The following is a 544,347-nucleotide window of genomic DNA, read 5'->3' as shown; positions in this document are numbered from 1 at the left end:
TGTCTTCCCTCGAGGGACCCAAGTGGCCTCCCAACACCCCTTTCCCCCTCTGGGGCCACCTTTCAACCCAATCAGCTCAGCAGAGATGTGTGTGGCCCTACTGTGTGCTGGGTGCCGTTTTAGGTGCCTGAGACACACCAGCACATTTGCCACAGGTAAGGACAGGGACAGTTTCGTGTAGGAAGTGAGAGGCCCCCAGGAATCAGGACGTGAGAGAGAAAAATCAGTTACATGAGGACGACCCCCCCCCCCCCACGCAGCCAGGACCGTGCAGGGACTCTGGCAGGTCCTCTGAGAAATGCGAGTGAAGGTCAGGATTCCTGTTTGAATGGTGAATTTCTGAATGTCACTTCAACCTGGGGTCACGTGGGCCACAGCTTCAGGTGGGTCCCACATGGAGGGTGAAGGAATAGTGAGACGTGGGCCAGGCCCAGGTGCACACCTGTCATCCCAGCCACTCAGGTGGCTGAGGCAGGAGGAGGGCAAGGTTGAGGCCAGCCTCCGTGACTGGGCGAGACAACTGGAAGGACTGGGGCGTAGCTCAGTGGTAGAGCCCTCGTGGGTTCCATCCCCAGGAGGAAGGACGGAAGGAGGAGGAAAGGAAGAGAAAGAAAAGGGAAGGGACAGGCGTGGAGAGGTGAGCCCGCATCCTAACGTGCTGGGCCGGCTGGCGGCTGGCGGCTGGCGGCTGGCGTGGAAGGGGCCTGCCAAGCTGAAAGGGTTAACAATTATTTTTTTTTCTTTTTAAGGAAAGAGACTGGGGGTGATTCCAATCCTTACTCCACAGGAACCTCAAGTCGGTCAACACAGGCCGGGCCAAGACCGCTCCTGTTTTTGGTTGGGCGAGGAGAGGGCGCCTCTGGACAGGGTGTCTGTCCACGGCTGCTCCTAAGGCAGCTGACTGCCCCGGCTGAAGGCCAGGAGTCCCCGGCCAGCCCTATCCAAGAAGGGGACTTTCTGTTCTGGCCATGATGGCCCAGGAAGGCCACAGGCGCCCCAGCTGTGGGGGGGACAGCTGGCTCTCAGTCCCGAGTCACTGCCCTCACTCGCTAACCTAGAAGCAGCCCCGCATCTCACTCCATGCCCCTCCCCAACTCACCCCCAACCTCCTGTCAGCCACCCAGTCCTGGGGTCCCACCCATTAACTGACTCTCATCTCCTCCTTCTCCCCCACCCCTCTCCTCTCACCCCTGCCCCGGCCTCTTCCCCGGCCCCAGTCCCTGGACTCACCCCCTCCGATCTGCCCGCCGTGCTGCTGACCACCTTCCCAAATCCCAGCTCTGAACTGGAGTCAGGGAGGTTGCAAGAGCCCTACTGACCCCAAGGAGCATGGGCTGCCTCAGTTCTTTCTGGGTGTATCCCGGGCCACAATCCCCCGGTCTCCACGTGGTGAACACAGAACTCCTAGCTCTGGCCTCTGGAGCCACCCCCTCAAGACTTTATCCTCAGCAACTCTGAGTTGGCCCAGAGGTGCGGCTCCTAGTGCACACACACACACACACACACACAGACTCAGAATAATTTTCCTAGGTGCATTCAGGAAACTTATTTTCCTCTGAAGATTGCTTCATCCGTACCTTGCTGAGCTTAACTCCATAGGATTTCTGAGTCAGAAAGGAGAGAAGAATCGAATCCCAGGAGCAGGGTGGGAAAAGGACTTTCCTCTGCAGCTAAGCAAAAACCAGACCGTCTCCCACCCCACCTTCAAAAGGCGGAAAAAGAGACAAACAGATAAGGTCTCTGCTCCGAGGATGACCCTGGGGTCCCAGAGAACCTCAAAGTAGAACAAAGCTTCTGTTGCAATGGTGACTGGCGCTGGGGTCCATCCCAGCATGGCAGCTTATATGATCTCTGCCCAGATGTGTGCAGGAATGAGGCAGCCGCGTGGCACCTTGGTTCCAGTCCCCATTGTTCTCTGCCAGCCTCTGTGTATTAGAAGGAGCCCCACAGCACAGCCGTGCAGGGTCCAGATGTGGGGTAGATAGGAATGGGTTCAAAGCCGAGCTCCCAGGCTTGCTAGCTGTGTGAGCCTGAGCAAGACACTGAGCCTTTTCAAGCCTCAGTTTCTTCTTCTGGGTAATGGGTATGGCCATAGTCCCTCCCCGCTGCATGACCTGAGATGATGAGCTTTTGAATGTGATGTCTCTGCAGAGGGGGAAACAGGGCAGGTGCCTGGGCAATGAGGCTGTAGCCATTTTTCATGCTCCCACGAAATAGTGGCCAGGCAAAGCTACCAGGTCCTAAGGCCTGGAACCTGTAAGTGTCATCATATAAGGAAGAAAAGGGTGTTTGCAGGTGGATTAAGTTAGGGATCTTGAGGGAAGGAGATAATCTTGGATTATGCAGGTGGCTCCTAAATATAGTCACAAGGGTCCTCCAAAAGAGCAGAGGGAGATTGCACAAGTGGAGAGAAGACAGCAGCGTGGAGAGGGCAGAAAGAGATGGGGCCACAGCCACGCAACACAGCCACCTCCGGAGCCTGGAAGAGACGAGAGCAAATTCTCCCTTGAAGCTTCTGGAGGAGGCAGCACCGTCAGACACCTTGATTTCAGCCCAGCGGAGCTTCTGACCTCCAGAACTGTGAGGGAATAAAGGTTGCTTAAAGCCACCAAACACGCGGAAATGTGTTGCAGTGGCCACAGGAAACACGATCCTTGTGGTCCTTTTTTAGGGGGTGGTATCAGGATTGAACTCAGGGGCACTCAACCACCAAGCCACATCCCCAGCCCTATTTTGTATTTTATTTAGAGACAGGGTCTCACTGAGCTGCTTAGGGCCTTGCTAAGTGGCTGAGGCTGGCTTTTAACTCACGATCCTCCTGCCTCAGCCTCCCGAGCCACTGGGACTCATGGTCCTTTAATGCTGCAGAGCTCTTTCCCCCTGTAGGAAGCAGCTGTGTTCAGCTTAAGAATCACCTGGAACTGGTTTAAAATCAGGCTCCTCGGGAACCTCGATTGACTGGGTGTAGGTTGTCAGGAGCTGCCCTGGATGCAGACACCTTCACGTCCTGATGCCCCGGGGCTCTGACCATGATAGGGCCAGGTCAGGACCACAAGGCGTGGCTCCAGGAGCAGGCGTCCCCCACGGGGTTGAGCTCCACTCACCTGTCCCTTTGGAATCCTACCCCTTTGCCCTTTTGGGGATAGAATGTTCCATGGAACCTCCCCTTGTGTGTCCCCTATATAAGAATAAAGAATCCCGGTGGCTCTCTCTCTCTTTCCAAGGACCCTTAAGGTCGCAGCGCTGTCTCCGGACTATTAAAAAGGTAATTCTGTGTGGTCGCGTGCTTTCTTTCTCATTTTCTTGAGTTACTGAAATAGTCAGATCTGTGAACCCAGCATTAGGTCACCAGCAAGGATAGATGGTGACAGTTGGTGACCCAGGAATCTTCATTTTAAGGGGAAGAAAGGCCAGGCACAGAGGCGCATGCCTGTAATCCCAGCAACCCAGGAGGCTGAGGCAGGAGGATTCCCAAGTTCAAGGCCAGCCTCAGCAACCTAGGGAAGCCCCTAAACAACATAGTGAGAGTCTGTCTCAAAATGCAAAATAAAAAGGGCTGGGGCTGCAGCTCAGTGGTAGAGCAACCTTGGTTCGATTCCCAGCACCAAAACAAAACAACAACAAACAAACAAACCAAGTCCTATCAGGCAGCAAGGACCTTGGACAGTGCCTCCCAAACAGGACCTTCACCATCTCCCAGGGAGAGAAGGGCAGAGGGCTGTGGTCCTGGCCAGCGTCCCTCCCTCGGTCCCTCTTACTCAGGTAGGCTTTGCTGATATCCTTGTTACTCAGAGTGGAAAACTCTGAGGCTCAGAGAGTTTCGAACACCCACCCCGATCACAGGATAGAGCTAGACTTTTTTTTAAAGAATTTCTTTTTTAGTTGTAGACACAATACCTTTATTTTGTTTAATTAATTTTTTATGCGGTGCTGGATCGAACCCAGTGCCTCACACAGGCTGGGCGGACGCTCTACCTCAGCCCCAGCCCAGCCCCTAGAGCTAGAGTCTTTAACATGTGAAGGTCAGAGCCCCGCCCCCCGCCGAGCCCCCGAGCTAGCCAGGCTCTAGGGGATCCTACTTACCTGTTCTTCATTCAACAAACATTTATGTAGCACCTGCTGTGTGCCGAGGACTTCTTTAGATGCTGGAGAGTTCAGAGCAGGAAACAGAACAACAGAAATCTCTGCTGTCCTAGAGCTGCCCCGTCAGGAGGGACATAAACATGCCACGGAGCAAATATGTCATAGCAGACGTGACGAGTCTCGCAAAGGAGAAGAGCAGGGTGCTCGCGACAGTCCCATAAGGGGACCCAACCTGGCCGAGGTAATCAGGGAAGGTGGCCCAGCACTTGGGCTGCATCCGCAGGAGGAGGTGGGGATGGGCTGGTGGCGGGGTGAGTGTCCTGGGCAGAGCGACCTGCCTTCACTCACCCACCCACCCGCTCACCCACCCGCTCACCCACTCATTCATCAGCAAACGGGAGCAGGCAGGCGTGATACAGCCCACAGGGAGACAGACAAGGTCTCCGCCTTGGTGGACCTGGCCATTCACGGGGACCCTGACAGTAAACAATCAGCGCCATGATCAGGTAGGTCACCCCTCGTGTTAGGAGATAAGAACAGCGAGGGCAAAAGGAACCGCAGACCACAAGAGAGATGAGGAGGAGCGGGGCGCGTGACAGTTCAGGATCTAAACAGAGGGGCACTGAAGGCTGAAGACCTGGGTCCCACCAGAATTCACAGTGTGAGAGCCTAACCTTCAGCTTGTGAAGGTGAATGAGAAGACAGCCATTGGGAACCAGGAACGGGCCCTCAGCAGACACCAATCTGTTCGTGCCTCGGCCTTGAACTTTCTGGGCTCCAGAAACACATTTCCGCACGGAAAGTTCATTTCTGTCACTTCTTAGCCTCCCGGTCCATGAGAGCTCTGCAGGCCTTCTTTTATTTAGTTAGTTATCAGCACTGGGGATTGACCCAGGGGTGCTTAGGCACTGAACCACATCCCCAGCCCCTTCTTTTTTTTTTTATTTTGATGCAGGGTCTTGCTAAGCTGCTGAGGCTGGCCTTGAATTTGTGATCCTCCTGCCTCAGCCTCACAAGCCACTGGGATCACAGGTGTGCACCACCACGCCCAGCTCCTAGGCCTTCTTTTATAAGCACATTCATTTCATTCAAATGGACTCTGCTCCCTGACCTAGTCACCTCAAAGGACCCCACCTTCTAATGCCACCACAATGGAGGCTAGGATTTCAACAGATGATCTGGGTGTGGGGATAGGCACAAGCATCCAGTCCATAGTAGCACTTTATTTAAGATTTTGAACACACCTGACATGATCTTGCCTCAGGATTGCTGTTCTCTAGATGATATTCTATAACCTCCTTCTCTCATTCAAGTCTTTGCTCAGATGTTTCTGTCTTTTAGTTGACCACCTTTAGTCCATTTTGGCTGCATTAACAGAATACCATCCATTGGGTTGTACACCCCTGAGATCCTTGTGACTTTTGTTATGCAGCAATAGCTACCTGATACATGTCCTCTGCTGACTATGTAATCAGACCTGCACATCCTTCTAGGCCCCTCTTTCTCAAGCACCACTATCCTCAGGACTTTAGTTTTCCATCCTCCCTTTTGGAAAATTTTAGTCACTGATATAAAACCATAACCTCTTAAAATAGTACTACATCATGTGTGCAGGAATATTCAGAAATGGGGTCTCATCAACATTTCGTGACAGACTACATTGACACAGTTATTTTGAAGGGCAATTTTATGCCAAGTACCTAAAATTAAAATATGAGCTATTTCACTGTATGGAATGCAGCCTAAAAAATAATCTGCAATATGCAAAATAGATTTATGCACATGACCCTTCATGATCTATCCCCTGTTCCTTCCTCAAGGCTAATCTTTGGCTGAAAACTCTCTGAACTGCACACACCAGCAGATTAAACAATGGTGATGTGGGTGGTTTTGTTATAGTTAAAGCTTCGTCCCGGGGTTTCATAAACTGACTTCCAGACCACTCACGCTTAATCAAATCAAGCCTTTATTGAAGCACACCGGTGGTGGGTGACCAGAACATAAAGCTGTTCCCCTGATCAGCCCCGAACAATTGCAAGGGCACTCCTTATAAGCCTGAAAACCACAAAAGGGATGTTCAGGGGGTCTAGCCAAGGCAAGCCAGCCAGGTTACAGAAGTGGGACAGTGCAGTCAGGCGGAGGGAAGCCTAACCAATCCCAGTTAGCCCAGTCACCCCAGTTACAGAAACAGAGCCCCGTTACCCTAGTTACAGAAACTGCCCCATCAGGTAGTTCCGTGTTCTTAAAGGTTTCTATAGCAAAAGGAAAAGAACATCTTGCCCCAGTCATGACCCTTCTCCTTGGCACGGTTGTTTTACAGGGTGGAGTCACAAAACAAAATGGAGTCACATTTGCTTTTACTGTCACAGTTTTCCAAAAACACCTGTTCTCCCTCACGTGACGGCCTCCTGCTCGTCATTCAGGAACAAATGCCCATTTCTGCAGGAAGCTTCTCGACCTCCTGGGAGCAGGTTAGGTGCTTCCTCCGGGTCCCCAAATGCTCACAAAGCGACACCAGGTGCTGATTAGCCAGCAAGATCGCAGAGCCACAGCGAGTCTCTGATTCTTGATCCCAACACAGCCGTGTGACTCTGGGCAATCGGCCACATCTCTGATTTTTTATTTTATTTTTTTAGATTCTTGACAGCATCTGCCACAGGGAACTTATTTGCATCCCAATGGGAAGTTTAAAAATAAATTTCAGGGAATATTGACTACTGTTGATCTCTTGGCCAGGGCGGCCAGGGCAGAAGCCATAAGGCACCTACAATTCCTACAAACACACAAGCCTGAACTCAAGACCCCCATTTTCTGATGTTTGAGCACTCTTTCTCCTGCTGGGTCATTTCCTTTGAGGGAAGGTAATTTTGTCCTTCCTTGTCAGTTTTCTTTGGTTTTGACTTATCAAGGTTCTCCACTTTTGGCAAGTCTGGCCTATGACTCATCTTGACATAAAGAAGACAAAGGGCTTGAAGTCCAGCACAGCCCGCCCTGGGCTGACCGCAGGGTCTCGCCAAGTTACCTATGGCCTCCCTGAGCTGCTGAGGCTGGCCTTGAGCTTGCAATCCTCCTGCCTCAGCCTCCAGAGCTACTGGGATTACAGGTGTGCACCACCATGCCTGGCTCTGAGTCTTTTCTTTTGAGCATTGATTAAGCACTTACTGTGTGCCAGGGATTGCTCTGTGTGCTTTACAAACAGCAACTCAACTCCTGGAGTCTCCAGCCATCCCACAAGGCAGGGGGGTGTCCTAGCACTTCCCAAATGAGGACATCAGACCCTGAGTGCCTTGCCACTTGGAGAGCCCTCGGTGTGAACTGCAGAGCTGGATCAGAAGCCGGAGCCCCAGCCACCAGGCTGCGCCTCTGCCCCTCAGGCCTCACTGGGCAACGCGGCTGAGTGACAAGGCCCCTGGTGGAGGGCTGTGGGACCCGACGGGCTAGTTATGTGGTGTCCCTGGACCCTCCTTGGTGCTCAGAGTCATCCCCCTCTGGCCCGAAGCCTGTGGCTCCCCTTCTTTATCTTCTCAGCATTTCCTGTCGCCACAGCCTCGGCCCCTGGCCTGCTCTCCAGGGCGACCCATGGTGCCCTTCCAGCTCCACAGCAGTCCTGAGGGGCACCGACATCACCCACCCCACACATGAGGAAGGTGTGCGGGTCACAGAGGTCACGTGGCTAGGCTCCGGTCACAGAGCTAGCAGGGGTGAAACAAGAAACTCGCTTGGCTGGTCCCACTCACAGCCACCCTGACCGGCAGCCTCCCCTTCGATGTGACCTCTTAGTGGATGTCTGTGTGTCCCTTGGCTCAGGGGAGCCAGAGTGGGACCAGCCAGGCCTCGAGGGTTGCTCAGATCCCTGAGATGCCCTCCCCACATCCTGGGCCCTCAGTGACCCTCACCTATGAGGAGGGTCCCCAAGCCCGGGCTCACCTGGGCTGCTGAGGAGCATCCAAGGGCTGAGCCATGGGTCCCCATCGTCCCCCCAAATGCTCCCCCCTTCTAAGTCTGCAGAAAACGGCTCATAAGACGAAAGGATAGAGAAAATCTGGTGTATGTACATGGCGGGGTTTTACTCAGCCCTAAAGAAAAAATGAAATTACGTCATTTGCAGGAAAATGGGTGGAACTAGGGACCATTATTATGTCAAGCAAAATAAGCCAAACTCAGAAGGTCAAGGGTCGTATGTTTTCTCGGATGCATGGAAGATAGAGAGGAAAAAAGAAAGGAAAGGTGTTGGGGGGCTCGCGAAAATCCAGGGGAGACCGGGAGAGGAAGGGCCAGAGGGCGGGAGGCAGGGAGGGAGGGGGACGTGCCGGGGAGGGACACTGGGCACATTGTGTTGTCACCTGTGTGCAGGGACAAACAGGGAACAGCAAAGCCCGTCATCAGGTCCGACTATAAAATGCACCAATAAAAAACGTAGGAAAAAAAAGAGCTCATAAGAACCCTGGGGCCACCCAGAGGCCTCATTTGGTGTGTCCTGCTGATAGCCTCAGCCCCTCAGTCACGTGGTCCAGCCAGAAACAGAAAGTGAATTTTTTTTCTTTTTTTTTTTTTTTTTTTTTTTTTTTGAGACAGGTTCTTCCTTGGTTGCTACTGTTGTAGGGACAGACGAGGCAGGGCACCGGAGACAGCAGGACACAGTTTTATTTGGCTGCAGCCAGGTTCAGAGGGCACAGCTTTTGCTGTCGTCAATCAATCCCCTGAACCCCGAGTTCAGGGAGTTTCAGGGTTTCATACCCAGCATGTAAGGGGAGGGGCTCCGAAGTTCACAGTCTGCAGAAGTTCACATAAAGCAGCTTTTTCTCTCACTGTTCTGGGCAAGTTAACCCTTCAAGGACAACACCTGAGAAGGGGGGAGCCTCTTCTCCCCTCTCCTTCCTCCCCCTGCCAACTGTTACCATGGAGCCCAGGCGGTAACTTCTCTCATCTTAGGAATGTAGACGTCTCTGTGAAGCCCAGCTCAAGGCCAGAGGTCTTGTTTGCACATTTCTACAAAGTACTATACTGGACATGTTTGTGAAAACTAGTGACGGGGTGTCCAGCACCTGGAGGGCTGGTATCTTCCCGGCCAATGGCCAAGTAAACAGGGCGACAGGAAAATAGGAAGTTTATCTACATTGGACTCTTTTGCAGAGACTCTTCTGCTGACAGTCCTAAAACCAGCCGTGGTGGGGATGTCTGGAGCAGCCCAGTTAGGACTTTTCTGTGGATAAAGGGGGTGCCACTACAAGTCCCCCCTTTAATAATGCTCCCATAATTTGACCTTTAAATTTAAGAGCATCATTACCATTATCTTGGCTTAAAGACTATACAATGTCAAAACCTTAGTTGTTGTCATACTTTCAACAGAAGCTTCTACAGTGGACCCGATAGTTTTATGCACAGTGGAGCCAAACATGGGAGCAATGAACAGGTTAACAGCAGAATACCCACTACACCAGTTAAGCTTTTAAATCTACAAGAATTGAAAACCATCATCTCCCAAAAGCATGTTTGGGACCCAAACTTTAATGCCCTTCTAGGTTGAGCACATGTGCTGCTTCTCTTGTGTTGCTGGCTATGTCCTTAACTGCTTGTCTGTTGTCATCCATTTGGATGCCACAATTTGAGGTGTTGAACTCTCCACATATTTCTTTTTTCTCAACCAGTAGGTAATCTAATGCCAAGCGGTTCTGATAGTTAGCCACTCGCATCTGGTCTGTTTTATGGCCAGGAGGTCAAAGGCTGTGGCAGTCTGATTAATAATAATTTCTAGAACAGCTTGTAAGTGAATAATTCTGTTTAACATGTAAATAGGAGTTCTATTGTGATACTAAAAGCAAATGGGACTCCATTTTGTTTTGTGACTCCACCCTGTAAAACAACCGTGCCAAGGAGAAGGGTCATGACTGGAGCAAGATGTTCTTTTCCTTTTGCTATAGAAACCTTTAAGAACACGGAACTACCTAATGGGGTACTGTTTCTGTAACTAGGGTAACGGGGCTCTGTTTCTGTAACTGGGGTGACTGGGCTAACTGGGATTGGTTAGGCTTCCCTCCGCTTGACTGCACTGTCCTGCTTCTGTAACCTGGCTGGCTTGCATTGGCTAGACCCCCTGAACATCCCTTTTGTGGTTTTCAGGCTTATAAGGAGCGCCCTTGCAATTGTTCGGGGTTGATCAGGGGAACAGCTTTATGTTCTGGTCAACGGCCACCGGTGTGCTTCAATAAAGGCTTGATTCGATTAAGCATGAGTGGTCTGGAAGTCAGTTTATGAAACCCCGGGACGAAGCTTTAACTATAACTCTATAGCCCCAACTGCCATTTTGTGCCCAGGTAGCGGGAGCATAAGTGGCAATAATCCTCTGGGGTGGCCAGTTACCTTCACCCCAAGATTGGTGACCTCCTAAATCAAGTTTCTTTCCAATGGACCTCTTTTTCCTTTCCAAACAGTCATCCATCTATAGCATTCCTCTGGTGGGACAGGTCCTAAATGTATGTTTTCCCACCTCTTGGTTATAGTGGATTGTCTTGACACATGGTTCACATGATCTCCATGGTTGGAATAGGAGTAGGGCAGACTCCCCTAAGATCATAAAAGGAAACCAAGCTATGGTTAGCATAGGTTAAACAGCATAAATTAACAAAGCCAAACTAATAACACCAAATAAATCCTAGAAAACTTATATAAGCAAGAAAAAAAAAGTATAAATGAAATATTGTTACCCAGAGTCCAGTCGGTAGGAGTTACAGTTATCAAACCAGTAGCAAAAACCAGAGAACTGTGTATATATCTAGAAGCAAGGGGTGCCAATGCATTACAGTATAAGAACTATCTCAGAGGTTGAAAGAGTTCATTAGTCCTGGTGGGAAGTTTATCTTTCACGGGGCATTGATCAGCCATTCCCTCCTGTGTGGCTGAAACAGGGCCGTAGTCTCCTCAAGCTTCGGCCGTGCATAGACCAGTCAGCTTCCCGAGTGACTGGAGCAGGGCTGTTGTCCTTCTGATCCTCAAGCTTCTCCGGTGCTCCTTTTTCTTCAGGATGGTCAGCGTCAAGGGCGTAGCAGCATCTGGAGAGCACTCCCAGTCCGCAGCTGCAGGCGTGAGTCTGGTGTAGTGAATCCAGGGACCTGTCTCTGCAAACTTTATTGCAGCTGGGGTGGATAAAATAACAGGGAAAGGGCCCTTCCAAACAAGTTCAGGGGTTGAATATTCCATTCTTTGACCCAGACTCAATCTCCAGGCTTGAAGGAGTGTGCACTGGGTCAAACTTACTGGCTCTCTTTCTCTAACCCATTGGTTGAGAACCTGGAAAGTTTTCCCTAAGGCCTGAAGCTGTGGCCTCAGTATTAATTCTCCTGTTTCTCTTAAGTCTCCCTGTAGTCCCCTGATAAGTGGGGGACCTCCCATATATTATCTCATAAGGAGAGAATCCAGTCCTCCTAGTGGGAGTGGATCTAGTCCTCCACAGTGTCATAGGGAGCAGTTCATCCTAATGTAGGTGAGTCTCCTGACACAGTTTACTCACTTGGGCCTTAAAGTCCTGTCCATCCTTTTAACTCTACCAGAACTCTGCAGCCTATAGGCAGTATGTCACTTTCATCTGATGTTTACACTCTTGGTCAGTAATCATATTATCTCTGCCCAAAAGCTGGCCCATTGTCTGAGCCAATAATTATTGGGACACCATATCTAGGAATAATTTCACAGAGAAGCATCCTAGCATCTCCCTAGGCTTTTCAGTGTGGGTGGGAAAGGCTTCCACCCATCAGAGTATGAACATATAAAAAACAAGTTACTTATACCCCGTGAGCGTGGCAGTTCAGTGAAGTTCACTTCCAAGTCTTCAAAAAGTGCTCCTCCTATAATTTGGATTCCTGGTGGGAGCTTTGGCCCCTGACAAGGATTGTTGTGAGCACAAACCTCACATTGTTTACAGATCATCCAGGTGATGCTTGTGAGCTGGGGGACATAGAAATGTCGACCCAGAACTGTCTCAAGTGCTGTATGTCCAGCATGTTCTCCTGCAGGACTGTCTGATGAAGGCTGGGGCTGCAATCTCCCAGATGCCTATGTGGCCATCAGAAATCTCCACCATCCACCTGGGAGAAAATTTTCTTTTTCAGTCTTAAACCAATTACTTTTATGTTGGGAGTATGTTGGCTCCCATTCTGTTAGATGGTCGGTCAGGGCATCGTTTAAACCTGGGACTGGATTTCCTTCTCATTTCTTGCAGACAGCTAACCTGCCCTGTCTGTCAGCTCTGTGGTTGTCCTGAGCAACCACAGTGTTTCCCTTTCGATGACCTCGGCAATATATAATCACAACCTTCCTGGGAGCCCACAGTGTATCCAAAAGTTTAAGAATTTCTCGATTCTTACCATACATTATGCTTTTTTCTCCTGAGTCAATTAGCCCTTTTTCCTTACATAAGGCCTCATGAGCATGAAGGGTAGTGAATGCATACTGAGTCTGTGAATATCCACCCAGACTCCTGCTGTCAACTGAGGCGCTCGAGTTAAAGCAATAAGTTTTACTTTTTGTGCTGAAGTTCCCTGAGGCAGAGGTTCTGCCTCGACAGTGGAGTCCAGGGTGACCAGTGCATATCCAGCAAAACATACCTCATCTTTTATGAAACTGCTTCCGTCTGTGAAGTACTCTGCATCAGCGTCCCCGAGGGCTGGTCTGCCAGGTCTGGTCGGCTGGAGAACACTTCACCCATGACCTCAACACATTAGTGATCAGGTTTTCCAGGTCCAATGGGCAGCAAAGTTGCTGGGTTTAGAATTCTGACGACCTCAACACAGATACGTGGGTTTTCACATAACATGCCCTGGGATTGACCATTCCTTCATTAGTCAACCAATAGTGTCCTTTGTACTCTAACAATGTCAAAATTGAATAAGGAACACTGACAACAAACTTTTTTGTCCCATGGCCAGTTTATCAGCTTCCAACACCAGAAGAGCTGTGGCCGCAAGGGCCCGGAAACAAGGTGGCCAGCCCTGGGCTACAGAGTCCAGCTGTTTGGACAAATAGGCCACTAGACAGTGCCATGTCCCCAGTATCTGAGTCAAAACTCCCACAGCCACTCCAGACAGATCATGGACATACAGAAAGAAAGGCTTTGTGAGGTCAGGGAGCCCTAGTCCAGGTGCACAGGTGAGTGCCTGTTTAATGTCCTCAAAGGCCTTTTGCTGTGCTGGCCCCCACATCAGAGGATCTCCTTCTCCCCACTTTGTGGCTTCATAGAGGGGTTTTCCATAACTTAAAGTTGGGGATCCGCATATGGCTGAACCCAGCAGCCCCCAGGAATTCTCTGGTCTGATGGCAGGTTGGAGGGACTGGAATTGAGCAGATCTCCTGTTTCTGTTGAGACCCAGTGGCTATTGTCAGTTCTGTTGCTGAGTCAGATGGTAACCATGGTATTTGACTTTTTCTTGATAGATGTGGACTTTAAGTCAGAGTCCAGTGCTATCCCAAGGATGGTGTACTCGAGCCCCTGGGAGGAACTGTCATTTAGGGAAGGGAGGCGCACACAGAGCCTCTGGTGCTTTAAGATGCAGGAATTTTTTGTTATCTCCCAGTGCAGAATCCTGGCTGCTGGGACTCTCTCTCCAACTCTAAAATCTAATGTAAATCTTAACAGAGACTGATGACCTGGGACATCATTTGTATAAAAGGCACTGTGGGAAGCCGTTCACGCATGTGATTGGGCACCTCCCTGATTGGGTGTGAGACATTCCGGCTAAACTGTGTCAGAACTAATCCCCACCCTTTCCAGGTGCGAAAGCCCTTCCGTGTGTGGGGGTGTGACTGACCATTGACCCTGAGACCAATCACTGACCCTGACCTTAGAATGCTGCCCCCCTCGACCTTCATTGGATGGGATTTTCCCCTGAATTTCTTGTTCCCCAAAAAAAAGGCCACTCCCTGGCGTGCTCTCTCTCTCTCTCTCCTGCTAGCCCTGAGAAAGCCTCACTGCCCCACCGGGTGGCTCGAGGCAGGAGCCAGAGGGAGGGCCGTCTCAGACCCGGTCAAAGAAAAAGGTAAATTGAGTTTTGTGTGTTTATTTCGATCTCACTAGTTAACTTCTATGCTTCGAACCTCTTGTATGAAGCCAGTGTGCTGGTCGCGCGGTTGAAGGCACCTATGTCAATCTCGCTGTGGGCTGTTTGCCAAGATTGGAGGGCAGTGGTGTGGTCCTGTACAGATCCCAGTGTGGCAGCCACATGTGCCCACCTAGGTGTTGCTCTTTGACTATGTGGCTTTCTCCTCTTGCCAGGTGGGAGCCTGCTCTAACTGTATATAGGAGCTGCCCTGCTTGTGTTTTTGTTCGCTATGCCAGGGTGCATGGGGCTCTGTGGCCCTTTCCCCTGGGCTCTGTGGCCCTTCCTGCTGGTGGCTCACAGCGTGTGGCTTGGAGCCGGGTGGCATGTCCTTTTGGAGTGAGCGTCCTATGGCCCACTATTGGCTGTTAACATGAACATATTCTGGGTTCATTTGGGGCTTGCAGCAGCTGAGCCCTCCTGAGGCGCTGGCTCCTGTGCATCAGATGCAGCTGTGTGTGTCTCTGGGACCCTGCCATATTCGTCAGTCATCGACTTCCGAGCAAGTGGGAATCAACTGAAAGGAGGGGCTGGGGCCAAAAGCCGAGGAAACATTCGCTCCTTCTCTGTTCAAGGCTTAGCATTTGAGTGTGGCAGTGGATGCTTGTCTGCCGGGGCCACTGAGGCGTCCCCTTTTGTGTGGCCATGTTTTGTTTTTTTGCTATAAACATTTGGACCATTGGCTTTGTTCTAGTGAGACCCCCTCTGGGTGACCTCTGGGCTTGTGGTGAGGGCAGCTGCAAGGAGATCTGTCCTCCTCTTTATCTTTCTGGTCTGCCTGTCTTTGAGTCTCTGGGTCTCGATTGATGAAAACTGTGGTGGCCACCTTAATCAGCTAGCTCACTGTCACACTTCTCAGTAAGTCCTCTAGGATTGTAATTTTTGCCAAATGTCACTCTGAACCTGTCCCTCAAAGGCTGCATTGGTCTCCTGTTGCTTGAGCCTCAGCATCTCCTCGCTGACAAACTTGCACTGTGGCTGCAACACTTGTATGGTGCCCCTCCTCCCTTGGGCACCTCTGGGCAGGGAGAGGGGCAGCAGAGGTGGTGGCCTGGACATTTAGCTCTGAGTCAGTTGGGCACATCTCTATTGATCATTGCTGCTGGTTTCATAGGGCAGAGGGGCTTTAGGCAGATGTGGGGCCCAGTTCAGGGCTATCGAGGGTGCGAGAGGGAGATGCTGCAGCAGCAGGAGGCTTATCTGGGCTCTGTTTGTCTGCAGATGCGCTCGGCTTAGGCCAGGGCTCAGGGCTGGCTCTGACTCCTTCTAACTCTTGGGCACAGACAGTGTGTTTTGTTCTCTTTTTTCTATTTTTTAGACTTTCTATGAGGGCCTCTTGACATCTCTTTATCTTTAGCCCTTCTTTCTCCATCCCTGGTCTGGATAATGGGCTGCCCCAGATCAGTCCTGGCCCAGGGTTTCTCCGTGTAGGAGGGAGCATGATTTTTCCAGCTTATGAGCTCTGGGGTGGGGAAAGGCTGGCACACAAAACTGCCTTGACTCCCTCAGGTGTTTCCCTTCTGGACAACGTGGGCAGGTCATTTAGTCCCTTGCTGGGGCATCTGGAGAGTTCTCATCTGAGTCGTGGCTCTGGTCTCAGGACAAATCTCCCACCTTATTCTTGGGAGGTGAAGAGTCTTTGGTCCTAGGAAGCCTTTGGTTCTGAGGACATCACAGAGGAAGGAATATCCAGTACTGGGGGCATCCTTTGTTGCCTCTGAGGACAAGGGGGCTGAGGGGACAGTCTGTTGTCCCAGTGGTCTTGGCAAAGTTGGTCTTGGGTCCTCTTCTGGCTCACGGGGAAAACTGTTCCCTTTCCTGTCTTTCCTAGTCAGGTTTTCTGTTTAGCTTCTTTCTGTTGGGTCTTAGAGACCACCATGCTCCGGGCTAACATCAGCTTGGACTGTCCATCTAGACAGGCTCTCAACCAAGGGGACTGTTTCTGTACTATCTCTTGACAGCAATCAATGTAAGAGAAATGGTTCAGGGGTTTCAATAACAATCAAAGGACCTCAGCAATGACTCTCTCATCTAAAGATCCTTCTGGTGGCCAGCCCACATATTGGGTGAGCCACTCTAATTCACAGAGTATGCCACCTTTGTGGAGTGAGTCTCACCCACAGTCACCAGGAAAACCTTCCTAAAGGTCTCTAACACACATTTCAGAGGCTCAGTTTCCTTAGTGTGCCTCCCATGGTCCACCCTGCATCGGTGTCACACACTTAGAACAAAACACACTTAGGACAAGACTCGCTTTGTCCATCTCCAGCCGCTCCCCTCGCGGGGACTTAGGGCCCTCTTGGACTTGCGGGTCGGTATCAACCCCGAGCTGGAGCTTTCACCTGGACGTTGGTTGGTGAAATTCCGCCATAGACTGTCTGAGGGGCCACGGAACCGCGGATCAGGACTCTGCACTTGTTGAGGATTGTTTTAATATGTAAACAAAAAAGAAGGTTAACAGATCTGTTTGTTTACTTTCACCTTTCCTTTTCATTATATTTAATAATTCTCTTAAAGATAATGTAAATTGTTAAGAAAATTGTTTTCTTTTAGTGCCTTCTGTAATGTTACATAATTTTTTCTTTAGCCATTATTGCCAGAATTCCTATCTTCATCCCAGTGCCGGTGAAGACAATGTAAATTGTTAAGAAAATTGTTTTCTTTTAGTGCCTTCTGGAATGTTACATAATTTTTTCTTTAGCCATTATTGCCAGAATTCCTATCTTCATCCCAGTGCTGGTGAAGTCAAAGATAAAACCAATCTACAGCTTCTACAATAGCCATCACTGAACTGCTTGCAGAACTTGCCTGGACACATTGTGAGCTCACCTGTATGCATTGTGAACTATCTGTTGGTGCAGCGACTTGTGGTAGTGTTGGGGTATTTTTGCTGATGATGTCACCGGTGGTACAATTTTTCAAAGGAGCCCTCAATTGGCTTAATGTCATGGCATTTTGCATCCTCCTCTACTAGTGATGGTCTAAAATTTGGGGGCCAACAGAGGTGAGGCAAAGAACCTCACCCCCCCACTGGTGCAAAGGCCTATCCACAAGTATAGCTGTATGCTGGACCGGTAGTCAGTGACGGGTATGATCCAATTGCAGTGGTACCAACCTAAGTCAGGAGGCTGACGCCTAGAGGTCAGTTCATCCGATGACGGGTAAGGACCATATGTTGAATTGGACTGCCTAACAGACACGGTCCCTAAGCCACATGCTTGTTGTTTAAACAGAGAGGGGGAGATGTTGAGGGCCCCAGCAAACTTCCAGCTGCCAGCAAACTTCTGTTCTGCCAGACACACGCCTGTGATTCCGGTGACTCTGGATGTCCAGGCAAAAGGATCATGAGTTCAAAGCTAGCCTCAGCAACTTAGTAATGCCCTAAGCAACTCAGCAAGACCCTGTCTCTAAATAAAATATAAAAAAGGGCTGGGGATGTTGCTCAGTGGCAGAGCACTCCTGTGTTCAATCCCTGGCACCCAAAAGAAAGAAAGCAAAAAAGAAACCAAATCATCCAATTAAAATGGGCAATGAAGGGAATATATACTTCTCATAAGAAGAAATTCAAATATTCAACAGTTACGAAAAACTGTTCAACATCATTAGCTGTTGGGGAAAAGCAACATAAAACCACAGTGAAAAATCATCTCACCTTAAGATGGCTATTAGCAAAAAGAAATCACAAATGCTGGTACACATATGAAGAAAGGGAACTTTCTTACACCGTTGGTGGGAGTGTAAACTATCATAGCTATAATGGAGGTTACTCAAAAAAAAAAAAAACAAAACAAAACAGATCTGCTTATCATACAGCTATTCCACTTCTGGGTATATATTAAAAGAAACAGAATACCAAAGAATTCCTCCATACCATGTTTACTGCTGCAAACAATAACACAATATTCACAACAGCTATATGTACAATAACTAAGATGTGGAATCAAGTTAGATGCCCATTATTTGATTTCTTTTTTATTCACAATAGCTAAAATGTGGAATCAAGCTAGATGCCCATTAATGAATGGATAAAGAAAATGTGATGTATGTGTATAATGGAATATTATTCAGGCATAAAAAGTAATGATATTATTTGTAGCAAAAAGGATGGGCTTTGAATGTACTATATTGGGTAAATTAAGTGAAACACAAAAAACAAATATTAAGTTCTCTCTCATCTTTGGATGCTATAAAACGTTGTTCTGATGCAGAATACTGATTACTGGGCTAGAAAGGGGGAAGAGGAGGGGTGATAGAGGGAAGTTTAATGGATTTCAAACTGCAGTTTGAAATAGATAGAAGTAATAAATTCTAGTGTTATACAGAAAAATAGGGGACTCTCATTCACAATAACCTATTATATATTATATGAATAAGAACTTGAAGGCATCAAACACAAAGCAATGATAAGGAGATGGAAACATTAATCACTCTATTTCATCAGTCCATATTATATACATATACTCAAATATCACATGGACTACATAAATATGTACAATTTTTGTTGTTCTTGTTTTGGGTACCAGAGATTGAACTAGCGGAGCTTAATCACTGAGTCACATCCACAGTCCTGTTTTTTAGGGCCTCACTGAATTGGGGAGGTTGGCTTTGACCTTGCAATCCTCCTGCCTCAGCTTCCCAAATCACTGGGATTACAGGCATGCAACACCACACACAGCAATATGAGAATACTATTCGTCAGTAAATAAAAATGTTTTTAAATGTTTAAGAAGATGGAAATGCCAAATTCCCTGCTTTATTACACATGTAAACATAAATTGAATTATCACCCTGTACCCCATAAAAACATAATTAAAATTACAATATTTCTAAGCTTACTGTGAAACTGCTTCTAGACTGTTCATTATACTAGTAAATAAACTGCTTATAAAGATCTACATGACAATTACTTTTAGACCTTATTTTTCTAAAAAAATATCTTCATGAAGTGAGATACTTTCTTATTTCGGATAAACAGCTGTGAAACATACTACATTTTTCTTATTTTGTCAGGCTAGAAAGAAATCCAGAGATATTTTTATACTCACTAACACTTTAACACAACTTCCATTCTCCATTATCTCTCCTCCATCTTTAATACTTGTATTATGTTTTAGATATGAAGTGTCCCCCGTAAACACATGTGTCAGACAATACAATAACATTCAAAGGTGAAATCATTGGGTTATGAAAGTCTTAACATAATCAGTGTTTTAATCCCTGATGGATTAACTGGATGATAATTGTAGGCAGGTAGGGTGTGGCTGGAGAAAGTGAACCCCTGAAGGTGTGCCTTTAGTGAATATATTTTTGTCTCTGGTGAGCAGAAAATTCTCTCTGCTTCCTGATGCCTTGTGCTGAGCTGTTTTCCTCCTCCACACCCTTCTACCCTGATATTCTACCTCCCCTCAGGCCAAGAGCAATCAAGTTGGCCATCTATGAACTGGACTGAGACCTCTGAAAACATGAGCCTTAAAATAAACTTTTTCTCCTAAAATTGTTCTGGTTGAGTCTTTTGGCCACAGCAGTTAAAAAGCTGACTAAAACTATTTGGCACTTGGTCATTTGACAATAAATTGTTTCAAATATTCTTTAAAAAATGGTAGAGTGAAAAAAAAAGCAGTGAAGAAATGATTGAGAATATAATTTCAAAACAACCTTCTCAGAGATCTAGGATTTCTATAAATTGGTAACAAAAAATAATTGAATTTTCAAGCAAAAAATATTTTCAAGGTGACTTAAAATTCTAGTTTCTAAAAGGGAAGTGCCTGATTTAACTCTTCAACAATTAGTTCCTGCTGAACCATCTATTGGTGGGAGAGAGAGGCTTGTGGAAAGCCGGTGGTGGCAGTTGAGGCTCTGAGGGTTTTTCCTGAGAGGCTGTTTTGTTTGGCGTGTGTGGTTCTAAAAATAAAGTTAGTTTCTTTTGACAAGTGGCTCCTGATTGTGTCCAGCCAGACTGCAGCAGCACTCGCTTCGGCCCTCGGGTTGGGTCGGCCCCTTCCCTTTGTCCGTCTCATTCACACACTTTCCCACAGACATGGCCAGGACAGAATTTCTATACCGCCCAGATTCCAACAATTCCAAACCAAACAGAAAAGGGTGTCACAGTGGGTGTCCCCTCTGCTAGCTGACCCCTAACAGAGGCCACTCAGGTGACTCCCTGGGTCCGTTTCAATTCCAACCATTTTGGAGGGTACTGGGGACCCAACAGAGGATGATCAGGCCTCTCTTCCACCCACTTAGGCCTCGAAGGGGAAGTCAGGTGGGCTGCAAACCAAATGGACCCGGGTCCTACCTGTTCAGCTGGGCGGTGCTCCAAACCCTAATTCTGGTTCCTGTTGCCTGTGGGTCCCGTTGTGCTCCAGGGTGGCAGCCCCAGGGCGCTGAGTGAGTGGCCTCTCCTTCAGGCCAAGATTTGCCTGTGAGTGCTCAGGGGAAACACTGTCCCTCACCACCCTGGGAAAGCCGGTCCCCAGAGACAAGAGAGGCAGAACCGCCATCCTTACCTGCTCCATCTCACCTGGGTGGCCAGAAATGTTGTAGGGACTGTAAGACTGGAAAAATGCCTCACCACATGACACAGATTACCAAAGAGGTTTCCACTTTATTACAAAAGGCTGTGTGTTTATATAGGTCTAAGGAGAGGTCGCAGGGCTGAGGTAGATAACAGGTCGCCCGTTTATTGGCAAGCTCTTCCATATGTCAGTTCCAGAGCCCAAGAAGTTAATTCTAATTGGGGCTAAGGCTTCCCACCAGCAGGATTTGAACATTGGCGCCGGCGGGAATGTTTCCTGCCAGTGAAAGAAACAAAGAGGAGAAGGAGGGTCGTTAGACGCCATGCTGGGGCTTTTCTCTGGGGTGCTACTGCCATTATATGTTTACCCAACATTCCTCCCTTTTTGTTTTCTTAGGAATTGGGGCGTCGTTAGTCAGATCTGGCTGCTTCCAGCTGTGTGGGGGCGGCGTAGGGCCTAGAAAGGGAAGTGGAGGAATGTTCGGGGGGGCAGGTCTGGGGATATCATGGCAACCAGAAATAAAACCCAGTGGCTATAGACAGCTACTTCCGTAGGGGCGAAGTCTATGAAAGTTTCCTGAAACCACAAGTCGTCGATGGCATCGAACCAGTCCTGGATGGAGGAGATTGTTGGTATCAGCCACTGGTCCTGTAACAGAGACTCTAGGAAATATTGGAAATGTTACCTTGACATGGCGTCACCAGCACCTAAAGAAAATCAGAGCGAACAAAAACAGGATGAAGATGAAAATTAAAGCAAATGTCAGTTTTTGGCAGAAGTTCCATATTGGGGGACTGACAGAGAAGAGGCCAAGGGCCATGAGGAGGCTTAAAAGGACATAAAGGCTCAAGAATCCAGGGTGGCAGATTAAGAGGTTCTCCGGGCTCGTTGTCTCCCGCTGTCTGATGTCCGTTGCATTCCATCGTGCCTGGTAGTGAGCTTCAGCACTGAGTGAGCTGTTCTCTTGAAGATGTTGGGGGTTCGTTGGTCATCAGAGGCTGGTAGTACCTAAGCAGAGGCTGGTTGAAAGTTTGGTTAAAGGTCTTCCGTAATTGGCCCTGTAGGAAGTGAAGCAGACAGGGCAGGAACAGACACATCAGGAAAAGAAGACATACGGGCCCTAAAAGAGGCAACAGCCACTGATTGGAAGTGGGCTAAAAAGAAGGTGGCAAATGGGTTTTGGTTTGGTGGATTTTTCAAAGAGGTAGCCAAGTCGGTGAGCTTGACTACATTAGTTTCCACAAGGCCTGATTCATTGATGTAGTAACAGCATTCTTCCCTCAAGAAAAGACAGGTTCCACCTTTTTCGGCTGTAAGTCTATAGCTTGTCGATTTTGAAGAGTAACTTGAGCCAAGGATGTGACCTGCCTTTGTAAGGATGCTAGAGATTCTGCCATAGAAGTGAGCGCTTGTTCAAGTTTAGAACTTAAGTCCTGTACAGCCCATAAGGAGTGTCGTAGAGCTCCACCAGAAATTCTGGCTCCTGCTACAGATACAGCCAGTGAGAGACCCACCAGTATTGGAAGGGAAGCAGCCCGCTTATTCTGCACTGGGGGAGACAAGGGGGCCTGCACTTCAGCTGGGGTATAGAGAGTCAATAGTGGGACAAGCGTCACCAGTATACATGGGGCGGAGGTGTTGGTGGATAAGATAGTGGTGAGAGAACCATTACACCAGAAGAATGAGCCAGGTGGTGCATAGAGGGTGAAGTTAAAGGTGATGTTAGAGTGGCAAAACTTTGACTGGGAGACACCCAAGCCCAGGAGGCAGCCGGGGAATCACAGTATGGTTAGACTCCTCGGGCTCCCATAATGGAGCATCGGGTGAAAGGGTTCGGAGAGAATGGCGGGCAGATGGAGTGGAGAAATTTGAGGGGTCAGAAGCCTAGAAGTTCAAGGGAACTGCTTCAAGCAAAGGTCGAGTCAGAGAGGGGCATAAGTAGCAATCAGTTGGTGTGATGGTGGGGAGGGTTAGATTTAAGAAGGTTACAGTTTCAGTAAGTAGTCGTAGCCATGAATACTATGGTGGACTCCCGACATTAGGCTCATATGGATCCTGTATGGAGTCTAACAACTGCTGTTCGGAATGCTTTATGTCAGTAGAGATTATAGCTACTGAGGGCTGGGAGGGTTGAAGCTCTCGGGAGATGGAGATGGAGCCACAGGGGGTGGGAGAGGATATGTCACAGTAGAAGGAAGCATTTACCCTAGAGGTCCAGCGTGGATGGTTAGGGTCAGTGATAGCCAACTGATAGCCCCCCGAGATCAATCTGAAATTTCCAACGCAGGAACACCCAATGCATGCACGTGGGTTATGAACATTACATGACCAGCAGGGGCATCCCCCATAGGTTTCAGGCCACCATTTGTAGTAATCCTCTGTCTAATCATATAAGAAGCAAAGGTAAGGCCTAGTGGCTATTTTTAAAAGTTCAGAATTCTGGTAGGAGAGGGGAAGGAAGACAGATGCATTACATCTGGTAGGGGCGCAATCGACTGAAGAAACTAGGTGAGTGTAACGAGGACATATGTTTCCTTACATATGCCTTGGACATATGTCTCTCTGACTTTGAATCTCCAAGTATCATGGTGGAGTAGGGCAGGTGGGACACAAGGGGGGGGGGAGGAGTGACAGGAAAGTTTTAGTTGATTAAGAAAGGCATCCATAGAACAGCTCAAAGGGGCTAAAGCCTGAGGGGGCTCTAGGAATTGCCCAAATTTGGGTGAGGGCCAATGGCAAAAGATTGGGCCAGGACAGTCTGCGTTCAATAGCAAGTTTAGTGAGATGATCCTTGAGAATGCCATTAGGCCTCTCAACCTGACCCTAGGATTGGGGTCAGTGGGGGATGTGGAGCCTCCAAGTGCTGTTAAGGCCTTTGGAAACTAGTTAAACAATCTGAGGAGTGAAGGCTGGACCGTTGTCTGACTGGATGGGGGCAGGAAGTTCAAACCTAGGAATGATCTGCTTAATGAGGATGGAGGCGACAGTGTCAGCAGTTTCCGATGGTGTCAGCAGTTTTCCTGGAGGTAGGGAAGGCTTCTATCCAACCGTAAGAGAGTGCTATCCCCAAATTACAAACAGTTAAATCCTGTGTCAAGGCCTGACCAAAGTGGTAGGGACTGTCCCTGAAGCCTTGGGGTAGGCCTGTCCATGTCTGCTGTTGAAACCTAAAGAATGTAAGGTCTTCCCACGTGAAGGCAAAGAGGTAATAAGAGTCAGGATGCAGAGGCACTGTAAAGAAACCAGCTTTAAGGTCCAGGACAGTGAAGTGAATGGTCAAAGGGGGATATGAGAAAGAAAAGCATGAGGGCTGGAAACCGAGTGGATGGGAATAACTGCCTCATGAATTAGGCGCAGGTCCTGGACTAAGTGATAGGCCCCAGAGGGTTTGCACACCGGCAGTATGGGGGTGTTGCAGGGGGAGTTAGTAGGAATAAGGAGTCCCTGGGCCAGCAACCGGTCTATAATGAGTTTAAGTCCCTCCCTATGGGTTTTGGAGATAGGAAATTGGGAACACCAGGAAGTTTAGTTTGGTGTTTCAGCTGGGTTTGGACTGGCTTGTGGTGGGAGGCAATAACCAGCATGGAGATGTCTCAGACCCAGGGATCAGGGGGCAATGGCACAGTAGGTACTGTCAGGTCATTAGAGAGGGTAAGAGTTAAAGGCCAAAGGAGATGGGTGGTAGTATTCTTGGGGTGTAATTGGAGGGTGACTCCTAATAATTGGAGAACATCTCTGCCTAGGAGAGGAACTGACAGGATGGAATGACCAGAATAGTGAGTGAATGGGTGTCCCTCCAGGGTAAAGGCCAGCTTTACAGTTCTGTTTGGGGAGAAGGGTTTGTCATCAATCCCCATAACTGAGACCTGGGAAGGAAACAGAGGCCTAGAATGGGCAGGCAAGACAGAATAGGTAGCCCCCGTGTCCACAAGGAAGGTTATGGACTTACCTGCTGCCTGGAGCATTACCCTGGGCTTGGAGAGGGCTGAGGGGGTCTTTGAATCTGGGCCTCTTCAGTCTTCTGCAAACCCCAAAAGTTCAGGAGAAGGGACTGCCTGACTGGTCATACCCCTGCGTAGAGGCGCCAAGGAAGGACCAGCCATGGGGCAGTCAATCTTCCAATGTCCTGTCTGCTTACAGGTGGGGCATGGCCTGGAAGGAGGCCGTGGGTTTGGGCATTGGCGAGCCCAGTGACTTTCACATCCATATTTGAGGCAAGCCTCTGGTGGAGACGAATGCTGGTCCCCCTCTGAAACTTGCTGGAATTGTAGGCCTCAGGGCTGCTGTTAAGGCCTGAGTTTGGGGTGTTACCTTCTTTTCTACAGAGGAGCCTGCTTTAAAAGCCATTTCCACCAGATCTCAGATAGGGGTCCGATAGTCCTCCTCAGCTCATTTGAGCTTTTTCTAATATCATGAGCCGATTGAGTAATGAAATGGGTTGCTAACACTGTAGCCCTGATGGGAGATTCAAGATCCAGCTTAATGTATTTGGTTAGGGCCTCTGTAAGGCGGTTGAGAAATAAGGATGGATTTTCATCAGGGTTCTGGGTAATGTCCTTCAGTTTATCAAAGTTAACTACCTTATTAGAAACTGCTTGCATGCAGTCCCAGTTAGATTCAGTTATGGGACATGCACTGACAGGAGAAGAGAGGTGAGAGTGGGGGGGAGGGCTTATCAGTAGAAGAGGTGAGCAGAGTTGGGGGAGGGGGAGAGTCTCGGAGAGATCCCACCCACTGCAGCCAGGTGGGACCCATCCTGCCTGCTTGTTGGAACCGGGCAGCAAAGGGAGGGGCGAGCAAGTCTGGCTCACGCAAAAGCTGCTGAGGCTCAAGGAAGGTGAAGGACGGCGGCTCGCCCGCAGGCTGAGGTGGGATCCCGAGGCTTCTTCAAGCCGCCGAGGGTGCACTGCCGCCCGTTTCGCCCGCCGCACCTGGAAGGTGGAGCACCAGCGCACATGTCTGGTGGCCAGGCAGAATAGAAGCGCGCAGGCAGAACCACGGGGGGGGGGGGGGGGGAGCAGACAGGCAGAAAAGGGAGGGGAGGGGAATGTCTCCGCAGAAGAGGAGGGAAAGTGCACAGGCAGCCGGGGTGGCTGCGACAGGGAGAGGGACACAGACGCTGTACCACTGGGAGGGAGAGCAGACATGTAGAGCAGAGGGAAGGGCGCAGAGGGGAAGGTTGGGAACAGAGAGCAGAAGGCAGGACGGGGGGAGGGGGGCTGGGAACTCTTTCTACCCTTTCAGGCGCCAGCAATAGTTAAAAGGTCCCCGAGGAAATTTGGATCTAATGAGCCTTCTGGAGGCCAATGATTGTCATTATCTAGCGGATATGTGGGCCAATCTTGGGTACAGAATCTGATAAGGATTTTGGGCTTGAGATCCCAGGAGAGAGAGAGTAGCCAAATTCTTAAGGAGACACTTGAGTGGTGAGGCTTCCGGTATAGGCGAGGAGGCACCCATAGTTAGAGAGTGGAGGAAGGGACAGCAGAGGGAGAAAAAGAATTAACCCTGGCCGTAGGAGCTTCCGAAATGTAGAGCAGATGGAGGATCACATGGGCGTCCCTGAAGTGACCAGTCCACTGCGAGTAGGCACAGAGGGCACAGCTCGGTCGTCACCGATGAAGTGCAGTCTGTAAGGGTCGAGGCCGTGGGTCACCTGGTGCCAGGAAAATTTCCCACCGGAACGAGAAGTTTAAAGAAGGAAGGAAAGAGCAGAGCCCCAGCGGAGCGCAGCCCCTGGCCAGAAGTTCAGCTCTAGGCTGAACACAGCTCCAGCGGGATGCAGGGCTCCACCGGGCGGGGGCGCGTGCAGCCCCGGGCCTGCAGGCCGGGCGGGGCACGTGGTTACCGCAGTGCACAGCTCTGTGGAGGAGGAAGAGACCAGGGAGCCCCTCTCTGTAAACCCAGAAGCCTCACGCCTCAAAGGGAAGCGGGTCGCCAGAGGGTCCACTTCGACCAGTGAAGGTCTTAGTGGGGTGTATTCCCTCCTCCCTACTGGGCGTCAGGAGCGTGCGGGACGATCACGGTCCTGCTGGGAGTCCAAAGGGAGTTGGCGAGCCGGGGAGAGGGGAGACATACCTAGACCCGATCAGTGGTGAGTGCAGGGAGCCTGTGCCCAAAAAGACAGACGAGGGCAAAATGTGTCGTTGGTGACGGCGGTGGCAGAGACGGGGCACACCGTCTCCCGGGTTTCGGCACCACTGTAAGACTGGAAAAACGCCGCACCACACGACACAGATTACCAAAGAGGTTTCCACTTTATTACAAAAGGCTGTGTGTTTATATAGGTCTAAGGAGAGGTCGCAGGGCTGAGGTAGATAACAGGTCGCCCGTTTATTGGCAAGCTCTTCCATATGTCAGTTCCGGAGCCCAAGAAGTTAATTCTAATTGGGGCTAAGGCTTCCCACCAGCAGGGTTTGAACATGGGCGCTGGTGGGAACGTTTCGCGCCAGTGAAAGAAACAAAGAGGAGAAGGAGGGTCGCTAGACGCCATGCTGGGGTTTTTCTCTGGGGTGCTGCTGCTGTTATATGTTTACCCAACAGGGACAAATGAGGCAAGGCACCAGAGACTTCAGGACACAGTTTTATTTGGCTGCAGCCAGGTTCAGGGGGCACAGCTTTTGCTGTCATCAATCAATCCCCTGAACCCTGAGTTCAGGGAGTTTCAGAGTTTTATACCAGCATGTAAGGGGAGGGGCTCAGAAGTTCACAATCTGCAGAAGTTCACATAAAGCAGCTTTTTCTCTCACTGTTCTGGGCAAGTTAACCCTCCAAGGACAACACTTGAAAGGGGGGAGCCTCTTCTCCCCTCTCTTTCCTCCTCTGCCAGCTGTTACCATGAGCCCAGTTGTAACTTATCTTAAAAATTTAGACATCTCTGTGAAGCCCAGCTCAAGGCCAGACAGAGGCCTTGTTTGCACATTTCTACAAAAAAACTATACTGGATACATTTGTGAAAACAAGTGAGGGGGTGTCCAGCACCTGGAGGGCTGATTTTTTCCCCCCGCCAGTAGCCAAGTAAAACAGGGCGACACGAAAATAGGAAGTTTATCTCACTGAACTCTCTTATAGAGATTGTTTTGCTGACAGTCCTAAAACCAGCCGTGGTGGGGATGTCTGGAGCAGCCCAGGTAGGACTTTTTGTGGAGGAGGGGGTGCCACTACACTACAGCTGGCCTTTTTGTGTGTGTGAGTGTGAATATTTACTTTTTAGGTGTAGATGGACACAACACAACGCCTTTATTTTTATGTGGTGCTGAGGATGGAACCCGGGTCCTGCCCGTGCTAGGGGAGCGCTCTACCGCTGAGCCACAGTCCCAGCCCCTGGCCTCAAACTCTTGACCCCCTGCCTCCCCCTGCTGATTAGCTGGGGTGACAGGTATGCCGCACGGTGCTTGGCTCGGGAAGAGGAAATCTATTTTAAGAGCCGCAGGGAGAACTGGTCAGAAAGGAAAGGAAACATCTTTACTGAGAAACCAGCTCTTCCCGTACACCTGCAGATCCTGGACCTGACCTTCAAGCCTTGCCAGAATCTGACCACCTCTCAACAGCTCAGCCAGCACCACCTCCATCTGCCACCTAACCCACCCACACCCTGCTTCACGCTCTGCTCCTGGCTCCTGTTAACACCTTCGTAAACATCAATTTATGTCATTCCTCTGCTCTGAAGCTTCCCATGGTTCCTGTGTCACTCAAGAGAAAAGCCAAAGTTCCTACAGGGGCCCCCAAGGCCTCCCATGATCCATCCTCAATGCTCTCTGACCTCCCCTCCCCTTCCCCTACTCCCTCCACTCTAGCTGGGGCCTCTCCTCTGGTTTGTAAACACACCGCCCTGCCTCAGGACATTTGCACTTGCCTTTCTTTCTTGCCCAAACACTTTCCTCAGGTTAACCACATGTCTTCCTCCCTCTGCTCACTCAGGTTCTTGTTCAGGGGACACCCCTTCAGAGAGCCCACCCTGAGCAGGGCATTCACTCTCTGTGCACTCAGGTGTTGCCTGCCCACATCTCTGGTGTGTTTCTCTCCAAGCCTGGTCATTCTCTGCTGCTTCCGGTTGATTTATGCCCCTCCCTAAATACTGGCTTCACAGAGACAGACCTTTCTGTTTCCTTTGGCGCTGAATGCCCAGTGCCTAGGGCGGTGAACATTCTGTGGTTGAATGTGTGACATCCTGCCCTGAGCAGTTAACTGAATCTAGGTTCGTGAGGGTTTTCATTTCACAGCACATAAGCAGTAAAAGGCTCAAGGAGGCAAGGTCACTTCCCACGGCTCCTAAAGGAAGGAGGAGGGATTCAGACCCACGGCCGATGCCAAAACCCATGTTCTTAAAACTCTACGCTATGCTGCCCCTAGACTTGGGGGGTTTATGAATGAGGCTCAGGGAAGGTAATCTTGGACCTATTAATGTCCCCTTAACCAACCAAGCAGTTTCCCAAAGATAAGAGGCCAAGGGTACAGGAGCCAGAGCAAGCCCTGGGATAAGGGGACCCCTGCAGCATCCCTCCAATCTTTCCCAAGGACAGCTCCGCCCCCTGGTGGCCACTTGTGGAAGTGGTCCCATTGCTGTCCCAGGAGAATAGCCCTGACCACAGGCAAGTGCTTAAGATCCTTAAGGGACAGAGAACTCCTGAAAAACTAAACGGAAAAGAAAGACAAGAGGAGAGTGGTGGGCCAACAACACGAATAAGCCATTCACAAAGAACCTCCTCCTCAATCAGCCGGAAGACAGGAAAAGATGCGCAGTTCCTGAGGATGGGAATGTAGCAGAGAGTGCTGAGCGGCTGGGGCAGCTCAGGGCAGCAGCGCACGCCTGGCCCCTGGGCTCCCGCCCCAGCACCAAAAAGAAAAAAAAACACCAAAGAGCAGAGGTGGGTGGTGAAATGTGATTTATATGGAGCTTTGGGACATAGGACTCTTCCAAATACCTGGCACTGGGATTGTGACAGGCTCCCCGAGTGTTTCCAATGCATCTGGGAACAAGAATTTTCCAGGTGACCACACACATCAGGATCGTGGGGGAGTTCATTAATAAAGATTCCTGGGTCCCACTCTGAATTCTGATCTTGGACCCTCATTTTAACAAACTCCCTGGGTGATTCTTACATGCTCTAGAATTTGAGAACCTTTGGCACAGAACATGCTGTGGATTGGGGAAACCAGGTACCAAAAAAAGCACGCAGAGCTGGACCCAGCTGTGTGCCCTTGAGCCAGTCCCCAAACCTCTCTGATCCTGCTTCACGATGTACACTTCAAAAACCCAGAGTTGACCTCTACAGTGACCACCCGCCACATGTGACCACTGAGCATCTTAAATGTGAGTGGTCTGCTTGAAAATGTGCTAAGTCAAATGCACAGCGAATTTGGAAAATTTGGCATGAAGAAAAAATTGTAAATATCTTGTTAATAATTTTTAACACTGACCACATGTTTGAATGATGTTTCATATGTATTATTTAAATAAATTATGTTATTAAAAGTAATTTCACCTGTTCCGTTTTGCTTTTCAATGTGACTACTAGACAATTTTTAAATGCATCTGTGGCTTGAGTTATACTGTCACCGGACACTTATGCTTCAAACTAATGGCCCTGCTTCCCACGGGCTGGTGCGTGACTCAGCTCAGCCTACGTCTACTTATCAGACTGATTTTAAACCTTTAGAAACTGATTTTTGAACAATTTTAAACGATTACTATTTAAACAATAGTGATAGGGAATATTTGTTGAGTGTGGCCATCTGCCACCAGGCCCACATATTTATTATGTACTACAGGTTAAGCATCCCTAATCCAAAATGCTTCAGAGCCCCAATTTTGGGGATGTGAATATGGCACCACAGGGGAAAATTCTACACCTGACCCCTCGTAATGGGAAGAGAAAAAGGAGGAAATGAAATCCACCAAATTATGCTGTTCTTACTGTGAATGTCTGATATGTGTGACAATGAATTCTACTGTTATGTATAATGTACCAATAAAAAGGGGAAAAGTAAATTTACAAAAAAAAAAGAGGGAAATGGTTCTTTTGTGATGCAAATGAAGTATCTCAGGCAACAGCTACCTGTGGGCACCTCTGTCTGGGCCAAGAGTCAGATTCTTCATTTCTTCTTCCTGTGGAAAGGTGTATCCTAGGCAGGTGGGGGGTGGAGATTAGAAAGCCACTCTGCCTGCCTCCCCTCTTAACTTGACTAACTTAGAAAGATGCCAATTTCTTTTTACAAAAAGACAACTTATGAGAGCCATTCTGAGTTCTGCAGAGGTCTGGAGTTTATCTGAATAACCAATTCAAACTCTGCCAAGGAAATACATATGGGGGGGGGGCATGGCGCATGCCTGTAATCCCAGAGCTCAGGAGGCTGAGACAGGAGGATAGAGAGTTTAAAGTCAGCCTCAGCAACTTAACCGGGCCCTAAGCAACTCAGTGAGACCCTGTCTCTAAATAAAATACAAAAAAAAAAAAAGAGCTGGGGGTATGGCTCAGTGGTGAGCCAGCCCTGGACTTGTGTGGTGAGCTATGCACATTTGAGTAGGTACGTGAGGGGCCTGGACGACACTGCTGCTCTGACCGGGCTGTGTGGTGTTTCTGTCCTTCCCTCTCGCTCTGCCTGTGATCCCCACAAGATGTCAATCTGCTGACCACAAGACATCACCAAACAACCCCCTGAAACCCAATCCCTTGCCTTATTTGGGTTGAACTTTCTTGAGTGGCTTCCCTTCGATCAACAGGAGGTCACAGGCGTGGTCTCTCTTTTTGTGCCTGCCTCTCTTGCCCCCTTTGTGGAAGCTGAGGTCGAGAAGCTGTCACTGATCCCCGAAAAATGTATGTCCTGTCTCTGTGGGGCTATTTAGTAGCCAGCTCAATTCACCTGGAGTGACCCTGACTGCTTCAGTCCCGTGCTGCGGCCAGTACCCCTGAGTTCAATCCCTGGTACTAAAAAAAAAAGAAAAGAAAAGAAAGAAATCTATCTGGAGTAGGATGCTTTACTCTCTCCACTGTCGCACTGTGTTTTCTCACTGTTGCAAGGAGGGGTCAGAGGCTGTGACGTTCTTGGGCATCGGATTTGATTTAGGATTGGATTCATTCACCTTCTCAGAAGCTGAGAGGACAGACCCACCCAGGGGAAGACAACAGGGCATCCTGTGATAGCAGCCGCGCAGCTGCAGACCTGTCGGGGAGCTGTCGTGTCTAACGTCACAGAGGGGCGGGCAGGGTAAACGCTGCTGCAGCTACAGGAATGGCTGGTTCCAGACACGTGTCCTGCTTGCTGGCTCACACAGATAAGAGCCTCTCAAGTGCAGGGAGCTGGTCACTGGGAAACACCCAGCCTCCCCCTGATGGTGTTTGCCAGAATAAGTGGTAGAAACTTCCAGACCACAGCCTGGATCCCACTTCTGCATAACAAACCTCACGCTGGTTTGTGGAAGTGGCAGAATCCTTGCTTCACGGGAGGCAGGGAGGATCTTCCTTATCTTGGAAAGCTCAGCAGACGTCAGCAGGCTCGGAGGCTGAGGCAGCCCCGCTCAGCGGGAAAACCCCTGCACCTTCTGACATTCCTGGGAACCCCACAGCTGTCTCCGCCCTGTAGAGGTGGGGCTGCTCTTCAGACAGACGGGGTGACCTCCAGTTCATCCGCACCTTCCTTCCTCCTGGGGGAGACTTAGGACCCCAGCAAATGAAGAATGGCATGTTTCTCCCTGGCCTGAGGCAGAGCCAATCGACAGAAAGAGAGAGAGAGAGAGAAAGGCACAGGCTGGGCTGGTGGTGCACACCTGTGATCCCAGCGGCTTGGGAGGCTGAGGCAGGAGGATCGTGAGTTCAAAGCCAGCCTCAGCAACTCAGCAAGGCCCGAAGCAACTCAGCGAGACCCTGTCTCTAATAAAATATATAAAAGGGCTGGGGATGTGGCTCAGTTGTTAATCGGCCTGGGTTCAATCCCTGTACACCCCCCCCCCCAAAAAAAAGACACAGAGGATGATACGCAGGGGAAAGAGGGACAGAGAGCAGCTCCACGGTGGTACTACCTGAACAACAAACAAAACCCACAATCAGGCCAGGATGTGTGACCCAGGGGCTTGTCACCGCCTCCCCCGTCTCCCATCTCCTCTGAATGGAACAACTGAACAGGGTACAAATTTGACTGCCTGTCATGGATTCAAAACAACAATGGCCTTGATTACCCAGAAATGTGGATTTCACTGGGCCACAGGCTGTGCCGGTAGGAATCAGGGCTCCGGCACCTCATTCTCTGCCCTTCCTATGGGATTGTGTTTGTCCTCAGGACCTGAGACTCCTCTCTACCATGTCCCTAATCCAGGCTGAAAGAGGGAAAAACAAGAAAAGGAGATTGTCCTTGAAGGGTGTGACCAGAAATGGCACAAGTCTTTTCCACCCTTGACTAGAGCCTGGTCACATGACCACGTTGGTTGCAAGGGACGCTGGGAAATGTAGTCTTTCTCTCTGGCAACCACGTGCCCAGCATAAACGTCCTCAGCTAGGAAAGAGGGGCTCAGTGGATTGCGGAGGCCCCGCTAGCTTCCCTGTCAAGTCAATTTGTCCCCAGTAGTTTCTCCCAGTGCAAGGGCAGGTCCCTGTCACGTGGTAGGAGAGAGATGACCCAACTGCCTTCTTTCTGGAGAGCACAAATCTGAATGCAGGGGAAGGGCGGGGTCTGAATGAAGCAAGTTCCTTTTCTTCAAGCCTCAGCCCCCTCCCGGTTTCTCACTGGGGCACTTTTGCCATCTTTAGGTCAGATCAGTCCTTGGTGTGGGGGACAGCCCGCCTATTCCTGCAGGATGTTTGCCCAGGAAGTGTGGTGTTAGGGGACAGGCAGGGGGGACGGTGGGAACTCAGAGTTAAGAGAATGCTTCTGTCAAATGGGCCCACGTGGCTGGCCCCTCATGCTCTGTTTTGCAAGAAGCAATCCCCTGCAGCCCGGCCTGGCCTCTGTGGACTGGCCATGTCACATTCCTCAGCAAACTGCCAGAGAAACACAGGCCCAAATAGTGCTAAGAGGAACCCGGGTTGCTCTGAAGGAGACTTTTGTGACCTGATCCTGAAACCCTGGGAGATGGGGACAGTCCTCCTAACCTACAGTCTGTAGGAACGCATGGCTAAGAAGCCAATTAGATGGGCGGGGGTTTAGCCCAGTGGCAGAGTGTCCCCAGCCGTCCAGGGCTGTGTGTGGACTGTTGAGCCCAGTAGCCACATGAGTGGGAGGGCCCGGCACTGCGCTCCCTGGAGCACCCCCTCAGGGACTGACCCCCTCCTCCAGCTCTGCCTAGGACCCCTCACAGCACCTGGGATGTTGTGACCTGCCAAGATGTCAATCAGTCTGCTGGCCAGGACATCAGGAAGCAAGACTCTGCTCTTGAAGCCTTATCCCTGTCTTTGATGTCCCAGCAATAAAATAAACCAAGGGCGGGGTGGAGGGTGTCTCACGCCCTCTTTCCAGCGCTTTCTCTCTTTCCATCTGGAACTTGACCCTCAAGGTCAAAGAGCCATCCTGCCCAGTTATCTGGACACTACTTTCTGTGTTGTGTGATTTTTTTGCTGCCTTTTTTAGCTTAATGTGGCAGCCAGCCCGTTTCAACCCCGTTTGTCACATCTGCGCGGGTCGCGGGCGAGAGGGGAGCATTTGCCTGACACGGGCTCTGGGTTCAATCCCCAGAAATGCAAAAAAAAGAATCCAATCAGAACTTGTCAGTATGGGCAAAGGTGACAGAGCTGCCTGGCAGTGGGGACTTGAAAGTCTGACGTCATCCTGATGTCAGTCAAAAGTCAAGCGCTGGTTCTGGAAACTTCTCTGGGATCCCCAGTAAAACTGGAGGGCAGGAGAGGAACGTTGTCCCTGTCCTCTCTGAGAAGACCCACTCCCTCCCTTGACAGTGTCCCCTTTCCCTTTTCCTATCCATTCCTGTTACTCCGAGCGACATGTCTGAGATCTTTCCAACTTGATCGCAAGAATTGGGGTTCGAAGGGGGGTCTGCGCTGCCTGGTTTCCCGCAGGCCCTAGCTCCGGGACATCAGCACCGTCTCATCCTCAGGCATCGGAGGACCAGATTGAAGGCAGATGTTTCCAAAACCCCTGGAGGGGGCAGGGTGGAGCTTTGACTGGGAACAACAGGGGCATTTTGGCCATGGAAAGTGACCCAGGGATAGGACTTCCCACAATCCAGTCCCTGGCAGGACAAGAGGGAGGGTGTGGCCATCAGCCCGGTGGACCTTCAAGCTGCTTTGTGACAACTTGGCTTCGTTGAGAGACCCCATGCACTGCTAGGATGCCCTGACCCACCACAGAGCCAGCCTCCCCTAAACCCTAGTGAAAGGAGCCGTCCATGGGCTGCACGTGGGTCACCGGCATGGAAGCCCCCCGGGGTAGAGACATCTGGTGTCTGGGAAGGGCCACTTGTCATTTCCTCTAGTCAATCGCCAGGGACACTGTGGGTTTCTATCCTGCTCTGCCGTGGCCCACAAGCACCTGAGAAGGGTGTGACCTGCCAAGATGCCAATCAGCCTGCTGACTGCAAGAATCAGGTAGGGAGACTTTGCCCCTGAAACCTTACCCCTGCCTTTGATGTGCCTCTTAAATAAACAACGGGAGCCATCTTGACTCTGTCTGGTTCCAGCTCCCATGTGGACGAGATCTATCAGGGGCTTCGCCTTTTGTATATATATTTCTGAGAATTTGTGTTTTGTTATTCACTAATTATTTGAGATTTTAAGTTTTCGGGTGGCTTACACCCTCCTGGGTGGGAAGAAGAACCCCCAGTGAGACGCTGGCTGTTGACCCCCCGACACCCTGGTACTGCCTCTTAAGAGCTTGGACAATTTATTGAAGCTTCATGTATCTCTATTTTCTTGTGTGAAAAATGGAAACAATCTTTTCTACCACTTAGAGATGTTGGAAGGTTTTTAAAACCTGGGCCTTTACACGGAGACCCCAGGCTCCAATCCCAACAGCTGGGTCTGCCCAGCCGTTGAGCAGCTGTGTGGCCTGGATCGGTCATTTAACCTCTCTGGGCCTCCCTTTCCCCTGCTGCAGTAGGAGGGAGAGGGCCGCACCTGCCTCCCAGGGCTGCTGGAGAGAGATAGGAGCTGTGAAGTCTGAAGTCACAGGAGCCGGTCCCAAAGCTCATCTGTGTCAAGAACAGCGGCCAGCAGCAGGCAGGGTGGCGCACGCTGGGGCTGAGGCAGGAGGATCACAAGTTCAAAGCCAGCCTCAGCAATTTAGCGAGGCCCTAAGCAACTCAGGGAGATCCTGTCTCTAAAAACAATACAATAAAGGGCTGGGGGTGGGGCTCAGGGGTTAAGCACCCCTGGGTTCAATCCTTAGCACACAAAAAAAAACCAGCTGCCACCTCAAGGTCAAGATCTCTGTCCATCTGTCCATGCGGGCAGTTGTCATGACTGCTCCTGGATGGGAGGAGGGAGGCGGAGAGGTTTTGGCGGCGTGCCAGACAGAAAGCTTCACTCAGAACGCGGACAGACGGGTCTTGTGGGTCTGTTTTACCGTCGTCTGGTCGAAGCGTGGCTTGGCACACAGCTTCACAGAGGCTGAAACCTGGGGGAGCTTCTCTGTGAGTCATTTAAAGGAAAACACGTGCAAAGAGCAGAGCAGGAGGCGCGTGCGGTCACGAGGAAGGGTCAGGAGAGAGCCCGGCTCTGGAGAGGGCGCGGGGCCACCCAGCGAGCCAGGGCAGCAGACTTGGGGTGTCGGCAGGGGTCCCACCCTCAGCCTCGCGGGTTTCATTCAGCAACTACTGTGGCCCGCGGAGGGGCAGAGCTCCGGGCCCAGGTGTGTGGAGGTGACGGGGCCTCTGAAGGGGACAGTGGGAGGGGGACAGAGGGGACACAGTGGGGAATAACGAAGGTGGCTCAGTGTCACTGTGACCTCCTACTGCCAATCCAGAGAACTGGGACTCCATCCTCCCACAGAGAGTGGGAGGCAGGCCCTGCCTTCCCGCAGGGTTTCCAAGGGACAGTGTCCCCTCAGGCTGAGGTGGCCCAGCGGGACAGTGCACCGAGCAGACACCAGGCCCTGGGTGCCAGCACCCAGAGAGAGGGTGGCATTCCAGAGTTGCTGGAGACACTGACATGGCTCAGGGAAGGGAGTTTGGAGGGACGTGGATTCTCCCAGCAGCTTGAAACTCGCCGAGGCAGGCTTTGTAACAGGGAGCTGTCCCCGGGTCCCTGAGCAGCTTCGGTCAGGTAGAGCTGGTCTCTCACCGCAGGGGCCGGCTGGAGCTCTGCAGTGGTGGGAAATGCCGACCTGCTCAGGCCTCCTCCTCCCTCTGGGGTCAGTTTGACTGTTATGTCCCTTATCCATCCTCCGTCTCCCCTCGATCGGGAGTCTCATCCTCTCGAATCACTATTCATCTTTGCTTTCAATCAGCTGAACCTTTTGGATGCGAGTAGCTGAATCCCAAATGGAACTGGTTCAGGAAAAACAGTGGGAACGTTAGATGAGAATAACACAAGGATTCGCGTGGACTTCAGGCACGGGTGAATCTAGGCGTCTGAATGATGTCATCAGAAGTCTCTCTACTGACACTATTGCTTTCCTATATGTTGGCCTCATTGTTAGGCCGTCTCTCTACTCGTAGGAGAAAGATGGAGCCAGCAGCTGCACCCACATCCCTCCAGTAGCAAATTCAAAAGAAAACTAAATGCCTTGTTCCCCAGAGTTCCAATAAAAGCCCCAGGATTGCTCCCTCCTGGCTGCCCCACTCTCAAGCCATCACTGGGACATGAGATGCTCTGGTTGCCCAGAGTCACACCATCATTCACTGTGAGGTGAAAGTGGCCTGCATGTGCCCTCCCCCCTCCCACGCCCTCAGGGCCTCAGAGGACAGCTCTGACTGGGAGGAAGGACACACAGAGAGAGAGGCCCACGGAGTCTTGTCCTCACTGTAGGGTAACACAGGTTGCGCACCAAGCAAAGCTTGGAATTGGGTGGCTTGGGGGTTAAAAATGACACAGAACTGGACTTTTTAAGGCCTGGAAGAGAGGGCAATTCAATTATTATCTAGAGGCCCGAGTGTGGTCTGTGAAAAATGTGGCCTCAGTTGCCAAAGGATCCAGCCTCAAATTGCTCACTTTTCTTCCACTTGCAAGCTGTGTGAGCTGGGGAGGGCACTAAACCTCCCTGAGCCTCAGTCTCTTCTTCTGTGAAATGGGGATCATGTGGCCCCTGCCACTGTGGTGGTGGTGGTAGGGGGTGTGAAGCGTTCTGATTGGTCAGTCCTAAGCCCCTCCCCTCTCTGAAGCCCCCAGGGTGTGGATTTTCCAAAGGGAAGTCCAAGTGCGGCTACCTGGGTGGTGTACCATGACTCCAGAAGTTGAGGCAGGAGGATTACAAGTTCGAGGTCAGACCCAGCAACTCAGTGAGGCCCTAAGCAACTTAACAAGACCCTGTCTCTAAATAAAAAATAAAAGGACTGGGGATGGGGCTCAATGGTAGAGTGCTCAGGATTGAGTCCCCAGTTCCAAAAATAAAATAAAACAGGGTGAAGCGGAAGGAGCAGACACCAGAGTCCTGCGCACCCTGCAGCTACCTGCCCAGACTCTCATGGTCTCCTGGCCGGCCCAGCACCCAGCAGCAGCCAGACAGGCCATAAAGAGGTGGCTGATTGGCAAATGCTAATAAATAGCCAAGTCTCCGGGTAATGACTATTATCAGAGTCTCGGGGGTGAATCTTTGCCCCTGGGTGGAGCCTGGACCTCTCTAGGAAGGAAAAACAAGCCTGTGAGTCAGACAGATCTGAGTTCAAATCCCAACACTCTCACTCACTCACTCACTTGTTCATTTATTCACTTAAAAAAAAATATGATGAGGCTCTATGATGTGCACAGCTATGAGTCAGAAAAAAACCCCTGTCTCCTGGATCTGACATTCTGGGGAAGGCAGGGAGGGAAGAAGGAGACAGATGACAAACAAGTGAACAAAGCAATAAATGAGATCATGCCAGAAAACACTGGGAAGTGGGGGGGGGGGGAACGTGGCTCAGTAGCAAGGAGCCGGGTAGCTGAGTTGCAGCGGTTCTGTTAGGAAAGCCTTTTTGAGGAGATGACATCTGATTTGAGACCAGAATCACAAGACACAGCCACAAGACTCTGCTCTAAGGAGCAGAGATGTCAAGTGCAAAGGCCCTGAGGTGGCTCCCTCCAAGAACTGACACTGAAGTCACTGTGAATAGCTGTGCAAAGTCAGATACTTAGCCTCTATGAGCCACTGGAAAGTGAAGAATGGCCATAGCCACCCCTGGGAGGTTTCAGTGAGGACTTGATCAGGCAACAGTTGCAAGAAAGCTGCCGATGTGCGTGGCAGACAGTAAGTGTTCAATAAACACCAGCTATTCATTTGAACAGTAGAAAAATTTTTTGTTTTGCTTTGTTTTTTCATTCCTGGAAATGAAACCCAGGACCTTGTGCATGTTCTACAACCTCTATTAATTTGAGGAGGAAGCAATGAGCCTGGAGAGTCAGTAGGGTCAGGAAAAGGAGATTTTCTGGTTAATCCTTCCAGTATCTAACTTCAGGATATAGTATGAGCAGAGTCCTAGTAAAGTAATTCTGAACATGCTTCTGGGGCACCCTGGATACCAATAATAGTAATTAGCATTATTTTAATAGCTGCCGGTTTTCCTTGAGCACCTACATGCACCCTGGCCCTAACACTGAAGTCCCTCTGCCTCTGGGACAGGCTCTATTATTAACACCCTCATTTTTAGATTTTATTTTTTATTTTTATTTTTTAATTGTTTTAGTTTTATTTACTTATTTATTTGGGTACTGGGGATTGAACCCAGGGGTGTTTTAACAAGGAGCTGCACCCCCAGCCCTTTCTATCTTTTATTTTAGGACAGGGTCTTGCTAAATTGCTGAGGCTGGACTTGAATTTGCCATCCTCCTGCCTCAGCCTCCTGAGTCTCTGGGATTGCGGGCTTTCGACGAGGCACCTGGCTGCATACTCATTTTACAGGGGACAAAAGCTGAAGCTCAGAGCGGATGGTCACAGAGCCTGGGCCGGAAGCCAGGAGGCCAGCCCTGGGCCCGCGGCCACCTACCTGGGACCTTTGCCCATTGCTCCACTTTGCGGGCAGAAGGCTCTTTGGCCTCACCGACACGGTTCTCCCAGGGAGGATTGCGGGGTGGGGAAGGAGGAGGAAATCCCTGGGTCCCTGCGCCCTTCCACTACCACCGACCAGGGACTGGGGAAACCGGGCTGGAGTGGCTTCCTAAAGGCAGCGGGAGGCGGGGCCGGGGCGGGGCTGAGGGCGGGGCCGGGGCGGGCCGGGGCGGGGCTGTGGGCGGTCCGGGGCGGGGCCGGGGCTGTGGGCGGGGCCCGGCGGCTTAACTGCGGTGCCACCCATCACCTTGAGCTGCAGCGCCCAGCAGGACGCTCCCAGCTCAGTCCCAGGCACAGCGCAGCGTCATGAAGTGTCCTCCCGACACCTGCTCCGGTCACAGCCCTGCCTGGAAGAAGCTGCTTCTAATAGGTGAGTGAGAGAAATCGATTCCCCATGGGTTGGGGACAAGAGGGGGACTCCCCAGGAAGAGTCTCCGTACAGTCAACGTCACCCTGCTCTGGTCAATTTAAAGACCAGGCAGCCAGTTCACAGCGCTCTTGAACCACACCCCCTCCAGCCCAACCGGCGACACTACAGACCCCTTTACCAAGGAGGACAGTGAGGCACCGAGTGGGGACAGGGCACCTACTCCAGACCACAGGGGCTGGCCGATGGCACCACCGGAATCCAGAATCCCAGCCCAGACCCTTTCCACCAGAGTACCCTGTCTCACCACAGCTGTCCACGAGCCAATGAAACAATAAGAATAATAAACTATAGCAGTAACGGTGATAAGCGGTCACTGTACCTGAGTACGTCGACGGCCAGCCCCTTCTGCGGCTTTCCAGGCAGGAATATAACCCCTTCGGGCAGGGGCCGTATGATCCCCATTTCACAGAAGAAGAGACCGAGGTTCAGGGAGGTTTAGTGAGTGCCGACCCCAGCTCACACAGCTTGGAAGTGGCAGAAAAGTGAGTAATTTGAGGCTGGATTCTTTGGCGACTGAGACCACATTTTGCAGAGACCACACGCGGGCCTCTAGATAATAAATGAGTTGCCCTCTCTTCCAGGCCTTAAAAAGTCCAGATCTGTGTCATTTTTAAACCCCAGATCACCCAATTTCAAGATTTGCTGGGTCCCCAATTCAGCCTGTGAGGACAAGACTCTGTGGGCCTCTTCTCTCTGTGTTCTTCCCGCCAGTCAGAGCTGTCCTCGGGGACCCTGAGGCTGTGGGCAGGGAGGAAGGAACGCGCAGGCCATGTGCATCCCGCCTGTCCCCGTGAGCTTCACCCACCCTGTCCTTCATCTGGGGACGTACAGGTTGAGTCCCCTTCTCCCACACTCCAAGGTCTCCAAGAAGTTCCCTTCAAGCCACCCTCGCTCGGACATGCACCAGGTCTCCTCAAAGAAGCCTCACTGGGGGCCCTGCCGCCCCTCTCCTCCCCAGGAGCCCCAGTCCCCTCCCCGAGGCCTTGGGAGCTGGCAGGGCCATCAGGGAGCCCCACGGGGCTAGACCTCAGCTGGGGACAGAGGTTCCTGGTTTGTTTTGTCCTCAGACTTTTTATTTTTAACTATTCTTAACTTTTAAGAAGACAAAGGATGAGATTTCAGAGCTGGAACCGCATAGATGATTCCAGAACTCTTGCTTTAGAGAAACGCGGTTATTTAAATAGCACTAAAAAGAAGGAGATTAAGAAAGAGAGCCAGATGCTCATAGACATGGTCAAGCCGGGAGACAATTCGCATTCGGTATCATGAGTAGGCGCGGAAGGAACGCGGGTCCAATGCCAATCAGCTGTGCCACTGGGCAAAACAGGGGCCAGCCGACCGCACCCCTCGCTAAGGATGGAACCCAGGGCCTCACACAGCTTACAGGTAAGGCTCGACCACTGAGCTCCGTCCCCAGCCCTTTTTAGTTTTTGAGACAGGATCTCACTGAGTTGCCCAGGCTGGCCTCTAATTTGCCATCCTCCTGCCTCAGCCTCCTGAGCAGCTGGGATTATAGGGGTGCCCCATGGTGCCCAGCCCAGGATTTCTTTGGGGGGTAATGAAAATGTTCTAAAATTGATTGTGATGATGTTTGTACAATCCTCAAGGGAAATGTGCCTCCCCAAATGGTCACCTTTGAGCACTAGAATGCAGGTGGTGGGGATATGCAAAGCCCCTCAGTTGCACACTTGAATTGTTGATGCAAAGAGTGGATTCTAAGTGTTCTGGTCACAGGCTGTGAAGTCATGCATGTGGGAATTGGCTCAGTTGAGTCATTGCACAATGGAGAAATATTTTAAAACGCCAAGTGGTACACCATAAATATATAAATTTGTACTCGCCAATTAAAATAATTAATTAACCTTTAGAAAGAAAAGACGATGTTATCGTTTATCAGATATCATCCCATCATGCTTCTAAACGCCATACCGCACACTGGTGTATAACCCGTTGAGATTTCAAAATGATGAACATGTGGGGCTGAGTGAATGATATGTCCTATGGATTCTGCATCAACAAAACTATAGATTATATATAGCTACATATATGTGCCAATGTATTTTTGAAAAGTCTCAAAGCAAGGTACAGAAAAGCAGAAGAAGCAAAGTCGCAGAGAGGAGGCACAGGTGACAGGTCAGGTCCGGGTGATTTGCAGCTGAGCTGAGGAGAGGGTGGTAGGTTGCCCCAGGCCTCCTCACTGGGCATGAGAATGAGAAATGGGTGGTGGACCCTTTAAGAGGTGGGGCCTAGTGGGGAATGATTAGATCATGGGAGCATCATCCTTCATGTGATGCCCATGTCTAAGGAGCAGGGAGGAGTGGGTGAGGTCTCCTACGACTGGATTCGTTCTGTCAAGAGCAGGTTGTGAGCTGGGTGTGGTAACTCATGCCTGTCATTCCAGCAGCTCAGGAGGCTGAGACAGGAAGATCACAAGTTTGAGGCCAGCCTCAACAAGACCTTAGCAAGATCCTGTCTCAAAAGAGAAAATAAAAAGGGCTGAGGAGATGGCTCAGTCGTACAGCACTCCCAAGTTCAATCTCCAGTACCAATTAAAAAAAAAAAAAGAAAGAAAAGAAAAGTGGGTTGTCATAAAACAAATCCACCCTGTGTGCTTGGCCCCTTCTGCATATGGAGGTTCCCTTTGTTTCTGCACCACATTGCAACACAGCCAAGGAGCCCCCTCACCAGTGTGGAACCTTGTTGTTTGGACTTTCCAGCCACCAGAACCAAATAAACCTCTTATCTTTATAAAGCACTAGCCTCGGGTATTTTGTGATAGCAACACAAGACAGACTAAGACAGACCCCAAGTCTGAGACTCAAGCCTGCTGTGCCTTGGTTTCCCTGCCTATAAAACAGACTGTCACACCTATGACATCAGACACAGCTGTCTTACATTCCCTGACTCTGGTTTCTTATCTGTCATGGGGTATAATAGTCATATCAATCAGGGCTGAGGCAAGAAACAGACGGTCTAATGCGAGGGAGAGAGGAGTCACCCACCGGCAGAAGCCAGCCAGCAGCAACAGGCCAGGGGAGCCCAGGCCGTCGCCCAGGGAAGTCAGCCTTTTGGGAAGCAGAGCAGAGAAAGGTGCTGGCCCCGTGACCGTGGCACGGCAGTGCTGGGTGCTTTGCGGGGTGGCTTCAAGGACGACTGGATTGTGACCCGTGTGGCACCAGGGACCTGGTCTAGCTCTGATGGTTGTGCAGCGCCATCACCAGCCCGTGTGGGCAGCATCTCACTGTGTCCCCGTCCCTCCTCCCCACCTCAAGGCACCCTGCTCGCCTGCAGCACCAGCACCTGTTCTGCGTCCCTGGAGCTGCCCCTGGCAGAGGGAGGCGGTGGCCGCCCGCCTGTCCCCGGGAGCCCCGATGGCCTCCGCACCGCTTCACGGTTCCCAGGGCGCGAGGCCCAGCCGGCAGCCGTGGTCTCTCCCGAGGGCCTCCGAGGACCGGCTCACATGGGCAGGGAGTGGCTGGGCTCCCGGGGCCCCCTGCTCATCACCAATGTGACAGATGCGGACAGCGGTGCCACGGTGCTGGGAACCAGCAGGGGACAGGGACGCTCCAACAGTGAGTGCAGCCCCAGGGCAGGGGGCGGGTTGCGAGGTGACAGCTGGCCACGCCTGATGCCCTGATGGTGTTTCTGTTCGTGTTTAAATGCTGATCACACCTTCTAGATGGCTCCACCTCCCACGGACAAGCCATGAGTGGCACTTGGCTCACGGAGGACCCCAGGGCCGGTGGCTGTCTTGGTGGAGGTCATGCCTCCCGTTGCTGGGCGCCCTCTCCTGCTCCGAGCCCAGCCGGGCACCGCCTCCTCCAGGAAGCCCTCCAGGAGCCCCTGGCTGTGCCCAGGTCCTTTTCACTTCTCACACTGCGCTGAAGGTGGACCTGGGCTCTGGGTGGAGGTCCCAGCATGTGCCACAATGTCAGGCGGCCCAAGTTCAAACCCCAGATGTATCCCTCTCCGTCCCTGAGGCCTGGCCCCAGGATCCCCAGATCTCAAAGCCCTTTCCCTGAAAAATCGTGGAAAGGGAACGCCGGACCCTTGGGTCACCTCCTCGCTCACTCCCCGCTTCCCACTCCTGCAGCCGTAAAGTCGGTTTCCCCCGTGGCAGCCAAAGTGATGCCCTTCACACCTAAGCCAGCCCTCTTCCCTCCTCTTCAGAGACTCCCACCTCGTTCAGAGTCAAGGTCCTTCCCCTGGCCGGGTGCGGGGCACACACCTGTAATCTCAGCAGCTCGGGAGGCTAAGGCAGGAGGACCTCGAATTTGAGGCCAGCCTCAGCAACTTAGAGAGGCCCTAAGCAACTTAGTGAGACCCTGTCTCAAAAACATGTAAAAAGGATGTGGAGTGCTCCTGAGTTCAATCCCTGGGGCCACAACAACAACAAAAAAGTCTTCCCCACAGCCCAGGGGTCCCACAGGGTCTCACGACCTCTCAGATCTGCCTTTCTTTGACCTGAACTGGGCTCGCCCCACCTCCAGTCCAACCCACCCCCTCATCTTTGTCTTCACAGTTCTTACCTCACCCCAGCTATATATGCACCCACCGGTCCACTGATTATCCCCCCACTCCCTCTCCCACTCCATGAGGCTGCTGTCTGTCCTCTTGCTGCTGAGCCCAGGATCCTCGATTTGCTTCACCCCGAATTAGATGCCCATGGTTAACTGCTGGGGAGCTGGGAAGGGCTGGGGGTGCACAGGAAGAGAAGGCAGGGGCTGGTTATCACCATGGCAACGGAGCGCAACCCCACTGAGCAGCTCAGGGCCTGGTGTGGGACAAGCCCCGATGCTCCCACCCGAGCCCCTGGGGGCTCCAGGCGCTGGCAGTCGTGGGGAGGGCGAGGGGTCGGGGCACCAAAAGTTCTGTCCACTGTGGTCTCAGCGGGCGCCACCCCAGGCCAGCGGCTCGGGGCTCCTTCGGGGTGGATGGATGAGTGCAGCCTCTGCGGCGGGCAGAAGCGCCAGCCTCCCTGAGCGGCCTCCACCCGGTGGCCTTGCTCCCTGTTCCCACAGACAGCCCCAGGCAAGTGCAGCTGCGGACATCCCCCAGCACCGTCCGGGGCATCATCTACAGCGACCTCAACTTCTCGGTGATCATGGCGTGGACGGTCACAATGGACCCCGAGCCCGAGCTGACCTGGACCCTCGACGGGAGGCTCTGTGGCACCGGAGAGAAGCTGTTCATCCGGCGACTGTCCCGGGAGCTGCTGGGCACCTACGTGTGCACGGGCAGGAACAGCCAGCAGCTGCTGCCCTCCTACCCTGTGACCGTCTCACTGCCACCTGAGCCACGGGAGTCCCCCCCACCCAGGACCCCTGCTGCACTCCGGCTGGTCTGCGGCGGACTTCAGGGCTCTCCTGAGCACCTTCCAGAAGCCTGGGAGGCCCCCCCCCTATTTTTTTCTGGATCAGGGATTGAATCCTTGAATCCAGGGGCGCTTAATCTCGGAGCCCCCTCTCCAGCCCTTTTTACTTTTTATTTTGAGACAGATTCTTGCTAAGTTGTTGAGGCTAGCCTCAAATTTGAGATCCTCCAGCCTCAGCCTCCCAAGCCGCTGAGGTTACAAGAGTGCACCTCCGCGCCCGGCTCTGTGAGACCCTTTCTAGCCAAAGTGTCGTCTGTCCTTCCCTCCAGCAAGCCAGCTGTGGCTGAGGCTGAAAGAGGCTGACGCTAATGAAAGCCCAGGACAGGATCTGCACCGGGTCCCAGCTCCAGCCCTCTCTCCCCTCTGCGCCCCAGCACGCGCCAGCGAAGCGGATAGACAGACAGACAGACAGATAGATAGATAGAAAGAATAGATAAATAAGTAAAAAAAAAAAAAAAAGTTTGAAAAGAGAAAAGAAAGACCCTGCGGCTTCCAGCTGGTGGGGAGGTGGGGGCCAGGAAGCAGCGACCGCTGGGGAGGAGCTTGGCAGAGGCCGGATGGGTGGAGGCCGGGTCCCGGGTGACCCAGAGGTGGAAGATGGGAGTGGGAATGTGCGGGAGGGCGGGCAGCTCTGCACCCTGGCTCCTCCCTGGTCCCCAGAAGTCGACGTGGAGCCCACTCCTGCGTGGCCCATTCGGCACGACCCCGGCCTGACCCTGACAGGAGCATCTGCCATCGGGCTCATCACGCTGCTCGGCGTCGCGGTCTTCTTCTGCGTGAAGAACCTATGGTACAGCTGTCCCTTCCCTGACCACTGGGCCCGTCCACTTGGCCCCCACCACATACAGAGCTCCCTCTGCATAGAGACAGACCTAAACAGCCGGCTGTGGCGGTGCCCACCTTGGATCCCAGTGACTAGGGAGGCTGAGGCAGGAGGATCACAGGTTGGACACCAGCCTCACCAACTTAGGGAGGCCCTAAGCAAGTTAATGAGACCCTGTCTCAAAAATTTTAAAAAAATAATAAAAATAAAAAGGGCTGGGGATGTGGCTCAGGGGTAAGAGCACATCAGGGTTAAATCCCTGGTGCTAAAAAAAGAAAGAAAAAAGAAGGAGCCAAGGACTCCATCAGAGAGGGTCACCCTGACCTCCCATATGCCCCGCTGCTTCATCAGTTCAGGAAGCAACATCAGGCAACAGAGAGGCACTGGAGCTGGGTGCCTGGGCTCCACCAGGTAGACACTTACCCTGTGCCTCAGTTGGCCAATCTGCAAAGTGGGACCAGAATAAAAGCACCCACCACCCAGGGTTGATGTGAAGAGGGCTGGATCTCACAGCACCTGAAGCAGTGCCAGGGACCCGGAGGGGCTGCCCGGTCCCCTCGTCGTACCTACCTCAGCCCACCCTGTGCCGGGTGCTGCGGTCCCAGGGGATTAAGCATGAAGAGTCCCTTGGGGACCCCGTGTCCCCCTCGGGGATGCCCGTGATACCCACGTTGAGCAAGGAAGACCTGGAGAGTGGGTCAGATGAGGTTGAGTGGCACGGAGGGAAGGCCTGGAGGGGGACAGGGAGTGTGGGGGCCGGTGCCACTCATCCAGCAGGGAAGGAGCCACGTGGGGACCTTCCGCCGAGGTCACTGAACACTGCTGAAGACGCAGGCCTCAAGTCGGGTCGCACCAGGGCTAGGGCTTCAGGTCTGATGGTGACAGTGACTCTCCCTCTGTCCCCCTGTCTTCATCCCAGCACTGACTGACAGAGGTGATGAGCGTGCAGCTGGCCCGTGACCTCGGGGAGGTGAAAGGAAATCCTGGCTCAGGGAACAGGACAAGCTCCTGAGCAGGGGGTCCTCGGGGACCTCCTCCCTCCTGGTTCCCTGATGATTTGCCAAGAGCCCAGGACTGCTCCTCTCTGTCCTGCCAACTGCCCGGGCCCCGACTGTCCAGCTCACCAAGCCCTTGAAAGCTACCTAAGCAGGCCGTCTGTGTTTCTTCCACATTTGGAGCTGCAAGTAAAAGAAACTCACTAACGGAACCCCCCAAAACAGGGGGGGATGCCAGATACTGTGGCCTGTCATCCCAGCGGCTTAGGAGGCTGAGGCAGGAGGATCACAAGTTCAAAGCCAGCCTCAGCAACTTAGTGAGGCCCTAAGCAACTCAGCAAGACACTGTCTCTAAATAAAGTATTTTAAAAGGGCTGGGGTGTGGCTCAGTGGCTATGAGTCCCTGGTTTTAATCCCTGGTACCAAAAAAAGGGGTGGGGTTAAAGTTTGGGGTGCAGCTAAGGGACAGAGTGCTTGGCTAGCATGCATGTGGCCCTGAGTTCCAGTGTCAGCACTGCAAAATAAATAAACAAACAAATAAATAAAAATAAATGTAAAGGAAGACTTTAATATTAGGATCCAGGAAGATTTCTAAGAATCCTAGGTGTATCCGTCAGCATCTGCTAGGTAACAAATGACCCCCAAAATAAAGCAACTTGAAAACAATCGTTTATTTAATCACAATTCTGTGCGCAGTCGGTCAGTTTGGGCTGAGCTCTGCTGGGCAGTTCTTCTGGATGCTGCTGGGCTTGTTCCTGCATCTACAGTCAGGTGATGGGCTGCCTAGAGCTATCGGGACTAGGACAGCCTCCACTGAGGCACCGACCTCAGGCCTCTCCCATGTGGACTTGCCCTCCAGCAGGTGACCCAAGCTCATTCCCGTGACAGAGTCAGGGCTCCAAGGTGGGGGAGCAGGTGCTGCAGGGACGCTCGAGGTCCCAGCTCAGAACTGGCACACAATCATTCCCGCCACATTCTGCTGGTCAAAGCAAGTCACTGGCCGGTCCATTGCAGGGGTGAGGAGACCAACTCCACCTGTTGCTGAGAGGGGTTGAATGCGTGGCCATTTTGGCAATCTGCCACCACCTGAGGCAGAAGTGCGTGGCTACTGCTCTCAGCCTGTCACCGCCGCGCCTCTGTCCCCTTCTCCAGGACACGGGCTTCCCATTGCGCGCCCTCTGTCTCCGCACGAGGGTGTCGCACCGTCTCCATCCACGTGGGGAGAGACCTTCCGTCCCTAACACCTGTGTTCAAGGGAGCAGCCCAGCTCAGCCGCCCCGTCCCTGCTTCCAAAGCCCGGGAGGAGCATCTGATGGTCCTGCGCTGCCCTTGGTTCCATCGCCATGGCCGTGGGGCCGCACACAGCGCCAGCTGATGTCCAGGTCAGCCCTTCTGTGCGGCTCCTAGAGCTGGGGGACTTCGCTCATCGGCTGGGCAGATCCTGAAATATGTCTTATGTACATTGAGGTCGTTTTTGCTCCTTAAAAAAAAAAAGAAACTTTCCCAATACAGAGAAGATGGGGAGGTGGCCACAGCCCCCAGAAATCCATGGCACATATAGAAATCAGATGGAAATTAGACAGGGAGGGGACTGGTCTCCCCAGCGAAGCCTCACAGATGGCAGGCATCGGGGACATCATCGTCGATGACCCTTGTGTGCCAAGGTCCAGCCCTGGCTGGGGGAGTGAGGGACCAGGGGTCCTGGAGGAGGAGTGGCATCCGTGAAAGAAGAAGAGTCGGGTGACAGATTGTAAGTTAGGAGCAGCCTCCAGAAGACAGCTCCCTGCCCCTGGAGGGACCTTTATTTTTGTACCTTTTTTTACAGGTGTTTTTTCAGGTAGTTAATGGATAGCTTCACAGCCCAAAACTTTTTGATTTACATAATTTTCAAGAGTTACAATCTCTCCTGACATACATTGATTACCTAGATATTGAGTACATTGTTCAAAATATTCTTCTGTAACCTTAGACAAACACGATTCAGCTTTTACGTTCACTTCTCAATCACTAGGTGCTAGGCGACGCAGCTAGACTACACGACTCCTGACCTATTATGCACTTCTAACTTTAAAGCATACCTATAATTATTTCATTAACCTTTAACTTTAAAGCGTACTTATGATTATTGGTGAGCGTTCTTACTTCTAAACTAAAATCCCAGTAAAACACACTTAAAGTAGTGAAAGTCTATATTTAAAAGCCTACCACTCTGAAGTGCCTCTAAAATAGATCTACGTTAACTTTACATTACTCTATTTTTAATTTCCAAGGTAATCTCCTTTCTCCGTGTGACCTAATCAACTGCTTTCTTAAAGAACTTCCTTGATCTTTGGTCAACGCACACCAATTCCTGTGTCTTTGTAATCTTTAACTAAAGGGCAGGCTTGGCACCTCGACCCACTTGTCATTAATATTAACTATGTGTTTTCCAGTTTCATCCTAAGTTTCTGCTTAAGGCAAAGGAGGGTCTCTTGGTTGGGGAATGTATTTTTATTAGCCTCTTGTCCTCGGGGGGATCCCAGAAGCTACGCAGGGTGGTCCTTGTACTGTGGGCACAGCATCTGTTTCTCTGTAGCTAGGAGTTGTACAGGTTGTGGCTTTAGGATGGGGGGGGGGGGGCTAGTGTAAATTGTTAACCATGGGATAAATATTTCTCGTTGTTCAGGTTGGGGAATACACCATGGTCTGTATCCTGGGAGACACTGAAACGCACCTCAGGGCCTGTCTCCACTGCATCCTTAGTCTCATTCTGGGAATTTTCCCACAATCTCACGCAACTCGTACTCTTTATTATTGACTGACGCACGCCCTGTTGTCCAAACAGAGCACTTGACACTCCCGATGGCTCCGGTTTCCAGGTGGTGGGCCCTGCCCAGCACCCCCCACCTGTGACCCTGTCAGACAGCGGGGGCAGGACCCTTCACCACTTGTGCGGATCTATCATCCGAGAGCATTCGGTGCTTCCCCGACCAACTCGAAGCCCCTGACACAGGAAATCGATTAGCAATCACTGTCCCCACCTGAGCTCAAATCCTGTCCCTGAGGACGCTCCAGGGGAAGGCCACCACCTGGGCACCTGAAGTGACCCATGCAGTGTGCTTCCTTCCTGCGCCCACTGAGGACAGGAGGACGCAGCTCCATTTTTCAGACAAAGCCGGGGAGGCTCAGAGCGGTGGAGTGACTCGCCCAGGGTCACACAGGTGGAATGTGAAGCATGGTCACTGACCCGGGCCACCTGGCTCTGAAATTCTGTGTCCAATACTGCACTGTCCCGTGGCCCCCTCCCTGGAGCCAGGGCCCCCTTCCCCTTCTCTGTCAGGTAAATGGCATTGTGCTCAGGTATAGAGGACGAAAGTGAGGCTCAGAGAGGGAAGGCGACCTGACCAGTGTCACACAGCCTTGCATGATGCCAGGTCAAGTCTGCCCAATTCCAGAGCCTGGCCCAGTCAGCACCTCCCAGTAGAACTTTGCACTGGTGGAAATGGTCTGGGTCCGTAGTCGTAGGTCACCTTCCAGACTAGTGCCCCTCGGTATGTGAACACTGCAACTGAGGAACTGGGCTTTTAAGCTTCTTTAACTCTAATTCATTTTAATTTTAATGCATAGAGGCACCTGTGGCTAGTGGCTATTGTATTAGACAACGCAGCTCAAAATCCTGATATTATTTCTTGACACTGGGGATTGAACTCAGGGGCACCCAACCACTGAGCCCCATCCCCAGGCCTATTTTGTGTTTTATTTAGAGACAGGGTCTCACTGAGTGGCTTAGGGCCTCGCTTTTGCTGAGGCTGGCTTTGAACTCCCGATCCTCCTTCCTCACCCTCCCAAGCCACTGGGATTCCAGGTGTGCACCACCGAACCCAGCTTCTAAATACTAATTTTCACAAACAGTAGTAGTAATAATCCCCAGCAGCCACAAGTGTCCTTGCCGACTCCGTGGCCGCCCTGGGAGGCCTTCCCTGGTCTGCCCGAGGGTCAGGACTTGCTGGAGAGCCCCTGGCATCCTTCCCACCTGAGTGTCCTGCTGAACCTCTTCCCTTCCTGCCCTTCCCTCTGTGGTCAAAGGAGAAGTCAGTTACTTCCTTCTGGGTGACAGTGGGGAGGGGACTGCCCCACAGCTCCAGAGCCTGGCTGCGTCCCAGAGGCGACACTGTAGACGCTGCCTCGTCCAGTCGTCCGCTGACCAACGCTCCGGCAATTCCCACTGCCCTTTAGAACAGCAGGCAAGGGGACACTGTGACAATCCCTCCATTGTCCCCTGGGAAAAACTTCAAATTTCCCCAGAGAGAACTTCCTGGCTACCCCGTTTGTAAATGTCACCCCTTGGTTACAGTCTCACTTACCAGACTGTATCATTAAGTCTTTGTGTGGACATTTGTTTCTCTTGTCCATTAGACGGCCAGCCCCGTGACTTCCGTCACACAAGAGGGGCTTCATGACGGTTGTTGAATGAATAAGTGAATGAGAGATGAGACCACGGCACCAGGGAACTGGGGCTCCACGGGGGAGGTCATCTGAGGCTCCACCTTCCTTAGGATGCTACGCGGCCCAGATGCAGGATGGGGACAGCCTGAAGAAAGGCTCCCTGCCTTCCCTTGAGGACACGGGCTGTAGGTCATTCCTGTCACTTCCACTCACCTCCCATCACAGAACGTGGTCCCGTGGCCCCACAAGGTCCAACATGGCCTGTCCCTAACCTGCCGATGTCCCTCACCTCGTTCACACCACGCTCCACCTCCCAGCCACGCTGCCCTGACTCAGCCCCGGCTGACAGGTGCTGGTGCCTTCGCTCCGTGAGAAGGGACACCACATCCGTCCTGGTCCGGTGCAGGTAGCTGAGGGAGACTCTGCTCCCTGTGGCCATTCAGGGTCCAGGCTTCTCCCAGCCTGGTTTCTGCTCTCCTCTGGGCCACCTGAGACTGTGAGGACTCACCAGAGGCTCTGAGAGGGGTCGTTGAAGCGAATGCTAGGAACAGCCTGCCAGTCTCCCTCACTTCGGTACTTCGCGGGTTCTCTCTGACCACCGGGCATTTGCACCTGCTGTTCCTTCTGCTGGAATGCTGTCCTCTCCTCTCTTCACCCCATGCATCTCTACTTATTTAAAAATCCTATCTCGCTCTTGTTTGAGTTGCATCCATCCAGCAAACATCTCCTCAAAACTGATCCAAAGTGGCCATTTTGGCCTGGTGCGGTGGTGCACGCTGTAATCCCGGCAGCTCGGGAGGCTGAGGCAGGAGGATCTCAAGTTCAAAGCCAGCCTCAGCAACTTACCGAGGCCCTAAGCAACTCAGGGAGACCCTGCCTCTAATGAGACATAAAAAAAGGGCTGGGGACGTTCTTCAGTACTTAAGTGCCCCTGGGTTCAGCCCCCGGTACCAAAAGAATAATGCTAATAATAATAATAATAATAACAAAACCGAGGGACACACTTGTGCATGCTGAGGAGGGGGAAGGACTGAGGGACATACAACATCAGAGACCAGGTCATGGCCAAAGCTGTTCATTCATTCAGGGACACACTTCCTGCTGTGCCTGATCTGGGGATGACAGGTGGCCAGCCCTCCCGGCCCGCAGTTCAGCTGGTCGGCGCTGGAGACCCAGCAGGTCAGGGTGGGGGCTGGGACGCAGAGCCACAGGTCTGGCCCGGGAGGGGGCCCTGGGGCGGCCAGGGGGCGGGGCGGCTGGACCACGTGACGGGGAACCTGGGAAGCCGCTGTTCCCGAGGGCGGTGCTCCGGCAGCCTCGAGGGCTCAGGAGTCCTTCTGTCCTGGTTCCCGGGGTCTGGAGGGTAGGCGCCCTAGGACGGGAAACTGATCAACCCAGAGAAGTGGGAAAGTGACCGCTTCCTAACGTGAGCGTCATTGCCCCAGCGCCACCAAGCTGGCAGCCCAGTGGGACTCAGCCCTGTCCCCACGGTGGGCAGGCTGGGGCCGGCCAGAGAGGGCGCTGCTCACCCTGGGGTCCCATCGGGCTTCCTGGAGGGCGGGGGGCTGAAGGGTGAGCAGCCACTAACGGGGCGCAGACGAGGGAGAAGTGTCCAGGACACGAGGACAGGATTCATCCAGAGGAAATTCCTCTGGAATTTCCAGGGCTGCGGGGGGCTGGGGGGAGTGGACGGCTGGATCCCTTGGGATGTCCGCCAGGTTCCAAGAATAGGGACTCTGTTCTGGTAGAAACCCACAGTCCATCCCAGGGTGTGGCCAATTAGTCATCAGATGGAGGAGGACTCTGTGTGTCACTTCCTCCCCCCACCCCCTACCCCTGCCATTGAGAAGACCTGGAATTTGGAGAACAACCCTGTGAGGTACCACACTGCACCCCAAAGGGACCGGGAAAGTGTGGGGGCTGTGGGACATGGGGCTGGGGGTGGCCGCCTGGGGAGCCAGCCAGTCATGGAGGACCAGAAAGGGTGTTGTCACAGCCTCCTTCCCAGCTCTTTGTGCCTAGCCTCAGAGAATAGAGAATCCTTTATTCTCTGCACTCCCGGGTCCCTTTGGGGTGCAGTGTGGTGCCTCACAGGGTTGTTCTCCAAATTCTGTGCCTTCACCAGCACCGCCATCCACTCTCTGTCCCCTCCACAGCACCACCCAGGGAAGGGGACAGGGATCATCACTACACTTTCCATCTGAGGAATGTGAGAGTAAGCAACGGTGAGATCCCTCCCCTGCCTGAAACTCTCTATAGCTCCCTGCTACCCACAGAAATCGATTACTTAGGAGTAATGCAGGAGGTCTCCCAAGCCCCAAGACACCAATACCTCTTGTTGCCATTTGCTAAGCAGCAGCATAAGTATATTATTATTATTATTATTATTATTATTATTATTATTGGAATTGAACCCGGGGCACTCAACACGTTTCTAAGTAATTTATTTAGCCATCACAATGCATTTTTACTTCATGGATAAGAAAGAAAGAGGCAGGAAAAATGATACAGGTTGCTTAGGATTCCAGCTGTTCATTAGTGAAAACAGAATTTGAACCAAGGGAATCCCGGAGCCCCAATGTCACCTCTGGTCTTTGTCCTTCCCCTCTGCAGGCTTTCCTCCTTTCTCTCCCCACCCCCCACTAAGCCTTCCCACATAGACCCTTTTGGAAAAATCTCCACTTCTGAAATGTAAAGGAAAATGAACTTCAGTGACCATCATGAGCGTCCCTCTGTGGGAACCACTGCCTCCCTCAGCCTGAGCTTTGCACGGCGGCGATTTAGCAGTATCTCCTAAGACCACAGAGATGCCCTCCCTTTGATCCAGAAGGCCAGTGTCTAGGAACGCAGGTGAGAGATACTATGGCACATCCAGGAAACGGAAGGGACATGGTTTTCCTGGATGGAACAGTTTGATAAAGATTGGAAACACCTGAACGTCCCTTCCAAGGAGGACAGGTTCAAAAATTACGGTGCTGTCTTAGAATACCTAAGAACAGGAGGTTTATAAAGAAGTTTATTTAGCTCACAGTTCTGGAGACAAGGACGTTCAAGAACAGCAGTCACATCTGCTTTGCTTCTGGCAAATCACAACCTAGGTGTCACACCACATGCCAGAGAGCTCTGGCTTCTACAGCCATCGACCTATTTACTCATTACCATTAATCTGTAAGTGGATTAATTCATTCACATGGCAAAGCTCACATGATCAATCACCTCTCAAAGATCCCACCTCTACACACCATTAAAATGTCACGGAGGATCAAGTTTCCCACATGAGAAATTTGGAGAACACATTTCAACCACAGCAGGGCCTTCGTGTTCTGGCGACTGCACGGCTGTGACCGCATGAGCAGAGCGAGGACGGGGAGCCTCGGCGCCAAGGTAGCCAGGTAGGCTGCTGGGTGGAACCCAGAGGAGGGTGTCCGCTGCTGCTCCTTTCTGGGAATGACAGTGTCCCCACAGGAATGAGCTCTGGCAAAGGATCTCCCTCAGCCCTCTCCAGAAAAGGAGGAGACCCACGAAGCAGCCCCCAGTGCAGAGCCCGACTCCTTCTCCGTGGATGTGCGGCCCGGATGCTGGGATCACCTGGTCGTCGGCCACACACAGTGGTGGTTTAGGGTGGTGGCTGCTCCCTGTCTTCTGCCAGGATATGGGAGCGAAAGCAAGGCTTCCAGAAGGATCTTCCTCTAGGACAAGGCCGCACTAAGGGCCTGTGAATCAAGTAGTGGGAAGCCATCCCAAAGCACACACTGTTGATTTAAAGAGAGGGGGTTGCAGCCAGGCACGGTGGCCCACCCCGTGATCCCAGCAACTCAGGAAGCTAAGGCAGGGGGATCACAGGGTGGAGGCTGAACAGCAGAGGGGGCCGAGATCAGGACCATGGAACAAGAATGGGGCACCCAAAGAAGGTTTATTGGGGTGCGCTCTCGGGCGAGAGTCACTCGTCCCCAAAAGGGTGAGGGCTGGGGACGTCGGCCGGGAAAGGCAGGAACCATGCTCATAAGGGAAGCTGGAGGTGGGCAGGCCTCCACCATCTAAACTGCAGCTGCCCACCGCAGGCTGGCCAGCCGGGTCTAGGGGACCGTGTCTGTCGAGGGTTGTCAGGGCCGATGTGGGGTGACGGGGCGACTGCTTCAGCTGGCGGGAACTGTGGTGGCTGGGGTCCGTTGTCATGTCAGCTTCTGATTGGCCATTGGTCTCTTCAGCCAGGGGGACAGTCCCCGCCCACAGCTGCCATGAGAGGGGGGGAGGGAAGGCTGCCCACCCGACATCCCGACCTGTGATGTCACAGGGCGCCGTGTCATCTGGCTGCTTCCTCCAGGGGCCTGGTCTAGGGGAGGCCAGGGGTTGGGGGCCGGTGGGAGGGGCTGGAGGAGCAGCTGATTCACCGCCACGTGGGAGACTTCGCTGATGCGGTTTCGGATAAATCTGAGGGGACTAGGAGCAGAAATTAGCAAGACACAGATCAGGGGGGCGGCCCACAATGGGACCCAACCAAGTGGCGGCCAGGGCAGAGCTCCACCAGCCCGGGAGGAGCGAGGTGGACCCTGAGATTCGGTTCTTCACTCAGCCGATGCAGCGTGTCCCTGTTTCCCTCTACTAGGCCGCTCTGTCGAGTAATGGCAACCTTCGTCCCCAAGAACAGACAGGTTCCTCCTCTGTCAGCGCTGAGTAGGTCTAGGGCCCGCCGCCTGTTTTGGAAAGTGACCAGCACAAGCCACGTTCTTTGTCTTTGGAGAGATGCCAGGGAGCGGGCAGAGGCTTCCCTGCCAGCTGTGATGTTTCAAGCTCTTCAGTTGTGGTTAAGCTATGGCCCAACGCCCGGCCCCGATGCCCCAGGCCCCCAGGGACGAGGCAAGGGAAATGCCTGAAGAAAGGCAGCCCGTCCAGATCTGGTGGGTGGAGGCTCAGGGAGAGAAACTCCGCCTGCCCAGAGTGTCAGTCGAGGATCCAGGTGACAGGGTGCAGGAAGGAGCAGCAATAGAGGAGTGGATGGCTTTCTCAGCACCCCGTCCCACCAAAGGAAGAATCCCGGGGTGCACGGACTGGGGAGGACACCGCAGTGGTCACGCTGCACCTGGGGGCGGCTTGGGAGGCTCAGCAGGTGGAAAGGTTTTGCTGCTGCTGCAGGGGACTGTCAGAGAGGGGGATCCCCGACAGAGGCAGAGAGGTGACACCCCCGTGGGGATTGTTAAGGGGAAAGGTCAGAGGGACTGCCATTAAGGGGGACGATCCAGAGCAGCACACAGAAAGCAATCAGAAATACCACTGACCCTAGGAGTTGTAGCCCCTGACGCAGCCATGAAAACGAGTCCCCTTCTCTGCCTCGGGGGCCCCTAGTCGGTGAGTGAGGGCAGTTTCTTTCTGAGGATTTCTTTCAGGTTGGCAATCGCTGGTCCTGATGTCCAGGTCTCACCATCTAGGTCCCCTGTGCCTGGAAACGCCAGGTAGGGATGAGGCAGCACCGTTCAGGTCGGGGCACCTGTGGGAACAGATCCAGAGGAGGAGTGGGAGGCCCACAGGTGAGCTCAGGGGGTCCCACCAATGGGGTGAGCAGGACTTAGGGCTGGGCCAAGCCTGAAGCGAGAAACATGGTACCAAGGGGAGAGGCCTAGTATCTGGCTGATGTGGGGTGGTGAGACTCACCGTATGGGGTCCCGTCCAGCACGGTTGGAGTGACCGAGGAGGGAGTTCCTTTAAGAGGACAGAGTCTCCTGGTTGGAGTGGACCCTCAGAAGGTGATGGTCCATAAGTTCCCGGAGGAGGCTGCGGACCAAGGTGAGGTAAGGTAGGTGTGAGGCCAGGGGTGGGGGCTGGACGGGAAGGTTGTGGTCATCAGGGAGGGGCAGCCGTAGAGCAGTTTGAAGGGCTGAGCCCTGTGGGGGCTCCAGGGCAGTTCGGATTCGGGTAAGAGCACGGGGAAGCAGATGGGGCCAGGAGATTGGAAGCTCGACGGAGAGTTTGTCGGGTGGTCCTTGAGGACCCAGGGGCCGCTCAGCCTTACCCGGGGACTGTGGGGAGGCCGGACCTGGGGTGATCTGCTCAATGAGGACTGAGGCCACAGTGTCCGGGTCCCTCGGGAGGTCGGGAAGGCCCAGTCCATCCTGAGAAGGTGTCAACCAGGGTAGTAGGTGTCGGAACTTTCCGTGTCTGGGCGTGTGAGTGAGATCTACCTGCCAATCCTCACCTGGTTGGTGTCCTCGCACCTGATGAGGGGGGACCTTGGGTCGCAGGCCCCCTTGAGGTGTGAAGAGGACCATGTCGAGCTTGTGGAGTGGCCCTGTTGAGTGAAGTCAGCCTGCCGGGGAGGTAAGAGGGAGAGGGGGGTGTAAGGGCTGGGACCCCTGGATGAAAGGAGGAATCACTTCATGGACTAAATGGAGATCCTGCACTAAGCCGCGTGCTCCTGACGGTGTGCGGACAGGTAGGACCGGAGTGTCGGAGTGTCGCAGGGAGAGTCTGTGGAATAAGGAGGCCTCGATCCAGGAGCCGCTCGATGACGGGCTCGTGTCCCCTGCGGTGAGGGAGAGAAAGGGGACATGGAGGTCTCGAGGGGAACTTAGAGGCGGGCTTCAGCTGAATCTGCACTGGTTGGTGGTGGTTGCTCTTCCAGTTTGGAGGTGCCCCAGACTTGGGGGGCTGCGAGGCCTGGTGGGAGGGGGTGAATGGTGAGGGGGGAGGGGGTGTCCATAGCGGACTGAATCAAGGGGAGGAGGAGTTGGGAGTAGGGTCATGGGGTGAGAGCTGGAGGCGGGCCCCCAGAGCTGAGAACACCTCGTCCTAGGAGGGGAAGTGGACAGGAAGGGTCACTAAGAAGCACTGGGTAAGGGGACGTCCCTCTAGGGAGTGCGTCAGAGTGGCTGCTTTCTTTGGGAAGCAGGATGTTCCGTCTGTCCCCATGACCAAGATCTGGGAGGGATAGAAAGGCCCGGAGTGGACAGGCAAGACAGAATAGGTAGCCCGTGTCCACAGGAAGGTGATGGCCTTACCCGCTACCTGGAGCGGTACCCTGGGCTCAGCGAGGGTCATCAGCCAGTCCCAGAAGCCCAAGAGAAGGGACTGCCTGTCCGGCCATACCCGGATGTTGAGGCTCTGGAGTGGGTCCAACCAGGGGACAGTTACTCTTCCAATGTTGTCCCAGCTGCTTGGCACTGGGGCACAGCCGAGAGGGGGACCACGAGTTAGGGCACTGGGTGGGGGGCCCAGTGGCCTTCTTGTCTGCATTTGAAGCAGGCCCTGGGTGGGGCAGATTTCTGCAAACCCCTGGGAGCCCCCTCCGGGGGCCAGGGTGGCCTCAGAGCTGCCCCAGGGCTTGTGTCTGGAGGCCACCCTTTTCTGTGAGCGGCCTGCCGGCTGAGTTCGGCTGATTCCTCATGGGCACCGTAAACTTTAAAGGCCATTTTCACCAGATCTCGGGTGAGGCTTGGGGACCATCCTCAGCCCACTTTAGCTTTTTTCTAATATCAGGGGCTGACTGGGTGATAAATGAGTGGCCAGAACAGTCACCTCAGTGGAAGATTCAGGGTCTAATCTAGTACAGAGAAAAAGGGCCTCCGTTAGGCACTTAAGGGACATTGCGGGGCTCTCACAGGCCCCGAGTGACTTCGGTTAGTTTATGAAAATTAACAACCTTATTAGAAACTGCCTGCCTGCCTGCCAGCAGACGCGGCATCATCTGGGCACAACGGCGTCGGCCCTCTTCTCCATTTTGATAGTCCCAACCAGGATAGGTGTCGGGGACCACGGCCACGCCTGTAGGCACGGTGTCAACGGTCAAATGAACCTGGTCAGCATGGTCCCGTGCAGCTACCTGGGTAAGGTGGAGGCGAGGGTGACATGGACATATGCCACGTAAGGCCACAGGCTTAGGAAAGGCACTTAGATTCTTTGCCGTAGGCAGTGGGTCAGCGGAAAGGGAGCCTAGGTGTTTCTCGATTTGAGAGAGGTCTTCTGGGGAAAAGGGACATGAACCCGGACGATGCCCTCAGATCCTGCCACCTGGCAGAGAGGACAGAGAAGTTCAGCAACAAATGATGCCCCAGTACTGGATATTCCGTCCTCTGTGATGTCCTCAGAGCCAAAGGCTTCCTAGGACCAAAGACTCTTCACCTCCCAAGATGAAGGTGGGAGATTTGTCCCGAGACCAGAGCCACAACCCAGATGAGAACTCTCCAGATGCCCCTGCAAGGGACTAAGGACCTGCCCATGTTGTCCAGAAGGGAAACACCTGAGGGAGACAAGGCAGTATGGTGTGCCAGCCTTTCTCCACCCCAGAGCTCATAAGCTGGAAAAATCATGCTCCCTCCTACACGGAGAAACCCTGGGCCAGGACTGATCTGGGGCAGCCCATTATCCAGACCTAGGACGGGGCCCAACAGAGAAGAAGGTCTAAAGGTAAAGAAATGTCAAGAGGCCTCAGAGACCTGGGATGGGCACTGACTGGGGAGGAGCCGGGAGGGAGGGTGGTCTCACTGGGGGGGGGGGCGGTTCCAGAGAAGGAGGAGGGTGGGGCAGGAGGGTCTGGGGAGGTTCAGGGAGTGGAGAGGGTCAGGGTCAGGAGTGAAGTGGCACCCCCTTTCTCCACAGAAAAGCCTGCTTCACCATGGCTAATTTTAGGACCGTCAGCAAAAGAGTTCGGTGTAGATAAACTTCCCATTTTCCTGTCGCCCTGTTTACTTGGCCACTGGCCGGGAAGATACCAGCCCTCCAGGTGCTGGACACCCCCTCACTAGTTTTTCACAAACATGTATCCACTATAGTACTTTGAAGAAATGTGCAAACAAGGCCTCTGGCCTTGAGCAGGGCTTCACAGAGATGTCTATATTTTTAAGATAAGTTACAACTGGGCTCCATGGTAACAGCTGGCAGGGGAGGAAGGAGAGGGGAGGAGAAGCTCCCCCCTTCTCAGGTGTTGTCCTTGAAGGGTTAACTTGCCCAGAACAGTGAGAGAAAAAGCTGCTTTATGTGAACTTCTGCAGACTGGGAACTTCGGAGCCCCTCCCCTTACATCTGGGTATAAAACTCTGAAACTCCCTGAACTCGGGGTTCAGGGGATTGATTGACGACAGCAAAGGCTGTGCCCTCTGAACCTGGCTGCAGCCAAATAAAACTGTGTCCTGCTGTCTTCGGTGCCTTGCCTCGTTTGTCCCTACAACAGGAGCAGAGGGGACTTGGGAGGACGAGTTTCTTTAGCAAGGAGGACTTGGAAAGTGGAGCAGAGGAGCAGAAAGGGGGGAGCGCGAGTCCCAAGAGGCCTGAACATAAGGAACCTCCAGCCACTTTTCCATCTGTCGGCAGAAATGGCCCAAATCAGTGAGGACTTTAAAATCAAAAGTCCCCTCGGGAGGCCATTCAGAGCCATCATCTAAAGTGTATTGTGGGATAGAAGAGGAGCCATTTACCGCATAAGTCCCAGTGAGTCCCAGCTTGGAAAAAAACTCCCCAAGGGAGTTTTGGGGTCCAGAGAGGACTCTGGGTTTCCCATGACGACCGACCCCAGGTGTGCAGGGAGGGAAACGGCAATTGCCTGCTCTGCTCCCCGAGAGCCAGGGCCTGGCCAGGGACGGAGAGGCTCTGCAGTCCACTGGGGGCCGGGTCGGGAGGGGAGTCTCTGCAATCGCAATCGGGAGGGAGTCAAAGATCAAAGAGAAAGGGACTCACCCCACGTTCCCGATCGGATGAGGGCGGGTGGTCTAGAGATCCCTGTTCCTTCGGGTGGTGGAGAGGAGCAGCCTCCACCCCAAGGGGAAGGCTTCAGCTCCTCCCGGGTCTCGGCACCAAATGTAAAGCAGAAAGGGCGCGAAATCAGGACCACAGAACAAGAGGAGGCCCCAAAAGAAGGTTTATTGGGGACGCTCCCGGGCAAGGGTCACCGGTCCCCAAAAGGGTGAGGGCCGGGGACGTCGGCCGGGAAAGGCAGAAACCATGCTCATAAGGGAAGCTGGAGGGGGAGGGCCTTGGCCATCTAACCTGCAGCTGCCGACAGCAGGCTGGCCCTGGCCATTTCGGGTCTCCTTGTTCAGGTGGAAAGTCCCCCCCCCTACAGCCGCCATGGAAGGGGAGGGGAAGGGAAGCCTGCTGACCCCACAGAGGCCAGCCTCAGGAACTTAGCAAGACCCTGTCTCAAGAAGAAAGATAAAAAAAAAGGCTGTGGGTGTGGCTCGGTGATGATTTTTTCGATGTCAGCTTCTGCTAGATCTTGCTGCAGTAACAAACAAGCCCAGCATCTCTGGGGCTCACATGATCAGTTCCTCTCTCACGTTTCATGTGCACTGCAGGTCGGCCGGGGGTCTTTTCCATGTGACATCATCTGGGATCATGGCCGAAGGAGCAACACCCTCTGGGACAGGCAGTTATTGTGACTGAAGAAGAACCATGGATGAAGCAAGAACTTCTCAGGCTCAGAACTTCTGCTGGGAATCAGCTGACCTCACTTTAGCTCACATTCTGTTGCCTAAGCAAGTCACATGACGGTGCTTGCTGTCCGTGGGGGGGTGGAGCAGTGACCTCCTCCTGCAGGGAGAGCAGCAGATCACTGGGAACCACAAACCTTCCCTGACCCCACCGTGGTGTGGCCTTCCGGAATCTTCCACCACCCACTCTTGGCTATATGCAATAGAGAGCACTGAAGGATGGAGGCAGGAGAGCTAACAGGTCACCTGCAGAACCCCCCGGGACAACCAGAGAACAGGACGGTGCTCCGCAGGGGGAACTTCCAGCTCCCCGAGGCTGTCCTGGACTGGATTGTCCCCAACCCCATCCCAGTGGACCAGACACAGGGCCACCATGTTGCACATGCAGGGTTCCCCATGGACGAGGTGTGACTGGACTCCCTGTGGAGCCAGGTGATGAGGTGCCCTTCACCCCTCACTCCCTCCACCAGGCCTGCCTAAGAGGTCATTCCCTTGCCAGGCTACCAGTTGGCACTGTCATCTCCAGAGGCAAGCTGATTGGTGAGACCTAGTCCACAGCCAGGCCGCTTGCTACAGGAAACACTAGAGCTGTGAGTTTGGGGACTTCCGCCTTGAAGGGAGGACATGAAGAGGAGAGTTTAAAATGTTGGGTAACCACAGAGGAAGTGTCCCCGAGCTGGGGTGGCAGTGAACTCCTGTAATCCCAGCCGCTCCAGAGGCTGAGGCAGGAGGACGCCAAGTTCGAGGTCAGTCTCTGCAACTTAGCGAGGCCCTAAGCAATTTAGCCAGACCCTGTCTCAAAATAAAAAATAAAAAGGGCTGGGGATGTGTCTCAGTGGTAAAGCACTTCCTGGGTTCAGTCCCCAGTACTGGGGGGGAAACTCTGCGGGTCCTTATGGTCTCAGAAGATTCAGACAGAGGCACCATGGCACAGGAACAAGACTCTAATGTTCAGGCACAAAGGAGGCAGTGCTTGGGGGACAGCAATCCCAGGCTGATTCAAACAAGGGACAAAAGTGTGCAGCTTCCACAGCATGTACAGGTAGGAGAGACGATGGGGTCTGTTGACGCCATCACAGGAAGGAGTGGGGTTTGGGCTGCACCTGAGCTCTTCAGGCCTGATGGAGGGAGGCAGGCTCATTATTCTGTGACTCAAGGTGCAATTTTTATTAAGCTGAAAAAGTCCATGAATCTCTAGGCTACTTTGGCGAATGAAGGTCTTACTCATGGTGCTTGCTACTGACTGAAAGAATTCCCCACGCAAAGACACTTCGCCGGGAGAATTCCAATTTTATTGCAAAAAGCTGTGTGCTTATATAGAACTAAGGGGGAGATGGTAGGGCTTAGATAAATGGCAGGCCACCCGTTTATTGGCAAGTTCTTTCAGATATCAGCTCCGGAGCCCAGGAATTAGTTCTCATTGGGGCTAAGGTTCCCCGCCAGCGAGATTTGAAATTGGCGCCGCCGGGAGAGTTCACACGGGCAGGAACTTCTCGCACCACTGCAGAAAAGAAGAAGGTAGGAAGAAGAGGTGCTTAGGCGCCATGTTGGGGTTTTTCTCTGGGGTATGGCTGCCGTTTACACTTTTCCCAACACTGACCACCTGGAAATTGCCCCTTATCATCTGGGAAAGGTCATAAAATAATTTCAGAACAGGGCAGACCATTGTCCTGCCTCATGGGTTTGATTTTAATGGCCCTGCATTTCTGGGCTCTGGCTTCCTGCCGTCTCTGCTGGTCACACAGCCTTTGAAGGCTGAGCTGAATCCTCAACTTTCTGTTGTCTTAATTCCATAACCTTGAAAACTGGTTCTAATTCCTCTGGAGCCAGGTGATGAGGTGCCCTTCACCACTCACCTCCTCCACCAGGCCTGCCTAAGGGGTCGTTCCCCATGCCGGGCTGCCGGGGTTGTTGAGCTGATGACCAGACAGAATCCTGGTTCTCAGAGGCATTTATTTGATGGAATCCTCCCTTGTCTGCTCACCCTGTCTTATTTTTCTCAGTGGCCTTTACCAGGTTCCAACAAAGCACCAGTCTATCTTATCTTTCTCTCTCTCTCTACCTCCCACCCCAGCATGGGACCTCCAGCGGGGCAGGGACATACTCCTGTGGTGTCTTCAGCACCTGGGATAGATCCCAATACATAGTAGGTGTTCAATAAATCTGTGTTGACCAGATGAAGGCAAGCAACAAAAGACCCAGGCTGGAGGAATCCACAGAGCTGTGGGAGCCAAAGGAGGGTCATTTCAATGATTCCCTAATCACCCCTCGGGCTCAGAGGTGGGGAGAGGTTGCCGGGGGAGCCGCTCAGCTTCCTCCTCTCAAAATGCCCCTCCCACCAGGCAGCAATCTCCTTCCACTGATTCCCCTCCCACACTCAACCAGACCCAAAGTAAGACATTTAATATAGCCATTCTGACAACATGGGCCTTTGACCTTCTCGGCTATTTGCTGACCCAATTTGTTTGTTCATTTTACTCAGGAACATCGGCTACCAAATCCTAGCCCCCTCCCTGAGACCCTCCCATTTCTTGACCTCCGCTCTGACTCCTTCTCAACCTCCACCCCATTCCTGACCCTTAACCCTGACATGCACCCATTTCTGAGCTTCTGGGACTAAGAGACCAAAGCTTCAGTGGTCTATTTTAGGGCCGAGACCCCATTCCTGTCACCAAGAAACAGATACACAAAGGGAAGCGACAGAGCATGAGGTGAGGGGGCCTCAAACGTGGAGCCCAAACATCAACAGGCGAGGGACAGCCTCTGACCCCCCAGAGCTCCGGGAGAGGCAGAGCCACCATAGCAGGGAACCTGGGAGCTGGGGTAACCCCAGACAGTGACAGCACGCTCCAGAAGAGGAACACAGCGGCCACACTTTCCCGATTTGGCAATATCTCAGCAGAACAAGGACGTTAGAAAATTCAGAGATTTCCAAGACCCGCCTCTGTGATTCCATCCAGAAATTCACCCGGGTGTGTCAGGCTGAGAGCTGCCCGGCCAGGTCCACGGACTCAGGCCACCCGTGGGCATCAAAACCAAGGCAGAGGGTGTCCAGGGACCAAATCCCCCAAAGTAAACAAAACTCAAAAGAGGAATCTTCAAGAATGACATAGGGATGTTGCAAAAGAGGACCAGACCTGCTTGGGACTTATGGGGACTCTGGCCAAGACAGACACCCCTGGGGACCAGGAAACCTCTCAGGCTCTCTGGGTCTGTCTCTCTCTGCCGGGTGCTGCTCTCCTCACCTCTCTCTTGGTCTCTCTGTCCTTTCTCTGGTCTTCATCCTCTGTGTCATCTATCTCCCTCTCTCCCTCCCCCATCTCCTAGTCCCTGCCTCTGATTCCCCCCCTCCCTGCCTGCCCAGCCCCCTACCTGGCTCTGTGGCTCCATAATCTTTATGGCCTTGGGACCTGAGGGCTTTGGTGGAACTGTTACCTTTCTGATCCATTTCTGTCCACTAGGCTGGGGCTTCAGGAAGGCAGAACTTCTTCTCTGTATTATTTTCTGCTGTGCCGCCCCCCCAGTGCCGGGGATAATGGCTGGCTCAATGACTTAAGGCTGGATGAAGAACAAACGAGCCACCTCTCTGGTGAGCATGGTCGGTATTTTATTTGGTGCTGGGTTGAACACAGAGCTTCACTTGTGCTAAATAGGAGCTTCCTGCCGACAGCTGTAAAGCAACAATGTTAACCATTGTCTCTGCTGCTGCTGTGGCTGCTGGAGTACTCCAGGCCAGGAATCCGGCCAGGCAGCTTCCTGCCCAAGCCTTACAAGTGGTTGTGAAGCACCATCACCATGCTCCATTTCAAAATGAGAAAACTGAGGCCCAAGAGAACCGATTTGTGCGTTTGTGCCCAGATCTGCCTAATTAATTCCCCAGCCCGTGGGTCCCCGATGAGTGGAAGATCAGGGGCGATTTAGAGCTCGGATCTGTCCCAGTTACGGGTTCCAATTTCAGCTCTGCCACTGAGCAGCCGAGACTTTTTAGAAAACTGCTGAATCTGCCAGGTGCAGTGGTGCACGCCTGTGATCCCGGCGCTTCGGGAGGCTGAGGGAGGAGGATCCCGAGTTCAAAGCCAGCCTCAGCAACTTAGCGAGGCCCTAAGCAACTCAGTGAGCTCCTGTGTCTAAATAAAATATAGAAAAGGGCTAAGGATGGGGGCTCAGTCTTAAGCGCCCCTGGGTTCAATCCGCGGTACCAAAAAAGGGAAAAAAGGAAATCGCCGTCTGTCTCTGCCTGCCCCGATTTCCTCCCCTGTAAGATGGACGTCCTCCCAACGAAAGCGTCGTGGGACCAGCGCCCACCTCCAGGGCTGTCACGAGTTCCAGGTGGCTCACGCCTGCGCAGAGGACGCGCCTTCCCGCGGCGGCGCCGGGCACCGGAGAAGTGGGACGTGCCCTTCCGCAGCTGGCGCCTCGGGTGGGCGGTGCCTAGGGCATTCCGACGCTGGACTCGTCCCAGTCGCTACCTCGGACGTCCGCGGAGGAGCAGCCAGAGTCCAACCCGCAGATCGCAGCGGCGCTCTGGGCCTGCGACACCGAGGAACCAACATGGTCTCACCCCCGGCGCTGCTGGCGCTGCTGGCGCTGTCCTGGGCGACCTGGGGAGCCGGTGAGTGACCTCTGCGCGGCTCGCGGTCCCGACCCAGCCCCCGCCCCGCTCCCCGCAGCTCTCTGCCTCTTGGGCCTCCGAAGGCTGCAGGCACCGACCCTCTGCCACGCAACCTCCTCCGCCCCGGGGCTGGAAGGAATAGGGACCCCCGCAGGACCCCCCTCTGAGCCGCCCTGACAGGGGCCCGGTGGAGTTCAGAGATTCCCGAAACCGGGGTCCGACTCCGGGAAAGGAGGATGACTCACGGCGGTGACCTCCGGCTCCCGATCGCCACGCCCGGGCCAGCCAGCGGCCAGGACCACCGAGAGGGCTGACCTGGGAGACGGCGGCACCGGCGCTGGCCCCGGGACCCTGGCCAGTCAGGGATTCATTCATTCATAGAATCGGGGCACTCTCTCCGCACTTGTTTATTGAGCACCTGCTGTGTGTCGGGGAGGGTGCCGGGTGCTGGCGCCGCAGCTCTCAGTCAGTCCGCTTGGGTTCAGACCTCAGCGGCTGGGATCTAATACCTGTGTGACCGTGGGAAAGTGAACTTGCTGAGTGGTGGCCGCGGGGGCGGGGAGGGCCTTCCCTGGCAAGGCGGGTTTTGCGAGGATTTCGCCGCCCGCCCCAGCGCCAGGATGGTCTGGGTGCAGGGTGGAGCCCACCGACCCGCTCCCAGCCCAGCCTCTGCCCGTGTCTAACCCCAGGAAGTGACTTCACCCTCCCAGCCCGGCTTTCCCCTCTCTTAAAGGGACGAAAATTCTAGTGTGATTCACACAGGGCTCTGGAGAGGGTTGGAGGAAGCTTCAGCAGAGGCCACCTCGCCCAATTTCATCCCCCACAATAGTCCTGCCAGGAAGGAGAGTCACCGACCCAGAGCTGCACAGCAAGTCAAGAGCAGAGTCGCCATCCGTCCCAGACCCCTTCAGTCACTGGGGAAAAAAAAAAATGCCTGAGATAATCTTTTTTTTTTTTTTTTTTTTTTTGAGACAGTCTGGGCTTTATTGACATGATCTTGCTTCATTTCATTGATATGTTTCTTCTGTGCCTGGTGGGGGTCTTTGAGGGGTGTCAATCTGACATTATCTTGCCTTGAATAGCTGTGAGGTTCCAGAAGTTTTTGGGGTGCAGGTTGCTCTAGGGGAAGATGCTACTGTGCTATTGAAATTTAACTCTTTTTTGGGGGGGAAGGTTGTTACCAGGGATTGAACCCAGGGGCATTTAACTACTGAACCACGTCCCCAGCCCTTTTTTGGTACTTGATTTAGAGTCAGTCTCACTGAGTTGCTTAGGGCTTCCCTAAGTTGTTGAGACTGACTTTGAACTTGTGATCCTCCTGCCTCAGCCTTCTGAGCCACCTGTGTGTGCCACCTACCTGGAGAGATTATCACCTTCTAAAGAGCAAAGGTTTATTTGGCTCACAGTTCTGGAAGTTTCAATCACTGATTAGTTGGTTTGGGGCTGGTGACAAGGCAGCATATAATAGCAGGAGCGAGTAGTGGAGCTAAACTCCAGTTGGGGAGGAAAAAAGAGACTAAAGTCCCACCATGGCCTTCAAGGGCACACCCCCAATGACCTAAAGCCCTCCCACTAAGCCTCACCTCTTAAAGGGTCCCAGCCTTGACCACATGGACCTTTGAGGGAGTCCTGAGATCCAAACGATAGCACCCATTTTACAGATGAGGAAACTGAGGCTCAGAGGCCTGAATCCACCTGCACAAGGGCCCCACATCTGTTCCCTTGCCTCCTGTCCCCTCCTGCTCCCCCAGCCCTCTGAGCCAGCACTGACCTTATTATTATTAAGAAGAATCCATAGCGTTATGTTTACTAATGTCGGCAAGGGCCAGCACATGCTGAGGACCTACTGTGTGCTGGGCGGGCACAGAGAAGATTTTCCTATAGGATCTGGCGCCTTACTACAGACAGCCCAGGTTCCAATTCCCGCTGGCCCGGCGGTGAGAGGGAGCAGACCTCTGGGCCAGTGTCCCCATTTATAAAGGTGCTCTCGGTTTCCCTGCAGGAACGGGGACTGTCGTGGTCCAGGCACCTGCTCAGGTGAGCGGCCTCCTGAACGGCTCTCTGTTACTGCCCTGCCACCTGCAGCCTCTGGAGCCCAATGCGCAGGTGACCCAAGTGACGTGGATGCGGCAAGACTCAGAAGGAGGCCTCCACAAAGTGGCGGTCCGCCACCCGACGCGGGGCCCCAGCCTGGCGGAGCCGGAGCGGATCAGGTTCGCGAGCGCGGATCTGCTGGACGCCTCGCTCAGGGTGTCCGAGCTGCGCGCCGAGGACCAGGCCAACTACTCCTGCCAGTTCGCCACCTTCCCCATGGGCAGCGGGATCGCGTGGACCTGGCTCCGAGTGCTCGGTGAGCGGAGGGGACCCGAGGCGGGCGGCGAGGTGGCGGGACGCCCGGGCTCCACCGGCCGCTCCTGGGGACGGAGTGGGCGGGGCCCTGGCGGGGGCGGGGCGAGGTGGAGCGGGGACCCTGCAGGGACCGATCTTGGGGACTGGGAGGAAAATGCAAAACTCCTGTAAACAGCGCCACACTCAGAAAGGTGTCCTGGGGTCGCCTGAGTTTAGCCAGGTGAAGCTTTGCAAGGGGACGCTTGGGGACTTGTCCCCGCTCCTGGGAGCTCCTCACTAGATGTCAGCCGTTGCTCCCGTGTTTAGAGAAGAAGGAAAAGTTGAAACTGAGACAGTTGGGAGGCAGCGACTGCCGGTCCCGCAGGGGACCGCTGGTTGCCCACCCCCCCACCCCCACCCCGACTGCAGGTGGGGCCCTGGGGACGGTTTCCTGAGCGGGGGGTGGGAGGGTGGGGGTGGTTGACTAGTTTTCCTCTTGGAACTTGAACAGAAGTCCCCAGGCCCCAGTTTTTCCTAGCCCTTCCAATGAGTCATGAAATTTTCATCACCTGCTTGGAACGTGCCCTGCAGACAATAGCAATACTGATGACTCCTCTTGGGGTCCCCCAGGCTGGGATTCCTGGGATTCCGAGTGTTAGATTTAGGCTGGGGGGGAAACTGAATCCATGAGTCACCCAAGGAAAAAGTCTTCAGTGAGTAATGACCCAGGTCGTGACAGGAAGCAACCCAGGGAAGCCCCCGGCTAGGGAACCACCACAATAGCCCTTCAGATCTGGTCAACAGGGTTCTGGAACCAGGCGGACCTTGCCAGGAAGCCCAGCTCAGTGACCTTGGGTGGGTCACTTCCCCTCTGGACTTTCAGGGCTCAGGCCTCCTCTCTTCTGCAACATCTTCCTCTGATGTCCCCTCTGGGTCCCCCATCCCACTGCGGATCATCACTGTCTGGGGAACATCTGTTTGTACCCCAGGGTGGGGCAGGGCAGGGTGGCCTTGGTCATTACCACCCACCATTGAGCATTTATGTGCCAAGAGCTTTGCCTGCCCGCCTTCTCATTCCCTGTGACCCTTAGTTATCCCCAGTTGACAAATAAAGGCCACCGAGCTGCTCAGGGACAGAGCTGGGATCTGACCTGACCATCCTGGATCCTTAAATAGACACCGGCTGCTGCTGAGGGGTTTGGGAATGACCTCAGGCAGGAGGTGACCCGCCCTGTTGCTTCTCCCCCCAGCCAAGCCCTGGAACACAGCAGAGGCCCAGGAGGTCCCACTGAGGCCATCCACCTGGAAACCTGTGCCCGTGGCCCGCTGCAGCTCCAAAGGGGGGCGCCCACCCGCCAAAGTCACCTGGTCCCCGTTCCTGAATGGCTCAGCCAACAGCACCGTGGAGCCAGGACCCCTGCCGGGCACGTACACCGTCAACAGCGTCTTCACACTGGTGCCCTCCAGCCAGGCAGATGGCAGGAACGTCACCTGCAGGGTGGAGCACGAGAGCCAGGAGGAGCCTGCCGTGCTGCTGGTGACCTTGGCTGTGCCCTGTGAGTGTGCCCACGTGTGATCAAGGGCAAAGTCTCCATCGTCACATTGGCCCCACTGAGCCACGATAGCACCGCCCAACCCCACAGGACAGCCACTGCCCACACTGACGCCCCACCCAGTCTACACAACTCCCTTCAGCACGGTCTACACGGCCCCACACCTTGCCTGCAACCTGCTTCCCTGGGGCAACTGTCTACACTGGCCTTCCCCAGTGTCCACACGGCTGTCCCCCTTGTCTATATCAGTGCCTGTCCATTTTCTTTATTTTTTTGGTACCAGCGATGCTCTACCATTGAGCTACACCCTCTGCCCTTTATATTTTTTATTTTGAGAAAAGGTCTCTCTCAATTGCTTAGGGCCTCACCAAGTTGCTGAGGCTGGCCTCAAACTTGCAATCCTCCTGCCCCAGCCTCCCAAGCCTCTGGGATTACAGGCGTGCACCACCATGCCCGGCCCTCCTTATGCATTTTCTACCCAGCTTCCCGTTGTCTACGCTGACTCCTGACATGGTCTATACCAATGCTGCTGAGCCACCGGCTCCCCTGGGTTAGATCAGTTTGCCCTGAGTTTTTTACCCGGGCTCCCTGAGCAGCATCGACATGATTCTTCCAGTGTAGCCTACGCTGCCCTCTGCCCAGTGCTGTCTACACTGCCTGCTCCCTGGGCTGCCCAACCCCCTGCATTGCCACACGGCTTCCTTGTGTTCTGAGCCCACAGCCCCCACAGCCTGGGTCTCCTACACAGTGTCACTTCCTCTACCCCCCCCAGCATTGACATCATTGACACCCCAAAAATATGTCCACACGGGCAGCCCCATCCGATGGCAGGAGGGCACGAGCTACTATATGACTTTAAAGTTTGGACAAGCCACCTCCTTAAAAGAAAAATAAATGGTCCTGGGGACTGAACGCAGGGCTCCCCACTACTGAGCCACGCCCCAGCCCTGTTTATTTTTTATTTGGAGACGGCCTCTCACTAAATTGCCCAGGATGGCCTTGAACTTGCATCCTTTCTGCCTTAGCCTCCCAACGTAGCTGGACAATGGGGGGCCGGTGACATTTCTGGACTGATGCAGGCTCAGCCAGGACTCTGTCTGCAGGACTTGTCAGAACCTTGAACGTGCTCCTGTGGGCTACAGGTGACGGGAGGCTTCTGCTCCCAGGACACCCAGGGCAGGCAGGGACGTGTCACAGGGATGTTGGCAGGGAGCTGGGCCCCGAAGCCCCCTCCACACCCCCCCCTGACAGGGCCACCCACACTCTGCCCTCGGAAGGAGTCCCCCGCCCTGGAGTCCCCCCACAGGCCTCTCCACCTTGGGCAGCTCCGCACTCCACGGAGGCCTTCTCCTGCCGGGAGGGGACACAGTGCACCTTCACACCCCAGGAAAGCGCCCGACTCAGCCTGTGTCCATCTCCCCCAGACCCCCCTGAGGTTACCATCTCTGGCTATGACGACAACTGGTACGTGGGCCAAGATGAGGTCACCTTGAACTGTGAGGCACGCAGCAACCCAGAGCCCACAGACTACGCCTGGAACACGTGAGTCGAGCGGATGGAGACCTGGGTCTGGGGGAGGGGGCTGGGCCTGGACCCTGGCACCCCAAACCAAAGCTAAGCCAAAGAAAAATCAACCACAGTCCAGAGTCTGTGTCTGGCTTCCCACTCAGTCCCACCAACCCCTGGGCAATGCCACTTCCCTATCACCCTGTGAAGCCACTTAGTCACCTCCACAGGCTGCGTGAGAAAGTTGAGGCTCCCAACCATAAGATTCCCCAAAGTCACACCAAGGTTGAGATTGGGGAAAAAGGCAGAGGGGCTCATTCCTGTCATCCCAGTGACTCAGGAGGCTGAGGCAGGAGGATTGCAATTGTGAGGTCAGCCTCGGCAACTTAGCAAGACCCTGTCTCAAAATAAAATAAAGGGAAGAAAGAAACAAAAAGAAAAGAAAAAGGTATAGTTGATTTCTTTATTCATTTTGGCGCTGGGGGTGAATCGGGGCCTCAAAGATGCTAAGCAAATGATCTTCCACTGAGCTACACCCCCAGCCCCAAAGGATAAATTGCTTTACATTGTTGTTATTGAGCCTTTTTCTTCAGACAATATTTAGGAGTGAAAAGAAGAAAATAGTGCCTATAGTCATGTGAAGCCAGTCACCTCCAGAAGTATCTGCTATTACCTTTTGTTATTTATCCTTCCTCTCTTTTTCTCTATTTCTAAACAAAAGCTGGCTTTCCGTTGCTTGCGTGATTTTGAAACTTCCTGTTCTCTGAACACCTTTCCGTGCCAAAGCACGTAGTTCCACAACCCCATTTTCCCTAACATCTTTATTAGGGGATTTTTCAAACATACAGTCATAAAAATTTCCCAGTCAACACTCCAAAGTCCACCCAGTGGATTCTCTCGCTGACACCGTACTGAGGGTCTTATCCCAGGTCTGCCCGCCAGCCCTTCCTGTCCTTGTATTTCAAAGCACCTCAGTCCCTTTTGGAATCTTGCTGGGATTCCATCCCAGGGCCTGCCATTATGATCAACTAGCCCTAAGGTGGGACACGGGGATCATTCTCCATGGTCCGCTGTGCAGATGTCACAGTGGTACCTGTACTAAGCCTCCCACTTTCACAGAAAGTCACAGACATTTACCAATCATCAGTGGGAAAACTGTCATCAGGATTTTCTTTCTGTCTTTGTTCCGGGGATTGAACTCGGGGGCATTTAATCACTGAGCCACCTCCCCAGCCTTGTTTGGTTTTTGATTTGTTATTGTTTTTAATTTTAGAGACAGAGTTTCACTGAGTAGCTGAGTTGCTTTTAGGGCCTCACTAAGTAGCTGAGGCTGGCTTTGAACTTGGGATCCTCCTGCCTCAGCCTCCCAAGCCACTGGGATTATAGGCACGCACCACCAGGATTTTCAGTTGGCGGTGACAGGTGCCACCTTTGACATCCTGGCTCCAGGCACCACAATTCGGGGTCTCAAATCTGATGGCTGGATTTACATCCAGCTCTGCAGAGCCCAAAACGTCACCTCCTCCACCTCTGTCCATTAAACCAAGGTGCTCCGCTATTTCCTGCGTTCGGGGCCATGGGCCAACCTACTGCAGTAAATAAGACGGAGCAGATTCCTTCCCCTCGTGGGGCACCGAGGGAGGGGAAATAGGCAGGATGGAGTCGTAAAGCACATAGCAGGTCCGATATTGATAAATGTCGTGACAAAGATAAAACAGAGGAGGGGGATGGAAAAGAGGAGGGTCGTTGCAGTTTAAACAGGGTGGCCGAGGACGTTGTTGTGGAGGTGACATCTGGGCAGAGGCCTGAAGGAGGTGAGGGTGAGGTACCTGGAAGAGCATTGCAGGCAGAGGAACAGTGTATGCAAACACGTTTCTGCCCCTGGGCCTGCATCTGCAAAGGACAACCAGGAGGCCACCGTGGATAGACGCAGGAGCAATGGGAAGACTCATAGACAGTGTGGGCAGAAGGCTGGGGTAGGAGGGCGCAGGTCATGAGGGTGGCAGGGACCAGCCAGGGCAGGGTTCTGAATCCAGGAGGGGAAGGAGCTGAGGTCGGGCTCGCTGACGCCCTCTGGTGGTCATTTGGGGAACAGGCGAAAGCAGAAACTGGAGGGCCAAAGACTGGACCAGGGTGGTGGCTAGGGGGGCCCCAGGAGCGCGTGGATGATGGACAGGTTTTGAAGGTGGGGCGACAGGATTTTCCGGTGTTGGATGTGGGTGTGAAGGAGGAGAAGAGCCCCGGGACTCCAGAGTTGCTCTCGACCCATGTCATAGATGGCGTGATGGTGTCCATGTCCCTGGCACACACTGCGTGCTGGGTGGCAGTGTCCCTAGGGCTCCAGCAGAGCCCCGTCCTTACCCATCTGTCTCCCCCAGGACCACAGGTCCCCTGCCATCCTTTGCTGTGGCCCAGGGCACCCAGCTCCTGATCTCCACCAACCAAGCGATCAACATGACCTTCATCTGCCGCGTCACCAACGCTCTAGGGACAAGTCAGAAGGAACAGACCATCCTAGTCAAAGGTGAGGTGCTCCTTGGAGACCTTCAGCCCCAGGATGCTCTGATGCCAGGCTTCCTCTGAGCCCTCTCGTGAGAGGACCAGCAGGGTCAGCTTTACTTTTTCTTTTTTTCTTTTTTGGGCACCAGGGATTGAATCCAGGGGCACTTAACCCCAGAGCCCCATCCCCAGCCCTTTTGATTTTTTATTTTGAGACAGGGTCTCACTAAGTTAGTTAGGGCCTTGCTAAGTTGGGGAGGCTGGCCTCAAACTAGTGATCCTCCTGCCTCAACCTCCCAGGCCGTTGGGATTACCGGGGTGCACCCCCACACCTAGCTAGTGGACCTGCTATGTGCCACCAGACCATAGTGCAGCCACCTGGACGCGCTCCCTCCACCCACTCAGGCTGGGCCAGTTGTGCGATGCCTCTTCCCCCAGGGACTCAGAAAAGCCTTTCTAAGTAGGTGGGGAAGAACTGCATCCATCGCAATTGACAGAAAAGCATGACTCAAAATAATCCGAGCAAAAAGAAGAAGTAGAAGACTTTATTGAGAATTTGCTTTCAAGTGCAGTTGGATCTGGGCGCCCCAGCTATGGAGCCCAGGAAGTTTCCTGTCCTCTCGCATCTCCGTTCCTTTCAGCTCTTAGGTTCTGTCCTAGGGAATCCAGCTGGTGCTCAGCAGCTAGAAGAGCTCGCCCCCACCTGTATACCCGGGGGAAGACAGCCCTGAGAGCTCTAAACCAAAACCCCAGGGCTGGCTCTCATTGGCCCAGCCTAGGTCCCAGCCCGCCTACATGAGCCAATCACAGCAGCCAGGGAGCTTGAGACGTTCCCATTGGCCAGGGCTGAGTCCAAGTCCGCCTGAGCCACACCCACTGGGCGGGGCAGAGTGGCCCGCGGGCTGCGGGCTCTAGAGGGACGCGCGCTGGGCGGGGGATCGCCCCAGAAGCTCCCTCACCTAAGGCCTGTTTTCTTCCTGCCAGACCCAGAGGGGTCTCGCCTGAGCCCCGGCGCCATCATCGGCATCGTTGTTGCCACCATCGCCTTCGTCATCCTCATCGTCGCAGGGATCCTTTATTTCAAGCTGCACAGGGGCCGTGGTGAGTCCCCTCCTCTTGGGCACACCCCCACCTGCCTGCCGTGAACCAGCACCCCCAGTCACCATAGTTGAACACCCACTGTGTGCTGGGCGTGGTGCTCACCGCGTGCACCTCTCCCTCCATCACCATGGAGTGTCCCCCATTTTAGAGACAAGGACCCAAGACCAGGGAGTCTCCGTCCTTAGTTCATCGAGTCATTTTACAAATATTTAGGGAGGGGGACAGTCATGTAAGGCCTCGAAGGCCACCGCAAGGACTTTGGCTTTTAGTCCGTGTGACACGGGAGCCCCTGCCAGAGTGATGGAGGGTGGGGTGACACGCCCCCACCAGCTTTTCTCTGCCTGCCTTGCCCAGGAGTGACCCCAGGGGGAGGTGGCAGGAACTGGCCCCCTTGATGCTTGGCTCTCAAAGGCCAGTGCCTTGGCACCACAGGGACTTTGTCCAGGCTGTCCCCTGCCTGGAACCCCCTCCCCCCTCCTCCTGTGAAGCGCTTCTGCGGATTCTGTTGTCACAAGGCTGCGTTTGCTGAGCACTTTCTAGGGACCAAGGGTTCTGACACAGGAGCTCAGTGAATAGCACAACCACCCAGAAAAGAGGGTGCCACCGTAAGCCCTGTGTGACAGAGGAGGGAGTGTTTGCTGTGACAGGAGAAGTCTCCGGTCAGCAGTCACACAGCGAGGCAGGACTCCTGGGAGGAAGCTTTTCCCTGGGGGGAGGCGGGAATCTCGGGGTCCCCCTGGCCACACCTCCAGGAAGCCCTCCACCACCCCACCACCCCGCAGAGTGCACCAAGGTCTGCTCCCATTGGAAGCAGGAGCCATTGGGGTCACCACCGGGTGGGTATGTGTGTGTAACCCGGTGATCTATGAGCCCAGGAGGGCACAGTGGGAGTGTCAGGGCCACAGCTGTGTCCCCAGCACCACCCGGCACTTAGGGAAGGGTTTCCTGAGTGGAGGGGCCAGTATCTGTGTGGGGGCCTCATGCCACACCATGTCGCCCAGCTCGCCCCCTCCGTGACCCAGGCCTGACAGGCACAGGGAGGGACAGTTATTTGGGCTTGTGGCTTCAGACTGTGGTTGCTCAGCCTTGTGGCTTTGGGCTGGTGGCAGCTCAGCACGTCCTGGTGGGAGCCTGGGTCAGAGGAGGTCCGGCCAGCTCATGGTGGCCAGGAAACAGAGAGCCAGGAAAGAGTCAGGGCCCAGCATCCCCTCAGAGGGCATGCCCCCCAGTGACCTAAGGTCCTCCCATCGGCCCACCATCCAGTCTCCCAGCACCTCCCATAGCTCCAGGGCTATGGTTAAGCCTGCAACACATTGTCCTTGAAGGTCATTCAAGGTCATAACCATGGCAACTGTCTCAATCTCACCATGAGCAAATGGTGTGACTCAGTTTCCTAAACTGTAAAGTGGGAGTAGCCATCAGCATTTAGCACAACATCCACATGCTGTAAGCTACGCCTTGCTATTACGATCATCATCATCATCATCATCGTTATTAAAATTCTACCAGAGCGGGGAATTTTTGTGTCTTATGCACAGTTGAATTCCTAGCACCTTGAATGCCCCTGGTACAAGATAGTTACTGTTTGTTGAATAATAATACAATCTTCTGAATAAACCCCTGTTGGATAATGGAGGAAACCGAGGCACAGAAAGGTTAAGTCATTTGTCTAAAGTCACACAGATCCTAAAGAACAGAGATGGGATTTGAGCTCATGCAAATAAATTTTCATTTATTTTTTATAATCAAATTAATATCTGGACGACTAACTCCTTAAAGAGCACTTAACCATCCATGTTTGATAAATGTGTACCCCGCTAAGGGAAAGAGCACCCCCAGATCACTAGCAAAGGCAGGACTTTGAATTTCCAGGGCCCAGACACCCGCACAGGTCCCCTTCCCAGCCCCGCCCCCCAGCATTGTCCTTTCTTCCTGAAATTTTCCTCTTTCTCCAGATGGCCACCGCGACCGACCCAGACCTTCGGAGAACGGGGTAAGTGCGGAGGTGCAGCTGAGGAGGGTTTGGGGGTCTGTGGGGACCACAGGTCAATTGCTAGGACTTTCTCCAGGAGGGGACACACAGAATGGCACTGGGGGCCTAGATCTTTCCTCCCATTGCCTCAAGCTGCGGGAGTCTCGGTAGAGTTTGAAGCCCCCTGCGACTCAGGTGGGGGCTGGGGATCGTCCCTGCAGCACTGCGCCCCCCAGTGACTGTTCCTGGGAGCACTGGCCTGGCTTCCAGGGGGAGGGGAGTGGGCGGCGCGCTGCCCTTCAGCTCCAAGATCCGCCTGTTGTCTGAAAGTGTCCGAGGCTAACGCTGAGCTCCCCCTTCCAGGACGTCACCTACGCCCAGGTCCCCCTGGATGGACCAGCCGAAAGCACAAGGTGACAGTGTCAGCACTGAACAGAGGGACAGAACTGCTTAGCCGGGAGCCTCGCTGGTGGGACCCCACCCGATGGTGGAAGACCCCTGCAGCAGGCCAGGCCGGCCCCGCGCACACCTGCAGCCTGTCCCCTCACGGTGCCGTGGGCGGCTGCGAGTTGGGAGCCCCCAGGGCCTCTTTCTGGGCTCCTCACTTGCAAGAAGAATCCACAGGCCTCCAAGAAACCGCTCGCCTCACTCAGGAGAGCCGCCAGCTCACGACGACAGGTCACCATCAGCCAAGAGGACAGCACCGAGCAGGTCTGGGGGAGCCATCGGGGGCTCCTCCTCCTGCCTCTCCGGCGACTCCCAGGGTCAGCACTGAATGCCCCCAGCACTGATGTGACCTCGAGCCAGGGAAGCTCACCAGTGACCGGAGGGTCCCGACTTTTGTTTGTTTCTATTGTTGTTATTGTTGTTTTTGAACTGGGATTGAATCCAGGGACACTTAAGCACTGAGCCACGTCCCGGCCCTTTTTTATATTTTATTGAGAGACAGGGCCTCGCTGAGTTGCTTAAGGCTAGGTTGCTGGGGCTGGCTTTGAACTTGAGATCCTCCTGCCTCAGCCTCCTGAGCCATTGGGGTTACAGGAGTGTGCCACCGCGTGTCCTGACTTTTTATCGGGGTCAGCACATGGACGCTGCTGGCCTTCTATGCGGCTGACCCTGCTCTAGCCTCTCCATAGTCAAACCAAGGGCCCCGCTGTAGCTCACTCCATTACTGGAAACCCCCCTCCCCGAGTGGCCCAGGCCCTGAGGCAAACTGACAGGCAGGATGTTCCAAGGGTTCACAGGTGACCTTGCAGGGGCCGGGGACAAAGGCCAGCTCTCTCCTTGGGCAGGGTTATTCTTTTTCTGCACAGAGGACACCGAATGTGCCTGCTGCCAGAGAATGTGGGCCTCTGGCACTGAACTTCCAAAGGTCTGTGTCAGCTGGATCTCCATGGTGACAAGTAGCAGCCCTGAGCCTGGTCACCAAAGAGAACCAGACTGCCCAGGTTTGTACGAGGACCTGGAGTGGCAAGTGACAAGTGCGAGCCTGTGGGGGGCTGTCAGCCACCACCCAGATCCCAGGACAGCATCTGCAGCCGCGCCAGGATTCCCGGGAGGTGACCTTTAGCAAGGTCAGACCCTGTGCCCAGCAGCTATGCCACCCTGGACGCAGAGCCGCTCTGCAGGCCGCACTGACACTGAGAAACTTATTATTATTTTTGACTTCTGTAGATGGTCACATGCCTCCATCTTACTAGCTCCTTATTATTTTTACGTGGTGCTGAGTATGGAACCCGGTGCTTACACGTGCTGGGCCAGCGCTCGCCCCTGAGCCCAGCCCAGCCCAAGAGACTTGGGACTTTTAAAGTTGACTGTGAAAGGCCTGCGGGAGGCGGGGGTGTTGCTCAGGGCTAGGGGACAGCCTGTGGCCAGCACACCCGAGGCCCTGGGATGGAGTCCCAGCACCACAAAAAAAAACCCCTAGGATCCGAGTCTGTGGGAGGAAACGCAGCAGGGTTTGGAGTCCCTCCAGAGAGCCCCAGAGAGCAGAGGAGGGTGGGGGAGAAGGGACAGGAGTGAGGGACCAGGCCGAGGTCCACACTGCTGGAGAGTCGAGGGAAGGATTGACTTCCATATATTTATTTATTTAAGTAAAATTTATTTAATAAATAAATAAAATTTATTTAAATAAACCCTTAGTTTATTTAACTGTGTGCCCAGGATTTTTTTTTAATTGTTTTTTAGTTGTGACTGGACACAATACCTTTATTTCGTATTCATCTTGACATGGTGCAGGGCATTGCCCCCAGGGCCTCGCACGTGCCAGGCGAGCACTCTACCGCTGAGCCCCAGCCCCAGCCCAGGGGGCTTTCCTTTAACTTATTTTTTATATTTGTTCATATCGTACACACAGGGAGCATAGCTTCCCCTTCTCGTGGTTGTACGTGAGGTGGAGTTTCACTGGTCGTGTTCACATATGAACTTGGGAAAGTGATGTCTGGTTCATTCTACTGGGCTTTTCCATTCCCATCCCCCCTCCCCTTCATTCCCCTTTGTCTAATCCAGTGAACTTCTGTTCTTCCCCAACACATCTATTGTGAATTAGCATCTGCATATCGGAGAGAATATGGTTTGGTTTCTGGGGACTGGCTTATTTCACTTAGCACGATAGTCTCCAGTTCCATGCATTTACCAGCAAATGCCATGATTTCATTAATCTTCATGGCCGAGTAATATTCCATTATATATATATTCCGCATTTTCTGTACCCATTATCTGTGTTGAAGGGCACCGAGACTGGTTCCATAGCTTGGCTATTGTGAGTTGAGCTGCTAAGAACATTGATGTGAATATGTCACTGTGATGTGCTGATTTTAAGTCCTTTGGGTGTATGCCGAAGAGTGGGATAGCTGGGTCAAATGGTGATCCAACTTCTTTTAAAAGAAGTTTGTATGTGTGTGTTTTAGCACAAACCTATGTGTTTTAGCACAATTTTGGTAAAAATAATAAAAATTTGTTACAGAAAAAAATTTTTTTTCCTAAAAAAATTTTGTTTACAAAAGGACAAAGTGACCTGGGAATTCCACTCCCAGGAATGTAACCCCCAAAGAATTGAAAACAGGCACTTGAACACATATTTATATGCAGAGGTTCACACCAGCTCTACCACAATAGGAAACGTGGTGTGCCCAGACAAGGGATGTTCTTCAACCGTAAAAACAGAACCGAGCCCCAAGGCATTACACTAAGTGCAAGAAGCTGGCCACCAAGGCCCCCTGTTGCATAATTCCATTTATATGACATTTGCAGAAAGGGCGGCATCCGCAAAGACAGCCAGAGTGTTGTGGAGGCTGGGAAGGAGGAAACTGGGAGCAAACTGGGTTCAAGGTTTCCTTCTGAGGTGATGAACATGTCCTGGGTGCAGATGGTGGTGATAGGTGTGCAACATCGTGAATGTACTAACACCATAAGTTTTCAATGGTCAGAATGGGAAAATGTGTGCATTTTAGCACAATTTTGGTAAAAATGATAAAGATTTGTTACAGAAAAAAAAAATTCCTAGTTCTTCTCTTACTGGCAGAATTTTCAGGAATACATCAAAGCTTTGAAGTAAAGGATGAACGTATATGCAAGGGTTAGCCAGCACAGTGGGGCCCGCCTGTAATCCCAACGACTCAGGAGGCTGAGGCAGAAGGCTCACAGGTTGGAGGCCAGCCTCGGCCACTTAGCCAAGCCCTAAGCAACTTAGGGAGACCCTGTCTAAAATTTTGAAAATATAAATAAAAATTAAACGGGCTGAACATGTAGCTTAGTGGTAAAGCGCCCCAGGTTCAATCCCCAGTATCAATAGCAACTCCCCCCACCCCGGGCCCCACCCCACCCCTCCTCTGCAGGCTGATATTTAAAATAAGGAGCTGGATTTTCCTGCTCTACTCCAGGAACCCCGGTTTCTCAGCCCTGCTTCTCTGTGATTCATTCTGCTTTCCTCCAAATGTTGCCATCAGCCTCAGGTTGATGCCCACACGGTGGGGCCACTCAGCCATCACCTCCACCCAGTCTCAGACCCAGAGGAGCAGCCCATCCCCTCGCGCTGAATCTCTAGGCCTGAGGAGCTCCTCCCTGCAGCATCCCTCCCATCTCATTGGCCAGCTCCCACACCGCCCAACCAATCCCATTGGCTGGGACCCATGGGGTCCGGCCTCTGAGGCTGGGAGGGGGAGGGGAGAGGGAGGGGGCGGGAGGGGGCGGGGGAGAGGGAGGGGGCGGGAGGGGGCGGGGGAGAGGGAGGGGGAGAAAGAGGAGGAGGAGGGGATAGAGAGGGGAGGGAAGAAAGAGAAAGAGAAGGAGAGGGAGGGGAGGGGGAGAGGAGGGGAGGGGAGGGGGAGAAAGAGAGAGAGAGAGAGAGAGAGAGAGAGGAGGGAGATCTCTCTCACGCTGCTTCATCAACTGGAAAATCCTGCTGTAATTGCTGATTGGCAAAGATCTGACAGGAGATCCCAAAACTGCAGCAGGAAGGACTGGGCTGTTCTGACCTGTGACACCACGGGGAACCTCCCAGGCAGCCGGGAAGTGGGGGGTTGGAAACCCCTGCAGGGAAGCGGCGCCTGGCTGGAGGGTGGGGCGTGGGGACAAGGTCAACAGTAGGTGAGAGCCACCTGCGCACAGCCCCGGTTACTCCTCTGAGCCCTCCGTGAAGTGGCCCTGCCGATTCCCATCCTCCAGAGGAGGAAGCGGGGTTCAGGGGCGCAGCCCCAAGATCCTGCAGCCAGGGTGTTGTTAGGCCACTCAGCGAGAGACCAAGCCCCGAGGTTGGAGGGCAGGTGGACTCGCTGCTGACCCAGAGGCGCTGGGGCTCTGGAGCTGTGGCCGAGCTGAGGCTTCCTGGGGTTTCCACAGGAAGCTGGGCACCCCTCTTAACGGCCAAGACATGGGGGGGACGGAGTTCTTGACCTTTGTGACCAAGGACATGTGCAGAAATGCCACCAGGGGTAGTTCCCAGGCGCGGAACAAAGACAGTAGAGCACTGGAGGCCGCTGTCTTTATGTGTACATTGTTTTTCCTGGCAGGTGGGCACAATAGCTCTACTTACTTCATTTTTATGCGGTGCTGAGGTTGGACCCCAGTGCCTCCCGTGTGTAGGCCAGCGCTCTACCACCAAGCCCCAGCCCCAGCCCCTGTGGACGTTATCTTGACCTGATGTCACCACGGGCAGCAGGAGATCTAGACGACAGAGTTCCCCTCCTGAGACTCCATCTAGTTCTAAGAACCCCCGAGGTTACAGTTTCGACTGCAGTCAATTTGCCCAGCAATTAGTGACACAGCTGCTCCCCTACAGAGTCCAGAAAGTTCCAAGTAGAAGAAAGGACTCTTCACAGACACCTGTGGCATCTCTGACCTCAAAGCCTCCAATAGGGGCCTTACATTTTAAGAGGGAGTCCTCAGACTCCTAGAGACTCCTAGAGACGGTGATTTACAGTTCAGCAGGTGGGGACCCTGGGGAGTTGGGTTCCCTGGAGAAAGGCCACAGGAGGGGAGGGGACCCAGCCCCTTCCCCAGGCCTTGGCTCTTCATCGTGATGTTGTCATGATTTCATTTTGTAACCAGGTCTGGCCTCAAACTTGGGATCCTCCTGCCTCAGCCTCCCCAGTTGCTGGGATCACAGGTGTGAGCCACCACACCCAGCACTCGTTTTTTAATACATTTTAAAATGTACATTGAAATACATTATGTGACATTTTAAATGGCTATTTAATTTTTTTGATATTTTAAGTGGCTATTTAAACTTATATTGAACTAGCCCATGTGGCTAATCGCTACAATCTCAGCACAACCCGGGACCTTCCAGCGCCCAGGCTGTGTCCCCAAACCAGATGCAGTTGATCCTTCAGGCTCCCCCAGCCTGGCAAGCCCCTCCCTCACCCGGGACTTTGCAGCCACCACAGGGCACCTCGGAGGCTGGCCCAGCCCTGTCCACACCTCAATCCTCCCCACCCATTTCGACTCCCATTCCAGGTCTCCTCCCGGAAGCTTCCTACCCCTCAGGCTAAGTGGGGTGTCCCCTGGGGCTCTCTGGGGTCTGGTCTCCTGCAGCTGAAGATGGATACAGGACGTCCCAATCGCTGTGTCACAAGCACCACCCAGCACAGGACTGGGCACGGGCCAGTGTGCCTGAATGAAACAGCCGAGCACTTCAGAGTGAGCCAGGCGCGGGTGGAATCCCACCTGGCCTCAAAGCGGATGGAGTCTCGGGTTCCTCATCTGTGATGTGAGGTGGTTTCTGGATGGGGTCTGCTGCAGGGGGATGGCTGCCCTGGAGGCTGCTGGGACCGTGGCTGTGGTGACGGCTTCACTGCTGACAGTCACTTTGAGTGGGAAGAAGAGGCTAGAGGGCGGGGGAGGAGTCCAGGAGGCCCCAGGAGGCTCCCGTCACCCTGGGAAACTGGTCCGACCAGTGCCTGGCACCCATCTCAGGCACCGGCACGGAGCTCGGGAGGCTGTGGAGGGGGCGCTGGGGCTGGGCCTGCCTCAGGGCTTCTCGGCACCGGGAGTCCCACAGAGCCCTTCAGACAGCGGGCCCAGCCCTCTGGCCTCCTGGGGTCCCGCCTGTGGCCTTTGGCATCTCCACAGGACACTGGGGGACTGTTCTCATGGGGACTCTGAGCTGCTTCACAAAGGGCCTGCTGCTCTCAGGTGAGGAGGGAGCGGCTGAGGAGGGTGGCCCTGGGCCCAGGGCTGGGTGTCTTCTAGGAAGGAAGGGACGATTATTGGGGAAGATGAAATCATTAGAGTAACGTCCATTCCCAGGTTGTCTGTAGAACATTCTAGAACCGCGGGGGCAGGAAGGGGTTGGTGTTTGATTCCCTGCTGTACCCCTTGTGACCAGGGGAAAATGTCGGGGATGGTAACACGTCACCTGGGGTGGGCACCACAGATCCTGAGTGTGTCACACCTGGAAGGAGTGGTGCCATAAATGAACTTGGGGATCCTGATGACACCGTACCTCAGGGCAGGAAGCCCTCCTGGGCCCAGAGGGGACACCACTCATGGATGCCAGCCCTGTTCCCAGTGCCCCGAGCTCGGGCTCTGCCCCCAGATGAAGCTCTGTGGGGAGGGGAATGACGGGGTCCCTCCCCGCGCCCCAATCTCGGGCCTCCCTGTTCCTTCCCACAGCCTGCATCCTGGCCCTCTGGCCACCCCACGGCTCCCGGGCAGCCCTCCATATCCAGAAGATTCCAGAACAGCCTCAAAAGAACCAGGACCTTCTGCTGTCCCTCCAGGGTGTCCCCGACAGCTTCCAGGACTTCACCTGGTACCGGGGGGCGGAGGCCCACGGGGGGACGAGGCTCTTCACCTACATCCCTGGGCTGCAGCGGCCCCAGCGGGACGGCAGCGCCCTGGGACAGCGCGACGTCGTGGGCTTCCCCAACGGCTCCATGCTGCTGCGTCGCGCCCAGCCGTCGGACAGCGGCACCTACCAGGTGGCCGTGGCCATCAACCCCGCCTGGACCATGAGGGCCAAGACCGAGGTCCGGGTGGCCGGTGAGTGCAGGAAGCTGAGCGCCGCCATTCCCAGGCCCCACACAGACCCGCTCCCTGGGTTCTCTCGTTCATCCCCACACACTGATTGAGCACCTACTGTATGCCAGGCCTTGCAGATGTCATTAAGTCTTCAAGCGCTTTAACTAAAGCGCCCCAGAGTGTCTGCCTGTGACAGACCCCATGGAAGGCACCTTCTCAGTGACGCCACGTGCAGGGGTCAATCAAACCTTGATTGAGCACCTCCTGTATGCCTGGTCCTGAGGAAGACACTGCATCTCTCCATCCTCATGTGCACAGGTCAGGGTGTGCTGACACTCAGGCAAAGCACGGGGACAGGGCAGGGGACAGCAGCACTGGCAGCTGAGTGCCACCCTCAGCGCGTTCCCCAGAGCGCAGTTTCTCGCCCTCTGCCTCCAGGCGATTCCCACGGCCCAATGACCTGGAGCCCCGGAGGGTGCCAAGGGCGAGTCCAGCGTCCCATCCCGGGTCCCTGGTCACCACGTGGCTTCCTGGTCGTGACCCTCCAAAAGGTCTCCAGGGGAAATGTCACCCCTGCTTAAGACTCACTGCCCCACGGTGACTTGTTTCTACCTTAAACCAAGAGGCAGAGCCACTATTGTGTCTGTTACCGGTGGGGAAACCGAGGCACGGAGAAGCTATGATTTACTAAGGAAGACGAAATGGGACAGTGTGACATGGGGAAGGTCATCAGGGAGGCCAGACAAGGGAGGTTGAGGAGAGAGGGGTGATGGCCGGGAGGTCATGTCCCCCAAATTCATACATTGGGACCGTAACCCCAGGTGACGGTATTGGAAGGGGGGACCTAGTGGGGTGTGGTGGCCCACGCCTGTCATCCCAGTGGCTCGGGAGGCTGAGGCAGGAGGATCGCGAGTTCAAAGCCAGACTCAGCAGCTCAGTGAGACCCTGTCTCTAAATAAAGTACAAAACAGGGCTGGGGTGGGGCTCCGTGGCCGAGTGCCCCTGGGTTCAATCCCCAGGACAAAAAAAAAGGTGGTGCCTTTGGCATTTATCCCTGCTGTTTGGTGACGGTGGGGAGGGACCTAGGACCTTGTACCCGTCGGCAAGTACTGACTGTACCACTGAGCTGTGTCCCCAGACCAAAAGGCGGGTCACTGGGAGGTGATGAAGCCAGAAGACAGAGCCTCTGCAGACGAGGTCAGGGCCCTTTCTAGAAGAGACCCAGGAGAGCGGCTCAGCCCCTGTCACGTGAGGACCCAGCAGGAAGACAGCGTCCCTTGACGGAGCCCAACCATGCTGGCCCATGACCGTGGACTCCCAGCCTCCAGAACCGTGAGAACCACACTCCACGGTTTCCAAGGCACCTGGTGTACGCTGCGCGGTTCCAGCAGCTTTAATGAGCCAGGACAGGAGGGAACCCGCACAGAGGCCCTGGCAGAGGGAGCGGCAGGTGCCAAGGCCCTGGGGCTGGGCCGGCTTGGTGTATAGTCAGAGCGCAGACAGCGGACGCAGAGGCTCCAAGGGGTGAGCAAGGCGGCTTTGGAGGCCAGGCGGGGGCACACGGCCAGGCTCGCAGGCCATGGGGGGCATTTGCTGAGAAGCCACTAGCGGGTTTTAAACAGGGATGTGATCTGATTCGCGGTGTGACCTGACTGACCCTCGAGTGCAGCGGGGGCTGGATTTCTGCTCTGCTCAGGGGGGAATCGAGACACCGGTGACTTCAGGACATCAGAGTCCGAGGCAGGCCTGGGGTTCCCAGGCGCACTGAGTGGCTCAGTTGCTCACGTACCCATCCTTCAGCAAACGCTCCCCAAGGGCCCCCTCTGTGCCCGCCTGGGCTGGGCAGTGCCGAGGACACAGTAGTGACAGGCAGCCCTGGCCCTGCCCTCCCAGGGCTTCTGCCCAAAAGGGAATACAGATGGTACCTGGGTCTCAGCTCATAAAAATACAACATTAGGAACAGTGGCAGCACTGAAAAATCGTACAGGAGTTACGAGGGCGTAAACAGGGGACCCACGTGGCATCGGGAAGTTGCCCTCGAAAGGCGACCCTTCAACAGGCTTCACGGAAGTTCTAAGAAGCTGGGGGAGGTGTTTGGACAGAAGGCTCGGCCTGTGCAAAGGGCCTGTGGCAGGACATCATAGGGCCTGTGAGCTTAGCTGGCATCCTGGGAACCAGCTTCGCAGGGCGGGTCCCTTCTGGGTCCATCTGGCTGGGAAAGCCCGTGTCACATAACAGTTCCTGACTGTAAAGGAGGGTGGCAGAGCAAGTCTGCCGCAGGACACCGTGGCCTAGGGCAGCCGCCGTGGGGGGCTACTGTGGCTGCCCCCAGTTTATAGTTGAGGAAACCGAGGCAGACAGAGGGAAGCCCAAAGTCCCCGGCCAGTAAGTGGCAGAAACGGGGCTCAGAAGCACGTACGGCTTGTGCCTGTCGTCCCCAAACCTGGTGGCACCTTCGTGCCTTCAACTCTGCGCAGGTTTCTCCAAACTCTGGGCCTGACCCAGGGCTGTCCATCAGCCTGCGTCCTGTCAGGGCGCTTCCTGAACACTTGCCCTCCGCCTCCTCGGGTTGTGATGTGTTGAGCCCATTTCACATACAGGAAATCCAAGGCCGGGGCTGGAGAGACTCACGGGGCCTCCCAGCTGGAGAAGGGGCAGCTGCTGCCCTTCAGCTGTGGAACTAAACAAAGGCCCACCAAGGGGCAAAAGCCTGTACGGCCAGGGAGGCCGCCGCCATCCATGGAGACTCGGCAGAGTCTCAAAGGCAGCAGAGCCGCGAGAAAACTCCTGGTGGCCGAAGGGGACGATGGCTTCAGCTGCACCCCGTTCCCCTGGGGCATGAGCTCCCAGAAGAGCTCCCTCCCCAACAGCCTGTGGTCACCCAGCAGCCCTGTAAGGATGCGTGCTTTTCTTTTGTTTTACAGAAGAGGAAACTGAGGTTCAGAGAAGCCCTCAGCTTACCAGAGGCAGCGTCTTCCAGACGTCCTCACTTATGGGCTTTATGTCCTAATTAATTAAATGACTTAGTCATTGTTGGAGAAAATCAAGGCAAAGGAAAATAACAATGACAATTCAGGTTGGGTGTCCCTTATCTCACCAGAAGTGTTTGCATTTGGGATACGTTTGGATTTTGGAATTCCGACATAAACACAATTAGGTGTCTTGCGGGTGGGACTCAGGTCTGAACAGGAAACTCTTTTATGTTTCACAGGCACCTGATGTACACGGCCTGGGAGGGGTTTTCTGCACATTTTTTTTTTGGTACCAGGGATTGAACTCAGGGGCACTCGGCCACAGAGCCACCTCCCCAGCCCTATTTTGTGTTTTATTTAGAGACAGGGTCTCACTGAACTGCTTAGGGCCTCGGCTTTTGCTGAGGCTGGCTTTGAACTCCTGATCCTCCTGCCTCGGCCTCCCAAGCGGCTGGGATTGCAGGTGTGCGCCCCCCCGCCCCCCCACCCCCAGCGCCCGGCTTTATGCAATTTTTCTGGGTGGAATTCTCCACTCGGGTTATGTCAACTCCAGGAGCTGCAGTTTTGGAGCATCGGGGTGTAGATTTTCAGATTAGGGACATTCAGCCTGTGACAGTGACGTCAGAGCAGCCGGTGCACTTGCTGTGGCAGGCCCTGGGCAGGGCCTGGTGTCCTCCGCGAGGTTGACAAGGGCCAGAGCAAGCCGAACCCGGAGGCTGGCGGGAGGGAGAGCCCTGGTGCCGCGGGAAGCCTGGGCCGTGGGGTGCGGGGACCTTGATGCTGAGATGGGCGGCTGCTGGAGACTTCCTGCCTGGCCCCACCTGCCTGAGTCACCCGCAGAAGCCACTTAATCTGATCTTGCCACCTGCAGGATTCGCCAGAGTAGAAAGCTCTCGGCCCGGGCCAAAGGCAGCCTCTGGGCCTGCAGAATGGGCTTAACTGAGCCGCCTTGCTGGGGACAATGGCCAGATAGGCCTGGACACAGCCCAAACCTGGGTGTGGGTGGCCCCCTGTCCCCTGTTACATTTTCAAACAGGTTTCAGACACTTTGAATAGAAGAGGTTGAGAGAAATGAATGAGAGACACAAACTGCGAATTAATTTGATCACACAAATACACACAAAGGACACAGTCTACACGGTGACCCCTCCCACTGAGCCTGAGGTCACTCACACCCACTTCAGGGGCTCCCGGGGCCCCTCTCTTGGAGCTGCAGAGGGATCGTCAAGTGTCCAGGGGGCCTGGGTAGGACCCGAGCACCATGAACCCTCAGGCGAGTCGTTCCACCTCTGTGCCTCGGTTTCCTCGTCTGTGGAACGACACAGAACCCACCTGGTTGGACAGTGGAGGTCGAAGTCTTACTCCTGCTCCCCAGAAGGAGAAACCGAGGCACAGAAAGGTTGAGTAATTTGCCCTAGGTCACACAGCCAGCAGGATTGAACCCCTGCATTCTGACCTCAGAGTCTACCTGCTTAGCTGCCAGAGGGCTGGGGACAACAGCTTGAGAATAAAGCCTGGGAGGTCCCCAGGCTGGGGGTCAGGTAGACTCGGGGTCCAAGCCAGGAGGGCAGGTTCAAGAATGCTGCGAGTCCCCACATCTCCCGCAGAGCGCAGCCAGCACCTCGGGTCTCTGAAGCTGGGGAGTGAGGGACACAGAGCAGGCAGCAGCGTGGGGACACCTCGGAGGTCCATCTAGGGGACAGCAGGTCCCTGGAAGCGGAGACCTCGAGGGGCGAGAGCGGGGACTCTGTGCCCTCAGGGCTGGCAGAGCCCCGGGACATCACTGTCCTCTTTCGTCCCCCAGAGAAGCCTCAGAAGCTGCCGGCCACGTCCCCGCCCTTGGACGCCGGGCTCCTGGCTGCCACCATCATCGGCTGTCTCTCCACCGGGCTCCTGCTGGCCGGCAGCCTGGCCTTCCTCCTGGTGACCCGAGGCTGCAGGGGCCCCAGGTGCGTCCCTGCTCCCCCGAGGGCAGGAGGGAGGGAGGACCGGGCGGCTCCTGGCTTCTCTCCACCCACCACCTAACGGGGCTCCCTCCCTGCACCCCAGGGCGACGGCCTCAGGGAAGCCGGAGCTGGGCCCCCACGCGGACACTGGTAAGCTGCCACCTCCCTCCGCCGTCCCCCCATCAGGGGCCTCCCTGGAGGCCTGGACTCAGCCCAGAGAATCCCAGGCCCCCCCCCCAAGCTGCTTCTCCTCCTTCTCGGTGGCTGTCCCTCCTGCCATCATGCGGGGGATCCTCATGGGGAACTCAGGGTCCCTCCCGGGATTCCTGGATCCAGCTCCTCTGCTCTGAAGCCCTCCATGGCTCCCCAGTGCCCTTGGGGGTGCACCAATGTTAGCGAATGAATGAGTCAACGGAGGGACGGGCTGAGCTGCTGGGGCGCCATCACCAGCTGGTCCCCCCTCCATCCTCTGCTTCAGGTGACAACAATGTGTACGAAGTGATGCCCTCTCCAGTCCTCCTGGCGACCCCACTCAGTAACACGGGGCCCACGAGCGCAGCCTTGGTGAGTCCCATCCTCATGGCCCCCTAAAGCCCGTGCCCGGTTTTTTGTTAGTTTTTGGGGACAGAACCCAGAGGCACTTGACCAGTGAGCCACACCCCCAGCCCCCTCTTTATTTTTTATTTACTTTTTAAATTTTGAGACAGGGTCTAAGTGACTTAGGGCCTCACTTAGTTGCTGAGGCTAGCCTCCAACTCGCCATCCTCCTGCCTCAGCCTCCCAAGCTGCTGGGATGACAGGCGTCACCACAGCGCCTGGGCCCTAAAACCGGCTTCTAACAGGGCGCCTCTCCTCCGAGTTGGCCACGGTGCCTGGGGCGCCTTGACACCCAGTTTAGCCTCCCCACCTCCTTATTTTAAAAATCATAAAGAAAAGACCCTGAGAGGAAGTCGCCCTTGCCCCTGGCACACGTGAGAAACCCGCTCACCTGGCCAGGCGCAAAGAAGACACCAAGGGACACAGGTCTGCAAAGATCCAGGCTTTACTTTAAGGATGGTCTGGCAAGACCGGGTAGTTGGTGGTCAGGGACACACCGCTGGGCACGACCAGCGTTTTATCCCCTGGAGGGCAAGATCCCTCCAGTTCCTCATGGGCTGAGTGCTCCGGGCTCAGTGCTCTGTGCTGAGTGCTGCGGGCTCAGTGCTCTGGGCTGAGTGCTCTGGCTGAGTGCTCTGGCTGAGTGCTGCGGGCTCAGTGCTCTGGGTGCACAGTCGTCCACAACATTGCCTTGGTCTCCGTTTCCTGTTGGGTTGTTTAAAGAAGTGTCCCTTTAGTTGTCCCCACCTCCCTTTGTCTCTTGTCGCAGAAAAGTCCCTTGGATCCAGTGTCCTTTGGCACACACACAGTTCAGCTCTGCCAGTCGGGCGGGGGCTTCCTTTCCTCCTCCTCCCTCCGAGGGGCTGTGAGCTTGCCCACGGGGTGTCACCTGCCACCAACTCTCCCGCTCTGGCCCTCCTTACACTCAGGTCACGTGACATTCAAAGGTCCACGCGTTTTATTCTGGAAACGGCCCAGTGGGCCCTCCTAGTCCCCGCCCGGGCGGGTGGCCTGGCTTCTTGTACCCTCCTGGACTTCCCAGGCGGGGACAGTCTCCCCTTCCACTGGGGCCACAAATTACAAAACTTAATGAAAAGAGAAACTTTAAAAGTGAAGGCTGTGGCTCAAGGGCAGGAGCCTTGTGGCTGACCCACGAACACAGCCCCCAGGGGCTTCCAGGGGACTTGGGATCTGGGCCTGCGGGAACCCCAAAGGTCAAAGGTCCTGGGGCGCCGAGGGGACCAAGCTCACCGGTGCTCTTTCCTCGCAGCCCCCGTCCCTGCCTCTACCCTTGAGGCCCGAGCCAGAGGCCCACCAGTACCAGGTATGTGGGGACCCAGGCAACTAGGTCGGGGACGGTCCTCCCTCTGCCCACTCCCCAGCTCCCCACGACGCCCGGGGCGAGCCCGCTCCCCTCCTGGGCCTGGAGTCCCCTCCTCTGTAGAACGGGTCCATGTCCTGGGACTTTCATGGGCAGAACAAGGCCCAGAGAGGGATAAGGGATTGCCTGGAGTCACACAGCAGGTCAGGACGCCAGTTGAGACCATTCCTGGGCCTGAGTCTCAGTCCCTCATGTCCCCTCCTGTGTGTCCCTGTGTCACTCCCTCTGAGTGACAGTGTGCCACCTCGGTTCCTCCCACCTCTGTCCCTCCCACCTCCTTCACAGCTCCCCTCACCCTCGAGTCTTCCCTGTCCCCCCAGGACCTGCTGCACCCCGACTCCTCCCCTTACTGCCAGCTCGTGCCCAAGTCCTGAGCGAGTGGAGGGGACAAGGACTCGGCCGCCCTCTGGGGTCCTTGCACAGGCGACGAGGCCTGGCAGGATGGGCCCCCAGAACTGGACAGGAGGAGTCGGCCCCAGACCCAGCACCCACCCCAGGCCCCTGGGAGGACCAGGCAGGTCCCCACCTGCCATCAACCTGCTCCGCCAACCACCGGCCCGGCCACCAGCCTGGGTGCCAGGCCCTCACAGGGTGGGGTGGTCAGGTGGCCTCATGGGCACCACCAGAGGGCCCCCAACTGACCGCGGCCTCCAGCGACCCCTGGAGCCCCTCCCCCGCACCAGGCAGCTCCCACCCACAGGTCCCCCCAGGGGGACACCTGGCCCAAGTGACAGTCCCGGCGGGTTAACTCGGTGCTGGAGCCCCGCCCTGCTCAGGCAGCTGGAGCCCCCTCAAAATTCTGCCTCCCCAAGCCTGCAGCCAGCTCCTGGCATCGCCGCACAGTCTCACCCAGTCCCTCACCGAGTCTCACCCAGTCCCTCGGGCAGCAGCTTCCTGTTCTGCCCCACCCACCGCAGGTGCAGAGTGGCCTCAGCCTGTGGCCCCTTGACTTACTCAGCAGTAAATGAGCCCTGGCTCAGTCGGCAGCCTCGGCCCCACAGGAAACTGAACAGACAGAAACTCCTGCCGGCTGGAGGCCACGGGGCAGGGGAGAGAGAAACACAATAAATAACTAAGTGCCATGTGTCTCATGGTGACGAGTGACAGGGAAGCAGAGAGGGGAGGGGGTCAGGAGTATTGGGGGGCTGAGATTTTTTAGTAGGGAAGGCAGGGAAGGCCCCACTGAGAAGGCAACAAGCAAAAATATGAAGGAGGGAAGGGAGGGAGCCACGTCGGGTTCTAGAGGGAGAGCATTCCAGGCACCCACAAAGGCTCAACAGCAGCAGGGAGGCCAGGCCAGTGTGGTAGAGGCAGAGAGGGAGACGGGGAGGCAGGCAGATCACCCAGGGCCATGTGAGAGGCTGGGGCTGGCTTTTGCCCTGGGGGTGACCAGGGAGACTATATAAGCTAAATAATGGTCCCCAAAGCCCCCTACGTCCTCATCCCGTGAGTTTCCTTGTATGGCAAAGACTCTGCAGGCCGCAGAGCTGGGGTAAGGTCCTGAGTACCCCAGGCAATGTGTGACCACAGAAGCAAAGACTGGGGGAGAGTGGCCAGAGGCACTTGGACACTGAGGGAGGGCCACTACCCAGGCAGGGTCTGGGGTCACAGTGACTGATGAGAGAGACCCCGCGGGCCAATGAGAGCTCTCAAGATGAAGGGACTGTGAGTCAGAGAGTGTCAGAAGCTTCTAGAAGCTGAAAAAGTCAAGAGGACGGGTTCTCTCCCAGAGCCTCGGGAAAGGACACTGACAGCTGAACAGTACCCAGTGAGACCCATTTTGGGGTCCGATCTCCAGAACTGTAAGATAAAAAATTGGGGGTTACTTTAAGCCACCAAATGTGTGGCCTTGAGTCACAGCAGGGGGGCGGGAGGGGGGAGCACTCTAGAGGACCAGGAAGAATTCCCAGAGGGAATGTGGACACCAGGCCTGGGCTCTGACCTCTTCCCATGGGCCAGCAGGTCGGCCAGAGGCCAGGCTGAGGGCTGGGGCGTGGCCGCTGCTCCCTGGGACCTGGACGGGGCCCTGCGGCCCCCCCTGGGCAGCAGCTGCTCACCAAGCTCCCCACCCGCCCCTCCGTTTCCCCAGGTCCTCCCCAGGCACATGGTGCTGGCCAGAAAAACCACATTTCCCAGGTGCCCTTGCAGCTAGGCTTGGTCACGTGACCAACTTCAGGCCAATGGGGCGTGAGCAGAAGCCACAGCCCAGCAGGGCTCCTGCCCTAGAGTCCGCCAGCCCCCTTCACCTGTGCCTCAGGCTCCAGAAGACGTCGGGGAGGGAGCCCTGGTGGGTCAGTGGCTGAGACAAAGCCCCAGGGGAAGGCAGTTAGAGCTGAGGGCCGTGGACAGAGCAGGGGGCAAGGTCAGAGGGTTCAGCTGCCCTGATGCCCAGCTCCTTCTGAAGCGTGATCCACGATCCCACCCCAAGACGCAGCATCTTCTAGGGTAGATTCTCTGATCCAGGCAGTGTTTCTGTCAGCCCCTGATACCGGCTCTGCCTGGACTGAATTGTGACCCCCAGATCCCTAAGCTGAAGGCCCACGTATTTGGAGAGCCTCTACAGGGGTCATGAAGGTTACAGGACCTAGTGTGGGTCCTGGTTCAGTAGCTTTAGGGTCCTTATAGGACAAAGGAGAATGTCCAGGCATGGGTGCCCACAGGGTGCCCACGGGGCCTGGGCCAGCTGAGGACACCAGGAGGGAGTGGCCCTATGCGAGCAGGGAGAGGGGCCTGGGGGAGCCACACCTGCTGAGCCTCGACCTTGGACTTCCAGCTCCACATCTGCAAAGAAAGTTTAAGCCACCAGGTCTCCAGTTCCTTGTTACAGCCACCCCAGCAGGTAAAACAGGCTCCTGCCACCACTGTCCAGGCAGGTGGGATCCCTTCCCTCATCACAACAAAAGCAGATTTAAATGTAATAGCCAGGGACAGTGGCCCACGCCTGTAATCCCAGCGACTCAGGAGGCTGGGCCAGGAGGATCACAAATTTGAGGCCAGCCTTGGCAACGCAAAGAGACCCTGTCTCAAAATAAAATTAAAGGGGCTGGGGATTATAGCTCAATAGTAGAGCACCCCTGGGTTCAATCCCCAATTCAAAAAAAAAAAAAATCGTACACACACACACTAAAGCCTTTTTTTAAAAAGGAGAGGTGGAGGGAGCGACAGAGGAGATGGGACTTGAGAGGCCAGTCTCGAGCCCAGTTCGGCCTGCTGGAAGGCGAGAGCAGCTGGGGACCCAGGTTGGGTGTGGGAGTGGAGACCAGGAGCCTTGCAGCCTGGCACGATGTCACTCAAGAAGTATCACCTTTGTCCCTGGTTGGGGTTTGCGCTCACTGAGTGGTTCCTCATTGCCACACAGAGGCATGACAGGAGCCAGGCTGCGCCAGCAGGGGGCAGCAGAGGACCGCCCAGATCTACAGGCCGCAAGGTGCCTGGCGCCTCCCCCGCCCTCCTGGGTACCCAGAGGGCCCACCCAGGTACGGGGCCCAAAGTATGGGCGCCTCACTCACTTGCTTGGGCTGTGGCAGGCACGCCCACGGCTCCTGAACTTGGCCTTCCCAGTTCCTACAGCCCAGCCCTGAGCCAGGCAGCTTCTCTCCCCTGTCTGCCCAGTCTCCTCCCGGTCTCTTCCCACCACAAGGCATCCCAGGGGTCTTTGTAAAACCCAGTTGGACCTGCCCGTCCCTGCATAGAACTATTCACAGCTCCTATTCCCCCACGGTCCAGGGTCACAGCCTGCAGCGCCCTCGAGGTCTGCGTTCTAGGGGCCTGTCCACCTCTTGGTCAGCCCTCCTTGCCCCTCGCCCCCACTCTGTGGTCATGGGCTGGAGGAAGGGACCTCTTTCTGGTCCCAGAACTCTCTGCCCCATCTCAGCGCAGACCCTCCAGGCTCTTCCCGCTGCCCGGAGCCTGCTCCCAGGACACAGCTTCCCTCCCTCTGCCCCTCGCAGCCCAGGTGTCAGTCCACGCCTCCTCCTCCTCCAGGCAGCCCTGACTCCCGGGCTGGGTCGGTCCCCTGTGTCCATCCACCCATCCACCTGCCTCTTCTGCTCATCCCTGGGGGCGGGTCAGCCTGAGCACCCGACCTGAGCCCTGGGAGGGCAGGGCCAGGGCGCTCTCCACCGCAGAGACCCCGGCACCAGGGCTCAGAACCCACGGAGTGCAGGGTGCCCACTCTACACAACCTGCCCCCGAGCTGGTGACCTCCTTTCCTTCCCTGAGAGAGGTGCATGGAGCAGTCACTGTGCCCCCAAAGTCTGATGCATGAACTTGACTGGGCACGGGGGACACGAGCAAGCAGCTCCCCCTCTCAGGGAGCTCAGTCCTGCGGAAGAGGTGGCCTGGAGCTCAGTGTAATAAGACTAAGTAGGACAATCGCGTATCGAGCACTTATTATACGCCCTGCCTGTGCCGAATGCTTTCGGCTTATTGCCTTGTTTTATCTTCGCGTCGGTTTTGTGAGTGAAATACCCGATCATCCCCATTTTACAGATGAGGAAGCCAGGGTGCAGAACAGCGAGGTCTCAATGGCCGAGCTGGGAACAGAACCCAAACCTCCAGCAGGAGGGGACAGCCGGATCAGAGCCCCGTCCCCCGAGCGCCAGCTCTGTCCACCCTCGGTCGCCCGCCAGGGGTCGCTGTGCCCCCACCGCGGCTCCTTCCCGGAGTCCGGCAGCCCCGCCCGGTTCTCAGGGCTCCCCGGTTCTCAGGGCTCCCCGGGTTCTCAGCGCGCGGCTCCGCGTGTGCAAATGAGGAAGTGGCCGTGGGGAAGGAAACGGGCTGGGCTGTGACCCAGGGCCATTATGATTCATGGGGAAAACCCTTCTCTTCCGAATTCAACGCCTTTGTGTGCAAAAGGGCTTGTGCAACCCGCGGGGAGCAGAGTCAGCGGTGTAGACTGGCGAGCAGAAGTGTGGACGCCCCCTCACCGGCCCACCCCAACTGCCCCGCGGCCCAGGGTCGTCTGCAGCGGATGGTGGGGATGGAGGTGGGGGCAGGGGACGCGCCTCTTTGGGGCCAGGGATGTCGCTCAGTGGGCGCGCGCCCTCCAGCCCAGGCTGGGCCCTGGGTGCCATCCCCGGGCCCCGGGAGACAGACGTGCAGAGAGGCCGGCGCGTCCCGTCGGCCGCACACACGGGTCCGCTTAAGAGGCTCAGGAGGCTGAGGCAGGAGGATCGCGAGTTCAAACTCAGCCTCAGCAAAAGCGAGGCCCTTAAGCAACTCAGCGTGACCCCGTCTCTAAATACAATATTAAAAAGGGCTGGGGGTGGGGCTCAGTGGTCAAGCGCCCTGGGTTCCATCCCTGGTGCCCACCCCACCCAAATCGTGGCCTCTCTAATATCCCATAACTGTAGATACCACTGAAATGCGGACGCTGGGCAGGGACGATGTTAGGAAGCCTTCTTTGTATTTCCACATTTTAGATGAAATGATGGCCCCGTGTGTCCGGGTTTTTATTTGCTCTCCAGGCGACCCAGGCCTGGCGCATGCGTGCTGGGGGCTCTCTCTGCCACCTGAGCTGAGCTGCACCCTCAGCCCTGGGAGGCTTTTTTCCAAGGAGTCCAAATCTTTAAAGCAACCGGCTGAAGGGGCCATGAATAAAATGATACGATGCTTTCAAATGCAGCCCCCCCCTCCCTCCCTCCCCACAGGTCCCCCGTCTGTGGTGTCACCCAACCAGGAATCAAAAATATTCAGGGGAGGAAAACAAAAAGTTGTGTCTGTAGTAAATAAGCCCAGACACTTCTTCTTGTCATTATTCCCTAAACGAGGCAGTGTGACTATTGACGTGCACCCACAGCTCAGTCTGTGTTGTTGAATGCGTAGAGAGGCCCTAAAACACACAGGGGAGTGTGCGCGGCTTCCCCGCAAACTCTGTGCCCTCTTATACAAGGTAAGGGACCAGCTGCCAGGGGGTTTGGTGCCCTTAGGACCCCAGAGCCAATCCCCTGGGGACACCCAGGGACAACTGGACTTACTACCACAGAGGGCCCCTGGGCGGGGGGAGACAGAGGGTATGGGGGGGTCCTCCCTTTGTTTTTGATGAGTGTGAAATTTTCCATAATAAAAGTTTTTTAAGTTGATTTTAACCCCAACTTGAAATCCAAGTTCAACTGCTTTTCCATCTTCCTGGTGGGATAAAGGAAGCCCCAAGGAGGAAAATACCTAGCCCTTGGGGTCCCCAGAGAACCCTGGTGCACCTCTCCCCCTCCCTCCCTCCCTCTCCCCCTCCCTCTCCAGCCTCCACCTCCCTGACTGCACCCTTCACTTCCTGCCCCCCACCTTCCAGCCCCTCCCACCTATCCACCCAGCCCCCCATGGAACCTCTCATCTCAGACCCAGACCCTTCCCTCTGGGCCTCAGGGCCTCAGCCCAGCTGGATCTTCTCATCCCCAGACTCCAAACAATGTCAAGGACCTATCAATCAAGGGCCATCCTGCATTCAAGGTCCTCCTCTTCGGATCAGCTGGTGCCTGGGCGACCACCTCCTCTCACTGGCCCTCCCCCTGACCCAGCTCCAGCCACATCAGGCTCCTTACTGTCCCCACATTCTTCAGTGAATTTCCTGCCTCAGGGCCTTGGCACCTGCTCTACCATCTACCATCACTCCTCCCCAGAGCCTGGTGCACCTGTGGGGGTGCACACCTGTAATCCCAGCCACTTGGGAAGCTGAGTCAGGAGGATCTCCAGTTTGAGACCACCCCGGGCAACTCAGTGAGACCCCCCATCTCAAACAAAATAAGAGTAAAAACAAAATGCTGTCTAGGCTTAGTTTTTAAAAAGGTGGGGGGAAAGATTTTTCTCCTATCTACAGGTTCCCTGTCACCTCACACCTCAGACCAGAAAGCCCCCCCCCCCACCTCCCCGTCCCTCCCGGTCCTCGTGCTAAATTTTCTGTTCTGTTCCTGTGGCACTTATCTCCACTTGTATGCATGCTGTATCAGCTCGTTCCTGCCCATCTCCTGCCAATAGGGTCTGGCCCCACCAGGGCAGAGATATGTCTGTGTCCACAGCTTGGCACGGGGACAGCACTCAATAAATATTTGTTCACTGATTGAATGACTTGGAAATTCCCCGGCGGCCCAGGGCGGGCAGAGGTCCGAGGCTGGCTCCTCCCACCCACCTGCCCTCCTGCGCCGCGCCCGCAGCCCCGTGCTCCCTCCAGGGTGAGGGACTGGGGGACATGAGGTTCCTTCTCTCCTCCAACAGCTTCAGGGGCCCCAACCCAGACCAACCCCAGGACCTTGCCAGGAGGTACAGGAAGCCGCACCCTGGGGACAGATCCATGGGCAAACACCAGGGCACCTGCCCATGTGATAAGCCGGGGACAGCCGGGTTCACACGGAGCAATTAGCCCAGCTGCCCAGGGAAGAGGGGACAAGGGTCCTGCCACCCAGGCCCACGTCCAGGTTTCTAACAAATACGAAGTCAGCGGTGGGCGGGGGCTTGATGAGGCTCCAGCTCCCCCGGAACTCAGGACCCCGCTGAGATAAGAGGGCTGGGGACCCAGAGCTTACAAAACAAGGCACACAACTGTCCCCAGGCAGCTGGATGGGGAGGCAGGAGGCGATGGCCTGAGTCTCAGGTCCCTTGTCTACAAGATGAGTTTTCTGTTGGGGGCGGGATGAGCTAACAGGAAAGCCAACAAGGTCCCAAAGTCACTGCCAGGGACCACGTGCCTGTGGTCCCTGCACTAGGGAGGCTGAGGCAGGAGGATCACTGGAGCCAGACGCTGAGAACCAGTCTGGGCACCAGAAGCGGAGCCTGCTCTGTCTTTTTATTTTTTATTTTTTTTTGAGAGAGAGAGAGAGAATTTTAATATTTATTTTTTAGTTTTCGGCGGACACAACATCTTTGTTTGTATGTGGTGCTGAGGATCGAACCCGGGCGCACGCATGCCAGGCGAGCGCGCTACCGCTTGAGCCACCTCCCCAGCCCTGCTCTGTCTTTTTAAATAAGAGAGACAGAGAGAGATGGAGAGAGAGAGAGAGAAATGGTCTCAACAAAAAAATCCACAGTCCCACCACCGTCCGCTACCTGATCCAGCAAACAAAAGAAAAGTGTCAGCCACGGATGAAATTTGAAGTGTTCTAGCCAGACCCAACCCAGCAGCTAGAAAGGCTGAGGCAGGAGGATCGCAAGTTGGAGGCCTGCCTCAGCAGCTTACAAGGCCCGAAGGAACTTAGACCCTGTCCCAAAAAAAACAAAAGAAAAACAGGTCTGGGGATGTGGCTCCGTGATGAAGTGCCCCTGGGCTCAATTCCTGGTGCCAAAAAAAGAAAGAGAAATGTGTCCTCAAAAAGAAGGACAGTGAGGGGTCATCACGGTCTAGTCCCCAGGAAGTCAAGGTCACAACCTCCCACCCACCTCACAGAGAGGCAAAAGCCCCTATTCACAACCTCCTGCTCTAGCTCCTGCTCAGCCCCGGGCCAGGCACATAGTAGGTGCACAAGAAACTGCAGCTCTGGATTGAACGGAGACCCAGTCTCACGTGGGGAGCACCGGGTGCACCGTGAAGGTGAGCAGCAGACGGGAAGGGCCTGGGGTGCGTCAGGTGCTGGGGGCCACGGCTGGGTCTGGACAGAAGCCAGTCCTGCCCCCGGCTCCCTGGCCCAGCCTCGTGGCCCGCCCCAGTCAGGTGGCAGGGCCCTGGAAGCCTGGGCCTCCCTGGAGACTCGTCTCCCTCTCGCTGTCACTCACACCTGGTGTCCGGTTCCACAAACAGTCTCTGAGTCCCTGCTCTGTACTGGGCAACGTGCCGGGCAGTGATGGGGACACTCTGGGGACAGCCCAGGCCCGTCTTCTTGAGGTTCACATAGACCATCCCCAGACAGTGAACATCAGGTGATAAGGGCTGGGGTGGGGGACCCCATAGGGCAGTCTGGAGGGCTTCCTGGAGGAGGAGACAGTGAAACAGAGCAGAACATGCTGGGTGGAGTGGCAGTGAGACAGAACAACGGCGTCACAGGGTCCCAGCAGGCAGGAGAGGGGGTCCCTGAGGCTGTCGGGTGGGTAGGCAGAGCCTCACAGGTCACTTTCCACTGAGGGCACTGGGGAGCCATAGCAGGTTCTGAGCAGGGGAGGGACGGGCAGGTTTCTGTTTTAGGATGTGCCTTTGTCTGCCAGATGGAGGGGACATGGGAGGAGGCGAGGCCAGGGCCAGGGACTGAGGAAGAGTGGAAGGGAGAAGAAGCCGGGCATGGCCGGGGGACCCGGGAATGGGGAGAGGTTGGGTGGGGGCCACAGGGAGGGAGGGAGGTTTCAGAAGCAGTCAGCAGGGTGGGCACCTCAGGGGGGAGGACCGGGCCCCTCCGTCCCTGCAGTGGGGACAGGGGACATCAGCCACCTCCCACGAGGACCAGGGAGAAGAGCGCCTCTGGGAGGATTCAAGATCAGTTAGAGACGAGGTCACTCTGAGGTGAGCGAGAGGCACCGGGGACATGGGGGGGGGGGGCATCCTGAAGGACACTGGGCCGTGGTCCCAGGACTGGGGTGATGGCAGGGCCGTCCCGAGCAGGTGAGGTGAGGCCACAGGTGGACTGGGGACAGGAGGCGCCAGGACTCCCCCTCGCCGCCTCCCCGTGGCCTCCCTCGGTCCCCTCCCCTCCACCAGCGCCCAGCCCTGCAAGAGCAGCTGAGGACAGCACCCGGGGACACGTGAGCCGCAGGTATGGCCCCTGCCCAGACGCAGGCCCAGAGCCACTGAGACACAGTGATAACAACCGTGCGGCCCTGGGGACGCCTGCCAGCTGCCCAAACCAGTGTAAGAGGGCAGACCCCCCCCCACGGCCTCCCTTTCCCTCGGATGTGGGGCAGACTCTACTCTTCCCTTGTTGGTCCCTCCCCGGGCCCAGGGCAGGGATCTGTTTCTGCCGTGGTCTTCACCGGGGTCTCCCCGGAGCCTAGGGCAGTGCCAGTGGGTAGTAGGTGCTCATTAAATAGCTGGGAAGTCCATGGGTCAGTGATTTACGGGGCACTTACTCTGTGAGCACGTCACACAGTCACACCTCGAACCAACCGCCAAGAGGTCTGGGTCTCTGAGCCCCTCAGTCACCAGAATCCACAATGCTCAAATCCCTCACGTCAAACGACACAGGTGGGTTGTGGGGCACATACCTGCAGTCCCAAGCACTTCAGAGGCTGAGGTGGGAGGATTGCTTAGCCCAGGAGTTGGAGCCAGACTAGGCAACATAAAGAGATCCTGTCTCAAAAGAAAAAAATGTTAAGAGTCTTTCTTTCTTTCTTTTCTGGTACTGAGGAGGAGTTAACCCAGGGACACATCCCCAGTCCTTTCTATGTTTTATTTTGAGACAGGGTCTCACTACATTGCTTGGGCCTCACAAAGTTGCTGAAGCTGGCCTCCAACTTGCAATCCTCCTGCCTCAGCCTCCCGAGTCACTGGGATGACAGGCGTGCACCATCGGGCCTTGCTGGATCCTGTACCTTTAACAACAGTCCCACTGATCTGTCCTCTGTCTGGGGCCCCGTTGTGCCAAGCCCTGGTGGAAGTTCTGCCTTGGGACACTCCATGACAGCTCTCGACCCTGAAGTGGGCTCCATGCCATGTCTGTTTTTCAGAAAGTGGGGACTCAGCAAGAGGCCAACCCAGCCCACTTCAGGTAAGGGCAGAGACAGACCAAGACTCTGCGGAGGCCCAGAGCCTCCACAGAGGCCCACTGGGCAGATGGGGACGGAGGGCGCAGGAGAAAGAATGTGGGTTTCCCAGCCCTTTGTGGGAGGCCCAGGAGAAGAAAGGCCCGGGGAGCCCGTGTGACCGTGGCCACCCAGCGGGCCTCCGACCCCCTCTCCCTGCAGGGACCTGGACAGCTCCGAGCCCCGGCCTCCGTCTTCCCACCTGCATCCTAACGGTGCCCGCCTCGCAGGACCATTTTGACCCCAGGGTTGGAGAAGTGGCCGTCCCCGTTCGCCAGTGGCCACCCCAGAACCACCCGCAGGCCGTGGCCGGGGTCAGGAAGAGCTGCCTCAGGTCTCCCCTGTCCCTCCTCCCTCCTCCCCGGTGACCTGGTTCTTCTCCCAGAACCAAACCGGGGCCTTTGGCACGAAGAGGGTGAGGCAGCGGCCCCAGGAGGCCTGGCCAGGTCGTGGCCCTTGGCCGGTGCCCGCCACACCCACCCTGGTCCCCAAACGGGGCCCCAGATCCTTGGAGACTCGATCCCTCCAAATTCAGGTGATCTCCCCCGGCTCCAAGTCACCAGCCCTCCCCGGCCGGCGGCAGACGGAGCCCAGCCCCAACCGGGAAGGGCCCGGAGCACTGGGACCCCAAGGCCACCGTCTCCAAGGCCCAGCCGGGGGTGCGAGATGGCGCTGACCGGATGCAGCTGGCTCCTCCTCAGCGGTGAGTGAGAACGGCAGCCCCAGGACCCCCGGACCCGGGACCCGGGCCTCGGGAGGGGAGGGGACCCCAGCCTGGGAGGTCCCTGGGAGGGGACCCCAGCCAGGGGAGGGCAGCTCCGCCTCACGGGCAGTCTGTCCCCTCCAGAGGCACCAGTGGGGGACAGGCCAGGAACAGCCTCCCAGGGAGGTCCCCGGGTGGGCTCTGAGGTTCCTGTGACCAGAGCATGACCCGGGACAAGGGGCCACCATCATCTTTCATCCACATGAGCGGTGGAAGCCTTGACCGTCCGGCTCTGGCCAGCAGCTCTGCCCTGAAGAGGTAGCTTTGGGTCAGCATCTCAGCCTCAGTCACCCACGGGTGAAATGGGTCTAAGTGACAGACTCACTAGAAGGTCCCTATAGGCAGCATGGATGAGCACTTACTGGATACCTGTCCTGAGTGCTTTCCACTGTTAACAAGCCCTCTGTGAGGGAGGCCCACTCATGACCCCACCTCACAGAGAAGAATGAGGCTCAGAGAGGTAAAGTCACCAGCCAAGGACACACAGCACAAAGTGGCAGAGCTGTGTGCCAGACCCGGGGCTCCTCAGCCCCCAGCCTTGTTCTCTCAACCTGGCAAGGTCTGGAACCAGGCCTGGCCTGCATTTCCTTCACGAGGAGTGCCACAGCCACCCACCTCAGGCCACCACACATGAAACCCAAGCATCCCTGAGCAGCTCTTGGGGTTTGGGGCTCCTGGTCCTTGAGAAGGACCAAGGTGGAGTAGATTAACCGTCCCTGCGGGAGGGGAAGAGGACGAGCCCCCGGCTGGACATCAGGACCCCCACATCTAACCCTTGGAGTCATAAAACAGCTGGGCTGGAGGAGGGGGTCCCCTGGAGTCTACCAGAGGCCATTGGCAGCAGGAAGCTCTCTGGGTCCAGCTCAGCTAGGCCGAGCCCTTGCTATGCACCAGCTATTTACTTAGGCTAGATCCTTGGCGTGGTCTAATTCAATCTCACAACGTACCCTGAGATGGCAACCTGGGCCTATCTTTATGGAGCACCCACTGTATACAAGGTGGCCAGTCCTCATATTCCTATGTGAGGGTTGAGGCTGAGTCCATGCAGATGGCCTCCGAGGAAGGTCAGGAGGCCCAGGTGCTGGAAGTCAGAGGGCTGCAGGCTCCAATCCGGGCTTGGTGTGACCTTGTGTGCCCCGAGGACCTCAGGCCAGGGATGGTCCCTCCCTGCCCCGGAGCCGGCTCCCCTGCAAACGGGGGACTGGGTGGAGCCGGCCCCCACCCTCTGTTCTCCTCCTCAGTGGGGATCCTGAGCGCAGGGGCCGAGATCTCCATCAGCCCCGAGCCCGCCCAGCCGGCCGAGGGGGACAACGTCACTCTGGTGGTCCGCGGGCTTTCGGGGGACGTGCTGGCCCACAGCTGGTACGCGGGGCCCACGCTCAGCCTGAGCTACCTGGTGGCCAGCTACATCGTGAGCACAGGCGACGAGACCCCGGGGCCGTCCCACACGGGGCGGGAGGCCGTGCGCCCCGACGGCAGCCTGGCCATCTGGGGCGTCCTGCCCCGGCACTCGGGGACCTACATCCTGCAGACCCTTAACCGGCAGCTGCAGACCGAGGTGGGCTACGGACACGTGCAGGTCTATGGTGAGAGCCCAGCGCGCCCCGCGGCCTCCCGCCCCTCCCCGCGCCTTTGGGGGACAGAGAATCTTCTAGAAAAAAATTTTATTAGAGAAAAAAAAGCCTGAAATAACTGAGCTGCTGGCCTCCCCCAGGAGGGCCTCCAGGATGACACCTGTCTCCTAAACCCACCCTTCGCCCCTCTGGTGGGGACCCAGGGGCACGGCCACGTCTCTGTCTGGGGCCGAGCCCTGGGAGCAGGTGGTGCCCGCCCCTCCCCGTCTCTCGCCCCCACAGAGATCCTGGCCCCGCCCGTGGTCACGGCCAACAACACGGAGCTGGTGGAGCACAGGGACACCCTGCGCCTGGCCTGCAGCAGCCCCAGCGCAGCTGAGGCCCGCTGGTTCTTCAACGGGGACACCCTGCCCGTCGCCGTCCGCCTCGGCCTGTCCCCTGATGGCCGGGTGCTGACCCGGCATGGCGTCCGCAGGGAGGAGGCGGGGGCCTACCAGTGTGAGGTGTGGAACCCCGTCAGCGCCAGCCGCAGTGAACCCCTCAACCTGACAGTGTACTGTGAGTGCCCTGGCGCCCAGAGACCCGACCCCCGTGTGCACAAGGGGAAACCAAGGCCAGGAGAGGGAGCCCCGGGGCACACAGCAAGTCAGCAGGAGGCTGGGGTCAGGAACCAGGGTCCCTCTTAAAATGCACTTGACCCTCACCTAGAGAACAACAAAGCAGTCAGCACAGTGGTGCCCGCCTGTAATGCCAGCAGCTAGGGAGGCTGAGGCAGGAGGATCGCAAGTTCGAGGCCAGCCTTGGCAACTAATTGAGGCCCTGTCTCAAAAATTAAAAAGGGCTGGTGATGTGGCTCAGTGGTTAAGTGCCCCTGGTTCAATCCCCAGTACCAAGCAAAGAAAAGAAAAAAAAAAAAAAAACCTACAGAACACCTTTGACACTGAGTCATCCTTTAGTTTGAAGAAATCCTGCAGAGAAAAAATACTCATGTGGCTGGGAAAAGCAGGGAGGTAGTAATGGGGGAAGGGGGTGGGGGGCACGTGACCAAAGCTAGCTGTCATTCCCAAGGACAGCAGATGTGCAGCGTGGAGCCCTGGGAAATCACTGAGGTGCACAAGACCGTGGTCTAGAAAAATCAAGCCTAGAATCCTAGAAGCCTCCGACCAGAGAGCTCTCAATTTCAGAAGCCCTGGGCTCTAGACTCTGAGAATTCTAGAAACCTAGCAGCAGAGATGCTTAGACTCTTAGAATCTGGTTCTAAAATCTTAGCATCTAGAACCTCAGTGACCTAGTTTTCTAGAATCTTAGTACCTAGAAGCTTCGACTCTCGAAGCCTTAGAATTCTAGATGCTTAGAATGGCAGGAAAAACAACCACTTAGACTTTTTCTTTATTTAACAAACCACGGATTTCAACCTGCCCTGAAGTGTCGCTGGCTCCAACCCTGTTTCACAAAGGGAAAAACTAGATTCCCCCGGGAGGGGACATGATTCCCAAGATCCTAGAGCAAGTTAGACATCAAGGTGGGACTTGAAAAGACCCGAGCTCTTTTCTTCCCACCACTTGGCCCAGGTAGCCCCAGGGACCCAGCCTGGTGGAGAGGACCCCTGGCTGCCCGCCTCTGTGCCTCTCTACTGCCCCGTCTCCCTCCTGCCCGCAGTTGGCCCCGAGCGCGTGGCCATCCTCCAGGACTCCACCACCCGCACGGGCTGCACCATCAGGCTGGATTTCAACACCTCGCTCACCCTGCGCTGCGTGGCCCGGTCCTGTCCAGAGCCCGAGTACGTGTGGGCCTTCAACGGGCGGGCCCTGCAGGAGGGCCCGGACCACCTTGACATCAGCAGCATGACGTCGGCCCAGGAGGGCACGTACACGTGCATTGCCAAGAACCCCAAGACCCTGCTGTCCGGCTCTGCCTCCGTGGTGGTCAGGCTCTCTGGTGAGTCGTCCCCAGCCTGGCCACCACCTGCCCCCCCTCGGGGGCCCGGCTGGCCTGGAGGGGCAGACCCTCGTCATTGGAAGGTGGACTTCCAGCCCACTCATGGCCCCCCTTTGTCATCCAGGTGCCTGTCACCTGGAAAACAGATGACAAATCAGACCTTCCTCCTTGAGGGATGAGATGGGAAATGGGCCACGTGTCCCCACACTGTGGGGTGGCAGAGTGGGGGGCCATACAGAGGTCCCTTCAGAGGGTGCCCCTGCTCCAAAGCTGGTCACCAGTTGCTCAGGGCTTCAGCCACCCAGACAGCTGGACGACTTTGCTGCCAACTAGATGACATGCTCATCTGGCCCGGATGGTGGCACCCACAGCAGGAAAGTCACGGCCAGGCGGTTGGCAAGTGGAAAATCACAGCAGAGATGCTGTCTTCTTGCCTCTGCCCTGAGATGACCTGGGGGCTGGGTTGTGCAGGCACCTGGTGTTTCCAGAGCCATCCGGTTGCCCAGGGGACCTCTGTTTACCCCCGGGGAACGGTGGCTTTTAACATTGGGGCCTCATTAATTCCATCTCAGTTCCTTCCTAAGTGGCCATCATCCCCCTGGGGACAGTGGGGACAGTGCTTGCCTTCATCTTCCTCCTTCCCTCCCACTAACAAGGTGGCTACTCTTTTACCCTGAGCAGGAGAGGCGGCCCCAGAGGTAAGTGGACCTCACGCCCCGCCCTGCCTGGGGTGTTGGCAGCTGGTCTTGGCAGGAGACCAGGGAGTGGACCAGATGGCCTGAGGCCCACCCCAGCCCCGCCTGTGCAGGCCGACATGGGGGGGCCTGGGGTGCGCAGGTACGCTGAATCCAGCACCCCACCAGGGCCTCCCAAACTGTCAGAGACCCTGCGGCGGAGGCCAGGAGAGAGAGGAAAAGACCCCGCTGTTCCCTACTTATGGGAGATGCTGGCCAGAGGCGCAGACGTGGACCCTTGGGGAGATGGTTCTAGAATATGAAAGCATCACACACACACACACACACACACACACTCACACACACACGCTGATTTAAGGAGCTGCCAAACGGAGGAGGCCGGGCCTCATCCTCCCTGGGCTGCCCGGTAGCCAGGGAGGATGTGACGTCCACTCTCAGTGAGCATCCGGTCAGGCCCGTCAGAAGCAGGAGACCCTGTCTGGGAGAATTTCCACTCTGGTGGGGGACATGGTCTTGAGGAAATGTGACTCTGGTTTTTGTTTTTGGTTTGTTTTTAACTCAGTCTGATGGGGGAGGCACATTTCCTACCTTTGGGGTACTTCCAATCTGATGGGGGAGTACAGGTCCCCACTTTCTAGGAACTTCTAATCTGAGGGGGAAAAGCATGCCCCCCAACTTCAGGGGTTCCCAACCTCATTAGAAAGACCCACCCCAACAATCTGTCATTTCTCAATCTGATGGAGGAGACAGGGTCCCAGCCCGGGACCTGATTAAGGAGGTCCGGGCTCTTCCCCCAGAATCCTTCAGTCTGATGGGGGGACTGGAGCCCCACTCTCGAGTCTCTTGATCTGACAGAAGAGCTGCCGTGTCAGGGTCACAACTCCTAACTATCTGATGGGAGACACGCACCCCTATTCCGAAATTTCCAGTCTCATAGGGGAGACATGGCCCCTGGATTTTGGAAAGTTCCAGTAATCTGATGGAGGAGACATGGGCCGGTCCCCAGGGCCTTCCAGGTTGTCACCTGCCCTGAGGCTGGAGATTCCTATTCTGATAGGGGACACACACTGCTCCCTCGGGACAGAGTAGCTGCTTCCACCACCACACCAACCACCTCGTCCCCTTTCCCCCAGCACCCACGCGGGGACCCAGCCAGCCAGGGTGGCACAGATGAGCTAGCGGGCAGGGACCCCAGGCCGGCGCCGTCCTGCTGAGCCGGCCCCTCTCTCCCCAGCGGCGGCAGTCACCATGATGATCGTGCCTGTGCCCGCCACGCCGACGGAGGGCCAGGACGTGACGCTGACGGTGCAAGGCTACCCCAAGGACCTGCTGGTGTACGCCTGGTACCGCGGGCCCGCCTCCGAGCCCAACCGGCTGCTCAGCCAGCTGCCCTCGGGGAACTGGATCGCGGGGCCGGCGCACAGCGGCCGCGAGGTGGGCTTCGCCAACTGCTCGCTGCTGGTGCAGAAGCTGAACCTGACCGACGCCGGCCGCTACATGCTCAAGACCGTCACGCTGCAGGGCAAGACGGACACGTTGGAAGTGGAGCTGCAGGTGGCCCGTGAGTGTGGGGGCGGGGGGCGCACGCGGGGCCAGAACCGCCTTGGCCTCCCCCCAAGGCTGGGAAACCCTCCCAAGGACCAGGACTCCTCCAGCTGACCAGGGGCAGTCCCCAGGTGGGGCTCTCTCCTCTCCCATCCACCCGATGACCCGATGGCCCAGACGGGGACAAGAGGGGCCTCCGCCATCACACCGGTCTCAGTCTAAAAGGCTTCCATGACCTCTCGCTCATGGAAGAGGGACAACAGATCGAAGGTTTTCTTTAAAAAAGGAGCACAGTCAGAGGGCGGGGCTTCTTTATCCTGTGAGTGGAACCTAAGGCAGAGGACAGATGGCCTGGTCACCAGATCAGGGCCATGGGCTAATGCTGGGCCTTCAACTCCCCGTCAGACCCGAGCTAGAGAGTGGGGGCCAGCCAGCCTCTCAGCAGACCCTGAGGTCCTGGACGGTCGGGCTCACTTCTCTTCCTTTCTTTTGAAACGAGGGCCAGGACAAGATTCCTACCATCACACAGTGAAGTTAATTTCTCAATCTGACCCAAGGGTGATCTCTATTAGAACAGAGGCTTCTAGGGGAGGGATTTGTCTCCTCCATCAGCCTGGGAGCTCCCAGATCAAGGACCATGTCTCCTCCATCAGCCTGAGAGTTCCCAGATCAGGCACCATGTCTCCTCCATCAGACTGGGAGCTCTCAGATCAGGGACCAACTTTCTCCCATCAAGCTGGACATTTCCAGAGATCTAAGAGACTTATGTCACTCAGGCAGGTGCATTGGACGAGGCGCAATCAGGCAGTGGGAATGAGGTCATTTCCTGAGTACGGAGTCTTGCCTCCCCATCAGGCTGGGTCTCAGGAGTCCCGTGCCAGGGCCAGCGATGGTTTTGCCGCCCTCAGAATGGGGGCTTCCAGGATCGGGGCCCCTGAACGGCCAGACACTCCTCTGCACCTTTGCCCATTCGCTTCCCGAGCCCTGGTCCTGAGTCAGCGGGGACTGCTGATCCAGGACGGGCCCCCGAGCCCTGGCATCTCCTTTCACCCTGTCTCTCTCCTCACAGTCCACCTCCCTCCCTCGCTCGAGGACCAACGCCACCTTCCTGAACCTGACACTGGCGGAGGCTGACCGCTGGAGGCTGGGGGGCTGGGAGGCCGGGATGGGAGAGCAAAGGGAGGGGTGGGCACAGGGGCTGCAGTCCCTCACCTGGCTGATGGCCTCCTCTGTCCCTGCCCGTCCTCCTTCACAGCCCTGGAGTAGCAGCGTGGCCACAGAGACCTCGCAGGGGAAGGGACCTCCACACCATCTCCCCAACTCGGCGCCCAGGGGAGGACCACTTGCTGCCGGCAAGGACGCTCCTGTGGTCCAGCTCCCACTCCCACCCACAGTTAGACCCGCAGGACCCTGCCCCTTTGCCTGCCGTCCCAGGGCCACAGGGGCCATAAACGTCCCGAGTCATGCACACGCGTGTCCGCCTCTCCTTCCATCTGGCCGGCCCACACCCGGGCGCGCGCTGCCTCTTCCACCTGAGGCCACCCCCGGTCCGGGCGCATGCGTGCACACGAGGGCCACATCACGGGCTCAGGTCCGCACTGGATGGCGAGCCTCAGGCCCTTCCCACAGCTGCCAGGTCACGGAGGAGGGTCCCGCTCTCAGGGGGCCGAGGGCTGCCCCTCCCTGGAGCACCAGGGTCAGGTGACAAGGGGCACAGCAGAGCCCCCCGCTGCACCTCGCCGTCACCCGGCCCGGGGGCAGGCTGCTTGAGCTCAGGGGATGACCACGTTTCTCAAGGGTTCTGGCACCTTCTGGTCCCCGCCCGTGTCCTGGAAGAGGCTCCTTTGTGTGAGCCATTGTCCTGGGTGCCCTCTCGTGGCCCTCCCATGAGAGGGGACTGCCGCGGGGGCAGGGGCCGGGCACCCGGGGGCGGGGCCGGGCGCCCGGGGGCGTGGTCGACGCTCGGGGGCGGGGCCCAGGGCGGGGCCGGAGGAGTGCGGCGCCAACCTCTCGGGAGCAGGGTCTGAGCCACGTGCCTGGCCCGGCCCGGAGGCCCCGCTGGAGGAGCTGTGGGTCAGAAGCAGTGACCACGGAGCACAGGAAGGCGCGGGGCAGAGAGGGGGGGGTTGTTCTGGGGATGGCCCTTGAGCAGGGACAGTGTTCGGTAAAACCCACAGGCCGGGACAGGCTGGTTTACTTTTTATTTACTTAATTATTTATTTTGGGGTCCCGGGGACCCAGGGGTTTCTTACCACTGAGCTCCATCGAAGCCCTTTCTGCTTTTTTATTTTCAGACAGAATCTCGCTGAGTTGCTTAGGCCCTCGCTGTGTTGCTGAGGTTGGCCTCAAACTTGTTATCCTCCTGCCTCAGCCTCCTGAGTCACTGGGATCACAGGCGTACCCCACCATGCCCAGTCTCCAACCTGTTTTTTAAAGCCTCAGAGCCCTTTCTTCAAAGGCTGAGTTCAAGTGGCAGGTGACTGTGTTATTTAAACTAGAAAAGAACCAAATGTAGATTTCAATTCAGAAGCTATAGACTCCTCCCTCCCCCACCAAAATTCTATCCACATGAAAAAAAATTTCCAAAGTATGATACTTGGATTACAGAGACCATTAAGATGTAAGATGTCAACAAGAAACAAGAGAGTCGAAACGCTACATATCAAAATCCGTGGCATCTGACTAAGGCCACCCTTGGACAGAAAATCATAGCTTAACTGCTTTAAGGCACCAAGAGTACTGAGGTGGGGGAGGAGGGAAGCTTGGAAATGACAAAACAAGTTTTCCACTGAAGAAAGTGGAAAAGTTCATAAATCAAAGTTCATAAAATAAATCAGGGGAAGAAAAGAGGGAAGAGTTTAAAAAAAAAAAAAGATAAAAGCATCCCAACAGCTCCGGAGGCTGAGGCAGGAGGATCACAAGCCAGGCTCAGCAACTTAGAGAGGCCCTGCATAACTTAGTGAGACCCTGTCTCTAAAATGTCATTTTTCTTGTGCATAAAAAATGTCCAGAAAGAGATTATTCAGAGCTGGAGTGGAGTCCCCAGAGAGTTCTACCTGCTCCATCTTCCTTAGCTTGAGGCTTCTATTCGCTCAATCACCTCATGGTCCAAAATGGCTGCAGGAGCTGCAGAGGTCTCACTGTGTTCCAGGCAAGAAATAGAAAGAAGGGCACAAAGGGGAAAATCAGCCTCAAGCTCGTTTATGGGAGACGCCCTTCTAAGGCACTTTCTCCAAAGTCCCACGGACCAACTGTGACCTATGTCTCATTGGTCAGCTCTTAGTCACACGATGGCCCTACTGCAAGGGAGCCTGGGAAGGACAGTCCTGTTGCTGCCCTGAGGAACCTCAGGGTTCTGGTTTTAAGGATGGCAGAGCCCGCGAGCCCCAGGTGAGCCCCAGGTGAGCCCTTGGCAAGCTCTGTCCTGCCGGCCTTAGAGCTCCTGCCTCCCCAGATGGACAAAATGGCCTTTCTCGCTTACATCCCAAGGGTGGGAGCCAAAGCTTCATCAGGAACCGGGCGCTCCCAGGGGGTTGTGTGTGATCCCTGCAGAAGGAGGCCAGAAGGAGGGGCGGGGGGGCTGCTTATGTTTCTAGGTCAAGCAGATTCCATATCCTCAGGGGCAGAGGCTCAGATGTCCCCAGGACCCAGTCTCCCGTCCCTCGGGTATCTCTGGGCTCCTTCTACTGAATCCTCCCAGCAGTCCAACCCCTCCTTACAGTCCAGGAAAGAGCAGCAAGCACCACAAAATAACTGGGAGCAGGGGCGCACACCCATAACCCCAGCGACTCGGAAGGCTGAGGCAGGAGGATCGCGAGTTCAAGGCCAGACTCAGCCACTTAGTGAGGCCCTAAGCTGTGGGAGTTGGGCCCTTTGCCCTGGGACAGAGGAATTGACAAGTGATAAGAAGTGACACGTCCCGGCTTCTGGTGTCGCTGGGAGCCCCCACAGGTTCAGGAGAGGGGATCGCAGCAGAAGCTCTGCTGGCTCTCGACGTCTTCCCCAGAAGACCTGCTGTGTCCACCCAGCCACCGGGAGGCTGAGGCAGAGGATGCGAGGGTGGAGGCCGACTCCAGCGACTGGTTTTGTTCTTATTTTTTTTTTTTTGAACCCAGGGCGCGTGTGACCACTGAGCCGCCTCCCAGCCCTTTGTATTTTTTGAGACAGGGGCTCGCTAAGTCGCTGAGGCTGGCTTTGAACTTGTGATCCTCCTGCCTCAGCCTCCCGAGTGGCTGGGATCACAGGCGGGGCCACCGCTCGGCTCTCTGGTGATTTTCGGCTCCTGGGAGTTGAAAGGAGCTTAATGTAAGGGCTGAGTCGGGGGAAAGAAGAAAAATGAGGTTCCAAGGAGAGAAGGGACCTGGGACCAGCCAGGGTTTGGCTCAGTCGGGCAGGAGCCAGGCCGGGACTGACGGCGGCCTCCCACCGGGGTCTGCTGCTAGGGCCCTCCTGGCCGGGGGAGGCCGGGCAGCTCCTTCTCCCCGGGAAGCCACAAGGCCAGAGGCCAGCCCTATGGCCTCGGCCTCTCAGCCCCCCCACGGCCATCCCCTGCTTCCCCGCCGGCCTGTCCTCAAGTGCCTGGTGGGAAGGGGACAGGAATGACCTTGAGGCCAGCACACACAATGGCCCGGTCCCTCTCTGGAGCCCGCCCAGGAGAGGAAGGAAGCCTGCCCTGTTTTCCTCCCCCCACGGGAAAGTTGATTCAGGACTGAGCAAGGGGAGGGGCAGAGGAGAGGAGGAGGAAGAGGAAGAGGGACCTGGCACCAGGGAACCAAGGGGGAGTCTGGGCCGCTTCAGCCCGTTCCGGTAAAAGGTGTTGAGCACAGAGAGGGCATCCCTTCCCGCAAAAGCTGCCCAGCAGCAGGGTCTCCAAAGGGCTTGACCTGTGCTGCTAACCACAGGCAGAAGCTCCCTGAGTCCCCACAACAGCCTCAGAACGAGGTGCCCGTGTGCCCATTCCTCAGAAGAGGAAGCTGAGGCTCCAGAGGTGAGGTCTCGTTTCCTGATCACCTCCAGTCCAGATGCTAAAGGCCTGCCACCCTGTCCGGTCTGGGACACTGCGCCCACACGGGCCTCCTGGCTCTTGTTTGAATAAACCCAACTCCTGCCTCAGGGCCTTTGCACTGGCCATTCCCTCTGCCTGGAAGGCTGTTCCCCCAGATTCCTGCAACACTGCGTTCAGGCCTCTGCTCCAACATCACCCTGGAGGGGCCACCGAACCCCCAGAGATGTCTGGCTTTGTTCTTCACAGCATTTGTTTCACACACCCCTCAAGGTGACATCCGGATTTCTTTCTTGTTCATTGTCCCTCTTCCTCACAAGACAGGAGTTTAGTCTCTTCTCTTCCCTCTTGTGTGTCCCTCAGTGCTCCTGGCGCACAGTAGGTGCTCAATAAACACTGGTGGTCATAGGGATGAGGCCTGCCCTACCCGGGAACAGAACCTACATCAAGTGACTCTGTTAGTTACCCACTGGTGTGTCACACGTCACGCCAAACCTCAGCACTTCCTGAGGGTCTGGGGGTGGCTGGGCGGGGGGCTGCGGCTCCACAGCTGCCCTGAGGTCACAGTCGAGGTGGCACCTGGGCTGCTGGCCTCCGGGGGCCCTTCTTGGCTGGCTCACAGGGCTCTGCAGGGACGCCCAGGTCCTCGCCACATGGACCTCTCCACAGAGCCACCCAAGTGTCCATGTGACAGGTGACCGGCAGAGCCAATGGCCAGTGAGAAAGGAGGGCGCCACAGCTCCCCGCGGGAGTCTGTCTCCAAGTCACACGCGGTCACTTCTGCCGTGCTCTGCGTGCCCCAGGGGAATTCATGTCCACTTTTTGACAGAGGGCCATCGAAGAGGTTGGGGACCTATTAAAGCCCCCACCGCCAGTGTGAGGGGAGCAGTGGGCGGTCAGCGGCAGGGCTGACAGAGGCCGGGCACGGCTCAGTGAGACACCAGCAAGCACGAGGCCCTGGGCTCCCTCCACACACCCACACTCAGGGACCGCGATCTGTTCAGAGGTCAGGGAGCAGCCCGTCCTGCCTTGTCCCCGGGGCACATGGGCTCCGGGAGGGAAGTGGCTGACAAGCTCAGGATGGCACGGCCCTGCAGTGGCCAAGGCTCAGGAGGCTGAGGCAGGAGGTTGGCAAGCTGGAGGCCAGCCTCAGCAACCCAGCGAGACCCCATCTGTAAATAAAATATAAAAAGGCTGCGGGTGTGGCTCCGTGGCTGAGGGCCCTGGGCTCAATCCTGGTTCCACGAAAAGGAAAGGATGGAGAGAGACGGTGAAAGGTGGCGGGGCTCCCCGTCCACTTGGGCGGCCAGAACAGAGTACCAGAGCCTGGCATCCTAACAAGTGAAGTGCTTTCCCCAAAGCCCTGGAAGCAGGAGTCCACCACCAAGGTGCCGGCAAAGGAGGTGACCCTCTGAGGCCTCTTCTCTGGCTGCTCAAATGTGCATAGGGAGACGGACAGATGGACGGACAGACAGGGAGGGCACTAATCCCATCCGCCAGGGCCCCACCCTGATGACCCCATCAACCTCAGGCCCCTCCTCCTAGCCACCCCCAGGTGCAGTCCCTGGAGGGGGGGGAAGGCGGGGAGGAACCCAAACATTCAAAGAGCAACAAAAGGACAAGGTCCCTGCCCGTGTCCAGGCCCCGGGAACAGGGCCAGGCAAACAACCGGTGCTCAATAAATACTTGATAACAAACAAATGAATGAACTGGGCCACTGTCCCGCATTGTGCCGAGCAGGTTCTGGGTGAGGAGCAGGAGCACGGCAGCTGGTCCCCGCCCCAGGAGCCCGGGGCGAGCAGATGGTGGAGTTTCTGTGAACAGGTCGTCGTCACCAAGGGTCCTGGGGACACCAGGGCAGTGACTTAGTTTTGTTCTTTTTTTTTGGTACCAGGGATTGAACCCAGGGGCGCTTAGCCACTGAGCCCCACCCCAGCCCTTTTTAAAATATTTTTATTTTTGAGACAGGGTCTCGCTGAGTTGCTTAGGGCCCACTAAGTTGCTGAGGCTGGCTTTGAACTCGAGATCCTCCTGCCTCAGCCTCCCCAGCTGCTGGGATTGCAGGTGGGCTCCACGGCCCCGGCCCTCCCCACCCAGCTTCTAGGGCCTCTCTGCCGTCCTCTCACCGTCACCTTCTCTCCTGCTGTGAAGCCTCCCTCTGCTTCCTTCCTAGAGGGTCCCGTGATGGGGCGTGGAGAAGGCAGGGTGACCCTCTCGCCATCCTGAACTTCATCACCTCTGCAGTCTCTTTTGCCATTTCAGGTCACATTCCTGGCTGCAGGGTCCCAACTTGGATGCCTTAGGGGAGAGGAGGAGGTTTTTCAGCATAAGAACAAGGTTAGGGCTGTAGGACCAAAGGGTGGGAAGGTGGCAGGGAAGTTTCCAGACTGAGGACAAAGCAGGTGCAAAGGCCCAGAGGCAGGAAGGGAGGTTCAAGGCCAAGGAATGGGCCTTGGACAGAGGTGGAGGGAAGTGAAGCCAGGAGGGCCCTGGGCTCCGGTTCAAGGATCCCTCTGGCCGCCCGCCGGGAGCAGACGTGCTAAGAGAGGAATCCGATCTCAAGCTCTGGTCCTGAGCAGCTCCTAGACAAGCTGGGGAGACCGCAGGCAGGACCGGAGGGGGAACAAAGTCTGTTCAGAGGTCAGGGAGCAGCCCGTCCTGCCTTGTCCCGGGGCACATGGACTCCGGGAGGGAAGTTGGTGACAAGCTGCGGACTGTGGTTTTCACCCATCCCGTGGGGCCGCTCCTCTCCCGACTCCCCCGGGCCCTGGGGGGGGGGCGGGCCTCGTCTGCTTCCCTCCGTCCTGTTTGATGATGGGAAGCCTGGTTTTCCCCTAACCCAGAAGACACCTCTTCCCTCTGCCCGTCCTGACCCTCCCACCTCGGGAAGCCCCGAGCGGGCCTCCTAGAATGTCCCTGCTACCCGTTGATCCAGCCAGACCGGCCCCAAAAGGGGAAGTGGCTGCCCACAGTCAGCAGGCCTGTGGTCCACTGAGGACATCGGGTCTCATCTCCTCGGTGCCAACGAGTGCCTGGAAGGGTTTCCACGGTTCCCATGAGAAAGCAGGCTCCGAAGGAGGCCTTCGCCCCCCAGGGCACTCTGGAGGCTGGGGGGACTTGAACCTGGGTCTTGTTGTAAGCTCAGAGGGGAAGGCAAAGGGTGAGAAGCCTGGCCCTGCCCCACCAGGTCCAGTGGAGAGACAGACCTGTCCCCAGAGTCACAGCACAGCAGTGGTCAGGGCTGAGATGAGGGAACCCAGGATATGAGAGCCCCCAGGGGTCAGAGAGGGCTTCCTGGAGGAGGGGACATCTCATCTGAGACCTAGAGGATGACCAGGCATTGATAGGAGCGAATATTACCAAAGAAGGGAGCCGGATGTGCAAAGGCCCCGGGGTATGTTCTGATACCTTTAGGAACTCAAGGTTCAGCTGAAGCACAGGGTGGTCCAGGGGAGGCCAGCCTGAGGGTGGCCAGAGGGTGGACTTTGTCCAAAGTCAGGGTAGAATGGTGATCGACGAAAAGATAGGGGTGAACTTGAACTTCAGAAAGACCCTCCCCACTTGCTGCCACGTGGAGGGTGAACCTAGCAAAGCCACAGAATCTCAGAGCGGGGTGCCCCGGGATCAGGACCCACTCCCTGGACTCGGCCGCCCGCTCCCCGCCCTGGAGACGCGGCCTGGCCCGTGGGGGCCGCTAGGGGGCGCCAACGCACCACGAGGCCGGTCCTCCCCGCCGAGGGAAGGTCGCGCCCAGGGCCGAGCTGGCCCTGGCCAGGGCTGCACACCTGCCATCTTCTGGCCCTCGCCCCCTGGTCAGGCGGCCCGGGGCTGCTCTGACCCCCGCGCGCGGCGAAGGGCCAGCTGAGCCCGGGCCTGGGCCTCGCCTCGCGGCGGCCGGTGCCCTCCCCACCATCAGGCCGGCGCCTGCTGGGCCTCCCCGTCGGTTTAGGGGCTCCTCGCCCCGCCCGCGTCTGCATCCCGTCCGCTCCCAATTGCTGGGACCCCTTCACCCCCGTCAGACTGTCACCCCATCAGACGGCAGCTGCCACCCCATCAGACGGCAGCTGTCACCCCATCAGACGGCAGCTGTCACCCCATCAGACTAGCGACATCCCGCCCCACACATCAGATGCCCCTGGAATCCAGGGGGACACCTGCGCCTCTTCTCCGTGTGGTCGGGAAGCCCTGTCCCCGTCAGACTCGCTGAGGGCCCCATCTTTCCGCGGCGGGGCCCCTGGTTGGAGAAGCCCGTTCCCCCCGTCGAACCCAGGGAAGACCCCCCAGGTCCCTCCGACGCCCTGGACGGGGCTACACCCATTTTCCCGAGAAGGCGCTGAAGGCCCGCGGAGCGGACCCCGTTCTGTCGCCCGCAGCGGCCGCCCCTGCGCCCCTCTCGGTCCCCGCCGCGCCCCGTGGCCCCCTGGCGCCAGGACCAGGGGAATTCTGCCCCGGCCCGCCCCGGCGCCGCCGCCCGCGGGGCTGAAGTCCAGAGGAGCCCGGGGCCGGCGGCGGGTCAGAGGGAGGCCTCCGCCCGCGCGGGACTGTCCCCAGTTCCGGGCTGTTGGCCTTGAACCTGGACTTGGCCGCCTCGGTCTCCCCATCCCAAGGCGCAAAGGCTCCAGAGTCAGACGCCACACGCCCCGAGGCTGGGCCCCTCGACCTGCGGTGGGCCCCGGGGCCAGCGGGCTCCTCTCCTGGTCTGGGTTCCTCCAGCTGTGAAAGGGGACACCTGGCAGGTGGCTGGGAGGACTGGGAACTCCTGCGTCAGAAGCCCTTGGGGTGAATGTGGCACTGGGGAGCCGGCATGGACCCCACCCTCTCCCGCCCAGACTCAGCTCTAGCCTGGGTCACCTGTCCCCCTGTAATCACAGCGGGACTCCTGGCCTTGCGACTCTTCCCCCACCACAACCAGAGGGGTCTTTCCAAAACCCAACCCTGCCCCCGCCCAGAGCCTGCTGTGGCTCCCTAGAGCTCCCCAGAGAAAACCCCAGTGAGGCACCATAGCTGCAGGCCTGGGGGTGCTGCCTCTCCTGACCCCTGCATGACCCGGCCTCCATCCTGGACTCCTCAGAGGTCCTCTTGTCCCCTCCTTCAAACACCTACCCACCCCAGGATCAGACCTCCCTGATCTCATCCGACCAGGTCCTCTGGGGACCCCCCTCTGGGTGCCTGGACCTCTCCACAGTCCCCTACCATGGAAGGAAGCAAAGGCGAATCTCCACGATGGGATTTTGAGTCCAGGGAGGGCAGGGCCAGGCTGCCCTGTCACCCTTTTGTCACTGGAGTCCAGAAACAACAAATGGTTGCTCCTATTTTCATCTTATTTATCTGACTTATTTGAAGGGTCTGCCTTCCAAACGTCCTCTGAATCCAGCAACTTCTCCCTGTGTCCGGTCCCCACCGTAGTCCAGCCACTATCCCCTGTAGCCAGGGCTATGCATTGCCACATCACCGGGCCTCCTGCTGGGACCTGATCCTCGCCATCTATTTTCTACCTGCAACAAGAGGAGCCCGTTCCTCCCCGTGCAGGGCTCCCCGTGGCTCCCACCTCCCCTGAATGGGTCTGCCCACATCTGGGTGCCGTGTTCAGGACTCAACCAACCTCAGAAGGAAAATGTTTGGAGGAAAAATTGTGTCTCCTGCCATGCGCAGACCTCTCCCCATCACCATTCCCTGTCCATACCGTCCAGCAACTACGGACACGGCACTGATGCTGAGGAGGTGGCTGTCACCTGGCGCGTCCCAGGGGATGTGCGTGGGTCCTACCCAAATATGACACCGTTTCACATAAAGGACTTGAGCTCCTGTGGATTTTGGTATCTATGGAACCAGTCCCCAACAGATGCCAGGGGACCACTATGAAAGCCGAAGTCCCAACCTGGTGTGGTGGCGCACACCTGTAATCCCAGCAGCTCAGGAGGCCGAGGCAGGAGAATCACAAGTTCGAGGCCAGCCTCAGCAATTTAGGGAGGACTTAAGCAACTTAGCGAGACCCTGCGTCTAAATAAATAGGGCTGGCTCCGTGGTAAAGCGCCCCTGGATCCAATCCCCAGTACCAGGGGGGAACGTATATTTTATTGCATATAAATTACACCTCCTAAAGTTGATCTGGGAGGGGACCAGGGACTGAGCCCAGGGGCACTTTACCGCCAAGTCACACCCAGCCTCCTAAATCGCTGGGATAGCAGGTTGCCCCACGGCACCTGGACTGAGGTTGATCTTTTTTTAATTTGTTTTTCTAGTGCTCAGGAATCCAACCCAGGGTCTCAGGCACGCACTCCACCCTGAGTTCCCCCCCAGCCCTGAAGCTGGGTTTTTAAGTAGCGGCGCTGGGGACTCGGGTCTCCTAAGGGCACTCAAGACGTGGTGACAGTAAAACCTCAGGGTGTTCTGAGCCTCTGGGCACAGCCCTGAGTGGCTGCCGACCGCTCCTCTCTCAGGAGGGCAGGTCCTGGACTGAGTGACAGGGCCCTCCCCGTGTCCCTTTGAACCCCTGGGCACTCCTTTATCACCTGGAAAAGCCAGTAAGGCCATCTCCGGGTCCCAGGAGGATGACACAGGGCCACACAATTCAGCACATTGCAAGGAAATGTCAGTTCAGGGGTTCCACAGACCAGCCCCCAAGGTGTCTGCTGCTTGGGACGGTGCTGGGCACACACAGAAAGGAGCCCCAGGGTGGCCCTAACAGGCTCTCACACGGGGGACACTGGCCTGTCCCCAGAGAGTGACGTCCCAGAATGGCTAGGACTGGGTTAGGGAGCCTCGAGGGAGCTCCTGGTTTGGCTTGGGAAGAGAGATCAGGGAGGGCTCCCTGGAGGAAGGGCTGCAGGCGCGGAGGCCCCCTGCGTTTATTGAGCACCTACTGGGTGCCCCTGGGTGCATCTCAGAGGAGGAGGCCCATCTCCAGGCCACAGTGAAGGGAGTGCAGGCAGGTGGCAGAGGCCTTGGCCAGGGGTGGGGAGGGCCTGGTGGGAGATAAGGCAGAGGCGAGGCCGCGCCCGTCTGTGGCAGGAGCTGGGCCTTCTCCTGCTAAGGCCCCAGGCTGCAGCAGCTTCCTCAGGACCTTGTGTGCAGGGAGGCCCAGGCCGGGGAGGCCAGGGAGAGGCCAGGAGGGTGCAGGGAGGCCACAGGAAGGAGAAGCCACAACAAGGGCCGGCCGGGGGCAGAGACCAGGTAGGCTGAGGAGCAGCCTCTTCTCTCTTCTCGGTTCCCACAGCCACCGACCTCCGTCAGGGAGCTTCCTCGTTCACAGAGTTGAGAGGGGAGCCAGGGGCTGGGGTGCTGCTTGGGGGGAAGCCGTTGCCTAGCATGTGAGAGGCCCTGGCTGTTGCCCCCGCACAAAGAAAAAGAGTTTCTAAGGCAGTGAGTCTGAGGTTTGCCCAGGAAGCAAGCGCAGGCTGCTCCCAAGAGTCACCCCTGCCCTCTTACAAGAGTCTTGTCTGACCGTCCTTAATTTCACGTTTCAAAGTTCTCGTTTTTCTTTATTAGAATCAGAGAAGCTCTAATATGTTTGAGAGTTGGAATAAACAGAGGATCAGTGAAACAAGTGTCGTGGATGAAATGACATATTTTAGCTTGAGTTGGACACGAGGAAGAATACCACTGAATTTTCCCAGAGCAAAGACACAACATAGCTACTTTGGGCAAAATAAAATGATTCTGATTTTCTTAATTCTGATTCTTCTTTGCTCCTTAAGATCTATGACTGAGCCAGGCACACATCTGTGATTCCAGTGATTTGGAGGCTGAGGCTGGAGGATCCCAAGTTCAAGTCCAGCCTCACAACTTGGTGAGGCCCTAAGAAACCTAGCCACCAGACCCGACAGGTCAAAATAAAAAAAAATATAAAGGGCTGGGGACGTGGCTCTGGGGTAAAGCATCCCTGGGTTCAGACCCCAGTACAAAAAAAAAAATCCATGATGGCTCATTTCTTTGATCACTTGATGCTAAAGTTCATACAGTCATTGCGGACTCTGTGAGGCCTTCTTCTGTTCTAGGTGCCAGACACAGGGAAGGACAAATAGTTAAGTCCTTGCCTTCAGGAAAACCACAGTCATGGAGGCTTTCTATGCACCAGGCTCCTCTAGGTGTACGTACACACATAACATCACTGAGTGCTGGAAGTCTCTATTATCCCCACCATACCAGTGAGAAGACTGAGGCCCGGAATCCGGACGGAGTCCCTTTTTTTTTGGTACCAAGGATTGAACCCAGGGGGGCTTAACCACTGAGCCACATCCCCAGCCCTTTTTATTTTTTATTTTCAGGGTCTTGCTAAGTTGCTCAGGGCCTCACCAAATTGTGAGGCTGGCTTTGAACTTGTGAACCTCCTGCCTCAGCCTCCCAAGCCACTGGGATCATAGGTGCACACCAGCACGCCCAGCTTGGATTCTGGAATCCCTTGTTCCTAAAAGTCTAGGATTCCAGAAATCTTTGTCCCTGAGATTCTAGGGTTCTAGAATTCTCTCTCTCTCTCTCTCTCTCTTTTTCTTTCTTTTTCTTTTGTGGTGCTGGGGACTGAACCCAGGGCCTTGTGCGTGCGAGGCAAGCGCTCCACCAGCTGAGCCGTGTCCCCAGCCCCCTAGGATTCTCTATTCTTAAGATCCTCCTCAGCCTGGATTCAAGTGGACTGTGGATCTTGGAAAAGGTGCTTCTGCTCCTTACTGATTCAGAAAATGCAAATTGGATCCCTGAGCGGCCTCCTCCCCACACACAGCAGGATGACTCACAGTTGAAAATGTGGAAGACCCGGGGCCACCAAGGATATGAGACAAGCAGCAGTCACAGCAGACACGGGTGATGGGAATGAAACTGGCACAGCCGTGTGGGAGATTGATCTAGTCACCTCTTCTCCTGCTGGGCACCTTAGAACCCCCAAACCCTTCTCCCGGATAGTGCAGAAAAATGTGTGCTCAAGGGCACCAGGAGATGAACATGGCCTTGGTCGAAGGAGTCAGAAACTGAGGCCGCCTGTAACTCTAGGGAGGCTGAGGCAGGAGGATCTTAAGTTCAAGGCCAGCCTCAGCAACTTAGTGGGACTCGGTCTCAAAATAAAATTCTAAAAGGAGCTGGGGATGTGGCTCAGTAGTAGAGTGCTTGCCTAGCATGGGTCTGTCCCCAATACAAGAAAGAAAGAAAAGTGAACCTTCATTCAAGTTGGAAAAGACCTGAAGGGGCTTTTGAGCTCCTGTGGTTTTCCTGCAAGAGTCTGTGAAATGGAACATTATACTTCAACTCCCTGCAGGTCTCTGGATTATATTTGATTTTAAGACTCCGTCTTAGCCGCGGTGCTGGGGAAGGAATCCTGCGCTTCTGTGTGCTGGGTGAGCACGCGGCCTCCTCCCAGCCCCAGGGTCTTTTTTTGGGGGGGGGGTTACCAGGGATTGAACTCAGGGACACTCGACCCCTGAGCCCCCTCCCCAGCCCTGGTTTGCATTTGATTTAGAGACGGGGCTCACTGAGTTGCTTAGCGCCTGCGTCTGGCTTTGACTCTGTGACCCTCCTGCCTCAGCCTCCCCAGCTGCTGGGACTCCAGGGGCCGCCACCACCGGGCAAGACCTTTCTTTTTAATCCCACGATCCAGACTCCAGCTCTCTCTCCTCGGAAGATTCTGCTCCACGGGGGGCCACATGTCCCCGGGCAGGCGTGGGGGCCGTGGGAACCCACAGGAAGAGGCTTCAGGGTCTGAAACCTGTAACACGCCGATGCCACTTTCCCAGAAGTGAGCCCGTCACTGTGGCTCTGTGTGACCACAAGGGCTGAAGTGGCAAGTTCAGGGATGGGTGACAGACAGCGAGGCCAACCTTCCCCACCTCCTGCAGAACAAGGCAAGAGAAGCTCCATCAGTCGGTGGTTCCCGGCCAGCCCCAGCCAGGCCTCGGGTGGCTGCTGGGTGTGTGCGGATCACAAGCTCCAGGACGGGCCAGGGCCACACAGAAAGAAGCCTGCTCGGGGGGACCATGGGGACAAGGCAGTGGACACACAGGACAGATCCCCCAATACTCCAAGAACGCGCTGGGGGGCGGCGGGATGGCAGTGGAGGGCGGGTGGCTAAGTCTGCAGTGGTCCTGGCTCAAAGGAGGCAGGGCTTCTGGTGACCCTGGCTTTCCCAGAAGCCTGAGGGACTTTTGTGTCTATTCTTAGGCCCCATCGCCAAAAAGGAGACTGTGACCTTCCACCAGGGAAGGCCAGACTTGCAGGGGACACAGCAGGAGGCACAGGAAGGGACTGTCCTTGTCTCCTGGAAGGGCCCTGAGCTCTGCTCCACGGGAGGGTGGGCTTGGAAACAGGGTTCCTAGTTCAAGGGGGAGGCCTGCCCCACTCAGGGAAGGGCTAGGCTGACGGCAGAGGCCTGCTTTCCCCGCTCAAGGCTCAAGAGTAAGGAGGAATCTGCCGGGCTCAGGGGCACATGCCTGTGATCCCAGCAACTCGGGAGGCTGAGGCAGGAGGATTGTAAGTTGGAGACCAGCCTCAGCCACTTAGCAATATCCTAAGCAACTTAGGGAGACTGGGGATGTGGCTCAGTGGTAGAGCACCCCGGGTTCAATCCTCGGTACCAATAATAACGATCTGATGGAGGAGGAAGAGCGCAGCGGATCCACCCGGAACACGCCCCTCCCTAGGGCCTCTGAGGCTAATGGTGCAGGCTTCCTCCTCCCTTGGGGGCTCTAATCAAGGCCGAGGGGATGAGCACTCAGGCCTCCCCCTGCCCACCTCTGTGCTGAATCCTAGAAGCAGGGAACTTCTTCAGGACACACACAGGTCCCCGTCCCGGGACTTCCCTTTACTGGTCAGCCTGAGACCAGAGCCTGGCGGGGGCCACCCTGCAGAACCAGGCTCACCTGTCGCTCCAGCCCAGGACGCCACGTGGCCACCGGGCGTCCCAGGTGCGTGCCAGGCTCCTGGGGGCTTTCCACATCTGCCCTCCCCAGGGCCCTGCCCCGGGAAGGACAGGTCCATCCCCACCGTACAGACGGGCTCAGAGGGCACATGTCCAAGGCCACGCTGCTGGGACCTGGCAGAGCGGAGGACAGACCCAGTGCGGGTGACACCGGGCCCTGTCTCCCAGACGCAGTGAGCCAGACGCAAGCCTGGAGCCTCGGCAGCCGGCGGGCTGACTCACTGTGCCTCGGCAGCCACGGCCTGCTCAGGTGACTCAGAGGGGACACTGAGGCACAGGTCAGATGAGCTGATATCCGGGCCGTGGCGGCAGGGTTGGCCCCCGGGAAGCAGACGGACGCTCACCTGGCGTCAGGGAGACCCAAGATGCACGAGGAGCAGCACCCAGGAAGAAAGGGGGCGTGATGGGCAGGGGACCGTCAGGCTGGGGACCTCCTTCTGCAGTGTCCCTGACTAGGCAGATGGCCAGACCCTTCTGTCCCTGTTGTCATGGCCAGAGGCTGTGCAGGACACTGTGTCCCCAACTGGCAAGTCAAGGCAGACCTTGAAGGAGCCCCTGATGGAGGCTGATCTCCCGCCTGGCAGCCTGGCCACAAGCCCCTTCTTGAAGGGACAGCTGAGCCACTGCCACTCCCGTACCGTATACTCACCATGGCGATCATTTAAAAATATCTCCCATCCACTGGGCCCTCAGAGCACAAGCCTGTGCTGACAGGTGTCAGCTCATTTTGACCTTCCTGATCACCCCAGGAGGCCTGCACTGCTTTGGTCCCCATTTTTAGGTGAGGAAACTGCAGCTCAGAGAGGGCAAGTCATTTGCCCAGGGTCACACAGCTGATAAGTGGAAGAGCTGGAATTGGAACTCAGACCATTTCAGAGTGTCCCGTTCAGAGCCAAGGGTGCTGAGGCCCCTAGCACCACACAGCCTGGCTGTCTCTCCCCATCTTCCTGGGACTCTTCTGTCCTTTCTGACACCCAACCCTGCTAGACTCCCAGTCACCCACTCAGGGCAGGTTCCAGTCCCACACCCCCTACTCCATCTTCCCCGTCTGATCACGGCCACTGGGGGAGGGGGCCCAGGGGTGTCCTGTGTGTCCCAGGCCCTCCACGCTGGGTGTCGCAATCTTCTGACTCAGCGTTGTGCGTGCCGGCCCAGTGGAAGGGAGAAAGGGGAAGATTAAGACTTGGCTGAGCCCCAGACAGGCCGATTCCACGGGTGCCAGGGCCCAGCAGCTGCCAAGGCCCCAGGGCAGGGAGGAAGCAGGAGGTGCGGCCGTGCTCCAGGAAGCTGGCCTGCCCTCGCCGCTGGGGTGGGGTGGGCAGGCCTCGGCGGCTGGACCCAAGGTGGACGTCCAGCCCAGATCCCAGAGAGGAGACTGCATGGGCCGGACAGGTCCCTCCCCAGCTGGGCTTGGAGCCTCTGTTTTTTTGTGGGGTTTTTGTGTTTTGGTTTTTTTTTTTTTTTTGAGACAGGGTCTCCCTGAGTTGCTTAGGGCCTTGCTGAGTGGCTGAGGCTGGCCTTGAATTAGAGATCCTTCTGCCTCAGCCTCCTAAACCGGCCTCCTGAACCGCTGGGATTGCAGGACTCTGTTATTCTCTGTCTGCAGAGTTTGTCTGCTCTCCCTGAGGCTCTGGGGCTGGTTCTTCCATGAGTGACTCTGAAGTCTAACTTTATTCCCTCCTGCTGCAATGGGACGCTCTCCGCCTGCTCAACAGGCCCCCTTCCTCAGGGCAGCAGAGCTGCGCTAGAGTGTGCACTGTGGACTGTCCCTGCCGATGCACCAGACGCACGACTTTGTAGAGCTGGAAGCGCAGCCTCTGGGACTAATGGCCAGGGCTCTGGGGCCATGAAGACCTGGCTTAACGTCTCAGTGCCTCCAGTTCCTCCCGGGAGACCTGGGCAGAGCGACTGCACCCTCCATGGCCTGCCCTGGGTCTGCAGGAGGGAGATTCTGGTTGAATTTTCCTCTCACAAGGTTTGGTGAACTCATTTCCAGTGAGCGCTCGGCCCAGAGTCAGCTGTCTGAAAGGGGGACAGGGAGGCCCTGGCAGTGTGGAGGTAGATGGGGCCGTCTAATCCACGCGCTCTCACTTGACCTACTCTGCAATCCTGTGAAGCAAAAGCTGTTTTCGTCCTCAACTGCTGATATCACAGTGAGACACAGAGAGGGAAAGCTACCTGCTCAAAGTCACACAGCTAGCCCATGGCAGAGCAGGGGCTATAAGGCCAGTGTCCCTAAGGCCAGCATGTTGAATCCTATTTTTCCCAATGAGTCCTGCTATTGAAAACAAGGATTGACCGATGTTAACAGTAACAGCATTATTACAGACTATGTCCTCATTATTGTAATGGTGATAACAGAAGCTACTTGCATGGAACACTTTTCTTTTGGTTCTGGGGACTAAACCCAGGGGCATATTACCAATGAGCCACATCCCCAGCCCCTTTTATTTTGTAGTTTGAGACGGGATCTCATTCAGTGGCCCAGGCTGGCCTTGAACTTGGAACCTCCTGCCTCTGCGCTCTCTATACATGAGGCCCCAGGGAGAAGCTTCCTGTCTTGACTTGGGCCCTCTTACAGTTGAGGAAGCTACTGAGGCTCCATGGGGTCGACTAACCACTGGAAGTTACCAAACTCAGGAGCAGGGGACAGGGTCGCAGCCACGCTTCAGCGTGCAGCAAGGCAGTGTGAGGAACAGAGGCCCTAGGGTCTCATCAGCCCCCATCTTCTCAGCAGGTAAAACTTAGGCCCTTCCTCCCCCAGGAAGAGTTGGAGGGAGCAGGAGAAGATCTGAGTAGATGCAGAGGGCATCCTGCGTGAGGGAAAGTGGTTAGACACCAAGCAGGACTTCCTGGTCTTCTCCAGGAAGTTTCTGGGACTCATCCAGGGACTGCCCCTGGCCTCTGGCAGGGGGCCTCCAGAGCTCAAGAGTCAGAGAGGGGAGACCCTAGTCCTCCCCGCCTGGGGTGCAAGAAGCAAGGGGGGAAGGAGGGGGTAGCCATCCTGGTTCCACATCCTCCATTCCCGACACTGGAGGGAGGCTACTATGGGAGCCGGGACTTTCCTGAGCAGCAGAAGATTCTGGGAAATTAGAGACAGCTGCAGGGCGGGGCTGACTCCAGCCTCCCTTCCCTTCCCTCCCCTTGGTCCCCACCAGGTCCCTAGGCAGGCCTCCTTTCCCCTTCCCCGGCCCCCCAGGATGCCCCTCAGCCTCGCCTGCCCCTTAGTACCTGCCTCTCCCTGGACCCTCGGATCTTCTCCCTCAAACCTCCCCCTCCCCCAGGGCAGCCTCCACTCCCCCTCCCAATGTCCTTCTTTCAGCCACCTCTGTCCCCACTCTCTCCTCCCTCAGAACCGCTTTTAGTCCTTCCCAGATTTCTGCAGACTGCGTGGCCTCCAAGACCCGAACCTCTCACATCCCCTTCCTTCAGATCCCCCCCACACCCTCCTGTCCCTCATCTATCCACAGAGACTGGGGGCTGTCAGCACTGCCTCCCTGGCCCTCCCAAGTCCCTCCGGGCCAAGTGGAGACACTGCCTTCTCCAGTCCTGCCTGGGCCAAGCCATTGCCCTGATTTCCCCAGGAAGACAGCGTTAAGTGGGGAACCGAGGTGTCCTTCCCACCCCCCTCTCAGGGTCACCACCCTAAGACAAGGACTCTGGCCTCAGCTTCCCTTTTTGCACCCTGGGCAGCCCTCCGCACCCCACACCCTCCTGAGTTCGAGGCCCCGGGAGCCTGGGTGGGCCACCAGGCAGCCTAGCTTTCCAGCTCAGTCCCCGGCCCCCTCCCCTGCTGTAGCCCCAGGTCACGCCCGCAGGCCCCGGGTCGACGTCAGCCCTATTTTCCAGAACAAACTGAGCCTCAAGAGAAGGGCAGAGCTTGTCTTAGGGCCAGGAGCACGGGGTGAATGTGAGATTCGAACCCAGTTCTGCGGCCCTGCCACGTCGGACCTTGACAGCGCTGAGGGGGCATCGAGCCACCGACAGAGAGAGGAGGGACACGGGGCGAGGCCTCTGCCCACAGCTCCTCCTGGCACCTGGGTTGACTACTCATCGAGGTGGGGCTCCAGCCGGCCAAAGTCCCTTCCTGGGGACCAGGGCCCCACGCCTCCTTTTAGGGACCCAGAGACAGAGACAGAGACAGGGACACAAAGAGGAACAGAGGGCAGGGCCGTCGAGGGAAGCCAGGGGAGTCGCAGGGACACCACAAGAGCCGGGCGAGGACCCGGAGACCCCGAATGCTCTCTGGGCAGGTCTGGGGTGCAGTCCCCATTTCCCCGCCCCCTGGGTCCCTAAAGCCTCCCCTCCACCTCCTGTGACTCAGTGACCCGGACTCAACCCCAGCGGCGGCCCCGCCCCCGGGGAAATCCGGGAAAGCCCCGCCGGCCGAGGCCCCGCCCCGAAGCGGGCAGAGGGAGGGGCGGGGCTGCGAGGGGCGGGGCCGCGAGGGGCGGGGCCGCGAGGCCGCTCTGAGTCAGCGCCCGACTCGTTGGGCCTGTTCCCCACCCACCAGCCCCTCCCTGGCAGCGGGGGAGTGGGGAGAAGGGGATCAAATTGAAGCCCCCTCCCGGGTCCTGGCCCTGGTCGCTCCAATGGCCCGCGGGCTTCCCCGTGCCCCTCGCCATGGGTCTCTCTTCTCTGCGCCCCTGTCTCCAAGTCTCTTTCTGTGCTTCTGGGATTCCCTGAGCTCCGCCGGGTGCCCCGCGGGTCCTGGCTGGGTGCAGGGGCCCCGCAGGGAAAGACATATTCAGGGTTTCTGTGCCCACCCACCGCCAACCCCAGACCCTCCTCTGAGAGGCCCGTGAGGAGGCCGGGGTGGCAGGGGATGCAGACGGTAGCTGGGGCTGGAGCTCCTGTCCAGGGCCGGTCCCTCCCAGCCCTGGGGACGTCTCTTCCCTCCCGCAAAGAAGGAAACGGTTCAGAAAGGGGAAGCACCCGGTCAAGGTCACCCAGGGAGGAATTGGGATGGGAATTCGAACCCGTGTCCTGGCGACCCCGGGGCCTCCAGGAATTGCGTCCCGGGGGACAGAGAAGCAGACAGCAACAGAGACAGGGAGGGGACACAGAGGGACCATAGAGAAAGGCTGAGCCGGTGAGAACAGAGACGGGAGAGGAGGTGGCGCTGGGACACCTGCATTCAGACAAGTCACAGAGACCAGAGGCAGCAGCAGGAACCGCGGGAGCGGCGGCGGCAGGGGAGGGGACGGGCTGGCCCCGCCTCCGCCGAGTCCCAGCGCCGGGCGCCGCGGGCCGAGGGGCGGGCGCGGCGGGCAGGCAGCCGGCGGCGGGAGCGGCGCGGGTCCAGGAAACCCCTGGGGCGGACGGGTGGCCCCGGGGGGGCCGGGGGCGGGGAGGCGGGCGCCCGGCACCGCCCCGGCCGACAAAAGTCCCTTCAGTTCAGCCGGCGGCAGGGGAAGTCCCGGCGCCCGGCGAAACCACCCTCCCGTGCAGCCGAGCCCAGCCAGCCGCGCTCCCGCCGCCCGCTCCGGCGGCCCCATGCCCCGATGCCCCGCGGGGGCCATGGACGAGGGGCCCGTGGACCTTCGCACCCGACCCAAGGCCACCGTGCCCGCCGGCGCCGCGCTGCCGCTCCGCAAGCGCCCCCTGCGCGATCCCTCCCCGGAGCCCGCTGCCCCCCGCGCCACCGCCGGCCCCGCGGTCCCCCCGGACCCCCTGCGCGGCGGCTGCAGCGCGCCGGCCCTCCCTGGGCCCCCCCACGGCCTGCCCAGGCCAGAGGCGCTTTACTACCCGGGTGAGTGGCTCCCCCGCGGGTCAGGGCCAGGTCGGGGCCACCCAGAGCATAGACTCATAGATCCAGGAGAGAAAGAGCCCGGGACTCGAATACATGGGGTTCCGGGTAGCTGGGAGACGGGAACCTGAGGACCCAGGAACACAGACATGAGATCATCAGGGGACAGCAGCGCCTGGGGACCAAGATATGAAGTTTCCCAGGGAGCTGAAGGTCAGGGGGCCCTGAGAACAGAGCCCAGGGGCCAAGTGGCACAGATAATGGGAAGCCAGGAGACAGCGTCCAGAGGTGCAGATATGGGGTGTCAGGGAATCATGGGACAGAGCCTGCTTCCCAGAGACACGAATTATAAAACTCTTTAAGAACTACATATATGCCGGCACAGCCGCTGCCCTGCAATCCCAGCTCCTGCAGGCTTAGGCCAAGGATGGCAAGTTCCAGGTCAATCTGGGCAAGTTAGGGAGACCCTGTCTCAAATTCAAAAGAACTGAGGATGGAGGGTGGTGGTAGAGGTTTTACCTAGCACGCAGGAAGCCCTGGGTTTGATCCCTGGCACTGTGAGCAAAACAAAACAAAATAAAGCAGATATCTAGGGCTATAGCATCCCCTACTCGGGCCTGAGACACTAGGCGTCTAGATATGTGAAGTCAAAGGGACTCAAGGGAATCGAGACTTGGTTTTTAAGAAGACTGGTATTAGGGACCCTAGGATGTTAAAATCCCAAATGAACAACATAGCAGCGGCCTGGGAACTGGGAAAAACTGAGTTGGGGTCCAAGCACACCAATGTCTGGGACCACAAGGTTCCGAGGGAAAAAACTGGAGTTTCAGGGTCCCAGATACCAGGAACCAAGGGACGGAGATCCAGGGTTCTGGGCACCTGGTTATATGCAGCCACTAGTGATCAGGGCTCTATTGGAGGTCACGAGGTCAGGTGGTGGAGAGAGCGGGGTGTCAGTGACTGAGGATTCTAGGGATGGGTGGTATGTACTAGGGAATTCTGGGACTCGGGATTTAGGCCTGAGAAGAGGGATTCAAGGGTCTCTGAATGGAGGACTTAGGGCCCCAAGACCTGGTTGTGGAGATGGGGGAACCTGGAAACTTTGGATTCAGGAAGGGGACCCAAGCATCAACAGAAGGCAGAGAAAATCATACACCATTCTCTTCATCCCACATCTCCAGGAAGGGGTGTCTCCTGCCATAGCCACCTTACCATGCCCAGGGGACCCCCGCAAAGCTGCTGAGAACCTATCTCTAGGGCCCCAGATTCTTACCCAGTTTCCAAACCTTCCATCTGATCAGTGCAGCAGGACTTCAGCAATTCATTGGAAGACCGGTCTCTGCCTCCGGGCTTTTCCCATTCCCTGGGTGAGCACCCAGGCCTCAGTTTTCCCCATCGGTGACATGGGTAGATGTGGATTTGCCTGCTGCCCTGGTCCCTTTCAACATGGTGCTGCCCCCCTCAGACCCTCCTTTCTTCCCAATTCCAAACCTTCATCCATTGTTTAACCTCTCTTGGCCACAAAGTCACTCAGGGAACAGGCCCTAGGGTCCCCTGCTGGGTGATGACCAGGGCTTCATCAGCCCTTAAGGGATTCTGCTAGGAGATAGAGGTCAGGAACACTAAAAATGAGTGGCAATGTAGGTGATCAGGACTGGGGAGGGGGCAGGCTGCAGGAGCCCATAAGAGGAGTGGGGAAGAGAGGTGGGGCTTGGGGCTGGCAGACCCAGTTTGTGGTGCACAGGGTTGTGGAAGGAGGGCAAAGCACTGCAGAGGGGAAGGCCTGGGGCAGGAGCCGGCTGAGGGTCTGTGGGCTTAGCCTCACCCGTCCTTCCTTTGTCCCCCTTGTCCAGGACCTCTACTGCCTTTGTACTCCACCCCACCTATGAGCCCCTCTTTTCCTCTGCTGAACCTGCCTACACCCCTGTACCCCATGATGTGCTCCATGGAACACCCCCTGTCAGCCGACATTGCCATGGCCACCCGTGCAGATGAGGATGGAGACACGTGAGTGACAGTCCCTGTGGATGGGAGGAGAGTGGGGAAGTCAGCCTTCCTCAAATGGGGGGCACTTAGGTTTGGACCTCAGCTGGATCCCGCATCCTCTGTTGGCTGTGTGACCTTGAGCAAGCCCTTCCCACTCTGAGCTTTAGCTACCTCTGAAAACACTGGGTACACGAAGAGCACCTCCCTGTGCTGTCGGAGCAGTGGTCTTGATCCCCCGCCACCAAAGCTGGGGACTGAAGCCAGGGCCTCATGCATGCCAAACCCGCACTCTACCACTGAGGTATACTTCTGGCCCCCCAAAACTTTATCACAATCCAAAAATGAGAAATATATTTGATTGGCTTCCTACATCAATGTTACATGTGAAGAAAGCTCTAGCCCTGGGCCTGATACACTACGTGTTCAATGTTATTGTCATACGGAGGCACATGCCTGCCGCCCCAGCTGCAGAGGAGGCTGAGGCAGGAGGATCTCCGGAACTTAGCAAGACCCTGTCTCTAAATAAAATACAAAACAGGGCTGAGGATGTGGCTCAGTGGTCCAGTGCCCTTGAGTTTAATTCCTGGTATAAAAAAAAAAAAAAAAAAAGGGCTGGGGATGTAACTCAATGGTAGAGCACTTGCCCAGCGTGTGTGTGCATACACACATACACATACACACACACACACACATAAACGGACATAAATTTGCAATAAAAATTGCACAAAATGAAACAATCTCCCCTCCCCCCACTGCACAGGACCCACTTTGATCTTTTCTGTTCTTCTCTGCTTCATTGTCCCATGATCATGACCTACTACATTAACTTGGCAGTCCCCTAAGGTGATTTCAAAGTCCCCTGGCTTGTCACCTGCAGCTTGAAGCAGTGCTCCTGAGGCTACTGAGGATCCTGCATGGGAGACTTTAGTCCTGTGCCTAACACATACTGAGCACTCAGGGCCATTGACCATCATGATCATCGTTACTCAGTCAATTGAGCTTGAACTTCAGTTGAGTGCTTTCTCATCCCATGGTGCCTCAGTCTCCCCCTCTGTAAAATCAGGTGTCAGAAATGTGGAAGGTTCTTTGAGAAGAAGACATGACATGATTTATTTAAAGTACTTATGTGGAAGTTGGTTTGGGGACCAGAAGCCTGTATCTGCAGGGAAGGGCCCACTGGTGACTTACATTCCCAAGCCTCCGTTTCCCAGCTTGGAAACCAGCCCTCCCTGTTACACCTAGCACAGTTAGGATTCAGTACAACACGGTTCACACACAGAGCTCGCAGAGCAGGGCTGGCCAAGGAGTCCGCGTTCCATATTTAGGAGTGGGTAGTTTGGAACAGGATCCCGGCATGCTGTAGGCCATCCAAGTGGGCCCAAGCAGGAGAAGGTGCCAGAGATATATAAAGGACTCCATCCAACCCAGCTCCCTCCAACTCTGGGAACCCGCGGGGGTCACTGTGAAGCAGGTTTCATTTGTCTCTGTCCCCAGGGGTCAGAGTGGCCTGGTGGCAGAAAGCAGGCAAGAGGCCACAGGGCCCAGCAGTCTCCAGCCCCAGCCCTGCACCCCTCCCCTCCCCCCTCCCTCTCCCCCAACGCAAACACTTCTGCCTCAGCTGCCTGCAGGGGGAAATCCCTTCCCGCAGAACTTGACCGCAGCCCAGCTGCTCTGCCTCCCCCACGTCAGCACCCTTCACTCGCTCGCAGCCTCCCCCCTCCTGGCGCTCCCTCCAACCTTAACCCCTTCCGCTGGGGCTGAGACTTTACCGGAACGGGCAGCTGGAGCGGCCCCAGCCTGCGCCACCAACCCCACCTCACACAGGCGGGGGAGGGCGGTGGGGGCAAAGCGGGCTGAGGATGCTAAGACTGAGTCCCCAAAGAAGCAAAGCTGGAGGCTGGGCTTTTGGCTCCTAGAGAGGGACCAACAGCATCTGGACCCCCCACCGGGGTGGGGATGGGGAGCTAGAAGTCCAGGGCGGGGCGGGGAGGGACATGCTCTGTGTCTTGGAGGACAGAAGTTGGGATCTTGTATTCCTTGATCATCAAGCGGGTAGGGAACCAGATGAGGGGCAGTTTGGGGATCTGGAGCTCAGAGAGGTCTTAGGGGCAGGACGGCTACCTTCATTTACCGGGCTCATTGTTCGAAAATTAAGAATTTCATGTCAGCGACAGCAGAATGTTCCACTCAGTGCCAGACCCTGTGCAGCTGCACAGGCGCCAGTGAAACGGGTCGTGCCTAGGGGCCTGGAAGCCCCAGAGAAGCAAAGGTTGGCAGTGGTATTCCTAGGTCCCCAAGGGGGCATGGAAAGGAGGGGCAACTTGGGGACTTAGCGCTCAGACGGAGCCCTTATTCTTAAAGGAGAGTCATGACAGCACTGTTTTCCTTGCTCCGAGAGCTCTTGGGGGTGGATGCCAGGATATGGGGGACAGGGAGCCAACTGGAATCTGAGCCCGGTAGGGTGGAGTTCCGGAGGGGTCCCCAGGCTGGAGGATTCGGGGATCTGTTCCCTAGAAGAGCTCACTCCCCTTGGCTTGGACTCTCCCCTCCCCCGCCCCATTCGAGGATGGAAGTTGGGGTGGCAGGGTAGATCCCCGGAGGGACCGGCTTCCCTCCCCCGGGAGCAGGAAGCCGAGCCCCGCCCAGCAGACCTGTTACTGGAAGTCCGAGGGCTGGGCCGCCCCTCCCGTCCCCACTTCCTCCAGCCCCGCCCCACCCCCTGCGGCCCGCGCGTTTATGGGAACTCAGGCCTGGACGGTTTCTGTGAAATCATCGCTCCCTCTGCCCTCACTTAACCCCGCGGGCCCGGCCGAAGAGGGACCCGAGCAGGGCGTCCTGGAGATGTGGAGAACCAAGGTTTCTGGGGACCCCTGGCCGAGGTCCAACCCTTTCCCCAGTATTTTCTGTTTAATTTTTTCTGTCATGGATCGGAATCCAGGTTTGGGAATTCACCTGCAAAATGGGGTCCCGGCAGGGGCGGTACTTTGCAGGGGAAATGGGGCTCCTCTGGGTTACGTGACTTGCCCTCACCCACCGGTAGGGAGCGCTGCAGTCCAAACTGCACCCGGGGCAGGCCGAGTTCCCAAAGGCCTGCTAGGCCCCAGCATTTCGGCATTTCCATCAGAATCGCCTGGGAAACTAGTTTCGACAGGGGATTCTGGGCGCACATTGCGCCCTTGCGGGAACCGCCGTCTGCCTGCCTGAGCAAGGCCCCGATTAGTAAGCGGCAGGGGTGGGTGCGAAGGTGCCCGCTCTAGTAAGTGGACTTTAAGTAAAGGTCATGTAGGCGGCGTGCAGTCAACTCTGCGCCCTCCACTCGATTCCCCACTCCGTGCAAACCAACGCTTGCACACGCACAAATCCACATGCACCGTCGTCTCAAATTGCTGTCTGCTCTCAATGGCAGGTTGTGATCTTGGGAAGTGAGCAGGAGGTTCATTGGGGAGTCTCCCCAGATCACCCCCGTAGGATGAAGGAAATGGGTCTGGCAGAGGGAGAGGTGGAGCTCTGTGCAGTCTCAGCTGTTGTTGAAGCTCAGGGGCCTTCAGAGCTGGGCCTGGAGGCCGGGCCTGCTGAGCCACAGTGGCCCATCATTGGCTGCCACAGCACTGCAGCGGCCAGCCCCGCTTCCGGTGGGGAGTGACCTTGGGCAAGCAGCCCTCTTGAGATGAGTGAGGGTAGTTCCCAGGTTATCTGAAAGCCAAAAACTTCCCCCAAACTGGGGCAATTAGTACTTCAACCTGGAAAGATTCTGGACTTCAGAGCCCAGCTCCAAAGCCATGACCCCATCCCACCTGCTTCTCCCCCTTTAGTCAAATCCTGTGCTCCACACAGCCCACCCCTGAGTCTCTTGTGGAGGTTGAACTTGGGCAGAGAGCTTTATAGCATCAAGGTCACCCCTTCTCATTTCACAGAGACCGGAGAGGGATAGGAAGGTTCAGGAAGGTCAGGGTGATCACTGACGTGGATTCGTGTCCCAGTGCACGTTCACAGAGCTCCCGTTCAAGTTAGGTGTTTCCTAAGCCCTGGACAATGGACGAGCATGCAGATGCCCTGCCCTGGTGGAGCTGACATTCTAGCATGGTGATTCAGACAGGAAACAAGTACTGTAGGCTTCAGCGGGCTAGGCCGGGATGTGGGGGAAAATAAGGCAAGGGAGGCGAGTGAATAGCTGCTGAACCACTTTAGCAGAGGCCCCAAGGGGAGTGAGCCCTGCAGGTATCTGGAGAAAGCTGTTCCAAAGGAAAGAGCCAGTGCAAAGGCCCAGAGGCCAGCATCTTGATATGTCTGAGGAGCACAGCGTGGAGGCCCGTGTGCACAGGGCAAAGCGAGGAGAGTGCAACAGATGCAAACAGAAAAATCAAATGAGCCAGGCGTGGTGGCGCATGCCCATAATTCCAGCAACTCTGGAGGCTGAGACGGGAGGATCGCAAGTTCAGAGCCAGCCTCAGCAATTTAGCGAGGCCCTGTGCAACTTAGCAAGACTCTATCTCAGAATAAAATTTTAAAAGGGCTGGGATGTGGCTCTGTGGTAGAGCACTTGCCTGGCATGTGTGAGACCCTGAGTTCTCTCAATTAGTCCTTCAATCTGCAGAAAGGAAAAAGGAGGGGAAAGGATTCCTTTGGCTGGGACAAACAGCGGACCAGGGAGGCAAGCAGGAGGGGACTAATAGTCCATAAGGCCCTGGAACCAGGGGGAGGGGGAGGCGTGCTGGGATCCAGGGATACTCCCAAAGTGTCCAATACATACTGGAATTAGCACTTCCAACAGTGGGGTGCGGTGACCCCTAATGTCTGTGGTTGCCTCCTGCCTCACCCCTCAGGCCTCTGCATATTGCCGTGGTGCAGGCTAATCTACCGGCAGTGCATCAGCTGGTCAGCCTTTTCCAGCATGGGGGCCGAGAGCTGGACATCTACAACAACCTGCGGCAGGTGAGGCCCCGGCTGGGGGAGGAGGGTCTGGGGGTCAAGGGTGGAGGAGGTACTCCAGACTCCTGGTTCCTGAGAAGGACCTAGGGTCATAGAGGTTTGTTCTGAGGAAGGAGGGGACCCAAGGACCTGGATTCCTCAGTGAGGGAGGAGTGGCTAGCAGCTCAGAACCCAAGTCCTGGGGAAAGGGGAGGTTGGAGGCCCAGACCTCTGGGACCGAGGGGCCCTACCTCTTGAATCTAAGGGAATAGATGCCCCAGGTTTCGTTCTGGGTAAGACTGTAGTCAGGACTGGAATCCAGGGCAGGATGCGGGTCCCTCATGGTCACTGTTCCCCAGACACCCCTCCACCTGGCTGTGATTACCACATTACCGTCTGTGGTCCGGCTCCTGGTGACAGCTGGTGCCAGCCCCATGGCGCTGGACCGTCATGGCCAGACCGCAGCCCACCTGGCGTGTGAACACCGCAGCCCCACCTGCCTCCGGGCCCTGTTGGACAGCGCAGCCCCGGGCACTGTGGACCTAGAGGCCCGCAACTACGACGGTGAGTCCCTACAGCGGGGCAGGGTGGGACTGTGCTGTCTACCTGGAGCCATCTGAGGCTTCAAAACTCCAGGCCCCCGGGTTTGACTGAGCCTCCCCTTCCCTCAGGGCTCACCGCCCTGCACGTGGCCGTGAACACCCAGTGCCACGAGGCCGTGCTGCTCTTGCTGGAGCGCGGCGCGGACATCGACGCGGTGGTGAGCGGGCCAGGCGCAGGGGGCGGGGCCTTGGAGGGGAGGGGCAAGGGGCGGGGCTGCGGCGGGCGAGCCCGGGTGGGTGGAGTTTAGAGGATCTAACTGGGTAGGGAGGCGGGACCCAGCTGCTGGGCCGGGGCCGGGGGCTCCTGTGCAGAACTTGAAGACTAAGACCTTCCCGCCCCTTCGCAGGACATTAAGAGCGGCCGCTCGCCGCTCATCCACGCCGTGGAGAACAACAGCCTGAGCATGGTCCAGCTGCTGCTGCAGGTGGGCAGAGCCCCGGGCTTGGCTTCTCCACCCACCCTCCACCCGCTCTCGGACCCCAGCTGGATGTCGCTCTTGCTCCGGCGCTGACCCAACTCTGGCTCTGGGCTCTTGCTCCGTTTCCAGCCTGACCTTCCTTCTAGGCCTTGTCCTAACCCTCCGACCTCATTGCCCTGCCTGACAGCTTGACCCGGCGTCTCGCCCTCCTCCTGCTCCTCCGCGGCCTGGGCCCTGGCTGCGATGGCTGCGATCGCCTTGCTGACACGGCCTTCCGGCTTTGGCTCTGTCCTCGCGCTGTCCTTCCACGACGACTCCATCCACAATCCGGCCCAGACGGGCGACCCTTCCCTTCTCTGACTCTGCTCCTACGTCCGCCAGGCCGCGGCGTCTAGCGCGGGTGGATGCCGCGCCGCCTGCCCCCGTGGCCGGTCCTTGGTTCTAGTTCGCACCCTTCTATGACCCCAGCCGCGATCTAGTCCCGCGCCAGGTTCTGGCTCCCGACTCGGCCCCGATCCCGGATCCAACCCGCCCCTCGCCCTGGCCTCGCCCTGGCCTGGGCTGTCCCCGAGGGTGCTGACCCGACCCACTGTCCCGCCCCCAGCACGGCGCCAACGTGAACGCGCAGATGTACTCGGGCAGCTCCGCGCTGCACTCGGCGTCCGGCCGCGGGCTCCTGCCTCTGGTGCGCACTCTGGTCCGCAGCGGCGCAGACAGCGGCCTCAAGAACTGCCACAACGACACGCCGCTCATGGTGGCGCGCAGCCGCCGGGTGAGTGCGCGCAGGCGTGGGGAGCGTCTGGACCTGAATCGCGTGTGGCTGCGCCGTCCTGGGGAGGGGCGTGTCCCGAACTCTTGACCCGTGAGGGTGCCAGGGCGCGGGGGGGGGGGGGGTTCTCTAGATGAAAAACTGAGGCACCAAGAAAGGAAGTGCCAGCCCGCCTTCTGCTGGGGACAGAGGTGATCACGTGGGACAGTGCCCATTGGCAGACCCAGGAGCAGGCGGGCAGCTGGAGGGCAGGCAGTGAGGCCTTGTAATGACCCCCGTCTCCCCACAGGTCATCGACATCCTGAGGGGGAAGGCCAGCCGGGCTGCCTCCGCATCGCAGCCTGAGCCCTCCCCGGACCGAAGTGCCACCACCTCCCCAGAGAGCGGCAGCCGCCTCAGCTCCAACGGTGAGAGCCCTGCTCCCCACCCGCAGCCCCAGGGGCCCAGGGGTTGTCAGCCCCCTTCTTTCCTGGGCCCAGCTCACCGCCTTCCCCTCCTCTCCCTGCCCCTTCCACAGGCCTTCTGTCCGCGTCGCCATGTTCCTCGCCCGCCCGTTCTCCTCCCAAGGACGCCCCTGGATTCACCCTGGCTCCCCCCAATTTCTTCCTTCCTCCCCTCTCTCCCCCAGCCTTAATGCCCTTTCCGGGGGTCCTCCGAGGCCCTGGCCGGCCAGTGCCTCCCTCCCCAGCCCCAGGAGGCAGCTGAGAGGGATGGGGGGGCAGGTGTCGGACTCTTATGAGGAGGGGCCTCCCTGTCCTGGGGGGTCAACCCTTCTGGAAACTGTGAAGATCTCACTCTGCTCCCCCCAATCCTCGGGACCAGGATTTGCACCAAGGCACATGCACCTACCCTTGAGTTCCCTCTTCTGTGCATAGATATTTCCCCGTGGGACACCCCCAGGATTCTCACCCCCATTATTCTCAGGCACTAGCCCCCTGTCCAAATTCCACCCAAATGTTCATTTCCTTGCCCCTCCCAGAGGCTGGTGGAACCAGGGACAGCAGCTCCCCACCCCACTTCCATCCAGATGCTAGGGGGAGGGAGAGGGCTCTCAGGTGGCACTGACGACAATGTAAATTATTAGGCGTTTGGTTTCTTTTGTAATAAACTATTTTTGTATCATAATCCTTGCTTGGCCAGATAGCTGTCACTAGGAGATCTAGGGAAAATGCGTTTGTGTGTGCACCTCTGGATGCTCTGAGTGACGTCAGGAGTTTCAGACTGACGTTTGTGTGACACCGCGACCTTGCTACGTTTGATCATGAATCATGTTACTGTGCCTTTGTCTCCACATCTTCCTAGGGGACCCTGCCAGACTCCTTGGTTGCCTGGGTGTCTGTTTCTGAAGGACTCTGCAGTTCCCTTCCTGGGTGTGAGGGTGGTGTAAGTGTCCCCATCACTGAGGCCTGCGGCGTCATGCACCTGACTGCCTCAGGAGCTGTGACTGTGGAGCCCCCTCCCCCACAGACGATGTCTGCTCTGACCCTCAGTGGGTCTCTTCATGCTCCTCAGGGATCCCACCTGTTTCCTGTGGCCTCTGTAGCACGTCACCACACATTCAGTGGCTTAAAAGGACAGGAACGTGTTCTCGGGTCAGAAGTCCACATCTGTCTCACAGGGCGGAGTCAAGGTGGGAGCAGGTGGTTCCTTGGGGTCAGCTCTAGGAGGAATGTGACTGGCTTTGCTGCTCCTCTGCTCGAGGCCAGGCCGTGGCCTTGGCTCAGGCCTTTCCTTGGACCACTCCTGCCTCATGGTCCCTTGTCATATGTCCTCCGGTTCTGCCTCCCTCTCAGAAGGACTCTTAAGAGGACGTTGGTCCCACCTGGGTGGCCCAGTCTCCCCAGCTTAACATCCTTGGGCTGCATCCCGTCTGTGAGGTCCCTTTTGAGTGAATCTGGGGGTACTCCCAGGTTGCAGGGTGGAGGACGTTGTGTTTGGTTTTGTTTTTTCCTCCCCTCGGTTCTGGAAATGGAGCCCAGGGCTCCTGCTTGCTGGGCACTCCACCCTCCGCTACACTTCCAGCCCTTTTATTTTTTATTTTGAGACAAGTTCTCACTAAGTTTCTGGCCTCAAATTTTCGATCCTCCTACCTTAACCTCCAGAGTTTCTGGGATCACAGGTGTGAGCGTAAACACAGGCACAGGGTCTGGGTCTGTTTGGGACCACGCGCCTGGGCTTCTGACCCTGCCTCTGGCCTGTGTTGCCCAGGCAGCTGCCTAGCTTGGAGGGTACCTTAGATTCCTGTGACTACTAGGACCAACTGCCACAAACTGGGTGACTGAACACAACAGATATTTAGTTGGGCGTGGTGGCGCACGCCTGTCATTCCATGGCTCAGGAGGCTGAGGCGGGAAGATCACAAGTTCAAAGCCAGCCTCAGCCACTTACTGTGGCCCTCAGCAACTTAACAAGACCCTGTGTCTAAGTAACATGCAGAGAAGGCTGCGATGGGCTCAGTGGTCGAGCCCCTCTGAGATCAGTCCCAGCAGATATTCACTCTTTCCCCTTCCTGGAGGCTGGAAGTCGGAAATCAAGGAGTCCGTCGGAGCTGTGTCCCCTCCAAAGCTCTCCAGGATGACCCCTCCTGGTCTGGTCCAGCCTCTGGTGGCTCCTGGCTTCTTGCTCATGACCACCTCACTGCAGCCTCTGGTGTCTCCTTCGCATGGCTTTCTGCCCCGTGGGCCTGTGAACTCTCCTCTGTCTCCTCTGAGGACACTTGTTATAGGATTCAGGACCCCTCCCCCATAATCCAGGATGAGCTCATTTCCAGATCCCAGCCTCACTAGTCTGCAAAGATGTTTTTTCCAAATAAAGTCAACGTGTTCCCAGGTTCCCAGGATTGGAATGTGGGTGACATTTGGGGAGGGAGTCACCATCCAGCCCACTGCCAGGGTGACTGCTGGGCGGGGCACAGCACCTTGTGTGAGAACCTGCCACGCGCATGTGACGGGCATGTGATGTGTGATCTGCAAGCTCTTGGCTCCTTCCCGCAGAGGCCACCACACCACCTGGCACAGAACAGACTCTCGGGCAGGGATGGCAGAATGACTGAGCCTGTGCCCACTGCCCCCTGCCTGTGGTGTTGGCGATTCTTTGTAGCAAGGTCTGGTCCCATGTCACACTGTGTGAGCAACTTGGGGGGGTGTGAACAGACACGAAAATATTAGCAGCCATTTATGGACCATGATGGTCCCATAATCCAGAGGAGAAAAACTGAGGCTCAGAGACAGCAGGTGGCCTCTTAACTCGGACCTGCCACCTGGAGAGCTCCTGCTGGCCCTCTCCGGGCCTCTGCCTTGTGAGTGAGCCGGGCGTGGCTGTGCCCGTTTCTAAGCATGCCTGCGACAGTGCACAACTGCGCCTACGTGACACCTGGAAAGGAGAAAACAGGCGCCGCTGTCTTAGGAGCACAGGCCCTGGAGGCAGAACCGAGTTCAAGTCCTGCCCTTCCACTTCCTGTGGTGTAGCCTTGGTCAAGTGACTTCACGGCCCTCATGGACTCCAGTTTCCTCATCTGCAAAAAGAGGGATCAGGGCCGGGCGCAGTAGCCCACGCCTGTAATCCCAGCAGCTCAGGAGGCTGAGGCAGGAGGATCCCAAGTCCAAAGCCAGCCTCAGCAACTTAGCAAGGCCCTGCCTTAAAATGAAAAATAAAAGGGCTGGGGATTGGCTCAGTGGTTGAACACCCCTGAATTCAATCCCAGGTACCAAAAAGATAAAAAAGAGAGAACATTTGTCACATCCAGCTTGAAGGGCTGGCCTGAGGATTAAACACGGGTGGGTTATGTGGATTATGCACAGTGCTTATTACAGGCCACCGTGCTGACCGAGGACTCAATAAACTCAATAAATGGGAATTGCTGTCATTATGTGAGAATTGGCTTTGAGGACAGGTGGGGACAAAATAAAACCATGGAGTTGATGGGATCCACTCTTGATCCTGATGGGAAAATGAGATGAGATCCTAAATGCTTTAGTTCTGCTGTAGGAAAAAAAAAAGTTTAAACTACAGGAGATTAAATAAGATGGAGGTCTATTTTTCACTAATGTAAAGGTTCCAGTTAACATCCCAGCTACAATAGTAACTTGAGGATTCCAGACACCCAGGGTCCCACTATATTATAATACACTATATATTTTTTTTTTAAGAATTTTTTTTTTAATATTTATTTTTTAGTTTTCGGCGGAGACAACATCTTTGTTTGTATGTGGTGCTGAGGATCGAACCCGGGCCGCACGCATGCCAGGCGAGCGCGCTACCGCTTGAGCCACATCCCCAGCCCATACTATATTATTTTGCTGCACTCATATCACAACTTTCATGTGGCCCCAAAGGGCTGCTCCAGCTCCCATTATCACATCCACATTCCAACCACCCTCGAAAATAATACAATGGAAGAAAAAAAAACAAAAGTCAGTCAAGTTGCATACCCCACCCTGGGTGAGCCCAGAGAGTTAGAGGACCTTTAAAGTTACAACCCAGAAGTACATATCATATCCTATTGGCCAGAATCAAGTCACAAAGTCACACCTATCACAAGGGAGCCTGGAAAAGGTACTTTCATCTGGGCAGAAGGTACCCAGGTAAAATTCAGAATTTCTGTCTCCAAAGAAAGAGAAAAGAATGGTCATTGAGGACAACAAGTATATCATCACACCAGCACTCTGCCACTGAATAACTCCATGGCCTGAGGCAAAGTGACTTCAGCAGGCTGAGCCTCGGTTTCCTCATCTGAACAACGGGCACAACCCACATCTTCCATGTGAGTGGGTTGGGGAGGATTTCACGAGAGCCCAAGTGTCAGGTGCTTAGCCTGGCCCTGGCTCTGTGTATGTGGAGGGCTGCTTGTGCCTGTGGGTGCCGGGTGCCGGGGTGGTGAGGTGCCTCTTTGTGTGTGAGGAACTGTCCCCAGGCTCAAGGGCTGAATGGAGGCCTGACCCGGGGAAGTCACTTCTCTAAAACAAAGGATCCAGCTTCTCAACACTTGGAAATCCCCCGGGGCCTCCCAGGCCCTGGGACCAGAGTGTCCTTCCACACCCCTCCCCTGCCCCAGAGCAAGGCAAACACCAAGGGGTGGGAGAGGACCCTCTGCCGGTCTTCGGGCCCCACACCTCACAGAATGCAGCCCTCACCCCACCCAGCAAGACTCCCAGGTGACAACCCAGCGTCCTGGGACAGGGCAGGACCCGATGTCACACCTTCAGTGCACGTTGGGCCAGCTCCTGTTGCACAGCTGCTCTTGAGCTCGCCACCCTGGGTGAGCCCAGAGAGTTAGAGGACCTCTCTTCCAGACTGAGAGTGACATCTGCCAAGTCCTAACTGGTGGCCACATGCCAAAACTATTTTAAGATGGCGAGCACTAACAGGAGGCCTCTGCCCTTCAGGTGGGTTTACAGACGCCCTCGTGAGCCGACCTCCATTTACAGGAAGGAAGGTGAGGCCCGGGAGAGAGAGACAACCTGCTGGTGAGTCCCAGGCACAGACTCCTTGATTGGCCACCGCCGCCCTCAGCCCTGCACCAAGGAGGCCGGTCGAGCCTTCCCACCCAATGTGCTAGGACCCTGTGCCACCGCTGTCCTGTTGACACCACCAGGATCTGATCGCAAGGAAACACCAGATAAACCCTAGTGAAGGGGAATATCCTAAAAAGAACCATCTGCCATCTTCAAAAATCTTCAAAAGAAAAAAAAAATGTCACTTTTGTGCGGAGCTCGGTGGCCCAAGCCTATTACCCCAGCTAACTGGGAGGCTGAGGCAGGAGGATCACAAGTTTAAGGCCAGCCTCAGCAACTTAGGGAGATCCTGTATCAAAATAAACTAATGTAAAAAGTTCTGAGATTGGGCTGGGGTTGTGGCTCAGCTATAGAGCGCTCGCCTAGCACATGAGAGGCCCACATGAACAAATAAAAAATAAATAAAATAAAGGCATTGTGTCCAACCACAACTAAAAAATTTAAAACAAAATTTTAAAAGTTCTGGGATGTAATCAGTGGTAGAGCAACCCTGGGTTCAATTTCCAATACAGGGAAAAAAAAAGTCAATTTTGTGAAACACAGAAAACTAAAGAAGAACAAGAATGGATACTGGACTAGTCAAAAATTTTTGTCATAAGGAAATGTTTGGGGATGATTAGCCATTTGAATATAGCCTGCACTGTTAGATACCAGGACGCATCCCCAGTAAGTGGCTGCTGCTCAACTGTAGTATGACTGTGGAAGAAGAGGCCCTTAGCCATGCGCCAACGGTGACTCCCACCTGTAATCCCAGAGACTTAGGAGACTGAGGCAGGAGGATCGAAAGTTCAAAGCCAGCCTCAGCAACTTACCAAGGCCCTAAGCAACTCAGTGAGACTCTGTCTCTAAATTAAATAATTAAAATGGGCTGTGGATGTGGTTTAGTAGTTAAGCTAAATCCCCGGTACAAAAAAAAAAAAAAAAAACTTGGAAATGCAACTGAAGTATTTAGAGGTAAGTGGACAAAATGTGGAACTTACTCTCTCAGACAGTGGCTGCAGCGAGACAGCATCCATGGTAAAGTTACTCCACAAACTGTTCACAGTTGTGAATCTGGGGGAAAGGTATACAAGAGGACTCTATCCTTGCAAATTTTCTGCAAGTTTAAAATGTTTTTGTTTTTGTTTTTGTTTTTTTAAGTGATTTCAAATCAAAACTCATGGTTTAAAAGTCTTCGGGGTTGGTTTGTTTTCTTTGGGGTGGTTGTTTTGTTTTGTTTTGCTGGGGACAAAGTCTAGGGTTTTTAAGGTTGTGTTTCTAAGCGCTGCCGTCTGTGCATGCATCTGTGGTCAAAGTCTGGGGAGTCGGGGAGGTGAATTTGCTGCTTCAGACGCTGCCTTGCGGGTGTGACCCACGGCTTTCACCTGTGATTAAGGTCTGGGGTGGGGCCAGGGTCTCAGAGGCGTGGCCAAGGCCTGGGCGTGTGGCCAGAGAAAGTGTTCCCAAGGGAGAAGGTTACCCTGTTCTCAGCGCGCCCTCTGGTGGTGAGCTCCCAGGTGTGCCCTCCACTTTTGACTTGACTGATTCATTGCGAGAGAATGCAGGCAGCGCTCAACTTACCTGAAGTGTACAATCGCCTGGTTTCAGTGTAATCCCAGAACTGAGCCATCATCACCAGAAGGCATTTTAAAACATTTAACCCCTAAAAGAAACCTTCCACTAGTAGTCACTCTATTTCTCCCCAAACCCCCCCACCCCAGGCATCCCTTAATGTATTCTTTTTATTTATTTGTTTGTTTGTTTGTTTGTTTATATTTGGGGTTGGGGGTGTACTGGGGCTCAAATGCAGAGCCTTGCACATGCTAGGCGAGCACTCTGCTACTGAGCTACACCCCCAGTCCTTCTTATTTCATTTTGAGATGGTCTAAGTTGCTCAGGTTGGCTTCAAATTTGGGAACCTCCAGCTTCAGCCTCCCAAGTAGCTGGGACTACATGACATATGCCACCATACCCAGTTTACTGTACTTTTTATCTACATATTTGCTTATTCTGGCATTTCATATAAATGGAATAATATCATGTGTAGTATTTTAGGAATGACTTCTTAGCATCATGTGTTCAAGGTTCATCAATGTTGTGGCGTGGATTAGGGTTGATTTGTTTTGTTTTGAGTTCTGGGGACTCACCCCAGGGGCGCTTTGCCACTGAGCCACATCCCCAGTCCTTTTTATTTTTTATTTTCAGACAGGCTTTCAGTAAGTTGCTTAAGCATTCACTAAATTGCTGAGGCTGGCCTTGAACTTGTGATCCTTCTGCCTCAGCCTCCCAAGCCACTGGGATTACAGGCGTGCGCCAGCACACCAGGCTTTTTTTTTTTTTTTTTTTTTTTTTTTTTTTTTTTAATTGCCAGTGGATCTTTATTTTATTTATTCTATGTGGTGCTGAGAATTGAACCCAGTGCCTCACACATGCTAGGCAAGCACCCTGCCCCTGAGCCACAGCCCCAGCCCTATTTTAATTTTTAATGATTTGTTTATTTATTGTAGTGCTAGGAAACCACTTTTTATTATCCATTCACCAGTTGATGGATATATAGGTTGTTTTCACAATTCTTTGGCTGTGGTCCATTCTCTGGGACACATAGATGTTGGAGTGCTCATATGATTACTCCAAGTTTAACATTTGGAGGAACTTTGTTTCCCGAAGCAGCTGCATTCACATTTCCACCAGCTGTGTTGGAGGCCTCCAATCTCGGCACCTCCTTCCAAAATTTGTTATTGTCTATCTTTTTCATAGTAGTCATCTTGGTGTCGAGTGGGATTTTTTTTTGGGGGGGGGGCTACTGGGGATTGAACTCAGGGACACTTGACCACTGAGCCCCATCCCCAGCCCTATTTGTATTTTATTTAGAGACAGGGTCTTACTGAGTTGCTAAGCAACTGGCCATTGTTGAGGTTGACTTTGAACACAGATCCTCCTGCCTCAGCCTCCCGAGCTGCTGGAATTACAGGGGTACGCCACCGAATTATATTTTTATATTATTATATATTTATTTTTATGACTCATGCTATGAGTCCAGTTCATTCATCTCACCTGCCTCAGGAGCCCCTGGGAGAGTGGACCACAATACATTCATCCCTTCTCCTGGGGAGGGACATTTACCTTCCTGGTCTCTCCATTTCCGACAAGATGACAATTAATATCCCTGAATGTGTCTCTTGGAGTTTTCAAACTGCTGAACCTGATCCATTAGTGGGTTGTGAGATCAATTTGGTGGGTTGAAAACACAATCTTTCTGTTAATGAAAGGACCTTAAAGAGAACGGAAGATATTAAATTATGTGCACAAGTCAGGGAAGGGCCACGTGGTGAACTTTTTGCTTCAAGCCTCCGCTCCTGTCTCCATGCCTCAGTGCCAGCAAGTGTACCAACCACAGCTCTGAAGGAGGTAGTGACCGTGAACCTGCCTGTCCATTTGTCCAGAGGTTCCATGTACACTGCCAAATTGCCCTCCAATAGAATTCCTCGCCAACCTTTGGCTTAAACCGAAAGTTTGAACTTTTGCCAGGCCAGGGTTTTTATCCTGTTTTCTGGAAGAGGAAAGGAGGCTCAGGTCGGGAGGCCGACCCTGCCATTCCCACTGCAAAGACGGGTGGGTCTCTGCTTAGGATGACATGCAACATGGAAGATTCCAGAAATTAAAGCTTCTCGGGTTCTATGCGTCTGGGGAGAAGCTGAGGAGGGGCGCCAGGACCCTCACCTTTCATCCTAAACCTTCTGCCGTCCCACCTCAAAGGGATTTTGAGAATTCAGGGGGCAAAGATTTAGAGATTCTGACACCCAGGGCCTGACGGAGGGCGAGGGTTCCACACGTTTCTGGTTATTGTTTATTATTATTCTCTACTTGGAGAGAGAATCAGGGAATCCTAACTCCCCAGGTGCGTGCAGACGATACTTGCGATCCGAACTTGGCCTGGCCTCCCGGGGGCGTGGCCCGCACGCGAGGTGGGCGGGGCAGGCCTGGCTGCGGGGGGCGGGGAACACGGCGGCCTACAGCGCCCTCTGGTGGCCCTCCCTGGCGCTGCCGGGCTCAGCTGATGCTACAGGTTCTGCAGGTCGAGAGGACAGCGGCGCCACGCCCGCCCTGTGCGTTCTTGAAATCCACTCGCGCCTCGCCCTTTGGGGACCCAGAGGTCGAATTCCTTTGGAAACCTGGGTCTCTAAATTCCAGCCCAATTTCCCGCAGGGACCCCGCCATGGAGACCCAGGCATCTGAACGCCCTGTGCCTTCGTTCTGGGGGACAGAGGGATAGATAGCACTTGTTCCTGGATCTGACCCTACTAGGAAACTCAGTTCTCCAACCTCTAACCCCACGCCGCCACCAAAGACTCAGACCTTTGGCCACGACTCAAGGTTCTAGTTTGGAGAGCTAACTCCCCACCCTTGTCGATCCTGTACCCAACAAAGGCCCCAGGGGTCCCCTAAGCCCTCCCCCAGCGCCCGTCTCTCCCTAAAGGGACCCAGGTCTCCCACCTGCGATTCCCACCGCTCCGGGGTCCCCTCCTCGGCCCCAGGCTCCCTTATGGAATTCAGATTTCCAAGCCCCACCTCCAGGGGACTCAGGTGCCCGATCCCCCAGCCCCGCCCCCTCCTCCTGACGTGCCCCGCCCCCACCTGCCAGCCGCGCCTCTCCCCGCCGCACCCATCCGTCCCGAGGCACCCAGGGACCCATGGCTGCCTCGGCGGTCCCGCGCGGGTGGCACTGGGGGGAGCCACGAGCGCTTGGCCGGGCGGTGAGGCTGCTGCAGCGCCTGGAAGAGCAATGCGGGGACCCCCGGCTGGCCCTGGGGCCCCCCTCGCTGCGGGACCTGCTGCCCCGCACCGCACAGCTCCTGCGGGAGGTGGCCAGCGCCCGGCGGGCGGCCGGTGGGGACGGCCCAGAGGGTCCCGGTGGCGCCGGGGACTTCCTCATCACCTACTTGGCCAACCTGGAATCCAAGAGCAGACAGGTGGCAGGGCTGCTGCCGCCCCGAGGCAAGAGGGGTGCCAACGACGAGCTCTTCCGGGAGGGCTCCAGACTCAGGTGAGCAGATGTCCTTGTCCCGGAACAGTCTCACGGGCGAGGCCCAGGTCATGCTCCCAGCCAGCCTCTCCCTCAGACCCCAGCCTCCCAGTCCTCAACCCAGGCTCTCCCCGCTGGCCCCTTCGTCCCACCCGGGAAACTGAGTCACTTCCTTGGACACCCAGCCCCCCCATCTCCCCCTTTCCTGGATCCCCTTAAAACCAGAATCCCAGTGCCCTGATCTCCCAGGAAGGGAGGGAAATTGGGGGCCCAATGGACTTCCATGAGGGCAAGTGGATGCACCCTGGGAGCCTGAGCTCCACCCTCTTGCTTCGCTTCCTTGCAAGGGCCAGCTGAGGACCTTGGACTGGCCTGCCCACTGCGCTCTGTTCTGAACTCTAGGGGAAGGGCTACCGAGGGGCAGGGGCAGACCGCCGGAGCCTGGAGCAAGAACAAGCTCTAAACCAGCTTTTTCTGCCTCTGCAGGCTCCAAGCCCCTTCTTCAGCTCCCTAATTCAGCTGGAAATGAAACACACAGGTTCAGCAACCTGCTTCCCTGTATTTAAAAATTAGTGTTATGCCCAACCCAAGTGTCAAAAAAAAATTAGTGTTATGCCCAAAACATATAATAGAACAGTGATCAAAGGAATGTTCTTTACGATATATATTTCTTCTGCATGAAAATGCAAAGGCACTGTTATTCTGGAAGGAAGAATCGACTAGTCAGACACAAGAACCACCATGAGGCAGAATCAAATAGTCTTCCCTTAGCCAGGTACAACGGCACACACTGTCATCCCCTTGACTGGGGAGGCTGTTGCAGGAGGATCCAAGTTTGAGGCCAGCCTCAACAACATAGTGCAACCTTGTTTAAAAAAAAATAGTGTGGGGGGGTGCGTGGCTGGGGATGTGGATATAATTCAGTGGTAGAGGGTCTCTGGGTTCAATCTCCAATACTAGGGGGGAAAAAAGTCTTCTCTTTATATTTAGCAGACTTGGGTTTCTGAAATCTCATTATCAATTTAAAATGTGCAAAATATGCTCATGCAAAACACAACTGGGTTCAAGGCTTGGATACAAAAGTTTGCAAGCCAAGTGAAATGAGGACAGATCTTGCTGGAGGGGATTATCCCCACAATCTAAGAGTCCCATCCTAATCTCTATGTCAAGCAAATTTCTAGAAACCCGTTGGAAAGGTGCTATAACTCCAGTGAGAGCCTCCAGTGAGAACTCTGTTCTCGGGTTCTCCATTCTAGGGTTCTAGTAACTAGGAAGTCTAGGGGCTTAGTGAGCATCTGGGGGGTATGCTTAGAGTCACAGGGGTCCTACGAAGTTTTTGAGGAAGGTTCTAGACCAGTACTGTCCTTTAAAACCTAATGCTAGCCATGTAGGTCCTTTTTAATTTTCCATTAGACAAATTCCAAAAAGATCTTTGGAAAAAAAAAAAAAAGCTGTGATCCAGGCATGCGGGTGGGGCACACTTGTAATCCTAGTGGCTGCAGAGGCTGAGGCAGGAGGACCTAAAGTTCAACGCCAGCCTCAGCAACTTAGTGAGGCCCTGTTTCTAAACAAATAAACAAAAACAGGTGAAATGAGTTTTAATAACATTTTTATTAGCTCACTATATAAAAAATATTATATCGGTTTGAAATCAATATAAAGCAATTATTCATGTGCTTGCTCGTGGGTTTTAAAAAAAAATTGTGCTAAGTTTCTGAAATCTGCGGTGCATTCCACATTTAAAGCACACCTCTCACTCCAGATCAGCGGTATGTGTGTGGACAGTGGTTCCCATATGGACCACACAGCTCAGATTCTGCAAAGGGAGGCTACTTAGACACCGTCAGGAGCCCTGCAGACCCCCCCCCCCAAGCTATTAATAGAGATTAAGAAAGCAATAAGATCAACACTGAGTGCCAACGCTGTGCCCACTCTGCTGTGTATTTTACGTGTTCAGGATGGAAAAATCCTCCTTCCCCGATGAGTCAGGGGCAGTGCTTACCTGTATTTACCCCCATTTTCCAGTTGAGAAACTGGGACATAGGAAAAAGAGAAAAAAATTGCCAAGAGTCGCTCAGATGAGAAGGGCAAGGGCCACCCATCCTGATCAGGAACTCAAGGAGGCTCCACCCGCCCCCATCCCACTCGCAGGTGGAGAAAGGCTCTGAGCATGCTCTGTGGACAGGCTGCCCAGGGCCGGGGTCCCCTACTAAGCTAGCCCGCGCCTCCAGCCAGGCGGGCTCTGGCCAGGCTGGGCACTGGTGGCTGGAGGCTGACTGGACATTGGGCAGCTTCTACACTTCCTTAACAGATGAGGAAACCGGGGCCCAGAGAGCAGAGGCCTCGGGACTGAGCTGCCATGGGACGGACGTTAGGAAGAGCCTGGGGCTTGGCTCTGTGGAGATCCCCAAGGTCCAGCCCATCCTCAGGGTTCATTCCTGCAGGCGACAGCTGGCCAAGCTGGCCCTCATCTTCAGCCACATGCATGCAGAGCTGAGCGCGCTGTTCCCCGGGGGGAAGTACTGCGGGCACGTGTACCAGCCCACCAAAGCCCAGGCCCACACCTTCTGGAGGGAGCGCTGCGGGGCCCGGTGAGTGGGCACTGCCTGCCCCAAGCCCCATCCTGCCCGGCCCAGGCCCCAGGAGTCGGGGGCCCCACCTACAGATCCTTCAGTCCTCAATGGAACCTCCCACCCCACCCCCCGCCCAGGTGTGTGCTGCCCTGGGCAGAGTTCCAGTCGCTCTTGTGCTCCTGCCACCCTGTGGAACCAGGCCCCATGGCCCAGGCCTTGCGCTCCACCATGGACCTCACCTGCAGTGGCCACGTGTCCGTCTTTGAGTTTGACATCTTCACCAGGCTCTTCCAGGTCAGAGAAGGCCAAGGCAGAGGCCACAACCCCTGGGTCTGAGGGAGGAGACTGGGCCTGGACCCCTGGGTCTGAGAGAGGAGGCTGGGGCTGGACCCCTGGGTCTGAGGGAGGAGGCTGGGCCTGGACCCTGGATCTGAGGGAGGAGGCCTGGGTCTGGGACCCCTGGGTCTGAGGGAGGGGGCTGGGCTGGACCCCTGCGTCCTAGGGAAGGAAAGGTCTGGGGCCTTCTATATAAAGGAGGTACTGGCCAGCCCACCATGGCATGAGCAAGGCGGCCAGGCTCTCAGCCACCGGGAAGCTCTAGCGACATGGGCTGCTTCCTTGTTCTGTGGGTGACCCCAGCCCTGCTCCCTCCCAGCCCTGGCCGACCCTGCTTAAGAACTGGCAGCTCCTGGCAGTCAACCACCCGGGCTACATGGCCTTCCTCACCTATGACGAGGTCCAGGCGCGGCTGCAGGCCTGCAGGGACAAGCCAGGCAGGTAATGGTCCCTGCCTCAGCAGGACCAGGCCAGGGCTCAGGGCCTGGTCCTGGCTGTGGGGGGGGAGGGGTTGAAGCGTGACGTCCCCAGAGAGTCAGGGCTCAGGTTCCTGGGACCCAGAGAATTAAGAACTCTGGAGGTCGCCTGGTGTGGGGGGGTGCACACTTGAATCCCAGCCGGTTCAGGAGGATGAGGCAGGAAGATGGAAGATTCTGAGCCAGACCCCCTGTCTCAAAATTTAAAAAATAACGTGTCGGGGGTGTAGCTGAGTGACAGACCCCCGCCCTGGGTTCAATTCCTAGTACCGCCCAAAACAACCAAATAAAAGAGCTCCGAGGTAGACAGCTGAGTGTCCTTGGTCCCCTGTCTTTTCTCCCAGGACCCCCTACGCCTTCCCCCAGTCCAGCAGCTAAACACACAGTGCCTCATCTGGTGGGGGAACGGGGTGCTGAAGACCCTGCCCACATTAGGTCTTTTTTTTTTTTGGTACCAGGGATTGAACCCGGGGCACTTAACAACTGAGCCACACCCCCAGCCCTCTTTCTTCTTTAATTTTGAGACAAGGTCTCACTAGATTGCTTACAGCCTCGATTGAGGCCGGCTTCCAATCTGCAATCTTCCTGCCTCAGCTGCTGGAATTACAGGCATGGGTTGGGTCCCTTTCTGATTGGTCAGAGTGACGCTGGGCCCTGGGTAAAATATTTTGACTATGACCGCACATACCTGTTGCAGCAAGACACTGGGAAAGGAGACATCTGAATCTTTTCTTTCTTTTTCTTTTTTTGGGGGCTACTGGGGTTTGAACTCAGGGGCATTCGACCACTGAACGACACCCCCAGCCCTATTTTGTATTTTATTTAGAGACAGAGTCTCACTGAGTTGCTAAGCCCAACTTAGCACCTCGCCAACGCTGAGGCTGGCTTTGAACTCACAATTCTCTTGTCTCAGCCTCCAGAGCTGCTGGGACTACAGGCATGCACTACTGCGCCCAGACATCTGAATCTTTAAATTATTTCAAGTCAGGATTTTTTAGCTGCTGGGTCTCCCCAAAGGGCTAGAAACTGGGGAGCTGAGCCCCCTGGAACATCAAGGAGTTGAGAGAATAGGAGGTCAGGTTTGCGAGCCTTGCAGGGCTCAAGTGCAGAAGCCCAAAAAAGGCAAGTATATATCTGCACTCTTCCAGTTCTTCCGATTATACTCCAAACTGGTTTAAAGGAAAAGCAACAGGAATTGATTAATTCCTATAACTGAAAAGACTAGAGTTTGGCTTTCAGGTTCAGCTGGACCCAGGTGTTCCAGTCCTAATCTGAGACTCAGCTTCTGCTCATACTCTGTCTCTGCTTTCGTCCATGTTAGCGTCCTTCTCAGATGTGGTCTCCCTGCCTGGTGTCAAATGGCTTCTAGGGGTCACTGTTATACACCCCACCAGTTTAGCAACCTTTGTGAAGCTGGGGCACCTGGTTCGATACTTCTAGCAAAGGTCCCTGACTCCGATTACTGAGGCCAGGGATCCTAGAATACCCTGATTGGCCAAGCCACAGTCAGGCTTGTCCCAACTTCAATGAAGGAGGGACAGAGTCTCTAAATAGCGTCAGGGATATTATTATCCCAAGAAGAGCCAGACAGGGATCTAGCCCCTCCGTGCATGCATGGGAAGTTGACATAAGGACTTAGACACCTGGATCCCCAACAGGGTGGGGGACTGGGACTTCCCCGAAGGGACAGCAGTGACCAGTCCCTCACCCCATCCTACCCACCTCTCCCTCCAGCTACATCTTCAGGCCCAGCTGTACTCGCCTGGGGCAGTGGGCCATCGGGTACGTGAGCTCAGATGGCAGCATCCTGCAGACCATCCCTTCCAATAGACCCCTGTTCCAGGTGCTCCTGGAAGGACAAAAAGGTGGCATGTGAGTGCGCGACCTGGAAGGATTGGGGTGGGTAGAATCCTGGAGGACGCACACTGGCCCAATCACCAACCTGCAATGCTGCGGTTCCCCAGCAGGTGGCAGTCAAGGGTCTCGAGGAAGGGGCACCTCTGCTGTCCACCCAGGCTGCAGGCGGGCCAGCAGGCGGCCGCCCTGGGTGCCACACCTTGAACTTGGACTCTAGAGCTTTGCTTCTAGATCCCATGTCCTGCCCTAGGATCTAGACTGGTAGGGCGGAAACAGAGCTGGGAAGCTGCCAGGGCGTGGCTGCCCCTTTTCCTGCAGGGAAGCTGCTCTGGGTGAGGAGGGAGGGGGCAGGTGGACTCCGGAGTTCCGCCGCTGACCAGGGTTTTCCTGGTTTGGCGCTGCTGTGGAGGGAACCAGGGCGTCAGGCAAATGGTGAGCAGGTGCCCCCACCGGCCTCCGCCCGCTGGGGCTTGCTTATCAGTCACACTGTGTGATCGGGGACAGGAGATGGGTGACATTTAGGAAGGAGGCTGCCTTCTCCTGGTTTGTTTGGGTGCTGGGGGTTGAACCCAGAAGCGCCCCACCTCTGAGCTCTATCCCCAGTCCTTTTGTTTATTTTGATTTGAAATGTTATTTCTTTTCCCCTGAACCCAGGGCCTCACACCTGGTAAGCAAGTGCTCTAACCACTGAGCCACAGCCACAGCCCATTTTTTTGTTTCTGTTTTTTTAATTTTGAAACAGGGTCTCACTAAATTGCTTCAGGCCTTGCTAAATTGCTGAGGCTGTCCTCCATCTTGCAATCCTCCTGCCTCAGCCTTCTGAGTTGCTGGGATTACAGGCGTGGACCACCGCGTCCAGCAGACATGCTGTTGACTCTCATTATTCACATTAGTTATATTCTATAAAATTGTTCAGTGTCTGAATTTTCAAATTCTGAGCCACTGCTCCTAGGGGACATACAGGGCCTGTAGGTCCCAACCTTTTCTGTTTTATTATTTATTTTATTTTATTTACTTTTTTATTGGATGCTTGGGTTTTCTTTGTTGTTGTTTTGAGGGATTCTTATTCTTGCTTGTTTTGCAGTTCTTTTTGTTTGTTTGTTTGTTTTTAATGTGCTGTGGCATGTGTCTGTAATCCCAGGGACTCTGAGGCTGAGGCAGGAGGATCCCATGTTCGAGGCCAGCCTCAGCAATTTAGGGAGGCCCTGAACAACTCAGGGAGACCTTGTCTCAAAATTAAAAACATAAAAAGGGCTGGGGATGTAGCTCTGTGGTTTAAGTGCCCCTGAGTTCAACCCCTGGTACCAAAAATGAAACAAAAAATGTATTGGGCCAGGCACCGAGGCACACGCCTAGAGCCCCAGTAACTCAGGAGGCTGAGGCAGGAGAATCACAAGTTCAAGGCCAGCCTGGGCAATTTAGCAAGATTTTGTCTCAAAATAAGAATGAAAAAAGGGCTGGGGATGAGGCTCGGTGGCACAGCGATTGCCTGGCAGGGGTGAGTCCCTGGTTGCAGCCCCAGCACCTTCAGAAAAACAAGTATTGGGCCACATTTGGCCAATCAATCACTGCATAATAACCCTTATGTGTTTTTGTTAAAGTCAACTTAAGACACACTGTTGACTCATTCGCAGGGAACCCCTGGCCTCCGGTAGCCCTGCAGCTCAGGCGGGAACAGAGTTGCCGAGCACATTCTCTGGCTAAGGCCCGCCCCAGCCCCCTCTCCCTTAGGCAAATAGATGGCACTTTAGTTCCACTCTTGGGGCCCTTTAAATCAGCAAATCAACAAAAAGCATGAAAATGGGAGGAATGTGGCACTGAACAGACTGTGACAAAGACACTGGGTTACAGTCCAGGAGCCAAGCCCTGGCAGGCACAGCTGCTTGTCCCGCCCCAGCCGACCAGGAGCACCAGACGGCTCAGAGCCATCGCCACTCTGCGCATGTCCGTCAACGGCCACAAGAGTATTGATTGAGGGTTTCACATCGATGTTAGAGACAGGCAAATCCGCAATCCGCAAATAACGACCTCTTGTATAGACACGCTCATGGACCTGTTTTTAGTTGTCAATGGACTTTATTTATTTATACTCAGTGCTGAGAATCGAACCCAGTGCCTCGCACATGAGAGGCAAGCGCTCTACCACTGAGCCACCGCCCCAGCCCCCACATGTACGTTTATTACCTCCCTACTTGACAGCTCAGGAAACAGGCACAGAGAGGCAGAGACATTTGTCCAGGTCGCACAGCTACAGAGTACTGAGCTGGGGTTTGAAGTCAGGCAGCCAGGCTCAGAGCAGCCCTGGCTCACAGAACCCACCGAATCCTGAGTCATCTGCCGGCTCCAGGTCAGAGTTCTTGGAGAAGAGGATCCCAGGGTTAAGAACAAATGAGAGGCGGGGGCTGTGGCTCAGTGCAGAGCACTTGCCTGGTATGTGTGAGGTACTGGGTTCCATCCTTGGCACCACATAAAAATAAACACACAAAGACATGCTGTCCAACTACACAAACAAACAAACAGATGAGAGGGGCCAGGGGCACACTGTCATCCCAGTGGCGTGGCTGAGAGCCTGAGGCAGGAGGATCTTGAGCTCAGAGCCAGCCTCAGCAACTTAGGCCCTAAGCAACTCAGCGAGACCCTGTCTCTAAATTAAATATAAAAAGGGCTGGGGACCTGGCTCAGTGGGTAAGTGCCCTGGGCTCACCCCCGCCCCCCGCATTAAAAAAAAAAAATAGTTTGGGGTTGGGGCTCAGTGAAGGAGCTGCCCAGCACCCGGTGTGTGTCGCCTGCTCCCAACATTTTGCAGATGAGAAAACCAAGGCCTGAGAGAGGGGAGGGACACCAAGCTGTGTGTCCCAGCATGGTGGCCTTCCGGGTCTGAAGTCACCCTAGCTGCCCCCTCCTATGGGCCTTGTCTTAGTCTCTGCCATCCACCTTTGCCCCTGGTCGGATCCTGTCCATTGTACAGATGGGAAAACTGAGGCCAGGGAGGTAGCATTGCCCAGCCTAGGAAGGGCCACAGTAGGGTCCAGTCAGCAGTCCTGTGACTCTGCGGCTGGCCTGAGACTGCAGTAATGACCAGATGGGACCCCAGAGGGTCCTGAGAGCCGGCCAGTCCAGCTCTGGGTCTTGCTGTGTGAGCCTCGGGGCACTGTGTAAGGTGAGAAGCGGTGCTGATGGCCCCCGAGGCCATCTCGTAGTCCTCAGATTGGAAGATCCTAGGATTTGGTCGCCCCAACTCTAAAATCTGTCATGGCCGGGCCTGGAGGCGGCAGGGGGTCCCAGGGGCCTAGGCCTGTGGATTCACTCAGCCTCTGGGCTGTGACCCTGCTCCTAGAGCCAAGGGACACAGCCCTGCCCTGGGGATCCAAGGGACACACCTGCTCTGGAAATCCCAGGATAAAGAAGGGAGATATCCCCAGGCTGTGGGAGCGGGTCCTGGTCAGTGTGGGGTGGGCCCTGGGAACCCCCTCAGGGTCCCCCTCTCCCCTTCCCCAGCTACCTCTACCCCGATGGGAAGAAGCACAACCCAGACCTGACAGAGCTCTGCCGCGCAGAACCCCACCAGCGCATCCATGTGTCGGAGGTGAGGGCCCCGGTCCCCTCACTGCCCCTGCCATCCCCACCCGGCCTTGGCTCGGACACCTTGGCCTTGGGTCGGAGTGCTGGCCTCATGGCTCTGTGACCTTGGGTAAATTACTTGGCCTCTCTGAGGCTCAGTCCATCCTGTGGAAACTACAGCTCCTCCTGCCTCCTTCCCGGGGGTTCTCATGGGGATTAAACAAGGAACTAAGATCTGGTTAGGTCACCAGAACAGCTAAGGCACTTGAGTGCCTACCAGTGACGGCCCTGCGCCAGTGCTTCGTCTTTGGAGCCATTCCAGGGGGAAGAGAAACCAAGAATTAAAAAAGAAAAACAAATCTAGTGTGAGTATATCCCATGCAATATCTGGGATAAACTTACGCTCGAATTCTGTTCACTGCTCACCTGGACTTCACATTTCCCGGGGCGTCCTACGTGCTTCTGACAACCCCGGGGTAGATAACCCCAGAGAGGAGGCATCGGAAGCCCTGCACACCCGCGACCTGGAACTTGGGGGAGGCTTCAGGGTGGACACAGGGGTGGGGACTTCCTTCCTGTCCTCCCAGGGTCTCGCCCACCTGTTCTGTCCTCCCTGTCGCCTCACCTGTCAGGAGCAGCTGCAGCTGTACTGGGCCATGAACTCCACCTTCGAGCTCTGCAAGATCTGCGCCGAGAGGGACAAGGACGTGAGGATCGAGCCGTGCGGCCACCTGCTCTGCAGCCACTGCCTGGCTGCGTGGCAGGTGGGGCTGACCCTCTCCTGCCGGCTCGCCCGGTCTCCCCTCTACAGGAAAAGCCCCGACAGCATTTCCCATGCGCCTCGTTTTCAGATGGGGAAACTGAGGCCGGGGACAGAGCCCTGCCCGGGCTCCCTCGGGGGCCAGTGTCTGCAGCTGGTCTGTGTCACCTCGGCCTGCACGCGACCCGCGACCCGGCTCTCCTTCTCGGACCAGTTATCAGTGAAAAGGGCTGGGCAGTCCAGAGCCAGTAGCTCTGCCTCTCTGGGCCTTAGCCTGGGAGCACAGGGCTGTTGACAGGGACCCCCACAGGCCAGAGTAGCGGCCCGACCCACAATGCCCCTGGCAAAGGCCCGGCCTGAGGCTGCTGCCCAGGTCCCGCTGGCCCCTGGGCCAGCATGGGCGCTCCTTGGCTCCCAGGCTCTTCCCTGCCTCCCACCCCTCCCGGCTCCCGCCCCCTCCCTCCCTGTCCCTGGCTCTCCTCCTATCGCCGGGTTGGAGGTAGAGGTCCTCCCAGTCCCCAAGGACGAGGGACGTGGTGCAGAACAGGGAGACGCTGACCTGTCCTCCGCCCCGCCAGCACGCAGAGAGTCAGACCTGCCCCTTCTGCCGACGGGAGATCAAGGGCCGAGAGGCTGTGAGCATCTATCAGTTCCAAGGGAGGGCCACCATTGAGAACCCAGAGGACAGCAGTGACCAGGAGGACGGGGAGTTGGAGCAGGTAAGCAGGATGGGCAGGGCCAGAAACAGGGCCCCGGGGCCTGATGGATGTTAGGCTGGGCCTGGACCCTGGGGCTAAGAGAGGAGGCTGGGCCTGGACCCTGGGTCTGAGGGAGGGGGCTGGGCCTGGACCTTGGGTGCTAGAGGCCTGGGTGTTTGCTTCCCCCAGGGCCTGGGGCTGTGGCTTTCTCATGCTGTCCCCTAAGGGTTGGGACTCTGTCTTGCTTTCTGTTATATCTGGAGTCTAGAGCTGTGCCCAGTCCTGCCTCCAGGCAGAAGCGTCTGTGGGCGTGAAGAAAATGGCCGCTCACAACCCCTCTCCCGCCGTCTCCTCTAGGTGGCCCCCTCTGCTCCCCCACTGCCCCCTCGGCTAGATCTGTCCTCAGGGAGACCCAGAAGTGAAGGCCAGTTGAAGGTGGTGAGTGTTGCTGTTCTGGGCTGGGGTGGGGGCGTGGGCAGGGTGGTCTCTCGCTCAGCCCCAGGGTCCTGTGGTGGTGGTGCTGAGGGCTCTGAGGCTCAGGCTTGGTGCTCCTCCTCAGAACCCGTGGTGAGTCCCTGCTGTGGTCTGGCATCTGCCACCTCCGTGGCCTCTCCTCTGCCTTCCTCTTGACTCATCCCTCTCACTGGTTTCTTGCTCTCCTTCCGTGTCCAGGACATGTCCTACCTCAGGGCCTTTGCACCAGCTGTCCCCTTGGCCTAGCTTGCCTTTCCCCAGGCTCAGTTTCCCACTTCTTCTCCGGGAGGCCTTCCCTGACCCTCCAACCCCACCCTGTGATGCTCTCTTGGTGATTTTCCCCACCTGGCAGGGTGGGAGGTGTCGTTTCCTAAGCCAAACCCCTTTTTAGGTCTAGATTTTGTCTTATTCTCTCTTGTCCTTTTTTCTTTTTTAATTTTTTAGTTGTAGATGGACACACAATGTCTTTATTTATTTTTATGTGGTGCTGAGGATCGAACCCAGTGCCTCACACATGCCAGGCAGATGCTTTACCACTGAGCTACAGCCCCAGCCCCTTATTCTCTCCTCTATCTCCAGAGTCTAGAACAGTGCCTGACACTGATACTTGACAGGTGCTCAATAAATAGGGGTTGAATAAACAGAGCCCAGTCTTCCCAACAGCCCTATAAAGCTGAAAATGTTTCTCTCCTCATTTTCTACAAGAAAAACACTCAGAGAGGTGGCTGAGATGGCCTGAAGCCACACAGCCTGAAAAAGGATAAGCCAGCATTGGGGTCTTTAAGCACCCCCCAAAACCATCTGCTTTTTTTTTTCCATGCCGGGGATGGAACCCAGGGCCTTGAGCTTCCAGGGAAATGCTCTGCCCACCGAGCCCCAGCCCAGCCCCCATGGGCTGATTTTTTAAGGGCGTCGGGCCTTGCTGTCTCCCCCACTCCCACCCCTGGAGTTTCAGAGGCCCTGGCCTGGCGGGGAGGGGCGGTGCGAGGGAGCAGGCCCCGCCTGGATCAATACTGCGCCGACCTCCAACCAACGGCAGGAAGTCCGGGAACATTAGCGACCACAGCAAACAAGGAGCCGGCAGGAAGGGGGCGGCGGGCCTGGGGGTGCGGCGGGGAGGCTAAAAACAGACCTGGACCTGCAGCCAACAGCAAATGGAAACATTAGGAGGCACTCAGCGGCTCCCTGGGGACAGCCAGGGGACACTGCCAGCCAGGAACAGGGCTGAGGGGCACCTCCGGTCGGATGGGCATGCGTTCACCTGCCAGTGCCCTCCCTCCTGGCAAACCCCTTCCTCTTCCTCCTCCCCAGGCCTTCCTGGTTCAAATTCCAGGCAACAGCTGCTGCCTGCCCCCCCCCCCTCTCTCTCTGGTACTGGAGACTGAACCCCGGGGCACTTAACCACTGAGTCACATCCCCAGTACCCCCTTACCCCCCTTGTTTTTAATTTTGAGACTGGGCCTCCTTGCTAAGTTGCTGAGGCTGACCTCAAACTTACAATCCTCCCGCCTCAGCCTCCCAAGTGGCTGGAATTATGGGCGTGCACCACCGTGCCCACCCAGCTATGCCTGCTCTTTCATTTTTCAAAGCACAGCAAAAGACAAAGCCCTGGGCTCGCTACTTCTCAGCAAGGTGACTGTCATCATGACAACCGTTAATGTGTGACTTTTGCTATGGGCTTGGCACAGGGCCTCCCACCTGCCAGGCAAGCCCTCTACCCCTGAGCTACACCCCAGCCCTGGCACTGTTTTTGAACCTATTCAGTTGTCACCACAGGTCAGGAGCAGGCACACACCTGTGATCCCAGTGACCCTGGAGGCCAAGGTGGGAGGATGGCAAGTTCAAGGTCAGCCTCAGGAACTCAGCCAGACCCTGGCTCTAAATAAAAAATAGAAAGAGCTGGGGATGTGGCTCAGTGGGAAAGTGCCCCTGACTTCAATCTCTAGTACAACAAATTAATAAATAGATAAAGTCACGACAGCCCTGTTATGATTACAGAAGGGGACAGTGAGGCTCAGGAGCTGAATGTCACACAGCCCACGGGTGATGGAGTCAGAATGAGGACCCAGGTCTCTGGCTCTACCTGCCAGGACTCATGTTCCACCCCTCTGTGGGCCTGGACCCTCTGGTCTGTACAGTGGGCGGGATGGTCGTCTCTGCCACGGAGTCCACCATGGGCTCTGGATGCGGTGGGCTGTGTCTGTGGCCTGTCACTGCGGTCATGATCTGCACATGGGGCTCTGTCATCAGGCACCTCCCTGCACACCTCTGTTCTCCGTCTTAGAAACCCACCTCTAGGGGATGACCCCGTCACTGAGCAAGACCCTGGCACACCACGGGTCACTGAACCCTCAGGCTTGTGAAGCCGGAGAGATCTGGCGACCAGAACCCAAATCAGATCCCCCGTCACTTCTCAGCACCCTCTGCCAGCTCCCCAGGCCTCCGGGACTCCAGGGAAGCCCTCTGCTCCCTCCATAGGGCCTGCAGATCCAGCCCCTGCTCCCGTGAGCCCCTCGCTGACCTTCCAAGGAGCCCGCAGACCCCCACTTCCCTGCCGCCTTTTTGTGCTCAGGCTTCGGCCCAGTCAGTCCCGGCTCCTGGAGGCCTCCCTGGTCGCCCTCCTGTCTTGGTCACCCCGCCCTCCCCTGCCCCCCCCACGCACTCAGAAAGACCTGGAACACAGGATACTTCCTGGTTTGTGAGCTGATTGCTCACGTCCAGCCTCTGGCTCAGCAGACCTTGGTTCCTCCGGCACGGGAAGTTTTTATTTATTTTTTTCTGTCTTATCCACATTTCTGAACTCAGCTGCTCAGGGAATGTTTGTGGGATACATGGACAAGGGGATGGAGGCATGAACAGACGGACGGACAGACAAGACAGAACGTTTTCCCACTCAAGGCAGAAGCATGAGGGGAAAAGACGGCATGGATTAGGGATAAGACTCTGTCACAGGGCCCCTCGCCCACCACGGTGTCACCCTGTGAATTGGCACTGCCAGTCCCTAGGCCGCCCCTCACCTGGGACATTTCTGAATCTCTTCCCCTGCAGGCCCCTCTGCCTCTGCCCAGGCTCAGGCCTCCCCTTCCCTTGCCGAGAATCAGGAATGTGGCCTCAGCCCCTTGGGATGTCACCTCCTGCCCCCAGACCACCGAGGGGGCCACAGAGTAAGTGGAAAGACAGCTGGCCCGAGACTCGGGGGTGAAGAAGGGGGGGGGGAGACACACCCCGGACTCAGGAAGCTCACGGCCCCCAACTCCCTCCCCTGCAGAAATTTCTAAAGGGAAGCTCCTGCCCCCAGCCGCCCCTGTGGGACCCGCGGTCACACCCCACGCTGGAGGCCAGGTGAGCCCCAGACTCTCCAGGCTCCCTCCCCAGCTAGCCCCATGCCCTCCGCCGGCTCTGCCCAGGGGAGTGATCTCACGCCCGCGTCTCTCTACATCACAGGGTGCCCAGATGAGCTGCAGAAGGAGCCGCAGGGGTGGATGGGGCTTGTGAGGCAGAAATAAACTGTCAAGCCTGGTGGGTCCTCCCGTGTGTAAGGAGCAGGGCAGCGGCCACCAGGGGGCAGCTTGGCACTGGGAAAGGGCGTTCCCGGGGCCTGATGCCCTCCTGGTCCACTCCAGAGGCTGGGCCCTGGCCCCATCTACCCTCAGAGCTTCACAGGGAATGGGGTCCCCAGCCTCTTCCGCCAGTTCCAGGAGTCCTGCCTCCCAAGCTGTCGGCAAACCAGACCCCTGCCTCCTCTGTCACCGCAAAATCACCCCGGACTCATCCCAGAACTGCGGCCCTGGTCAAAAAGAGCCCGTGATTCCTTGGGAGCTAGTTGGGCTCCCAGGCTCGCCACGATCTGCTCTTATCGCTCGTTCTCCATTCCCCGTGGGTCCTTCTGCCAGGCGATGTGGCACCGGGAAAGCATCTCCCATCTCCTCACTAATCCCAAGGGACCCAGCTCCCTCCCGTCAGGCTAACCCAGCCCCCACCCTGAGGGCAGGCCCTGTGCCAGGCCCTGGGCTGAGCAGCGGCCACTGCCCCCCCTGCAGCTCAGAGTCCAGTGGGGGAGAGAGACCTGGAGCCCAGGGTGGGCACGGCTGGGGTGGGGGACCCCAGGGCTGCAGGAGCGCACAGGGACGCCTGACCCAGCCTGGAAAAGCCAGGAAGGCTTCCAGGAGGAGACTCTGAGCCCAGACGACCATGGCAAGGGGCTTGAAATGTATCACAGACTGAGTTCCAAGCAACAGAAGCCGCCTCTTGGGACAGAAAGGGAACCTATTGAGAGGATTCTGGGTCACTCACAGAAACCGGGAGTAAACAGGAGAGCCAGGATTGGAAAAGGAGCAAGAAGACTGGCAGCCAGCCAGCACCGGCCACCAGCCACAGTCACCCCACAGAACCAGTCTGATGAGGACACGCTGGTGCCCGATGAGCACCGGACACTGCAGTCACCCCACTGCCCGAGCCGCCCTAGAAGCAGGACGGGCTGCCCCATTCATTAGCTGCGCTCATCACAAATCCTCTCCAACTTAATGGCGCAGGATGGCAACGGTTGCCTTAGTGCTGAGGGTGCTGGGCGGATCCAGGGTGGGGCTCGGCTGAGTGGTTCCACCCTGGGAGTGGATGCCATCAAATGGAGCCGTCCATGGTTCCAGGCTGCCCTGCGCAGAGTGGTTGGAGGCTGGCCAGGGTCTCTGAAGTCTCCACACTTCCAAGAGTGGGCTCTGGACCTGCTGGCGTGGGCCCCCCCAGCACAGCTGCTCCAGGGAGTGCTTGGTGGGTTTCCTGTGAGGAAGGCCGGCCTCCACCTCCATCCCTCTGCACCCAGGATTCAACCAACTGTGCATCCAACACAGACGTGACTTTTGGTACTGGGGATTGAACCCAGAGGCATTTTACCACTGAGCCACATTCCCAGTCTTTTTTCATTTTGAGACAGGGTCTCATTAAGTTGCTCAGAGCATCGCTAAACTGCTGAGCCTGGCTTTGAACTTGCAATCCTCCTGCCTCCGCCTCCCAAGCCTCTGGGATGACAGATGTGCACCACCACACCTGGCAAGTCTGACCTCTTGATGGGAGGTCCAGCTCTGTAGGTGACTGTCGCCAGCTGGCCAGGCTGGCGAGATGAGCTGTATTCAAAGGAGCTGACTATATCAGTAATTAAGAAAACGGCGAAGAAACCATGCAGCACAGGAACATGAGTTTCTAAGGTCAAGGGCGGGACTGTTCAGTGACCCCAAGGGTCAGCTCCTCGCTGGGCAGTGCTAGAAAGAGAGCATGTACCGGATTCTTTTTATTTTAGAGGGGGGACACACACAGCCTTCCAGATCTGCAAGGATTCAACCAAACTTGGATCTAAAATATTCAGGGAAAAAATTGCATCTATAGGGAGGTTGGATGGAATGTTCTTCACCAAATAAGGCAGAGAATGGGGTTTGGAAGGTGGAGTCTTGCTTTGTGATGTCTTGTGGTCAGCAGATTGATTGACATCTTGGCAAGTCACACCCATTTCAGGTGCTGTGGGGGATCACAGGCAGAGGGAGAGGAAAGGCACATTTGCGTCACGAGCCCAATCAGTGTGCAAGGCCACATCAGTCCCCTCATACTGCTCAAATGCGCAGAGCTCACACACGCAGCCCATGGATGGCTCGAGACAGGTGACCATGCAAAAATGACAAATTGGGTGCAGCCATCTTTAGGCAGTAGCTCTTCTTTAAACTCTCGCTGTATAAGTAACTCTTTTTGCTCAACCAAAAAAAAAAAATGCATTCATATGACACCAAATATCAACAGTTCCATTTTCCAGATCCAAGTCTGGAACCATGGGGGAAGAACCATTCCCCTCCACACACCATGACGAGCATCTTCTGCAAGCTGTGGACTCCTCTGAAAGCTAATTAGGCTACACCATATATAAAACAAATGAGAAAAAGATAAGACTTGTCTATGAGAAGAGTCAGCCTTCCAGATCTGCAAGGATCCAACCAAACTTGGATCTAAAATATTCAGGAAAAAAATACATCTATATGGAACACGTGCAGACTTTTTGTCATTATTTTCTAAACTATAGAGTATATTGATTATATCACACTTACATTGTATTAGGCATTACAAGGCATTGAGAGATGATTTAGAGTATACGGGGGTGTGTGCATAGGTTATATGCAAATACAGTGCCATTATATGTAAGGGACTTGAGCATCCTGGGGAGGGGTCTCCCGGAAACAATCTCCCATGGATAGCCAAGGACTGCTGTATACAGTCACGTGGCACATCACCTAAGTATCTCTCAGTCGACAATGGACCACAACTGCAACAGTGGTCCCATAAGATCACATGGCCCAGTGACGTCATAGCCGTCTTGGGCTGTGCGAGGCCACTGTGATGTTCAGCCGGTGGCAAAATTGCCTGACAACGCCTTTCTCGGAACATACCCCGGTTGTTAAGTGACGCACGCCTGTGTCTATACACATGAGCTCGCGAGGACGGAATTGGAAAATGATTTAATTCAGTGCACAATGTTTATTCATCCCATGCCAAGCACTGTCCTAGGCACTGCGGCGAAGCAGAGCAGTCCCTTTGCTCTTGGAGTTTAGAGTCTGTGCCAAGCAATAAAGAAATAAACATACTGGATCTGGCAGCAATAAACGTTATGGAGGAAAAAGCGTGGTAAGAGAAGGGAGATCAGGAGGGGCCGCGAGATGGGATGGCCACGCAGAACCTTAACGATGATGACTGGGGGGGGGGTCACAGGAGATTGGAAGCCAGGCGGAAGCTGCTCAGGCCAGGACTGGCCCAGCAGAGGGGAGAGCAGATGCTGGGGCTGAAGCTGGTGTGTCGGAGGAACGGCATGGCAGCAGGGGCCCATGTGGGTGGTAGGTGGGATCAGGGAGGTGCCAGGGTCTTGTAAGCCACAGATAGAACGTTAGTTTTTACTGTGAGACAGAAGCCAAGGTTGACACAAGCAGATTTTTAACAAGATCCCTGTGGCTGTCTAGTGAGACTAAATTGTAGATGACAGGCAGTTGACGTTAACAATAGCAGTTCCTGCAAGTCTGTGCGCAGCCAAAGCTGGGGTGTCTGACTTCTCTCTTTCTTACACATCTGGCCTCACCCGGCACCTTAACAGGCTGGGTTCTTTTTTTTTCTTTTAAAGAGAGAGAGAGAGAGAGAGAGAGAGAGAGAGAGAATTTTTTAATATTTATTTTTTAGTTTTCGGCGGACACAACATCCTTGTTTGTATGTGGTGCTGAGGATCAAACCCGGGCCGCACGCATGCCAGGCGAGCGCTACCTCTTGAGCCACATCCCCAGCCCAGGCTGGGTTCTTGAAGGTGGAGAGCAGGTGGCTGACGAGGGCACCTACCCAAGTCCTGCCCAGGTAAGCAGGCCCACAAGCCAGGGACAGAAGAGCCATGGAGTTGCTGTCTGGGGTCCCAGGGTGTAAGCTTGTCCTAGGGAGCCCTTGGGGCTGTCTTGGAAGGTGACTGTGTCCATGTAGTGTGTCCTGCGATGACCAGTCTGGGTGGAATTTGCATGTAAGCCTGTGGACCTCTGAGTTTGCACCTTGCAAACCTTCCCTGAGTACCTGCTTTGGGTCTGGGTGGGGGACACAACGGTAACCCAGAGAGCCCCGACCCTCACAGGGTTCATGGTCCAGTGGGGGAGACAGACCCAATGCAGACAGGTGTATGTGTTCCTAAGTCCCTTCATGGTTGATGGTCACTCGGCTACCTTGTCGTGGGGGGTAGAAACGCGGAATCAACACACAGACTCTGGGAGCTGGTGAGAGAACTGGCTGGAGACCCCCCTCAAGTCGTCGTCCAGTAGTTCAGTTTCTTTTTGGAATGCACACAACTGTTACAGGGTTCGAGTGGGGCGTGCCCGTCAATCATACATAAGCAAGACAATATCCATAGGCCAGTCATCTTCTGCCTAAAGTAACTGCATGGTGAGGAAACTAAATATTGCTGTCGTGGTGGAAAGCAATCTGGAAGGGTCTTTGGCCCTTACTGAGTCAGGGGTTTCATGCCCTGAAGCCCCTTTGCCCAGTAGTTTGGCAACGCTGACCACAAGTGCTGAGTATGTGGTTCCACCCCACCCTGCAGGCCCTCCTGTCAGGCCTGAGCAAACGTGGACATTTCAAGCACTTCTGAGCTGCTCCTAGATGCTAGCTTGCTAGCTGCGACTGAAAGTTATTCCAACAGACAGGGACTACCCAGAGTGCACAGGGCTGAGGTGGGGGTCCCAGGGGACTGAGGAGGATGGGGGAGCCTGAAGGAGGACTTCCTGGAGGAGCGGGTAGTGATGCTAATACCCAAAGGTCACCTTTCCCAGTGTAACAATGGCTGTCCTGTATGACTAATGGATTAAAAAAAAGTAGCTTTGACCAGTCTGGCCAATAATTCCCAGGCTGACCTGTTACTGAGCCCTCCCTCTGGTCAAATAGGCAAAGCCAGGGACCCAGGGGGGAGGTTTACAGTCTGTGTCACCTGATTGTGACATGGAGGTCCAGGGGCAGAAAGCTCCATTCTTACCAGTGAATGATCTGAGAGACCTGAGGAACCTCTTCTAACATGACCAGTGACCCCACATTCTGCCTAAGGTCCTAGACTAGCTTCTCCCAGACACCCAGTGCCACCCGCCTTCCCCTAGCCCCAACCAGCACCCTAGGGGTTTTGTTCCAGTCCGATTTGGGCGGTGAGAAGTCCTGAGGGTCTGATCTGTGACCTCCCTCAGTCAGACTTGAACGCTCCCTTGCAACCAAGGCTGGGCTCTTCGGCCCTCCCCAGGTGCCCTAGCCTCCTCCCCTCCTCCACTCACCTGCCCCGCCAGCAGGATTCTCCTCCCCTCCCCCCAAGGTGGGGAGGGAATGAAGGGGAGAGAAGAAGCAGGAAGGGGGGTGACATTCCTGGGATTCCCTGGATGGGGAGGAGAGAGGGCGGGCCTTCCAGGGCAGAGAGAGGGAGCGAGCCCCGGGCCCCTCCGTCGCATCCTTACAGAGGCCTAGGCGGAACTGAGATTGAAGACCATTCGAGATAAGAGATTGAACTGGTCAGTTCCAAGCCACTGACCGGTCACGTGAGTGGCGCCGCCACAGGGAAGGACATCACAGGGCAGACTGGGAGCAGTTGCTCTGGGACACTGGTAATGCTGGGGGCCACTAGCTAAACTGGGAGAGGCCACTGCTGGCCACTCGGTGTAAAATCCACGACGCAAGCCCAGGCTACTTGCCATAGTGGAAATGAGTCTCAAGGCCCCGGGTAGAATGAAGGGGAGCGGGTCCGCGATTGTCCGCTGAGATGCCAGTTCGGGACATCCACTGGCCAGACTGGTTGGTCAGGGTCCCCCGCCGCAGGCGCTGCTCCGCAGAAGCGGGACAGCCGGGGGGGGGGGGGGGGGGGGGGGGGGGGCTTGGGGCGAGGACGACGGAGCTCCGGCCGGTCCGCGCGGGGCGGTGGGAGGTCCACCCGGGCAGTGGGAGGTCCTGGCGCTGCGCCCAGGTTGGCGAGGGGGTGTGGCCTGGGCGGAACCGGGGCGGGGCCTCTGTGCCAGCCCCGCAGCGGCGGAGCCCCAGCCCGGCTCAGTCGCCGCCGCCGCTGCGAACATGGAGCCCCCGGACGCCCGCGCCACCGCGCGCCCGGCCCCGCGCCTGCTGTGGCTCGCGCTGCTGCTGGCGGCGCACCCAGGTACGGCTCCCGCGGAGAGCAGGGCGGCACTGGGGGCGGCCCCCGGGGACGCGGGAAGGCGAGGGGAAGGGCCCCTCGCTCGCCCCAGGAAGCAAAATCTGGGGATCCCCCGGAGGAGGGACAAGGTGGCGTGGGGGAGTGCCCCTCCTAGCGAAAGACTGGGACAGTCAGGCAGGAAAGTTGGGGAAGAGACCACCTGAGAAGTGAGACCCTTCCCAAGTCGGGGACCCTGGAATCTGGGCCGTGTCCCCTAGAATCTGAGCCCTTCGGCTCCTGTTCCCTCAGACCCAAGAGTCCAAGCGCCTGGTGGCCAAGGTGGCTTTCCCCATGACACAGAAGACCAAAACCCCAGAGCTGTCCCCTCAAAGATTCTCAAGTTTCGAGAGATATAGGCACCCCTATGAAAAGGTAGGGACCCTATGCCTAAACCAGTGATTCATACAATTTGAGGATGTCCCCAGCCTAAATTCAGAGTCCCAGTTCAATAAAGAATGGGCCTCCCTTGGAAAGGGCCAGAGTACCAGCCCTGGGCAAAGTGTTTCCGAGTGACAGATCCCCTTCCTGGGGCCCCAGATAAATCCATGCACCTGCAAGGTGGAGGGAGGGGAGAGGACCCTGAGGCTGGGGACAAGGGAACAGGCATATGAAAGAGATCGAGAAGAGAGAGAGGGCATCTCTGCCTACCCTGGCTGTCTGCTGTTCAGACCCATCCCCGGGCACCAGCCTGGCCCCTGTTCACTCCCCTGGGGGAAACTGGGGCCAGAAGTTGGGGCCTGGATTGGTACAAGCATGGTAAATAGAGGGTCCCCAGGGGTAGGCCTGGGCCAGGCTGGGCGGGGAGCGGTAGACAAGTTCTAAGAACTGAGGGCGGTGCCAGGATGCCAGCCCAGAGGGTAAGGAGAGCATGGAGTTCCCACAGGAACTGTTCTATCTGCCAGGACCTGATGGGAGTTGGGACCCAGCCTCCTACGCCTCCAGGCCCTGGGAGTCCAGGCCCCCAGCCCCTCTCCCTAGGACCTGAGTCCAGGTCCCCATCTGCCTTCTCCCTCTGGACCCCAAATCCTGGCCTGCCCCTCTCCTGTGCTGAGGTGACTCACCTTACCCTCTTCACTGCTCTATTAAAGAGACAGGGGGGCCAAGGGGCGGGTAGGGGGCTCTGGCGCCAGGCTGGGCAGGTCTCAGCCAGCCTGTCCCTCCCACATTCCTGAAACCTGCCCAGCCCTGTCCCCCCTCACCACCCCCACACACCCATCCCTGCCTCAGCCCTCAGTTCCGGCCCTCAGCAGCAGCCCACACCCCAGCCCCCCACGCATGAGAGAACAGAAGGGCCCAGGAGCTCAGAGATGGAGTCTGGGGGAGAGCAGGGAAAGGCGGGGCCAGGGGCTGAGCAGGAGACCCGGGGTGAGAGGTGCCGGTGGAGAGAGACCTCTACGCTGTGTCTGTGTCGCTGCACCGTCCCTGCCCAGGGTGCTGGAGGCAGGGGAGGAGCCAGGCCTGGCCCTGCCCTTGAGGGGCGTTTGCTCTAGTGAAGAAGCCAGGACAGATGAAGTGTAATCCCAGGGACCCTGGGGGGGGGGGCTTTAGTTCTGCAGGTGAAGGGAGACGGGGCAAGAAATGCTCATGGGGCTGGGAGACACAGACCCTGAGGGAGGAGGCTGGGCCTGGACCCTGGGTCCTGTCTGGAAGGGGCTCTGTAGGTGGCCGTGGGAGAGCTTGACTGCTGTCCTGCAGGTTCCCAGGCCAAGGTGCATGTGTCTGTGCCTCCACTGGTGGAGGTGATGCAAGGAAAGCCGGTCACCCTGGACTGTACCCCCTTGGAGAACCCTGACCATTTTGTGCTGGAATGGTTCCTTGTGAGTGTTTGGCTGGGGGTCTGGGGACCAGGCTGGGGAGCAGGAGGGACAGGGAATCAGGACACACCAGGGATGTCCTCTTCAGAATCCAGAGGGCTTTGAAAGGGCCGTCCACCTGTGTTTCCACTTTACAGATGGGAACTTGGGGCTTGGCCAGGGGAGAGGGGAAAGGCCTCTCCAAGGTCCTGGACAGGGCCGAGGATAGAGGGAGTCCTTCAGAACGCTGGCTTTCGGGAGAGGGACCACATGGGGACAGACACTGAGAAAGCCGGAGCCTGGAGAGGAGGAGAGGAATTGAGAACTGAGGGCAGCAGAGTGGAGACGGGGAGGAGAGACGGGCACAGAGATGGGGGAGAGGGACACAGAGGAAGGGAGGGGAGAGGCCAGGATGGCAGCAGGAGGACAGGGAGGGTGACAGAGTGAGATTCGGTGGCCAGAGCTGAGACATCCCCCCACACACAGACCGACCGCTCCGGCACGCGCCACCGCCTGGCCTCTGTTGAGCAGCAGGGCTCCCAGCTCCAAGGCACAGTGCATGACTTCCGGGGCCGCAGCCCCCCGTACCAGCTGGACTCCCAGGGGCGCCTGGTGCTGCCCCAGGCCCAGGTGGGCGACGAGCGGGACTATGTGTGCGTGCTGAGAGCTGGGGCTGCGGGCACCACTGAGGCCACCGCAAAGCTCCGCGTGTTCGGTGAGTGTCCCCAGGCACCCCAAGAGGGGCCAGGCAGGCGAGGATCCGGGGAAGGCCTCCTGACATGAACGTGTTCCCCACAGCAATACCAGAGACCACTGAGGTGATCCCCAACCGAGGGACACTGTCCGTGATGGAAGAGTTGGCCCAAGAGGTACCTCGGGACAACCCTGATGCCAGGGTCCTGGGGGGGGAGGGCTCTGGGCTGCTTAGTCTGAGCAGCAGGGGACAGGGCTCTGGGGAGAGGGAGCCCGGACTCCTGCATCTAATGGGGAGAGATGGAGGGAAGAGGGGACCCAGACTTCAGGGTCCTGGCCCAAAGCCCAGGGCCACGCCCATGTCTGCCTCAGATTGCCACCTGCAGCAGCCGGAATGGGAACCCAGCCCCCTGGATCACGTGGTATAGAAATGGGCAGCTCCTGGACGTGCCCATGGAGGTGAATTCTGGTGAGCAGCACAGGGACCCAGAGAGCCCCAGGTGGGAGTGGCCAGGCCAGGAGGCTGGCTGAGCGCCCCCTCCCTCATTCCTAGAGGGCTACATGACCAGCCGGACAGTCCGCGAGGCCTCGGGCCTGCAGTCCCTCACCAGCACCCTCTACCTGCGGCCCCGCAAGTTGGACCGGGAGGCCAGCTTCCACTGCGCTGCGCACTACAGCCTGCCCTTGGGTAACCAGGGCCGCCTGGACAGCAGCCCCTTCCACCTCACCCTGCACTGTGAGTCCCCATGGTCCCCCAAGCCCTGACCTGGGATCCACACCACACGGAGGCCCAACCCTCCACGCTCCCCTCTGCTCACCCCACCTCCTGCTGAAACATGAGAGGTGTTGGCTGCTGACCTCTGGCCTCTGACCTCAGATGGTAACTCAGGCCCCATCCTGACCTCTGCTGGCTCCTCAAACCCCGTGGACTGCTCCACCCTCTCACACTGAACAGGGTCCCCACATGACATCTGGCCCCAAATGTCCCACTGACATGTCACCCACATCCACCTCTGATCCTCCACCTGTACCCTCAGCTTATCAACCTCTGACCTCTGGTGCCCACTCTCAGAAGATGAACTGACCCTTGAAACAAACGATCCCTAACCTTGGGCCAAGGCTGCCGTCTCTCTCTTCGTCTGACATTGACCCTGATCATGACTCCTGTCTTCCCTGCCCTGCCCCCAGATCCCACGGAACATGTGCGGTTCTGGGTGGGCAGCCCGTCTACCACAGAGGGCTGGGTACGTGAGGGCGACTCTATCCAGCTGCTCTGCCAGGGGGACGGCAGCCCCAGCCCGGAGTACACGTTCTTCCGCCTTCAGGTGACCCACCCCACAGTCCCTTTGGATTCGTGGCCCCGATCTCTGCACTTACTAACCTGCACTAACTTTCTTTTCTTTTTCTTTCTCCCTTTTTTCTTTTACTCTTTCTTTCTTTTTTTTCTTTTTTTTTTTTTTGCGACCCTGGGGCTGGCGCCCAGGGCCTGTGCATGCTAGACAAGCGCTCTGCTGAGCCACACCCCAGACCCCAACCTGTCATTGGGACTTGAGTGCCTCTGGGCTTTGCAAAGCTCCTGAGACGGTGACCCCTGACCCCACTGGACCAGGGTGGCCCCTGAGCCCGGTTCCTCTCTCTGGCCACCCAGGACAAGCAGGAGAAAGTGCTGACCATAAACCTGGAGGGCAACTTGACCCTGGTGGGGGTGAACCGGAGCCAAAGCGGGACCTACGGCTGCAGAGTAGAAGATTACGATGCCGCTGAGGAGGTCCAGCTCACCAAGACCCTGGAGCTGCGTGTGGCCTGTGAGAGAGCGCCCCAGGGAGCGGGAGGGGGCCACGGAGAGCGGGAGGGGAGGGGGCCCTGCGTCCACAGCCCGGCATTTACTCTGCTCATCCTGACTTGTCTGAACAGTCAGGGAACCCAACCCTAACCCTCCCTGCCCTGTTCAGTGAACCCTCCACAGACCAAGTGCATACTGGTTCCATCTCCCTTCTGCTTCCTGTCTTGCTGGGGTGTCTGCTCTGTTCCCCTCCCCGGGGCCCCTGCCTGCCTCCTCCAGTGTACCTGCACCAGCTGCCGGAGAGCTCCTTCCAGAGCACACACCTGATCCCCCCACACACACTTAGCACCAGTCACGGCTCCCCAGGGCCCAGGGGAGAAAGCTCAGCTTTCAAGGCCCACCTGGCCAGCTTCGCTATCCGCTGACCCTTCTCCCCTTCAAGGCTCTCTCCCCACCCCGCCTGAGCGAGTCCCCATCCTGTCTCCCGTGGACTTCCAACCGGTCTCTTACATCTGGGTCTCTAAGACGCCTGCGCAGTTAACTTTACAAGGCAAAGCTCAGCTTTCCTTAGCATCCCTCCCTAGAGTCTGCTCTGCAGTAGGTACTGGGGACACGTCTGTGAGCCAGACCAACCAGTCTCCAGCCACCCTGGTAGGGAAGAGGGACGTTAAATGCTAAATGAGACCCTTCCACTAGCACCGGTGTTATCTATGTGTCATGACACTGATAAGATCCAAGAACTGGCCCGGAGGAGCGGGGACTCTTTTAGATGGGAAAGTTTGCCATTTGTCACCTGATAGTGACATGGGGGTCCAGGGGCAGAAAGTTCCAGGGAGTCCCTGGGGACCCACCTCTGTTAGGAGTCAGGAGCTGGAGGAAGCAAGATTGGGCAGGGGACAAGATGTGGCCCTTGTCTAAAGAAGGCCTTGGTTGGACCCACAGGAACCTGGGATGCCAGGGCGGTCCCTCACAGTTGTCCCTAGTTGGAATAAGTGGGCTGGACCTTTCCAGTGTGCTGCCCGGGGAAGGGGGCATGACCTTGGACCAGGGGCTCCCTGCAGCTGAGGCAGTTCCCAGAGAGGGCTGACAGCTGAGGGCTGGCAGCTGCTATCCTCAGCAGCTGGGAGAACAGATCCTTCAGTGCTGTGAGGAAATCTGTGTGTCCTCAACAGGGGGCCGGGAGGCCTCTGTGAGAAGGGGACACGCGAGTAAGAAACTGAAGAGTGAAAGCAGACACACAAAGATCTAGATGAGATACACTGTGGGCAGAGTGAGTGGGTGCAAAGGCCCTGAGGCAGGGCAGGACTTGGTGTCCTCGAGAAAGCCAGTAAGAGGCAGGGTGGCTGGAACTTAGCAGGCAAGAGAGGACAGTGGGGGATGGGCAACAAGGTGGGACAGGGCCAGACCAGGCAGGAACTCCTGGGCAGCATCAAGGAGTTTGGCCATAACGCCAAGGGTAGCAGGGAGCCAGATTTGAAGCAGAGGGGAGATGGAACCAGTATGCACTTGGTCTGTGGAGGGTTCACTGAATAGGGCAGGGAGGGTTAGGGTTAGGGTACCCAAGACAGGTGCACCCAAGGATTAGCGCTGGAAGGAAGCAGGAGGATTCGTGGGGGAGGGGGCAGAACAAATAGAGTCTTAAAGAAATGATGAGTGTTGGGTGAAAAGGAGGATGGAGGGCTGGGTGTCGCTCAGGGGTGGTCTGGGTGGCCAGGCGCCATGGCACATGCCTGTAATCCCAGCCACTTGGGAGGCTGAGGCAGGAGGATCACAAGTTCAAGGCCAGAGTGGACAACTCACTGAGACCTCCCCCAAAATAAAAAGGGACGGGAATGTGACTCAGTGGTAAAGTATCTTCAGTAAAAAAAAAAAAAAAAAAGGTTGGAAAGTCCCAGGAGCACCTCTCTCCCAAGGTCGTCCATTAACCTTGGGCTCAGATGTCCCCTCTGGAGGAAAGTGGCCGAGCTTGGCATATATTCCTAAGTGTGGCCCAAGGGCCTGGAACTGAATCAGGTCTTCTCTGCTGACGATTGTCCATCAGTGTCCACCCGGGCAGCCCTGGAGAGCCCTAGAGTGGGTGAGGGCTGGGGAAGGTGACATGCTGTCCCCTTCTCCAGACCTAGACCCCCTGGAGCTCAGCACCGGGGAGGAGCTCTCCGTGCTCCTCAACAGCAGCCGAACCGCAGTGAACTGCTCCGCGCCAGGCCTGCCCGCCCCCACCCTGCGCTGGACCAAGGTGGGAAGGAAAGGGGCCTCCGGCCTCCACCCGCACCCCTGGCCTCCACCCGCCCTTCCTCATGGCTCTGCCTGGCTTTCTCCTCCCCTCCCAGGACTCAGTGCCCCTGGGGGACGGCCCCACACTCTCTCTCAGCCCCGTCACCTTCGACTCTGCTGGCACCTACGTGTGCGAGGCCTCCATGTCCACCGTCCCCTTCCTCAGCCGCGTCCGGAGCTTCAAGCTGCTGGTCCAAGGTTCGGGGCGGGAGTCAGCTCGGGTGGGGAAGACCGCCAGGGGGACCGGCGGGGTGGTCTGGCCCCTGTCCCCTCTCCCCTTCCTCTCCCTTCCCACGTGTGCCTCCCACTGTCTTTTTTCTGGTCGCCACCCACCCACAGGGTCGCCCGAGCTAAGGGCAGAGGAGATGGAGCCCAAGGCAGAGGGCGGCTGGACGGAGGGGGACGAAGTCAGGCTGACCTGCTCGGCCCGGGGCCACCCGGAGCCTGAACTCACCTGGAGTCAGCTGGGTGGCCGTGTAAGGGACTGTCCTCTGCACCTGCACCTCCCTCACTAAGCCCCGCGGGAGACCCTGACCTTCACGGATCCGCTCCCGTCCCCAGACTCTGGGGGGTTGGACACCTTCACCTCTGCCCTCAGCCCTGCCCTTGGTCCCTGGGCCGGCCTGACCCCAGCCTCCACAGCCTGCAGAGCCAGTCCTCGGAGGGCAGGGCTGGGTGAGCAGCTCCCTGACCCTGAAGGTGACCAGTGCCCTGGGACGCGAGGGCGTCGCCTGTGAGGCCTCCAACCCCCACGGGAGGGTCAGCCACGTCTTCCACTTCGGCACAGGTGAGCAGCCCTGGGGGAGGGGAGCCGGGAGGGGGCCACGAGCCCCGACTGAGCCCCTCCGCCCTCCCTCTCCCTGCAGTGGCCCCCCAGACGGCCCAGGCCGGAGTGGCCGTCATGGCCGTGGCCGTCAGCGTGGGCCTCCTGCTCCTCGTGGTGGCCGCCTTCTACTGCATGAGACGTAAGGGGCGCCCTGGCTGCTGCCGGCGGAGAGAGAAAGGGTCCCCGTGAGTGTCTTAGGACCCCAGCCGTCCCTCCATGCCCAGCCCACAGCCACCAGGCCACGCCCTCTGCCCAGCCCCAAACCCTGCCCCCTCCACCCGCAGCCCAGTTCACGGCCAGCCAAGCCACACTGCCCCAGCCCGCCTCCTCCCCCAAGGCTGCCTCGCCAACTTCAGCCCACCCAGACCTGTCCCCAAGTCCCTCTCAGCACTCCCACCCCCGCTGCTGCAGCCCGTGTCCTCATCACTTCATCTGCTCCTCCCCATCCCCACCCCCACCCCAACGCCAACGTGGCCCTGACCCCATCCCAATGCCAGCTCTCCAGTCTCAGCCCGTCGCCACTCAGAACGTCCCTACGGCTCAGGAGGCTGAGGCAGGAGGATCTCAATTCAAAGCCAGCCCCAGCAGCTTAGCCTTAAGCAACTCAGCGAGACCCTGTCTCTGAATAAAATATACAAAAGGGCTGGGGACGTGCCTCAGTGGTTAAGCGCCCCTCAGGGGTCAGCCCCTGATGTCTATAAACAAAAGAACTTCCTTGGCCATCTCCTGACCCCAGCCGTTACCACCCCAGACTGTCTCCCCTCTACGCTCATCCCGACCCCTGGCCTAGGGCACCTCAGCCCCAACCCACAGCCGCTGCAGACCCCTCACAAAGGGGCCCCACCAGATCTGCCGACCCCTTGGCCATCCCTCCAGCCCCACCCCACACTCCAGCCCTCTGCCCGCCACCGTCCCTAACCCAGTACCACCCCAGCCCAGCCCAGGTCCTTCCCCCACGTGACCACTTCCCCGCGGGGCCCTTCTCCCTACAGGCCACCTGGGGAGCCAGAGCTGAGCCACTCAGGGTCCCAGCGGCCAGAGCAGAAGGGCCTTCTCGTGGGAGGTTCCTCTGGAGGAGCCAGGGGTGGCAGCGGGGGCTTTGGAGACGAGGTGAGTGAGGGCCTGGGCCCCCTGGTGACAGGGACCTGCCGGAGCACAAGCTGAGCGCCCCACTTTCTCCACAGTGCTGAGCCCAAGGACCTCCTCAGGCTGTCACTGGACAGAGCTGCGGGCATCAGAACCCTGCCCGCCCCCTCTTCCTTCTCTCGGACCCTCCCTTCCTTCCTCTGCCTCTGGGAGGGAGGGGGGCCGGGGGTGGCTGGGAGGGGGCCTTCCTCCAGGGATGGTGACTCTCCCAGGCCCCAGAATAGCTCCTGGACCCAAGCCCAGGGCCCTGCCTGGGACAAGGCACCGAGGGTCCCCGGCCGGGGCTATTTTTACCTCCTGCCTCTCTTGCTGGTTCCCCCCACCTGACGTCCTGCTGCATAGTCTGACACTGGAGCCCCTGCCCACCCTCACCCCCAGCCCACCATCTGTGGACACTGGAGTCTGGAATAAAGGCTATCTGACATGGCGACACCATCCTGTGGCCAGATCTTCCTCTGGCGGTCAGGGAAGGGAAGCAGAGTGCAGATGACCCCCTCCCAGCTGCCTTGCCCTGTCCACTTCCTCTTGAGACCTCAGGAGAGTCTGATGTCATGGAGAGAGAGGAGAGAGAGGGCTCCCGGAGGTGGCTCAGCCGGGGAAGGTGGAAGAGAGAGGCTGGGGTCCTCCCCCAAGGTCAGGGAGTGACCAGTGCCTGCTCGGGAATGGGGTGCTGTCCCCTTAAGGAAAAATTCCAATCTCTGGCCAGAGCCCCCCAGGGAATTAAGGCCTGGAGGGGACAAGAGCTCTCCCAGAAGTAGAGTTGATGGAATTAGGGATGGAGCCGCCTCCTGGGGGGGGGGGGGTCCTGGCTCCTGCAGCAGGATTCCCTGGGGAAGAAGGGGGGCCGGGCTCTGATGTGGATGTCCGGCCTGGGCTGGCCAGGACAGACTCTGAGGCCCAGGAGGAGGGATGTGAGGAAGGATGGAAAGACTCAGGGTGGGTAGGAGGGAGGGGTGGGCAGGGCTCAAGAGATTAAGAGAGAGGAGGCAGGTCTGGGGGGAGACAGAGTCAGAGACAGAAAAAGTGAAAAAGAAAACCTGGGTTCAGAGAGAGGGTTACAGCCAGAAAGGGAAAGAGAAAATGTTGAAAGAGGCAGCTCAGAAGCATTTGGGAGGCAGGCACCAGTGACCTTGGCTGGGTGAATCCACCTCTGAGCCTTGATTCTTGGGCATCACACGGAGACAAGTCCCACTTTGGCCCCTAGAGGGCAGCCGTGAGGAGTCAGCCCCCTGCAAACCAGCGACTGTGCTAGATCAGCCCCAGGTGAGGGATGAGGGTGCCTCTCCTCCCGGATGCCCCCCCAAGCCTTCCTGGTCTCACTCTCTTCCCACAGTTTGCTTCTTCCACCAAGTGAGATCTGGCACCAAGGGAAATTGGTGACAGTCTCCTGTAGGTGACCAGGCAGTCTGCAGAGACCCAGAGCGGAAGAGCTCAGATAAAGGCACTCCTATCTCAGAGGATTTATTGAATTCATTTAAAACAAAGGTGTTCGGGTGCAGTGGCACACACCTGTAATCCCAGTCACTGAGGAGGCTGAGGCAGGAGGATCGCAAGTTTATCTAGTACCCGCCCGCCTCCCCCCAAAAAACAGCAAACACACAGAGCATCAGAGGGTGGAGAGGAGAATTTAGTGAACTGAACAAGGAAAGTGTTGAGGACAAAGCTGGGCACAGGATACTTGTGCAGTAATGTTAGCTATTACTCCAATGCAAGGAAGAATGGAGGGACGCAGAGAAAAGCCAAAAAGTTTCCTTTATTCTCGGGATAGGACCAGGTGGGGAAAGATGCCACTCTAAGGACAGACACTGGTAAAGGGAGTCTGGGAGTGAACAGATGGGCAGAGGAGGGGAAAGGGGACCCCAGGGAGGACAGAGTTCTCCACCCAGCACCTGGTCCCCAAGTTAATGAGGTAGTGCCTCAGCCTGTCCCCCAGAAAGACACATTTGCATAAGGTCCCTCATCTACATGGCATCCCAGATAATTTGCATACAGATGGCAGTCTGTCCCACCCCAGAACTACCCTCGCTCCCATCTTGGCCAAGGGCTGGGTGGAGGAGAGAGGGAAGGCAGAGCCGAAGGATCCGGGCTTCCAATCTCGGGGCTTCCTGTTCCCAGGAGCACGGCCACCCTCCACCTGGCCTTCAGGGCCTCCTCAGGTGCAGCTCCTCACACGCAGAGTTCCTCTCTCCCTGTCCCCACCATGCTTGGTGACATGACACTTCCCCTTCCTGGAAAGCCTTTCCCCCGTGTCCCCCACTGTAACAGACTTGATTATTGGTACAGCGCTGGCCTAGCATGCGTGAGGTTCCATCCCCGACAGCCATAAAAATAAATAAAATAAAGGTATTGTGTCCTATATTTTAGTATCTTTATCTACAACTAAAGATATTAAAAAAAAAAAAAAAAAACTTGACTATCTTTCCAAACCTGGACATCTGGGATTCTGAAAAGTGATTCCTGTTCCTGGAATGTCCCAGGAATCTACACATCTTCTGAACTTGGAGAGACTGTATTAGTAAGGCTGTGTTGGGTTGTAAATGACCAAAAAAAAGCAGCAGCTGATGGGTGTGGTCCCAGCAACTCAGGAGGCTGCAGTAGGAGGATCACAAGTTGGAGACCAGTCTGGGCAACTTGGTGAAACCCTGTCTTAAAATAAAAAATAAAAAGGGGTAGGGATACAGCTCTGGAGTAGAATGTCCCTGTACAATTCCTAGTACTGCAAAAGAAAAAAAAGGAGGAGGAGAAAGAAGGAAGGTAGGAAGGAAGTTAGGGAGGGAAAAAAGCAGGCAGCAAAGTGAAAAATTCATGTAAGGGAAAAGGGGAAAATGTTTCATTCAAATATTTGAGAAGTGAAAGTGTTGATGGCCTTCAGGCAAAGCTGGATCTAGGAGCTCAAATTGATTCCCATTCTTGAAACAATGCCAGTGGCCAGGAGGATCAAATATTCTGATTGGCCAGGTCTAGGTTGGCCTTACACTGAACCAAGTAATAAGGACTGAGTAATGAGGAAACCTGGGGTGGTGGCAGTGGGAGCCGTTGCTGCTGGGAGAAGAGAGAGCAGTTCCGGGCAGATAAAGTACTTGACATCAACTTCAAGACTCCATCAGGAGGCCTTTGGCCCCATGTCCCTTCCTCTTGGTTATGGCTCTTCAGTGAAGTGCCACCTCTGGGACTCCTTGACACTGGAAGTTGACTCCTGAGGCATGGGACCCACCCAGTCATTTGTCAATAAAGGTGGTGGTGCTCAGCCTTATTCATGCCCCCATGTGCATGTGGCCTGGTGGTGTGAAACTCCAGCCGATACTCCTGGGCCTTCCTTTTGGGCTCACCCACAAAGACCAGCAAGGACTAAGCCAAGCCCTGGACCCTGGAAGAGCGGGTGCTGGGGGCCTTCCTGGAAGAAGCTTCCCTGGGCATGGGTTCTTTTGCTCAAGGGAAAAATGGGGAGCAAGGCAGGTTTGCAAAGAAATTGAGCAGGGCTAGTCTAAGAGCCAGACCCTGGCCCTCTAACCTGGCCCGGGACTTGGGAGAGAAGATCAGCGAGATCTGAAGGGCATTATGTACCGGCTTGTCCAGCTGGCCTCACACCAGGCTTGTGTCCAGCCTGAGGTAGATGCTAAGAATCACACTGCCCAGGTTCAAATCTCAGCCTTGCTACTTCCTTGCTGATGGCTTGGGGATTAACAGCCAGTCTGTGCCTCAGTTTACTTTTCAATGAAATGGGGAACCTTTTTTTCCACCCCCCCTTCGTGGGGTTCCTGTGAGGAATTAACTAAGACAAACAGATACTTAGCGCAGCGTCAGTCCCAGATTGTCTTTCCACAACTATGACTTTAGGTGAAGTCACTTCATCTCTGTGCCGCACTCATGTAGGGTGCTGAGTGGGTTAACACTTGCAATGAGCAGCGCCGGGCACAGGGTGCTATACACGAATTAATAATATCACCAACAAGAGGGGTCAGTAAGAGCTTCTGCTACTTGGGATTGTGGCCCCTCTGGGAAGGAAGGAAAGCCAGGTCTGGTGCAGGTGGAAAGGGAGGGTCTAGCCTTCGCAGGTGGTCCTCTTGCTAGCAAGAAGTCCCCAAGCGCTTGCCCAAGCCGACTAGCTTGGCACCTCCTCGCCCAGGAGGATCTCAGCTCTCAAGCCCTCAGAGGTATCCCCTCCCTCGGCCTCCGGCTCACTGCCCTCACCCGGGCCAGGCTGGGCGGCCTCACCAGCTCCCCCGGCAGCCCGAGGAATGTTAAGAGGTGGGGGTGGGGAGGAGCAGAGCCGCCTGGGAGACAAAAGGGCCGAGTCAGAGCGTAACACAAAGACGTGAGGAGGCTGGGGAGATAGGGGAAGTGGGACAAGGACACGGGGAGGGACTGGCAGGTCCGGAGGCCGGACCCTAGCCCAGCCTCCTACTACCGGCCCGGCCAGCGAAGCACCGGGGCGGGTCTGGGCTGCCCCCTGGCGGGAGCCGGCGATAAGTCTATGACGAGGACCCTGTATGAAAGGTGGATACGAGGACTCCAGAGAGGGGACATAGAACACAGAAGCAGGGACAGAGACATGAAGAGAGCGACACATCGACAAAGACACATTGAGACGCGAAGAGAAAAAGAGGCAGAGACAGAGACACACACTGAATCAAAGGGATGGAAAGAAACATGGGGAACAAGTGACACACAAACATTGATAGACAAAGACAGACCAGAAGCAGAACGACACCGAGACCGAAAGACCCAGCGACAGAGAAACACGGTGACGGAGACCGACGCGCAAAAATACTGAGACACACACAAAGACATTAAGAGAGAAATCTAGGAGAAAGAAACGTGGTGACACCCAGAATCCGAGGCAGAGGAAGACACGAGCGTATTCTGAGAGGTGCCCACGATGCGACACAGACGCGGAGCCAGGGGCTAGGTCTCGGGAAATCGCTCGGCCCGGACGGGTGGGGGCGGGGTCTCACTGTGGGGCGGGGTTCCAGAGGGGGCGTGTCTATGAGAGCCCACGTGATCACGCAGGTGCGGTAAAGGTCCAGGGTTTTGCAAAAGAGGGCGGGATTAGAGCTGTGGGCGGGCTGAGACCTGGCCCGACCCAGCTCCTGGGGAGGGGAGGATAGGCTATTCGGAGGGAGGAGGGCGGGGCCGGAGAGGAGGCGTGGCTTCGCGGGGGCGGAGACGGCCGGAAGTTCCAAAGGGGGCGTGACAGAACCCTAGTGGGCGGCGTGGAAACGTGGAAAGGGCGCGGGAGGAACGCTTTGGGGCCAGGGAGCGTTGTTAGGATTCCAAAGGGGCGGTGTTTAACACCAGGAGAGGGCGGAGACTAGCTCTGGGGGCGGAGCGATCGTAGACTCCTTGGAGGAGCGGGTATAAAATCCCGGGAGAGGACGGGTGGAGAACACTGGAAAAGGCGATCTTAGAACACCGGGGAGGGACAGGTGTGGAATTCGGGGGGTGTGGTCCGAACACCAGGACGGGGAGGGGCCAGAGCCCGGGTTCGACTCGGTCGGGGGAAGGGAAGGGGTGGGTCCTGTGACGTCAGCGAGTCCGAACGGCCGGAGCTAAGCTAGGGGCCCGGGCGTGGATCCTAAGAGCGGGATCGGGAAAGCTGAACCAGAACAGAGCGGGGAGAACCGTGCGCGACCGGAGCCGGCCGCAGCCGAATCACTCAAGCACCTGCTCGACCGTTCAGGCAATTGGCGCACGCACAGTGGCCCGCAGGCCCCCGCCCCGGCCCAGTCCGCTCCCGGGCCCCCCATGGCCCGGGTCGCCGTCCTCCCGCCGTCAAGATTGTCGCCGACACTGCCGCTGCCGCTGCTGCTGCTGCTGCTGCTTCGGGAAACAGGTGAGAGGAACCGCGGACGCCCATCCCTCCCTTCTGAGTGGAGGAACCCCGAGTACCTTCCCCCACTCCCCCTGGTTCACCGAGGCCCCTCTCTCGTGCCCCTTCCAGAATGTCCCTTCCGACTCCGACGCCTTCCCCTACACACCCTATTTTGTCTGAGTCCTGAAAATCCCTCTATGTCCCTCTCTTCACACCCTCCTTAATCCCTACCGCCCATGCTACCCGGGACTTCTCTGTCCCCGTCCCCCCTTGGTCAGATCCTCGGGCCGCCGAAGTGGTGAAATCTGAGGTCTGTGGGAGGCCTCGCGCCCCCTCCCCATCCTGGGCTAATCAGTGATTCGGGATCTGGGTATCCGTCTCCGGTGCCCCCCTCAGGAATGTGGAGAATGTTCCCCCACCCCCAGCAGGACGGTCGTGGTGGTGTGGAAGACTCCCCCCACCCCTCATTTTTCTTTCTTGTCAGGTCGGACGTCTGAGCCTTGGGGGGTCAAGGGCAAGGGGCCAGACGTCGAGATCCGCTAGAGGAGGGACTGGGAGCTCGGACCTTGGGGTCGGTGGCCGGCGGAGGATGAGAGTTCCTGCAGCGCCCTGGGGGGAAGGGCCTGTGCTGGGCCCTCCAACCCTGGATCTCAAGGAGTTTGCGGGCTCTAAACACTGGTTCTAGAAAAATTAAGGGCTGGGGGTTCCGTCTCCCGGGTCCCAGGTAGAATGGAGGCCAGAGGCTGTCACTAACCGAGGTCTAGGTAGAACTGGGGGCAGGAGGGGCTCAAACTTTTGTGAGCCGGGGCCTCTGTCTTCTGGATTCCAAGTAGAACTGGGGACAGAAGGCTTAATTCGTGGGTTTCAGGTTTAATTGTGGGCAGAGGAATGTCTTCTGAACCCCAAATACTGAGACGGGCAGGGCACCCGTCCTTTGGCCTCCAGGTGTAATCAAGGGCCAGAGGTTCCGTCTGGAGGCTCAGGGTGCTGGGTCCCAGGTAGAATCCGAGGCCGAGTCCCGGAGCCTGGATGCCCCCGCCCTTTGCAAGTGAGCGGTCAGTGGGGACGTCTCTGGGGAAGTTTTCCGGGTATCGCTTTCGCCGAGCCTGGGAGGGGCAGGGCAGGAGCTCTGCTGCTCCCGGTTCCGGACTCCCGAGTTTCGAACTCCCGGGTTTCGGGACCTTATCTTTCTTCTGGTCGCGCCTTTGTCATCGGAGTCTCTTTGGTAGGCGGACGGGTGGAGCCTGCTGGCTAATCCCCGCTCCCCTCCCCACCTCTTTGGGGGAGGGGTGCGGCCCCCAAAGGAGCAGAGGCTGAGAGGAGACAGGTGAAGGCGGCGCTGGCCCCGCCCTTTGCTGTTGACCGGCTGTTTATTCCCAGATAGAAACACTGGGATGCTGGAGTTTCCCATGGGTTTGCCCAGAAAGGGGCTAAGGGGGAATCCCCGGCACTCCCCTGGCCTCCGATGTCCCTGAGTTGTCATCTAGCCTTGACCCCTAGCTGTGAGCACTGGCCGCCTCTTCCTTCCCTGTCAGCGACAGGGAGATGGGATGCGAACCTCTCATCTCTGGGAGAATTCTCCAACTTGCACCAAGGTTGACTGGTGCCTAATCTCACAGAAGGTTCCAGATCACCCTTAGAAACAGGGGCCTCTCCCTGTTCCCATTTCACAGATGAGGAAACCGGTGTTGAAAGGACAAGCTACTTTCCCAGGGTCCCACAGCCAGTTCCTGGGAGACCTGATCCAGAGGCTCTTCTCAGACCACTTGGGCTGGGTAGTCTCCCCAAAGTGTCTCTGAGCCTCTTTTGTAAAACTGAGGTGACAGTCCTTTCCCTGAAGGACCTTTGGGAAGATTCAAAGGTCCCCTCAATGCTCCAAGAAATCAGGAGAGGGGACCTTCCCCTTCCTGACCTTCCATCCTTCTGCCTTTGCTGACTCGGGTCCTCCCCAATGTCTGTCTGTCTGTCTGTGTCTCTCCTCCTCCTCTCTTCCCTTCTCCCCTCACTTTCTCTCCATCTCTTCCCTCTCCACTCCTCTCTGAGCTTTCCTTCCCCCATGCTGCACTCTCTCCCTTTGTCCCCCCTGGACCTGGCCCCAGCTCTGCCTTCCCCCTCCTTGGCCTCCTGGGAACCAGGGAGCACCACCTGGACCTCGCTGCGCCTCCCCTCCCTCCCTGGGCTCTCACAGCTCATCCATGTCAGCCAGGCAGCCCCACGCAGTGAGGGGGATGGGAGGAGAAGGGACTGCGGGCCTGGCTGTCTCTTCTTGTTAGGGAAGGGGGACTGAGCAGAGGAGAAGCCGGGCCAGGGACAGGGATAAACAGAGACGATAGAGATCCAGGGATGGGGACCGAAGCCAAAAGAGGAAAGAGGGTGAGAATCAGATCTAGGGATGGGGTCAAGGACACTTATAGGAAAGGAACAGAGAGATGGAGAGAGGAGCCACATGGACAGACAGGAAGCCAGTCAGAGACACCAGGATGAAGACAGAAACAGCCCAAGGAGAGGGACAGAGGTTTGGTGACAGGCAGGGAGCCCAGAAGACTCCATCTGAGAGAGGAGATGCCATGACCTAGGAAGGTCAGGGCACAGGCAAGCCTCAAGGCCAGCAGCGTGTGGGGGCCCCAAGGAGTGGTGGACATAAGAGGGACAGGGAGTAGTGCACGAGGACCAGCTCCCCCGCCCCTGCCTGGGACGCTGTTACATTTTTAATGTCCCAGCAATGCTGAGAGAAATGGAGCAGGAGGCGGAGGAGAAGAGGGGACCCAGCGAGAAGGCTCGAGCAGTTGAGAAAGTGTAGTAGATGCAGAGAGACAGGGTAGGAGACCCAGGAGCAGGGAGGGCCCAGGGTCCAGACACAGAGACACAGAGAGATTACAGTTCCCAGGAATCTGATAAGAAAGCCAGACTCCAGAGATAAGAAGACCCAGACGCAGCAGATAGAGACCCCCCCAGGATAGAGGCGCCCAGCAAAGAAAGGGAACAGCTAAGAGGTCCCGGCAATCTTTCTGGCTAATGACACTTTTTTTTAATTTTGATACAGGGGATTGAATTCAGGGGCCCTCTACTACTGAGCTACACCCCCAGCCCTTTTTTATCTTCATTTTGAGATAGGATCTTGCTAAATTACTAAGGCTGGCCTTGAACATGTGACCCTCCTGCCTCAGCCTCTGTCACTGGAATTACAGGCATGTGCCACTTTGCTTAGCTGACCAGTGTGAATGTTCTGAAATCACTGTGGCCATCGATGCACGATTTTGTGAACAAACCAAGAGGCATTAAACTGTATGCTCTAAGGGGGGGGGGGTTATATGGAAATTTTATATCAATAATACTGTTCAAAAGGGATGGCTGGGAACATTGCTGAGTGGGAGAGTGCTTCCTTAGCATCAGGAGACCTGAGAGAGAGAGAGAGAGAGAGAGCACGAGTTTGAGAAACAGAGGCCAGAGACCTTGGGGATTAGGGACACAGGAGCAGGGACCCTAAGAACCAGAGGCAGAGATGAGAAGATCCTGAGAGACAGATGAAAACCTTGAGTGTCCAAGGGGAGAATAAGAAGACTATCAGGACACAGGATCTGCAAGAATTAGGGGGCCTGGGTCTCAGAGAGACAGACACTGAGGTGTGAACTCCATGGAGCCGGAGTGTGTGGCAGGAATCTGTCCCAGGACCCCTTCCTTGTCTCAATCTTAGAGATTCATCCCAAGATGGGTGGCTCCCTCCCCTTCCCTCCTGTCCCCAGGCCTGCAGAGCTGAGCTTCAGGAGGGAGGGCCCGGAGGGATCCCGCCCAGCCCCAGTGCCCCCAGCGCTGCGTGATGAGGGACAAAGACCAGAGGCCAGCGGAGAACCCAGGCCAGACCCACAGCCCTGCATCCTGGCTGCTGCGCTCACCCCCCAGTCGGGCTCTGGGCTTCCGCTGTGGGGGTGGCCAGTGTGATTAATGCAACTAATTAATTAATCAAGTGGCTGAGGCAGCCACTGAGGCCACTGCTTAGAGCACATGGCTTTCGAGGGCCTGCTGGAGTTGGGCCACACCCTGTCCCTGTTTTATAGGTTTGTAGGGGGCACGCCAAGCCCTGAGGACTCCAAGAGCTAATTTCCTCCCTTAGACCCAGAAGTCCAGGCCCCAGCCTCCTCCAGGGTTGCATGAGTCACCGTGACCTTCCTCTGTGCCTTGGTCAGTCCCTCCCTGCGTCTCAAGTTCTCAGATTCTGTATCTCTGTCCCCTGAAGTTCATCCCAGGGCTTCCCAAATGACCTGGGCAGCCCCCACTCTGCTGGGCCCCGTTCACAGAAAAAGGAAGTGTGTGTAGAGACCCAAGTGACACTTCTATAAAGCTATCATCAGCTTGGCTTGCCCAGGGAGGCAGAGGAGGTGTGTTCCCACAGCCACACTCTGTCCCCTCCCTGGCTGTGGTGCCCTGTCCCTATCAGGGTCAGGACATGGGCTCCCTCCCAGCAGTGTGATGGCAGCTGGGACCCTAACTCCAGGCCAGCCTCCTCCTGTGGGCATGTCGCCTGCCTCCACCTAGCACACAGACCCACCCCCACCCGCCCAGCCTGTCAGCCTCAGGTCCCAAGCATTCTAACTGAGCACTCCCTGCCTCCTACCCCAGTGGCACTCCTGTCCTGGGTCTGAATCTGTTGCCAGTCGGGCTCCTCCTCTGGTTCCTGCCCCACTCCATTCTGTGGGATCTTTCTAAACCACAGCCTAACCCCGTTCCTCCCCCCAGGTTATAACCCTCCATGGCTCCCCAGTGCCCTCAGAAAAAACGTCCAAACCTTAGCTCAACCCCCACCTGTGTGATCTAGCACTTTGATTCCTTTATGGAGCGCCTCCAGTATGGCAGGCACTGTTCTAGGCTCTGGGATATAGTAGTGAACAAGATGGACGAAGATCTCTGCGCGTGGCATTGATGCTCTGCGGGGAGAAAGAGAGTTCTGCACAGCGTGGTGATCAGGACCAAGAGGAAGAAGAACGCAGGAGGGAGTCCTCGTTATGGTCGATACTGTGGTCAGGGAATGTCTCCTGCGCAAAATGGCAGAAGGAAGTGAGGGAAGAGCCAGGGGCCAGGGAGGAAAACAGTGCACAGCCCAGGCAGGACGAGCCTCGCATTGTTGGAAGAAAGTGGAAAAACCAGTGTGTCTGCTGCAGGGGAGCCAGGTGGGAGATGAGGTCAGGCAGGGGGAGGCCTGCGCCTGTCATCCCATTGGCTCTGTCATCCCATTGGCTCGGGAGGCTGAGGCTGGAGGATCAGAAGTTCAAGGATAGCCTCAGCCACTTAGGGAGACCTTGTCTCTAAATAAAGGTAAAAAGAGCTGGGGACGTGGCTCAGTGGTTAAGCGCCCTGGGTTCAATCCTGGTACCAAAACAAAAAAGAGGGCTGTGGCTCAGTGGTAAAGTGCTCGCCTCGCATGCGTGAGGCCCTGGGTTCTGCCCCAGCACCACGTGAAAATAAGCAAATAAACATAAAGATTGTGTCTGTCTACAATTAAAAGAAAAAAGAGAGAGCGAGAGAGAGGCGATGGCTGAGGATGGGCAGCGCTTTGTGGGTCCCTTTGCTCTAGTGAGGAGAGAGCCACAGGCAGGCTCTGAGCAGACCTTCGGCAGGCTCCTCCTGGCCACGTGTGGGGGCACATCTGAGGGGCAGCTGCGATCTGCCAGGTGGGAGGTGCTAGTGGATTAGTCCCCGGGGAGATGGTGGGGGGATCACACGAGGACTGATTGAGGTCAATTTCAAACAGACCCCACGGGACTTCCTGATGGAATCCATGTGGGGGCAGAGAAAGAGAACTCCAGCTCCAAGACTGCCATCTTGAGCCCTACTGAGGCAGAGATGCCTTAAAAATGGATTGTTTGGTCAGACATGGTGGTACACCCCTATAATCCCAGCAACTCAAGAGGCTGAGGCAGGAGGATTGCAAGTTTGAAGCCTGGGTTCTGCACAAGGTCCTGGGTTCAATCCCGAGCAACACCCACACCCCCCCAAAAATCAGAATCTCTGGGATGAAACAGTACTCGGATGAACATTTATAAGTTAAAGTACTTGTACCAGCAAGAAGCTAGACTAACAATCAAATTAGGTAGCAGGAAGGAAAAAATAAGTAGGAGCAGATATATATGAAATAGAGAAGAAAAAATACAGCCAGAAGTTGATTAAAAATCAAGTCTAATCAAGAAAAAAGCAAGAACACAAAAATCAATAGCAATGGGAAGGGAGCTATCCAAATAAGGCTACACATGCTACCAATATATTCAGTAACATTGCAGTTGTCTGTCTACGGGACATGGTCTATGTCCGAGGAGGACCGTGTGCTGCTGAGAAAAAAGCGTACTCAGGCACTGATGGATGGAATAGTCCATATATGTCTGTTAAGTCTAAATCATCAATTGCATTTTTTACTTCTATATCTTCTTGATTTCGTTTTTGTTTGAGGCTCTATGCAGTGGTGACAGAGGCATGTTAAAGTCACCCAGAATTATTGTGTTGCAGTCTATTTGATTCTTAAAAATGAGAAGGGTCTGACGCACGTAGATGCTCCATTGTTTGGGGCATAGATATTTACGATTGCTGTGTCTTGCTGATGGATGGTTTCCTAAAGCGCCATGAAGTGGCCTTCTGTCCCTTCTGATTCTTTGGCTTGACGTCCATTTTATCTGATATGAGGATGGAAGCCCCTAGTCATTTACGGATCCATGTGAGTGATACGTTTTCTGCCATTCTTCCGCCTTCATGTGGCCTGCCTCTTAAGGACCAATTTCTTAGGAGTTTCAAGTCCCAGAAGGGGACCTGCAGGGCTGTAGGCTCTGTCAGTCTGGACTTCGGCTTCCGGGGGTGGTCTCCTCCAGGATACCTTCTGACTTCCCTTCCTCAGGCGGGTCAAGACCTGCCACCTCAGTCACCATGACGTTCTTTCGTGTTGGTAATTATTGCACAATATTTATCTCCACCGGAGTCTCAGCCCTGAGAACAGCACCTGATTTGTCCTGTCACTTCTGTGGCTTCTGACCAAGCACAGGGACTGGGTCAGTGTTTATTGAGCCTCTGTTGAGTGCCAGGCCCAGATGTCGGAGTTGGGGACAGGGCAGGGAGTAAAACAGATGACTCCCTGTCCTTGGGGGGGGGCTAAGCCTTGGACCCCAAGACCTGTTCGCTGAGCAACTATTTGTGTCTTGGATTGCCTGTGAAAGAACAGCAATTTTCTTTTTTTTTTTAAACATCTTATTTTACCTTCATTTACTTCTGTTTATTTTATTTTTAAGCTGATTCTCTTCTGTTCCCCTCTCTCTGAGCCCTCCCTCTCAGTTTCCAAATTCTAAATGTCACAGTTATAACTCTTGAGTGTTTATTTGTTTTTTGTTTGTTTTTGGTGGAGGAATAGTTATCTTAAATGTGAACCAACGTGAATTAGCAACCTTCATGGAAGGGTCCAGATTGCCCATCAGAAAAATCCAGACAAGGCGGGGCACAGTGGCCCATGCCTGCAATCCCAACCACTCAGGAGGCTGAGGCAGGAGGATCACAAGTTCGAGGCCAGCTGCAGCAACTTTGTGAGACCTTGTCTCAAAATAAAAAATAAAAGGGCTGGGCATGCAGCTCAGGGGCAGAGCCCCGGGGTCAATTCCCAACATAACAAAAAGGCAGAACCTACCATGGAGACCCTGCAAGGCCCTGTAGCCGCAGGCAGCTGCCAGTTGAGCGGGTCTTGGCGCCAGGCCCTGTAGAGGGCTTAGGAAGGAAGATCCTCACCCAGATTCTCACGGGAACCCTGGGGGGCGGGGCTTGAACACCCCAGTTTTACAGATGGAGGAATTTAGGCTGGAAGAAGCTTCCCCCAGCTGGCAAGGGACAGAGCTGGCCGGAAGCCCCTGTTGAGTGGTTCCCAGGCGCCACGCTCTGTGGTTCCCCAGAGAAGCAGCGAGGCCATTTCCCACCTGGAGTCCTGCGTGGAGCTGGTGTGGGATGACACGCGTGTCGTGGGAGGCCTTCCTTGATGGCTTCTTACGTGAAGTCCCTGGACTGTCCCTGTCCAAGGAACTGCTTCCACTGGGGACCCCTTCCTCAGGGTCACCTGACAGTGTTCCCTAGTTCCTGGGTGGGGACAGGCAGAGGGAGCCAGGCAGCTCTTGCCCCTTGATGTGGGTCACATGCCCTTGCCTTGCCTCACCTCCGGTGTCAGGGCCTCCTGTAATTACACAGACCTCACGGTGTTTATTTGCCAAGCTCTGATCTGAGTTTCCTGTGTCCCTGTGCTCGGTGCTCTACAAACACTCTTTGATCCTCAGAACAACCTGGAAGGTGGGGACCATTATTATCCTCGTTTTAAAGCTGGGAAATGGCACAGAGAGGTTAAGTGACTTGCCCAAGGTCACACACCACGGAGTCAGGATTTGAACCCCTCTGGTCTATGTTCCTGTGTGCTGCCTGGCACAGCAGGGCCATCCTTCCTGTCCCTGTTTTCATTAAAATGAGAAAAAAGGGCTGGGGCGCTGCTCTAGGCACTCCTGGTTAGAGCACTTCCTAGCAGCACAGGCCCTGCCTGGTTCTGTCCTGGACCAGGCACACTCAAGGCCCCGAGGGCTCATTGAGGGAGGGAAAATGTATCACTGTAAAGGGAGAAAGTGAAGACTATTCTCATATTTAAAATGCTTTAAAATTTCTTTGGTGATATATATAGATATAAAGATATATCCCCCGCCCCCCCCAGGGCTGGGGATGAACCCAGAGCCTCACACATGCCAGGCAACTGCTCTACCACTGAGCCTCATCCCCATCGCTTTTTTTTTTTTTTAATATATATTTTATTTAGAGACAGGGTCTCACTGAGTTGCTTAGGGGCTCTCTGAGTTACTGAGGTTGGCTTTGAACTTGCTATCCTTCTCCTCAGCCTCCTAAACTGCTGAGATTACAGGCATGCACCGATGCACCCAGCTCCCAGCTATTTTTTATTGATTAATTTTAGAGGATTATTTACTCCATTTTATAATGAAAAATTTCGAACATATGGGTATAAGTCAGAATAATGGCCCGAGAGCCCCCCTTGTAGGCAGGGCATTTCAGTCACTCTTATACATTCTAGGAAAATACTTTCTTTTCTTTTTTTTCTTTTTTTAACATCTTATTTTACTTTCATTTACTTCTCTTTTTTAAATATTTATTTATTTAAGGTGTAGATGGACACAACACAATGCCTTTATTTTTATGTGGTGCTGAGGATCGAACCCAGGTCCCACCCAAACTAGGCAAGCACTACCGCTGAGCCACAATCCCAGCCCAACTTCTCTTTATTTTATCTTTATGTGGTGCTGAGGATGGAACCCAGTGCCTCATGCGTGCTAGGCCAGCAATCTACCACTGACCACAATCCTAGCCCCTAGGAAAAGATTTTCTACACAACCACAATTTGATTTTCACACCTAAGAGTATTGACAGTAATTTCCATAATCATATATAATCTAGTTGTGTCTTGTGAAATATTTATTTGATCTTCCTCTGATTCCTGGCAAACAATTCCTAAAATCCTCAGACTTTCCCAAGTCATAGTGTCTTATTCCATGTGAAAGAGCTGACTTGCTGGGTACGGTGGCCCAGGCCTGTGATCCCAGCAATTTAGGAGGCTGAGGCTGGAGGATTGTAAATTAGAGGCCAGTCTCATCAATTTAGCAAGACCCTGTCTCAAAATAAAAATAAAGAAGGGGGGGCTGGGGTTGTGGCTCAGCGGTAGTGCACTTGCCTGGCATGTATGAGGCACTGGGTTCAATTCTTAGCACTACGTAAAAATAAATAAAGGTCTATCAACAACTAAAAAATAAATAAATAAAATAAAGAAGGGCCAGGGATGCGACTCAGTGGTAGAGTGTCCCGTACTGAAAGAAAGAAAGGAAATAAAGGACTGTTGTTGGTCAGTAGACCCCAGGCTTCAGGTTGGGGACTGGTCACCAGAAAGACCCAGGCAGGATTAGAAGGTTGGGACTTTCAGCCCCACCCCCACCTCCATGGATGGGGGAGGGGCAGAGCTGATAAACAACAGTCAATGATGTCATTCATTGTGCCTAAGCAATGAGACTCCCATAAACCTGAGCTTCCTGACTGCTGAACTTGGAGGGTCCCAGAGGGTGGCGCTTCCCCAGAGCTTTGGAGACTACACCCATCCCCCAGGCCTCCCCCTAAGCTCCTCTTCTTCGGAATCCTTGGAATCCTTCGAAATCGCTGTCAGAGTAAACCGCGCTCCTTTCTCTGAGTTCTGTGAGCCAGTTGAACAAATGAACGGAGCCCAGGTACAGTGGCACACATCTGTGGTCCCAGTGAGCTCCTGGTTCAAAATTTTAAAAAAGCCAGCTTGGCACAGGTAATCCTGGAGAGGCTGAGGCAGAGGCAGGAGGATTGCTAGTTTGTTGGTGAGACCCTGTCTTGGGGAAAAAAAAAAAATTAATAGGGCTAGAGATGTAGCTCAGTGGTAAAGAGCCCCTGAATTAAATTCCTGAAGCCACAAAACAAAACAAACTTAAAAAAGAAAAAGAAACACGGCTGGGCATCTGGGTGCAGTGATGCCTGCCTGTAATTCCAGGGACTCCTGAGGCTGAGACAGGAGGATCATGGATTTGAGGCCAGCCTCAGCAATTTAGTGAAGCCCTAAAAACTTAGCAAGACCCCGTCTCAAAACGAAAAATAAAAAGGGCTGGGGATGTGGGTCTAGTCCCCAGTACAAAAAAAAAAGTTACCTTGGGCTGGGGATGTGGCTCAAGCGGTAGCGCGCTCGCCTGGCATGCGTGCGGCCCGGGTTCGATCCCCAGCACCACATACAAAACAAAGATGTTGTGTCTGCCGAAAAACTAAAAAATAAATATTAAAAATTCTCTCTCTCTCTCCTCTCTCTTTAAAAAAAAAAAGTTGCCTTTGTTTTTGTTTGAGACAGGGTCTCACTACATTATGGAGACGGGCGGGCCTTGAACTTGATCCTCCTGCCTCAGCCTCCTGAGGTGCTGGGGCTGCAGGTGTGTACACCATGCCTGTGCAAAAACAATTTAGTGGAACCTGAGAAAGGGACTGTGGTGATCCCAATCTACAGCAAATGAGTCAGGGGTACAGAAGAAACAGCAGGGCGTACAGTTGGCATCTGAAGGCGACAGAGAGGGATCTTGGGAATGAACCCAGGACCTGTGGGACCACATGCTGTGTTCAGGCCACAGTGTCAGAGCTGAGTGGGGGGCTCCCTACTGGTGTCTGTTGCTGCAGAGTTGATGGTGGCTTGATGTGGCAGGGGGACGGGGAAGGACCCATCCATGCCTGTTGTGGCCAGGCGCAGTGGCACACGCCTGTAATCCCAGCAGTTTAGGAGGCTGAGGCAGGAGGATTGCGAGTTCAAAGCCAGCCTCGGTAACTTAGTAAGGCCCTAAGCAACTCAGCAAGACCCTATCTTTAAATAAAATCTAAAACTGAGTTGAATTCCTGGTACCAAAAAAAAAGACAAACGTGAGTGTGTAGTGGGAGAAACTGGTCACAGTGTGTGTCTGCTGCTCACTAGTTCAGACCCCAATTCCCCTAACTTTCCTCAGAAAGTAACTGGCTTCTTTGGCGGAAGAGCCTCCCACTGGGGCCAGTCTCTCCCTGCGTACCCCGGCCGAGCCTGGCTGGAGGTCCTGGTCCCTCGTCTACCTGACCTGTCCCCGTCCTCTCCCCAGGAGCCCAGGATGTGCGGGTTCAGGTGCTACCAGAGGTGCGGGGCCACCTGGGAGGCACCGTGGAGCTGCCGTGCCACCTGCTGCCACCCACCTCGGAAGTGCGCATCTCTCAGGTGACCTGGCAGCGCCTGGATGCAGCGGCCGTGGCAGCCTTCCACCCCTCCTACGGCGTCCACTACCCCAGCCCGCAGTCCAGCAAGGAGCGACTGTCCTTCGTCAGAGCTGGGCAAGGCACAAAGGCAGACCTGTGGGATGCCACGCTGGCCTTCCAGGGACTGATGGTGGAGGACGAGGGCAACTACACCTGCGAGTTCGCCACCTTCCCCAACGGCACGCGCCGGGGGGTGACCTGGCTGAAAGTCATAGGTGAGCTGCGCGGGTGCAACTGGAGCAATCCCCCACCTGTCTATTTTCTCTCTGTCTCAGCTGGTAACTTTCCTGCCATACTCAGTCAGTCGACAGATGCCCAAGGAGCACCTACTGTGTGCCCGATGCTTTTCCACATGCCAAGGATACCACAGCCAACAAGGCATTGTCCCAGCAAACACTTAGTGAGCATCTACTATGCCCAGGCACCCTCCTGGGCTCTGGGGAGAAAGCAGTTAAGACAGGACTCCCTGTGCTGTAAGGGCTCCCACTCCAGACGGGGGCGCCAGCGAGTAAACCATAGAACAAAACTAAGAGAGTAAGTCAGGCCCTGGGCAGTGGCACCTGCCTGTAATCCCAGCAGTTTGGGAGGCTGAGACAGGAGGATGGTGGGTTCAAAGTCAGCCTCAGCAACTCACCAAGGCCCAAAGCAACTTAGAGAGATCCTGTCTCAAAATTAAAAAAAATAATAAAAATAAAAAGGGCTGTGGATGTGGCTCAGTGGTTAAGTGCCTCTGGGTTCAATCCCTGGTACAAAAAAAAAAAAACGCTCCCAGACTCTGACTCCAGCGGGAGGGACCTGGGGAGGCGGCTGGTCAAGGGCTGCTCTTTCTCACTGAATCTTGGAAATCCCCCAGGATGCCACCTTCCCTCAGCAACTTTCTGAAGCCACGTCACTCTGGATGCTTTATTTTCCCCTCTCAGCCCCAGAGAATTGGAAGCCACCCTCTCCCCTCCCTGGGTAGTGCTTCCCTCTGCAAGGAGCCCTAAATCACTGTTTCCATAATTCGGGCAGCTCTGCTCCCCCCCGGTGGAAGTCCCTCTTCTTGTGCAATCATTTGTTCTGTCCGCGAGAAATACTGCAGTAGCCAGGCTCAGGAGGCTGAGGCAGGAGGATCTCGAGTTTAAAGCCAGCCTCAGCAACAGTGAGGCACTAAGCAACTCAGGGAGACCCTGTCTCTAAATAAAATGCAAAATAGGGCTGGGGATGGGGCTCAGTGGTCGAGGGCCCCTGAGTGCAATCCCTGGTACCAAAAAAAAGAGAGAGAGCGATTCCAAGGGCCTGGTAGCTAGTAGGGGCCTTGCCTAGCTTGCACTTGGCCCTCAGTTTCATCCCAGCACTGCAAAATTAATTAGCTAGTTAATTAATTAATAATAAAGGGGGCGCTGGGGTTGTGGCTCAGCGGTAGAGCGCTCGCCTAGCACATGCGAGATGCTGGGCTCCATCCTCAGCACCACATAAAAATAAATAAATAAAGGTATGTGTCCATCTACAACTAAAAATAATAATGGTAATAATGATGAAGGAGCGCCCGGGGGACACTCCCTGGGCACAAGGCAATATGGGGACAAAGAATGAAGCAGCCAGGCCCTCCCTCGTGGAAAAGCAGGTGACACATGAGCCACTATGAAGGGAAAGGCAGACAGGTCAGAGAAGTTCCCTCGAGGAAGGGAGGCCTGGGCTGGTATCCACCACCTGGAAGTGGGCAGGTGTGGGGACCGAGGGGTGGCGGGTGGGGAGATCCTGGAACCCTCAACTGAGGCAGCCCCAGCTGGGCTCCCTGAGCCACGAGTCTCCCAGGGGGAGGTGGAAGCTTTGGGCTCCCGAGGGTCCCAGGGACCCTCCACAGACTGGGGTGGGAGGGCAGTCAGGAGGCGGCAGGAGGACCCAATTGATGGGACAGTCAGGGCTGCTGGGGCCCCTCAGTGGGTGCCAGCGGCTCTCCTCTTGGAGGCCTCCTTCCCTCTCCTCCCTTCTTCCTTCCTTCAACCTGGACATGTCGATCTCTGATCCACCAACAGTCCACCGGGGAGGGGACTCCCGTTATCCCCATCTGACCTGACAGGAACCTGAGACACAGCAAGGTGCCTGTCCCCAGCCGCCGCCTGTGAGCGGCAGAGCCGGGACTGGAACCGCCCGCATCCGCAGTGACGCGCTCTTCTCCTCTCCCCAGCTGAGCCTCAGAACCGCGCTGAAGCCCAGGAGGTGACCTTCAGCCTGGAGCCCATGCCCGTGGCCCGCTGCGTCTCCTTGGGGGGCCGCCCGCCTGCCCGGATCACCTGGATCTCCACCCTGGAAGGGGAGGCCAGAGAGAGCCAGGAGCCGGGGCCCTTGCCAGGCACAGTCACGGTCACCAGCCGCTACACTTCGGTGCCCTTGGGCCAAGTGGATGGGGTCACGATCACTTGTAAAGTGGAGCATGAGACCTTGGAGGAGCCAGTCCTGCTGCCCGTGAAGCTCTCCGTGCGCTGTGAGTGCACCTGAGGGGACCCTGCCCCCCAACACCGTCTACACTGCTTGCGTTGGTTCCCTTGACCTAGTCCTGCGCTGCCCTCCTGCCCACTGTCTGTACTGGCTCCTGGAAGCAGCTTCTTGTGTCCACACTGACTTCACAGGGCTCTTGCCATGTAGCCCCCATCGTCAGCTGAGGTGGGCGTGGAGGGGAATTTCCTCCCAGTTCTGCATCCAGTGACGTCTGATTGGTAGTAAGATCAGCCTTGGGGTTATACACAAGGAAGCTGTCAAATACGTTGGGGTTTTTCTTTCTCCACTGCAGAGATCTGGGGTTTTTATTTGTTTGGGGGGTACCAGGGATTGAGCTCAGGGGCCCTCGACCACTGAGCCACATCCCCAGCCCTATTTTGTATTTTATTTTGGGACAGGGTCCCACTGAGTTGTGTAGGGCCTTGCTAAATTGCTGAGACTGACCTTGAACTTGGTATCCTCCTAGTTCAGCCTTCTGAGGTCCTGGGATCACAGGTGTGTGCCACCATGCCTGCCCAGAGATCTGGTTTTTAGCATTCAGCTACTCCCAACATCACCCAGTGCCCTGACTGTCCTTCCCTTGCCCTGGGCCATGGTCTACGCTGTCCTCCCAACAGTGTCTACCCTGTTTCCCATACTGTTGAGGTCGTCTCCCAGGGGACACTGTCTAGAGTGACTCGCAGGGATGTCTGCGCAGACTCCTGCTCCCCAGCATTGTTTACGTTGGCCTCTTTGGGCTGTTGGTTCTGACCCTTCCCAATGTGTTTGTTCTAGGATGGTTCCTCCAGAAACTGCCCACGATGATACCCCAAAATGTCACCCAGAGAGGCACCTTCACTCTTCACAGACCCTGGCAGATACTAACTATACCAAGAGTCTGCTCATTGTCCACACCCACCCCATGCCCCGCTCACTTTAGATATGCCAGCTGGCCAGGCCATGCCTGCATTTACACTGGCTCCCCAACCTGGTCTATACTGGCTCCCTGGGGCCACCGTCATCTGCACAACATGGGCACAGGCTTCCCCGAGCCTCGTCTATACCAGTCTTCCCACTGTCTACGCGGGCGGGCAGGCACTGTTTGCCATCTCCCTCCCATGTTGTCCACTCTGGGCATGTGAGAAATAACATACCTGGGCTGGGATACAGCTCAGTTGGTTGAGTGCTTGCCTTTGCATGCACAAGGCCCTGGGTTCAATCCCCAGCACCACAAAAACAAACAAACAACAACAACAACAAAAAAAAAAACACATCACATACAGCTGGGTGCAGTATGTAATTCTAGCTACTTGGGAGGCTGAGGCAGGAGGATCACAAGATTGAGGCCAGTCTCAGCAACTTAGAAAGACCCTGTCTCAAAATTAAAATAGAGACTGGGGCAATGGTAGCCCAATGGGGGGCAGGGAGAGGTAGTGCACATACCACACACAAGTTATCCGTAGTGGTTCCTTGGACGCCAGCAGCCCTGAATAATAATGTCCTCAAAGTTTCCTACAGTGGCCTTAGCGGAGACAGCCCAGGCACCCACTGTGTCACCTGGTGGGCTCCTTGCTACCACTTCTTTTCTAGGATTCCTGTCTAGTAGTTAATCTGTCCACCGCTCTGGGATCATGCCTGTCTCTGAGCCAGTGCCCCATTTCCTCCAGACCCCCCCGAGGTCTCCATCTCTGGCTACGATGACAACTGGTACCTCGGCCGTAGTGAGGCCACCCTGATGTGCAATGTCCGCAGCAACCCAGAGCCCACTGGCTACGACTGGAGCACGTGAGTGAGAGGACCCAGAACTGGGCTGCGGGAGGCGGGCTGGGCCGGGACCCTGGGCCTGAGGGAGGAGGGCTCTGCAGTTGACTCCTCGGTCTGAGGGTTGAGGAGGCTAGAGTTTGGGCTCCTGGGTTTGTCTGGGGAGGAGGACTGGAGCCTCCACTCCTTTGAGGGAGGAGGGCTGGGCCAGGACCCTGGGTCTGAGGGAGGAGGCTGGGCAGTCGGGGTCCGGGTTAAGCCCGATCACTGGAACCTGGGTCTTCAGGACAGGCCTGTGCTCCCGGTGGACCCTGCCGCGCCCCTTACCTGACCTTCCACCCCCAGGATTTCGGGCACCTTCCCAGCCTCGGCTGTCGTCCAGGGCCCCCAGCTGCTGGTCCACTCAGTGGATCGACTGGTCAATACCACCTTCATCTGCACCGTCACCAATGCTGTGGGCACAGGCCGCGCCGAGCAGCTCGTCTTAGTCCGAGGTAAGTGGGTCTTGGGGCTGGGTGTGAAGACCCCCGTCTGCTTCTGTCGTCTCTCCCAGGTTTGGGGCCACTTTGGGCGAGGCCGTGCTGCCGCCCTGGCAGGATGGGGTACAGACACGGCTCGCTGACCTGGGGGCGCTGCCCTGTGGGCCTTCGGCTAGGATCTGGCCTTGAGGTGCCACAGAGGTGTGAACAGCGTGAGGAGGTCGAGGCCTGGGCAGGGCCTTGCAGGAAGCTACTCCAGGCCAGCTCGGGAAGGCACAGCCCCGACACCGTGAGGCCAGAAACAGAAACCCAGGGCCGCTGCGCCACGAGGAACGCAGACAGGCCCCAGACGCGGGCCAGAGGGGAGAAGCAGGAGCCGGGGCCCAGGACAGAGACAGGGCCACATTATCACTGTCTAGCCACACACTTGGGGGCAGGCGGGACTGTCACATGCCTGGAGACAGCCACATGGGCGCCCACAGCCGAGAACAGAGTACCTCCTGTCAGGAGCATGGCCAGCAGGGTCTGCACACAGGGGACACTGTGGCTGGGAGTTCTGGGGCAGGGAAGAGGAGAAATCCAGACAGACACCAGCCTGGGTGTCACCCCACACACCAGACCTATTGTCACCAAGACACTCTGGAGAGAGCAGTGGCACCAGCCAAGACACACTGAATAAGGCCAGTGACACTGGTCAGAGCCCTTGAGACTTTGCACATGCCTAGAAAGAGCCACTCTTAGAAGCACCTCATGGATGACTGTCCCCGCAGCTTGACTGTGCAGACACTCATTTCGGGAAGTGTTAGGTGGCCCTAACAGGGTAGCAGAGACCCCTAGAAACACAACCAAAGATAGAGGGACCTACTCCCAAGCACGGCCTGTCCCTGTGGCACAGACACAGCCAGAGACAGACCCCTACCTGCCTGTGCAGAGAGTCCAGACGCTGGCCTGGGAGATGGGCCGGCTGCCTTAGGATCACTGTCACACGCGACAGACCCCGAGGGACAGTGGGCCTCGCTCAGCACACCATCATACCTGGAAGGAGACACACACCACAGGACAGCAGTCTACATGCAAAAACCTCAGACGTGGGTGCCCCAAAGACACCACGGACGTCCTGGGAGGCACCTGCTCCCTAAAACTATCCAGAAACTCAGTTATGAAGAGTCTTTTATTCACTTATTTATTTTAAAAATTTTTAAATTTTAAAAAATATTTTCTTTTTAGTTGTAGATGGACACAATGCCTTTATGTATTTATTTGTATGTGGTGCTGAGGGTCGAACCCAGGGCCTCGCGTGTGTGAGGTAGGCGCTCTGCCCTGAGCCCTGCCCCAGCCCTTTCTTTTCTTTTTTTTTTGGTGCTGAGGATTGAACCCAGGGGTGTTATACCACGGAGCCACATCCCCTGTCCTTTTTATCTTTTATTTTGAGACAGGGTCTCACTAACTTGTTGAGGCTGGTCTTGAACTTGCCATCCTCAGCCTCCCGAGTAACTGGGACCACAGGCATGTGCCACTGTGCCCCACTAGACATTCTCATTTGATAGGTCATCCTCTGGCAAATATTTGCTGAGGTCGCCTGTTTGCCAGGAGTTCTCGTTGATGTTGGGGGTACAGTGGTGACATCAGAGGTGCCATCCCTGCCTAAGAGGCATGCCTAGAGGAGACCAAGCTGGAACATACCCAGCACCTCTACCCTGAGAAACGCCCTAGAAACTGATGTCCCTGCCCACCCTCAGGAGGCACAGGCTCACTTAGGAAGAGTCTGCCATACATGGGGACACCCTGCCCACACAGATCATCGTCAGGAGGAACGCTAGGCATTTCTTCATTCCCCCAAGGGCAGCCACAGACCATGATAGTTAACCTCTTCATAAGGACATGCTCCCAAAGATGGCTGCCAGCAGAAACGGGGACATACTCAGCACCTTAGAAATCCAGTAGCAGATGAGGAGTGCACCAACACACATCCACCCAGCCCCCCTCCCCCCAAGAAGATACTCGGGGCTCTTGGTCACATTGCTCAAAAAAGAGTCCCATAGCCAGGTGTGTGGTGCACACCTGTAATCCCAGGACCCAGGAGGCTGAGGCAGGAGGATCACAAGTTGGAAGGCAGCCTTAACAACTTCGTGAGACCCTGACTCAAAATTTAAAAACTAAAAAGGGCTGAGGATGTAGCTCAGTGGTACAGTACCTCTGGGTTCAATCCTCAGTAATGAAAAAATAAAAAAGTGGGGGTGTCTCCCAGACACACACAGACTCAAGTCAGATGCACTTCCAGACTCGGTTCACACCAGCACAAACACAGGTCCTCACATTCTGCCACCACGGGACAGATGTCTCTAGGGAGGCTCAGCACCTTTGACCAATAGACACATAAGCATACTTGGCCCTGGGCTCCAGAGTGCCAGAGCTCCACCCCAGAGACAGCAGACACTCCAGCTGCAGCGAGGACCGTGGGCAGGTGCTGCTGACCGTCGGTCCCAGTAGAGTTGTGCTTCACGCCCCAGCTCAGCACGTAGGTGCAGGTACAGTGGCATCTGTGGGGACTGGTTCCAGGAGCCCTGAGGATGGCCAGGTGGTATATGAAGTGGCCTGATGTTCGCACCGGGCCTACGCACAGCCTCATGTGCCCTTGAAATCATCCTGAGATAACTTGTAAGACGTGTCCAAGCTTCGTAGGTAGGATTATGCTGTCGTTGAGGGCATCACAGCAAGAAAGGTCTGGCCAGTGTTCAGTACAGATTTTGTGTTGTTTCAGCGCAGGGCTAGAACCCAGGGCCTTGTGCGTGCTGGGCGAGCGCTCGACCACTGAGCCACATCCCTACCCCCCCAACCCCGGTTTTTCTTTTCTTTTCTTTTTTTTTTTTTTTTTGCAGGCGGGTACCAGGGATTGAGCTCGGGGGCACTCGCCCACTGAGCCCATCCCCAGCCCTATTTTGTGTTTCATTTAGAGACAGGGTCTCACTGAGTTGCTCAGCGCCTCGCTTTTGCTGAGGCTGGCTTGGAACTCGTGATCCTCCTGCCTCAGCCTCCCTAGCTGTGCACAGCTTCCCCAGCCCTTTTTATTTTTTATAAACTCATTAAAGTTGCCCCAGCTGCCCTTGAATTTGCAATCCTCCCATCTCAGTCTCCTAGAAATGTACACGTGTCCCACGGCACCTGGGCCTACTTTTTATTTTTTTTTTTAATGCGGAATGCAGGTCACTAACCTGATTTGCCAGCCTACTGGGTCATGACCCCTTGTTGGCAAACACCATCCTAGGGCTGGGGTGGAGCTCAGCAGTGGCCTGCTGGCCTGGCATGCACCAGGTCCTGCGTTCCTCCCAGCACCACACACACACACAGACACCCCCCCCAAAAAATTGAAAGCCTCAAGTTCCGTGGCACTGTGGTGAGCACAGTGGTGGCACCCAGAGTCCCAGCTACTTGGGAGACTGAGGCAGGCCAGGCTGGGCAACAGAGCGGGACCCTATCTCAAAACCAAAAATAATAAATAAATAAAAGAAACCACCAAGAACAGACAGAAGCCTCGGGCGCCAGGACCCCAGCCCTCCTGCGTGCAGGGGCACAGGTGGGTCTGTCTGTGTAAACGAAGCCCCCGTCTCCCTGTCGGGCCGGCACACGGGGGTGGGGAAGGGGTACGTGACAGGACCCGTTGGCATCTGTCTCTGTCCTTGGTGTGGGTGCCAGAGCCCCCTTCCTCCTCCCTCCTTTCCTTTCCTCCTTGTCCCCCACCCACCCCCTGGCTCCATTTCCGCCTCAGCTGTCCCTCCCCCAGTGCCCCTGCTCGACCACTGCACGATGCCCCAAGGAAGCCAGGAGGTGGCTTTGACATGCTGGGGCCCAGGGAGGAGACAGGGCCACTGCCACCTGGTCGCCCCCAAGGGAGTAATTGTTAGGGCCCTGCCCCCCTCAGACGGCCAATCAGCGGGGACCTGACCTCAGAGTTTCGTGAGGCCCCAGCTCGTGCTGGAGGTGGCTGCCAACCCCTGGTGAGCGGGGTGGCCGGGTGTGGGAGTCTGCTGTCCCCCGCCCTCCCGCTGCCTCGGGTGCCAGGTAGAGGAGCTCTCTGTGGCTGTGTCCCCCGGGGACTCTGGGTCTCGGCTGGCAGTTGCAGTTTCCTTTTGCACCCCGGGAATCAGAGCCCGGCCTGGCTCGCCAGCGGCTTCAGTCTTTGAGGGTCACTGCGGGCCTGAGTCGTGTCCCCAGAGTGCCAGGTGGCAGCCCCACCTGCCAAGTGCCCGCCGGAGCCAGGGGTGCAGACGTTCCTCGTCCCCCCTCCAGTCAGTCACCCCCTAACCCCCACGTAACCCTCGAGTCTTGGGTCTCCCCACGCCCTCCCCTCCCCCCAGATGTCGTTCTTGACCTGGTGTCCCCCCCCTCTCCCCCCCACCCCCCTCCTTCTCTCTCCTCAGACACCCCCCAGGCCTCCTCCCGAGACGCGGGTCTCCTGGTGTGGGGGGCAGTGGGGGGGACACTGCTGGTGCTGCTGCTTCTGGCTGGGGGGTCCTTGGCCTTCATCCTGCTGAGGGTGAGGAGAAGGAAGAGCCCTGGAGGAGGAGGCGGCATCGAAGACAGGGGATCCTACGATCCGAAAACTCCCATGTTTGGGAATGGGGTCCCCGTCTTCTGGAAACCACCCTCCCCGGGTCCCATGAGGCCAGAGGGCGAGGACGAGGAGGACGAGGAGGACGAGGAAGAGGCGAAGGCGGAGGAGGGCCTCATGCTGCCTCCGTGCCCAGCGCTCAAGGACGACATGGAGTCCCACCTGGATGGCTCCCTCATCTCGCGGAGGGCGGTTTATGTGTGACCCGGGGACGAGAGACGGAGACAACCTCCCCCGGCCCTGCCAGCCAGGGCCGCCAACTGGCCAGACCGTCTGTCTGTCTGTCTGGCCTGGATCCACGCGCTACCTCCCGCTTTCTGGGATTGGAGGGAAGTGGAATCACGCACTGGACTTCTCCTTTCTCCAGGGCTGCATGGAAAGGGGTGGCCCGGGAGCTCAGTGACTGGGACCCAGAGAGGACCCCCTCAGAGACTGTTTTTGGCCCTAGCCTGCCTCTAGCCCCGTGACACTCAGGAGTTAATAAATGCCTTGGAGGAAAACTTCAGGGATGTCTTGTAGTACATTAGACCCCCTCTTTGGGTCCTGGGGAAAGAGTGGGTGGGATGGGGACTACCCAGTCCCAGGGGTTGGGAAAAACTGTACTGGGCCCCTTAGGGGGCAGCCTGTGGGGGCTCAGATCACGTGGACGCCCACGACCCCTGAGGCTAGTGGGACTAGGAATTGGGTCACAGGCTTTGGGGCCTAGAGGCTGGAGTGTTGGGACTTCTGGGTCTCCGGATGGAAGTGGGGTGGCCAAACTGGCTGAAGGCCCAAATTCACTGGGAAAGCTAGGCTGAGTACCTGGACTCCTGGGCCCCTGGGGGACAGGGGGATTGGCAGGAGCCAGGGTCCCAATGTCCTGCGTTCAGAGAGAATGTGCAGGCAGAGGGCTGCGGTCTAACTGCAGGCAGCCCAGCCAGGACCCCCTCTGGGTTGCTGAGGACCTGAAGAAGGGAGGGCTACTTGCCCTCTGTTTTGGGGGTCCTTGAGGCTACAGGGCAGCTGTGGTGCTGGGGATCCTTGGAAAGCCCACCTCCCAGCCCTCCCAGTGACCCTTTCCAGCCACCTTCCTCCCCCCTTGCTCAGGGCCCAGCCCCAGGGGAGTCTCAGTGATTCAAAGTGGCGTCCCTCCCACTGCCCAGGTGGAGAAGGTCCTCCACTGCCAGGCTCAGTTTGAGAGAGGAAGGGGCAGACTTACGGCACTCAGCTCTGGAGCCTCTGTGGCCTCCCGGAAAAGGGAGCTGGTGTCCAGATCTGCCTCCCAAGACTGTCGTGAGATCCAGCAAGGACACCCGCAGGATGCCCTCTCGGGGCTGAGGGCCAGCAGGGGACGGACATGCTGCACTTTTTCAGCCTGAGTGGACTCCGCGTGTTCTGCAGCGCCTGGCCGGGCCGTGCTGGAGACACAGGGGACCTGGACGCGCCTGGCCCGCACTGCCCTTCGCCCAGTCGGTGAAGACAGAAGAGCCGAACCTGAGGATGACGGTGTGTGTGGATTGAGCAGATCACTCCTTGTCCCCGCGCTCTGAAGCCTTCTAGAGGATGCCCTGCTGGATGCAGACAGCATCCCCTGGGAAGCTCCCTCTCCTCATCTGGAAGGTGGGGTTGGTGTCACCGGGACACCGTAGGACTCTTCCACCCTTGGGCCTTCCTCTGTTGATGGTCTACCCCACCCCCTGGGAACAGGAGGGCCGCGTTTTCTCTCATCTGGCATGTCACTGAGTGTCCATTCCAAGCCTGCTGTAGACATCTGGCAAACACCTGCTGTGCACCTGACCTTGGGGCTCGGCTCAGGGTTGCAGGGGAAATTGGCAAACAGGTCATTGCTTCAATAACTACTAGGAGAGGTGGATGTGGCCAGTGAGAAGGGAGAATTGGAAGTGAGAATAGGAAGTACTGTGCAATAAGGGAGCCCTGGGGACATGAACTCTCAAGCCCTCCTGCTAGTCTGGAGGAGATGCCATTCCTACCATGAATGAGGGTCTCTGCTCCTGGTCCCAGGATCTTCTCGGCTTCTCTACCTTTAAATTGATCCTCCATCTTCTTCCTTCATCTCTCTCCCCTCCACTTTGCCCAGCTTCACAGTCTCCTTCCTATTCTTAAGAAGAACCATGAGGCAGGGCTGGGGTATAGCTCAGTGGTAGAACACTTGCCTAGCATGAGCAAGGCCCTAGATCTAATCCACAGCAGTGCAACAAACTAACCCACAAAGCTGCCTCAGGACCTTTGCACTGGTGGATCCTCTGACTGTAGCACACTCAGATACTCTCATGGCTCACCCTGCTCCTTCTTCAGGTGTTTGCTCAAATGTCCCCTCACAGTACATCCCTGTCTGCACTCTCATCATTCGTTATCACCTTCCTCACTCTGAATTTTTATCCTCTGTCACTGATCCCAACCTGGCATAAAAGATGTCACATTGTTTGTTTGCTTTGGCCTCCCCGCCCAACCAGAACTTAAGTTTCATGAGGATGGAGACCAGGCGTGTGTGTTTCAACGCTCCTCCTCCCAAGCCCAGCTCATGACAAACGTTCCTTACTTGCACTCAGCAAGGATGAGCTGAATGGAACAGTGTCCCCTTCCCATGGGAAAAGAGGAAGGCAGGTGGGAGGTGACTCAAGGGTGGGCCTGGGATGAGGAGCTGGGGCTTCCTCCAAGAGCTCCCCTCACACTGTCCTTCTCCTTGCAGAAATGCCTAACACGGCAGGCGCAGGGGCCACGGGTGGCATCATTGGTGGCATCATCGCTGCCATCATCGCTACAGCTGTCGCTGCTACGGGCATCCTCATCTGTCGGCAGCAGCAGAAGGAGCAGAGGCTGCAGGGGGCGGAGGAGGAGGATGAGTGAGTGGCGCGGGTCCTGGGGGGTGAGAGGATGGCAGAATTGGAGGGCACTGGGTGGGGGCTGTGGGTGGGAGAAATCATCCATGATGACTTGGTGACACAGACTTCCGTGAGGTGGGAAGGAAAGTGACAGTACTGCGGAGAAGTCATCGGAGCCCAGGTTCCTGCTACCTTGTTGCTCCACTTTCCCTAGAGCATGGTTTTCATTTGCGTCCCAAGATGGCTCCCTCCTCATCCACCACGGTCTTTGCACAGGATCACCAGACACTGCCGTCCTGGCCTCAAGGCCAGCATTGTGGCCAGTGAGAAGGGAGAATAGAGGGCAACTGGCTTCCCTGTAGAGAAACAGCGAGCAAGTTACCCATTACTTCCCATTGGTCAGAACTTAGTCACATGGTTGCCCCAGCTGCAAGGGAAGCTGGGAAATGTAGTTCTTATTTTTTTATTTTTTGCAGTGCTAGGTATGGAACCCAAGGGCACTCGACCATGGAGCTACATCCTCACCCCATTTTAGTTTTTTATTTTGACAAAGGTCTTGCTAAGTTGAGGGTCTCACTAAATTACTGAGGCAGACTTAAAATTGAAATCCTCCTGCCTCAGCCTGCCAAGTTGCAGGGATCATGGGCCACCACCCAGGCCATAGTCTTTATTCTGAGTGGCCATGTGTCCAGCTAATTCCTCTATTAGGGTGAGAAAGAGGGAGACTGGACCCTGGGGGGAACTGGCTTTGCTCTGTAAAGCGCTTCTGTGCCAGTGAGATTCATTTTATATGTGTGACCCCAGCAAAGTCTCGCACCAACCATGAATCCAAGAAGCATTCAGAAATACTAGCACTGGAAGGTAGGGACACAATGATGAGACACATTTTTTTAAAGGGTCCACACAAGTGAATAGATCATGGAAAAAGTTTTTCAGAAGGAGCTAATGATGCTTATTTTGTGGGAGAGGAAACAGTTTCCGAGAGTGGACATTCCACTGCTGAAATTCATCCCACAAACATTTTTGTGGCCAAATGTTTCTCAAATAACACTGTCAGTACAGTGGGGACAGTGGAATGCACATTCCTCCTGGGTGTGGTGGCGCACACCTGTGGTCCTAGCAACTCAGGAGGCTGAAGCGGGAGGATCACAAGTTCAAGTTCAGCCTCTGCATTAAAGCAACCCAGCAAAACCTTATTTCAAAATGAAAGAAAAGGGCTGGGGATGTGACTTAGTGGTTAAGTGGCCCCTGGGGTTCAATCCCTGGCACCAAAAAATAAAAAATAAAGATAAAAAGCAAATTCTTGGACCTGTCCCCAAAGCTACTGGATCAGAACTTTTGGGAAAGGACTCAGAATCCATATGCATAACAAACTCCCCAAGTTATTCTGGTGCAGTGGAGGGACGCAGGACATGAGCATGGTCTTCATCCTCCTGTCCGTTCAAACCAACAGCTGCTGTTGGTCTTCTGGGTGCCCCACCAGTGTGAGCCCAGGGTGCCCTAGCCCTGGCCTCCTGGGGCTCACAGTGGGGAGGAGACAGACCTGTGACAGACGCATGGCCAGAGAGGCACAGGACAGTAAACAGGTTGCTCTGGTCTGTGAGGGAGGATGAGGGACTTGGTTGAGGATGAGGGAGCATTGCGTTCCTTTATTCCTTCTCTTGATCTTTACTGTTTCAGTTCTGAGGATTCATTCTCATCTTTTAAATAAACCTTCTCTGAATCCTGGGGATCTGGGGACACTGACGATGACCCAGGTCTTGTCCTTTTCTCCCAGAGTTCACAGTAGGATGTGGAAATTGAACACATCACAAATAACATTTTCAAGTACCAATTCAGGCATTTCCCTGAGGGGCTGTACAGCTAGATGTGACCCACGTTCCTGATCCATCAGGAGAAGCAGGGATTCTTCCTGAAAGAGGAGGACTTCCTTGGATGAGGAGGGGTTCACCTGGCAACAGGGAGGGGCCACAGAAAGGGAGGTCCAGGCAGAGGAAGCCAAGCACAGCCACCCTCCGGGGCAGGGGCTTTCTGAAGTCTCGGCTTCCACCTCACCCACCTCCCACCCCGCAGCCTGGAAGGACCTCCCTCCTACAAGCCACCCACCCCAAAGGCAAAGCTGGAGGAGCCAGAGATGGTGAGCACTTCCCCTGGAATCCAAGCTGTCCCCACTCTTTACCTTCCTTTCCCCACGGGGTGGGCTTGCGGGAGAAGCCCGTGGCCCCAGACCTGCCCTCTCCCTCCTGCCACAGCCCTCCCAGCTCTTCACTCTGGGGGCCTCGGAACACAGCCCACTCAAGACTCCCTACTTTGACGCTGGCATCTCGTGCGCTGAGCAGGTAGGAGCTCAGGAGAAGACAGATGGGTTTAGGGTCTTGGTAGCAAGGGTTGAGGGTCAGGCCCTGGCCCTTAAGGGTGACAACCCAAATCAGGCTGTGTCTCTGGCTGGATTGACTACTCTAAGATGTGTTCAAGATTCAGTGAAGGAGGTCAGGAGTAAAAGGCCGACCACACGAGGGTAAAGTCGTCTGAGCAATGCAGACTGGCTCAGCATCTCCGTTTTCCAGGTACTGCCTGGAGCTGGGTCAAGGCAGTAGAGTTGCTCCCCCTCACTGGTCTCCTGGAGGTCAGGGGTCAGATTGCAGCTGAGTCAAGCTGAGGTTCAAGGAGCTGTTTAAGGCTCAAGGTTAAATAGTTAAAGGCAAGACTGAGGTGAAGGTTCATGGGTAAAGACAGGAATCAAGTGGCAAAGGTCCCTGAGGTCCCTGTTCTGGGCTTTGGGTTGGAGATGGGCTTATGATTGTCCCAATACAGCATCAGCTCAGAGAACCGGCTCAGCAGGAGCGGAGTCAGGTCTGATTGGCATAGGGGAGAGGGGGTCAGGATCTGTGGGTCAAGGGGTGGGTTGGGACTCTCATGCCCAGGAGATGACCTTGAATTCCAACTCCCTCCCCACCTCCAGGAAATGCCTCGATACCACGAACTGCCCACCCTGGAAGAGCGGTCGGGACCACTGCTGTTGGGGGCCACAAGCTTGGGGTCCCCTGTGCTGGTGCCTCCAGGACCACCTACTGTGGAGGAAGTTTCCCTGGATCTAGACGAGGATGAAGAGGAGGAAGAGGAGGAGGAAGACTATCTGGACAAGATCAACCCCATCTACGATGCCCTGTCCTACCCCAGCCCCACTGATTCCTACCAGGGCAAAGGCTTTGTTGTGTCCAGAGCCATGTATGTGTGAGTCACCAAGGCTCTGACCTCTCACTGCACCTGATCCCTTAGCCTTCTGCCAGGGATCTAGTGCCCCTGACCGATGGCCAAGCCACGTCAGTTAACACAAGTGCATCCCACCAACCACTTCCACCTTAGTGGCTTCACTATGACCTCTAGCCCATGATCTCTGTCCCAGAGAAACCTGCCATGACCAAGGAAACTTGATGACTTCATCTCCTGAGGCAGAGAGTAGGGAGGATATATTTCTGCACAAACTCTGACCCCAAGGACTCTTCTGAGGCTGTGACCTTAGACCATACCACTCCCCCCACAAAGACTCCACACCTCAGATTGGTCTCAGGCAGTGAAGTCCCAATAGGTCTGCGATGGTGGGCATTACCGGTTCCCTGCTGCATAGACCTGAGCCCTCCAGGCAGCAGAGCACCACTTGTCCTCTCCTACCTATTCCCCAAAGGTGGGAGGGAGGGAATTCCCCAGGCCAAGGCAGAGCTCTCCCATCCCCCTCCTCCTGCAGGCAGGAGTCTCAGGGCCCAAACCCTCCCCTGAGCCCACCACCCCATTCCTGTCTATAGAGCATGATGCCCCAGCCCATTGCTAGATGGGGTGAGCCTCCTGCAGTGTGCCTTGACAGCCCAACGCGGGGAGGAGCATTTACTGTTACCTGGAAGACTACTGAATCCCTTTACCCCTGCCGGGTTGGAAAGTGGGTCACCTGGGTTGGGGGTAGAAGATATTGTATTGTTTTGTAAACTAAAATTTCCTACAAACTATGAATTTATACTTAGTTTGAACAGGTCTTGCGTTTTCTGTGGGCAGTGAAGGGGGCGGGGATGGGAGTAAGGAGATGACGGATAATGGAAGGAGAGGGCAGAAGTCCTGGGCATGCAGTGTGGTAATGAAAAGAATTAGGGCAGCAGCAGTCCAACGGTGATGGGTAGAAATAAACGCAGCAAAGGTTTAAACATGAGTAATTAGGTAAGGGGTTTAGTTTTAATGGCAAAGCGGCAAGTAAACAGACTCGGGGCATAATTACAAATCTAACAGGAGCCCGAGGCTTAACGGATAATCCGCCTGAATGAGCAAGAGGCAGAATAAAGAATAACGGAGAGACGGACGGTGGACAGGAGCGGGCGGAGCCGAACACGATGGTTAACTAGGGATGGGCCAGGAGAACGGTGAACCGGAACAGGCAGAAGCGGGTTGAAGAAAGTTCAGGCAACGAAGCTCAAATTAATGGGGCGAAGGCACGATGGGTAATGGGACGGGAATGAATGGGCCAAAGATAGAAGCCGTAGTGACGCAGGGAGCCGACGGCACGATGGGTAACGAAAGGGGTGGGTCCAGGGCAAAAGTAACGTTAAGGAGTAATGGCATTGTGGGTAACGAGCAGGGCAGGGTTCACAGAACAGGTTAGCATTCTCCCGGGGCACTGTGGGAAAGACCTGCACTTCCGGTTTTCGGTGAGCGACTCTGGAGTAGAGAGAGTGCCCCTTTGCCGCGGTGCCTGGTGGGACGCGAGGCCTGACCTTGCTGCCTAGCAGCCCCTGCCGCGCAACCCACCTTTACCTGTGTCCTTCGACCCTGGTATGTTAGCCAATGAGAGAACAAAAGTGAGACGTCATCAAGATCAGCCCTCTGTTCACCACAGACACAATCAGGATGCTCCAAGGGCCAAAGCCGACCAATTACCATAGCGCTTGCAGCGGGGCGGAGTCGAAAGAGGGTGGTCCTTCAGGAGAGAGGCGGGACGAAGCGTCAATGGGCGTTGCAAAGTGCGCAGTACAGACCAATTGGTGGGCTAGCCCCGGAACCCGCGGCATCGGGAGCCAATAGGCGTGGGTGCCGCAAACCAATAGGAAGGACCAGAAGCTCTGCTGGGCCGCTTGCGTGTGGAAACCAATCGAAAAGGACGTTCGGGAGAGGTGGGTGGGACTTCCAGCCACGACTCCAATTGCAAGGCCGGGCGCCGAAGACGGTGGGTGGAACCTAGTGCTCACTGAACCAATGGGTCAAACGGGGCGGAGTGACGGTGGCGGCGGCGGCGGCAGTGAGTTCGGTTGCGCGTGGCGCACGGGGTGGGAGCGGAGCCCAGGCCGGGAGCAGGCGCCACCGCCAGTGAGAACTTGGGTCTGGAACAGGGCCGGGGTTCACTGGGGCTGAGTCCGGGGCGCGTGGGCCCTGACCTCTGCCCTTTGACCTCTCCCCTCGCAGGCCACCATGGGGAACGTGTTGGCCGCTAGCTCGCCGCCCGCAGGGCCGCCGCCTCCACCTGCGCCGGCCCTCGTGGGGCTGCCGCCACCTCCGCCCTCGCCGCCGGGCTTCACGCTGCCGCCGCTCGGAGGCGGCCTTGGTGCTGGGGCCAGCGCGGGTCGAGGTTCGGACCGAACCGCGGGGGCTGCCACCGTCAGTGCCGCAGGGGTCGCTGACAACGGGGCCTGCGACTGCCTGCCCAACCCCGGCACGTTCGAAGAGTGCCACCGGAAGTGCAAGGGTGAGGGGCGAGGGGCCTCGGCCGGTGATCCTGATGCCCTGAGCTCGGGGAGGGGTGCGGGGCCGGCGCGGAGAGGACACTGGGGACCTTGGGAATTGGCGCGCACCATTGGAGTCACTCAACAGAGCGTTAGGTGTTGACGTTGGGAGCAAATGATGGAAAGTTGGACTTGGGCATAGAACGATGATCCAGATGGTGGAACCGCGGGGTGGACTGCTGTAGCTTGGAGAGAAGCCGTAGACAGCCCTGGAGCTTCAGGATCAGTCACAGCAGACTTCTAGTGTGATCGGGAAGGGAACTGAGGCCCAAGGTCACAGTGTCAGCAAGGTTCCCGTGAGGGGTGGGGCCCAAGGCTTTTGGGGTCCTGGCTTGGAGTAATTATGGTAGTAATAGTGATGGAGACCTATTGAGTTCTGTTCTGCTGTTTAGCTTATGGTAATTCATTAAGTCTTTGGAACAGTTCCATTTAGTGCGTTCTCCCATCTTACAGATGATGAGTTTGACATAAAGTAACTTGGTTAAAGTCACGCAGATGATGGCATTGGGTGTTGGACACTGGCAAAGTTCCTGGCCCTGTCCACTAGACATTAGTGCCTCCCTAACTGGTTGTGATACTTTGGAGATCTTCTGATGTGGGTCTCTGGAGAGAGCTGGGTGGTAAAGGAGAGTTGACCGTTGGTGTGTCATTTGTCGAGTGGAGTGTGACACCAATTCTCTCCTCCAGAGCTGTTTCCCATTCAGATGGAGGGTGTCAAGCTTACAGTCAACAAAGGGTTGAGTAACCATTTCCAGGTGAGCCCTCCAGGTACCTTTACCCACCAGAGGTCATCACAGCCATCCCCTGCATCCGCACAAGCAAATTCCCTTACTGTCCCTAAAGGGCTGGGCTCCTTCGTACTTGAAAGAACTCAGAGACACTATGCCAGGCTGAATACTCAGTGGGGCCACTGGTAGGGTTTTGGGACAAAGAATCAAGAGATGCCCCTGGCTTCATAGCATTCGGGCAGGAGTGATGTGCCAGGTGTCAGCCACCTGCAGCCCACCCTTTTTGAGTCTCTAATCTAGTTAGGTCATACCTCCTAGTCTGTCCTTTATCAGTGGTCAGGTGTAACCCAGGGCCTCACCTTGGCTAAGCATGCACTGTACCAGTAAGCTACCCCCACCCCAGTTTTCATTCCCTGCCCAGAAATCCTGTCTTTTTTTCCCCTCCGTTGGGGAAGCCAGACTGGCAAGTACCCCTCAACTTTCCCTTTTCTCCCAGGTGAACCACACAGTAGCCCTCAGCACAATCGGGGAGTCCAACTACCACTTCGGGGTCACGTATGTGGGGACAAAGCAGCTGAGTCCCACAGAGGTGAGGTTCCTTTTGCCATCTGCTTGAACAGATATGAAGCCAAACACCCGTCTCAGACCTCAGTGTTGGGAATGGGGACTGGAACTCTCCAAGAGGTGTTGGAACGTGGGCAGTCCCTTCTCCAGCAACTTCCCTGAGCCCCTGCTCTCTCTCTCTCTCTGTCTCTCTGGTCTTGTGCTGAGTAATGCTGGAGGGGGGACCTGGGTGATCACAACACCAGACAGTGATGGCCCATGGGCAGGGCTGGGTATCAGGTTGTGGGATTTTAAATGCCAGGTGCTTGGATTTTTCTCTAGGGGGCGCTAGAGAGCCGTGGAACATTTGAACAGGGGAAAGATGATCATCACATTTGTGCTTCAAACATTCCCTCGGACTGCCATGGGGAGGCAGGATATTGGGGTGGGGGTGACTGTAGGTCTGGACTGAGGGAGACAGTACTCATTTAGGTCCCTGTTTCTATTACCTATTTCCCTTCAATAACTTCATTTATTCAGAAAACTTTGTTGTAATTCTGTTGTATGCCTAGCTTTGTGCTGGGATACAGTAGTGACTGAGACACCCGTGAGACTCATAGTCTAGTAGAGAGGGACAGATCTCTTCCCTGAGAGTAATGATCCAGGGTGGGCACAAAATGGGGGAATTCAAAGGCTGTGGGGACCCAGAGAGAGGCCCTAACCTGGCCCAGGAGCTGAGGGGGCGCTTTAAGGAGGAGGGAGCCTCGTGCTGAGCCTCTGACTCCAGATTCAGGGCTTGGGCCTCCTGATGACACACTAAAGTGCTGCCTTCCAACCTCTAACCTGCCCTCTCCCCACCGCAGGCGTTCCCAGTGCTGGTGGGTGACATGGATAACAGTGGCAGCCTCAACGCTCAGGTCATTCACCAGCTGGGCCCTGGCCTCAGGTCCAAGATGGCCATCCAGGTGAGTGGGGGCGAGCGCCGCCTACTCCTGGGCCAGCCAGGTGCTCCTGGCACAGCTGCTGCCCTCACACCCCCCTCCCCACAGACCCAGCAGTCGAAGTTTGTGAACTGGCAGGTGGATGGGGAGTACCGGGGTTCCGACTTCACAGCAGCCGTCACCCTCGGAAACCCAGACGTTCTCGTGGGTTCAGGTAAGAGGCCTTGGAGGGTGGTTGCAAACCCCTGTCCCAGCCGTAGCAAACCTGCTTGCTTCTCTGGACCTGCTTTCCCACCCTGTGAGAAGTGATGGGAGGGGCTGGCTCTGAAACCGGCCAGGCTGGGGTGGCTTGTGGTGGAGTGCTTGGCCGCCACTCTGGACTGGGACGTGGGCCTTGGTTTCCTCCTGGGTGGACCTGGGCTGCCTCTGAGCCAGCGGGTGGTTTCATAGTTGGTGTCCCGTTGACAGGAATCTTAGAGCGACGCTAGCTATAGGTAGATACCCAAGTCACGTGAGTTGCTTTTGACGCTTTAACTCGGGGGGCGGGGGGCTCCATGTTGGTTCTGGGGCACAGAAAAGGTCACTAGATGACAGAGGCCACGTGCAGTTGTGAAGGGAGGTGGGGGCTGAGGATTCCTGTCTGGGTGGGGTGGGGCAGGGACTGTGGCTCTGTCTGTATTTCTAGCCTCTCCCTCTCGGTTCCCTTTTTTAGGTGACTTGTGTGTGTCTCGTCTCGTGGGTACCTAGAGAGTGGGGGGGGGTTCTGGGTTTAAGGTGGGGATTAAAGAAAACTGTCCAGCCTCCTGGACCTTCCATTCCAACAGGGCAGACACAGGGAAGGAGGGGCAGGCGAAGGTGACAGATAGGCCTCTTTCCATAGGTGACATAAGAACCATGTGAGGGAAGGAACCAGGCAGGTGGCAGGGAGGGTGGTTCGGCCTAAGGAACCAGAAGTGCAAAGGCCCTGAGGCAGGACCCTTGAAACAAACTCCAAGGTCACAGGATTTTGACCTTTCTTCTGAGTGAGTCTGGGGTGATAGGAGGGTTTTCAGTGGGTGAGAGACGAGGTCTGATGTAGCTGTCACAGGGCCCCTCATGCTGATGCTTGGGGAACAGTATAAGGGATCGGGATGGAGGGGATTGGTTCTGGCTTGGCTGGAAGGGGATTCGCCTGACACTGGGCGCCGGGGTGACGGGAATCGGACAGCTCTGCAGTCTCGGTCTTGAGCAGCGGGAAGGATGCAGCCAGCAGTTCCTGGGCTGCGTGCTAGTGGAGCGTGGCTCTTGGGGTGAGTCCTGAGCCAGTGAGTATGCGGTGTTGGGGAACCAGGGCCGGTTTGGGATCCCTGGGGTGCCCAGGGACAGTGGTTACTTCTTCCTGTGAGAGGCCAGGGAGATTTCTCAGAGAAGTTGTCACGTTCACGCTTCCAGAGGAAGGAGAAACCACCCCCAGCCAGAGACAAGAGTGAGAATATTTGAGGCCAGGCAGCACCTAGACCAGGACTTGGCAGAGGAAAGGGCCGTGTCATAAAATCAGGAGACAGGGAAGGTGGGGAAGGCAGCAGGTGACAGGAGGGGCCTCAAAGGCCAGGAGGAATCACTTCCTGTCCCCTGCTAACCTGTCTTCACTCCTTCTCTCACCCTCACTCCACCTGAGTCACGCAGGCTTTTCCGGTAGTTCTTTCCGCCCCAGGACATTTGCACACACTATTTCTGCTGCCTCCCTCCTGCCTCAGTGTAGCTGCCATCAGCGCACGCGTCACCCTCTCAGGAAGCCTTTCTTGACTGACTAGTGTCCATCTTTGCACTGTATCACCTTGCCCTGTCCCTGGACCTTGTGGCACTTGTGGTTGTCTTCCTTCCTGCTGCTAGCCTTCCAGAGGAGAGGGCGAGGGCAAGGGCTGGCCCCCATCATCCCTGTGTGCTCGTCCCTGTGTCCCTGTGTGTGCAGAGCCTGGAACCCTGCTGAAAACAGCTGAAGCTCAGAAAGTGCCAAGGAGCAGGGCCGGGTGGGGCAGGTCCTGCTGTGGCTTTGGCTTGTTGTGGTGGTGCTGGGGGTGGAGTCCTGGGCTTGCGCTCTACCTGAGCCACCCCCAGGCCCGGGTCCTGCTTTGTACTTCTAGGTCAGGCCTGGCCCCCCACACTTGCTCAGTACCCCGGCCTCTGGTGCAGGGGCCAGGGAAGGGGCTTGGTGGGTCCCTCAGCCGCCTCGAAGGGCAGCTGCCCCTGTCCCCACCTTACCGAAACCCAGAGAGGACACAGGGCATGTCAGACTCAGTTCCCTGCTCGGCTTTGTGGACCCCATTCCCCAGGCCACCTTGCCAGCGGGTTGCTCTGTGCTCCCCAGCGCACCTCCTGAGCACATCCACCACGGCCCTTACACGTGTCTGTTCATCTCCTCAGACACCAAGACAGCCCTCTGCCCAGGGCACCACTGAGTCACTTGCCAAACACAGTGACTCAGACTTGGACTCGGGCTCCACCTGCCCTGAGCCTCAGTCTCCTTGTCTGTTACATGGCCATGATGGCACAGCCACCATTTAATGACATATTGATTGGAGAGCTCTCCGCAGGCCCAGGGGTGAAGTCAGTTGCCTGGGGCCACGGGACTGGGGTCCCTGGAGCTTCTGCTACACCCTGAGCACCTGCCTAGGAGGGCAGGGCTGGGACACACACAGGGGACTGAGACAGGACAGCACTTGAGTCCCAAGGGGCTTAGGACATAGCTCAGGGGTAGAGCACTTGCCCTTTGTGTGTGAACCCAGGGGTACTTACTTAACCACTGAGCCATGCCCCCAGCCCTTTTTTTTTTTAAGACCAAGTTTCAATAAATTGCCTAGGGCCTAAGTTGCTGCGACTGGCTTTGAACTTGAGGTTCTCCTGCCTCAGCCTCACAGGTCCCTATGTTCACAGACGTGGACCTTGTCGGCTTGCTTAGCACATTTGAGGACCTGGATTCAATCACCAACACCACAAAAAAAAAAAAAAAAAAAATTCACATAATGAATGTGCTCTTGGTTGGGAAATCCTATCCAGGAAAAGTTCAGATTGCTATAATGACTTCCAACAAGGGGCCCCGTCTTACCAGCAGTGACAAGGACAGTTTCTCTAAAATGGCAGTGTGTGGCCCCAGGGGCAAGAATCAGGGAAAGGAGAGGGAAACGCTCACTGAGCGGTCACTGTGGTGTGGCAGAGGCAGAGGGAGTCTGGCTGAGCCAGGAGCCCCCTTTCTGCAGGTGCCCCCTGCCTCCGCCTCTGCCGTGGGCGGCCACCACTTGTTCAGTCCTGCCCCCGGTGACTTCCCCAAGCAGCAGCGCTGCTGGGGCCCTAGCCCAGCTGGGCCAAGGCCAGGTGTGGCATCCCAGCCTGCTGTCCCACCACTCCTGCCCAGCAGGTTTGGGCAGCAGTTGGGCAGACAGGGCCCCTTTCCCAGCCTGCCTGAGGCCTCTCCCCACACAGAGGAGAGGTGGCTCTGGGCCACCTCCCCTGCTGCTCTCATGGAGCACAGTTTTGTTGATCATCAAGGGGATGCCGGGCTCCTTTATGTGATGCAGAGGATCAAACCCAGTGCCTCATGCACACTAGGCGAGCGCTCTACCACTCAGCCCCAAGCTCCGTTTTGTTTTTATGATGCTGGGGATGGGACCCAGGGCCTGGCTCTGTAGGCAAGCCTCCCCCACTGCGGCCCACGGCCTGCAGGCATCCTGTTAAGTGCTAGAAACTCAAAATGCCTGGGCTCTTCTTTGGAGTGGGGAGGACATTTCAAAAACAGCTGGAAACTCTCACTGTCAGGGACCTTCTGCATTCCTGTCCACTGCCCAGGAGGGGCGGAGGCAGGAGACCAGGGCGGGAGAGTTCAGTGGGGGAAGACCCCAGAGAGGCAGCCAAACCTCAGAAACACTCAGAAGATGCAGGTGTCCGGCTGGCAGTAGGAATGGTTCACCAGCTGAAGGGGCAGTGGCATAGGCCCAGGGTGAAGTGGGAGAGTCCTGTGTGTTCATGCAGCTCCGCAGGGTAACGGCTCTGGCTGAGGTGTTAAGAGAAGGGGATGAGGCCTTTTTTGAAGTTGGGACCAAGCCACAGAGGGTCTCAGCTGTGCGGTGAGAAGCCAGGATCTTTTCAAGGTTCTGGGGAGCCATCGCAGATTGTGGGCACTGGGAGAACAGAATCAGGTTTGTGTTTGGAGAGAGGGACGGGGGAGGTGGGAGAGGTGGCTGGAGTAGTTGGTGGCAAGGCGGAGGCCCTGGAGATAAGGAGGGTGGTTAGAGACACCTGGGGATGTGCTGGCCCTTGTCCCAGTAGTTCCCACAGCTGGAAGGCCAGAGGAGACGCTATGTTGAGTCCCTGTGTCTGTGACTGTATGGCTCCTTCTCTGAGGCCTCAGTTGCCGTACAGATGGCAGAGGGGTGGCTTGACAGTGCAGTCTCGATCGTGCTCGGCGCTTCATTGTGTCATCTGCTCACTGGAGAAAGGAGGGTCACAATGGTCAGAGGAACATGGGGGCCCAGCTCCAGCCCACCGCAGTGCCCTGGCCAGGAACTTGAGGCCCCCATCCATTCTGGCTGGCCCCTCTTGCAGGCTGCCAGCCCCTCTGGCTGGCCCAACTAAGATGGTCATTCACCTGCCCCTGAGAATCTGCCTCGGTTCCCCACCTGGGAAGCCACTGGTCTCTGTGCTCCGCCCCGACCTGTCCTCTCTGCACCCTGCCTTCCCCATCCCTTGGGGCTGCTGCTTCTCTGGGGGTCTCGTCCTGTGCGCCCACGTCTGTGTCCACCGTCTGTGCCTTGTCCCTCTCCTTTGGTCCCAGCGTCTGTGCTGTCTTCAGGCTGCGTCTGCAGCTCCTTTCTCCCCTGTCAGGTGACATGGCTCTTGTCGCCTGTTCTCTGCTGGGCTCCAGAGACCCAAGCAAATCACTGTCAGTCCTCGGCCTCGAGGAGTCACACTGGCCGTTGCGGTACACGCAGGCCTCTGGTGCAGACCCCAGCGTGACGGGTCCTAGTGATGGTGGACCTGTCACTTGGTCTTTGTCACAACCCCAGGGAGGAGTCATGTTAACAGAGAAGTGATGTCAGTGGCCAAGGCCACTGGGCTGGCAGTGCTGGGCAGCCACCTCCCGTCCTCACTGTGCCCTCCTGCCCACTCCCCTCCTGCCTCTCACTGCACCCGCGAGGCCCGGAGCCTGGGCTGAGGCATGGCGGCCTGGCTCCACCCTGGCACATTTTGTGAGCCTGGGGGAGAGACCCGCCTCCCTCAGCGTCTGCCCCCGTCCATCCGTGCTGGGGTGAGTGTGGGCTGCACTGGGCCAGGTGGAGTCCTGCAGGCCAGGGTGCCATCACAGGCCTGGGAGGCTGACCCCCTGCAGGTTAGCAAGCCAGGAGCTGTTGTGAGGGAGGGACCAGGGACCCGCCCAGCTTCCTGTAGGCGGAGCCTGGTCCCCACCTGCTGGCTGGGCTGGAGCTGACTGTCCCCTGTCCTCAGGAATCCTCGTGGCCCACTACCTCCAGAGCATCACGCCATGCCTGGCCCTGGGTGGAGAGCTGGTCTACCACCGGCGGCCCGGAGAAGAAGGCACCGTCATGTCGCTGGCTGGGAAATACACACGTGAGCCTGGGCTGAGGGCAGGGCAGGGACCTGGCTTCCCAGATGGCGCATCTCCTTGGTGACCACCCCCACTGTCCTCTCTTACAGTTAACAACTGGTTGGCCACAGTGACACTTGGCCAAGCAGGCATGCACGCGACGTACTACCACAAAGCCAGTGACCAGGTGAGCTGGCGGCCCGTGTGGAGGGCGTGCTCACAGGCCGGGGTCTCAGGCTGTGCACCTGGAACCCAGAGGTGGTAGCTCACTCTTGCGCTGCCCACTCCTCCAGCTGCAGGTAGGCGTGGAGTTCGAGGCCAGTACGAGGATGCAGGACACCAGCGTCTCCTTTGGGTACCAGCTGGACCTGCCGAAGGCCAACCTCCTCTTCAAAGGTAAACCCTGTTTCCCTCCGTGGAAAACAGATAAGAGGTGACTCGGCTCGTGGTGGGTGTGGAGGCCAAAGGAGATGAGGGACGGCTGTGTGCCAGGGTTTTGTGGGCCTCCAAAGCACCCAGGGAGGCTTTTTTTAATAAGTAGGTGCTGGGGCCCCACCCCTGGAACATCTGATGCCCATGTCTGGGCCGAATCCGGAGCATCGTGCTCTCTGCCCACCCCCCGTAAGGAGAAGGCACCCTGGAAACCTTGTGCCCCCCATTCATCCCACATTAGTAGGAATTGAGGCGCTGGGAAGTGGCCTGGTCACCAGGATGACTGTCTCCAGTCCTGATGACCATGCCTGAGCCGCAGTGTTCCTAGGTTTAAGGTAGGCAGCAGCCACCTGGGGGGTCGGGAACTTGTCACTGCTGCAGCCTGCCCTCCTGGTGACCCTCTGCTACATGGCCAGCCTGCGTGAGGGGACCTTCTGGAGTGCCAGGTTTGCTTCTGGCACCTTCCTTCTGACCCTTCTCAAGGTGCGGTGACAGCTCCATGCAGTGGCCCATCTGCAAGGTCCTGCACAATCCTTAGAAGACATCTCGGTCTTTGGGCAGAGGCGCCCCTGCTCGGCCCTGTCTGCAGGCCCACAATGGGGAGCACTGCCCGGTCCCTGGAGGAGGATGACCCAGAGTGGACCCACTGGGGTGGGGTCCCAGGGTCCTGGCAAGGGCTTCCCAGAGCAAGGAGCAAGCTGTCTGCTCCCAGGAGTGAAGGGGCTGGGCTGCACGGAGTGGCTTCCAGGTGCAGGTTGCTGTGGTCAGCTGCCTGAGGAGGCCTGGAGTGGCCACATAGGGACGGGATGGGACCTAGCACATCTCTTAGCACAGCTTTTGACCCACAGGCTCCGTGGACAGTAACTGGATCGTGGGCGCCACCCTGGAGAAGAAGCTGCCACCCCTGCCTCTGACGCTGGCCCTCGGGGCCTTCCTGAACCACCGCAAGAACAAGTTCCAGTGCGGCTTCGGCCTCACCATCGGCTGAGTCCACGCTGAGTCCACTCCGGCCTCCACGCCCTTCCTCCTCCTCCACCTCCCCGGAGGGAGACCTGAGCCCCTTCCCCTCCTCTCCCTCCCTCCTCCAGGGTCGGGGGGCAGCGGAAAGGAGGGGACCCGCCACCCCAGCAGCTGAGGAGGGGGTGCTGGATCCAAGGGGGCGCTTCGGGACTCTGAGCGCCGGGGCCGGGTGAGCCCAATGGGCCTGGGGTCCCAGGGGGGATTCTGGAATCTGGGCGCTGGATTCTGAGCACCAGGGCAGAAGTGGCCAGACAACCTCAGGGAGGAGTGTCATGGCGTCCCCATCCTTCACAGAGGGCCCCGCCGAGCCCGCCCAAGGGGCAGCAAGAGGAGCTCCCCGCCCCGTCAGCCCGCCCTGCCCACTTTCCCTTCTACCCCTCAGTATAAATCATGTTTATAAGTTATAGAAGAACCGGGACATTTTACAGAAAAAATGAAAAAAAAAAAAAAAAACAATATACATGGGGGGAAAGCAGTTGAGGTGAGGTGCCTCCGTTTCCTGTGGTTCTTCCCGCGGTGGCCAGCAGGGGGCGCGGGGGTCCGGGGCACAGGACAGCCTGGCACTCTGCTAGGGAAGAGCCTGGCCAGGACCACAGCACCCCGTGGCCTGTGCCCCCCAGGGACAGCACAGCCTTCCTTTGCAAGAGGGCGGGGTCTCCAGGTAGTGGCCACAGAGGACTTTGTTCCTGCAGACTGAAGCAACAGGGATGACTCCAGGATCTTCCCAGATGACACAGGAAGGGGGTGGTAGGGCTTCTCGGGACCTTCACAGCTTTCATTAACGTCACGGAGGATCCAGGCTGCTGGGAGGGCATGAGGACTGTTAAGAAAGGAAGAGCCACCTGAGGGGAGGAGAGCAGGGAGTGGGGTGGGTCGCCTGTATCTGAGGGATTGTTGGGCTTTTTCTTTTGATGTGGGATCTCCCCGTCTCCCAGCCAGTTGTCTGAAGTTCTGTGCCCCCGTGACCCCTGCCCTCCACCTCCCCAGCTGAGGGCCGGCTGCCCTGCACTCAGCAGGAGGCGTCCGAGTTGGCCAGGCTGGAGCTCACAGACTACTGACTCCCCCAGACAGGAACTGAAACCCTGCCCCCCCCCAGGATTGGCGGGGTGCTGCTGGGTACAGATGACCCCTAGTTACCCTCAGAAGCCACCTCCCCGCCTCTGCCAGCCATCTCTAAGTCCAAAGCAAACAGTCCTGGGCCTGACCAGGCATGAGGGCTCCCTCCTCAGGTGCTCAGCCTCCTACCACAGGATCCAGGGCTCCCAGCCCCTTGAGGAGCCAGGTGTGAGCCCCAGGGCCCTGTCGTTGCTCTGGCTTCTCCCTGTGCCTCAAGTCTGAAACAGCGGGGAACACGAGGACTGTCAAGTTCCTGACCCATCATGTCCCTGAGCTGATACAGGTCCTACTCTGCCAGGGACTGTCCCCAGTACCTGCCACCTAGTTAATCACCTGGCCTTATTGCCAAGCCACGTCTGACACTGCAGCTCTTAAGACCACCCCACCCCCATGCTGGCATCGAATCCGGGTGCTCTACCACTGAGCCACGTCCCCAGCCCGTTTCATTTTGAGTGGGTCTCACCAAGTTGCCCAGCCTGGCCGCAAACTTGCAATCCTCCGCCTCGCCTCCCGAGGCCTGGGATTGGACGTGTGCGCTGCGCCAGCTGCTTTCCCACTTTTTTGTTTTGTTTTTAACATTTTTTTAGTTGTAGTTGGACACAATACCCTTATTTTTATTTGTTTTTAATTTTATGTGGTGCTGAGGATCGAGCCCAGCGCCTCACACTTGCTAGGTGAGCGCTCTACTGCTGAGTCACAACCCCAGCCCCCCCCACACACACTTTTTTTAAAAAATATTTTTAAGTTGTCAATGGACCTTTATTTATTTATATGTGGTGCTGAGAACAGAACCCAGTGCCTCCCACATGCTAGGCAAGTGCTCTACCACTCAGCCCCAGCCCCAGCCCATGCTTTCCCACTTTTATAGTAAAGAGGCTGCTCAGAGGTGGGTCGTTTGCCCAAGATCACAAGCTGGCAGTGGGCAGGTCTGGAGTCCAAACCTAACGGCACTTTTTGCTTCCAGCGTATGAAGAGCACCCTGCCTGTCCCAGCCAGCGGCTGCTGGGTTCCTGTTTCACAAGTGGAGGAAAGAGCTCTAAGAGGTGGTCACCTGCACCCGGGGTCACACTCAAGAGAGGGAGCAAGAGCCAGGTGCGGTGGCGCACGTCTGTAATCCCAGCGCCTCGGAAGGCTGAGACAGGAGGACTGTGAATTCAAAGCAGGTCTCAGCAACAAGGAGGCGCTAAGCAGCTCAGTGAGACCCTGTCTCTAAATAAAAAGTACAAAATAGGGCTGGGGATGTGGCTCCGCAGCCGAGTGCCCCTGAGTTCGCTCTCCGCCCTGCCTCCTCCCCCAAAAAAAGATGGAGCAAGGGTTAAAACCAAGTTTCACTCAAGTGCTCATGCCCATAAGGTCCCCGGCACCCCATAATAGAGGAGGACGCCTGGATTACTGAATGAGGAGTCGTCTCCCTTCCTGGGGGCTGGGGGTGGGAAGTGGTCCAAGGCCTCCACGCCCCACCTCCTTGGCCCTGTTGTGTGTGAGGAGGGAGAGGACAGCCTGCCTCGTGACAGGGGGCTGGCCGAGCCCGCCCTAGCCCTGGGGTAGGGGGCGGGGCAGGGGAGCCCTATAATTGGAGGAGTCTGGGCTCCCAGAGCCCTGCTCAGCTCCTGCGGACTCAAAGGATCTGGTACCCCAGGAACGGGTGAGATGTGCAGCCAGAGGGTGCAGGGACCAGCAGAGGGGTCTTGGGATGATGTGGACACCTCAAAACCCCCTGACCTCTAGGGAAAGTCAGGGGCTAGGAGGAAAGGGCAGGAAGCTCAGAGAGCCATTTGGGAGACAAGATGGGGGAGAAGCAGTGACCGGCCTCTGCCTGGATCAGTCCAGACACAGGACCAGGGGAGTGGACCTTGAAAAGCCAGCGGTAGGGCCTCCCACCCTATCTAGAAGGTGGAGGGTGGGGGGCAGCTGGAAAAACCCAGAGATGAATCCTAGCCAAATCCCACTGTCATTTATTGAGCACCTACTGGATGCCCCCATTTGTCTTCAGGTCTCCATAATCCAGGATGCAGGGGTGGCTAGACCAGATTGAAAGAAGGACTTTTCTATGAGGGTTAAATTAGCATGTAGATTGAAATCAGCGCTTAGACGCGACTTTGGAGCATAGAATGTGAAGGTGGACGGAGGAACGCAGAGCTGGACCTTAGAGAGCCCGGCTGGGTGGGGGCTCAGTGGAATCTGAACCCTGGAGAGGGAGATGGAATTTTGGCAGTGAATGGAGAGATAGGAGAAGACAAAGAGGGAGTTAAATAGCTGAGTTGGGGGGAGCAGCCTGGTGAATGTTTATGATTGGATTAGGTTATCTCAGATCTTGGGGTGGGGAGGCTTTGAAGGTGGGGCCAGGCTGGGGGGAGGAGTCCCCACAGGGCTGTTGATTCAGTCTCTCCCCTCCCCAGACTGACCATCAGGCAGAAAGATGAAGGTTCTGTGGGCCGTGTTGGTGACCACGCTCCTGGCAGGTATGGAAGCAGGGCCTGCCTGCCTGGTGACCTGCATGTCACTCTTCTACCCCTTGGCCTCCATTCAAGTCCTCAACCCCCTCTTCTGTGACCCATCCTCCTTGAGAGTGAGGCCCAGGTCTGAGGCCTCCCTGACCTTCACTCGCCCTGAGCAGCTGCTGTCCGCTCTCTGGCCTATTTTCCCATCTATAAAATGGGCACAAGCAATGTCGTGCTGCCGTGCTCTCAGGTAGGTAGTGAGTACCGGCCAAGAGTCGGCTGTGACCCTCCTCATTCTCCCTCGCCCCTGTGCAGCCCGACATAGGGCCCACAAAGGCACGAAGGACGTGGACAGTGATTAATCAGACCACCCCCTCCCTGCCCGCCTGGGCTCCAAGGAGGCCCTGAGCACTGTGTAGCGCCTGCTCTGTGTGAGGGAGCGTGCCTGACCCTGATGGCTCCCAACTTGCCCTACACAGGATGCCGGGCGGAGCTGGAACTGGAGCCAGAGGTACAGGAGCAGACCAATTGGCAGATTGGCCAGACCCGCCAGCCCTGGGAGCTGGCACTGGGCCGCTTCTGGGATTACCTGCACTGGGTGCAGACGCTCTCTGACCAGGTGCAGGAGGAGCTGCTCAGCTCCCAGGTCACCCAGGAACTGGCGTGAGTGCCCCCACCCCCCGGCCTTTGACCCTGTTGCTGCCTCTGGATCCTCTGAACCTCCAAGGACTTGGGTTCTTTTCTGTCCCTGGGTCTCTGCCTCTTTCTTGCTCTCCTTTAAACTCCTGGCTTTCCTCTCTGCTTCCCCAGCTCTCTGTCCCTGCCCATCCTCCAGGCTCACAGGCTGGTGCTCTCTGCCTCTGTCCCACATCCCCATCCCCTTTACTTATTTATTTATATTTTTTAGTTGTATATGGACAGAATACCTTTATTTTATTCATTTATTTTTATGTGGTGCTGAGGATCAAACCCAGGGCCTCACACATGCCAGGCAAGCGCTCTACCACTGAGCCACGACCCCAGTCCCCGCTCCTCCCTTTTTACTTTTTATTTTGAGACACTATCTCACTAAGTTGTTTAGGACCTTGCTCAATTGCTGAGGCTGGCCTCCCACTTGGGATCCTCCTGCCTCTGCCTCCCAAGTTGCTGGTGTTACAGGCCTGTGCCGCCACGCCTGGCCCCTGGTCCTTCTGTCGTCTTGATCTCTCTGCATCTGTCTCAGTCTCCTCTGGGCCTCTTCCCCTTCCTCCTCTTCCCCTTCGGGTCCCCCATCTGTCTCAGTCCTCGTCTTGCCAGCGTCCGCCCTCTTGGCCCGCAGGGTGCTAATAGAGGACACGATGAAGGAGGTGAAGGCCTACAAGTCGGAGCTGGAGGAGCAGCTGCGCCCGATGGCCGAGGAGACGCAGGCCCGGCTCTCCAAGGAGCTGCAGGCGGCGCAGGCGCGGCTCGGGGCGGACATGCAGGACGTGCGCAACCGCCTGGAGCAGTACCGCAGCGAGGTGCGGGCCATGGTGGGCCAGAGCACCGAGGAGCTGCGGGCGCGCCTGGCCTCGCACCTGCGCAAGCTGCGCAAGCGGCTGCAGCGCGACGCCGAGGACCTGCAGAAGCGCCTGGCCGTGTACCAGGCCGGGGCCCGCGAGGGCGCCGAGCGCGGCGTGAGCGCCATCCGAGAGCGCCTGGGGCCGCTGGTGGAGCAGGGCCGCCTGCGGGCAGCCACCGTGAGCAGCCTGGCCAGCCAGCCGCTGCGGGAGCGCGCCCAGGCCTGGAGCGAGCGGCTGCGCGGGCGGCTGGAGGAGGTGGGCAGCCGCGCGCGCGACCGCCTGGACGAGGTGCGCGAGCAGGTGGAGGAGGTGCGCGCCAAGGTGGAGGAGCAGACGGCGCAGATGCGCCTGCAAGCCGAGGCCTTCCAGGCCCGCCTCAAGAGCTGGTTCGAACCCCTGGTGGAAGACATGCAGCGCCAGTGGGCCGGCCTGGTGGAGAAGATGCAGAAGGCCATGGGCGCCAGCACGGCCCCCGCGCCCAGCGACAACCACTGAGCGCCTGCCCCACTGCCCGGCCCCACTCCACCCTGCTCTGCCTCCCTTCGGCAGCAGGACCCTGTCCCCACCACAGCTGGCCTCCCCGCGGCCTCTGCTTAATAAAGATGTACCGAGCTTCTCAGCACCAACCCGGCCTCCCTGTGTGATCCCTAACCGCTCCAGCCTCAGTCTGCCCTTCCTTCCGCACCCGGCCGCACTGTTCCCAGTACTGTCACCTTTTCTGCCTGTGGTGGGCGTGTGTGTATCGGTGTCTTTCCTTTGTTGGTCTTGGTACTGCGGATTGAACCCAGCCGCACGGAACCACTGAACTACGTCCCAGCCCTTTTTAAATAAATTTTTATTTTTTATATTTTATATTTTATATAAATATATAAGCAACTTTATATATATATAAACTCCCTGAGTTGCTTAGGGACTCACTAAACTGCTGAGGATGGCTTTGCACTCAGGATCCTCCTGCCTCAGCCTCCTGAGCTGCTGGGGATTACAGGCGTTTGCTGCCAGGACTGCCTTTTGTTGACAGCACTGGAATGGACCCAGGGACACTTACTGCTGAGCCACATTCCTGGCCTTTTTTTCTTTCTTTCTCTCTCTCTTTTTTTTTTTTAATATTTTTAAAGTTGTGGTTGGGCACAATACCTTTTTTTTTTTTTTAATTTTTAGGTGGATACAATGTCTTTATTTTATGTGGTGCTGAAGATGGAACCCAGCGCCTCCTAAGTGCTAGGCGAGCGCCCCACTGCTGAGCCACACCCCCAGCCCACTCCTCCCCAGCCCTTTACATTTTGGGACAGGGTCTGGCTAAGTTGCAGAGGCTGGCCCAAATTTGCAATGCTCCTGCCTCAGCCTCCTGAGTCACTGGGATACCAGGCGTGCTGCCCGGCTGGGCTCAGCTCCTCCTGTTCATAACACCTGGTTCAGAGAGGCTGCCACCAGAGCCCCGAGGGGCCTGTGGACTTGTGCTGCTTCGCGCTTCTCTGCTCCTTCCCTCCTTGGTCTCTGACCTGCTCTTCCTTCAAGGCCCATCTTCTGGTTTCCTGTTTCCCTGGACCTCTGTTATCTCTCCCTCCGACAGTGGGTTGCTCTTGCTCTCTTTCCCGGGGCCTTATTATTGCTTTTCCCCCCTCCCACCTTCCCCTCCATCATGTTTCCTCTGAGCCGCAGCCTCCCTCCCAGCCCCAGTTAGCCTGCTGCCTGGCCTTTGCCCTCTGTGGCCTGAGCGTCCCTGCTCTGCGCGGCTCTCCAGTCTCCTCTCCCCAGCTGTGCTGCCCAGCTTTTGTTTTTCCCAGAAAGCCTATGGGGTGCAGGGTTCAGGCTGGGGAGACCATAGGCACCTACCAGGCACCCTGTAGGAGTCTGCACAGGCCCTGAGCGGAGCTGGGAGCCGGCCCGCAGAGGCGAGGGTGGAAGGATTCTGGAGGGGCTGGCCGCCTTCCCCTCCCACCCCCTCAGTTCTCAGAGAAAGAGCAGGGTTCCCACTAACTGGGGCAGGCCAGGGCTTGAGCTGTGTCTCCAGGGTTCGGCCTGTGCCTCCCCAGTCCCCTGCTGGCCTTGGCACACCCTGAGCTCAGCTTTCCCTGGCACAGCTTTGAGCACCCATGTGCAGGCAGGCTCCCCCTCCTGGAGGTGACTCACCCAGCCAGTGAGGAGGGGAAGGGTCACTGGGCTCAGAGACCAGGGCCTAGTTGGCTGGGGGCATGCCTGTTCGGAGCCTCAGTTTCCCTGGTGAAGTGACAGATGCCACCTCCACTTAAGAACTGAATCCTGAGCCGGGCGCAGTGTCATATACCTGCAATCCCAGCAGCTCAGGAGGCTGAGGTAGGAGGATGGCAAGTTCAAAGCCAGCCTCAACCAAGCCAGGTGCTAAGCAACTCAGTGAGACCCTGTCTCTAAATAAAATATAAAATAGGGCTGGGAATGTGGCTCAGTGGCACAGTGCCTCTGAGTTCAATCCCTGGTACCCCCTCCCCCACCAAAAAAAAAAAAACTGAATTCTGAATTCTATGCCTGAATCTCAACAACTTGAGAAGCTGAGGCAGGGGCATTTCGAGTTCGAGACCAGCCTCAACAAATTAGCGAGGCTCTCAGCAACATAGTGAGACCCTGTCTCAAAATAAAAAACAATAAGGTCTGGGAATGTGGCTCAGTGGTAAAGCACCCCTGGATTCAATCTCTAGTACCAAAAAAAAAAAAAAGAAAAGAAAAGAAAAAAAAATCCTTACTATTGAATTCTCACCAGTGGAGACATCTAAACAGAGGGTGCCCGACTTCACCACAGCCGTGGCCAGACCCAGGAGGAACAGGAACTGAGGAGTGGGGATCAAAGACTAAGAGGGTGCTGTGGCCAGTGGCTGACCCCAGCAGGGATCTAGAGAGCCCTCCCAGAGTCCAAGAATGGAGTGGGGGACAAAGCCCTCTCATTCCTCACTAAGGTATTGAATTGAGTGCTTGGCCCTCCCTCAGTTTCCCCACCTGTCAAAACCAGAAACCCCTGCAGCGGAGGAGGAGACAAGGAGGAAATAGCAAAGGCGCTGCTACTCCATTCCCAGAGAGATGCAGACATCCGGGTGGCTGTCTGTGGAGCAGCAGGAGGGTCCGGCCAGAGGCCAGCACACAGGGACGGGAAGCTGAGTCGCCCGGGGGTGTTGCAATCCTGCCAGGGTCGCATTGGTGCCATGCCTTTCACAACCAGCCCCCCACCCCCAGAGCAGACACGTGGTTGTGGGGGCACAGGGCCAGCCAACCTAGCGTCTGGGGACGGCCACCCTCCCCACCAGCTGCCAGGGATCACTGGCGGTCAAAGGCAGCCCATGGGGAAGCGGGGAGGCCTTGGAACGCAGCCCTGGAGAAAGGATGTGAAACAGGGGAGGGAGTGGAGGGGCAGGCTTGGAGCCAGGAGGGGCTGAGGGACAAGTGATGGGGTCGCACAGTGGGGGCTCCACAGCTTCGGTTTTGCAGTTTAGAGAGGCTGAGGAGGCAGATGTGGAGGTGCACACCCGAGATCTTACAGACTCCAGAGACTGGAGCAAGAGGATCACAAGTTCAAGGCCAGCCCCGGGCTATTTAGCAAGACCCTATCTCAAAATTTAAAAAACACTGGGGATGCCGCTCAGCAGTTAAGCACCTCTGGGTTTAATCCCCAGTGCCAATACCTAAATAAATAGGCAGAAGAGTCATGTACCCCTAAGAGGAAAGAGATTAGGAACTGAAGTTTGGACCCCAGAGATCAATCACCCAGGGACGCAGAGGACACTCCCAGGTGCACGGGGCGGGCAGCTGGGGGGCCAATGTCAGAAGAGGGCTGGGGGTGGCAGCAGGGTAGGAGCCAGGCACAGAGGGAGTGTCTGAGCTGGGGAAGTTTGCAGAGGGGGCAGGGCAGGTGGAGGAGGTGGGCTGGGGACACAGAGTTTTTCCTGAGACTCCTGAGGGGAGAGGGCAGCAGGGAGGGGGTGAAGCTGTGCCCCGAGGGCAAGAGGGGGGCCACCGCGGGCTGAGGGTGCGCCCCACTCCTAGATCAGGAGGTTTGGAGGAAGGGTGCTTAAAAGTGACGGGTCTTGGCCTTAAGGGACAAGTCCCGGCCAAACTAATAGCCCTCCGACTCCCACCAGCCAGCTAAGCGCAAAAGGGACAAAAGTGGGTGGGCACAGAGGTGGGGCGGGGCCATGGGGGCGGGGCATGGGGGCGGGGCTTAACTTGCCCCGCCCCGCCCCAGCCTGATAAAGCTCGCAGGGTGGGGACCTCCTACCCTAGCTGGTCTGGGACTGTCCTAGCCCAGGTTGGTCCCAGGAGGGAGACACAAGAGCTGGGTGGGGGTGGAGAACCACGGTGGGGAGGGAAGTGGGGCCACTAATGTCGACACCCGCCTCCAGGTGCCCCTCGCTGCCATGAGGCCCCTCCTGGCGCTGTCGGTTCTGGTGGTGGTCCTGTCCGTGGTTCTGGAAGGTAAAAGTGGGCTAGGGGAATTGGGGGATTGGAGGTTTGGGACTAGGATGCTGGCCACAGCCTCGGGGTCCAGCATAGGGAGTCCTTGAAAGCTCTGGGACCCTTCTGTGCCCTGGTTCCCCTGCAGTCCTCTGGTCACCCACCCCTAGCACGCTAGGAGGGTCTCAAGGTTCTCTAAAGGTCTGTCCAGTGTGGCAAGTCTGCCCAGGGAGCCCCAGCGACGGGTGACTTATGGGCCCCTCTGGGACTGGCTGTCCCGCATCTTCCTCCTTGCAAGGGACAGGAAGGTGAAGGCCACTCCAGTGCCCGCCCCCATTCTAACTCCAGGATCCCCAAGGATGACTTTGAGGGACCTCCATATCCATCCCTGGAACCCCATCCTAGGGATTCTGCCTAATCACTGACATGTTTTCACCTCTCCCTCGCTTGGGGGAGCAGGCCCAGCCCCAGCCCAGGCCGCCCCAGACGTCTCCAGCACCTTTGAGCAAATCCCGGGCAAGCTGAAGGAGTTTGGAAACACCCTGGAGGACAAGACCCGAGAAGCCATCAACCACATCAAAAACAGTGACTTTGCTACCAAGACGCGGTTAGGGCCCTTCCCAGGGGGCCGTGAAGGGACCTGTGGGAGAAGCCCTGAAGGGCAGTCCAAGAGTAGCAGATTGGGGACACTGAGGCCCTAAGAGCCTTACCATATCCCTGTGGTCACCCAGCTAGATCTCAGGTGCTAAGATTCACGGGAAGGTGCCCTGCCTCCCATCCTGGACACATTTTAGAGATGGGCCTGGGGGGTCACAAAGGACCCCAAGCAGGACAGTCCACAGGCTGGTGTAGACACCCTTCTTCCTGAGGGATCCCAGGAGAGGGGCATGACAGCTGCCTGAGACCCCTCATCTCTAAAAGGGGTAGTTCTGAGGGAGTAAAAGAGAGGGCCCTGAGTGGCACCTGGCACGTGATCAAGGCTGATGCACTAATTAACCAACTTTTGTGCCCTTGGGCAAGTAGAGAATCCTCCATTTGTTAAGAGGTGTTTATTGAGCATCTGCTAAATGTAAGGAAGCCATCAACGTGGGGAAGTACACAGAGGTGACAAGTGGGGGAGACAGATGATAAACTGGTGAATCCCAACTAGTCCACATGAGGTTAAGCACTGTGAAGACCCTAGAGAGGATTGAGGTGACAAGCAAGGAAGGGAGAGCAGCTCTTTGAAATTGGTGGCTAGGTCTTCTCCGAGGAGGTGACATATTCAATTGAGATCTGAATGATGAGGAAAACACAGCTGAACCAAAATTTAGGAAGGATGTTCTCTGTGAAGGGAAAGTACAAAGGCCCTGGGGTAGGAAGACCTGTCAATAAGGAGAGGACTTCCAAGCAAGGGGGACAGTTCAGGAAAGGCCAGAGGCTGGATGGAGGGACAGCTAGGGCAGGAGCAGACTTGGTGACAGTGTTGGGAGCAAGAGACGGCAGGCCTGGAGCCAGGCCAGGTAAAGTGCTGTGACTTCCAAGGGCTCTGGTCTACCTGGGGAAACCGAGGCACAAACAAGTTGACTCCCCCAGCCCAGGTGTCTTCCTAATGCCTCAGACAATAGGGATGGGGACTCAGGAAGGGGAAGATCAGGGAGTCATGGATAGAGTGGAACTGGGACCTCCTGGGGGGACTCCCGCAGTGACTCCTTCCCCCATTTCCCCCTCAGGACCTGGTTTTCTGAGACATTCACCAAAGTGAAGGAGAAGCTCAAAGACACCTTCTCCTGAACTCCTCAGGATGGAGCCTAGGCCAAGAGGGCGTCCATGAAGCCCCAGGCCATCATCCCACCTAATAAAAATCCTACAAGAATTCTCCCTGAGTGCGTCTTCACTGTGGGTCCTGAGGGGCTGCAGGACAGGGTCAGGTGGCGCCCTAAGGACTGCTGGAGGGGACTCCAAAGTATGGAGGTGCCTCGACTTGGCCTGTGCTCAGGAGGTTTTAGCTTTATGATCCCCATAAATTAGATTTATGAACTGTTGCTCCCAAAAAGGACACTGAGGCCCAGAGATGTGAAGTCCTTGGTCAAAGATCACATAGGCGGGGAGCAGAAGGCGGAGTGGAGCCTCAACCTCCACTTTCCCTGGGCTCCTTTCCTGGTTTGGGCTGCTCAGGACAAGAGGCTGGGTTTGATTTATCACGGGGCATAGTAGCTGCTCATTAAACTTCAAATGCAGAGAAAAGGGAGGCGCAGAGGAAGGCAGGGGTGGGACTGGCTAGAGCCCTGACGCAGACCAGCAGTCCTCAGCCTCCAGGTCTCCATGTCCCCTCCTCCAGGAAGCCCTGCCTGACCCTAGGCTGGATCAGCGCCTTGCTCCCAGCCCTGCCCACTCTGGGTCATCACTGCCTGGGGACCAGACTGTGAGCCCCAGAGGGCAGAGGCAGGACTGTTGTCCCCACAGTGTCTCCAGGCATTGCCCAGCATGGAGCCAGTCCCGGTATGGGGGCTCATGGGGGCTCAGAATATTAGGTAAAATAATGAAGCTAAACTTGGATAGAAGTCTGTCTTTTCCCCGTGTTTTTTATCGGCGTTATACATAACGGTGAGATTTCCTGTTGTTTTCTTTTACCGGGGTTGAACCCAGGGGCACTCTAGCACTGAGCTACACCCCAGAGCCTTTTCTTTTATTTTTCCTCTTGACACAGGGTCTCTCTAAGTTACCCAGGCTGGCCTTGAACTTGATCCTCCTGCACCAGCTTCCTGAGTTGCTGGGATTGCACCACACCAGGCTAAAAGTCCATCTTTTTTTTTTTTTTTAATTTTTATTAGTTATTGATGGACTTTTATTTTATTCATTTATTTTATGTGGTGCTGAGAATCGAACCCAGTGCCTCACACATGCCAGGCCAGAAATCTACCCCTGAGCCCCAGCCCTAAAAGTCCATCTTAACACGTTGAGTTCCTACAAACCCCTGTCACATAGAGGCTGCCAGGCTCCACTTACTTTCATTGATCTTGTGGTGCTGGGGATGGAACCCAGAGCCCGCCTCTGTCACTGAGCCCCAGCCCCAGCCCTTCCCTCCGCTCCTCTGCCTCCGCTTCCCGCTTACTGATCTCTAATGTGTGATGTCTACCTCATCATTTGCCTGGTTACTCGCTGGCTCCAGTTAATAGGATGCCAAACCCATGCCACCTGTCTTTTCTTCTTTTTGAGGTCCCAGGGCCTTGCACATGCCAGGCCAGTGCTCTAGTGCCGGGCTGCAGCCCCACTCCTTTTTTTTTTTTGGTACCAGGAATTGAATCCTGGGACGCTTTACCCCTGAGCCACATCCCCAACCCCCCCCCCTTTTTTTTTTTTTTGGTACTTGAGATTGAACTCAGGGGCACTCGACCACTGAGCCACACCCTCAGCCCTATTTTGTGTTTAATTTAGAGACAGGATCTCGCTGAGTTGCTTAGCCTCTCAAAGTTGCTGAGACTGGCTTTGAACTCACGATCCTCCTGTCTCAGCCTCTCAAGCCTCTGGGACTACGGGCATGTGGGCCACCGCACCTGGCATCCCCAGCCCTTTTTATTTTTCATTTTGAGACAGAGTTTTGCTAAATTGCTTTGGGTCTCACTGAGTTGCTGAGGTTGACCACCATCTTGTCATCTTCCTGCCTCAGCCTTTTGAGTCTCTAGGATTCCAGACGAGTGCCACCACCCCTGGCTCATGGAAACTGTCCTGCTCCTGCGGTGCCTCAGTTCCTAGAACAGTGCCTGACGCACAGTAGGTGCTCAATAAACACTGTGGCCAGGTGGAATTGTCACTCAGTGGTACAGCTCTTGCCCAGGATGTGTGAGGTCCTGGGTTCCAGCCCCGGCACCTCCAACAAAACCAAATGACAACTCTCCAAAGCCACGGAGATCACTGGCTTTCCACTGAGGGCAGACGGGCAGACGGGCAGACGCTCAGGTACAGGCATCATCCACTCCTGAATTCCGAGTTTGCGATTTCCCTTCTGTTTCTTACATCAGAGGCAGTGCACGTGTTCTTCAGGATCTTGACAGCATAGAGCCCTGGTCACACCAAGGAGACACCCAGAGTCCCCGGCCCATATGTGGAGTCCACACTTGCAGGGCAGCCAGGGCAGGGAAAGGGTTCCATGCTGGGCACCTGGCCCAGCCCCTGGAGCCCACAGGGATTCCTGGGGGAGGGGATGTGAAACCCTGCTGATTCAGAATTAGCCCAAGAGAATCAGGGCCAGGCGCAGGGGTGCACCCCTGAAACCCCAGCACTTGGGCCAGGGCTCAAGTGGGAGGATCACCCTGTATCAAAATAAGGTAAAAATAGATAAAAACAATTAAAAGGATGGGGGACATGGCTCCATGGTGAAATGCCCCTGAGTCCAATCCTCAGCACCAGAAGGAAAACAAAACAAAAACGAGTAGAGGCCCTGAATGAGGCTCTGGGTGAGACTGTTCAGCAGTTCCTTAAAAAGCTAAAGGACAGACCGGGCGGCCTGGTGGCACACACCTGCTGTCACAGCAGCTTGGGGGGCTGAGGCTGGAGGATCACCAACTTCAAAGCCAGCCTGGGCAACTCAGCCAGGCCCTGTCACAAAGCAGAAAGTAAATGGGGGGCGGGCGGGGGACTGGGGCTGGGGCTGGGACTGAGTGGTAGAACGCTCACCTAGCACAGGGGGCCCTGGGTTCGATCCTCAGCACCCATAAAAATAAACTAATAAAATGAAGACATTGTGTCCAACTGCAACTAAAAATAGATGGTTTTTTTGTTGTTGTTGTTGTTGTTGTTTTTTGTTTTTAAAGTAAATGTGCTTGGGATGTAGCTCAGTGGACCAGGGGATGTCACCCAGCGCCCCTGGTTCGATCCCCAATACAGAGAGAGAGAGAGAGAGAGAGAGAGAGAGAACAGTAGTTAGACAAAGAAGCCAGACACAGAAGCCATCATTCCTCTCCATTCCTGTGAAACATCTGGACAGGTGAATGGCTGGGGCAGAAGGTAGGTAGAGCCGGGTCAGGGAGAAAGGAAGGGGGACCACCGCGAGGCTTACAAGTCTCCTTTGGGGATGATGAAAGAATGTTCTGGAATTGGTGGTAATGGTTGTGCAAATTGTACTAAAACCTTATTTATTCATTGGTCTGCCTGGGCAACTGCGGTGCCCTGGGCTCCATCTGTGACTGCTGTTTACCTGAGGGGTCCTTGCTTCCCCAGTGCTGAAGGATAACACCAGAGAAGCAGGCGAGTGGACCGTGGAGGCTTCATTAAAGGACAGCGGAAAAGTCTTCTCCCCAGGAAGAAGGGGACCCGAAAGGTGGAATCCGTGGAAGGGCAGGCGAGGTCTTCTTCTTTTTATGGCTGAGGTCTTCTCTTAGTGTCCCACACTCCTGTCCTTGGTCTCCCTCTGTCCTGCTGTCATAGAACGCAGGCGGGAAGGCCAGAAGGTGGGAGAAGGGGGACTGAGGGGCAGGGAGGAGTGATCAGGCAGGAAGGGCCTGGGGGTTCTGATTAGCACCTTCATTAACAGTTCCTTAGGTCAGGCTGGGGCCTTGGGGACATTAGCATTTCAATTTCCCCAGGTGTGGTTCTGGTTGCCTGGACTCTATTCTCCTAATGGCCTCCAATTTCTTCATCTCACTCTCCTTAGACCCGATTTCCCTAACTACACTAACTACCTGTCTTCAAATCTGGCTTCACATCTTTGACCCTTCAGGCTTCCTTTAGAGACGGGCCTCCCTGGGGCCCCAGGCTGGCTTTGCACGGACCCTCTGCCTGCTCGGCCTCCCCTCCCCGCTGAGCCCCAGCCCAGCCCCTTAAAGGGTGAAGTTGATGGAGTGGGAATGACGTCTCAGTTTCCATCAGGAACGAGTGGATGAGTGGATGGCGACTTCCCAGAGAGAAGGCGGAGACGGGACATCTCATACCCCTTTCTACCCAGATTCCCTCCCCAGACAGCGCAGGCAGCAGGGTGAAGGGTCTGAGAGGCCCGGAGATGAGCCAGAGGGTGCCTAGGGATTGGGGGAGGGGAGGGGTCTTGACTGGGGCGAGGACCCTGTGGTCAAGGGGAGAGGAGAGTGACTGGGGGCGATGTGGCCAGGCCTGGTGTCGTGGAGAGCACAGTCGCAGGTCCAGAGATGCTGTCTGCCCTCAGACGTGTCCCGTGTCCCAGGTCTCAGGGTCCCTGGCCACCAATCCTAGTCCCCTGTGCTGTGCTGAGGGCTCTGCTCCCCTCCCCCTCCCCAGCCCCCACAGGTGTTTTTCAGTTGCCTCTGAAGTCCACAGTGAATGACCTTCGGCCTGACCCCGTCACTAAGATGAGCAAACATTGCAGGCAGCAAACAACAAACAGCCCACAGCCCTCCCTGCACACCAGCCTTGGAGCTGGGGCAGGGGACAGAGACCTCCCCCACACTCTCTGTCTCCAGGTGGCAGGGGCGGAGGAAATCCCTGCTTAGCCGGATGATGGAGAGCCAGGCCCCGTGCAGATGGACACCCACACCCGCAGCCTCGGTTTTCTCATCTGTAAAAAGGGGATTCCGGGCCTGTGATCTCAGTGGCTCAGGAGGTTGAGGAGGAGGATCTTGATTTCCAGGCCAGCCTCAGCCACTTAGCAAGATGCTGTCTCAAAATAAAAACTAAAAGGGGCTTGATGTGGCTCAGCCTGGAAGCACCCCTGGGCTCAATCCCCAGTACTAGCCCTCAAAAAGGGGGGGATATCAAGAATGCCACCTCCTGGCTGGAGATGTGGCTCAAGCGGTAGCGCGCTCGCCTGGCATGCGTGCGGCCCGGGTTCGATCCTCAGCACCACATACAAAGATGTTGTGTCCGCCGAGAACTAAAAAAGAAATAAATATTAAAATCTCTCTCTTAAAAAAAAAAAAAAAAGAATGCTACCTCCTAGGGCCCTGGTGACCTCTGCCCCTGTGACCATGCTCTGCCTGTTGCACAGCAAGTGCTAAGGACACATATTCTAAATAGAGAGCAGCAGATGATGACCAAGCACCTCCCCTGGGCACTCCATGTGCTCGATCTCCTGATTTCTTTTATGCTCCTGCTCCCGGGTGAGCCTGTGAGGTCACAGCCTTTGACTCCCAGGCAAGGACGGTGGGGACAGGAGAACAGGCCCAGAGAGGTCAGGTGACCTGTATCAGGTCACACTGCTGGGATGAAATGGAGTTAGCTCTGAACACCCAAAAAGGCACAGTGGGTTTATTTTTATTTGGGTTTTTGTTTCTCTGTTGGGTCACAATCCACATGACACACATTTTCCTACCAATCCACATGACACACATTTTCCTACTTTAGCCATTTTTCGGTGTATATAGTGTACCGAGTACATTCAGGTGGTTGCACAACCATCCATACTATTTCCAGAACTTCCTCATCATCCCAAACAGCAACTCTGGGTAGTCTTGTCTTTTTTTTTTTAATGTATTTTTAAATGTATAAAAATGGGTAAAATGTATTTTTAAAAAATCAGACTTTTTTATACCTTTATTTTATTTATTTTTATATGGTGCTGAGGATCGAACCCAGTGCCTCACACGTGCCAGGCAAGTGCTCTACCACTGAGCCCCAGCCCCAGGCCCTTGGTAGTCTTCTCTTGTTGGTTATTGTTAGCAATAACCTCCAGGGACTGTGTGTTCAGCACCTACCACGGGGAGGTCCAAATTCTCCCGGAGGCTCCAGGTCAGGACCATCCTGTACATTGTTCAGGTTACAACCAAGGTTAGCTTCTCAGAATTGCCACTTGCAGACACAGCATGCCTGTCATCCCAGCAACCTGTGAGACTGAGGTGGGCAGATCCCAAGTTCAAGGCCAGCCTGGGCAACTTAGTAATACTGAGCCTGGTTGAAAATAAAAAGGGCTGGGGATGGAGTTCCATCGTAAGGTGCCCTGAGTTCAACCCCCAGAATGAAATTTTTTTTTCTTTTTACTTATTCATTATGCTGGGCAGAGTGGCACAGGCCTGTAGTCCCAGCTACTCAGGAGGCTGAGGCACAAGGGTCACTCAAGTCCAGGAGTTTAAGGTCAACCTGAGAAACATAGTGAGACCCCATCTTTAAAAAAAAAAATCTGTCTTAAAAAAAATAAAAGAAATCATTGTTGAACTGAAATTCACATGCAACTGGGTGTCTGGTACTTGATCTGCAACCCTAGACCAAGGCATCCCATGATCCCTGGCCAAACCGTGAGCCCTGGGGTGTGGCTGGGTGCTCTCTCCCCACCTCACAGCAGGTCTGTGCCTGCTGCGGCCCTCCAGGCCTGCTGGTCAGCAGCTGGACCTTCCTGCATGGGCCCTGCTCAGCCTTCGCAGGGACCTGGGGGGCAGGTGCTCATCACCCTCCCATTTTACACAAGGAAACACTGAGACCCAGAGAAGGGAACATCTCTGCCTGGTTGTGCAGTGAGGGAGACAGGCTTGGAGGCCCAGGGCTGTCAGCAGAGCCAGCCAAGAAGAAAGAGCTAGAATGTTCAGGATTCAAGGGATGGTAGGAGGTGAATGGGGAAGAAACACAGGTTGGGGACCTGGGACTGTACCACTGTCCAGCCATCCAGCTGTGGCCCTGGTGAGGCCCTGTAGCTCTCAGAGACAAAGTAAATAATCACAGCCACCGTCCATGAGCACCCACACTGCTGGTCTCTCCCTTAAGGGGGGTGGGAGGAGAGAGGCCAGCGTGGGCGGGCATGGCCTCTGACTGTCACTGTCACCTGGGCCGTTCTCTCTGAAGTCCCTGCCACGGCCTGTGGGGAGGTGGCTGTGGGAGGGCTCTGCTGATGCAGCCGGCCCCTCCCCAGATCTGGAGAGCTGAGCACAGAGGGGCTGAGAGACGGAACCCCCAGAAATGCCGCTCCTGGGAGACAGGGCCCGGGCCCTGCCCTCCCTCTGCTTCTGCCTGCTGGTCCTGGCCTGGGTTGCGGGTGAGGAGCAGGGTCTCATGTGGGCTAGTAGACATGGGTGCGGCCCTTGGTGCCCGATGCTGTGTGTCAGTGCACGTGTGTGACTGGGGTTATACGTGTCAGGGGCTGGTGTGAAGTGTAAACGTGGGGTTGGTACAAATCACAGTGGTCATTTGCGTGTGACAAGCAGATGTGTGTGCAGTTGTGGCAAATGTGCATGCCAGAGAATGTGCTTGTGTGTATTGGGTGTATGTGTGTGAAAGATTAAGCTGGGCACGATGGTGTATGTCTGGAATCTCAGTAGCCAGGGAGGCTGAGGCAGGAGGATTAAAGTTTGAAGCCATCCTCAGCAACTCAGTGAAGCCCTAAGCAACTCAATGAGACTGTGTCTCAAAATTAAAAATGAAAAGGGCTGGGGATGTGGCTCAGTGGTTAAGTGCCTCTTGGTTCACTCCCCAGGATCAAAAAAAAAAAGAAACAGGAAATTGGAGTGCGAGGCCATGTGTGAGGGTTTCTGTGAGCGTGCGGGTATTGGGCGTGTTTTGCACATGGATTTCTTTCACATGGATACAGTGCCTCTGTGTGTCCAAGGCACTGTCCTTTGTGTACTGTGTTAGCTCCGGTTGCCTCCAGAGGCAGGTGTATGAGTCCCCCATTCTACAGAAGGGAAAACTGAGTCTTAGAGCAGTTATGTCGTGGGCAGAAGCCATGCAGGTCACGTGGTGCCTCTGGACAAGTGTGTGTGGTGGGCCTGTGTCACAGGTGGGCTTGTGGGTGGGGTCTGCACATGTGTGTGGGTACTGCACCCACAGGTGTGTGCAAGGAAGCAAACTGTGACCCATGGTGGGACATCTGGCCATGAGGAGGGGCTGACAGCATGGCCATGCCAACAGCCATCCTGTGCGTGTTCTCCCTCCGCTGTGTGCTGTGGTGGTGGCTTGGACCCTGTGCAGGGGCTGAGGGGAACGCGGGGGGCTGGGGCTGTCCCAGACAGCAGATCAGGTGGCTAGAGGAGGCATGGCGAGGTGGAGACAGACAGAGGGGGAAGACCACATGGGGCGAGGGACAGCTCTGGGGTACAGGGAGAGGGGAGGACCAACGGTGGAAGGGGACAAGAGGTCAGAGGGCCTAGGAGGGAGCAGGAGGCAGCCCAGGCCCCCGGAGTGACAGGGGGTGAGCTCGGGGAGAGACGGAGGAGTGGGGTTCTGGGGTCCCAGCAACTCGAGCTGCTCTCTGGTCCCCCCCAGCATGTGTGCCCACGGGGACCCCGAGCCTTGAGCCAGGCCCCGAGAAGAGCCGCTGGAGCCTGGTGCCGGGCAGGCTGAAGGAGCTGGTGGAGCCGCTGGTGACCAGGACCAGAGAGAGGTGGCAGTGGTTCTGGTGAGCCTGCGCCGGCATCAGGCTGGGGGGAGAGCAGGCTGGGCCCCGGGGCTGAGGGAGGAGGCTGGGGCCTAACCCTGGACTCTCCGTCTACGGGGAGCAGAGGGGCCTGGGGCTGCCATGGGGGCTGAGGGCAGTGGAAGGTGAGAGGGCAGAGCGGGGACCCTGGGTCAGAGGGAGGGGAGGCAAGGGCAGGGCCTTCGGAGGGGCTTGGGATCTCAACTGTGGTGTCCCCTTCCTGCAGGCGCCCTGGGGCCCTCCAGGGTTTCATGCAGACCTACTATGATGACCACCTGAAAGACCTGGGTCCCCGCACCCAGGCCTGGCTCCTCAGCTCCAAGGACAGCCTCCTGAACAAAGCCCAGAGCCTGTGTCCCCAGCTGCTCTGCAGGGAACAGACCCAGGATTAGCCTGCCCACACCTCCCCCAGCCCCAATAAAGACCTCCTTATCTGTGTCCCTGTCCAGTCCCCTCCTCTGTGAAGCTGGAGATAGCCCTCCCCACCCATGCCCAGGAATTATGAGTGGAAGAGGCCACATTTGGCAGGGGGAGACCCTGGGGGTGGGGGTGCTGGGAGAAGGGGCTGGGGGCGAACCGGGTTGGGGGACTTCAAGGCGCCTGCGTTTCTGGGGAGCGGGGAGGGTGAGCAGGTCCCCAAGGTGGGCCCTCAGAGCTCTGCCCTTGTTTCCCAGCAGACTCAGGCCCTAGGCCCCATTCCTGGTGGGTGCTCGGGACGCCCAGCCCCTCCGCAGCTCCCACCGCCCCCTCTGTCAGAGGGGGATTATCAGTTGGGGTTATCTGAGGTTTGACCTGGCAGCGGACAGACGTCACTGTCCTTCTTGCCCTTCCTGCCCCCCGCCCCGCCTCGGTGGCTCTGTTGGCCAGGACTTTGGCCCAGGCTGAGGAGGTGGCAGCCGTGGAGGGAGGTGGGCCTCCAGGGGTATAAAGCCTGGGTGCCTGTCGGGAGCTGATGAGGACAGAAGGCAGAGCCAGAGCCGGGTAAGAGAGGGCCTGTGGGGGCGGGAGGGGGCAACATGGTTAAACTGGAAATTGCTAGCGTGGCCATGATGCTCAGGATGGCACCACGGAATGCGGAATCCCCGTGTGTCTCCCCGCTGAGCCTCCTGGATCGATCTGGACCTGTCTTCTACTGTAGTTTCTTCAAAGTGAGAGGGTGACTTTGTGCAGTTAGTAGTTAGCCCAGAGCTCCTTCCAGTGTGGATTGGGACAAGGATTAGGGAGCCCCGTGGAGAGACATGTCCTCTGTGCCCTGCTGGGCGGGAGTTTTCTTGGGCTCCCAGCTGGACCTCAAGGAGGCTTCTCCAGGGAGTGAGTGGACTTGCCTGGAGTTGACAGGACAGGGCTGGGGTGCACTGTGGCAGAGGCTTGCCCACATGCGCAGGGCCTGGGCTCCATCCCCAGCTCCACACACACAAATCCCACCAGGCGTGAACTGTTAAAATCAGGGCAGTTAGAACAGAGGTCCAAAATAGACCCCTTGTCCTGTCAATGTGACCTCGAGTCAAGCAGGAGGAACCAGGAGCACAATTCCAGACCCCTGCCTCAGAGGGGGTGGGCCCCAGTGACCAGCCCAGTGACCCTGCTGCTCGACACCCCTCAGTCTTCCAGGTCCCTCGACGCCATGGGCACGCGATTCCTCCTGGCTCTGTGCCTGGTCCTCCTGGTGCTGACCTGTGGTGAGTGGCCTGCAAGGGGCATCTCCGAGGAGGGGGAGCTGGGAGCCTCTTCTCACCCAGCCTGGGCCGCCTCCTCTCCTTTGCCGGTTGTTTCAGCTCCCCTAAGCCTTGCCCTCTCCGCCCCTGCAGAGATCCAGGGGCTCCCGCAAGATGAGCCTGCCAGCCCGCCTCTGCTGGCCCAGGTGAAGGAGTCGCTCTCCAGCTACTGGGGCACTGCCAAGGCAGCTGCCCAGGGCCTGTACGAGAAGACATACCTGAACGACATGGACGAGAAAATCAGGTGTCGTCTCCCCTGGGAGAGAAAGAGCTGGCCCCTGATATCAACCACGGCCAAAACCTGGGAGTCCAGGCCCGGCCTCCTCCCTCAGACCCGGGGGTCCAGGTCCAGCCCTCCTCCCTCAGACCCCGGGTCCAGCCCAGTCCTCCTCCCTCAGACCCCGGGTCCAGCCCAGCCCTCCTGTCTCTGACCCTCAGCCCTTTCTCCCCAGGGACTTGTACAGCAAGGGCTCGGCCGCCATGAGCACCTACGCGGGCATCTTCACTGACCAGCTCCTCACTCTGCTGAAGGGAGAGTAGTGTCAACCCGGGGTGTGGGTGGGGAGCCCAGGCTCCAGCATCCCCTGGTTCTCCTGACCTTCCTGGGAATCGGACAGGGCTCCCGCCACGCCAGCTGCTCTCAGCCCTCCCCTCCTCTGGCCTGAACTCTCACCAGTGAGTGAAAGAATAAATAATAAATATTTATTCTCTTTGATGTGGTGGCTTTTCTGGGGCTCAGGGACCAACATAGAGACACTGACTGAGTCCAAACAACATTTAGTCAGCAGGTATTGTCTGTGTGTGGCCATATCTGGAACCTGGTCCTGGGAATGAAGAGGAAAATAAAAACAAGAAGTGATCATAACAATGAGTCACTGCTCTTGACTAAGGTCTGATGTTCCCGTGTGTAAAATGACAAATCATGGATGAAGATAACCTGCAGTGACCTCTGACAGCACACAACCCCTGTGTTGACACTTTACTTTTTGTTTTCCTCACTTTTTTTTTTTTTTTTGGTGGGGGTGTAAGGACTGAGCCCAGGGCCTCAGGCATGCCAGGCAGACGCTCCAGCATCGAGCTCCACCAGGCCCCTGAGATGACAGTTTAGATGTGCCATCTCAGGGAGTATCCGAGGCAGGAAGGTGGGCACCCACGAGTCCCTGCTAAGCTTATGAAGTTAGTTTCACAGTTTGGAGGGGACACAGGAAGTCAGACCTCTGAAGCCCGGATGCTTTGACAATCCAGCGCATTTACCTCACCTGATTTTCACCTCACCTGATTTCCTGGAGATCGGCACCAAGCCCTGAGGGCATAGAGGGAAATATAGATAGTCCTGCCCTCAAGGGGCTTCTCAAAAAGCCACCAAGGGTGCCCACCTGTTATCCCAGCAGAGTGGGAGGCTGAGGCAGGAGGATCAAGAGTTCTAAGCCAGCCTCAGCAATTTAGGGAGGCCCTTAGTAGTTTAGCGAGATCCTGTCTCTAAATAAAATACAAAAAAGGGCTAGGGATGTGGCTCAGTGGCTAAGCATCCCTGAGGTCAACCCCTGGTACCAAAAAAAGCCACTGATGGAGGCTGTAGCTCAGTGGTGGAATGCTTGCCTAACACATTTGAGGACCTGGATTTGATCCCCAGCACATTTAAAAAATAAAAATAAATAAGCCATGGATCAGGGACTGTTGCAGCTGCAGGCAGTTTGAGAGATTCTGGTTTTATAGTATGTTCTGTGGGCTGTTCTCTCCTTGCTAGTAATAACACTTCCTAAGCTCCTCAGAGCCAGGAGCTCCACTCCACCCTGAGGCTACAGCTAGACCCCTGCCTCAGGGAGCAAGAAGACAAGTGGAGATCGTTTCAGACAGCAGCATGGACCCCAAGGAAGACTGAGTGGAAGAGACCCCCAGACCTTGGATGTGCTGCTCTAAGCAGGCAGAAGTAGGGCCCAGGCTCTATTGAAGACAGGATGACCAGGCTGGAGCTAGTCAAGGGGACACAGTGCAATGCATTCTGGGTAGGACTGTTGTTGCTGGAAAGTGGGGGAGAGGATCGGGTGCTGATTGGGCCCCCCGGGTCCAGGTGGGGTGGTTAGAGGATGGGAGGGAACATCTAGCAGCAGGAAATTGCAGGCAAAAAGCACAGGATGAAGGACAAGGGTGGGGCTCCATGGGCTGAGGGAGGCCGGTGCTGGGCCCAAGGGTGGACGATGGGGCGCTGAGGGAGCAGAGGATGCTCCCATAAGTCTCAGGGGTGGGGCTGTGGGTTTCTGGGGATCCATGGCCTGGATTTCTCCTAATCTGCTTGGCATTACCCTCCAGCCAGTCTTTCAACGATCTTGGGGCAGTTTTCCCAGGTTCTGAGGCTGGGCAGCTATGAGCCCAGTAGAAAACAGAGGCCTTGGGAGGGGCTGTGGGCAATGTCCCCAAGTCCCCAGGTCTGGGAAGAACTGAGGCTGCCAAGACCAGGGGGTGGTGGGGAGGGGGAAACCCTGGGGGGGGGAACAATCCCTGCTCTGTCCACTTGTTTCCCACAGACTCGAGCCAAACCAAACCACTGTCCAAGCCAGCTTTGCTTCCAACCAATCCGGATGCCATTCCCAGACTCCTCCTGCCTTTCTCAGACCCCGACTCCCTTCAGGACCCCAGAAGACCAGGGCCCCAGAGTCCTCCTCCCCAAGAACTCAGCACATTGAAGGATAGACTCCTCCTTCCTCAGACTTAGAAGTCTGGACCCTGAATCCCTTCTCCTTAGAGCCTAGAAGTTCAGGTCCCCAGCCCCCTTCTCCCTTGAAACCTGAAATCATAAACTCTGGCCAGTGTTGGGCTCCCCCTAGTGGAGGGCAGAGAGGGCCCATTCTGAGAACACTTAACTGAATGGGATTTATTTGATTACTCAACAGAGGGCTCCCAAGGGCTCTGGCTCTGAAGGGCCCTCATGCTCTATCGGATCAGGACCTGCAGTGTATGAGACTTGGAGGACATATTGTGGCATTTTGTAACTAGAGCTGGGAGCTACCTCCTTAATCCTTTTGAAATTATTATGAGTATTATTACTATCATTATTTTTTTGGTGCCAGGATTGAATTCAGAGGTGCTTAACTACTGAGCCACATCCCTAGTCTTCTTTTTTATTAAGACAGGGTCTCACTAGGTTGCTTACAGCCTCCCTAAATTGCTGAGGCTGGCTTTGAACTTGCAATCCTCCTGTCTCAGATTCCTGATTATAGGCATAAGCCAGCACACCCAGCACTTTTTGAAATTTTGAGAGAGGGTCTCTCTACATTGCTGAGGTCGGCCTCAAACTTGTGATACTCCTGCCTCCACCTTCTGCTTCGCTAGGATTACAAGCATGGGCCACCACACCCACTGAAGCAAGGAGCTACAGGTTTCATTCTCTTCCTTGCATAGGTCCTCAAATCACCTTGTGCGTTCAGAGAGCCTCGTCCAATCATCCCCAAGGCAGTGCTGGAGTTTCAGGAGCGGCCACCAGGGTCCTGGATCTGCCTGCTCAATGAGGGGGACACACCCATTCCTGGCAGTGATTACAAAAAGTGAACAGGGGTGGGGAAGCTGAGGGGACCAGAGAGGCTGGGGAGAGGGTGCCTGGCCCTGTAGAGAAGAGAAGCTTCTATTATGACCTCTAGTTTAAACTAGTTATGGTGGTGCATATTTGTAATCCCAGCAATTCAGTAGGCTGAGGCAGGAGGATCTTAAGTTGAAGGCCAGCCTCAGCAGCTTACACAGGCCCCATCTCAAAAACAACAAAAGCACCTAGTTTATAGGGGGTAAGATACCGAGGCTCAAATACATGTCACTTTTCTGGGATCATTTAGTCGGTTGGTAGCACGACCCGGGTGGATGCAGGTGAGAGGTCCCCCCAACGCACTGGTGGAGGTTCAACAGTCTGAGAGGTCTACGTCCTCCCTAGGCCTCCATGACGCCCTTTCTGAGGTCACCCTCAGCACGTGCCCGCCTTGGCGCTGTAGGAAGACACACGGTTAATGAAACATGATGGCGTTCTCAAAGCCCACGAAGCTGAGTTCAGGATGGCGAGGTCTGCCAGACAGCGAAGGCCACTAGGGGAACGAACATGCGCACTGAAAGTACGGCTGCCCAAAGCCCAGGGAGGGGCTGACAGGGTCCCATTCCGAGGTTTTTGTGGCCGTAAGAATCCTGAAATAGGAACTCTGAACGCACGGAGAGACTATAATCTCTGGGGACTTGAAGGGGGAACGGTGTCAGGAGGCGAGAACACACATGGAAGGGCCTTCTCCTTTGAGTCCCACTACGGTGGCCAGAGAGGTTCCTTTAAAGCAGGAGGGGCGTGGTTCGGGCGGGATGTTTTGAAATGTTACGGTGGCCGGAAAAGTTCAAGAACCTTGGAATGAAAAACAGAAACGCGGACCGAAGCGGGCAGGAGGGCGTGGAAAGCTTATACAAATCGAAAAGGCGGGTTAACTCGAGAGACAGAATGAACAGAATTTGTGGAAAGTGAACACGTTGTTCCAAAAGTCCTGGAACTTCGGTGCATTCAGTGTTTATTCCAGGTGAAAACAAACAAGCTGCAGGGCAGAGTGGGGAGAGGCGAAGTACGGTGGCTAATTTGGTCCTTTCATAGCCGGAAATGGAACTTTGGGAAGGCGTGGCTGCGGCGCTCTTGGCGGATACGGTGGCCCATTGGGTCGGGCAAATTGTGAAATCTCGCGCGATTGAGCTGCTGCCGTCGGGGACGGGGCGGGGCTGGCGGCGGGGGCGGGGACCCGGAGCGGGAAGATGGCGGCGGCGCAGGAGGCGGACGGGGCCGGCAGCGCCGTAGTGGCGGCCGGGGGAGGCGGCTCCGGTCAGGTACGGAGGCCGAGAGGGGCCTGAGGGGGCTCTTCCCCAGCCGGGGGGCCTCCCACGGGGCGTGTCCTGCCTCTCTTCGCAGAATCTGGTGCATTGGGGGCTCCTTGGCTAGAGGGACCTTGAATATCGGGCCCAGGCGGGGCCGGGCCGCCCGGGAGGCCGGACAGTGGCGGGAACGGGGCCCTGTTGCGCGCCCGGTCCCCTGCACGCTCGTGCCGGACTCCCACTAGACTCTTCATTCCGCCCGGGGAGATCGTGGCGCGGTGGGGCGCAGGCTTGTTCCCAGGAGCCCTAGGTTCTTGACTCTGCGATTCCAGGCTCCAAGACCATTCCTAGAGTGGTCTGACGTCCTGGGTCTCGCCCGCCGTGCCTGACATGTGGGCAGTGGGTAATTGGAAGTTTTCTAGCTCTGGGGAAATCAGGTGATTATTGTGGGTTAGGGCAAAGGCTGTGGAAGCCAGTAGACCCATTTTACAGAAGGAATCCGAGAAACAGCGAGACTAAGGTGCTTGGAGAAGGTCACCCAGGTTAAGTTTGGCATCCATTCCATGTAGAACCTGATCCAGGGTGTCTGGACTGGCATGGGGATGCTTTTAGCATAAACTGACCCTGTGGGGGAATGGGTCCAAGTACAGACGACTGCTGACCCATTGTTGCCTAAACTAAACTGAGGCTGTAGAGCATACCAGGTAGGCAGCCACCATTCAGGCATCTGGGGAATGGATGGAGTGACAGCAAGGTGCTGTCGACCCACCCACTGGATGTCACTGACATGTGGGAGGCAGCTCAGGGGAGAGAAGTGCAGGTTGGGAGGGGAGAATGAGGCTGACTGTCTCTGTGACCTTGGGCAAGTTCCTTTCTTTCTTTGGGCCTTCGTTTCTCCAGTGATTAGTGGAGGTCGTGGACCGGAGGGCTAGTCCTGTGATGGGCCACAAAGATGACTCCAGCCATGTTCCTGCTGTCTGGGGAGTGGGAGAGGAGACTGCCATAAACAAAGAGTTATGATCTTGGATGACTTGGGTGGTGACAGAAGTCTGGGTCAGGGACTCAGGGAGCCCAAAGGAGGACAAATAATATCACCTGGGGAGGATGCCAGGAGAAATTTGGGGATAGAGCCCATCCCATCTGGACTGGATCTTTTCAGCATTTCAGGGCTTGGCAACTCAGGAAATGGTGAAGTTCCTGTTGGAATGAAAACATAGGCCCTGTCTTCAGGAGCTTCCCAGTGTTTCAGAAAGGAGGTCTTTCCTCCTCTCATGGGTGGGGGTGGCTGCAGAGACCATAGCTCAGGTTGCCTTGAACTTCCAGAAACCTAGATCTTCTTTTGTCCATCTCTGCTTGAAAGTTGTCAATGCTTACCCTTGGCCTTTAGGAAAAAGTACATTTTTTTTTTTAAAGCAGATTGAGGCCTTGCATGATCTGACTCTTATTTATATTAAACTAGGATTTCTCAAGTCTGGTGCTATTGAAATTTTAGATTGAACAGTCTTTGTTGTGGGGAGCTGCCCCATGAACCTGAGGATGTTCAGCAACATCTGTGGGCTCTACACTAGATGTCAATAGCATACACACCCCTCCCTCTTTGTGACAACCAAAAATGTCTCCTAATGTTGTGAATGCCCCCTGGGAGGGGGACAGAATCCCTCTTGCTTGACAACCACTAGACTAGAGGAGGACGAGCCACTGTGAAACTCCCCAGTTCCAGCCGTGTGCCCAGATCTCTTTCCTCACAGCCTTTCCATGTTTCTCCCTCTTCACTTGGGTGATCTTTACTAATCCTCCAGATCTCAGATGTCTTCTCCCCCGGAATGCTCTCTCTGATCCTCTCAGACTGGTCAAGTGCCCCCTCTGGGGTCCCCCCTCCCAGGCTGCCCACTGTCTGGGAACAGGTGTGGGTGTGTGTATTCCACTGAGGTGGGAGCCCTAGGAGAGCAGAGCCAGGACTATCTTGGTCACCATTGTGTCCCTAGCACTGCTCTGCTTAGGGCCGGGCACGAGGAGATGCTCAGGGTTTGTGGAATTAATGGGTCTTGAACCAGAAGCTGGGCTGAGGTGAGGTTCCCCAGAGCGGGAGCGCGGCTTCCTCCCGTCCTGCCAACAGCAGCAGCTGCTTCCTGGGCCCTTGGGGATGTTCCCAGGTGTTGTGTGTGAGATTGGACATGCAGGCCCAAGAGTGGGCGCTCTGTCTTAGTCACTTGATATGTTCACTGTCCCCGCTGCCGTCCACCAACTCGAGGGCCTAACACAGCCCCAGAGTGGGCAGACCCTCGCCCAGTCGTGTGCGCCAGCCAGCTTGCTCGTCTCAGCCAGGAGCTCAGGCCTAGAGCCCACAGCGCCACCGTTGAATCCTTGAGCTGATACGGTGGAATCAGCACTGCCTGCCGGGGACACAGCTGTGGACAAACAGGCCCTGCCCTCCTGGAAGCCCTGCTCCCCTAGAGGCTGGGGAGGAGGGAAGTATGAACAGGGACGAGTAGTAACAAGATAAATAAGAAGAACACACAGCGTCCTAGGTGGCAGCAAGTGCCGTGGACAGAAGTGAAGCTGCGGTGGGGACGCGCAGCGAGGGGTGGTGGGAGGGAGAGCTGCAGTTAATGTTTTTGGTTCTGGAGGTTGAACCCAGGCCAACAGCCCCATCCTTCCTTTTCCTTTCCTTTCTTTCTTTATTATTATTATTATTATTATTATTATTATTTTGGTTGGTTGGTTTGTGGACACAGGGTCTCACCAGGGTGCTAAGGCTGGCCTCAAACTTGCCGCCATCCTGCCTCAGCCTCCTGAGTTGTTAAAGTCTTGTTGTTGTTGTTGTTGTTGTTTTGTACTGGGGATTGAACACAGGGGCATTCTCCCACTGAGCCACATCCCTGTTCCTTTTTATTTTTTTATTTTTGAGACAGGGCCTTGTTAAGTTGCTAAGGCTTTGAACTTGCGATCCTCCTGCCCCAGCTTCCCGTGTTACTGTGATCACAAGCATAGACTGTTATGCCTGACTGGCTGCAGTTTAAAGAGGTGGTCCAGGAAGGCTTCTCTGAGGAGGTGACACTTGACTAAAGACCTAAAGGAGGTGTGGGAGGGAAAAACTTTTCAGGTAAACGGGGTGAGCACGCTTGCTGTGGTGTAGGAAGAGCCAGCAGCTGGCTGCGCCTCTGGAGAGGGAGGAGGGGGCACTTACTTTGCTAGGCCACTGAAGACTTGGCCTTTACTCTTTGACAAAGAGGAGTCATTAGAGGTCTTTCCCTCTTTATCTAAGTATTACTGAGCTACTGTGAACTTGTCTGTGTTGGTGGACGGCAGACTGGCCTTTAGCACAGTTGTGCAGTGGACAACCTCACAGTCTGGCCTGAGAATCAGTCCTTCCTCGGAATCCACAGGAACTAGTCCCAGGACTCCCCTCTCCCCACAGCCTGGCCTGCTCCAGGCCTTTATGTAAAATGCTATGATATTTGCATACAACCTACTCGGAGGTCATTTCTAGAGGACTCACAATATCTAATATAATGTAAATACTATGTAAACAGAACAGGAGCATGGCCTGTAACCCAGCAATTCTGGAGGCTGAGGCTGGAGGATGTGTCAAGGCCAGCCTCAGCAAGATGGCAACACCCTGTCTTAAAATAAAAATTAAAAAGGACTGAGGATGTGGCTCAGTGGTAAAGTGCCCCTGGGTTAATCCCCAGTACCAACAAAAAAAAACCAAACAAAGCTTTACTGTATTCTTTAGGGTGAATGATAATAAGAAAAAGTAAAAGTCAGTACAAATGCAAATCCCCCCACCTGGATATTTTCCATCCACAACAGGTGGAATCCTTGGATGCAGAACCACTAATGTGGGACCAACTGGACTTTATCTCCTTCAAAAGCTCCCCCATCTCCTCACTACTCCCCCTGTCTTTGGTACCAGGGATCGAACCCAGGGGCACTTACCCACTGAGCCACATCCCCAGCCCTTTTTTATATTTTATTTAGAGACAGGGTCTTCTAGGATCTTGCTGAGTGGCTGAGGCTGGCTTTGCACTGGCAATCCTCCTGCCTCAGCCTCCCGAGCCACTGGGATTACAGGTGTGTGCCATCTCACCTGGACCCAGCCTTCTTTGCTTTGAGTCAGGGTCTCACTATGTTCCAGCACTGGCCTTGAACTTTTAGTCCTCTGGAATTACAGAAATGTGCCACCACATCCAGTCCCTCACCCATACTTTTCCCTCTTGAGAGAATACCTGTCCTTGGGCTCCCTGTGGGGCTCCCTGTCTCCGCCTGAGGGTCTGACACAGATGTCAAAAGTAGCTCCTCGGGTCCTCGCTGATCACCCAGGCCACCCTGCGCCCTACCTACCCCTGCCCCGGTGGCTGTCACTCTCCCTTCTTGTTTCTGCAGAGCACTCTCCGGTTCTCCAGGCCTGCCTGTCTTCCCTCTGGTCCCTGGGTCTAGGCCGAGACCTCCGTGGTCCCACCCCCAGGCACAGGGCCTGGGGCTCAGAAGGTGTACAGGGAGCACAGTCTTCAAGGAAAGCTTTTCTCCCCGCTTGGTACCAGCATTTTTATAACCTGGCCCTCAGGCCAGGGAGGCAAAGTGACATGTCCTTCCAAGGTGTCGTAGTCAAGAACTGGGGGACCAGGACCACAGCTATGTCTGACCCTGGAGCCCCACTTCTGACTTCAGTGTTGATCTGTGCTTTGGGAAATGGCAGGAAAGAGCGTCTTCTGGTGATGGGGACAGGAGGTGACAACAAACACCTGTAACGCGCCAGCCCCAGCCTTCGCCCTGTACCCCAGGCATGTGCTGTCTGCCAGGCGAAGTGGACAGAAAGACCTTGCAGCAGGCCTCGGGAAAGGGAGGGCGGGTCCTTTGGGGACAGCAGGTGCCATGTATTTGTCGGCTGTTCTCGTGCTCCTCCTGGTGCTGGCCCTGTGCTGGTCAGTACTCCTGAGTAGACTGGCCCTCAGCTCTGGTTCTGTCTCCTGATGGGCGAGGGGCTGCTGGCAGGGGGACAGGGACGGGATGGGGAAGCCAGCAGGGTCCCTGCTCACACTCCCACACCCACTCCTTAGGGGTTTTCTGATTCTGAACATTGTTTCAGTGAGGACTCTTGTGGCCTCCCTGCCCCTGTCATCCTGCTGTCGTCTTCGTCCTTCCAGAGTGACCCAGACCAGTAGCTTAACCTCTGGAGCTCAGTTCTGCCTGGAGCAGTTTGGAGTCCGCCCCGGCTCTGTGCGTGTTCAGGGCGCCCACCTCCCTGCATGGCTCCCATTCAACCTATGTGCCCCGTGTCACCTCTGGACCAGCAGCCCCTGGAGGGCAGGACTGGGCTCAGGAGGCTTCAGGAACTATTTGCCCAGGGAAGGGCCTTTCAGACAAACCGCAGCCTTGCAGTCTGGCCCCTGTCACAGACCCCTTGTCTTGTCTCCAGTAGACGCCTCCTGTGTCCTGGCCGCAGCCTCAGGGAGTAGTGGCGGCCCCCAGCCTCACACGGCTGCTGTTACCTCTGTTTCTGCACCTGCCCCGCCCTGCCCCCGCCTCCTGCGCCTACCAGTTGCTGCAGTTTCCATCTCAGCTCCCTGAGCCCTGGCCTGGCTCAGGTGTCCTTTTCCTGCATCCCAGCCCTGCCCGCTTTGGGTCACCACTGTCTAGAGATAGGTCTGTCTCCCCTGGGTTATAGATCCCCAGGAGGTCAGCACAGGGCTGTCTGGGTCACCACTGTGTCCCCAGCACAGAGGAGGCACTCGGAGTATTTTCCTCCTGAGAAGAAAATCCAGCTCCCTGCCCGGAGCGTTCATCTGTCCACTCTCTGGCTGTTGGTCGAGCCTTCTCTGTGCCCGGCCCTCCTGGGCCTTGGTGGGTGGTGGTGCCTAAAATAGCCCTGTCTCATGTCCCGTTCCCTCTCCTAACTCTGGTGTGTGTCCCCCACAGGTGACCAGCAATGGCAGCATTGGGAGGGACCCGCCGGCGGACACCCAACCCCAGAACCCAGCACCCCAGCCAGCACCCAATGCCTGGCAGGTCATCAAAGGCGTGCTGTTCAGGTGAGCAGCTGGGGAACTTCAAATAAGGAAAGCATAAGGGTCGGGTGCCGCTTGAACATCTGGAGTCCCCGTAACTTGGCAGGCTGAGGCAGGAGGGTCACAAATTCAAGTCCAGCCTGGGCAACTTAGCAAAACCCAGTCTCAAAATAAAGAATACAGTGTGGAGCACTTGCCTAGCACGTGTAACGCTCTGGGGCCAAGCCCTGGTGCCATTAAAAAAAGAAAAAACTGGGTGCAGTGATGTACATAGGCCTATAATCCCAGTGGTTTGGGAGGCTGAGGCAGGAAGACTGCACGTTCAAATCCAGCCTCAGCAACTCGTGAGGCCCTGAGCAACTTAGTGAGACCCCACCTCAAAATGAAAAATAAAGACTGGTCTAGGAGTAAAGTGTCCCCATGTTCAGTTGCCAGTACCCCCCTCCCCACCCCCACCCCCGAAAAAAAAAAAAAAAGCAAAGCAAAAGGAAGAAAGGAAGACTCACCTGAGGGTGATGATCATTGCCCACTGGGAGAGGGTGACTTTTTTTTTTTTTTTAATACTTTTTAGTTGTAGATGGACACAATACTTTCATTTATTTTTTTTAATGTGGTGCTGAGGATCGAACCCTGCACCTCACACATGCTAGGCGGGCCCCCTGCCCCTGAGCCACAGCTTCAGCCCAGAGGTTTACTTTTCGTGTGATAGAATTTCATTTTCTCGCAGTGCTGGGATGCACACGGGAGCCTGTGCTCACCACTGCTGAGCCACATCCCCAGCCCTCTTCTTTTTTTGTTCTGGGTCCTAATCTCTCTTTCTCTCTCTCTCTCTTTTTTTTAATGTTTATTTTTTAGTTTTAGGTGGGCACAATATCTTTATTTTATTTTTATGTGGTGCTGAGGATCAAACCCAGGGTCTCACGCATGCCAGGCGAGCGCGCTACCACTTGAGACACATCCCGAGCCCCCCTAATCTCTCTCTCTCTCTTTTTCGTGGGCAGTGCTGGGGATTGAACCCAGGGCCTTGTGCATGGGAGGCACAAACTCTACGAACTGAGCTATACCCCCAGCCCCCCTGGGTCCTAATCTCTTATAAGGAATCCAGTCATGGTGGATTAGGATCTCATGTACCCGAATAACATCTTAATTTCAATTTTATTCTGATTTGTGGTACTGGGGATTGAATTCAGGAGTGCTCTGTCACTGTCACACATTCCTAACCCTTTTTATTTTTTGTTTTGCCACAGGGTCTCACTAAGCTTAATGAGAGCAGCTTTCAAATTTATGACCCCCTGCTTTGGCCTCCCAAGTAGCTGCAGTTCCAGTAGCTGTGCCTGGCCTTGTTTATTTAAAAGGTTTTACTCATTGTGCTGAGGGTCAAATCCAGGGCCTCATGCATACTAAGCACATGTCTACTGCTAAATTGCCTATTGATTATTATTTATTATTATTGCCATCTCTAAACATAGTCACTGAGGTACTAAGAGTTATTCCTTCAACACAGGAATTTTGGGGAACATAACTCAGTCTGCAACCTCTACAGAGAAAATTTACTGTTTTAAGGTTGGGAGTATTGCTTAGTGATAGACCACTTGCCTAGTGTGCTCAGAACCCTGCCTTCAATCCCCACAAGTGCAAAAGAAGACAAAAATTGACCATTTTAACTATATATATGTATTTTCTTTGCAAGGGTGGTGGGGAGACAGGGAATTAAACCCAGAGACACTTTACCATTAAGGTACATCCCAAATCCTTTTTTTTTTTTTTAATATATATTTTTTTATTTTTTAGTTGTAGTTGGACACAATACCTTTATTTTATTTATTTTTATGTGGTGCTGAGGATTGAACCCAGTGCCTCGCACATGCTAGGTGAGCACTTTACCACTGAGCCACAACCCCAGCCCCAGTCCTTTTAATTTTTTAATTTGAGACAGGGTATTGCTAAATTGCTGGCCTCAAACTGGCTACCCTGCCTACGTCGTCAGAGTTCCTGGGATTACGGGTGTGCGCCATCATGTCCAGCTATTTTAAGCCTTTCTAAGTGTAATCTCCTGTGATATTAAGTATATTCACATTGCCAGAGATGGCACACTCCTGTAATCCCCGTGACTTGGGAGGCTGAGGCAGGAGGAACACAAGTTCAAAGCCGATCTGGGCAACTTAGCGAGACCCTGTCACAGAATAAAAAATAAAATGGACTGGGGTTTTAGCTCAGTGGTAAAGTATCCCTGGGTTCAATCCCTAGAACCCCCAAAATAAAAATAAATAAAAAACAAAAGGACTGGGGTGTATCTCAATGTAGAGTGCCCAGTTGCACCCCCAGACCCCACCAGATGCAGAAGTACATTCACCCCGATAGATGCCTGTCACACTGTTCACCTTCCCAAACTGAAACCCACTAAATACAGACTCCCCACTTTGTCTTCTCACTGCCTTCTGACATCTATCTGTATACTCTGTGTGTGTGTGTGTGCGTGTGTGTGTGCATGTCTCTCTCTTTTTTGGCACTAGAGATTGAACCCAGGGACGCTTTAGCACTGAGCCACACCCCCAATTTTTAAATTTTGACACAGGGTGTTGTTAAGTTGCCAAAGGTCTTGCTGAATTGCTGAGACTGGCCTTGACCTTGTGGTCCTCTGGATTACAGGCATGTACCACCATGTCTACTTCTGTCCCTGTGACTTTTTATTTTATTTTTTTAACTTTTTAGTTGTAGTTGGACACAATACCTTTGTTTTATTTATTTATTTTTATGGGTGCTGAGGATCAAACCCAGGACCTCACATGTGCTTGGTAAGCGCTCTACTGCTGAGCCCCAGCCCCAGCCCCCTGTCCCTGTGACTTTTACTGCTTTGGTTAGCTCTGATGAACGGTCAGCCTTTGTTTTCCTGTGACAGGTGATGGTATCTTCTTGCGTATGGATTCTCATGTTCCTTCCAACAGTGGGACTCAGGGTTGTGCCCTCAGTGTCTAGTTGGGGGGATAATAGGTGGGAATGGGGTGGTATATCTGGCACTTGGTTTTGTCCCTGTCTGTCTACACCTAGTGACAGGCCCTTTTTCTGTTCTGTGCCCTTATTTACCCATCTGTAAAATGGACATTTCTTTGTTCTCTTCTTTTGGAGAGGTACTTCAGTAAAATGGTCAGAAGACCAGGCCATACAGTCAGTTCTCTTTTAGCTGTGAGAAATTACACAGCAGAAAGGTGTAAGTTTTGTTTTCTTCCTTTCCTTCAGGGGCACTCTACCACTGAGCCACATCCCCAACACTGTTTATATTTATTATTTGAGACAGGGTTTCTCAAAGTTGCCTGGCTGGCCTCAAACGTGGGATCCTCTGGCCTTAGCCTCCTGAGTCGCTGGCATTACAGGTGTGCCCGCCATCCCCTTAGCTAGAATGTCTGCACATCACCAGGGCCGGCCACAGGGAAGGCTGGGAAATGTACTCTTTATTCTGGGGACCCAAGCACCTTGCTGAAAAGCAGTGATTCTCTTCCTAAAGTGAAAGGAGGGTGATTCTGTGGGGGCAGGGATCCGTCTATAGATTGTTGGGCAGATCTGAAATTTATTAGATTTCCTCTAAATTTGTAAATCATATGTACTTATTGTATAAAATAAAACAATTTAGACAACTAGAAGAGTATAAAGAAAAATGAGGGGCCTGAGCTTAGCTCAGTGGTACAACATTTCCCAAGTCCTCTGAAGCCATGTGGGGTCTGCATACACCCTGCTCACAGGCTCCTGTTTACTCCATTATTTTGGAGGGGAGAGAAAGGAATGGAACCCAAGGATGCTTTACCGAACCTCATCTCCAGCCCTTTTTTTTATTTCTTATTTAGAGACAGGGTCTGGCTAAATTGCCTAGGGCTTTGCCAAGTTCCTGAGGCTGGCTTTTGAACTTGCCATCCTCCCTAGTCACTGGGATCACAGGTGTGCGGCGCCATGCCTGGCTTTCCCGTTTACTTTCAGTCATCCCTAGGTCTCTTGGAATGCCTAACACAGTGTGCATGCTGTGTTAGCATGTAACAGGTGTTACACTGTACTGTTCAGGGAATAATGAGATGAAAAAGGTTTATACATGTTCAGAAGCAGTTTTTATTTTTGAATGCTTTCCATCTGCGGTTGGTTCATTTCACGTAAGTGAAACCTGCAGCTCTGGAGGGCCGACACTAAAGAAAAGGCGGGACTATTGGTTGGTGGCCATCTGGTGAGCACATACCTAGTAATTGGCCCTAAGCGGGTCACATTAGGATGCTCAAAGACAAACTTGTTTAAGAAAAATTATGAGCTACCCACTTGTCCAAAATAGCGAATCAGCTATCATCATTTGGGGCGGAAAAGGTTGGGGGCACGGGTGGCTCCGATTGCATGGGAGAGCCGGCCTCAGCACGGCTCTGTCACCTCTCAGCTGTGGCACATGCTCAGGTGATCACCTTTCCTGTGCCTCAGTTTCCATCTCACAGACGGGAGCGCTGACCGAGGGTCATCAAATGGATTCCATGAGAATCCATGTCACTAGTGTGGCATTGCTTTCATTGTTCAATTAAAAAAAAAAAAACGACCTTATGGACTGGGACTGGGGCTGGGGCTCAGCGGCAGAGCGCTCGCCTAGCACGTGTGAGCCCTGAGTTCGATCCTCAGCACCACAAAAAAATAATTAAACGAAATATACTGTGTCCATGTATAGCTAAAAAATAACCCACAAAATCTGACGCAGTTGTCAATCACATTCTGCCGTGGGACAGGGTCATCTGCCTGGTGTCCTCCAAGGGTGGCACATAGCCAGGCATGGTGGCACATCCTGTAATCCCGGTGGCTCAGGAGGATGACAAGTTCAAAGCCAGCCTCAGCAACTTAGCAAGACCCTGTCTGAAAATAAAAAGGGCTGGGGCTGGGGCTCAGTGGTGGAGCACTCCTGGGTCAATCCTTGGAGTCCCACAGGCTACCGGGAGCTGTGCAGGAAGAACTCTCTTCTGGGTGTTCAGCCCCTAAGCCTGGGCGCGCTCCTGCCGCTGGCGCCCCAGGCTTCTCCGCGAGCTCCTTTCCCCCTCCCTTCCCCGATGGCCACGTAACGATTTAGGATCTTATTCTGTGTCACTCATTTTTCACGGCCCAGCAGCTCTGCATAGATTACTTGTGTCCTTCCCTTCATTTTTACAGAAGAAGCAGGCTGTGTCACACACTGGCCTCTCCTTGGTGTTTTCTCATTAGCAAGGTATCTGAGAAATCTTTCTGCATCAGTACAGAAGGGAGCTTGCCGCGGATGAAAGAGCTCTAATACAGACTCACCGCAGGCTCGTTTCCTCCCTGAGAACCAGCCGGCGCCGCCGTCAGTTGGGTGGATGCACACAGACCATTTTGTCTGGAGTCATCTTTGTTTTTAAGGTAGACACAGTATCTTTATTTTACTTTTATGTGGTGCTCAGAATCGAACCCAGTGCCTCAAGCATGCTAGGCGAGCACGTTACCGCTTGAACCACACCCCCAGCCCTGGAGTCAGCCCCAGCACTTCTTATTATTTATTTTGAGACGGGGTCTTGTTAAGTTGCTGAGGGTCTTGCAAAGTTGCTGAGGCTGGCCTCAAACTTGTAGTCCTCCTGCCTCAGCCTCCCGAGTTGCTGGGATTACAGGTTTGCTCCACCATATCTGGCAGTGCTTTTTATTTTCAATTTTGATTTAGGGTCTCAATGAGTAGCCCCAGGCTGGCCTTGAATTTATGAGCCTCCCAAGTAACTGGGATTAAAGGCATGTACCACCGCCGCTGCCCCTGCCTGTCTGCACACCCCACCCCACCCCACCCCAGTGCTGGGAATGGAAGCCAGGGCCTTCACACCTTAGGCACACACTCTACCTTTGAGTACTTTTTTATTTTATTTTCAGACAGTTCTCACTACGTTTCCTAGGCTGGCCTCAAACTTGTCATCCTCCCATCTGTGTGGAGTTCTTAAATTGAGGGTTTATTTTCAGGGTCCCTGAACTCCTCACAGCTTTAGGGAGATTATGTGAAATAGGCTCTGGGGACGGGTGGCATGTGTGCATTTGAGCTTGTCCTCAAACTAGACCCGTGGTTGCTGGGGTGGAGATGGCCAGCACTGGGTGTATAAAGGAGTGGGGAGACGGAGGGTTTGTTTTCTTTTGTTTTTTCCCTCTCCATCACTCAGGGATTGAACTCAGGGGTGCTTCACCACAGAGCTACATCCCAGCCCTGTTTATTTATATTTTGAAACAAGGACTTACTAGGTGGCTGAGACTGGCTTTGAACTTATGATCCTCCTGCCTCGGCCTCTGGAGTCACTGGGATTACAGGCGTGCTTTCCGGTGTCCAGCTAGGAGGTTTTTTGTTTTTTTTTTTGTACAGGGAATTGAACTGAGCCTCCTCCCCAGCCCATTTTGTATTTTATTTAGAGACAGGGTCTCGCGGAGTTGCTGAGCACCTTGTACCTGGCCAGCTAGGAGTTTTAATTTATGTCTTTTCATACATTTACAAGTTTCCAGCTGAGCATGGTGATGCACACCTGTAATCCCAGAGACTCAGGAGCCTGAGTCAGAAGGATCACAGGTTTGAGGCCAACCTGGACCACTCTAGAGCACTCGTCTCAGTAAAATACAAACAAAGGGTGCTGGGCTGGGGCTCAGTGGCGGAGCACTGGCCTAAGCTGCTGAGACCCAGGTTCAGTTCCTAGTAATGAGAAAAAAGGGAAGAAATCATATTTACAACTTTTTTGAACTGGTGGCTGTAGGGCGGTAGTTGGGGTGGGAGGGAGGGAGGGAGGACTTAAAGTCTGTTTTATTTGCTTACTCGGGTAAATTGAAAAATGTCAGGAGGGTCCAGGCCCTGTAGGCCTGGCTCCATGAGCAGAGGACCGTGTCTGTGAGCCTTCCACAAAGGCCCTGAAGACCATGGTGACACATGTTCTCCAGAGAACTAGGGAATGGAGCCCAGAGGGATGGGGACCTCCATGGGCTCCTCACTAGGCAGGATGGAGCTGCCTGTGGGTGTCTGTGCTCCCAAATGTTCCTGGGAGTATTTACGAAAATGGGAACTTCTCGTGGAGGCGGTTGGGTCCCCAGAGAATGCCAGCCGTTGTGCCTCAGGGACTTTTGGGGAGGCAGCAGGTGGCTGAGCTAGGCCACGGCCCCTGAGACCCCAGACCCCTGGGCCTCATGGCTTCTGCAGGCAGAGGCAAGTCCCTGCGCCTGACCAAGCTCAGTTGGGGGGCAGCCCGCCCATGCCAGCGGAGCACCCGGTCCTTTTCCACTTTACAGCTTTTGTTTTTGTGGTGCTGGGGATGGAGCCCAGGGCCTTGTGCATAACAGGTGGGTGCTCCCACCGAGCTGCATCCCAGCTCAAAATCCAGGCTTCTCAGCTGGACATGGTGGCACGTGCCTGTAATCCCAGCCGCTGGGAGGCTGAGGCAAGAAGATGGCAAGTTTGAGGCCAGCCTCAGCAATTCAGTGAGACCCTGTCTCAAATTTATAAAGGAGGCTGAGGATATGGCTCAGTGGTAGAGCACCCCTGGGCTCAGTCCCTAGTGTCTGTCTCTCTGTTTTCCTCTCTCTCTCTCACACACACACACTCTCAAACACACGCACACACTGAGCCACATCCCCAGCCCGTTTTATATTTTATTTAAAGACAGGGTCTCGCCAAGTTGCTGAGGCTGGCTTTGAACTTGCATTCCTCTTGCCTCAGCCTCCTGAGCCGCTGGGATTACAGGTGTGTGCCACTGTGCCCAGCCTCTTTGTTGTTTTTTAGGAAGACAGGGTCTCGCAGTGTTGCCCAGGCTGGCCTGGAGCTCCTGGGCTCCAGGGATCCTCCTGCTTCGGCCTCCTGAAGACTGGTACTGCAGGCATGCACTACCGCGCCTGGCTGGTTTTTTTTTTCCCCCCTCTGAATATGAATTTTATTTTATTTTTTTTAAAGAGAGAGAGAGAGAGAGAGAGAGAGAGAGAGAGAGAGAGAGAATTTTAACATTTATTTTTTAGTTTTCGGCGGGCACAACATCTTTTGTTTGTATGTGGTGCTGAGGGTCGAACCCGGGCCGCATGCATGCCAGGCGAGCGCGCTACCGCTTGAGCCACATCCCCAGCCCTATGAATATTTTTTATCTGAGCTTGGTTGGCTATGGATGCAAAACCTGCAGATACCGAGGGCCAAATGTAATCTCATTTTCTCAATATTTGTAATTAACAAATATAAAATGTGTTGATATATTCTTAGTATATTAATTGATTTTTCATTTTTATTTTTTATTTTATTTAAAAATTTTTTTCTAGTTGTAGATGGACAGACACAATATCTTTGTTTTTATTTATCTTTAATGGGGTGCTGAGGATCGAACCCAGGGCCTCATACGTGAGAGGCAAGCACTCTATCACTAGCCACAATCCCAGCCCTATTGATTTTTTTTGAGCCCTTTCAGTTCTTTTTATTTAAATTTATTTTTTAGTTGTAGTTGAACGCAATACCTTTATTTTATTTATTTTTATGGGTTGCTGAGGATCGAACCCAGGGTCTTGCATGTGCTAGGCGAGTGCTCTACTGCTCAGCCCCAGCTCGAGCCTCCTCAGTTCTTTTTATATATATATATTAATTAGTCGTAGGTGGACACAGTGCCTTTGATTAATTAATATATTTTTTGTGTGGGGCTGAGGATGAAACCAGGACCTCCCCTGTGCTAGGCAAGCGCTCCACCACTGAGCCACACAGCCCTGCTCCCTCTGTAGTCCTCGTTGAGGGCCGAGTGGGTCTGAAGGACCTCACCTTGTGGCTAAAAAGGAGGACTAACCCATTACTTACCACCATTTCTCCAGTTTTCAGTTGATTTGAAGTTTGAAAATGTTCCTTCTTGTAAGGTTGTAAGGTTTTGTGTCCCTGAAATATTGGGACTCCAGATTCCTAGGATTCTCTCTCGCAGGGACCCCGGGGGTTGGGGCAGGTGCTTCTCAGGTGTGGGAGCTCGTGAGGCCACGTGACTGCCCAAAGCCCCTGGGGGAGTCAGGGTGGCCCCATGTGGAGCCAGGCAGTGCCGGGCCCCCAGCACCCACTGGCACCTGGGCCTACCTCCACACCTCACTTGGGGTCCTCTTGCCATCTCAGCTGCCTTGTGACTGACTTTTTGGGGACCCTCCCCCACTCGGTCACAGTCCCTAGCCAGACCCTGGAGTGCAGGTGCCCAGTGAGGCGCTGGGTTGCTGGGGGCAGGCCGGTGGCTCAGCCTGTGTGCTTTCTCCTCAGGATCTTCGTCATCTGGGCCATCAGCAGCTGGTTCCGCCGAGGGCCGGCCCCTCAGGACCAGACGGGCCCCGGGGGAGCCCCACGTGTCGCCAGCCGCAACCTGTTCCCCAAAGACACTTTAATGGTAACTGCTGGGTGGGAGGTGGTGTGGGTGGTGGAGGAGTGACAGTGCCGGATGTCGGGAGGGAGCAGACCCTGGCCACCGCTGGCTTGTGAGCAGGCAGGGGCCGGGCCCGGGCCACCAGCAGGTGCAGCCTGTGCCACGTGGAAGGAAATGGTGAGCTCCTTGGGCTTTTTGTTTAGTGCGGTTGATGTTGAGGCAGGACGCCAAAGACTTCACTCAGTTATTTAAAAACTGTCCCAGCAGGGCGTTAGCTGTAATTCCAGAAGTCTGTCCAGCCCTTAGAGGTTGTGATGGGAGACACGCAGGGGAGCGGGGAGGGACGGGGGACAGGGGACGGAGGGCCGGCACCAGGCAGCCCAGGAGCCTCCACCACAGGCCTTGGCCTGGGCCTCTCCCTGGGGTTCTGCGCGGCTCCCAGGCAGCTTCCCAGGGTTCTGGTGGGAGGTGACCCCTGCAGAGCTGTTCTTGAGTAGGCCCTCGGGAGTGCAGACTAAGATGGCCTGGGCAAGGAGGGTGTTCTGCAAAGCCTGCCCCCTCCCAAGTCACTAGCCCTGGGGCCTGCACGTAAAGGGGGGCCAGTCGAGGAGGGGGTTATCCAGGGAGGTCCTGCCTCTTAAAATTTTTTCTTTCTTTCTTTTCTATTCTTTTTTTTTTTTTTTTTTTGGTATTGGTGTTTGAATCAGGGTGCTTTACCATTGAGCTATATTTTTTGTTTTGAGACAGGGTCACACTTAGTTGCTGAGGCTGGTCAAACTTGTGATCCTCCTGCCTCAGCCTCCTGATTCAGGCATGCACCACCACACCTGGCTCCTGCCAGCCTGAGGTGCTTTATGCTCATGGATGTCAGACTCAGAGCAGGACAGGCAAACCTGTGTCAGTGTGCCAGCCCCTGCCCCCAGCTCTTCCTCTGCTTTTTATCTGTCAGCCTTCAGAGGCTCTGAGCTCTGCACTCTTCCCGTCTCCACAGAACTTGCACGTGTACATCTCGGAGCACGAGCACTTTACAGACTTCAACGCCACATCAGCCCTGTTCTGGGAGCAGCATGACCTCGTGTACGGAGACTGGACTAGTGGCGAGAACGCCGACGGCTGCTACGAGCACTTCGCCGAGCTTGACATCCCGCAGGTGGGTGCCCGTGGTCCTGGCCCCACTGGGGGCGCCTCCCGCGGGTCTAGCCCTGAGGTCCCTGGGCTTCCTCTGCCTCCTGAGGAGCTGAGTGGGGTGGAATTGGTGTGCGATTCTCCCAGCCGCATCCAAGATTGCATGGCTCGAGCTTTAAGCAGTAAGAACACAGTGATCTTCCTCCAGGGCCTCCTCGTCACCTCCAGGCCTTTCGTCACCTCCAGGGCCGCCTCATCACCAGCGTGTCAGGAAGCCCAGTGTCAGAATAATGTTGACCAAGCACTCACCCAACAGGGAAACCTGCCGCACTCCATGAGGGAGCAACTATTGCTGTCCCCATTTGACAGGCAGGGAAACGGGGGTACAGAGAAGTGTGGCGACTTCCCCAGGGTCACTTAGCTTGTGAGAAATCCAAACTTGGGGTCTCCGTCTCTGGACACTGGCAGCTCAGGTTCAAATCGAGCCTCTTCGAGGAAGCCCTCCTGCCACTCGGGCTTGGTCACACTCCCTCTCTGGGTCCTCATAGCCAGCAGCACTTCCCATCTTTCCCTGTCCACTCTGGGCCTTCCTGTTTGGGGACAGATCTTCCTCCCTCGTAATGTTTGAGCCCTGTGAGGGTTAAGTCTGCAGCCAGTTCAGTCACGTCTGTGTCCCTGTCACTGTAGCCCAGCAGGGCGCCAAGCACAGGCTCAGCGACTGTGGAGCAGCGAGGAGCCTCCCTGGTTTGAGCCTCGGCCTCTTCTCAGCAGGCCTTCTCAGCCTCCAGGAGTGTGGGGCGCCTCTGCCCTGTCTGTGTGGCTGGAGGATGTGGACGCAGTGTGTCTTAGGCAGGTGACACCACCTGCCAGGATACCAAGCCCAGGCCCCACCCCAAGGCCGAGGGGAGGCTGGGGACTGGCCAGCCACCGGCGAGAGCTACTCCCATGGACTTGGGTGTTCCCTCCTTCAAAGTTTCGGGGTGCAGTCAGGGATGGACGTCACAGGCAGGACCTGGTGCCAAGTGAGTCCCAGCTCTGCTCAGAGCTGCCCGGGGCCCTCCACTCCGAGCCTCGGGCAGCCTGCATCCCTTCAGCCTTGGTTTCCTCGTCTGTATCCAGCGAGAGCAGCCCTCAGACGGGGAGGGTTAGCCCGAGAAAGGCTTTGGCAGAGCTGGGCAGTGGGAGGCAGGACAAAGAGCGTGGAGGGCACAGTGTGTCGTGGGGTGGTCCCAGGTTCTGGTCCACCTCCTCGTCCCTGCATTTTTTATTTTTTATTTTGGTGTGGACCTCGGGATGGAGCCGGGGCCCTCTACCGCTCAGCTACATCCCAGCCCTTTCCTGAATTGTTCTTTGAGGCAGGGTCTCGCTGAGTTGCTGTGCTGTTCTCAAACTTGGGTCCTCTTGCCTCAGCCTCCCAAGTAGCAGGGATTACAGGCATGTACCACTGTGCCTGGCTTCACGCTGTGTTCTTTAACCCCTTCATGTGAACCCCAGTTGTCTCCTCTGCAAAATGGGGTTGTAATGTGACCCACTCACGGCACAGGGCTGATGTGTGACTGTTCGCTCGGGTAGGGGGACACTGTGGGAGGGGCCTAGGGCAGGGGGAATGTGGTAAGAGCTGGTGTTTGTGGGCCTTGTCTTCCTGCCCGGTGGTGACGGTTGTTGTTGGCGGTGGTGACTAAGGCCTCACTGTGCTGTGTGGACCCTGCTGGGTGCTCTGGGTCCTCCCTGCAGTGTGGTCTGGTCAGGGTAGCGCCATGCTGACCCACGTCCTTTAGGGGGACACCGAGGCCCGGCGGGGAAGCCGAGCTGGGATGGACTCCGCATCTGGCCTGGTGTTTGCTCTGAGCTGCCCAGCTGCTCTGCCCACCCGGGCCCTCGTAAACAGCTGGAGAAGTAGGGACAGCAGCTTCTGGGAGGTGACTGGCAGGGCTTCCGTGCTCCTTCTGCCCAGTGGCCCGCCCAGCTGCCCGTCTGTCTTCCAGAGCGTGCAGCAGAATGGCTCCATCTACATCCACGTCTACTTCACCAAGAGTGGCTTCCACCCCGACCCCCGGCAGAAGGCCCTGTACCGCCGGCTCGCCACGGTCCACATGTCCCGGAGTAAGTAGTCACTCCCGACAGCCAGGACCCGCCATAAGGGGCCCAGCCTCCTGGGCCCCAGGCTGGAGTGGCGGACAGTGAATCCCAGGTCAGGAAGGGCAAGCTGCGGCTCATGCCTAGGGAGGCCGGGGCGACAGACGGACTGCCCCTCACGCACCCTGTGGCCTCAGCACCCAGACCACAGAGGAGTGGGCTAGGAAGAGCAGGTGGAGGCGGGGACTTCTGGAGGGAGTGTGCCAGGGGTGGCGGGTGACTCACGCACAGCCTGGGCTGGTGAAGCTGATGCTCAGGTGCCCCGTGGACAGCGCAGGGTACACGGCAGGGGAGCGGGGCAGGGCTTGGCATGGGAATGGTATCTTTTTCGTTGTGTTTGTGGCGGTGCAGCCTCTGTGTGCGGGTGCTGGGGGCACACACTGCCTTTGGAGGAGTCTCTGTGTTCGACCAGGTGGCCCTGTCATTTGGGTCCTGCAATAAGGTCTGAGCCTAGCTCGTCCCTGAGGAAGGCATGGTGAGGGGCCTTGCAGCTGGATGAGGCCTTCTGTTTCAAGGACTGTCCCCCTACTTTTATGTGGCCTGGTGGCCCGGGCAGTGCTAGGCACGCACTGGGAGAATCTTGATTGGGTGGACAAACCTCGGGCAGAGCTGGATGCTTGCGGCCTCTTTTGTGTGTGTGCAGGGATTGAGCCCAGCCACAGAGCCACATCCCCAGCCCTTTTTTTTAGTTTTAGATAGGGTCTTGCTGAGTTGTCCAGGCTGGTGTCAAACTTGTGATCCTCCTGCCTCAGCCTCCCGAGTTCTGGGATTACAGATGTGGGTCACTGCACCTGGCTATTCGTAACTTCTGACACAGCCTGTATTGAAACCAGTTTTATTTCTCTCCACTCACTGCATCTGGTTGACTATTTTTTAGATCTCCTATTGCACATATATGGTTTAAAATTCAAATACTGTGTCAGGTGCGCCAAGCCCAGGCTCCCGTCCGCCTCTTCTCCTCCTCCTGGCCACCACAGCCAGCCTCAGTAGAGATCAGCTGAGCTCTTTATCCTGCTCCTTCTCCACCAGGGCTCCCACTGATAAGTTAACACTGGAGTTTCTTTTTTTGTTGTTGGTCCTGAGGATTGAACCCAGGGGTGCTGTACCCCTGGGCTGCGGCCCTAGCACTTTTCTTAAACGTTTTTGACTATGTGACGTTTCTTAAACGTTTTTGACTCAGACTCACCGTATGTCTGAACCATACGGTGAATACACCTTTTTTTAAATTCCTTTCTGCCTAACTTCACATTTTCCAGGAAGCTAATAATTGTCTTTACCTAGCTTTTTGGGCTACTTCCTTGAGTCCATGGTCTCCTGTCGGCACCCAGAGAAACCTCACTGTCCCTGGGTTCCAGCAGCTCTGGAGAATGGCTCTTCTGAAACCCCATCCCCCGTTCCCCTACCTTGGGTTTTATTTACTCCATGGAGCTTTTATTTTATTGAGTACTATTCCCAGCGTCCTGTGGGCTTGGTCAGACCCACCTGGCTGTTTGGGGTAGCACTGTGACAGATGTCATGGTTTTCATATGCGTCAGGCCTTCCCTGTTCCCTTTGTTAAAAAAAGATCCTGAAGGATGGTCATTCTGTAAAAGAAAGTCGGTGAGCTCATGTCAGTCCCCAAAACTGACTTGGAAAAGTCCCCTGGAGTTTGCCAGACACGTTCTAAGCCAGTGTGCCTGGGAGCGCGTTCAGCTGCCGGCCGGCTTCCCTGAGAAGGAGCTGGGAAGAAGTGGGAGAGGTGGCCTGAGAGGCTGTGACCTACCGGGATGGTCCCATGGATGTGTCAGGGTCAGGGTCGGGGTCAAATTGTGTGACACCTCAGAGGTTGCCCTGCATGTAGCCCAGGTGGGTCCTGCTACCTTCGCTTGCTGCTCACCTGATCATCCTGGTGAGCTGTCTGATGACTGTGTTTGCTGGGGTTTTGACTTGGGGGAGTGTGGCTTGCGCAGTGAGTTTGCTCATGGGCAGTGTGACAGATGTAAAATGTCTGTAAAGTAGGTCTGCAGCCAGTAGACTGAAAAGCCACCCAGGCCACCCCCAGCCCCAGTCTGTGCTGGGACCCCTCAGAGAAGGGACATGGAAGGACTTGGACTTAGCTACCTTTGCCACAGGGTGAAGAATGAGGATGTGATCAAAAAAGCCCCTTTCGTTCCCCAAAGGCCAGCATCCGGGTCCAGAGTAGCCCTGTGTGGGGAGGTGCAGTGTGAGCCAGAGGCTTGCAGTTCCTCCTGGAAAAGAGCCAGCAGTAAAGGGGCAAATGGAACCAGCGGATTTATGTTAACGGCGCGAGGTTGAGCTCAGTCGGCACCTGTCATTTCCACGTGGAATCAGTGTGGGAACGAAGGTGAGGCCAAGAGCACACCACGCTCATAGCCCGCCTCCCGCTGACCAGCCACACTTTCAGTGCTCAGAGGTCACATGGGCCAGGGACCCCATGCTGGGTGATGCAGCTCTAGAAGCAAAATCTGGAGAACAGGAGGCTCTTTGCTCCCCGTGGCAGCCGGGCCCATCTCCTGTTAGAAGCCCGGTCCCCTGAGCCAGGCCCTCTCCATGCTCCCGCCCAGCACCGCCCCCTCCCTCCCTGGCCGCCTCTCCCAGGTGAAGATGGCGCAGGACATGTCCTTCTAGAGTTCCTTCTCTAGGATGCCCACCCTCAGTGCTCACTGCTCTCCTGGTCCTGATCTCCTGGGCTCAAGTGACTCTCCTGCCTCGGCCCTCCAAACACTGGACCTGCAGGGGCACACCCCAGGCCCAGCTTCAGATGAGCTGGTTAGGAGAGAGACGGTGGCGTTCGTGTTAGCGACAGCAGGCCTGGTCCTCCTTTCCAGAGTCCAGGGAGGGACTCGACTCGGCATCCCTTAGCTTGCAGGAGTCAGATCCAGGGTTGTCTCCGGAGCCCTCGTGGCCAGCTCCTTTGACCAGCTCCCCTCCCTCCCTGGCTGCGGGCAGGACGGAGAAGCTCACAGCAGGAGAAGGTCACAGGCAGCTCTTCTTCCCAATGAAAGGGAATAAGAAGATGCCCCGTGGCCAGGAGTGGGGCGACGGGCACGAGTGAGCGCCCCCCTTCCCAGCAAGTCCTGGCAGTGCCCAGGGCAGGGCTCACAGAGCCTGGGGCCTTCATGAGAGGAGTGGGGGCGGCCCTGGCTGGGGCGTCGCGGCCCCAGGATGCCTCTCCAGGCCTTCTCTGGGCTCCGTCTGCAGCCTGCCTCGTCATGACCCTGTGCGCGGCCATCCCAGCCTGCGGTGTGCGCGTCAGTGTTTGAAATCAGCCCTGACTGCTGCATGGGCTTGGGTGGGACACAGGGGCAGTGGGCTTGCGTCGCCGAGGGCTGTGATGGAAACAGCTAGGAGGGGAAGTGTGCTCAGGGGAGTCGCTGAGAGGATGGGACAGTTAACCTGGGACTTGCAGGCTGAGAAGGGGCCATCCATGAAGACTGCAGGGGACAGTCACAGGGAGACGGAGCAGCCATCCAGAGGCCCAGGCGGGGTGATAGAGGTCAGCTCAGGGTGCTGCCCACCCAGCACTCCCCCAACAGAGGTCAGGGGGCGTGGCCTCGTGAGGGGCCACTGAGAAGGCAAGCCCTGTCATCCAGGAGGGGCCCCTGGGCTGGCCGGGTGGGTGGAGAGGCCAGAGGACCATCGGATGTGTGGTGCAGGCAGTGGCGTCCTCCGCTGGGTGAGCAGAGGCCTGGCCTCTGGACATGCAGGTGCCCGTGCCCGAGGCCTCACCTCCCCATCTTTCCCCTCCCCCATCACCCGCAGTGATCAACAAATACAAGCGCAGGCGATTTCAGAAAACCAAAAACCTGCTGACGGGAGAGACGGAAGCCGACCCAGAAATGATCAAGGTAACTGTGAATGGGGCTGTGGGCGTCGTAGGGACCAGATGGGTCGGTCACCCCCAGCTGGCAGCCCCATGGCCCACGGCTCCCCTGAGCTGGGATGCGCTAGTCCACCACACCTCCCTCAGCCTCCCTTTCCTTACCTGGAAAGGGGTCGGGAATCAGGTGGAGTGGGGAGGTCTACCGGTAAGCCTCTCGCTGGCTCTGTGAGGGGGTCCTGCACCAGTTCCATTTCACATGGGGACACGTGCTTAAGTCTCAGCCAAGCAGCGGTGGGGCAGGACTCATACCCAGGCTGCTGGCGCAGAGGAGAGGCCCGGGGATGCGGCCAGGGGGAGCTGTGGGCTGCAGGTCCTGGTGGGCTGGGCAGCAGGGGGACCCACAGGATGGGAGTCTTGCTTCCTGGGTAGTCCTAGGAGGAGGAGGGATGCCACTCAGGGACCTGTGGAGCCACCATCTCAAGGCAGGGCCTTGCCCCCTACCTCTGTGGGCTTCACTTTTCTGTCCCCCGGGTAAGAGGATCTCGGGGGTCTGAAGACTGGCCTTGGGTGGGCCAGGGCGAGTCCTCTGCCCGTGGCTGTGGTTGTGGAGGTCCAGCCTTCATGACAGTCGGGTGTTCAGGAGGAGGTGTGTGGAGCGGCTGCCACCAGCCCCTGCGCTACCCCGAGCCCACTGCGGTCCCCATCTCCCCGCAGAGGGCCGAGGACTATGGGCCCGTGGAGGTGATTTCCCACTGGCACCCTAACATCACCATCAACATCGTGGACGACCACACGCCGTGGGTGAAGGGCAGCGTGCCGCCCCCACTAGACCAGTGTAAGCCCAGCCCAGCGGCAGCCTGCAGAGGCCTGGGAGGGTGCTCGAGTCCATTTCCTGTCTCACCCCGAGAGACCTTCCTAAGTCCTTGCCCTCCCTGGACTCCCAGCCCTGTCTTGCCTCTGCTCTCCTCTCACTCCCACGCCCCTGGTGACCCAGGACCGGCTACCACTGGTGACCAGCTGCCGGGTGCCAATCCGTCTGCAGCAGGTTTCATCCATCACAAGCATTTTCAAAAAATGCACCCGCTGCCGGCTTTGGCAGCTGAGGCAGTTCTGACTGATTCCACAAAGCCTCGGACACGGGGTCACCCCGGGGCACCTGGCTGCGACCTTCCACCCAGGCCCCTCTGCTGAGGTCAGGGGCTCTCACACAGCCCAGAAATGCCCCCTGGCCTCCAGTGTTTGTCAGAGGGGCCATCCTGGGTCCCTATCCCCAGCTGGCTGAGCAGTGCCCCGCCCTGTGTGCCCCCAGACGTGAAGTTCGACGCGGTCAGCGGGGACTACTACCCCATCATCTACTTCAACGACTACTGGAACCTGCAGAAGGACTACTACCCCATCAACGAGAGCCTGGCCAGCCTGCCGCTGCGCGTTTCCTTCTGCCCGCTGTCGCTCTGGCGCTGGCAGCTCTACGCGGCCCAGAGCACCAAGTCACCCTGGAACTTCCTGGGCGACGAGCTGTACGAGCAGTCAGACGAGGAGCAGGACTCGGTGAAGGTGAGCTGGCTCCTCCTGGCTGCAGAGGCCAAGGGGAAGTGGCCCATGGGCTGGGGACTCCCGCAGCTCTCTCCTGCCCCCCAGTTCAAACGGCCTGGACCTTTCCTGCAGGGCCCTGCCTGGCCTGGGGCCCTGTTGCCGCTCCATCAGCCCATCACCGGGCCGGGCCCTCTGGATCTGGACCCGCCCCACCCTGTCTCCCCGACTTCACATCACTGCCCTAAGTGCCTTCCCATGGCCATCTGTCAACCTGGCTGCGTGACATTGAAACTAGGCTCTGTGTGCCTGGGGCTGTGGTTGCTGTTGGGTTTCTGTTCCTCGCTGTCCCTCCATGTCCCTTGCCCCACCTCTCTCCCTGTCTCTGCCTCTCCCTGTGTCTTCTCCCTTCTGTATCATGTCTTCGTCCCCGTGTGTCCTTCTCTGACCAGCTGTCCTCCTGGCTGGTGCTGGCTCTTCCTCTCTGGAAGGCCCCAGAGGCGGGCCTGGGGATTGTCAGCAGGGCCTGTCTGGGTGCCCTGGGGCAGGAGGGCAGCTCTGAGCAGGAGCGGGCAGTGCTCATGGCCCTTCCCCCAGGTTGCCCTCCTGGAGACCAACCCCTACCTGCTGGCGCTCACCATCATTGTGTCCATCGTCCACAGTGTCTTTGAGTTCCTGGCCTTTAAGAACGGTAGGTGTGGGACCCCAGGGCTCTGAGAGACCTGTGGGGCCTGGGGATGGGAGGGCGCAGGGCAGGGAATCGGGGTGCCCTTTCCTCCCCATACCTCCCCCTACCTGGGATCTCTCAGCTCCAGTTTCCAGAAACCCGGTGAGCTGGGAGGGACAGTGACCCCCAAAAGTCCCAACCCAGAAACTCCCACCCACCAGCTGAGGGAGGGGTTGGACCTGCTGCTCAGGCCGAGGCCAGAATGGCACCAGCAGGAACAGGCCGGGGAACTCCAAGGCCTAGAGCAGGGAAGCCCCAGAGTGGCTCCCGGTCTGCCTGGCAGGCCACCTCCCACCAGCCCCTCGCCCTCCTGGCGGGAAGGCAGGAGTCCCGTGAAGGCCGAGTTCTGAGGACGACCACGCTGGCCCCTGAGGAGGCTGTCATCGCCCCTCAGGTACAACAGAGGAGGCAGAGGTCAGAGCTTAGGCCATTTGCCAACGTCACCCACAGTTCCAGCCCGTTTTACCCTCGAGGCCAGAGTCCCCAGGAGGAGGGGTGCCTGCACCTACTGTCCAGAAGAACGTAGTGTCCCACTGTAGTCCCTGATGTGACCTCCATGGGGACCTGGTCAGCTGTCACATGGAGCTTCACTAGACACTGCCTCACCAAACCCTCTGCCCACCCTGGGCGGGTCTGCTGGGCTCGTCCTGTCCAGAAGAGGGAGGAAGCTCGTGGAGGTGTGGGCGCTCCCCTTGGTCCCTGCAGGAATGGAGCAGTCGCTTTCTGCCCTAGGAGGGACTCAGCCACCCCTCCCACCAGAACTCGTCTCCCCTCCATTCTTACCAGTGGGCCTGGGGGTTGGTGTGGTGGGCTGAGCAGAGTGGGCCAGGTCCGCAGCCCCGAGTGCCAGTGGGCCCTGTGTGACTGCGGCCTGGCCTTGCTGCTGTGAGCCAGGCTGTGGTGTGGCCCTCCTGTGGTTGCGCTTGTCACCCTATCAGCCTGGCTGGGCTCCGAGGGGTGTGGTTGACCTGAGTTCCCCAGGTTGGAGACTAGAGCCCAAGGGTGTCCACACTCCATTTCCTTCATGGTTTAGCATGAGGGGAGCTGGAGGAGGTCCCCAAGCCTGTACCCCAGACCTTCCTATCCCGGGAGGCAGGGTGGGCTGTGGTGTGGCAGGCCAGCATCTGTCCAGGCTCCACCCCACCCGGCTGTGACTCCCAGCACTGTGTACAATGAGCATCTGTCTGACCATCAGGCAAGGGACGGCACCTGGGGGCACTGGGTGCTCCTGTTTTGCATGGGGACCTCAGAGGTCCTGCCTGCTCGTGGCGTGGAGGCCACCAGTGCATAGAGGCCCTTCCTGGGGGAGCGCAGTGCTCGCCTGCCCACTGAGGGCCCTCACGTCCCGCCTCGGCTCACAGATATCCAGTTCTGGAACAGCCGGCAGTCCCTGGAGGGCCTCTCTGTGCGCTCCGTGTTCTTTGGCGTTTTCCAGTCCTTCGTGGTCCTCCTCTACATCCTGGACAACGAGACCAACTTTGTGGTCCAGGTCAGCGTCTTCATCGGGGTTCTCATCGACCTGTGGAAGATCACCAAGGTCATGGACGTCCGGGTACGTCGGGGCCGGTCAGGGGCGGGGGCCTCCTCCCAGCCCGGGCCTGGAGCTGGCCTCTGGGGCTTTCCCGATGCTGCTGCACTCCAGGACAAGGGGATTTTCACACCAGGGGATTTTTTTGGGTCATATGTCGGCCAGGGGAACTGGGAACAGTGGGGAGGGCATGGTCTGGTTCTGGCTTAGGGGTCGCAGGGGCCAGGGCCACAACTGACACCACTTCTTTCCTGTGTGCAGCTGGACCGGGAGCACAGGGTGGCAGGGATCTTCCCCTGCCCGACCTTCAAAGACAAGTCCACATACATCGAGTCGTCTACCAAGGTGTACGACGACGTGAGTGTCCCCCGCAGCCCTAGTGAACAGTGTCCAAGCAGCTATACTCCTGAGGAGCGGGGACTGAGCCATCAGCCTGCCAGCTGCTGAGCCCACACTTTAGGGCCTATGCCACACCCTGTGTCCCCTGCCTGCCGTATCTACTTCCTGGCCAAGTCCAGAGTTCCCAGGGCTACCTGGAAATTCCCCCAGCCCAACTTGCCAGGCCAGGTGTGGGTTGGGAACAAGGGTGCTAGGTGGGGCCCTCAGAGCCAGCCACAGCCCTGCCTGTGACCCCACAGATGGCCTTCCGGTACCTGTCATGGATCCTCTTCCCGCTTTTGGGCTGCTACGCCGTCTACAGCCTCCTGTACCTGGAGCACAAGGGCTGGTACTCCTGGGTGCTGAGCATGCTCTACGGCTTCCTGCTGACCTTTGGTGAGCCGCGCCGACAGGGCAGGGCCTCGCTGGTGGACAATCCCAGGCCCTCTCTGGGCAGTACCAGAACACAGTGGGGATCGAGTTGGTTGGGCCTACTCTCCCCAGGCTTGGCCATCATTAGGGGAGGCAGACCTGTCCCACAGAGCGGTACCCAGGGTAGAGAGGTGGGATGTGGGGGCCTAGGGGCGCCCTGGCCCCATTTGTGGTGAAGAGGGCAGACCGCGGGTGCCACTTAGAGGGAACTGGGGAGGCCCCTCTAGGGACGGTGTCCAAACCGGGGCTAAACAGTGCCAGGGAGGGGACCCTACAAAGATCTCACGGCAGAGGGCAGAGGACATGCAAATGCCCCAAGGCGGGGATGCAGTGGGGTTGTGGGTGGCGAGGAGGCCAGTGGGGCTGGACGCCGGGGCCATGGAGCACTCCAAGGCCAGGAGCACCCGCGTCCCCGCACTCAGGGTGCCCTCCTCTCTCACACAGGCTTCATCACCATGACACCCCAGCTCTTCATCAACTACAAGCTCAAGTCCGTGGCCCACCTGCCATGGCGCATGCTCACCTACAAGGCCCTGAACACCTTCATAGATGACCTGTTCGCCTTTGTCATCAAGATGCCCGTCATGTACCGGATCGGCTGCCTACGGGACGGTGAGGCCTGGGGATGGGGTTCAGGCCCCGGGTCGGGGGGGGGGGTGACGGCCCTGGGCTGAGGCTGGCATGCGGGCGAGCCCAGGCCTGAGGACCCTGTCCCTGTTGCTGTCCGCAGACGTGGTCTTCTTCATCTACCTCTACCAACGGTGGATCTACCGCGTCGACCCCACCCGTGTGAATGAGTTTGGCATGAGTGGCGAGGACCCCGCAGCCGCTGCCCCCGTGGCCCAGGCCCCCACGGCAGCAGGGGCCCTTGCACCATCAGCCCCCACAGCCACCGCTGCCAGGGAGGAGGCCCCTGCGTCCCTGCCCACCCAGCCCAGTCTGGGGGCCAGCCCCGCCACTGAGTCCCAGGACGCCCCTCCAAAGCCAGCAGAGGACAAGAAAAAGGATTAGCCCTACTGGTCCTCCTCGTCCACTCCGGTTCCTGGCGACCACCACCCCTGCCAACCTGGCCCCTGCCGCCCCTTCCTGTCGCCCTCTCCCTGGACAGATCGGGCAGGCGGCAGGAGGCCCCCTTGGGCCAGGGCCCAGCGTGTGACACGGGGCCGGGGCGGGCTGGGCTCGTTGTTGTGGAGGCGCCGTCTGTCTGTCTGTCCTGTTTCCAGCCATCTTGCCCTGCCAGCCCAGCCCTGCTGGGAATCATGGTGAAGCCTATGCGGCGCTGCCGAGGGGGGCCAGGTGGGGAGGGGCCGGGGCCCCTCTGTGGGACGCCCGCAGTCATCCATTGTCTTGTCCCTCGTCCGACCACCCCCTCCTCCCAGACCGCCACCCTTAACACAGTCTGGATTTAATAAATTCATGTGGGTGTTTAACTTAAGCTCAGCCGCCCCTCCCTGCCTGCCTTCCTCTTCCCCGCAGAGCCTCTCTCCTGGGGCCTGGGGCTCTCCTGGCTTCCGGAGGGAGACCTGCCTGGTGGAGGATGCAGAATGGGGGGAATAGTGGCCCCAGGGAGTCGCGCCTCGGGACCAGGCCCCTCTCTCACTCTCCCCTCCCACTGCCCTCGAGGGGCTTCTGAAACTGTCTCACAGACTCCTGGGAAGCTGCCCATGGTGGGCCAGCCCCCACCCCACCCCACCACGAGGCAGGGCCAGGAGCGCTGCCCACAGGAGGCCTCACGGCAGCTGCTGGGAGGGACGCTATGCTCAGGTTTCCTGCTCGCAGTGTGACGTGTCATGACATGCACCTGATGTGCTGCCGCTCACCTCAGCTGTGGCAGGGAGCAGCACCCCAACTGCTGCAGCACCAGGTGTGGGAGGCTGCGTGCCGAGGACCCGCTCCGCTCCTGGGTGTGATGCTTGTGCCACCTCTGCAGCGTCACGAGCTGGGACTTTGCCCGCTGGGAGTGAGGTGGCTGGGCTCCTGCACCCTGGAGGGGGTTGGACCCCGGTCACCTGCATTTGTGGGAGGGTTGGTCTCTTAGCTCAGAGGAGGCTGGGCTGAGGGCCACGTTGTAGGCTCTCCTTGCTTCCCAGTCTGCAGAGCCTGGCTGGGGGGAAGCACCTGGGACGTGTCCGTGCTCACTGAGCCCCATGTGTGGCACTGTGGGCGGCTCTGTCCCTCAGGTAGCCTAGATCTGCCTCATTCCCTGCCCCACTCTATATCAGGCCATGGCTCCACAGCACGGCTGCTCTGCCGGGCTCCTTAGCTTGCCATTCCCTGCCTAGAACACACCCCGGCTCAAAACTTCATGCCCCGGGCACCCTCCAGGTTGCAGCTTGGGCGCCGCCACCTCCAGGATGCCCTCCCTGAGCCCCAAGTCCTCTATCTAGGCTCTGGTGGCAGCCCTGCCCGTCAGGGACATCACTGGGGTGATGGGTCAGTCTCGTCCACTCGACCAAGACCTGCGAGCACACAGCCAGGACTGTGGACTGCCGGCTCCCTGTGCACATTCACTGCCACAGCTGCAGCCACTGTGACACACGGACACAGTCCACAAATGCTCCCCAAGGCCCTCCCCCTGTGCTGGGACCAAAATAGTGCTGCCTACCCTGTGGATGCACGCCTGCAGAAATCCTCAGTGCATGCGTTCAGTTGTTCATTCAACAAGCATGAGTCCTGACAAGAAGCAGAGGGGAATCTGGTGGGCTCATGGGCCTAACGTAGTAGGAGCCGCTGTTTGTCGGTCCTCAGGAGCCAGGCTCTAGTCTAAGTACCTAATGTGGTTTGCTTTACCCATTGAACTGAATGTCACTCCGTGTCCCCACTGCCTTGCCAGCCGGTCGTGCTGGCCCAGTCTCTACCTCTTCCCTCAGCCACTGCTCTAGTTTCCTCTCCACTCTTGGTGTTTTGGTACCAGGGATTAAACCCAGGGGTGCTTAACCCCTGAGCCACATCCCCAGCCCTTTTCATTTTTTGAGACAGGATCTTGCTTGATTGCTAAGGGCCTCCCACGTGGCCCAGGCGGCCCCGCTGCCCAGCATCCCCTTCCTCACTGCTCTTAAGCTACACATTTCCCTATCTCAGGGCCTTTGCACTTCTTCCCTGTACCCTGAACATGTTCCCCCTAGTTATCCACATGGATGGATCCCTCACCTTCAGATCTCTACTCAAATGTCACCTCAGACCCTCCCAGTGTCCCCAAATTCTATTCATATTTACTGCTCTTTTCTTCTTCAGTAGCATGACCACCAGATGTGTAGTTATTTATCTATTTTACGTCTCTCTTGGATTTTGGCTCCTTGATGGCAAGGGCTTTTGTCTGTGGGTTCCTTGTTATGTCCCCAGCTTTTAGAACAGTGCCTGGCACTGTTGAATAGAGTGTGACACTTTTTTCCCACCCCTGGGGATTGAACCCAGCAGTGCTCTACCACTGAGCTGTATCTGCAGCCCCTTTTTATTTTGAGACAGGGTCTTGGTAAATTGACCAGGCTGACCTTGAACTTGCAATCCTCCTGTTTCAGCCTTCCAAGTAGCGGGGAGTACAGGCATGCACCACTGTGCCCACATCATGTGTAATGTAATAAGTCTGTAAATGGAGCGTTCGCAGCAATCCTGTGAAGCTTGCTGTTCAGCCTCATCTAGCATATGAGGAAACAGCCCTGCAGAAATGAAGGAATTTGTCCAGGGTCATACAAACATCACAATGCAAGTGTTCAGGAAGGTACACCTGTCACGGGGAAGAGCTACATCCAAGGGTCTACCACTACTGTTACAATGATGAATAGATTGTTTTGAGATGGGGTCACACGTTGCTCCAACTGACCCTCAAATTCCTAGGCTCCTCCTGCCTAGGGAGGAGGGAATATAAGCATGTGCCACCACATCCAGCATATTATCAGTATTTAATTCCCACAGCTGTCCTACTGAAGACCCACTCTACAGCTGGGAAACAAGTTCAGAGATGAAATGAGTTATCTGAAGTCACACAGCAATTGAGGTCTAGGATTTGAACGCAGTCAGTCTGATTCCAATACTCAAAGCACAACCTCTATAAGGCCTACATGCCAAATCCAGGCGGGGGCTCAGTTTCCCACTAGTTTTGTATTATTTTTACATTTTTAAGTGATTGTTACAATCTAAAGAAGAATCTCTCATGCTCCTTTTGTGGCTCACTGTGTAAGAATTGGTTTCATGCCACTGTGGGGTGTGCCTCTCGCCAGCCATGTTATGATGTCAGCACATCACCCACCTGGCAGGAAGAAAGAATATATTGCTTTATGTGAAAATTATATGAAATTTCATTATTTTATAACTTCTTTTTTTTCAGTACTGGAAACTGAACGCTGGCCTCATACATGCTAGGCAAGTGTCTTGCCTCTGAGCTACATTCCCAGTGAAATTTCACTTGTGATATCCATAAAATAATGTTGTTGGAACATAGCCCATAGCCACACTCATTACTTCTTTTTCTTTTTTCTTTTTTTTTTTTGGAACTGGGGGTTGAACCCAGCGGTGCCTTATTGCTGAGCTATATCCCAGTTCTTTTTATTTTTATTTTGAGAGAGGGTTTTACTAAGTTGCTGAGGCTGACCTTGAATTGGAATTCTCTGGAGTCCCTGGATTACAGTTGTGCCCCACCATGCCTGGCTACACTCATTACTTTTGTACTGCTGTTGGCTGGTTGTGTGCAATGGCAGATTGACAGTTGAGACCACCTGGTCCTCAAAACCTAAAGACTAACACATTTGCTGTCTGGTCCTTTGCAAGATGAAGTTTGCTCAATAGCATTAATTCTCCAACTTGGCACTCCAGCAATCATCTGAAAGGTTGGAGGCCACACTTTTGAGAATCACTGCTGTATAAGAAAAGCTACAAGGCCTGAGCTTCTGAGCCCTGTGCCCTACCGCCCATGCAAGTTACAGCGCACAGGTCATGCTAAATAACACATACCAGGGATTGAACCCAGGGGTGCCTAACCACTGAGCCAAATCCCCAGCCCTTTTTATTTTTCATCTTGAGACAGGGTCTCACTAAGTTGCTGAGGCTGGCTTTGAACTTTCAATCCTCATGCCTCAGCCTCCTGAGCTGCTGGGAGTACAGGTGTGCATCACTGTGCCCAGTTAAATAAGTGTATGTTGAATGGATCAATTAGTCCACATGGGTCATGAAGAGAAGAATTGGATCGTCCAGATTTTTCACAAGCAAACAGGGAGGATATCAAACTCTGGCTCTGAGGTCTGGGGGTGCAACTGAGTTTGAACCTGATAGTTACTTTCTCAGGAACATGGAAGGCTTAGGGATGTAATCTAGCCAAGTGTGGTCCCTCTTTGAGCCTCAGTCTCCTCTGCAATAATCCTAACTCTAGCAAATGCTCCTGGTGCTCTTGCCAGGTACAAAGCACTGTGGGCACACTGCTCCATGTGTACAGCAGGGCTCCTGCTGTCACCATTCCCAGACTGAGTTATTAGCCTTGGGACTCAAAGCGCTGTGCATTTATTTATTTATTTATTTACTTACTTACTACTGGGATTGAATCCAGGGGCTCTACCACCAAGCAACACCCCCAGCTGCCCTGCCTTTGAGGCAGGGTCTCTCTAAATTTCTGAGTTCCAAACTTGCCATCCTCCTGCCTCAGCCTGCAGAGTTGCTGGGATTACAGGCGTGCACCACTGTGCCAAGCACTCTGTGCCGTTTCTAAGTGTTTTGGAGAGGCCTTGGGGAAGAACAAATACAAAATCCGTCCATTCATTCAGAAATATTGGACACCTACCCTACTGTGTTCTGCATTGGAGATACAACAAGAAACAAAACAAATGTACATTCTGGCATTCCAGCTTTAGCCGTTCACTATGTGAACTTCATTCCTAATTTACAGCTGAAGAAACCTCGGGGATTTCATAAAGATCATTATTATCAATGACATGTCTCAGTAGCACAACTTCTGAAGCTTCCCTTCCAGCCTGAGAAACAGCACGCTCAAGTCTTACTAGGAAAACATAGGCAGGGGCTCAGTTTCCCGGCTTGCTCAATGGGCAAGGCGTGAGTGGCCCTAGGCAGGTTTCAGTTGTGCTGTCCAGGGTAATGGGCAGTGACGCTTACCTGGCCCCTCCACAGCACCCAGACGCCCCTTCCCGGTCGGCCCCGCCCCCACGTCCACGTGACGCTCGGGGGTTTTCCCGTTTCCCTGGCGTGACGTCACGACGGGGGTGTAGACCAATGGGCGCTCAGGCTGGCGGCGCCGGGGAATTCCGCCGCCCCGCCCCCTCCCGCCGCCCGCCCGGCCCGGCCCGGCGCCCCCCGCAACCCCGGGCGCCGCGCGTCTTGCCCGGCCTGCGGCCCCAGCCCCTGCGCCGCTCTCGAGCCGCGATCGCCTGCCAGACTGTGCCTCCCGGTTGTCCGGCCTGTCCGCGTGCGTCTGGGCCGGCCTCCTGGCCTTCTGTCCCCACTGGCCGGGCCATGCCGAGTCGCCGCGTCGCCAGACCGCCCGCTGCGCCGGAGCTGGGGGCCTTGGGTAAGCGGAGCCGGTGTTCGGGAGAGGAGTCTGGGGCGGGGCTGGAGATGTGGGAGTTCTGGGGGTCCTGGAGCAACCTGGGGGTTCCTACAAGAGTCTAGGTATTGCGCGGGGAGAATGTGAGGGTTGTGGGACACTGTATTAGAGGGAAGGAGGCAGAGGATGATGAAGGGTCCGGCCCAAGGTACTGGCGAGGCGTCCCGCTGTAGAGTGAGAAGGGGGCGGGGCCTCACTCTGAGGCAGAGAAAGGGGCGGGGCCCGGCTTCCAGAGGGAGAAGGGGTGGGGCCTGACTGTGAGAAGGAGGAGCTGGAGCGGCTATTGAGGGGCATAGGGGCGGGGCTAGGCTCCGAGAGGGAGGAAAGGACGCGCCACGGGTGGGGCGGGGCCTGGTGGTGAGGGCGGGAAGGGGCGGGGCTTAACGCAAAGAAGGAAGCAGAACCCGACTCAGAGAGGCGAGGGGGCGGGGCCTGGCTGCGGAGCGATGGGGAAAGGCGTGTTCTGAAAACGAAGGGCGGGGCCTGGAGCAGGGAATGAAGAGGGGCGGGGCCTGCCTCCCGAGAGAGAAGGGGCGGGTGTGACTGGAAAAGTGAAGGGGTCGCGTCCGGCTCTGAGAGAAGGAAGGGGGTGGGGGATTTCCTAACAGGTAGAGAATGGGTCCTCTGAGCCTCACCTTAAGGGGAAGAGGCTCGGACAGGTCTTGGGTGTGATGAAGGGTGAGGAATGGCAGAAAGGAAAGGTCAGGACCTGTCCAAGAGTTGGCAAGGAAACTTGGCCCGACTCTGCAGGTAGGGGGAGGGGCCTGACCCAAGGGACAGGAACTAGGTGGGGCTTGGATAATTCCCTGTTCGTCTTGCTGCCCATCACCCTCTGAGACATGCCTCCCTTTCCTAGGGTCTAATGACCTCTCCTCGATCTCACTGAGCGTTTCCAGGACCACAGGTGAGCAGCCCTCCGCAGCCCTGCCCACCTGTACGTGCGGGATGGGGTCGGGGGAGCCCCTGTGTTGACAGCATTGGGCATGCCTCTGTCTGGGGGATTTGCAGAAGTCTATTTCAGCCCACCTTTGATGAGCTGTGTCCCTTCCTGCCCTTTGAGATGGCCCCCTAGGTGTCCGTACTTTCTGGACTGTTAGGAGTTTCACAGGTAAAAGTAATCACTTACTATGCAAGAAGGACCCCGGGTAGAGATTCCCCATGGTATAGCAGAAGGTAAAGACTGCCATCTTGGTCTTTAGAGCTGGCCTTGCCATGCTGGTGCCACTGCCCCCTCACTGTATGAAAGTCTGTGAGTTGCTTACCCTGTTTGGGCCTCGGCTGTCCTAATCTGTAAAATGGGCACAACATTAGTGCCTCCCTTTTAGGGAGATTGAGAGGATATAATAAGTTGATAACAGTGAAGTTGCAAAGGAGTATGTGGCACATGGTAAAGGCTCCATAAGTGTAAACTTTTAGAGGTGTAATAATAATGCTAATAATAATTTTTAGGCAGTCTATATAATAATGTTTAAACCATGTGCATTGAAATCACCCAGAGGGCTTATTAAACAGACTGTTAGGTCCTACCTGTAGAGTTTCTTATTCAGTGGGTCTGGGGATGGGACATGAGAGTTTGCATTTTTAGGAAGTTCCCAAGAGATGCTGAGAACTGTTTATAAGGTCCCTCAGCCTGTGCCTTCCAAAATTCAGTGCTGCCTAAGGAAGTGCAGAATCCTCACCAAATTCTGACACCCTGTCTGTTATAAGTTTGCTGGGATTTGGAGGGCAGGGATAGAGTCCTGACATTGTGACTGTGCAGTGGTCCCAGTTGGCTGGGTCTGGGCCTCTGTCTGGAAGTAGAATCTTGGGATGGACCTCAGGAATGCTGGGGCGGCCATAAAGGAGGTGCTGTAGCTTCTCCAGCACATGCGAGAGTTCGGGGGTGGGGGTGAGGGTGGGGGAAGGTAGGAAATGGCATTGGGGACAGATACAGTCCACGCACTGGTTCTGGTCAGGAACAAGACTTGTGTGGCCTGAGACCCAGATCTTTGGTTTCAAATGAGAGTGATTTCTGATGTCATCTATTCAATAAATATTTATCGAGTGCCTGTTCTATATCTGGCCCTGTGCTGGGCAGGGCTGGGGACATAGCAGTGACTGATATAACCCCAGCCCTGCCCTCATAGGACTCCTTCCCTGGATGGAGAGGAGAATATATAAACAATAAGTTGATGTGGGATTATAAAACGTAATAAGGGCTATGATGAAATCTTAGGGTCAATGGTATTTAACAGTAGGGTGGGGTCAAGAGACCTAGGGAGACAGAGGGAAAGTTCCCTTCATTTTCATAAACACAGGCTGGGCCTTGGGGACACACTGAGGATTGGTCAGACACATTCCCCACTTTTTGGGACTCACAGTCTGTGGGAGGAGACAGGTAGGAATCATTATAATGACAGGATATGTCAAATCCTCATCAGTGCCATGAAAATTATAAAACAAAGGGACTGGAGTCAGGGGCTTGGGGGACTATCTTGGATAAAGTGGCTAGAAAAACCTGTCTAGGAGGTGATGTTTGCACAGAAATCTGAAGGAGTAGTAGGAGGGAGCCATGCAAAGAGCTGGGAGAAGAGCATTTGGGAAGAGACCAACCTGTGCAAAGGCCCTGAGGTAGCAAATACATCATCAGCTTTCTGCTCCCATGTGACCCATCCTGGCTGACCCTGAATGGTAGCAAGTCTGTTATCTGAATAGAGCCTTGAGTAAGGAGAAGAAGTTCTTAACATTTCCTGGCTGAAAGAAGACTTCAGATAATATTAGCCAAGCTTTATGGAGGGCGTAGGGTGGTCGCATGCAGTACTTAGCAGTTTACGTGTGTGCTCTTGAAACCTGACATTACTTCCTTATGTAGGAACTCAGACCTCATTTAATAGAGGAGGCTCAGAGAAGTTAACAGACTTGTCCACGGGCCAGTGACCTCTAGGATTCAAACCAGCCCTGTGTACTGTACCCCTTAGTTGTAAAGCCGTGTCTCCCAACTTTCCCATTTCATAGACAAACTGAGATCTAGAGAAGGGAAGGAATTACCTACGTCCCTAAAAAATTGTCCCCCAACACTTTGTCTAATAGCAGCCAGCATTTATGTCTTGCCTACCATGTGACAGTTCCAAGTATTGTTTGATTTTTAAAATTATTCAAGCTTAACAAGGTAGACATTATTGTTCCCATTTTATAGATGAAGAAACCAAGCACAAAAAATTTAAGTGGTGGCACAGGGCCACACAACTAGCAGGTAGCAGTGCTTGAACTTGAACTGAAGCTGTTAACCCCAAGCTCCAGCCACTGTCACCCAGGACTCAGCCTCCCCCTGCAGCCTGGAGATGCTTAAGGGCCCCAAATCTGACTTGCCTTTGGGTCCCCACTGCATCCAGCATAGATGTGTAAGGAGGATTTTCCAAGTTGAAGTTGACAGTGACCTCAAGCAGGTCCCTTTCTCCCTCCCATCCTCACTGTCTCTGGTTCCCTAGTGGGGACCGAGGCACCCTACTGACTTCACAGATGGCTTGAGATAAAGGACGCAGGATAACCACCTTGTAAGGGGCAAAGTCTGGCTGCCAGCTGCCACTCCCGGAGCACAGAGGAGGAGGCTAGATCTGGCACAGGACAGGTCCCCAGCCAGTGGCCTGCAAGGCATCCCTGGGCGGAGCCTCTGGCTGGGCCGGACCTCCTCTCTGGGTGACTCCTAGGCTCACTTGTGCCCTCTGGGCTTCCCCTCGTCCTGTCGTGGAATGACGGGAGGTTGGTTTCAGTTTCTCCACTGCCCCTTTCTGGGTTGAGTTTTTCTGCAGGAGACAGGGGCTTCCCTGAGGACCCGGCATCACTGCTAGCCCTCTCCCAGGAAGCCGGGGGCAGTCTGGGGTGTGGGTGGGCACTGGGGCTGGGAGGATGGGGCTTGGATCCAGGCAGCTGAAGATCTGCCTCCTTGGCCCTTGAGGCTGCCTGCGAGGGCCCCGGGGGGGGGGGGGGGGGACGACAGGAAGGAACCTCCGCTCCGTTTGCTCAGAATCAAGGGGGTTCATTTTCCCCCTGGTGATAGGGCCCTTTCTCCCTGTCCCCAGCAATGCTTCCCAATCCCTGGTCTGAATGTTAGGGGAGGCGCTGGCTGAGTTTGAGGATGCCCTAATGCTGGGCCCCAGAACTGGGGGTGAAGGGAGGTTATCCCAGAAGGGGAAGATGGGGGCTGGGGGCTGATGCCCAGGAGTCATCCTAGGGTGTCTCAGGACGAAGGCTGGGGGAAGGGTCACAGGAGGGACAGGGTTGGGGATCTGTCTGGACAGATGACAAACCCTGGCCACTTTCTGAACCTTTCTTTCTCTTCCTTCCACAGATGAATTGGGTGAGTACCAGGAGGCAGGCATGCCGGAGGCTGAGGGCCCAGGTGCTCACATGGGGGCGGGGGCAGGCCTCGGGTGAGGAGGGTGACAGTGCGGCTCTCATTTGCACCGAGTCATGCTCCCAAGATCCTGAGCAGTCCTCGAAACTGGGATTCCTCAGCGGGAGTCAGCAGCCTCCGATTTACTATTATGGCCTCCTTCAGGGACGTCAGTGAGCCCGCCCGCCTGGGAACCAGGCACTGCTCTGAGCTCCGGGGACCCGTCAAAGTCCTGAACAAAGCAAAGTCCCTGCCTTCATGGAGGTGGCACAGAGAATGGGTTCAGGAGTGTTAGGGATGGGAGTCGATTTAGGGGGTGGAAGTTGAGTGGGGCTCAACTCCAAGGCCAGCGAGTGAATGACAGAGTAAGGTTAGAGCAGGCGGAGTGTGAAGGAACAGGACAGCCACAGGGGCCTGGGAGACAGGGCATCTGGCCTTCTGAACAGCTGACATGTGAATGGAGACGAGAAATTTGAGGGGAGCCGGTGTGGGTGGAGGGGGGAAAAGTGGGGTTCATTCAGGATGGCCGTGGGAAGAACAAATACAAGGCCCTGAAGGGAGCCAGGCTTCTTGGGTGCAAGGAACAGACGGGGCTGAAGCTGGTTTTCTGGAGGGTGGGGAGCTCGCTGCGGGGAGTGTGGACTCTGACTCCCAGGAGGTTTCCAAGCAGAAAAGGGACAGGCCTGGACATCCCAAAATCCCTCTGGCCGTGCACTGGGGACAGATGCAGGCTGGAAAGGCAGGAAGAGGGGGCTGTGAGCTCGGGACTGCTGTGGTCCAGGTGGGAGGTGAAGGAGGTGACCTGGGACAGCAGTGGGGACAGGGAGAATAAGCAGAAAGTAAACATTTTTGAAACCGAAACACAGAGGTAGAAGTGTGACATGGACTGGAAGTTTACCCATTTTTTTTTGAGACAGGGTCTTACTAAGTTGCTTAGGGCTGCCCACCTTGCTGAGGCTGGCCTTGAACTTGGAATTCTCCTGTCTCAGCTTCTGGCTTCGCTGGGATTACAGGCCTGTGGCACTGTGCCGGGCTGCTACACAGATATGATGGTGGGCGATGAAGAAGGCCCTTGCAGAGGCGGGTGACTGTCACCTGTAACCACGCTGCTACCAGGCAGGAAGGCTGAGGCAGGGGCCTCTCTGTGTGGCCCTCGAGAAGATGACCTTCCAGCTGGAGCCCTGGTGGCTGCTGCAGAGCAGCTGTCATTAGTGTTAGCAAGAGGCCATGCCCTGGGGGTTGGCCCTTACCTTAGCCAGGTGAGGGGTGGCACGGAGAATGGGTTCAGGAGTGTTGGGGTCGGGAGTCCATTTAGGGGGTGGAAGAAAACAGAAGCGGACCGACCCCAGGTTTCTGGCTCAGCCTCTGGGGCTGCTGGTGGTTGCGAGGAGGGGCAGGGCCTTGGCATGTCCAGCGAGGCCCTGTGCCCTGCGCCCCCTGGGGAGGCAAGGCCTGGGCCTGGAGGTGGGTGGGTGGGACAGATGGGTCACGCGTGTCTGTCTCCCGCAGAGATCATCGACGAGTACATCAAGGAGAATGGCTTCGGCCTGGACGGAGCGCCCGGGCACGGCGAGGGGCAGCCGCGCCTGGTGTCCCGCGGGGCGGCCTCGCTGAGCACCGTCACCCTGGGCCCCTCCGCGCCAGCCACGCCGCCGCCCTGGAGCTGCGCCCTGGGCCGGCTGATGCCGCCCGCGCCCGGGCCGGGCCCGCGGCCGCACCTGGTCATCACGGAGCAGCCGAAGCAGCGCGGCATGCGCTTCCGCTACGAGTGCGAGGGCCGCTCGGCCGGCAGCATCCTGGGAGAGAGCAGCACCGAGGCCAGCAAGACGCTGCCCGCCATCGAGGTGGGCCGGGCGCGCTGCCGGGACGCCCTGCACTCTTGGCCCCGGAGGGAGTGCGCGTGGTACATGCTGCCCTGCTGCTGCGGGGCCGGGCGCAGCCTCCCCCACCGGGTGCAGAGAAAGGCGTCCTCCCTGGCTATGTGGCAGTGTTTATCAAAACTGTCCCTGCCCCTAGGCAGTGCAGCCTCCTGGCTTGCAAGTGGGGCCTGAAGAATCCGAGTACCTGGGTTCCAACCCCACTTCAGCCATTTACTAGCTGTGCAACCTTGGGCAGGTGACCCGGTCTCTCTCTGCCTGTTTGCTCCTCTACAGAGTGGGATAATAATAATACCAACCTCCTGGGTTGGCTGGGAGGGTTAAATTAGTTCGGTAGACGTTCCAGGGCCTCTTCCATGGTCAGTGCTAAGTGCAGGTGAGCTCCTGGTATCTTAGTGTTTCTGTGGTCCTCATTACCCCCAGGCTTGGCCATTCCACTTGGAGGACTTTGTCATGTGGCTGTGTGCAGCTAGATGAAGAAGGGGGTTGGGTATCTGTCGCAGTCTTGTTAGGCTAACCAAGAATCCTGAGCGTGAGTGTTAATGGAGAACTGGTAAACCGTGACTGTGTGTCTGTGCTGGCACTGCTCTAAGGATCCATCTGTGAAAGCAAAAACATAAATACCAAGACTGACAGAGAAATGCCTAGAAATGCAGGTGTCCCCTGGGTATTGATGTGGAAGTGTCTCCAGAATATAGTAATAATCCAAAAAAATAAAATGCCGTGCAGAACACTGCACAAGTATTATACTAGTGTGTGTGTGTGTGTGCGCGCGCGAGTGTGAGAGAGAGAGAGAGAGATTGGAGATCCAGCCCAGAGCCTGGACCGTGCTAGGTAAGAGCTCTAATAATGAACTACACCCCAGCCCTGCAAAACAACCCAAAAAACCACACAATGGATTTTGGTTTTGGTTTTGGTACTGGAGACTGGGCCCAAGGGTGCTCTACCACTGAGCTACACCCCAGCCCTTTTTATTTTGAAATGAGGTCTCACTGAATTGACAAGGTTGTTGCTAAGTTGCCAATGCTGGCCTCATGCTTGTGAATCTCCTGCCCAGCCTCCTGAGTCCCTGGGATTACAGGTATGCACCACCATGGCAGCTCGCACGCTTTGCTGTGCGTGTTTAGCATGGGGAAGCCAACCCAGGGTCTGGGGCAAGCCCAGCACGTGCTCTACCACTGAGCTACAGAAGCTCCCAGCCCGTGCTCTGCTGTTCTTATTTAATAATATATCTCAGAGTAGCACATGTGGTGCAGGCCTGCAGTCCCAGCGACTCAGGAGGCTGAAGCAGGAGGTTCAAAAGTTTGAAGCCAGCTTCAGCAACTTAGCAAGACCCTGTCTCTAAAAAAACTCCAAAACAGTGACCTTAGCACTTATAACTTTATTTGGGTGATGAGCAGAGCAGCTGTCTGTCCTCTCTGTCCCCGCCACCCTGGAGGAGGCCAACAATTGCGGGAAAAGTTGGCATTTGAGGGTAGAAATCCTGGTTCTGTCGCTTACCTGTGAAGGGGGGGCTGCCAGTTCAGTGCTCCTCCTGGTCTCAGTTCATATGCAAAATGGGGTGCATCTCTGCCCCTGTAGGACCCTGAGAGCCTGGGCCAGCTGCCGGGTACAGGTGGCAGGCTGTGTGAGGGTGCGTGAGGCTCCTTTTCTGCAGCTGGCCACTGTTATCTTTACTTGATTTAGTTACAGGCGTTGTGGTCCGAATTGGGGGGCAGAGTGCGTGTAGGGGAAATTCTGATCAAAGAACGATGTTCTACTGCGCATGCGTGTAACTCCAGAGACTCAGGATGCTAAAGCAGGAGAAGCCCGGGTTCAAGGCCAGCCTGGGCAACTTAGCATGACCCTGTCTCAGAATGAGAACAAACAAAACAAAAGGCTGAGGGTGGAGCCCCTGGCAGGGCGCTTACCTAGCATGTGCGAGCCCTGGGCTCCCTCCTCAGTACCCGGGGAAATTGAAAAAAAATTTTTTTTCCTTTAACTGTATATTCCCAGTCACTGGGGTTTTAGGAATGGGGAGACTGTGTGTGGAGGGGGCAGTTTCACAGTCCTTCTGTGTCTTGGTCTGTATAGTGCTGGGGGTTGAGCCAGGACTTCATGCAAGCTAAGAGAGCCTCTACCAGAGCCACATCCCGGCCTTATCCCTTGTACATTTTTAACCATTAATCTGTTTTTCTAATTTGAGAGGAGATTTCATTTTTCAACTTTATGTTCCAACTTTACCTTTTTCTTTTTTCTCTCTCTGTTTTTTGGGAGTTGGGGTGGGGTGGGTTACTGGGGATTGAACTCAGGGGCACTCAACCACTGAGCCACATCCCCAGCCCTATTTTGTTTTTTATTTAGAGACAGGGTCTCACTTATCCTCCTGTCTCAGCCTCCCAAGACACTGGGATTACAGGCATGCACCACCGTGCCTGGCTAACTTTTTCTTTTCTCTTGATAAGTTATTTACTTATTTTGCAGTAACGGGATGGAAAGCAGGGCCTCAATCATGTTAGACAAGTGTTCTACCACGGAGCTGCACCCCAGCCCTCTTGACAGGTTTTGAAATTACATAATATATGCAAGAATAGTGCGGTGGATACCCATATGCCTTTGCCACATTTGCTTTATGTCTCTCTCTTTCCTAGTTGGTGCTGGGGTAGATCCCAGGGCCTTGTCCACTGCTAGTACCCCCAGCGCATCTTTCTGTCTCTTGTTTACAGAGGGAGATTTGAACTGTGAGACAGGATACTGCACCCAAAGTGTTCTGTCATGTGTCTCTTGAGAGCAAGAACATATTTTTTTCTTTATTCTTTTCTTTCTTTTTTTTTTTTTTTTTTTTTGGTACCAGGGATTGAACCCAGGAGCACTTGGCCACTGAGCCACATCCCAGCCCTATTTTGTATTTTATTTGGAGACAGGGGCTCACTGAGTTGCTTAGAGCCTCACTAAGTTGCCGAGGCTGGCTTTGGACTTTTGATCCTTCTATCTTAACCTCCAGAATTTCTGTGTTGAGACAGATGCTTTGCAGAATGCCCTACATTCTGGGTTTGTTGACTGTTTGTAGATTTGATCAGGTTATGCATTTAGGGAAAAACATGACAGTAATGTTATTGTGGCCTTCTTAATGTCTTGCATTAAAAGACCTCGGATGTTGCTTTGACCCAGTGTTGATGATGTTAAGTCAGATCCTGTGCTTAAAGTGACGACCCCCCAGGTCTCTGCATGATAAGGGATGGTTTTGCCATTGTGGTTTTAGAGTTACCCCAATATCTTAAGACTATGTTTTCCCTAACATTTTTGAATTGCGGTCTTTCCATGCCATTATTTTGGCTCTGTGTGTGTGTGTGTGTGTGTGTGTGTAAGTGCTGTGAATGGAACCCAGGGCTTCCCACTTAAGAGGCAAGCAGCTACCATTTAGCTAGCCACCAGCCTTAAATGAATAGTTTTAACCCTATTAGACTCAGTGAGATTTACAGACACTAATACCTACCTTCCCTATAGTCACCCCCCAAATTCATATTGCCATGTTGTAACATGAAGGAGTGACAGGAGGACATTAATCCAGCACATTAATGAATAAGAACACATTTATTTTAATATGTAAATGTTCAAGCACAGCCTCATGGGATACATGGATGTTAACGTTGCTTGGGCCTCTGTGTGGACTCCTGGGTACAGGGTCCACGAGGAGCAGCCTGACCCAGCCTGGCAGACCTGGTGACATTAATGCCACATGCAGGCAGCACTGGTTGAGGGAATTCTTCACAGTATCAAACAACTCTTGGTCTAAACAAAAGCTAGTTGTCTTTCAGTTCACATGGTGGTTGCAGCCCTTGAAGATTCAGTGTATGTTGAAATTATGGGAAAATACTGTTGATGTGAAGCGGGGCTAGGTTCTGGGCTCAGGTCATTTTAGACAGGTTTGTTACTGCTGTGAATTCTGGAAATATGTTCAGATGTCCTGGAGGACATGGGGTGGGTGTGTCGGACTGTCCTTGGTATTACAAACCAGCGCTGTTGGTCTGCTCCATCTTCTACCTGCTGTGGTCCCTGCCCCCCCCCCACAATGTCAACCAAAGTCACTCTCAATATCCCCTTCAGCCACTAGAGGGCAGCAGGCCCCCACGGAGACACCTTAGTTAATTGCATTTCCCTGTTGGGTGTTGGGGATTGAACCCAGGGGTACTTTACCCTTCAGCTACATCCCCAGCCTTTTTGATTTTTTTAAGTTTTAGTACAGGGTCTTGCTGAGTTGCTGAATTTGTGATCCTCCTGCCTCAGCCCGCTAGGGTTCCAGGTGTGGCCTCTGTGCCTGGCTGGTTTATTGCATTTTATATCTGGGCTTTAGGAGTGCAGAGTGGGCTTCAGAAGGACTCAGGTGTCAGCAGGGCCCAGTTGGTGACCAGAGGAGCTAAGTGACTGGCTGAGTCAGGCACAGTCTGAAGAGTCTGGTTTCTATCTGTGTTGCCTGGGGTGGCTGGTGAGAATTCTAGCTGCAATTATGGCAATACTTTTTCCCCAGTGCTGGGGAAGGAAGCCAGGGCTTCACATAAGCTAGGCAAGCGCTCTGCTGCTGGTCTACCTCTCCAGGCTCCCCATCCACTTAAAAATATATATATTTATATTTTGATCCTGGAGATTAAACCTAGGGGTGCTTAATCACTGAGCCACACCCCAGCCCTTTTTTGTATTTTGTTTAGAGATAGGGTCTCACTGAGTTGCTTAAGGCCTTGCTAAATTGCTGAGGCTGGCTTTGCAATCCTCCTGCCTCAGCCTCCTGAGTCGCTGAGATTACAGGCCCGCACCACTGTGCCTGACTGGTCCCAAGCATTTTAGATGAGAGACACTCAGCCTGTCCTGAGCCGTTGTTACCAATGTCAGGGACACTGAGTTGGCTCAAGTGGTGGCCACTGTATCTCTCTGCTGTACAGGTGTCTTTCTTTGCTTGTGATTACCCGTGTGTGATAGATTTTGTGTACATCAGATTTTTTTCAAGGTTTGTGTGACAAAGAAGTCATGTGGGGCAGATTACAAGGCCTCCCAGGTCGAGGGTTGGAAGTTTCCGGCTTTGGATAGGAAAAGAGTCTTCGCTTTTCTTTTTTTTTGTGGGGTGGGGGTACCGAAGATTGAACCCAGGGCACTCATCCATTGAGCCACATCCGCAGACCTATTTTGTGTTTTATTTAGAGACAGGTCTCACTGAGTGGCTTAGTGCCTTGATTTTGCCAAGGCTGGTTTTGAACTCACAATCCTCCTGCCTGGGCCTCCCAAGCTACTGAGAAGGAGAGGGGTCTTAAGCAAACACCCTTCCATGGCCCTGGTGGGGGGTTGGGTAGGTGGGGATCCACCAAGGACAGCCCCAGGGAGCGTGGCTTGTCTGTGATGATCCCGCCAAAGTGCACCTGTCTCCCTGCAGCTCCGGGATTGTGGCGGACTGCGGGAGGTGGAGGTGACCGCGTGCCTGGTGTGGAAGGACTGGCCCCATCGGGTGCACCCGCACAGCCTCGTGGGGAAGGACTGTACGGACGGTGTCTGCAGGGTGCGGCTGCGGCCTCATGTCAGCCCCCGCCACAGGTACCTGATCTCTGACCCCTGACCCTCGGTCATAGAGATTCTGAGGGGCCGAAGGTCGCCCAGGGAAACTAGGGCAGGGCCAGCCTGGCCACACCCTCCCTGCTGCATTTCCCCCTGGGGAAACTGAGGTCTGGGGCAGCCACGGCCTCACTTCAGCCTGCAACCCTGCCATACCCCGTGCCCTCCAGTGCTGTGCACCCCGTTTTGTAGAGGAAGAAACTGAGGCTCAGAGAGGTGGAGGAGCAGGTAGTCGATGGCAGGGCTGGGGCTGGACTCCAGAGCCGACTTATCTGAAGGCTTAGTCCTTCTCTCACTCTACAATCTAAATATTTTTATCAAATGAAAGATGTAAAAAACACGGCACCCTTGATCACAGCCGCTCTGGAGTCTGAGGCTGGAGGGTTGCAAGTTTGAGGCCAGGCTAGGCAACTCAGGAGACCTGCCTCAAGATAAAAGAGTAAATAAATAAAAAGGGCTGGAGATGTGGCTGAGGGACAGACGCTGGCCCAGCATTCCCAAGGCCCTGAGTTCATCCCCAGCACTGAAAAATAATTCTTTTCTCAGAAAGAAAATCTTTGGCCTTCTAGCTATGTTTTCCTAGAAACAACTGAAGATATGCCACATATATGCAAGCATATATCTTTTTTTTCATATTTATTTTTCAGTTGTAGTTGGACACAACACTTTTATTTCACTTGTTTATTTTTATGTGGTGCTGAGGATCGAACCCAGGGTCTCGCACGTGTGAGGCTCTATCGCTGAGCCACAACCCCAGCCCACATATCTTTTTTTTTATATATATATATATTTTAGTTGTAGTTGGACACAATACCTTTGTTTTATTTATTTATTTTTATGTGGTGCTGAGGATCGAACCCAGGGCCTTGTGCGTGCTAGGCAAGTGCTCTACCTCTGAGCCACAATCCCAGCCCCAGCACCACATATTTTTTTTTTTTATTTTTATTTTTTAGTTGTAGTTGGACACAATATCTTTATTTTATTTGTTTATTTACTTATTTTTAATGTGGTGCTGAGGATTGAACCCAGGGTCTCACACATGCTGGGCTAGCGCTCCACCGCTGAGCCACAGTTGCAGTCCCCCAGCACTAATCTTTTTTAACAGACATTCACAACTTGTTTTTTGTTTCTGCTGCTAGGCATGGAACCCAGGGCCTTGTGCATGCTAAGCAAGTAAGCAAGTGCTGTATTACTGAGCGGCAACCTTGGGCCCCTACATCTTGATTTTTTGTAACAGTACATCTTAGACCTCATTCCCTATCAATATATTCAGAGCTGCCCTATCCTTTGTCTTGGCTATCTAGTATTCTACTTCATAGATGGACACAATTAACTGAAACTGCTCTCTATTAATGGGCACCTCTGATGGTTCCAGTGTCTTGTTGCTCTGTGGCTAACAGTGCTGAGAAATATCTTTAAAGATATGTCATTCTAGATAGGTGTAGTTGCACACGCCTGTAATCCTAGTGGCTCAGGAGGCTGAGGCAGGAGGATTGTGAGTTCAAAGCCAGCCTCAGCAACATAGTCAAGCCCTGAAGCAACTTGGTGAAACCCTGTCTCTAAATAAAATAAAAAAGGGCTGGAGATGTGGCTTGGTGGTTAAGTGTCCTTGGGTTCAAACACTGGTACTAAAAAAAAAAAAAAAGGTATGTCATTCTTTAGGATTAGTTTCTAAAAATGAAGTTGCTGACTCTAAGCTGATATATAATTTTTGGGGTACTAGGGATTGAACCCAGGGTGCTCAACCACTAAGCTACATTCCCAGCCCTTTTTATTTATTTTGAGACAGGGTCTCCTTGAGTTGCTTAGGGCCTTACTAGGTTGCTGAGGCTGGCTTTGAATTCAGGATCCTCCTGCTTCAGTCTCCTGAATTTCTGGGATTTCAGGTGTGCACCACTGCGCCCGCCTTGATGTATAATTTTAATGATTTATCAATTTAGTGAAAACATAAGCTCACTGAGAGCAGGGATTTCATCTTTTCTGCTCCCTGCTCTATTCCCAGAGCCTAGCACAGTGCCTGGCATGTAGAGATGCTCAGGAAGCACTTGGGCAACCAATTACTGCCAAGTCCTGCAGTTCACAGTGTGGCCAGCAAGCGGGGAGGGGGGGCGTCCTTCCCCATGTGCTGTTGGATGAAGGAGCTTGGCCAGGGTGTTCCAGTGGTACAGATAAGGCAGGTTCCCGGGTCTTCCCAAGAACCCCAGGCCCTTCCTGATGCCGGGTCCAGGGGGAGCCCCCAGCAGCGTTGAGGCCCGCAGCACCCCCTCACGAGCACTCCTCCCCCAGCTTTAACAACCTGGGTATTCAGTGCGTGAGGAAGAAGGAGATTGAGGCGGCCATCGAGCGCAAGATCCAGCAGGGCATCGACCCCTACAATGGTGAGTCCCGGCCCCACCCCTGCCACGCCCCCTCTAGGCCCCGCCCCTGCCCCACCCATCCTCAGCCTTCCTGTGTCCCCACCGCAGCTGGCTCCCTGAAGAACCACCAGGAGGTGGACATGAACGTGGTGAGGATCTGCTTCCAGGCCTCCTACCGGGACCAGCAGGGACAGACCCGGCGGATGGACCCTGTGCTCTCTGAGCCCGTTTATGACAAGAGTGAGTGCAGGGTGCTGTGGCAGTTAGGATTGTCCTTGGCAGCAGGGATCAGAAAGCCCCCTTAGTGTGGCATGAACAAACAGGGAATTATTTGTCTCATTGACTAAGTTTGTGCACATTGGTTTAGCTGCTTAACATCATGAAGTTTCCACAGCTCTGTGACTCTCAGCTTTTCCTTCACGGTCACAAGATGACTGCCACAGCTCCAGACATCATATTTGTGTTCAAGACATGATATAGGCAGCATCACTCTGTGTGGTTGTACAGATCGCACCCTGCCTATTTTGGGGGATCAGCATTTACTGTGTAGCTAATGAAAATGGTACTTCCTGATTTTGAGAATGCACAACAGTGACCCCATAGAGCCCTAGGGAAGAGGCATCACAAAGAATAATACCTCTTTCTCTTTTTTAAATTTATTTTTTAGATTTAGGTGGACACAGTATCTTTATTTTATCTTTATGTGGTGCTGAGGATCGAACCCAGTGCCTCATGCATGCTAGGCAAGCGCTCTGCCACTGAGCCCCAGCCCCAGCCCCATACCTCTTTCTTTAGTAGATAAAAAGTTTATATTCTCCAGAATCTCCTTGGAAGGCTTCTGCTGATGTCTTATTGGTTAGAACTTGGTCCCATGGCCATACTGAGTTGCAAGGGGATCTGGGTATGTAAGTATACAGGCTTTTCAACCTGAATAGAGGGGTACAGACTGGAAGAGGAGCTTGGGAATAGCTGTTCGGCTTTAGCCAACCTGCAGTGACTGCCACAGCATCTAAATGAGGAAGGACAAGCCAAGCACAGTGGTGCATGCCTGCAATTCCAGCAACTTGGAAGGCTGGGGCAGGAGGATTGCAAGTTTGAGGCCAGCCTCAACAACTTAGTAAGATGGTCAGCGACTTACTGAGTCCTGTCTCAAAATAAAAAACAGTGAAGGGCTGGGGATATAGCTCAGTGGTTAAGCTTCCCTGGATTCAATCCCCAGTACCAAAAACAAACAAAACAAACAAACAAAACACCCAGTAGAGGACTAGCACAGTGCTTCAGGTCTGGTTGCATTCAGACCTCACGGTGTCACTGGGGGGGTCCATCTAGTTCTGTCCCCCAGTTGTGCTTGCTGCATGTTAAGAGTCCATCCTGCCAGGGCCTTCCAGGGCTGTGTGCTGATACCTCTCCTGCACTCCAATGAGAGCTTTTAGCATCTCTCACCCAAATTTCTTTTCAATATTGAGAATTGAACCCAGAGATGTTCTACCATGGAGCTACATTCCCAGCCCTTTCTTATTTATTTTATTTTGCTACAAAATCTTGCTATGTTGCCCAGGCTGGCCTCAAACTTGCCATCCTCCTGCCTCAGCCTCCTGAGTCACTGGGATTACAGGTCTGCACCAACACACCTTTTTTTATATTGTGTTTTGAGACTGGGGCTAAGTAAGTTGCTGAACCTGGCTTCAAACTTAGGACCCTCCTGTCTTAGCCTCCCAAGTTGCTGATTACAGGCCTGCCTTACTAATCCTGGCTCTTTCCTAGTATTTTTGCTAAAAAATCTCAGGGCTGTCTCTCATTGGCCTGCGTTTGGTCATTTGCTCCTCCTTGACCAATCAGCTGTGGGTAGGGGAGGTGATGATCTGATTGGCCCGATCTGGGGCTTGTGATCACTGCTGAGCTGGTGAAGGGACTCAATCCTACCCAATCCCCTTGACTGAAATGGCCAGGGGCAGAGGGAGGTGTGTCTTGAGGGAAAGTGGTGTCCCCAAGAGGACTCTTCACAGAAGAAGGGCTGGGACTGCTGGGCAGGCAGAGCAGCGGCACTGCTGGCCGACCGGTGGCCTCTTCCTCCATCTGAACCAGGGTGCCCTGCCTCCTCAGTTTCCTGCCTTCCCACCGCCACTGGGTGGAAAGGTACCTGGATTCTTGTTTTCCCTTATTGGCCTCTTCCTCTCCCTCCTCCCCAGAATCCACGAACACGTCTGAGCTGCGGATCTGCCGCATCAACAAGGAGAGCGGGCCGTGCACGGGGGGCGAGGAGCTCTACCTGTTGTGTGACAAGGTGCAGAAAGGTGAGGGCCTGGCTGTGAGCCCGGGGGGAGGGGGCTGGGGGTGTGGTTAACCAGGATGGCAGCCTGGAAAGATCCAGAACCCTGCCTTTGGGGTCAGACGGCTCAGGCAGTGGGTTCATCCTGGCACCTGTCCCTGAGCAAAGGTGGTGGCCTGTGAGGGGCCCAGGCTGGGTGTCTGGCAGCGTGGCCGTCAGTCTGCTCCCCATCCAGGAGGCTCTGATCTTGGTGGAGAAATTGCCTATGTGCTTTAGGGGGGGCAAGTGGGAGGCGCTGGCCCAGCACAGGCAAGACCCGGGGACCCTTATGACAGTTGTGGTAAAGGATGCTAAGAAAGCAAACCGGACAAAAGAAGTTTCTTGCATTTGCATCTATTCAAATGTCCCTTGCTTCAAAACAAAACCCCAAAAAACTAACAACTAAAAAAAACCAAAAAACCCTACCTCCACCCAGAACCACCAGCTGAGGAGAGGGCCAAAGGCTGTCTGCCCTTGTGCTGGATCCATTTTTTCTATATCTTCTGCCGTTTCTCTCTCTCTCTCTCTCTCTCCCCCCTCACCCCCACCCTCTCTCTTTCCAGTACTGAGGGTTGAACTCACACATGCTAAGCAAGCTCTACCACTGAGCCATATCCCCAGCCCTTTTTACTTTTTATTTTGAGACAGGATTTTACTAAGTTGCTGAGGCTGGCCTTAACCATACCATCCTCCTGCCTCAGCCCCCTGAGTAGCTGGGATTACAGCCCCTGTGCTGGGATTCTTTTACATTTTCCATCATGTGACTGTATCATAAATAGCATCACCACCAACAATAATGACATCTGTCTCTCTCTCTGTTTTTTGTGGTGCTGGAGATGGAACCCATGACCCCACCTGCATCCTCAGGGTGCACTCGGCCACCAGCTACATCCTTGGCCCATGACATTGCCGTGTTCTAACTACATGCCAAGCTTGGCTGCGTGCTCTTGGTGTGCATGGTTTGTTAGGTCCTCCAGTCACCTCACCAGGTGGCAGCCTGGAAAGATCCAGAACCTATGAGGCAGACCTTGTTATTATTCCCCATTTAATAGATGAAGAAACTGAGGCATGGAAAGGTTAAGTAACTTGCTTGAGGTGACACAGCTGGTCAGGTGGAGACAGGATTTGAATTTAGAAAAGAAGACTCTGAAAAGAACAATCCTTCTACCATCAGCGTTTCTTCTAGGAGGAAAAATATAGAGTTGGAGAAAAATCACAGGAAGTTGGTAAAAATAATATTTAGTACTTTTTTTTTTCAAATGAGGGAAGGAGGCAGATTTGAAAAAACATCTGGAGAAAAGTCACTTTCCAGAGTCGTGTTTAAGGTGATGGTGATGATCATAGCACTGATCGTGACAACAGTCATGCTCTTGGAGTCCTGGGCCGACTCACGTGATCTTCTCAGCAACCCCTGAGGTCGTCTGATTTTCCTGTCACAGTGAGGAGACTGCTCTCAGCAATGCCACTGCCTTCCTCGAGCCCTGGCAGAGCTGGTGGGAAGAGCTGTGGCCTCCTGGGTCCCCGCCGAGGCTCCACTGCTCGCTGATCGTGTGACATTGGACAGATGACTTCACCGCTCTGTATCTTTGTCTCCTTCTCTGTATAACAGGGTACCTAATGGCATCTTCTTCATAGGGTTTTTGTCTGACACAGAGGCAACCTGTATGTATCTGTCACCTAGAACCTCAGCACTGGTGTGTCAAGAGGCAATTCAGTGAGATGCGAAAAAGAAACAGGCAGGCGTCTCAGTGAGCCCGACTTCCCTCCAGCAGCTGTGGGAAGCCTCAGTGCCTCCAAGCCTTGGTTTTCCCTTCTCTGATGAGGGTGTGCAGAAAAGAGTGCACATAGCAGATCTGAGACCTCTGTCCTTCAGAAGCCCTTCTTAGAGCTGGGTGCAGTGATGCACATCTGTAGTCCAGTGACTCAGGAGGCTGAGGCAGGAGCACCTCAAGTTCAAGGCCAGCCTCAGCAATTTAGTGAGGGCCTCAGCGACTTAGTGAAACTCTGTCTGAAAATGAAACAAGTAGGACTGGGGTTGTGGCTCAGGGGCAGAGTGCTTGCCTAACACAAGTGAGGCACTGGGCTCGACCCTCGGCACCACATTAAATAAATAAATAGATAGATAGATAAATAAAGTTAAAAGAAAAAAGTAAAAAGGGTGGGAATGTAACTCTGTAAATCGCCCCTGGATTCAATCCCCAGTACCAAAAAAATAAAGTAAAAATTAAAAAGGGGTGGATGGGGGTGTTGCTTGGTGGTAGAACACCCCTGGGTACCATCTTCAGTACCACAAAAATAATAAACAAAGAAACAAATAACTTAAATAACTAGCTCTGCTCCCAGAGGTTCTGGGAACATGGGTTTGGGGAGGTTCCCACCTTCCCTAGTGGCCAGGAGTGGCCTGTCATGACAGGCAGACATGGGGGCTGAGCTTCCTCAGTGGATGTGTTGCTTTAGTTTGTTGCTCGGGGGCTCCCATGGCCCCTGTGACTGCTCACGGGAAGGACTCTTGGCACCTTGTGCCTGGTTCCCCCTGGACTGCGCTGCAGGCACCAGCACCCTGTCACTGTACTGTCACTATAACAGATCACAGTCATGGACATGGCCGCCCATTGAACTCTGCGGGTCCTCAGAGTCCATGGCTCAATCTGAACATGGTCGTGGGGCCCTCTGACATTGTGAGGACAGTGATTTTCCCTGCTTCTTGTGTTGCCCTAAGGATCAGATGAGATAACTTAGGATGCTCAATTTAGGATTTTTGACTCTAGAATGATGGTGTGAAATTAATATACGTTAACTATGCTGGGAGCGGTGGCGCACGCCTGAGATCCCAGCAGCTTGGGAAGCTGAGGCAGGAGGATCTCGAGTTCAAAGCCAGCCTCTGTGAGACCCTGTCTCTAAATAAAATACCAAATAGGGCTGGGCATGTGGCTCAGTGGTCGAGTGCCCCTGAGTTCAGGCTCTGGTACCTCCACCCAGAAAATCAGCTGCAGCTCCTGCTCAGCCCCACAGTCACAAGGGGAAAATACCAACAGGCCAAGTGTACCCGTGCTAAGCGACAGTGCTCCATAGTTTACCTACAGTCAATGCCTTTTCTTTTTATTTATGTAATTTTTGGTGCTGGCAATTGAACCCAGGGGGACTTTACCACTGAGCTACATTCCCTGCTCTTTTTTGTTTTGTTTTGAGAGAGGGTCTTGCTAAGTTCCCCTGCCTAGTCTTGAACTTTTGATCCTCCAGAGTGGCTGGGATTACAGGTGTGAGCCTCCCTGCCTGGCCTGGGGCATTTTTGACCTGAGATATTTTCAGCTCTGGTGGGTTTGCTGGGATGTAATGCCATCATAAGCCAAGGAGCATCTGCATATGAAAATATATGAACTACTTAGTGACTGTCCCACGGGACGTGCTCAGGTGAAAGCTACCTGCCAGGTGATTAGCTTCACGTTAGGAATATGAGGGCTGATTTTGAGGGTGGCTGAGCTGGTTCGGCTCAGAGGGCCACTCGTCCCCACTGGCATCTCTTTCTCCCTCCAGAGGACATCTCGGTGGTGTTCAGCACAGCCTCCTGGGAAGGCCGGGCCGACTTCTCCCAGGCCGACGTGCACCGCCAGATTGCCATCGTGTTCAAGACGCCGCCGTATGAGGACCTGGAGATCGTGGAGCCTGTGACTGTCAACGTCTTCCTGCAGCGGCTCACGGACGGGGTCTGCAGCGAGCCGCTGCCCTTCACGTACCTTCCTCGGGACCATGGTAACCACGGCTCGCCCGGGTGACCCACCGGCCAGCCCAGCCTGGCCAGGGATGAAGCAGACCAGGAGGAGGCAGAAATGGGGGGGGCTGCCTAGCTGGGGGCGCTGCTGCCTCCTGGCTTTGTGACCGTGGCCTCTCAGGGCTGTAGCCCTTCTCTGTGCAAAACAGACACGGTACCTGTCACGGGGCGTTAGGGTTTTCTCACGCATTCCTTCAGCCTCTCTGCTCAGTGTGGCCCTATGCTGGCTTGTGCTGGGGACACAGCAGTGACCAAGAGAGCCCCTGGCACTTCCTTCATGAGGCTTACAGTCCTTTGATGGGGGAACAGCTCTTCCCCACAGTGACGGTCAGAGTGACTCGACTGGAATGGGGTGGCTTGGGGACTTGGGGCACCTGCTCAGCCTCAGGGGTCAGGGAGAGCAGCTGCGCCGAGAACACAGGAAGACTGATGGGTGGGAGTTGAGGAGAGCATGTTAAGCAGTGGAAATAGCAAGTGCAAAGGCCCTGGGCCAGATTGTGTTTGGCATGTTTCAGGAACAACCAAAAGGTGGGTATGCCGGAAGTGAATTTAGATTTTATTCTGATTAGGATGTGGATATCTGTTTGCATTGGTTGGTCAAGAACCAGCTCAAACTCTTCCTAAATGGTCTAAGATTAATTATTGCTTTGCTACTGTTGCTGATGGATTGTTCTTTGTACCACCCCCCCCCCACCCCGTGTTTCTAACAGACAGCTATGGTGTGGACAAGAAGCGGAAACGGGGACTGCCCGATGTCCTCGGGGAGCTGAACGGCTCTGGTGTGTTCCCTGTGCCCCCTTCCACACCCATCCCCAGGACCTTTGGAGGGGATGGCTGATCCCACTGTCCTTCCCTGTCCCACAGTTGAGGGGTCCTTATCTCTGTTTCCCCTTCCTTTAGACCCCCATGGCATCGAAAGCAAACGACGGAAGAAGAAGCCAGTCTTCCTGGACCACTTCCTGCCCAGCCACGGCCCAGGTGGGTCCCGGCTTCCTGCGAGCCTCTGGCCCTGGGATGGGCTGAGGAAGCACGGCAGCCCTGCTCCTCCAGCAGCTCCCCCGGCCAGCCCTCACAACAGAGCCGGCCACAGCAAAGGAAAGGAATAGGTTCTGGAGACAGAGTGGAGGCAGCCACGCCAGGCCGGTGGTGCAAGTCTATGATCCCTAGGCTGGGGCGGGAGGATCAAAAGTTCAAAGCCAGCCTCAGCAATGGTGAGGCGTTAAGCAACTCAGTGAGACCCCGTCTCTAAATAAAATACAAAACAGGGCTGGGGATGTGGCTCAGTGGCCAAGTGCCCCTGAGTCTAATCCCCAGTACCAAAAAAAAAAAAAAAAAAAAGGAGGCTGCCATCCCATCCCTGCTGGGCAGATGATTTGCTCTCACTATGTACTCACCTCGCTGAGCTTTTCAAATTTAATGTAGAGAATGGCCATCCTGAAGGTGCTGCTCTGTTCAGTCTCACAGTAGCTGGATAGAAGACTGCCCTGGAAACCCGGTGCTCTGGGATGAACAAAAAAAAATTTTTTTTGAAACAGAATCTCACTAAGTTGCCCAGGCTGAATTCAAAGTCATGGTCCTCCCTCCTCAGCCTCCCCAGTAGCTGAGATTACAGGATGCACTGTCACACCTGGCATAAAAAAATTTTTTTTAAGTGTTTATCTTTTTACGGACACTGTAAGAGAGCCCTCAGTGCTCGGTATGGGCTACTCATTTAGTCTGCACAGTCATCCTATGAAGGAGGTTCTGTCATTCCACCCATTTTATAGGCAAAAAAACTGAGGCCTAGAGAGGTGAAGTCTCTTACCTGAGGTCACCATGTGTCAGATCTGCAGTGGAGCAGGGAGTTGGAAGACTAGGCATCTGTATGGAGGGATGATGTGGGTGCGCCATGTATTGGATGGTACATCAACAATGGTGGACGCAGCCAGCCAATCTCAAGTTCAGGGCCTTCTCCATCCTGGCCACCCTCTGGGCTGTGCTACTACTGCCTTCATTTCAGCTCACATGCCAGCTCCAGGTCTCACCACTCCAATCCTAACTGGCTGCCATCCAAAGAAGCCTTCCCACCCACTGACCCACTAACCCCCAGCTCTAAAAAAGCTTCCTGCCAAACACCCAGCCAGTCCAGGGCACCCACCCCTGAGCCAGCCACCAACCACTCCGGCTGCTGAGCCATGGCCACTCCAGCCAGTCCCACCCTGGAAGTTAGCAGTACTACAGGTTGTCCCCACCCTCTCTCAGCTTGTAACCAAGGCCCAACAGCTCCAGCCCTAGCAACCACCAATTCTAGCGCACTCCGCCAACCTCTCTGGTCCCCAGAGCTCTCTATCTGATCTGTTCATTCATCCTCTCTATCTGTTCATTCATTCATTCTCTCTATCTGATCATTCATCTATCTGATCTGTTTCTCTCCCTCATTCCTGAGGCAAAGCCACCTTGGCACTAGGGTAACGGTTAGCAGCACAGCCTGAGGATTTACTTTGGGTTTGAAATGGGTCCACAGTTTTGTGGCTTTGTGACATCTATGCCTCAGTTTGCTCATCTGTCAGATGGCGACTCTACCTCATGCTATAGGGCTAGAGCGTGTCACAGAGCTAAGGCAGCCTCTGTCCCCAGTTCTCATGATTATGCCAGAAAGATTTCAGAAATATCACCCAGAAGCAGGCATGAGTTTATAAGAAGGGACAGGAGAAGGGGAAGGGGACACTCTCAAGGGAGAGGGTGGGTCCTCTCAGAGAGGAGGTGGATGGTATACCCATCCTGCCCTACAGTTTTATTGGGATCCAGGAAGTTTCCAGAGTCCCCCCGCCCCCCAGGTCCACCTCTTAGCTTTTGTTTTGTTTTTTAAGTTGTTGATAGACCTTTATTTATTTATATGTGGTGCTAAGAATCGAACCCAGTGCCCCACACATACCAGGCAAGTGTGCCACTACTGAGCCACAACCCCAGCCATGACTTTTTATTTTAACTTCATTTATTTTTTCCGTGGTGCTCAGGATTGAATCCTGCAACCTCAGGTGTGCTAGGCAAGTGCTCTACCCCTGAGCCACAACCCCAGCCAACCTATTTAATTATTTATTGTGGTGCTGGGAATTGAACCCATGGCCTTGTGCATGTGAGGCAAGCACTCTACCAACTGAACAGTATCCCCAGCCCTACCTCTTGATTTCTGATGACTTTTGATTTCAGGATGACTTTTTAAGTCCCCATTGCACATGGTAAAGTTCCAAGGCAACTCTGAGTCACTTTGACCCTTGCTGACCAGTTCTAATTGGAACTTGTTCTTATAGATTTTATGGTTAGGGGCAATTATTCTTATCTCCCTGCTTTCTGTGTAAAGGTCACAAAAATCTACCCCCCCCCCCCCAGGGTAACTTGTGTTCTTATCAGCATTTCAGGCCTGCATTTCCCGTGCAGGTTACAGGTTATTTCTGAGGAATATCCTATGAACTTAAGCCAGACAGGGCCTCGGGTAAATTGTGTTTTAAAAGCAAGCATGGGCCTGGCACCATAGTGCAAGCATGTAATCTCAGTGGCTGGGGAGGCTGAGACAGGAGAATCCTGAGTTCAAAACCAGCCTCAGCAATGGCAAGGTGCTAAGCAACTCAGTGAGACCCTGTCTCTAAAAAAATACAAAATAGGGCTGGGGATGGGGCTTAGTGGTTGAGTGCCTCTGAGTTCAACTCCCAGAACCCCAGCCCCCAAAACAGCAAGCATGTGGAGGTCAGCACAGTAAGCCCAATTTATAGAATTATTCCCTTAAGCTGGTGTTCCCATCATTTGCGTCTGTAACCTCTCACTGTTAAGGTCCTTGTCAGAATTTAGTGAGATCATGTCATAGTTATTTATTATAGTAGTATATTAGGAATTTGCTAGAAATCAGGAATGCCATGTGCATTTGTTATGCTCATATTTAACTGTATTCATATCAAAACCCAAAATAAAAGGAGCTTTAACAGGATAGAACTTGGGGCTGGGGCTGGGGCTCAGCGGTACAGCACTTGCCTAGCATGTGTGAGGCACTGGGTTTGAGTCTCAGCACCGCATATAAATAAATGAATGAAATGAAGGTCAGTCAACAATAAAGAAAAGATTAAAAAAAAAAAGAACTTCTCCTCTCACATAAAGAGCACAACGATAGCTCTCCAGGTATGATCTGGTGGCTACAAGGTCATCAGAAACCCAAGCTCTTTCCATTTTCAATTTGCAGTTTCCACCTCCTGCCCAGGTTCCACTTAGTCCCGTGTCCGCATTAAGCTGTACGGGATGCAGGGACTATGACTAGGTCTGGGTCTCGTCTTTTTTTTTTTTTTCTTTTCTTTCTTATGGTACTGGGGATTGAACCCAGGGGTGCTTAACCACTGAGCAACATCCCCCCTTTTTTACATTTTATTTAGAGATAGGGGCTCGCTGAATTGCTTAGCACCTTGGTAAGTTGCTGAGTCTGGCTTTGAACTCCCAATCCTCCAGCTTTAGCCTCAGAGCTGCGGGGATTACAGGTGTATTAACCTTTGTTGATTAGGTTTGTCTTATCCGAAAAAGAGGAAGACAGGCTCCAATAACACTTATCATTTCACTTTCCATCTTGGGGACTGATAATTTAGGAATCTCACTGGTGTGGAGATTTTGCTTCATTGAAGGTGGCATAGCAGCTCCTCCCTTTCCACATTCTTGGTGAAAACTGCTCACAGCCCTGCAGGAGTGTGGGTTTGGTCCTGGTTTCCCAACTAGACAGCTTTGTGTGACTTCCAGTTATTTTGTCTCAGAGTTTCAGTTTGCTTATTATGAGAATGGTGATAGCCTCTACCTCAACAATGCATTTAGTATGGGGTGTTGTGTCTGGATTAGTGTTTTGCCAAAAGTTGGCCCTAAGTCCGCTGCACTTCTCTTCTCATCCCCTAGGCCCGTACCTCCCGCCCTCAGCCCTGCTGCCAGACACAGAATTCTTCCCCGGTACCGTGTCCCTGCCCGGCCTGGAGCCTCCCTGCGAGCCTGACCTCCTGGATGACAGCTTTGCCTATGACCCCACGACCCCCACGTTCTTCACTATGCTGGACCTGCTGCCCCCAGCGCCGCCACTCGTCAGCTCTGTCCCCGCCAGCGGGGGTGCAGGGGTCGCAGTCGGGGAGCCCCCTGGCCCCGAGCCACTGACGCTGGACTCCTACTCAGCCGCCGGCCCGGGGGACGGAGGCACCGCCAGCCTCGTGGGCAGCAACATGTTCCCCAATCAGTACCGCGAGGCAGCCTTCGGGAGTGGCCTCCTGTCCCCGGGGCCTGAAGCCACGTAGCCCGCGGCGCCAGAGGAGAGGCACTAGGTGGGGAGGTAGCTGGAGGGACCCTGCGAACCCGGCCAAGGGTCGGTCCAACGCCCCCATCCCCCTGGGCCCTTGGTCAGCCTTCGACCTCGGTATCCTAATCGGACATGCTCAGCTTGGCGAGAAGCTCGGCAGCACTGGTCTCCCCTTATTTTACAAAAGAGAAAACGGAGTCGGGAGAGAGAAAGGGGCGCGGCCCGGGTGAGACGCCCACCCGTGGGGGGTACCTTCTCTGGACGTATCCCGAAAATAAACTCTACAGGAGTAAGGCGGCAGACCCGCGGCCCCTCCCCAGACCTGACAGTGGGCGGGCATTTTCCCAATAAAAATGTTGATTCTTGGGGGTTCCTTGTCTCCGCTTGGGAAACACCGAGCGTGTCGGGCCGCAGAGCCCCGGGGGACCTCCTCTGCCGCCTCCAGGTCCCGCCCACCCAGGACGCGCCCGCCTCAGCGCCGGCGGAAGTGCGTTCGCAACGTACCACCCACCCCTTGCACGGCTCCCCATTTCCGTTTCCGGTGCGGGCCGCGCGCGAGCGCAAGAGTGGGAGGCGGCGACCAGCCGGTGAGTGCAGGCGTCGGGCCCCGACCACTTTGGCTTTCTGGCGGCGTCAACCTAGCTGTCCCCCGGTCTCGGGCTCTCCTGGTGGCGCTGTGGGGTCCCGCCGGGCCTGTGCTCCGACGGCCCTCTGCCCGCAACCCCTTCGTCCTGACGGGACGTCAGGCCGCGCCCCTGGCCGGACGGGGGCCGGATTCGCGTCGTCCGACTCGGCCCTGACCCGGGCCACAATCTCAGTCGCTACTCGTGGGCTCCGCCCCTGTCCACACACACTGACCCCGACTCAGCCCACCCTCTCCTGGCAGCCACCTCCTTCCAGGCATTTTACCTGGATTCCTCTCCCTCCACACAGCCCTTCTTTACCCCTCAGCCCTACTCTCTCTGAGCAGACCCCACGTTCCCCCCCCCCCCAGCAGCATCGTCCATCCACGCCCTTCACCTGTCCTCGACCCCCGCCTGCCCGCCACGCCAGTGTTCCGGTGAAATTTCGCCCTTCCTCCACCTGCTTTCGTCCATATCACTTGCAAGACCGTCCCCGCACCCAGCCCCACGGGTGGCCCCTCTCAGAGCCCTTTCAGCTCAGAGCCCTTCAGCTCTTCCCTTGGGCGTCAGCCCTAGCTGCTCGGGGTTCTGCCTCAGACATTCCGTTCCACAACCTTTCATCCCCACTCTGCTCATGGAATCTAGGACACTCCTTCCCTGAGGTGCTCTCGCCAGTCACCTAAGGCGCTGTCAGAATGCTCAAGCTCCTGGGTCCGAGCTGTCAGGGATACACTTGAGCATCAGGCCCTCAGATCCCGGCCTCAATTCTCTTCCCCCTAAGCTGAGACATGGCACCACTTGTTAGTTGACTGGTTCTGCCCATCTGACACTCCTCATCCCCTCGTCCCCTAGGTTGAGGCCTCAGGCTTGGCCTCACCACAATGTGGCACGAGGCTCGGAAGCATGAGCGGAAGCTTCGAGGCATGATGGTTGACTACAAGAAGAGGGCAGAACGGAGGCGGGAATACTATGAAAAGATTGTGAGTGACCCACCTTTTGTCTGGGGTGGGAGATTCTCTGGTGGGTGGAGCCCTGGTCATCCAGGTAAAATTTGGTTGTTCATGGACCTTTATTTTATTATATGTGATGCTGAGACCCGAACCCAATGCCTCACATATGCTAGACATGTGCTCTACCACTCAGCCCCAGCCCCCCTCATTGTTTCTTGAGTAGGATCAACAGGGAGGGCCTGAGGATGTATGTGTGATAGCATACAGTTTGGGGCAGCCTCTGAGTGCAGATGTGGCATTGGCAGGAAGAAGGGAGGACTTTGTAACACTGAGCAGTGCAGACACAAGACTGCCTCTTCCACGTCGAACGTCATCTGTGTTGCGTATTGCTGTGTTCCTGGGACTCTAGAGTGTTCACCACTCTTGAGGTTTGGTTTGGCACAGAGTAGCCATGCCATCAGTATTCACTAAGTGACATCTGACCACTTCCCTCTCCTGTTTGATGCTTCAGTTGCTTTTGGAGAAAAAAAAACAAACTCCATGTCTTGACCTACAAAGCCCTTGTGGTCTGTCCTCTACTGGCCTCTCCGCTTCTTCTTGGACAGTGCCATTGGCCTTTTTCCACTTCTGCCACCACAGGGCCTTGGCCTGTAATTCCTCCCCTCACTGTTTAACTCCTCCTTGTCCTTGGGTCCCCAGCTTGAAATGGGCCTGTTTACCAGGTTCAATTCTGTTAGATGATTTTGCATAGACACTCTATGTCACTGTGCGGCCTCCTCTTGTTCTCCTAGCTTCTGGTTCTCTCTCTTCCACCATCTTTAGAGGGCCAGAGAGGTGTTTTTGTTTATTTGTTTGTTTTGTTTTTTTTGTTTGGCAGTGGGCTTGAACTGAGGGGTGCTTTATTGCTGAGCTATATCCTCAGTCCTTTTTATTTTTGAGACAGGCTTTCACTAAGTTGCTGAGGCCTCCTGCCTCAGTTTCCTGTGTTGCCTGGATCACAGGTGTGCACCCCCTCAGGAAGATCTCTCTAAAGCACAAAGCTAACTTTGTCCCTTGCTCAGAAATCTTTCTTGGCTCCCTAGTGTTCAAGCTCCTCACCACAGCCTTTAGTGTGACACTCCCCCCACTCCCCTCCAGTGCTGGGGATGGAGCCCTGGGCCTTGTGTATGCTAATCAAACACTGTACCACTTAGTTACACCCCTGCCCACCATGGGCTGGCTTTTGCTCCAACCTCTATAGTCATGCCACTGCATTCTGCCTCATTACTTTTCTTAAGCCATCGTGGCCTCCTTGCCATTCTGCCATTTGCCCAAGGGTTCTGACCACAGGACCTTTGCATGACCTCTTCCCATCCTGGTTAACTTCTGTTCATTATTAGATCTCATTCTTCAGGGAAGTCTTATCTTGACCCCAAACTGAGTTAGATGTCCCCTATAAATGCCATCATAGTCCACTGTCCTCCTTTGTGGAATGTAACACATTTGAAATGTATATATAATATAAAGCATATTTATGAATGTATACATATACACACCCCCAACTTTTTGAGATTGGAACTAGGTATTTTTGGATCACATTTACATCCCAAGTTTGGACCTAGCAAATGTGGTTTGAAAGAAAAGACAAAGAAAACAGTATTAACAATAGTAGTTGCCACTTAATTGCCCCTTCTTTGGCACCAGGGAGGGTTTTAGATGTGTGGATTTTTTTTTTTTTTGTACTGGGTATTGAACCCAGCGGTACTCTTATCACTGAGCTTACATTTCAGCCCTTTTTATTTTTATTTTGAGACAAGGTCTTGCTAAGTTGCCCAGGCTGGCCTAAAGCTTGTGATCCTCCTGCCTTAGCCACCTGAATTGCTGGGATTACAGGTGTGTGCCACTGCCCCTATCTGTGTGGATGTTTTTGAATCTCACAGATACTCAGAGATCAATGCAGGTTGCTCTTATCCCACTCTGCAGAGAGCAGGAAGCTTCAAGAGCTCCTTGCTTGCTATGTCACCCAGGAAGGATCCACTGGGTGGTGAGAAAGACCATCTCTAGTGGTACCAGAATAACTTGAATGTGACTGATGGCAGGGCATGGATCTGTGTTGGTCATAGTTGAGGCCCCAGCAGTGGGTCAGAAGCCACTTGCATTCAGGCAGTAATAGCTACCATTTATTATGGTGGTATGGTGTGCCAGGCTCCCTGCCCACTGCTTTGGTACATCCTTCCTAGTTCTTCCAGTAGGCCTGAGAGGTAGGCAGCAATGATGCAAAGGTGATGAACAGAGGAGCCATTTCTGTTTGGGATCTAAGCTACTTGTTTGTGGTTCTGCTGCATACAGATTCTCTTTCCTGTCTGAGAGAGCTGCTCGGGTTCTAGTCATCGTGTCTTTATCCCATCCAGCAGAGAGGAAGAAGGGAGAGAAAAGGGACAAAGTTGAGTTGCTCATGTTAGTTAAGAAAGTTCCTAGATGTTTTCCCATGATCCTTTGCCCATATCCCATTGTCTGGAAAGTAGTCCCATGGTCACCTACAACTCCAGGGAAGCTAAGAGGTGTAGACTTTGTTCTGGGTGGTCTTGACCAGGTATGGAGTTCTGTTATTACCAAAGCAGGGGATTGGGGATTATCGTCAGTTAACGGAAGACAAGAACAGCTCCCTTGAGCTAAGTGTGATGGCTCATGCCTATAATCCTAGCAATAGGCTGAGGATCACAAATTCAAGGGCAACCTGGGCAACTTAATGAGACCCTGTGTCAAAAACATGAAGGGTTGGGCGGGGGTTGTGGCTCAGTGGTAGAACACTCACCTGGTTCAATCCTCAGCACCACATAAAAGTAAATAAAGTCAAGGCATTGTGTCCGTCTACCACTAAAAAACCCAAACAAACCATAAAGGGCTGGAGTGGTAGAGCACCCTTGTCCTCAGTACTGCCCAGAAAAAGAAGAAAATAAAACCAGGCATGGTGGCACACAGCTCTCTTGCAGATTTCTTAGTGTTGGCCATGTAGACCTCTGAGTGTGAGCCTGCCTAGAGGAATCACTGTCCAGTAAATATTACCTCTTACTGTCAGTGACAGTAATTGTGGTAGAGTGGTAGCATAGAGCTGGAATTTTGATCCAGGCCAAGGGGTGGCAGAGAGGAAAGAAAACTCAGGAGGCCTGGGATTCTGGGCTTCCTTCTTAGCAAGGTGCCTCCCAGCTTGATTCCCCTCAGGACAGTGGTGGTGGCATCCCCCCACTGCTAGACTGGGAGAACTCTGAAACAAGTGTTTGTGAGGTGCTTTGTGGTACAGGCCTGTACAAGCAGCCAGTGTCCCCGCATAAGAACGTGATCTGCATTCAGAAGTGTGCTGCCAGGCTGTGGGAGAGGGCTGGCCAGTGGCTGGTGGCTGCTTTGAGGAGGGGATGGGCTGCTTACGCAGGCCCCCCATCTTCTCGGGCTGAGAGAAGAGGCTGAAGGGCATCTGTGAAGAAACTGAGGGTGGCTGATGGGCTGAAGGAGTGTGTCTGGACACAGCTGCTTTCTCTCTTCCTGATTTGTCCTTGGTGCCTCCTCTCTCCCTGTTTCAGTTTGTACCTGACTCTGGTTCTGTCATTGCTCTTTAGTCAGTGGTTTGATTAAAGAAACAAAGTCCTCTGTTGACATGAAAATGGGAGATAAGCAGATGGCCTGCTGTAGGAAGGTCCAGGCTGGCTCCCCAGGCTGGGTCAGCATTCCCCTAGGCTGCACTGCACATGCTAGGTCATTTCTGTGTGGGACAGGTCTGTGTCCCACACAGCACTGTGAACCAGGAGGGCAGGGCCGAGGTCATCTCAGTCATTGCTGTGCCCTAGCATAGGGCCTGCTACATATTGGTGCCTGACAAAAAAGTTGAGTTAGCAAGTGAATGAATGAACTCCTCTGACCCCACCTGATCCTAGAAGCAGGGTGGTCTTAATGATTCAGAGTAGATTTTGGGATGGGTGCAGTGGTACATGCCTGTAATCCCAGTAACTCAGGAGGCTGAGGCAGGAGGATCGAAAATTCAAAGCCAGTCTCAGCATCTTAATAAAACCTTGTCTTAAAGTAAAAATAAAAAAGGCTGGGGATATGGCTCAGTGGTTAAGTGCCTCTGGGTTCAATCCCCAGGACCACAAAAACAAGGAGATGTTTTGGAAACTTGGGGCAGGTGCTTGTTCTCGAACTGAGCAAAAAGAAAGTAGATTTTGGCAAGTTGGCAGGGTAATTCAGTGGTAATGTGCTTGTCTACTGTGCATGAGACCCTGGTTGATCCCTGAAGCACCTGCTAAAAAATGAAGGGTTTAGATGATTTTTTTTTTTTTTTCCTTTTTGGTACTGGGGATTGAACCATGGGTGCTCTACCACTGAGCTACATCTACCCAGACCTTTTTTTTGATACTGAAGATGCCTCATGCATGCTTGGTGTGTATTCTACCACTGAGCTGAGCCCCAGCTTGGATTTTGGGTCATGAAGAGACGTTTGTGCACCAGTAGCTCACATGGCCGAGTGCTATTGTAAATAATGTTATAGCATTATTTACAACAGCCAAGAGGTAAACGCAACCTAACTGTCTGTTGGTGGATGATTGGATAAAGACATTTTAATGTATGTACTTACAATGGAATGTTATTCGTGTTTATAAAATTAATCCTTTCCATTTGCTACCTTGTGAACATTATGCTAAGTGCTAAGCAAAATGATCTAGTCACAAAAAGACAGTACTGCAGGATTCCATTCACAGAGGTAACTAAAACAGTCAGACACTTAGAAATAGAAAAAAGAATGATGGCTAGAGGTGGGGAAAGGGGAGTTCAGAGGGTACAGAGTTTTAGTTTTGCAGGATGAGAAAGATTTAGAGGTTTGCATAGTTAGCACGTAAGTGCATCTAGTTAATACCATCATACTGTACACTTAAACGTTTAAGGGCTCGGTTGTGTTCAGAACATGGACAAGGCCCTGGGTTCCATCCCTAACACCACAAAAAAATAAAATAAAAATAAAAATTTAAGCCAGCCATGATAGCACACACCTGTAGTTCCAGCTACCCAGGAGTCTGAAGCAGGAGGATTGCTTGAGCTCAGGAATTCAAGACCAGCCTGGGCGACAGAGTGAGATCCTGTCTCAAAATCAAAAATAGAAAGGGTTGAGGATGTAGCTCAGTGGTAGACATTGCTTAGCATATGTGTAGCCCGTGTTCCGACCCTGGCAATAGAAAAAAGAAAAAAATGGGGCTAGATTTTTGTGCTTTAATTATGTGCTTTTTACAATAACAAAGTTACTCTAAAATTTGAGAAAAAAAGTGAAAATTAAGGAGTCAATGTTGGAGTCATGCCCATCTGGGTTCAAAACCAAGTTCTTATTGGTTCTGTGGCCTAGGCATGTGGGTCTTTGCTCTGAGCCCCACTTTCCTCATCTGGTATTTCTCCCTGGTTGACTGAGGAAATGTAAAATGGTGCTCAGCTCAGTGCCTGTCTTTTAATATGGTTCATTGACTTCCAGAATTTGCCAGCAGAGCCAGGCCCCAGACTCTGGGATTTTATTCCCAGAAATCAGTGTTTTTTACTTTTGTGATACTGATCTCGTCAGGGTTTTTTTCCTCACTTGCCAGATTCCATATGGTGTCCTTGAGTCTTGGCTGTGGGAACTGGGCCATTGGCCTGGAGCAGCCCCAAGAGCGCATTGAGCTTTGGGTCTTAGGCCTGCCGGGGCGGAGGGAGCTGGATGTGCTCGTGGCCTGACCTAAGGAATTACAGGAGCAGGTGATGCACAGGGTGAGGGTTGGAGTCCAGCAGTGCTGCCCCAGCTGGTCTTGAGCGTGTCCCGCCTCAGTCTCTTTTGGTGTGGAATTGGGAGCTGACATGGTGCCTGGTGCAGAGTGAGTGCAGAGCCAGCCTAGCCGCCGTCAGCTGTAGTCCTCAGATGCCCTCAGCTCTGCAGTCTCAGGATGTTCCTGCTGTTTGCTGAGAGGGGAACCATAAGGAGAGGAAGCCTTGGAAACTTGGGGCAGGTGCTTGTTCTTGAGCTGAGCGGCTTGGTCTCCTCTCTTGGTGAGGATTAGCTCTCCCTTCCTTATTCTGTGCTCCTGAGTGTCCTGTGGGCCTGGCCCTGGGGACAAAGCAGTGAACAAACAGATCCCTGCCTCCCAGGAGCCGGTGCTGGTACCTGTGCTGGTGTGGGAGGCGGTTGGGGGCAGATGCGCGAGGAGAATGCAGGTTGAGGGGGTAGAGTAAATAAGGGGGGCTGGAGAAGCGGTGTAGACAGGGTGTCAGGAAGACTCTCGAGGGAGACCCAGAGTAAGCAAGGGAGCAGCCGAGGCTGGTGAGGGGGAGTGCAGGCATGCCAGGAGGCTGGCATGGGCTGCAGCCTTGAAGAAACTTAGCAGTGAGTGGTGGGTGCTGCTGCTGCTAGACTTCTCCCTTTCCTGTCATTGTTGTGATGACTTGGACTTGTGACCTTGGACCAGGGCTCAGACTGGAGGGCCATGGACTTGGGACATTCTCCCTTGTCGCGGTGTTATGTTGAGGAAGTCTGTACCACACGGGTCCCTGGTGTCAAGCGTGCAACTGTCTCGGTGCCTTCTGGTGTGCGTTGTGCAACCAGCAGTACCGTCAGCGCTTAGCAAAGTTCCTTCACCCCAGAGGGCAAGCCTGTCCCACAGCAGCCTGTCCCCTTGCTCCTCACTGCCAGCTCTAGGCAGCTACGCGTCTCCTCTGTCTCTGGTTTGCCTGTTCTGGACGTGTCATGTAAGTGCAATCCTGGGGTGTGTGGCCTTTTGTGATGTGCTTTTTCCCTTAGCCCAGTGCTCTCAAGGGCGTCAGTGTCTCTGTTCAGGTGGCCGAGTGCTCTTGTACTGTGTGGACATACCCCATTTTGTTTTTCATTCATTGATGGACATTTTAGATTGCCTTCACCTTCTTCCTTTTATGAATAATGCTGATGTGAACATCAGAGTACAAATATTGGAGTACCTGTTTTCTCTTCTTTTGGGTATGTATCTAGAAGCAGAATTGCTGGGTCATATGGTAATTCTTTATTTAACTTTCTTTTTCTTTTTTGTTTTTGTGGTCCTGGGTTGAATGCAGGGCCTCACACATGCTAGGCAAGTGTTTCTCCACCAAGCTGTGCCCCAGCCCCGCTTACCCTTTTGAGGAATTGAATTTCTCCACATTTGTGTCAGTACTTGTTTTTGTCCTTTTCATTTCAGCTTTCCTAGTGTGTGAAGTACTACCTTGTGATTTTGATTGGTATTTCCCTGGTAATTAAGGATGTTGGTCATCTTCTTCTGTTTCCCAGTCTTGTTACTCTGGCCCAGGCTGAAGTGCTCACACCTGGTTCTGTTGGGAGATGAAGAGTTGCTGGGGCTGGGGGTGTGTAATATTCTAGGCAGGGGCATGTCAGTACTGTCTGTGCAGAAGATTGGTCCAGAGTTCAGATCCCTCACCACTGTCTAGGAAGGAACTGGTGCCCTGTTCTAGGGTTAGGTGGCCCCGTTAGTTAAGCTGTTGCTGCTCTGCAGGTTGGTTTGCCTCTGAGGTGTGGCCCATTTGACATTAGAGGCCAGGTCACCCCTCAACTTGATTATAGGGATGGGACCTGAAGTTCACTGGGTGGTGACCTCTGTTCTGTCTACCCCATGCAGAAGAAGGACCCAGCCCAGTTCCTGCAGGTGCATGGCCGAGCCTGCAAGGTGCATCTGGATTCTGCAGTGGCCCTGGCCGCAGAGAGCCCGGTTAACATGTGAGGCTGCCGTGGGGGCAGGAGTATGTCTGGGACTGGGGACTGGGCATCAGAAGGAACTAGGAGGTGGTGTGGAGTCAGCGGCAGAGATTCTGGGATATAGACAGGCCTTTGGGAACTCAGGCAGGAGAGTGAAGGTGACAGTGAGGGAGCATGTGGGGTTGGGATGGTGGCCCTAGCTGGACTTAGAAGGGGATGGGTGGGACCAGGCCGGAGGCTCAGAGGAAGCAAAAAGAAGGTAGGTTGCCAGAGTGGGGTGCAGGGTGACAGGCTCCTCAAGTAGCCCTTAGTACCTGGCTTATGTTCTCTGCTGTTGCTTGGTCCTGAGAAATGGAGCCCCATTCTCCCCGCTGGGCAGATGGTGGTTTCTTCAAGGTTCCAGGAGCCTGACTGTAGTTTCAGAGTGCTTTGCAGCATCAGGGACTAAGAGCTGGGAGTGAGGGTAAAGGCCACGCTATGGGTATCAGGGGCAGCAGGCCAGGCTTTCAAGCACCAGGTGGCAGGGAGCAAGTGCTTGTGTCCAGTGGCCCCTGAGCTCTTTGCTTCCCTGCTCTCATCCTCCCCTCTTCAGGATGCCCTGGCAGGGGGACACCAACAACATGATTGACCGCTTTGATGTCCGTGCCCACCTGGACCACATCCCCGACTACACCCCCCCACTGCTCACCACCATGTAAGCTGCCTCCCCAAGGGGTTGCCTGAGGAACCAGCAGCACGTGTCCTTGCCCCAGCCTGCCTGTCACCTTCCTAGGAAGGAAGCGTGCAGGTGGGGAGGAGCACTCTCCCCTCCCTGAGCCTGGGTGCTCCGTCCCTCTTCCTGCTGGCTTGGAGTGGGATCCATCCCTCCCTCTGATCTCAAGATCTTGACCTCCCCAAAGCTCCCCGGAACAGGAGTCAGACGAGCGGAAATGTAACTACGAGCGCTACCGAGGCCTGGTGCAGAACGACTTTGCTGGCAGTGAGTGATTTGGGCAGGGAGTGGGGAGTGGGGGGTCCCTGGAGACTGGAAGACCTAAACAAGTTTGGGAAGAAAAGCGTCCAGGTACTTTCTACTTAAATGACCTGCTGTTCTGGTCATAGCTCTGTCAGAGGCTTGCTCTGTCTCCAGGCCTTTGTCTCTCGATTGGCCCAGAGGATGTTAGCTGAATCAGACATACCTGCCAAAGTCACCTCCACATTCCTTATGCTCCGATTCTATACTCTTTTTTTTTTTTTCTTTAAAAGAAGAAATGGGAAAAATAGCAAGCACATGTGTATTTTTCCTTGCTTGCATCCGTGAGATTGTCAGGACAGAACAGGAAATTTTGCCTTGTTTTAAATGACTTATCAGACAGCATTCGGCAGTTTGCCAGGTGTCCGTAGACATCCAGAATTCTCCAAAGCCAGCCTTACCACTGTTACCCTTCTACTGTGTAAAAGCAGAGGCTTGGGGAGGCGGCTGCTTCTTCTTCTGGGCTGCCTGGGGACGTGGCACCCAGCAGACTTGTGTTTTTTTGTCCCTATTATCTGTTATCCCTGCACAGTCACCAGCAGGGTCGGGTCGGGGTGGCATTCCACTTTACAACAGGATGTTGAGGCTGAGTGGTGTCAGAGGAGCTGGGGTTCTCCCTGCGTTGTTGACCACCGCTGCTTCCCAATGGAGAGCTCCCCGCCCATATCCCACCAAGTACCGGAGGTTCCCCTCTTGGTCTCCCTGAGCCCTCTGCTTGGTTTGTCCACACCAGTCCCTTACCTGGAGGGCTGGCGGGTCAGGCCCAGCTCTAGGCCCACACACCAGGCTCCACACGGGGCTCTGCTCCCTTGTTTGTTTCTGGGGTGTTCAGAAGTTGCCAAAGTGCTAGAAGTCACTGAGGCCTCGGAATCAGGGGAATCTGTCACTGTTACTGTCATTTTTACCATCACCCGAGGTCATGTGGGTTCTTGGAGGTGTGATTTCCTTAGCTCTGTTTCTGCATTCACTCATTTAATTCCAGAACAGTGAGGGCACCTGGGACTGGCTGGTGTCGTTCTGGGGTCAGGAGCCTAATAGGGGAGAGGGAGCAGCAGCATAGGCACAGAAGTGGTGGTAAGGACAGACTAAGGTGATGTTGTAGCAGATGGCACACTGTTCTCTGAGGAAAGGTAGGACAGGGTTTGACTGGCATGGTCAGTGAGGGATAGAAGGTGCTTCCCAGGGAGGTGAGGGGCCTTGCAGGGCTCCAGGCTGGGCACAGAGGCTTGGGGTGGGCACTGGAGGAGACAGCCCATGTGGCTGGGGCAGGGCGGGCCATGGCGCTCAAAGGAGGCAGGTCAGCAGGGCCCTCTCCTGGGCCGTGTAGAGGGGGCAGGAGTGGGAAGGTGTGCTAGAGCACAGCAGGGCCGTGCTGCTCCCCAGATAGAATAGCCAAAGCCTGCGGAGGGAAGGAAGTACTCACCCAGGCTCCCACAGTGAGTCTGGGGCAGGGGGATAGGAAAGGCTGGTATGTTGTGGAGCTCCCGGAGGAGGAGGGTGTTGGGGGGCGAAGGAGTGCCTGGATCATTCCAAACCACATTTAAGCTGAACCATGGGGAGGCACTACCCAGTGGAGTGGTCTGTGGGTCTGTTGGGGTCCAAGTAACTTCTAGCACTCAGGAGAGCAAGGTCCAGCCAGAGGCCTTCATAACTGTAATAATGGGAGCAGTGTCCAGGTCCCAAGTGCTCGCTCTGCCTTACGGAAAAGTAAATTGAGGCACAGTGGTGTTAGATCACTTAACCGTAGTTGCACAACAAGTTAGTGGTATAACCAGGGCTGTATTGTTGCTGTGTCCCACCAGAGGGGTGTGATTATCTGGAGGTGACTCTGCCCTTGGCTGCACTTGGGTTGCCCCTGCCCTCCTGCACCCCACTGCATTCTAGCGGCCCCCTGGACTCCCCAGCATCCTCCACCCCGCCTGATACCCTGTATCTTACTTGCTGCAGTCTCAGAGGAGCAGTGCCTGTACCAGATTTACATTGACGAGTTGTACGGAGGTCTCCAGAGACCCAGTGAGGACGAGAAGAAGAAGTGAGTCAGGGTTGGGGTGCTGCAGGGTTGGGGGAGCAAGGAGGGCTTCGAGCCCCACCAGGCTCAGCCTCTTCCATCTTCTGCATCACAGTCTCACCAAAGTCGAGGACAACACTCGGCACACAGTAGGTGCTCGTGCTCAGTCAAGGTGTAGAAGAGGAAGCAGTGGCTAAGGGACAGGGTTTGCCAGAGGCTTTCTTTCTTGCTGCTTCAGTAGGGTGGGGGGCAGCCCTGGGGGTCAAGTACAAGAGAGGGTGTCCCCTCGGAGTCTGATGTGCTCCTCTGTGAACAGGAGCTGTGAGGGGTGCAGGAAATCAGGTTCAACAGTGCGCTTTCCTGCTGCCTGCCGTTGTCAGCAGTAGCTGATGGTACTCTGGAGAGCTGGTCTCAGAGTGGTGTCCCTCAGGGACTGGCCTGGAGGACAGAGGCCCTAGCTGACACAGCTTCCGGGGTGGGCATCTCTCCACAACAGCTGTGGGCAGTCCTGTTGTCCTCCTTGCCCTCCGCCTGCACATTTGCTTGGCCCTGCCAGAGGCTCTGTCCCCCTCCAGGGTGGCTCCTGCTTTGTCCCTTCACGGTAGTTGAAAGCCTGGCTCCATGGAGGTGCTGCCCTCAGCTGTTCCTTCCCTCCTGCCCCTGAGGTTCCCCTGGTTCCTGAGCACTGCTGCTTTTTCCATAAAAGAGTTTTCATGGGGCTGCACTGGGTGCTTCCAGAAGTCTCTGACCTCACCCGTGACCCTTTCAGGATAAGGCTGGCACTGAATGGTGGCAGGGAACACTGACTAGATGAATTCAACCATGGGCCCTCACAAGGCCCCTGCTGTGCCCTGGGCCCTATCCTCACCGACTCTTGGTCTAGTCAGGGAGACAATCCTATCCCCTGGTAATAATGACCCAATGTGGGCAAGGCTGGAGACCCAGCCTGGAGGGGTGGGTAGGAAGGGACATGCAGCCTAGGCTGACCAGAGGGTGCTATGGAACTTGAGAGGCCAGTGGCCTTCCGTGGCCCTTTTCTCTGCTGGGCATTGCCCTGGCTCACAAGGTCCCCCATCCCAGGCTGGCAGAAAAGAAGGCTTCCATTGGTTACACCTATGAGGACAGCACCGTGGCCGAGGTAGAGAAGGTAGCAGAGAAACCCGAGGAGGAAGAGTCCCCGGCCGAGGAGGAGAGCAACTCGGACGAAGATGAGGTCATCCCCGACATCGGTGGGGTCCCCTCTCTGCCCTCCCCACCCACAGTCCCTGGGCATCGTTTTTGTGTCTCGTCCCTTACCCTCTCTGGGACACCCCTGCTTAAGAGCCCTCTTGTCCCCTCCCTGATCCAGGACACTCCCGCCTCCTGCTCATCCTTGTGTCACCCATACCTCTGCTCCCAGCCCCCTCTGTGCTTCTCTGGCTTCCCGTGTCTAGGACACTGTTCTTATGGTGTGCTCCCCACCCAGGTGTAGGTTCCAGTGTCTTCCCTGGGGTGGGCTTCTCCCTGCCTTTCCTTCCTGTTCCCTTTTTCCTCTGGGAAACAAGCGTTCATCCTTGGGCAGAGCTGCCCCTCATCCCCCAGCATCTGTTGGCCCATCTGCTCCAGGCCCTGGCAGGTTCCCCTCCCACCTAATAACAGCAAGCTGACCGCCCGCCTGTCCCAGTCCTCTCAGCCTGGCCTGCACCCTGCCGGCCGCCTGTGTGTTTATTCTTGGGCAGAGCCAGACGTCTAAGTCCTTCCTCCCTCCTTCCATGTGTTTGTCACCCACCCAGCTCCTAAATACCTTCCACCCACACCCTGCCTCCTGCTCACCCTGTCTCCCCCACCATGTCCATCCCCCTGCTCTCCTTCCTCCGCACCTCACTCATCCATCCACCCACCCACCTGCTACCTCCCAGTTCTGTTTCCCCAGCCCCCACTGCCCACTGTGTGTTTGTTGGCTTCTGGCCAATCCCCAGGCCAGCCTGGGGGAGCTGAGCTGAGCCAGCCCCTCCCTGCCAGTTCCTGCAGGCTGGTGGCTCCCTGTCCATCCTTCTTCACGGGGCACTGCCCCTTCTTCCTGTCCTCTCACTTGGCCTTGGCTCCTGACAGCCTTTCTCTTGGTGCAGACGTGGAGGTGGATGTGGATGAACTGAACCAGGAGCAGGTGGCAGATCTCAACAAACAGGCCACAACCTATGGCATGGCTGATGGGGACTTTGTCAGGTGAGGCCTGTTGCCGACACCACCCTACCGTTTGGATCCCAGCCTGGTTTCTCTCTGTCCGTATCCCAGGTACTAACAACTGTTTGCTCCTGAGCCTAAGGGTTGGGTACTTATGACACAACTCTGCAGAAACTGAGTCTGCACCCAGAATTACTTAGCTTGGCATGCTCAGTAACCCTTTTTGCCGTGCCCCAGGGTAAATCTGCCTGTTGAAGCTGCCCCGGTTCGTAGCCTGGTGTACAGCACCCCCTGGTAGAGTGGCTTCATTCACTGGGTCAGTCCCTCAGCCATTGCTGCTGAGCCTGTCCTTGGGCCATGCCTGGGCCGAGCTCTGCTTTCATCCTGAGGAATGGAGCAGTGAACTGCAAATTGAGTAAACCCAGGTCTAAACACAGCACCTCTGTCCAGAGCCCTCTGTGACTCCCACCCCACTCAGGAGCAGCCAGCATCCTCGCCTCTGCCACAAGGCCTTACCTGTCTGGTCCTCTGTCCCCTCCCTTACCCCAGGTCCTTCCACTCTGCCTATCGCTTCTGCCCCGTCTCTGTGGCCTCTTACTTCGCAGAGGCCTGAGGCCATCTGACCATGGGCCCGTCCATCTGCCATTTACTCTGCTCTTCACCCTGCCTGGCATCTGCACAGCCTGCTTCCCAGGTTCCTCTCAGATGTCATGTTCTCTGTGAGGCTTCCCAGTCTCTCCACTGCAGTGTGTAGCTACCCCTGTCTGGATCCTGTCCCTTCCTGTCCCCTCCTGTGATCCATGTTTCCTGTCAAGCTTGGTGCCATCATAGGGACTATGGTCTGTATTCCCATGGTCACTGTCCCTTCTTCCCTAGTGTGCCAGCCCACAGAGGGGAATCTTGGTGCCTAAGCCAGCACTGGGCACATAGGAGGTGCTCAGTAAGTTATATTGATGGGAGAGTAGGCACCACCGGAGGGCATGGGCCCTCGCTTTCACTGAAGCCTTTGCGAGGGCCAGCTCCCCTATGACCTGTGCCCTCCATGGGAATTCTCATTCCCCTCTGCAGGATGCTTCGGAAAGATAAGGAGGAGGCAGAGGCCATCAAACATGCCAAGGCCCTTGAGGAGGAGAAAGCCATGTACTCGGTGAGGTCAGGGCCAGGGTGAAGGGGACGGGTGTGCCTCAAGGAGTGCACACTCCTCACCAGTCTGGCATGCCCCTGCCCAGGGCCGTCGTTCCCGGCGCCAGCGGAGAGAGTTCCGGGAAAAGCGGCTGAGGGGTCGCAAGATCAGCCCACCCAGGTAGGGCGTCTCCCCTCGCCTCTCACAACATCCCACCAGCATTAGTCTTGGAGGCTGCAGGGAGGAGGGGGCAGGGCAGGTCCAGGAAGGCTCTCTGGAGACAGACTTGGATCTATTCCTGGGGGGCATTGAAAGGCCTGAGGTGAAGGTTTGGTGGCAGGAATGACTTTGAGGGGCATGTGGACACTTGTTCATCTGCTCCCCTCACCTGGCTGGACTTGGGGCTCTTGCCATATTCCCCAGGAGCCAGTTGAGAGTTGACATCAGGCTGCTGCTAGGGATGGCTGGTATAATTGAGGCCTGAGCTGGGAGACAAGGGCAGGACTCTAGATCCTGCTCAGTTCTGGAGCCTAGCCACCTCCTCAGTCAATAGTTGGATAAGCAACTCCCTTCTCTAAGCCTGCGTTCTCCTTTGGAAAATGGTGGCTATTACTTTCCAGGAGAGAGGATTGGGCCAGTATCCACATGGAGGTCTTGGGGCAGTTGGGCATGGGGGTCTATGTGGTAGGCCTAGGAGCCCCAGGCAGACCCATGCCTCTTGCCACACATCTGTTGAAGCCAGTGTTTGAGTGTGGCTGCAAGAGGTGAATGACATGTTGTGGCTCAGGGTTTAGTGTGGAAAATGTTCATCAAAGGATGGTGCTGAGCTGGACATAGTGGCGTACACCTGTAATCCCAGTGGCTCAGGAGGCTGAGGCAGGAGGATTTTGAGTTCAAAGCCAGCCTCAGCAACTTAGCAAGGCCCTAAGAAATTCAGTGAGACCCTATCGCTCATAAAAGTACAAAAAGGGGCTGGGATGTGGCTCAGTGGTTAAGTGGCCCTGAGTTCAATCCTCGGTACCAAAAAAAAAAAAAAAAGAATGGAATTGATTCTCACCATCACCGTCATCAGCACAGGGGCACATGTCAGTGTCATGGGTAAAGCACAGGCTTAGGGTCATGGGCCTGGGTTTGGATGCTAGCTCCCTTCATTTATGAGCCTTGTGACATGAGGCAGGTGACTTCATCTCTTGGGCCTGAGTTTCCTTGGCTGCAAAAAGTGAATGATCAGAGTTGTTACGGGGAGCCACCAAAATAATCTATATTCATCACTCAGTGCCTGGCATATAGTCCGCAATTAAAACTCAGCTGTTTCAGTCTTATCATTCTTATCAATAAGTCAGGACCTCGTTGAAATTATGGATGTGGGATGGGAAGGAGGAACCCTTCTAGACTCAGGTCAGGAGACAAAGCAGGGCCAGGGCTGCTGAGGTCCCTATTGCTTGGAGTCAGGGAGGATCTGAGATATTGTTGGGGGGTTGGGCCCTGGCACTCAGATCTGATGTGGGGATAGATGGAGGAACCAGGGCCAGACTCATAACCTAGGGAGAAGCCCCCTCACTATGCCAGCTCCCTGGCCTTGTATACTGAGACTGGGGACTAAGCCTGGTACTGTGCCTGTTTAGATCACCTGCCCTCACTCCTACCCCCTTCTCTCCATAGCTATGCTCGCCGAGACAGCCCCACCTACGACCCCTATAAGCGGTAAGTTCCCACCGTCCAGGGAGGGCCACCATTCAGCCCCCTCTGATGGAGGGCACGGAGGTGAGGCAGACCAGTAGGAAACCCCTTGAAGGCCAACCTCTAGTCACAAACTGCATGGCTTACTCTGTGAGGGTTCATGGCTCTGTAACATTTTTGTGTTTTCCCTTTTTTTTTTTAATTTGAGTTTCCTTAAATTTTTTATTTAAACATAATAGTTTTGTGGTAAACACAGTCAAACATGGCAGAAAGGTGTGACTTAGAAATCAAGTGTCTCTTTAATCTCAACTCTCAGAAATACCCAATAGGAATAGCAGTGGCTGAGCCTGTGTGCTTGTCTACGGTGTGGCCTGGGCAGGGCCTGGGGGTCAGGTCTGTCTCACCCCGCTTCCTTTGTCTCCTGCAGCTCTGTAAAGTCCAGTTGCATTCAGAGTGGGAGTAAGGATGGGGTCTTCCTCAGGGACTGAGGCAGGCTCAGTGAGCCGAGGCGCTTTTGGCTTTCTGTGAAATCAAAGACCGACCAGGGCTGCACACACTCTGTATTTTTTACAATGGAATTAGGCTGCACTTATTTTAGACCTTGCTCTTCACCCATCTACCTTTATTGAGAAGAACTTTCAGGAGAAATACAAAGATCTGTTCATCCCACACCTGTGATCCCAGTGGCTCAGTAAGCTGAGGCAAGAGGACTGCAAGTTCAAAGCCAACCTCAACAATTTTTTTTTAAAAATATTTATTTAGTTGTAGATGAACATGCAGTATCTTTATTTATTTTTATGTGGTGCTGAGGATCGAACCCAGTGCCTCACACATGCGAGGCAAACACTTTACCACTGAGCCATAACCCTAGCCCCTAGCCTTAGCCATGTGGCTCAGTGCTTAAGCACACCTGGGTTCAACCCCACTATCTCCCACAAAAAAAAAAAAAAAAAGATCTGCTCCTTCCATCTTTTGTCTTTTTGTGGTGCTGGGGATAGGTGGAACCCTACCCCTCCTACATGGTAGGCAAATGCTCCATCACTGAGCTCTGTATCCAATCCTTTTTATTTATTTTGAGACAGGGCCTTGCTAAGGTGGCCAGAGTAGCTGAACTATAAGGTGCACCACCTGGTTTCATTGTTTGTGTTGGCGGGGGACTGGGGATGAAACCCAGGGATGCTCTACTACTGAGCTTCATTCCTAATTGTTTTTATTTTTTGAGACAGGGTCTCACTCAGTTGCCCAGACTAACCTGGAGCTTATCAAGGCTGGTTCTGATACTCCTGTCTCAACCTCCTGGTCACAGGGATTACAGGCGTGTGTGTCTCTGTGCCTAGCTTCATCCTTTTTTTTTTTGTACCAGGAATTGAACCCAGAAGCACTTAACCGTGGAGCCGTATCTTCAGCCTTTTTAGTTTTTGAGGCAGTCTTTCTGAGTTGCTTGGGGCCTCGCTAAGTTGCTGAGCCTAGCTTTGAACTTGAGATCCTACTCTCAGCTTCCCAAGCTGCTGGGATTACAGGCCTGTGCCACCACACCCAGGAAGCTCATCCTTTTTCTTTTTTCTTTCTTTTTCTCATCTGTGTGTGTGTGTGTGCTTTAGATGGACAGAATGCCTTTATTTTATTTATTTTTATGTGGTGCTGAGGATCAAACCCAGTGCCTCACGCATGCCAGGGATCGAGCTACCACTTGAGCCACATCCCCAGCCCCGGTCGTCTTTTTGTGTGTGTGGTGCTGGGGATTGAACCCAGGGCCTTGTGCATGCGAGGCAGGCACTCCACCAACTGAGCTCTGTCCCCAGTCCCCGTCATCCATTTTAAATAGCCACATAATGCCAGAAATTTTCTCGCATTTCTTTTCTTTTAAGCGTTCTGTGGTGGTGGCGTCCTCACAGGTGGCCATCTCCTCGGCCCTTCCACCCTTTCCATGCTTCCCTGTGCCTGGGGCCGTCATTTCCCTTGCGCTGTCTCCTCACTGGATAGCAGGCTGGAGAAGCCTGGGCCCCTGAACCCTTCTTCCTGTCTGCCTGCAGGTCCCCCTCAGAGTCCAGCTCCGAGTCCCGCTCCCGCTCGCGCTCCCCGAGCCCAGGCCGGGAGGAGAAGATCACCTTCATCACCAGTTTTGGGGGCAGCGATGAGGAGGCAGCTGCAGCCGCTGCTGCTGCTGCCGCATCAGGGGCCGCCACAGGGAAGCCCCCTGCGCCCCCTCAGCCTGGCGGCCCCGCACCGGGACGCAATGCCAGCGCCCGGTCGGTAACGCTCACGCTGCCCGCCCTATGCCCCGGCCGTCGTGGGAGGGCCCTGGGGCAGAGGGGGGCCCCAGCCCAGGCCCATGCTGACTGGCCCTCCGTGCCTCGCCTGCAGCCGGCGCTCCTCCTCCTCTTCCTCCTCCTCTTCTGCCTCGAGGACCTCCAGCTCCCGCTCCAGTTCCCGGTCCAGTTCCCGCTCCCGCCGCGGTGGGGGCTACTACCGCTCCAGCCGCCATGCCCGCTCCCGGTCCCGCTCCTGGTCCCGTTCCCGATCCCGTTCCCGGCGCTACTCCCGGTCTCGCAGCCGTGGCCGGCGACACTCAGGTGGGGGCTCCAGAGATGGACACCGCTATTCACGTTCGCCTACCCGGCGCGGAGGTTATGGGCCCCGGCGCAGAAGCAGGTGCGTGAGGTCATGTGTATGTGGGGGCAGACAAGCGGCATGGTTCCGCATCCCAGGGAGGCCAGGCTTGGGGGACCTGGCCAGTCTGAGGGGTCAGGCACAGGCCACTGTTCTTTCTTAGGAAGCTCTGGGTTTGTAGGGAGAGGCCTAGGTGCCTGCTCTGTTCAGGGGGTGCCAGGCCAAAGACAGTGGGGCAGAGACATCACCATGTGCCTCTGTCACTGCTGTTAGGAGTGCCTATGCCCTGGGAGCAGAAGTCATGGATGCCCCAGTGTTTCCTGCAACTTGCAGTGCGGGACCCAGGAAAGTGGGGAGGCGTTGCTACATGTGTGGGTGCAGCTGGGGAGGGAGGCAGAAAAACTAGGGCTCCCTTTGTGGAGGAGGTAAGGTTTCAAGCAGCACTGAAGCCTGTTGAGGAAATAGTCACCAGGGATCAGAGCATCCTTTCCCTGCCAGTCCCCTTACATGGTGAGAAGTCTGATTTAGACAGTGAGAGTGGTGGGGGGAGGTGGGCTGCCCTGTGCCATTGATGAACTCCGGGGTCCTGCCTTCTTCATCAGCAGAACAGAGCCAGGAAGGCATTCACCTCCTTGACTTTTGCAGAAATTTGACAAATGAGCTGAGTAGAGCACTCAGAGCAGGGCCTGGCCCTGGGTACGAGCTGTGACTGTCATCAGTGTTATCGCCTGCGTTGTAGAGTCTACTGCACCGTCAGCTTTGTGCAGGCGCCCCTGGTGTACTGGCAGCTTGTGTTCCCTTGGTGGGCTCTGGACCCCAGCAGCAGGCCTGGTGTTGCCAAGTGTTCAGTTTTTCAAGAGAAGTTGAGAGTCTGGATATTTATTTATTTACTATTTTTTGGTACTGCAGATTGAACCCAAGGGTGCTTAACACTGAGTCACATCCCCAGCCATTTTTACTTTTTATTTTGAGACCAGGTTCCACTAAGTTGTTGAGGCTGGCTTTGAACTAGTGATCCTCCTGCCTCAGCCTCCTGTGTTGCTAGGATTATAGGTGTGCATCAAATGTGCCTGGCCGAGTCTGGATTTTTTTAAAAAAAACCTGTATTATTGTCATGTTCTAACAAAAATAATAAAAACAGCTACTTTTCATTGAAAAAAAAACTTTATTATTTATTTTTATTTATTTATTTATTTTGAGAGAGAGAGAGAGAATTTTTTATATTTATTTTTTAGTTTTTTTCGGCAGACACAACATCTTTGTATGTGGTGCTGAGAATCGAACCTGGGCCACATGCACGGCAGGCGAGCTCGCTACCGCTTGAGCCACATCCCCAGCCCCTATTATTTATTTTTATGTGGTGCTGTAAATACCCATGATGGATTGGACACAGTGGTGCATGCCTGTAATCCCAGCTACTGGGGTGGCTAAGGCAAGAGTATTGCAAGTTCAAGGCTAGCCTCCGTGGCTTAGACCATCACAAAATAAAAAAATGAAGAAAGGGTGGAAATTTAGATCAATAGTAGACACTTGCCTAGCATGTGTTATGCCGGGTTTGATCCCCTGTACCACAAAAAAAATCAGGATGGCCCTGGCAGAGCAGGCTTGTGTGGCTTGGCACTGGCTTGCAGGTCATCCCACGTGGTCTGACCCAGGGTAACCACAGGAGCAAGACTGAAGGAGGGAAGTAAGGCTTGGTCACACTGATGCCAGCCTGAGGGCAAGCCCCTGCTCAGAAGGTGACAGGGCTGCGCATGCTCACTCCTGAACTTGCGGGTCTGTGCTGGAGACTGGTGCGACCCCACCCCCGCCTCCTGTAGCAGGAGAACACCCTAGGAAACTATGTACCCCACCTTGGGATGGTTATGGTATGGGGCGGAGTCCTGCCCACCCATAGGTTACATCCCCAGAAGTCACAACTGGGTGTCTAATGAGGACAAGGAGCGAGTCAGATGCTGGAGGCCTGTTTACCAGGGGACAGCTTGGGGTTTCTGGGATAAAGCAGAGGATCACATCTGGACATACAGGACCTTGCAGGTGGACTCCGGTGTGCAAGTAGGGGGTGAGTGTGTAGAGTTCCCGGAACCTCACAGATGTTCTCCTATCCCCACTGTACCCTAGGAGCCGCTCCCGCTCAGGGGACCGATATAGGCGGGGTGGCCGGGGCCCCAGGCATCGCAGTAGCAGCCGCAGTCGCAGCAGCTGGTCCCTCAGCCCTTCCCGAAGCCGAAGCCTGACCCGCAGTCACAGCCGAAGCCCCAGCCAGAGCCGTAGCCGCAGCCGCAGCCGCAGCCATAGCCAGAGTCACTCACCATCGCCCCCAAGGGAGAAGCTGACCCGGCCAGCAGCGTCCCCTGCTGTGGGCGAGAAGCTGAAAAAGTGAGCAGGGATCGGGCTGGGGAAGAGGGTTGCTAGCCTCAGGTGGGGACTGGAGCTCCCTTCCCTCTGAAGGGAACTTGGTCCTACTCCCGGAGGTCTGGGTGGGACCTGGCCCTCATCCAGGGTTGGTCTAAGGACACCGCCACATGGAGGCTCTGCCTTTGGGGTGGGAACCTGTCCCTTTGGGGTCAGAGGGGGACAGGGTCACTCCCTGTGGGATCTGAGGTCACGACCTTGGCTCCTGGGGGCTGTGCTGGGGCTGTGGGGTCAGAGGTGGCAGTTGCCACTTCTTCCTCCCACCAGGACCGAACCTGCCGCTGGTAAAGAGACAGGAGCTGCCAAAGTCAGTAAGAATTTGGAACTCGCCCGTCTAATTCCCGCCAGCAGCAGTGCCCAAGAGCTGGGCCCGGTGGGCCTGCAGGGGGGCCCGGGTGGGCCGGGAGATCCCGTCCCAGGGATTGAGGAGGGAGGGGGCCAAGGGATCTGCCTTCAAGAAACCATGTCCCCTCCCTGCCTCACTGTATATTGGGGCTCCAGTGTCCCTGAGCCTCTCAGAGCCTTGTGGCAGGTGTTCACAGCCTGTCCCTTCCCCCACAAGTCCCAGGCTCTTGCCTGAGGTGGGTTGGAGGCTCCGGGACACCCACCCCTCCTGCCTCTTCTCCCCCTCCCCCAGCCCAAGCTGACGCCGCAGGAGAAGCTGAAGCTGAGGATGCAGAAGGCGCTGAACAGGCAGTGTACGTCCTTCCCTCCCCTGAGGAGGAGGCTGTGTGCCTGCCCCGCCGCCCAGTGCTGAGGGCCCAGCCCACTTGGTGGGGTAGGAGGGTGGACTCCAAGGGAGTCCTCAGCCATGCTCCTTCCTTCTGCAGTCAAGGCGGATAAGAAGGCCGCTCAGGAGAAGATGATCCAGCAGGAGCATGAGCGCCAGGTTAGGGGGAGGGCGTGGGTGGGGTGCTGCTCAGGTGGGTGCTGGCCTGGCCATGCCTCACAGCTGGCTCTGCCGTAGGAGCGGGAAGATGAGCTGCGCGCCATGGCCCGCAAGATCCGGATGAAGTAAGGCTGCCCCCCACCCTGGCCTCCTGCCGCCACCGGCTGGAGCCCTGCCCAACCTCTGTGGGTGGATGAAAGTCGGCCCTCACTGGCCCACAGGGTGTGCCTGGCCCTTTGGCTCCTCTCCCTCATTCTGCTCCCTACATCGCCCAAGATCGCCTCCTTTGTTGTCCTCTTGGCCCATGGCGGTTCTCCCGATGCCCCAACCCCTCACCTTGCACAGGCTTCCATGACTGTCCCACCCAGAGCACCCTGCCCTGCTGCCCTTCTCCCGCACTGGGTGTCTCGCTGAAGCCTGCGGTCTGCTAGCCAGTCCTATGGCAGGTGCCTGGCACCTGGCCTGCTGCTGGGGATGGGCTTTTCTCCTCTGTCTGCTTGCTTCTCCTGCAGTGTTGTGCTGGTCAGGAGTTCTGAGCTTGGGTCACAGACTTGATCAATTTCAGCTGTGCTTCTCTCTGGTCATGTGGCCCTGGGACTCTCTCAAAACCTCACTTGATACTCTGAAGTAGGACAGTCCAAAGTGTCTACCTCGCTGGGCAGACCAGGAGGTAGTGTCCATAAGACTTCGGCTTGCCTAGGACCCATGGGCAGAACTGGGGGTGCAGCTGGGCATGGTGGTGCAAACCTGTAAACCCAGTGTCTCTAGAGGCTGGGACAGGAGAATTGTAAGTTGGAAGCCAGCCTCAGCAATTTAGCAAAACCCTGTCTCAACAAAAGGGGGGCAATTGGGAGACAACTCAGTGATAAAGTGCCCCTGGGCTCATTCCCTAGTACCCCCCCAAAAAAAAAATAAATCCCTAACTTCTGGCAGCAAGGCTAGCTCTGAGCAGTAGCACTGTATGTGCAGCAAAGAGGGGACTCCGTTGTTGTGGTTCCATCCCGTTGTTGGCTGTGAGTCTGTGGGTGAGCAGTGTCCCATGTCTGAGGTGGGACTTCCTCCTCTGTAGGCAGAGGTGGTGATGCTCCCATGCCCACGGGGTCTCCTGCAGGGCTCAGCACGGTGTCTGGTGGGTGGGAAGGCCTGATGCTTGATGCTCAGAGCTGCTGCTGTTCCCATTTTTTTTCATTGTTGTGTGTTGAACTTCAGAGGATGCTTTGTGCTGCCATTAGCAAGTGGAGGAAGAGTTGGGCATGGTGGCACACACCTGTAACCCCAGATACTCGGGAGGCTGAGAATGGGACCCCAAGTTCGAGGCCAGCCTGGGCAACTTCACAAGGCTCTGTCTCAAATAAAAGTGTTTGGGGGCGTGGGGCTGGGGATGTAGTTCAGTGGTTCAACCCCCCAATACTGCGGGGGAAAAAGTTGAAGGGTTGTCAGGGACTGGGGTCCGTCACACTTAGCCACCCAGTACTGTGGGCCTTTGTCACATTTGATCTTGTTTACCCATCTCCTAAATAGAGAAGGAATCCTCAACCCCAACATAGGCTTGTTGGGAGGATTTGGCATGATTGGGGCCAGGCATGGAGATGGCACCCAATAAACACAACCATTGGTTGCCAGTCCTGACCACTCAGAGGGTGTGCATGTCCCCAGAGTGTGATGGAAATGATAGCAAACTGTCTGGCCTACCTTGGGTGTATTTGACCAGGCTTTCCTTGCCAGGGCCCCCTGGAACTCCAGTCCTGACTGCCAGCCAGTGTCCATTTCCAGGTGGGGACAGCAGTACCTGCCCCCTTGGTTTAGGGCTGTATTTGACTCAGGTGTCACATAACTGGTGTTCATAGCAGGTGCTCACCTCACCCCCTGGTTGCCTCCACTTTCTCCCTGCAGAGAGCGGGAACGTCGGGAGAAGGAGCGAGAAGAGTGGGAGCGCCAGTACAGCCGGCAGAGTCGCTCGCCCTCCCCTCGCTACAGTGAGTGCACCTACTTGTCATTTGGAAGAGCTAAGGTACTTTCAAGGCTGGAGGGCTCTGGGGTGTTAAAAAAAAAGAAGTCAAGAGCTGGGCATGGTTGCACATGCCTGTAATCCCAGTGACTCTAGAGGCTGAGGCAGGATTCCAAGTTCAAGGCCAGTCTCAGCAATTTATTGAGACCCTGTCTTAAGATAAAACATGGATTGGGACATTGCTCAGTGGTCAGGTGTCCTTAGGTTCAGTCCCCACCATCAAAAAATGTTAGCCCAGTACAGTGGCACTTATCATCCTGGTTACTCAGTTGTACGAGGCAGGTGGATCACTGAGCCCTTGGAGCAGCCCAAACCTCATAATGAAAATAAAAACAAGTGCCAGGCAGGATCACACCAAAGACTACGGCACGTTCCCATTCACCATCTATAAAGTGGTATGTTTGAGGTGCGAGCTTGAATGTGGGCACAGGTGATGGCTGCAGACAGCATGTCTGCAGCACCCTGGTGGACTGCAGGAAGCGTTGGTCACCTCAGTTGGAGACAGTATGGGAATAGCCGCCTTAAGGACCCCATTCCAGGTCAGGGAGGAGTCCTTGGCCCTGGGCAGGGGCTTAGTCTCCACTCATCCTTTCCTTTCTAGGTCGAGAATACAGTTCTTCCAGAAGGTAAGGCAGTCTGCCTGGCTCCCTAGGGCAACCCTCCACTGGCTGGGAAATTACTTTCTTGTACTTGGGTGGGAGGTATCACCCCTATTCCCCCATCCTGCAACCTAGAGTGGGGGGTGCTGGCATCATTGATTGATCGGGAGACCACCCAGTGCAGGCATTGCTGCACATGCTCACAGCAAGGCTGCGTCCTGACCTGCCGACCCCCATCCCTACCCACTACTGCACTTCTCTCTGCAGGCGCTCGAGGTCTCGGTCCCGAAGCCCCCATTACCGACATTAGGCAGAAGAATAGGGGACAGGAAGGGGGTGGGGCACAGGACTCAAGCTGTGATGCTGCTGGTTTTCTCTAGTGAAATAAAAGCAAATGTTATTTAATGCCCTTCACCTGGCCGTGTGTCATCTGTGGGTTGGTGCAGGGCCTTCAAACCCCACTTTGAAGCACACTAAGCTGTGTGTTCCAGAACCCAGTGAGGCCTGCTTAGGCAGGGGGCCTGAGCAGGTAGGAGAGTTCTGCCCACATGTGTGGCCTGGAGGACCCACCCAGCACTCTCCATGTGGAGGATGGGCCAGGACTCTGTGCCCAGGGGCCTCTGGTGACAGGTCCAGGCTTCTCTCCCCGCCCTCGCTGCCCTGGCCTCACCCATACCAAGAACCGGGAGCACGGCTTTCTGTGCCAGTCCTGCTGTGCCCCAGGCACTGGGGGCTGGCCTTTCCCCTCACCCCCCCACTCTAAACCGGTCTGTCCAGCTATCCCAAGGGGGAGAACCTTCCCACCCCACCTTAGACACCCCAAGAAAGCCAGAGACCAGGTGCCTGGGTGTGAACAGGGGAGTATGATTTACTTGCAGAAAGGGAAGGACAAGGAGGTTGGCAGTGTCAACAGGTGTCAAGAGGCAGGGGGGGCACTCTTATGCTCAGGCGACCTCACCCACCTCGGGGTGCTTCTGCCGCAGGTGTTTGTCCAGGGTAGCACGCAGACCAAAGGGCACACAGCAGTGTGGACACTCAAAGCGGGTGCTACCAGGCCCTAGGCCATGCATGCGGCGGTGACGGTTGAGCTTGCTGCTTTGGGCACAGGCATAGGGACACTGGTCACAGGTGTAGGGACGCTCGCCAGTGTGTGAGCGACGGTGCACGGTCAGGTTGCTGCTGTTGGTGAAGTGTTTCCCGCAGAACTCACAGCTGCCCCCTGGCCCACGGCTCTTGCCAGCAGATTTGGGGATCTTCTTAGGTGACATCTTCTGGCTCTTTGCAGGATCAGTTCTCTGTTCTTTGGCAACAGCTCCCCAATCACCCCCACCTGGGCCTGCCTGAGCCCCACTGCCAGGAGCCCCAGGTTCCTGAACACCTGCAGTAGCTGCGGCTCCAGCCCCCTCACCACTGCTGCACCGGAGGGTGCTGGCTGGGGCAGCAGCGTGGGCAGCTGGCTCTGGAGGGGCTGCAGAAGCCTGATCCTGGCTAGCATCAGCCAAGGAGGGACTCTGGGACAGCTGCCGGTGGGTCTTCTTATGGCGGTTGAGCTTGCTGCTCTGGGCGCAAGCATAAGGACACTGGTCACAGGTGTATGGACGCTCACCTGTGTGTGAGCGCATGTGCACCTTGAGATTGCTGAAGGAGCTGAGGGTCTTCTTGCACACTGAGCAGGTGGGGCTCCGCCGGGTGAGGCTACTCACACGGGAAACCTTGGCCTCAGCTGCTGGCCCTACCACTGCTGACACGGCTGCAGCCACCTCAGCCAGGCCTAGCAGGGGGGCCTCTGGGGCCTCCGATTCCGTCTGGTAGATGGATAGTCCGTGATCCCACTGGGCATGACGCAGCAATTTCCAGGCCCCTGTGAACTGTCTGCCGCAGCGGAGACAGCTCAAAGCCTTCACCTCCTTGGGTTCTGGAGAAGAGAAGGAGGAGAAGGGTGTCAGTGCTGGTGGATACAAGGATTATAGGTCACAGTGGCCAGCTAGACCCCTTCATGGGAAAGGCTCTACTCCAGGCACAAGAACTCTGCAGTAAGAACAGATGGAAGCCCCCCACCCCCACCCCCAGGAAGCTCCTTAAGTAAGGAAAATCTCTAGTGAGCGCTAAGTACACCAGGATTGGGTAATTGAAATTTATTTTTTGTGTTGCTGGGGATGGAACCCAGGGCCTCATGCATACAAAGGCAAGTGCTCTAGCACCAAGCTGCATCTCCAGCAAGATGAAAAAGGTAAAAACTTCAGTCAGAGTGAAGGATGGAGGGGAATGTTGTATGGGATACAGGGTTAGGACAGCCTTACTGAAGAGGTCACTAGGGTCTACAGGTGTAGCTCAGTGAGAGTGCACTTGCCTAGCACTCCCAAGGTCCTGGGTTCCATCCCAGCACCCGAGGGAAAAAAAGGTGACCAAATTCAGTGAACATTTCTATGTGCTAGGTGCTGGGCTCAGCTCACTCAAAACTTTCCTTCAGGACAGGAAATGACCTCTAAAATAGACATTGCCCCCAATGTCACACAGCTTGGAAAGGGTGGAACTAGGATTTTAATCAGAAATCTGGGCAGTGGGGTCAGGGGTGGAAAACCGTTTTTTTTTTTTTTAAAAGACTTGATTTAATAATAACAGTTCTTGATTACTAAGGGGGCTTCTCTGTTCCAGGCTCCACGCTTAGGGTTCCGTCCCATGGATGAGGGGACGGAACCTGCCTGTCCATTGCATGGACCCCTGTAAGGTTTTCTCTAGACCCACTGGGTATTATCAAGTGGACACTTTCTAGATGTACAGTTTTGGATGGGGTGGCCTTTCTGGACCAGTGTTAAAGTCAACAGCAGAGACTTGGGAGGCTCAGCCTGACTGGAGTCAAATTCAGACTTCTCTGCTAACTGGATGAGTGACCTTGAGCTAGACATACCCTCTATGAGCCTGTTTCTTCAGCTACTAAATGTGGGGATCCTAGGGATTCCCTCCCTTCCAGGGTTTTGTGACCTTAAATATGGGACAGTTGAGAGCTTTGGTCCATACAGGCCCTCAAACATTAATCCAGCCTAGGATATCAAGGTGCCCACAATCAGGAGTCCAAGTATTATTTCAGGGAGTTCATGAAAGTCCTGCCCTCTCCCACTAGGCCACCCTCAGGCTGCAAACTAAAACCATCACAAAGCCCCACCTCCTCTCTCCCACCAGCCACTGTCTCAGGCCCAGCCCTGAATATAATTCCACTTCCTAAGTCCAACTAGGACATTGGCTGAAGGCTATAAATTCATAGGTTTGAGTGAATCCCACAGCCACAAACTTAGGAATCCTCAGAGGGTGTTAATTCCCTCAAGAGAAGGACACTAGGTGTCTTGCCACTGGCTCAAACCAGGGGCTTCCCAGCCCGGATTACTGGGAGATTCCACCATGGCACCAAGAGAGAAGCCCCTTCCCTAGCTCTGAACAACTGTCCCAGCACCTTGATCAACAGTGATGAAGAAATAGAAGGGAATGGCAAGCCTCCCCTTCCAGCTGGTCTCCAAGCCCCTCCCCCAGGCCACTGCCCTCCCAAGAGGTCCCTCTACTGCCACCCTGGTCCAGCCACCTGGCCAGTTATTTCGGTCCAAGGGGAAGGAGAAGTGAAACCAGATTGGGGGTGTGTGGCAAATCCCCAGGCCAGTTTTCTGGGGCTGGCCACACCCTGTGGGCCGCCCTCCTTCCCTGCCCAACCTCCGCCCCACCCCCTCCCACCTCTAGTCCCTGCCCTAGGACGGGCAGGCCCTGGCCACGCCTAGGCTGCGCCGGGTGGGGAGCGAGAAAAGGGAAGTAATGCTCAGTGCCCTGCTTGTCCACCTCAGCCCCTCTCCCGCAGGAAGCCGAGCCCTTGAACTTCAGAGGGAGACTGAGCCTGTCGTTACTCACCTGAGCCCAGGCAGGGGCTGGGGCCTCTGAAGAGCTGACAGCCCAACTTCTTATGGTCCATGAAGGCAGTGATAGCTTCCAACGGGAAGGTCTGCAGGCAGCGGCCGCAGGTCAACAGATCTGGGTGTTTGTCGGTCCAGGGCTGGCGGTCTGCAGGGAGGAAGCGGGTGGTGAGCGCGGGGTGGGGCCAGGATGGGGGCCGGGGGTTCCGAGAGAGAGGGGAAACCCGAAGGTCAGAAGGGGGCTGGGACCAGGACGCGGCTAAGGCGATGAGGCTGTCCCAGGGGCCCATGCACAGGGCAGGGGTCCCACTTGGGGGCCACAGATAAGGAGGGCTACCCCGGGAGCTCACCGGAAGGGTTCGGGGTCAGCGTCCACAGAGCCCACTGGTTCCGCACCCCGAGGGCGGGGAGGGTGGCCCCGGCAGGCACGGAGCCGGGAGAGTAGCGGGGCTCGCCTCCGAACCGGCCCGGCGCCGACACCTCCCTTGGGGAGAAGGGCCCCTGCCCCAAGGCCTGCAGGGGCCGCACGTCTGGGTCGGGCTTCATTTCGATGACGAGGTCGGACATCTCCATCCCGTCGTCTGAGCTGGCGGCCGGCGCGGGGTCTACACGGCGGGGCGTGCTGCCGGCCTTGCGGCGGGACATGAGTCGCGGGCCGGGCGAGCGGGCGGCCTGGCGGCGGAGGACGCGCGAGCGCTGCACGCTCGGAGCGAGGCGCTCAGGTGAGTGGCTGCAGCGACCCGCCGCGAACTTTTACACGTGCTGGCCAGGCCGTGGCTCCGCCCACCGGGGGCGGAGCCTGACGGGAGAGGCCGGGGCGGCCCCGCCGGCGGCCAAACTCAATCCGCAGTCCCGACCCTCCGCTCTCGTCTTAGTGGCCAAATCCTATCATTCCGAATTCTTCTGAGACTCAGAAATAGGTTTTACAGAGCCCATTTTCGGGCCGGTGAAACTGAGGCACGGGATGCCCCCACACACCCTTAGCGGGAAGGGGTCGGCCACCTTTCTTACCAGGCACTAATAATCTGGACTATTCCATTAAACGTATTGCGGGAAAAAAATAACTGGACACCATTTATTGAGTGCCTTCTGCGACCCGGCGCTGTTCTAAGGGCTGCAGATGCAGGAGTGAACAAAATCACAACTAACCCTGCCCTCTGGAGCTTATGTGGCGGGGGAGACACAGAACACAGACAACCTGCGTAAACTGCGGGGCACCGTCCGTGATGACAGGCGCCAAGGAGCAAAATAAAGCTAGGGATGGGGACAGGGTAACCCCGTGCCAGCAATTTTCTCCCCATGCCGGGGCAGAGTAGCGCGGAACTGAGACCGAGGGAGGTGCGGGAGTCGGTCTGGGTATTCAGGAACGCTCGTGGGTGTAAGGCGGGGCGGGGAGGGATTGAGTTCTGTGAGAAAATGGGGCTCCACCACACGGGCCTTTGGTCCGTTTCATGTCTTTTGGTTTTCCTGAAACAAGCCCTGGACGGGTTTTGAGCTGAGGAGGATTGTAATCATGTACATCTACTTTTTTCCTAGGCCACTAAAATCAAATAGCCCAGCAGGTGTGGTCATGCACGCCTTTAATCCCAGCGGCTGGAGAGGTTGAGGCAGGAGGATCACAATTTTGAGGCCAGCTTCAAAAATTAGTAAGACCATGGACTGGGGATATAGCTTAGTTGGTAGAGTGCTTGCCTCATGTGCACAAGGCCCTGGGTTTGATCCCCCTCATTCAACCCCCGCTCCACAAAAAGGCTTTTTCTCAACCTAAAAAATTAAAAGAACTTGGGCTGTGACTCAGCCAAAAATTGCCCCCAGGTTCAATCCTCAGTACCAAAAATAAAAACAAACTACCTGCCCCTTCTTGGGCCCCTAGAACTTCTTTCCTCTAGCAATTCTATCTGCTGCTGTTTGAAGTGGCATTGACACTCTGCCCCACCCTCAATCCTTTCTGAGTTTTTTTTTCTTCCTGGCAGAGACCACCACACAGTATAGAACTGTTGACCGCCCCCCCCCCAACCTAAGGCATGCCCCCTGAGGTTAGGGCCAGGGTCTGTCCTACTACAGGTGTCCCTAGCCCAGCCCTGAGTGAATTCCTGATGCTGATCTCCTGGAGTTCCGCATATTGTCATTCAGGTCTCAGCTCAATTGTCCTCTCTAGAGCAGAAGTCCTCCCTGACCGCCTATCTAAAGTAGCCCCACCCTGCTGAAGGCCTTGCAAATTACCCTCGATGACCTCCATCTGTCCTAGTTCCTTTTTGGACCTCAGTTTCCCCAGTTCTCAAAACAATGTTAGAACCAGAGGGTTACCTGAAGTGGCCACCTCTGACCACTCAATGAAGCTCCCAACCCTGCCACACACTAATGCTGTGCCCCTTATTTTATTTCGTTTTGCAGTACTGGGGTTGAGCTCAGGAGTGCTTTACCACTGAAAGACATCCTCAACACTTTTTTATATTTTATGTTGAGACAGAATCTTGCTAAGTTTCTGAGACTGGCCTTGCAATCCTCCCTGCCTCAGCCTCTTGAGTCACTGGGATTATAAATGGGAGCCACTACTGGGCTGGGATTATTTCATTTTATTTTTGGCATCCAGTTATCACGTGTTGAAAGATCCCATTTATGTTTATGTATTTGCTCATTTATACTCTCTTCTATTTTTCCCGCCCCCTCTAGAATGCAAGTTGTGAGATGGCAAAGGGAGCCCCGGTCTGGTTCCGAGCAACTCTGCCTCATGATTCAGTCAGCAAGTACGAATTGACCTCCTTTTATGTGTCTGGCGTCTTTCCACAGATATTTGCAGAGCACGCGTGTGCCAGGCCCTAGGAAAGCCGAGGTACTCAGGATCCCTGCCCAAGTGGACATTAACGAGGGGAGGAAGCGAGTTCGGCCCGGGCCTAGAGCTGAGAGGTTCCGTTTCCTCATTCAGGGTCTCAGTTTTGTAAACCTGGCCAGCAGGGAGAGCTGGAGGACAAAATGACCCTCTCTCGTCCATCCCAGCTGCTGTCCTTTAAGCCTATTTCCCCGTCCGCGGCTGCAGATAGCACGATTTCAAGGTTGCCCCGGGGGAGGTGGCGTTGCCCCGGGAAGTGCGGGGTAGGAGCGTGTCGGTGCCGCGGGCGGGGGCCAAACGCTAAGCTCTGCCCTTGACCCAGCCGCGGGGAAGACTTTCCCTCTACGAGCCTCAGTTTCGTGCTCCGTAAAATGGGCATCCCAGACGCCCCCAACTAACAGGCTGGCCGGTCAAGGTGCTGGCGGGGCGGTGACCAGGGCGGTGCCCGGAGCCAAGCCTCCCTGCCGGCCGCGACCACGTGGGGCGGCGGCGGCGGCGGCGGCGGCAGCGGCGCGGGCGGAACCCAGGCTCGGAGGCTTGCGGTCCGCCCGGGCCTCTGCAGCGGGGGCCCCGGCGGAAGTGTGGGCGCCAGAAGCTGTGAACCTGGGTGAGTACGGGGTGGCGGTGGGGAATCAAGGGCAGGTTCCCGGCCCCGGGAAGGCCCGGAGTGGCGGGAAGAGGCGGATTGCGCCGGCCGCAGGTGGCGGAGGGGGCAGGCGGAGTGCTGTCCCTCGGGGAAGTAAGGAGGACCTGGATGATAACAGTAGCAACGATGGCAGTCGGGAGACCCCCGTCTTCCCCTGGGTGGAATCACGGGTTTCTTGGGAGCCTGGAGGTGGGAGGAACGTCCAGCCCAACGCCCAGGGCGTGGTGGGAAGTGGACGCCTGGGGGCCGGGAGGACCTACTTAGTATAAGAAAAGGAGAGCCATTAGTGGCCCGGAGGAATTGAAAGAAAACTGACCTGCCCCCAGGGGCGGAGGAGAGGCGTGTTTAGGGTTCCTACCTGCTCAGGTGGCCCCATTTAACAAATTTGCCTCAAGACAGGGCATCCCAAGGTATGTGCCTGGTCACGTCTGTTCTCTGCTCAGTTGGGTCCTGCCCTTGGCTGTTAACCTGTTAACTCAGCTGGTTCCCTACCCTGGCAGCTGCAAAGGGTTGGCCCAATGTTGCTTGTCCACTGAGCTCCTCCTTTCTCATTTTCTTAAAGCGTGCCCTGAGGCCCCAAGCAGGGAGATCAATGAATCCCCTTCCTCTGCCTGGACCTAAATGATGAGATCTAGTCTAAAGGGTTGGTTTTTCAAGCGGTGGCAAATGACTTTGGACATTTTTCCTGAAACCTTTGGGCAGGAAATCCCTGCCCTCCCCCCCAATTGGATTGAGATGATAAAGGCCTCTAGGGCCTGGTACCAGGGAGAGTGGATTAGCCCGCCCTGGCCTTTCTTGGACATGCTGTGTAAGGTTTCTCAAACCTGTTTCTTATCAGGTCACACCTTGGCTCCAAAACCCTCAAGGGCTTCCCCTGGACTGTGGAAAATGTTTGTCCTTGTCATAGGGTAGGGTGAGGGCCCCTGCTCCATTGGCTGTAGGCCCTGTTGGCTCCCTTGCCTGCCACTCTGCAACCTGTATCAGGTAATGATTCAACATCTTCCAACTTCATTTGTACTTTAGGAAAGTGACAAGTCCCTCCACTGGCCCTTCCTTCATTTCGGTTTTTTTTTTTAACATTTATTTTTTAGTTGTAGATGGACATGATACCTTTATTTTTTAAATTTTATTTTTTATGTGGTGCTGAGGATTGAACCCAGTGCCTCACGCATACTAGGCAAAGGCTCCACCTCTGAGTCACAACCCCAGCCCTTATTTATTTATTTTTTTAATAGGCTTTATTTTATTATTATTTTTTTAATATTTATTTCTTTTAGTTATTGGCGGACACAACATCTTTGTTTTTATGTGGTGCTGAGGATCGAACCCGGGCCGCACGCATGCCAGGTGAGCGCGCTACCGCTTGAGCCACATCCCCAGCCCCTTAATAGGCTTTAACATAATTTTTTAGCTGGTGGTGTGGGCCCGATATCCCATCTACTCTGGAGGCTGAAGCAGGAGGATTGAAAGTTCAAGGCTAGCCTGGGCAGTTTAGGAAGAGCCTGTCTTAAAAAAAAAAAAAAAATGGAGGCTCGGGCTGGGAATGTAGCTCAGTGATAGAGTGCCCCTGGGTTCAATCACAAATACCTGCATCCAACAAAGTAAAAACCCCCTAAAACAATGTGTTTGGCCACTTGCTTAATTCCCATCTGGGAGACCTCAGTGTTTATCTTTTTTTTTAATATTTATTTTTTAGTTTTAGGTGGACAAAATATCTTTATTTTTTATTTTTATGTGGTGCTGAGGATCAAACCCAGTGCCTCATGCATGCTAGGCAAGTACTCTACCACTGAACCACAACCCCAGTCCTGAGTGTTTATCTTAAAATACTTAAATGTTAACTTAGTTTGGAGAAAGGCCCTGGGGACTGGTGACAGTGGTCAGATAAGTTTTTTAAATGTAAATAGCCCTTAATCCCATTCCCCTCAGTCTCCTGCATCAGGAAAAAAAAAAAAATTGGTGTCTCCCTAGATCACCCTTTCTTTAGTTTACACTTTGCATCCTTCAAGGAGAGCTCGCAACCTTAAAAACATATCCATATCTGACCTCCTTTCCCCACCATCACTGTCCCCACCCTCTCCTAAACACTGACATTTACCTGGGCCATACAGTGACCTCACCTACTTCTCCCTGTGTCCCCAGTCTGTTCTTTGGGCAGCAGTGAAAACGTAGGCCAGATCCCTGTTTTTCCTACAAAGATTCAGAACCACTTTTGTGCTCCCATGTCTCTCAGAATTGAGGCCCAAATTATTTTTATTTTATTTAAAAAAATTTTTTGTTGTATATGGACATAATGTCTTTATATATTTTTACGGGGTGCTGAGGATCAAACCCAGTGCCTCACACATGCTAGCTACATCTCCATCCCTAAGGCCCCAATTTTTTTTTTCATATCTTTATTTTGTTGGTTTGTTTTTATGTGGTGCAGAGGATCTAACTCCGTGCCTCACATGTGCAAGGCAAGCACTCTACCACTGAGCCACAACCCCAGCCCCTGAGGCCCAAATTCTTGTCACAACCCACAAGGCTCTCCATCCAACTCTCATCACCCTGTCTGCTCCACACTGACCTCCTGACTGTGCCTCAAGTGCACCATCAGGAGGCCACTATAGTGATGTGCCTTTGTGTTTGCTGTTGCCTCTAGCTGCAGTCCTTCCATAACCCTGCTCCCTGCATCTATCCCCTCCTCATTCAGGACCTTGCTCAGATATGTCCGCCCTTCCTGGACACCACTTTCCACCCCCTCCATTTGACTGGGTGTTGCCCCCCCTTTGGTCTGCCCTCTTGCCTGGGGATGAGATTGTGTACCCTACTGGATGTTAAGCCCATGGGGCAGGAATGGATTGGGCTGTTTGAGTCCCTAGATTTGTTCTCAAGACCCCCTAGCATGGGCTTGGCACAAGAGCAGGCACACTGATGATGGTATTGATCATATTGGATAAAGTGGATGGGTGAATCATTTTCTTTTAAGCATCTTGATTTGCTTTATTCTGTGATTCTAGAATCAGGCACTCTTCATTCCATAAAATCAAGTAAGTGTTCCCTGGGTGTATGAGTCTTTACAAGTCTTCAAAAAATATATACTGAATCCCCCCCTGCCCTACACCTGGTCAGCCAATCCCCATTAACCAGTGGGATGCAGTTGTGAAGTAATCAGACCTGTCACCCTCTCTGAGCCTTATGTTGGTGGGACAGGCAGCTTGTGGGCAGATAGATACACTCAGGCACTTTGTAACAGCATGTCCATCAGGATAGGAGTCCCCAAGGACTAAGCTGAGAAATTCCTAATGAGGCCGTCACTGGCATGACATTGCAGTGCAAATGTGACTCACATTCGTGATGGGGCTGGTGTGAACACTACCGTAAGTCAGTGGCATAAAAGAATAGTACATGGGGCTGGGGTTGAGCGCAGTGGTAAAGCGCTTGCTGAGCATGTGTGAAGCACTGGGTTGACTCTCAGCACCGGTATAAACAAATAAATAAATAAAGGTCATCAATAACAAAAATTTTTAAAAAAGAAAGAATAGCACATACAATTATGGACAGTATGTAATATTTGATATTGACAATAAATAACCATGTTACTGTTGTGTGTATTTGTGATGCCATGTGTTTTATCACTAGAGTGCGCTCTTATTTATTTATTTTTTTAAAGCAGCCTCTGTTCATGTGCTCTGAATCTCTATTGCATCAGGAGGCCACTATAGTGAGCGATGTATGCCACCTAAGTTTGTGCAGGTACACTATGATTTTCACACAGTGGTGGAATCCCATGCTTCTCAGGAGGTACTCCTGTTGTTAAGTGTACATATGGGACAGTAAATACATATTGTCGGGAGGTGGTAGTGCCAGTGTCATGTGCCTATAGTCCCCACTACTGGGGATGCTGAAGCAGGGGGATTTCTTGAGCCCAGGAGTTCAAAACCAGCCTGGAGCTGAGTACAGTGAGGTACACCTGGAATCCTGGTGTCCCAGACTGAGGCAGGAGGATCACAAGTTCTAGGCCAGCTTCAGTAATTTAGCAATCTCAAAATTTAGAAAAGGGCTAGAGACGTAGCACAGTAGTAAAGTGCCCCTGGGTTCAATCCCTAATGCCACACACACAGAAAAAGGTTAAAAAAAAAAAAAAAAAAAAAAAAAAAACAGAGTGAAGGGTATACTATTTTTTCCTGCTTGTAGAAATGATATTTGAGCAGCAAAAAGTGAGCTATGCTTCTGGAAATATATGATCTCCTATCTGAAAGAGGGTTCCAGGCAATAATAATGGCAGGTGCAAAGTCCCTTGGGCTTTGGTTGGATTGAGGTTGGCATACACCTGGAACAGAGGGTAGTGGGGTGGGAGATGAGGTCAGAGAGGCGACAGGCCTTATAGCTTCTGTAATGGTGTGGGCTCTTGCCCTGGTTAAGGTGGCTCCCGGACTTAGTTGTAACAGCATCCCTCTGACAGCCAAGGTGGGGAATGTACTGGGGTGACAGTAGAGACCCAGGAGCCCAGTGGGGAGGTCTCTGTGATTGCCTGATGGGAGGTGATGGTGGCTGGACCCAGGAAAAGGGCAGAGTAGTGGTGGGGAGAAGCTGTGGATTCTGGATGGCTTTCAACTTGAAACCCAAGCTTTGCTAATAGAATCAAAGTGGCTTCGAGAAAGTGAGGCATCTGGGGATGGTCTCCCTGGCTCTCTGGACAGTCACCACCCTCCCACTCACACTTCTCCCCACTACCCTAGTCTTTTTTTTTTTTTTCTTTTCTTTTTTAGGTGCTAGGGTGGAACCCAGGGCCTTACACATGCTAGACAAGGGCTTTGCCACTGAGCCAATCCCAGCTCAAGGTCTTCATCTTTTTTGGGGGTACTGGGGATTGAACCCGGGGACTTTTTACCACTGAGCTACATCCCCAGCCCTTTTGTTTTACTGGGAGACAGGGTCTCACTAAATTGTTCCGGCTGGCCTTGAATTTGTGATCCTCCTGCCTTGGCCTCCAGTAGCTGAGGTTATAGGTGTGCACCTTCATACTGAGCATTTTTTTCTTTCCTCATTTAGTTTTGTGGCACTGGGGCTTGAAACCGGAGCCTTGCGCATTCCAGGAAAGCGCTCTACCACTGAGCCACATCCCTAGTCTAGAAAAGCTTTTTTTTTGTACCAGGGATTGAACCTAAGGATGCTTAACTACTGAGCCACATTCCCAGCCCTTTTAAAAATATTTGGGTGTATGAATCTTTGCAAGTCTTCAAAAAATATTTACTGAATAATCCCTCCTACCTTACACCTGGTCAGCCAGTCCCCACTAACTAGTGGGATGCAGTTGTGAAGTATTCAGACCTGTCACCGCCTCTGAGCTTTATGTTGGTGGGACAGGCAACTTGTGGGTAGATAGGTACACTCAGGCGCTTTGTATAACAGTGAGAGAAAGGGTCTCACTGAGTTGCTCAGGGCCTCACTAAGTTGCTGAGGCTGATTTTGAATTTGTGATCCTCCTGCCTCAGCCTCCTGAGCCACTGAGATTATAGCTTTGTGCCACCACACCTGGCAGCAAAACAATTTTTTAGTAGACTTTTTTTTTTTTTTAGTTGAAGATGGACACAATACCTTTATTGCTATTTATTTTAATTTAGTTGTCAATGGGTCTTTATTTTATTTATTTAATTGTGGTGCTGAGAATCGAACCCAGTGCCTCACACATGCTAGGCAAGCACTCTACCACTGAGCCACAAACCCAACCCAATATAACATTTTTTTTTTTTTAAATATTTATTTATTTTTTTAGTTCTCGGTGGACACAACATCTTTGTTTGTATGTGGTGCTGAGGATCGAACCCGGGCCGCACGCATGACAGGCGAGCGCGCTACCGCTTGAGCCACATCCCCAGCCCAATATAACATTTTTGATGCATGAAAATTATATAAACTTAGCATCATTGGAATCACCTCCCCCTGGGGTACTGGGTGCCCAGTCCTTGTCAGTCTCCTCCGTCAGTCACTAGGTTTTTAAGGGCAAGGGACTAAACTACAGATGAGCCTCTGTCCTCCTCTCAGTCTCCTGCTCACAAAGCCAGTGTTGTTCTACATGCATTTACCATCATGGCAGCAGCACTTAACGTGTCCCTGGCCTGAGCAGAACACCGTACTTGGGTTCGGTCATTTGGTCCCCATGCTAACTCTAAGGGAAGTCCCTGCTTACAGACGGGGAGACCAAGACCTAGAACCATGAAGCAGTTTCCCGGCCCCATCTGCAGGAGCCTGTTAAATCCTGATAAGGGTGCAGGAGGCATCAGTCCTGTCTCCATGATCATTCTTATTATTTACTTGCTGTGCAAGGGATGGAGCCCAGGGCCTCGCATAAGCCAGGCAAGGCTTTACCACTGAGCTGTATCCCCAGCCGGGACTGTCTCTGGACTGAGGTCACGCGCCAAGCCTGGTGGGAAGGTGTTTCCACCCTCACTAGAGGGGGAGCAGGACTTGCTGAGCCTGGTCTTTGGGCCACGGTGGGAACAGCAAGGTGGCTGCTTTGAAGCCACCTGAGGGAAAGAACATCCAAGCAGAGACAGGAGGAGACCCTGTGGGCAGCCAGGCTTTGTGCCCAAGGACCAGTGAGGAGGCCAGTGGCAGTGGGGACAACAAGAGTGGTGCCCACTGAGCTGGCAGGGCCTTGTGGGCTGTGGCTTTGGCTTTGAGAAAGCAGCTGGTGGAGGGCTGGAGCGGAGAGGATGTGAGCTGCCTGGCGTGTTAACAGGGTGCTTTGGCCAAGTGGGGGGCGCAGCTGTGGGGGATGAAGATGAATCAGGGAGGAGCCGACTGCGGTAGTCTAGGCGAGAAGTGACTGGGGTGGCATCAGGATAGAGGCAGAGGAGGGGTTGAGAAGGGGGAGGGTGTGATGAACATAATATAGTTTTATAAGCCTTTGTCTTTTATGACCTTGACTTTGTTTGTTTTTAGTCCAGACTAGTTTTGTTGGTTTGTTATAAAATGTTTCTCAATTTGAGTTTGGTAATCCATTTTTGGAATGAATACCAGAGATGTGGTTCTGTCCTTGGTGTCATTACTGGAGCTGTTGGCTTCAGTCGCCAGATAAAGGGGGTGTCTGTCAGGTATCTCCACTATGAAGTTACTGCTTTCCCTTTACAGAGAATAAAGATCTTAGGAGGAGGTACTTTAAGACAACGCAGATATTCTATTCCTCATCAAACTTTAATCCATAAATCTTCATATCCATTGATGATTTTTCCAACACATTGTTCCTCTTACATTCATTACTTGACGTTCTGTAGTAAGGAAGACCTTTCCTGTCTCCCCCTTTATTCGTTCATTTATAATTATTATGGACTCTGGTTTCTGTTTCTTCCAGTAGTTGTGGTCTGTAACTATCATTATGTTCAAGTTCAAGTCCTTCCAGATTTGGCCAGCAGGGACCCTTTCCAGCTGGCTCCTGCACAGGCAGGAATCTTTTTGGAAGCAGGATTTCCTGATGGACTGGGTGGTTTGTGTGTATGAAAGAGAAGGCTGAGGGTCATTATTCTGGCAAATATTTATTGCCTAGAACTGGGATAAAGTTTTGATAAAAGCAGATCAAAGTCCCTTCCTTCGTGGGGCTTATGTTTCTGTGCTGTGACACTTTGATTCTGGCCCAAGTCACTGGGGGAATGGTGGTGCCATTTCCCAGGAGGCGGAGAGCTAGGGGATACTGGCCCAGGTTTTAGGAGAGTCAATGTTTTAGACAGGTTGAGATGCCTGGAAGAACAGTGTCTGCCCCCCTCTTCAAGCCCTGCACCCCCACTTAATGGCTTCCCTGTTCTTCACTCAACAGCCAGCATAATGCAGACTCCATTGGCCATTCCTGTGCCTGTGCTCCGGCTCCCCCGGGGCCCCGACGGCTTGAGTCGTGGCTTTGCCCCTGATGGACGCAGGGCCCCTCTGAAGTGCGTAGCTACTGAAATCCAAGAGTGTCCCATCCTTCAAGAATCTCCAGAATCCCAGGAACAGCGGGCCCGAGCTGCCCTTCGGGAGCGCTACCTCCGCAGCCTGCTGGCCATGGTGGGTCGCCAGGTGAGCTTCACACTGCACGAGGGTGTGCATGTGACTGCCCACTTTGGAGCCACTGACCTGGATGTGGCCAACTTCTACGTGTCGCAGCTGCAGACTCCCATAGGTGTGCAGGCTGAGGCACTGCTTCGATGTAGTGACATTATTTCATACACCTTCAAGCTGTGAAGACAATATTGTGGTCACCCTTCTGCTGTGGGCTTAGCCACAGTATCGCAGGCCTCCAAATGTTCCTGAGCCAGGCACTGTGGACCCCACAGAGTTCTGAGCTCCCTGGGAATTTTGAACCAAGCACCTCTGGATTTTTGAGGCCTCCAGGGTCTAGTTGTAAAAGTCTGCAACCCTAGGAATTCCAGATCTCGTTGAAAGGAATGCTCTACCTTGCAGAACTCTGGACTCTACAGAAATATGGGCCAGTGCCAGTTCCTGAAGACCCGGGTGGGAGGGTGGGGGCTGGAGAAAGATGAACTGCATTGGAGAGGTTGCAGAATTCAACCACCCTGAAGATAACGCCCCAAAGCTCCCCTCCTGCCAAATAACCAATTATCCCAGGAAAATTTGACTCCTGTTTTTCATTTTCTATGTACTCCATGGGGGATGGAGTCAAATTTAGGAGTTGTTAGAATGGTTATCCAAGGGCAGAATCCTGTGGGGCTGGATACAGATGGTGAGGAGCTTGGATAAAGGTGCAGGGATTGTGTCACCCCGGGTCCCAGGGATGGCTGGAGCCCCCTGAATGGGGGCTCAGGACCTAATTTTGGGGTGGGCCCGATGGACCTTTATAAGGCGACGGGCATGGCTCTTATTGAGTCACTTGGTCCTGCACAGGTGCTCATGGCAAGCTTCAGATTTTGCTTTTCTGTTCCATACTGGGGGGGATGCTGTGATCTTGTGTGGTGGTGTCACTAAGAAGAGGCTGGAGATTAAAAGATAGCCTGAAGCTTTGACTTTCCTCTATTTGGCCTTTGACTTTCCTCCATTTGGTATGGCCATCCATGTTACCATCTTCATTCAGTCCCCTCTCACTAGAAATCTTTCAGCAGATGGAATTTTTTAAAAAGTTACTGTCCTTTTAGTCCCTTCAAGTTCAGAAAGTAAGTGAAGCCTTCCAGTAAGTATAGAGGACTTTTTGTTTCCTTTTCAGTCTCAAGAAGGGCTGCTGCCAATGTACGGGACAAATAGATAACCTCTCTGCCACCTTCCGTTCACATCGCCACCGCTGGCGACTCCTAGCTCTCTAGTTGCCTAGGCAACAACCTGGCTCGCTCCGCCCCGAGGCCCTTTTATAGTCTCAGCCCCGCCTTCCCGGGTCGCTGGGTGGGCTGGGAGAGCCTGTCGAAAGTGCGGAGGCGAATCCCGAGGGCCGAGTCGACGCCTGGGGGCGCGGCTAGAGCTCGCGCAGGTTCTGCCGGGCGGGGCATCTACCTTCCTCTCCAGGTGTTTGGGTCGGCAGATTCATCTCTCGCCTTTGGAATTTTATTCTCCCGGTTTTAGGTCAGGTCTGTGAATACTTCTCATGGAATCATATTTATTTGAATATCGTAACTTACATTTTATGTAACGCTGCCAAGATACAGCTTTTGATGAAACTGCAATCTGCAAATAGAAAGCTAGAGACTATCAAGGGAGCATCTTCGTTTCCAGAGGATCCCTCCTGTCAGCGCCCGTCGCCTGTACGTACGCATACTCGGCGCAGCTCCCACTGCCTTTCCTTTCAGTGTCTTTATTTTCAGCGTCATCCCTTTATTCCCTCCTCATCAGTTGGCGGAGTCCTGCCAAACAGTTGTTTTGATAACTATCAGTTCCCCTCCTTTCCACATAACCTGGGCTCGTGACGAATGTACGGGAACCTGGACACAGTTACCTGTACCGAGGCGGGGCGGGGGGCGGGGGTGGCTCAGTTTCGCGCGTGCGCGCTGCTCTTGGAGACGGCGTCCACCTCGCCCCGCCCCCCGTATTCTGCAGTTCCGGCTCTGCAGATTCGCTGCTCACGTTTCTTTTCCCCGTGGCTTTTTCTGCCCTTTGTTCCCTTTTTCACGTTGCCTGCAAAAACAATTCTTCCTGCAAATGGCCTAAATAGATTTCCTGACTTTCCGAGTGCTCGGCGGGGGGGTCCTCGGCCTTTAGCGAAAGTGCGACTGCGAATAGCAAAAGCACTCGGGGCTCGGCGGAGGCGCGCTTGGGCTCCCGGCGGCGACGACGACTACGACGACAAGGAGAGCGGGCGGAGGAGGCACCTGAAGCAGCTGCGGAGCCCATGCCCCGGGACGGCGGGCGGACCCGGAGAGACGAGCCCGGGGCCCGGGGCATGTCCCCGGGGCCCCCGTGAGGAGGCGGCGGCGATGGAGATCCCGCCGCTGGAGGAGCAGCCCGGGCCCGGCGCGGACACCGACGCCGACGCCGAGGGGGCCCCCGCCAAGGCCGGGTCTCCGAGTCCCGCATCACCCCCGGCCGATGGGCGCCTCAAGACTGCGGCCAAGCGCGTTACGTTCCCGTCGGACGAGGATATCGTGTCCGGAGCGGTGGAGCCCAAAGACCCCTGGAGACACGGTAGCCACGGCGAGGGCGAGGGCGCGGGGGCGGGCTGGATGGGGACCGGCAGGCGGGAGAAGGCCGGGCACGGAGGTGGCGCTCCGTAAATTGTACCGAAGGTTGACTTAAAGAGACGGAACTAGATTTCGAGATGAAGGCTGTTAGGTTGGCTGTTGGGTTGGAAAGTGGCAAGAATTGGGTTTCTGCCCCCTCCCACCTCGGGACGCCGAGGGTGAATGTTTTAGGATTGACCACGAAGAAATTAAAGAAAGTTTGGTTTGTTGATTTAGGAGACTGGGAGGGTGGTAACCATTGAGCTCATAATTCCCCCCAGAGAAGGATAGGGCTTTCGGGGGAAGCAGAGTGGGTCAGCATCGGCCTGGAAGGGCAGTTGGAGGAATTTGATAGGCCCGTGGGGATGGCGAGAGATTAAGTCGTTGGTCGATAAGCCTCGAGACAAGGGGTCCTCATGCTGATCACTTTCCTGGTTGAAAGGAGAAAGGAATAAACCCGGATTTTGGCTGCAGAGGAGCTGGTAAATCCTTCAGTTGGGGAAAGTGAATAGGGTGAACTCCAGGGCACTTGCCCAACAAGTTCCAGGCACTGGGGGGCGGGGATGGGGGCGCGGAATCCCGGGCAAAGAGCAGAGGTGGAGGTAAATTTCCTGGTGGGATGAATAGTCAGAGGCAGTGTTAGGAATTCAGAAGAAAAGCCACTGCATGTCACCTTCTCCTCCCCCCAAAAAGGGAAGCAGAGGATTGTTTGTCGTTCAGGAACAGAGGAAGCTGGGGCCTGGTCTAGAAGGATCTGGTTTTCCTTTTGGGAACGAGTTGGGGATGTTATGAAGTTAGGAGTTGGAATCACTCGTGAGTAGGCTTCGAGAGCATTGAAGTCTGGTGGCCTGTGGGGGTTAGGAGAGGGCCAGGTCCCTGGATGCTAGGAGAAGGTTGGGCTGAAAGGGCAGCTGGACACATACATTGGACCCACAGGGATGGGGACTTGGACAGCCCCTTTCAGCCTGCTTCTTCACTGGAGAAGTCGGTTTTACTGGGGTGTGGCCTGTGAAGAGAGGGACCTGACTGGCCTTGCTTCTGTAGACATTGGTCTGCTGGCCTGAGGAAAGGAGAGGCACTGTAGTCAGTCTGTGGGCATTGGAGGAATTGGTGGCTTTGATGTAGGGGTGGGACACTTGGTCACTGGAAACTGAACACACAGGGAGCCTGCCATAAATGCCAGTTTGTCTAGTTATTGTCAGAGATGATGGTTAATTTAAGACTCTTGGTGTTGAGACCCAGCCAAATTTTGGGCTCCAGACACCAGGGCTAGTGGAGCAGTGTGGGGTTGGAGGGCTTGGGAGCCTGGGACTGGGGAAGGAGGAGTGAGAATGAGCCCTGGCTGTTGCATGATAGTCAGTCCAGGGAGTTCAGAGTGGGAAGGGAACGGCCTGGAGAGGAGAGCAGGATGGTTAAAGCAGAGGCTGTGGGGCAAATCCTGACCTTTCTGTGTGCCAGCTTCATGACTTTGGGGAGATTACCCAACTCTCATGAGCCTCACTTTTTCCATTTGGAATGTGGGCAGCAACACCTGTGGCGCAGGGTTTGGGAGAAGACAAGATGAGATCACATATGCAAAATGATTGTCCAGGCTAAGTCTTCCTGAAATTGCAGTTATTGTGGTGGTTGTCTTGTTTTTTGGTGTTACTGGTTTGTTCCTTGTGGCACCGGGGGCAGTGTTGGGGGGGGGTGGTAAAACCCAGAGCCTCACACATGCTAGGCAAGCATATAGTTGTTATTAATGCAACTTCTGCCTGCGTAGGTGCCAATAGAGTGGAGTTGGCTAGGGAGGGGCCTAGTTGAGGCTTCAGAAACTTCCAGGACATGTGTAAAGATGGCGGCAGATTTGTGGGCTGGAGGGTCGGTGAGGGCTCCTGGGAGTTGGACACGGGTGGGGATTATGCCTCTGGTCTGTAGGTTCTCAGAAAAGGTTCAGCTTTGAGGAAGCAGCTTTTCCTCTCTCAGCCTCCTTTTTCTTTCTCTGCAAATGGAGGTGCTAGCTGTGAAGATCAACTAGACAGTCCTTGGGAATTCCTGTCACATAAGTAGCAGCTGTTATCCAGGCAGCTTGGTGTTTGGTGTTTGTTTTCTCAATGGCAGGGTGGTTTTGTTTTGTTTTGTTTTGTTAGTTGTTTCCTTTTGATTTTTGGTGCTGGGAATTGAACCCAGAGATGCTTTACCACTGAGCTACATCCCAGTTCTTTTTTCTTTTCTTTCTTTTCTTTTTTTTTTTTTTTTAACTTTTTGGTACTGGGGATTGAACCCAGGGGCACTCAACCACTGAGCCATGTCCCCAGCCTTTGTTTAAATATTTAGAGACAGGGTCTCACTGAGTTCCCTAGGAACTCACTAAGTTGCTGAGGCTGGCTTTGAACTCACCATCGCCTTACCTCAGCCTGCCTAGCTGCTGGGATCACAAGCATGCGCCACCATGTCCAGCTTCATCTTTTAAGAGAATTGGTGTGACTGACCTGGAACTTATGAAACTCCAGCCTCAGCTGCCTGAGTTGCTGGGATTAAACGTGTACCCCGCCCCCCCATGCCTGGCATCGTGAACAGTTTGGGAAAGGCAGAAGTTTGTGGGGAGGGATGAATGGGAATCTGAAGGGGGTCAGTTGGAGCCTGGCTGGGAGGGCTGGATGGGAGTGCTGATTGGCCTGCTCTGGGTAAGGCAGAGGTGGTGATGCCCTGCAGGAGGGAGTATCATTCCCAGAGCTTTAGAAAGGGTCTCACCCTCCAGGGGAGTTGGGTGGGTGGGTGGTGGAGAGGCGATGACATGATGGGGTGGAAGGATGGGCCCAAGCTGGCTGGAGAGAGGGCTGCAGGAGCTGGCCTGGCAGTGAAGGAGTTGTGTGAACTTGGACACTGGCAGGAGAGGGATCTTGGGAAGCTGGTGAGTTTGGACAGTGGAATTCGCAGGACACAAAAGTCAGAAGACCTGTCAACACCAAGGAGCAGGTGATAACCTCTGCCTGGGAGGACAGTGGGGTGTTGACTGGCTTGGGGCTGTGGGATGTGGGGTGCTTCCCCCGGGGTAGAGGAATTGTGGCACAGAGAGTTGGTCCAGGGCCCAGCTGAGAGGCCAGGGGACTCTGGTGGGGGTGGGGGCTGCAGGGAGGAGGGATCCCTCTGGGAACAGGAGTGGGAGGTTCCTTGGATTTGGTATCTGCACTCTGTGTGGCAGGGGTGTCATTTGAGCTCTGGGTCTGAAGGGAAGAGTGATGGATGAGTCCATGTGGGACCTGCTGGGTGGCATGACTCCACCCAAGGCCAGAGAGTGACAGTGGAGCTGGCAGGTCTGAACCGAGGGAGACTAGGCCATCCAGAGACTGTTCTGCTTCTCCCTGGACTTGGAGCAGTTGCCTAGGCTGGGGGGTACAGGGGGTCCCAGGGTGGGGAGAAACCTCCAGCTGTGGTGGCAGAGGGCCAGGAACTGGGTGGGAACCTCTGGGTGTCTCTCTGAGGGTGTCTTGCAAGGGTCTGGGATGGGGGCTTTCTGAAAGTGAGATGACCCAGGGACTTGCCATGAGGGAGAGCCTCTGCCTATGGAGGCCCAACCCAAAGCCTCAGAGGGCCCTCCCAGGCCTCTGTCCCAGGGTTCCCCCTGCTGAGGACCTGCCTGTATTTTCCATCAGTGGCCATCTGATGCCCCACCGCCACAAGGAAAAGAGAGCAGGTGCCGGGCCGAGCCACCGGGCAGATTGTACCGCGGGCGGTGGAGTTCCAGGTGGGCCTGGCTCTCTGACGTCTTGCTGGGCATTGTGTTTCCTTACCTGTAAAACGGGGCCAGTGATCTGTGTCCTGCAGACCACTCAGACGTCTGAGAGGCTGGGACAGCCCCAACCGCACGGGGCTGCGAGCCAGGAGAGGTGTGTATGGCTGGGTGGGGAAGCTTGGTGAGGAGGTGGGTAGAGATTGGGAGTGGAAGAGGCAGCTTCCGCACTGCTGGCTGGGCACGTGGCTGTCAGGGAGGGGACAACCAGCTGCACCCACCACAAGGGGCAGGCCCTGTGGTCCCAGTTTTTCTGAGGACCAAAGCTGACCTTGTGCCAGGAACCCTTCTAGACCTAACTGCAGGAGTGACCCGAGGCTTGGCTGGTGTCCCTGGTTGCAGCTGAGCGCAGCGTGGGGCTTGCAAGACAGGCGTGTGAGGAGAGCTGTGAGCGGAGCATGTGACACCAGCACAGTCCCGGCGTCTTGCCCCCACCCCAGCCCTGCCGACAACTCACTCCTGGTTCCCTGGCCAGCAGTCCAGGCGTGCATGGCAGGGTTGCCCACCAGGAGCATCTGGTGTGAAGTAGTGGTGTCTGAATGGGAAGGAGGCCCAAACATGCCACCGTCTCCAGTCCTCTGAGTTTTAGGGGAGGAGAGGGTGGTGGGGGCAGTGTCCTTAAAAGTATATCCAAGGGAGTGGAAAGGCCACATTGTTCTCGTTGAAACCTGTGCGGAACATTTAGTCCTTGAAACTGGTTTGACAGGTAGAAATGTGTCTGTCTGCAGAGGAAAGGACCTAGGTTAAAAGCCCAGGCTGGCTGGTGCGAGGGGGGGGATAGCTGGGGAGTGGGGCCGAGGGGGTGGCTTCAGTGCCATCTGGACCCATCACTGCCTCCTGCTGTAGGAGTGGGAAGTAGACTCTGCCACTGAGCAGCGTGACTCTGAGTGGCAGTTCTTTCTGGGCCTTGATTCTTCTGTCTGTGAGGAGCAGCTGGTGCAGGGGCCCCCAGAGTGGTGGGCTGAGGCGAGGAGCAGGGCCTGGGCCTTGCAGGACCAGCAGAGGCCGCCTTCCTCCTCCAACCCCACCATGGCTGCCGCTGGGATCTGCTTCCTCCTCTGTGCACTTGGGCTCATCTCTCCCCGACACTGTCACCCTGCCAGCATCCCTCTTTCCCTCAGGCCCACCTAGATAGTGTGCCACCTGTTACAAACTGGGTGACCAATGGCCAGTTGCCCAGCCTCTTCTGAGTTCAAAGTAAATGGGCAGGTGTTGGTACTTAGCCTGAGAGGTCATCACGGCCTACAATTCCAGCCTGGACTCGGAGCCTGCTGATGGCTTTGGGCAAGTTTCTGCTGCTCCCTGAGCCTTCTTGTCCCCTGCAGTGTGGCCTCGCTGCCACTCCTCTGCCTTGTTGGGAAGCACGTTTGCTGGGCAGTTGGATTGGCACTGACCCCCTGGCATTTCAGACCTTGCCGATCTTGGTGCCCGCATGCCCAGGCACCTGCCTATTCTTCCACTGCTGGCTCTTGATTTGAGTTTGCATGGAATCCCCACTTCAAGGGAAGACACCTTGTGTGGGTCACCTTGGTGACCCCAGATTGGTTTCCAGGATGAGTGTCAGAAAAATCAAGTTGTTTTTCCTCAGATCTAATGCCACATGGTGGTATTTGGGGAAAATTTTGAAGGTAGCTAATCCAGTTTGTGCCAGGACAAGGGCTGTTCTTCAGAGGTCTACAGACAGGCTTTGGCATTTATCCCGAGACCCCAGAAAGAGCATGCAAAGCTGGCCCTCTGCAGGTAGCCATCTCGGAGAGGGAGCAGAAGCACGTGCATTTTTGTCTGTGGGAGCGCGGGATGAGCTCCCTCTCCGCCTCCCCTGGCGCTGAGGGGATTAAGCACAGTGGCGCCATAGTCCCTGGGCTGGGCAGCTGAGCTGAAGCATGGGGGAGCAGGCTGGGATCTATTTTTTTTTCCAAAGGCTCCAGGCTGTTCTGACAGCTGGCTGCGCTGTCCTTGTGCTCTGGGCCCTAGATTAAGCTTATCCATTCCGCACACTGCATCCTGACTGTCGTCCAGCCGCAGGGGTGGCTGGGATTGACCTCAGATTCATTTTGGAGCAGGTCAACAGGTGAGCACTGAAATGTCAAGATTTAAGGAAGCACAGGAGTCCAGCTGGGGAGGCAGCCTGCTGCAGCAGAGCCGGAGTTGGAATCCCTGTCTCAGGGTGACCGAAGTGGTCACCAGTTTTTGTCTTCCATGGACCAGGCATTGATTTAAGTGCCTTTGGTATATTATTTCACTAAAATCCTACAACCATCCCGGGAGGTAGGTGCTGTTCACCCCAATTTATAGATAAGCCACAGAAAAGTGAAGTAATTTATCTGAAGTCACAGAGCTGGCAGTGAGTGACCGAGTTGGGGTTCAGACCCAATCATCTGGCCCTGGAGCCTGTACCTGTGACCACATGGAGCTCAGGCACCATGCATTCAATTCAGCATGTTGTGTTGTTTCTTTATCTCTCGCCCAGTCCTTTGTAAAGTGGAGATGACAATTCTGGTCACACTAAGTTGGAGCAGGGATGAGAAGCAGTAAAGTGGGGCTGGGGCCCAGTGGTAGAGCGCTCACCTCGCATGCGTGAGGCCCTGGGTTCGGTCCCCAACACCACATAAAAATAAACAAATAAAAATAAAAAGATATTGTGTCCGTATACAATTTTAAAAGTATATTAAAAAGAAAAAGAAGCAGCAGCAGTGAAGAGCTTGACCTCACAGGCCCTCAGGAGGGATCACTGGTTCCGGGGCAATTTCAGAGTCCTGGGAGGGCCAAGTTGCTCCTACGTCCTGGCTGCTTGTTCTGACGTTGGCTCTCGGGACAGGCTACACGGCGTCTGGTATGTATCCTTGCTGCATGAGTGACCTGGTGACCCTGAGACCAGTCACTCATGTATCCTTGCTGCATGAGTGACCTGGTGACCCTGAGACCAGTCACTCATTCAGTCTGGCCATGCCAGGTGTTAGGGGTCAGGGTAGAACACATCCCCAGTCCCTGCCTCTGTGGAGGTCACAGTGGCGTGAGAGAGCCACACAGTAAATCTCATCAAACCAAGGGTTGGGCCTGTGGTAACAGAGTGATCCCACGGCATGGCAAAGCCTGGGAAGGGACATCGGATAAAGAAATGACTAGTCAGCCAGCTCAGCAGCTGGAAGTCTGTGCAGATGTCAGGCAAACAGTGTGAGTGGCAGGTCCAGGGGACAGAAAGCAAGCCCAGCTCACGGGAGTGGAGGCAGGGGAGCCTCAGGAGAGGCGGAGAAGGCTGGAGAGCCGCTGGGTAGGGGCAGCCCTGGGTATGGGCAGCCTGGAGGGTTTAGGAGGCTGAGATGGTGCTTTATCACAACCCTAGGGAGAGGGTGTCGGGGAGGTGCAGCCGGACTGGAACCTGTAGGTGCTGGCTTCCTCAGCCTGCCCTGCCCTTGGCTAATGGCTGACACTAGGCCACACTGATACCTTCATCAAGGTTACTTGCACCTCCTTGTCGGGGGCTTGTCGTTGCCACTGTTATTGGTACCACCTCGTGATAGTGTCCCCCATCTTGGATCTCTGAGCCCTCCTTCCTTTTCCCTGTTGGGTGTCCCTGGCCTGCCTAGGACATCCTGCCCCTGTTTGGGGAGTGGATGCAGGAAGTGTGTGGCCTGTGAACTTGGGTGCTTCTGCCCTCCCATGTTAATTCTTCAAGTGACTTCACCTCCACAGTCCCTTTAGGTCACCCAGATCCCTCTAGGGGCCTAGTATGATATAGGTATCCTAGCACTCACAAAATCCAGAAAATTCCAAATTCCAAAACAGGGCTGGCCCAAGGTTTCCAGTGGGAGAGTGGGATTCCATGGTGGGAGAGGCAGCGCAGGGGCACTGGCAGGGGTCATCCCAGCCGTGGCCTTGGGCAGTCACCTAGCTTCTTTGCCTCAATAGCCCCCTTTGTACAGGGTTTAAGGATTAAATTAGTGTGTACTGGTACATACAACTAGCTGTGTAGGCATGCAGTAAGGACATATCACCTCCTGTCAGCCTGCCCTGACTCCTTCCTTTCAAAAAGTAAAGTGACAGTTTCTCCTGTCTTTCCTTGAGGGACAGACAAATAAAACCAGGTGACTAGTGGTTGGGAGCAGTCTGTTGGAGACTTCAGTTTCTCCACACCCAGGCTGTGTGACCTTGGGCAGATGCCCCCACCTCCCTGGAGCATCTTGGCTTACAGCTCTGTCCCTGAGCTGTTTTGCTCCGGGAGGAGCAGAGAGCCCACCTGGGGCCCGCAGGGCAGGGGAGCTCACCTGCCTGCTCCTGCTGGGTCTGCCCCGGACACCTTCAGAAGTGGCAGAGGCTGCCAGAGTGGAGTTGGGTCCGTTTCAGTTTAGTGGGGGTGGAGGTCCCAGTTGCAGGATGGGGGTTCAGAAGCTTGGTTCCCGAAGGCCCTGGGCAGGCGCTGGTGTTCCCAGCCTTGGAAAGGCGGCTCCTGGAGGGCAGGGTTGCCTCAGCCCTGCTCTCTGTCCCCAGGGCCTCGCGGTCCCTGACTGGCTCCCCACAGCCTCTCAGGCGATGGGTTAGTCATGGAGGTACATAGTAGGCACTCAGTGCTTCCCCTTCCCCTTGGAGGCGGCTGCGCAGAGCCATCACCTCCGGGTGGCGTGGGGGCTTGGCAGTGCAGCTCCCCCATGGACCTTGCCGACTCCCTCTCTCTTCCACAGAAGCCTGGGGCGCAGCCCTGCAAGCCAGGCACGATCCAGCTGCGCGGTCCTTTCTGGTGTGTGTGGGGCCACCAGGGGCAGGTGGGTGTGCCTCCGGTGCCTGCCCCTTCCTCTCGGTCTAGGAGGCAGTGCCTGTTGCTGCCAGCCGAGTGCTCAGGGCTCCTGTTGCGGGTAGCTGCCCCCTTGGGCCTGGCACAGCGCATCATAGGGAAGAGCAGGATCCCCAGAAGGAAGGCTCTGACTCTGCAGCAAGTCTCCCAGGCTCCTCTGGGGCCACAGGACGAAGCCCACAGCCAGCCTGCTGTAGGAGACTTGTCTCTTGGCGATGCCCAGCGGCCTGCTCCACTCGGCCTGCAGCCACCCCTCTCCAGACCCCTGCCTGTCTGACTCACTCCTGCTCAGTCCTTCCAAGTGGGTCCTTCCCTTCACCCCCAGGGAGTTCTGTCCTGCACTCGCGGGTTCCCATGCCATTGCCTCACACTGTTATTATTCCTTGAGTCCAGCTCCCTCCCCTGGACCAGAACCTCCCAAGAGATGGCACCCTAAACTCCTGGAACCTGAGGCCCCCGGGCCAGAGGTGGTCTGCTAAGAAGTGGCCCATAAGCCAGGACACTGCTCGCTCCATGCATCAGGACATTGCCAGGTCCTTTCACGGAGTCCTGTCTCACATCCCTCTGTACTGTCTCACCACTGGGGGCAGTGAGCAGGTCCTGAGGCTCCGCCCCATCATGGTGCAGGACCCTAGGTTTCAGTAATAGTCCTGTCTTTCCAGTGCTGTGGCAGGTGACCAGATTCCTCTTCTCTTCCAATGATAAGGCCTATCACAAGGGTCAGGGCAACCAGCTGCCCAGCCCAAGCCTCGGCGACTCTCTTTTTCCTCCCCCTTGTTCCCTGTTCTGTAACCCCCTCTTTTGGGACCCTGATTTCCTGGCCCAGTTCTGCCCCCAGTGACCACACAATGCCACATTCCCTGGGAGCCACCTTTCCTGCCAGGCTTGGGGTCAGCCCATGGGATCTGCATGCTGAGCTCTTCTGGAGTCCTGCCCTCTATGGGCCATCCCTGTCTGAAGGGCAGGGGTGGAGCTCCATTGGTCCCTGCTGTGTCCCCAGCATAGCTCAAGACACAGCACAGTGCTTAGCAACTGTTGTTCCCTTAAGATGGAGGTGGGTAAGGGTGGACAGAGCCCACAGACTGTGCCCTCTTGGAGCCCAACTCTGAAGCCTGCCAGCCCCACGTAGAACTCTGAAGCCTGAGCCCGTGTGGGCCAGGCCAGCAGGCATCACCTAACTTTGCAGGCCACCAGCACCTGTGCCCACTGCCCCTCGCCCCCAGCCAGGAGGATCGAGGCGGCACAGGCCATTTCCTCCTCTCGGGGAAGGGCTTACCCCGTGTCACACATGAGGCCCCGGGCTGCTTACCCTAGGATGGCCTGTGCTTCTCAGCCACCCCAGCACTGAGGGGCTGTATTGGGGGAGAGAAAGGGAAGAGATGACCTGTCGTTCAGCCACACCCCTGGCCCCCCTCACCCGGTGAGGTGCAACCAGCAGAAAGGTGTGGGCTCAGGGAAGCCAGGGTTCCAGCTCTGGCCACACCCTGTCGCTCAGAGACTGGGCGCCCCCCTGGAGCTGGGGAGGAGGGTGGGTGGGCTCCCTGGAGCTGGAGGGGGGTTGTTGCTAAGGGAAGCTGGTCCCTTGGCAGTGCCTGTCTATTCTTTTCTGACCCTGAGAGGAAAATGTGCCCCCTGGGCGCTGTGGTGCCACCCGCAATCCACTGCCTCCAAGCGCTGAGGGTCCAGGCCTGCCTCATTTAGCACCTTCACGGATTCCCACGCAACATGGAAACACCCTGTTTCAAATAAAAAAAAAAAGTTCTAGGGATTTAGCTCTGGGGTGAAGAGCCCCTGAGTACCACCCAAAAAAGAAAGAAAGGTATGCTCCTTATAAAAACAAAGTCTAAAGAAGAAAATAAAGCCAATTGTTAATCTTGCCATCTGGGATTTAAAAAATAAATGGATTGAGGTGAAATTCACACAGCACACAGTTCACCCGCTTCAAGGCACTGGCTTTTCAGAGTTTCATAGAGTTAAAAAATCCCGCTGTCATGACTCAGGTTAGAATCACACTCAAGGCTTGGCACACTGGCACGAGCCTGTAATCCCAAAATTAGCCTCAAAAGAAGCTCTGTGCCCCTTACCTCACCCCGTCCCCCACCCCCTTGCACCCGACACAGTTTACTCATGTCTCTTGTTTCTGGGGGTTCTGGACATTTCCTATATACGGAGTCCTGCAACTACACACCCCTTTGCAAGCACCTGCTCTCGGTGGGATGTTTCCAAAGTCCCCCCAGGTTACGGCAGTGATCATCCCTTTTTATTGCCGGGATTCTCCGCGGTGTGGATAGGCCTCAGCTGACTAATCTGTTCACCCACTGAGGCACCTTTGGTCAGTCCCATTTGGGGGCTATTAGAAAGAATGCTTTGTGAACATGAGTGAGCATGGTTTCTGGGTGGACGTTTTCTTCTCTCTAGGGGTAGAACTGGGGAGCAAACAGGTGACTTTTAATTGAGGAACTACCAGACTGCTTTCCACAAGTGACTGTCCCACTTGACATTGCCTCTGGCAGTTTGTGAGGGTTCCCATTCTCACAGCCACACCAACCCTTGTTACTTGTTACTGCTTTTTTTTTTTTTTTTTTTTTTGTGCTGAGGATTGAACCCTCAGTGCTTAACACTGAGCCACATCCCCAGTCCTGTTTATTTTTTGTGACAGGGTCTTGCTAAGTTGCTTAGGGTCTTGGCCTCTTTGTTGGCTGGGATTACAGGCATGTGCCAATGGGCCAAGCCTTTTGAATGTGATTCTCAGTGAAATGGAATCTCACTGTGGATGGCGTTGGAAGAAGGGTTGAACCCCCAGGGGTGTTCTTCCCCTGAGCTACACACCCAGTCCTTTTTACTTTGAGCTAGGATCTCACCACGTTGCCCTGGCTGGCCCAAAACTTGCCATCCTCTTGCCTCAGCCTCCTGATTGTAGGCATCTGTCAGTTGTGGTTTTGATTTGCATTTCCCTGATGGCTAATGATGTTGAGCCTCTTTTCATGTGCTTATTGGACACTTGAGTATCTTTGGAGAAATGTCTTCATCTCTTTTGCCTATTTTTAAATTGTGCTATCTTTTTATTATTGAGTTGCAAGAGTTCTATATATAACCTAGATGCACGACTTACTCGATCAATGGTTTGTAGCACCAGGGAGGGATGTTTTCAATTTGGCACGCTGGTGCGTCTCCTTCCTGTCTTTTCTCTGACTAGGTATACAGCCCCTGGTGTATACAAATAAAACTGAGAGGATTCTGTAGATAGAGTTGAATATTGTGTGTCCTCACTTCATATTCTCTCTCTCTCTCTCTCTCTCTCTCTCTCTTTTTTTTTTTTTTGGTACCAGGTATTGAACGCAGGGGCACTTAACCACAGCCACATCCCAGCCCTCTCATTTTTTAAAGAGGGTGATTTAAAATTAAAATAATCACTGAGCTCTTAAAATCTGCCCTGGCTATTTCCACACTGCTGAGCATTCAGGTCCTTTCTGGTTTCCAGCCACATAAATACCATAGTGATGTTTATCTTTATGTATAAATCTTTCGGTTCATCATGACTAGCTTTCGCAGAAGACATTCTTAGAAGGTGATTTTACCAGCTCAAGGCAGGTAGGAGCTTTTAAAGCCCCAGATTCAGTTTGCCTTCCCTGGATGGCAAGCCTTGAAAGGTTCTGTGGTCATGGTCACCATTGGAGGGTTTTTATTTATTTATGTTTATTTTAATTTGTTTCAACTACGATTTATTTTAACTATTTTGTATTCAATTATAAATGTACTAATTTGCATCTTTATGGTTGAGCTGATACTTTATCAATTTAATACATAGCAACTACTTAATGGTTTTATTTTTATTTCTAAGTTTTATCATTTGTGATTAGTTGGGTTTTTTTATTTTTAATAAATGAATGAATACGAAGTCCATGCACTGTCCTCAGTCTTGCTCAGCTCTGCTACCATGATGAACTTCGACCTCAAGTGGATGCTGTGACTACAAAGAGTTTATGGAACTAATAGCAAAACTTTGATTTTACGGCACTTAAAAAATACAGATTTTTCTTGTATTATACATGTTGACTAATACTAACTTGAGTGCTGTTCAGGGAATCACTCAGAAAACCTGCATTAAAGAAAAGAAGGATGAGTATGGTATACTATTCAGTTTGAGTATAACATTTTGTATCAAATAATATTTGCCTGCAGTATATTTGAGAATACTAGCAAATTGTTCGAAAAATTTACATGATTTAACCTTCCATCTCCTCCCACTAAATTAGCAAGAGAAACATCTTTCCTCATCAAAAAAAAAAAAAAAAGGGCTGGGGATGTGGCTCAAGCGGTAGCGCACTCGCCTGGCATGTGTGCGGCCCAGGTTCGATCCTCAGCACCACATACAAACAAAGATGTTGTATCCGCTGAAAACTAAATAAATAAATAAATAAATATTTAAAAAAAAAAAACAGAATGAATACTGTTTGCATTTGGATCTTTTTTTTTTTTTTTTTTTGGTACATGAGATTGACCCCAGGGGCACTTAACCACTGAGTCACATTCCCAGCCCTTTCGTATTTTTTATTGAGACAGGCTCTCATTGAGTCTCTTAGGGCCTTGCTTAAGCTGGCTTTGAACTTGTGGTCCTCTTGCCTCAGCCTCCTGAGCTGCTGGGATTACAAGTGTGCACCACCACACCTGGCTTGGATCTTCTTGATATCAGGATGGTGTTTTGTGTTAGGTAGCATTTCTTTGAGTACTAGTTAACTGTGTATTGTTAGTACCTTATATACTTTAGGGAGTTGTTTTCTCATATCTTAAGTCTCCCCCTCCCCCCGCTTTTTTCCTTTGCAGTACTGGGGATTGCACCCAGGGGTGGTGCTTTTATCACTGAGCTACATCCCAACCCTTTTTATTTTTTATGTTGAGAAAGAGTCTTGCCATCTTGCTGAGTTTGGCCTTGAACTTATGATCCTTTTGCCTCTCCACTGGGATTACTGGTATGCGCCACCACTCCCAGCCCTGTGCCCATTTTTATTTTGAGACTTTTGTAAGGGCTTTTTCTTGGTTGAGATATGTGGAATTTTGGTGTTCAGGTCTGTTTCCCTCATTTATCATTTGTCTTGCTGGGAAAGTGGAGATTAGGGACTGTTTCACTGTGTCTTTATAGTATCTTAGCCCAAGTAACTTACAGTAGAGGAGCCCTAGGTTAGGGCTGGCAGAGGTCAGAGGAGGCCCCGTAGTGCAGGCCGGAGTACAGTACGCGTTAGTGGTGTCCTAGTCTGGGCAGGGACCGAGGGTACCCTGCAAACACACCTGCAGCACTGTTTGCTGAGCGCAGGCCCAGTGAAGCTGGCAATGCCCCAAGCTTTGTAGACAGGGAAACAGCTCGTTGGAATCATTTAGTCACTTGACAAGAGTGTACTCCTTCGCAGAAGGTGGCATGAGCCGGGAAGCCTTAGCCCTAGCCCTAGCCCTAGCCCTGAGCACCTCCAGCTCACCATAGCTGTGCCGGCTCAGTGAGGCCCTGCACCTGTGTTTGAGCAGGAGCGCAGGCTGCCAAACCTCCCGCAGTCACAGGTGCCACACCCTTGTGTGTGGGGGTCCTGTTTACCACATGCTGTGTCCAGTAACTATGACCTTTACGGGCCCTGGGGGACCCGGTGTTCTCCCATGTCTGCTCCTGTGCCAGCCTTGAGTGGGGCTGACAGTCGTGCTTACCGCCTTGTCTTGGCACCGCGGACAGTGCCGATGGCACAGAATGGGCTAGGCGAATATTTGAAGAAATGAAGGAATTTTTATCTTTTAGGTCCCGGCTTAAATATTCCTTATTTTTTTTCCTACTTTTTTTTTGCCCCCTGCTGGGGATAGAAGCCAGGGCCTCGCATGGACCTAGCAGATGCTCTGCCACTAAGCTGCGTTCTCAGGGCCTCCTCCAACTTTTTTTTTTTGGCAGTTCTGAAGATTGAGCCGAGAGCAGTCTATCACTGCATCTCTAATCCTTTTTATTCTGAGACAAGATCTCACTTAGTGGCTGAAGCTGGTCTTGAATTTGAGATTCCTCCTGTCTTGGTCCCCTGGGTCACTGGTATTACAGGCTTGTGCTGCTGTGCTTGGTGTCTTCACCTTAAGTCCCAAGTTTCAGTTTTGTAGATATTTTTAAAGTATTTTTTTAGGTGTAGAAGAGCATAATATCTTTATTTATTTTTATGTGGTGCTGAGGAGCAAACCCAGTGCCTCACACATGCTAGGCAAGCGCTCTGCTACTGAGCCACAGCCACAGCCCCTCTACAAATATTTTAATGAAATTGATACAGATGCATTAAAATAAGTTGGAAATCATAACCCAGAGCTTAGATAACCTTTATATGTATTTTCTTTTCCTGGCAATAGAGATTGAACAACCCCGGGGTGCCTAATCACTAAGTCATATCCCCAGATCTTTTTTTTTATTTTGAGATAAGGTCTCACTAAGTTGTTTAGGCTTTCATTGAGACTGTCTTTGAAGTAGTGATCCTCTTGCCTTAGCCTCCTGTGTTGCTGGGATTGCAAGCATGCGCCACTGCACCTTGCTTATATGTATTTTCGTACATATGTACGAAATATACATTTTTTTCAAATGCTCTGATCATTCTCCTGTTACTTTTCTCAAAACAATAGATATCTAAAAACAATCATTTCCAAGTTAACTTAGGTGATATATTTTATGATCTGTTTGCCTTCCTTTAGTACCCAAGGGAAGGGACTAGACCTGTTCTGGTCATCATTCTGTCTCTCCAGCCCATTTATTCTTTGGTAAAGAGTAAATGAAACTGGGCACGGTGGCACACACCTATGATCCTAGCAGCTCCGGAGGCTGAGGCAGGAGGATTGCAAGTTCAAAGCCAGCTTCAGCAACAGCGAGGCGCTAAGGGATTCAGTGAAACCCTGTCTCTAAATAAAAAAGGACTGGGGATATGGCTCACTGGTTCAGTGCCCCTGAGTTCAATCCCCAGTACCTCCCCCCGCACCTCCCCCCAAAAAGTAAATGAGTAAGTCTCCATGGCGTCACATGCGTGTAATGCCTGGGACTCCAGAGGCTGAGACAGGAGGGAGGATCTCAAGTTCAAGGATAGACTGAGCAATTTAGCATGACCCTGTCTCAAAATAAAACTTAAAAGGTCTGTGGACATAGCTCAGTGGTAGAATGCCTGCCTAGCACTTGCAGGGCCATAGGTTTGGTTCAACACCCCCCCCCCCAGTATCAGGAAAAAAAGAGGCGGGGGGGGGGGGGGGGGGAAGACCTAACATTCTTTAGCTCCAGGCAGACTGCATGAGGGTTGGTGACCTGCTACCTGGTTTGGTTTGGTTTGCAGTCCTAGGGATTGCATCCAGGGTGCTCTAGCTCCAGTGACTCAGCAAACCTTTTTTGAGCACCTCGGTACCCCCAACTCTGCCGAGTCCTTGCTCTGTGTCTCATTTGACCTTGATGGTGACCTTCAGTTCCCCAAAAGTATCATCTGTGCTTGGCATTGAGCCTGGCACATGTCAGTCCCTTGGCAGTGTCGGTGGCCACCTCCCTCTGCTTTTTAAGTCGCTCCTCTCCTCGGCGTGTGGAATAGATGCTGACACGCGGCGCCTCGCGGACACCCGGGCTTGTTTCCAGTTTGAGAAGGAGAAGGCCGTCCGCTCACCGTGTGCGTCGCGGCGGGCAGCTGGCACACATGGGCTCAGAACACTGTCCTGACTGTCGTGATGGTCACACTTCATTTCCATTTCTTTTTAGAGTTCTGTTACCTGTGTGTGATGAAAAGCGTGGTGTTTGGTTTGCCTGGTTTTCAAGTGTTTCGAACAGGCTGCTGGGAGTGGACTCCTGGCTCTCGCTGTCCCTCTCGCCATCCTCCTGTCTCCCAGTTTCCCTGAGAGGTGGCTCCAGGCTCTTTTTTTCTTTCCATTAGTAGCAAGGATTGAACCCAGGGCCACTTAATCCCTGAGCCACATCCCCCTGTCATTCTTATTTTTTTTATTTTGAGACAGGGCCTCACTGAGTTGTTGAGGCTGGCCTTGAACGTGGAATCCTCCTATCTCAGTCTCAGATCCCTGGGATTCCGGGCGTGTCCACTGCACCAGGCTTGCTCTGTAGTTTGAGGTCGGCTGCGCTGCTACTGGTGGACAGTTGGGCAGACTCATTTTTCAATATTGCAAACTTGTGTAGCTGTGAACTTCTAAGACACATTCTCCAAGTGGGAGCAAGATTTTCTGCAGGGTCTGGAGCTGAGAGGAAGTGCTGGTTGCAGTCAGTGCTTAGGTTCAGCTTCACAAGGTAATGCAGACATTCACCAGTGAGCGCTCTTCCTCTTTTTACCTGGTGAGCACCTGATCATTCTCCAAGGGTCTCCTTCCTGCTTTTCTTTTCTTCAGCAGGGACTTAGGAGCACTGCCATGTGCTAGGTGCAGTTATGCCACAGGAATGACAGGAGTGAGATTATCAGTTCCTGCCCTCCCGCTACTGGTGATGTCAGATGGCCCCTCCTCCAGGAAGCCTTCCCTGTAGCCCAGGATGGGTAAAGCGCTCTCCCAGGCTCCTCTGCTTACTCTGGTCTGCTGCTGGCCACATACCTTCCCATCTGCCCTGAAGACAAATATTTACTCCCGTCTGCACAGTGAGCTCACGGTCTGTCACCCCGACTGGACTGGGAGCCCCATGTGGACAGGGACTGGGGTAGTCTTGGGTACTGTGGCCCCAGCATCATCCTGTGTGGCACAGAGCAGGTGCTCACTGAAGTGTCTGTTGTGTTTGCTGTTGATGCCCCCCTTCAGGATGTGGCACTGGGAGGAAGAAGTAGATTCTGGTACCTTGCCTGTGTGGGCGCTGGCAGAGTGAGTGGGCAATGCCTTTGCCTTGGCAGCTCAGGGAAGGGCTGTTGCCAGCTGTGTGCAGGCTGGGGGGAGCGGGGCCAGCCGCACTGCCTTGCAGAGGCGCGAGGCCACGGCCTGTGGGGAGCTCTTTGCCCACATGAGTGTTCTTCTGCAGAACCGAAGACAGGTGGTTGTGCAGACCCCTGCCAAAGGCCGGCAATGCCAGAGTCATTGCATGGAGTCCTGAGGAGCAGTAAGGGCCGCGGGGGGCACTGGGCCCACAGGTCAGCAGCAAACCCTGGCCACCGGCTTTGGTGCTGGGCCCCCTGCATTTCTGCTGGTTCTGCTGGTTCTGCTGGGTCCCTGTGCCACAGGGTGGGTGCAGAGGGAGGACCCTGAGCCCCAGAGGGTGAGGTGTCCTGCCCACCTAGCTCACCAGACCTGGCTAGCCAGACACCAAACCCAGCCTCTGCCCTGTGTGGTGGCCGCAGGGCCCTCATGAGGCACCGTACAGCTGTCCACCCTGCCTGCTCGGTTCACCCCAGCTGGGCCCCGAGACAGGGCCGTGTGTCCTCTTTGCAGGTGAGCAGGAGGAGCAGTCAGTGGCCCTGGTGCCGGTCTGAGTGTGTGGGGGGGTGCCTGGCGTGGCTCTGCCTCTGCCCAAGCCCGCCCGCCCCCTCGGGGTGTCCATTTTTCCTACTGCTCCTCCCTCTGCCTATGCTGGGACACCCTCAGGCCTGCACCTCTGCACCCTCCGGTGCCCAGCCCTGAGTAAATATTTGTCTTCAGGGCAGGTGAGAAGGTGTGTGGCCAGTGTTTCCGAGGTGGGGTGCAGGGGACTGGCAGAGGCAGCTGGTTTGGGGGCAGCTGCTTGGCGAACATCTGGCTGTTGCCAATGGTTTTGTTTATCTTCACTCCTCCAGTCCCTCTGGCCTATCCGCCAGGCCCTGGGCTGCCAGGACAGTGGCTGTTGTTCACGGAGCACCGGCCTGTGCTGACACTCTAGCCGGGTGGCCTTGCTGACTGCTTCTGGAAGTCACTGCGTGCTTGGCGTATGGGCTTGTATGTCATTGGTTCCATTTTCCAGTTGAGGAGGCTCAACCATGAGGAGACTGGAGCCAGTGTCTGTGACACTTGTCATCAGGGCCAGATCCACATGGGGCTGTGTGAAGTCATGAGGTGTTCATCAGAAGGACACGGGCCTCTGCAGCTCCCCAGGGCTCTCAGGCGCTGGCAGGAACTGGGTTTGCACCTGGGCTCTGACCACGCGCATTCCTTGTTCCTCTTTCTGTCTTTAGAACCTCTCCTCCCACTGGACTTTCCACAAGCACAAACCCTGGCCATCCCACCAGCTGGACAAGGCCACTTAGTCCAGGTGCCCAACGTAGTGGTTGTGTAGACTCGCTAAGATTCTACCGCCTCCCTGTCATACGGGACCACCGAGGGCAGCTGTGCCTTGTGGCGGGACAGTTTTCAAAGGAGGAGGCCTGGGCTCTGTAGACGGCCAGGTAGGCACCACCAGATACGCAGGCTGGCTCTGGAGGCCACGCCCTCACTAGGTCACTCGTTTCCTGTCTCAGAGGTGCGTTCAGATCACGAGGCTTGAAGTCACCAGCTTGTTCAGCCGCACATATCCCTTTCCAGTTGGGGGTCATGGAGGCCACAACAGAGTCCCCCCAACCCCGCATGCCTTCCGGCAGAAAACCCTGGGCTAGGTCTAGTCTTGGGCATTTGTGTTACGGGGTGACATCTGTCTTCATTCAGCACAGTGTCGTCTGTGTTTTGTGGGGTTCAGGTGCTCATTCAGCCAGGCTTGAGTTTGTGCCCAGCCCCATGCTGGAGACACAGCAGTGGCCAAGACAGACCTGGCCCTGCATCTCAGGCTCACTGTCCAGAAGGGGCGACATGAGAGGCGGGCCACATGCAGCACAGCTGCAGCCTGAGGAAAAGGTTTGAGGAAACAGACCAATGGCTGGGACAGAGCCTGAGGTGCCAGGGCCGAGGGCAGACAACTAAAAAATATTAAAAAGGGGGGGGGCTGGGGAGGTGGCTCAAGCGGTAGCGCCTCGCCTGGCGTGCGTGCGGCCCAGGTTCGATCCTCAGCACCACATACAAACAAAGATGTTGTGTCCGCCAAAAACTAAAAAATAAATATTAAAATTCTCTCTCTCTCTCTCTCTCTCTCTCTCTCTCTCTCAAAAAAAAAAGTCTGAGGCCAGCCTCAGCAACTTGGAGACACCACCTTGTGCTGTCCTCCAGGGCGCGGCCACCTGCACCCCAGGCCTGGTGGAGCAGCTGCACAGTCAGGCCTGCCTGCACATGGCGTGTCCTCAGCACGTGCCCTGCCATCTGCCCAAACCTCAGATAGTCCCTCTGGGGAGGCAGGGCAGGTGGTCACCAGAGCAGTGGCCAGTGAGGACTGTGAGGGCACAGGCTGCTCTGGCTGGAGTGCCCGCCCTCCCTTTTATTGGCTCAGTATCTCCCTGAGCCCCAGTTTCCCAGTTGAAAAATGGGGGTGAGCCCCACATCCTAGAGTTGTTGGGGAGAGTAAGTAGAGTGACGAGTGTCTGCTGTTGTTCATGTTCATAATTTATACTGAAAAAGTGTCTGTCACACAGCTGGGACTCAGGCGCTTGGTGCTGGCTGCAGACCTGAGACCAGAATGAGGACCTGGACTTTGCTTTCCTCAGGAAGCTCCTCTGGCCTTGGCGTCACCTCCTGGTGGCAGCTCTGTACCAGGCGGCAGGGAATTGGCCTGCTCTGCCTCATTTCTGTGTCTTGGAAGCTGTGGGTGTCTTCTGACCATTCGCGTCTCTGTCAGCCAAGTGGCTTATAAGGTCGGGGTGAGGTGGGTGGCAGCAGAGACACCTGCCATCTGTGGTCTCCCACCTCCCTGCCATGCCCTGGCCTGCAGGGCTGGCTCTAGCTGTTGGCCAGAAGCCAGCCACCTCCTAAGGTAGGGGTCCCTGGTTGTGCTGCTTCCCCCCAGGAGAGGCAGAGGAGACTACCTCTTGTCACCCAGAGAGCTGAGGTGTCACAGCCCCTTGGATATCACAACCTCACCCTGTCAGGCCTCCCTGCCAGAGCACAATGTGGCTTCCCTTCCTTGTAAGCTGTGACTCTGGAGAAAAGGGCAGGTGGGTACTGTCCCCATTTCCCAGAGCAGAGTGGCACCTTCATTCCTTCTCAGACATCTGCTTGAGACAGCCCAGCGACATCCTGGCTCAGGGAGCCCCGGCTCTAGGATGGAGTGAAAAATAAGCAGATTCCCACGGGTCGGGGTGTGCTCTGTGAAGGGACGGGCAGGCAAGGGTCCCCAGGGAGTGCTGCTGTAGAAAGGGTCAGAAGGCTTCTGGGACGAGGTAGCATTTGAACTGAGGCCCCAGTGACATACTAGCCGTGGGGAGCAGTTGTAGACCCAGGTCAGGAGCACACGGGTCAGAGAGAGGGCTGGTGTGCAGGTGGAGGGGATGTGGGGCCTCCTCAGCAAGGGCCACCTGGGAGGCCTGGTCCTGGTCATCATCCTCAGTGCAGAGAACAGACAGTGCAAAGCAGGTGTGGCAGGGCCACCATAGGCTGAACGGGCCTGCTGCTTGGCTCAGGGGCAGGAACAGCGGGCGGGGGGCGCTCGCTGTCCCGCACACCCCTGCTCTCCCGGCCCGCCCGGCGCAGCTCTGCAGCTCCAGCTGCAGGGGAGAGCGCAGCCCAGGGACCATCTCAGCCTCCCTGCTGTGGCAGGGACTGGCCGTGTGCCACCAGGGCAAAAGCCAGTGCAGCTCATAGGCTGGGTTGCAAGAGCGAGGCGATGGAGTTGGTCCTGGGAACCTGGCAGGTGTGGCTGGGGGAAGCTGCTGCTCTTCCTCGCCCTGGACATCCTGCCACGTGGACTGGACAAAGTCTGGGGGACAGCGCCAGCTCCCAAGCCCTGTGGTTTCCAGCCCTGAGTGTCCCTCAGTCACTGAGCTCCTGATGGGGTGCAAGGAATCTGAGGGACACTCATTGGGAAGGGTAGTGCCACCAACATCCCTTCACTTTCGGAGCACTCCCAGGTGAGGGTCTTCAGAACAGCCAACCCGGAACAGACCCCCACCCGGGCCTCCTCCCGCCACCCGGTGGACACTTGCTGCCCTGCGCCTTTCAGTTTCCTTCTGACACATCTTGGCTATTGTCCCTGTTGCCTTAGAGAGCATGCTGTCCCTGGGAGGGCACGTCACCTCCTTCTGTGCCCACACCTGTGGCCCTGAATCACTGTCCCCCAGAATACCCTGCAGAATGCCCAGTCGTGGGGAGAGGATTCTCAGGGGCGAGTGGGTGGGGAAACCCGGGGCCTGGGGAGTGAGGACACCTCCCGGACGGTGAGTGGCTGCGAGCTGACGTTGGAGTTTCACCTAGAAGGCCACCCCAAGGCTTAGCAGTGAAAGAGGAAGGTCCCTGGGGAATGTGGTGACTCAAGCTGTCACCTCTCTGTACTTCCTCTTTTTTGTCTTGGGCAGGGGTCCTGAGCCTCCCCCAGTTCCTGGGGCATGGGGGGGGGGGGCTTCAGTGAGCCTCAAGTACATGAGGGGGCTGCCTGAGGGGCGGCTAGAGCACAGCTGCCGTGGGCTCCCCTCTGCAGTCACGGGCGTGGGCTGGAGCCCCAGTTCCTAGTTCTCCTTGGAGAGCCCTCCTTCCAGTTGTCCTTGTGCCTGAGTGTGGGCTCTGAAGTCCTGCCTTCCCGCAGCCCTAAGGAGCCCTCAGGGTGGCTGCCACTGAGGCCACACCAGCCTTTATAATGGAGGGGGTGGCCAAAGGTGGCCTTGGCCCAGTCCTGCTGCTGCTTGCTGCTCAAGTAAGAGCCAGTTTTCCCTCCCAGCCTTAGGCCACCTCTGGCTGCTGGGGCCCCAGCTCTGACCACTTGCTTTCCCCTCATTTACTTTTTTTTTTTTTAATGGACATTTTCCAGTTTATGAAAGAAGTACAATGAGCCCAAAGTGACCACTTTCCAGTTTCACTAATGACCATGGTGTGGCTGGTAACTGTACCCTGCTGTCTCCACCCCCATTATTTTGCCAGTGAATCAGCTGTCCACCTCAAGACTGTTTTTCTAGGGCTGGGGATGTGGCTCAAGCGGTAGCGCGCTCACCTGGCATGCGTGCGGCCCGGGTTCAATCCTCAGCACCACATACAAAGATGTTGTGTCCGCCAAAAAGTAAAAAAAAAATAATAATAATAAAATTCTCTCTCTCTTAAAAAAAAAAAAAAGACTGTTTTTCTTATTTCTGAGTTGCTTCTGAAATGCTGGCGACACTCAGCTCCAAGGCAGCTCTCTTCAGTCTTCTGCTGTCACCTGCCCAGGCCCAGGACAAGACCACTGGGGAGGCTGGGGCTGTGGTGCTCAGAGAAGAGCCCAACTCCATGCTGCCCGCAACCCTGAGTGGCCTCCCCTTGAAGGCTTTACCCCTCAAGTGGCTTCATGGGCTGCTTCACCTGCTGCCCCAGCTCTCTGTTACTTTGCTTCTTAATGATGAGACGGATTTTTATCCCCCCCCACCCCCCCACCCCCGCCTTTGTTTCACAGCAGGTGGCATTCAGCTGGATGCCAGCCACACACCTATAACCCCAGCAGCTTGGGTGGCTGAGGCAAAAAAACGCAAGTTCAAAGCCAGTCTCCGGAATTTGTTGAGACCATGTCTCAAAATAAAATATGAAAAGGGCTGGGGACATGGCTCAGTGGTTAAGTACCTGGGTCCAATCCCTGGTTAAAACAAAACCAAACAACAACAACAAAAAAACAGGTCACATTCCCATGCATGCCGCCCTGCACCTTTCAGTTTTCTTTTGAGTACCTCAGCTGTTGCTCTGTGGGGGCTTAGAGAGCGTAGGCTCCACAGGGTTCCATTGTATGGGGGAACTGGGTCCCCTGGTCCCCTGTTGGTGGCTACTGGGTGGTTCCAGTTCTGCATCAGCAGGCAGTGAAGTGAATAACCTTTTAATATGGAATTTGGCACTGGCAAGTGGCTCTGTAGGATGAATTTTTAGGAATGGCACCGAGGGATCAAAGCGTGTATGCATTTCTACTTCAGACGGGTTCTGCTAAATTGTCTTTTAAAGGGGTCTTACCCGTGTTCACATCCAGCACCTGCTGGTGAGCTGGCTTCCCCCAGTCCCACAGATAGCATTGTGTGCTGCCCAGATTTTGGTCGTTCATCTGTTTGATTGGTAAAAATGATATTGCAGTGTACCTTTTTTTTTTGGACTAGGGATTAAATGCTGGGGCCCTTTACCACTGAGCCACATCCCCAGCCCCCTGCTTTTTTCTTTGTCTGAGACAGTGTCTCACCAAGTTGTTTAGGGCCTCGCTGAGCCTGGCCTTGCGCTTGCAGTCCTCCTGCGCCAGCCTCCCTGACGGCAGGGGTTGTGGGCATGCGCCATTGTGCCCGGCTCCGTGTATCTTCACTTAACTTGCATTTCTCGGTATGAGAATCAGAGTGCTGAAGAATTCTAAACCTCAGCTTCCTACTTTGGGGAATGTACTCAAAAAACCCTCTTAGAAAGTTGAAGTGGAGAATTCCACGAGCACCCACGGGGTGAATGGAGCCTTCCTAGCCACTCAGAATCCCAGATTTGGAGGGTGGCAGGCGAGGGCCCAGCCCTGCATCTGCTTTCCTCTGGAAACGTGTCCTGGGAGGTCGCTTCTCACCTCCCAGCCTGCTTGGGAGAGTGGAGATGATGCCTGCTCAGTGCTGCTAGGAGCCATGAGTTGAGGCCAGGAAATCACCCGGTGTCCGGGAGGCGGCCCCAACTCGCCTTCTGTGCTGAGTGCTGCTGAGGCTTCGGCGGGGCTGAGGGTGGTCAGTGTTGGAGACGCAGTGGCTAGAGGGATGTAGTCACCAGAACAGCCCTGGATGTAGACCCTACTGTGGAATGAGACCTTCTCTTCGGGCCTCTGATTTCCTACGTGAGACAGGGCAGGTGTCGGCCGTGGTACCCTGGTGTAGGCAGATTCCTGCCAATCTGTAGCAGAGGACTGTGCGGGGAGGAGCCCGCAGGCAGGTGGGCAGTGGGCCCTAGGGAGGGCACGAGCCAGGTGCTAGAGTCCAAGGGTGGGGAGTCTTCCAAATAAGGAAGGCGGCTGGAGTCTGGAGGTACCTTCCTCACCCTGAGAAAACTGACTAGTACCAGTCACCAACGCCACCTCCCAGGGGTCTCCTGACGGAAGCAGGGCTTTCACAGGTAGCCATGTGTGCTGTGTGATAGGTAGAGGTGACAACTGCTGTGCTTCCTGGGCTGAAGGGACCCCCTAGATACTCACAGTCAGCTGCTGGGGGCTTCGGTGGGCTCTGCCTGGCATCTCAGGGCCTGGGTTTGAGTGTGCCCGATGCCCTTCTGGAAAGGTACTGCTGTGGGAGGGCCTGGCCAGGGCCAGCTGAGTTGAGCCTAGTGTCTGTGGTCCCAGGCTCCGATTCTGGGCCCAGAGCAGCGTGGCACCCCTGCAGTGGTGAGGCCTCTGTGCGCAGGCCCTGACTCCTTCCTATCTTAGGCTGCAGGAGGCCCTGTGCTCCCCACTTTGGTGATGCAGGAACACGGGACAGAACCTCTCATCCGGCTCACAGCTCTCAGGAGGTCCTTGGAGGCGTTGGCTCTGGCTGCTCAGCCCTTCCCGCTGCACAGCCCCGTCCCCCAGTCCCCTGGTGCTCACTGGTTCTGCCAGCAGGTATTTCTTGAGCTCGTAGCGTGAACACGCGGACTATAGAGCTTCACGTCAGGTCATGAAAAGTGCCACACAGAATAAGATGTGGAGTGGATGGTGACAGAGGAGCAATTTCAGTAGAAGCTGATCAGGGAAGACTGTTGAGGTGACTTTGGAGCAGAGACTTGCAGGGAGGGAGGGGGCTGGCATGGGGGGGTGTAAGACCAAACACGCTGCTGGTGCAAAGGCCCCAAGGCAGTGCTGAGATGGCTTTGTCACTGACAAAGGTCCGGACACCTTGACGACTACATGGGGTAGAACCCCTGCCCGCCCTGGACGAGTGGCACCTCTGCTTCCCACAAGCTTTGCCTGCCTCTGGGTGCCACCTCCTTCCAGTCTCCTTGCTGGCCCTCTTTCCTCTCACACACCAGAAGTGCCATGCGGTCTCCTGTCCCTGTACTGGGTCACACCCTCCCTCTGCCTGGGACAGCTTTCTTTGCAGGGCCTCTCACCCTTGCAGACCACAGGGAGGCTTCCCCGAGGCCTCTCACCAGTGGCCCCTGTCCCTCATGGCCTTGGTGCTGTTCTGCGACCGTTTTCACGTTTGTTCCCCTGACCATGCAGGGGGCTCTGGGAGAGGCCTGGCATGTGGGGGGATAGGTAGTTGCTTATGGGGGTGACTTTGAGGAAGGGGCGTTTCCACCCCAGGCTGGAAACCTCGGAGGGCTGCTCTGCTGGGGCCACGGCTGGCCGGCGATCCCGGGGCTCAGTGGAGAAAGGTGCGGCCCTGACAGCCGCCCCCGCGCCCACCGTCGTATGTTGGGGAAGGCTGCATTTCCAGGCCTCCACAACCCATCTGTCCAGCCTGAGGCCAAGGTCCCCAGAACCTTGGGACGCCAGGAGAGGACAGGGACAGCCCTTAGTATGATCGTCTCTCTGCCATCTGCAGTGTGCTTGGCCATAGAAGACCATAGGTGTCGCCCAGGCAGTCCCTCTTTGTGCAGGGGTGGTGGGCTGGACACGGCTGCTCCGCAGGATGACGATGTGAACTAGAGATGCAGTAATGGAGCATTCATCAGCAAGCCCGGTGGGGACTGGGGCTGAGTAGAGAGCCATCCGTGCAGCTCTGTGCTGGTAGCTGTAGAGCAGCTTCACAAATCGAGTACTTTCCTGGCCCGCCTCCCTCGCCTCCTGTCGGTTCCTGGTTCGCTGGACCTTGGAGCAATGCCTCCCTAAACACAGGGCCTGGTCCGGTGGCCAGGCAGCAGCCGCTTTTCCTGTCCATTCACTCGGCCTGTCTTGGCTCCTTCTCTGCCTGGTCCCACACTGGGCAGTGTTGGAATCACAGCGAGAGACACGCTGTTCTCCATGACAGAGATGGGGAGGCCAGAGGGTGGGGCCTGCCTTGCCTTGTGGGGTCAGGGGGCACTCCCCAGAGGAGGGGACACCTGAGCCAAGAGTGGCGATCATGTCCCCTTGTCGGGTGGAGTGGCTGTGGTGGGCGTAGCCTGGCCTCAGCAGCTGAAGTGGGCAGTGCGGGGGCTCCCTGTGTCCCAGGCCCAGGGCTGAGCTCCAGAGATGTGCTGCTCATGCAGCGAGAAGCCGGGAAGCCAAGGCTGGGGGGCTGCAAGGTGGTGTGGCTGCAGGTGGAACCCAGGCCCAGCTCCACTTTTGGTGGCAGTTGTTATCGTGGGCAAGAGCTTAGACCTCTCCTGGGGGCCTGCAGCACCTGTCTGACTGGAGGATTCTGAAAAATACCACAATTACTGTCGACTTCCCTTTTCAAGATTATATAATTAATACTTGTCTCCATTCCCTCTGCACAGAGTGACATGTGTCCAAGTGGCCTCCGTGCTGCCCCATCTGTCTCGGCCTCCCCTGGCACAGCAGCCCGCCCTCCTTCAGTGACCCTGGCCTGAAGTCATATTCGCCTCCTCCTTCCCCACCCTGCCCCACCCTGCCCCACCCCGGTCCTCAGGGGTCCAAGTCCTGTTGACCACCTGCCTCAGTCCTCTGGAAGCAGAGCCTTCTGGTCGGCAGTTGTGGAAGCCTGGCCTCCTAGGACAGGCAGACATGGGGGCTGTGCAGGGCAGGGGGCCGTTATGTTTTCTTCCTTTCTTTTTAAAGAAGTATTTTTTTTATAACTTTGTTTTTACAATTAATTTGCTTTTATGTGGTGCTGAGGATAGAACCCAGTGCCTCCGTGTGCTAGGCAAGCGCTCCCCCACTGAGCCCCAGCCAGGCCCAGTTGGGTTCTCTTCGTTGATGTGGGAGCGTTTCGCATGGTAGTATCTGTATACATCTTGGCACTTAAAAGTTATAAAAGATGCAAAGAAAGGTAAGCTCCTCTCCTGCCCCATCAGCGTCCCCGGCTCACCTTGCAAAAAGCCGCCTAGTTTCTTATGAGTGTGACAGCACGGAGACATAATCCAAGCTGACCGAGCCTAAGTTATGGCCAGAGTTTGTGAATAAAAGCTGCATTGGAGCACACCTGTGCCCACTTCTTGCACGCCACCTGTGGCTGCTTTCCTTTTAGGGGAGACGACTAGGGATTGAACCAGGAGTGCTCTACCACTGAGCCACATCCCAGCCCTTGTCACTTTTTATTTTGAGGCAAGGCCTGGCTAAGTTGCTGAGGCTGGCCTCAAACTTAAAATTCTTGTGCTTCAGCCTCCCAAGTAGCTGGAATTATAGTCACACGTCACCGTGCCCTGCTTATGATTGTTTGCTTTTGGTAGAGCCTGTGTCCTGCAAAACCTAAACTAAGTGCCAAAAATGTGACCTGCATTGTGACTCTGTGCGTTTTAAAGTCAGGCCAGACCTCTGTCTTCCAGTCTCAACCCCCTTCCGCTTTCCATCTCTGAGTCTGCTCTGAAAAGAGGACACTAAAAGGCGGTCTCTCTGGTGGCCAGGACTGCTCAGCCTGCCTGTGACGTGAGCTCCTCCGCGCCCACAGTCCTGGCCCTGCCTTCCTGCCTCATGCTGCCTGTTTGCCACCAAATGGAAGGTCGGGGCTGGGGTGCACTGCCTGAAATGGAAGGGCCCCTCAGGAGTGCCACCTGGTGTGCCAGTCCCTGCAGCCTACCTGTTGGGTCACAACCAGGGCCTCTCCCAAGGCCTGCAGGAGATCCCCGCTCCTTGAGGAGTCTTTGCACTGCTCCCAGCCCCAGTGACTCCTGACTCCTGAGCAGGAGGGAGAAGCCCACAGTCATCACCCCTCAGCCTCCACTGCTCCCCGTCCTGTCCAGCAGCCTCCTGGTTCCTGGATCTGCCCCCTCGCTGCCACAATCACTCCCACCCCAGGAATTGTTCCCTGCAGTCTGCCTCCGTATCCCTGAAGCCTCGCAGGGACACCCTCGGGGCCTGTCCAGGTCCTGGAGCGCCTTCTGAGTAAGAGTGCAAAGCTGCGCCCAGGGCTGGGCCTCTGGGACGCCCCTTCTCTTTCACCGGCTCCTCCTGCTCCTTCCTTCTTTTTCCAGAATAGTGAAGCAGTGCCTGCTCTGCAGAGCTGCGGTATCCTGGTGGTATGTTTGCTCTCAGATCACTTGGCCTGGCCCTATCTGGGACCTCCTGACTCTGTACTCTCTTGAACCTAGCTGCCAGAGGCACCCTTCACACGGGGGCCCCTGGTGTGGGAAAGCTGTTCTGGCCGGGGACAGCATGCCTGGTGGAGGGCAGGTCTGAGCATTCTACTCTGGGCCTGTGCGGGTGCCCTTCCGCTCCTCCACCTGCGCTGCTTCCTGGTGGTGTGACTCCACCAGCTTCGGGCTGGCAAGGATGGCTTGAGCCACAGTAGCCCCTGTCCTCGCATCTCAAGGGTGCCACCTCACCTGCGTGAGCACATGTAAGAGCCACCTAACACCTGACACCCAGCATCAGGCATCTCTCTCTCCCTTTGTGACAACCCCGGTAGAGGGAAGCAGCCCTGTTTGCCCCTAGCCTGCCCCTGGAAGGCTGCGGTAGCTTCCGGTGGGCTGCAGAGACCCAGCTGCAGCAAAGGCTATCTCGCCTAGATCTCGGCCCCCAGAGTCCGGGAGCCTGCCTGCTCCTCGGGGTGGCGCAGCTCAGCTTCAGTTTCAGAGCAAGACAGGCCTGGGAGTGTGTTCCAGTCCTGCCACTCCTGGCTCTGTGACCTGGGTGGACATCTCGCCCTCTGGTGCTCTCCCCGATGACAAATGGAGATATAATTAGGCCATCCCATGGGGCAACGGAACCGGCTGGCCAAGCCTGTGTGCAGACAGTGCTTGGCATCGGCCTCACCAGGGCCAGTTCCCAGGACTCGACGCGGCCGCCCCATCATCTTGTTCTCCAGCTGTGTCTCCTGCTGGCCAAGCCAGCGCTGTGTTGTGGTGCCAGCTACTTCTCAGTGCCCTCATGCCCCTTGTCTTCTGAGACTCCACAGACATCCCTTTCAGAGAGGAAGAGGTCACTGTGATCACTTGTCACACCTTTGGCAGGCAAGGCTCCGAACCTGGGTCTCACTGTAAGCCGTTCCCTCTGTGATTCCATCCCCAGCACATGCTTTTGAACACGCACACACCCCACCCTCCCCTCCTGGTAACCGCTTCAACTCCAGCCCCGGCTCCAGTTGGAGCAGAACATTGGACTCAGGGCACACACCCAAGGCCTGCCCCTTGAGTGCACGCACTTGCACAACTTGCCTTTACTGTGCCAGCGAGTGCCAGCCTCCCGTGTGTTTGGTTGTTCAGCATATGCTTTGGGGGCCTGTCCCCGGGTTAGTGGAGAGCAGGAGCTGCCTCCTGGGGGGCGGAAACTAGTGGGAGGCTGCGGGGCTGTGTGAGCACCTGTGGGTCTGCAGAGTGGCTCCGGCAGGCTCTCGAGCTGCTGGTGCACACACAAGGGCCAGTGCACCCCAGGCCAGCTCCTAGCTGCAGGCTGCTTTCCCCGTGACCTTGGGCAAGCCATTGAGCCTCTGCTCTGAAGTGGAAATGAGGAGTACTCACTGCACGGAAGTGTTCCCAAAATTGACATGCGTGTTTGCTCGGGTGGCACCTGGCATGGCACAGGTGCCATGCAAATAAATGCCACCTCTACATCTCTGCTGTGCCTGTGCTGCTGTCTCTATCTTCGGTTTTTCTCTCATTATTTTGCTTCTTAGTTTGAATATATTCAGCCTCATTCGTAAGTGACAGCAAGTGTGGAGTTTTGTTTTGATGTGCCAGTCTCTGCTTTTTTGGTTCTGGGGTTGACCCAGGGGAGCTCGACCTCTGAACCGCATCCTACCCCTTTTATTTTGAGACAGGGTCTCGCTGCATGCCATCCTGCCTTCTTAAGTCTCCCAAGTCACTGGGATCGCAGGTGCACCCCACAGCGCCTACCCAGCTGCAGTTCGTTCTTAATCTAGGCATAAATGCTCATAAATAAATATTAATCTCGTCATTCCCAAGCCACCGAAAACACTGCCCCATCTGTCCACTGGTGATGTGTCACGCCTTGAGTCGTGCTGAGGATACTGTCAAGGGTGGGGGGTGCTGGCTGCCAGAGCGTGGGCTGCAGTGGGCCAGCTCTGAGCCCTGACCTGTTTTTCATGGGGTCTGTCCCTGACTTGAAGGTGTGTGTCCATCTTAGAGAAAATTGACAAGAAGCAGTTGACGTTCTTTTTTTTTTGAGCAGTGGTCATTCTTGTGTCCGAGAGTTACCAAGTTGCTCTGGGGCCTCCTTTCCACCTCCTCTGAGGATTCATAGTCCTTTCCACCCCTCAGCTCAGTTTCCCTTCCTGAAAGTGAGGAGGCACATGTGCTCTCCCTGGGCCCAGGCTCTGGCAGTGACAGTGATTCTTGTGCGGTTGAACCTGGTTTTTTGAAATAGGGACACACTGAGTTGCCCAGCATTGCCTCAAACATGCGATCCTCCTGCCTCAGCCTCCTGAATAGTTGCCGTTTCAGGCATGTGCCGGCATACCTGGCAACGAGTGTTTTGATATCTACCCTAAGACCCAGTGCCAGGGAGATAGTGGTGACCAAGACAGCCTGGGCCTCCCCTCCCCAAAGAGTGACACCCCAGTGGACAGACCTGGGATCCTGGATCTCAGGGGACTGAAGGAGCCAGATGGGGAGCTGAGGCAGCCTAAGCTATAGGTGGGCCTTCCTGGAGGAGGGGCCATTGGACCTACACACCTAAAGGACCTGTAGCAGTTCCAGAGTTTGTTTATGAGTCTTATTCCTGTAGACCCTGCAGGAGTGGAGACATGCTAGTGAGGCCACATTAGTCCATCCAGATAGCATCTGATTTTGCCAAACCAACCCTGGGCCAGGGGGCTTTTTTTTTTTAAGTGGTGTCAGGGATTGAACCTGGGGCCTCATACATGCAAAGCAAGCATTCTGCTACTGAGCTGCATCTTTTTTTTTTTTAAGATGTTGATAGGTCTTTATTTATTTGTTTGTTTATTTATTTATATGTGGTGGTGAGTATCAAACCTAGTGCCTCACACATGCCAGACAGGTGCGCTACTGCTCAGCCCCAGCCCATGCATGTCCTTCTTAATTTATTTTTATTTTTCACTTTTATTTTTCCAACTCTGGCCTCAAACTTGGAATTCTGCCTCAGCCCCCCAAGTAGCTGGATTTACAGGTGTGTGCCACTGAACCCTGGAGACTCGGAGGCCCTTTAAAGCAAGTCTGTGTACGGTCTTGATTCTCGTCCTGGTGTCCACTAAATCCTGTGGCCCCTGCTTCAATCTTTAAAAGATAAAATATCAAATGTGATTACAAAGGATGCAAGTTAGCTCAGTTCACCTCTTAAAATTGCATCTAGGCCTGGAATGGCAGCACACTCCTGTAATCCCAGCAACTCGGGAGGCTGAGGCAGGAGAATCGCAAGTGCCAGGCCAGCCTTAGGAAGTTAGCAAGACCCTGTCTTAGAATTTAAAAAAATAAAAAGGGTTGGGATGTAGCTCAGTGGTAAAGATCCCCTAGGTTCAATCTCCAACACCAGAGAGAGAAGTTGTTCTCTAGTACTCACGCTTTTCCTCATGGACACACAAAATGATGGTTGGTAGCAGCAGCTCTGATGACTTCTGTTTTCAGAGCAGTTATGTGCATTCAGAATCTGCAGTGACTATGTACAAACATCTGTCATTTCTTTTAATGACAAGATGGCAGTATCTGTCAAGCACTACTCATTTTCTTTCCTGTATTGACCTGTGTTAGTAAGAAGGTAGAAGAAAATGCTCGATTTCAGTATAGTGAAAATAAAGAGGTCATTTCTCGGGCTGGGGCTGTAGCTTAGTGGCAGAGCGCTTGCCTAGCATGCGCGAGGCACTGGGTTCGTTCCTCAGCACCACGTAAAAATTCTACAACTACAAAAAAGGGGGGTCATTTTCCCACCTCAAGTTCAAGGCCACCAGTTGGTCAAGACCAAGGCTGGAGTGGCTGCTGAGTCCAGAGTGCTGCCTTCCCAGCAGGGCCGGTTTCTGGGCCACAAGCACGTGGGCCTTTGTCAGAGAGCTGCCCCACAGTCTGCAGGCGGGGCAGCCAGCACCTAGGAAGCTGCTGGTCACCTGCAGTTGCTCCCGGCTCCAGCCCATCTGTCGCCGCGTCTCGCCCACCCCACACTGGCAGCTCAGCACCCCAGCGCCACCCTAGACTATGGCAAGGGTTCTGGGCCAAGCGCTAGACTCGCCTTGTCCAGCTGCCTGGCCCCAGGGAGGTGACTTCTCACCTTGCACTGTGGTTTCCTCCCCCAGAATATGGAGTAGTGCTGCGTGAGACCAGGAGTGCTGGCCCTGGTCTATAGGGTGGCCAGAGGGGGAGACCTCATGGAGATGGCAACTGGGAGCTCCCTCAGGTCCAGGAGCCAGAGCAGAGGGCAGCAGGGCGGGTGTGGCGCGAGGAAGCCTGCTGAGAGCCCTCTTCTGGCCTGCTCCCCACCTGCCTGTCACCTGTGTGCCCACTCTGCTCCGCCACCTGAGATCTCCAGCGAGGCCTGGCCGTCTCCCTCCCCTGCTCATAGCCTTTCCTTCCCACTCTCCTTGGTCACCCAATAGCACACCCCAGCGGCCAGACACTGAGGACAAATACCAGCTGATGGATGTGGCTGCGGGAGGGCAGCCGTGATGCCCCTTGAGCAGGAGCCGGGAACGGGCTCAGCGGGAAGCCGGCTGAGAAAGGCCACGCAGTGTTCGATTTCATTTTTATGAAACGTCCAGAAAAGGCCAGTCTGGGCCTATGGAAAGGACGTGGTGGGCTTCCCGGAGCGGGAACGTGCAGCGTGGGGTTTGGCTCAGCCCGTAACGTGCTGCCAGGGCCACGTGGCCTTCGCCCTGCGAGCTGTGGCTGTGCCAGGTGTTGTGGGAAAGGGAGTCCGTGAGGCACCAGGCGTTGCGTTTTGGAGCTGAGTTCAAGTCCAGCTCTGCTGTGTAGTTTTGTGGGAGGCTCTTGTCTCTGAGCTTGGTTTCCCTCCTCATAGGGTGGAAATGAACCTTCCTCCCTCTGTCAGAAAGCAGCGGTGAATATCTGCTCTGAACCTGGCCCTATGTTGAGCAGTGTGGGGGACATGGTGGTGACCTAGATGGCACAGCCCTGTCCTCTGGGGCTCTCAGTGGAGCGGGGAGACAGCCAGTCAGAGAGGAGTTAGGTGCCCAGAAGCCCAGCACTAAGCCCAGTGCAGGCAGCACTGACTTGTTTTGGAGGTGTCCTGCAGTGTCCCTGAAGGGCCTTGTTTTAGGGGTGTCCTGCAGTGGTCCTGAAGGGCCTGGAGGGAAGGCTGGGCTTGGGTGCTGTGGGTGGGGCAGGGCAGGGAAGTCACAGGTCGCCCCTCTGCCTGCAGCCCAGAACGTGACAGTGGACGAGGTGATCGGCGCCTACAGGCAGGCCTGCCAGAAGCTGAACTGCAGGCAGGTCCCCAAGCTCCTCAGGCAGCTGCAGGTACGGAGGGGTTGCTCCCTGGGGTCCCTGGCTCTCCCAGCTGGCCCCCCACCCAGGGCCTGTGAGCGGAACTTTGGAAATCCTCTTCAGTTGTAAAGTTGACCAGGCTCTCCTGGGTGCCCGAGCAGCCTGGGACAGATCATCAGGGGAGAAATTCCAGCATTTGTCAGCCCCCAGAGAAATTGTGGTCCCCAGGGAAAGGCCATGTATGCAATCCTCGTATATCCTCTGATTTTTTAAAAAAATTAAAATACAGATATAAAAGGCCAAGTCCACTTCTCATTTCTTGCCGAGTCTCCCCAGGAGGCCCCTCTGTCACAGTCCTCTGGCCCGTTCTGCACGTATGTAAGAGACTGGGTTATTGGTTCAGAAGGACCCAGGCTCAGGGGACTGGTCTGTGTCTATGCAGATGGGGTCTCCCGGGCACCTTCCTGGCTCACCCAGCCTGGCCACATTGCTAAAGCCCTGCCTTCTGCCCTCTCCCTGGATGAGTCCCTCCAGGGGGTTCCAAGGTCACCTGTTTCTAGGCTGCTGCTCCCACAGCCAGCTCTGCTGAGCGCAGCCTCTGTGTGTGGGTGGGGAGGTTCTGTAGGAATTCCAGAAATGGGTGCTGCTCAGCGCAGGGGAAGAGGGCCACGCCACGTGGCTGCAGGGCATAGGGGCAGCCTGGTGATGTTGGCAAGGCAGGCCTTAGCCTCTCACTCCTGGACGTCCTCACAGTGCCTGTTCCTTGAGTGACAGGCGGGAAGCCAGAAAACAGAACCTGTGCTTGTGGGGACATGGGAGAGCTCAGCTGGCGGGGGCTGGAAGGACGCCCTGTCTGCCGCCCTCCTGGGCTCCTGCCTCACCCTGTGTGTGGTCTTCCCTCAGCCTGGACCCCACATGAGATGCCCGGGGCCGCTCCCCCAACTGGTGGAGAGGGGCTGGGGCCAGGCCAGTCCTCAGCGACCCCCCACCCCACAGAGCTCCTCCTACTCTCAGGGGCGCATACCCCAGTTCCAGCCCTGGGGCATTCTGGGGGACTTTGTTCAGCCACCCTCCCCCAGCCCTGCCCTGGCACACTGCCTCACCCCAGGACAGCAGAGCTGATGAAACTCCAGCCGCCCCACTGTTGGCCCAGTCTGTCTTCTTGGGGGTCTTGGGGGCCTTCCCGCTCTGACCAGAGCCCACTCTGCTCTCTTAGGAGTTCAAGGACCTCGAGCACCGCATCGACTGCCTGGACCTGAAAGGTGTGTGTGGAGGCTGGGAGCCACCGGTGGGGGACTGTACGAGGTGGCGCGTGGTCTCCTACTCAAGGCCACCGCCTTCTTCCAGGAGAGAAGCTTGACTACAAGACCTGTGAGGCCCTGGAAGAAGTCTTCAAGAGGCTGCAGTTCAAGGTCGTGGACCTGGAGCAGACCAACCTGGATGAAGACGTGAGCAGTCCCACCCCCGCCCCCCCGCACACCCACAGCTCCCTCGGTTCCCAGGCCCCTTTGAGATCTCTGTGCAGACCCAGCATGAGATGGCACACTAGACCAAGGCCAGGGCTGGGGCAGGAGCAGGGCCTCTTGAAGAACAAGAAGGAGACATCAGTGTGACTCAGTGGGCAGGGGCATGATGGGAAACTTGCAGAGCTGGCGAGAGCAGCTCCATGACCTCTGGTACCTTTTGAGAAGTTTGTCCTGGAGGTCCCAGTGTGCAGGGCTGGGATCATTTGGAAAACTTCTTCCCACAAGGGCCAGACTAGGAAGTCCCCAGACCGAGGAGCTGAGGGACATGGTGACCCTGCAGAGGGATGCTGTGGGGAGGCAAGCTGCAGGACCAAGGCCAAGGCCTGTTCTGGTAACACAGCACATGAGTCAGGATTCTCAGTGACAGAAAACAGGCTGACTCCAGCAGAAAAGAGAAGGGGCGGCTCTCGAGCCAGAGGGGCAGCCTGCTCTGCACACGGCCGGCTCAGAAGTGGGTGCCCTGGGTGGACACCATGTCTGTCCTTCTCACTGGAGGCTCATCCCTGCCTAGAACCTCTCCTGTCGCTGACAGATCCTGTGGTAAGGCTCACTTGCCTCCCTGGGGCCACCTCTCCCTGAAGCCAAGGCCCCGTCTCTGCCTGCAGGGTGCCTCTGCCCTCTTCGACATGATCGAGTACTACGAGTCGGCGACCCACCTCAACATCTCCTTCAATAAGCACATCGGCACCCGGGGCTGGCAGGCTGCCGCCCACATGATGCGTAAGGTGGGTGCCTCCTGCCCAGCCACTTCCAGAGTGGAGGACATGCAGACACAGAGGGCAGTCCCTCTGGCCCTGAGTCTGTGAGCCCTTAGGGCCTAGGCCAGTAGGAAACAGTGCCCGGAGGCACCCTGCAGCCAGGTCCACCCTCCTCCCCCTCTCCCACCGTCTTCACTCCTTCCTGATCTAATCCCTGAGCTGTGACTGGTCACCAACCCCAGTTCAGTGATGTGTGGGAAGCTGGGCCCAGAGAGGGAGGGCACGGGGCTGTCCAGGAGGCTCCACCACGGGGATCTGGGAGTGTGCCCGTGGGACCCCAGGCTGAGCTTTCCCCCGCCAGCTGTGCAACAACCAGATGGCAGCTGTGCCTTGCCGCTCACTGAGGTGGGGGAGGCCTGACCCTGCCCCACCCCCCAGACGAGCTGCCTGCAGTACCTGGACGCCCGCAGCACACCCCTGCTGGACCACTCGGCGCCCTTCGTGGCCCGTGCCCTGCGCATCCGCAGCAGCCTCACAGTGCTGCACCTGGAGAACGCCAGCCTTTCGGGGCGGCCCCTCATGCTGCTCGGTGAGCCTAGGCCCCAGGAGGACAAGTGGGGACCTCAGCCTGCTGCTGAGCGGGAACTGTTAGTGGGGTCTCTTGGGCAGGGTCCCCCCCCCCAGGAGGTGGCCTGGCCGGTCACCTACCCCACACCCGCTCCCCCAGCCACAGCCCTGAAGATGAATGTGAACCTGCGGGAGCTGTACCTGGCGGACAACAGGCTCAATGGCCTGCAGGACTCGGCACAGCTGGGCAACCTGCTCAAGTTCAACTGCTCCCTGCAGATCTTGGACCTCCGCAACAACCACGTGCTGGACTCAGGTGTGTGGGGGTCACCCAGCACCTGTTCTGTACCCCACCCTGGGCTCGATGGTGCTGGGGGCATGGATGTGGCTGAGGGAGCCCAGAGGGGTGTCTGACCCAGCGTGGAGTGCAGAGGGCATCTGGAGGGCAGGACAGCTCAGCGTGCACCTGGGGGCATGGTGAGGCGTGGAGTGAGCCGCTGAAGCAGTGATCTGCAGAGGGCATGAGGGAGGCGAGCCACCCAGGTCAGCTGGAGGCTGGGAGATGGCACGAGGAGGACCCACCACAGAGGGGGCTTCTGGGCAGTGATCGGGACGCTGTACACCGAGCCGAGCTGGCCTCTTCTACAACCTTGGAAAAGGGGCAGAGGGACTTGCCAGTGCAGTGGTCCGCAGTGGAAGGAGCTGAGGGGTTTGGGGACCACGGTGCGCTCCCTGGGGTGCAGGCGTGTGGTATTGGTGACCTTGGCTGCCCTCTGCTAACAGCTGGGAGGAGGGGAAGAGGTACCGTGAGCAGAGGGGCCCTGGAGGAGGAGGGGCTGCCACATGGCACGATGGAGCAGTGTCTCCAGGCGCCTGTCAAGAGGGATGGTGGGCAGTGGGGGACCAGAGGCCAGCGTCCGCACTGCACGGCAGGCCACACCCCAGCAGTGCTCCTGCTGTTGTGGCTTTCAGCTCAGAGCTGGAGACAGAGAGGAGGCACGTGAGCCAAGTGCCCAGGCTGCAGTTCGTGACTGGCTCCTGAGCTGGGGATGTTCTCATTTGAGCAAAGACCAGAAGCAGCTGGTGGGGGACATGGATCGAGGAGCTGACTGCCAGGCCAAGGGAGGCCGCAAGGCCAGAGCCTGTGGGGCCAGGCAGGCAGGATCCAAGCAGAGGGTCCCACACACGTGTCCCTGGAATGTGCAGGGGCCACAGACAGGGTTCTGACTCAAGCCTCCCCCAGGTCTGGCCTACATCTGCGAGGGCCTCAAGGAGCAGAGGAAGGGCCTGGTGACCCTGGTGCTGTGGAACAACCAGCTCACGCACACCGGCATGGCCTTCTTGGGCATGACGCTGGTGAGTGGGCCGGGGAAACTGGAGGGGTATCTTGGTCGCTGCCACCATCGTCTCCCAGCCGGGCTGCTGTGGACTTGCCCTTCCTGCAGGCGTGGGCCCGGTTTTGCCAGCAGCCTGCGGGCCCCGTGCCACTCTCCTCAGTTGCCCTCTTCACCTGGTGTGACGGGCTGGGGGGGTGTGCTTTGCACACGCTGCAGACGTTTTGCTTAAGCGTTGTATTTTTGGAAGCCTTCAGCGAGGTTTCCGTCTTGAGTTATGCACCATGCATGGCCAGCCGAGTGGGCACTAGGGCTCTGAGGGCAAGCACTGGCTGCCCGGTGCCGGAGTCAGCTCCTCCCCCCCAGAAGGCTGTCCTCAGACCTAAGGACACTCGAGGGCCAGTCCAGCCTCACCATGGAGCGGGCCAGGCTGTTGAGGGGTGTGGGGACCAGTGGGATGCTGGGAGTGTTAGAATGGACAGCCATAGCGCTGAGGGAGATTTCGCGTGCACAGGGGCGCAACTGCTCCAGGAGTGAGCAGGTCAGGGCACCAGTGCTCGGCCCCGTGCTCCTGGGCTCCGGTCTTTCTCTGGCGTCTTTAATGACCCGTCCTCTGGGCCTCGGCTCACCACCCCTGCCCTCCTGCAGCCACACACACAGAGCCTGGAGACGCTGAACCTGGGCCACAACCCCATCGGCAACGAGGGTGTGCGCAACCTCAAAAACGGGCTCATCGGCAACCGCAGCGTGCTGCGCCTCGGCCTGGCCTCCACCAAGCTCACCTGCGAGGGTAGGGTGTGGGGCGGGACCAGTGGGCTCGGCAGGGCGGCCAGCGGGCGTGGGGCCCACGGCCAGCCCTGCGGTCCCCCCCCAGGCGCGGTGGCGGTAGCAGAGTTCATCGCCGAGAGCCCCCGCCTCCTGAGACTGGACCTGCGGGAGAACGAGATCAAGACGGGCGGGCTCATGGCACTGTCGTTGGCCCTCAAGGTGAACCACTCACTGCTGCGCCTGGACCTTGACCGAGAGCCCAAGAAGGAAGCGGTGAGTGGGGCTCCACCTGCTGCCCGTGGGGACGGGGAGGCCACTGTGGGCGTGGGCAGCAGGCAGCCTAGAGCCGAGCCCTAGCCAGGCCCCACGCCACAGGTGAAGAGCTTCATGGAGACGCAGAAGGCGCTGCTGGCCGAGATCCAGAGCGGCTGCGGGCGCAACTTCGAGCTGGCGCGAGAGCAGGAGAAGGAGCAGCAGCTGCAGCCGTCGGCCTCCATGCCCGAGGTCACCGTCACCGGGCCCCAGCCCCTTGAGGAGCCCGGAGACACGCCTGCTGCCGGGGCACAGAATGGGTCCCCGAGCACCGGACCCAGCCCAGACTCGGACTCAGACTCTGCCTCTGACGGGGAGGAGGAGGACAGGCAGAGGGAGGAGGCCAGCGGTGGCCAGAGGCCCTCGGCCCCCTGCCCTGCTCTGGTGCCCCCCACGGACTCCTTGGGCCCTGGGGACAGGAGCCCCCCAAACAGCCCCTCCTCCCCCACTGAGCAACGTATTTCTGTGACCAGCCCAGGCCGGGGTCACAAGGTGTTTGTGGTGACCCGGGTGGAGAGTCCACCGGAAAGGGCAGAGCCTCCTGCTCCCCCAACCTTGGTCTCCCTGCCCTCCTCACCTCCACCTTCCCCACCTGCCTCACCGACCCTACCACCAGCTGAGGCCACTGGCACCCAGGACCCAGGGTCATCTGATCCTCAGCCCCAGCTGGAGCTGCCTCAGTCAGGGCCACCACTGCCCAACGGCCTGAAGCCTGAGTTTGCCCTCGCACTGCCCCCAGAGCCACCCCCGGGGCCCGAGGCCAAGGGGGGCAGCTGCAGCCTGGAACATGGTGAGAGGGGCTCAGGGGCAGGGTGACCAGGGGCCCCAGGGTACCGAGCGTGACCCCAGGCCAGCACCTTCCTTGGTGGGCCTATGTCCCCTTCTTTAAAATGGCCCAGCCAGGGCAGGACGAGTGGGTTTTGTTTGGTCCGTGGCTCTTGTCCTGTGTCCCTGGGGCCCTGGGAGCTCTTCCCAGGGTGGGAGCATGTGAGGTCTGTGGCCTTCGGTTCACCTGCCGGCCCTGGGTCTGGCTGGGCAGGGCCGGGCCAGGCGAGCGCGCCCCCCACGCCCACCTGACATGCTGCTGCCCACAGAGCTGCGCCGCCCCCAGGACGAGAAGAAGCTGGAGGAGATGCTTCTGGAGGCCAGTCAGGAGGCCACACAGGAGACACTGTGACACTGTAGGTGGGCGAGGACCTCCGGGAGCTGGGGAGGGCGACGGAGCCCTGCCCTGACTGCCCCGTCTCTGCTCCCCCAGTTCCTTTTTCCCGTTGGGTCTTCGATGAGCCGAGACCAGAGCCGTGAGAGCCTGCCCACCCCACCCGGCCTTCCCGAGACCAGGACGCTGGGTGGGCACCCGAGGCCCCACCCCGGCAACACTACCAAGTGGTGCAGGAGCTGTGGAGGTGGCTCCCACCTGACTTCAGCACTTCTATTTATATGTCTGCCACTCAGAGACTCGGGGCTGGGGTGGATGGGAAGAGGAGGAGGAGGTCTCCAGGGACATCAGGCTACAAGGCCACTCAGGAGTGTCCACTTGGCCAGGCCTGCCCTCTTAAGAGCAGGAGTTCAGGGTGGTGGTGGGATGGCCCCCGTTGGTCCAGAACAGGACCAAGCGGTGGCTCGGGAGGGGCGGTGAGCCGAGGTGATGGTGGTGGAAATTCCTAGAAGCCCCAGGTGGGGTGCGGGTGGGGCTGGGTGCAGAGGGTCAGAGCTTTCTTTTTCTTAAGTGCAATAAATCTATCAGGGAGCTGGGGCAGCGGCAGCACGGGTTCTGGGGACCTGCTGCCCAAGCCACTTGAGGCTGCGCCCTGGGAGGCACTACAAGCGTGGGCCGGTGGCGGGTGCAGGCAAGGCGGGTGGGGCTGGGAAGGCCCCTCCTGTCGGTGCAGCTCTGTTCACACCTTTTCTAATAAACTGGGGCTGGGTTCACCGTTCGCCCCTCCGTCTGGCTTGACTGTGCGCCCCCTGCTGGGGTGAGCAGGGCTCCTGGTTACGGAGCAGCTGCCGGGTCAGGTGCCAGGGGTCCCCACCGAGGAAAACCAGGGGGCTGACAGGCCACAGCATGCCTTCCCACTCCACCCACCCCTTCCTGTGTGTTCCACGGGGGGCGCAGCGCAGCCCGCCCTGTCCAGCTAGGTGGTGTGCACCTTTCCTTTGGGGGAACAAGCCCCGAGTAGCCACCAGCTCTAGATCTAGTCAGGGTGCTGCCTAAGGGGCTTGAATGCAGAAGCCTCTGCCTGGTCACCTGTGGCTCAGAGAGCCTGCTCCTGTCTCCTGCAGTGGGAAGGGCCTTGGCCACCCACCCTGTCCCCTCCCCTGCAGAGTGTGGGGTCCCGCTCCTGCATAGCCTGGGAGTCCTCTGCACTCTGGCTCCTGGGTGTCTGAGAACAGCATTTTTCTCCTTTAAACCACTGTGGGTTTGTACTTGTTGCTTGAGTGTCCTCCCTGCTCCCTAGGACAATTGCGGGGCTCCCATTTGGGCTCAGGGAAACCATACACAACAGCTGCCACCAGTTTGTGTCTCTCATCTGTGCCTCAACAGCTGGGGGACACTGGCACAGCCAGCCTGTCTCCACTCCTGAGTTCTGGACCTTGTCATCCTTTCTGCTGTGGCCGTTTGGCGGGTGGGGAGAGAAACAGGGGCCCCTCCAGGACGCCCTGGCTTCAGCACCTTCTGGGTGAGCCCAGAGATTGAGGAGTTTGTCTCCAGATGCTGAGAAGCAGGTCTTGCCTGGCTGGTCCAGTGTCCCCCAGTCCACCTAGTGCCCGAGAATCCCCACCTCTCAGGGCCATGGCCCTCCCCTTAGGCCTCTGCCTCCATCTCTAGGCCAGGCGGGTGCAGCTCATCTGCCCCTGTGCCACCTGTGGGGGGCTAGGATCCTCTTCCTAGCCTTGTCCCTGCCCTTCCTTGCAATAACTTTGCTTGAGGTGAGGAGGATGTGACCTTATCTGGAAATAAACCTTACCCTTGTAATCATGTTTCAGATTAGCTCACTAGGGCAGCCCTAAACCAGTGTGACTGCCGTCCTTTTAAAGGGGGAATCGGGGCTGGATGTGGCTCAGTAGTAGAGCACCTGTCTGTGTGTTATGTGAGTGCTGCTCCAAGCCCTGGGCTCCACCCCCAAGGCTGCTTAAAAACAAAAGCCTGGAGGTGCTGGCCTGTGATCCTGGGGAGGGGGAGGCCAAGCCAGGAGGGTTGCAGATTTGAGGCCAGGCTGGGCGATTTAGCAAGACCCTCCCTCAAAAAATAAGAATGGCTGGGAATGTAGTCACAGGTAGAGTGACCTGGGTTCAGTCCTCTGAACCAGAAAAGTAATAAAAGAATTTGGACACAAACACAGCCAACAGGGAGGACAGCATGTGGACAGGTTCCTACGAGCCATGGAGGAGGCGCGGGAGGATTCCTTCTTGATCTTAGCCTTTGTACCTGTGAGACGATAATGTCCATGGGACTTTGTTATAGCAGCCCCAGGAAGTGAATGTCCCCAATTTTATAGGGCTCTTGGATTTTCAGGAATCCCGAATCGTGGACTGGAGGCAGAGGGGATTCCCTTGGCCAAGTGCTTTCTCCCCCTTGCCCTCAGCCACCTACAGGATGCCCCACTGGGCCTGTCGAGGGAGTCTTTTCTAACCCTACACCAAAGTTTTGTTTTTTAGTAGTCAATGGACCTTTATTTTATTTATTTGTATGCGGTGCTGAGAGTCGAACTTGGTGCCTCACACATGCCAGGCAGGGACTCCACCACTGAGCCACAACCCCAGCCCTATCTTTAAGACCAAATCTTAGGACAGGCCACTGTTCACCAAGTGACTCGTGTATGTGGCCCTCCCATGCACTTGTGAGCTCTGTTGTCCCCTGGGGCTTCAGGCATCCCTGCCTTGGGGCAGATGGCTTACCCACTTCACTCTGCTGCGGCAGGACAGGCACTTGCGTCGCTTGTGCACCCTTACTGTGGTGACAGCCCCTTGGCCTTGCCTGGTGCCAGTGCCCACGAAAGTTCCACACACTAGAGGGCAGTGTGAATCTTGGTGGCAGAGCCATCACCACCACACGCCACTCTGACATCCTGTTGTGGCACTCCTGGCCAAGGTCTTCAGATAAATGAACAGTCTGGCAACTGCTGGGTGCCCATAATCCTGACTACAGCTTCTGACGGGCTGGGTCCTGGTTCTCACAGCCCCCCAGCCTGGGACCCACCTCCTACAGCCTCATGCTCAGCCGTGGGAAACAAGGTGGGAGGGACAACCGGAGGGGGTCATGAGGTCCTGTCTTCCCAGGTGACTGTCCTTCGACAGGCTCTCCCCTACTGTCCTCACTCCAGTTTAGCCACACCTGGGCTGAGACCACATCTCTGGGGGTCATGGGGCTCTGACCCATGCCCACCCCTGGGGCAGTGGCTGTGGTTAGGAGAGGGAGCCAAGGCGTGTGAGGCCAGCACCCTCCCCGCAACCCAGGCCTGGTGGCCAGAGGATAGGCACCTTCACCGAGCCCTTCCTGGGGAACTATCCTCAGCCCTCAGGCAGGGCTTTGGCATAAAGCCACGCCCTCAGCCTCAGATCCCTAGCTTATTCAGTGCCAGTCCCCTTTGCCCCTCTCCCCAACTGGGCCAGGCCCCCCACTGGCCTTCGTGTGTGGCTGAATATTTGATGCATGAGGAATTGGGAACTGCCCAGAGAAGGACACCACTGTCTAGGTCTCTGTCCCACTGCTGGAAGGGGCGGTTGGTGGCAATGGCAGTCTAGCTCACACTCCAGATACACCAAATGTCACTGATCCTGGTTTCCTTGTTCTCATCCAAGGGGCTGACAAGATGGCTTCTGTGTCAATGACCAGCTGGTGGTGGTCCTGGAGTGACCCATACAACAGGCACCTCCTGAACAGATACTCAGCTGGGGCAGCTCTGTAGCCCACTCAGCTGCCTGAGTCCAATTAGCCCATTATGCTGGGGGTGGAGCAGCCTGCTGAGGTCATTAGGGGCACCACCCTCGGAAATGCCAGCTCCTGCCCTGCCCACAGAGGGCAGGCTAGGGCATGGGGACAGGGACCTGGGATCCCCCGAGGCCTGGGTGCCCTGCATTGCTTGAGTCAACTGGCATGTCTGTCCTTCATTTCCCCCACCTCTGCTGCCTCACCCACCGCCCCCGCAAGCCCTCCTGCCACTTGGGATGCCACCTTCTGTTGCCAGGATAGCTCAGAGGAGGAAATGGGCTGGGCAGGGCAGGGCAGGGCAGGCCTGGCCCCCAGTGCTTGCTGAGCAAAGAAGTCCAGGATGTGAAGCTCAACCCAGGCTCTCTATATCTTCATTTATTGCACTTGAACCCTGCGTTTTTCACTGGTCCTCTGTGCGCCCTCAGACGCACACTGGCATACCGCCCCTCCTGGAGGCTACTGCCCACTACCCACTCTGGCTCCCAGAGACTCTTGGGGCATGTGGCCACTGAGGCCTCTTGGGCCCCGACCTTCCCCACAGGCCCTCATCAGGGCTGAGGGAGGAGCTGCTGCCTTCTGCGGCCCCTGGAGTGAATCATTCATGGTCCACGGGGACTAGATCCCCCTGGAGTGGAGGGCAGTCAGGCCACCGGCCTTGGCTTGCCCCCGTGGGCTCTTTCCCGGGGTTGGTGGGCTTCACTGGCGTTCCCTGAATTCCGGCCTGCTGGAGACGACCCCGAGGCGCTGATGGCGTGGGGGGCATCCCCAGTAGGGGACTTGGGCGGGGTGGGTGGCTTGAGTGCGCTGACGGCCCGGATGAGGCCCATGCGGCGGCGGATGGAGTGGTCCAGGTTGACGGTGCAGCGCAGCAGGCACTGCGCCTCGGCCACCGTGAAGGGGAAGTCGGCGCCCAGGAAGCGCTGAAAGAGCTCGGGGTCGCCGTCCAGGTCGAGCACGTTCTGCAACGCCTTGGTCATGGTGTGCAGCTCACGGCTGTTGTCGCAAAACACGTCCCACAGGCGCGCGCGACCCTCGGGCGCTCCCCCGACCTGCTGCCGGTCCTCCAGGCACTGCAGCACCCAGCTGAGGCGGCAAGGCCACTGGTTGGCGAGCACCACCCACGCCACGGCCTGGCGCGGCGTGGGGCCCCCGCACTCCGCCTGCTGCTGCTGCTGCTGCAGCAGCCGCACGGTGATGGGCACAGTGTTGACGATGCGCCGCATGGACACCACGTTGTCGGGCACGTATTCGTACAGGCAGTCGCGCTCGTCGTGCAGGCAGAAGAGCGCCTCCTGGATGCGGCGCGCCGCCTCGGCGTCGATGCGGCCCTGCTCGCGCTCGGCGCCCACCTGCGTCTCCACGGCTAGAAGCTGCACGCCCTCGCTGCCCTCGCCGGCGGGCGGCCGCAGCTTGCGCGTGATCTCGCGGTAGAGCAGGTCGTCGCGGCTCTGTACCGCATCGTGCAGGAACTGCAGCTTGGTGCGGCGGCCCATGATGGGCACCGAGAAGGGCAGCGTGACTGTGCGGTTGAGGAAGAGGTAGCCGTTGTCGGCCGTGCCCTTCATGTTGCCCGCGCTCTCGAGGCACGCGGCCAGGATGCTGGGGTCCACTACCAGGATAAAGATGAAGGGCGCGTGGCTGTCAGACAGCAGCGTGTTGATGGCGTTGAGCACGCCCACCACGCGCTCTGGGTAGCACGTGTCCAGCCCGGTGACCTCGAGCACGACGCGCAGCCGGCGCCGCTGGTAGATCTCCAGGAAGCACAGGAAGTCGGTGAGCAGCTCCACCTCCTTCTTCACCTCGCACATGAAGCCCAGCTGGCTGCCGAACTTCTCCCGCGACACCAGCCGCTCGATCTTCTTGCGTTGGCTCACGAACATGTGCTTGCCCACCGAGTACACGGCCATGAGCAGCCCCGAACCCGACAGCGTGGTGGCCGCGCCGCCGAACACTTTGAGCACGCTGCCGCTCGCGCTGCCGTGGCCCAGCGCGTGGCCGCCCAGGGACAGGTAGAGCAGGCCCACGCCCAGGCAGAGCGCCGCCAGCAGCGCCAGCAGCGCCAGGAACACGCGGCGCCGGCAGTGCCACTCGCGGTGGCAGCAGCCCGACGTCGTGGCCGGCTTGTTGCCCAGCACCGAGTACACGCTGAAGGGCAGCGCGCCATAGTGGTGGCGGATGCCCTCGCACAGCGTGGTCACCAGGCCGGCCCACAGCTTGTCCGTGCCGGCGTACTGCCAGGCGCTGAAGCGGATGAAGAGGAACTGCACGTTCTTGCGCCGCAGGTGCAGCTCGGTGATGATGGGCTGCAGGAACACCAGGTACCACAGCAGCCGCGGGAAGCCCCAGCCGCGCACCGGCCGCGGCCGCCACTGCACGCGCTGCAGCTCCTCGGCCTCTCGCTGCGCCGCCTCCTGCTGCATCAGCACTGCGGAGCGGGACGCCAGTAAGTGGCAGAGCGGCGACGGGGGCGGGGCAGGCTGGGGAGGGGGCTGCACCGGGGACCCGGGGGCCGGACTTGGACTGAAGAACTGAGAGTCATGGAGAGGCCTGGACCGGGCTTGCACTAAAGGCGGCCAAGGGCAGAAGCAGAGCCTTCAGGAGAGTGGATGGGAGGAAGTGAGGAGGGCCAGGACCCGGCAAGAGGTGGGTGGCCATTCTGGGGGTCCTGAAAAGGCTCTAAAAGGGCTGTCCAGGGACGGAAGGAACGACTGACTGACGCCCTGGGGAAGAGAATGGGAAGCAGTAGGGACGGTGTGAGTCTCCTTTCACTGTCCTGTTCCTCCTCCAAGGGGCCTCAGCCCTGGCTCCTCCAGGGAGCTCCTGACCCCAGGCTGAGTCAGGGTCATCTCTGTCCCCTGCTGGACTGTGAGGGCAAGGCCCTGGTTATCTTGGTCACCACTGTGTCCCCTGGGCACAAGATGGTGCTGGGAAACCTGAAGAGCAGATGAGTCCAGGGCAGGTTCTGTCCCAGGCAGGGAGCGAGCACCTCCCACCTCACCTGGCCCAGGGTGGGAACTCCAGGCCCCTGCTGTGCTCCTGTGACCGCGCAGGGGCAGGGCTGGATAATCAGCACTAGAACTGCCACTGGGCACACGGTGGAGCTGCCCGAGGCCTCTGGCCACACCGACTGGGGTCAGCTCCAGCAGGCTCTAGCAGCTGGCCAGCTTTCCACTGTGCCTCAATGCTGGGTGCCTGGGAGTGAGCACCAGGGCACAGGGACCAGCAGAGCTGGCGGGAAGCTGCCACTTCAGTGAGGAGCCAGGTTTTCTCTCTAGGGTGCTGGGGAGCAAGGGAGGCTCCAGGGCAGGGGGGACCGATTTGTTGGGCAGGAGGGGAAGCCAGGAAGGACAGTAGGCAGGGACCAGGGCAGAGGCTGTGGGCATGGGAGCGATCACTGCTGAGTTATGGGTGGCCACCCGGGGCAGGCTGATCTCACAGGTGACTGGACATTGGGGCAGCCTCGAACTAGGCAGAGGCCAGAGGCTCTGCTTCTTAACTCCCGCCCCACCCCCGGCCCAGGTCCTTACTGGTGATCTTGTCCAGCATCATGTGCAGCCGGCAGCCAAAGGGGGCGTAGAAACCCACAGTCACGGGGACGGGCACGTGGCAGAGAGTCTTGGCCAGGCAGCTGCAGTAGACGTCATCCTCTGTCAGGATGTCTGGGGGGTCAGGTGGGGAAACTGAGTCAATGAGGCTGACCTGGCACCACCCTCCCACCTCCCACCTGTCCTTTGAAGCCTCACCCTTGGCCCCTCCCTGCATGAGCAGCCCCTCCCTGATCCCCAGGTGATCCAAGTCAGCTGCTACAATGGAGGTCTCTGGGGTCACTGGCAGCCTCCACCTCCAGTGACAGATGTGCTGTTTGGAGGATCTGACCCTGGACCCATCAGGTTGAGGCTGAGAAGCTGGACTCTCTCAGCCCCAGACTAGAGGCTTGTGGGAGTCTGGCTGTCCTAAGCTTCTGTTATCAGGCTTGCTGGACCCAGCTCATGGCTGCCTTTGGAGGATTCCATGGATCTTTCACAGGACATGAGGTCCTTGGAGGCTAAGACAAGGCTTTCCAGCCTCCATACTCCCTGATGCTGGTTGGCTTCTGCCCACTGTTAGCCTGGCACCAGGGTGGGTGGGTCCAGGGGACTACAGGTTCCTCTCTGCTTCCTGCCTACCCTTTACCCTGATCTCTCCTCTCTCCAGGACCCTATGCCCACAAGTCCAAGTCACCTAATCCCGCCTGATCAGGCTTGGGAAAAAGGTGCCTGAGCAGGGTTCTGGTCCTGGCTCCTCGTTCTCAGCAGGACCATGGAAGTGGGGCCCCTGAGAGGCTTAGCCCCCGCTCCTCAGAGAATTGTCAGGGAGTGTGGAAGCCAAAGGGTCTGGCCAGGTCCTTGGTCCCTGCCAGGTTTTAGGCCAATGCCACTGTCTGGAATGGTCATTTAGGACACAGAATCCTGGCCACCAAGCACCACAACAACCCTCCCCAACCCCTCAAGCCTTACTTCTTGGACCTGGAATTGGAGCACCAACATGGGGCTTGGGTGGGCAGTGTCCCACCCACTTCCTGAGCCACCTGGTGGGCTGCAGGAGATGGGCCTTGCCTAGTGGCAGAGCCAGGAGGGCAGGAGGAAGCCTCAGAACAAGGTTGGCTGAGGTGGCGGTGGCCAGGGCACACCTGGTCCAGTTCTCCCTAATCAATGGGTGACCTCACCTCACTCAGCCTCTATTTTCCTGTGTGTGAAATGGGCATCCTGGCCCCAAGGCTCCAGTGACAAGGTTGGGCCCAAACTAGACTTGAGTTCTTGTTCATCTTCTATTGAACCAGAGTGACTGTGTCCCCACCTCTGCTGCCAGGCCACCAGCACCTCCTGCCCACTCTTGCAGCCCCGAGGCACCTGCCACCCTCCCATGCAGCCCATTGTCCTGATGGGTCCTGAGTCAGCTCCTGTCCCTCCAAAGCTGCCTGTGGCTCCTGCCTCACTGGGGAAAGCAGAGTGAAGCACTGGTCTCCTTCTGTCCCTGGAACAGGTACCCCAGGGCCTTGGCCTTGGTCGACCCTGCTGCACCAGTTCTGCTCAGATGCCTCCTTAATGAGGCCCAGCCTCCGTGGCCTGTGTCCTCTGCAGACCCATTGCCCCTCCTCTCCCTGCTTTGTTTCTCTTTCATGTGGTGTCACCAGTGACAGGCTTTTGGGCTTTCTCGTTTGTTTCCTGTGCCTCCCTCCTCCCCCAGTAGAACGGGCTCCATGAAGACACCTGTCGCCCGCTCCCTGCGCTGCCTGCAGCCGCTCCATACCTGGCGGGGACCAGCTGGGTTCCGCCCACCTCTCCCTGCTCGCTCCGCCCCCCTCACTCCCTACCTCTTGCTGCAGCTCCACACGACCCCCTCCAGAGCTGGCCAACAAGCTGCCCATGTCACTGTTACCCCCTGCCCCATGTCCCCCGTGGCCTCCTGGGCCAGCAGAGAGGGCGCCAGGCAGAGAAAGCAGAGCCAGGGGTCAGCAGAGAGAGAGGGAGAGAGGCCTTGCTGCCCACCAGGACCGACACCGCGCACCGGACAGGCCAGGCAGAGGCAGCCACCTGCGGCCGCGGGCAGAGATGACGCCCCTTCTGCCAGGGCCAGAGTGCGGGAGGAGGACAGCCAGAGCTAGCCAGGGAGCAGGAGGCCCAGGCAAGAAGGGAGGCAGGGACGGGAGGGGCCGGAGGCCTGGCTGAGCACCGGAGCCGTAGGTGAAGGAGCCACAGGCGGCGGGCGCCGGCAGGGGCCGGGTCTCGGTGGGCTCGCTGGGCTCCAGGAGGGCGCGGGCTGCGGAGGGCAGGGCTGGGCGGCTGCTGGCCGAGGCGCGGGCTGTGGCGGGTGCTGCGGAGGGCGCAGGGGGCGGCTGCGGGGCGCCGGCTGGTCTCAAGGGGGCAGCGGCGGTTGGAGGCAGCCCCTTCTGCGCCCCGTGAACGGGGCAAAGGCGCTGGCGCAGGGGGCCGGGAGGCGGGGGCTGGGGCTGCCGCTGCTGCAGGAGGCGGGGCTGGGGGCCCTGGCGCCGGCCACTGCCACCCCCTCGGTGGATGTGGTAGGCCTGCTGCCAGTGTGACCGGGGGCACGGCCAACCGGGCCCATGGGCTCGAGGGGCCGCTGGGTCCTGGCACCACTGCTGACAGCATCCTAGAAGGAAGGAAGTGGGGTGGTGCGCCCGACTCCCTGACCCGGGGTGACTCCCTGACCCAGGTGCCAGCTCCGACGGGGTCGGTCTTGAGGGGAAGCCCTGGGGGGAGCGCCAGGGGCCCCAGACCAGAGACCTCGAGGAGGGGGTGTGGGGGGACAGCTAGGAGGCTGGGGCATGGGGGTCAGGGCTGGCGGGGTGACGACAGGATGCTTGTGCATCCTGGCACCCGGATTCCTGCTGCCATAAATCCTGGGCCTTAAGGAGTCCTCCAGGCAGGGCTCACTGGGAGTGCTGGGGGGACCCCATTGGGGGTGGCCTGGCAGGTCCAGGAGAGGCCAGAGTGCCTGGTGGTGGCCACTGAGAGGGGCTAGACCAGGGCCAGGAAGGGGGGCTGGGCCGTGTTCCAGGCTCCGGCAGTGCTGGCCAGGGAGGCTGGGGGCCTGCCTGGCCCTGAGAGGCTGAAGCAGCTCTGATGGGAGGTAACAGTCCCCTCCCACCCTGGCAGGAGCACCTGCAGTCACCACTGGATGCTGAGTCCCCACCATGCAGAACAATAGATTGGGGTTCCCCCTCCCGACGTCTCCCCACAGCTAGCCCCCAGATTGGCTCTGTCCCTTGGAGCCTGGAGATATAAGGAGGGTCTCCCCTGCTCCTAGCGTAGGTTCCCACCCTTGGTCCCCTCACCCCTGCCTTACCCCCCAGGCCCCACGAAACTGAAGCCTCTACAGACCCAGGCTCAAGGTCAAGCCTGTAGTCCCAGCTCCTGGGGAGGCTGAGGCAGGAGGATCGCTTGAGCCCAGGAGCTGGAGAGCAGCCTGGGCTCCACAGCGCACAGCAAAGAGCCTCTCCGGGGTGCCAGCGGTGCTCCCCCTGGGGCCTGAGTTCTCCTTCCGCTTGACCTTCCACTCAGGGCCAGTCCCCCCACGCCCCCAACTGAATCCTTACCTTTTTGGTGACCCACCTCTGGATCCAAGAAGTAGCGCTCAGTGGGGCTCTGGCCACTCTTGGTGGAGTGGACCTTGTAGTGTTTGCTCATGGCAGGCCGTGACATTGGGGGCCTGCTCCTGGGCAGAAGGGACACCACAGGCTCAGTGCCCAGCACCCTGGGACCTGAGTGGCGGAGAACTGAGGTTGCCATCCCAGCCCTGCCCCGGGACGGCTGCGTGTGATGGCCAGGTGAGAGGCTGGTCCTGTCCCTGGGCCGCGGGCAGGGGCAGCACTCCTCGGGGCATGAGGGATGGGCACGGCCGCCAGGCAGGATGGAGGCCGCCTGGGTTGACGAGGGTGCCGAGCAGAGGCGGGCTGGGGCAGCAGGGTTGCCCACAAAGGGAACAAAGCCTGGGGCTGGGGAGGCTGATGCGGCTTGAGTTGGGGGGCGGCCAAGGCTCTAAGGGCAGCAGATTCCACAGCTGGGTACAGTTGGGGGTTGAATGAGGGGATGGGAAATATGGGGGGCTAAATTGCGCTGATCCAGTTTGGGGAGACTGGGCAGAGCTGGCCAGGAGGGATGTGTGGCTTTAAGGCGTGAAGCGCCCGGGCAGAGCAGGAAGGATGCCGCATGGGGGGCCGTGGCAGGGGAGGCCAGGGACCCAGGGAGCGGGGGTGGTGAGGGTCGGCAGCCAGGTGTGTGGCCCTGCCCACCACCTCCTTTGGTCTGGGGTCCCCAAACATACCTGGAGGTGGCCTTGTGGCCCCAGCTCCCAGCCCGTGGCCTGAGCTGCCAGGCCAGCCCCACGACTGTTGCGCAGGCCCAACTGGAGCCCTGAGCTGCCCGCCTGCCAGACCGGTTTGCCTGCCTGTCCCCGCCCCTCCTGACAGCCACCCATCCTGGTACTCTCTAGGACTGGGAGCCCCATCACTCCCACACTGTCCCCCAGGAGGATGGAGATGGACACCACAGCCCTCACACGGACAAGCCACAGGGTCTCCCCAGCCATGGGGCGCGCCTGCTGGGGCAGAAGCTGGGACCAGGTTGTCCTGGGAGAAGGCACAACCCAATTCAGTTGCCAACTCCTCCTTGGCCCAGCTGTGTGACCTTGGGCAAGTGACTTCACTCCTCTGAGCCTTGTCTTCCTCATTACTGAGTGGGCCCAGCTGGTGCCTGTCTCGAGAAGAATCAGGTAGGAGTCCACCTAGTTCAGGGCTGGGCCCTTAGCAAAGGCCCTAGCGCCACGTGTGGGGCACTGGCTGACCCACTTCCCAGGTGCTGCTCCGTACACACCTGCCTTGACAGCCCCACGTGCAGGGTATCCTGGGGCTGGTCACACTCCGCTTGTTTCTCCTCACCAGCACCCGGGGCCTGCTGTGATGCCCACTTCACAGATGAGAAAACTGAGGCCCAAGATGGGCAGCCCCTTGCCCCAGGCCATACAGCAGAATGGCAGGTGGCCTGTGCACCCAGGCTCCCAAGGCTTTGCTGGGCAAGAGTGACATGAGACTGTGGGGCCCTAGGTCCTCCAGGGACATCTCCCTGAGGTGGCTGGTGCCCAGGGTGATCAGTCACTTCCCTCAGAAGTGGCTGGGGTGGTCTGGTGGGAGGGAGCCCACCAGGCCCTGCAGGGCGCTCCCTCTGGGGTTCTGACTGGGTGACCAGGGGTAGGCCTCCCTCCTGCCGCCTGCTGTTCTCTTCTCTGGCCCTTCGGCCCATTTGGGGAAGGCTTCCTGCCCTGTCCTCCAACTTCCCAGGGCTCTGCCCTCCCCTGAAGCCCCTGGATGGCATGTGATGGGCATCTTTATAGGTTAACCTCAGGCCTCGGCAAGGGCAGGGTGGCAGGGTTGGGGGTGAGCCAGGCAGGGCGGGGCAAAGGGGCCTCTGACCACTCTAGAGATGGAGGCGAGTTTTTAGCAAAGGACTCTTCCCGGTCACAGTGCCGTCCAGCCCCAGCCTGCATCCCTGAGGCCCAGGTGCTCACAGGAGGTGGCTGGTGGTGGAGCCCAGGTCCAGGTGTATGACACCCCAGATGTGACAAGTGCAAATGGGCACACTCCCTCGACAGTGCAGAGCAGCTGGGCTACCATCTCGGGGAGGATCCACGTCAGCCAGGCCAGTGAAGTGCACCCAGGCACTGGGTAGGGACCGGTGAGAGTGCCCAGCTTCCCCTCGCCGGTGCTCTGGACGCCCCTAGCCCTGTTCCCGGAGAGACGGTGTAGTGTGCCCCTTTGGGCAGAGGACAGCCCGCATTGCTAGGGAGGCAGCAGGCCCGGGGGCGTGCAGGGAGGGCAGCAAGTCCAGGGGCTCAGCCCTCAGCACAGGCCGATGGGGGCAGAGGGGAGGGTCCCAGAGGTGGAGGAGCCGTCTGTGGCCCAGTGGGACCTGTGACACTGCAGCCCCCACAACTTCCACTGAACTGAATGCCACATACAGAACTTTATTAACACCTGAGTGATGTCGCGCATGTCCCGCGACCAGTCCTGACCAGTAGGACACCTTGCCTCCAGCGCCCTGACCTCCCGTTGAGCACGGGACACTCAGAACTGGGGTCCCGGCACTGACCCCAAGACCGCCCCCAGGGCAGCCACCCAAGGTCCTAGGCAGAGGCGCCCGCTGTCTCCAGAGTGGGTGAAGGCCAGGGGGGCTCTGCGGCTGGGCAGGGGTGACCGGGTCCTCAAGGTTTCTGGATCACCACCTGGAACTTACCTGGAAGGCAAAGGTCACCTTAGCCGGAGGCTATGATCTGGGGGAGGCAGAGGGCAGCCAACAGCCCTGACACTCCCGTGCCCTGTGAGGCAGCCTGGGTGGCCCGGGTGGGGCCTCAGTTCACCAGAGAGCAGGTCACAGGGCATGGTGCTCCCGTCCTCCTGGCCCACATCCCAGGGCTGTGTGGGTGACAGGGCAGGGAGGCCAAGCTTGAAGGAGGCCCAGCAAGGCCTGGCACAGGCCTCTATGGCATGTCCAGCTTCAGCCCTGCCCACCTGGGCCCCATTTCCCCATGAGTGACCTCCGAAACTGGAAGATGGGGAATAATTGGGGGGCAGGATGGCGAGGCAGCCTGGCAGCAGCTTCAGGGCAGGCTGCGCTCGGGCAGGGAGAAGGCTTCAGCTCCTGCTGAGGGGCTCCATCCCAGCAGTACCCGGGCATCAGGAGACACCTGTTGTGTGGGCTGCCACCGACGCCCATCTCTAAGCCACCCTCCTGCCCCTGTGAGCAGACCAACAAGGAGGACACCTGTCATGTCCCTGGGTTCCGTGTTTGGGAAGAAATGTTCAAGATTACCAAGGGCTTCTCCCTGGGGCTAGGACTTCCCGAGGAGGCAGGGGCCTGGGCCCTCCCAGCGCCAGCGCATGGAGGGACCTGAACAGGTGACTTAGGCTGAGCCCCAAATCCCACATCTGTCAGCTGGGGCAGGGGCCTGTCCTGGCCTCCCCAGTACCCACCGAACAAAGGATGAGGAGAACCCCCCCCCCAACAAGACTCACAGGCGGGCAGGGCTGCCACGGAGGCGGTGACCAGGCTCTGGAAGCCCAGGGTATGGAGGGCGCCACACAGAAGGCCGCAGGTGAAGGCCAGGAACTGGGGCAGGGGACACAGACCATTGTGGGAGGAGGGGAGGCCAGCACCCAGGTCCTGGGCCCGGGATACCCCCTAGGCCTGGGAAAGGGCTGCTAGGAGCAAGGGCGGGTAGACAGGTAAATGAAGGTGACATCCCAGCCCCCCATACCTTGGGGGCTTCCTCCAGATACTGCAGGCCTGAGGCCATCGGGACGAGGAGGGGGAAGCTGTTGTCCTGCAAGACATAGGTCCCCTGGGAGCAGAAGAGAAGCTCATGGGGTTGAGCCTGTCCACTGGCATTGTGTGGAGAGGGAGGCAGGGCCCCGGACCCCACCTCACAGCTCTGTGGCTGGGAACCCCTCCTGCAGAGCTGTGGGGGCCAAGGTCTGCCCATGGCCTCCGGCTGCATGGCTTCCTGGGAAAGGAGCTCCTGCCTCCCAGGTGTGGGGGAGCTGGAGACCCTGCCCATGGCAGCTGCTGGGGCTGGGCCCGCCTGGGTGTTCAGTGGGAAGGGACCAGCGTGAGAAGAGCAGCGAGGTGCCAGGCCACCTGCTGCCAACCAGCAAGGCTGCATCCTGGGCGGCTGGTGAAGTTCTGGAAATAGCCCTGATGCCCCACCGCAGCCCAGGCCTCCTCAGAGGACCACACAGACCCAGAGAAGAGGTGGCTGCCAGTGGTTACTCCTGCCTCCAGGCCTTGGGCGGCCCCCACAGGCCCCTCTAGCCTTCCTACCAGGGCTCCCCCTCCCAGGCTCCAGCCTCTGCCTTCAGCCAGGCCAGCTGTGCTGGAGGCGCCAGGGAACAGGGCACACACCCACCTGGTGATTGGTGCGAAGGCCATCCATCTGCTTTTGGAACACGGCCACCCACAGGTCTTTGCACAGGAACTTGAGGACATCCAGCTCCTCCCTGAAGGCCGGAGTGTCCCGGGGCAGCCTGGAGGGCAGGGGAGTGGAGGGCAGGGCAGGGCAGGGCAGGGCAGGGCAGGCTGGGGCCCAAGCTGATGCTAGCAGCAGGTGAGGAAGAGGGATGAAGCAAGGTGACCTTGCCCTGGGCGAGGCTGCCAGAGGACCCAACCTGGGTCCTGCACACCCTCCCGGCCAGGGTAGGGGGGCAGGAAGGCGGGCTCTCACCTCTCACCCAGAGCCTGGCCCACGCGGAACCCCACGCTCTCCAGGACAGACGGGCATGTCTTCTGTCCCTAGCAGGCCAGGGAAAAAAGGTTCAGGGGGCCCTTGGTCACCTCCCAGCAGGAGCCAGCCAGGGGTGGCCACTGCAAGCAGACCCCAAGAGCAGAGCCTCTGTCAGCCCAGGAGGAGGAAGAGGCGGGGGGGGGGAGGACTTCCTGCCAGCCTGCCCAGGGTACCGGAGGCCCTGGGGGCCACCTGGCTGGCCAGCCTTGCCCTCTGCCCAAGGCAGCCTGTGCCCCCCCAATTCCACAAACCCCACGGGCCTCAGGCTCAGCCTGCCGCCCCCAGGAGTCCACGTCTTCCCCAGGCACGACAACTCCTCGCAGATGGCACCCTGCACACACCTGGAGCTCCAAGGGAGCCTTACAACACTTGTGAGAAGGACCCCCAGGTGACTGACTTTCCCAAGGCCCATGTGGCCAAATCCCTGGGCTGGGCCATCAGAAGGGAGACTGTGAGAGTCACTTAAGACTATCAGGCCTGAAGGAGCCAGCCAAGGTCCCTGGGAGGACATGTGGGGTTCCAGGAGGCAGAGGCGGCCAGGTGAGGACTGAGATGAGAGCGAAGGGGGGTGGGGGGCAGCAGGAGCGCTGCACAAGGACAGCGGACAGAATGGCTGGGGCTCGTTTTTATTTTTTCCTGAGATGGGATTTTGTGTGTATATGTGTGTTGCTGGGGATTGAACCCAGGACCTTGTGCATTCGAGGCGAGCACTCCAGCCCCCCGAGATGGAATCTTGCTGCACTGCCAGGCTGGCCTTGAACCTCTGGGCAGTCCCCCCTCAGCCTCAGGCAGCTGGGATTACAAGCGTGCAATGCCACGCCCAGCCCCTCATTTGAGTTTAATAAGCCCATAAGGCCGGTTGTACTTCATACCTGCAAACGGGCTCCAAAGGGTTAAGAACCTGTCCCAGGCCCACTCAGCCACAGGGCTACCAAACCAAGCAGATGGGCTTCCAACAAGCCCAGATGGGCAGGCAGGACGCCACCCACAGCTGTGCTGCGTCAGGGAGATGGTGAGGCGAGGCCCACCGGGTGGGGAGCACTGGGAATGGGGCCTAAGCAAGGATTATCAGCACAGTGACACGTGGGTCCCTCTTGCACTGCCCGTGGCTTCAGCACCCAGGTTTAGATCTGCCCTACACTTACCAGACGTGGGAGCTGGGGCGATGGCCGAGTTCGTGAGCCTCGGTTTCCCCATGTAAGAAGAGGATAAAGCTAATGGCGTTACCTCCTGGGAGCCCCACGAGGAAAGGGATCAGTAAATGCCAGGTGCTTCAAGGAGGCTAAGTCAACCTCACCAACACCCCGTCCACAGCCTGCCAAGCGAGGTGACAGCACCCTGGCTGATGCAGGTGGGAGCCCCTGGCTGGAGAAGAGCCACAAGAAGGAAAGGGCTCTCTCTCTTGGAGTCACCTATGCCAGCACCTAGCAAGGTCTGGCTGTCACTCCCCTGTGGTCTCCCATTCAGAATTCTCAGAGGCCGGGCCAGCTTCCACCCTGACAGGGCGAATCTCAGTCCCTGCTCACGAGGACTTCCCAGCATGGGAGGAAAACTGAGCTCTCCCCGTGGATCCCTCCAATTCTTGGGTGTCCTCCAGAAGCTCGTCTCCTGCGACTGGCTAGTGCACAGCCCGCTCCACCAGGAGGGGCAGGGGCAGGCCAAGGGGGCTGCCATTCCCCATGGGCACCTGCAGCCAGCCCAGGGTTGAGATCACAGGTGCTGCCTGACTGCCACATGCAGGGGTAGCAGACTCAGCCCCTGCCCTGCGGGCCTGGCATCTGGCAGGGAGCACACAAGAGCTGGGAATGCAATGAATAACCCTTAGAAAGACTGTGCTGGGTGACCTCCACCGGGCAGGGGGGAACCCCTGAGGACACCCGGCCAGTCCATACTGTCTACAGCAGGAGGGGTGGGTGGCAGCCAGGACAGCAGCCCCATAAGGTAAGAAGGGCCTGATGGGGCCAGAGAGCCTCTGAGGTCCCCAGCCAGGCCAGGAGGGGAGCCAGAGGGTTCAAATTCTCCTTCCGTGAACTTCAGTTTGCCTGGGTTGGAAGTCCTGGCTCCAGCACTTACGAGGTGTGAACTGGGGCAGGTTACCTGCTGGCCCATGCCTCAGTTTCCCCACATGTACAAAAGGACTCATGGAGGTGTCTACTTGCACATGGTGTCACAGATGTTGTCACTGCTGGTCCCACTGTGCCTGGACCAAGACAGAGGCCAATTAAATATCTGCTGACCTGAAAAGACTGGCAGGTAGGGGTATGCGGAAGGGCAAGCAGGAGGGGAACAGGAAGTGGGGGCAAGGGGCAGAAAGGGCAGAGGAGGGGACAAGCAGCTAACTGCCTCTGTCACAGCCTGCCTTCCCTGTCTGTCCTCTCACAGAAAGGACAAGGTAGGGACTCTCCCATTCACACAAACGGGCCAGAGCCCGGCCCAGAGTTGGTGCACTTTCTGCTCCTCTCAAACCACTGATGGGAAGCAGGTAATGCCAGGCAGGGGACACGGGCGGAGTCGGGGTAGTACGAGGGCATCCTCAAGCAGCAGGGGAGTCGCTGTGGAGACAGTCCCCGCCAGAGAGGAGCTCTGGAGCCAGCTGTCAAGTTCTCATTTGGCCTGACTGTCCCTGTGCGGCCTCCAGAAGGCCCTTCCCCTCGCAAGTCCCAGTCCTGCCTGTTCTTCCCCGTCTGCACTTTAAGGTCCCCAAGAGCTTCCTGAGCCTGCTGTCCAGGCCACTCTCCACCGGTTCCATGGGAGGCTCTGGAAAGACCCCAGACTCAGAACCCCAGGGGCCTAGGAGTCCCAGGCAAGGTCAAGTGCTCTGATAACCGGGGGTGAGTCAAGCTGAGTACAGCAGTGTTTCCCACACTTGCCTGACCACAGAACCCATTAAAACCCGTTCAGAGAGTGAGGGAACACGGGAGGCACAGGCGAGAGTTATGGCTTCGTGCAAGCTTGAGGAGAGGGCGCCTGGCTCCTTGCCCAGCTCCACCCTGGAGAGAAGAAACTCCCTCCCCTCAGCTCAGGTGCTTCACCTACATAGGGAGGATCAGGTGGAGCGCGGGAGGCGGGTGATGAGGAGCTAGTGCAACCAGGACTGTGATGCCCAGGGTGACATGTGCGACACTCCTGCGGCAAGAGCCATGATGGGTTACAATGCTCAAAGGATCCAGCACTGGGTCTGCATTCACTTCTGTGATAATCCACACTGAGGACCCACTACATGATCCACACAGACCCATCCCAGCTCATGTGGGGCACACAGTCTGGCACAGAAGCACAATTCAGATACAACCTTTCTGAGTGTGATGAAGCCAACCAGAGAGTGAGGAGGGGGCCCAGAATGTGTGAAGGAGACAAAAACTCGCCTGGGGGCTCAGGGAAGGCTTCCCTGAGGAGGAGCATTTGAAGGAACATCTGACAGATTAATAGGTGTTAACTGAGAAGTAAGCAAAAGGGGCAGAGAGGAGGGAGCCTGGGCCAGGGCAAAGGAGTGGACAGACAGATGGGAAACATACAACCAGGGCCTGGTAGAGGGCTGGAGGCAGGGAGAAATGGCAGAGGTAAGGGCCCCTGGGTTTCTGGTTTGAAAGCCAGGAAGTGTGGGGTGCTGAGAGGCTGTTAACACCCTGACCAACTCACCAGCTGCTGCGGCACTGCCAGGCTTTATCTTACAGCAGTTATGCAACCTACCACAGGCTTCACTCGTCTCTTTCCATTTCAACAGACACTCCAGGAGCACAGGGATTTTTGTGTGGTTCACTAAGGAATCCCCAGAGCCTACAGAAAGGCATGGTACCTTGGAGGTCTTAGTAAAAAGTTTGACAAATGAATGAACTCAGAAGAAACTACCCTGATAATAACCAGCAACACTCTCCCTGGGACTCCTAATGTGCAAAAGGAAACCTGAGCCAATAAAAATGTATTGCATAGCCATGCATGGTGGCCCACACCTGTAGTCCCAGCTACTCAGGAGGCTGAGGCAAGTGGCAGGTTCGAGGCCAACTGGGCAATTTTAGGGAGAATCTGAGACCCTAGGTTCCATCCTCAATACTACAATAGATACATTCTTGCATGTGGTGATGACCACGATCACAAAACAATAGTGAAAAAGAGTGACCACCACCCCAATTATTAAGCACCTACACTCCGTGAAGCTCCATTTTTTCTCAATTACTGATTTCTTGTTTTTGTTTTTTTTTTTTTTTTGGTGGCTGCAAATAAAACCTCAGTACAGTGCAAGGAAGGCAAGCCATATCCTCAGCCTCCCCCAACAGATTTACAGCAAAAGCTCTCGTGTTTCATAGACTATGTGCTAGATATCATATTGAATGCTTTAAAGTTTTGCCAGGCGCAGTGGTGCACACCTGTAATCCCGCAGGTCAGGAGGCTGAGGCAGGAGGATCAAAAGTTCAAAGCCAGTCTCTTAATGAGACCCTATCTCAAAAATAAAATTTAAAAAAATTTTAAAAGCCGGAGGTGTAGCTCAGTGGTAAGACACCCCTGGGTTCAATCCCCAGTACAAAAAAAAAAGGTTTTAACTCATTTAGTCTTCACAAGGACTAAACTTCCAAAATGTCAAACGTGCTTCCTCTTCGGAGCTTTGCTCCTCCTTTCCTTCCTGGACTGATCTTACCAACTCACCCACCCCCCACCCCCACCCCGCTAGTTCCCCAGATTTGGTGCCTCCTCCCTTCCCTTCAGGCTTGCCCCCATCATCCACCACGCACCCCTCTTCCTTCCTGGACTCTCCTGAAGTTTTCTTTATAGTACTTCTCAACAGCTAATGGCACGTTTTATTATTTGATTCCTCTACTAAAACCTAAGTTTCATGAAGATCGGCGTTTTGATTTAGTGCTTGTGGAGTGAATAAATGTCCCTCCTACCCTGTGACTTAGGTATTGCTGGGAGGCTCATCATGCAAAGGAAGAAACTGAGGAACAAAAAGATTAAGTCACTGGACTGCATGCCTGGGGAGGGGTGGAGGCGAGTCCTCACCCTCGGTACACGCCCAATAACAATTATTATAATTGCTAACCGCTTACTCTGTGCCAGACCTTGAACTAAGTGCTTTACCCTGAGTCATCTGGTTCACTTCTACCAATAACCCGCGAGGGAGGCATCGTCGCGAACCCCCACATCCCAAAGCCTGCCTCGAAGCAGAGGCGGGGCCAGAGGTCCGAACTCGGCGGCAGACACCGAGGGCACGCGCCCACCGTGCGCTCCGAGGCCTGCACACCGTCTTCCCGTCGCGGTCGGCGTCTCCTCCCCCAAGACCCCGCGCTCACCCCCGAGCCTGGGTCGGGGTCGGGAGTCCACAGCTCCGCCACCATCTCGGTGTGCAAAAATTCAAACAACACTGCATCCGCCATGCGTCAGCCTCGCGCGCCCAACTACCACGCAGCAACTCCAGCTCTTATTGGCCGGACTGGGCAAGCCTCGCCTCCCTCGTTCCGATAGAGCCCGCCCACCGCATTCCCATTGGTGTTTTAGGCTGGCCCCGCCTTCCCGCGGCGGGCTCACGCGATGAGCGCGTGAGCGGCGAGACGGAGGGCGGCGTTGCTCTGCCTCTCATTGGCCACACGTGATACCATCTTCCGCCTTTATTTGGACTCCTGCCCTTGTTCCATTGGCCGAATGCCGGATTGCACGTGACATTCTTGTTTTTTAAAAAAGCCCTATTGGTCCGCTCTAGGTTTTCCTCGAAGCACAACACGGAAGACCCTGTCCGACCGCTTCCCTATTGGCCGTGCCTTCGTTCACGTGACTCCGCTGCGCACACGCCCTCAAAGATGGTGCTGGGAACTGGTTTCCTGGTTGGTAGAGAGCGACCCCTCGTGACTTGGCCGTCAAATGCCCGCCCAACCCACTCTCTTATTGGTCGGGACTTTAGCCCTCTGTGACGCCGCACTTCCGCCCGATAGGGGATCCAGCGGGCTCGGAGCTCCTGTGACCTGGTATGGCTTTGGGCGATTGTGCTGACCCTTCACCCCTTTCTCGGGTTAGTGTACCGATCCCAGTCCCCTGGACTACCCCTCTTTTTTGACTGTCACTGGTTCCTCAGCGACTCATGAGCCCGCGTGCCTTCGGGTCTGAGGCCTGAAGGACTCACCGCCTCCGTTGGGAGGCGAATTCCGGAAGAACTGTTTAGAACTCTAGGAACCGGCCCTAGAGCCTTAATCGAGCTCGGCCTCAGTTTCCCATCTGTACACTGAAGAGGTTGGGGTCCGTTGCCCCCGTCACCTTCCAGGTTACGGAAGAGGAAACTGAGGCCGCGACAAAGGAAGCATTGTCCCTAAATCGCTAAGAGAACCAGCAGAGGGACTAGGATTCCAGGTTATGATGCCATTTTCACGCAGGAGGGCCTCTCACGCGGTGTCTTCGCTTCTCTTTCCTAGCGCCGCGCCATGGCATCCCAGGGTCGTCGGCGGAGGCCGCCGCGGAGGCCGGGGACCGTGGTTCCTGGGGAGGCGGCTGAGACGGACTCGGAGCTCTCTGCGTCCTCGTCGGAGGAGGAGTTGTACCTGGGCCCCTCCGGCCCGTCGCGCGGCCGACCCACGGGGCTGAAGGTAGCCGGGGAGGCTGCAGAGACCGACTCGGACCCGGAGCCGGAGCCTACTGCCGCGCCGAGGGACCTGCCTCCGCTTGTGGTGCAGCGGGACTTGGCAGGGGAGGCCTGGGCCGCCGAGGAAGCCCCCGCCCCCGCCCCCGCGCGCTCGCTGCTGCAGCAGCGGCTGGCCGAGAGCCAAGCGCGGCTGGACCACGATGTGGCCGCTGCTGTGAGCGGCGTGTACCGCCGTGCGGGCCGGGACGTGGCCGCCTTGGCTGGGAGACTGGCAGCCGCTCAGGCGACGGGGTTGGCTGCAGCCCACAGCGTGCGCCTGGCGCGCGGGGACCTCTGCGCCCTAGCTGAGCGTTTGGACATCGTGGCTAGCTGCTGTCTGCTGCCGGACATCCGTGGTGTGCCGGGAAGCGAGCCCGAGCAAGACCCGGAACCTCGGGCCTGAGACTCGACTTCCCCACCTGACTGCCTCTTGGGGGTAGGCCTGGCAGCTTTTGTGACTTGGCTGTGTCCTTGTACCCTTTCCGCATCTTAGTGTCACCCTAGGGCTAAACCTGCCCCGGCTGGATAATGCCCTGGTTTCGCCTCATGGCCCTGACCCTGGCCTCTGGTAAATAGCTGCTCTGTGGTGGTCTATTTCCACCGTGTCTCCTGGCTCCTCCTCCTCCTCGGGCTTGGCTCCACCCCTTCAGCCCGATCTCATCTCCAGAGTCCAGCCGTACCCTTAGGATAGGTTTTGTTTCCTCTTGTTTTTCCTGTCCTGCTTACATTACTTACCTGGTCCTGGAGTTCATGTACTAACTAGTTTCCTTCTTCAGGCCCAAAATGATGCCCCCTCCTGACCCAAAGGGATCCTCCTGCACCAGATCCCCTGGCATGTGGCATCTCCTCCAGACCCAAGAACTTTAGGCCAAGGTGGTTCCCCCTCCTAACTCTCTAGACCTGAAGTGACACCCTTCAGGCACTTGGGCCCAGTTCAGCCCACCGTGGTGCTTTTGGTGCAGTAGGGTCCCACTTGGCAGGTAACTTGGCAGGTGTGCTCTCTGTTGGTCCCTGGGTGCTGAAAGGCTGTGGATTTCTGGCCCAGCTCCTGGGCTGGGGTAGCAGCCTCTGTGTGCACAGTCTGCTTCCTCTTTCAGGCCTGCCTTTGTCCTCAGCAGTCACATTTACACCCTTCCCCCCAGCCATACTCTAAGATCTGAGCCCCAGGATGGAAAGGTGGGAAGAGCTCTCTGTGGTGGACTCATTAAAATCCAAAACATTTCCCAACTTGCTCAGTTTCTCTTCCTCACCCCCCCACCCCCCCAGTACGGGCTGGGTGAGTTAGTGATTTCTGAGTTGAGGCGCCCCCTTTCTAGCCTATTGAAGGTGAAACTGTAATTGGATTTTTCCCTGATTTTGCATTTATTTGTATTTAATTAATTCAGCATACACTTTGGGGTTCCTGGGGTGGGGGGTTGCAACAAGCAGTCCCTGACAATATGGGAGACTGACAGTATTCTATAAATAACTGGAGGAACCATAACTTATTGTTCAGTTTTTTGTTTTTTTTTCCTGGCATGCTTAGAGCTCTAAAGAAAGAGCACTGTGGTAAAGGTTTGCTGGTCTCTGCTGTGCAACCTGGTCTGGGGAGGAGTGGTCATTTAGCTTCTCAGAGGAAGTGACCTTGATGTCTGAGCTGAGCCCTGGAGGTGTCCATAAGTGACCTGGGAGTAGACTGGAGAGGAATGCAGACAGCAGGAGCAGAGCCCTGAGTCAAAGGGGGCGTGACCTAGTGTTAACTTTCCTACACTGACAAAATCCCCAAGACAATCAACCTGAGATAAGGAGGAAAGGTTTGCTTTGATAAGAGATTCAGAGATTCCAGTCCAAGGCTGCTAGGCCTATTGCCTTGGGCCTGTTGCAAGGTACATCACAGCAGGGGAGCGCCTGGGGAAGGGAACTGCTGAATTCTGCTCACCACCACACCCTGCCAGTGGGAGATCCTTTAACCCAAAGGCTTCCGTGGGGCTTTAAAGAGCCTAGCTATCTGGATATGGTGGTGTACACCTATAACCCCAGCTACTTGGGAGACTGAGGCAGGAGGATCACAAGTTTGAGGCCAACCTGGAAAACTTGGTAAGACCCTATTTCAAGAAAATAAAAAGGACTGGGGATGGCTCAGTGGTAGAGCACCCAAGGGTTCCATCCCCAATATTAAAAAAAAAAAAAATCTGATCTATAGCACCTACTGAGGTATTAGAGGGAAGAGAGGGGGTGTAGAGGTGAGTGTGACACCAGCAAGAGCCAGAGAAAGGTGGGCTTCTAAGCTAGGCAGGAATTCTTGCTCTTCACTTAGCAACCAGTAAGCAGAGAAGGACAGAGAATCAACCAGCATCCTCAGCCAAGCTCAGAAGAGAAGAGGCAGTCGATTTCCTGAGCTAGAAGTGCAGAGGTAGCTCAGCTCACACTTATCCTGACAGCATTTGTCAATACTGAGACCCAGGCTCTTGGATTACCATAGCTTCCAGGCCTTGCTGTTTGAAGAAAGAAAGGATTTACCCTTTCAGAATGGTCCAGAAAACTGCATTTATAAAGCAGCTCTGGCTCAAACTAAGGAGTCAACATTCAGCTCAGACTGTGTAGCAGCAAAAGGACAGTTGGGTTTCAGCTCAGCCGGAACCTGCAGGAGGGTAAGATGGTGAATGAGCAGGGCTGTGAGCTATGTCCTTGGATTTATCCTTGAAGAGATGGTCAAAGACTGAATCAGAAATAACACAAGATGCTGAGAAATTCCTGGGGAGACAGAGGGACTCTCCCATACAGTATTCTAATTTTTATTGCTTTGTAACAAATGCCCCAAAACTTAAAGGCTTAAACAGTTGTTCTGTTACACCCAAAGATTCTGTGGGTTGGGGGCTGGGTGTGGTGGTGCAGTCCTGTGATCTCAGTTACTCAGGAGGCTGAGGCAGGAGGATCACAAGTTTGAAGTCAGCCTCAGCAACTTAGACCTTGTCAAAAAAAAAAAAAAAAGTGCTGGGGATGTAGCTTGATAATAAGAGTGCTTCCCTGTGATGTGTGAGGTCCTGGGTTCAGCACCACACAAGAAAAAAATATATCCCTGGGTTAAGAATTGCAGCAGGGCCCAGTTGGAGGGTCTCCTGCTTCGAGGAGGAAGGGCCAGGCAGACTCTCCAATGGCTGATTCTGTAGAGGTCGTGTTAGACTGTGGTAGTCTAACACTCGATAAGTTGCCCAGGCTGGCCTCAAACTTGGGATCCTCCTGCCTCAGCCTCCCTGTTACAGCTGGGATTATAAATGTGCACCACCCTGCCCAGTTTAAAATGGATAATTTTTTGCCAGGCATGGTGGTACACACCTGTAATCCCAGGGGCTTAGAAGCCTGAGGCAGGAGGATTGCAAGTTTAAGGCCAGCTTCAGCAATTTAGAAAGGCCCTAAGCAACTCAGTGAGATCCTGTGGGTGTGGCTCAGTGGCTGAGTGCCCCTGCGTTCAATCCCTAGTGCCAAAAAAAAAAAAAAGGAATTTTTAAAGTCAGTAAAGTGAATAAGAGCAGGTGAAATGACTGAAGTGTAGAGGGTTGGTTCAGGTGTGTTTTAATAAAACTTCATTTTCAGAAGCAAGCAGTGGGGTATATTTAACCCTGTGCTACCCACAGAATAGAGGACCAAAATAGAAGGCAGACAGACTAGTTTGAGGACCCCGTAATAAAACTGACAAAGAGGCAATGGCCACCTGGACCGGGTGCAGCTGGGGAGGGGAGGAGCCGCCTTGGAAGGGCACCGGGAAGGCAGAGCTCCCAGGACTCACAGGAGGTGAAACAGCTTGTCCTGGGGAAGCACAGCTGTCTACTGGGAGCAGGTCAGGGGCAGGGGGGGGGGGAGATTACAGATCACAAAGAGAAGAATCTGGATGTATTAATCTTGGAAATCTATTAGATATCCACTAAGTACATCAGATGTAGGGCCTGGAGCTCAAGAGAGATTGATTTTGCAGGAGCACGTTTCTGAGTTTTCCTTTTTGTAGATGGCCCCTTAACCATGGGGTGAGGCTTGGGGGTAGTTCAGTGGAAGATCACTCGGTCACATGCACAAGGCCCTGGGTTCAATCCCTACTGCCACAATAAAGGGCGGGGGGTGGATGAGGTTCTCTAGGGGTGGGTAGAGATAGAAAAGAAAATAGGTCTGAGGGCAGTTTTACAGATGGGTCTCCCAAAGCTCCCAGGATAGTGAAGTTGAAGTCTTAGTTAGGTTCACTGTTCCAGGGAATGGAAAGGAGACACATCCTCAGTGTGTGACATTAGCATGCCTTTGTGTCCAAATAAGAATTTATAGGCTACCAGGTGTGGTGATGCACACCTGTAATCCCAGTAACTCTGGAGGCTAAGGTAGGAGGATCCCAAGTTTGAGGTCAGCCTCAGCAGTTTAGCAAGACCCTGCCTCAAAAAGGGCTAGGTTTGGAGCTCAGTGGCAATGTGTCCCAGGTTCAATCCCCAGTATCACATGCACAAAAAAAGAACTTATAGGCTGGCCTCATGGGTAAAGAAGTAGAAAAGACAGAAAAATCTTAATATATCAATGAAAAAAATCTAGAATTTATATGGATCAAGCTATATTTACCCTAGAAATGCAAAAGGGTTCAAATATTATTCTATTAATAGAATTTACCACATTTATAGATTAAAGAAGAAAGAATCCAGGATCATATGACAAGAAAGCATTTAATGAAATGTAGCTCATGAATAGAAAGAAATTTTTTTAAAGCTTTTTTTATGTTACTGGGGATGGAACCCAGAGTCTTACACTTTCCACCATTGAACTCTGTCGCCAGCCCTCCAAAAAATGTCTTTAAAAGCAGATAGGGCTAGATGGGGACCTCCCTAACCTGATAAAGGATATTTATCAAACAAAAACATTGGAAGTATTCCTTTTTTATTTTATTTTTAAAATTTATTTTATGTTTTAGTGCTGAAGATTGAACCCATGGGCACTCTACCACTGAGCTACATCCTCAGCCCTTTTACTTTTTTATTTTGAGACAGGGTCTTACTAAGTTGCCCAGGCTGGCCTCCAACTTTCGAATCCTCCTTCCTCAGCCTCCCAAGCCCTGAGATTAGAGGTGTGCATGTGCCAGAGTGCCCAGAAGCAGTATCCCTTTGTTTTCAAAATCAGGAAGGAAATAAAGATATCAATCATTATCATATTTATCCCATTCAGATGGTCCCTGACGTGGTTTTTCTTTGTGGTTTTTCAACTTTATAATGGCATGAAGGCAAAATGGTCTCTGTAGAAACCATACTTAGAATTTTGGATTTGAGCTTTCCCCAGGCTAGCAATATGCAGCTGGATCTCTGATCCTTCCTCCATCTGAAGCTTCTTAGAATGTCTCACATAATAAAGTTGAGTTGACGCGGGGAGAACACCATGTCCAGTGTCCAATCCCTGGTACAGGCAAGGGTCCAGTTGATGGCGCTGGAGGAAAGATTCCCATTAGCAGCTGATGGGAAAGAGTTGCAAAACAGGGAAAGAGAAACATATATTAGAAAAAGTAAAAATGCAGAAAAGACCAGATTTAAGGAAATGTCCCCACATTCCTTTAAATCATCCTTCCAACCCTGGGGAAGGTAGCTAATAAGATGGCGAGCCTCAGGTGTTGGGGGAGGGTGTTCAGCTGCTCTTTTCATTGGAGTAAGTGACATGTTATTGCCTGATGTGATTCACTTAGAAGCCGTGTTTTCCATCAATGAATCGATAGTTTCCTTGTGCTAGGCAGTTGGTACCAGGGTCTAGGCACATAGAAGGTAACAACTGTTAACTTTTCTTTGTTACTTTGAAAATTTTTTTTTTAGTTGTAGATGGACACAATACCTTTATTTTACTTATTTATTTTCATGTGGTGCTGAGTACCGAATCCAGTGCCTCACACATGGCAGGAAGCGTTCAACCACTGAGTCATGACCCCAGCCCCAAGAACTGTGAACTTTTGGTTGGAGTGAGGCCGGGTTTCCATGATATTATCAACACATTATCACCCAAGAATGGGAAGCTATACTCCCCGAAGGTATAATATGTCAAAATACACTCTACTGTCACCTTTATCTAAAAAGAATAAATAAAAATGTGTTACCAGGGCTGGGGTTGTGACTCAGTGGTAGAGCACCTCCCTTACACATGTGAGTCACTGGGTTCAATTGTCATAATCACATATAAATAAATTAATAAAATAAAGATCCACCAATAACTAAGAATATATTTTAAAAATATGTTACCATATTTTTGATACCATATCAGTGGCTGCCAGGCACTGTGGCGCACACCTGCAATTCCAGCGACTCAGGAGGCTGAGGCAGGAGAATCCCAAGTTCAAAACCAGGCTCAGCAATTTAGAGAGGCCCTATGCAACAAAGAACCTGCCTCAAAATAAAACATAAAAAAAGTCTGGGGTTGTGGCTCAGTGGTAAAAGCACCCCTGGGTTCAATTCCCAGTATACCTCCAAAATGTAATCAACACAGTTACAACATTACAGTAACGTAATGGAATGTGACTTTTCTTTTTTCTTTGAGAATTTTTAAAATTTGTTCTTAGTTCTACACGACAGCAGAATGTATTTTGACATATTATGCATACGTGGGTATAACTCCCCATTCTTGTGGTTGTATGTGATGTGGAGTTACAATGGTCGAATTTCTGATCACCTCTTCTAAACCATAAATTCTGAAATTTGGGAATAAAGTCCTCTCTTACCAGCGACCTGCGCAGATGAGAAGAACTGGGTTTCGGGCTGCCGGTGTGACTTAAGCGGTAGCGCGCTTGCCTTGCATGCGTGCAGCCCGGGTTCGATCCTCAGCACCACATACAAACAAAGATGTTGTGTCCGCCGAAAACTAAGAAATAAATATTAAAAAAAAAAAATTCTCTCTCTCTTAAAAAAAAAAAAAAAAAAGAACTGGGTTTCAAAGAGCTGGCCGCAACATTAAGCTAAGAAAATGGCGAAAAATCACACGATACAGAGAGTAGTTCTTAAACCAAGGGTAAGGGTGGGACGGCTCTGCGACCTTAATGTCCAGCTTCCACGCTGGAAAGAGAGCGTGAACCCGCAATCTCTCTATTTTTATAGGGGGACCACAAAGGAGTTCTGATAAAATGTTCTTCACCAAATAAGGCAGGCGATAAGGCTCCAAGGGCGGAGTCTTGCTTGGTGGTGTCTTGTGGTCAGCAGGTTAATTGACATCTTGGCGAGTCACACCGTCTCAGTGCTGCGTGGGATCACAGGCCCAGCTGGAGGGGAGGCGCACCTGCGCTCACTCCCTGACAGGGAGCCCGCAGTGCCAGGCCTGCCCCTCAAGTGGCCAGGATGTGCAATAGCTCACACACACAGCCCGCAGACGGCTCGTGACAGTCCTCACCGCTGAAAAGAACTAATGGTAACGTGCAAGTGGATTTTCAAAGTAATCTCCTTTGTCTGGCACGACCTTACAAATGAGGGAGCCTGAATTTTTATTTAACTGGCATTTAAGGAGGAGCATGTGGTGACAGGTGGAGCCAGGTAGCAGACCATTTATGTGGGTAGACTTTATATACTTAATTGACACATTTAAAAAAAAAAGGGCTGTGGCTCAGTGGCAGAGTGCTTGCCTAGCATGTGTGGGGCCCTGGGTTTGATCCTTAGCACCACATAAAAAAAATAAAGGCATGCTGTCCATCTACAACTAAAAAAAACCAAGGTGGGTGCGGTGGTGCATACCTATAATCCAAGGCACTCAAAAGGCTGAGGGCAGGAGGATCTAAAGTTCAAGGCCAGCCTGGACAATTTAGCAAAACCCCGTCTCAAAATGAAAAGGGGGAAGGCGGGGAGCTCTGCGTGAGACCCTGGGTTCCATCCCCAGCACAGAAATAAGTAATCAATGTTTGCGGTCCAGGCCAGAGTGAAACCTGAGATTACCCCAGTTCAGGGGATTTCGCGACCAACCTTTGTCACTAGCCCTGTTGGCAGCCTCAGCCTCCAATCCACGTGCTCCTGTCAGCCTAACGGCAGGACAGCTTGCAGAGCGTCTGACAGGAGGCCTGCCCTGGCCTTGGCAGCTCCGAGGTGTGGCTGCTGCCTGACCAAGTTAGCCTGGACCTGGCGCAACTGTGGGCAGGACCCAACCGCAGGACAGGTTGCACCAGGTGAAGGGAGGACCGACCAGAGCATTTAGCTGTCTGGCCAGTGTTGTGGTCATAAATGTCAGTGCTGAGTCACTTGCGTCCTAGTGAGAGTTGGAGAATGCTGCCTGTGGATCAAACCACAGGGTTTGGTTATAACAGCGTTGTATTTTGTCAGCCAAGAAAGGCCCCATACCATGCCTAGTTTTTTGCTTTTTGTTTTAAGTAGCAGGAATTAAAACCAGGGGCCCTCAACCCCTGAATCACATCCCCAGCCCTTTTTATAGTTTATTTTGAGACAGGGTCTCAGTAAGTTGCTATGGCCTAAGTCGCTGGCCTTGAACTTGTGATCCTCCTGCCTCAGCCTCCCGAGCTGCTGGTATTACAGGTGTTTGCCACCACACCTGTCCATGCCTGTCCATGCCTATTTTGACAAGAGTTCCTTCCCACCCATCTTACCTGTGCAGGATTCTCTGTGGGCTTCCCTAGAAGTTCACTGAGGACCCATTAACTCCATAGAGGGTTTTCTTGGGCTGTGGCTGTGGCTCTGGGTTCGATCCTCAGCACCACGTAATGATAAGTAAAGGTATTGTGTCCATCTACAGCTAAAAGTATTTTTTTAAAAAAGATAGTGCCCACCTATAACTAAAAAATAAATATTTAAAAAAAAAGAAGAAGAGGGTTTTCTTTGGGGTTGTAGACACCAACACGTCTTGCCCATCCACCCTCCGTGCTTGGTCCATCAGGTGCTCACTCTGGCAGGAACAAAACCCAGTTCCGGTTCCTTTTGCCCAGTTAGATGTGGACAACCCGGGCAAGCATGCCCGTCAGTGGACATGACCATGTCCGGGGAATGGGCATAAGGCCATGAGGGCTCTCAGAAAAGCAGGAAGGATCAGTGACAGCAAGATGGAGCTTCCAAGACAGGCCACATGAATGTGAGTGCCAACAGGCTGTGACATCCATCATCCCCCTGGCCACCAGGACTTAAAGAGAGTCCATAGTAGAAGGTCAGAAGGAGAAGGGGACACATGAACCAGAAGCAGTTTCCAATCTACTTTTTTTTTTAAGAATTTAACTTTTTTTATTGGTTGTTTTTTTTTATGTGGTGCTGAGGATTGAACCCAGGCTCTCACCAGTGCTAGGCAAGCACTCCACCACGAGCCCCAACCCCGATCTGCTTCTTAATAGATGGGACAAAAGGAAAAGTTTTTGCTTAAAAGGTCAAAGGAGTTTGGCCCTGTCCTTCCACTAGGAGGGGGTCCTAGGGGAGAGGAAAAGTAGAGACAGAGATGAAGATGAAGGTGTTTTTGTTGTTGTTTTTTCTGGTGCTGGGGATGAGCCCAGGACTTGCCTGCTAAGTGCTCTACTGAGCTGACTCCCCAACCCCGAGATGGAGACCTTGGGAATAATGTGCCAATTTTACGCCTTCAGGAGCCTGGGAACAGACTCTGTGAGACCATCTGCAGGGCTGACCTTCCAAGCACCCTGCGGATGGTGAGCTGCGTCCAACTTGGCCCAGCTCCTGGGAGTCCAGAGGGATATTTTATTTAATGGCAGCATTGATGGTCAGTGATACTTCATAAAATCTGTCTTAGCAAGGGGACAGGGAGAATTTTTTCAAACAACCTTGAAGGGCACTTGACCTTCTGGTGAAAAGGGACACCCAGGCTTGTCAGTGGGGGCCAAGCATCTGTTACCTGTGGGTGATGCTCCAGGTACCCCAGAACAATCAGAGCGCTCAGTCACGTTTCCATAATACTCAGTGCGTCCAGGGAGGGCAGGCTTAGAGGTGTCAGGCACAGGGCAACCAGGACACAGGAATCCACATCTCCTATTTGAAGTATGCCAGATTTTTTTTTTTGGCAGAGTAGCAAGGGCTACATTCAAACCATGAACCACTGTTACGTTTCCCATCTGTCAATTTCTACATTCCATTTTTATGGAAAAATGGGCATGACATCTCCAGGCCACTTCCTGGTGAAAGAGGGTGAATTTGGGAGAAGTAACCCAAAGTCCTTGTACTCTGTCAGGTGGGATGTGGACAGTGAAGGGTGTTCAGCATCAGAGCAGTCCAGAGGTCCACAGTGGCTGATGGCAGGTGACTGGACAAAGCATACATAGGGCAGGGACTTAAAGTCCTTTTCATATCAAAAGGTTTCTGTTCTGCCAGGCACAGTGGCACACACTTGTAATCCTAGCCATGTAGGAGGCTGAGGCAAGAGGATTGCAGGTTCAAGGTCAGCCTCAGCAATTTAACAAGTCTCTTTCTTGAAAATAAAATAAGAGGGGCTGGATTGTGACTCAGCGGTAGAGCGCTCGCCTCGCACGGGCAGGATGGAGGTTTGATCCTCAGCACCACATAAAAAATAAAGGCATTGTGTTGTGTCCATCTACACCTAAAAAAATAAATAAATAAATAAAAAATAAGAGCCAGGGATGTAGCTCTGTGGTAAAGTGACCCCGGGTTTAATCTCCAGCACCCACCCCCAACAAAAAAAATAAGTTTATGTACCACTTTCCCTGATGATCAAGGACAGTTTTGAGTATAATTTACATTTATTTATTTATTTTGTAGTACTGGGAATTAAACCAAGGAACTCTACCACCTAGCTATATCCCAGCCCTTATTTTGAAAAGGGTTGAAAGAGGGTTGCTAAATTGCTGAGGCTGGCCTCAAACTTTCTTCCCTCCTGACTAAGCCTCCTGAGTAGTTGGGATTATAGACATGCTCTGCCAGGCAAACGAGTGGGCTTTTTTATTGTTGTTTGGCTGTTCCTTGGTCCAATTTGATCCACAGAGGATTTGGATCTATAAAATCCGTTTGACTGGGCGAAAAGAGGAGGGCAGGAGAGGGCAGAAAGGAGGGTGGAGATGATGGAAGTATGCATGTATTAAAGTGCCACAGCGAGACCTGTTAATTCATGCAATTAATATGTGTTAATAGCTATAATTTTAAAAAAAAGAAAGAAAAAAATCCATCCAGAAGGTCACAAGGGGCAGACACAGCTGTGTTAGTGGCCCAGCATGGGAAGCTGGAGGCAAGTGGGAGCCCAGAGTTAAATAACTGCCTCTGTCAATTACAGTAGCAGCTGGAGCCACCACGTGCAGCATAGGGTCATGCCTGCCGCCACAGGGCCCAGCTGACCTGAAAAATCTGCTCTAGAACACATCCGAGAGAGGCTACAGCTCTTCTGAGGATACCTGCAGCAGCCCCATTATTTTCTTGGCAATACAGGTGAACAAGGTTGTCACAATCAGGTAAGCTGAGAGCAGAGTATAGAGACGGTGCACCGGGGATTGAACCCTGGGTCAGTCTACCACTGAGCTCCATCCCCAGCCCTTTTTATTTTTATTTTTATTTTTGACACAGGATCTCATTCTGCTGCCCAGGCTGTTCCTGAGCTCCTGGACTCAAGCAATCCGGCTTCAGCCTCTAGAGTTGCTGGGACTACAGGTGTGCCCGGCTGTCCCCGGCTACTGGTGCATTTTTCTGGTTGCCTTTTCAAGAAAGCCTAACAAAATCTTAATCCATTGAGCTGTCAACAAGCTATCAAGTTCTCGGATGTGTAAATCCCGCCTCGCATAAAAGTTAGTATTTGTTAGACCGCAGCAGACATTCCTGAGGATTTTCTTTGCCTTGGCCAATTCTTCTCTTACACAACAGCTTCCTTCCCTCAAAACCTCAGAAAACATCCTCCCCTGCTCCGTACAGTCATACAGGATTTCTGCCGTCTCCAAATGAGTTTTTCTACTGGTGTACAATATTGCATGATAAAAAAAAATTAAATAGTAAAATTCTATGTTATATATATTTTGCCACAGCAGCAATAATAATAAAACACGAAGAACAACTGGAGGGAAAAGGGAGAAAGAATTTGTAAGGGAGGTTGAGAAGTACAGTCACAGGGGGAAGCAAAGGCCACTGGAAGGACTTTTTCAGCCTGAGCTGAAAATCTGTAGGAGGCATTTTTGGTTTACATACATAAACCCCTTTGTGATTGACAGTAGAAATCAAGCGCGCGATAGCGCACGCCTGTAGTCCCAGACACTAGGGAGGCTGAGGCAGGAGTTCAGAGCCAGCCTCAGCAAAAGCAGCTCAGTGAGACCTGTCTGTAAATAAAATACAAAACAGGGCTGGGACGTGGCTCAGTGGTCCAGTGCCCCTGAGTTCAATCCCTGGTAACCCGCCTAAAAAAAGAAAGAAAGAAACAGGACTCCTCAGGTTGGTTGGATTCACCAACCAGCTCCTGAGGCCCTTTGCGGACCCTCGCCCACCCAGCGCCCAGGTCCTGGGCAAGGAGACTGTAGAGGGCGGCGCGAGGGCGGGTGGGCGTGGTCTGGGCTATGGAATGGGGCGTGGCTAGAATGAGGGGCGGGGCTGAATGCTAGCCGGGCTGTGAGAGCAGGCCAGCTGATTATCAGTGTTGATAACCTGCTAGTCGTGCACGCGCTGGGCCTCGCTGGAGTCCGCGTGGCCTGTGCCCAGCGCCCTGGGGGCGGAGTCCACGTCTACCCGATGCCCCAGGCACGCAGGGCCGCCCCTGGCCATGGACAGGTGGGGAGTGATTGGGGTGGGGTTGTAGAACCGAGGACAGGAGACAGATGAGTGCCCCCCTGAGGGTGGGGGCGAAGGGACTGCTGGAGGCAGGGGAGATGAAGGCTGGGGCGGCCAGGGTACGGAGGAATGAAGTCTCCGAACCTGTGCAGATGAGGGAGCAGGTGTCAGCGCGCCAGATGCGGGGTGAGGACGAGAGCCCGGGGCGAGGGTCAGGTCTGGGATGCAGAGCCGAGGAACCCGCAGAGGGCAGGATCTGGGGTGGACGGAGGTTGGGCCAGGACACCGGGCAGGGCCCCTGGGGAGGAAGCTGGCCCTTCCTGCCCTCCTCCTTTTCTCTCCCCCAGTGATAACGGGAGCCACCAGCGGCATGGGTAAGGTCTGCGCACCCGAAGTTGGGGGGCAACTTGCAGAGGGTGACAGCTTCTCTGGTCTGTTTGTCCTCAGATGCCCCATAGATTGGAAGGCTATTCCCTCAGGAAGCCTTCTTTCAGTGTCCCCTTTCCCCCACCTTGGGAACAGTGTTTCCACTGGTTTTCTATAGCTTCCTATCAGTCCTCTCATTATCACTCTGATTTACTCCTTCAAAACATACTAATTGGCCACCGACTCTGTGCCAGGCATCTTCTAGGTACTGGGGATGTAGCCATGAACCAAACTGGTTTTTTAAAAATCAAAAGACAAGAGGGGAGGCAGGTGTAAACACCATAAAGCACGTTCTGTCAAAAGGTTCAAACAGTTGAGGAGAAAAATCAGGAAAGGAGGGCAAAGAGTCCTGGGGATGTAGAAGTTTTTTTTCTTTAGGTGCTGGGGGTTGAACCCAGGACCTTGTGCATTCTAACCTCATCCTCTACCACGGAATCACACCCCCAGCCCCTGAGTTCCAATTTTTATCTACTTTCATCAGAGAGGCTCTCACTGCGAAAACTCTGAAGGAGGTGAGGGAGGGAGTCATGCAGATAATTGAGAGCAGGGAGTTCCAGGGTGAAGATGAAGGCAGCTGCAAAGGCCCTGAGGCAGGGAGCATGGCTTATTGGAGAAACTGGGAAGGTGCTTGCCCATTGTGGCTTTATCAGAGTGACAGGAAGGAGACTGCTAGGAGATGACAACCAAGATACTCCTTCAGGGCTGGTCTTGGGGAATCTGGTGGGTCACTGTGGAGACTGTAATGTTTATTGAGTGACATAGGGTCATGGGAGGTTTCTGAGCAGAAGAGGTAATTCCATAAGGGGTGAGGGTGAAAACAGGGAGATTAGACTAAGAGGCTCTTACAAATTCCAAGCAAGAGATGTTGGTGACTTTGACCAAGGAGATCACAGTAGAGGTACAAGGGATGTTTAGATTATGGATATACTATTAAAGTAGAGCTGATGAGATTTACCGAGAAATCGAACAGGCATGTGAGTACAAGGTTTTAACCTTATAACCTGAAATATAGTTAGACTCACTCTTTGATTCTGTATCATGTGTAACATTTTTAAAGTCGATTTCTTGAAATTGTCTATGTAACCAATCATGTCATCTGTGAACAGTTTTCCTTTCAAATCTGCAAACCTTTTATTTTTTTTTCTTATTGCAATAGCAAGGAACTTCAATATGATTTTAAAGAGGATTATAGAGTGAACAACCTTTCCCTGATCCTGATCTTAGGGGGTACAGCATTCAGTCTTTAGCCATTAAGTATCATGTTAGCGGTGGTTTTGTTCTCTTGTATATTCATTTGTTCAGGTAGATTTATTGCACATTTGTGGTGCTGGGGATGGATCCCAGGGGTGGCACAGGCTAGGCAAGTGCTCTACCATTGAGCTACATTCCCAGCTCTTGAAATTTTTTACATTTTGACCAACATGTCCCTTAGTTTCCTGTCCCTCAGCCTCTGGTAACCACCAGTCTAATCTTTAATTGCATGAGATCAATGTTTTTAGATTCCCCACATAAGTGAGATCATGCAGATTTGGTTTTCTATGCCTGGCTTATTTTATGAAATAAAATAAGGTTCGTCCATGTTGATGCAGATGACAGGATTTTCTCTTTTTGTAAGGCTGCGTGGTATTGCATTGTGTATATGTACCATGTTTTCTGTTTCCACCGCTGGACATTTGAGTTGATTGATTCTGTATCGTGTCTGTTGTGGATAATGCTGCCACAAAGATGGGGGTGCAGATGGCTCTTGGACATTCTGATTTCACTTTATTTTCAGCACACCCAGTGGTGGGATTGCTGGATCTGACTGTTTTTTTTCAAGTGTTGAATCCACCCAGCATTTCTGTGACAAATCTCGCCCATTCCCAATCTCTTATCCTTTCTACACATGGCTGGACTTGATTTACTAATATTTTATTGAAGATTTTTTACGTGTATGCTCATGAGGGATATCTATTTGCAGGTTTTTTCTCGTGATATCTTTCCTTGACACTGACATTGAGATAATCCTGACCTTATAAAATAAATGGCTCCAAAGGGTTTGACCAGAACACTTCAGACGGAGCTGCCATTTGTACAACAGAGAAGGACTGGGGAGGAGCAGGTTTGGGGGAAAGAGGGTGAGCCTAGGTTTGGAAAAAACGTGTCCTTGGGGACACAGCTCTGAAGTTCAGGGGGGAAGCTCAAGTTGGAGATTGAAATTTAGGCATTGTCAATATGTCAATGTCATTTAAAGTCAAAAGACTAGATGAGAAGACTGTGGGGACAGAGACATGGGAGAAGCACAGTCCAGGTCATCCCTAGAGTCCCCAGAACTAAAAGATCTGAGAAAGGAGACGGAGCCTGGAGGAAAACTGGAAGCAGAAAGTGCCGGGTTTCTGTTCTAGTGACTAAAAGGCTCAGGGGTCACTTCAGGGGAACTGGGCTGACCGGGCTTCGCAAAATAACCACACAAGAGACACAAAGACCTTTTGGGGGTTGCTGTGACAGCTCCTCTGACCCTAAGGGTCCGCAGAAAGAGAGAGAGCGAGAGCATGTGCTGACCCCTTTTATTGAGGAGAAGCTATTCGAATGAGGCAAGGGGTCAGGTTTCAGGGGGCTGAGTCTATCTTCATGATGACCACCCAGGTGTCTGTCAGCAGGTTGATTGACACCTGGGTAGGCCACACCCAAGGGCACAGTAAGAGAAGGGGACACACACAAGGCACTTCCATGGAACATTCTATCCTAAACAGGGCAAGGGGTAATATTACAAAGGAACAGGTGAGCATAGCTCCACCCACAGGGCTGTAGCAAGACACACCCAGGCACGAGACAGGGACCCTGGAACAAAGAAGGGTGGGGAAAGCTCTGCCACATTTCTGTGACTGAGCGCCTCAGCACCCAGCCGGGGAGTGTGACTCAGTCACGTGTGAGGTTGGTCTCCCACAAGAAAGTCTAAAATTTATTGTATTTTATGTTTTGGGAGTAACAATTGGACCCAGGGGTGCTCTACCACTGAGCTACACCCACAGACTTTTTATCTTTTATTTTGAGACAGGGTCTCACTAAGTTGTGTAGGGTCTTGCTAAATTGCTGAGTCTTGCAAGTTGTATTCCTGAGTCACTGGGATTACAGGTGTGCGCCCCACCTCATTCCACATGTATTTACTAACTATGTCTCAAGAGAAAGGACAGTCTAGGCAAAAGGAACAGCATGTGCAAAGGCCCAGAGGCAGGAAAATCCAAGGGTGCTTATGGGAACTAGGTCAGTTGTCTGCTCTTCCTGGTGCTCCCATGGAGTACCACTGACTGGAGATGCAGCTGAAGACCCAGGCAGGAGCCAAGACATGCAGGGCCAGAATGAGGGGCATTGTTTTGCCTCAAGAGCCCTGGGGAGCCATGGAGTGTTCTGAGCAGGAGAGGTACTGGTGCTGCTGAGTGGAGAGTGCCCAGGTGAGCCTCCGTCTGCCGTAGTTACCTTAGTACCTCTCAGGAAAGAGCAGGTGCTCAGGAGACATAAATGAGTGGATTTTCTATCATTGAGAATATAAACCAATGTCTTCACTTGGACACAGGAGGCCCCATGGGCTCCTAGACACTGTCCACTTAGGTCAGTGACCCTGGACTCCAACTGTCCCAAAGCTGCTGCCTGCCACATGCCTTCCTGGAAGACCTTCCTCAGTGCGCCCTGGGCAGGTGCTGGTTTTCTCTTTTGTTCTGCAGTGTCCACAGAGTCTGTAACGCCAGTAACCTCGCAGGCGGGACATGGTCAGTGTTCGGTGAGTCCTGGATCATGGCGGCTCTCCAGGCAGGGCTGCGCATCCTCCTCCAGGTGAAACCTGAGCAAACTGGAGCCGGAGAGGCCTGGCTGGAAAGTTCCAGGATGGGGTTGGGCGGGGACAGGATCCGGGCTGGGACAGGAGGTCCTGGCGGATGCCCAGCCAACAGTAGAGGCACAGGTGGAGCTAGGGTCAGGGGAAGGGGCTGGGGCTGGGGCTGGACACGGGCCGGTCAGGACTGGGGCTCAGGCCTTCACCCTCCAGTCCCCGCCCTTTTCAGAGCAACTTTGTGGCAGGATTATCAAGGATCCCCAGGGGATTGGGGGGTCTATAGGGCCAGGAGACCGGAGGCCTGTGTGTGTCCCTGGACAATGTGCGGCTGAGCCCCCTGCGCACACTGACCTCAGCCTTCTGAGCTTGCCCTCCCACTGCCCCATCAGTCTTCCCGGGACTGTTAGAGGGACACGGTATGTCCCCCCTCGCTCAGAGAGGAATGCACAGAGGCAGGGAGGCACAATGACATATCAACTGTACAGCGCCTCTCGCTCACTCTTTACCGCCCTCTGTTGGAAAACCCACGGAATAGCTGGGCATCCTTAGAACACGGTACTCTATTGCCTTCTACTGGAAAAGTGTCCTAACAGCTGTAAATCAAGATCTGGGACATGCATGAGGGTCCCTTGGATGAGGTGCCGATCCGCAGTGTCCATCCGGCACAAGTGTTCAAGTGGATCTTGGTTCTGACCTTGCATTTTCTGAATGCAAGAAAGAATTACCTTCATGGGAAACCAATGTTGCCTTTCTGAGCATGTGGATTATTAAAAAAAAAAAGTCTCTGTGTGTGTGTGTGTGTGTGTGTGTATTTGTTTATGGTAGTGGGGATTGAACCCAAGGGTTTTTTATCACTGAGCTTCATCTCAATCCCTATTAATCAATACATTTAAAAAAATTGAGACAGGGAGTTGGGTACAGTGGTGCACACCTGTGATCCCAGCAGCCTGGGAGGCTGATGTAGGAGGATTTCAAGTTCAAAACCAGCCTCAGCAATTTAGAGAGGTCCTAAGCAACTTAGTGAGACCCGGTCTCAAAATAAAACAAGGACTGGAGATGTGGCTTGGCGGTTAAACAACCCTGGGTTCAATCCCCACTATGAGACAGAGAGAGAGAGAGAGAGAGAGAGAGAGAGAGAGAGAGAGAGAGAAGAAGAAGAAGAAGAAGAAGAAGAAGAAGAAGAAGAAGAAGAAGAAGAAGAAGAAGAAGAAGAAAAAGAAAAAGAAAGTGCAAACCAGCCTTCCCCCTCCAATCCTATTTTTCCAAAGTGGCCCCTAGTTAAACATGTGGCAGGTATTTTTTCCTCTATGCATATGGAAGCATGTTGATGATTTTTTTAAAATCCAGAATAAAATTAAATTTTCTGCAGCTTTGCCTTTTTCTAGTGGGCACGTGTCTTGGGGAACATTTTAATCTTGAAAAACAATAGGCCACCCATTGTTGCTACTGTCCCACAGTGACCCGTCCATTAGCTACACTGCTCATCTCATCATTCCCTGTTGGTGAGCCGCCAGGGGTTCCCTATTATTTGTGCCTACAAACGCCATCACCAGGAATAGCTTCGAGTGTTTGTTGTCCACGTGTGTGAGTATCTTGCAAAGGAACACATTTCCTGAACAGGACTTGATAGGCCAAAGCAGGTATGTGTCTTTTAAATTCTACTAGGTACTATTTTTTAAAAACACATTCTAAAGTTTTAAATAAGAAAACGTGGGAGGTGTGGGACAGCTGGTGAGGACAGGAAATCGTTGGTCCCATTTTCTTCCCCAGAGCATCTCAGATACTGCAAACTGCAACACGATGCCCAGGGTCCAGGCGAGTCTGGGCCAGCAGGGGCTGCGCACAGGGCAGTGGCTCCCGCCACTGTGGGTGGTCCCCAGGATCCTCTTCCGGCATTGAAGATTATGTAGGAAAGTACTCAAGTGGGGGGATCGTGTTCCACCTGAGGCGGGCTATTCTAGGCTCGATAGACATCGGAGACACAGTACGAGGGCAAGTCAGATTTCTTTTCTTTTTTTTTTTTTAAGAGATAGGGAAGCTGGGAGCCCTTGCGAGCCATGGAGTTTTATAGGATGAGACAAATATGGGGCAAAGTGTTCAAAAGAAACGTGACAGGGGTGGCAGTCCAGCAGGAGGCAGTGGAGGGTGTCAGAGAGATGCAGTGACCCCAAGGCTTCTTGCAGGAGGCGTGGTCTCACCCGAGGAGGGGCCTCAGGGGCGGAGCCGCACGGTGGGCCTCGGGGGCGGGGCTCGGGGCAGGGCCTCGGGAGGGGTCCGGGGGCGGGGCCTGGGGAGGGGCTGGGGGCGGGGCCTCGGGCCCTGGGACCTCAGCCGCGCCCGGGGCAGGTTGCTGGGCACCTGCGAGTGCCGGCGGGAGCAGGGCGGACTTTCCTTCGCCAGCCCCTTCCCGCAGCGAGCCCCGAGCCCCGCGTTGGGCTTCACAAATGTCACCTGACAACCCGGAAGGTTTCCCTCACCAGGGATTGGTCACCTTTGGCCTTGGGGTGCCTCAGTCCTGCTGTGTAGGTGCCTTAGTGGCAGAGAGCTTCCCCAGGGGACAGGTGCGCAGAGGAGGGGAGACCCCTACCCCGGGCTGGGGAGCAGGTGGGCAAGAGGCCCCGACTGACCCCTCTGCCTTTCCCGCTGCCTGAGTGGATTTTCCCCAGTCGCTGGGGAGTCGCTGCCAACTGTCCTGCTTTCCCTCTCTCCAGAATCCTGGCCCAGAACTGTCGGTCTTAATAAAGATGTCCTCAAAGACGCCTCACGCGGAATAAACGGACAAGAGGCCAAGGGACAGAGCCGCCCTCCGCGCCCGCACACCCGGACGTGGAGCGAGGAGGGCGACCTCGCTCCAGGGCGGAAAGGAGGGTTCTTAGTATGTCTGCTGACAACTAAATGGCCATTGGGTGAAATGACACGTTAAAAAATTATGCGTAAGGTGGCAGTGGTGTTGTTTGCACTCCCTGAACTGTATACATCAAAAGGGTGGATTTTATGGTTTGTGAATTATAACTTGAAAAATAGAACCCATCTATACACTTGTGTGACATATATTTGTATATGTATGATCCCTTCCTCGAATTATGCACTGTATCCAAATGAATCAGAAATCCCCATTGAAAAAGGAAACCAAAAGTGAAATTTCCATTGTGGAATGGGAAAATCTCACCAATTAATGCTGAGAATTAAAGCAACAACGAAAAGGACCTCTAGCCAGCATTGGGCTCGAGTTCATAATATCCTCCGAGTTATTTAGAGGAAGGCATCGAAAAGTCAGGTGAATGGACAGAAAATCATAAAAGAAGTATATGGTAAAATATGAGAGGAATCTGGGGTGGCCACAGGGGTGATCACTGTGTCAATCCTTCCGTTTTTCTGTGGGTTTGAAATTGTACTAATAAAATGCTCAGGGAAACCCAGGAACAATGCAATAAAATTTATAAATAAATCTACTTTGACAGATTTAGAAATTGCTAAAAATAAAGAAGATACCATAACAAAGGAAAAGCATAACAATCTCAAAGAAAAATCTTTACAACTTCCATTGTACAGAAAATGTCTATATTGCCTTAATATATAAAGGACTTTGCAAAGTCATGAGGAAAAAGATCAAAGTCCCATTTTTATATTTTATATTTGTGGTGCTGGGAGTTGAACCCAGGGCCTTGTGCATGCAAGGCCAGCACTCCACCAACTGAGCTATATCCCTAGCCCCCAAAGCCCAGTTGTTAAAGTGTGTAAAAAAGATGAATAGACAGTTCACATGCAAAGATGCTCAGCTTCATCCAGGACAATACCAGTGAGACTGGTGTGTCACTCGGTGGTAGGGCAGGTGGTTAGCATGTGTAAGAGTTCAGTCCCACCAACAGGGGGACAAAAAGGAATAACACCAAAGAAAACTCTTTTGAAGTAGCATTTTTCACCTGTGGAACTGGCAGCATTTCACAAGCTGGAGAACAGGATCTCGGGCATTGCTGGTGGCACACACGATGGTCCAACCTCTGTGGAAGGAAACTTGCCGATAGTCAACGAACCATGTGTGTTTGCTCTTACACCTAGCAATCCTCTTCCCAGGACAGACAGACAGCCACCAGCAGAAGATGTTTTGGCCGGGCTTGATAATCTTGAATAACGGAGAGGAGACCCATGTCTTTGGAACAGGGACGGTAGAGGAAGGTAGGGCTATTATTTCAAAAAGATTTAAACCTATAGAAATTACAAGACCAGTACCTATGGATCCTTCTTCGAGCTACACAGCTCACTGAAATTTGCTTATCTGCTTTTTCATCTTTCCAAATACAATTGATGACCATGATGACGAATGGACCATTTGAGAGGAAGTCAAGACATCATGATCCTTTACTCTCAGATACTTTAGCAGGGAATCCCTAAGAACAGAGATGCTCTCTTCTATTTCAGTGCCTTGCCAACTGCAGGAAATTTATCATTGACATAGACAGTGTGTGAGTGTGTGTGGGTGGGTGGGTGAGCGCGCGCGCGCTGGGAATTGAACCCAGAGCCTTGTACACACACAGGCTTTGCCACTGAGCCATTTCTGCAGCCCCAACACATACTACTTTCAAGACACAGTCCATATTCAAAAAGCTCTAGTCTTCTCAATAATGTCTTTGTGGCAATGTCTTTTCCTTTTGTAGAATCCGACCCAGGATCACAAATATAGTTGCTATAGTTGGCACCTTGAGGGTCCCCTGCAAAGGCCCATGTCTTGATGACTTGGTCTCAGGGTGGGGTGCTTTTGGAAGGTTGTGGGACCTTTAGCAGGTGGGTTTAGTAGAAGGAAGTCCAGTCATCAGGGATGTGCCCTTGAAGGGGATATCAGGCCCCAGCCCCTCCTCTTCCTCTCTCTTTGCTTCTCAGCTGCCTTGGGGTGAGCAGCTGCTTCTGCCACGCTCTCCTGCCATGACATACTGCCTTGCCCCAGGCACAAAAGCAATAGGCAAACTGACCAAGGACTGAAATCTCCAGAACTGTGAGCCCAAATGAACCTTTTCTCTTTTCAACTTGATTAGTTCAAGTACTTTGTAAGAGTAACCAAAAACTGACTAATACCATTGGCATTGGTCTTTAGTTCTTATCTTTTCTTTGTGCTGCACAACATTGACATTTTTTTTTTTTTTTGGTTTTGTTTTGTTTTGTTTTATGATGCTGGGGATCAAACCCAGGGCCTCTTGCATGCTAGGCAAGTGCCATACCACGGAGCTACACCACAACCCAATATTAAGTTTATTTAAGCAGAAACTTTTTGGGGGGAGGTACTCAGAATTGAACTTTGGGGGGCTTTGCCAGTGATCTACATCCCCAGCCCTTATTTGCTTTTGAGACAAGGTCTTGTTTAGTTGCCTAGCCTGGACTTGAACTTTCAGTCATCCTATTTCAGCCTCCCAAGTCACTGGGATGACAGGTGTATGCCATGACACCCTGCAAAGGCAGAAACATTTTGAAGCAAAACAAAAACAAAACAACAAAACCAACCACTGTGTTTCATGGAATAAGGGATCTACTACCAGAACCAGAACTTACTCAACTGCAGGTGATGCTAGGGAAAGCCCTCTAGAAAGGAGAGTTAACGGATCAGTGGGAAAGCCCTAGCGAGCCCCCCTGAAGCAGCGTGTGGGTCCACAAGTCAGACCTTGGAGGGAGATCTAGGGAGCGAGTCTGCCAGGGACACCTGGGGGGTGTTTGGAAGGCTGCTGCTCTGCAGCGGGTGGTGGGTCTGGGGCTTGTGTTGGTCAGCAGGGCAGAGGGAGAGGAGAGAGGAAACCGGAGTGTGGGGAAGGGTCTGGAAGACTTGTGCCTCTCACACTGCAGGTGAGAGCAAGGGCCAGTTGTAACCCTCTAAGGACGCATTCACACCTCTTCTGGCTGCACTTAAATAGAACAGCCATTCATGAAAAGTGACCATGACGGTGCTGCACCTTTGACTTCCAGTTTCCATGCAGTTATGCAGAGAAGAGGAGTCTAATCACGCTAGGCCCCGCTTAACCCATTTGGCCCAGTACAAAAGCACAGGGGTCAAGCATCTGAGGCAGGAGGATCACAAGTTCAAGACCAGCCTCAGCAACTTAGTGAGATCCCATGTCAAAATAACAAAAACAAAAAAGGTTCAATTCTGAGTATCCCCCCACCCAAAAAAAAGCTAGAGATGTAGCTCAGTGGTAAATTGCCCCTGGATTGAATCTCCAGTATAAAAAAAAAAAAAAAGGGCTGTGCTGGGGCTGAGCAGCAGCACACTTGCCTCGCATGTGTGAGGCACTGGGTTCGATTCTCAGCACCACGTATAAATAGATAAAATAAAGGTCTATCGACAACTAAAAAATAAATTTAAAAAACCCCAAACAGCAGAGAAGTGTGCCCTGCTTTTCCACTCCCTGAAGAGTTTCTATGAGAGCAACCCTCCTTCCTTGAGGGTCTGGAAGACTTCAGTCACGAGGACATCTGGACCTGGATTTAGTGGAAATGTTTTTAAGTTTGGGGCAAGTTCCTTTGATAAATACTGTATAAGGACCCTTCAGGGTTTCTTTCTCCTTAAGTCAGTTGTATAAACTGACTTTAAATTCTTGACTTTTTCAAAGAATTTTCCCACTTCATCAAAGTTTTCAAATGTATAATAAAGTGACTGAGAATATTCTCTGTTCACCCTCGTCAGGCTCCACAGGGGCGTTGCACTGTGTATTCTTTCCCTCTTCCCTCATGGTCTTGCAAGGGATTTTTTTGGTTATATTAATTGTTTTTTTGGGGTACTGGGGATTGAACTCAGGGGCCCTGGACTACTGAGCCCCATCCCCAACCCTGTTTTGTATTTTATTTAGAGACAGGGTCTCACTGAGTTGCTCAGGGCCTTGATAAATTGCTGAAGCTGGATTTGAATTCACGATCCTCCTGCCTCAGCCTCCTGAGCCACTGGGATTCCAGGTGTGTGCTACCACACCTGGCCTATATCAGTCTTTTAAATAAACCAGTTTGGTTTGTTAATTTTATATCATGTACCCACCACCATTGGCCATGTTCTCCTAATCTGTGGCTTGTCTTTTCATTCTCATAAGGATGTTTTTTGGAGAGCAAATGTTTCCAATTTCAGTAAAGTCTACGTAAGCGCGGTTTCTCTTATGGCTCATGCTTATCCTGCTTTGGGAGTTAATGTGACATGTGTGGGTCTCATCTAAGGCCACAGAGATTTTTCTCCTGTTTCCTTCTTTATAGTTTTATAGTTTTTGATTTGCCGTTCCTCCCTGTGGTCCATTTTGAACTGACTTTTATAGAAGAAGACTTTATATTTACAAAGAGCATTTGTTGTGACAGCATATATGTGGGCCTCGCTCTGTTCCGCCTGACATCTGTCTCATAACTGGACACTCACACAGTCCGGGTTTGATGTGATGATTCTGTGGATCCGTGTGACTGAATCCCTGCTGTCCCTCTTGCCTGTGTGTCCCATCTGGTCTTTGACCTCTTTTTCTACCTTCTTTTGGATGAATCTGGTATTTTTTGTTATTGCATTTTATCTTCTTTGTACATGGATGAGCCACAGCCCCGTTTCCTGTAGTTTCTAGTGGACACCCTTAACTGATCACAGGCTCCCTGCAGGGGACAATTCCAGTCCACACGTGGCGTGCAGACCTGCCCCTCAGCCCCCGTGCCTCAGATTATCCACCCGCATAATGCGTGGCAGTTGCCTGCATTTCCAGTCAATTTTCTTTGAAAGAGATTTAGATAATAAGAAAAGCAGCTTATAATTCCCCAGAGTTACCATCGCCCCTTCTCCATGCCTCTGTGCAGCCCAGATTTCCCTCTGGTATCTTCTCCTCTGCCCGGAAGGGTTTCCTGCAACATATCTTGTCAGGAGAACCGCTGTGGAGACATTCCTTACCCTCTGGAATGTCTGAAGAATTCCTTATTTTGCCTCTGGCTTGAAAAAAAAAAAGAAAAAGAAAAACTTGTTTCAACTGTGGTAGATACAGACCACCTAAAAGTTACCGTCTTCACTTTTTTTGTTTTGTTTTTGTACAGGGTTTGAACCCAGGGGCGCTTAACCATGCAGCCCCATCCCCAGCCCCTTTTGTATTTTATTTTAAGACAGGGTCTCGCTGAGTTGCTTAGGGCCTTGCTGAGTTGCTGAGGCTGGCTTTGAACTTGTGATCCTCCTGCCTCAGCCTCCCGAGCGGCTGGGATTATAGGTGTGTGCCATGGTGCCCAGCCATGGTGCATCTTGCCTTTTTAAATTTATAGTTCAGTGACATTAAGTGTGTGTGTGTGTGTGTGTGTGTGTGTTTTGTACCAGGGGTTGAACCCAGAGTGCTTAACCACAGAGCCCCATCCCCAGCTCTATTTTGTATTTTATTTAGAGACAGGGTGTCACTGAGTTGCTTAGTGCCTCGCTTTTGCTGCGACTGGCTTTGAACTCACCTTCCTCCTGCCTCAGACTCCTAAGCCACTGGGATTACAGGCATGCACCACTGATACCCCAGCCCTTTTTATATTTTATTTTGAGACAGGATCTTGCTAAGTTGCTGAGGCTGGCCTCACACTTGCCATCCTCCTGCCTCAGCCTCCCAAATCCCTGGGATTACAGGCGTGCACCACCACATCTGGCAAGTGCATTTACATTTTGGGGCAGTCATCAGCACCAGGCAGGAATATTCTTGCAAAACTAAAACTTGGTCCCCATTAAACAATAACTCACCCACCCCCGCTTCCCTCCCCATGGCTCAAGCAACCGCCGGTGCACTTTCCCTATCTATGAATCTGACCACACTCAGTTCCTCATATAAGTGGAATTGTGCAAGATTTGTTCTTTTGTGACTGATTCATGTTACTCAGAATAATAAATTTTACTTCTTTTTGTAAGGTCTCCTCTCTGTTCCAGTGTATGTGGAATATTATTCAGTCTTAAAAAGGAAGGGAAAGGGTTGAGGTAGGTCGCAAACTAGAGTAGCCGCACTTGACCAGGACGAATCATTTCCCACCACGGAAGCCAGACCCTTCAGAGCCTTCTGCCAGTGCTCCAAGACGCACAGGGTTTCCGCTCTGGCTGCTGGGAGATGTTAGGATTATCCAACACCTGGCAAGGTTTCTTCTAATTCTTCCAGAAGGTTCCTTCCCCAGTTCTCACTGGCCACTTCACACACGTGCATGCATGAGCACCCTGCTGTGTACTCAGGGAGCCCCTCTGCAGAACTTGGGGTCTCTCCCTGTGCAAATGTCTCCCCGCAGTGCTCCACCCAGTGACCTTGAGCATGGTCCCCAAGCCCCAGCTGCAGTTCCTCAGCTTGGGATTCCTCTGGGCTCAGCCTGGTCCCCACCCCAGGACCTCTCCAGGGCCAGTTGGAGGCCCAGCTGCCTGTTTCCCATTCCTTGGGGGCCCTGGTCCTCCGTGGCCTGACAGTGAACGTCCTCACCGCTGTCTCATACATTTTGTCTGATATTTCCAGTTCTTTCAGGTAGGAGGGTAAAAATGGTCCCTTTTCCTCATTCCAGTCTAAAAGTGGATCAGGGGAAGATGAGCAAAGGGTACAGAGGACCCCTGCGCTGTATTCTGCAACTTCCTATGAATCTATAATAATTTACAAAGAAAAACATTTTCAAAAGGTACATCTAAGCTGGTGCAGTGGCCCACACCTGTAATCCCAGCAGCTCGGGAGGCTGAGACAGGAGGATGGCGAGTTCAAAGCCAGCCTCAGCAATGGTGAGGCACTAAGCCACTTGGTGAGACCTTGTCTCTAAATAAAATATAAACAGGGGCTGGGGATGGGGCTCAGTGTTAAGTGCTCTTGAGTTCAATCCCCAGGACCAAAAAAAAAAGGGCAGGATTGGCATCCTGAAGAGAAGGGCAAGACCCGAGCTAGATGCTGTTTACAAGATTGAAATATTACAAAATATTGGCTCTGACCATAGCGGAAATCAATAACATGAAGAAATCTCAAAACACCCACAAGTATTATGAAAGTAAATAACCCAGAGGTCAAAGAAGAAATCAAAAGAGGAAGTAGAAACTTCATAAAACTGCATGAATGGAAAATGTATTGAAACACGTGGCATGAGGCACAGTCATGTCAGAGGGATTATTCATAGTTAAAAATACATTAGAAAAGAAGGGAAAGCAGTCAGGAGAGGTTGGTCAAAGCACAACTGTAGCTCAACAGGAGACCCATACACAACAGGGTGACTGTGCTTAATAGTGTATTGTGAACCTGAAAATTGCTAAGGGAATAGATCATAGATGTCCTCACAACACACAAAAGAAATGAGGAGGCGGCCAGGTAACGTATGGTAATTGGTTTGATTTAGCCATTCCACGATGTATACATGTGTTAAAACATAATGCACACCACAGATGTATGTAATTTGTATTTGTAAAGAAAGAGAGAGGCTGGGGTTGAGGCTCAGAGGTAGAGCGCTTGCTTAGCATGCATGAGCACTGGGTTCGATCCTCAGCACCACATAAAAATAAAATAAAGGTATCGTGTCCACCTACAACTAAACAAAAATAAATGTTTAGGGAGAGAGAAAGAAACTAGGCACAATGGTACATACCTGTAATCCCAGAAACTCAGGAGGCTGAGGCGGGAGAATCACAAGTTCAAGGCCATCTTGGGCAACTGAGTGAGACCATGTCTCAAACTTTAGAAAAGAGGTGGGGATGTGGCTCAGTGGTAGAATACCCCTTGGTTCCATCCACAGTCCTGGAGGAAAAAAGAGCTAAACATATATATCCTAGAGAAACACAAGCATTTAGCCAAGAAAAAGCCTGTACATGAATGTTCATAGCAGCATGATTTACAGTAGCTCAAAAGTGGAAACAAAATCCAAATGTCCACCAACTTATAAACATGTAAGTGTGGTACACCTTCCCATGCCGATGTGAAAGTCAGCTGTGTTTAGGTTTGACTATGAGGAGTTCCCCAGAAACTTCTGTTAATGCAGGAATGTTTACAGGTGGAATGATTAGATTATGAGAGTCCGTCTTAGTTTGAATGGACTGACTGGGTGGTAACTAGGCAGGTGAGGCTGGTGGGAGGAGGGGGGTCACTGGTGGCCCTTCCCCCCTTCCTTCTTTCCATACTGGGGATTGAGCTCAGGGGCGCTCGACCACTGAGCCACATCCCAGCCCTATTTTGTATTTTATTTAGAGACAGGGTCTCACTGAGCGGCTTAGTGCCTCGCTTTTGCTGAGGCTGGCTTTGAACTTGCAATCCTCCTGCCTCAGCCTCCCCAGCCTCTGGGATTACAGGCATGTGTCATGGCGCCTGGTAGGCCCTTCCCTTCTCTTTCTCTCTGCTTCCTGACCCCACCATGAGCTGGGCATCTTTCCTCCATGGGCCCCTCCCCCATGACGTGCTGCCTCACCTTAGGCCCAGAGCAATGAAGCTGGTCGTCTATGGATCAAGACCTGTGAAACTGGGGCTGGGATTGTGGCTCAGCGGTAGAGCGCTCCCCTAGCATGGGTGGGACCCGGGTTCCATCCTCAGCACCACATAAAAGTAAAGGCATTGTGTTGTGTCCATCTACACTTAAAAAATAAATATTTAGAAAAAAAAAAGACCTGTGAAAGTACAAACCCCACATAAAATTTTCCTCCTCTAAATGGTTCTTGTCAGGTGTTTTGGTCACAATGACGCAAAACCCAACTAAAACATAAATTGGTACCAGGACTGGGGGTCATGGTTGTGATAACCTGACCGTGTGGTTCAGAAGCCTCTGCTGCTGGTTTATGGGAGGAATTTTAAACAGTTTAGAGATGCACACAGAAAAGCTTTAGGAGGGTTCTAAGTGGAGTTTCATGGACAGTTCTGTGGGACCTCAGAAAACCAGAATGCTGATCAGAATGTGCTTGTGATGTTTCGAGGGAAATGAGGGCTTTATTGTGAATTGGACTCAAGGCCACTCATGTTATATTTTGGCAAAGAACTGGATTGTATTTGCCCATGTCCTGAGACTTTGTGTCAGGCTGAATTTAAAGATGATGGACTTGTTGATCTGGTGGAGAAAACTTGTGTTTAAAAAAAAATTTAGTTGTTTTTTTTTTTTAATATTTATTTTTTAGTTTTCGGCGGACACAACATCTTTGTTTGTATGTGGTGCTGAGGATCGAACCCGGGCCGCACGCATGCCAGGCGAGCGCGCTACCGCTTGAGCCACATCCCCAGCCCAAAATTTAGTTGTTGATGGACATTTATTTGTTTATGTGGTACTGAGAATCAAACCCAGTGCCTCACACATGCGAGGCAAGCACTCTACTACTGAGCCACAACCCCAGTGGTAGGTGGAGAAAAATTCAAGATAGCACAGCATTCAGTCAGTGGGGTGAATATTGCTGACAGCTTTTATCAAGGATTACTGTGAGAATTGGGAGCAGAAAACAAAGCTAAAGGATATTAAGGTCTTGTAGTTTGGCCAGAAAAGTATAGGTAAAGCTGGGGCCTGGGAAGGTGTGGTTGTTGAAGAGATCATAGCCCCTAAAGTGATGCTAAGTACTTTGCACAGAGATTGAGAAGGATGTCTGAGGGCACCTCTGGAATTTACAAGACCACACCCACTGGATAGTTGGCTCCAGGGCACAGAGGAGAAAATTCCTTTGAGAAGAGGTCCTGAGGGTGCACTGCTAGCACAGAGAAGCCGAGGAAGTTGGTTCACCACGTGGAGCCACACAGGTACTCGGGGCTGCTGAAGCTGGGATTCTAGGAGCCCAGGTGTAGTGCATGCTGGCAGCACATCTTGGCATCATCCCTAGGAATAGGTAAGGGGTCATGGTGGCTTCCCTGAGATTCCTGAAGAAGGTCTGGGAAGCCAGGAAAAGTGAAGCATGGTCAGAGTCCCTGCAGGCCACCCCTGAGAGGGCCACGTGTGAAGCTGTGCAGGAGAAGCTAAAGCTGGAATGGAGACCCCAAGAATCAAGAGATGCCGGTAACATGGACTGTCCACTGAGAAAAGCTGCTGGCTGTGGAGAGTGCTAGGGTCAAAGAGCCCAGGTGGGCTGCCCAAGAGCCCTTTGGAAATGACATCTCATGGCCAAGTGTCCTAGGTCCTGGTGTGGAGGTAGGAAACCCGTTTGCTCACTGGGTTCCGATCTTTCCTGGTAGCCTCTGTTCGATGCCCCTCTTCCTTCTTTTTGGAATGGGAATGTTTACAGGGTGTCGCTGTCTACGGGATAGATGTAACTTGCTTTTGGTTTTTACAGGGGCTCCCAGCCAAGGGTTTGCCTTGAATCTCATGAGACTTTGGACCTGGACACAACTTCTGGGCAAGGCTGGAACTGTTAAGACTCTGGGACTCTTGGAGATGGACTAGTTGCATTTTTTCATTGTGAAATAGACATGAGCTTCTGGGGACAAGGGACAGACTGTCATGGTTTGTAAATGAGGTGTCTCCCCAAAGCTCCTGTTAATGCAGGAATTCAGAGGCTAATGATTAGGTCATGAGAGCTGTCACCTTCTTAGCCCATCCTGGTTTGAAGGAGCTGGGTGGTAGCTTTAGGCATGGGGGGTGTGGCTAGAGGGGGTGGCCTCTGGGCGTGTGTTCTGAAGGGTGCATCTTCTCTGGGCCCTTCCCACCTCTGCTTCCTGACCCTGTTGTAGCTGAGCAGTGTCCCTCTGAGGGACTCTTCTCCAGGAGTGGCTGCCTCACCTTGGCCTGAGCAATGGACTTGGCTACCTATGGACCAAGACTTCCAAAACCATGAGCCCCAAATAAACTCTTCATCCTCTAGGTTGTCCTTGTTGGGTGTTTTGGTCACAGTGACGCAAACCTCGCTGACACAGCTGAGAGAAGGAAAGAGCCCTGGGGAGCACCGCAGCCCCGATCCCCTGGAAACTGCCACGCTCAGGAGGAAGCAGTCACGAAGCCCACGGATTGCTTGTTTTCATGGACATAAAGCATCTTCAAATGGTAGATTAATAGAGACCGAGTCACTAGTGGATGGTAAGGGCTAGAAGAGGACCTCGGAGATTGGAAATCCACTGTAAATGAGGATGAGGTTTCTCTCATATTTTTATTGTGGTGAAATATACATAAAAGAGATCATTTAATTAGGTTAAGTGTATGATTTGGTGACATTAACAGGGCTGGCAATGTGACTCAGAGGACCAGAGAGAGGGCAGGACCTCCGAGGCAGAGGGAGGTAGGGAGGCTCAGAGAGAGCAACGGGGACATGAGGGATGGGAGGGCGTCCGTGAAAGGGATCAGGTCTCAAGACAGAGGCTTCATGGGGGACGGCATCTTGGGGAGAGACGTGGAGCCTCCGAGGGTGGTCAGGGGTGGAAAGGTTGGAATGGGGGCCCGGCAGGCATCTGGGCTCTTGGGTGGAGGGTGCATTTGCAGAAGACCCCAGGGTTCAGGCCCAGTGATGGCGGGCGGAGCTCCCCATAGCCTCTCTGCATCCTCCTCCCTTCTGCAGGCACGAGTCCCTGTTTGGCTCTGGGGTGCTGGTGAAGGGGCCCACACCCTGGCCTTCTCCCACCGTGCGGCCAGGCCCTTCCCACCACCCAAAGGCTTTGACGGGTGGTCTTCAGCAGATGGTTCCATGGGAAATGGGCGCTGGGTCCACAGTCATCATAAGGACACTGGGACCCAGAGGAGGTGCGTCCCCATTGCAGTGCATATCAGCCTTCATTTAATTATTAAGTGAAGGTGTCCTTATGGATGCACTGGGTTTTATTTACCCAGGTGTCAGCTGCTCCCACTCTGGGCACCCCTGGGCATGGCACACGGTGGGGCTCAGTCGGCAGGGGGGCAGGTTCAGTCTACCTGAGGGCTGGACTGAGGGCTGAATCCCAGCCTCTGCCTGGTCCTGGGTTCCCAGCAGACCCTCACCTCCTGAGCCTGCTTCCCCCCAGGAGAAGCCTCTGTTCCCAAGGCCAGGGGACAGTGCCATGAGACTCTTGGCACTGGAGACCCACTGGGTGAGTGCTCTGCACATACAGGAACCTGGCCACCAGAGCTGCCCCACCCCACTCTCTCAGCAGAAGGGGGCCCAGCCAGGATTTGAAGGCACCTCTGAGTCCGCAAGGCTGATTGTGTTTTCTAGTGCTTTCCATGGGTCAAGGCCGGTGCCAAGTGCCATGCACACACGACCTCCCCTTGAGCCCCCCTGGCATGTGGAAGGGTGGCTGCTCTAGGGGCCTGGGGGATAAAGGCGGGGTCCTGGCTCTTGTTGGGGGGATTGGATGCACGTCTTCCCACCCCCAAGTTTGCAAGCATGTTGAGAAGGGCACCGAGGGAACCCGCGAGAGCACGTGTGTGTTCAGTGAATGCAGCTGCTAGGCTCTTACCGCCTCCACTTCACAGAGGTAAAAACTGGGGGCAAGAGCAAGAAAATGTTTGCAACCTAGAAAACACAGAGGACCAAATTCATCATAGCCCCATAGCGGAGACAACCTAAATGACTACCCACTGACATAAATAAAACAGGGAACACGGGTGCTGTGGAATATATTCGGCAATAAAAAGAAATGAAACCTTGTCAGACACAGTGGAGATCTCCTCTGATCCCAGTTCCTCAGGAGGCTGAGGCAGGAGGATCTCAAGTTCAAGGCCAGACCGGGCAACTCAGTGAGACTGTCTCACAACAAAGTTTTAGAAAGGACTGGTGATGTCTCTCAGTGGTAGAGCCCTTGCCTAACATTCGTGAAGCCCAGGATTCCAGTGCCAGTACACCCCCTTAAAAGTGTCACTTTTGGGGATGAAGTGAGGGGGGTAGATCTTCCGGACGTCTTACTTCAGCCTGGGCAAAGAGAGGTTAAATGATTTCCCAGGGAGGGACAGGAACCAGAGCCCAGAGAGGGGCAGCTTCCTGCCCACAGCTACACAGCCAGGAGGCTCCAAAAGTCTCAGTCTCCAGATCCCAGAGTTCAAACGTACGTGAGGTTCCAACCCCAGCCCCGGGGCTGACCCCTGGCCGTCTCCTCTTTCTGACTTCTCAGGGGAAAAAAAAATTAAAACAACACAGGCCCGGAAGCATCCATCATGAGCTGTCCATCTCGGGCCGGAGAGGCAGGGGTCAGCAGGGAGGTGACCTCCAGGCCTCCGTGGAGACCAGGATCCGGTGGGGCTGGGGGTAAGAGGCTGGAAGTTTTCCCACCCTGAGATTTTCCTGCATCAACCCAGGAGGGCGCCCTGGATGCCGCCGGCCCCACCCCCAACCTCCTTCCTCTCTTGAGGCAGCTTCCCGGCCAAGGATGGATGGGCGGGGAGGCCATGCCAAGGTGCACCCACCAGGACCAGAGTGGACAGGATGATGGTCCCTGCTCAGAGTGGCCAAGGGCTGGCCTCAGAGCCACACAGCCCAGGGACTTGGAGTAAATGGGTGGCCGGCAGCTGCGGTGGCCTCCCACAGCCTCCACTGCCCTGCGTGACAGCTGGACCCCAGCCTGGCCTTGGACGGGTGAGAAGCCTTGGCCCTGGGCCCTGCCCCCGTCCTTCCTCCGCCTCACTCAGGACTCAGCCCTTCCTAGTGTTAAATAGAAACCTCTTTATTCTAAGTATTGAACGTTCCTTAATACGTTGGATGGAGGCCAGACCTTGAGGTGAAGGGAAGGGGGGGCTGGGATATTTTTGTAGAGCCTTCCAGAACACCACCCTTACACAGGGCTGTGTGGGGAGGGAGCTCTGGCAACCAGTTCCTCGGCCTTGGGAAGGCCTTTGCTCCCTCTGGCCTCTGCTTCCCCTCGGTGGGAGAGTTTGGGGCTGGCGGAGGGGACCTCAAAGGCTCTTCCCATCCCAGGGCTCTGTGAGCCGGGCAGGGAGTCTCGGGCAGTGGCACAGGGGGATGGCGTCTCAGCAGCAAAGTGGGGGGCACTAAGGCCGAGGGCTGGGAGAGCCTCAGCGCTGGGCCCGGGGCCTCGACGGGGACAGAGGCCGAGGCCGCAGGGGCAGACAGGCCAGGCTGGGCCTGGCCAACCGGGACAGGGGGAGGCGGCCCACCGAGAGGGGGAGGCTGAGGCAGAAAGAAGGGCGGGGCACAGGGATGTCCGAGAAGAAGGCACGATCCCGAGGGGGCGACAGGGCTCCCCCCTCACAGAGTTCCAGGTCCCGGGCCACGGCCAGGATCTCCTGGCGCGTGGCAGTGTTGTGCAGTCCGCGAACGTCGAGGAGGGCCGCCACGTGCTTCCGCCTGTGGGTAGAGGAACGCACAGGGTCGCAGGGGTCCTGGCTCTGGACGCACATCCAGTCCACCTGCAAGACCCCACCTGAGTCCCTTCCAACACAGAATCTGGAGCCCCCTTGCCCTGTTTTCTGAAGAGTCTCCTTCCCCAGTCTTTCTCCGGCCAACCATTGCGAAATCCTCCCCTGTGAGCCCAGATGGACAGCACAATTTCAGAACATTCCTCTCCAAACCCAGCACAGGGGTCTTCCTGTTCACCCCAAGTCTCTGCTGCTGGTTAAAATTAACCTTCAGCCCCAATTTAGCTCAGCTCTCCTAAATTTCCATCCGGGTATCCTTGCAACTACTGGATCCTACAACAAACCCTGAGCTTCACCTTCAGGGTCCAACCAAATGGCTCCACAATCATCTCCTACGTCCAGCCCAGAACCGTCCACCACACTCCAGTCCTAGCTCTCACCTTCGTCTGAGGCCAGGACTGAAACCTTCATTCCAAACTCGACTCAACGGCTCTCTATTTGGATCACATTGTAGAACTTTCATTCCCAAATTTGAACCTAGAATGCTCATGGACCTTGTCTCCGGCCCCCACACCCATGCTCCACCAAAATTCCACTCCAGGACTAGAATTCACCTGGGGGACTCTCACTCCCATCAGAAGCCTCAAAATCAACTCTGTTCTGTAACATTCTTCCCTAAATCCTCCTTCCCCTCCGTTCCCCCCTCAATTCCGAATCACGGCCCCAAATGAATCTCTAGAGCCACCACATATTTCAATTCAAAACAGTGAGCCCAACACTCATTTCGAGAACTTTCACTTCGTGCAAATCTCTGAGGTTTCCACAGCTTGTACCTCTGACCCACCTCAGTGTCTTCATCTACCCACATCCTGAGTTTGCAATCCTTGCAGCTCCCAAACACAAATCCAAAATGTGTCTCAAGAACCTTCAGCCCCAGCCAAGCTCCAGAACATGGCTTTGAAACTAGTCCTCTCAGCCCAGCCTGTGAACTCTCAGATTTAGCTTCAGAATCAAGTTCGGATCCACTACCCAAGATTCAAGTTCAGAAACTCCAAACCTGGAGGAATGCCGGACCCCTTAGGGCTCCAGGCCTTCCTAAGGATGTGACCCCCCCCCCGCCCCCACTAGGGATCAGTTCCAGACTCCTCGTCCTCAACCTGGAACCCAAACCTGCTTATGCCTCACTCTGGTTTCTGTGGGGCTTGTCCCTCTGAGTGGAGAAGGTCTGGGGGCCAGAGCACTGTGAGCGCAGGTGCTGCCAGATTCAGGTCCCCTTTCCGCCTGCTAAGTGGGATATTTAGGAAACTGGAATTTCTGTGTGTAGCAGATGAGTTACGAACTGTAAATGGACCTCTTGCACAGTGGGCGCGCAGGATGCACATTTAGGACGGACATACAGACTCCGCAAACTGCCCAGAATAATGATGCCGACCAATTCCCCAAGAATTCTAAGAAAAACGGCACTATTATCCCTAGGGAGCAGATGAGGAAACTGAGGCTCAGAGAAGGTCACATAGGAAGGAAACGGCCCACCAGGATTTGGATGGCGCCTGCGCCTGCCACTGTCCCAGTGCGTGTGCGCCCGCGTGCCCGTGCCTGTCCCCGTGTCCCCCGCGGCTCCCCTGCCGGGCCGGCCCTTCCTGCCGCCCAGCGGCCCCGCGCCCCCCTGCCCTGGGCTTCCTGTGACCGCCTGTTTGTTTGCGAGTCCTGGTGGCGGTGGCGGCAGCGGCGGCAGCGGCAGGAGGAGGGAAATCGTATTAATAATGCCTTGGTTCCAGCAGGAAACGGCCGTCAGACACGCTCGCCGCCTCCCTCCCTCGCCCGGGGGGCAGGAAACGCAGGGACGGACGCCAAGGCCGCCAGAGACCGGCAGGCGGCGGGGCGGGAGCGCGGGCGGGCGGGCGGCGCTCACCTGATGTCTGGGTAGTCGCGCACCAGCACCCCCACCTCCACCTGGATGCTGGGCGTGTCTTCCAGCTGCAGGACTTCAGCCAGGTGCGGCACCACCGCGTCCAGCCACGAGGCCTGGGACTCCTGGGGGTGGTGGGCGTGCAGGGCTCACATCTCACTTCAGAGCCCCCTCCCAGAGCCACCCCTCCCAAGACGGAGCCGTCCCCTGCTCTGGCTTCTCCTGGCCTTGGTTTTTCCCATCTGTACAAAGGGTCAGAAGACGGGCGGGCTGGCCGGGGGTTATCTGGAACCTTCAGATATTTGAAGGACAATCCATACTGTAATCTATACCCGGTTTTGCAGATAATCGGGAGCTGTGCACATGACTCGAAATCTATTCCAAGTTTGCAAAATGTTGCCATTTGGGGAAAACTGGATAAAGGCTACAGGGAGTTCTGTGCGAGCTTTCTTACAACAAGTGCATGTGATTCCCCAATTATCTCAAAAAAGTTTCCAAAAAAAAAAAAAAAAAAAATTCCAAGGACTCCAGGCTAGAAACCAGAACAGTAGTTGACTGGGGACCTTCCAGTCCTGATGGCTACAAATGGGTTCAAAGAAGATTTGGTGGCTTAACATTCTTAGATTAGCTGTTAGGGTTCTGAGTTTCTGTCCCGTCCTCTTTGTGCTCATAATCATGGTTAACGTTCACTGGTGTCAAAGCTGCCAAGGGACTGCCCTAAGCCTTTCACAGGAATTAAGTGATCTAACCCTGCAACAACGGGTGGGGATCGTTATTTTATTCTGCACCTGAGGCCAGATCAGAGTCCCTGCAGCCGGAAAGCCCGGGTCTGCGCCAAGGTCACGGAACCGCGCGCTACGCCTCGCGGTCCGCCGAGAGTGGTCTTTGAGTCCTGGGAGGGACTCCAGGGAGCCAAGGGCAGCCCTGCTCCGGGGCCCCCACTCACCAACCGCCTGAACAGCCTCTGCAGCTGCGCCGCGTCCTCCCGGAGCCTCCCGGCCACGCGGCTGCGGGTCCGCGCCGAGCGACAGTGCAGGCGCCCGCGGAGCAGCGGCCGCACGTATTCGACCAGCGCCCGCCGGTGCAGCTCCGCCACCAGCGCCTGCGGGAGGCGGGAAGGAGGTGCGAGGGTGAGCCCCACCCGGCCGCCCCGCACCCCGCCAGGCCCAGGCTGCGGGACCCCCATCCCCACCGCCCGCGCCGGCTCCAGGAGCCCAGTCCTCGGGCGCCCAGTCCTAGCACTCAGCCCTCAAGCAGCCCTCCAGACCCCACCCGGCGGCCCTGTCCTACCCGATGATGCCCTCCCAGGCCCCTTAACAGTCCCCACAGCCCGCCTAGGGGCCCCGTCCCAGCATCTCCTCAATCCCCAAGTTCTACCTCCAAGAGCCCCACTCCGGCTGCACCGGACCCCCACACCCATTCCCAGGAGCCTCCCCTCCGGCCCCAGCAGGTGCCACCTCCCTGGCTCCGCGGAGGCACTCCCCACCTCCAGGGGGTCTCCCCCAGATCCTGGCTCCCCTCTCCCCCCCCTCCCCACCGCAGGCCGCACACCTGGTAGGGCTCATCCTGCATCCTGCGCAGTGCCAGGGCCTGAGCGCCCAGCGTGCCCACGATGCCATCCAGGGCCTCCGGGCTGCTCAGCCACTTCCGGCGCATCAGCTTGTTGAAGTATGGCTGGGTGGGACAGAGTTCAGGGAAGTCACCGCTCTCCTCCTCCCCCCTCCCTCTTTCCTCAGGAATATGATCTCTAACCCCCCCTCAGAGCTTAACCTAGGGTGTGGGGGTGTGGGGACACAGCAGGAGGAGGAGACAGGGGCTCACAGTCCAAAGGGGAGGCAGACTGGTCCCCAGACAATAAGAACCTAGAGCTGGCAGGGCCACAACTGGGGAACCAGGGGTTTAGGAAGCCTAGAGTCCATGGTGGGCCGACCCAGCATGTGAGTCAAGGAGGGCTGCCTGGAGGAGGAGGTCAGGCCCTGACTCTGGCCATGGTTAGAAGCACAAGAGGGAACTGTTCATTCAGAGGGAACAGCATGCTGTCAGAGCACCACAGAAAGGTCCCTGTGGCTGGCCAGACCATCGGCCCAGTTCTCCAGGTGCCCTCGACGGGAAACGGAGACCCTCGTTCAAAATCACCAAGAACTTTAAGGCAATGACAGCAGACCTTTAAGGAAGCTTGGACCTAAGTGTGTGTTGGGGACTGTGCGACCCTGGGGCCCACACTAGTGGCTTTTTCCAGGCTCGTGGCTGGGGATTGGAGAGAAGAGTCTAGGTGGCAGGGCTGGAGCACACAGGGCCGTGCCAACTTTCACACTAGGGAGCACTAGGGAGCCATGGCAGGTTCGGGACAGGGGAGAGGAGAGGGTTAGGTTTGTGCTTTGCCCAGATTAACGGGAGGAGGCAAGACTGGGCAGAGGCAGAAATTAGGGAGGAGGCTGAAGGGAAGCACGGAGGAGAAGAAGGAGGGAGAAACGAGGATCCAGGCGGCAGAATTCACAGGCGACAGTTAGTGACTCTGGGCCAGGAGAGAGGGAGTGTCTGGTGGGGCCTAGGGATGGTGGCAGTGGGTCTGTGCCTGAGATGGAGGCAGGGAGGCTCAGGGGACACAGGAGCCGTGAGATGCTGACATTCAGGTTGGTGTCCAGGCATCTGAAACAGGCCCCCATCCCGCGTGGCCCCCCACCCCCTTCCTCCCCTTCCTCCTGACAGCGGCCCAGTTTCCTGAACCTCCAAAATGGGGCCTATGGGCTTTGGTTGAAAACGCAGGGCGTGAGGTCACAGGGACACGGGCCCTGGCGGCCTTCCCAGGCTCCCCCTGCCAGAGGCACACAATACCCAGGGGTGCGCACTCACATGTGGGCCCATTCCCTCGTCACAGGCGTCACACACTCACACCAGCGCGTGGTCTGGCTTTGAGTCCATCTCTCCCAGTCTCTGTCTCTTCCCAGTGTCCCTCTGTCTCTGTCCCTCTGTCTCTCCAGTCACCCTCCTTCCCCTTCTCCTTCCCCTGTCTCCCTTAGTCTCATCCTCGCTCTGATTGATTGAGATCCAGGACTTGAGCCAGTGGCCCAGGCCCGGCCACTTGCTGTCCTCACTTTCCTGCTCCACACAGCAGGAGTGAGATGGGAATTTAAGGAGCAGGCCCTGTCCGTCTGCATCAGCACCGAGTGTGCTGGGGCCAGACGTCTGTATAAAATGACACTGTTAGCTGGGTGCCATGGCGCACACCTGTATTCCCAGTGGCTTGGGAGGCTGAGGCAGGAGGATTGTGAGTTCAAAGCCAGCCTCAGCAACTTAGTGAGGCCGTGAGCAACTCAGTGAGACCCTGTCTCTAAATAAAATATTAAAAAGGGCTGGGGATGTGGCTCAGTGGTTAAGCACCCCTGGGTCCAATCCCCAGTACCTCCAAAAAATGACACTGTTGGTTATGTTTGTTTAAAAAGGATTTCTCATCGTTGGGAGATACAGCCTAAAGTGTTGGTGGATGTGGGGGGATTTTAACAGAATTCAGTGGGGTGGGGCCAGGGAGGTGGCTCAGTGGTCAAGGACTTGAAGTGAGATGCCCCGGTTCAATCCCCAGCACCGCAAAAATAGTCAATCGATCAATTAATTAATTCAGGGGGAGAAAGGGACTCTGGATGAAACAAGATTGGCCAGGAGCAGACAGCGACTGGAGGTAGGCCACGGGTCTGAGGGGGTCATTCTGTCATTCTGTCTGCTCTGGCCATGCAGGTAGGTTTGACATTTTCCATAAGAAGGCATTTTAGAAAAATTCTCTGAATTCAGAGAACGCCCCTCAGGTGCTAATCATGAGTGTGAGGAAGCAGATTTTTTTAAAGGGCTGGGGCTGCCGCTCAGTGGTAGAGCCCCCTCCGAGCCCGCGCAGGCCCTGAAAAAAATACATAAATAAATACCAGCAAAGGACATAGCATGGTGGGTGGTGGTGAGGGCTTTGGGAGACAAATGTAGCAGGGAGTCGGGAGGGGGAGTCTCAGGGGTTCTGGATTTTTAAAGAGACGGGGTTCTCATCATGTTGTCCAGAACTCCTAGGCTCAAAGGAGCCTCCTGCCGCAGCTTCCTGAGTAGCTGGGACTCCAGGTGCGTGTCTGTGTGCCCCACTTAGAGGAGCTTCTGTTTTAAGTGGGGTGATCGGGGAAGGTCTCATTGAGAAGGTGACATTTGGGTCAAAAATTTTAAAAAAGGTGAGACAGGGAGCTACGGGGATATCAGAGGGAGAGCAAGCCAGGCAGAGGGAGTGACAGGTGCAAAGGCCCAGAGGCAGGGATGTGCCTGCTGTGGGCAGCAAGAGGCTGGCAGGGCCCCAGTGGAGCAAGGGAGGAGTGAGGTACAAGGTGACGAGGTCTGGGACACTGTGTGGGGCCCTGGGACCATGGAGGGGTTTGGCTTTTGCTCTGAGTGACTTGGGAGGCATGGGAGGCTCCTGGCAGAGGTCAGCTGTACCTGTAGTGAAGGCCACCTCCATGCACCTCCCCACTCAGTCTGGTGTTTGCTCCATGCACTCCCACACCTGGGGACCTAGCCCCTTGGGGCGGGCACAGGGACCCAGAGATGGACAAATGGGACTCCAGGGACCAGGAGAGCTGGGCATAGATTTGGGGGACCTCAGTGTCAAGGGTTCCACCCCAGCCCCCTCCTGCTGGTGGCTGTCTGTCCTGCCCCCGCCACATCCTCCCACCTCTTCCTTCCTGCACCCTCCTCTGCCCCCCAAACAGCGCAGGCATGGCCATCACCCCCACATCTGCCTGCTTCCCGAACACTGAGTCATGGGCTAAAGGGAGCTGCTGAGGGGGGGCTGCCTGCACTGGCACAGCCCCCAGCCCCTCGCCCACTCACCTGCAGCTCCTGGAACAGCATGTCAGCCAGAACGCGGTGGCACAGCCTGGTCACGCGGTCCAGGGAGCTGGCGGAGGCTTCCCGGGCAGGCTCGCTTTCAGGGGGCCCCACCCTGGCCAGGCGCTCGGCCAGAGCCCTGCAGAGATCAGTGAAGCCAAAAGTCAAGGAGCCCCGACATCTCGGCCCAACTACCTGCCCCAGTCTCCCCAAGGTGGGCCCTGTTTTATGGGGTGCATGAGTGACAGGTCAGATGGGGGGCTCTGGGAAGGTCTAAGGCCTGAGAAATGTCAGGGAATGCCTGGGGCTGGGGTGTCTGGAGGGTGTGCAATGTCTAGGGAATGGGGTGCTGAAGGACTCCGGGATGTTGGGCTGGGGGTGCAGAGGCCTGGGAGAACCTGAGGGATGTTTGGGAAACTGGGAATATCTAGAGGAGACTGGGGCGTTCTAGGCAGAGACTAGGGAATTTCAGGAAGCTGGGGACTATGTGGGGGCTGGGGGATGTTAGGAGACTAAGGGGTGTCTGGGGCTGAGGGTGTCAGGAGGCTGGGGACATCAAGGGTCTAGAGGACATGGGGGAATTAAAGAGGTGTCTCTAGGTCTCTGTTTCTCTTGGTGCTTTGTAAATGGGAGTGAAGAGGCCTCCATTCTGTCTGTGGTTCTAAACTTAGTCTGCAATTCTGAATTCTCCCTCTCATTTCTGTCACTGTCCCCTGGGCCCTCTCTGCAGATCTCCTTCTGGGAACATGGCTGCCCAGAGGTCCCGCGCTTACAGGGAATGACAAGCAAGCAGGGTTCTGCCCTGGAGCCGTGGAAACACATGTCCATCCACTGGGGATGATTAAACCGTGATGGTGTGGGCAAGCACAGAATGTGGTTCCGATATCAAAAAGGAACATGGTGACCTTTTTTCCCTTTGCAGTATAGGGATGGAACCCAGGGTGCTAGGCCAGTGCCCTACCATAGAACCCCTCCAAGCCCTGGAGCATGGGGACACTTTAAAGCATCAATGGGAAGATCCCCAAGCTGTTAGGAAGTATTCCCCGATCTGTGCGGTCAGCCCAGCGTGTCCACATGCTCCGCACCACGGATTCAACCAACCGTGGATGGAGAAGATTCAGAGAAAAAAAATGCACCCGTAACAAAACACGCAGACTTTTTCTTTCATCCTTCCCCAAACAATACAGCATAGCAGCTATTTAAACACAGTCACCATCGTATTAGGGATCATAAGTCATCCAGAGATGAGGTCAGGCAGCAGGGAAGAAGTTTGGAGGTTCTATGCAAACACTTCACTTTAAAAAAAAATCATTTTGGTATGAGGGATTGAACCCAGGGGTGCTCAACCTATGAGCCACATCCCCAGCCCTTTTTAAAAATATTTTTTAATTTAGAGACAGGGTCTTATTAAGTTGCTTAGGGCCTTGCTCAGTTGCTAAGGCTGGCTTTGATCTGGTGATCCTCTTGCCTCAGCCTCCCGAGCTGCTGGGGTTACAGGTGTGTGCCCCTGCACCCGGCCAACACTACACATTCTATATAGGAGACTGGAGTGTCCATGGATTTGGTATCCACGGAGGGGATGAAGGGGGCAGGGAGATGTCCTGAAACCAATCCCCACTATGGATACGGAGGAAAGACTTCATGAAACGGGGGGGGGGGAGCAGAAGGAAGGAGGAGGGGAGGAAGAGAATATACATGTATATAGTTAAATAGATTCACTTGTATTTGTATAAATATGTGTGCACATTCATATATACACTTATTTATACCTGTTACTGGTAAATATTTGAAATTCCCCCACAAAACACACACACACACACACAAATACTAGTTGTCCCCAAGTGGGGAGGAGGGGAGGCGAGAAGACTTATTATTTCATATATTTTCATGTGAATGTGTTACCATTTTTTTAGATGTTCATGCACCATTATTTCACTTATTTATTTATATACGGTGCTCAGAATCAAATCCAGGGCCTCACACATCACAGGCAAGTGCTCTACCACTGAGCCACAACCTCAGCCTCATGTGTCACCATTTTTTAAAAGTGCCATTGAAGAGCTGGAGGTACACAGCTCAGTGGTAGAGATGTGCCTAACAGGTACGGGGCCCTGGGTTCAATCCCTAGCACCAATAAATAAATCAATTTAATTAAATGCAATTTAAAACAAGTTAATAGTCAGGCATGGTGGCACACGCCTGTAATCCCAGCAATTTGAGAGGCTGAGGCAGGAGGATTGAAAGTCTCAGGCCAGCCTCAGCAACTTAGCAAGACTGTCTCAAAATAAAGAATAAAGAGGGCTGGGATGTGGCTCAGTGGTAGAGTGCCTGCTGAGCATATGAGTCCCTGGTTTCCATCCCCAGTACCAGGGAAGGGGCTGGAAGGAAGTTAATTTTTAAAAAAGCAAAATAAAAAGAAATATAGAAATACACGCAATTCTGGAGCCTTTGAGTCTGGCTTCTAGGTTATCTATTATCTTAATACTCCAGTATTCTGATCACACTCTATGATTCTAATTTGTGATCCTGTGTGTCATTTTTTTTTTTCTAGAACTCCCATACTGTAGGTTTCTCAGGTCCCATGTCCCCCTGGGTCAACCTTGTGATTCCCACCCAGGACCTGGACACTCCAAATCAGCTGTCACCCAGAAAGGCACCTCCACAGCCCGACACTGCGAGTGCTCTCACCTCAGTGGGGGCCCACAGTTGACCAGGGAGATGGTCCTGCTGATGTAGGTGTCAGAGGGCAGCTCCCGGATTCCTGGGTGCTCATGGAATCTCTCCACGCGCTGCTGGAAGCTGGGGGGAGAAGAAGGGGCAGTTGGCATGATAGATGGTGCCCAGTGCCGGGTCAGGGCCCCTGGCCCGAGCACTCAGCCTTTCAGTCTGCGACCCTAATCCCTCCCGGGCGCCTCTGCCCATCCTTACTCCTCCTCTCTAAGATCCCAGGTCCCGGCCCCGCCCCTCGGTCTGCAGACCCCCTACCTCTGCAGGAACTCTGCGAGCCCCCCCAGGCAGCAGTGTGCCATCCGCTCCCCAAATTCCTGGCTGATGCGGGGCGCTCGCTCCGTGTGCTCTTCCAGTAGCTGCGTGGGCCACAGGAGACAGGTGAGGTGGGGGCAGGCACAGCTGAAGGGCGCCCCTTCCCCTCCGCCGCCTACCTCACACACATCCTGGGCCAGGCTGCTGGACCAGTCCGCCGCGTCTGTCCAGTGCTCCTCATCTTCCTGCAGCACCCGAAGAAGGGCTGCCCGCGTCTGAGCCTGGAGGAGGAACACGGGAGGCAGGCGGGACGCAGGGGCCGCCTGTGGGTCTTTCTCTCTCTATCCACCAGGATCCCCTACCCCTGGAGCCCCAGGCGGTTCTGGATTTTACCTACCGACGACCCTAAGCTGAAGGTGATGCTGGGGAGAGAGACTGAACCAGAAAATCTATTTAACCCTTTCTGTTCCTAACGAAGTCTGTGGTTTGAAGCTTTTATACTGAGTCTGTGGGTTAAGCTTCCTCCATCTCATAGGGGGTCTATGTTTTCACTGTGTGAGGGAGCTAAAACTCTGCTCCCGGGTTCTGCCAATTAGTTCAAGATGCAGCCTCTTGAGATTCAAGAACTCCAAAGGCTTACGCATCTCTCCTTCTCTGGTCCAGTGGATTGTCTTCAATTCAATAAGCTAGCCATGTGATTCTGGACTCTAGACTCTGGGGTTACAAGGATCAGATTTCTGCGGCTGGGGAAAGATTAGCATCAGCCAAGAAGTCCCACTGTGGCCTGGCCAGGCCGGGTGGCTGGGGCTGTTATTAACTGCATTCACTATCAGCCCAGCCATGATAAAAAGATGTTTTGGTATTGCACAACATGTTTGCATTCCTGAGCTGATGTTCTGTGACAGCTTTCTCCTGATCTAAGATTTGAAGGGTCCAAGGTTATGGAACCTGTATAGACAGTCTCTTCTTCAGGGCTCTGGTGCTTGGCACAGAACATGGAACGGAAATGACCAGTGTGGGCTTGCATGTCTATGGCCTTTGACAGAAGCCAAAAGTTCACAAAGGGAAAGGGAGATGGAAATAGTGAATGGAGGAGGGGAGACCCCCCCTAAGCCCACTGTGACCCTTCCTCTCTACAGAGGAACTCCAGCCCCAAATCACCAATGCCAAGTCCCAGGTACCTTGACATCTGTGACACATTCATCCTCCAAACCACGAAGAGTGCCAGGGGAGAGAAGGGGGCCCAGCTCCCCATTCTCCAGGGCAACCATGTCCACCAGCCCTAGGACCTCCCTGGAAAGTGGGAGATAAGAGACAGGGAGATCTGTGAGAGGAGGGGCTGGGCAAAGGGACCCACCTGATGACCTCCCACTGAGTTTGGGACCCTGGGCCACTCCCTTCCTCCTTCAGGGCCAGCTTTGCTCATCCCTCAAAGGAAGTCCTTGCCCTGGCTCCAGATCTCTGAGTCAGCTCCCTGATGGATGGTGTCCGGGCAAGACTTACAGGGGTCAAGTCTAGGCTTGCTGATCTGACACGCAAGGCCTCTCCCAAGATCCACTTAGTCAGACAGAGGCTCCTTTCTGCCTCTGCTTCTAGGTTCTGCTTCTCTCCTGGCCTCAGGGGCTCCCCAGTCCAGCCCCCGTAGTCCTCCTCCTACTTCCCTGCATGCCTGGGCTGAGCAATATCACCACCGTCACCCCTACTCCAGCCTACCCGCACCTGACTTCTGCTCATTGCATCTGCATGAACAGAAAAACTATCTCCCCACGGGGTGGGGGTGGGGTGGCGTGATCCATGTCTCACTGCTCCTGGAAGCTTTCCAGACCCCCACCCTGCCTCCACCTCTCCAGATGGTCTGGGAGCATCCCTGACGGGGAGGAGAAATGGGGACGATAGGGTCAGTGCTGGTACCACTGCCCTCTCATTCTTCTGATGACAACTTCCCAAACCCCTCACTCACCAAGGTACAATTTGGGGTGGAAAACTCCCTCTCCGGGAGAGGATATGTGACCAAATGTAACTCATCACCAAATTCCATTCCCCCACCACAAGAAGGGTAAGATTAGGATGCAAAGGTCAGTGGTTATAAGATTCTAGGCCTGGGAGGGTCAACCATGTCCAGGTCTCAGCACCAAGAGTGGGTGAGGCTAAGGTGTGGGATTTGAAGGCTCACAAGGTGCTAAGAAAGAGCCATGAATTCCACAGTTCAAAGATAGGACGAGTTAACAGCCCTAAGATGGAAAGAGAGAGAGAGAGCAGCTAGAATTCTAAGGGCCAAAAGTAGTCAAGTTGAAGGTCAGTGCAGCCAAGGTTCTAGCCCTGGAACAGTCCAGGGTGCTAAAATTCTAGGGCAGGAAGTCTGAACAGCTAGGATTCTAGCTGTGTAGGTGTCATCCCTGCTACTTTTCTGGACTGGAAGAGTCCACCATGCTCAGTTATCAGGACTGACTGCTCAGCTATCAGGACTGCTATGTCAAGGTTGTGAGATTTGTGTGTGTGTGTGTGGTGCTGGGGATTGAACCCAGGGCCTTGGGCATGCTAGGCAAGCACTCTACCAAAGCAGCTATTTCCCCAGCCCAAGATTTTAGAATTGAAACAACCTTTGGTGTGAATAGGTTCTGGGTCAGGAAGTGTGGTGGGTGCCAAAGCCTAAGGACAGGATCGTCAATGTTACTAAGATTCTAGAAGCGTGTCCATGATGGGTCTGCGTCTGGAAGGATCAATGGTGCTAAGATCCCTAAGAGTGTAAGTGTCCATATTGTCCAGGGGCTGGGACTGGAATGCCGCTGAGGTTCTGGAACAGGAAGAATCCGTGGTGACAGCTAAGGTGAGAGGTGACAACGCTGAGATTCTAGGATTGTGCTGAGGCCTGAATAGTCAATGGTGCTATGGTGTCTGGTTCTAGGACTGAAGGGCTGGCGTTCCAAGGTCCCTAGGATCTCAGGAGGCCAGGGTGGGGCTGGGGCTCTGTGCGATCTTACAGCGGCGGTCCCGCTCACCTGGGGTACACCTGATTGTGCCAGTGCAGCAGGGCGTAGCGGTCCGCCAGTGGCAGCCTCCGGCGGGCGGAGGCCCCCAGCCACTCTGCCAATGCGCCGTGGTAGCCGCGCAGGTAGACGCCGAAAGCGCCCAGGCCGGTGGGGTAGGCGGGCGCCAGGCGGCCGCGCACCACGGCCATGTCCTCCAGCAGCCGCGCCCGCAGCGCCTCCAGCTGCCCGGCCAGGCCCCCGGGCGCCCCGGGCGCTGCCGCCTCCAGGCGCTCTCGCGCCGCACGGGCCACTGCCTCCGCCCAGCGGGCGCGCAGCTTGCGGGCCGCCCCGGGCCCCCGGCGCCCATCCGCCGCCTCCTCCTGCACCAGCACCTGGCCCAGCTGCGCCACCGCGCCCGCCCCGGCGCCCGCGCCGGGCCCGGGTCCCGCCAGCGTCTCGCGCACCAGCGCCCACAGCTCGCGCTGCAGGGCCTCGTACAGCAGCGCCACGTCCCGCGCTCGGCGGCCCCCGCTCGCGCCCTCCGCCACCGGCGGCCCTGGCGCGCCCCCCGACGACGCCAGCTCTTCCGCCTCCAGCTCCAAGATGTGCTCGTCGGCCCGCGCCAGCTCGCGCTGCTGGATCAAGCTCAGGATCTCCAGCACTGTGGGGAAGAGGGAGGTCAGGGCGCCCGCCCGAGGCCCGGCCCGGGGACCGATGGCTAGGAGAGGACGCAGGGATGGGTTCCGTGAAGGGGCAGGCGAAGGGCAAGGTGGGGGAGGAAGGGAAGAGAATTGGAGTGCGGGTGGGAGAAAGTGAGGACCAGGATGCAGGAGGAAGTCAAGAGAGGGTGGAGGGAAGATGGGGGTCCGGGGTGGGGGAGGGCAGGGGTGGAGGGCCGGGAGGTGAGGTGACAAGAGAGAGGGCCAGGGCACAGAGGAGGTAGGGGGCAGGAGCTTTGGAGGTGGGAGAGGAACCTGCCCACGGGATGTGGGGGCCAGAAGACTACAAGGTGTCAGATGAGGAAGAGGGTGGAAAGGAGGAGGGGGAGGCTGGGGGAGGGGGTGCGAGGGGAAGGGGCAGGGAAGAAGGGAAGGGTCTAGGGGTCAGGGGATCCAGAAGGGCTTCAGGCAGAGGGAAGCCAGAGGTTGGCGAGGGAAATGTGCATCAGGGCTGGAGGGAGGGATGGGAGCTGGGAAGGTGGGGAAATAGAGGAGGGTCCCGGAAGGTGGAGGGCTGAGCCAAGACACAAGCCAGGTGAGGGGTGCAAGATGGAGACCACCAGGGGGCGGGGGCAGAGCAGAGAGAGGGAGGAAGATGTGGGGACGGTAGATGGGGTCTTGGGGGGTTGGCATGGCTGTGGGGGTGAGCTGGCACTTTGGAAATGTTAGACTCGCCCGGGAAAAGGGAGTCCTGGGGTTGGGAGGCTCTGGCAAAGGCAGAGGGAGGGTCCCAGAGCCAGGAGTTACCCTGCACCTCCCCCTCCACTTCCTCCCTGGCAGAGAAACTATTTCCTGGCCAGCGCTATTTCTGCCCATCCGTTTCCAGAAGGCAGGGGCTCCAGTCACCCCCTCCTCACCTCCCTGCAGTGCCCTCCCAGTCCCCAGGGAGCAGGGGCTGAAATAGCCTCTGGCCAGGATGTGGAGGGCATCAGAGGACAGAAGGGGCTCTGGGAGGTCCCCAGCACAACAGCAGCATGGGCCTGGGGGGAGGGCTGGGAACAGGGCAGGGGCTCAATCAAGGTGGGACTGGGGACAGTGCTGGCGGCTGGAGGATGGAGTTTCCAAGATGGGAGGAGGATGGGGTTGGGATGAGCAAGCCCGGCATTGGGACCAGGTTAGGAATCTGCAGAGGGGAACAGGAAAGGAATCCAGAGTGGCACGGGGTGGGCTGGGACCCGAGTTGAGATTGGGGGCCGGGAATGTGGATGGAGTTGAATGAAGGTGGAGGGTGAGGGTGGGGTTTGGCTTTGGGAGTGGGGTGGGTGCAGAGGGTACTAAGGAGGTTGAGATTGGGGTTGGGGTTGAAATTGGGGGCTGGGGAAGGACTGGGTGGTACATGACTTAGTGAGGAGGGGTGGGAGGGAGTGGAGGGTGGGTGCTGAGCTGGGCCTGGGGCTAGGGGTCAGGAGTGAGACCAGTGGGGGAAGGACTGAAACCAAACATGGGGATGGGATTGGGGTGGGAGGGAGTGGAGGCCTGGGAGTGGGATGAGGTGGACCCACTCAGGGCTGTCAAGGTGTTGGGCAAAGAGATGACATTAAAGACGCGGTTTGAAGAGGGGGCACAGGCTCTGATCCAAAGTAGAGACCCCCGAGGGGGCTGCAGTGAGTGCCCGGTGGGTACAGAAAAGCACCCAGGAGGACCCTGAGGCCTGGCCTAGGGATGGGTTGACCGGACACAGGATGAGATGGGCTGGCGATAGGGATTAAGTGTGCCAGCCCTCCCCCTCCCACAAAAGACATCAAGCCTGGAACCCAGCACTCAAAATGTGACCTTCACTGGAAATCGGGTCTTTCCAGAGGTTATAGGGTCATAGCCCTTAATCCAACATGTCTTTATAAAAGGGGAAATTTAGACACAAAGACACCGAGAAGAGGGGAAGGGGAGGCTCCAGGCAGTATTTTTTGTTGTTTTAAGCCACCCAGTTTGTGGTACCTGGGAAAACCCATCCTGCGGGTGCTTAGATTTGGGTGGATCTAGTTAAGGGTGATGGTGGAGGTTAGGCAGGGTGAAGAGGTTGAAGGTCACGTCGGGACATGAGTTACCTAATTGAACTTGAAGGTGTGGATTGGGGATGGAGTTAGGATTGGGTTCAGAGTGGGATGGGAATGAGACGGGCCTGGGGACGGAGGAGGAGGCTGAGGTGGGGGCTGGGGTGGGGTGGGGATGGGAATGAGATGGAATCCAGGGGTCAGGGAGGGCCACGGGGTTGAAAGCAGATGCTGGAAATGACGGAAGGTTGAGTGAGGCTGGAGAGGGAACCGGGTGGAATAGGGGGTGGGGAGAGGATGGGACCCCAGTTGTGTTCAAGAATACTGGAGGGCTGGGGTGTGGCTCAGGTACAGCGCTTGCCTTGCATACCGGAGGCACTGGGTTCGAGCCTCAGCACCACATAAAAATAAATAAAAAAATAAAGATACTGTGCCCGTGTATAACTAAAAAGATAGTAAAAAAAAGAAAAAAGAATACTGGGGGTGGGGTTGGGTTTCACTTGGTGAGGGATGTGGGGGATGATGGAGGGTCAGGACCTCCCCACTCACCTGACAATGGCTCCTTCATCTTTGGGGGCTCTGGGACCTTGGGTGGGGGCTCAGGAGCAGCTTCCCCCGCTGGGACCACTCTCTCAGCCAGGGATGCCCGCCGAGGCTTGGGCCCACGCCCCAGGCGCAGGAAGGCCAGTCTCCGGGCAGCCTCCCCAGGCCCCTCCTCGTCACCATGGGCCCGTGTCCCCTGCAGCCGGGCCAGGAGGCCAAAGTCTGCTGAACTCCTTCGGAGCCCCGGGGGCAGCACGCGGCCCAGGAACGAGCGCGGTGGCCCATCCCCAGGACTGCCTGCCCGTCGGCCCTGGGCCCAGCCCAGCCGGAAAGGGGACAGGCCTGCCAGCTTCTCCAGGGTGGCGCGGCGGTGACAAGATGTTCCATTGGGCAGAGTCCCCAGCTCCCCAGATTCTTCTTCCAGCCCCGGAATGTCCTCAAAGGGGTTCCGAGAGGACCTCAGGGGCAGGGTCCCTGCCCGGGGCACCTTAGGGTCTGCCACCCCTAGGCTCTTCAGGATGGGCATTTTGACAGGCGGGTACCTGGGAAAAAGAATGACCAGGGATAGTGATGACCACTTTGGCACATGGATGTGCCAAGCACGTTGTGGGAGGCCTGATCTGAGCTCTTAGTACCCACTGAACCTCATTGGGGGGGTGGCACGTAGGATTCCATGATCCTGCAGGGGGCAGTCTCTCCAGGCTGCACAGCCGGGCACCTGTGCCTAGGCCCCTTTGCCACTTCCCCTGTTCACCTGGGGCCCTGTACCCTCTGCCTCCCTTGTCCCTCCAGCAAACACTTCCTAGTAAAATCCAGAATCCTCAGGGACAAAAGGAGATCGGTGGTTGGAAGGGGCTGGGGAGAGGGGCTGGGAGTGCCCGCCAAGGGGTATAGGGTTTCCTTGTGGGACATGAACGTGGCCGGAACTACAGAGGTGGCCAGTGTGCTAAATGCCACTGAATTGCACACTTTACATTGGTGGATTTGGTTTTGTGTATTTGAAAAAAAGTAAAACAACCAAACCCCTCACTAGATCTATGGACCCCTCCTGTGCAGGTGTTGGGGACACAGTGGTCACTAAGGCAGACCTGGTCCCTGTCCCTGCAGGGCTCACAGCTTCCTGAATCCTGCCCGTTCCATCTCCAAGTGTCTCTCTCCAGTCGTGGGTGTCTCAGGTCTGTCCCTCTCCCTTCCGTGGTCCCTGCCCAGCCGAGCCCTGCCCACAGTCTGCCCCAGATCCTCCCTGGTCTCTGGCCTCTAGTCCTGACATCTCCTAGACCCCTCCCCGGCTCCCGACCCTTCCATGGCTCCCCAGTGCCTGAAGACAAAGCTCAGGCCCGTCCCCACAGCCGGTGGTCTCCCCATTGCTGTCCTCCCCTCCTGACTTGGGACTCCCTGGGTGTCAGCCCTGCCGCTCGTCTACACGGAAGCCGGGCCTCAAGCTTCGGACTCGGTTTCCCTGCCCCACTCCTCCAGGACACCTTCCCCCATCCCGAGGCTGGGTCAGAACCCCTCAGGGCTCCCAGAACCCCTCAGGGCTCCCTCATGCCAGCCCTGCCCCCCCCCACCCCCGTCATCACCGTTTGGGGACACATCTGTTTCCCCACTGGACTGGAGCCCTGGGAGGCCAGGGCTGTGGCGGTCTCAGTCACTACTGCGGTCCCAGTGCCAAGCACTGGGCGGGCACTCGGGGAATGGGTGCTAGCAGGAAGCAGAGGAAGGAGGAGGCAGACTGTCCCTTCCTCGGGTGACGGGTCCTTCTGGAAGAGGTCAGTAGGGAACAGGCCACAGGGACTCGGGGAGACTCAGAAGAGCACTCTTTAAAATGATGAAATAGGGCTGGGCTGCAGCTCAGAGGAGGCGCTTGCCCAGCAAGTGTGAGCCCTGGGGTCCATTCCCAGCACTCGTGAAATGACCAACTAACTGAATTAATAAATGAATTTTTTCAAATGACAAAGTAGTCTGACCATTCAGAAAAGTGTAGAAAACAAACTTAAAACACCCCTGTGCCTGTGCTCCCAGCCACATCTAATGCAACCCTTTGTTCTCTTTGCTTCAGGGTTTTTAGTGGTGGCCCATGCCTATAATCCCAGCCGCTCAGGAGGCTGAGGCAGGAGGATCCCAAGTTCAAAGCCAGCCTCAGCAACTAAGTGGGGCCCTAAGAAACTCAGCGAGACCCTGTCTCTAAATAAAAAATAAAAAGGGCTGAGGATGTGGCTCAGTGGTTTAGCGCCCCTGGGCTCAATCGTGGGTACCAAAAAAGTTTCCTCACAGATGCAGTGAGTGTGTGTATGGGGGGACAAGTACACAGCCACTCCCTGACCCCTCTCCTGGGTCCCCCTCCATCTAGTCCTTCTCCCAAGGAAGTGGAAAGGTGCTGTCCCTCCATCAGGTAGACTTGGATCTCCTGCCCCATGCATTCAGAAATAATGTCTTGCCTCACATAGTTTCAGCCGCTTTAAATTACACACTTGTATCTTGCAACTTAATGGAGTTTTGTTGCTGCTGTTTTGTTGAGATGGGGTCTCACTTGACTGGACTGGCCTCAAAGTCCTGGGGTCACTAGTCCTCTGGTCTAAGCCTCCCAAGTAGCTGTGACTCCAGTCATGGGTCACCCTGCCCAGCTGATTTTTTTGTGGGATTTACTCACGTCCACCATTTATTTTAAGAGCTGTATGATGTTCCATTGTGTCACTATGACGAGACGCAGTTAAATAAAGCATCAGACGTTCACCGGTTCTCATATTGCTGACCTGTAGTTTTTGTTTTGTTTTGTACTGGGACTGAACCCAGGGGCTTTTACCATACACTGGGCCCATTTCATTATTTTTTTATTTTGTTTTTCATCAGGGCCTAATTAAGTTGCTTACATCCTCAATAAGTTGTTGAGGCTGGCTTTGAACTTGAGATACTCCCACCTCAGCCTCCCAAGCTGCTGGTAGTACAGGCGGGCGCCACCACATGTGGCCCAAGGGTTGTTTTTAATGGTCACAGGGTTCTGTGCACGTGAGGGACAGGGTCAGCATAGTGCAGCGTGCACAGATGCATGAGCGGCCAGGTGCTGGGGTCCTGATGGGCTGGGCTGGGCACAGAGTACCTCTATCTGTAGTGACCCCTCCTTCCCACATTTCAGTCTCTGGACTTCAGCTTGTGCTTCTTAACCTCTCTGTTTCTAGAAACACCTTTAGTCTCCATAGTCCCCTGCCCCCAGGGTGGGCAGTCATCATGGCAACCCCTTGCTGGGAGCCCCCCGTGTCTGCGTGCACTCAACGCCACCCCCCAAGTACAGCACTGTTCCCAGGTGCTGATTTCTCTCATCTTCCACACTGGCTTCCGCATGCCTCGTCCATCATCCCCCCAAACTGCCTCCCACATCTCTGCAAACTGTCTCCACCCCTCACCCCCATGAGAGCAGGCTCCACTAAGGTCAATGTTGCCCACACTAGCTTTTTTGTTGGTACCAAGGATTGAACTCAGGGGCGCTCAACCCTGAGCCACATCCCAGCCCTATTTTGTATTTATTTAGGGACAGAGACTGACTGAGTTGCTTAGTGCCTCGCTTTTGCTGAGGCTGGCTTTAAACTCGTGATCCTCCTGCCTCAGCCTCCTGAGCTGCTGGGATTATAGGCGTGGGCCATCACGCCTGACCCAAACTAGCTTTGACACTCCCCGGCCAGCTCCTATATCCCCCCAGACTGAATCCAGTACCCCCCCCCCAAATTATTTCCAACACTCCCCAAACACAGCATCAAGGCTTGCCCCCAACGGGTCCTGACTGTCCCCTTCCTGGCTCCAGCCTCTGCAAGCTGGCTCCCGACATCCTGCCCTCTCCAGTGCCCTGTCGCCTCCAGTGCCGGGGCCCCTGACTCACTTCCGAGGCATCCCGCAAGCAAGCCCCCTGCCTCCCGGCTGGCTCCCCTGCAGGATGTCTCGGCCACCAGAGCTTCCCTCTTTGGGCCCCTCCTCCTCTTCCTCGCTGCCCCCAATCCTCCACAGCAACCCTCACCTCTGTTTGCAGATTCCGCCACTATCTAGTCCCCAGCATCTACATTGGAGCGCTGTCCTCACAGGTCACATGTCCCCAAGCCCGAAGCCCATGATACCACCCCAATCTAATCCTCGCCCAAACACAATCTCATCTTCAGCGTCTCCAATCCTGGCCGATGCTGTGTCCCATCTCGGGAGATGCCGTGCCTTCCCGGCCTCAGTTTTCCCATCTGCATTCAGAGCACATCTGACCCAGGGTCTCGTCTGGCCTCCAGCAGTGGGTTGGGGCTCTCCAAGGCCCCCGGAGCCCCCAAGGCCTCGGGCGAGCTTCCTCCTGCCCGTCTCCTCTGCCCTCCCCCTGGCACCCACCAGCGCCAGGCCACTCTTGGCCCCCAGCCCCTTCTTGGTTCAAGGTGCAGGTTGCAGTGGCCACCAGTCCAGCCCACCTCTGGGCTGTGCTTCTTCTCTGAAGGGACCCCAGGGTGTGTCCCCCTCCCTGCTGCACACTCACCTCTGTCCTCGGTGCCTGTCTCTGTGTCCCCACTGCTGTCCTGTCCCCAGGCTACTTGGGCCAGGGCTGCTGAGAGCTTAGATCTGGGGGGGGTGGCTTGGAGGAGGACAATTTCCTGTCAGGAAACCCCTCCCTCTCTGGGGCCAGGGGCGGGAAGGACTCATTATCTGTCTGCCCTTTTAGACAGGCTGCGGTTGGCCTGGGAAGGACAGGCCCACAGCCGTCCCCACCCTCACCGCCCCCCCTGCCCCAGGCCGGAATCCACCCGCCCCCTGCCTGTTCTTCACGCCTCCCGAGGTGACAACACCATCCTGGGCACCCCAGGGAGACACCCCGCCCTGGACTGGAGCCCAAAACCTCTTTCCAGCCCAAGCAAAGCCTGAGGCCTTGGACAGAGAAGCCGGTGGGCATTTCCAGAGGAGCCCCCCACGCTCTGGGGTCTCCCGTTGTGAGGTGAAGACTGGGAGGAAGCCCTGTTGGTCTGGTGGGTGCTGGGCCTGGGGGGGTTATTGCTTTGCCCAGGAAACTGCCCGGCCCCCACCTTCGCCGTCTTCCTAGTCTCAGTTCCAGACTCCCCGCTGCCCAGCCCCTCTCCGCCAGGCCCCGGCTGATCTGTGGCTCCTGAAGCCATCAGATGTGCCTGCCTTGCTTCTCCTGCTCCAGTGTCAACGTGGCAAAGCAGACTCAGTCCACCGTGCTCATGGTCCACAGTAGGCACTAGATAAAGACCTGTTCGCGAACGCAGAATGCACCTGTTGTGGGACACACTGGGATTGAGGTCGGAGGTGGTTCTGGGGATGCTCCTCCTGCCAGGGAGCTGGTGGTGGACACGGCGGCAGGAAGTGTGTGGTTAGGTCTGAGATGGGAGGGGGTAGGGTTGGATGTGGGGGTCAGGTGTTTTTTTTGTTGTTGTTGTTCAGGGGATTGAACCTCAAGTACTTAACCACTGAGTCACATTCCCAGCCTTTAAAAAGTATATATTTTATTAGAGTTGCTTAGGGCCTCCTTAAGTTGCTGAGGCTTGCTTTGAACTCCAGTTGAGGATCAGCCTCCCGAGCCACCAGGATTACAGGCGTGGGCCACTGCACCCAGCTAGGGTCTTTTCCTGTGTGTGTGTGTGTGGGGGGGGCTGCTGGGGATGGAACCTGGGGTCTCCTGCAGGCCAGGCAAGCTCTCTACCACCAAGAGCAGGCCAAGGCTGTTTCTAGGTTTAGTCAGTGTTCACCCTGGAACAAGTGTTCACTGGCCGGGGTGAGGTTGTGGTTGCAGATGGTCAGCAGTTCTTCTCTGAGCTCAGTGGACACTGAGGCTAGGGAAAGTGGGTCAGGGGTTAAGATTCCAAGGTCTGAAGGTCCCACTCCAAGGACAATAGTCTGTGGGGGAAGGGCTGGTTGGGTGGTGGAGCAGGAGGGGAAGGAGCAGGCCTCGCCGGCCCCCCCCCCCCCGCACTGTCCGGCAGCCTCTGCAGGAGGTCCTGGGTCACCAGTGGCCCATCATGGGCTGTGACCACTGTCAGATCTCCTGCCCCCTCTTTTTTAATTTTAAAATTTGTTTCAACTCTATACTCACATAGCACAAAATTTGCCCTTTGCAACATACAATTCGGTGGGTTTTAGTTTATTCACAAGGAAGCTGCAAGCATCACCATTAATTCCAGAACATTCCCATCATTCCCCAAGGAATCCTGTACCCATTACAGGCACTCCCAGCCCTCTTTCCCCTCAACCCTTGACAACCACTAGGATTTGTCTAAGAATTTGTCTATTTTGTACATTTCTTATGAATGGAATCATTTTGGATCTGACTTCTTTCACTAAACATATGTTTTCAAGGTTCATATACTTTGTAGCCTTTATCTGTGCAGGCCTCACTTTTCCCCATCTTGGAAATGGGGTGGGAACAGTTCTGAGGAATGGGGCACAGGGGTGGGCCCCAAAGTGTGTCCTGCAGGTGTGGGGAGGCATGTGCTGCCCCCGTGTGGTCCACGGGAGGACTGCAGCTGTCTGGGCTAGGACTGGGAAGGGCTTGGGGGAGGTGGGTGGTGTCTGACCCCCTTATTCCACCCCAGGATCCCACTCCTCACCCCACAGAGCTTTGGGATCACTAAGCTTCTAGAACCCATCCTGAACTCTCCCCCACCGCCTTTGCCTCTATCTTTAATACTCCTTAGGCTTCACGTGCTGAATTCTGATAATAATGAAGTTCTAATCCAGCTCCCGGGAAGCACTTGACTTTAGATATTCTCCTGGATTGGTTGCACACTGCAGTTGCTGCTGTTATTATCCGGAAACAAGAAACCATCGTGGTTAAAAGCACAAGTTCTGGAGTTGGGAGACAGCTGGGTTCCAATCCCAGTCCTACCACTCACTGCCCGTCAGTTTCTGCATGTGATTTGTCTTCCTGGGACCTCTGTTTCCTCATCTACAAATGGGTTGATAGAGTTGACCTCTACCCCATGGGGTGGCAGAAAGGGTCAAGTGCTCAGGCCTGGCATGGGAGAGGTCTCCATGATCTACAGGGATGAAGATCTCAACCAGAGACATGCTGGGAAATCTTCAATGACCAACTTGCTGGGGGGAGGAGGAGGAGGATTTGTATGTAACACTTGGCAATTTCCATTATGTAAGAATCCCCACTACTAATTTCAAGCTACCAAGGTCAGCCCCAGAAAGCATTTTTGGGAAGAGATACATAGTAGCCCACTCCCACACAGCAGCTTCATCAAACAGCTACAATAGGTAAAGAACCACAGGATCATAGAATATGGGAAAACGGAGCAAAATAATTAGAATGTATGAGTGTATATTACCTTTGTTTTTAATATAATTTATTTAATTGCATGTTTGCATAATTTAATGTTTAATAATGGCCATGGTTAACAACCATCCCCAAATTCCTGAGACTGTAATGATCAGCTTGCTTGAGCTAGCTCCAGCACACTGTTGGAAACATCTGTTTTTCAGAAAAAAACAAAACTGTTTTTCAGAAAGGGAAACTGAGGTTCAGGAAGGTGAGCAGACTTTCCGACAGTTGGAGGCAGGACACAGACCTCCTCCCAGGGCGTGTGATTCTAGGAACAGAACAAGTGGTGTTGCTCTTGCTGTCATCCCACCCTGGTCTAGAGGACTCCGGCGGTTCCCATAGGCAAAGCTCTTGCCGTCTCTGTTCTGTTTTTCCACCCAGAGAGCAGCATGCCCTGCAGCTATGCACCTGTGCAGGGTTCCTCCGCACCTGCTTCAGCCCGGCCAGGGAGGTCACATGCAGACCCAACCCCTCATTTTATAGCCCGGGAGAGGGAGCCCTGGAAAGATCGGGTGCCTGCTCGGGGTCGTGCGGATGGACAGAGGGTCCTCAGACCCCAGCGGAGGTGCAGAGGACACTGGAGGACACCTCTTGGGGTCTGGGGTTTTCAGGGGGTTGGACGGCAGCACTAGAGAGGCGGGCCAGCCCTCTGCAGTGGCCAGGTCCCCCCGCCATTCTGTCCCACCCTCCCGTGCCCTAAGACCCCCCACACCCCGAGCACCCGGACACGGCGCCTGGGCGAGGATGTGGGGGTGGGCGCGCCTCTGCCTGGGGCCTGCTTCTCGGAGGGGCCGGGGCGTCTCTGCTCTGTCTCCTTATCTCCATTCTCTTCCCAGGTCTCTGCTCTCTTTCTGTCTCGGGGTACGGGACTCTTTGTCCTTCTCCGCGTGTCTCTCTCTGTACCTCTCACCCTCTCTTCCTCCCTGCGTTTCCCCCTCTTTCTGTCCTCGGTGTTGGTCTCTGTCCTTTGCCTCTCTGTTCACCTCTTTGTGTCTCTGGGTTTCTCCCTCCCTCGGGCTCTGCCTCCGCCTCTCGAGGTCTCTTTGTGCCTCCCTATCTCTGTTGCTATCTCTCTATCTCTCGGCATCTTTCGGAGCGTCTCTGGCGCTCCGCCTCAACATTTCTCTCCCCTTCTTTTCCGGTGAGTCTCGGCTTTCCTGTGAGAACTTGCTCCCAGTCAGCGCGCCCAAACCTGCCTCCGCCCCCAGCGCCCCCGGCCAGCCCGGGCCTGCGCCTTTAAGGGCCGGCGGCGGGGGCGGGGTCTCAACGGCCCCGCCCTGCCCGCCCCTCCCCCTGACGTCCCTTCCTCCCCAGCCCCTCGGTCGCCTCCCTACGCCGCCGCCCGGGCCGGCTCCGCGCCCCCTCCCCGGCCCCCGCCCGCCCGCCCGCCTGCCGGCCGCCCCCATGGCGCCCCGGGCCCACACTGCACGGGGCCACTAGGACCCTCGGTGTCCCCTCCCCCGCCCTGCCCCCTCTCCCGCGGCGCGGACTTGGGCGTCCACGGCGCCCAGCTTTTGAGCTCGCGTCCCCAGGCCGGCGGGGGGGGGAGGGGAAGAGAGGGGACCCCCGGATCCCCGCCCCCCCCACCCGGCCGCCCCTGCCCCCTGGGACCCGGAGAAGATGTCTTCGCGGACGGCGCTGGCCCCGGGCAACGATCGGAACTCGGACACGGTGAGTGGGGCCCGGCCCCTGGGGGAGCCCTGGCTGGGTCCAGCCACCGATCCCGTCGCCGGGTCGTGCCCCTCGCCCCGCGAGCCCCTGCCCTCGTTTCCCGGGCCCGACCCGGCTCGCCAGCCCCTGGCCCCCTCCGACTTCCAGGCCTCTCTGTCCTCTCCCCTCTCGGCCCAGCCTGACCCCTGGGGCGCCCCTCTCTCGGGACCCCTCTCCGGTCCCTCTGGAGACCGCTTCCGCTCGTCTCTTCCCTCCAGGAAGCCCCCTCCCCTGCCTCCCACGAGCCCCTCCCTTCCCGGCTGTTCAGCCCTTTCCCCTCCCGGCTCCGCGGCCGACCACTCGCCCCTTCCTGGATTTGCAGGGCCCCTGACCCCCTAGGCCCAGCCCTGGCCCTCTCCCAGCAAGGCCGCCCAGCCCTGCCTCTGCCCGGCCCTCGCCGGTCCGGCACCGCCGCCCAGGCCCCCTCCTCTGGCCCCAGCCCTCCGGGCCCCACCGCCCCTGGGGGCAGCTTCTCTCGAGCCGGGTGCCACCTGCCCAGGCCCAGGGCCCTTTCTGGCTTCAAGGTCTCTCTACTCCCAGGCCTGGTGCTCCTCTGCCAAGCAGCCCTGTCCTTGGATTCCCCACGTCCCCTGCCCCCTCCCCCAGGTGCCACCTGGACCCTCTCTGGTCTCTTCCTCTCTCAGGAAGCCTTGGCCTCCCAACTCCAGGCCCCCAGCCCTGGCTCGGATTTCTAGGCCCTGGACCAGTCTGACTCCAGGCCTCATCCTCCCTGTATCTGCTCCTCAGCTCCAGGCAAGCCCCCTCCCCAAGCCCCCAACCTCCTGACCTCCGCCTGCGCCCGGGCTAGGCCCCTTCCCTCTGTGGCACCAACCCTTCCCCTGGAGTTCCAGACCCTTCCCTTCTCCTGCCCCAGGGCCTCCCCTTTCCTTGCCAGGGGTCTGTCTCCCAAGGAAGCCCCTCCTCAGCTTCTGACTCAAAGCTCAAAGGACTAGCTTCCCGTAGACTGGCTTCCAGAAGGCTCCTGGACACAAAGCCTCTGGTCCTGCCCTCCTGGCTCGAAGCCCTCTTCTCTTGGGGTCACTGCTGGAAGCACTCTCCCCAGATTCCTAGGCCTCTTGGTGGCCCACAGGGCTCAGCCCCTGTTGCTCTAGGCGCTCTTACCCGGGGAGCCCCTTCCCCACACTTCCAGGCCCCCAGGCCTCTGTCCAGTTTCAAGGACTGCTCCTAGAAGCTCCCCCTCTCCATTTCTGGGAGTTTCCCCAAGGCTTGGGCCCTGGCCCAGGGATTCCTGGCCTCAGACCTCCACCGCCCCTGTAGCTCCAGCCCTCTCCCCCTCCCCCAGGCCCCTCTGTCACTACACCATGGTCCAGACAGTCCCAGTGAGCCCCTTCCTGATTCCTAAAGACCAGCCACCAAACAGCCCAGACTCCTTTTCTACTAGGGTCATTGTACCTGCCCCCCAGGCCTCTGCTGCCACCCCAGGTCCCCTCCAGAGGTCCCTCCCTTCTTTATCCTGCAGGGCCCTTCCTCCAGAGATGCCCCACTCCATTGTTGCGGTGGGAAGTTTGGAATCTTGGCCAAGGCCACCCGCCTCCCTTCCCATTCACTACAGTGAGGTACCAGGGAGGAACCTGGCCCCTGGTTCTGGGTCCTAGTGTGGCTCTGCATGCTGGTTTGCTCTGTGTCCTCAGAAAACTGGTTCTCCCTCTTTGAGCCTCAGTTTCTTGACCTGGAAAATGGGGGTGACCATTGGGTCCCTCAGAGGATTATCAAGGCAATGTGGGTGAAGCGCTCCTCTGATGTTGGCCACTGTGCGACTGTGGAGATGAGTCAGAAGGCCAAGCACTCGTACCCAGGCCTGTCATTAGTCGTTGCGGGAGCTTGCAGAGCCTGCTCCAGCCTCAGTTTCCCTGACTCTCAGGGGGCTGACGCTGGCACCTCCCTGCCGGGAGATTTTCAGGAGGATGCTCATTGTCATTTTTGCTGCTTAAATTATTCAGATAAACTCGGGTTCCAGTTAGGTTTCTCTTCCTCCCTGGCTGTGTGACCTCCAAACCTCAGTTTCTGTGTCTGTACAATGGGGTTGATACCAGGACTTCCTCTTGTGTTGGTGGTTGCGATCTGTGCCTGGTGGGGACTTAGGATGGCTGGTTCGCTCCTGTCCTACCACTCCAGACAGTGAGGCCTGCCTGTCCCCTGTCTGGAAACCACCTGTCTCCCTCTGGGATCTGAGGTGGCAGCCCCCTCTTCTATCTGGTTGCCATGGTAACAGCCATGGGTTATGCTCTCCCCCCAAGGTCTAAGGCCCCACCAGGGGTCAGCCTCCCAGGTTCCCGAGCAACAGGCCTGGCTTCGGTGGGAGAGATGGGGCAGTTTCAGCTCCTGCTCCCAACTCCTGGGGGCTTTGTCACCACTGCCCCAGCTGCTCCTCCCAGGGGTCCCTCAGCAGTGCTGCCTCCGTGGGTGCCATCCCACCTTCACTTGTGCCCCCTGACAGGCCCCCTGCGGCCTCCTAGCCCTCATCTTAGTGCCCTGTCACCAGGGCTTCCCCTCCCCTGGGAGGAGGCCTGGGCTGGAGCAGCGCTGGGGTCAGCGCTCTGGGTTCGGATCCCAGCTACTCCACTCACCTGCCCTGTGACCTTGGGCAGGTGCTCTCCCCCCTGAGCCGCGGGGACTCTGGGGTCCCTGCCTGGAGAATGCATGTCTTATTGGCCCCCGCTGGAGGCCGGGGGAGGGCCCGCCTGCCAGGCATGTGCCTGGAGTGGCAGCCCTGGAGGTGGCTCCTGCCCAGGCTTGAGGACCTTGTCTTCTTGCCCCCTGTGAATGAGCTGTGTGACCTTGCCCAGCCCCTTCCCTCTCCAGGGCTCAGCTCCTCTGGCGCGGGGAGGTGCAGGTGCCCCTCACCAGGCTTGGGTGTCAGGCGTGGAGAGCTGCTCGCCGCTTGAGGCTGGGCCGCCCTGTGCCTCGCTGTAGGGGCGGGCGGCGTGGGAGTGTGGGCAGGAGCTGGCTGGGCTGGGACCCCGGCCTGGGCCTCAGTTTCCTCCTGTAGAATGGGGGACACTGCTGTGCGGGCGTCATGCCACGTTAATGAAATGTTGGTCGTCACTGCAAGGTGGCCTGGCAGGGAGTCCCTGTGAGGAGCAGTCAGGGCCCCCAGCCCATTGGCTACCTGGCCTGTCCTCCTCGGCGTCCTCTGTCCTCTGATTCCTACCTCTGGCCCTGAGAGGGCACAGGGACGGTAAGGACTGAGCAGAGCCATTTTGGCTGAGCCTCTGACACGCTGGGCCCAGCCCTGAAAGGGAGCCACGGTCCCTGGGGCTCACAATCCAGGACAGGGCAACTCGGAGCAGGCAGGTGACCTGTGGGGGAGGGAGCCCCGGAGGGACAAGATGGCAGGAACAGAACATTGGGAACAGAGGAGTGAGGGCGTGGGAGATGGCGGGGAAGGGTGGTGAGGGCAGCCCGAGGACGAAACAGTGTTTCCCGTGGCGGGCGGGTCTCGGTGGCTGGGCCAGGCTGTTGGGGCGAAAGGAAGGCTTGGAGTAGAGCTGGGGTGAGGATGATGGGACTCAGCAGTCCCCTCTGGGTGCTCAGGGACACGTTCCAGGACTTCCAGGAGACACCCGGTATGGGGGATAAGGCAAACCCGGCACATACGTACCCATGTTCAAGTTCAATTATAAATTAGGTACAGTAAGAGGTTAATAATAACCACTGCCGGGCTTGGTCGTGCCCACCTGTAATCCTCAGCTGCTTGGGAGGCTGAGGCAGGAGGATGGCAAGTTCAAAGCCAGCCTCAGCAACCTAGTGAGGCCCTGAGCAACTCAGCAAGCCCCTGTCTCAAAATAAATATAAGAAAGGGCTGGGGATGTGGCTTTGTGGTTAAGCCCCCCTGGGTTCAATCCCCAGCACCAAATAAAGAAATAACTACTAATAGGACAATTATAATATAGTATAATAAAAGGTGTTTAAAACTTACAAAATGTTCATTACTGGAATTTTCCATTTAACATTTTCGGATTGTGGTTGATCACGGGTAACTGGAACCACAGCAGGCAACACTGGGTGAGGGGGGACTAGCGCCAATGTCTGGCCATCGGGCTGATGTCTGGGTGTGGAGCAGAATTGGAGGGCTGCAGCTGGGCAGTTATGGATGAAGCCGAACATCAGGATCTGTGGTGGTCGGGGTGGAATGTCATTGACTGGGTTGAGGGTCACAGCATTTAGAATAAACTGGAGTCCCAGTGAGACTGCGGAGGCTGGCTCCTGAGGCCGGGATGCTGCAGAGCCGGGCCTTCCCTCTTGTTCCTGGAGCCTCTTGTATACAAATGGAGGGTCCCGAGGGGATGTGGTTCTCTGCAGCCCGAGTTGGAAAAGGGCCACAAGGGGCCAGGGCCAGGGCCCTCGAGAACTGCCCAGCCACAGGTGCCGCTGGAGGCGGGGTCGGCCGCTCACGCTCGTCTCCCCCGCCCAGCATGGCACCTTGGGCAGTGGCCGATCTTCAGACAAAGGACCGTCCTGGTCCAGCCGCTCCCTGGGTGCCCGCTGCCGGAACTCCATCGCCTCCTGCCCCGAGGAGCAGCCCCACGTGGGCAACTACCGCCTGCTGCGCACCATCGGGAAGGGCAACTTCGCCAAGGTCAAGCTGGCCCGGCACATCCTCACCGGGCGGGAGGTGAGTGGGCACAGGTGGGCCGCACCAGAGTTTCCAAAGAGCTCAGGGTTGGCCGCGCTTCGCCTTATGTCCTCAGGTGGGTCCCTGACTCTCAGAGTTTACCCAAACAACCCCAGTGCCCAGAGAAAACCAACTTCAGGCCTTCCCGAAACTCAGGAAATGGGACGGCGGGCAGAGCCCTTCTCGTCCTGAGGATGCACGTGGCCTCTGCGTGCTCCTGGGCCACCTCATGGCCTTAGTGGTGGCTTGGGCTCTTCCAAGTCTTCTGGAGATCTTGAGAACACACTGACTTTATTCAAGTTTGGCCTCACTCTCCAGAGTCCTGCCCCCCCAGAGTCCTGCCCCGCCAAAGTCCTGCCCCGCCAAGTCCCGTCCCCCATGCCCCCAGTGAGGAGTCCTACCTGCAAACATTATTGCAGAAAGAGCTGTGCAAACCTCCAGCCACACAGGAGAGCTGAGGCTCATGCTTAAAGGGAAAAAAGACCGTGGGTGGTTTCATGGTTTCCTCTGGGCTCTTTGCAACTATGGAATTAGTGGCTGAAGTCCTGCTGGGCATGGACTCTCCCTGCCCCTAGGCAGCCTATGGCATAGGCACAAAAGACTCCAGGCCCCGATGGTTTTATGGGCAAATTCTACCTAACATTCAGATGTCATGCCAGTTCTTCCAGAGTCTGAACAAAGAGGCTCTGCTGCCCAACGGGTGTGTGGGGTGTGTGCATGGTGAGCCTGCGCGCGCACAGTGCTGGGGATGGAGCCTAGCACTTCACGCTTGCTAGGCACGTGCTCTACCACTGAGCCACGTCCCCAACCCCCCCAACAGATTTGTATGTGCCAGCGTAGCCACAAGAGCCAAACCAGACCAGAACAGAATTATGGGCCAAGCTTACTGGTGAATGTAGGTACAAAAATCTTGTTTATTTTTTTGAGACAGGGTCTCAGTGTGTTGGCCAAGCTGGCCTCAAACCAAAAACCTGAAACAAAATATTAGCAAATAGAACCATCGGCAGATGAGTGGAACAAAGCGGTGCGATAACAAAGCTGGGTTTATCCCAGGAACCCAGAGTTCTTTTCCATTTGACAATTTATTCACGCACTTCGTCACATTCACAGATTAAAGGAGAGAAACCATATGATCTTCTCAATACTGGCATGAAAAGTGTTTGACAAAATTTTTAAAAATCTATTCGTGAGAATATGAGGAAAGCTAAGGGACCTTCTCCCCCACACAGAACATGTAGTTCACCATATGTGGATCCTGCACGTGATTCCAGAGGTTTCTGAGAGGACTGAATTATAAGGGAATGAGGCTCCCAGGGAAAGAGCTCTGTAATCTAGTGTATCTGGGGGTGGCCCGGAACCCTGTGGGAGAACTACGGACCTGGGGCTAGAGGAAGACTGGGTGGGTACTGGGGATTGAACTCAGGGTTTCTCTACCACTCAGTGACCTGCCAGTCCTTGTTGTTTATTATTTTTTAAAAAAAAATTTTTTTAGAATTTAATCTTTATCTCATTTGTTTTTATGTGGTGCTGAGGATTGAACCCAGTGCCTCACTGTGCTAGGCAAGCGTCGACATTGAGCTACAGTCCCAGCCTCTATTGTTTTAAATTTTGAAACAGGCTGTTGCTAAGTTGCAGAGGCTGGCCTTGAACTTGGGATCCTCCTGCTTCAGCCTCCCAAGTTGCTGGGATTACAGGCCTGTGCCCCACTGCCTGGTTTAGATTAGGATTTTTTTTTTTAAGCCACTCATTGGAAAAGTGCATGGGGTTCTATCCCAATGTGTGATTTAAAATAGAAACTAAACTGTAAAATAAGTAAAGTTCAATAATATTTGAATTCTTTTCCCCATTGAGGACTGCCTCAAAGACCTTTTTAAAAAAAAAAAATCTTTAAAGGTTTAAAGAGTTTAAAAGACTATTAAGCTGCATAACCTTGACCAAGTGACATGCCTCGGTTTCCCATTTGTGGGTTTTTGTTTTTGTTGGTACCTGGGACTGAACCCAGGAGCACTATACCCCTGAGCTACAACCTCAGCCCCTATTTTTTAAAAAATTGAGACAGGCTGTTGCTAAGTTGCTGAGGCTGGCCTCAAACTTGTTGTCCTTCTGCCTCAGCCTCCTGAGCTGCTAGGATTACAGGCATTTGCCACTGCACCCAGCTCGGATTCCCATTTGTGAACGGGAGTGGTCCTGGCACTCCTCCTGTGGGGTCGCTGTGAGGGTGAAGAGGTCCCATTTGTGCATCATACAGACCAGGGCCTGGTGTCCAGTGTGTGGGAGTAAAGTGAGCTAGTTGTTATTTACCATTTCATCTTTGAACAAAGATGTGATGGGCTGGCTGTGGTGGCACACATCTGTGATCCCAGCAAGGAGGCTGAGGTGGAAGGACTGCAAGTTCAAGTTTGAGGCCAGTCTCAGCAACTTAGCAAGATGCTGTCTCAAAAAATTAAAAGGACTGGGATATGGCTCAGTGGTAGACCACTCCAGGTACCTCAAAAAAAAAAAAAAAAAGGATGGGGTGGGTAAAAGCCCTGAGATCTTGATCACCCTTGCACACACAGACCCTGGAGCAGCCTCTTTGGGGTCTCGCCATGGAATGGGGGATACTTACCTGCAGAAGTAAGTGTGGCACTGGAGATGGGGGACTGTATGTGTGTGCCCCTGGCCAAGATCCTCATCCTCTAGAAATGGCCTGGATAGAGGGCTTCTCTGAGAAGAGGCATCCAGGGTGATCAGAGTTGGGGACCTCCTCGTGTCAATGGCCCAAGGAATCCTGATCTGTCCCTTCCTCTCCCTCTAGGTTGCCATCAAGATTATTGACAAGACCCAGCTCAACCCCAGCAGTCTGCAGAAGGTGAGGCCCAGGGAAGGGGAGCAGGGCCAGAGCCAGTTTCCAGGGACAGCCGGGTGACCTGCCCAGCCCCCAAACCCTCCCCCTCACTCTGTCTTCCTTTCTGGCCTCGACAGCTGTTCCGAGAAGTCCGCATCATGAAGGGCCTCAACCACCCCAACATCGGTGAGGAGGGGAAGGGGTGGGCTCCGAGGCAGGCCACCAACTGGAGCTCATGGGAAAGGAGAGAACTGGGGGAAGAAGGACCAGGGTACAGCACTTAGACCTGGTTCCTCACAGTGGCGTCAGTGCTGTGTGACTTCAGCCTCTCTGAGCCTGTTGCCTCCTCTAGAGTGAGGGAGATAAAAAACCTATTTCAAGGTCATTGTGAGGAGTGGATAAGTTCATGCATCCAGAATGCTTCATTCAGGGCTGAGCTTTGGGATCTGATCTGTTTTCATCGGGAGCATCGTTGTCATTATCATTATTAGGCAGGGAGGCGACAGAGGGGTCTTATTGAGAGCCGCAGGGTCTGGCCTTGCAGCATCTGTTGATCCATCTTTTACTCCGTAAATACTAGGTGGCTGCTGTGTGCCAGTGCCAGGGAGCAATAAAGAAAGTGGACTAAGCCCTGGCCTCGCCCAGCTGGTGTGTGTGTGTGTGTGTGTGTGTGTGTGTGAGAGAGAGAGAGAGAGAGAGAGAGAGAGACGCAGAGTGGGGCTGACCAGTTTGGAAAACCTCCCGCCAGTAGGGAGCCGTTGAGGGTTCTGGAGTGGGGGGCTGTTGTGGTTGGCACATCCTCATCGTTCGAGTCCCGGTGGAGGGTGGAGGGTGGAGGGGCGTCCCCTTCCCACCTAACCCTGTGCTCTCCTCTCCCCCACACGGCAGTGAAGCTCTTCGAGGTCATCGAGACGGAGAAGACACTGTACCTGGTGATGGAATACGCAAGTGCCGGTGAGGCCCGCCCCGCCCCGCGCCCCCCGGCCCCGCCCCGCGCGCTCCCGCCTGCCCTGACCCCCTTGGCCTCTGCCCCGCAGGAGAAGTGTTTGACTACCTCGTGTCGCACGGCCGCATGAAGGAGAAGGAAGCTCGAGCCAAGTTCCGACAGGTCAGAGGCCAGGCTAGGACCTGGGGCCAGCTGTGGTCAGGGTTGCCCAGTGACTTGGGGATGCGGCTCAAGTGAGGGTGCAGAGCCGGGTCCCCAGATGTACCGAGGGTGTGTGGATACCGGTTGCAGGTGCTAGGCTAGGTGGGCAGGAGGGAGTGCTGGCCCCGGGCGCAGGCCCAGGTGCACAGGTGTGGGCCGTGGGCCGGCTGGGCGTGCCCAGCTGTGGGCGTGCGCATGCGCAGTGGAGTAGGCCGTGGGTTGGGGGGCCGGGTGTGGGGTTGGTTTGCGGAGAGGGCTGCAGGTGTGCTGAGCTCGGGTGTGGGTGTGCAGGACGTGCGTGGCTGAGTGTGCCAGTGAGCGTGCAGGCATCAGCTAGGGACTGTCCAGCTGCCCTGGCGGCTGTCCTGGGTGTGAGGGGCCTAAGCCCTGGTGAGTTGGGACGGTGTCCATCTCCAGGTTCATAACCCTTTCACGGGAGCTCCCAGGAGTAAGTCGGGAGAGGGCTCCTCCTTGACGTCTTCAATCTGAGTCCCTGTGTGTGACAGTGTCTAGATGTCTGAGTGAAAATGTCACGCGTCCTAGTGCAAATGTCTTAGTAGGTCCCACAACATCTCCCACTGTGACAGAAGTAGGCATAAGGCTCCAGGGGCTTGGCCTGCACCCAGGGGAGGCTAGAACCAGGGGCTTGGTGGTGATCGGCTTCACAGGCCACTGAGGGAGGCTGACCACTTAGGGCCAAAAGTAACAAACCTTCTCCCCTGCAGATTGTATCGGCCGTGCACTACTGTCACCAGAAAAACATTGTACACAGGGACTTGAAGGTAAGCCCCGAGCCCGCTGTGACCGCAGGGCCCCTAGCCTGGCCACTCTCCCCCCCAGCATGTCCCCTGGCGCCTCCCTAGTGGAGCTGGGCTCTCTGCACAAGCTTTTGAGGTCAAGCAAGGCTGGTGGAGGGGGTGGGAGTCATCCAGGGAGAAATAGAGTATCCTACTGTACGGGGACAGCAGGACACAGTAGTCTGTCCCTCTTAGAGCCTCAGGACTTGGGCCTCAGACTCGAGACCATTTAGGAATCCTTGAGAAGAGGTTTTAGGTCCCCAGAGTCACGCCCTGCAGGGTCTTAGAATCAGGGATCTTGGAACTTGAGAAGGGCCTTGGAGAGAAGCCATGGGGCCAGCGGTGGGCAGGACAGGGATGCATCTGGCCGGACCCCAGCTACCTGCTGAGCTGAGCCTGCAGTCCCTTATGTGCCTCTGTCCCCGGGGTGATACACACCCCACTCAGAGGGACCTGTAGGGACTGGGCTTCTCAGCTGAGACTGGCAGGTCCCAGGCTGGAGTGGGCGCCTGAGTGTGTGCCAGGCCACAGGCCAGGGCCTGGGGAACCTCTCTGTCAGCTCAGGGTTGAAGGACCGTTTTTTTTTGTTTTTTTTTAAATCTTTGTCCTGGAGACCCAGGCAAGAGGATCCCTTGAACCCAGGAGTTTGAGGCCTGCCAGAGAAACCCAGAGACCCCCATTTAAAAAAACTCTTGTGGACAGGTGCTTTTATAAAATCTGATAAAAATTAATTGCAGGAAAAAATGAGATGAAAAAAGGATATACAAAGGGCAAACTTTGTTTTTAAAATTATTGTTAGAGCCAAACACATAAAATGCCACTGTCCCATTGCTGTAGAAGGTGCTGGCGCTCTCTGTGTGCAAGGAGGCCTGGGCCCGGCTCTGCCCTGAGGGCTCTGGGGCTGCTGGGTGCTAACCTGGAGGCCGCACGCCCCCTGCTGGATGGTTCTGTGAGTGCACCAGGGGACCAGATGTGAGGGTGAGGTGGATTGTGGGGTTTCAAACGCCAGTGGGAAGTGCCACCCCAGAGCCAGACTGAGCTGCTGCTGGGTTCTGGTTTGGGACGAGCTGTGTGAGGTGCCTTTGTTCCCTAAGCCCTGCTGGGGCAGGAGGTGTAGGAGGGTGATACAGAAGCTAGGAGGCACAGGGAGGCCCATGAGGAGGGCACATGCTGGTGGCCTGAGCTGCTGAGGACCTCACACGGGACAGCCAGGTGTGGGTGATGTGGAAAGGCGGCAGAAGCAGCATCTGGTGCTCCTCCTCATGCTCAAGCCTGGTGGCCACCAGCCCCACGGGGCTCCAGCTGGCTTGCTGTGGGCATGAGGTGGCCTCCCCGAGCCTCAGTGTCCTTATCTGGGAAATGGCATTCACAAGGCCACCTTCCTGCGGGGCACAGTGGCCCATGCCTGTCATCTCAGTGGCTCACAGGGCTGAGGCAGGAGGATTGCAAGTTCAAGGCCAGCCTCAGCAACTTAGCCAGACCCTGTCTCAAAATAAAACCTTACAATGTGGCTCAGTGGTAGAGCATCCCTGGGTTTTATCCCCACTCCAAAAGAAAACAAGAAAGAAAGAAAAGGATAAAACCTTCTACCAGCGGATAGAGTCGCGCTTCCTGTCAATATAAGCGTCTCATGTTGACCCCACTCCACCGTCACCCTCCATTTACACACAGGGAAACTGAGGCATAGGATTGGGTCACCCACCCAGAGTCACACAGCGGGCGAGAGTGGAGCTGGGCTTTCTGCACACCTACCCCCCCTACTATATACTGGGCCTGGCACATAGTAGGCACACAACTGATAGATAAAATTACTCATATTTCATAGATTTTGTGCCGTCTCTTATTCTCATTTCTTAACTGCTGGATAAGCTGAGTCTCGGGGAGGGGCCGGGGGTTTCCCAGAGACCCCCGCTCTGCAGACCACGTGGGGTGGTGGCACCCGCTCAGCTCTCATCGGTGCCAGTCTTGTTCTGGGCCTTTTATGTGGACTTGCTCATTTTGTCCTCAGACTGCATTGTGAGGTGGGGACTGATCCCCCGAGTCCACCAAGAAGGAAACAGGCCCAGAGAGGTGAAGTCACTCCCCGAGGTGAAGTCACTCCCCAAGGTCACACAGAGTAGGGAGCAGTGCGTGAGCAGCTCTCAAGGACCACACTCTGGTGGCCTCCCCGCTGCGCCCCTGCCCCAGGCTGAGCCAGCCCTGTCCTTCCTCCTCTGCTCCAGGCCGAGAACCTCTTGCTGGACGCCGAGGCCAACATCAAGATCGCCGACTTTGGCTTCAGCAACGAGTTCACATTGGGCTCGAAGCTGGACACGTTCTGCGGGAGCCCCCCGTACGCCGCCCCGGAGCTGTTCCAGGGCAAGAAGTACGACGGGCCAGAGGTGGACATCTGGAGCCTTGGCGTCATCCTGTACACGCTCGTCAGTGGCTCCCTGCCCTTTGACGGGCACAACCTCAAGGTGCTGGGCCCAGCTGGGTGTGGGGATCTCACCCCACCATCAGGCCGCACTCTGTCCCCTGCACTGCACCTCTGCGGGGACCAGAGGGTGGGGCTGAGGTCATATGACCAGATGGAGCAGGGGACCCCGTCCCCACCGTCAGGCGGCCAGTCCACGAGGCCGGTGCTGTGTTGGGGCTCATGACCGGTTTGAATCCCTGGCTCAGCCCGCTCATTCGCTCAGGAGATAGTTGCCATCCACCTCTGACACGAGGGTCACTTCGAGGCTTTGCAAATACGTGACAAGTGGCAGCAGCCCCTGCCCGCGTGTTTGCCGTTCCATGGGGGGATCTTGGAAGCGCTGTGCCAAGAGACAGAGCCAGCGACATGAGGCCAGAGCGTGTGGCTTCATTTCTATGAAATGTCCACCCGGGGCAGGGGCCAGGTGGGCCAGGGGAGGTGACAGCTGGGGGTCAGGGTTTCTGAACGATGGAAAACGTGCTCACAGTGATTGTGGCCATGACTGCAAAACTTAGCACGTTACTGGAAGTCCTCGAGATGGACGCTCAGAACAAGAAATTTTCTGGAACTGATGTCCCAGCCGCGGAGCCAGGCAGGAAGCAGAATGAAGAGTTGAGGAGAGGTGGTGGCAGGTGTTGGCCAGTGCTGGGGACAGACACTGGAAGGGGGCAGCCCGCGTGGGCCCCGTCTTCCTCTGCGTGTTTTTTTTTCCTCTGAACTTTCTGTTTTGAGAAATGTTGCAAGAATAGAACACAGAACACGTGGTCCCCGGAGAGCCGCAGAGCTGGCCCCTGGCCACCGGGCCCTATCTGTCTGTACAGGCACATGACGAGGTTGCTCTGGTCCTTGTCGATGGACTGTGGGACAGCTCCTTGCAGACACTGTGTCCCTTTGTTCCCAAAGGCTACAGTGGGTTATCTTCTGAGACCAGGCGCATTCTCCAGACAGTGGTCACCTACAGGAAATACATCCGCGGCTCAGTCCTGGCCTCCACCCTGTGGTCCACGCTCAGATTCCCCCCACCGACCCAGGAGCCTCCTCACAGCTATTTTTCCTCCTTGCCGGGGACTCGCTCACGCTCTCCAGATGTGCCCAGTCCCTGTGTCCCCCCATCTGAGCAGCTGCCAGCCTCTCTGTCCCCCTGGCATGGCATGGCAGACGGCTTGGCCACTTGTTTGCAGTTGGATTGCCTGGTGCTGTCTCTGGCTGGACCAAGGCCACACCTTTTGGGGAGGCATTCTGCAGCTGGGAACTCTGTGTCGCTCAGGGTGGCCCGTGGGGCGTTTGAAATCGGGCAGTCAGGCAAGTGCTTATTGAGGACAGGCAGTCAGAGGCGGCCTGCGTGATGAGCAGGGAGGGCCCTCCTCATGGTGGCCTTGCCCAGGCCGCTGAGCCCTGTAAGCCTCACTCTCCCACTCTGTTGAGTGAGGACCTGGAGCTCATGTGGCAGCCCATGCCGGCATCCCTGTGACTCAGGAGGCTGAGGCAGGCGGATCACACTTTGGAGGCCGGCCTCAGCAACTCAGCGAGGCCCTGTGTCAAAATCAGATATAAAAAGGGCTGGGGAGCCAGGAGGGTGGCGCACACCTGTACTCCCAGCAACTCCGGAGGCTGAGGCAGGAGGATGGAGAGTTTAAAGCCAGTCTCAGAAGATTAGTGAGGCCCTGAGCAACTCAGTGAGACCCTGTCTCTAAATAAAACAAAAAGGGCTGGGATGTGGCTCAGTGGTCAAGCGCCCTGATATCAAATCCCTGGTACCAAGAAAAGACTCACCTGGAAGCGCCTGGCGCCTGGACCGAGTCCTGCCTCGGGGTGATTTTTCTGAGTAGCAAGCAGAAAGCTAAGAGGCCTTTTGGAAGGGCCAGGCTAGCCTCTCATCTGCCCCAGGCCCTTGTCATCTCTCGCTGTCCGGGTCTCCCCACCGGCCAGCCAGCTCTGTCATTTCCTTTCTGAGTGAGTTGGGAGGAGTCTCTGAACCTGTTTCCCACCTGTAAGATGGGGACGGAAGAGTGACTGCTCGCAGCCAGCCTGGGCCTGGGGAGCCCTCACCAGGACTTGGCATCTGGCCGAGGCGTCACGCCTGGCGGCTGCTGCTCTCATCACATGACAGGAGTGTGGTTTAGGGCTACGCAGCACGGGCTCGGAGCCCGGCCTCCTGGCTCGGAACCAGGCCCTGCTGCTTTCTGCTGTTAAGCCTCTGACAAGGGCCCACCACTCCAGCCTCAGTGTCCTCATCTGGAAAATGGGTGCTGCCTCCACGATTCAGGCAGGAGGATCGCACACTGGAGGCCAGTGATGTCCTGGCGATGGTGTCTTGTGTCTTGAGTGCGTGGTGCTGGTAGCCAGCGGTCTCCAAGGTGGCTTTATATTAAGTGCTCCCAATCCTTGGGGCCCACATGGCCTGCAGCCCTGCGGTGCTTCCCAGGCGCCCCCTCTTTCAGCCCCGTTAGAACGGCCTGGAAGGTGGCTCCCCTGCCCAGTCCCCGGGCTTGACCCCATGGCCTCCTGTTTGTCCACACTCCACTGCCACCTGCTCTGTCTCCCTGGGAGGGGATGCCTGGGCTTCCTGACCTTGGAGCCTTCCTGGGGACCCTCGGAAAGACCTTAGGCAGACAAACAAAAAGCAGGGCCGCGTGTGCTTCCAGAAGGTCCTCAGACTCCCAGCCCTGTGGGGGCAGGCGGTGAGGGCATGCTGGGCCCCACTCTGTGCCTGGTATTTAAGTAGCACTAGCCCTAGGGCAGCTACTGCTGAGGCTTTCATCGTGACCCCTGTTCACAGATGAGGAAACTGAGGCCCCAGAGGCCCCCTCACCTGCCCTCCTCTCCCCTTAACCAGGCTTGCGGAATTCACCCTCAAGGTTCTCCCTGAATGAAGAGCTCTGTAGTCTTAAAAAATAATTTTTTTAAATTGCTGCGTCTCTGCCGTGTTCCCATTTTACGGATGAGAAACTGAGTCAGGGAGAGGGCTGGGACTCGGGGCTGCCGTCACTTCTGTCCGAGGGTTGGGAGGGAGGTGGGTGTGTGGGCGAGAGATGGGCTGGGGACACAGCCACCCCCCCAGTAACCCCGTCCCCAACAGGAGCTGCGGGAGCGCGTCCTCAGAGGGAAGTACCGGGTCCCTTTCTACATGTCCACCGACTGTGAGAGCATCCTGCGGAGATTCTTGGTGCTGAACCCCGCCAAACGCTGCACTCTCGAGGTGAGCCTGGCCTTGCGCCTCCGGCCAGCTCCCCACACTCTGCCTGAGTGTCCCACCTAAGGTGGACGGGGAGCCCAGGCACAGCCCATCCCCATGCAGCCTCGCCCACTCCCTGCCACGCCAGTAATTAGCTAATGAGCTACTGGATGATTACAGGGTACGGGGACCCAGCTGCTGCAGAGCAGGCGGGTGGCATCGGGAGTCGGGGGAGGGGCCGGCCCTCAGGATCCCTGGGTGCTGGGTGTCGGCCTTGGGCAGGGTACGCAGCCCCACCTGGGCCCAGCTGAGGGGCCAGCTGTGGATTCCTGGCTCCCTATGACACCTCTCATCCCTACAGCAAATCATGAAAGACAAGTGGATCAACATCGGCTACGAGGGCGAGGAGCTGAAGCCATACACGGAGCCTGAGGAGGACTTCGGGGACACCAAGCGAATAGGTGAGGGCCACCTCGTCCCTCTGGCTAGTGCCTGCAGAGGGGTGCCTCGTGGCCCAGCGTGCCAGCAAGCGTCCCCCTCCGCGCCTCTAGGTGAGGCTGCTGCATGGAGTCACTCTGCATTTTAAACAGTGGATCTGCACCAGCTGTGTGTAGTAGGTGCTGCTGGCTTTGACCTTGACTTTTTTCCCCCTGGAAGAACCCGTTAGAAACCACCCCGTAGCCCTCCTTCTACTGCTGAGGAGGCTGAGGTGACCATGACAGCCTGCTGCATTCCTCAGGACTTGCTTGGTTGCAAGTAACAGAAACCCTAAGAGGCTGTCATTTATAGGGCAAAGTTTGCCAATATCAGCAATTTCATGTTCAACCGAATACTGACAGTTTACTCATTCACATGACTACGAAGGCCAGGGTAGACAGCTTTCAGGCACAGCTGGACCCAGGTGCTCCACGACAGTTGTTGGGAGTCTTCTTCCTGGGAGCTTCCTCTTCATGGCTCACTATGGGAGGGGAGCTGCCAAGAGCATATGCTGGAAGCCTGATGCCCTCTCAGAAGAGAAGGCAATGGCAGATGGCCTTGGGGACAGAACACTTTGGCTGGCGTGACATGTGTCTGTGTGCCTGCGCCCCAGGTATGGAGCAGTCAGGGGTCAGGAGCCTGCCATGGTAGAAGGGAGATGGCTCCAGACAGACCAAAGGGCGGCCGTGCGGAGCAGATGGAGGGGTCCGGGAGGCTGACCCCGCTCTCATGCCCTCCGCAGAGGTGATGGTGGGTATGGGCTACACCCGGGAAGAGATCAGAGAAGCCTTGACCAGCCAGAAGTACAACGAAGTGACTGCCACCTACCTCCTGCTGGGCAGGAAGACTGAGGTCAGAGGACGCCAGGGGCCTTCGGGAGTGTGCCCTGCCCCGGGTGGAGGGATTTGGGGGGCACAGGGGATGGAGGGCCAAGACTTCTTGTCTGCCAACTTTTTGCAGGAGGGTGGGGACCGCGGCGCCCCAGGGCTGGCCCTGGCACGGGTACGGGTGCCCAGCGACACCACCAACGGGACAAGCGCCGGCAAAGGCACCAGCCACAGCAAAGGGCAGCGGAGCTCCTCCTCCACCTACCACCGCCAGCGCCGGCACAGCGACTTCTGTGAGTTCGCCCCGCCCCTTCAGGCAGGCTCCGCCCCCAGCTCAGGGCCCGGGAATTGGCCAGGCTCGGCGACTGCAGCCCCCAGAGGCTGCGTCTGAAGAGGCAGGAGGGGTCCATCTGGAAGAGCCCCAGAGCTGAGCGCCTTGCTTCCTCTCCCATTTTCTGGGTTTTCGTTTGTCCCTTATCCCACCTTACCTTTTTTCCTGATCCGTGAGCCCCGATTTCTGCTTTTTCTTTTGCTGTACCGAGGATTGAACCCAGGTGCTAGGCAAGCGCCCGGCCTCCAAGCTACATCCACTACCTTTTTTTTTTCCCCCTTTAACTGAGAATTGAACCCAGAGGTGCTCTAGTACTGAGCCACATCCCCAGCCCATTTTAGTTTTTATTTTGAGACAGCGTCTCCCTAAGTTGCTTGAGGCCTTGATAACTTGCTGAGGCTGGCCTTGAACTTGCAATACTTCTGTGTCAGCCTCCTGAGTAGCTGGGATGACAGGCATGTGCCACTATGCCCAGCTAGGAGGTTAATTAACATTTCACTTTTAGAGAGCAGCCCAAAAGTCCTTGAATCTCTTGAGCTACTCATCTGGGATAATGCACTGATATCAGAGTCTTTGGGGAATTAATTCACTGCAACTGGGGTACAGGACTCATTGTACAAAGTGACTGCTTAGAGACCACCTTCTACTTCTCCTCCACACTAAATGGGGGGAGGCCATTCCAAGTGGAATGAGGTTGGGAAGATACCAGATTGTGCCCTACATTCTGCAGCCAACAAATATCTCATCTGCTGCAGAAAATAAATAGACCCCCACCACTGTCAAAAAATTAGGCATGGGAACCAGGCATGGTGGCACATGCCTGTAATCTCAGCTACTTGGAAGACTGAGGCAGGAGAATCACAAGTTCAAAGACAGCCTCAGCAACATGTTGAGCCCCTATCACAAATAAATAAATAAAGGGCTGGGGATGTAGCTCAGTGGTAAAGCAACCCAGGTTTAATGAGGGGAAAAGATTAAGCACGAAAACTCCCAAAAGGTCTGTTGCCTACATCTTCATCAAATTTAAATTCTCCACTGATTTCTAAGTAGTTTTATTGAGATAATTTACATCCTGTACAATTCACCCATTTAAAATGTTCAGCCCCCAGCATTACTATACTTCCAGAGTCAAGTCCATCACCATGCTCGCTGTGGGGACTCTTTCATCACACCAAGAATCCCACCACCCCCACCCACACCCCCACCCCCACCCCCACCCCGCCCTGCAGCCACTAATCTGCTTAGTCTCTGGATTTGCCTGTTGTGGACATTTCTTTTAAGGGATTCCATACACCCATACACATGTGGCTCCTTGTGGGAATACCTTGACTTATTTGGCCACCCCCCTGATGCTGCTCCCAATCTTTTGACATTAAAAAAAAGAAAGAAAAAAGAAAAAGGCGAGGGGCGTGGCCGGGGGGCTCAGTGGTCAGGCCCTTGCCTGACACTTACGAGGCCGGGTTCCACGGCCTGAACCAGGGGGGCGGGGACCCGGCAAAGCCTGTCTGGACCTGAGGTCGTGTTGGGGTTCCTGGGTCCGCGCGGTCGCGTTGGTGGCTTTGACAGTATATCAGCGGGACCTGCTCCTTCCCTCCCCCAGGTGGCCCCTCCCCGGCACCCCTGCACCCCAAGCGCAGCCCAACCAGCACCGGGGAGGCGGAGCTCAAGGAGGAGCGGCTGCCGGGCCGGAAGGCGAGCTGCAGCGCGGCGGGGAGCGGGAGTCGGGGGCTGCCCCCGTCCAGCCCCATGGTCAGCAGCGCCCACAACCCCAACAAGGCGGAGATTCCCGAGCGGCGGAAGGACAGCACGAGCACCCCCGTGAGTGGGCGGGGGCGGGCCACCAGGGGTCCATCCTGCAGATGCCACCTGCGGTACGTTTCTCTGACCCAGGGGTCCTGCAGTTCCCAGAGCACTGTGTAGTATTTGGGAAGAGCCTGTTGTCACCAGAGAGCTGGTGAATGGCACCCGGCAGGCCCTGCTGAGGCAGAGACCTGATCTCAGACCTTGACGTGGGATCCTTACACTCCGTGTCTTCATGGAGCTCACCGTCTCTTGGGGTTGGGGACATATTTGTCTGCAGTGGGCACCCAGGAGGCCCGGAGGCTGCCTGGCCTGGGGTGGGCATATTGTGAACGGACCAGGAGATCAGAGGCTGAGTGGGGAGGCCAGCCGGGGGATGTTCTGAGCAGGCGACCCGGCCAGGACACGGGCTCACTGGGGACCGAGTGCAGCATGTCCCCGTACCTGTATGGCCTGTATGGCTCTCCCTCAGCCCCCTTCCCCTAAACCTCGCGTGGCCTCCCAGGCCCACCTCCCGGAGAGCTGGTGAATGGCACCAGTGGGAAGAGCTTGTGGACCTCTCTGCGTTTGGGGGCCTCTGAGCCCTCGCCTGCCTGCCCCCCTGGGTTCCCACCCAGGCCCTGATCAGTCCTCCGGGGAGAGGGCAAGAGGGCTCATGGCAGGCAGCCCTTCACCACTCCTCTTCCCGCGTGTCCCCCACAGAACAACCTCCCTCCCAGCATGATGACCCGCAGGAACACCTATGTTTGCACAGAGCGCCCAGGGGCCGAGCGCCCGTCCCTGTTGCCAAATGGCAAAGAAAACAGGTATGGGGGCCTGGGAGGGAGGGGCCGGCAGGGAGCAGGCCCCTGGATCTGAGATGATCCCGCCTGGACAGTGGGCGGGTCCACCCTGCCCTTGGTAGGATGTGCCCAGGTACCCTGTCCGTGTCCTCACCTAGTTAACCAGTCACCAGCCTTAGAACAAAGCATGCTGCCTCGCTCTCGCCTACAAGCGGCGGCGGCAACCCAACCGGATTTTTTGAATGATCCATTTTTAGAACTTGAGAGAAGCCCCAGATGGTCACAGCTTCCACATCATCTGGCTGGGTGGCCTGGCTGGGTGGCCCAAGGCTGTGAGGTCTCTCTAGCTGGCAAGTGAGGGGACCAATTCCAGGGGGCTGGAGCATGGACAGGAAGTGAATTGGTGCCCATCCAGAAGCAGGGCACCTCCAGGATAGCCACACTCCCACCTGCAAGGGCCACTGGCCACGTGACTAGCCAACACGGAGGCCCAGCTCTAGGACGTGCCTGATAAATGCAGGCGGGTGTTACGGTGGCTGGGGGCGGGGTAATGCCGTGGGCGACAGTCGTGATTTTGGGACTACTCAGTTCTGTTTGAGGCTGCCTCCGCACTTTGCTACTACAATTACTGTTGGGCAAATCTCTGAGCCTCTTTTCTACTCTGTAAAATGGGGCCAACACCAGCTACATCCAGCCCCCGTTAAGATTTCCGATGGTGAACAGGTGTTCCTTTACCTGGCACAGGGCTGATACACTAGGCCCTGGCTGAGCTATTTTGATGGTTTACTAAATAAAAGTAAGAATAGTGATCATTCATCAGGCAGCAGTCATGTGCAAAGTACCTTAGCTGACTTAATGCTTCTAATGATATTGCAAGTAGATCCTAGTATTTCCATTTTATAACTGGAAATGAAGCACAGCAAGGTTAAATAACTTGCCCAAGGCCCACTGTAGCTGATGAGTCAAGGAACAATGGTTGCAGACTGACTCCAGAATCTGCATCAGCAGCTGTAGTAACACAGTCTTCCTGGTCAGTTAGATTATAGCCCAAGCTGCTGGAACAAAGAGACCTTTCCAAGGGATGGTGGCTTAAGAAAGATGGGATTTTGAAGGCTGGGGATGTAGCTCAGTGGTAGAGCATTTGCCTGGCATATATGAGGCCCTGGGTTCCATCTCTGGCACCTCAGCCAGGGGGGCGGGGTGGTGGGGAGACCAGCAGGGTTTCTCAGGGAGCCCAGGCTGATTCTGCAGGTCTTCATGCGGAGACTCCAATCTGGTCTGAATCAGCTCTACCAACTGCCACTATTTCCCAATCTGCAAGAAGTGAGAAAAAACTAGAGGGTACGCAGCACTCTTGAAAGGCATGGGCCCCCACCCGACACATTGGAGCACACCTGTAATCCCAGCTGCTGGGGAGGCAGAGGCAGGAGGATTGTGGATTCAAAGCCAACCTCAGCAACTTAGTGAAGCCCCAAGCAACTCAGCGAGACCCTCTCTAAATAAAATATATTTTTTAAAAATGTCTGGGGATGTGACTCCGTGGTTAAGCACCCCTGGGTTCAATGCCTGGTACCAAGAAAAAGACAAGACCCAGAAATGGTACAAGGCATTTCTGCTTGTTTTCTATTGGCCAGAGCCTAGTCACATGACTACCACCCATGTTGCAAGGGTTGCTGGGAAGTGTAGTCTCTGGGAGGCCATGAGCAGGGTTCATAGGAAGTAAAACAGGGATAATGGATTCTGGGAGAGAGGTAATGGCCTCTGCCACAGTCAGGCTTTCCTCTCTGAGATCTAAGCTGGTCCCTGGAAGATAGAAATTGGAATTCTATTTCAGCTGTCAGGATTGGGAGAGTCAGAAAAGACTGGAGAAAAACTGGGACAGAGGGACCCCTACTTCCCTCATAATATCTTGAAAAAGAAAGGGGGGTCCCCTTTGTATTTTCACCCATCAGCAAGTTGTCATGATTGAGCTGGGTGCAGTGGCTCATGTGTAGTCCCAGTCACTCCAGATGCAGAGATGGCAGGATCACTTGAGCCCAGGAGTTGTAAGGACAGCCTGAGCAGCATAGCAAGACCCCCATCTTAAAAAAAAAAAGAAGAAGAAGAAGAAGAAGAGGAGGAGGAGGAGGTTGCTGTCATAATGAATCCGGGTTTTTGACATTCACATCTGCTCCTTATCCGAGCAGCCTTTGCCAAGTTCATTTGGTTCCTGAAGTGTGGATAGCACACAGCAAGGGAATCATCTACAAGTATATGTAAAATCTATTTGGTTGCCGAGTCTGGAGAGAGGAAAGTTGGAGCAGTGGACAGATTGGAGGAGGTAGAGTTTAAAGAAGGAACAGATTGAAAAAGAGGTAACTTCCTTCTAAAAGTCCATAAAATAATGCTGTGGGTCTGTAGTCTACAGCCTGCACAACGGTACATAGCAGCCCCGTAGCTCCAGGGTTTATGGGCTAAGGGCAGGACAGTGAAGAATCAGGGGGATTAGGGCCCAGGTTTGCCTCGGAGTCCCACCCTGACCTGTCATTCTCTCCACAGCTCGGGCACCCCACGGGTACCCCCCGCCTCCCCCTCCAGTCACAGCCTGGCTCCCCCATCTGGGGAGCGGAGCCGCCTGGCACGCGGCTCCACCATCCGCAGCACCTTCCACGGTGGTCAGGTCCGGGACCGGCGGGCAGGGGGCGGGGGCAGCGGGGGCGTGCAGAACGGGCCCCCAGCCTCGCCCACGCTGGCACACGAGGCTGCACCCCTGCCTGCCGGGCGGCCGCGCCCCACTACCAACCTCTTCACCAAGCTGACCTCCAAGCTGACCCGTCGGTGAGCACCGCCGGGCACCAGGTGGGGGTGGAACGGGCTGGCCTGTCTACTACTCTGTTCTGCCTCCTGCGCCCTGACCTCTCCTCCTTCTCCTTTAACTTTTCTTCCTCCTCCTGCTCCCTTCCCCTGTCACCTCCTCCTCACACTGCAGGGTCACCCTCGATCCCTCTAAACGGCAGAATTCTAACCGCTGCGTTTCGGGCGCCTCTCTGCCCCAGGGATCCAAGATCAGTAAGTCCCGCCCACGCTCTCCCTGGCTCTGCCTCCCGTCTGCATCTGGTGTGTGTGCGGGCCGCAGGGAGGGGCCGTGCATGTGAGTGGGGAACAGGGCCTGGATGTGGGGTCTGCGTGTTCATTTACTCCTTTAATAAAGAGCAGTGGCCAGAAGCATGACCCCTGGAGCCAGACTCTCGGGGTCCAGATATCAACTCTACCGAGTGACCTTGAGGAAGTCACTCAACCTCTCTGGACCTGGTTTTCCTCTTCTGTACAGTGGCAGTCACAATGACAGGTCATTCATTCCTTTGAGGGTGGTTGTGAGGACTGAGGAGGTTGCCTTGGAAAGTGCTTTATGAATGCATTATTTAGAAATAATTTGCTCACTACTTTTATTCATTACTGCTGTTACTTGTGGGGCACCTACTTACTGTGTTCCTGGTGCCATTCTGGACCCAGGAGTGAACAAAATGAAAATTTCCTGCACTAGCAGTGCCGACATTCTAGTAGGGGACCAGAGAATATCTAAAATGTAGAGAGAGAGGGTGGGGGGAGGAATATCGGGTCTTGACAAGTACTAAGAAGAAAAATAGAGCAGGGCAGTGGTCCAGGGTGTGGGGAAGGGAGGGACAGGCTCGCTAAGGAGGTGTCTGCCATTTCAGCAAAACCGACTGTGTGTGAGTGTGTGTGTCTCTCTGTTGCCTCTTCTACATATAGGTGTCCACCCACCCCCTCTTTCTCTGTCTTCCAAATTCTTCGGTGTCTTTTCTACCACTTGCACTAACCCTCTCAGGACGAACCCCCTTCTGGAGATGTAGGGGGTCAGTTCTAGCCAGCAGGGAGGGACTGGGCCAAGGCAGGGCCCGGGAGGCAGTGGGTGGGGGAGGAGGGCTCCCTATGTCCAGGTTAGACACCCTGTCCACCTCCTCCCCAGGGTCGCAGACGAACCTGAGAGAATCGGGGGACCTGAGGTCACAAGGTGAGTGCATGTGACTGCCCCTGACCACCTCACAGCCCCTCCCTCACCCCTGGCCCTCAGATGGGACCTGAGGCCATTTTCCAAGCCCAGCCTTCTGAAATGGCCCATGACCCACCTCCTCTGCCAGTTGCCCTGGATTCCTTCCCTTTGCACACAGCCCTGAGCACCATCTTGTCCTAGCTGCAGCCCAGCTGCCCTCCTGTCATCACCCCGCCTCCTTTCGCCTCTCATCCATGGTGGCAGAGTAGCTGCCCCACCGCTCTGAACCACGCAGTGGCAGACAGCACCAGTGTGGGCCCAGAGGGCAAATATCTTAAGATTTTAAGAGCCAGTCTCCGGCATGGGCTCTGCCATTCCACTGAGAAAACCATATTCCCTACAAAAAAATGGGTGTGGCTGTGTCCCAATAAAACTTTATTTACAAAAGCAGGCAGCGCAGTATTTGGCAGCCCTGCTTTAGTTTCACCCCTACCAATTTAGAGACCCCGGTGCAAACGAGAGCCTTCCCCTGTTTCCAATAAAGTCCAGACTGACGCTCATTGGCTGGGGCTGAAAGGGTGGGCTACTCTGATTGGTCAGACCTGGCCGTATGCTCGTCATTGATCCAATCATAGTGGGCAGAGCAGTGGAAGTTCTGATTGGCCATGCGTTCTTGGTGGTCCGCCCCCTAGAGAAGAATGCTCGGGCACTTTGCGTTTTGTAAAGGGACCACCTGCACGTCGTAGGACATTTCTCATCCCTGACCTGCCCCTTTCCCCAGCATAATAAATACTAGTGGTGGTCTTATCCCAGGTAGAAAGACCCGAGAAATTTCCAAACACCCCTTTGTGCCGAAGGTACTTCTAAGTGAGTCCCTGGTCTAGAGTGAAGAGCGCTGGTTCCCCCCCCCCCCAGAGAAGGGATTGTCATTACCACAAGAGTATTAGGTAGGAAACAAGCTCGCCTGCTCCAACGAGACCCCAAAATGCAGTAATAGATTTCTTATCCAAGCCCTGTGGCAGGGCCACTCTGTCCCATATGGTCATTCAGGTGTCTGGGTTCTTCACCCCCATTCCTTAGTCATCTGTACAGGCGAGGCTGGCTGGTGCTGCTGCCAGTCCCCAGGCATGGGGACTCTTGTGAAGGACACCAGGTGGAGTGGCAGGCCTCACTTCTGCCCATGTCCCAGAATTTAGACCCGGTCTTGCCCGGCTGCAGAGGAGTCTGAGACATGTGATCTCCAGCCAGGCAGCTTTATGTCCAGCTGAAATTGTCACTGCAGGTGCAAGAATGGTTTTGAGGGCACAGCTAGGCGTGTGTCCCAAAGTGGAGAGAGTTGTCCCTTCAGTTATCTACCCACCTAACCTTGGTCTCCCGTCTGTGACCCCTACTGTCTTCCCACCCCAGTTGCCATCTACCTTGGGATCAAACGGAAACCGCCCCCCGGCTGCTCCGATTCCCCTGGAGTGTGAAGCTGACCAGCTCGCGCCCTCCCGAGGCCCTGATGGCAGCTCTGCGCCAGGCCACAGCAGCCGCCCGCTGCCGCTGCCGCCAGCCACAGCCGTTCCTGCTGGCCTGTCTGCACGGGGGTGCGGGCGGGCCCGAGCCCCTGTCCCACTTCGAAGTGGAGGTCTGCCAGCTGCCCCGGCCGGGCCTGCGGGGCGTTCTCTTCCGCCGTGTGGCGGGCACCGCCCTGGCCTTCCGCACCCTCGTCACCCGCATCTCCAACGACCTCGAGCTCTGAGCCACCACAGCCCGGGTCCCTTCCTCTTCCTCTCTCGTTCCCTTCGCTTCTACAGGAGGAAAAGGGGACAGGGAGGGGATTCTCCTTTTGTCATCACCTCGGTTTCCGTGGATTTGGTTGGGGACAGAAGTTATCCCCTCTGCTGTTCTCCGGGGCTGCTTGGCACAGGAGAAGGATGAGGGGACTTACCGGGGGAGCTGGCACCCTCCTGGAGGCTCCAGCCAGTCCTGCTCCCCCTCACCCTGCGTGGGGGCACCTGAGGAGACTTTGGGGGCAAGACAGGCGGGAAGGGACCCGAGGAGAACATTCCTCCAGCAGCTCAAGAACTAGGCCTCTGGCAGGGCAGGGGAGCTGCTGAGCCCAAGACTGGAGACTCATGGGGGGCTGGGAATGGGGTCAGAGAGGCAGAGTCCTTCCCCTCCCCCACCCCTTATGCTCGAACCCCAATTCCTGCCCCAGGCTGGCGCGGGGCACTTTGTACAAATCCTTGTAAATACTCCACACCCTTCCTCTGCAGAGGTCTCTCAAGCTGCCGCTGACACCTCGGGTTTTTAAGTTATTACCCCCCACCCTCCTTCCACCAGCCCCTCACCTGCAGCCTGTTGCCCAATAAACTTAGGAGAGTCCCCCACACCGACCCAGGGCTTTTCCTTCCCTGCCCTCCCCTGCAGGTGAGCGGAGAGGAGGTGTGTGACTGGGGCCAGTGGCTTCTCTCTGAGCCTGTTTGGTCATCTGCAGGGCGGGAGTGGCGGGTGTGAGGGTGAAGGATTGTAGTGGGAAAGGGCAGGACAGAACTTGGCCCCATCCAGGAGGCCCCATCCAGGTCCTCTCTTGGGGACCCCCATTTGTCAACTCCCGCCAACTATATTACACTGGACTCAGCCTCTTCCTACTCCAGTAGTAAATTTATTCAATAAACAGTCATTGACCAGTGCCTACTCCGTGCCCGGCCAGTGCTGGACCAGGAGACATGGGGTGCCCTGTCTGTGGGTACAAACACTAGGGAAACTATTGTCTTGGGGAGCCTGGAGAGAGAGTGAGGAGGGTTGGAAAAGAAGCTCCAGAGGAGCTCATACTGGAGTTGGGCTTTGAAGGATGAATAGGAGTTGGTCAGGACTTGGTGATGCCCTTACCAGAAGCCCAGGTGGAGGTGGGAGTACATGGTCTGACTCCAGAGAGCTGCAGGTAAGCTCAGTGTGGCTGCTGCTGGGCATGTGTGGGGAATGGAGAAATGCTGCATAGGAGGAATAGTCCATCTCCACCGCTTAAGCATAAGGGTATTTATTTGCTAATCAGTAGTCCAGGGACTCTGACTTCAGGTATGGCTGGGTCCAGATGTCAGGTCGTCTCAGCTTTCATCAGTGTAAATGTAATTCTAATGGAGTCCAATAGAAACTCCTTTCCTGATGGCAAGAGGTGACCCCAGCAGCCCCCAAGCATCTGTCCCTCCTCAATGCCAACTTCAATAAAAGTCCTGAGAGACCTGATTGGCCAAGATAAGTCATGTGGTTATCCCTGAACCAATCACTGGCTTTAGAGTGGCTGTGGCCCCTAACTAGAGCTAAACTTAGGTTCCTCAAGGAGAGGCTTCCTGAGCAGTAGAGAGGTGGGAGCTACACTCCTTCAGCCCGGGCCTCTGGGGCCCCAGTGGGCACACTAGGCTTTCTTCCAAGGCACTGGGAGAGTTTTGCACAGAGAAGTTTTAATTGATCCCTGAAGGCCTCCTCTGTGCAGGGATGTCTCCATCCCTGCCCTTGTGGAGCTCACGTTCCGTTGGTAGAGATAGGTAGGTATGTCTTCAGGCTGACCATCCAGAGGGGCAGAGTTGAGTCCAGTGGGTGCCTGCCCTAACCTAGGAGGGCATCCTGGAGGAGGAGGAACTGGCTACCCACATCAGATGGCATGTGAATCAGGGTGAGTATGGTCACTGTGAACAATGATGAGAGTAGAGATGTCTGAAGGGCCTTGAAAATCATGGAGAGGGGCTTGGGCTTGCTTTCACGGGCACTGGGTGCCACAGTGAGGTTATGAGCCAGGGAGAGTAGAGAAGGTTTGTGTTGGGATTTGGGGGAGGGGGAGAGATGACAGGCAGGGAGGAGAGCAGAGTGGGACAGAAGATGGGGAGAGGAAGAGTGGATTTAAGAGGCTTTTGAGGCAAAATGGGCAGGACTTGGTAACTACAGATGCCTGGACTTCGATGTGGCAGGCTCAGATTGTCAGGCTGGAGCATAGTGGTCTCTTTGGCTTCTGGGGGTGGAACTGTGACTAGAGATGGGATCTTCAGTTGGCGATAATACTCTGAAGGACATCCCTGCATCTGACAGGTTCTTCATGCCTTGGTCTTTGGGTGTCTTCTAACCTTCCTATTTCAGCCATCCTGAGAACTCACAGAGACAGCCCTGGGCCTCAGTTTCCCCTTTGTAAAGCAGAAGGCAGATTGATCTCTAAGGGCCCTTAACCTCTCTTTTTAAAAATTTTTTTAGTTGTCAATGGACCTTTATTTTATTTTTGCAGTGCTGAGAATCGAACCCAGTGCCTCACACATGCTAGGCAAGGGTCTGCCACTGAGCCACCACCCCAGCCCCAACCTCCTGCTCTTAAAGTTTGAAAAAGTGCCTCTGCCAGATTCCTGAGGGCTCGGCTTCATTTCCTTCTGAAACTTCTGTCTCTTTGGGGGTCCACCCCCAGTGTTCTGTGGAGGCCTTGGCCTGTTTGGCTGACAGGCAGTTAGTGGCATCCCAACAGAGCAGGCCCAGACACTAACTGATTTCTGTTAACTCCTCTTCCTCCCCCAGTTACTTTGCCATATTCCGTTTGGCTCCTTCCTGGGACCAAGCTCTATAAAAGACCCACCCCTAAAGACCACATAGGAAGGCTCCCTCCCAAGTCCCAATCAGGAGGAGCAATACGTTGAGCTGGGAACTGCAGGGTACACACAGTGAAAATCAAGCAATAATGAGGGGAGAACTGAACGATGAGCCTTCAGCAGATCAGATGCATTTCAGTGTGACCTTAAAGGATCACAAGTAAAAGGAGTGCTAGGAGATACGGGCGCCACGGAAGGTTCTTGAGCAAAGTAAGAGAAGTTCCAAAGACTGGAAGCTACAGAGCGATGAAGTCAAACTGGACAGGAGGAGACCGGTGAGGAGCACACAGAGGTAGATGTACTGGATGTATGTCATGGGGAGGTCTCAAGCCGGAGGCCCATGGGCCAAATTCAGTCTCTTTGTGTGTGTGTGTGTGTCTGCATCTCTCCCTCTCTGAACTCTGAGCATGAGTAATTCACAGCCGAGGCTGGGAAGTCCCCGGTGTTTGGCTAAGTGGCGGTGGGCCACTCTTCTGAGTCTCCGACTCCTCATAGAGGCTTAAAGTTTTTGTCCAGGTTCTGTACCCTAATTCCGCCTCATTTTAGAGATGGGATAAAGCAAGCCTAGCACGTGCCTAGAGAGGGCAAACCATTTCAAGCACACAGTGGCCGATTACAAAACTGCTCCCTCCGCGTCCCTCAATACTGTGCCACACAAAGCTAAGGCCACCACTGTTTTTATTTATTGCTTTCCGTGGAGAAGCAGGAGCTCCAGCAGTGTTGCCGGCGCCGCGTCGGCCAGAGCTCCAGGTGGTGGGCGGGGCCCTGGACACCCAGAGGTGAGGGAGGTTTTTCATTGGCCAGAGCCCAGAGGGTGGAGCCCATTGGCTGGAACTCTGGGTGGAATAGGAACTCCAAGTAGGGCGGAGAGAGCGTCCAGGTAATGGAACCATGGTGGGCGGGACTCTGGGGAGAGGGGCGGAGCAAGGGATGAAGGATTGGGCCTCCAGTGCGCCGGGTCCTCCGGGAGCCCGGGCTCCAGCCTTTGGCGGCGGGTGGGCTGGGTGCCTACTTCTGGGCAGGGATCATGTCGTCGATGGACTGGCCCTTTTCCAACTTCTTCTCCATTTCCACCATGAGCTTCACACCGTCCACCACCAGCTGCACTTGTTCTACCTCGGATGAGCCCAGCCGGTCGGCGTTGGATATGTCAAACACAGAGCCCACTGCAGCTGTGTCCACGCCACCTGTGGGAGCAGGGGCCAGAGGCGTGAGGAAGGAGTCGAGGTTCAGGGGGGCCCGAGGCTGCCCCTGTGTCACCTGCAACAGGCGCGTGTATGAATGCCTACCATGTGACCGATCACCTGCACACAGAGCCTCCTTATGTCTGTTTACTTGGGGTCCAAGTGTCCGGCTTTAGGTACCTCACCCCTCAACCATCCAACATGAAAATAAGCCAAAGTGTGCAAGATCCCAGCAGATCCCTGCTGCCTGGGGGCGAATCCTGACCACCCATTTACCGTTGAGGAACGGATTCCCGGGTATGCAAAATGCATATTATATGGCCATGACCATACTAACTCAGAGGAGGAACAGGCTCACAGCAGGAAGCCCTAACCGATCCCAGAGCTCGCGGGGATGCTCCACCTCCCCTTCCTCTACCTCAAAGGACCTGCCCCAGACACCGCGGGGTAGGGGATGCGGGGCTGTACCTGTGCCCCGCTTCTGCAGACGCAGGCGGGTGAGAATCTCCTCGAACTTGGCGTGCTTGCTCAGGTGTGCCAGTTTCACATGCACGCCTCCACGCAACCCAGTGCCCAGGTTAGATGGGCAGGTCAGCACGTAACCCAGGTGCTCGTTCCACATGAAGGGGTGGCCAGCCTTCTTAAAGATCTCCTCAATCTGAGGTGGAGGGAGAGGACCGGGGATCAATGTCCGCAGGCACTCCCAGCTACACCAGGGTTCACAGGGCCGAGGCGCGGACAAGGATGGAGGCGGGCACCAAGGAGGCGGAGCTGGAGAACTGGGAGGAGACTCTGCAGGGTTTCGGGACCGGTTCTTGGAGGCTGGCCTTGGACATAGGGGTGGAGCCTAGTTTGAGGGTGTGGCCTTGGAGGGGCGGGGCTTCCGGATGCAGTGGGAGGTCAGTGCGAGGGGCACACACCCACCTTCTGCAGCCCCACGCAGAAGCGACGGAAAACTTCCTTCATGTTGCCCCCCTTCTCCATCGAGATGACCCGGAGGTGATCCTCCTCATTCACCCACACCAGGAAGCTCTTGTTGTCATTGTGCCTAGAGTGGGGTGCAGCAAGAGGCAAGGGAGTCAGCTCTATGGGAACCCCATTCCCCCACTGTCGCCCGAGCACAACCCGGCCCCCTCCCGCTGAAGGAAGCAGGCCTGAAGGATATGAGGTGAGTGACATTGTATTTCTCGCAGAAAATTAAACCCAAAGACTGCACCCTCACAGGATATCCAAATCCTCGAATCTGGGATCAAGGACTTGTAGGGGCTTAAAAACCTCTGAACGTGGGGATGGGGTGGTGGCTCAGTGGTAGAGTCCTGGCCTAGAGGCCTGGGCTTCATCCTCAGCACCACATAGAGATAAATAAATAAAGGTATTGTGTCCATCTACAAGGAAAACTTTGAACATCATTAAAGACTCCTGGGGCTGGGGTGTGGCCCAGTGGTAAAGCACTTGCCAACTGTGTCCAAGGACCACAACACACACACATACACACACAACTCTTGGAATCTTAGCATCCTTAGCACATAGAAGCTTAGACTCAGAAATGACAAATCTTGGCAATCCTACATCTGGGATTTGAGCCCAAGGAATCTGACCAGTGCCTGGGTACACAAGCGCTTGGCACCTGCCATTAGGATTATCTTGGTTACTGTGACCACTAGTTATGCTTTCTATGAATCTTTGAATCCCTAAATTAGTTTCACATAAATCAGCTTTTTTAGATCTTGAAAGAATTCCAAAAGCTGAGAGTTACTGGGATCCCCATTTTATAGAAGGGGACACTATGGAGAAGGTAATTAATTTTTCCAAGTCACTTTTCTTTTTTCTTTCTTTTCTCTTCTCCTCTCCTCTCTTCTCCTCTCCTCTCCTTCCTCTCTGGCTCTCTCTGTCTCTCTCTGTCTCTCTCCCCCCCCCAAGGTCTGGCCAGGCTGGCCTTGAATTCTCAGGTTCGAAGGATCCTCAGCCTCCCAAGTAGCTGGGATTACTGGCACCACAGGGTCACATAGCTAGTAAATGACAGAGCTGGGATTGGAGCCCACGGAATCTGGTTGAAGTCCATGAATGTTTAACTGCACTTCTCTAGTCCAAGTTTCCCAAAATGTGACACACAAACCCCAGGATAGGCAGAGTGGGGGAAAGGTCAGGGTCTTTGATCATGGGGGAGGAGAGGGGACATCCTGGGGGGACTGCAAGAAAAGCTGGGGCAAGAGGAAGCTGAGGGCTGGAGGGGCTCACCAGATGCCTCTGGCGTCGGGCCAGTCGCGGGCCATGCCCGAGGCCAGCAGCAGTGGGGACACAGGCTTGTCGAACAGGAAGTGGTCATCGATGAGCTGCTGCTGCTCCTGCTCGGTCATGCCCTTCAGAGGATAGTACTTCCCCTTGAACTCGCCCGTCAGGCTGTTGAGGGCTAAGGAGCCACAGGAGGCACTGGTCAACAGCCTGACCCCCTTCAACCCAGGGGTGGAGACTGGGGACCCCACACTGCCACCCTTGATGGTTCAACCCCTTGGGTGTCCTGAAGGCACCTAAACACTGTGACTGTGGCACAATCTGTCCCTCCCCTGTCTGCCCAGGGCCCAGGAGCAGACAGCTAGTCCCACCCAGTCCACCTGCAGGGGCTCTGTGCTTTGGGAAGACAGAGGGCCAAGCCTTGGGGTTTGGGGAGCCATTAGTAACCGTTAGTCTAAGACTGCCTGTGTGCTATTTGTATATATTCACATGTATAAAATATATTATGTAAGGAATAGATTTGTATACATATATGAAAAATATATATATTTATGTAATATCTAGATGCATTTTATACATTCTTATATGTATAAATGTACTATGTATAGAACAATTAACATATAAAACAATAAATAATATGTAACATAATATATATCATATAACCTGTTATATATGTTTTATGGTATATGTTTTATGCTATAGTATATATTTTATATTTATATATTAACATAACAAGTCATATAGCATAATGACATTATATATTATATATTAAGCTGTTAAACGTATTTTCTGTATTGTTGAAGTTTTTCACTACTGTGTCTGTGTGCTGGAAATACTACCTACTGTGTGCATCTCTTCTGTGTGTATGACGTCACATTAACAGCTCACGATCAGTCATGGTAAGAGAATTTAGATCACAGAAAAACCCTGAAAAACAGGACTTTTCCCGCCTATGGAGCCAGCGGTTAAATATTTACCAGAACCATGCCTCCTGCAGGTCCTGGCGGTGCCACCTGTTAACACACTTGTGCTTCCCCTGCCCTGGCCTGTTCTTCACCCTGGACTGGCCCCCTCAAAGTCTCTGCTGCCACCATTGCCTGCACCCCCATGGTCAACAGCTCAAGGAATCTACACAAGTGTGTCCCTGTCCCTCTCTGCACACCACCCTCCAGTGGCTTCTGCCTAGCTCTGAGTCAAAGTCAAAGCCCTCCCAACAGCCCAGAGGGCAGAGTTTGGCCACTGGCACCTCTCCAACCTTGCTCCCCACTTGGCCACCCTGCTCCAACCACCTGTCTCCTTGCTCCAGCAACACACAGTCCCGCCCCAGGGCCTTTGCACTTTCTGTCCTCCTGCCTGCAGCTCTTCCCCACAGTGCCTTCCTGCCAGGGACGTCTCAACACCCCCTTTTTCAGGGTGCTCCCCTCACCTCCCAGCCTGCCCTGAGTTCCTTCGCCTCACTTCCCACGGGGACCAGAGCAACCAGAAATTGCACCAGAAAGAATGTGGGGACCCTGGGACCGCTGGGGTGGGACCCCTCGGGACCCCTCAGGACCACCGGGACACAGGTAACGCTGTCAGCCATCACTGGCGACGCCCCCCGCTGTTGGAGCACGGGAGCGGGAGGCTGGCCCGGGCGGCGCTCACCTTCCACCGACAGCTTCTCCACCGCGCGCCGCTCGCCGCGGGAGCAGTGCGGGGGCAGCGAGTAGCCCTTGATGCTGCGGCCGGTGCGCACGCGGCTGCTGAGCACGTAGTTGGGGTCCAGGTCGTCTCCGCCCTGGACGGCAGGAGGCGAGTCAGGGCCCCCGCGAGCCCAGACCCCCAGCTCGGGCCTCTCCCCTCCCTCCTGGGTCCTCCCCTCCGCCCTCCCTGCCCTCCTCCCGGCCGCCTCTGTCCTGGTGGTCTCCGAACTTCCTTCCACGCCTCTCCGCCTGCCCCTCCCGCGGCTCCCTGTGGATCCGCCTTCTCCCTGTCCCCGCGCCCACTGCTGCCCCCCCCCCGTGCCTGTCCCCCTTTTCTGGGAGCCCACCTTGAGGTTCTCGTGGTTGAGGTCCGTCTTGTGCTTGTCGGTGGGTTTGTAGCCCCCGTGTCGGTCCTGGATGATGGGGTCGAAGAGATCCTTGAAAACCGTGTAGGACTCCTCGTCCCCGGCCACGCAGCCCACGGTCATGATGAAAGGGTGGCCTGGGGGTGGGACTGAGATCAGAGGTGCTGGTCCCTGTGTGTGTGTGTGTGTGTGTGTGTGTGTACGGGGGGGGCTTCGCTGGGAGAGATTGGGGTGGCATCTGGAGTGAGTAGAATATGCTAGCAGTGGGCAAAGGAGAAAGGGAGTCCTAGGGACTAGGTACAAGGTTCTGGTCCCCAAATCATGACATCTTAGCCTAAAGTACTAGTAATAAAAACCCTGAAAGACCTAATTATGGGTTGGGGGCAGCTTGTAGCCCTTGATGCTGCAGCCGGTGTGCACAGTGCGTACAGTGATAGAGCATTTGCCTGGCAGGTGCAAGACCCTAGGTTCCATCTCCATCATGGAAAAAAAATTCAAAAAGAATTGCCAAGTGCAGTGGCACATGCCTGTAATCCCAGCAGTTTAGGAGGCTGAGGCAGGAGGATCACAAGTTTGAGGCCAGCCTCAGCAATTTAGCAAGGCCCAAAGCAACTTAGACCTTGTATCAAAATAAGAAATAAAAATTCTGGGGATGTAGCTCAGGGGTAGAGCGCCCCTGGGTTTAATCCCCAGTACTCCCTGGCAGTCCCCCCAAAAGGAGCAGCGGCTGGGTCTCTTCAGTGGAAGAGCGCTGGCCCAGCATTCACGGGGTTCCAGACACCAGCAGGAGAAGCAGAGGACTGGAGGGGGGGGGGCTTCCGGGTTTCAGGGTGAGTTGCTGCAAGAAGGGACTGGGGCTCTCCAGGCGGCTCCAGGAGTCCTTAGAGAAAGACCCTGGATGCTGGGAGTGCGCACGCTGCAGGCGGCGGCTCAGCGCCAAGCCCTGGGCGTGTGTGGGCCCTGGAGCTTTCCCAACATGGGCCCCCATTTTTCAGGGGAGGAAACTGAGGTCCAGGAAGATTCCGTGACCTCCTCAGGGGCCTCACTTTATAATTGTGCACAGGTATCGAGTGCCATGTGCCCGCACTCACCGCGCGCTTTCCGTGTGTCACTCATTTGGAGTATCTCACAACTGCCCCAGAGTGTGTCCCCATGTACAGACGGGAGGACTGAGGAGGGGGTGGGGCTGGCTGGTGGCCCCCCGCCCCCCCCCCCCCCCCCCGTCCCCACGGTGCTCCATGGGCGGCTTACCTGGGTTGTCCACACCTGTCTGGATGACGTCATCCAGGGTGAAGCCCGATGGCGTCTCCTTGTCCCGCAGCTTCTTGTACAGGTCAGGGGTCAGCACCTTGGCCATGTGGTTGTTGTGCTTGCTGAGGTCTGGGTATTCCTCCTCAGACTTGAAGTTCAGCTTGAACTTGTTGTGGGTGTTGCCGAACGGCATGGTGGCTGCGGGGCAGAGAGAGCAGGTGGAAGGACAATGCGTGTAGTTTTAAACTGCACGTTTCTTTCCAGGCCTGTCGCTCCCAAGTTTCTGGGCATCTGTCAATCTTAAACTTACCATCAATTCACCCACTTTTGAAAATTGTGCGCTGTTAACTAGCCCACCGAGCAACAGACTAAGAGAGGTGTTTTAAGAAGTGTAAAATCGCCGTGCGGTGGCCCTCGCCTGAAATCCCAAAGGCTTGGGAGGCTGAGGCAGGAGGATTGCGAGTTTGAAGCCAGCCTCAACAAAAGTGAGGTGCTAAGCGACTCACTGAGATCCTGTCTCTAAATAAATACAAAATAGGGCTGGAGACGTGGCTCAGTGGTCGAGTGCCCCCCGAGTTCAATCCCTGGTGCAAAAACAAACAAACAAACAAAAACCCTCTGTGCTTCTGATACATTCCTTCCTAAATTCATTTCTGCTCTGTTTGTCAAAAACCCTGCTTGTCCTCAGTTGAGGTCCTCCTCTCTGGGAACTCCTTGGACCTCCCTGGTGACAGTGTTGGCATGGGGATCCTGGTGGTAGGCAGGTGAGGAAGATTGGCTCCGATCTGGCAGAGAACAGCTAGGGAACCAGGCAGACTTGGGGCTTGGAGCAAGAGCGGTCCCCTCTGCGCCTGCATCCTGTCAGGAAGCATCTGGAGTCTTAGGGCCCTGATTCTGATGCATCTGGGCTAGGTGAGCCCGGTCTGCTAACCTTGAAAGAACTCATTTTCTGGGTAACAAGAGGGAACCCCCAGGTCAGAAAAACACCGTGACATAGAGAAGAATGTAGGTTCTGGAACCAGATGGCCTGGGTTCAAATCCCAGCTCTGCTATTTATGACTAACTGTGTGCCCTTGGGCAAGTTGTTTAACCTCTCTGTGCCTCAATTTATTCATCTGTAAAATGGGGATTGATAACAGTGCTCACTTCATGGGAGTATTGAAAGGATTCAATGAGTTAAATGCAGGTCAAGCACTTGGGAGGGCCTGGCACACCGCACACCTACTTTTGTTGGCTATTGTTGTTACTATTTACAGGTCTGCGTGGAGCCTGGTGAGAAGGTGGAGGAGAGGGCGTAGCTGGGAATGAGGTTGTAAGCAGAGAAGGGACATGGACTTCATGAAGATCCTCAATCAAAAGATGAGGAGCGGGGGCGGGGGTGCTGGGCATCTGTCCCCACTTCTGCCAGCCGCCAACTCTGCAGGGCTCAGTCAGAGAGACAAGTTCAACCTTGGGGTCAGCAGAGCAGAGTTCAAATCCCACCTATACCATTTCCCTGCTGTGTGACCTCAGGACAATCAATAGGCCTCTCTGAACCTTGGTCTCCTCTGAGTGGAGCCCTCCTACTGGGGTGGCCAAGCCCTGGCATGGAGTGGGCCCCTGGGACTGCGATTGTTAGAGTTATTGGGCTCCCTAGACCCTGAAAGGAAGAGGGACCCTCCACAGAGATGGTGGAGGGCAGCAACGGGAAGTAGGTAGGGGGTGGAGGCCGGTGAGGTGAGGGTAGGGGTGGGGCCGGAGGGCGGGGACCCGCCAAAGTCCTGGGCACTGCTGTCCAGGGTGGCTATTTTTAGGACCTGGCGGACTCCGGCTTCCACCCCAGCTCCCCCCACCCCCACATTCCAGGTCTCAGCTTGCACCCCGTCAGCAGCCCAGGACAGGTGGGCCAGCGTGGCTGGAGGACAGCATGCCGGCCTCGGGCTCAAGGACATCCCGGGCTTCCAGCCCAGACCTCCCTTCTGAGGCTGTCCCCACCCCCATCCCTGCCAGGGACACCCCAGGGGAGCTGAGGCAAGGTAGTGACCCCCAGGGGACACCCCAGATCTCATGGAAACCGAGGTCCACTGTCACATCTCCAGGCTGGGGCCACACCAAGGCAGAGGCATGCAAAGGAGAGTCACAGAAGTCAGGCACAAGGTCACAGGGACACCACAGGAGCCCATGCCACCCAAGCGCCCCCAGCACCTGCTTTAGCAGCCCCGACAGGTGACATGCAGACACAGACGCCCCCTGGGGCCGGGCGCCCAGCTCTGGTGACAGACTGTCATGCACACAGGCCTGGGCCACCCGCGCCTTGCAGGGGGTGACGGTGAGCAGCTGTCCAGACCCAGTTTGTCCCTGGGGATCCCTCCCCCTGCCCCACAGCTCCTGCTGCAGGAATATCAAGTCGCAGTGGGGACAGGCGGGCCCACGGGCGGAGAGGACTTGGAGCCCCCGTCCACCCCTCACGGCCAGCCCGCCCCAGGGGAGCCCGACACAGGCCCTTCCAGAGCCAGGCCGCCTCCAGCCCCCGGGGACCCTGCTGTGGCCACCCTGACTCCCCCGGGGCAGTACCTGGTTGGGCTGGGCTGAAGGGGCTCTCTGTGTCCTGCAGGCGACTGTGACCCGGGAGGGGCCTGCAGCTCCGGCCCTATATAGAGGGGCTGTCCCTAGGGAGGGGGCCTGGAGGTGCGGAGCCTCTCACCCCATTGCCCGGGCGCCGTGCCCACCCTGGACCCAGGCGTGCCTCTCGCCCAGCCCATGGCCTTGTATGGGCTGTCCCCGGGCTGGCCAGGCCCCCCATCGCCAAGCCGGTCCCCAGATCAAGTGCTGAGTCGGGCTGGCAGGGACAGCTGGCCCCCCGCCAGGAACATGGGACAGTGACTGCCCATGTCCCGGCACGTAGAAGCCAGTCTCCCCTGGCCCCTGAAGCTGCTGCAACCGCCAGGCCCCTCCTGGGTCCCCACTCAGCCCCCAGCAGCCCTGACCCTGGCCAGGGGCAGCCCTGGTCCTCAGCACGCGTCCTGGGCCAGCACCTGGGGAGAGGAAGCGGGTGGCCTCAGGAGAGCCGGGGACCCTGTGAGCCAGAGGACACGGAGCCCCAGAGAGCGGCGACTCGCCTCCTGCCACCCACCCACCAACCTAGGAGGAGGAAGGCCCAAGCCACACCTGGACGCCAGGGCAGACCCTGGACGCCCGCTGCTCCCCTGGGTGGCACGGAGAGGGCGGGGCCCCAGCTGTGGGCTGACCTGCAGGTTCACACTCAGGGTGGGTTGGCAGAGGTGGCCACCCTTCCCCCGCCATGTCACTGGGAGATTTCCACTGGGGAAGGGACAGTGAGGGACAGGCCAGCTCGGAGAGGAGCTATTTTTAGGGCCAGCTCTGCTGTCTCCTCTGGGAGGCCGGGCAGAGGCCTGGGGTGCTGGGGGGGTCAGGCGGCAGGTGTCGGGGTGGTCGCCACGTGTCTGGGTTAATTATAACCCGGTGTCTCGGGTGTCCCCAGGCCGTGCCTCCTTACAAGGGCAGCCTTGGGCCGCTGGTGGCCGCACCCGTGCCCGGGAAGGGTGGGCTGGGCAGAGCCTGTCACCCCGCACTGGAGTGGAGCCGTGGAGCTGGAGCAGGACCTTGGGGCAGCCCAGTGGTGACCGGGACCTCAGGGGCTGAGGAGGGGCTCTGTCAAGTGGGGACGGCATTGAGGAGCCAGGAGCCTCCCCAGGAAAGCAATGGAGAAGGGGGTTCCTGCCCTCCTCGTCCCTCCTGCTGGGGTCTCCGCCTCCTCGGGCATCTCCCTGGCCTCCCCCAGGCTCCCGGGCAGTTGAGCTCTGGGGGGTGAATGGAGCCTCTCCTCTCCCCAGACTCCTGACGTGGGGAGCAGGGACAGGAAGGAATGCTTGAGAAACGTCCCTGGGGTCCCACTCCTGATCTCCGCACCTACCTGCCCCTTCCCAGCAAGGTGAGATTAGCAAAGGCCTCCTTGGTGCTTAGAGAAGCAGAGGCCCAGAGAACTAAAAGGAACTAGAAACAGTTATTTACTGAACATTTATTGGGGGTACAGAAGAATACAGCCACGTTCCCTCCCTCACGGAGGTGATGTTTCAACAAGGATTTTTGAAGGAAAATAAAGGAGGTAAGATGACAGTGGGGACGCAGCAGGGGAGGTCAAGGCAGGTGTCTCTGGGAAGGTGTTATCTGAGCAGAGGCCTGAAAGAGAGGAGGGAGCCCGCCATGGGAGGTTCTGGGGGAGTAGCTGGTGCAAAGGCCCTGAGGTGGGAGTGGCTTGCCCATCTGAGGACAGGCAGGAGGCCAGAGTAGGAGCAAATGTAGCCAAGGAAATGTGGGAGAAAGAAGATGAGGTTGGAGAGGGGACAGGAAGAGGCCCAAAGGACCCTGGGGGCTGAGGGGAGAGCTTCAGCACACTCTGTGTTTATGGAAGCCAGGGAGGGCTGTGGGCAGGGGGGCGGGGAAGCCAGTTGCATCACACACCTGGCAGGTGGCACAGCCCAGCCCCATGGGCTCCTGATAATCCCCAGTGGGGCATTTGACTTCTTGTTTTTGGCCACACAGTGTCAGCAGACCTTTTAAGCTTGGGGAAGTCCCCATCCTAAACCAGCCTCCATTGGAGAAGCCCAAACTACCCGAACTCAGTTTCCCAGAATCCCTTGTAGCAATGGTTCAGTCATGTGATCTGGGCTGACCCAATCAAAGGCCAGGCCCTGACCCTGCACTGTATCTGCTGCATGTTGAATCTCACAGGAACAAGTGACCCTGGGGAGCTTATGATCCCTCATATTCATGTAGTCCGTCTCAGTCCCCAGGGCCCATCCCTTCTCTGTCTCCCCAGTGCCTGCCCTAGCTCAAGACCCCCTCCATGGTCCTCTGTCCTGGACTCCTGTCCCAGTCTCCCCCTCTCCCACCTACTCCCTAATGCCAACCCCACCTGTTGATAGCCTGCCATGGCTCTCTAGTGCCCTGGAGATAAATTAGTGTTTGTTGACTAAGTAAAAAAATAAAAGAAAGCCTCTCATGACCCCCACCTGCCCCACCCCAGGCCCTCCACACCAGTCTTCACCATCGGCTACGCATCTTCCTCCAGGTGCTGCTGTAGCTGCATCCCCCAATGTGTTTGTTTTGAGGTTCTGTTTTTTCAAATGTATTCTTATATTACATTTGGAGTGTTTGGATATTCATATCTATCCATATCATGGTTTCTCTTCCCAAATCTACTTTTTTTAAATTAAGGTAAAACTTACATTCCTTGAAGTGCTCTAAGGATCAATGAACTTTTATACATATGTACACCTGAGTAGATAGAGGATAATTTTCACCTCCAAAAAGATAAAAGATGAGACATCACTTACTGGAATACTATGCAGCTGTATATAAAATATGAATAAAGCTAATCTGTATGTTCTGCTTCAGAAAAATTGGCAGGATATATTGGAGGGTTTTTGTGGGGTTTTGTTGTTGTAGTTGGTTTGTTACCAGGGACTGAACCCAGGGGTGCTTAACCACCGAGCCCCAGCCCCAGCCCTTTTTATTTTGTTGAGACAGGGTCTCGCCAAATTGCTTAAGGTCTTGCTTAGTTGCTGAGGCTGGCCTCAAACTTGTGATCCTCCTGTCTCAGCTTCCCAAGCTGCTGGGCCAAAATGTATTATCAAGTGGGAAAAATTATGAAAATATACTTATTTTCACCAAAATGCTATGGAAAACACCATTCCAAAATCAAGAATGCAGTCTTTGTGTGTGTGGTGCTTGGGATGGAATTCAAGTTTACTCAGCATGCAGAGGCGCTAGGTTTCAACCCAACACCAAGAAAGAAATTGGTTAAAAAAAAAGCAGCTGCTCAGGAGGCTGAGGCAGGAGGATGACGAGTTCAAAGCCAGCCTCAGAAACTCAGCGAGAAATTAAAAATGAAAAGTGCTGGGGATGTGGCTCGGTGGTTGAGTGCCTATGGATTCAATCCTAAGTACCAGTAAATAAATAAACAAAGAACAGACGTGGATTGGGTTGATCTGTGGGTCCAGCAGGGATGCTCTGCTTGGAAGCCGACTTGGGTGGGTGCAGGCTGAAGGGGGAGGAGCTCTTCTCTTGGCCACGCTGGGGCTTGCAGCAGGACGGGTTCAGGTCTCTTAAGGTCTAAACTCAGAACTGGCGTGACTGACACCTGTGCCCCTCTACCCCTGACCAAAGGAAGTCAGGTCACGGAGCAGCATCCAAAGCCAATGTCCCCTCCATGGTGATGATGATTTCTTTTGTGTTTTTATTAAAGGGACACACACTTCTCCTACATCCACACACAACCCACATCCATCTGTATCTCCGGAAGGATGTTGGAAACTGCTAACTGTGTTCGATTCTGGGAAGGATGGTAGGGTTAAGGAGAGACAAGATCCACTTTTTGCACTCTGGTATCTACAAACATATTTTCCTTTTTCTCTTTCTTTCTCTTTCTCTTTTGTTTTGTTTTTATATCAGAGATTGAACCCAGGGTGCTTAACCACTGAGCCACATCCCCAGACCTTTTTTATTTTTTATTTTGAGACAGGGTCTCACTAGGTTGCTTACAGCCCCACTAAATTGCTGAGGCTGGCCTTGAGCCATCCATCCTCCTGCCTCAGCCTCCCAAGCCACTGGGATTGCAGGTGAGAGCCACCATGCCTGGCTTTTCTTTCTTTATTAAAAATTCATTTTGAGGCAGGGTCTTGCTAAATTGCTGAGGTTGACCTTGAACTTATAATCCTTCTTCCTCGGCCTACCAAGTAGCTGGGATTACAGGCGTGCACCACCATGCCTAACAGTGCATTACTTTTTTTTTTTTTTAGTTGTAGATGGACACAATACCTTTATTTATTTGTTTTTATTTTTATGTGGTGCCAGGGATCGAACCCAGTGCCTCACACATGCTAGGCAAGTGTTCTACCACTGAGCCACAACCCCAGCCCCAGTGCATTACTTTTTAAATTAAACTGTGGCCAAGAGTTGGAAGTAGAAAAGCCCCCAATTTATCCACTCACTATCCTGACCAGGCGAACTGAGGCCCTAAGGGATAGAATGGGGTATTCATTGAATGCCTTCTAGACTGTGGTCTTTGAGAAATCATTTATTCCCTCTGAGCCTCAGTTTACTCATCTTTAGATGGGACTGGTCAGAGTGGGTGGCTGTATGGATTCCACTAGTCCTTGGCTGTGGAACCTTGGAAGAGTCACTCAACCTCTCTGTGCCTCATCTTCCATGTGGAGTGGGGGTAACCGGCATACCTGTGGTAAGGACTAAGGGAGGTGACCTACCGCATGCAGGATTTGGCACAGGGCCTGTTCTGGGTAGGAATTCAGAACTCCCAGCCCTCACTGGCATGTGCACCACGGCTTGGCCCAGGGCCAGCTGGAGAATGTTTGCCTTAGTCAACACCTTTCCCTTTCCCTTTATCTCATTTAATCCTCGCTGAGGTGGTTGTTTTACAGATAAGGAGATAGAGGTTCAAGAGATCATTGTTGCCCCAGGTTACATGGAGAGGGAATGGGAAGGCCTGGATTTGAACCCACCTCTTCCTGGGCCCTTCTCCCTGCCTCTCCCCACACTGTTGACCACCACCTACTCTGTTCTAAGACTGTTTTGGATCTCTCCATGACCGTCCCAGCAGCCTCACTGAGTAGGTTGCCCCTGGGAGTCTGGTTTCACAGACCAGGTACCTGAAACCCAGAGAGGTCACTTCCTAGCTAGTGATCACACAGCCAACAATGACCAAGCTGGGCCACCTGACTCCAGTCCCCTCACTACCTAAGTGTGACCACATCCATGATGAGCCCCTTCAACCCTGTGGCTAGTAAGACCCGGCAGAGTTAGAATGTGAGTTTGTTTTTTTCCATGATCCAATCAACACTCAATCTGCAGAGTGCCATCTCTGTTTGCCCTCTGTAGGGTGGCCCTGGGGACAGCGTGGTGACGGACTGGCACCTAGCCCTGTCCTGCCTTCCAGGAATTCACAGTCCAGTATGGGAGACAGACGGGTCCCCAGACAGTGATGACCCAGAATACGCAGGCTAGGGGTGTGGGAGCCCCAGAGGCTGCAGGCCTAGGCTGGGGGTGGTCCCAGAGGGCTTCCAGGAGGAGGAAGTCTCTGCGCTGGAGATTGTCGGAGGCAGGTTGTGGGAGACGCAGGTTCCGAAAGACGCTGGGGTGGGCCTGGTCCACGGAGCAGCGGCGCCCCCTGCTGGAAGAATCCCACAGTGCAGTGAGCTGGGCCTGCAGGGGATTCCAAGAGCTCGGCTTGGCCAAGTTCAAATCTTGTACGCACCCCGCTCACGACTCTAGAACTTGATTCGTTCATTCGCCCAACGAATGTCCATTGAGTACCTACTTTGCATCAGGCTCTGTTCTGGTGCCAAACATACACTGTGGACAACAGAGTCCTGCCTTCAGGAGCTGACAGGTCCCTAGGGGGGAAAAGGAACCAGTAATACGATAGTAGCTAATTGGTACTAAGTACTTCCTTCGTGCCAGGCCCTGATTAAAAAAAAAAAAAATACTGTCCACATTAACCAATTCAATCCTTGCAGACTTCAACTGTTCCCACTTTACATATTAGATAAACCGAGGCACGGGAAGTTAATTGCCTAAGGCTGCACAGCCAGTGAATGCTGGAATCACTTTGAACCCAGAACCCAATTCTTACCCAACGCGTCCCCAGCCCCGAGGATGTCATATGTTATGAAACATGTTATATAAAATGATCTTAGACCCTGAAAAGTTTCATGAACAAAATCAAGCAGAGAAATGAAGCAACGTTTTGGTGGGAAGGTGCCCTTAAAAGGAGCAATCACAGCTGGGAATGGTGGCCCATGCCGGTCATCCCAGCAACTTGGGAGGCCGAGATGGGAGGATTGCAAGTTCCAGATCAGCCTCAGCAATTTAGTGAGGCCCTAAGCAACTTAGCCAGACCCTGTCTCTAAATAAAAATAAAAAGGGCTGTGGCTGTGGCTGAGTGTTTAAGCGCCCCTGGGCTCAACCCTACGTACCCAAAAAAATAAAAATAATAAGAGGAGCCACCAGGGAAGGGCTCTCAGAAGAGGCGGCCTTTGTGAAGAGACTTGACAAACGACGGGATCGGAGGGAAGGGAGGTAAATCGAGGCAAAGGCCCGCGGCAGGCGCTGAAAGAATGTCGTCGGTCAGAGTTTTCAAGATTCCAGAGTGGCCTTTCAGGCCCCAGGTCAGGTTCGACGTGGCCGGGAGGCTGCGGGCCGCGGGAGCCTGAGGCTCTGGGATCCCGGGGCCGCGCGGGGGCGGGGCCGCAGTTCCCGCGGGATGTGGGCGGGGCCGCTCACCTGCGGGGGCGTGGCTCGCGGTCGCCCCGCCCCCGAGGAGCCGCCCGGCCGGGCCGGGCCGCGGGCGCAGCGGGCGCAGCGGGCGGCGGCCGGGCGAGAGGGGCGCGGCGGAGCGGTCCGGAGCCCTCCGCGGCAGGTGGGCGCCGGGGAGGGGCGCGGCGGCGGGGCGCCGCGGTGATGGGGCGCGGGGGGCGCGGCGGGGCCTGGCGCGCACCCTGGGCCGCGCGCCTGTGGGCCCGACGGACCGCGGCCCCTGGACGCCGCCGCCGGACCTGGGGCTCCCTGGTCCCGAGGCCCCGCCGCGCCGCGTCCTCCCCCGCGCAGGTAAACAGGGCGAGGATGGGGCGGGGCCTGGCGGAGGGAGGGGACCCTGGTGACCTGCGCGAGGCCACCGCCGCCAGAGGTAAGGTGAGGGGCTGGGGGCCGCGCTGGGGTCCTGCTGCGCCGGCGCGTGAGGCCCGAGCGACTCGGTGCGCGCGCGAGTGTGCGGGGTGTGAGTGTGGAGGGGAGATGGGCGGCCGCATGACCCCGGGACCGGGAACTTTTCTGTGATGTGACCTCTGGTTGTGTCTGTGATGGAGGGGGGTGTGCGTGTGTGCGTGTGTGTTGGGAGTCGGGCTGGTAACAGGACTTCGTGTGTGCAACCCAGAGATCATGTGGCTGTCGGTGACTTTCTGCTGGCAGCTGTAAGATTAGATACGGGTGTTGTGTGGCGGCCCTTGTCCTTCTGCCTGTAGGATGGAGTGTGTGTGCGTAGGGGACTGAGGTTGACTTCTGAGTTGTGTCACAGTGCTGGTGTCCCGGAGTTGTGGGTGAGTGTGCCCCGAGGCTGGGCTCTTGCCTGGGTTACCAAGTGTGGAGCCATGGGTCTGGGAGAGTGAGGTGTGTATGGAGAGGAAGCCAGTGAGAGTGTGCGTGTGTGTGTGTGTGTTCTCCACAGTTGCTGTGGACTGCCAGCGAGCGTGGAGTCCTCTCTGTGGGGAGTGATGTGTGGTTGGGATTGTCCTGTGCCTGGATGACAGGATGGAAGAGGAGAGCCATGTGTGGGCTGTGCCTGTGATTACTACTCTGCTGGCGGAGCCCATGAGGCTCTATATGAGCGCACGCAGGGGCTGGTGTTTGTCTCGGTGACAGCCTGAGTGATGGGTGGCTGTGGCCCAGCTGCAGCGGGGCTGTGGCCGGGCTGTGGTGCCCTGGCCTGGGGTGGTATGCGGGAGGCCGGGTCTGATTGCGGGTGGTGTGTGTGGGGGAGCGGATTGTTACATTAACAAAACTGGGTGAATACTTTATGTGCTTGTCAGGCTGGCCCTTGATGGATTTGTGTGACTGTGAATGTGACCATCTATGTGGCTTGTGTGCGCAGGGTGAGAGAGCAGGGTGTGTTACACAAACCTACAGCCCCCACAGAAACTGGAGATGGTACCTGACCTACACTAATGAGGAGAAATCCACTTACAATCTGTGAAAGTGATTTGTGTTCAGGAGAAGCTGTTCTTCAAACTCTGAGTTGTGAATTTTGATTTTTTCCTTCCTGGGCTAGCACTACACCGTGCCATCCTCTCTTGTGATGCTGCGCAGCGGCAGTGGCCAGTTGGCCAGTGGTCACAGAGGAGCTGACCAGTGCTCTGCAGTGCTATGTTGTCGGCTCAGAAGTCCAGGAGGCAGCTACACTAAATCCGTTTTCAGCTTGTGATATTTTCAGTTTACAATGGGTTTATGAGGATGCTGTGCCATCGATCATGGGGGGACATTCCTATATACAAATGTATAGCTATAGGAGAGTTTGGTGGCCATTGGACTCTGTGGCGTGTGAAGTGCACGGGACACTCTTAGCATATGTGACCATGGTCCAGCCAGCAGGTGCGGGGAACTCAGGGCTGCTTCTGGTGGACAGAGCCTGGGCAGTGTGCAGGGAGACAGGGAGCTGCCCGACCTGTAGGGCACCCCACACTGTGGGCACCCATGGCCCGCAGAGTAACTGAGATTGAGTTTGGGGCCATCTGTGTGTCTAGGTATCTGGGTGCCTGTGTGTGAGTTCTGCTGGACACAGGGTGGAGGTGGAGGGACTTAGAGGAGTGGGGGACACGAGGAGGTGTCCCCAACAGATTCTTGGAGTGTGTTTGGAGGGGCTTCAAGTACATAAGGAGGAGGTGGCCGCTCGGGGACTGTGTGTGTGAGAAAGTGAGTGTCATGGATGAGTGCAGGGACACAATTTGTGAACTCTTGGGGATTTGGTTGGATTATTGGAGGTGAGGGGCAGGGGAGTCGGGAGTCGACAGAGCAAAGCAGAGGTGTCTGTGTGGTGTTTCCGGTGGGCAGCGGGCATGGGTGTGGGAGATGTACCTGCATGTACCTGATTTCACAGGTTGCATTAGGTCATATTTCTGCAAGGAGAATGTGGATGCATATGAGTTTTTGAGTTGAGCTGTATTTTGTGGCATTGGACGTGGAACCCAGGGGCGCTCTACTACTGGCCACATACCCAGCCGTTTATAATTTTTTTTATTTTGAGACAGGGTCTCGCTAAGTTGCTCATGCTGGTCTCAAACTTGCGATGCTCCTACCTCTGCCTCCCGTGCCACTGGGATTACAAGTGTGCCGTTACACCCAGCTTGAGCTGTATTTTTAAGAGGAGAAAGTGTGTGTTGTGTTTCTAAGATAAGAATGTGTACTGTATTTCTAATGAGGGTGTGTATGTTAAGAGAGGGTATGTGTGTGTTGTGTTGTTTGAAACAAGGGAGTGTGTGAGTGTGGGTGTGTTGAGTTGTGTTTCTGAGGGGAGAATGTGTGTGTTGCACTGTGTCTTTAAGAACTCAGGAGGCATCTGGTGTGGTGGCCACACCTCTAGTCCTATCCACTAGGGAGGCTGAGGCAGGAGGATTACAAGTGGAGGCCAGCCTGGATAATTTAATGAGACCCTGTCTCAAAATAAAAATGGCTGGGGTTCAGTGGTAAATCACCCCTAGGTTCAACTCCCAGCACCAAAAGAAAACCTCGGGAGGACATGTGTGTAGTAGATGCTCCTGCGCCTCTGGTGGCCACACATTCTGATAAAGCCATCATAAATGGAGGCGGGTTTGAGAACTGTTGTCTACCCGGACCCCGGAGGCACCAAAAGCTAAGCACTGGACCTGGTCACTCACATAAAACCACACAAAATCCCCATGTGGGACCTCAACTCATTAGGAGGCTTTAGACCTCTACTGTCACACGGACAGTGACATCCATGGGCCACACCTGTGCCATGCGCATGTTCCAACAGGCGCTGGGCTGGCTGAGCCTGTCTGTGGTGGAAGGTGGAGCCCCTGTTCCCTCAGGGTCCATCAAGACCAGGAGCCACCATGCCGGCCCCCTCCTTCTCTCCCCAACTTAGAGGCTTCTCTGCTTCTGGTGCCCCAGCCCCTCGCCCTGGCCTCCGGCCCCACCCACCCTCAGTGGCCTGACTGGTTCCCAACAAAAACACCCTGAGAATGAGCTCACAGGGAGCTGCCGCCTCCACGTGCCCCGCCCCCCACGCCCAGCAGAGGAGGTGCCTCTGTTCCCAGGGCACACTGCTGGCTGGGAGCTCTGGGCAGGGTGCTAGGGACCTTGGAGAGGGAAGGGCCAGCCCCGCGAGCTGAGTGCAGGTGGGGGGATCAAGAGCCAGCTGAGTGCCCTCTTGGTTAATTACATACAGTAAAATTTTGGAATTGTCCTCAGGGCAGAGCCCTGGCTTCAGAAGACAGACAGAGGTAGACTAGAATGTTCCCAGTGAGGGCTGGCTGGGGCGGATGCAGAGCTGGTTTGGCTGGGATGGAGAGGGCTCGGAGGCAGAGACTGGCCGGGTGGGTGGGCAGAGGAGAGCGGGGATGCGGAGAGGTTGGGGTCCGACTGGCCATCCTAGTGTGGGAGCTGGGGACTGGCCTGCCTTGGCAGTGACACCCCACCTCCGCTGCCACCCCCAGGAGCAGCCATGTCGGTGCAGGTGGTGCCCCCTGGGAGCATGGGGCTGGGCTCAGAGCGCCTGAACCCTGAGGAGCTGGTGCGGCAGACTCGGCAGGTGGTGCAGGGGCTGGAGGCCCTGCGGGCAGAGCACCGCAGCCTGGCTGGGCACCTGGCGGAGGCCCTGGCAGCACATGGTCCTGCGCCTGGCTTGGAGCTGCTGGAGGAGAAGCAGCAGGTGGTGGGCCACTCCCTGGAGGCCATCGAGCTGGGGCTAGGCGAAGCCCAGGTATGAGGGGCCTGGTGGGGGCGCTCAGGCCTGGGGCTTAGACCAGGTGTGCAGGGAAGCAGGAGGGACGTGGGAGGCACGGGGACAGCAGCCGGGAGGGCAGGCTTCAGGCCACAAGTGGAGTCCCCAGGCAGCATCACGATGCCCTGAGCCAGACGGCACCCTCTGGTGGAGCTGAGGGTCTCGGGAGACTTTGGGTTACAGGGTGAAACATGAAGTGGTCCTGAGATCTGCCTCCTGGGTGAAGTCAGAGGGGTCCCCGAGCCTCAGCATCACTGCAGTCTGCGGAATCTGCAGGGCCCCTGTGGGATGCCGGGCCAGGGCTGTGAGAGGCCAGGGCAGCCCCCAGCTCGGCTCCTGACCGCCCCTCGCAGGTGCTGCTGGCCCTCTCGGCGCACGTGGGTGTGCTGGAGGCGGAGAAGCAGCGGCTGCGGGCTCAGGCCCGGAGGCTGGCGCAGGAGAACGTCTGGCTGCGCGAGGAGCTGGAGGAGACGCAGCGGCGGCTGCGGGCCAGCGAGGAGGCCGTGGCGCAGCTGGAGGAGGAGAAGCACCACCTTGAGTTCCTGGGGCAGCTGCGGCAGTATGACCCGCCCGAGGAGAGCCAGGTGCCGGGCAGGACGTGGCGGGGACACTGCCCTCCCAGAGCTCCTGAGGCTCCGCCCCGCCCCAGCACCCCAAGGCCCCAGCCTCTGTAGACCCCTCAGACTCCCTGCATTTGCCAGAAAGCCCCCCCAGCTGCTCACAAAGCCCCCCATCCTCCTCGACCCCCAGGAGAGCCCTAAGGCTTCTGATCAGCACTGCTCAAACCCCACGAGGGATTCAGGACCCAGGCTGTGTTTACCCCAGTTCTCATGGCTCTCGCTTTCCTGTCCTCCCTGTAGCGCCCCGAGTCCCCCCCTCGCCGAGACAGCCTGGCCTCCCTGTTCCCCAGTGAGGAGAGGAGAGGTGGGTGTGAGGGCCGCGTGTGACGTGGGAGCACAGCCAGGCAGGACCACAGGCCAGGCTGGGAGGGACCCCAAGTTCTCTGGTGAGGGAGGGGGAGGGGAGGGCAGAGTCAGGCGGAGGATGGGACAGGTGGCTGGCATTAGCGGGGATGACCGGCAGGTGAGGCCCGGAGCTGTGAACCAGGCAGCTCCCCACACACCTCACAGGCCAGGTGGGCACCGTTCCTGCCCCAGGCCAGGACACATCCCACCAGCTGGTTGGATGCCTGTGTTCCCCAGCTCAGAGGTCAGTGTGGGGACCAGCAGTTGCGAGGTGTCCGTGGCGCCTGAGGGGACTCAGTGCCTGCCTCCCCCAGGTCCTGAAGCAGCAGGGGCCGCGGCAGCCCAGCAGGGCGGATACGAGATCCCTGCCCGCCTTCGGACCCTGCACAACCTGGTGATCCAGTATGCGGGCCAGGGCCGCTACGAGGTCGCTGTGCCTCTGTGCCGCCAGGCCTTGGAGGACCTGGAGCGGAGCTCAGGCCACTGCCACCCTGATGTGGCCACCATGCTCAACATTCTGGCCCTGGTGTACCGGTGAGGGCCGCACTGGCAGGGCCTGTTGTTGGGTGAAGGACCTGGCATCCCCTCAACATGGAGCACCAGGGGTGGACAGGGACAGGGCAGAAGAGGACAGGAAAACAAAGAGGAAGGCAGAGATCTCGGGAGTGGCTGGGACCCAGAAGTCAGCAAGGGCCCCAACCCCAGGTGGGGAAGAGAGGGGTGGCCAGAGGCTTGGCAGAGACCTAGTGGTACGGGGACAGTCCCGGAGACTCAGGAGGTTTGGGGAGGCCTGAAGGGACACCTGGAGGGTGCCACCCACGCCTGGCTCAGCCAGGTCCCAGGACCTGTCTGGACCAGCCCAGCCGTAGTAGCCCAAGCTTGGCTGTCCCCGCCACCCCTGTGACTGCCTCACAGGGACCAGAACAAGTACAAGGAGGCGACAGACCTTCTCCATGACGCCCTGCAGATCCGGGAGCAGACACTGGGTCCTGAACACCCTGCAGTGAGTGGGCCCCCACCCGCAGGGACGGGAGGGAGGCCGCAGTGCCCGCCCCCTCCAACCTGCACCCCCCCTGCAGGTGGCCGCCACCCTCAACAACCTGGCTGTCCTCTACGGGAAACGTGGGCGTTACCGGGAGGCAGAGCCCCTGTGCCAGCGTGCCCTGGAGATCCGTGAGAAGGTCCCCTACCCAATCCCAGGCGACCCCTTGTCCTCTGAGGCTGTGACTTGGTGCTCTTCCCTTTGATCATCTGTCTCTTGGGCCCCTGTGTGGGCCTAGATCGCCCACCGCATGGCCTGCCCCCAACCTTCTAGTTTCATCTGGACTCTGCTGCCTGTGACCTCACACGCCCCCTCTCAGCCCTGCCCTCTGACCCCCTGGTTGGCGGTCTACCCCTGTATGCCACCAGTGTCTGGAGCACCGCAGCCTCTGCCCCTCCTCCTCTTTCTGTAAGCCCCACCTCCTGTCTCCCGGCATGGCAGTGCCATCATGGGGCCCACCAACCCCGTGATTCCAGTGGCTCGTGACCCCCAGGTCCTGGGCGCCGACCACCCAGACGTGGCCAAGCAGCTCAACAACCTGGCCCTGCTCTGCCAGAACCAGGGCAAGTTCGAGGACGTGGAGCGGCATTACGCCCGCGCCCTGGGCATCTACGAGGCCCTGGGTGGCCCCCACGACCCCAATGTGGCCAAGACCAAGAACAACCTGGTGAGGCGCTGCAGGGGGCAGGGGGCTATGGGGCTGCAGGCAGGTACGACAGGAGCTCCAGGGGATGAGGTGAGGGCCCTGAGGGAAAGGTCGCCTCAGCATCAGGAAGTGCACCAGTTTATGGCCAGAGAATGGTTCTAGCAAAGAGGCCACTGGCAGGACCAGATGCCAATGTCACATCTTTATTGCACCCACCGTGGGCAACCCCTTCTTAGCTCGTTACAACAGGGCTACCGTCACCCCCTACACGGCCAAGGCAGGGCGGGGCCCCGTCTGTTGCAGCAGCAGATGCCCTCTGGGCAGGCCCCAGGAGGCAGTGTGGCCAGGCTTGCACTTAAGATGGGCTGGGGGTCCTAAGAAGTCCCCAGATTACAGCCAAGGTCCCCCTGCCCTGCCCTCCCTGCAGGCCTCCGCCTACCTGAAGCAGAACAAATACGAGCAGGCAGAGGAGCTGTACAGGGAGATCCTCCACAGGGAGGGCCTGCCACCAACTTTGGGTGAGCCTGTCTGCCCTCCTCCCTCCCAAGGGCTCCTCGGTGCCCCTCTCAACATCCCCTCTGTCCCCCAGGAGCTCCTAACACAGGCACAGCTGGTGAAGCAGAACAACAGGTGAGGAGGCCCTGCTTTGGTTCCTGAGGGGGGATGGGGACTGGATGGGCCAGGTGGGGGTCAGTCACTGTCCCTGGCTCCTCTTCAGGCTCTTCGAAGGAGCAGCTCATTCTCTAAGCTCCGTGAGTCTCTCCGGCGGGGAAGTGAGAAGCTGGTGTCCCGCCTCCGAGGGGAGGGCTTGGCAGGGGCAGCAGGGTGAGTGCCGGCTCGGGGTGGCCAAGCCCTGATGGTGGTGGCACCTGCAGCACCCTCCCCCAGTCCTGCTCAAGAGCTTTCCATGGCTCCCATCTGCCCTGTGACACAGATCTAACCTAGTCCTGGAGAGGACCTTCCTAGAGGGGCCTGGACATTCACCTGTCCTTCTCTGACCCATTCTCTGCAGGATGAAGAGAGCCATGTCCCTAAATGTGCTGAATACAGAGAATGTCAGAGCTCCGGGGGCTCAGGTGAGAAGGACACCTGTCAAGGATGGAGCAGAGCCACCGTGGCAGGCTCAGAGAGGCAGGGGCTGACAGGTGGGGGTGGAGCAGAGCCCAGGACAGAAGGGAGGGTGTACCTGGGGTAGAGGCAAGGGGACGGGCGCAGTGACAACTGGAGCAGAGATCTGCTTGCCCGTCACCACCGCTCCCTGTGTCTGTCCCCAGCTCCGCAGTCGGCCCTTGAGTGAGCTCCCTCGGACCCTCAGCGCCAGTATCCAGGACATGAGCCCCCGCTAACACGGATGGGACCATGCAGCTTCTCCAGAATGGGGGGTGCCTGGGAGGCGGGGGGCCAGTGGGTCGGACATCAGTGCTGCCTTCTCCCCCGTAATTAAAGGCTATAGATTTGGAATGTCCACCTGAGGGGTCCTCTGTGCTGCTGGGACAGGGCCAGGCAAGACGAGGGCGTCACCTCACACTGCTCTGATGAGCCTGCCCCGCTCACATCTGCTGGGCGATCTGCTCGATCCTCCGCAGCGTCTCCTCCGACTCCAGCTGCTCCAGGCTGAGCAGGGACAGCCCCAGCTGATCCTCCTGCAGGGATCAGAGGGAAGTTGGCCAGGGCCTGAGGAAGCTGCTGCAGCGCCACTGCAGGGGACCAGGACTCCAGAGGCAGTGGGGACAGGAGGGCTAAGGGACAGAATTTTGAACTGGGAGCTGTCCACGAAATCCAGAAGACAGGGCACTGGGCCTCATCTGCCCTCCCCAGGCAGCTGCACAGGGAAGCAGTCACACAGCTCCCCCAGGGCCTGGCATGTGGCGCAACGAGGCGGCAGGCTGGGGGAGCACAGCTGGGAGGGAGCAGGGCCCAGGGCTCACCCGGTGGAAAGGCTGCGCCATCTGCCTCAGGAAGTACTTGGCGACCTGGACGCCCTCGTCGACGGTCAGGTTGAGGTTGGCTTCGGTGAGGTGCTCCTGGATCCAGCGCGGCAGCTTCCCCCGCTTGTCCGCCCTGGCGAACCGCTTTGCGTGGGAGGGTGGGGACAGGGTGTCAGGCCCAGGCTGCAGAAGCCTGGCCACCGCTGCCCCTGCCACCATACCCTGCCCATCTGATGGCGAATGGGGAAACAGCGGGGCTCAGAAGCCAGGGTGGGGTGCAGAGGCCCCTGAGCCCGTACTTTGTCGGCGAAGACCATGAGGCCGTAGTCCGTCTTGCCCCGGATGGCCCGGCCTACACACTGGGCCGCGTGGCGCATGGCATCAAAGGTGAGGAAGTCGTTCTCGCGGATCTGGAACTGGTCCCGCAGGTATTCCAGCCGTGCCTGGGGCCAGGGGGTGAGGAGGAGAGGGATGGGGAGCCATCCCTTCCCAAGTGCCTGTGCCCTCCTCCAGCCACCCCACAAACCACCTGTGTCCCCCCTCACGTGGCTCACCTTCAGAATGCGGCTCTGGGTGTAGACATAGGGGACACCAAACATGATGACTGCCCGCCCGAAGTGGTGCACTGTGGGCAGGGGTGAGAGGTCACGAGTGAGCTGCAGGGGGCTAGGGGCTAAGGCCCTCGCCAGGCCCAGGCTGTGGGTGGCTGGTCCCGCTAGGGAGCAGACAGGTGTAGAGGACGTGCTCTAGCGCTAGGCAGGGGAAAGCAGGCCCACTCACCGAAGTCGATTCCCTCAGACACTTTGCCCCGGGCCACTGAGAGCAGGATGGCCCCTCGGCCATTCTCGCAGGCCTGGGGGGTGGGGCAAGCTGAGTCACCCTCAGAGCCACTACCTGAGCCCACCCAGCACTGCCTCAGCCTCCCCATCCCAAACCCACCTCCTGATACTTCTCCAGGGCAACACTGGTCTCTGCCCCATCCTGGGTCTCAATGAAGAGCAGCTTGTTCCTCTGGATGTTCTCAAGGATGCCCTGAGGGGGGACAGCAGGAGGTCAGGGCTGGGGCTGGCCGTGGTTCAGGGCATGGCCATGGCTGTACCTGGTGAAACCCAGCCCTGCCTCAGACTCCTGTGTAAAGGACCATGTCTCTGGGCCTCAACCTGCCTGTCTGGGACACATGAAGGAAGGGTCAGAACTGTCCAACTTCACCGTGGTGAGCCCAGTGGGGTAGGCACATGGCCCATGGTGGCCAATCAGGACACAGGTACCCAGCCAAGGGGGTGCAGGGGCTGACTAATCCACCCGGGGCCAGTGGAGGCTTCCCCAAGTGCACACACCACACTGTAGTGGACACAGGGACAGACACAGCCAGAGACGGAGACCAGCCCCATGGTCACCTGTGCAGTTCAGTGGGGACAGCTCTTTTCAACGAATCATATGGAAGCAAATGGGTTTCAAATGGGAAATGAACCTGACCTTCACCCCACACAGCCAATGCAGGCTGCCTCAGACACAGGTGTGGAAGCTAAAGCTGCAGAGCATCCAGGAGGAAATGGGAGCCCATTTTCATGGCCTTGGGTAGGCAAGGTTTCTTAATAGCACACAAGTGGCTCTAGCCATCTTTCCTACTGTGTGGAAAGAGTCTGGCCGTGGCTCTGAGGGACAAGGCTCCTGCCCCAGCCCCAGCGCTCCCTGAAGCCTGGACTAGTGACTCCACTCATCTCACCTCAAAGAAGTGTTCTGGGCCCTGAGAGCTGGCCAGGGGCGCTCAGAGACGGGCAGGATGTGCCCCTCCCACCACCTCCTGCCATGGCCCAGTGTGGCCATGCTGAGTCCTGCCCACCGTGCCCAAGCCCGTCCTCACACTTCCCAGAGGGTCTGCAGGTTCTCCAGAGGCTTTGCCTGGAGTCCTGGTCCAGTCTTAATTCCAGAACCTTCACCCAGCAAGAGCCACACTTGCTTCCCATGTCCACAGCGAGCACTATGTGCTGGAGGGACAGTCACAGGGGTAAGCCAGGGCACCAGGAGCCCAGAGGCTGCCACGGGTTGAGCTCCAAATCTGGTGGGGACGGAGCAGGGCACAGAGGCGTGTGGGGTTTATTTTATGCACATTCCCGTGTTTTAGGCCATTTGTCACCTGACACATCGGCACTGAAAACAGGAAGGACACCCAGGCAGCACCAAGAGTGAGGAGAGGGGCTTCCCAGACGGGGTGCACAGTGGCTGGGCGTACCTGCTCGTACCAGGAGGCCACAGTGCTCTCCATGTACTGGTAGCTGGTGAAGAAGGCCACGATGCCATCAGGGACCACAGCAGACATCTCCAGCAGGAGGTTTCCATAGTTCCGGATCACGGCTGTAGGGTCAGAGGTTGGGCCCCCTCCTGGCGCAGAGCCCCCTCCCGCTCCCGATCCTGAACTTGGGGTTCTCAGCAGCCCCGAGGCTGTCTGAGGGCTGCTCACACACCCACCCCCTTCTCCAGATCCAGCCTCCTGAAGCAGGCGTGGCCTTGTGACTTGTCACAGCCAATGAGGGCAAAAGTGGCTGCGTCACTTCCGGGTGAGCAGCTTTAGGAGCCCGTGCACAGTCCACTACGATCCCACCAGAACCCACAGAAACCGGCCCCACAGGCAGCATACCAATATCTTCCCGGGTCTCAAATTTGGAGCTGATGGCCACCTGGTCATTACCCCTGCCGATAATCTGGAGAAAGCAAGAGGTCACAATAAAGGAAGCAGCAGCCACTGTCACAATGTATGAGTGCTTACCCCGTTACTGTCATTCAAAGCTTTTAATAGATCCAGTGTCACTAGGTGAACCATTAGCTACCTGTATTGACGCTGCAATGCTACCTGTTACAGATGACCTGAGCTCAGGGAAGGTGAGTCACCTGCCCATGGTCACACAGCAGAAAAAGAACCGACCTGAGCCTGTCCATGCCTCCAGCCAGCAACTAAGTCCAGCCCACCGCAGCTGCTGGGCTAGATGGTTCCAAAACACTGCTCGCCACCAGTGCCCCTGCTGGCCGTCCTCACAATGCTACCATGCAGCTGGTGGTCACTACAGGGCCCCAGTCCCTGAAGGGCAATTCCAAAAGCCAAAAAACTATTCGGCAAAAACTGCACTGACCAGAGTCCACTCAGAGGCCAACTCACCCCCTTCATGTGACTCTTCAAAAGCTTTTACAGGGCGGGGCTGCAGCTCAGTGTCAGAGCGCTTGCCTAGAGTGCCCGAGGCCCTGGGTTCCATCCCAGCACCAAAAAAGGAAAAAAACCTTCTAAAGCCTGGAAAATTCCAAATTCCAAAATATATGCGGACTCTGGGCTTCAGAGCCTGTGACCTGAGGCCACTTACCACAGAGATTGACCCAGAGAGAAGGCTTACCTACCCAGGTCACAGCTGGGCAAGAACTGGGCAAAGCCACGTAAGCGAGATGCGGGCTACATTCGTGTTTTACACTCTCTGAATCCTGTCAGTGGCCCTGGGAGATCAGGGAGGAGGCATTTCCACTTCACAGATCAGAGCCAGGCACAGTGGCACAGGCCTGTAATCCCAGTGGCTTGGGAGGCTGAGGCAGGAGGATCAAAAGTTCAAAGCCAGCCTCCAACTTTAGCAAGGCCCTAAGCAAGTCAGTGAGATCCTGTCTCTAAGTGGAAAATAAAAAGGGCAAGGGGGGGTTCAGTGGTTAAGTGCCTGGGTTTAATCCCTGGTACCAAAAAAACAAGAAGCGCAGAGGAGAAAACAGGCTTTGCGAGTCAGACACACAGGAGCAGGCGGAGCCCACCTGGGCACCCCATCGGACAGCTCTCCTGCCGGAGGAGGGGCAGACAGCCCCTAACCCCATCCTCTACACTCACCATGGGGCACAGACAGACCCGGGCCAGTGTCATTGTGAAGGTTGCCATGGTGACAGGATGGAAGTCCAGGATCTTGGGGTAGATGTCCAGTGGGGACAGTGTCTGTAGGAGGGATAGAAGAGGGATGTCATCAGACCAAGGAAGGACCGAGAACCCCATGGTGGAGGACTGGAGGGGCCAGGGAAGGGTCCTCACCCCGGAGGTGATGATGACAGATTGGAAGCGCTCGAACACAGGTTTGATGGCCAGGGAGGCGTCCATGCAGCTGTGGAGAGCAGACCCGGACAGTGAGGGCCAGGCGGGGAGGGCGGGGCCTGCCCTCTGTCTGTCATGCCGGCTCAGGCCCAGGGTCCCACCTGAAGTGCAGGATGGGGTTGGCGATGGTGGGGGTCCTGTCATCAAAAGGCTCAATGATGATGGTAAAGCCTGGAGGAACAGGCAAAGGCCGGTGAGACCCTCACAGAGGTCACCCGTCCCGTTCCCACAGGAACTTGCTGGCGACCAGTCCCTGCCCCAGGGGCAAATGGGACCGAACACCAGTGGTCCAAGCCCCAAACGCAGGCACCTGAGCGCGAACACCCCAGCCTGCCTGCTCTTTGGGGCGACCTCCGAGCAGTTCCCGAGAGCACTGAGCTACGTCCTCGAGCTGTCCTGGGAGGCCCACTCAGCACCCACGCACAAGCCGCTGCCACAGCCCTGCCATCCGGGCCGTTGGCAAGCCCACCGCTCTGCCTCCCAAATGCCCCTGTGACTGACCACCTCCACAATCCTGGCCAGCCGCCATCTCCTCCCTCCCAGGCCACCATGCTCCCTGCTCACCCCCAGGATCCAGAATTGCCGTGGGACCCAGCATGCCGCCCTCCCCTCCTCCCTCACCAGCTCACCCTTCCCACTGCCTCCCACAGGCAGCCCGTGCGGCCACTGGAGCCCTTATTCAAAAGTCGGCTCCTAGGACAGGGTGGCGCGCTTGGTGGAGCGCTAACGTGTGCGAGGCCCTGGGTTCCGGCCCCGAACTGCAGAAAGCAGCTCCTCCAGAGGCTGCCCCCACCGGCCACAGGGACACAGCAACACCGCCCGTCTTTCATAACCAGGCCTCCTGGACTAGGCCGTCTTTGTTTTTGCTACTGGTTTCCCCTCCAGAATATCGCTCCCAGCAGGGCAGGGGTGAGGCCTTTTTTGGTTCCTGCTTTCACAGTGCGTCGCCAGGCTTTTGTTAAGCAAATAAATGAATGAAAGATTTGCATGTTGTTTCACTTATTTAAAAAAGAAATCAAGGGCTAGGGATGTGGCTCAAGCGGTAGCGCGCTCGCCTGGCATGCGTGCGGCCTGGGTTCGATCCTCAGCACCACATACAAACAAAGATGTTGTGTCCGCCGAAAACTGAAAAATAAATATTAAAAATTAAAAAAAAAAAAAAAGAAAGAAATCAAGTCCTCTGTGCCTGGCCCTGTGCTGAGGACACAGTAGTGACCAGAGACAGCCTTAGCCCTGCCCACAAGGGCTCCTGGTCCAGGGGGGAGAGAGAACTCCCAGAGAGCAATGATTCAGAGTGGAGAGGGCTGGGCCAGGGCAGATCAGACAGGTGGCATGGTCCAGCCTTGGGCTGAGGGAGGGACGGAGGGGGCACAGCTGCTGGGTGGAGACTGAAGATGGGAGAAGCATGTTCCAGGTCAGTGATGTGAGCCTCGGTAGATGGGGAAACGGCGGGAGGAGGGACTGGGGGAAGCGTCCAGTGCTCATGGCAACAGCCCTGGTGGGAGGGCAGAGACTCTGCTCCTGCTGAGGCCCAGCGCAGGGCAGGGCAGCAGGTCTGACCTAGTTTCCTATAATCCCCAGGGATCAGGCTGAGCCCTTGGTCAGCTAAGGAGCGGAGGGAACCTGGCTGGCTGAAGCCTTCAGAACATCCCCCTCTCCCACAGGCCAGAGGCCTGAGTGTCCTCACACCACTAACGCACTCCCCATCTGGGCCTCTCCTTCCCATTTCTCTCTAAACCTACCTTTCTCTGCCTCACCGTCCTGCCTCCTCCTCTCTTGCTCGGTACCTGCTGTCTACCCCAACGACTGCCTCCAGTCCCTGCCAGAATTTTTTTAAAGCACTAATCTGACCTGGCACCTCTCTTGCTCAGAACCTGCCATGGCTCGCCACTGCCCTCTGTTACAGTGACCAGCTCTTGCCATGCCCTCAGGGCTCACCTCGTTCTGCTGCCCGCCCCATCCTTCCCCACTCTGTAGCCAGAGGGAGGCTCTGCGAATACAAATCGGAGCTCGAGGCCTGCTCAGCTCCCAGGGACTGTCAAAATAGAGCCCAGCCTCCCAAGCCCAAGCCTTCAAGGCTTGTGTCCAAACCCCTGCCAACAACAGTGGAGGCTTGTCTAGGACCCCGATGCCAGCTGCCAGGGACTCAGCAGATGCAAGAAGAGGGGAGCTTACCCTTGGCGTAGGTGCTGACCAGGGTGGCGAAGTTAGCAAGTAGAGTGAGCGGGGAGAAGTCGGCCAGGTCGGCGATCTCCAAGGTGTGCAGGAGGGACCGCAGGCGCTCAGCACAGAACCTGTGGAGGGCAGGGCCAGGGGCAGAGGGAAGGACAGGCTCAGAGGCCCCTTTTCTGCTGTCAGAGCTTGTGGCCGCATGTGTCTCTCCTGGCAACCGGGTGTTTCATGAGGCCAGGAACTAGATCTGTTCCAGAAACTTCTGTCCTCACCTCGAACACTGGCACATTATGCTGAGCCTCCACTTCGTGATGGCAAACAGAACATGGCCACTTGTCACACATGCTCATGGCCTCACTGGCAGGGTCTACTCAAAACAAGACCCACAGCCACACCCAGTCACATCATTAATCCCGCATGACCACAGGTCTCGAGCACACACGCACACACATCAGTTTCTCCTATCTCTCAGGAACCTTGGTGACACTGTCACAGTCCCCCATACTCAGAGTAACACAACCACACGTGTACAGCCTCACATAGACTGTGTCAACCACACAGACACACAAGGCCACCTAGCCAGTCACACACAGGTAGGCCTGCAGTGCTTGCCCCGGAGGGACAGGTCCGGAGCAGGAGCACCTGACTGGAGCCTGGTGGCAGTCAGACTTTAAACATGCTGCAAGCCTGCCTTTGACCCCAGGCTGGCTCAGGTCCCTTAGGCTCTGTCATCTGCACCTGAGGGGATCACCATGTCGGGGATATGTCTGTCTCTTCCACTGGGTCACAGCCCCATGAGGGTGGTGGAGGCCACCTCACTCACTTCCGCACCCGGGAACACTGAGGCACTTGGGGAACATGTGTTGAGTGGCGGAGCCCCTCTTCCACCCTCACAAGTCCCCTACCTGGGGGAGAGGCACAAAGCCACACCAAGAGCTGCCCCACTCCCTTGGGGACAGAGTAGCCAAGCCTCTGAAGTTCTATAGAGCTGGTTTCAAAGTTACAACTTAGCACATGCAGTGCTCAGCCTGGGTAATGGCATCCTCTCCCTGAGGCCCATGTCCTCATCTGCAGCGTGGAGACATCACACAGGGGATGTAGCTGAGGTAGGGAACACGGAAAACTTGGGCTTTGCTGCCCTCTCCTTTAAGCAGCACAGAATCTGTGAAGTAAAGACCACACCCACCTTGACACCCACCCACGTTACAAAGACACCGAGCTTCAGAGAAACCAACGATTTGCAAATCCAGATCAGCAAGGGAAAAGTTCCGCGCCCCCTCTGCCAATTCTTGAGTCCATTATCTGCTAGCTCCATGCCCCAGGGGTCTGAACCCCACTAAATGATCCCCGAATGCACCTCTGGGAGGCCCCAGCCCCGGCTTGGGGGTGAAGGAAGTGTGGCACGGTGACTCCCTGTAAAGGAGACATGCATCTGGGGGCCCAGGGCGGTTTCCCAGAGCTCCAGTCCTGCTGGGCCTCCGGATTCTGGTCTCAGCCTCCATCACAGCCTCTCTCCGGGTTTGTCCCACTGGCTCCAGGCCGGGCTGCAGCTCACGGAAGAGCACCCGCCTACATGCTGGAGGCCCTGGTCCCTCCCAGCACCAAGAGCATCCAAAGGAAAAAAGCATCAATACTGCTCCCTCCCACCCCCTCCACAAACAGCGCCTCTGGGAAACTGTCTTCAGGCAAATTCCCAGGTCCAGCTGCACTGCCTGCCAGGCCCGCCCAACACAGCCACCCAGAGCCACTCCATCCTTGCCCAGCTGGACTAGCCAGCGTCGTTCCTGACACTGGCAATGTGGTGACCCACGGAGCAGGTGTGGACAAGGCCTGGCGGCACGTGGCTGGGATCCGCCCCAGCGCCTGCAGGCACCAGCTCCCCACGCGGGCCTCACCTGAGGGGCTTGCGCTGGATGCACACGCGCTGCGCCAGGCTGCTCAGGAAGGCAGGCGGGCTCTCCTGGACCACGTGCTGCACGCGCAGCCGCCACTTGACGAACTCCAGCAGCCGCCGCAGGAAGCCGAGGAAGTGCTCAGCCGTGCGGATGGAGCCGGGCACCGCCTCTGCGAGACAGGAGGGGAGAGGAGGGTCAGCGGGCACGAGGCGGGTGGGCAGGCGGGGCGGCGGGGCAGAGCACGGCTCACCCTTCAACACCTCATCGGGCAGCACAGGGTTGGCCAGGTGGGCGTCGGTCTCCCGGGCAGCACTGGCCTCCCGCAGCCCCTCCACCAGGCGGCGGTACTCATCGCGCAGGCGCTGTTCGTCCGTCTCCTTGATCCTGCAGGGAAACGGGTAGGGGTCTAAAACTGCACCCCGTCCCTCCGGGCTGGTGGTAGGTGGCCCGGCAGGCACCAGGCCTCCCAGCTGCTCCCTCCTGGCACCTGAGCACCGTCTTCTGCAGGGTCTCCAGGTTGCCCTGGCACCTGTCCAGGGTCCGGCGGGTGAGGTTGACACTCATGGAGTCAATACAGACGTTGTCTAGAGAAGAAGGGGCGAGGGCTGGGCTGCGGCCAGCAGGGTGGAGGTCTGGCCGGCTGCCACCACCTTTGTACCCCGTCTCCCTCCTTACCAATGTTGTGGGCCTCATCAAAGACCACCACGGCCTTGCGGGCCAGCTCCTTGGACACCAGGTCTGCTATCTTGGGGTCCAGGAGATAGTGGTAGCTGTAAACCACCACGTTGGCGTGCAGGATCTGGGGGAGGAGGACAGGGTGCTCTAGCCTTCGTGACGCCCTCCACTGACACATTCCTGCCTCACAGGCAGAGGCCGAGGACACAAGGAGACAGAGACAGGTGCGCAGGCCCCAAAGACATAGGCTCCCACAGGCAAGGCTCAGAGGCACAGGGAGAGATGCCAACAGACAGACACGCACACAAGCAGACAGACAAGGGATAGGCAGCCCACAACCCTCACACCCACACTCTGCCCACCCCCACAGCCTCACTGAGTAGCGGGCGAGGAAGTAAGGGCACCAGCCCTGGCGCCGCCCCAAGGCCTTCAGGTCATCCAGGTTGTAGATGCCGGCAGGGAGGGGTGCTTGGCGCCCATGGGCGTCGAATTCCTGGGGTGAGGAGAGGGTGGCAGGGGTCAGCAAGGCCGGCTGCCCTGAGCATCCTGGCCCTCCCAGCCCCACTCAGCGGCCCCCAGGCACCTCATAGAAGCGGCAGTGGGGCAAGCTGGCGTCCTGTTGGTATTGCGCCCGCACGTAGGAGGCCGTGAGGCTGTGGCATTTCCCATCAACATCTTTCCCAAAGCGCAGCGGTGTCACCTAGGGGCATAGGGGATGTCTCAGTCCTGAAACAGGCTCGCCTGGACTTTTGGACAATTTGAACCTCAACCTGCTTTATTATTGGTTAACATACCTAACTTACTGCAGGGTACAGACTGCAAGCACCGTCACACTCCCGACTACCCCCGTGACTGCGCCTGTCTGAAATGCTTGGGGCCAGAAGTGTTTTGGACTGCAGATGCTGTTTGGACTTTTGGAATGTTTGCATATACATAATGAAATATCTGGGGATGGAACTCAAAGTTTAAATGTGCAATTCAGTTGTGGTTCATTTAACATACACAGGCTGTTTTATACAGTCCTTTCAGTATGTCTGCACTTTGAGTTTCACCAATCATACAAAGTCAGGTGGAGAATGTTTCACCTGTGATGTCATACTGGCACTCAAAATTGTTGGTTTTTTTTTTTTTTGGATACCGTGGATTGAACTCAGGGGTACTCAACCACTGAGCCACATCCCCAGCCCTATTCTGTATTTTATTTAGAGACAGGGTCTCACTGAGTTGCTTAGTGCCTCGCTTTTGCTGAGGCTGGCTTTGAACTCATAATCCTCCTGCCTCAGCCTCCCCAGATGCTGGGATTATAGGCGTGCCCCACTGTGCCTTCATCATGATATATATTCTTTTATATAGAATATAGATATATATTCTTTCAGGTCTTTGTACACGTTACAGGTTTCAACTGCACCATCTCAGTTAAGGGCTGGGGGATATAATTCAGTTGGTAAAGTGCTTGCCTGGCATGCACAAGCCCTGGGAAGGAAGGGAGGGAGGGAGGGAGGGAGGAAGGAAGGAAAAAAACATATATACAGCTAGTAAGTTTCAGAGTCAGGAAGTCAGGTCTCTAGACTCCAGGAGCTGGAGGAGTCCACTCACCTGGGCCATGAATGAGGAATCAGAATTTGCAAGAAAGAAATTCTGTTCATGGCAACCTTCCTGAGAAATTCTCATACTTCCTGACAGCTCTTATCTTGGGACCTAGGACTCATGGTTGGAGGGAAGAGGTCCCTCGACCCTGGGACTTAGGACAAGAGGAGGGAGTGGATAATCACCTCAGGATGAATGCACAGGTTCTTGCGGGAGCTCAGAGCCAGCCCCAAAAATGGCAGCTTCTCATCTTCCTGCTTTTCGTAAAAATTGAGCAACTTGCGAAGCTCCTCAATCACCTGCTCAGATGGAGGAAGGGAGGGGCTCGGCTTCACTGGAAGCTCCAGCCCCTGCCCTGCCAGGCCCCAGCCTCTCTCCAGCATCCCAACCCCGTAAGGCTAGGGAGTGCAGCCATCAGGACACCAAAGACATGGGGTCCACCCCAGCCTACCTTCTCAATCTCTGGCACTGTCCTCGAGCAGTAGATGAGTTTCGTCACCTCCAGTGGATATGCCTGCCAAGGACGAGTGTGCTCAGTCCCGGCCCAGCACCCTCCCTCCTCCCAGGCTCAGGGGCTCACTTACCCGCTGGTAGGCCATAATCAGCGCCAGCAGGGACACTGTCTTGCCAGTGCCTGAGGGCATCTCCAGGACTCCATGACCCTGTGTGTGTGGGGGCAGAAAGACAGACACAGGCTCTCAGAACCTGAAATACAAACTCTGGGGACCCTCCCTCAAATGCCACCAACTGAGAATGGCAGGACAATACAGCAATTAAGGTCTGCACTCCAGGGGCAGTGAGTTTGCACCTCATTTCTGTCACCTCCTTGTTGAGTGGTCTTCGATAAGCATCTTTTTTTTTTTTTTAACATTTATTTTTTAGTTTTCAGCGGACACAACATCTTTGTTTGTATGTGGTGCTGAGGATCGAACCCGGGCCGCACGCATGCCAGGCGAGAGCGCTACCGCTTGAGCCACCTCCCCAGCCCCCCCCCCCAATAAGCATCTTTAACTCTCTGGGCCACAGTATTCTCACCTCTAAAACAGACCTATTAATGTGCCCTTCTCAACATGACAATGAGGATCAGTGAGAAATTTGTGGGTTAAATATTTGGAACAGCATCTAAAGTACAGTGAACCCTTTTTCTTCTAGCTTACAAACCTTCCACAGACTTACTCTGTGCTTAGTGCTGTTTCCACATATCTTTGCTATTTGGAGCCAAAAAAATATTTGGTTATGGGGAAGCTGTTGTGTGTGCAGCAGGATGTCCAGCAGTGGCTATGGCCTCCACCTATACCCGATGCCAGTAGCTCCTTTTCTCCTGGGATGACAACCAGGAATACACCCAGACATTGCCAAATGTCCTCTGGGGGTCAAAATCATTCCCATTTGGGAATTCCTGCCTTTTGTGTATTAAGTTGCATAACCCTCACAACACCCGAAGAAATAAGTACTGTGTGCGCACACATGCCCTGCACGGGAGGCTGACGTTCTCAGGACCCAGGACCTCACCCATGCTAGGAAAGTGCTCTCTTCATTTTACAGAGGTGGAAACCATGGCAAGAGGTTAAATGATTCGCCCAAGGGTGCATGGCTGAGAGCCTGTGGGTCCAGCATTCAAAACTGTTAGTACCCACTCTGAAGTCTATATATTGGTAAGCACTGGAAAACTCATCCTTCAATCAATGTTAGCTGCTCCATTATTAACCGTTATTGTTTTAGCTTCTTGATTTTCTTTTTCCCTGGTATTGGGTGTTTGGACCCAGGTCTTATGCATTCTAGACAAGAGTCCTGTCACTGATCAAACCATTATTGTTTTAGATAACAGGAGATTTTAGAGTCCTGGATTCTTGAGGTCCTCGGATTGACTTTTTTTTCTAGTATCGGGGACTTAACTCGGGGGCGCTCTTCCACCAAGTTACATCCCCAGCTCTTTTACAATTTTTTATCTTGAGACAGGGTCTCGCTAAATTGCCCTGGCTGGCCTCGATCTTTTGATCCTCCTGCCTCAGCCTCCCGAGTCGCTGGGATTACAGGCGTGACCCACCACGCCCAGAGGGTCCTGGATTTTTAAAACCCAACGACCTGCAACCTCGGCATTAGATCCCCGCAAGGCAGCCCTACCCGTCAAGTGGGCAGCGCGGGCCGGACCCACCCACCTTGGCGTCCAGCGTGCGTTTGAGCTCCAGCATGTAGGAGAACTGCTCCGGGTAGATGTAGTCGTAGGGGAAGTAGACCAGCAGCCCGTCCACGTTGAGCCTGGCGGCGGGGGCTAAGGGGTCAGTCCCGTCCCCTCAGCCCCTCTCCAGCCTCCACACTCCCCCGCCGTGTGGTCCGACATCCCCAAGTTTCCCAGGAGACCCTCGTCCCCCTCGGCGTCTCCTCGCTACAGTCTCCTTACTGCCCCGCCGGTCCCCGCAGCGACTCCCACCCCACTCCTCCAGTCTTCCCTCGCCCCGCCGGGTCCTGAGGCGCGCCCACCGGACCCCCATCTTCCTTCCATCAATTGTTCCTCCCGTGTATCCCCCCGCTCTCGATCCCGAACCGCTAGCCCCCACTACGCTCTCACTTCATGGCGGCGGACGCGGCGTGCCTAGGCGCAGACCCGCCTTCCTTATGAATATTCAGAAAGGGGCGGGGACGTGGGTGTCCTGGAGGAGCCGCTCCACCTTTGTCACTCCACCATTGGCTGAATCTGCCCATCACTCCACCGGGAGGAGCCAATCGGAATAATGCGCATGCGCACGGAGAGGCAAAGGCGGATTTCTGGGCGAGGCATTACTGTCACAGGCATTACTGTGGATCCTCGAGGACTATCAACAAAACAAGGAAAGAAGAGAGCCGAGAGAATCGATTCAGTTTATTACTTGGATCTTCAGGTAGGCACAGGTCTGTAGTCCCAGCAACACAGGAGACTGAAGTGGGAGGATCATAACTTCGAGGCCAGCCTGGGCAATTTTATTTATTTATATTTTGAGGCTGTCTAGTTAAATACATAAAATTGGCTAGGGACTTAACTTACTGGTAGGGTGGGTGCCCCTGGGTTCAATCCCCAGTAACGGAGTGGAGTGGGATGGATTAAATCTTCCTAGGTCTGTCCAGATTGAATAGTGAATGGGTTCTAGGGGAGAATGACAGGGAAATTAGGGACACTTTCGAAGCCAAAAGTTCGCAACTTATAAAATACTTGCTGTGTCCTAGACTTAGGATAAGTAATTTATAAATAGTTCCTCCCATGTATCCAGCGCCTACAGTTTGCCACTCTGTGCTGTTTTAATCAGGAAGTAATGGAGAGGCAGTACGGTTTGGTGGCTAAGGTGTGGGCTCTGAATCAGAACATCTGGGTTCAAATCCTGATTCCACTTTCCATTAACTGTGACCTTGATCAAACTACTCTGGGATTCCACCTCAGGAGAAGCAAAGAAGGAACAATTAAACAATAAGATACTTAAATGAACCCATATGAAGCAGTTAAAGCTCCAATTAATACAAACTAAGTATTTGATAAATGCTAGTTTCTATGTGCTCAATAAGTAGTTATGGGGCATCTGTTGTGTTCCTGGAACATATGTCCATGACTGCTCTGGTTCCTGTCCTCAAAGAACAATACTAAGTATACAAAAAAATATATGAAGCCAGGCATGGTGGCACATGCCTGTTATCCCAGTAGCTGGGGAACCTGAAGCAGGAGGATCGAAAGTTCAAAGCCAGCCTCAGCAACTTAGTGAGGTGCCAAGCAACTTAGTTAGGCCCTGTCTCTAAATAAAATACACAAAGGGCTGGGGATGGGGCTCAGTGGTTAAGTGCCCCTGGGTTCAATCCTTAGTACCAAAAATAAATATGATTATAAGCATGGCAAATACTGTGAAGGAAATTTTCAGAAAACCATAAAGTCTTCACTGGGGTGCCTGTTATGGTCTGTGGGGTATATTGACCAGAGTCATCAGGGAGGGCTTCCTAGAAGTACTGAGGGTGGGGCCAGGGTGACAGCTCACTGGTGGAGCCTGTGTTTAGCACTCATGAGACCCTGGGTTCGATCCTTAGCACCAATAATAAAAAATTTTAAATAAAATGGAGTACTGGAGTCAGGCAAGGTGGCACACGCCTGTATTCCCAGCAGCTCAGGAGGCTGAGACTGGAGGATCTCAAGTTCAAAGCCAGCCTCAGCAAAAAGGAGGCACTAAGCAACTCAGTAAGACCCTGTCTCTAAATAATAGCCCTACAAACTAGGGCTGGGGATGAGGCTCAGTGGTTGGGTGCCCCTGAGTTCAATCCCCGGTACCCACCCCCACTCCCAAAAAATAGAGTACTGGACTGACATATCTCAGGCCCTGTGCTAAATATCCCATTACCTCCCTGACGCCATCTTCTACTGTTCTCTCTCCACGCTGCTCCTCCAGGCACCCTTGGGCCCCTGGTTTTGCCATCCAGGCAGCAGGCACTTGCATTAGTGAGCTATTTCTGCATAAATTATCCCCAAATATCATGCCTCCCCGTGCCCTCATGGTGGTCACCATTGGATCTGAAGTAGATTTTGCTCATCGTTTGGTTTATTTATTTATTCATTTTTACTGTGTGTCTCTTGCACTAGAAGGTCAGCTCTCCTTATCCCATTTCTTTTATTTCCTCTGTGTGTGTGTGTGCGCGCGCCGCGCTTGGGGTGGAACCCCGGCCTCACACATGCTAGGGAAGTGCTCTACCACTGAACTATTTCTCTAGCTTTAAAAAAAAAAAGTTTATTTTGTGGTAGTGGGGATGGATCCCAAGAGTGCTCTACCACTAAGCTACATCCCCAGCCCTTTTTCTAAATTTTGAGACAGGGTCTCACTAAGTTGCTGAGGCTGGCCTTGAACTTGTGATCCTCCTGCCTAGCCTCCTGAGTGCCTGGGGTTACTGGCATGTGCCACTGTGCCTGGCTTATTATTTGTTCTATAGATCAGGAGTTGGACACAGCTGCAGTCCTCTCAAGTCCCCATTGGGCAACGTGTTACTGACCTCCCCAGGGGGTTCCTGCCGGATTCAGGTCCTCGCTGGCCCCTGCCATGTGGATGTCTTCAAAGGCAACTTGACTCATCAAAGCCAGAAACCTAGACTCAGGTTCTTGGATCCAGAGCTTTAGGAATTTAAGCCCGGACAAGGCTATGTTAGGGATATTGTATCTGCTAGAGCCAGAAGGCAGGCAGCACAGAGCCCATGCTGACTCCAGGGAAGAGCAAAACAGGAGGGCTGTTGGGGCCTGTACAGGAGGCAGGAACTCAGTCCCTTGATGTCATCACACGTAGAGATAGGACTTCGTTTGCGCCTATGCTCTTCTTCATCATGGGCCACAGTAATTACCATCTTTTTTTTTTTTTTTTTTGATACTGGGGATTGAACCCAGGGGCGCTTAACCACTGAGCCACATCCCCAGCCCTATTTTGTATTTTATTTTGAGGCAGGGTCTCTCTGAGTTGCTTAGGGCCTCGCTAACTTGCTGAGGCTGGCTTTGAACTCACAGTCCTCCTGCCTCAGCCTCCTAAGTCTCTGGGATTACAGGAGAACACCACTGCGCCTGGCCCATTACCATCTTAAGTCTCCATCTACAAGTGTGCGTTTTGCTGTGCTGATAAGGTAAAGGTAACGGTTTTATGCATCCTTGGCTTCTCTGCATCTGGAGTTACCTTTACCATTTGGGAAAGTCTCTGATATTGTTTTCCGAATTGCGCAGACCCTGCTTTGGCTGGAGCTGGGATTTATGGCTGCTAACCGCATAGTCTCAGAACTGACATTCTAGCACCCCATCTTCTCCTTCCCGCAGCCTTGGAGACTAGCTTATCTTTTAACTCCTAATTTTCTAGTATAGCTGTTAACCTGGTAAGACTGAGAGCTAGTATGGCTGTCTTATTTCCCCTGAGATGTTTTTCCCTTCATCCTTAAGGGGTCCTGTCTTTCCGGAAGGTCCCTGGCTGGGTCAAGAAGAGCCAGAGAGATATGGGAGCAAAATGGAAGTTACTATTAACTTTTAGAACCGGATTTCAGAAGTGCTTCTGCTGTGTTCTTAGACTATGTCACTACATCCAGCTCAAGGGAAGAGAATTTCTAAAAGGGGTGAATAACAGGAGGCAAGGAGGATGGGGAAGGATGATCTTAGGATGACTGACAACTGCCTGCTCATTACAAATGCAGTTTTCTTTGCTGGGGCGCAGCTCTGTGTAGAGGGCTTGCCTAGCATGCTTGAACCCTGGGATCATGGGATGGGGAGACAATCCTGGGGTAGATATCCCTGGTCCCTAAACATCATCACAAATCTAAGAGGAAGGTTCCTTTTGAAGGTGAAGGAGGGGGCTAGGAGCCAAGGAATGCAAAGAATGAAGCTCTAGAATCCTGGAAAGGAAGGATCTGATTTCTCCCAAGAGCCTCTGTGGGAAGATGGCTCCCCAAGGTCTTGGTTTCAGCCTAGTGCAAGCGAGCTGGGACTTCTGACCTTCAAAATCGTCAGAAAGCTGGGCAAGGTGGTGCATGCCTGTAATGCCAGCGGCTTGGGAGGCTGAAGCAGGAGGATCTCAGCTAGTCAAAACTAGCCTTGG

At 55.5% G+C, this 544,347-nt stretch overlaps 27 protein-coding genes, 5 long non-coding RNA genes and 3 other non-coding genes across 73 annotated transcripts; 23 read left to right on the top strand and 12 right to left on the bottom strand.

Annotated features, from left to right (window-relative positions):
- The first annotated feature begins 40,037 nt into the window (after positions 1–40,037).
- On the top strand, positions 40,038–46,128 carry Igsf23 (immunoglobulin superfamily member 23). Its single transcript, XM_046455609.2, has 3 exons — positions 40,038–40,181; positions 43,514–43,813; positions 45,263–46,128. The coding sequence occupies exons 1-3, from the start codon at positions 40,118–40,120 to the stop codon at positions 45,748–45,750; spliced, it is 852 nt and encodes a 283-aa protein (XP_046311565.2). The 5' UTR covers positions 40,038–40,117; the 3' UTR covers positions 45,751–46,128.
- A 233-nt stretch (positions 46,129–46,361) lies between these two features.
- Positions 46,362–47,807, top strand: LOC131424604 (uncharacterized). The gene is made up of 2 exons (XR_009227914.1): positions 46,362–46,405; positions 47,358–47,807. It is a non-coding gene; the product is annotated as an uncharacterized LOC131424604 (long non-coding RNA).
- Positions 47,808–63,543: 15,736 nt separating this feature from the next.
- On the bottom strand, positions 63,544–66,774 carry LOC131424603 (uncharacterized). The gene is made up of 2 exons (XR_009227913.1): positions 65,709–66,774; positions 63,544–63,774 (listed from the first exon to the last, which is right to left on the bottom strand). It is a non-coding gene; the product is annotated as an uncharacterized LOC131424603 (long non-coding RNA).
- LOC124100203 (poliovirus receptor) lies at positions 66,633–79,995 on the top strand. Of its 2 annotated transcripts, none has more exons than XM_046455605.2 (8): positions 66,633–66,885; positions 68,971–69,235; positions 70,464–70,769; positions 72,191–72,308; positions 74,651–74,796; positions 75,756–75,872; positions 77,828–77,865; positions 78,208–79,995. In XM_046455605.2, the coding sequence occupies exons 2-8, from the start codon at positions 69,010–69,012 to the stop codon at positions 78,259–78,261; spliced, it is 1,005 nt and encodes a 334-aa protein (XP_046311561.1). In that variant the 5' UTR covers positions 66,633–66,885; positions 68,971–69,009; the 3' UTR covers positions 78,262–79,995. The 2 variants fall into 2 exon arrangements, with proteins under 2 accessions (XP_046311561.1, XP_046311560.1); XM_046455604.2 differs by having other exon boundaries at positions 66,634–66,885; positions 68,888–69,235.
- Positions 79,996–84,283: 4,288 nt separating this feature from the next.
- On the top strand, positions 84,284–93,302 carry Ceacam19 (CEA cell adhesion molecule 19). Its single transcript, XM_046455822.2, is given in 7 exon segments — positions 84,284–84,477; positions 84,958–85,326; positions 90,082–90,239; positions 90,241–90,373; positions 90,702–90,787; positions 92,091–92,144; positions 92,522–93,302. Coding segments are annotated over 7 exon segments (897 nt in total). The 5' UTR covers positions 84,284–84,434; the 3' UTR covers positions 92,576–93,302.
- A 10,218-nt stretch (positions 93,303–103,520) lies between these two features.
- On the top strand, positions 103,521–110,837 carry Ceacam16 (CEA cell adhesion molecule 16, tectorial membrane component). 2 transcript variants are annotated; one of them, XM_046455762.2, is made up of 6 exons: positions 103,521–103,557; positions 104,859–105,203; positions 105,474–105,749; positions 106,851–107,129; positions 109,059–109,385; positions 110,625–110,837. In XM_046455762.2, exons 1-6 carry the CDS (start codon positions 103,521–103,523, stop codon positions 110,633–110,635), a joined length of 1,275 nt encoding a protein of 424 aa, XP_046311718.1. In that variant the 3' UTR covers positions 110,636–110,837. The 2 variants fall into 2 exon arrangements, with proteins under 2 accessions (XP_046311718.1, XP_058439000.1); XM_058583017.1 differs by lacking the exon at positions 110,625–110,837 and having other exon boundaries at positions 109,059–110,498.
- A 19,818-nt stretch (positions 110,838–130,655) lies between these two features.
- Positions 130,656–140,829, top strand: Bcl3 (BCL3 transcription coactivator). 2 transcript variants are annotated; one of them, XM_046455788.2, is made up of 9 exons: positions 130,656–131,023; positions 132,874–133,027; positions 137,830–137,938; positions 138,274–138,478; positions 138,586–138,674; positions 138,864–138,941; positions 139,540–139,707; positions 139,994–140,111; positions 140,222–140,829. In XM_046455788.2, exons 1-9 carry the CDS (start codon positions 130,768–130,770, stop codon positions 140,407–140,409), a joined length of 1,365 nt encoding a protein of 454 aa, XP_046311744.1. In that variant the 5' UTR covers positions 130,656–130,767; the 3' UTR covers positions 140,410–140,829. The 2 variants fall into 2 exon arrangements, with proteins under 2 accessions (XP_046311744.1, XP_046311746.1); XM_046455790.2 differs by lacking the exon at positions 130,656–131,023 and adding an exon at positions 131,057–131,233.
- Positions 140,830–149,844: 9,015 nt separating this feature from the next.
- Positions 149,845–172,486, top strand: Cblc (Cbl proto-oncogene C). 10 transcript variants are annotated; one of them, XM_058582957.1, is made up of 13 exons: positions 149,864–150,240; positions 152,664–152,810; positions 152,930–153,086; positions 153,448–153,569; positions 155,339–155,476; positions 158,960–159,047; positions 159,655–159,786; positions 160,361–160,501; positions 160,838–160,918; positions 168,158–168,325; positions 170,919–171,041; positions 171,572–171,721; positions 172,365–172,486. In XM_058582957.1, exons 1-13 carry the CDS (start codon positions 149,888–149,890, stop codon positions 172,410–172,412), a joined length of 1,848 nt encoding a protein of 615 aa, XP_058438940.1. In that variant the 5' UTR covers positions 149,864–149,887; the 3' UTR covers positions 172,413–172,486. The 10 variants fall into 10 exon arrangements, 8 of the variants coding, with proteins under 8 accessions (XP_058438944.1, XP_058438945.1, XP_046311796.1 ...); XM_058582961.1 differs by lacking the exons at positions 170,919–171,041; positions 171,572–171,721 and adding an exon at positions 169,947–169,998 and having other exon boundaries at positions 149,845–150,240; XM_058582962.1 differs by lacking the exons at positions 170,919–171,041; positions 172,365–172,486 and adding an exon at positions 169,947–169,998 and having other exon boundaries at positions 149,845–150,240; positions 171,572–171,683.
- Bcam (basal cell adhesion molecule (Lutheran blood group)) lies at positions 170,501–179,619 on the top strand. Its single transcript, XM_046455763.2, has 15 exons — positions 170,501–170,633; positions 172,365–172,486; positions 172,949–173,177; positions 173,261–173,331; positions 173,528–173,624; positions 173,709–173,891; positions 174,344–174,480; positions 174,804–174,960; positions 177,056–177,174; positions 177,269–177,410; positions 177,552–177,688; positions 177,855–177,999; positions 178,079–178,223; positions 179,031–179,148; positions 179,223–179,619. Exons 1-15 carry the CDS (start codon positions 170,552–170,554, stop codon positions 179,226–179,228), a joined length of 1,890 nt encoding a protein of 629 aa, XP_046311719.1. The 5' UTR covers positions 170,501–170,551; the 3' UTR covers positions 179,229–179,619.
- Positions 179,620–184,673: 5,054 nt separating this feature from the next.
- Positions 184,674–212,976, top strand: Nectin2 (nectin cell adhesion molecule 2). 3 transcript variants are annotated; one of them, XM_046455875.2, is made up of 9 exons: positions 184,676–185,017; positions 196,681–197,046; positions 199,002–199,298; positions 200,959–201,076; positions 201,398–201,546; positions 208,830–208,983; positions 211,036–211,099; positions 211,215–211,301; positions 211,925–212,976. In XM_046455875.2, exons 1-9 carry the CDS (start codon positions 184,930–184,932, stop codon positions 212,198–212,200), a joined length of 1,599 nt encoding a protein of 532 aa, XP_046311831.1. In that variant the 5' UTR covers positions 184,676–184,929; the 3' UTR covers positions 212,201–212,976. The 3 variants fall into 3 exon arrangements, with proteins under 3 accessions (XP_046311833.1, XP_046311832.1, XP_046311831.1); XM_046455876.2 differs by lacking the exon at positions 211,215–211,301 and having other exon boundaries at positions 184,675–185,017; XM_046455877.2 differs by lacking the exons at positions 208,830–208,983; positions 211,036–211,099; positions 211,215–211,301; positions 211,925–212,976 and adding an exon at positions 205,950–206,645 and having other exon boundaries at positions 184,674–185,017.
- On the bottom strand, positions 206,611–213,858 carry LOC124100343 (uncharacterized). Its single transcript, XR_006854226.2, has 4 exons — positions 213,760–213,858; positions 208,680–209,318; positions 208,111–208,233; positions 206,611–207,613 (listed from the first exon to the last, which is right to left on the bottom strand). It is a non-coding gene; the product is annotated as an uncharacterized LOC124100343 (long non-coding RNA).
- A 366-nt stretch (positions 213,859–214,224) lies between these two features.
- Tomm40 (translocase of outer mitochondrial membrane 40) lies at positions 214,225–224,419 on the top strand. Its single transcript, XM_046455873.2, has 10 exons — positions 214,225–214,308; positions 214,405–214,684; positions 215,409–215,476; positions 215,946–216,038; positions 216,856–216,957; positions 217,042–217,147; positions 222,412–222,534; positions 222,622–222,698; positions 222,805–222,907; positions 223,792–224,419. The coding sequence occupies exons 2-10, from the start codon at positions 214,411–214,413 to the stop codon at positions 223,929–223,931; spliced, it is 1,086 nt and encodes a 361-aa protein (XP_046311829.1). The 5' UTR covers positions 214,225–214,308; positions 214,405–214,410; the 3' UTR covers positions 223,932–224,419.
- A 2,209-nt stretch (positions 224,420–226,628) lies between these two features.
- On the top strand, positions 226,629–229,687 carry Apoe (apolipoprotein E). Its single transcript, XM_046455872.2, has 4 exons — positions 226,629–226,724; positions 227,479–227,541; positions 228,000–228,183; positions 228,839–229,687. Exons 2-4 carry the CDS (start codon positions 227,499–227,501, stop codon positions 229,554–229,556), a joined length of 945 nt encoding a protein of 314 aa, XP_046311828.1. The 5' UTR covers positions 226,629–226,724; positions 227,479–227,498; the 3' UTR covers positions 229,557–229,687.
- A 3,546-nt stretch (positions 229,688–233,233) lies between these two features.
- Positions 233,234–235,335, top strand: Apoc1 (apolipoprotein C1). Its single transcript, XM_046455686.2, has 4 exons — positions 233,234–233,334; positions 233,429–233,501; positions 233,940–234,087; positions 235,193–235,335. The coding sequence occupies exons 2-4, from the start codon at positions 233,444–233,446 to the stop codon at positions 235,251–235,253; spliced, it is 267 nt and encodes an 88-aa protein (XP_046311642.1). The 5' UTR covers positions 233,234–233,334; positions 233,429–233,443; the 3' UTR covers positions 235,254–235,335.
- Positions 235,336–242,197: 6,862 nt separating this feature from the next.
- Apoc4 (apolipoprotein C4) lies at positions 242,198–244,203 on the top strand. Its single transcript, XM_046455626.2, has 3 exons — positions 242,198–242,388; positions 243,615–243,747; positions 243,992–244,203. The coding sequence occupies exons 1-3, from the start codon at positions 242,313–242,315 to the stop codon at positions 244,155–244,157; spliced, it is 375 nt and encodes a 124-aa protein (XP_046311582.1). The 5' UTR covers positions 242,198–242,312; the 3' UTR covers positions 244,158–244,203.
- A 422-nt stretch (positions 244,204–244,625) lies between these two features.
- Apoc2 (apolipoprotein C2) lies at positions 244,626–246,185 on the top strand. Its single transcript, XM_046455627.2, has 4 exons — positions 244,626–244,746; positions 245,369–245,444; positions 245,574–245,724; positions 245,933–246,185. The coding sequence occupies exons 2-4, from the start codon at positions 245,390–245,392 to the stop codon at positions 246,018–246,020; spliced, it is 294 nt and encodes a 97-aa protein (XP_046311583.1). The 5' UTR covers positions 244,626–244,746; positions 245,369–245,389; the 3' UTR covers positions 246,021–246,185.
- A 4,042-nt stretch (positions 246,186–250,227) lies between these two features.
- On the top strand, positions 250,228–278,761 carry Clptm1 (CLPTM1 regulator of GABA type A receptor forward trafficking). Its single transcript, XM_046455625.1, has 14 exons — positions 250,228–250,316; positions 256,221–256,333; positions 265,548–265,671; positions 266,639–266,797; positions 268,758–268,875; positions 272,671–272,756; positions 273,446–273,566; positions 274,041–274,285; positions 274,859–274,952; positions 276,350–276,540; positions 276,778–276,873; positions 277,155–277,290; positions 277,771–277,938; positions 278,057–278,761. The coding sequence occupies exons 1-14, from the start codon at positions 250,245–250,247 to the stop codon at positions 278,335–278,337; spliced, it is 2,004 nt and encodes a 667-aa protein (XP_046311581.1). The 5' UTR covers positions 250,228–250,244; the 3' UTR covers positions 278,338–278,761.
- Positions 257,304–257,377, bottom strand: Trnag-ccc (transfer RNA glycine (anticodon CCC)). The gene has a single exon. It is a non-coding gene; the product is annotated as a tRNA-Gly (tRNA).
- On the bottom strand, positions 269,730–276,355 carry LOC124100213 (uncharacterized). The gene is made up of 3 exons (XR_006854192.2): positions 275,772–276,355; positions 271,009–275,687; positions 269,730–270,491 (listed from the first exon to the last, which is right to left on the bottom strand). It is a non-coding gene; the product is annotated as an uncharacterized LOC124100213 (long non-coding RNA).
- A 2,718-nt stretch (positions 278,762–281,479) lies between the features above and the next one.
- LOC124100349 (small nucleolar RNA U13) lies at positions 281,480–281,578 on the top strand. Its single transcript, XR_006854230.1, has one exon. It is a non-coding gene; the product is annotated as a small nucleolar RNA U13 (small nucleolar RNA).
- Positions 281,579–283,605: 2,027 nt separating this feature from the next.
- Relb (RELB proto-oncogene, NF-kB subunit) lies at positions 283,606–309,785 on the top strand. 2 transcript variants are annotated; one of them, XM_046455594.1, is made up of 12 exons: positions 283,606–283,834; positions 284,727–284,774; positions 288,198–288,206; positions 289,752–290,086; positions 295,521–295,678; positions 297,983–298,074; positions 298,162–298,293; positions 300,243–300,347; positions 303,896–304,111; positions 304,841–304,909; positions 305,031–305,108; positions 309,033–309,785. In XM_046455594.1, the coding sequence occupies exons 1-12, from the start codon at positions 283,780–283,782 to the stop codon at positions 309,416–309,418; spliced, it is 1,683 nt and encodes a 560-aa protein (XP_046311550.1). In that variant the 5' UTR covers positions 283,606–283,779; the 3' UTR covers positions 309,419–309,785. The 2 variants fall into 2 exon arrangements, with proteins under 2 accessions (XP_046311550.1, XP_046311544.1); XM_046455588.2 differs by having other exon boundaries at positions 288,198–288,248.
- Positions 298,703–309,797, bottom strand: LOC124100200 (uncharacterized). Its single transcript, XR_006854190.2, has 4 exons — positions 309,673–309,797; positions 305,935–305,990; positions 305,525–305,630; positions 298,703–302,369 (listed from the first exon to the last, which is right to left on the bottom strand). It is a non-coding gene; the product is annotated as an uncharacterized LOC124100200 (long non-coding RNA).
- Positions 309,798–309,905: 108 nt separating this feature from the next.
- On the top strand, positions 309,906–335,614 carry Clasrp (CLK4 associating serine/arginine rich protein). 4 transcript variants are annotated; one of them, XM_046455582.2, is made up of 22 exons: positions 309,906–310,007; positions 310,896–311,023; positions 318,622–318,719; positions 319,291–319,392; positions 319,598–319,677; positions 321,658–321,742; positions 322,799–322,947; positions 323,827–323,923; positions 324,950–325,028; positions 325,111–325,184; positions 326,667–326,708; positions 328,718–328,933; positions 329,049–329,336; positions 331,416–331,673; positions 331,977–332,016; positions 332,347–332,407; positions 332,540–332,598; positions 332,677–332,723; positions 334,324–334,371; positions 334,492–334,574; positions 335,208–335,232; positions 335,473–335,614. In XM_046455582.2, the coding sequence occupies exons 2-22, from the start codon at positions 310,925–310,927 to the stop codon at positions 335,513–335,515; spliced, it is 2,073 nt and encodes a 690-aa protein (XP_046311538.1). In that variant the 5' UTR covers positions 309,906–310,007; positions 310,896–310,924; the 3' UTR covers positions 335,516–335,614. The 4 variants fall into 4 exon arrangements, 2 of the variants coding, with proteins under 2 accessions (XP_046311538.1, XP_046311539.1); XM_046455583.2 differs by lacking the exon at positions 334,324–334,371; XR_006854188.2 differs by lacking the exons at positions 334,324–334,371; positions 335,208–335,232; positions 335,473–335,614 and having other exon boundaries at positions 331,977–332,020; positions 334,492–334,571.
- Positions 335,615–336,045: 431 nt separating this feature from the next.
- Znf296 (zinc finger protein 296) lies at positions 336,046–339,743 on the bottom strand. The gene is made up of 3 exons (XM_046455572.2): positions 339,449–339,743; positions 339,097–339,246; positions 336,046–337,120 (listed from the first exon to the last, which is right to left on the bottom strand). Exons 1-3 carry the CDS (start codon positions 339,741–339,743, stop codon positions 336,150–336,152), a joined length of 1,416 nt encoding a protein of 471 aa, XP_046311528.1. The 3' UTR covers positions 336,046–336,149.
- Positions 339,074–351,565, top strand: Gemin7 (gem nuclear organelle associated protein 7). 8 transcript variants are annotated; one of them, XM_046455577.2, is made up of 6 exons: positions 339,074–339,206; positions 341,889–341,931; positions 342,025–342,535; positions 343,413–343,558; positions 343,852–343,921; positions 350,373–351,565. In XM_046455577.2, the coding sequence occupies exons 5-6, from the start codon at positions 343,915–343,917 to the stop codon at positions 350,774–350,776; spliced, it is 411 nt and encodes a 136-aa protein (XP_046311533.1). In that variant the 5' UTR covers positions 339,074–339,206; positions 341,889–341,931; positions 342,025–342,535; positions 343,413–343,558; positions 343,852–343,914; the 3' UTR covers positions 350,777–351,565. The 8 variants fall into 8 exon arrangements, with proteins under 8 accessions (XP_046311533.1, XP_046311529.1, XP_058438939.1 ...); XM_046455574.2 differs by lacking the exon at positions 339,074–339,206 and having other exon boundaries at positions 341,790–341,931; XM_058582955.1 differs by lacking the exons at positions 339,074–339,206; positions 343,413–343,558 and having other exon boundaries at positions 341,790–341,931.
- A 390-nt stretch (positions 351,566–351,955) lies between these two features.
- Ppp1r37 (protein phosphatase 1 regulatory subunit 37) lies at positions 351,956–394,225 on the top strand. Of its 2 annotated transcripts, none has more exons than XM_046455571.2 (13): positions 351,956–353,158; positions 387,019–387,116; positions 388,300–388,345; positions 388,431–388,531; positions 389,215–389,334; positions 389,746–389,896; positions 390,035–390,190; positions 391,118–391,230; positions 391,857–391,998; positions 392,083–392,249; positions 392,352–393,078; positions 393,383–393,473; positions 393,547–394,225. In XM_046455571.2, exons 1-12 carry the CDS (start codon positions 352,447–352,449, stop codon positions 393,463–393,465), a joined length of 2,616 nt encoding a protein of 871 aa, XP_046311527.1. In that variant the 5' UTR covers positions 351,956–352,446; the 3' UTR covers positions 393,466–393,473; positions 393,547–394,225. The 2 variants fall into 2 exon arrangements, with proteins under 2 accessions (XP_046311527.1, XP_046311526.1); XM_046455570.2 differs by having other exon boundaries at positions 351,958–353,158; positions 393,383–393,469.
- Positions 394,226–397,582: 3,357 nt separating this feature from the next.
- On the bottom strand, positions 397,583–405,231 carry Nkpd1 (NTPase KAP family P-loop domain containing 1). Of its 3 annotated transcripts, none has more exons than XM_046455760.2 (4): positions 405,046–405,231; positions 404,318–404,436; positions 400,749–400,880; positions 397,583–399,646 (listed from the first exon to the last, which is right to left on the bottom strand). In XM_046455760.2, the coding sequence occupies exons 2-4, from the start codon at positions 404,421–404,423 to the stop codon at positions 397,863–397,865; spliced, it is 2,022 nt and encodes a 673-aa protein (XP_046311716.1). In that variant the 5' UTR covers positions 404,424–404,436; positions 405,046–405,231; the 3' UTR covers positions 397,583–397,862. The 3 variants fall into 3 exon arrangements, with proteins under 3 accessions (XP_046311716.1, XP_046311717.1, XP_046311715.1); XM_046455761.2 differs by lacking the exon at positions 405,046–405,231 and adding an exon at positions 402,934–403,371 and having other exon boundaries at positions 404,318–405,037; XM_046455759.2 differs by lacking the exon at positions 405,046–405,231 and having other exon boundaries at positions 404,318–405,037.
- A 1,489-nt stretch (positions 405,232–406,720) lies between these two features.
- Trappc6a (trafficking protein particle complex subunit 6A) lies at positions 406,721–414,477 on the bottom strand. 2 transcript variants are annotated; one of them, XM_046455829.2, is made up of 6 exons: positions 414,339–414,477; positions 408,994–409,061; positions 408,679–408,796; positions 408,031–408,114; positions 407,789–407,882; positions 406,721–407,009 (listed from the first exon to the last, which is right to left on the bottom strand). In XM_046455829.2, exons 1-6 carry the CDS (start codon positions 414,420–414,422, stop codon positions 406,978–406,980), a joined length of 480 nt encoding a protein of 159 aa, XP_046311785.1. In that variant the 5' UTR covers positions 414,423–414,477; the 3' UTR covers positions 406,721–406,977. The 2 variants fall into 2 exon arrangements, with proteins under 2 accessions (XP_046311785.1, XP_046311786.1); XM_046455830.2 differs by having other exon boundaries at positions 408,679–408,769.
- Positions 414,478–414,751: 274 nt separating this feature from the next.
- On the top strand, positions 414,752–417,137 carry Bloc1s3 (biogenesis of lysosomal organelles complex 1 subunit 3). 2 transcript variants are annotated; one of them, XM_046455655.2, is made up of 2 exons: positions 414,752–415,051; positions 415,449–417,137. In XM_046455655.2, exons 1-2 carry the CDS (start codon positions 415,010–415,012, stop codon positions 416,055–416,057), a joined length of 651 nt encoding a protein of 216 aa, XP_046311611.1. In that variant the 5' UTR covers positions 414,752–415,009; the 3' UTR covers positions 416,058–417,137. The 2 variants fall into 2 exon arrangements, with proteins under 2 accessions (XP_046311611.1, XP_046311612.1); XM_046455656.2 differs by having other exon boundaries at positions 414,753–415,007.
- A 20,568-nt stretch (positions 417,138–437,705) lies between these two features.
- Trnaa-agc (transfer RNA alanine (anticodon AGC)) lies at positions 437,706–437,777 on the bottom strand. Its single transcript has one exon. It is a non-coding gene; the product is annotated as a tRNA-Ala (tRNA).
- A 10,198-nt stretch (positions 437,778–447,975) lies between these two features.
- Positions 447,976–470,261, bottom strand: Exoc3l2 (exocyst complex component 3 like 2). The gene is made up of 12 exons (XM_046455691.2): positions 470,146–470,261; positions 465,654–466,189; positions 462,425–463,055; positions 460,607–460,718; positions 459,605–459,706; positions 459,429–459,529; positions 459,132–459,242; positions 456,447–456,582; positions 453,144–453,266; positions 452,539–452,694; positions 451,596–451,717; positions 447,976–449,672 (listed from the first exon to the last, which is right to left on the bottom strand). The coding sequence occupies exons 2-12, from the start codon at positions 466,171–466,173 to the stop codon at positions 449,381–449,383; spliced, it is 2,406 nt and encodes an 801-aa protein (XP_046311647.1). The 5' UTR covers positions 466,174–466,189; positions 470,146–470,261; the 3' UTR covers positions 447,976–449,380.
- Positions 470,262–474,362: 4,101 nt separating this feature from the next.
- On the top strand, positions 474,363–500,583 carry Mark4 (microtubule affinity regulating kinase 4). Of its 6 annotated transcripts, none has more exons than XM_046455796.1 (18): positions 474,363–474,618; positions 475,302–475,410; positions 479,093–479,293; positions 482,091–482,144; positions 482,258–482,306; positions 483,009–483,074; positions 483,158–483,228; positions 483,993–484,049; positions 486,287–486,523; positions 489,602–489,721; positions 490,059–490,158; positions 490,917–491,026; positions 491,135–491,294; positions 492,933–493,150; positions 493,835–493,938; positions 496,453–496,731; positions 497,882–497,926; positions 499,313–500,583. In XM_046455796.1, the coding sequence occupies exons 5-18, from the start codon at positions 482,279–482,281 to the stop codon at positions 499,647–499,649; spliced, it is 1,932 nt and encodes a 643-aa protein (XP_046311752.1). In that variant the 5' UTR covers positions 474,363–474,618; positions 475,302–475,410; positions 479,093–479,293; positions 482,091–482,144; positions 482,258–482,278; the 3' UTR covers positions 499,650–500,583. The 6 variants fall into 6 exon arrangements, with proteins under 6 accessions (XP_046311752.1, XP_046311751.1, XP_046311749.1 ...); XM_046455795.2 differs by lacking the exon at positions 475,302–475,410 and adding an exon at positions 496,883–496,962 and having other exon boundaries at positions 474,491–474,618; positions 499,313–499,513; XM_046455792.2 differs by lacking the exons at positions 474,363–474,618; positions 475,302–475,410 and adding exons at positions 476,139–476,234; positions 496,883–496,962 and having other exon boundaries at positions 499,313–499,513.
- A 2,593-nt stretch (positions 500,584–503,176) lies between these two features.
- Ckm (creatine kinase, M-type) lies at positions 503,177–511,932 on the bottom strand. The gene is made up of 8 exons (XM_046455801.2): positions 511,783–511,932; positions 509,230–509,427; positions 507,961–508,115; positions 507,576–507,708; positions 505,938–506,109; positions 504,624–504,747; positions 504,168–504,357; positions 503,177–503,702 (listed from the first exon to the last, which is right to left on the bottom strand). The coding sequence occupies exons 2-8, from the start codon at positions 509,420–509,422 to the stop codon at positions 503,524–503,526; spliced, it is 1,146 nt and encodes a 381-aa protein (XP_046311757.1). The 5' UTR covers positions 509,423–509,427; positions 511,783–511,932; the 3' UTR covers positions 503,177–503,523.
- Klc3 (kinesin light chain 3) lies at positions 507,340–526,878 on the top strand. 3 transcript variants are annotated; one of them, XM_046455800.2, is made up of 13 exons: positions 507,340–507,496; positions 522,474–522,739; positions 523,114–523,344; positions 523,621–523,684; positions 524,040–524,259; positions 524,641–524,728; positions 524,805–524,906; positions 525,261–525,434; positions 525,841–525,931; positions 526,003–526,043; positions 526,132–526,238; positions 526,426–526,489; positions 526,688–526,878. In XM_046455800.2, the coding sequence occupies exons 2-13, from the start codon at positions 522,482–522,484 to the stop codon at positions 526,757–526,759; spliced, it is 1,512 nt and encodes a 503-aa protein (XP_046311756.1). In that variant the 5' UTR covers positions 507,340–507,496; positions 522,474–522,481; the 3' UTR covers positions 526,760–526,878. The 3 variants fall into 3 exon arrangements, with proteins under 3 accessions (XP_046311756.1, XP_046311755.1, XP_058438937.1); XM_046455799.2 differs by lacking the exon at positions 507,340–507,496 and adding an exon at positions 518,582–518,665; XM_058582954.1 differs by lacking the exon at positions 507,340–507,496 and adding an exon at positions 520,793–522,260.
- On the bottom strand, positions 525,601–540,386 carry Ercc2 (ERCC excision repair 2, TFIIH core complex helicase subunit). 2 transcript variants are annotated; one of them, XM_046455797.1, is made up of 23 exons: positions 540,351–540,386; positions 539,941–540,040; positions 538,366–538,443; positions 538,233–538,295; positions 537,967–538,080; positions 536,778–536,894; positions 536,571–536,687; positions 536,195–536,318; positions 536,007–536,103; positions 535,770–535,903; positions 535,520–535,688; positions 533,628–533,746; positions 531,554–531,623; positions 531,393–531,462; positions 531,198–531,299; positions 529,980–530,043; positions 529,575–529,696; positions 528,281–528,373; positions 528,122–528,194; positions 527,896–527,966; positions 527,641–527,784; positions 527,342–527,485; positions 525,601–527,056 (listed from the first exon to the last, which is right to left on the bottom strand). In XM_046455797.1, the coding sequence occupies exons 1-23, from the start codon at positions 540,353–540,355 to the stop codon at positions 526,964–526,966; spliced, it is 2,283 nt and encodes a 760-aa protein (XP_046311753.1). In that variant the 5' UTR covers positions 540,356–540,386; the 3' UTR covers positions 525,601–526,963. The 2 variants fall into 2 exon arrangements, 1 of the variants encoding a protein (XP_046311753.1); XR_009227910.1 differs by lacking the exons at positions 525,601–527,056; positions 527,342–527,485; positions 527,641–527,784; ... (4 more) ...; positions 529,980–530,043; positions 531,198–531,299 and adding an exon at positions 532,508–532,577 and having other exon boundaries at positions 531,447–531,462.
- Between the last annotated feature and the right edge of the window lie 3,961 nt (positions 540,387–544,347).

This window comes from Marmota monax, unplaced genomic scaffold (genome assembly GCF_021218885.2).
Source record: "Marmota monax isolate L192 unplaced genomic scaffold, Marmota_monax_Labrador192_F-V1.1 WCK01_AAM20220418_F8-fsc00149, whole genome shotgun sequence".
In the NCBI taxonomy this organism is placed as follows: domain Eukaryota; kingdom Metazoa; phylum Chordata; class Mammalia; order Rodentia; family Sciuridae; genus Marmota; species Marmota monax.
Note: the sequence above shows the minus strand (reverse complement) of the source record. Positions and strands in the feature narration are given on the sequence as shown.

Excerpts from the sequence above, each read along its gene's own strand:
- Igsf23 (XM_046455609.2), top strand. The coding sequence starts at position 40,118 with ATGAAGTGTCCTCCCGACACCTGCTCCGGTCACAGCCCTGCCTGGAAG. Across the intron at positions 40,182-43,513 it reads GAAGAAGCTGCTTCTAATAG|GCACCCTGCTCGCCTGCAGC; the intron begins GTGAGTGAGAGA and ends CCCCACCTCAAG. Across the intron at positions 43,814-45,262 it reads GGGACAGGGACGCTCCAACA|ACAGCCCCAGGCAAGTGCAG; the intron begins GTGAGTGCAGCC and ends CTGTTCCCACAG.
- LOC124100203 (XM_046455604.2), top strand. The coding sequence starts at position 66,825 with ATGGTCTCACCCCCGGCGCTGCTGGCGCTGCTGGCGCTGTCCTGGGCG. Across the intron at positions 72,309-74,650 it reads ACAGACTACGCCTGGAACAC|GACCACAGGTCCCCTGCCAT; the intron begins GTGAGTCGAGCG and ends TGTCTCCCCCAG. Across the intron at positions 74,797-75,755 it reads ACAGACCATCCTAGTCAAAG|ACCCAGAGGGGTCTCGCCTG; the intron begins GTGAGGTGCTCC and ends TCTTCCTGCCAG.
- Ceacam16 (XM_058583017.1), top strand. The coding sequence starts at position 103,521 with ATGGCGCTGACCGGATGCAGCTGGCTCCTCCTCAGCG. Across the intron at positions 103,558-104,858 it reads CAGCTGGCTCCTCCTCAGCG|TGGGGATCCTGAGCGCAGGG; the intron begins GTGAGTGAGAAC and ends TCTCCTCCTCAG. Across the intron at positions 105,750-106,850 it reads CCTCAACCTGACAGTGTACT|TTGGCCCCGAGCGCGTGGCC; the intron begins GTGAGTGCCCTG and ends TCCTGCCCGCAG.
- Bcl3 (XM_046455788.2), top strand. The coding sequence starts at position 130,768 with ATGCCCCGATGCCCCGCGGGGGCCATGGACGAGGGGCCCGTGGACCTT. Across the intron at positions 137,939-138,273 it reads TCTACAACAACCTGCGGCAG|ACACCCCTCCACCTGGCTGT; the intron begins GTGAGGCCCCGG and ends ACTGTTCCCCAG. Across the intron at positions 138,942-139,539 it reads TGGTCCAGCTGCTGCTGCAG|CACGGCGCCAACGTGAACGC; the intron begins GTGGGCAGAGCC and ends TCCCGCCCCCAG.
- Cblc (XM_058582957.1), top strand. The coding sequence starts at position 149,888 with ATGGCTGCCTCGGCGGTCCCGCGCGGGTGGCACTGGGGGGAGCCACGA. Across the intron at positions 159,787-160,360 it reads ACTGCCTGGCTGCGTGGCAG|CACGCAGAGAGTCAGACCTG; the intron begins GTGGGGCTGACC and ends CCGCCCCGCCAG. Across the intron at positions 168,326-170,918 it reads CCTACCCAAGTCCTGCCCAG|ACCCAAGAGTCCAAGCGCCT; the intron begins GTAAGCAGGCCC and ends CTGTTCCCTCAG.
- Bcam (XM_046455763.2), top strand. The coding sequence starts at position 170,552 with ATGGAGCCCCCGGACGCCCGCGCCACCGCGCGCCCGGCCCCGCGCCTG. Across the intron at positions 170,634-172,364 it reads GCTGCTGGCGGCGCACCCAG|GTTCCCAGGCCAAGGTGCAT; the intron begins GTACGGCTCCCG and ends GCTGTCCTGCAG. Across the intron at positions 174,961-177,055 it reads CCTGGAGCTGCGTGTGGCCT|ACCTAGACCCCCTGGAGCTC; the intron begins GTGAGAGAGCGC and ends CCCCTTCTCCAG.
- Nectin2 (XM_046455875.2), top strand. The coding sequence starts at position 184,930 with ATGGCCCGGGTCGCCGTCCTCCCGCCGTCAAGATTGTCGCCGACACTG. Across the intron at positions 197,047-199,001 it reads GACCTGGCTGAAAGTCATAG|CTGAGCCTCAGAACCGCGCT; the intron begins GTGAGCTGCGCG and ends TCCTCTCCCCAG. Across the intron at positions 199,299-200,958 it reads CGTGAAGCTCTCCGTGCGCT|ACCCCCCCGAGGTCTCCATC; the intron begins GTGAGTGCACCT and ends CATTTCCTCCAG.
- Tomm40 (XM_046455873.2), top strand. The coding sequence starts at position 214,411 with ATGGGGAACGTGTTGGCCGCTAGCTCGCCGCCCGCAGGGCCGCCGCCT. Across the intron at positions 217,148-222,411 it reads AGACGTTCTCGTGGGTTCAG|GAATCCTCGTGGCCCACTAC; the intron begins GTAAGAGGCCTT and ends CCCTGTCCTCAG. Across the intron at positions 222,699-222,804 it reads ACCACAAAGCCAGTGACCAG|CTGCAGGTAGGCGTGGAGTT; the intron begins GTGAGCTGGCGG and ends CCACTCCTCCAG.
- Apoe (XM_046455872.2), top strand. The coding sequence starts at position 227,499 with ATGAAGGTTCTGTGGGCCGTGTTGGTGACCACGCTCCTGGCAG. Across the intron at positions 227,542-227,999 it reads GGTGACCACGCTCCTGGCAG|GATGCCGGGCGGAGCTGGAA; the intron begins GTATGGAAGCAG and ends TGCCCTACACAG. Across the intron at positions 228,184-228,838 it reads CAGGTCACCCAGGAACTGGC|GGTGCTAATAGAGGACACGA; the intron begins GTGAGTGCCCCC and ends CTTGGCCCGCAG.
- Apoc1 (XM_046455686.2), top strand. The coding sequence starts at position 233,444 with ATGAGGCCCCTCCTGGCGCTGTCGGTTCTGGTGGTGGTCCTGTCCGTG. Across the intron at positions 233,502-233,939 it reads CCTGTCCGTGGTTCTGGAAG|GCCCAGCCCCAGCCCAGGCC; the intron begins GTAAAAGTGGGC and ends TTGGGGGAGCAG. Across the intron at positions 234,088-235,192 it reads GACTTTGCTACCAAGACGCG|GACCTGGTTTTCTGAGACAT; the intron begins GTTAGGGCCCTT and ends TTTCCCCCTCAG.
- Apoc4 (XM_046455626.2), top strand. The coding sequence starts at position 242,313 with ATGCCGCTCCTGGGAGACAGGGCCCGGGCCCTGCCCTCCCTCTGCTTC. Across the intron at positions 242,389-243,614 it reads GGTCCTGGCCTGGGTTGCGG|CATGTGTGCCCACGGGGACC; the intron begins GTGAGGAGCAGG and ends GGTCCCCCCCAG. Across the intron at positions 243,748-243,991 it reads GAGAGGTGGCAGTGGTTCTG|GCGCCCTGGGGCCCTCCAGG; the intron begins GTGAGCCTGCGC and ends CCCTTCCTGCAG.
- Apoc2 (XM_046455627.2), top strand. The coding sequence starts at position 245,390 with ATGGGCACGCGATTCCTCCTGGCTCTGTGCCTGGTCCTCCTGGTGCTG. Across the intron at positions 245,445-245,573 it reads CCTCCTGGTGCTGACCTGTG|AGATCCAGGGGCTCCCGCAA; the intron begins GTGAGTGGCCTG and ends CCGCCCCTGCAG. Across the intron at positions 245,725-245,932 it reads GACATGGACGAGAAAATCAG|GGACTTGTACAGCAAGGGCT; the intron begins GTGTCGTCTCCC and ends CTTTCTCCCCAG.
- Clptm1 (XM_046455625.1), top strand. The coding sequence starts at position 250,245 with ATGGCGGCGGCGCAGGAGGCGGACGGGGCCGGCAGCGCCGTAGTGGCG. Across the intron at positions 266,798-268,757 it reads CCGAGCTTGACATCCCGCAG|AGCGTGCAGCAGAATGGCTC; the intron begins GTGGGTGCCCGT and ends TCTGTCTTCCAG. Across the intron at positions 277,939-278,056 it reads GATCGGCTGCCTACGGGACG|ACGTGGTCTTCTTCATCTAC; the intron begins GTGAGGCCTGGG and ends TGCTGTCCGCAG.
- Relb (XM_046455588.2), top strand. The coding sequence starts at position 283,780 with ATGCCGAGTCGCCGCGTCGCCAGACCGCCCGCTGCGCCGGAGCTGGGG. Across the intron at positions 298,294-300,242 it reads TGAGCCCGTTTATGACAAGA|AATCCACGAACACGTCTGAG; the intron begins GTGAGTGCAGGG and ends CCTCCTCCCCAG. Across the intron at positions 305,109-309,032 it reads CCTGCCCAGCCACGGCCCAG|GCCCGTACCTCCCGCCCTCA; the intron begins GTGGGTCCCGGC and ends CTCATCCCCTAG.
- Clasrp (XM_046455582.2), top strand. The coding sequence starts at position 310,925 with ATGTGGCACGAGGCTCGGAAGCATGAGCGGAAGCTTCGAGGCATGATG. Across the intron at positions 321,743-322,798 it reads AGTGAGGACGAGAAGAAGAA|GCTGGCAGAAAAGAAGGCTT; the intron begins GTGAGTCAGGGT and ends CCCCCATCCCAG. Across the intron at positions 332,724-334,323 it reads GCCCGCAAGATCCGGATGAA|GGCCCCCTGGAACTCCAGTC; the intron begins GTAAGGCTGCCC and ends TTTCCTTGCCAG.
- Znf296 (XM_046455572.2), bottom strand. The coding sequence starts at position 339,743 with ATGTCCCGCCGCAAGGCCGGCAGCACGCCCCGCCGTGTAGACCCCGCG. Across the intron at positions 339,247-339,448 it reads GCTGACCCCGAACCCTTCCG|ACCGCCAGCCCTGGACCGAC; the intron begins GTGAGCTCCCGG and ends TCCTCCCTGCAG. Across the intron at positions 337,121-339,096 it reads CAGCCCCTGCCTGGGCTCAG|AACCCAAGGAGGTGAAGGCT; the intron begins GTGAGTAACGAC and ends TCTCTTCTCCAG.
- Gemin7 (XM_046455573.2), top strand. The coding sequence starts at position 341,773 with ATGCAAGTTGTGAGATGGCAAAGGGAGCCCCGGTCTGGTTCCGAGCAA. Across the intron at positions 341,846-350,372 it reads CCTCATGATTCAGTCAGCAA|CCAGCATAATGCAGACTCCA; the intron begins GTACGAATTGAC and ends TTCACTCAACAG.
- Ppp1r37 (XM_046455571.2), top strand. The coding sequence starts at position 352,447 with ATGTACGGGAACCTGGACACAGTTACCTGTACCGAGGCGGGGCGGGGG. Across the intron at positions 389,335-389,745 it reads CCGCCCACATGATGCGTAAG|ACGAGCTGCCTGCAGTACCT; the intron begins GTGGGTGCCTCC and ends CCCACCCCCCAG. Across the intron at positions 391,231-391,856 it reads CCTTCTTGGGCATGACGCTG|CCACACACACAGAGCCTGGA; the intron begins GTGAGTGGGCCG and ends GCCCTCCTGCAG.
- Nkpd1 (XM_046455761.2), bottom strand. The coding sequence starts at position 404,510 with ATGGCAACCTCAGTTCTCCGCCACTCAGGTCCCAGGGTGCTGGGCACT. Across the intron at positions 403,372-404,317 it reads AGAGGTGGGTCACCAAAAAG|GATGCTGTCAGCAGTGGTGC; the intron begins GTAAGGATTCAG and ends CCTTCCTTCTAG. Across the intron at positions 400,881-402,933 it reads CTCCTTCACCTACGGCTCCG|ACATCCTGACAGAGGATGAC; the intron begins GTGCTCAGCCAG and ends CTGACCCCCCAG.
- Trappc6a (XM_046455829.2), bottom strand. The coding sequence starts at position 414,422 with ATGGCGGATGCAGTGTTGTTTGAATTTTTGCACACCGAGATGGTGGCG. Across the intron at positions 409,062-414,338 it reads ACCCCGACCCAGGCTCGGGG|GGACAGAAGACATGCCCGTC; the intron begins GTGAGCGCGGGG and ends CTGGCCTGCTAG. Across the intron at positions 407,883-408,030 it reads ATCTGGAGGAAGCCCCCAAG|TTCCTGGCCTTCACCTGCGG; the intron begins GTATGGGGGGCT and ends CCCCTGCCCCAG.
- Bloc1s3 (XM_046455655.2), top strand. The coding sequence starts at position 415,010 with ATGGCTTTGGGCGATTGTGCTGACCCTTCACCCCTTTCTCGG. Across the intron at positions 415,052-415,448 it reads ACCCTTCACCCCTTTCTCGG|CGCCGCGCCATGGCATCCCA; the intron begins GTTAGTGTACCG and ends TCTCTTTCCTAG.
- Exoc3l2 (XM_046455691.2), bottom strand. The coding sequence starts at position 466,173 with ATGCCCATCCTGAAGAGCCTAGGGGTGGCAGACCCTAAGGTGCCCCGG. Across the intron at positions 459,707-460,606 it reads AATGTGTCACAGATGTCAAG|GCTCAGACGCGGGCAGCCCT; the intron begins GTACCTGGGACT and ends TTCCTCCTCCAG. Across the intron at positions 449,673-451,595 it reads CGCGACTACCCAGACATCAG|GCGGAAGCACGTGGCGGCCC; the intron begins GTGAGCGCCGCC and ends CTCTACCCACAG.
- Mark4 (XM_046455791.1), top strand. The coding sequence starts at position 476,154 with ATGCCCCACTCCATTGTTGCGGTGGGAAGTTTGGAATCTTGGCCAAGG. Across the intron at positions 483,229-483,992 it reads CTCGAGCCAAGTTCCGACAG|ATTGTATCGGCCGTGCACTA; the intron begins GTCAGAGGCCAG and ends TCTCCCCTGCAG. Across the intron at positions 493,151-493,834 it reads AGGACAGCACGAGCACCCCC|AACAACCTCCCTCCCAGCAT; the intron begins GTGAGTGGGCGG and ends TGTCCCCCACAG.
- Ckm (XM_046455801.2), bottom strand. The coding sequence starts at position 509,422 with ATGCCGTTCGGCAACACCCACAACAAGTTCAAGCTGAACTTCAAGTCT. Across the intron at positions 508,116-509,229 it reads GACAGGTGTGGACAACCCAG|GCCACCCTTTCATCATGACC; the intron begins GTAAGCCGCCCA and ends TCCCACCCCCAG. Across the intron at positions 504,748-505,937 it reads CCCGACGCCAGAGGCATCTG|GCACAATGACAACAAGAGCT; the intron begins GTGAGCCCCTCC and ends ACCCCACTCTAG.
- Klc3 (XM_046455800.2), top strand. The coding sequence starts at position 522,482 with ATGTCGGTGCAGGTGGTGCCCCCTGGGAGCATGGGGCTGGGCTCAGAG. Across the intron at positions 524,260-524,640 it reads ATTCTGGCCCTGGTGTACCG|GGACCAGAACAAGTACAAGG; the intron begins GTGAGGGCCGCA and ends ACTGCCTCACAG. Across the intron at positions 526,044-526,131 it reads CTGGTGAAGCAGAACAACAG|GCTCTTCGAAGGAGCAGCTC; the intron begins GTGAGGAGGCCC and ends GCTCCTCTTCAG.
- Ercc2 (XM_046455797.1), bottom strand. Across the intron at positions 529,697-529,979 it reads TGAGACCCGGGAAGATATTG|CCGTGATCCGGAACTATGGA; the intron begins GTATGCTGCCTG and ends CTGACCCTACAG. Across the intron at positions 527,486-527,640 it reads TCATGGTCTTCGCCGACAAA|CGGTTCGCCAGGGCGGACAA; the intron begins GTACGGGCTCAG and ends TCCCACGCAAAG.